Source organism: Bacillus rossius, assembly GCF_032445375.1.
Source record: "Bacillus rossius redtenbacheri isolate Brsri chromosome 4 unlocalized genomic scaffold, Brsri_v3 Brsri_v3_scf4_2, whole genome shotgun sequence".
Classification (NCBI taxonomy): domain Eukaryota; kingdom Metazoa; phylum Arthropoda; class Insecta; order Phasmatodea; family Bacillidae; genus Bacillus; species Bacillus rossius.
This window is the reverse complement of record NW_026962011.1, coordinates 1,863,095-2,439,810: the sequence shown is the minus strand read 5'-3', so window position 1 is coordinate 2,439,810 and position 576,716 is coordinate 1,863,095. Positions and strand designations below refer to the sequence as shown.

The following is a 576,716-nucleotide window of genomic DNA, read 5'->3' as shown; positions in this document are numbered from 1 at the left end:
TACGATTTTTTGTGTATTTCAGAATTATGTTAATGACCACATCGCAACCATCGCTGAACAAATGACGATATAGGCCTGTGACTTCCCAATTGAACGCTTCTAAATATGAATGTACTAGTCTACAAAAATAATAATTCAAACACGGTGTGTGTTTTAAATGATGATAGTTTCAATGTGTATCTGACCGGCGTATGTAATGATAACTTGGCATCAGCCGAGTGAAAGTTTAAAGTAATTTAAATAAAGTAAGGGTTTGTTTTTTTACTATGTCCATGTATGAAATAATCACATGACAGCAATAAGTAACTATAGTGTCACAACATTTGGGAATTTCTGGTGATACGAGTAGTATTTGGTTGAAATCATCTAAAAAAGCCTAGATTTATTGGCATTTTTAGTGTACGCTGATTTCCGATTTCATCTAATTATATCAACCACTTGGAAAGGTAATATTAATGGGCTGCTTTTCAGATCCAGACGAACAATATGTTATGTGAAATCACTTGAGATCAATATTCATTCGACAATCTTATTTTGTGGTTATTGTTTCCTTTAATTAAATATATATACAAATATATAGTCTATATATATCGAACTATGCATTTGCTATACTGCTGAGGTATTAAAACAGAAACAAATACACTCAAGCGGACAAGAATATTCAGAAAATGTAATTATTTGTATGTTTTTCTTTATTTGTTGAAATAATTTGTAAGTAATTCATACAATATATATCGCAATACAAACTATAAGTATGTTCTGCTCAATACGATCAAAATCCCTTCCTTAACTATATTCTAGAGTATAATAAGTAGTACATTCGGCGAGCTAAACAAATTAACAAATTACTATAGGTCATACACTTTATTTGATATAATTTATTTTTGGTTTACTTTTATATTTAAAAAAAAGAGCACTTTTTGCATATTTCATACGATACCAGACAAGCCATCACATTATCCGGGCTTCCTAGGTACAGAGCTACGCACTGTGTTCGCAAATATAGTGAGAATATCTCAAGTTTAAATAGCTGACCGCGGTAACCAGGATATCTGGGACACGCTTTCAGCCAACGCACAGGCCACCCGCCTTAATACAGTTCACCTGATTACGACTGCTAGCCATTACGTCAGGCGTCGCAGCCAGTCAATGCGGATGTGTTTTAATTATGATACAATCACTGGCCGTCTCCAGCAACACTCACATTGGAGCATTTTTACCAGCGAGATTGAGAAATATGTAATGTTGTGTGGCGCTTGTTCGTGTCAGGGGGGAAATATGGTACTGGCGAGGACGTCATCTGCATCCGCATCTACTCGCATACAGCTAAGATTTACATCTGCCATATAGTGACGAGTAAATGAGTCAACTGCAAGGACTCAGCGGATACTTTTCCGAATGGTTAGTTGTCAGGATTATTAAGGGTGTTAGGCCCAAATTCATTTATATCATATTATTTTGTCTTTATATTGGCCTCATACGTACAAGTTTCTCTGCAAAACCGATTTTCACTAAAACTTATAGTTTTCTCATAACAGGCACTCAAAGTTGAAATATATGACATTTCTTGTAGGAATTATTTCAGTAGCCGATCGATGTAATTTAGTCATTCTTGGTAGTTTACAAGTTCATTATGCATACTATTGAGAGATATATTTTAAAATTTTTAAAAATAATAAGTTATTCGTATGCTTGAGCCAGAATATGAGAAATTTTCACTTTTTTCTGGAACCAAAAAAATTTGTATAAAACATATAATAATACAATATTACGAAATACCTATCTGAATATACATTCATCTAAAATAAAATATGTGACTCTTACTGTATTAAAATCGTAAGCTCCAGCGGAAGTAATGTATCCCCTGAAATTCCAAATATATCAAATGCAACCCGCCACTCTAGTGGTGCCGTGTTGTCTCACTCATCTGAAAATTTCAGGTAGGAAGACGACAGTATAAGTTCTTTGTTGGTGGGGGGGGGGGGAATTAGCAGGTGATTTGGACCGGAAAGGATAAGGCATTTAGGAACACATTAGTGACGCTGGAATTTCCCCAGCCTGTTTCATGCTACAGACAGGCAATAGCTCGTGTACCACTAGTTTTGAGAAGGGGTGCGGGAAACTTAAATATGATTAACTGTGGGGAAGGGAGAGACCAGCAAAGGAAAAACGATGCTGAAGCTGATGTTATATCCGTTTGAGTGGCCTAGCATCCACAGTACTGGATGTAAACAAAACCTTCTTAATGGTAATGGGACCAGATATTTGTTGCATTTGGTTTTTGTACGCCATATTTAGTTGGAAGAAACAAGGTTAAGTTACTTTTTAATGCTTCGCTGAAATCATAATATTCCTAGGGAAACGTGCACAATGTTTCGCTTTGCATACCAATCGCATGACAAGTTGTTATTGATGCACATTGTGCAGTAATGTCTACCGAAATTGCATATTATTATTTCTATCTCGTCTATCAACTATAGAAAATGTAAGCTATCAACTACCTGACTAATGAACCTCAATATGGAAATATGAGTTAAATACAGTTTTCTTAAACCTACTCAATTGAACATTGTGTTTGATTTTTTTTTTTTTCACGTTTTCATTTATATATTTTATTATAGATGGATGGAAAAAGTAGGGCTACTGAAAGCAAGGGCAACATGAATTTAAAATTACTAAACGTCCACTAGACCTATATACTGTTCACTTTAAAGGCAGCCGCCTGGCTGGGGCTCCGAGGCTCGCAATAAATGGGGCGATAAGGTTGATCCGGCTATGAGTACCGAGTGCACTAGCACTTTTGAGTGTTATCAATGCTCCCAACTGGCGTGTATGCGGAATGACCGACACATTTTGTAATGGGACATTCAGTCGTTAACGTAAAATGTTATTGGTGAAAAATTTGTAGCAAAATTTAACGCATACTTCAATCTAAGTTTTGCTTGTGCCCGGTTGGTATTTATGAAATATACTTCAGTGTGAAGAAGCCCTGTTTGTTTATGTTGCAGCGCTCCAAAATGATATTTCTAGCATGCGTGTCGTCTTAAAAGTTACATTCTGCCCTCGTCTTGAGTGCGTTTTCTTTTTGTAGGTAAACAAAATGTAGGCACGTGAAATAGTTCTGTCGAACAAAACGTGTTTTCAATTACGTTGCAATGAGTATTTGTCTTCATGCCAAGCGGCTCCCTTAAAAACAAATTATTATTATCGTGGAAAACAAACTTGCATACAGACAATTGTTGTTTGTAACTGCCGAAGAGAAACTTTGAACAAACAATTATGTCAGTGTGCTTATACGTAGCTCTCGTTTTGAGAAAATAGCTCAAAGAAAATACTAGGTAATCACCACACAATTGACTATCCTAATATATAGTATTACAATACAATTTTTTTGTCTCCTGAGCCGATAGAAACCAATTATATGTTTGTATAGGGCAAGGTATTTCCCAGGAATATTTAAGGGCCAATCTAAGGGAAATTGTTAATTACATTTTAATATGGGGCTTCACGAAATATATTGTAATCATGTCTACCATAGCCATTATGTTATAAATGTTTCGGTAAAATTACGTTTACAACTTTACTGTTCATGAAACTTTACAAGCTGAATGTGATGACCCTACAAATGTAACCTTCGAGTCGAATCTGGGGGAAAATGCTGGATGGAATATGACAATACGACTTTTCGCGAAATGTATCGTCATAAGGCCTAATTAGATATTACATTGTAAGTTTTCTCGTTGCGTTCATATCTGCATAGCTAATCAAACTTTATAAATTAAAACTAATTTTCTAGTAATAAAATCGTTTCTTGTAAACTTTAATGCTGTAATACTACGGTATTATCAGTCTAACTGAAACTGTTTGTTATTGTTTTACGTTCGAGGTTAAGGGGATTGGTGCACCAGCATCGTATTAAAAAAACAATATATTTGTTAATGATTCAGCTACTAGAGAAGATTTGAACCATTCTGGTGTAAAATTATTTTTTAAATTTTTTTATTTTAATTAAGTTATTGCTGATTTTCGGGAATTTTTTAAATTCAAGCTTTATTAATAAACTATAAAGAATTCAGTGGTAAAACTTTCGCAGATAAATTTTCAGACACGGGAGATATGACTGTGACCATTATTTTATCTGTAATCATTATTAATTTAACGTATTTACAATTTGAATTTTAATAAATGAGCTGCTACGAAATTGCGTGATATTCATTTGCGAATTTAATAACATTCGCGTTTTCATTTGTAATTCAAACGCCAATATATCTGTCGGCTGAATGATTGACTTTATTTTAGTCTTTAGCTTATTGCAGTCGGACCTAAAGTAAAAACGTAGCTGTAGAAGTTTGAGCAGCGTGCAAGCTCGGATACGAGAAATTATGGAGCGCGCTGGACAGTAGTGACACCTTGCGACAGTTTCCCGAACTGTTTGCAGCCAGTGTTTTCTCTCGTTCCCACCCTGCCTCAGCTGTCTGCTGTTTACGAAGGGGAGACGGGATTTCGCGCGAAACTGATATGAAGGTCAACGTACTCATTTTCAGTAGATAAGAGAACGTGTTTGGTCTAGCTCGGCGTATAATTGAATGGTTATTCTCTGTTATTATTGAGCACAGTGATTTAGCTAGATGTTTTTTGTTGTAAGCGTGAGATTTATTCAGGAATAAAATGCCGAAGAAACCTCCACCAAGCATAGTACACAAAAGAACAAAACTATCGAAAGCCATTAGAGCGCTTAGAAAAAAAGAATAAAGAAAGATAAGAGATTATTTTATTATAGCTTTTTTACCATACATTTATTTTTCAGAGTTGCGTATGTACAACGCGATGGACGCGATGCGACAACATAAAGATGTGTAAAATTGTAAACATGCTTTTTTTTCCCAGCAATGCGTGAACCATTCATAAACTATACTCAACATGTATCCGTATGATTACGTTTGAATTTTTTTTATTACAGGCATCAATGTTAACAAGTTTATTAAGCCACAATATACTTTTTTTTTCAGAAAAATAAGTGTAGCAGAAAACACTCAACATAGTCTCACACAAAATCAGTTTACATGAATGCAGTTTTAAGAAGTAAGCTTCGTAAATAATAGTTAAACATTATTTAATATATGCTGGTAACGTTTCCAAAGTATCAGCTTCGCCTTCATTCACGAACAATATTCGTGGCCTTATTTATTTATTTTGCTGGCGTTTCGTTGGTGACTGTTAGGACTGCAAAATTAGTAAACATTTTTCACCCTATCCTGAGTTAAATCTAAGTGTGCGCGGTTAGATGAGGACCAGATGTGTATCATGCTTACGCCTTTACACTCTACTCAGGGGTGCCCACAAGGGGGGGTAACGACGCAGACTGCGTCATTAAAATTTTTAAGGGGGGGGGGGGGTGGTTAAAAGACGAGAAAAATGTATATATTATTTACATAATTATAGCTTCTAATGTGAAAATACGATTCTGGTGCTTTGATAAATGAAAGGGATCTTGTAAATCAAATTGGCAACCCCGCACTTTCCTCAACAAAAGCAGTTTGGCATCTGTCGGTTCAGGATGGAAATATTACCTGATATTACCAAAATTATTATTAGAAAATCAGTTTTAATTAATGCAAAATGTGATAAAATATAATACTAAAAAAGTATAATATTATAAAATAATTGAGTAAATCATTTAGAAAATGGCATAAAAAAATTCGGGGGGGGGGCATAATTAGTTTAGGGGGGGGGAGTCATAGTGTTTGGGGGGGGGGGGAGGTGGGCACATCTGCTCTACATATGCGGGTATTAACCATGCGCGTAAGGGCGTGTTGCCAATGACCTGTACGATAGTCAATCCTCTACGGACTCGAAAAATGTCACCTGCTCATTGGCTACTTGACTTGTGACAACTGTTTGTTGTAATGCCTGTGATTCATCGTTGATTTTGTTGAGGAGTTTTCAGGGATTCAGAGCCTCCCATTTAACTGTGGCCGAATTGAAGAAGCAGTACAAATGTTACATGCTTGAATTCATAGCGAATGGAAACCACAAATATTTACTGATGTAGTGGTTGGTAAAAAAAAATATTATTCGTATCGCGTCCATCGCTTCGCGCCATGGTGGCTCCTATATTATATGGATTTACAAAATATAACGATTCATTTACGACACTTAAGATAACGTGTGTAGGATTTTAAGAATTCACTTGAATTAATATTTAAGAACATATTTCAGGATAACTTGTGAAGACGCTCGTACAGACGCAGTGGCGTAGCGTGCCATCTCGGCGCCTGGGGCGGGAGACCCATTTTGCCGCCCCCATTCTATAGGTGCTTAATTCAAATTAAATTTCACATGCAATGAGGTACCTTTTATTGAAGTTAAAATAGGATGAGCGGTTTTACAAGCGGATTCTTCGGGCCTTATGAGCAGCGAAGTCAGAAATAACTTTGTCAAAATCAATATTAGCAGCCAATTCTTGTTCAATTGACAATATAGCCAAGTTTGATAGTCTAGCGGAGCTCATAGTAGATCTGAGGTAATTTTTTATTAGCTTCAACTTCGAAAAACTTCTCTCACAACTTGCAACACTAATCGCCAAAGTCAAATATATACGAATCAAGATGACTATATTTGGAACCGAAATTCCGAGATTCAGTTTTTGAATGAACTGGAGGAGCTCCAGTGGTCCTTTACCACTTATATCTTCCTCTGATTCAGAACAGGCAACAACAACAAACTGCTGAAGACGCTTCCGCTCCATCTGAAACTCGTCCTTGACGATGTCTTCTAATACATGGGAAAGATCACACTCGAACTTGCTGTCCAAAAGTTTCGCTGGCATCAAAAATCCAAACTTGTCCGATATTTCTTGAATTTGCTGGAATCGAGTCGTCATTTCTTGAATGATCTTGTCGAATGATGCGATAGTCTCTCGACGGATTTCCTGTTCGTGAGACAAAGCTGCATCTTCAGAAGATTCATCGCCATGCATGCGTTTTTTCCTACGAATTCTTCTCGTTTTGAGTTCGATTCCGAGTTTTTCGCAGAAAGTCTTAGCAAAGTCAATTGCTTCTTGCACGAAACGGTCTCTACTTTCCACTAAGAGGGTTTTCAAAGCGCAGAGTTTCTGAGCACACTTATCCACACTTAGTCTTCGTTGCTGCAGGTAAATCTGTGCGTCATCTACTTCAGGTAGCACTGCAGCCCAAAAGCCATGAAAAGTTAGGAAGTTAAATAACTGCATGGCTGTCAGGAGAAGACTGGCTCCCGATCTTGTTTCGGAAGTTTGAGATGAATCTGTTAATTGTTCCAGTACCTCAAGAACTACCTCAAACTTATTTTTAAGCATCTTGACAGCTACATGTCTAGCGCTCCAGCGCGTTTCAGTGACTCGTTTTACTGCTTGACCTGTGATGGCAACCAAAGCGTTCCATCGAACAGTTGATGCGGAAAAGAAGGCAAACAGCTTCTCCAGAGTTCCAAAAACCGTCACGGAATCCACTGATTCAGAAGCAGCGTGTACCCCAGCCAAGTTTAGTGAGTGGTTTGTGCATGCAACGAATATAGCTTTCGGATTCAGTGATTTAATCCGGGCTTGAACTCCATTGCGTATCCCTGACATTGTGGCAGAATTGTCATAAGCCTGTCCTCTCAGATTCTGTATGTCCAGTCCGTCTGATGTTATCTTCGCGATTATATCGTTGCTGAGATCTTCTGCATTTTTTCCTTTTGGTTCGAAGAAGTCAATGAAAGATTCTACCACGGCGACTTTTTCTCCTTCGATATGTACGTATCGCAGAACTTGGCTCATTTGGTCATTGTGGGAGATGTCTGGTGTACTTTAGAAGATTACACAATAATATTTAGCTTCTTGAATACGACGGATGATGGTGGATCGAACTTGCTGTCCCAGTAAGTTTATAAATTCATTCTGGGTTTCTGGAGATAGATACGAAACTGAGACTCTTGCTCCCAGCTTTATCTTTGTCAGGTGTTCCATTAGAAGAGGGTCGTATTTAGCTAGGAGGTGCACTAACTTCAGAATGTTCCCGCGATTGCCACTATCATCTCCTCGAATGTCTTCTCGATGTCCTCTGAAGGCCAGATTCTGTTTGGCTAAGAACTGGATAATATTCAGCAACCTGTACAGTACATCCCTCCACTTCTTCTCCTCACTTTCGAAAACTTCTTGTTGTTTCTGATCGATGGTTGCTTTACAGTTCAGGCGAACTTCCAACTCCTTCCATTTAAAGAAGCTCTGTTCATGGCCCAGGCTATTTTCATAGTCTCCTATTCTTGGATTTAGATTCCACCATTTGTTGAATCCTTCTTCAGATGCGAAGTTAGAGCCGGAATTGCCAAACAGCTTGCAAGAAAAACAATACAAGGATTGCTTCAAAGGCGAGTACACCATCCATGTTCGGAGAACCTTTTCGCCGTTAGATAATGGTTTGTAGAACCGCTCTTTGGTTAGTTTTCGGGTACCGCCTTTCGTTGAAGTCCCTGAGCGAACAACATCGGCAAATTTGGAATCGATGTGCTGTACTGAGTCAGATCCGCGACATACTAGAAGCGTTCTTACTTCGTCGGTCATAGGAGAAGGCCAGCAACCTGCATCGTCGAGATTCACATCTTTGATTTCGGCAGGAGCAGAAGGCACGATTTCAATTATGTCTTCTTTGGCAACATTCACTTTTTCTGCAGGCTTATGACTAGATGCTTGAGGTACTTTTGATGAGTCGACTTCGTCTTGACCCTGCTCTGTGGTGGGACCAGAACTACTTCCAACTGCGACGGCAGGTACGTCTTCTTCTTGTACCTGTAAAATAAGTTATGTATTCCCATGAATATTTGCCGAAGGACACGTTCGAATTTAAAATAAGTATTTTATCTATCACAAAACAAAAGTGGTTTTGGTGACGGCGCGGTTTGCCGGGCTTATAGGAAAATTTTCAAACAAAATTGATTTTGTATGGCAGCTACCTTTTTTAGAGTTTCCCGGTAAAAACTGACTGAGTAAGCCATGTTATAGATGTTATTAAAAGATAAAATTACGAGAAATTTGAGAAAAATCGTTGGCGCCATTTTTGAGCTAAATGAAAAATTATGTTTTCTTTGTATGACAGGTACCTTAAATAATCAAGTTATCCAAAAACAAAAAAAAAATATATTCCTTGACTACTACTAGATTTACAAAACATCCCCTATTGAAGTTTTAAATTCAAGTAGCAGGACAAAATTCAGTCGTAAACTTAAAAAGATGTACCTTAACTCAATGTAATTTATGTTAATATACTTCATACTTTTTAAACAATAATCAATGTACAAACAGCTATTAGAGCAATTTTAAGTGTATTATAAAATAAGATTTAATGAACGAGCGTGACTCCGTACTCGCAGACAAACCTAGGAGAATAGGGTTTGCGAGACTAATGTAAGAAATATTGTAACTTCTGTAAACAATAAATAAATAATAATAATAATAATAATAATAATAATAAATAACTGGAGTAATTCTAGGCCATGCATGATTCTAGATGGAGGAATCATATACCTACTTACACTGGAATCACTTCCGCTGCTGCAGGATGCCACCGAAGACGTTAACGTGGCTTTCGAACCAGAACTGGAACTAAAATATTTCAGTAATGCACCTTGAGACTTCTTCGCATCTGCTTCTTTCTTAGCTTTTTTTTTTTTGCGAAATCCCGCACCGCTTTCTTTGACTCTTTTCATTTTCAAAAACTAGTTCAAAGATAAGGTAAAGTTCGAAATGTTTAGTTTTAGAAGATTCAACAGTATTTAAAAGATCGAAACACAATCAAAATGACTTTCGTTCCCTATCCGAAACTCTCGCGAAACAAACATACGAGTAAAGCGTGATTGCGTAACGGTACTTCACGATGCACTAAAACAAACAAAGATCAGTACTGTAGCATGTGTGCTACAGCTGCTACCTTTGATAATGTTTATGTTGGCAGAAATGGTTAACGTATTTTATTAATCTTTCGGATGCCCTGGTAATACGAGTTATTTTAGATTTAAGTTTGTTATATGTTGTTTTAAAAAAGAAATTTGTAATTCTTATTTAGTCTTATTAATTTAAGTTTAAGATTTTAAGTTATAAAATTGGTCTGGAAAGTTCGAGGACACTACCGAATATGTTGGTAATCGCTGCGCTAGACGGCGCGCGAGCAGAACAGCTGATTGTGTGACGTCAGGTGAGACGGGCGAGCGGAGTCGCCTGGTAGGTCCAGTGAAGTAAAACGCGGGTTGACCATGGTGATGGTTCCACATCGAAGTAACTGTATACGAGTGTTCCTTTTTGAATATGAACGGGGTTCATTTATATAATTTAGAACGCTTTGGTACGATGAACGCGAGTGGTTGGTGAGGCGTGTGTGAATATCGCGAGGATTTTCCAAGGATGAATTATGTGCGCCGAAATAAACTCCAAGACTGTATGGCGAAGGATTCGTCATATCCGTACAATTACCTGCAGCTACGATAACGTATAATGGCAAGGGTTTGCCATTAAAAACACTCGTGAGCAAACGAGTGTATTTGGTGACCGGACATCACGACGTCAAAAAGCAAGTAAGTGCCAGCCGTGCCACTGCCCCGTTGACCCCTTTGACCCCTGGTGCGAAACTATAATTTGTGGATTTTTGGGATTTAAATTAACGGACTAATAAAACTGAAACTGGGATTTTACGTTCAGCGTGTTTCACCCAATCCCTGCCAGACCTAGAAGAAAAAAGACGACGACCGTTAGAAAATGACTTAACTGAGAAGGGCTTGTAAACCCATTATTTCTAATTTGCTAAATTTTTGGTATATTTATTTGCATGTTAAGGTGTGTCAATTTTTTGCTAGATTTCGCCTATGTTAATTGGTATTTACAGCGGTGATACGCCCGGTGCGTATCTATATTTGTATTTGTATTTGTATTAGTATGTTCTTATATATTTTTAATGCCTTTTTGGTAATTATATTTAATTTTCGGAGCTCCGAAGTATATGATAAAATTATAATTTTTTGGGGGAATTGTTAAAGTATTTTTTTAGTATTATTATATAGATATTTTTTTATAAGTAGTAATAGGGTATGTATTTTATGATGGATGCGCCGATTTGTGATGAAACGATTTTATGATATATATATATATATATAATGTTGTCATATAAATTTTGCGTCTTTTTAACTTGCTGCCTCCTCTCACTGTTCGCAACCTTATTAGTACTTTTTAAGCCTGCTATTAGTTTGGGTTTTAATATTTTTTTGGGTTTACCTGCGCTCGCGGTAAGGGGCAATATAGGAGTTTTACTGTGTCCCGGTTTGTGGAAGTTGTTTGGTTTGCCCTGGGTTAAGGTCAAACTTTACAGTACAATGCGTAGTACTAAATTCAATGAGTGCGAAAGGGAGGCATCGACACGGGCCGACGCGTGAAACAAATGATTTTGTATGAGTAATTAACATAATAAGGAGTGCCGCTCAACTCGGCTCGCGCGCGCCGGGCGGCGCGGCGTGATGCGATGTTGCCGTTCGTATGTAAACAAACAAACGTTATAAAGAGCTCTGTCAGTGATTTCGCAGTTTTCTTTTAAATAAATATTAAAAAATAGTTGGTGCGCAAAATTTTAGATAAAAATGGAATATTATAGTGTGTCTGACACATGTCATGAATAAATCATAGATCAGATCTCAACCCGCTTCACCGGCGACCCGCCCCCGCGGGCTGCCGCCCGGGGCGGGCCGCCCCCTCCGCCCCACCCACGCTACGCCACTGTACAGACGGCACCGGTTGTGATGACTCATTGTTAGGGACACCTGTATTTCGAGAATACATTTCGTGTCAAAGTATTTCACAAAATACTGTAGCTTTTCTCCTGTGGTTATTGGCTGAGGTCGGTGAGAGGTGTCGTCCCGCTCTTGACGAGGCCAATGAGAATGTAGTCACAGTACTGCTGCACCCTCACAATTTGCCTTTCCTCTTATAAAAAGCTACAGTATTTTGTGAAATACCTTGACACGAAATGTATTCGCGAAATACAGGTGTCCCTACTCATTGTTACCAGAGCAGGGGCCATCTCGTGTACACGAAGTGGCATGCGAAACCTCAACACAACTCGAAAATCAGTGAGTGTTACATTGAAATGTGTCCGCTACAAATGTTCAGGAATTATAATTTTGAAATCGAGTAGAAATATTCCTGCAATTAGCATTAGGTATATTTTAATAGACATTGAAAGCGAATCATTAAGTAGCTTCAAAATCCAAATACCGGAATACAGATAGTCTGTAACAATACAGACCTCACCGACTAGATATGGTCCAGATTGTTAATACTAACACATTTGAAAAAAAACTGACTAGTTAATGAATATGTTGAAATTTTGTAAACCTGTTACTTAAGATGATTGGTGATGTAATAATGTCTCTTGGAAACTACATAAGATTTTAACTGCTTTTATTTCTCCATAAATTCGCAAATCACCATGGCGGCCAATTTACGATCACGATTTAGTTCTTAAATTTTAAATAAGTTTATTTGTTGAGAGCCTGGTACAATGTATCTGACCACTAAAGCGATCCGAGCCGCGTAGTGTATACTACTGCGAGGTTGCAGAAGTAGGCTCGGGTCGGGACGAATTTTGCTGTGAAGAAACAAAGGTTTTTAATACATATAAAATTATCCCAAAGCCGAAATTTGTACAGTAGTAGAATGAACATTTCTTAGTAACACGTCAAAAGTGTAAGTACTGCCGCAAACCTTGTGTGTCACACCGAAAACGAGTAGTTAAGTCCAAAATTAATTTTTTTTGCAACTATCCACAATAATGGATATTGTAAATGCAGTTTATGGAGTAGACCTCAGTATGGAACCCAAAATAATCTAGAAACATTGCCCTATCTGAGGATAGTGATAAAAAGCACAAAGTTTAACATGTTTCTATAAAATAGACCTTTTAAATCATTAAAGTTAACGAATTCACTTTCATTCAATTTTAAGGAAATATAAATACATATTACATAAACTTAAAGAGCCCAACGTGGAAATCGCTTAAAGTAATCGTTGTTGCAAATTTATTCATCTTTAAATTGGTATATTTTTAAAGTGTCTCATACAATTTAGGCCAGTAGCGTTAAACATCCAATTCGGAAATAATTCCTACAAAAGGTTTTTTTGTTTCAATGGCTTCATTTGTGACCCAATGTGACTCTCCTAAGTTTTCCCCCTCGGGGGAGTTGTGGAAAAGTGGTGGGGGGTGAAAATGTACCCCCAAAAGGGGTGTTTTTACGGTTTTTTGCTTTTATCTCCCACACTAAACAAAATATTTGAAAAGTACATTTCATAAGAGTTATAGAGCATTAATCTCTGCGTTGAATGGTACCAAGAACAATGTTTTTGGACAATTCGTTACCAAACTACAGCAGCTGAAAGTTTGACCAATATTCAATATCAGTGTAAATGGTTGGTTTTAACTACAGGTTTTAGACGATGTCTTATTCAAAAATGAAAAATTAGCCAATTGGCCCAACTGTCAACATTAATTACAATGGTTGTTTTAACTTCAGGTACAGAATTTTTTCACAAACAGGATAACAGTAATATACTATACAAAATTAGTATATTTATATTAACATGAAAAATTGTCACTAAATTAAAACATACATACATAATGGGTGAATACAAGATTTAACTAATAGACATGCTGAAATAAAATTAAAGTCTTCGACGTTTCTCTGCCGTTGGACCACTGGGCTCAACATTTTCGTCGATGTCTGACACTTCTGATTCATTGTCAGTCAAAATGTTGAGGTATCCATACACATCTTCTTCGGCATCTTCCAATAATTCTACCAGTTGGAGGGCGTTTGTGCATGAGGTCCCCTTGCAACTGGCACAAATTATCGAACATTTCAAACCTGCCTTCCTGCAGCCGCAAGAACCTGCACACCCTTTGCTGCACTTGCAAGAAATCTTCATCAGAAGCGACTGTGAAGCTGGTTCCTTGGAGGTAAGAACAGGGGCAAGTCCAAAGTTGGACTGCTGCCATCCCCACTGGAGCGGATCCATCTGGTTCCCTAACCACATTTGAACTTGGAGGTAGGTTCTGAAGCAATGTTGGCGAGCTGCTCCCGTGGTTGGTGGTAGGGAAGCCAAATTGAATTGAGATTTTATGAGGGATTTGGCAAACAGGTCAAACCACACCTTGTCCAGATTGTCCTCTGTTCTACCGCCATAGAGGGTGGTCAAAAATCGTTGCCCAGCTTCTGCAATTGCTTGAGGTTGTGAATCGTGATCAAAGAAGGGTTTGATGTCCTCTGAAAGGTGCACATTCTTGGCCACATGTTTCACTATTTTCTTCTTGCCCAGCTTGTAAAATGAAGAAGTGGTGTCGCAACCACTAATTGAGTGGAGGAAAATGTGAACCTTTTTCAGGTCGTCGGCGAGTTTACAACTCTGGTGGGTGAATATTTTTTGTGGTGTTGTTCCTCTTCCTGGTTTGAGGTAATAAATGTTAGCTGATGGTGTGGCTAGAGCAGTGAGGATGACCAACAAATCCGTATCCTCACCGACTAGAGCAACCTTCTCATGACTATGGGCAACTTCGATGGCTGTGGTGACGATCATGTGGTCTGCATCCTCACGAGCTTGCTTGACTGATATGCCTTCACTTTCCAGCCTCTCGGTAAGCAAGCTGATGAGTCGCTCCTTGTTCCTGTCATTTGAAAGAAATTGCTCCTGGGTCATCGTCACCACCATTGACTTTGTGAAGATGACCTCAGGAGCAATGTGCCTCTTCATTTTGCAGAGCCGCTCTGCAGATTTGTTGCTTTTGGTACGCAGGTCTTCGGGGTAGCCATCAAAAACCACAGTGGTAACTTTTCTGTTGTAGTGGCGTTTCAAGTAATCAACATACTTGTTGATAATACATTGAAAGGCATCGCCATTCTTCCATACCACTCGGTGTAATAAAAATCCTCCATCAATGACGTGAGCAGCTCCATCGAGGTTAACTTCTCCTACAGGATCAAAAAAGTCATAAAGTACAGACTTAGGTGCCTTCCTCATTCCAACCTCATCGAATAGAGACAGGGTATATGGTGCCAGCTTGTATTGGAAGAATTCCCTCAGCTCTTCATCAGATTTCTTGAGGAGTGCGATACGGTGAAATATTGTCTCAGGATTGACTGGTACATCCTCCCCATGAATGGTAAACTTTGACTTGAAACCTTGAACATCTTTCTGACAAACTTGATTTGGTCAAAGTTTTGTCCCACCAAGGTAAGCATTGACGAATTCCCAATTTCAAAGGCTTTGTGACAGTTTATTGATTCATCTCCCATGACACCTGTACTGATGGACATCATGAAGTCGCTTGCTGGAAAAGGATCGTGAGATTGAAACCACTCCACAAACTTCTGTACATCTCCATTATCACGCTGGACTCTAGCATCTCTGGCATCAAAATGCTGCTCTGAGGTGGTGAATGAAACCCAGCTAAAATCCTCGACCTGTTGTGCCACTGTTGTAACTATTGGCATGGTGACTACCCATCTGCTGAGAGTACTATCTGAAACACCACGACCATGACTAAGCCCTCCACTACTTTTTAATGAGCGCATGAGGGTCTGCTCAATGGTTATGTCAGACCAAATCCCACGGCAAAATTTATCAGATCTTCTGATTGTAAACCATCCATTCAGCACAAACATCTCATACTCTTTTTGAGATAGTTTCTCTTGTAGGTCCATCATGTCTTGCAGATAGAGCTGTGCTGACTTAGCATACAAAAAATGCCCACTTGCATGGAAATAGGGCAACATCTTCTTCACAGTACTCAGATGCAGCTGCCAGTCACCAGTCCTCTCTGCCTGTATGAACTGCTTCATGAGGGTGGTCATTTTGAAGTAGCTTGGCAGTGGGACCATTATCCTCCATTTATTCTAGTTTCTCAGTGAACAGCTGCTTCAAATATTCGTGATCAAGTTCTTCCAAGGGAGTCTTTGAATGGGAAGGTTCTTCTGAGTCCTCATTACCCCTCATTTTCGTAAGGATGACATTTGCAAGAGCCAAATTGGTGCTAGTGTTAAGGTCGAGTTGTGAGCAGGGATTTTTATTTCGGCGGTTGATACCGTGTAGGAATTTTTTGTTTTGACAGTTAGTGCCGTGACTGTTGTTAGATTGTTAGGTACCAATCGAATTCATGCCTTTATGTGTTTGCTTCAAGTGTAGTTGAAACCAACCATTTCTGCTATAGTTGAAAACTTGTCCAACGTTAACCTGCTGTAGTTTGGTAACGCATTGGCCGAAAAATTCGCTCTTGATCCCATTCGACGCAAAATTTAATTCTTAAAAAATGTTATGTTAAATAACTGTTTGATAAAAAGGTTAATTCTAAGATATTTAAGAAAAACTGATATTAAAACGAAAATTATTCGTAAAATTAACAAATTTATACGACTTTCACCTTTTGTAATTTAGCAACGGGTGGTCCAAAAAAATTTTTCCCTGGTTTATTCTACACAGAATTTAATGCTCTACAACTTTTATAAAAGGTACTTTTTCAAAATTTTGTTAAGTTCAGGAGATACAAGTGGAAAACTGCATAAGTGTCCCTTTTGGGGGTACATTTTCACCCCCCACCACTTTTCCACAACTCCCCCGAGGGGGAAAACATAGGAGAGTCATATTGGACCATAAGTGAAGCCATTGACGCAAAAAAACCTTTTGTAGGAATTATTTCCGAATTGGGTGATTTTTGTGTTTAACGCTACTGGCCTATAGTCTGACCACTAAAGCGATCCGAGCCGCGTAGTGTATACTACTGCGAGGTTGTCGAAGTAGGTTCGGGTCGAGACGAATTTCGCTGTTAAGAAACAAAAATTTTTAATACATGGAAAATTATCCCAAAGGAAAAATTTTGTACAGTAGTAGAATGAACATTTCTTAGTAACACGTCAAAAGTTTACCGATGAAACCTTGTGATCACACCAATAAATGAGCAGTTGAGTCCTTAATGATAATTTCTACAATGATCCACAAAAATGTTTCGTAAATTTAATAACTTTAATACTTTTTTAAGTCGGTTCTCATTATGGTACCAAAGTAATATAAAATAATGTCCTACATGGTAACTGTGATAAACACCTCAAAGTTAAAATGTCCTATTATTAAATTGGTAATTTGACTACATGTTACATAAATATGTTGAGCGTAACGTCAAAATCACTTCATAAATATTGTCTGTGTTTTTTTTTTTTAAGGTTTAAATGTGTATATTTTGAGTGTCTGGTACAATAGTCTGACCACTGATGTATTTCAAGCTGCGTAGTGTGTGGTGCAGCAGTGTTAAAGTCGCTCGTGCTGGAACGTTTTTTGCTCCAGAAAACTAAGGTTTTTAATGTATGGTAATTCCAGACTGAATTTTACTCTGAAAGAATAAAAGTTTCCTAACTGCAAGTGATTTTTGCGGCAAACGTAGATAAAAATCTTCCAGGATGCAATTTGCTTAGGTAAAAATGTTAGTATGATCGACTCTTTAATTTCTAAATTATAAATAAATAACAACAATAGAACTTCCCGGAAAGTTGTGATAAACTGACGATATTGCGCGAGTAGCAGACCCGTACGTGACTACAGAGAAAGGCTATTTTCCTTGACCGTTAGGATTTCTGGGACGAACACCCTCTCACAGCTGGGGTCATAAAATACGGTCAAACTCTTGCAAAAACATCCACCACCGCTATTTGCCACTAGCAATTCAACGAAGTAAGCTAGGCGCAGCACTCCAATGAATTAACTTAGAAAAAAAATTACTAAATATGTAATTCTATCAATACATTTTACAACACAACTTATGTATTATTTATTTTCTGGAAAAAAATAATATTATCACCCGAATTATGTTATAAAAGTGACAAAACTCAATAAGCACATTAACGGTGTATCGTTTTCTTCAATTGTTATATAGTAAAATAATTTCATACAATTAAATATATATATATATATTATAATATAGGCTACATTAAAATTTTGCACAGTTCTGATCTAAAATAATATAATGTATTAGAAATAAAAAATAATTATATTTTTTGGTATTAAAATAATTTTTAATAATAAAATTTTTGTAACAAAATACGAACACACATATATAAAACCAGAGGTCCTCTAGAATTTTGATTTACAAGTTCCAAGCAGAAATTGTTTATTGTTAATTTTATTGTATCAAAAATCATTCATATATAAAAAAAAATAATATGTATATCTCAATAGATGTAACATGAATACACCCTATTATATGCATTAAATATATTTTAAGTAATCCATAAATAAGACCAAGTTTATTGAGTGTCGCAGTACGCAGCGTGTTTCAAAGCCCGCCGGCCGTGAAAGATCAGTACGGCCGCAGTACACTGCAACGCTCGGGCAGCTTTAATGAGGCAAATAATTATGCTAGACTCTTTATAAATATACTATCTTAAAGCTAAAAGTATAATTAAAAACATTTATTTAGACATTTTTTCGCATTGGGCTCTTCAAATCGGTGTAAATCGTATTTTTATCTGGGTGGCAAAGATAAAAAAAAAATATGTCGTGAATTAATCGCTTTATATCATATATATTAAAAATTTAAATTTTTTCTAACATTAATGGGTGTATTAAAGTTTCTAGATTATTTTGGTAAGTTTATGGACAGTCTAAATTAAAAACTGTATAAATGGGTAGCATTTTAATGGACTGATGCAAGTTGCTGTCACCTAGGACTTAAATGCAAATTTTCGGTGATAACGCACAAGGTCTACAGCGGTAAACTTTCGGTATGTTATTAAGCATAGTCAATTCTACCACAGTACAAAAATTCAGCTTTGGACAAATTGTTCACAGGTTGTCTTGGTTTCCTGGAGTAACACGAAAGTCTACGCGGGGAAGGGCGGCTACCTGATCCGAGAATGAAGGATAAGGCGAGATGGGAAGCGATAAGAGCTGGTTGGGTGTCCGTGTTGGAGAGAGAGATAGAGAGAGAGAGAAAGGCGATATTGTGGAAGACCTTCGAAAGATTCCCGCTAGATGGCAGGCCTCAGAGCTGCAACATTCGACAACCTCCCCTCACAGAAGCTCTCTCGCCACTAACTTGCCAAATCTCACCCGCTAGCTTATATACGTGCTGGCTGGCCATACAGTAGTAATAAACAAGCATTTATGAAACACTTAAGCTCATTTCCAACAAATTCTGACGAATGACTGTTTTTTGTCCTGCACCAATCCCCTTAATACCGCTTCCCAATACTTTCGGCAGTGTTTTGTTTGGTTTCACGCATGGCGGCGCGCGCAGCTCGTGCTGCGTCGTCATGACAACTGCTAAAATAAATAATCGCGCGGCGTTTGGAACAGCTTTAACGAGCCTATGCTTGATTGATATTGACATTTCATTGGCTTCATTAAAAAGGACGCTAACGTGTCGCGGCTGTGATTGGCCCTTTTCAATTAACAATTTAATTTCGGCAAGAGAGAAGAAAAAGAGTGGAAAATGACGCCATTTATTGCGTGTGGTAGTGTATTCCCTCTGGGAATATTTTATTCGTGGCGATGCTAATTTCGGCGTTATTGGTCTGGAAATTACGTCAAAATACTGGGCAATATTAATTGACGCCCTGTAATTGAATGCAGAAGAATCGCATTCAATTCACGTGAGTGACGAAGTATTTTACGAACGACCTTAATCATCCAGAGTTAAGGTATGGTCTGCATCATCGCTATATAATAAAATTGACGTAAATTTTACCGTCAACGTATGCGAACTGTAATTGTATAAACTTTGGACTATCATAAAATTAGTTGAACATTGACTTTCGGCGATTAACGGCAAATTTACTCACATTAGCACAAACTATATGTACACAAGTCCAGAAGTCTTTAGGTTAGGCGTTTCATGCTCGAGCAAGCCGGAGCAAAACCCCAAAACTTTTACTCAGTGAACAATTTCAGGAACTTTATTTATTTTGTATTATTTTATTCAAGAGTCAGGTTATCTACGACATCCCATAGACTTTATTTAACATTTGTTTGTTTGATTATTATTTCCATGACTCGAGGTTTCTCATTTTGGTTAAAACAATAAAAATAAGTCTTGATAATGTTATTTTGTTGTTACTTATTGATTATCTCTGGCGCCCTATTATTAATTCCTGGAATAACGTTCTGAGTAATTTAAAAATGGAAAATCTTAGTTTCATCAAGTACACGTTTGTGTACAATGCTGTTCGGCACTTCAAACATTATAACAATAACAGCCATTGAAGTAATGAACGGTAGCTGTAAAATGTAATTTATAATACTTTGACTTTATAGTTGTTAATAATTCACGTCTGCTGTGTGCACACTGTTGTACGAAATGCATTGATTGACAGCAGTAATGAGGCTCATAACCTACCTTTCTGTGATTATAATTTTTTCCTTGTTATTTGCGGGGGGAAGGTAAGAGACAGATGCTACTACGATCTTAGAAATATAAAATATAATATTCACAAAACCATCTTCCTTGACTGTGGTCAATTCGTAATATAAGCAAAGTGGAGATGTTTATGCGTTACCCAAAACAGCAAATACCCACGATATTTTTAAGTAATTTTACGTATAGCCTTCTTCTAATAAGTGATCATATAACAAAAATTTTTTTTGCGATAAAGGTAAATGAAAAAAGTCTACGAAAACGTCTTTCAACGAAGCACAGTACTATTTTACCATAGCAACTGCATAGGAACGAGTTGTTTAGCTCCGAAATTGCTGTGCACTGGAATACCTCGTGCAGACGACTTCAGTAGCGTATGGTTCGCTTTACCTGTACGACGATGTCACTGATCCCTATTCTCTGAAAATAGGAAGCGAAAGCTGCGAATTGAACTTACTTTTGTATTATACACTTGCTCTCCTTCATATGCATTTATATTATTTTGTCTAAATGGCTAGACCATCTATTATACAATTGAAACTGCATACTTGAAACAAATGTCTACTATTATGGTGCAAATGAGACGTAGATAATTTAAAAATCCGTTAGGAGAGAAAAAACCATAAAATAGAACCCGAAAGTTTTTTTCCAATAAACTGTCTCACAGTAAAAATGTCTGTAAATATAGATAATCGTCCCAGTGATCATAATAAGCATTATCAGATTTATTTATTATAACACGACGTTTCCATCGTTTCGGTCTCAGGACATCGCCACATTCTTCGATCTTGTCAGCTCTAGGTGCTTCATCACAGTCTATGCCTTTGTCAACAGCCTCAGAGTCACTGTAACAATCACTGTAGAAGACATCCTCTTCACCCAGATTACCGTATGAATTCGCTATCGATGATATCGAAGTGTCTTCATCGTCTTCATGCTTCCTTTTTAGGAGTCCATCATTTTTACAAAGAATGGAGGATCTACTGAATATAGGCTTGAATGTATTCTCACTTTTCACGGTGTTGATACTTCCATTAGTTTCAGTCTTCCCGAAGCCATTAGCATCCTTCAATTTATGTTCTTCCTCACGATCGGGTGAGCTAATACCATCACGCTCAGGACAAGGAAAATTATTGTCATAATGCAGATCACTCTTCTTTAGTCTAGTGGATCCATCGGTGTCCTCTATGCCGTAAGTAGTCTTGACTTTACATGTTCTACCATGTCTTTTTAAGCTGTCAATTCGTGTTAACAACCTGCTACAACGATTACAGCTTAACATGTTGCGTAGTGGGTTTCTAGCACAATCATTCTTCTCATGACGTCTAGCATTCCTTCTCATGACAAAATCCTTGCCACAGTCTCTACAGCGGCTTCCTTCCGATTCAGCTATAGATAACAAACCACGATCCATGTTTTCTCCAATTGGAACCATTTCTTAAATAGAGTTTTTGAAATATTTCATCAGCGAGAGTTAAGTTATCTAATGCAAAGCAAATTGATGCAAGTAGTTCTGGCTGTCGTCAACAGATGGCGCCACGTGTTGCTTGCAGGTAAATAATATATATTTCATTAATGTGGGATGCGGAACGCTCACTATCGATCGCAAAGGGAGGTTGGCTTCGATAGTATCCAAGGATAAAAAAGTTCGTCCTTCCTGCTAGTGCTTCTCAGATTTCTCACTGTCCGCCATCTTGGATTACGACGTCACGGCGGCCATCTTGGATGGGTGTGACCTTGACCTTTGACCGAAACCGCAGGAATGATCGCAAGCACACGGATTAACCATCAAAATATTGATAAGAATAATCAGGAGCACACGGAGAAAACCATCATAATATTGGCCAGAATAATCAGGAGCACACGGAGAAAACCGCCACAAGTTTTCTTTGATATCATTAAAATACAAAAAAAAATTAATAAAAAATTAAAAATAAAAACGAAAAAAAATTCAAACATTCTGCTAGCTTGTGAACTTCTCATTGTTGAGCAAAGATAGAGTTCTAGTACAAGCCAGAATGTTAGAATTTTTTTTCGTTTTTATTTTTAATTTTTTATTATTTTTTTTTTTGTATTTTAATGATATCAAAGAAAACTTGTGGCGGTTTTCTCCGTGTGCTCCTGATTATTCTTGCCAATATTATGATGGTTTTCTCCGTGTGCTCCTGATTATTCTTATCAATATTTTGATGGTTAATCCGTGTGCTTGCGATCATTCCTGCGGTTTCGGTCAAAGGTCAAGGTCACACCCATCCAAGATGGCCGCCGTGACGTCGTAATCCAAGATGGCGGACAGTGAGAAATCTGAGAAGCACTAGCAGGAAGGACGAACTTTTTTATCCTTGGATACTATCGAAGCCAACCTCCCTTTGCGATCGATAGTGAGCGTTCCGCATCCCACATTAATGAAATATATATTATTTACCTGCAAGCAACACGTGGCGCCATCTGTTGACGACAGCCAGAACTACTTGCATCAATTTGCTTTGCATTAGATAACTTAACTCTCGCTGATGAAATATTTCAAAAACTCTATTTAAGAAATGGTTCCAATTGGAGAAAACATGGATCGTGGTTTGTTATCTATAGCTGAATCGGAAGGAAGCCGCTGTAGATACTGTGGCAAGGATTTTGTCATGAGAAGGAATGCTAGACGTCATGAGAAGGATTGTGCTAGAAACCCACTACGCAACATGTTAAGCTGTAATCGTTGTAGCAGGTTGTTAACACGAATTGACAGCTTAAAAAGACATGGTAGAACATGTAAAGTCAAGACTACTTACGGCATAGAGGACACCGATGGATCCACTAGACTAAAGAAGAGTGATCTGCATTATGACAATAATTTTCCTTGTCCTGAGCGTGATGGTATTAGCTCACCCGATCGTGAGGAAGAACATAAATTGAAGGATGCTAATGGCTTCGGGAAGACTGAAACTAATGGAAGTATCAACACCGTGAAAAGTGAGAATACATTCAAGCCTATATTCAGTAGATCCTCCATTCTTTGTAAAAATGATGGACTCCTAAAAAGGAAGCATGAAGACGATGAAGACACTTCGACATCATCGATAGCGAATTCATACGGTAATCTGGGTGAAGAGGATGTCTTCTACAGTGATTGTTACAGTGACTCTGAGGCTGTTGACAAAGGCATAGACTGTGATGAAGCACCTAGAGCTGACAAGATCGAAGAATGTGGCGATGTCCTGAGACCGAAACGATGGAAACGTCGTGTTATAATAAATAAATCTGATAATGCTTATTATGATCACAGGGACGATTGTGATATTAAAAGTATTTATAATAAACAAGCAAGTAAGATGGTGGTAGAAGAGATTGATTACACATCATGGAAAGATCCAAACATATTGGTTGACCGGCTAAGACTTCTACGTGGCTCGCTTTGTGCAGGAAACTATCCGTGCATCAAAGAAATATCCTTCATACTCAAAGAACTGAGGAAAGCTGGCCACATACAATAATGGCTTCTTTTACTTGTATTTGTGTAATGTTGAGAAGTAATAAAATATTGAAAGTAAAAATTTAATGTGTTTATTTCTTGTATTCTGATTTCCAACTAAGCCTGTGTGTGTGTTTCCGCTACTGTATGTGTGTACGTTCCGTTTCCTGTGTGTACTGTGTGTACGTTCCGTTTCCTGTGTGTACTGTGTGTACGTTCCGTTTCCTGTGTGTACTATGTGTACGTTCCGTTGTCTGTGTGTACTGTGTGTATGTTCCGTTTCCTGTGTGTACTGTGTGTACGTTCCGTTTCCTGTGTGTACTGTGTGTACGTTCAGTTTCCTGTGTGTACTGTGTGTACGATCCGTTTCCTGCGTGTACTGTGTGTACGTTCCGTTTCCTGTGTGTACTGTGTGTACGTTTAGTTTCCTGTGTGTACTGTGTGTACGTTCTGTTTCCTGTGTGTGTACTGTGTGTACGTTCAGTTTCCTGTGTGTACTGTGTGTACGTTCAGTTTCCTGTGTGTACTGTGTGTACGTTCTGTTTCCTGTGTGTACTGTGTGTACGTTCATTTTCCTGTGTGTACTGTGCGTACGTTCATTTTTCTTTGTGTACTGTGTGTACGTTCCGTTTCCTGTGTGTACTGTGTGTCCGTTTAGTTTCCTGTGTGTACTGTGTGTACGTTCAGTTTCCTGTGTGTACTGTGTGTACGTTCCGTTTCCTGTGTGTACTGTGTGTCCGTTTAGTTTCCTGTGTGTACTGTGTGTCCGTTTAGTTTCCTGTGTGTACTGTGTGTACATTCCGTTTCCTGTGTGTACTGTGTGTACGTTCCGTTTCCTGTGTGTACTGTGTAATCATTACATTTATTGCGTGTAAATTGCATGTATTGTGCGTACATTGCGTACATTAAGTATTGAAGCTGATGGAGCTGTTGGAGCACTTGCAGATAATGGTCAATTGAAGCATAGAAAAAAATTTAGATGGATCCGATGACGTGAATTGTAGCTCTTGGAGCCTGGCGTATATTGGAGAGATCGAATTTTTTTTCGATCAAATGATCCTCTTTTTTAATTTGTAGATTTGACTCTAGTATTATTGTAAATGGTTCTTGATTTGACTAGCGTATTATTCCATACGGTGCATGTATATAAGCGAGTCCTAGACAGCAGGACGCTCAGTTTGTTACTGACGTCGGTGGTGTAAGGATCACCTAGTTTGTTTCTTCTGGTGCATAAGTCGTGTCAATTAGCTGTTCTTAAGACCTCGATGGCATCTTTACCGTCTTTAACGTCGAACTCGGAGGTTGTACCATCGTCTACGGGAACCTTGACGACAGCTACGATGGAGAATGTGCAGATCCCGTTGGCAACGACGGCGTCAACATTGGAGGAGATTTCAACTGATGTGATACCACCATCATCCGAAGTTTAATCGTCAGCAATGGATTCTTCAACTAATGAAGAGCATACATTGCGTCAGTGCAAATACTGTGACGCATCATTTACTATCACCTCAAATTTTCGCAGACATGAAAGAAGCAGTTGTTCTAATAATGTTAAAAGAATACAATTTCAGTGCAATAAGTGCAAAAAACTAATTTCACGTCTTGATAGCTTACATCTTCATTATAAAAAATGCTCCGAGAAAGGTAAGTGTGAGTATAATGAACATGGTTCTTGTTTTGACTCATGTGTTGTACCGACTGATGAGTCTATATAAGTGAGACCCTGGTGATATGGACTTCAGTCCGTCTCTGGCTGCGGTAATGAACGGATCGGATAGTTAGACTTGTATAACATAATAGACCGGTATCTAGCTATTCTTGAGAACTCGATGGCATCATTACCACTATATATACCAACCTGGATCGAAGGTCTACCATCATCAGTGCAGAGCACGATGACAACGACGTCTACAGCTACACCTGCTCTCTCAGCACAGCAGGAGATTTCGACGCGTGCAACATCTTCCGCAGAGCAGACCTCAAAGGCTTCAGAAGTTAACATGTCAGCAGTGTTACAATGGTTGTCAACAGTTCCAGTGGCATTGATGAAGGAAGGAGCATCCAGCGGTGTTCCATCACCCAACTGCACGTACTGTGAGAAGATCAAAAACTTGAAATTACGGGATTATGTAATACACAATTGTAGTACCATACAACAAGAAGACTGTTTGAATCGAGAAATCCACAAAACTTTAGTAATTTGTCTGTGTGTTTTTTTTTGTACTTGTAGTAGTGTAGTATGTATGTAATAAAAGTTTTTTTAAAGGAACTTGCGGTGTTTTTATTTTCTCAAACCTGTCACTTTTGTGGTACTTTTTTTAAAATATTAAAGTTTTTTTTATCGGCCAGGGATAGAACCAAGAACCTTTGTCGATCTATTCAATCAGTATATTTATTGTCAATTTATTTAATGAATTTTGAACTTTTTCCCGCATCTCTAGCATAAAAATTACGAATTTCCAATATGGTGGTCTTGATGTCTGATAGGATGATGGTCATAGAGGATTTAGAGACTCTTTACGAATGTTGAACATGGTATATTGAAATTATTATTTTTTACATAAAATTAAACATTATTGTATCGATCGGGTATCGAACCAAGGACAGGAGCGGATCGAATCAATATGTAAATTAATAGTGATTTATTTAATGAATTTTGGAACTTTTCCCGAATTTCTAGCTAAATAATTACGGATTTTCAAGATGGCGTCCAAATTTCAAGATGGCGGGTGTCACAGTAATAAATGATTACTGCACTCTAGCGGATAAGAACTAAACTAACATGGCGTCAGCGCACTCTCGCCGACGAAAACAAGATGGTGGTCTCCAGCAACGAAGACAAGATGGCGGACATGACGTCATACTAGGTGACGATATATATGCTTTAAGAAAAGTGGTGGGAGTCAGTTTGCCTGCAGCCACCATTAAGGAAGGAGCATGTCGCCATTTTTAAATTTTTTTGCACTCGTCGGGTTCGAACCGAGGACTCCGAACTCCGTGTCATAAAAGTATATTTTTATAAATATTTTATTAAAATGTTCTTATTTGAATTTTTTTTATAAATTTTAATTTTTTTCCATTTAAATCGGATAGTAAATAAAAAAGTTAAAGATGGCGACCGTAACGAAAATTGCAACGGTGACGTCATCATCCAATATGGCTGCCATGGCATCCTAGTTTTCAAGGTCATGACCTCGGCGGCTTAGAGCGGCTAGCTCTTAGGAGTTTTAAGCCGCTTTTAGGAATTAGGGTTCTTTCTAGGGCAAAACGACTTTTGAGGATTTTCGAAATCCTGATTTTTGAATTGAGGAATTTTTTGAGAATTCTTGGCGGAATTTTTTTCCACAGAAATGGAAATTTTGGCGAATTTTGAGGAATTTTGGGCAAATTTTGCCCAATTTTGGCGGATTTTGGCGATTTTTGAGGATCAAATTCAAGGTCAAGGTCAAAGGTCAAGGTCATAACCATCCAAGATGGCCGCCGTGACGTCACAATCCAAGATGGCGGTCGGCACCTCAGCCAGAAGCCGTGTCCCAGGCGCCCCCAAAATATAATACTTAGTTTCTATCTACATTTGATAGGTAAGTTCATCACGGCTGGCCACAATCCTCACACAAAGCACACAATACATGCGACCCTTCATGGCTAATTCACAGGATGACTTGACACACCTAGGTCCCTCCCTAACCGGAACCCATCCTTCAAATTACACTTAGTTTATGTAAGGTAAGGTGAGGTGTACAGCATAAATAAAATTATCGCTTGTGAAGTTGTTCGTAACTAAAATTAATAAGTTGGTTAGGTTAGGGACATTTAAAATACTCTAAAACTTGAGAAAATGTATGAATTCACAATATATGTACCTATATTTTTTAAATCTGAATACGAAAAGAGAAAAACCTTCGGATGTGATGGAGAACTGCTCGGGGGTTGGTGAGAAGTAGGCCTTCCCGGGACGAGACGAGGCCACCGGGTTTCGCGTGTTGTGGGACGCCGACCCAGACCGACAGGAGTGAAGGAGGAAAGGCGGGGGGTTGATGTTACACGCTGCCCCGCGCACTTTGCGGTCTACCGGGGTCGAGTGGCGCCGAAAACCTGTTCTTCCTGGTAACATCGACACCCGACACTCGCATCCGGAAACAGGGCCTCGGCGACTCGACTTTCGCCGGCTGACCCGCTCGCGCGTCGAAGGAAGACTGCCGGGGCGCGGTCGCGCGGGGGGGTTGTGTATATATGTTTATTGCGTGCGTGTGTGTGCGTGTGGAGAATGTTCGTTACTAGCAAATATTGACTTGAGAAACGATAAATATGCGCCTTTACAGAACCATTTTTCCGTCGCAGCAAACCAAGAATGAATGACCATAGACTGGAAAATATTTCGCGTTTTCAATGACATCCATGATAGACTTTGTAGTTCTCGTGTATCCTCGGGCTAATGTTAACCTGTACCTTGGCTTTTGCTTAACCAGATATCCTAACCTAGTAGCCTGTGATTCGCTGCTGCTTTGGTTGAGGGTTTCTATGTAGTTGGCCCTGAGTCATCTTGATAAGTTGTGACCCAATAGCTGAAAAGGTATTAATTTTAGGCTAGTTTTAAATTAATCTGCATAATTTTCCTGTCTCTAACGATGGCCATTAAAATATGTACATACATACACACTATACAATACCTACAAACCAAGGCAAACTTGTCAAAAATAAAACAAAATAAAAACACATTCCTGAAGCTGGAACTAAAAAACATAAGAACTAAAAACCATAATACTATAGAAGCTAACACGGAGAAAGAATTATGAAACAACAAGAACAAAATTACTAATACTCCGTTCACGATAAGGTGAAACTTTTTTAAGGTCCTACAAGGAAAATTTAGACTCTGGTAGCGAAATATTAATACACGATAAAGATAAACTCAGAGTCGTGTAACACCCGACTGGCCCGACATGTTTCAATAAATTAATATACTAATCATGTAAAAATATTTAGCTGTAAAGTTTTATTTTTCTTTCAGAACTTGTTCAAAAATGATAACTTATATTGAAAAGGGTGCCTACATCTCTGAATGAAACAAAGAAAACAACACAGGCGAACACAGTAGTCTACCCGCGACAAAACAGTTGCGACGTTTCGAGAACTGCGGCCATTTGCCATCGTCAGGCACATGGCCGACAGACAAACGATCTGCATTGGTGTATGGTTATAATTTTAACATAATAACTTACACTCAAAGTAATAAACTGTTGACGGTCACAAACCTTGTTCTTTTGTGTTTATGGCGAAACTAATGTTTACTTGCCGCAACGAAGTATTTCGTTGGCTTTTACAAATTTAATTTTAAGAACATCGTCTGTGTACATCCAAAAAAATACTCAATTGAGCCAACAAATTGTTTTCTAGAAAAAATATTTGAATCGACTTTATTAAATTCGCCAAATACATGATTCAAAATTTATTTTTGCATCGTCTGAATTTCTGTCCAAGCATGCTACCAACAGCTTATGCGAATAGACACTTACAGACTCAAAACAGATACTTTACTGAAAAAACCTAACAAAATCCATGCTAGAAATATGAAAATCGTATATATCATGCTTTCAAGGTAATGAATGGTGCGAAACGTTTTACCATTATTGAATGAGCAGTTATTTCGTTTCGACAACCATATTTTTCTCTCGAAGCGCTGTTTGAACTCTTGTTATATTCACCTATAGTTAGTTTACAGGCTAAGACATTATGAGATTTATATAATAACACATTGATATTATTTAAACCGTGGTGATCATTTTAGGGAAGAAAAATAAATAATAAATACGAAGGGGAAGTTATTTAGTCTATGAAAATAAAAACTATACTGACGTTATAAATGCTTTGAGTTGAAAATGTTATTTTCACTATTCCAAATTAGAGCTAGTTAACTAGTTGCCAAATAAATAAATAATTAATGAAATTGTCACCATAAAATAGCCGCAAGTTATTCTTTTTACAGTCCAAAGTTAAGAAAATATTTTAAGGTGAAAGTTTTTGAAACGTGTCAAATTCTGCGAGAAAAACACTAGCCTCATTCGAACTTGAAATGGAAAGTTTCTATTTATTTATTTTTCATGCAAACCTTATTCATTTTTGGCATCCTATCTCTGCGCATATTTGTGTACTCAAGCAAAAAAAAAACCTAATATTTTTAAAAAAGTTAAATAGAATAAAAACATTATACACCAGGTGTAACCAGTAACCTGTAATACTATAAATATACTAAATTCGTAAAAATGTTGTTATACAAGGTATGATCACTTCATTTTCAAATCTTCGTTACGTAAATCCTTTATTATATTATATTGTGCGCTAGTCGTGCGAGCGAAGGAGTACAAAAATAAAGGTTAAGTTAAAGTTTTACGTCACAAAGTATATGGCTAAGTTTCAAGATATATCACTGAGAGTCAGGGGAAGAGGAGATATGGGGGAACTCGAAACGCCGATCCTTGCTTCGTCACATTCACGACCAATTAGGAGCGAACAAATTGCGATTTTGTGAATCAATTAAAAATAAGGTATATGATCGCACAAATAAAATTCAGGTTACGAGAATTATTTCACTGCGCAAGACTCGACCGAGGCAAAAAGGTTGGTTGCGGTCTCTTACTTGTCACACTCATGTCGTGGTATGTAAGTCGTGTGGGTTCAATCTTAGCTCTCAGAATAACATAACTTTCTGAGTACAGAGTACAGTAGCAGTAATTATAGAACACAGCAAATATCACAAGTGAAAGATACGTGGTGGTGTTTATTCATACGCGTGACGAGTTTTTGACCCCATTCAACTAAATAACATCCAACGCAGGTCCTACCACTCATTCATCGTGTCAGTCATCCCTGACAACATCGTCACCAAATTAATTCCTGCCTTACTCCTCTTACAACTGAAATCACGTGAACACAAGTAATTTCGTATTTCAACTCGTTCTCGGCTTAGCCTAGCAAGAATTCCAAAAGTGCTGAGATCAGTTGGAATGCAGTATTCAGTCAGCTGTCTCCTACGCCATCTTGCATGTCCTCATGCGTGGGTTCTTCAAACCAGGGGGGGCAGCTTGTTTTTACAACCTTAGTGAGTTTGTTAACGACCTTCGGTTTGAATTACGGACTAACGATCACAAGGTCCGAAGCTTTTAATTCCCGAAGCCGAACTCAAAGGCCACGCGACCTTTTTATTTTTCTTCTCGTGCGTCTAGATACGATCTGGCGACCTCCCACGAGCCTGCCCGAACCCTCGTTAGCGTAAGTCAGCCAGATCAGCATTCACACCCACCTGTAAATACTTGGGAACACTCGTCTGCTCGCATGAAAAGTCAAATGGGAAGGGGGGGGGGGGGTTTGTCCACTGAGGATTTGCCACAGTACAAACACGAAAGAAATTGCCTAGCACTGTGGGCTAAATTAAGGTAATTTGTAGCTTAAAAACACGCAATATGATGTTGGTGAGTGTGAAGTACAATATTTTTTAAATAATCGTTAGCGCTGCTTTCTAGTTTTTTTTACCTGAAAGTATCAGTATTTTTTAATCTGTGTGCTCTTTGAATTTTTTTGTCGTTTGATTTTATACCTACCTACTATTTCTGTCTTGAATTTAAAAAAACCAAGTAATCTTACAAAGAAGAAATAAATATATGACTTAAATAAATCTATAATAATATATATCTAGTTGCTTTAAATTATTTAAAATTTAGTTTAATAAGGAAAATTAAAATCTATAAAAGCGGGAGATAATGAGCTGGACAAGATAAAACACATAAAAGTCACCAATTTTATGTTTTACCATTTGTTAAATTCCAATCCTCAGGAGAAGTAAATTGTGTTGTTTCAGTCCACTAGAGCATGAAATTATAAATATGACTTCTTTTTTTCAATTCATATCACGAAACTGTTTGTTATTAGTGCCAGCAAACTGTTTTCATCATTAATACCTAATATTTTTTTTAACTACAGGTTTATTTTGTTGTCACAAAATACAGTATGTCCATAAAATAAGTTCCAGGTATAAATTTTAATAAGTATCAACTGTAAGCGTTGTCGAGTGTTGATTCAATGTCACAATTAAATAGTAACTCAAAAAATTTTAGATAAGTGCATGCACAAGTACTGATTAGTTGTTTTCTCGCTGGCAGCGCCACCTACGCAAAATGGCGACTCCTGAGCGTAAGGAGTTTCGTGTTCTGCAATTTTCTAAGAGTGAATCTGTAATTTCAGTTCAACGTGCGTTTCGTTTAAAGTTTAATTGTGATCCCCCATGTGGCAAAAACATCCACCGATGGTATAGGCAATTTTAGACGACAGATCTCTTTTTCTCTGGCTTCCACGTTCACCTAACATAACGCCATGCGATATTTTTTCCCTTTGGAGCTTTATAAAAGATTGTGTTGACGTTCCGTCACTACCTAACGATTTGCCAGAGTTGAGACGCAGTATTGAAGAGGCTTATTTCTTCCATTACTCTGGACTCATTAACCAATGTGTGGGAAGAATTGGACGTTAGGTTGTGCCGTACAACTAAAGGTGCACATATTGAACATTTGTAAAAAATAACTAGGATTAGTTTACCTTCAATTTGAAGTATGATTTATTGTAAATAGTCTTAAAAACTGGGACAGTTTTTTATTGACATCCTGTACTTGGTAAGGGTCTAATTCGAAATATATATATATATATATATATATATATATTGTGGCGGATACGTAATTATTTTTTTAATGCACGCGCTTCAAGTTTCACACAAGCAGCAGGCAATGGACAGTTCGACCGTCCCCCGAGTCCGAGTAGGACTTGGGGAGTCATGGGCCCGGCGCGGCGAGCAGATTATTCGACGGCATCCTCCCCCCCCTCCCACACACACACAGCCGACACTGTGGCCGCTGAGAGAGCGAGTGGGCGTGGCAGTCCGTCCGGGACGTGACGCGAGTCAACCGCACAACAGCGTTCTAATTGCCGGTCCTTCAATGGGGGGAACAGCCCCCGGCGGCCAGGCGGGAGCTCAGCACGACCGCCAGTGCATCTGACAGCCGCCGACACCCTCCAGCGAGCAGCCAACCACTGCGCGCGGCGGGATCATCGACTGCAAAAACACACGGGCGCACGAAGTGCGCATCGAACTTTCATGGCCGCTGAGCTGTCGCGACGTCGCACAGTGGGGCAAATGACTGATATCCCTGGACAAAACCTAAAAAATTTAAATTAAACATTTACTATAATTTATATGTTTTAGTGTTAGGTAATGTCCAGAGCATCTAAAACCACCGGAAATGGACCATTTTTTCCAACTGCTTTCTTGTGAGAAGCCTGCAAAGTAGCTCGTTTATACGGATTCCATATTTTTGCTTTCCTAACGTCACAAAAGTAGGATAGTCCCATCTTCGTTAGCGGTATAAAACTGCAAGGAAATAGTATGGGTATTAAACAACATACTGTCCTGATCTAGGTGAGACCGAAAAACACTAAGAAATCTATATTAATCATTTTATATTTAATTTTTATGTGTGAGACGTTGAGTTCGGCATATATATTTGTACGTTCTTAGACTTACAAAATTTGCCCCACTAGTCCCCACTTTAATTTTGCTATTGAAATATTCAGAAAACATTTCTTTATAACATACACAAAAATTACGCGCTACCTCTTGCTACTTTAGCAGAAAAGTGGGTCTGAGTGATAACGTGCGCGTCTCTGAGCGCGGCCCCAGGCAGGGAAGCCAGTGGCCGGACGGACTGGGAGTGCTGACCAAGGACTGGGGGAGATTTGACCTACGTAAGCATGTTTCTAGATAGAGCAGGGTTGCTGCCAGTTGTTAGTGGGAGTTAGTCAACGCATGTGTCTTGCATGCAGTGAACGAATCCTCACAGTTATGTCGGTCACATTCACGCACCGCGAGATATACAATCTTCTCATGAAAAAGAAAAACGATACTTGGAACCTTCGGTATTTACATGTGTGTGAACATGTTGAAAATAAACTTGCCTTGAGCGACAAGAATGTAATTGTCAGGCATTCGGTCTCAAGAATATGTTCGCGTGTTAGAAAAAAATGGAAACAACACTGCAGAAACGAAGAAAAATTTAATACTGCTTGCAAAGAATGGCTGGACAAGACCGTACGGTTTGAGAAGCCTGCTGCAGCCGAAAGCACTCACATTAAATCAGGTAAGCTACATTTTTATACAAGGATTACCACTACATCTTGTTTCCGTGTATAAGTCGTCTGTCGTTAAGTGAGCACTCCAAACAAAATAACTTAACGTTTGATATCGCGCTTGTGTTTGGTGCTTTTAAGTGTTTGAATGATTTACGGAATTATTCATCTTGATGCAGGCATATTAATTGTTTTAGTTGCATTTTTTGAGATTTATTGTTTTTTCTTCAATTTTAATTTTGTAATTTTCAACGTTAAGTGAGTTTTGTAATATGAACCGACTTCTTTTAGTTCTTTATCATCAATTTAAAAACCTGTACAGAAATCTTGGGAATGCTGCACCGCTCCCATCACCTTCAACGAAGATGCTGAACGAAGTATTAATATTTAGTGACAATGTACAAATTCACAGAGAAACGAACGAACGATTTTAGCACAATGTCTCTTACATGAATCACATTTTAAATTCGCAGTTAGTACCATATAAATTTATATAACTTGAACATACAAACATTTAAAGAGGCTTGGCTTCTGGGTTGTAGCCGCGACCAATAATGCGAATAATTCACTGAAGTTTCTGTAGACATTGCAGTCACCATCATGAGGGTGGATCTACCCTAATGATGGCGACTGCAATGTCAACCGAAACGTCGATGAATTATTCGCCTTGGTCACGGCTAAAACCCAGAAGCCAAGCCTCTTCAGACAATGACCTCTAAAGACTGAAATGTTTATATACACATTTAAATTACCAGTGTATTTGAGCCGAAATACTAAGAAATTTAGAACTTTAATATTTATGTTATCACTTAAAAATGGAGGGCCTATAGATGAGCATAAAAAAACTTAAATGAGTATCTTTTTTCTACACAGGAGGTCGCCCAACGAAGGATTTCGAGAGTAGCTGTATGCGCAGCAAAAGAAGAAAAACGGAAGAAGTCAGAGCTACTACTTCAACTGCAGTTCTCACCTTCTCTGCTGGTATGAAGCTCCGTGCGGATGGTAGACATTAAGAAGCCAGGCTCGTAAATGAAGCACTTCATACGACACCAACACGTGCGGAAAAAATAGCTAAATCATGGAGGTCTACGCAGCAGTCTAAAGCAATTAAATGTTACTCTCCTCAGGAAGCGCTGTCTCTCATAATAGAGACTGACCTGTCCCGCACTCCATACCAGACACTTCGAATTCAGGCAAAGGAGAGAGGAGTAAACTTGTACCCATCCTATAAAATGATCCAAGATGCGAAGAAAGAATGTTACCCTTTAAAGGACATCATCATAACAGAACAGAAAGCCGAAATAAAATTGCAGGAGCTTCTTGATCTAACTTCAAAGCGGATTTTGTCCCTTCAAGTAAATGTGCTCGGTGCATTGCATAAACCGGTCAAAAATCTAGTGTTAATGTCTAAGTGGGGATTTGATGGGAGTAACCAAACTATGTACAAACAGAAAGTGACTGAAAGTGATTTTGAAGACGGTAATTTATTGATGACCAGTGTTGTGCCTCTTCAAATGTACTGTCATGAATTTAAAACTGGAAACAAAACAATAGTGTGGCAAAATCCGCGACCATCGTCAACTAGATTCTGAGTTTGCTGTGCAGTCTAGTTTTCGAAAAGAAATGGGCCTTCTTGTAGACATAGTTAAACAAGGTCATGGCACTACCAATGACGGCAATACTTCACGTCGTTTTTTCGAAAACCCAATCGTGTTCAGCATCGATTACAGAACTGTCAGAGAAACTGATAAAGAGATGCGACATAATACTGCGCACACTATCTTGTGTATATGCTGTCAGTGCCCTAGCTTTTCGGCAATATGCACTCGATACAGCGTGGCTTTATGTTCGTGACTACCCATGGTACCCCATGCCTCCTTCAGTGCATAAGGTTCTGATCCACGGCTCAAATGTCATTGAAGTCGCATTGCTCCCGATTGGAATGCTAAGCGAATAGGCTCAGGAAGCTAGGAACAAAGACTTTCGCAGGCTCCGAGAGAGGAGATGTCGAAAAATGAGTAGAGAAGTGACTAACCAAGACCTCCTTAATATAATGCTTAAATCATCTGATCCTGTGATATCCTCTGTTAGAACTCTTCCGCCAAGAAAACTCAAAATAATGAAGCCAGAAGTTATTTCCTTACTTGAAACCCCTTCCTTATCTAACTCTTCTGTTTATAGCGGCAGTGATGATGATGATGATGATGATGGTGATGATGATTAGGAAAATATTATTTAAAGACAAAGTATACATAATAAAAGTGTATATTTTTATTCGTAACACAGTTTTTAATGTTTTACAAATAAAATTCTTCTTATATTGTTAACTTATCACACCTATTATCGGAAACAATTATAATAAAAAATACGAATTTCTTCGTACTAGGTACATATTGTAGTGTTAGTTTGCTCATGCAGTGACAGGGATGTGGTAACAGTAATGATAAATTACATTATACGAGGTCAGAGGTTTTGTCCGGGAAACTCAGCCCTCTGCCCCACTGTGCGTCGCCTTGGTTACACTGTTACACATCACTAGGAGCTGGAATTTTTCGTGAATAAATCTGAACGCCCGTTAGACTGCAACAAGGTATACCCGCAGCAGCGGTTTCTTCCTTGCGATTGGCGGCCGTCTCCGAGAGAAGTCGGCGCCTTGTTTGACCGAGCCACTCAGGACGCGTTTACTTCCGCAATGAATTACTGTGATTGGTGTTATATCAGTCGACATGTATCTGAAAGAAATTCACCCAATCACGAAACACAGACGATGCTACCGTGTTTTAACTTATAACTAGTCTCGGAATCTTTTCGCGCAATATGCATGGCCCTACACATCACCGTTGGCTTTCCAACGAAGGAACTATTGCGCCTCGAACAAACGAAGCTCTCTTCGTAGTTCACTGTAAACTCGATCTTCGTGGAAACCACGCCAGCGCACGACTTCCAAGTTTATGTGTACCATTGCAAACAGCTTGAACATGAACGTGTTAGGGAATATGGACGAGTCATCATCTAAGCTCTCGGTATACCGAGTAGGAGTAATTTTGTGAATGAAACGGAAGTCCATTGGAACGGAATTGTGTAAACACTGTGTTGCAATCCGCGGAATTCTCAGAAATCTTGAAAATGATGGCGGACCCGCGTGATTCATCCATGAACATCGCAGAATTTACACCGCGCAAAGGTATTTAAAAAATAAAACTTTATAATAGTACAACTATATGTTAATATTTTACGTTATAATTTATAGTCGCAAAAAATAATTACATCTTAAAAAATTACGCTTTACAATTTGGAAAGTTAACATTGAAAAGCAGAGATAGCGCAGCGACCGTCTTGCTGTACATACCCAACAAATTAATAGCCTACGTATATTCGACGCCATGTTGAATAACAGATTTGTGCTATGATTTTTTTTATTGTTAAACCTTAAAAGTTGAATCATCTGAACAAGTTTAAAATTTTAATTTTAGAAAGTATTTACAGACATATCTCAGTCGTTTAAGCAAAAACTATTATACAATCATATATTTAGTGCTATAATATGTGTTTTAAAATCTTTGAGGTTAATTTTATTTTAATGTATCTATTGGACTGCAACTTTTAGTTTGAAAGATACTTAAAAAAACGCCGCTTTCGTAATGCTTTAGACAACCAACAAAAAGTTAAATACCTTTGACACCATGTTTGTTCCAACACAAGTTTTCTGGCAAATAAATTATAGATACTTTAAGAGTCGCGATTGTATTTGGTTATGACAATACAAGTTTACAAAATGTATTTCATAATAAAAATACCATAAAGTTTCCTTTGGCACACCAATATGCTTATTAAATATCCCGATGTTAACGAAGGTGTATGTATGTATTATACATACTGGTATGATTTACCGCGACTTCGTAAAGGATAGCCCAATTAAAGATTTTATTACACTACACAGTTTTATTGATGGCCACTACTTATGTCACTTACAATTAATTTTCTAAAATGGCAAATAATCAATTGCACTTTAAAAATAATGTTGCTTCCCCAGTCTCTCGTTTTCACACACCGCACACCTCGCTGGACCGCACCTCTGGCGCAACTCTCGCCACAGCACCCCTCGTGGGTCTCCGCCGCGGGACTCCGTCACCACACTCCGCCACCGCCGACGCACTTGCCTTCGCCGAGGATCCGCTCGACGATTTGCTCGGAACTTCGCTCGGGACTCCGCCGCACCCGCGACACTATCGCCCAGAAACTCCGCCGCGGGAGAACTCCCGACTGAACTCTCTGACTTCAAACTGCCCTCCGAGGCCGCCGTCCTCGTTTTATCTATCAGCCGCCATTTTCAGAACTAACGAGTGCGGTCGGGGCTAGTCGCGTCATTCCGCGCCGACACGACGGCAGAAATCTCTCGAAACACGTGTCGGCGGCTCGCGTAACTCCGCAGCTGTGAGGTGTCAGGTGTCTTAGCTATCAGCGCCGTGCGGGGAGCGGAGGGAAGGAGGGGGGAAAGCGACAATCCTTGTAATCTTGCAGGCGCGCGTGGCGCGTCTCATGTTGCGGCAGCCGCCAGCCAGCTCTGCATCTGCACGTGTCCCGGCCTTGCTCACGTTCGTAACAATACATACATACATACAGATGAACTAGCTCACTTTTTTTTTGTTTTCTTGTTATTTCTCCGAGATAATTGACGTAAGTTCGTTTCCTGCGTAAGTAAACTCAGAACCTGTAATTTTACGAAGATGGCCGTAAAAATACGAAGCTTCCCTGCATAATTTTGTAACCAGCATTATTCAGCGAACGCTGGAACTTCGACAGCTGTAATTTGTTACAGTATTAAAGAAACAAAAAATTCACGTAGCACTAAAACAAGTTGAATATGTATCGGTGTTATATTTGTTAATTTTGTAAGGATGTTCAAAACTTTCTTTGGAACACCTGTGAGAAAAGTGACGCCTCGTTTTGAGCAGAGTGCAGCCAGGTTGTGATAGCGGCGATAATACGTCGGCGCAGATGCAGTCGTCCACGTTCGGGAGCCCCCCCGCGATGACTGTGCGACTGAGGCGCACCCACACAAGCAGGAAGGCAGGCAGCGCGCAGGGGAGAGGGCCGGTCGCACGCTGTGTTACATCAAGGGCGGAACTTGCCACCGCGCCGCCTGGGGAGTAATGAGGTGTCGAGCGGCACAATGGTGTGTGACGTGACCTCGCCCACGGCGGATGATGCGGGGGGAGGGACGAGAGGCGACGCCCGCGGTAACCTTGAACCACGTGGGCTTCGAAAAGCTGTCCGGCGAATTTCCCCATTTGTGTCCCGTCAATGTGCAGTGAAACCCGCTGTCACTTCCAGGAACTGACAGTTCCTTTGTATGAGTGACATATGTTATTAACAAACACTATAAAATTGTGTTTTTTTTATTAACACTTATCCAGATATCTGTTCTCTCTTCTAATATGATCTGGAGGTTTGGCTCTTTGCTTGATTTATGCATTGCTTTAAATCATTTTTTAAACTGTATAATTAAAAAAAAATGAAATAAGCCTTATGTTTGAAATGTGATTTATAATGACATTTTTGTTTATAATTTAATGAATTAGTCTTTGTATGTTAGTATCAATATATATTTTTATGATGTCACTTTCAAATTACACTTCCACTTTCTTGACTGTTTCACTGTTGGTGATGATTTTCCGTGTGATGGGTTCGTTATAATTATATACTTACCACTCACTTAGCTACATTTACGAACACAGAGATCAACAATTACTAGATTATATGCGGCGGTGCCCGGTAAGGTGTATGCGCACACACTGCAGAAAACACACCAGTACCTAACCACAACAGTATAAGCAAAACACACAGAATTGTTTAGTATCTCTTTAAAAATAATAAGAAATTTTTTACTTTTTCGCTTATATGACACCATGGCGTTATTCATAAATAGTTTTAAATTCTCACAACCACACGCGTAATTTTATCATAGTAAACAGCCCGAACAGTTGCTGTTCATAAATAAGAATCAATAAAGATGCGTAAAGGACAGCTCACCCTCCTTGTAAGAACTTGCGGGTTGGACCGCGTCGCTAGCAACATTATCAAAACAATAACTAAATGGTTAGTGTCATTTTAATTACAAACACAATTTTATTGGTGAGGCGGGGTGATAAGTGCGACGCTCGCTGGTGCTTCTAGCGCGGTATCGCCTCTAAGCGCAAGGCTCTTAACCTTCCGCGCTGTCTTCTTGTCGTCCATAGGGCAACTATGATATTCGAGAGGTAACCATAACATTATATGGCGGAGAAAAAAAGATAAAAGCTTAATCCAAGTTCCTTGTATGCTTCCCAGGGGCGTAGGAACCGGGGGGGGGGGGGGGACAGGGGGGACGTGTCCCCCTGAACTTTTTGGGTGGAGGGGACTGTCCCCCCAACTTTCTAGACAGTGATATTTTTATTTTATAATATTATTCTGCCCAACTTTATTTGTAATTTCTTCACTCATCAAAATTTATCTTAAGGAAACAATAATAATTTTAACATCGATGTATCCAATGGTTAGATACAAAAACTGCTTAAAAAGTGTTATTTTGCACTTTTAAAATAAAAAATTTCCGGTTGAGAACCCCCGGAACCTCCGTCTTAGTAAGAGGTGAATGGGTTTAGGCTACATGACATCAAAATCATTATTTGTCCCCCCCAACTTTATGAACACAGCTACGCCAATGGTGCTTCCAAGAATCTTTACCGGGCTTTTCATGCCTTAAAATTACTCTGAAAACACGCGTTCCTGTCATTTTTACTTTCATAAAAATCCAGTTTAAAATCTCAATCCGAAATCAAAAGTACTCTTCGGCCCTCGGTGATTTCTTAAATGTTTTACGTTAGCAGACCCCGCTCGGATATCTCGATAATAGTTTTGAAATCGCGTTGTCTTTCCTGAAGCTCTGCGCACCGTGCGACCTCTTGTTCCAGCCCGAGAAGCCTGGTGGACCTCGAGTGGCGACGAGGACAGCAGGGTGACCCGCCCACAGGCACACGTGTGCGCTCGCGCTGGGCCGGACATCACGCACGCACCGGCAGTGGTCAATGACACCCCTCCTTCCCCTCGCACACACACTCTCTCTCTCGCCCGCAGGCTGGCCGCGGCTTACCGCCATTATCCCCATTATCCCGGTGTAGCCTCCGCTTGTCATTCGCCTCACGCGCGTCGCCGCACAAAGCCCGTCCACGTCTCGGTCTGAAGGCGGTTAGCGCTAGTTTAGCGCCTCCTCCACCTGATAACGGAACGCTTGTACGTCCTCTTCTGCGCGGTTACCAGCCGCCGTTGGAGACCTTTAGGCCCTTTGGAATTCATTAGTCGTCTGACACCTATAATAGGCAGTTAAAGGCCCCGCCCACTTGAACACAAGAAGAAACAACGCGATTTCAAAACTGCCCAAGCGTTCCGATTAGGGTCTGCTTACGAAAATCATTTAGGAATACGTTAAGGGCGAATGAGCACTCTTTCGTTTATAAACTGTATTTTTTAGAAGAGGGGGGAAAAATAGTTAAATCGCGTGATTTCAGAATACTTTTTAGGCATGAAACTCCCGGTACAGATTCTTGAAAGCACTCAGGGAATTTGCATTAGACCCTTTATTTTAATTCCTCCGCTATGTAGTGTTATTCCGTCTCAAAAACACAAATACACTCCTGACTAGGCGGGGTTTTATGTGCGGATCGTCAAAGAAAGTAGAAACAAGCCACGTTAATAATCGAATCGAAATCAGATCGACTCCCCTACCTCCCTCCCGCAGTGAAGAGCAAAATCTTATTTTGGTTCTTATTAAATTTATTGCTAATTCCTTGCTGATGTGTTCTTAAGGACGCCGTCTGCCCGGGCACACACACGGTGCGCATAGCTTCAGGAAAAACAACGCGATTTCAAAACTACTCAAGATATCCGAGTGGGGTCCGCTTACGAAAAGCATTTAAGAGTTCGCTGAGGGCCGAAAAGTACTTCTGATTTCGGATACAGTTTTTAAACTGTATTTTGAGATGAGTTAAAATGGCTAAAAACGCATTTTTCAGAGTAATTTTTAGGCGTAAAACAACCAGTACAGATTCTTGAAAGAACTTATGGGACTTGCATTACACCTTTATCTTAATTTTTCCACAATATAATGTTACGGTCATATAGTCAGTATAGGGTATGTACTTCTTTTCACTCTCATGACGATGGAATACCAAAAAATAAAATAAATACTTGGTGCAACCTAATACTGATTAATCAAGCTTTGTTTGTGATAAAACCAAACCCACCCCTTTTTCACTAAATTATGGGTAATATTTCAGGAAATTAAAAAAAAGTTTTTGTATTTTTATATTTAATACCTAACATCATACTTCCACTTGTTCATTTTTAAAGTGTATTTATAGTTTTCATGTTAAGTGTCTTACCTTTTGCTATACCTAGTAATTATTCGGGGAAATGACGTTTTCATCATAAAACCAAAATTACCGTTTTCACATTCCTTAGGTGTGGATTTTCGGGAAATGGTGATAAGAAGTTGGTAATTTTAAATGTTTACTATTCGTACCCAAAATGTGAACTTTCATTTGATTAATTACGGAGATTTTTTTTATCATAAAACCATATTTCTCTTCATTTCATCGCCTTAAGGGTAGAATTTCGTATTTATATAATCTAAGGAACTACGTAACCTATCGCTTAAGTCAGCCGAAGACTTACTATAAATAAACGTTTCTTTGAAATCTGTTCAGTAGTTTACGTATAGTGCCGCAACAAAAAAAAGACAAACAAACATGCAAATATTTTAAAAATCTTTGTGTTCTAAATTATGTGAATTGCCATATCCTATCGAATATTTTCCATAAATCCATGCATGTAAATATTTTTTACCCTGAACGGTTTTATTATTAGTACCTACGTATTATATGTTTACCTGAAAACTTCTCACACAGGATCAATTTATAATTTAAGACATTGTTACAATTGACTACTTTATATCGCAGATAGGCCCCTGGAGATCATTTTAGTGCTCGCGGTCTTGCAACGATGAGTTATCCGAGTCGTTTACAACAGAGCCATTCGATACGTCCACATCGAGTCGTGCACTGTATTTGTAAATATTTCATCCATCTACACTAGTATACCGTGCTATTGTTTAGCTATGAAAAAAAAGTTTTTGAACTAAATAAGCTTTATTTATTTTTATTTATAGCTTGAAGATTATACAGTATGTACATCTCACCTTGTATCTAGTAACAAATTGGTTTTACTACGCATAATTTGGTAGAAATTCAAATAACTTAACTGAGTCAGAGATGTCTTGGAATATAATTATTTTTTGTTGGAATTCGACCAGCGAGAAGTTTTTTATGTTTGTAATGCATTCACGTGTTTCGCTTTAAAAAAAATATTTTAAAGTAAAATTTCAACTCGTCAATTCAATTTGTATCGGCAACAACATTTACATGACGTGCGTGTGTTAAAAAAAAAAACAGCGAAGAGGTTTAGGGGTTTATATAAGAGGGCTTGAAAGTCACTTTGCCCTTGTCATACTGAATATTTTTTATCGAATTGTACATGGAATATGTAATGTGTTTATGTACTGCAATTCTGTGAAAAAGTTACTTTTAAATATATTTTTCCTAAGCGTACACAATAATCTAATTATGTGTGGCTTGTACTACGTAAAACATGATTGGAACAGCTTTTGTTTCCGAGGAAATTGAGTAAAAGCAGCTCCCCACATCATTATTAAGGGTGTAATGGTAGCACCACCTCTAAAATACTGCAAGCGGGTTCGAGAATGAAGTGTGCCACGTGGCTTGATTTTCAAACAAAGTGCAAGGTTGACAGGTTTTTTCCCCCCTGCACTTAACCCTAGCACAAGGATAACCCCCGGTCGTTGTCGCATGGTCAAAACTTGGTGCGCGAAGTGTGTGGTGGAAGGAAACAAGACAAACACATCTCGTGTCATCCTAGACCCCCTGCTGGAGTTACGTGTCATCCCAGCCTGCGTAGGATCCGTTTTCACACGCTCTGCGAACACACTCGCGCTCACAGGACCACCGGAGGGGGTGGGGGATATGCCCCCCCCCCCCCGGGATGAAATCCTAAAAAAAAAAAAATAAATAAAATCAATCATTCCCACCAACTAAAGGAAAAAAATTGGAAGCAAACAGCGGGATAAGTTGTTAGATTCCCCCTCCTTCCCTATTTTCTCCCAGGATGAAATTATGTATTCTCTCTTGATAGTAGTTCTGTATTACTTTAATGTTTTTTTAAATCAGATTTTATTCTCCTGATAATAGCGCAACAATATAAATAAATGTGGTGTGAAAAAACTTTAACCTTAATTTAAACCAACTAATTTATTATTTCAAAATATACTAACAAAAAAGAAATTGGATTATTTGAGTCTTTTTAAAGTTCAAATTATATCACATTTAAAATTGTTTCATTGTAGTCAATATCAATAAAAAAAATTGGCATAACAGTATTAATGTCTGACTATCCTGTTAGTTTATGAATAAATTAAGTGTAAAAAATTAAAAAAAAAATAATTAAAAAAGAATTAGGGATAAATATAAAATCTTAGTGTCTTGTCTCTGTAATTGGGTTTTATGGTTTTATCAAATAACAATAAAAACTTATAGTTTTAAAAAATTAAAATAAGCCGTTTTAATTGTTTAATGAAAATTTTTTTAAAAAAAAATAATTTAAATTAATTTTTTTGGTCCAACAGACAGATAATGCATCACATCTTTGTATAACTAATAGCGTGGAATCTAAAATTAGTGATGGAAAATTTAAGGTTAATGATATCCAGTACCCCATTACTAATTTTAAGCTCATTATTGTTATTAAGTTCATATAGTCATTTTGTAATGAATATATCCTAAAAATTTCGAAATGACTATATCTTAAAATTGTTGTATTGACTATTCCTAAAATTAGTGATGGAAAATCTATTACAAATCATATTCTTATTACTGATAGAAATTTTAAGACAAATGATATAAAGCACCCCACGCTTTTAGTTATTCACAGTTGTGGTGCATTATTTGGCTGTTGGACAAAAAAATTAAATTTTATTTTTTTTTAATTTTTACTTCATTCACCGATAGAAAATTTTTTAGAAATTTTGGGGGGTGGGGGGGCGGGGGGCTCCCCCAGGGGCATAGTAGATCCCGGGGGGAAATTTCCACCATGCCTCGACCTCATAGATACACAAAAAGCATGGTTATTGCCCATAGCTCGAAATTTGTGTTTTTTTTTTACTCTCTGACCTCTCTAGCTCAAAGTTATCAAAATATTATACTGGCAGAGATTTTTTATATATATGCAGAATTTCAACACATTCGGACGTCGAAAAGTGGGTAAAAATTGAATGGAATGATTTTATTACAAAGTCCATTAATACATACAGGTCAAGCTAATAAAAGCGTGGTAAAATATATGTGTACTGCATTCCATACCATCACATATAAAATTTGTACGGAATTTTTTAAAGTTAAAGCACCGAAAAAAACACACTATTTTTTTTTCGCCTTTAGCAAATACACAAAAATATAACGAAACGATTTCAAGGACGCTATAAACATAACGTAAATATTTTTTTTATATTTTTTTTGCATACTTGCACACTGTTTGGTGGTCTGAGCAGACTATAAGTAAAAACAAAAAAAAATATATATTAAAAAATAAACATTTACCTCGCGCAGGTTTTGCCAGTTTCGATGAAAAATTGAGGAAAAAATCTCAGTCGGCACCTTCTGTTTCTGTGTCGTTTTCGCCATTTGCTCTGACGACGGAAGATATATCACACAGTGGACGGGGAACGGTACTTTCTTTGCTTTCGAAACTCCTCGCCCGAAGCGGCATTCCGTTATCAGCGCGCCGATCGCTAATGCACGGGGCAACAAAGGCGCCGCCAGTGTCCACGTGGTTGACAACCGAGCAATGACGTCAGCAGCTCCGGACAGGTTTCGTTATTTTCTCGAGAACACTCGCTGCAGTGGTAAGAAGTGTCACATAAATTGTTCTTAATGCTTAAACTTGCTTGTCACTTAAGAACAATTTGCTAAACAAATTAACTGAAATTTTCGGCTAGAGCATGAAACAGTGCGTTTTACAAACTTTGAATTTTGATGATTATTTGCAATGATGAAGTTTTACTTCGCCGAAAGACATTTTTTGTTATAACAAATGTTGCATTTTTTTTTTACGGTAAAATTTACTTGGGTTCTCCGTGGTAGCTCCGTAATAGCTAACGCCCATGCTCATATGGCAGGGTAATGGGTTCGATCCCCAACACTCTGGTACGACTTAAATTCTGAGCAGCGAGTCTGTATCCAAGTGGTTCGGAATCCACTATAAAATCTGAGATCCCGTCGCATTAAGACTGTCCATAGCCGCGCGACGTAAAACTATATCAAATCACAACCACTTAAACAAAATCATTTAGTAGCGGCCAAAAACAGTTTTTGAGATGAATCTTCATTACAGACGGTTGGGTAAGACGAGACAATGACGTCATCAAAGCGCAACGAAAAAGTGTTACGAAAAATTAAGGTGTAGGTACCTAACGCTAAGAGAAAAAATATAGTAGAGAACCAGATAACTGTAAGATTCTGTGCAGATTTTTTCGTTGCCATGTTTGTTACTACTGTGTGTACCTCCATTGTGTACTTTATCAGCGCTTGATAGCATGTTTGCATTATATCACACCTTTGCATGCACCTATGCATTAGCATACCTGAACATTTGTACACTTGCGCACTAGCATGCTTAAGCACTCGGATACTTCCACACATTCATATACACTCACTTGTACGCTTGTATACTTGCACGCTTATATACACGCAGTGGTGGCTTTAGACTTTGCGGGGCCCTGGGCTATTTACTTTTATGAAGACACTACCCTGGAAAATTGAAGGGAAAAAAACTAACTCTTAAAATTCAAAGATGGGTTTGTTCATTTATGTTAAGAATTTTTGATAGTCTTTTCAAATGAATTATCATCAGATCAAACTATTTTTTAAATGCTTACGATCAAATTCCAGTGGAATTGCGTAATTATACATGGAAATAAACACTTAATAAGTTTTTTTTTCCAATACGAAATTATAAATAGGATTTTACTGACCATCGCTTTAGTTTGCGTACTACTATAAAAATTTTAATTTTAATTTTCCCATTAATGTACATATTTTTACTATCAGGACACTCGACAAACAAGTGAAATAAGAATGAATGAGAAACAGCTGCGCGGGGCCCTGGACGTCTGTCCGGCTTTCCCTGTGTGCCCTGCGAGATTTCCCATGCCGCTAACTGTGAAGTTTCACTTGTAACGCGCGCGTGTTCGTCCTTTCCCCCGCCCAGCGCGAGCTGCGGACGGAACTGCGAATGAACACGTTCCGAATCGCGCTGCAGAAAGGGTGGACACGCGCACACGTTCCTGTTCCTGGACCACGGAGCGTGTAAACGGGTCGGCGCCGCGGTCTGGGCCCATTAGTCACAATCAGTCGCGCCGAGCTGCCCAGCCAGTGTATCAACAACCAGCGCGTGATCGTGTGTATGTTTCTACCCCCCGTGAGATTGTGGCCTACAATACAGGGGGGGGGGGGGATGTAAAAAAAGTGACGTGCTGGCTTGGAGAGGTTTTTACAGTTCTCGAAAGTTACCTTAATCTTTGAATATATATACTGTATAGAAGTCGCGAGTGGATAGGATTTACTCTACGTTTTTTAGAAGCGTATGAGAGCAGCTTGGGAACTTCACCGCTTCAGTGCGCTGCCGTAACGCCCTGTATCGTCTTAGTTGTTATTTACACGTTAGAGCGCAGCCCTGTCGCCCGCTGTCATTCCCCGCACCCTCCATCTATCATTCACTGCAGCTCAAGTTAGTTCAACGGGAGGGGGAAAGGGTGTTTGAAGAGTTCGACACTTGTGCGCTAGGGACCACCACGAGTCGATGCCCTAGAGATGGTGGCGATTGCGGCGGTGAATTAACCAACTACCTCAAAACCGTATTAGAAATTTTAACCTGGGCTGGCGACTTCTATACAGTATATATATTCAAAGCCTTAATGGTCTGCGCATCCTTCTGCCGCTGTTGCATTGTCAAATACAGTGTTTGTAAACATATTTTGTGTGGTTGTCAGCGTTCTCAAGCATCAAAAGTTAGCGAACAGTATAATTTTTTTGAAAGGTGGTAACACATTATTTAGCAACACTACGAATCTGAAAAATTTCTCACTCGCGAGAACGAAATTACAGTAATTGTGTGTATGATTTTACATTTTGTGAACAAAAATATTAACTAGAAAAATGATCAAATATCCAAATTTGGGTCAAGTATGTACGTTTTTGGAGGATGAAAGAAAGAAAGTAAAACTATAGGCAAAAAATTGTTTTTTTTTTTCTAAAAAAAATTAAAATTTAACGATCATTAGAAAAAAATCACTGTGTTTGTGAAACTCTTCGAAGATTTCACAGATAAATTTAATAAACAAAACCTTTTAATTCATACCACTAGACAAATAATATTAATAATAAATTTAATGTCAATATATCATTATAATCTTCTTTCGGAAACAAAATTCTGTCATGCACTTCCAGTAACAACACGCGACTCGACGGAATTTTAAAATAAAAAAAAAGTCTTTCTCATAGGAAATTTTATCGCGCCTGCAAATTTCGTCGTACCAGTTGTGTCACACGCCCTTTGCTTTCGTGTGATCCCGGCATGAGCCTGGAGGCAGAGGACGTCTGCACGTCGCCACGCGACCTTGGGCGGTGACCTTGACTCGTGGCCGGGGGGAAATGACGTGGCACAGTGGCGGTGTGGGCGTGGCCTGCAGGTGAGAGCAGACAACAGCGGGCTCTCGTGCGCATGCGCGAGACACGAACACACGCCCTTCCTGTTGCGCAGTTTCCTCCGCCGTCTTAGCCCTGCCATGCTGTCAGATTTTCGCTTCCGACACCTTCCAATAGAGTTCGCGGGTCATGACGTCACCAGCTCTAAAATGTATTGGATGTTGGATGCGATCAGCCAATCTCAAAAACGGAAAATGACATCCCCTTTCCGCCACAACGAATATTTAACATGGCGAAGAACAAAAGGACGATTAAAGAGGTTATTAAAGTGGAATAACTAAAATAATTATACATAGTATGAATGTCGTATGCGAAATAATTTTATGAATGAAAAGGAAAATGTGTTTATATAACTTTAAAAATCAATGAACATTTATTTTTTTATTATGTAAAGAATAATATTTTTGTGTGTTAAATTTACATATGTTTAAAACATTATAAATGCACAAATAACATAAAGAGTTCAAAAATCCTATCCAGCACTGTTGTACATTATTTAATTTCAAAATTAGACTATAATTAAAAAGTTAGAGATAGCTCAGAAAATAAACTTTGGTAGAGTGACATGATTCAAAACATATTTGGTTATCAGTCAAGATTTCTTGATAGAAAAAAATTGGAAGCCATTTTCTGTCCAATTCTACTTCTCCAACTCTATTGCCAAATATTTGACAGTGTGACAGGATATTTGCGACTTATGTTTAGAGACCTGAAAAATTCGCGGATTCATTTCGTGTTATGCTAAAATTCAAATAATTTTACGTAAGTGCTGCTTCTGCCATTTGTTCACTGTAAATCACGATGGCTGAGGGCCAATTAGAGACCCTCTCTCATAGAAGTGTCGAATCACAGGCCACCCAGTCGAGACGACTCACAAGTCAGCAGCCAATGAACAGTTGGCATTTGCCCGAGTGTGCAGAGGATATTGGAGTCTATCCTGAAGGTCAATGAACACGCGAATTTTTCCTGTCTCTACTAATGTGGTTGAAAGAAAAAGGCGGGTTGGGGGGGGGGGGGGGGCATCCGAGTAAGCTCAACACGCAGAGTTTGTTTCACGCAAAAAAAAAAAGAGCTAGCGACCGCAAAAATATGCAGATTCATTTCGTAACAGGCTAAAATTTAAAAAAAAGTTAATATTTCAGCTGTTTTAGCGATTTGGCCACAGTGAAAGGACCGGAAAAATTTCGCAACTTCAATGACCCCAACAGTCCTCTGCACATTCAGGTTGAATCCACGTCATCGTTAGCGCCTGTCTTTTTTGAGACGTCTCAACTGGATTTACGTAGATACGTTACTTCTTTGTTTGATCACAGACCTACACCCTTAATTTTTAAAATATAATGCGAAGAAACCCTGTGGTTAACACCATAAAATTTTCGCGAAATATTTCAAGACTGGCTGTGTCATAAAATATTGTTGCGTTGTCAGTGCTTAGTGATTGGTTGTTTCACTCAGGTACATCCACACTGCAGGCAAATGAACCACAGCCATCCAGTGTGGAAGCAAACGCGTCCTGAATGGCCCGGCCAAGTAGGACACTGACTTCTTTCGCAGGCGGCCGCCAATTACAAAGGAACAATCGCTAGCGCTGGCATACCTTATTGATGGCTAATGAAAGTTTACGGATTTTTTCGCGAAAAATGCATGCTCTTAACCGTGGGTCAATAACAGAAGCAGCATAAAGTTTTAACTGTTTTAATTTAACCTATCGCCTAATCTACACGCGATTTTTTTCCCCCAGTGTCCAGCCAAAGTTTATCTGGAGCTCTAATCCAATGGGGAAACCCTAAATGAAATATGTCTCGAATCACTGGATTTCCAGTCCAGATGACACACAAATCAGTAGCCAATGAACAGATAACACTTTTTTGATTTGTTTATAGGACATTGGAGTATGTTCTAGAGGTAAGTAATTACGCGAATTTTTCCAATACTTACTAATAGCCATTACTTTAAATTATTCTTACTCTTGCTGGGCGTTACCGGGGTTAATATTGTAGTAACATCGTGTTCAGTGACAGTAATGTCGTTCTTGAAACCAGTGATAGCCAACTGTCAGTATAAACTCTTATAAAGCCATTATACCATCACAGAAATATTGAAAAAAAAAATATATTTATATGTTATCATCAAAATATTGATCTTTGAAATTTTTATTATATTTAATATTTTTTATTACTGAAAATTCTGTTTTTGAGAGAATTAGTATTCATCTATATTCATCTATTCATCACATGACACATTCAGTATTTATAATATAAATAAAAAAATTGTCGTAGAAAAATTAATATTTATTCATATGTGTCTGGTCCTCGGATGAGTTTAAAAAATATCTGGCCCTTGAAAAAAGTAAAGTTGGCCATCACGGCTATAAACAATAAGAATGCGTGCCTATGCTATGCATGCATTTGGGAATCTAGTACATACTTCTGACAGCCACTCCAATAAATTCCAAAAATCTTGCGTGTCCATGGAACTGCAAGCTAGACTCAGTGGAGATGTGTTCACTCGATCGTTAGCTTTTTTTTTGGCAGCTGTCCTCATGAAAAACAATGTCCAGTATTTACTATGGTTGAATGCTTTTTGACCATTCGGTTGCTGTTGGTTTGTTATTGACTCAGCGTGCCCAATTGCATAAGTCATAAAATTATAAAAGTGTTTAGTGTTTGACTTGTTAAACAAAACCCCAAAAAATTTCTAATACATAGTCATTTACTTCTACAACAGCATAAAATTTAACTTTTAACACTAGCAGTTCAACATCCGTTCCAACTGATGGTACACGAGGAGAGGAATTTAAAATTTTTAAACCGTTGTAACTAAAAGAAGTACATAGAAAAAATTCAAAAATGTTCAGATGAGCTGTAACATACTATAGTCTCGCCTCGAGTGAGAATTTCAATATTTCTTAGCAGTTATTTTGTTTCGGATGATGACATTGATTTACGATACATAACGTAATGCAGTTGAGGAGTCACTGGAGGCGACGCGTGGGCTACCTACGCTGCGTTCCCTTTTACGCCGACAGCGCAGAGGTTACTGGGAAGCAGATCGGAAGGGGCACGTCAGCGATGTAAAGAAACACCCATTGGGATCTTAGCTGCTGACGGCAGGGAATAGTAATGCGGCCCTTTTCTGCCAACTAAAAAATTTCTCCCTCATATATAATGTTTCAAACTACGAAGTCGCGAAGAAAAAATGCGTTGCGTCTTTCGCGGTATCGGTAACACTGCTGTTGAGATGACGTATTGCTGGGCGAGTTTTTGCTGGAAAACCTGCGCATTACTAGCTTCTAAGAAATTTTAAAAGACCTGAAGGTTAAAATTGCAATGGAAAAAAATCACTAGCGAATCTTATACAAAGGCTGTGAAACCTCAAATATGAAAATTTTCTTGCAATATTTATTTTTCCAAAAGCCTTTTATTTACGTGTTGCCTTCCTTAAGACGAATGTATTTTTCGCGAAAAGGGACATGAATTTTTCGCGAAAAGATTTCGAGACTAGCTGAGAGTTAAAACACTGTAGCATCATTGATTGGTCGAGTTTCTTTTAGGTGTATGTATGTTGTTAGTACACCAATCACGGTAATTCAGCGCGGAAGCAAACGCGACCCGAATGGCTCGGTCATTGAAGGAAATGGCCTCTCTTGCAGACAGCCGTAAATTACAAGGAAGAAACAACTGGTGCCGAAATACCATATTGCAGTTTAATGGGCGTTCAGTATTTTTCGTGAAAAACGCCCAGCTGATTTCCATATTAATATTTTCTAACAGTAAAATTCTTCAATTTAGTTTTGCGACCACTTATTATTAGATTCGTCGAGAGAGAGAGAGAGAGAGAGAGAGAGAGAGAGAGAGAGAGAGAGAGAGAGAGAGAAAGAGAGAGAGAGGGAGATAAGGAAGGGGGGTGAGGACAAAGGTCCGGACATCATGGAATCCCTGGTTGTGTTTCGAGATTTATTTAATGATTAGGTTTACCCTGGTGGGACAAAAATTAAAATTCTATTGCTAATAGAATTCACAGGAAACCTTACAAATTATGCGATACGCAAAGATTATGGCCACGGTAACATTTACAGGCTTAAATATTTTTTTTTTAATTGTGAGGTTAGAATTAGAAAAGTTGTGTATTAATAGAGCCAAAATGATTTTGTGAAGCCATTTCACACCAAGCTTGACTCAACTTCAGGGGTTTATATTACTGCTAATTGGTCGATAACAAGGTCTCATCTTTGACGCGTCACACGTAATTAGTTAACCACTCCTTCTCCTTGTACACAACTGGTTTAGGGTCGACAAGGGCGTGTCACGAGTACTCAGGTCCAATCATCAACGTGAAGCAGAATGCATATATGATTCAAGTCTACTTTGGTACACAATAAATCCGCGAAATAAGCGTGGCTCTGTACATCAGGTGATGTGGAGTGTGTCAGACAAAATAAGTTGCCCCTAGGTCATTCGTCTTTCGACGGGTGTGCATTTACAACTGCATGGTAACATACATAAATAAGAATGGGTTCCTGGTCCATGTCCTTAATTTGTTAAAGTAAATAAAATAGCTTATTTAATTGATATTTAAATAACCTCTTAAATCACAATCACGTGGACGTCTTAGTTGTCATCGTCTGTTCAAGGTAAACAAAAAACGAACTAACATTTTTTGACGTGACAACGTCTAATAAATCGATGAACACCGGCTGCACGCACGAAAAAGTGTCCCATTACGCACATTATCCTGTTGCGCTGTGTCCCGTTACGCTGTGTCCCGTTACGCTCATTGTACGCTTGCGCCGCACCTATCTCTCTTCCACTCGATTGGAACAACCATCGATTTGACTTTTTCGAGGCACATTAAACTTGAAACACTCCCATTCGTTTCCTACTTTTCCCACAGAGAAAAAGGTTTGTTTGAATCAAACAAATATTTGTTTATATATGGCGAAACAAATATTTACTTGGTGGAACAAAATATTTTGTTAGTTATACCGAACTCGGTAAGTAACAAAAATAATTTGTTACACCTAACCAAATATACATTAGAGTTGACAAAATCATTTTGTTGGGTCAACAGAATCTTTCCTGCTACAAAATATTTGTTCGAATTAAGAAAATATATTTATTTCGCCATATATAAACAAATATTTTGTTGAGGCAAACAAACCTTTCTCTCAGTGCCTATCATCGTCCTTTCCTTAACAGAATAACACAGATTGGAAGAAGTTAAATAGCAAACATGTATAAAAGTTATAGTTAAAATAATCTCTTATTTGAATTAATGAGTGCAAATAAAAGTAAATTTATCAATTAAATTGTAGATTTCATTTCACTCCTTCTTTGTATCCATACAAAATAGTGATAATTCAATAAAAATGATTCAATTTTATTCATAAAAGTATGCAATCATTTCATCAATGTTTTGTTATGACGTTGTCACGTTAAACTATCGTCCGTAAACCGACTTTACAGACAACCAATTTTTTTTTTCATGTTAAATAGTTGTCGGTCCGTTCAGGAAGCACTTCGAGGACTGCTCCAAGAATTCGTGTCCATATGCGGACATGTCGACTTCTGCTCGCAGCAGGCCATATCGGCGGGCGTCCTTACTGCGCCGTGAAGCGAAGGAAAAGTTGTCGTCTGTCCACGAGCTGCCCCCCCCCCCTCTCTTCCCACGACGACACCTGTGGGCAGCGAGCCACAGTCGCTCGCCGGCCTCGTTGACCGACGACGGGCACTCGACGCCACACCTCGCTAACTGCGTCGCACGCGACTGAACTTGAGCCCAGGGACTGCTTTGCAATTTGAAGTTATATATATATAAGATATGAGCGAGTCGATTCGCATTAAATGATCATACTCTGTACCACGCAACCTGTCTCCAAGTTGACAGTTCTCGATAGCAGCAGCATACATTATGTACCCAATTTCTCAACTGTCACTAGCAAAGCAATCACACGAAGTTTGTTCGCGAACACTGAAAAATTGAAGTGTTCGTGAATTTGTTCACGAACATGTTGCTAGAACAACAGTGGAGGAAGGATGCGTAGACCATTTGTACTGCTTCTGTCGAGACAAGTTACCTGACGCAGACTGCAACCTCAAGACGCCTCTTGTCAATGGGGGCCCTAGAACTTGTGGGCCATGCCCCGTTTTCTTTTGAGGGACCCTAATATTTTGGAGATGATCTTTGTGTGGCCCTAAAAGGTGAAAAATTGGAAAATTTTAATTCTTCAAAACTTTTTTAGAAATCAACCTGAAACTTAAATTTTTATTATGGTTTTAGTAATTTATCTATAAAACTTTGTATATTCTTTCTTGGAGAATTATTCTGTAGTTAGTTTCATAAATTCTAAGGATCAAATCACGGTGAAATCGCGTCATATGAGCCACTAAAATATTTTGAAGTTTTTCTTATACGATATCATAAATTTTAATTGCAATCGTGGTGTATTGACCAGTTCATTAAAATTAAATGATGATAACAATTTTGATTGTTCGTTTTCCCAGAAGCACTAAGTACAGGTATTGTTCGCAGGAGAGTGGACCGACAAGGAAGCTGGAAGTGGGCAGGTCTGGCGCTGGGCGGCTGCCCCGACATGGAGGTCCCTGCCTCGGGTCGTCGTCGCGGCCGTAATCGTTACCCCGAACGCATTGCGCAATACACCGTGCCGCCCCTTCTGGCGTGGCGTAGGGCGGGCCCAGGCTTCTTGCACGCGCGCGCACGGGAGAGACTTTCGAATGACCGGATTCGAAGTTCCCAGAAGAAAGAAAACAGTTTTTTTTTCTCTCTCTCTCTCCATCTCTCTCCGGCGCCTCCTCGCAGGCATCTCCCGCGCAGAGGCGGCGGCTGGTGGGTTTTGCGTCGGCGTCCGAGCACCTCGCGTCCGAGGGGATTCGCCCCGCTTGCGGAACTGACCTAATCGTTTCGAGGGAAAAGCTTGTTACCGATAATTTGGCGCGCGTTCTTCTCGTCTGATGCATCGCCAGACGAGATGTGACGCGGAAAGGAAGAATTCCCGAAAAAAAAAAAGAGAGAGAAGATAATTTTTTGTACATTCAGGACGAAGCTGATCGTAAAGCTTGCAAGACCAAGAAGTTACCAACGTGAATATAAAACGGTTTCACAGCCTGAGTGATGGCAGACTGAAGCATGCCATTTTCTGCTCAAATTATTACCGCTGGGGATTTTCTCTGACTTTTCAGAATGTGATCACGTTTTCTTTTTTTTAAAAGGCCATCTGAATTAGAGATGAGCACAGAGACACACGACACGTCAGAGTATCATCAACGAGTGGTTTATAGACATATATATATTTTTTAATTATTTTAAGAAAAACTCACCTATTTACATACTGCGGGGCATTTCTCAGCTACAAGGAACATTTCCAAATGCACTTGTAATTAATTAAGAAGACTAGTTCACACTGAGTTCCCCCCTCTCTCTCACACACACATACTCTTTCTCTCTTCCTCTCCTCCCCCTCCAATTTGCCATTGGCATCGCCGAAGTGATTTTGATTTTTTTCGCGGCGTGTACAGACTTGGCATATCCCCTCCACGCGACGACAGCGGGGCACTGGGGGGAAGTTTTTACAACTTCCGCTGTGTTCTCGTTTGAAGCGATTCCGCGGACCCTGAAGTCTACAAGGCGGAGAGATCGTTAGTATTTTTTTTGTATTGTTATTCCTACAACATTCTAAATTCATTCGCATCCGCTAAGCTAAAGAGATACCCTCCCCCTTCCCACCATTCTTTATTTTATTTTTACATTCCACATTCTCATTGTCAATTGTCTGAAGAACCCCCGAGAAGTTCTAACACGGGCTATTGTTTCGCGCGTTCTTGCCCGGCATTGTGGCCAGAGTCATTAGATAACTAAATGACCGATGAGATGTTCTCCTCGTTGGTGGAATTCTTAATTAGGTCACTTTGTTTCCACCCAATGGGCGAGCGGGTCAAAGGACTATTTTCCTAAAATTGTTCAATTTCTAAGATTTCGTGTTCTTCCCTATGATTTAAATTGAACTCATAAAACTAAAGGTTCAAAAAATTTGGGAAAATCAATTTTTTTATTGTTATAAGTGTTTTTAAAAAATATATATTTTTATCTAATTACAGCTACGCAACAAATCGGCTATTAATGTTTCTTATAACAGAGATCTTACGCATGTGAAAATATAGTTCACAATATTATTCCCCTTAAGATATAAAAACGGGTGGCCACCATTCATTTACGTTCAATTTTATGATACTAACCTGCAATATGTTTCTATTTGATAATAATAATTATATCGAAACTAACTAAAAAGTAATCTTGTGTGAATATTTTCAGGTAAGATAAATTCTAAAAAAAAAAAAAACTACATTAAAAAAATTACATAAAATGTCAGATGATAAATTTTATTGGTATTTCTGGAGGACTCAAACCAGCAACCCTCGTAGTATTGGTGGTAGTCATCCCCTTCGTGACGTTAAGTATGTTTATCTTATATTTTACAAATCTTAATGTATCATAAGCAGGATCATGTAAAAGTATGTTTGCACATGTGTGTTTAAAAACTACATGGAAGCAGGGTTAGATGTTTCAGTGTTTGCATCTATGTATGTACGTTTCTCTCTTCTCTAAGAACAAATTTAGTATAAAAGATTTTACTCATTCGTGTAAAAATAATTACTATTTTTTCTTTGAAACTGTAGGTTTTAATTAATACCTTGAGGGGAGAGTTGGAATTTTTTTCTGTGTGGTCTTGTGATTATACTCCGATTAAATAATATATCACAGTATTACCTTAAGGTCATACAAAATGTCGGCGGTCTTATATTGTTTATTTGCAGTAGGCTTTACGCAAATCAGGTGCACCTTTTTTGGTAGAGACATAATCTGTGTATAATTTTTTATATATATTTCAGATACATGTAAACATACATGCTGCTTTGGTTAATATATCATACTAGTTTATTTGTTAGGCACCCGTTGAAAAAGGATGAATATATCAAACAATTTAATATACAAGAAACATTTATTAAAATTTCAATTATTTTAATATTGTTCAAATAAAAATTATTTCTGTTATATATAATGGGAGAAAAAAGCATTTGACAAAAAATTGTTTTTAATGATGAAGAACCTCTTGAAAAACTACATTGCGTGTGAATCGTCTCATTCAAAAATATTTAATTAATTATGAAGATGTACTCACGTAATCAAAATTGATTTTCAGCGATAAATTGAATATTTACTTAATTTGCGAAGTTAATTATTCAAATTAGAAACGTAAAAGAATGATTAAAATCTCACAAATTAAATAAAAGTAAAAGCTCTTCTTTTATTTTAGTGTAAAATCTTTTAGTGATAAATTCAAATGCACTTCCTAAAAGCTATAAACAATATGAAAGTATTGGTGTGTGTAAAACAGCATGTGCGGCTAGCTGCAGAGTGCCGACCTCAGACTCCTGGTGGGTGACTTCCCGCCACACAGCTGGCATTCTGCAGGCAGGCGCTGTCTCACAGCGTTACGCGATCATTAATTAAATCAGCGATGAGCGTAAATATATATAGGATAGTTCTTCCAAGTCACTGAAATCACTGGAATATGACATTATTGTCGTAGCAGCGTAAAATTTCACTCCATTTTAGCTTGTAATGATATGGGAAATCGAATGTTTTGTGTTTTTAACGATTACATGGCTGACCTTTGAAGCAACAACAGCAACTCCAAAGGATCTCGGATATCTGTTAACGGACATAGAGAAAGGACATCCACTGTTTGTAAGCTTATAATTCATGCCTGATGTATTTCATTACCAAATCAATTTCATTCTATTTTAAATTATTTTTGGTGTAAAATTTCGCAATTACATTTAGCCTATATAATAATCTGTTTTATTATCTACCCCTGTTTCAAATTGGTTTCACACCCGTTCAGTATTAAAGACGTGATTGAGTAGCAAACATCCAAATGTTCACATGTCTATATTAGCAGGATAGGATATGCGAATAAGCATTAACTTGTAACGAGTATTCCCCCCCTCTGCACGAAGCCAGACAAATGCAAACTGACTCGTGCAGTTGACAGTGCTGTAGGTAATAATTCATTTCTTTCTTCTCTCCTCCCCCAATCAATGAAACAATGAGTTGTCATGGGCGTGGCCTTCCAACGTTATGAACACATCGACACGGAGGACGTAATCAAATCAGTGACGTGCTGCATTGTTATAGTCCGGCAGCGTGGTAGCACTTGCACCTATGAGGCGGCCTGCGGGTTACAGCGTGCTGCCAACGATAATGTGCGGATATCAAATGACGTGATCAGTTATATCAAATTACATGTGAGGTTTCCTGTGAATTATATTAACAACAGAAGTAGTATAGGAATGGGCATCCGGGGACATGGCGCTGGCGCGTGGAGCCGGAGCCGGTGTCCGCCATCTTGGATTGTGACGTCACGGCGGCCATCTTGAAGGAGTGTAACGGGACATAGCGTAACGGGACATAGCGTAACGGGACAAGTATGACCTTGACCTTTGACCCTCAAAATTCGCCATAATTGGGCAAAAATTGCCCAAAATTCCTCAAAATTCGCCAAAATTTACATTTCTGTGAAATAAATTCCGCCAAAAATTCTCAAAAAATTCCACAATCCAAAAATTAGAATTTCGAAAAATCCTCAAAAGTAGTTTTGCCCTAGAAAGAACCCAAATTCCTAAAAGCGGCTTAAAACTCCTAAGAGCTAGCCGCTCTAAGCCGCCGAGGTCATGACCTTGAAAACTAGGATGCCATGACAGCCATAATGGATGTTGACGTCACCGTTGCAATTTTTGTTACGGTCGCCATCTTTAACTTTTTTATTTATTATCCGATTTTAATGAAATTTTTTTTAAAAATTATAAAAAAATTTAAATAATTAAATTTTAATAAAATACTTATAAAAATATACTTTTACGACACGGATTTCGGAGTCCTCGGTTCGAACCCGGTGAGGACATAAAAATAAAAATGGTGACCGATCCTTCCCCCGTGGTGGCTGCTGGCATACTGACTCCCAAACACTTTTTTTCAAAAGCATATATATCGTTACCTAGTATGACGTCATGTCCGCCATCTTGTCTTCGATGCTGGAAGCCATCATCATCATTGTATCGTCGGCTAGAGTGCGCCGACGTCATGTTAGTTTAGTTCGTATCCGCTAGAGTGCAGTAATCATTTATTGCTGTGACACCCGCCATCTTGTCAATTGGCCGCCATCTTGGAATCGTGTAATTATTTAGCTAGAATTTCGGGAAAAATTCCAAAATTCATTAAATAAATCACTCATTAATTTACATATTGATTCGATGGTTCCCTGTCTTTGGTTCGATACCCGACCGATGCAATAATGTTTAATTTATGTAAAAAAAATAATAATTTCCATAAACCATGTTCAAAATTCATTAAATAAATTTGTAATCCATATAATGATTGATTAGATCGACTAAGATCCTTGGTTCGATCCCTGGCCGATACAAAACAACTTTAATATTTTAAAAAAGTATCACTAAAGTGTAAGGTTTGAGAAAATAAAAACACCACAAAGTCTTTTACAAACATATTTATTACACAATTTCTACACTACTACAAGTACAAAAAAATACACAGACATATTACTAAAGTTTTGTGGATTTCTCGATTTCCGCATCAGCCACCCACGAATTAAAGCGAGGTGGAAAGCCCCACCACTTGACGTAGGACCGTCCATTTCTTCGTTTTATAATCTTCTCCACCAAGTACATATCGGGATACAACGTAGGCTGAATCTCTTCGGCATAGAAGCCTCCATGGATAGGTTTGTGGTCCAAATCTTCGAGGTAGTAGGTCCTAGGCTCTGATTCACGAACATGTGTCACACGGAAAAGTTCGGGACTCCAGTTTGCAGTGAAACCTTTCTCGAAGATACCTTTCTGCTTGGAGATTCGCACAATGTCACCGACGTTAGCTTTACGCTTTCGTGGATCTTTCTTCTTCGTGTTGGAAAACACTGTTTGAAGCAAGCGATTGTCCGTTACGTCCTTTGGCTTCATTTTCGTGGTAGAATGCACCGTGGAATTATACTCGCTTATTAGTTTCAGCAAGATGTCAAGCCACTTGTAATTTCCGTTAGCCGTGAACTGCCGCCACATCTTGGAACGCAAAGTTCTGTTAAACCTTTCGACAACGGAGGCTTTGACGTTACTAAATGTAAAGTAGTGTTTGATGCCATACTTCTTCATCAAAGCCTTGAAGGTTGCATTGTAGAATTCTTTCCCGAGGTCCGTTTGCAGGTGCGACGGTACACGTCCATCACGCAAAATATTGTTCATGGCCTTGGCTATGTCAGTTGCAGTCTTTGATTTGACAGGTCTAGCCCAAGCGAACTTGCTATAAACATCGATGACTGTCAAAATGTACTTGAAACCTTTATTCAATCGGGAATACGGTATCATCTCAACAAGGTCCGCCTGGAATAAATCATCAATTCCACGAACTATGACTTTGCGACGAAGGTATTTCCGTCTAGCAGGAGCATGAAGTTCGCGAGCGATTCCGGTTCGACTCATTGTATGTATCCGGCTTCCTTCAGTTCTTCAAGTATGGAGACTATTTCGTTGATGTGCGAATAGTTTCCTACACTAAGCGATGCATGTAGAAATCTAAGGCGATCAACTAATTCATTAGGGTCGTCCCAATATACATAGTCAAATGTCTGACCACTTTCTAGCTTTTTTAAACCTTCGCCATGTATTGTTAGTTCACTGAAGAGATTAGCGAGAATGTCGATTTTTTCATGATCTACGTCTTTATATACACCACTATCTGGATCGTTATCGCGAAAATGTGCATTGGTTAGCTCTAGCAGTTTTTTGTACTCTTGTAAGTCGTTGTGAGAATATCCTTTAGGCTCCCTGCGAAACAGCAATTCGTACAGACCCGGAGTCCCGCGCGTTTTGAACTCTGCTACGCGCACGATATTTCCTGGTAGAAAGTCTATTTCTTTAGCACCGAGGAACCATTTATTATGTTTTCTGTACACTCCGTAGGTCGTGTCATTATTCCGGCTCGTAAACGATATCAGGTATGGTCGGACCATTGCATTAACTTGATGTCCCTTTTTCGGTATTTTTTTCTTGTGCATGGACTCTGTACTTGTTAAGTCCTCTTCTTCTCGATCTGGTTCATACTTTCTCTTCTTTACAGTCGGCATTTCATCTTCAACTTCTGTCTTCACAATGAAGGCTGGTTCTTCCTTGTTTTTAAGTTCGTCGAGGCGACTAGTGATTGGTTTAAATATCTCCTCATTTTCCATCTCACGTGCAAGTCTGGTTCGTCTAGCAAGTAAATATTTTTCGCGAACAGACTGTATAGCTCGATGAAGGTCACTGGCCAGGTCCGACATTGTACTGGCTGAAAACGTATTGCAAGACCTCCTTTTATACTTTTTTATTCGTTCGCAGAAACTTCTTTCTTGTGTTTGGCCAAATCTGAATTTGTTGACAATTGAGATAGTGATGCTTTCAGACTACTTTGAAAAGTCCTCAGATCGTCCCGTCTGTGTGCATTCGATACTTCGATCATGTCGCGAATGCGAGAATCCGAAGCTTCCACGCGCTGGTCTATGGCTACGAGGTACTCAAGTAATTCCTTTTTCACCCCGACTATTTTTTGAGCCAGTAGCGAAATGTATTTGCGGATAACGTCGTCATGAGACTTGAGAGCAGTACGTAAGTCTCGACTGCTACGACCGAATTTCGAAATGCTATGACTCATGTTTGGCGATAAACTGATCGAAACCTCGTCTGTACCTGCCCTTATATAGAGGCCAGTCCTTTACAATGACTAGAAATCCGTGTTCTTCTTTCCAACACAAGGAACACATGTCTTTGAATTCCTGGAATGTCATGTCTGTGTTTACGTGATCATCATAAGCGTGGCGTAAATTAAGTTCGTCCATGCGAAACAAAACTATGACATTTGCGTTGTCTCATAGGAGATGTTTTGGAATACGACTGAACGTCTGACACAGGTAAACGCAGTCTACCTTGGCGTGTCTGCCCATGGAAAAGTACTCTTGTATTATGCCTTGTTTCTCGCACATTACATCGTCGAAAACAAACACGGAATTGGCTTTTGCTTCGCTTGGAGGTACAACATCGGTATTATCGCTAAACGGAAAATACTCCAGACCATCCACAGATCGTAGAACAGTTGCTAGGCGCTGGTACTTTGGCTGTTGCAACGACTTGGAATACAAGTAGACGTTCTCGAACCGAAGACCATTTGGTTCCTCCAGTAAACTCAGTAAAACACACGTCTTGCCACAGTTTGACGGACCCGCCATTATGCATCGTACGGCAGAAGGCAACAGTAAGCCATGTCGTGATTCACGTGCACTAAATACATCGTCTTGCGTAATGCGTACGGGCAAACAAACGTCTTGCTTGACGACCTGCATTGTACTTAAGTAATTGTATAAAATCAAACACATTTATACTTTCTGGTCAGTTGTGCGTAATGACTCGAAGAGGTAAGAACAAAAAACACATCGGCGCGGGACTCGTAAACTCGCTGATAAACAATCTACCATTCGAGCTGCACATTCCCGGCTACAGATTCTGCGGCCCCGGCACGAAACTAGCGAAAAGGTTAGCTCGCGGTGACGTGGGCATTAATTCACTCGACGAAAAGTGCAAGCAGCACGATATCACATATTCATTAAGCAAGGACCTGGAATCCAGACACCGGGCCGACGATATATTGGCACAGGAAGCCGAAGATATAAGTAAATCGCCGAACGCGGGACTAGGAGAGAAAATCGCGGCCTGGAGCGTATCTAAAATCATGAAGGCAAAGACGAAATTAGGACTGGGTGCTCGTCGAGCCAGCTCCATCAAGTCAAAGACTAACTCACGCAAGACCAAACGCAAGATCGGTGCAGGCGTGCAAAAAGCCAAGCAAAAATTACAGACTCTCGACAAGAAGATTATAGGAGGATTTCTTCCTTTGCTTTTGCCTGCATTGGGTGCTCTCGGCGGCCTCATCGGTGCAACGAGCGGTATAGTGCGGGCAGTCAATACTTCGAAGAATGAGCGCAAGCAGTTAAAAGAAGCACAGCGACACAATGCCAGCATGGAAGCCATTGCCATCGGTAAAAAAAACGGCGCAGGACTCTACTTGCAACCTCACAAGACAGGCCGAGGCATGAGAAAGAAACGAATGAAAAAATCCTAAGTTCCCTACCGAAACGACCGCTCACCAACGTAGATTTAATAAAGTACGCACGCAAACTGAAAATACCAAATTTCCGCGGTGTGTTTATGCGAGATACTTTGCCCAGCAAGCCAAAGACACGTGAGCGCGCCATAATTAATTTAGACACGTCGTCGGGTCGAGGCACGCACTGGGTGGCGTACATAAAGTCTGAAAAAAAAGCTACTTACTACGACAGTTTTGGAAATCTACGGCCTCCGCCCGAACTGCGACAGTACCTGGGCCGGTCCACTACGTTGTTTTACAATTACGAAACGGAACAGAAGCCTAATCAAACAAACTGCGAACACTTGTGTCTTCGCTTTTTAACAAACAAAAATTAGCTGACAAACATAAATTGCTACTTAAAGGTTGTGCAGTGATGATAATTTATTAGTCATGTCGATAACACTTACCTTGACAGGTCACGCATCTGAGCTGCGGGCGGTTCATTTCCCGCCTCTGGATTTAGACGGAGAATGGTGTATCGGTCTCGTAGATTTTCAAACGTATAATGCCATACCTAATATCGACGATGAAAATTGCAAGATCTGCTTCCTGAAAAGCGATGGGACCGCTCATGAAATACGGTTACCTGTTGGCTCTTACGAAATTGATGACATTGCAAATTACATCAGGGATATGTTACCACAGGATGTAGACTTTCAACTGCGTGGAAATCCAAACACTCAAAAAAGCATTCTAACATGCAGTGAAAATGTCGACTTTACGAAACCTGGCACCATAGGTACGATGCTCGGATTCGAATCAAAGGTTAATGGTACAGGAAGAACGTACGAATCTACGCGCGCAGTAAACATTTTACCTGTGAATGTCATAAGAATAAACTGTAATTTGGCAAGTGGAACGTATCTCAACGGAAGACTAAGCAACATGCTGCACGAGTTTTCGCCGATGGTCCCGCCAGGATATAAACTGGTAGAAGTACCGCAAAGTATCATTTACGTTCCAGTCGTCGTGAAGTGCGCACACGAAGTCGTCGTCCGAATCGTTGACCAGCGAGGACGATTGGTGAATTTTCAAGACGAGGAAATTACATTACGTCTGCACTTGAAGCGATGGGCATAAAGTTCGTAACACCGAACAATTATAAAAGAAATCGTAATGTAATGAATAAAAACAGTTCTCTACCAGACATCGGTGCGTTAACACCTGACAACATAAAGTATCTCCTTAGTATTGGACAAGTGCCGAATAAATATGGAAGACGAAATCCTCAACGTGGAAGATCCGGTCATTTTTGATGACAGCATTACGAAAATGGAATTGCACGAGTACCAGCCTTTCCTGCTCGGACCGTACGCACTACCATCGGAGGTACGCATTGCAGTACAGCACCAAGATATTTGTACTTTACCTTCGCAGTCATTTCTACGTATAAGAGGCACACTTACAAAAGCGGATGGTACGCACCCGACAACGACGTCAATATCCTGCAATGGTATTCTTCACCTAATCGAGCGCATTACATATGTACTCAATGGTGTCGAGGTAGACCAGACGAGAGATGTAGGCATAACATCTGCTATGAAAAATTACCTTTCGCTCACGCTAAATGAACTGTCTGCTGCAAAGATGGCCGGTTGGGCTCTCGAGGATGAATATAAGCTTCCGGTTTATGCTGAAGGGAAGTTCGAAGTTTGTGTTCCTTTGTCCATGCTTCTTGGCTTCGCTGAGGACTACAAGCATATAATCATTAATTCGAAACAAGAGCTCGTACTGCTTCTAGCCAACACGCACATTAATGCAATTGTCGCCGCTGCAGAAAACCCTCAAGATGTCTCGTTAACACTTCAGTCTATCGAGTGGATGCTGCCCCACATCCAAGTGAGCACCGTTGAACGAGTCAAGGTGTTGAAGAACATAGAAAATGGCAAGAACTTCGATGTGCCATTCCGATCCTGGAGCCTGGAAACTTATCCTGGCTTGCCTCATAGTCAGCGTATCAATTGGATAGTAAAGTCCAGCTTCGCTACGGAAAAACCAAGATACATCATCGTCGGGCTTCAGACCGGAAGGCAGCTCAATGCAGGAGTAAGTCGCTCCGTATTCGATAACTGTCAAATACGCAATGTAAAAATATTTTTAAACAGCGAAAGTTATCCGTACGTTGACATGAACATGGATTTTGAAAGTGGAAGATTTCTTCTAGCATATCAAATGTACGCCAAGTTTCAGCAAGCTTACTATGGGCGGATACAGTCACCGATACTGAGTCCAGACAGTTTCAAGAACAAGGCTCCGTTAATGGTGTTTGACGTTTCCAAACAGGATGATCGAATAAATTCAAACATCATCGACTGTAGGATCGAGATAACGACTAGCGGAAATATTCCCCCAAACACCTACGCTTTTTGTCTGATACTTCACGATCGGCTTGCTTCGTACAATTGTCGAGACAAACTTGTGAAAATTCTGACATAAATACTGTTTCGTTTTCGATGATAATTTAGTTACGACCGAGCATTGCTAGCGACAAGATGTACTGCAACCTGCAAGGTTTCCAGAGTCAAAATGGATTCGTGCTCAAGGAAATTAGCGTCACCTCCGGAGACAAGACTCGAACCCGCAGCTTCCGACCTCCGTATCCGTGGAAACTACTAGACGAAAAAAGTAAACGGTCGAATGAATGGCTATGTAAATATTATCACGGACTAGAGTGGGACGAAGGAAAAATTCCGTACCACCAAGTGAAAAACACACTTCAAGATTTACTACTGCAAAACGAAATAATCTACGTTGCCGGACCTGAACAGAAGAAATGGCTGAGCAAGTTGTGCGACGACGGAGCAGCTTAAATCGTAGATATACAGACCGACTACGGCTGTCCTTCCCTGCGCAAACTCGCAGTTAATGCAGAAATGGCACACACAGTGTTAGTAGGAGCCTGCATATATAAATGGCGTACCTACGTACGTGCCTTCAGTTGACGTTCGACCTGCAAGAAGATGTTTACGTTTCATCCTGCTAACGTGTACGTGAGCGCAAGACCTAGCTTCAGCAGTGTCGAGTACAGCTACTGGCATTCCGGGTATCTACGTACATATACAGAAACCTGTGATGGAGGCGCTCAGCATTGGCGGTTTGCGCACTTTCCTGTGTCCTACGAACCGACCCAGCAGCTGGTAGATTGTTGCGAACCTGGAAACTGTGTCGTCTATCACATGAGACCACACACAATCCTTCCTGCTAGCATCGCTGAGGTAGTCGCCTCGTCTTCACGTGCAACACCAAACATGGACGTGTTGCAACCTGTTGCGACCTGTGATGCTTCTATGCAGACGTCCAAACGGTGTGTGTCTCGTCATCGCAGTTCAGGCAGTGAATCTGTCCCAATTAGCACTGAGCCAAAGCCCAGGCGTAGACGTGGTCACGGACGTCACCGACCATGTCTTGTCGGAGTTGTCGACGTCGCAGAAGATGACCAGCTGGAAACCTGTGTTCCTGATCGCGTGACCGGCGAACCAGTTGGAACCGGAGTCGACGAGTCAGTTCGTGCGGCATTAAAGACTTTGCTTGTGAAAATGCTTGATTCCTTAACCTAATGTGTATTTGTGTACTTTTTATAAATAAATGTGTAAAACTTGAACTCGTGTGTGTTTTTATTTCTATAATTTTTAGGTACCTAATAAAAAAAATTTCAAAACAGACAATATTTTGACTCATGTAGTATACCAGTAGACCACGGGTATATAAGCGAGGTTCAGACGACTGGACCCACAGTTCACCTCTGGCCGCGGTGCAGTACGGACGTGCTCTCTCCATTAAGTTTTGTGAGATTTAGTTATGTCGACTGGAATAGAATGTTTACCGACAGCAGCGGGGACCTCGATGACAGCAACGATGATGGAGACGGAGATCCCGATACCATTTGCAGAGGAGACCACGGCAGCGGAGAGCTCAATGGCTGAGGTGTCGACAGCTGTGGAGATCCCGATACCTGCTGCAGAGGAGACAACGATACGTGCTGTTTCACCATCAGCTGACATGTCATCATCAGCAATGGATTCTTCAACTAATGAAGAGCGTACATCGCATCAATGCAAATATTGTGGTGCATCAATAACCTGTAGTAGGTCTCTGACAATCTCTCGAGAGACATATAAGTGCGACAAATGCGATAAGGTTTCTTCGCATTGTAACAGTCTGGATAGTCACAAGATTATGTGCATAGGAAAAGAATCAAGTGATAGTATGCTTCCATACCATCAGACATCATCATTTATTGCCTTACCTGAGGCGATAGTCAACAAAAGAGCAGTAGTCAATTGCCAAAACTTGAAGGACCAGTTTTGTTTTAAATGGAGTATTTTGGCAAGATTTGTTGAGGGGAGTCATCAAAACCGCGTTGATAAGAGGTATTATGCTTTGGAGAATAAGTACAACTTCGATGGACTGTGCTATCCGCCACCATTACATCAGATAAAAGTTTTTGAGAAAAATAACCCTGAAGTCTCAGTTAATGTGTATGCGCTAAATGAGGATAATAAGGTGTGTCCGATTCGGGTAACCAAACAAGAAAGAAAAAATCATTTCGATTTGTTGCTTGTGACAAATGAAAGCGGTTCTGCACACTACTGCTACATCAAAAACTTCTCCCGACTTGTGAGACCCCAGGTTACAAAACATCAACAGAAGATTTATATGTGTAAGATGTGCTTTAAGTATTTCGCTAATCGACCTCGAAAATCAGGACTCACAGCTATACAGTGTCTTGAACAGCACAGGATTAAATGCGGAAATAAATCTTAGCCAAAAAACTTTAGTAATTTGTCTGTGTATTTTTTTTGTACTTGTAGTAGTGTAGAAATTGAGTAATAAATATGTTTGTAAAAGACTTTGTGGTGTTTTTATTTTCTCAAACCTTACACTTTAGTGATACTTTTTTAAAATATTAAAGTTGTTTTGTATCGGCCAGGGATCGAACCAAGGATCTTAGTCGATCTAATCAATCATTATATGGATTACAAATTTATTTAATGAATTTTGAACATGGTTTATGGAAATTATTATTTTTTTTACATAAATTAAACATTATTGCATCGGTCGGGTATCGAACCAAAGACGGGGAACCATCGAATCAATATGTAAATTAATGAGTGATTTATTTAATGAATTTTGGAATTTTTCCCGAATTTCTAGCTAAATAATTACACGATTCCAAGATGGCGGCCAATTGACAAGATGGCGGGTGTCACAGCAATAAATGATTACTGCACTCTAGCGGATACGAACTAAACTAACATGACGTCGGCGCACTCTAGCCGACGATACAATGATGATGATGGCTTCCAGCATCGAAGACAAGATGGCGGACATGAGGTCATACCAGGTAACGATATATATGCTTTTGAAAAAAAGTGGTTGGGAGTCAGTATGCCAGCAGCCACCACGGGGGAAGGATCGGTCGCCATTTTTATTTTTATGTCCTCACCGGGTTCGAACCGAGGACTCCGAAATCCGTGTCGTAAAAGTATATTTTTTATAAGTATTTTATTAAAATTTAATTATTTAAATTTTTTTATAATTTTTAAAAAAAATTTCATTAAAATCGGATAATAAATAAAAAAGTTAAAGATGGCGACCGTAACAAAAATTGCAACGGTGACGTCAACATCCATTATGGCTGTCATGGCATCCTAGTTTTCAAGGTCATGACCTCGGCGGCTTAGGAGTTTTAAGCCGCTTTTAGGAATTTGGGTTCTTTCTAGGGCAAAACTACTTTTGAGGATTTTTCGAAATTCTAATTTTTGGATTGTGGAATTTTTTGAGAATTTTTGGCGGAACTTTTTTCACAGAAATGTAAATTTTGGCGAATTTTGAGGAATTTTGGGCAATTTTTGCCCAATTATGGCGAATTTTGAGGGTCAAAGGTCAAGGTCATACTTGTCCCGTTACGCTATGTCCCGTTACACTCCTTCAAGATGGCCGCCGTGACGTCACAATCCAAGATGGCGGACACCGGCTCCGGCTCCACGCGCCAGCGCCATGTCCCCGGATGCCCATTCCTATACTACTAACAGACTTGTAATTTTCATCATATCAAGGAAAACCCAAGCGTTAATAAAATACTGAAACACAACCCCTCCCCCTGTATCACCAACCAGAGTGGCCTGTGCTCACAGTGCGGTGAAACTTGCCGAAATTTTTACTCAAATCCATATATTGAAAAAAATCAAGCTGAAAACTTGAGATATCTTCTTGCCACCCTCCTGAACCATTCCCTATAAGTGCTATTTTGAGTTATGGACGAAATTAACTTTAAAAAAATTGTAGCCCGTTATTTATACCCACCTCATCTCACACCTCGCGCATTCTTCAGGCTGGCCGGAACGACAGGGGGGCTGCCATAACTTAGAAACACAAAACTTATAAATACACAAGATAGAATTGTTTAAGTTATGCCTGTCCTATGTTGCGTGGTTCTAAGTTATGATCATTATAAGTTATGTGGTTCGGCGTTGTGTGTTTCTAAGTCATGACAGTTCTAAATAGTGTGTTTCTTAGTTATGATATTTCTGAGTTGTGTGCATCTAAGTTAAGATAGTTCTAAGGGTTATGTTTCTAAGACATTATGTTTCTAATTTGTGTTATTTAGTTATGATGTCTAAGTTATAATTTTCTAAGTTACGACTTTTTTTTAAAGCTGTGTGTTTCTGCGTTATGTGTTTCTAAGTTACGTGATTCTAAGTTATGATCGTTTTAACTTATGACAGTTCTAAGTTATTTGGATTTTTCTAGAATTATTTGTTATGACTGTTCTCAATTGTGTGTTTGTAAGTTGTGTGTGGATCTCGGAACGACATATCTGCCCCTCTATGGGACGCCAGCAAGCTGATATAGAGACAGCCCATTCATGTGTGTAGACCCCTGCCACAGGCGGCATTCACGTAGATTTTCATTTCATCTTTTCAATTCGAACACACTCAAGTTTGAGATAGCGTGAAGACGTGAAGCGTGTTCGTAATTTTCAAGGTCAAGTCGCATTGCTAAGGGAGTCTCGCGCGAATCTTATTAATGTGTTTTTCTGTCAACTAAGCAATATTCGGCGTAGTTTTTGAGGATCATTTGCTAAGAAAATTACGATATAAGGGAGAGTGGGGCAATGGTGGACATGGGGTTATCGTGAATACTCCAAAACCAGGATATCTACAAGCTCTAAGGAAATGCGATTAGTGCTGCCACCTGTCGGTTATCTTTTGAAACATTTCCGTTGCGCCACCATTCAATGTGGAGTTGTTGTTTGGCAGTGAAGAAGACTTTTGTGTGTTTGTTGCAATGTGTTATAATTAAAAGGCGGATTTTGAAGTACACTAAGTATCAACTTCTTAAATTTACAACCTTTATATGAATATTAATTACACTGAGGTATATCAGCCAGTGTTTGTGCCATGTTTCTATTGAAAATAAGAACTTGTAACTTTAGCAATGCTTCACAAATAAAATGGCGCGTTTTGGGGTAATGGTGAACAATAATATTTTTGTGTTCACCATTACCCCAGTGTTCGCCATTACCCCAGTGTTCGCCATTATCCCCACGGTGTTGAATCAAATGCCTTCTCAAGTTTTTAATTTAAAAGACCAACATGAATATATTAGGTTATATGCTATTATTTTGTTTATTCGAACAATTTTATGGCAAATCTAGTTAATAATGTTTTTTTATTGCAATGAACCAATGATAGGCACAGGTACAGTGAAAAATACACTGGTAAATGTATTTCAAAATTTCAAGCAGTAGGCCTATGTATTAACCTATGTGGTGATTATAAGGGTCCAAGAATGGGCAGAAAACCAGTTTTCTCCGAGGATGAAGAAAATGAGATTGCCGGACAAGCACTGAATTTGGCAAAATCTTTTTCACGGCATGTCAGCTGATGAACTAGGGCGTTTGCCATTCCAATTTGCTAAGAACAAGGGTATTAACTGCCACTTTAATGAAGCTAGTGGTATGGCAGACAAGGACTGGATGTATGGTCTTTTGAAGAGAAATCCACAGCTGAGTTTGAGGAAACCAGAACCCACAAGTATTAATCGAATACTTGGATTCAATAGAGTTGAAGTGGAGCGTTTCTTTTTGAATATGGCCTTAGTCATGGATAAATTCAATTTTCCTCCACAGCGTATATTCAACGTTGATGAAACAGGGATATCTACAGTTCAGAAACCCTGCAGAATAATTGGCCCAAAAGGGCAAAAGCAAGTAGGCTCAGCAATTAGTTGGGAAAGGGGTAGAAACATAATGGTTTGCTGTGCTATGAATGCCGTAGGAACGTATATTCCTCCCATGTTTATATTCCCTAGGGAAAGAATGAATCCTGCACTTAGTCGGGGTGGACCAACTGGGGCTCTGTATCAGTGTTCGAAATCAGGGTGGATGACGGAAGAGCTTTTTCGTACGTGGCTTGAACATTTTTGTAGCTTTACAAAACCATCTGCGAATGACACAGTTCATATCATTCTAGACAACCACACCAGCCACACTTCTTTACCTACATATGAGTACTGCAAAAAGAATGGATTCACACTACTGTCAATTCCACGACATTCCTCAAAAAGGCTTCAACCCTTAGATATTTCGTTCTTTGGGCATTTGAAGACTGCATTCAACAAGGAATGTGACCAGTTTCTGAAACAATATTCTGCAGAGAAGATCCTTCCTACTAACGTAGCATACATTTTCAATGGAGCTTATGTTGCTGTTGCAAACATGGAAAAAGCAGTTTTCGGTTTCAAGAAGGCGGGAATTGTTCCCTTAAACGAAGGCGTATTTTCTGATGACGATTTCTTCGCAGCATCACGACTGATGCCAATAGTGGAGAATGAAGAGAATTCACCAAATTACATTTCAGCACCAAGTGTTGTAGAAGAAGTGACCACCCATGTCCTGAATGATACAGCTGAACCAAGTGAAGAAGAGAGAATTCCTAACACTGAACTTTGCGGAGAAAAAAAAAACGGAAATGGAAAGGTGGTTTGTGCCGTCACAGTAGCAGACATTTCACCTTTACCAGGCCCTTCAAAAAGACCCCCCAGCAAAATGAAGACAGAAACAGCATTCCGAAATTATTACTTCTACCCCGATGAAAGCTGTTTATGACGAAAAAGAAAAGAGGAAAGCAGGTAAGTATAGTAGGTATGGGGACACCGGAGGGTGGTGGGGGATTCGGGGATTCGAGACGACCATCTTGGATTACGTCACTTCCGGTGGCCATCTAGGATTACGTCACTTCCGGTGGCCATATTGGATTTGACATTGACCTTTGGCCCCGGCGGCCATTTTGTTTTTATCCGCCATTTTGTTTTCTAGAACATCCCGACATTTCGAGTTTCATCCACCATCTTGAAAATCTTTATTTATTATCCGATTTTAATGAAATTTTTTTTAAATTTATAAAAAATTAAATAATCAAAATTTTAAAATAAAATTAAAAAATATATTATTTAATAAAATTATATTTAAAAACCCTATGCATCGAGTACCCCACTCCTCTACATTACGAATACACCATCTAGCCCCCCACTCCTATGTTACAATGACATCGTCATCGAAACCCCACTCATACCTGTTACAATTTTTCGCTACACTGCTTTCTTTAAAATAATTTATTATCAAAATAAAAAATATATACCATCGTTGTCTGCGGAGGCAGCCATCTTATTTAGTGGAGACCGCCATCATGATTTCATCTGATGGATGTTATCATCAGGTGTAGGTTTCTAAAGTACGTTAGTGTATGTAAGGTCGAGTTTCAATTCTCTACCAACATTATTATGATCCTTATAGACAAAAATCTACAAAAATCCACAAAAAACCACAAAATCCACAAAAATCCATAAAATCCACAAAAATCCACAGTCATTTCGTTGTTGTAACCACCATTTTTTCTTAAAGTCTTATCACTTATAGGTTTTGACTAAAATATATGTTATCAATACTATCGTTGTGGATGCGATGGTTAAAGTAATGATAATTTAAAAAACATTTATTACTCCATCTTAGCTGACCAGAAATTTTTCAGAGTCCTAACTCACAAGTAATAATCTCTTCTCACGTTTGCGTACACATGTTTAAAAGCTGCATGGAAGCAGATATTTTTAATGTCTGTGTACATGTTTTCACAACAGACACTATACATCAAAAAATGGAAACTATATACAACAATGTCTCAGCGTTGCGGATGCGATGGTTATAGTAATAATACTTAATAACTTTTTCTTCCATCAAATTTAATGAATTACTACTTCATAGTCGTCACAGGAACCAGAAATTTTTCAGAGTCCTAACCCACAAGTAGATAAGTATCTCTTCTAAGTAGGAACATGTTTGCGTACACATGTTTAAAGAGCTGCACGGAAGCAGATAGTTTAAATGTTTGGGTAGCTATATATCCACCCCCCCTCCCCTAAAATTTTTAATGAAAGAAAAAAATACACGCAGCTTTAATCGTTCACGTGAATATTATGTTACAAACAAAAATACCGATTCACATTTGTACAGTATTAGATGTTCCCCTATCTTCACGAGAGAGACCACATCCGACACATAACATTTTACGTTTCAACTTACTGTCTGATCGCTATAGTGTATATGATGCAGTTACAACACTCACCTCAGCCATTACCCACTGTCGCTTAGAGCAAAGCCATTACCTACTGCCACTACGAGATGCACTTCATATCAAATGAAAATAGTATTTTTTTAAGTCGTGGCAAGTCGAAGTAAATAAAATATTTAAAAAAATATTTAACACTATTTAATAAAAAAACACACACACTCCTTCACACCATCTTCTCCCCCCCCCCCCCCTTGTTAAGACAATACCATTCAGAAGGCGTTACCGACCCCCTTCACAACACCCCGCCCCGCAGTACTTTACATACTAGCCATCAATTACTCTGTCCACACAACTATACAAGCATCACGCAGCTCCAAAGTCGATATCCCCCCTTCCCTTCACAGCAGCAATATCCTCCACAGTCAGAGTGGAGGTGTTCACAGGTACATCTGCGATGTCTTCCCTGGACTCTTCGTCTTCATCCATTGCAAGAGCTTCTTCCTGGCCGCTAGCCTCCTGACAGCACGCATAGAACTCATCCTCAACAATCTTCTCATAGTTGGCCCGACACATCTTACTAGCTCTGTTGATACCTACGAATGATACATTCTGAGGCTGCAGTTGTTCAACTGTCCCCACCCCTCTACCCTTTCTATTGCAGTCCTGTTCGTGCGTGCCAAGCACACACGTCACTGACGCACGGCCTTTGACGTCAGCAGACCTACCCCCTCCTCCCTCTCCCTGAACCATCCACACCCAAAATAGCTGCGTCATTTAGACCTGTCGCCACGCGTCCCCAGCCTCTTAATACCAATTTAAGCACCTTCGACGAACATCCCGACCTTTGGTAACTAGTGAAAAGTTTCAAACAGCACATTAATAAATACATTTTTATTTATTTATTTTAGACTTGCATTTATTAATATAAAAATTTACAACATTTCAAAACATTATAATTTATATGGCATCAGTCGATTTTATTCAACTGATTTTCACATTTATCGAATCCTAGCTACTTCACAAACAAGACATCATCTTTCTAATCTATCAATTTTTCTACTGAATAATCGCTTGGGTACTTGGTAGGCTGAATTTCTTCCCCATAGAATCCGCCACATATCACCGAACCTCGTAAATCTTCCAAGTAGTAACATCTCGGGTGGTAATTACGTATTTTAACAACACGGAATATTTATGTCAACCATTTATAAATACATAAAAAATATTTAATTTTAGCTCTAAGTTTTATTACGCCTAGTTTATTTGCATCAAAATAAACAGTTTCGAGGAGTGAGTTATCTTTTACATTAACAGGCACCATGCCAGTTTTTCTGTATTTTCTGTAACATATAAATCCACATATAACTCCCTTTTGCTGCGAACTCCCTTCACATGACTTCCTTCAGAGCAGGAATAAATCATTCATCCACCCATACTTTATCTCGGTGAACATAGTTGAATTATTTATTTCGAACAAGGCTACAAGACTTCTTGGCTACAAAGCTAAAAGCTACAAGGTTACGTGTCTACAATACTACCAGGCTACAAGACCATGAGGCTACAAGGATACATCAAACACATAGAAAAAAATCTGGGTATAAAAATACCAACTCAGCAAATTTAAAGCTTACTGTAGAGCCGAAACTTCCCTGAAATATGTATTTTATGCTTCCTACTAGACCAAGGGGTTTTGAACCATTAAATATTCAGCCCTGGCTACAAACTTGACAACAAACATTCAATGAAACGGACACACATTTGGATAAAACATTCAACACAGTAGGATACGATATCTAGGATACATTAGTTAAAATACGAAACGAAACGATAGAATCCGGCTCAAGCCGGCTACAATGCCTCCATCCACATTTGGCTCCAAATGATTTTAGTTACAATGTAGCACGTACCCGCCAAAATTGCCGGAAAGACGTTATTATTATTACTCTCCATTTTGTTAGTCATTTATTACGAATTTTACATCTTTAAGTTAGAAGTTGTACTACGAGAACCCAACCTTAGCTAGAAATTAGATTACAATCAATAAAACAAACTTTTTTATCCAAAGTATAATTTGGTTTTTCACTTTTATACACATCCAGACAAAACAAGTTATTGTTGTATGTAGCATACATTTCTTATTTCACGAAGTATAGAGCATATTTGTTTGGTATTGGGTAAATTTTCTTCATTTTTGCGAGGCAAGTAGAAGTCTTAACCTATCTACCAATAGGTTAGAATATTTCCATGTGGCATAATAAATATCTTCGGCTTCTAACATCTTACGTAAATTTTCATTACTAATACTTTTAAGACCTATAAAGTTCCGTTTTTAATACCAGCCTCAAAGCCATTAAAATTGTAATCACCCCACTGACCATCATAGGCCTAATCTGAATAATTTAGTTTAATAAGTCGTTTCCATAATTTTGGTCTCAACACTTTATCACAGTATTCGATCTTGTGAGCTTCAAGTTCTTAATCATAGTCTTAGTTCTTGTAAGTTTCAGGTGAATCATAGCAGTCTTCGACCTTTTCAGCTTTAGGCTGTTCTAAAGTGCTCTCAATTTCATGGAGGCGACTAAAACTTGGTGTAAATATTTTTAATTCCCCACGAAAATTCTACTTTCTTCGTTAACTTTTAGTTCCAAATAATTTACAAGACCTGGGATAGTACTATTAGAATCATCATCTTTACATTTCTCGTGATCATTATAGTCGTCTAATAGTTTGCTACCATTTCACTTCCTTGCTTTTATAGACACACAATTCTTAACATTAACCAGCCTTGTTTAACCAGACCTCAAGAAGGGAAAGAATCATGTTACAAACGAGTGTTTCTCGGCTGTACTTAGCCTATTTAACGAATGAGTAATGGATATTTTTATTCAAGTACCACCTGATTAAAATGCGGAAATTTCTTATTTGGTGTCAGGAATTCACAATACAAACGGATCTCTCAATATATTCCAAGATCCACACAATTCACAAAAACCGCATATTTCAAGTCCAAGAACAGAAGTTTGAAAGATGTTCTTTTCTCTTCTAGAGCGACTCGTGATGTTACAATCATCTGGTTTTCGTCGATGCTATAGATGTTTATGCAGGCGCGAGGATTCTGTTTCTCGAACAGAGGTATCTGGCGAAGTGGATTGGGAAACTCGTTAGTGAAGTTGAACTTCCCCTCCAAGTCATTGTAGCACTGATTAACATGCTCAGATGCTCACCCGCATCTAATTTGACCAGAATTGCACACTTAAAACATATGTGCTCATCTAAGTATTTACAGATTGACCACCGCATATTTTTCTTTGATGCAGGTAGGTATTTCGATGTAGGAGCTAGCTCGAAGTGGATCAAGCTTGTTAATGTGTAGTTGTAGTCGCTTAACACCAGACAAAGACCATCCGGACCCCTTTCATAATTAGTATTCTTCCTCTTTACATATCTTAAAGATGTATTCAGTAATGACATCCTCCACTTCACGAACTGCAAAGAGTGGAACATTCGTGGTTTTGAAGGCCCTCTTGTCTTCACACGTACCCATTGGCTTTTTACAATTGCACTCAAGCAATATCCGCAGCTAATGGTTCAGGTCTCGTTGATAATATCTGGTAATTCTTCGTAAATAATTTTATATACATCCACTTAATTCCTTGCAAATATCTATAAATATTCTCCAATTTTCAGCAATCCAGCTTGAATTATTTAATATCGTCATATTTCTTGTAGTAGATATTTGGAGAATCGAACTTAAAAACGTGCTTACTGACGAACATTCTAAACGAACCTTTTTTCTGTCTTGTTAATAACAACGCGATTCTCTAAATTTTGACAAAACATGAACTGTTTGTCCAGAAATTAAGTAATAAAAAACTCCTATTCTTTACAAATGCAGAGAAAATGAATTAAAATAATTTTAAGTTTATGACCAAAGATAAAATCATAATCATAGACAAAGCAAAATACTTTTCAAATCACACACAATTGCATAGAATAAGCTAACCATAATTTAAACTGATGAAAATGTTAAGCGTGAATAAAATAAATAAACCGATTTCTATAAAGTGTCGAAAATACCTTTATAGCCTTTTCCGTCGATTATAAATATGATTAAAAAAAAAATAAATCATATAGTTCGATAGCGTTCAAGGAATTACACGAGTAAAACCACGCTGTGTTTCTTTCACTCAAGCCGGGACTGTAGTACACTCCGAAGGCCCCGAACGAAATGCAAGTGATCACTCCAGGCTTCTTCAAAACATCTTCTCCCCCGTCGCTCGGGTTGTTTACGTGCGAGCTCTCTTCGGGAACAGAGGCCGTGGTTATTGTATCAGAAGCACTTGTTTATTTTCGTGTGAGAGAGAGGCCTAGTCGTAGTTCAAAAGCCAAGCGGCGGCGCCGTCTCACAGCCACAATGCCCGCATTCACCCGGCGCTGAAAGGCAAACCAGTTTCGGAGTCACCCACCACGCCTCGCGCGGGCCAGAAGACGCCTCAGCGGCACACGAGAAAAAGCAGTGGCATAGTCCGATGAGTCACCTCTCCTATTTGACGGTTTATTATTTAACCGATTATTCCTTTTTTTAATGTATATATTAGCGGTTTCGTGGCCAGAGTCACAAGCTTCTTGGCTGCTGCACCGACAGTAAATTTACGGAATTTTCAATGAAAAATTAACCTCAAATAAATTAACTGTTCTTCGTAATCTCAGACAACTGGGTCTTCGTAGAATATAGATACCTACGTAGTTATTCCGAATTAAGAAATGTGTGTTTCATTGTAAACCAATGTAAACACACATGCGGAAGAAAATGGAATTTTTTTTTAAATGTTTTGTTAGAATAATAAGATTGTTATTTTTGGTTCATGTTCAAAGTAAGCGAACTCAACAAACTAAAACTTACGAAGAAATTCGTAAATTTGCGAATATCCCTGGATAATTTGTAACCAGCATTCTTCGTAAATTTAAGGTGAAAATTTCTAACAGTGTGAGTTGAGACCACGCTCGTGGAAATGATGGTGTGCTCGATGTTTCACACTTGTTGCAGCCATCTTCAACTACGACTGACAACTGAGCTCCGTCCACATAGATCTATAAAAGCTCGGTTGTAGAACGCCCTATGGTAATACTGCGCAGGAATACCAGGTATTATTTTCATATGATCTAATATCAACACTTGTTAAATTATAGCTTGCGTGGCCAACTGCCTAAAACAGAACCGAGAAAAAATGTTTCTAATTACAGTAAATTGAACCAGTCCCTTTCGGTTTAGCTATCCGAATGTGCTTTCCATTTATTCTTTCGGAACCATTTTGTGCAGAGCTCACTGGATGGAATGAATTTTTAGAATCTTAAAAGTAAATTATTTTTAATTGTGTTATGCTTTTATAAATTGGCAACGTATTATTGTTAAAACACAAGTTAGTCAATTTTTAAATGCAGGTATTTATGTTTTGTTTGTGATATGCTACCAGTTTATGATATTGTGAAATGAAATTGGTACATAAATTATTAAGTTATATTTTATTTTAAATTTCATTAAAGTATTTTATATTGTACTAGCAGAATCCGGCGAACGTTTTCCTGTCAGTGTTTATTTATTTACCTCTATATTTCTAGAATGGATGGTTTGTATGTAATCTAGAATCTATAAAGCTTTGAAATGTTATTCCATTTTAAACTCACTCAAAAAATACTAATCACAATCCCTATTTATTGTTATTTTGAGTGTGGCATTCAAAATATAGCAAACCGAGTTGCATTTTATTCGTTTGGTAAAATTAACGTGGTAAAGTTTTAACACTGCTGATATGATTACTCGCCTTCACTTTGTTTAGACTTTGTAACACTTTGCTTTTGAGAATATTCGGTTGTTGGGACAGTGCTTTAGATATTACGTGGATGTTCAAGTTTGGTTCATATGTATTAATAAAATTTTGAAAAACTTTGACGCTGCTCCCACCTGGGTTCTCAAGTTGTGCTCACTAGCTCCGGTAGTGAGGAGTAGTGACCATAGTTTCAAATTTCGACACTCCTGAGGAAATACAAACATCTGAAGAAACAGTACACATTGGAATGGTTGAGATATGTTAAGAAAATAGAAAATTAGAAGATAGGTCAAATCTGTTTCTGAAGTGACACAATTGTGTGGCAAGAGCACCACGCCCAATTGCTGTGATGTTATATTTGTTTGGAGGAGTAAAAATAGTTTTGAAAAATCGAACATGCGAATGACAGGTTTTCTGGCAATTTCCAGTTTTAGAAATTTGAAACATTTTTGGTTATTCAGGACCCCGTCTGAAATTGATGGTACCGCAATTTTGCGTTAAGTTAGAAATAAGTTATGAATAAAAATTGGCCATGTCAATAAATCTAGCCATATCCGTGACATACTTTGGGAGTCAGAAACAAAAAAAAAATGTTTTTGGTGCACGGTAACTCATCCATTTGACACTAGATGTCCTAAAAAAAAATTATTACGCAGCAAATTTTACTTTCTTGGTATTTTTGTTAAAATTGCTTTACACAACTTTAGCTAAATTGCATGTACCACCATACACTTTAATACAAAAAATTATAAAAATACTTAAATTTAACATCTAAAACACAAGATTTATGACAAAGAACTCAACGCAGATCGTTAGCACCCTAGCAGTCACGAACACAAAGGGGGGAGCCTTGCAAAAATGATGGATGTGGAAACAATGGAAAAGTAAACTTTTGAAACAAAGTGTTTTGCATTTTGCGCAGCAGTACTCGGGAAAAAATCTTTTTTGATTGAAAACCTTTGGAGCGGAGAAAATGCAGAGAAAGTTATCGGGCTCCTATAAAGGCAGAGAGGCAGTATTTGATGCAGCTGTGCATGCAGAAAAGAATGGTGGAGGAAGAGAAGTAGTGAATATAAAGAAGGTTCTGAAGCTGCTTGTGACGACGAGTAGGGGAGACCGGGGCAGGTTGGCATCAGGGGCACGTTGGCACAGTCGCTGTAGTTCTCGAAACAGACGCAGTAAATCGCCACCAGTACTACGCGAGGTGCGTCAGTCGAGTGCCTTTTCCCTCCGTTGACGGTACTGAAAATTGTGACTTTTTCAGCGGAAGAGAGAACTTTTTGTGTTTATTGAACATGTAAGTAAAATTGCATTTTAAATTAAAATCCTAAATAGCATTGTATATATAACGTAATTTTTTGCATATAATATATTCATCTTAAAGACAACTGTTTAAGGTTTGCTTTTAGCTATCAAGAAGAGTTAATTTTGTTCTGTTGATTTATTGAGGGTAATGTAAAGAAGTAACCAAGGAATGGGGCACATTGGCACAATGAATAAGGGGTAGGTTGGCACACTGTGCCAACGTGCCCCATAACGGAAAAATTTATTAACAGCCCATTTTTATATCCCGATAATGTTTATGCAATATTAATAATAAAAAAATAATATACTTTTTTATTTATAACATATTTGCTATATTTTACAACTAGTCTATTCAATATTGCTTGCAAAAACTGAGTATGAATACTAAAAATAACTGTTTGTTTTTTCCTAAAATTTCACAATGGTGCGTACAAACAAGAAGAAGACTACCAGGGGCCAAGTGTCAGCTGAAACAATGGAAGCAGCTTTACTTGCTGTAAAAAGAACGAACCGTTCAATAAGGGTAGCAGCTCAAGATTTCGGTATACCATATAGGACACTGGGTAGATGTTGCGCTAATTATTAAAAAAAAACATTCACTATCTGGGCCAGCATCACCACATCCTCTTACATCCCCACAACCTGTGGCAGCACCAAAACAGGCTATGGCAGCACCACCACAGCCTATGACAGCACCACCACAGCCTATGACAGCACCACCACAGCCTATGACAGCACCACTACAGACTATGACAGCACCACCATAACCTATGGCAGCACCACCACAGCCTATGGCAGCATCACCACAGACTATGGCAGCACCAACACAGCCTATTGCAGCAGCACTACCACAGCCTAAGGCAGCACCACCACAGATTATGGCAGCACGACCACAGAATATGGCAGCAGCACCACAGCCTATTGCATCAGCACCGCCACAGCCTATGGCAGCACAACCATTACAGCAACTGGCAAATGTTCCTGCATCTTTGCCCTGGGTGCAATTTAGCTATGCTAAACCATGGAAAGTAAGCCTACAAAAGTTTGTTTTCATTTATTTAATATATCTTGACATCCCTTTGTATGCCTTTTGAGGACATACCATCGACATCTACTCATATTGATTCGTCCCCATTACTTACTGACCAGACTTCGTATACTTCCCCAGAGTTGGTAAGGCCATTCACCACAGTAAGACCAAAAAAATAAACTGGCAAAGGCCGAAAGAAAAGGAAATCAGCAATTTTGACAGACACTCCAATAAAGAGGGCTTTGGCAGAGGAACAGGAATCTTCAAAGAAAAAGAAAGAAGGCCGTATAAGAAACTGTAAACCGCCAAAGAATATTTTTCCTTTGGATCGCACTTCCAAGAAAATTTGCATTCCAAAAAGCTCTTCCCCTTTAGAAAGTGATGATCAAGATGAGGACTGCCTTTGTATTTGCTGCTTAGGTGCATTTAGCATTTCAGAATGCAGTCAAGAATGGGCGCAGTGTACAAAGTGTCATCAATGGGCACAAGAAGACTGCATTTCCGGCGACACTCTATTTTATGTGTGTTTCAGATGCGAGAAAAACTTATGAAAGTGATCTTTTTTACGGACGTATATTGTTCAAAGAAACAAGTTAGTTAACTTTTATGTTTGCGTATATTTTATATTGATATATTGTTATGGGTTATTATATATTTCCAGATTATTTATTACAAGCTTTTGATATTTGTGTGTTGTGCCAACTTGCCCCAATAGCGGGGCACGTCGTCTTTACTTCAATAAAAATTGTTTCGAAAACTTCATATTGAAATTTACTTAAATCTAGTAATTTCAATATGTGCTTTAAGGTCTATTCTTTTTGCTAACGCCACAAAACTTTAATGTATGTTAATATCATATTTTTAAAAAATAAATTTACTAAAAGTGTGCCAACCAGCCCCGGTCTCCCCTAATCAGATACTATAGCGCGTCTCATCCTTAGATTGCAGTGTGAAATTTAATGGGAATTTACTGTCTCTTCTCAATGAATATCTGCTATAAGCGTTGTCCTTGTTTCTCTGTTTCCAGATATCCAAAGATCATTAAAGTTTTAGACAAAACTTTACATAGCAATAAATCAATTTAATGTTTTTTTAAATTAAATTTTAAGAAAAATTTTGATTGGGAATTTTGGAAAATATATTTTGTTGTATTTCATCAAGAGCATCATCTGATAGTATTCAATCCTTACTTCTAAGAAATCGTAACAGAAAGATCCCATCTTGGTTTCAGCAGTTTTTTCATCATAATTTTTATATCGTTTACTATTTGAAATTTCAACTCTGTTTGACTATAGGACATAATTAATGTAATTGCTTGTGATTTATAGTGACTGACTGCAAGAAATAACTTTTACTGTAAAATAATTATCGGTATTTAGAATTGATTTATATATTTTTCACTTCAGAATGTATACAATTCCAATAATACCATCAAAAGAAGCTATTTTGTGTCTTAGAAAAATCAACAATCAGTAAAATAAAAATGAACTTACTTACTATAATCATCATAATATAATAATTTTAATGCTACAAGCCGGGTATTGCCAATATGGAATCAGTGGGCACCATTTGTTTGCTCTGTACTGCAGCCTCAGCGTGAGACGGACTATAGAATTATAGAATTTATAGATGCAGCGAGGAATAACTGAACACTATTATTGCTCACTGCGCGCTGGCAAGACGTCGTTGGGAGTCGCATGACGACGACGATCTGCGAATGAATAATGCAGGTCGTTGCAGCCAGACACCGCGTGCCATCGACAGCTGGCGTGCCGCGAATCCGAACTGTTGGTGGAATAAAAAAAAAAAGCTCTACGCATTTACTGAGTGCGCGTCAGGCTGTTTTATCGACGCAGTACACCGCTGCGGCCATTTCCCAGAAGGGCTTCGCAGTGTCTGCGGCCGATCTGCGACTTTCAATGTCATTGCTGGGACGTGCACGTCGTGAAGCAGGCAGTAGTATCTTTACGCGGGTTCGGTCTGATGCAGGCGGTGTAGCAACTGTCGGGCTACACGCTGAAACCAGAGGTTCGCATTCAAATATGTATACGATAATATCATTTTAAGTTAGTATGTATCTCGAAGATAATGTTCCAATTTACTTCGCACATTAGTTTCATGTTGATTTAACCGGACAAAATAATTTTTTAAAGAAATGTATCTGCCTGTGTTTGAAATGCAAATCCTCCTTTCACTCATTTTTTTTTCCCCCTGTCAAATCGATGATAAAAGTTCAGCTGAAATTTAACTGTTTTCGTGTATAATATAAGGACTTTGCCTTTGGAAAAACTCCTGGCGGGAAAAACGGCTGTGATAAAAGTTTAATAAACTACGAATGCGTTAAAATTTATAATTTGATAAAAACTGTATGATAAACACATAGGAATATGCATGTTATTCCTTCTCTCTTTCTAGCTTCACGTGAAACAGTTCAATCGATCGGAAGTTAAAAAAAAATATCATGTAAATTTTGTCTAATTAATCCGTGTATGAGGTAATCGAAATAACCTATATTTTCATTTTCCTAAACTACAAATATTTTTAGTTACTGACTATGAATAGGTATTTATTGTTGTTATACATACCTTTTTTTCGCACATTACATATTTATTATAAATTTAATTTAAAGAGCTGCACCAGCATTATACACATGTAGGTATTAATTAATATAATTTTATGTTGAGTATAATTTTGGTATAAGAAAATTGGGTCCAAACTTGTGGATTTTTGTATGAAATATTTTCTTATTTCCTATTTTGTTGCATGAATTTCATTTTTATTTACCAATTATGTATTACGTGCAACTTGGAAACAAGGGAATGTGGCGTGATGTATTACAATCATACTGCTGCAACGTTTAAATTCCTAACGATTCGTATCAAATGGTTCGGAATCAGATAAGGTATTTATTGAAACAATAATCTACACATGCATGAATAATCCAGTCATGAAGCTTTAAAGTAAATTTCGTAAGCATTTTTATCTGAATATTATATGGTAAAATATCACCTTGGGGCTCAGCATACTGAAAAAAAATGGATTGATTTTTTCAGCTTCATTTTAGCAAGCCGGTTCTATTCACAAAAAAAAAAAGACCAAAACACGTGCAACTGAAGTAAAATGGCAGGGTGAAGAAAAAAAAAGGTGGGGCTGGAAGAAGATAGAAGAAGATAACCACTCACAAAAGCAATTACCGCCGGTTTTGCTGCCGCTGGGCAACACATAATAGATCAGGAAACGAAGACCTAAAAAGGCACAAAACTGGAAAACAATTGGTCCAAAGCTGAATTTTTGCACAGTGGTAGATTAGACAATGCTTAATAACATACCAAAAGTTTACCGCCGTATACCTCGTGAGTATCGCCGAAAACTTGCAGTTATGTTCTAGGGAATAGCGTCTTACAGCGCGAGGTCTACTGCGGTAAACTTTTGGTATAATAAGTATTAAGCATTGTCTAATCGACCACTGTGCAAAAATGCAGCTTTGGGCAAAATTTTCCTGAGTTTATTTTTATTTCCTGGACTATATAAGTTATTTGCTTCTCATGTAGCGTAGCTTGAGTTCCAATATTGTAAATAGAGTGCGTTCAAAATAATCTGAACATTCCTCGATTCCTCGCAGTTATTCCTACCGACAACCGCACAGAATTCAACTTAAACGCAGCTTGTGCATCACATGCCTTCTTTCATAAAATAAGTGTAAAATTGCTAACAATAATTATTAAGTGTTCAGATTAGGGAATGCGCTAATGCCTTGATGCCATATGGACAATATTTTTTGCCAAAAAATACGAATTTTTTTCGATAGATTTGTTTTGTTTGGTCGAGACAAACAATAAATATTCAAATAAAATATATGAGTGCAATAACTGATTATGATTTGGTTGTCCCCGACCATTAAAAAAATATTTACTTTGCAGTGGGAAATAGCATCTCACTAAATACTTTGTGGTGACACCAAATAATCTTTTAGTCTCAACAAAACAACTTCATGACAAATGCCAAACTATGTAGTTCTCGCCGCAATATATTTGGTGGGGTCTGTATTGACAAAATATTTTTATTGTGGTCACAAAAACGGCTTTTCTTTAATTATTTTCAGCATGCCAAAAAAATACACTCTCTCAGTGTATGTAGTAAAGAGTTTTGAAAAGAGGAGGGGGAAGGGAGAAGTGTTTAAACACGTCACCTTTGGACGGCTAGTGGCGGATGAAAGCGAAGAAGTCTTTTCATCGAGCTTTTTTTTTTTCTTTTCTGTATTCAGGAAGATCATCCGCTCAGCAGATTTGCACATCAACCTCTTTCCCTTACCTCCTCCCCAACGCGAGGCAAGTTTTATAGCAAGGGGCGTGGGAGGGAGGATAAAGAAGCAAAAGGACAGGGCAACTTGTAGAGAAGAATAGGCCCTGAGAGGAGAAAAGGGGAGAGGGGGGACTAAATTCTCAACACGAGGGTGCCAAAAAGCTGAGGAAGCAAATTAACTTTCTTTTTTTATCTCTCTTTCTTTTATGGCCACCAAGGTTGTTATCATTCTTTCGCTGCTCGCCTAACGAATTTCCCTCTGTACAGGAACGATGGGAGGAGGCGGATGTTCGGGCAGGCAGGGACGTAATGGAGTTTTCCCCTCTTCCTTTGGAACAGGATCTGCTTTAACGAGAAAATATGGTGCTGAATAATTCCTGGCGATGGGGGACCACGGTGAAGAATATTCACGCCAAGCTTGCATCTAAGGAGTGATTTCTGCGAAATCAAGAAATTTACTTACTTACGAGCCAACGCCTTCCATTGGCTGTTTGGTCATTTGGTAACTCGCTGACCAGCAACTTCAGGATATCTCGACTCGTAGGGCTCTTCTATGTTGAAATATCGATTACTGTCCAGCCGGGAGCAGTCCTACGGGTTGCTGAGGTCATGCTTCCGTGTTGAACACAGGGACACTCAGGCAAGATCATGACCGAGGGGAGGCCATAACTCAGTGTTTCACCGAGAAAAATAAACAGAGAAAAAACATTTAAACAGTTATCTAATAGTTTACAAAGCAACAGTTACTAAGTTATCAGTGCCACACAAAAAAAAATTATCTCTACTTTAACAACATATTAGTTTGGAAACCAGTTACCAAGAAATAGTTTGTAATACTACAAGAAAGATATTGTATCATTGCACAACCCATGCCAATGGTTATTTATGCATGTATGAAATATGTTTCTCGAGAAAATACTGAGTGTTTTTTACTAAAATTGGTGCATAATTTTATATTTTAATTGATGTTTCATTCAAGCGTACCTAATTATTTAAACCATGGAAAAGATAACGGAATATTCTTTAATTTGACTTTATTTTGAATTATTGTGCTTATTAATGTGCGCAGTTAATAATGGAGAGCTATTCAGGGAACGGTTTGAAAGGTTTACCAATAACTTTTAAATATTGGAGCTACTGGGACAACACAAAGAATAAGTTCCCGGGTAAGAATCCGAACCCAGTATTACTGCGTAGACTAATTTTTAGTGATGGTAGTTGTTTTTATGTAACTGTACATGTTTACAAATATCTGTAATTTTACATGAATATTTATGTTCCATTTACAAAAATGAATTTAAAGTGCAGTGCCACTAACAGAGTACTTGTATATTTTAATTTATAAAAATGATTTAAAACAGTTCCATATATTTCAGGAACAATATTATTGTGGCAACCACCCATGATTTCTTCTTTCTGAAAAAAACAGTCCATATACATAGTTTGTGAGAACCGAAATTTAGTTTCTACAAACATATTTTTTTCACAGTGTGAAGTTGGTCAACTGCACGTGGTGCTTTACCCTAAAGATCAGCAATGTTTAGCCACAAAACACGTTGACTCAAGTAGAGTGCATAATTACTGCAATATTTTGAAGCATCGAGGCCATGGAATATTCGGGATTATTTTGCACAAGCGTCGCATCTCCTCTCGCTAGAACAATAATGTGAGAATCCAATTGTATCTCTAATTTATTCGGTTAAGGAATTCCTAATAACCATCATATCACGACTCAAAGTGCAACTTGGCAGTTATTTATTTATTTATTTTAATTTGCGTGAGAGTGATAATCTTGCATTTTAACTATCAGATATGGTGTATTATCATCGCTTGGTTTTTTAACTTGTGGTGAAAGAAACGATGCACTTCAGATTTGCATGGCACGATGATTCTGCTGTGGTTTCCAAGTGTCTGCAGTACGTGAAGGGACAACACACAGGTGCTGAATCCGGGAAGGAAATCTTCCACACGTGAACACGTGTTACGGAGATCAGTCTTAAGAGATATCAATCATCAGTCTGTTTAATTAATGTGTTAGCACAAATACGGTGATTTTTAGTCTATTAAATGCTTAATTTAAACCTTTGAATTTTCGATTTTTAAAGGAATAATTAAAAATGCCCATCGTTTCTACACCGTTTAAGTGTCGATAAATTATGTACTCTCATTATTGTAAGTTCTTATTTGATGACTAAGCAATCTCGTCTTTTTTATTAACTTTAGGGCACGGAAATGTTTTTAACCGAGAGTGAGTTTTTTTTCCCTCGGCAAAAAAACCACCCCTCGCTGAGGCTATATTGAAAACTGTGTTCATTTACAGCGATACGCTTCAATTTCTTCCCGCTCTTTATCCTGCTGTCCATTTCGGAAAGTTTGTTCCTCACAAAATCAAACGAAATCGATATTGTTATGTGCAGCACAGCTCAGCTCAATCTAGTCCCCGGAAAGAATTTTCTCGAGACATTTTCAGATAACTGGATGTCACGCTTCGCTAGAACCGAAACACGGCATTGATATTTTTTTTTCCATCTGCTGTAACGGACGTGACGATTTAATAGTTTTTTATTCAAGATTGATAGTGATGGTGAAACGTGACATAACTAAATAGTTACCTATTTTAAACTCAATTTAATTTTACCTGAAAGCGTAGTTTTTTTTTCTGAAATCAATTGCACATAAAAGAACAAAGAGAAATTTTAGATTTTATTAAGAGAGAAAATTCATTTTTCAACTTCTGATTTTTTTAAACAAAATTGATCGATAAAATAAAAATATAGAACTTATTATTTTTATTATTTGCAATTTTCGTCGTATTCGTTTACTTTTCCCAAGAGTGATTAAAAAAGTATCGCTTTGATCGTGCAAGAGCCTAAAGAACCGTCGTTTTAACTGCGTAACCACCGATACTTTTTTTATGACATTGTTAGAATTATTGGTCAATTACTCTTTAAGACATAGGCTTTCTCATCCAATGAAATCTGGACTACTTTTTTTTCTTAAGGTTGGCATGTTCAAAACTGACCTTTTATGGCCTTGTTTGGACTCGTGAAGGTCGTTATTGAACACAGACCAGTATTATATTCTTTATGGCCGACATTACTCATTTTGGTCTTGGTTTTTAATATCCTGTCAGCGGCTGGCAGAGAGCTAGGGTGGTGTATTTATTGAGACTTAATTACAGCTTTTTTTTTCTCCTTGCAGCCGGCGCGGCGTGACGTTGTAAAATCTATTCTGAAGCTGCGCAAGCCCTAAGCAATGGAACTATTGTTATAACCCGAATGAATTGTTAACCATGTTATCTACACGGCCCCTGCCATCTTGCTGAATAAATTGTCTGAGTGGAACTTTTCAGTTGAACTTATGGGCCGGTTTCACACACCATGATTTTTTTATTTTCGTCATTACATTTTTAAGTGATATCCCTATTATTTTTAATCGTTACCTCCTTTGCATTTGCTGTGCTGCCACAAATATTTTCAACCAATATTCACTTAGTGTAATATGGGTGAAAAAAAAGTCACGCAACTGATGATAATTAGTAGAGACCGGAAAAATTCGCGATTTCAATTACCTGTAGGATATACTGCATGATCCTCTATGCACGCGGGAAAATTACATTTGCTCATTGGCCACTGAATCGTGGCACCTGTTAACTGGGACGCTATTGATTCTATACTTCTTTTGTTGAAGGTTTTTCATTGGCCGAGTATCATTCAGATACACTGTGGCCCAATCACTGATGCAGCAAAAGGGCAAACGTTTTTGGATCATAGACTATCACGAAATGAATCCGCGAATTTTTCCGGTCTCTAATAATTAGGCCTTTTAAGCCCGTGATAATATACTAAGTGAATATCTGTTGAATATATTTTGCCGCAGAACAAATGGTATCGAGTAAACGTTTTTAGAAATAGCACTTAAACAGAAGTAATGATGAGAAAACGAAGGGAAAAATCACCAGGGTGTGTGATAACGAGCCTTAACAGAGTTCGATTGGTTACTGGGCGTCTTCGGTTAACACTTTAGCAATTTATGCTCTCGGTCGAAGGTCGCGTGGCCTGTGCACACTAAGTGCTTCTCCATCCCCACTCCAGATAAATGCCGGTGCACACAGAAAAATTTTTTTCTGTACTCTTACAGAAGATTCCTTTGGAAACCAGTTGCCAAGAAATAGTTTGTAATACCACTAGAAATATATATTGTAAATTTGTACATCACATGTTTATGGTTATTTTTGCATATATGAAATACATTTTTCGAGATAATACTGAATATCTCTTACAAAAATTGGTGCATAATCTCATGTTTAAATATTTTAATTGATATTACATTCAAGCATAATTTATTTTTAAACATGGAAAATATAATCGAAACTAAAAATTGAACTTTCTTTTGTTTTATTATGCTTTTTAATATGAGTAGTTAATACTGGAAAGAATTTCAGGGAAAGGTTTGCTAATAACTTTAACTATCGGAGGTACGGGGACAACACAAAGCATAAGTGCCCCGGGTAAAAATCCGGAAACTGTATATCTGCGAAAAATATGCTGTAGTGATACAGATGTTTTCATGTAAATGTACATATTTACAAATATCTACCAGTAATTTTACGTGAATATTTCTGTTCCATTACAAAAAAAATACAGTGTGAATCCTTGACACGTATTCAACCATTTCCCACCCTTCACGATGCTTTTCATTCATTACCTGGTATCGAGCTTTTGGCCAATGCCGAAATGTACAAATGAAATTAGATTTAACTTATCCAAAACACATATCAGAACAGTCGTATGGTAACTTTTATTTTCCTGAATTTTTCACATCATGTTTTGGCCGAAAAAAAGTAGGACACGTGCAAAATAATGCGAGCAAAAACTTATTTTCATCTCCGCTAGAATCGACTCTTCCGTAGCCTGCTTACGGGAAGACCACGATACAGCCTGCATTATTGGTGTTTGCTTTAAAAAAAAATAGCTTCCTGAATTTTACGAGCTAAGAAGTTTAGGCTGTTCCTATTCGTGCGCGGCCCTGCCTCTTCGACGAATGAGAGAACGCATCCAATCTGATCTGAAGGGAGCGCTTCCGCGGAAGAAGTAGATGCGTGGTGCTTTCCCCGATTTCGCGTTATCGGGGATTTCCGTCTTCACTCCGGCCATCGTAGTAAACCCCCTCCCCCATAGCTCCTTCTGGAGAGCGTGCAGAGGAGAGAAGGTTCATCACCCCCTATATCTCTCTCTTGTCTCTTCCCTCTTCTCCCATCTCCAAGGGCAACCGCCGAAATCGCGAAGCTGTGGCGTGTACAAAATTTCATCAACATCCTGCACCGCAGCACGCCACTCGAAGCTGGTGTACTAATTATTATTTTTTAAAAATTAAATCGACATTTGCTCACGAAACCTCACTTCCAGGATTAAAAACTACATTAGCTACATAGTTAAAGTAAGTTTTATTTAGGAGGAGGGTTGTAATCCTTATAGCGGAGTACAATAAATGCACCTACACTCACATCTAGCCCAACTTGCCTCATACACAGAAGAGGTAGGAATTGTGTTTGCAAGAAGTCATTTTTAATGCTCGTTTACCCGGTATTTCATACAAACTTGATATTCGTGTTTCATGTTTTATATAACATAAATATATATTATATATATTATATATAACGTTAATATATATTATATATATATTAATGTTTGGATTAAAAAAAACACTAAGTGGAAGTTAAGTGAGTGAAAAATAAATTATATATTTTTTTGAAAAATGATATAATAAACTAATATTTTTTCATTGTGTTGTTAATTAGAGCTCACATAAATAACTAGTGGCGTCCACATAGTAAGAGTTTCCCTGAGGCCGTTTACAGAAACAAAACACAATTTCATGGAAATATTTATTACTACAGATACATCAAGTGTTCAGATGTTTTTTAAAAGAATTTCGCCATCGGAATCGAGACATTTGTCATGCCGTGTGACCAACCTTTGAATACCTGTGCGGTAGAAGTCTGCCCGCCTGGGATTGGACCCCATTGTGTGACAACCATTTAGGCCTCTATCATTCTCAAAATCGCTGACGCTGACAAGGTCTACAGGGTTTACAAGGTCGTCTGATGATGCACAGCCTCCCACTGCGTTTCTCATCACGCACACTTTCTCGACCTGCACCAGCGACGCGCCATCTGCTTGCTCATCACCGCTAGGTCCCATAGACCCGGCACAGCTGCCGATGAATTTCGATTGGCACTACGCACCGTGCATTGAACTGCACTTCACAGTCGTTGGGTGGGAGATGGAATAAGAGCCTACATCTTCCACAGCTGCGGCGATGCTTCTGTGAGAACGCGGAAAGTACCATTAGTACACGCCCCATTCTACGTCAAAGTTATATCACGTCGGCGCAGTCGCTTCGCGCAATATAAGGTCTGCTGGCTGAGGGTCGAGTTGGGACGCGCCTCGCAGATATAAAGCAACAGTTGACGGTCGCGGGGAGATAAGTAAGTCTGGCACGGCATGAGTCCATCACAAACGCAATTACTACGTCGCAGTAGCCTTACACGAGGCGAGGTCTCGGGAGAGTGGGAGTCGAAATACTCGCCTGTCACCCGATAGCCCCGGCCAGGTGGCGAGATCTATTTTCCTCTCTCGCGCTCGTGTTTGTACGTCATTTTTAATTGTAGGCTGCGCGTGTGTGTTAGTCATGCCTCCCTGACGAAGCCTTCTCCCCAGTCGCCGGGCGGACGATATTTATTGCAGGTTTGTTCGAGTCGCTGCCCGTATTTGCCCACCGCGGAGGAACGCGGCTCGTTGTAGGCGCGCTCCTTCCTCATTGGCCACGTTCACAAGGTGAGGCGATCGCGAGATCTCGTGAAACTAATTTTAACTTCAGATATTTTTTCTCCCCTCTAACACCCCCAATTTCAGTCCATGACCAAACATTGATAAATTATTTTCGACAAAGCATCTTTGCCACAAGTGTTCTTTAAGCACCCCCCCCCCCCCTTCAAAAATTATAATTCTTTATCTTCAAATCTGGAGGTTGTGGTCTGAAATCCGACTCCTGCTGCTTTCAGCTGGGCCTTGGTTCTGGTAGTCGGCCCTTGGGTCCGCTGTGGCGACGTTAGTGGTGACTGCACGGGATACCTCTTCAAGCAGTTAATCATTTAGCGATTATTCTGGTGACGGGGAAGCCTAAATCCGACTTTATAAACTACGTAAGAAATGCCAGACGTAAAAATTTCAATAAAGGATAATTTTTAAGTACCCGTTTATAAACTACGCAAGAGAAAACACGCAACGCAAAAATCGGCGATCTTTCAACTTCTTGCGTTCCAGCTTACGTTTCTGCCTTCCTGATTGGAAGTGACGTGTTAAAAAAACTTTTAAAGGCCACGATGTTTTTTTTTCCTTTACTTTATACATATTTTAACACTTGTTATACTATCGTACAGCGAAAGAAAATAACGTTATTAAATTAAATTATTGACAACGTTTAAAAAATGTTTTCTGCCATTTAAATATGCAAGTTGTAGGGTTGGTGACGTCTTGCGAATTTCGTGCTTTATAATTGATCTTGATTTTCTTGCGTTGGGTATGTTGCGTAGTAGCTTTGGTGAGGTCCTTGTGTTGTTTACGAACCCGGCCTACGACACATTGAAATGGAGTCAGACGCCCCAATAATTTCGAACATATTCCAAGTTCGCCGCTAGCTAGTGCAGATTCATGTTCGGATTAAAAAAAAAAAATCACGCTGCTGGAACTGAAACCTAAGTTCAAGGCATTTGGCCGTGGATGTTTCACTGCACAAGCATTGCAAATTACATTTTTTTTGCTGTCGATTTTCGCGCCAGATCTATTTCACACGTTATCTTCTATTCGTGAAAAATGTAGGCAAATAATCATAACTTAAACACGTCACGGGTCGCTCACGAAAGTTCAATTTCTTTGTTTCTGTTGGGTCAGTTTATACAATTTTACTACTATAGTCCCATTTTTAAATTATTTCTTTATAAATATTTAATGCCCAACATGAAGGTAGTGGAAAGTTCGGTGTGTTTTCTTTTATCATAGCAATATCTGTATTCTTGTTATATGCTATGACATACACTCTAGAAAAAAAATTATATTTTTACAAGGGAAATTCTTGGAAACTCTGTTGCCAAGGATATTTATTGCAAAACTACAAGGCATATCCTTGCAAAATCGCACATGGTACAAAGCTCTGCCTTGTAGTTTTACAAGTAATATCCTTGGCAACAGGGTTTCCAAGAATTGTCCTTGTAAAATATACAAAAATTTATTTCAGTGCAACATTATACTTTCGAGAGTTGTGAATGTAAAGTAAAATTAAATATTTATATATAGTTTAATGTTTTGAAATAAAAGTACATTGAAATGAAGAACCCTTATTAAATATGAATTGGTCCAAAATTAATAATTACTAACGTGTTTTCTCTAGGTTTAATACTTTTTGGGAAGTTATAATTATTGTTGAAACCGATTCTTAGTTCTTGGGAAAAAAAAAAGAAGGAAGGGGTGGCAGGCTCAAATCTCGGGAGGGGCTAATTATGGAGGATTTTGTGTGCCACAAGATGTTCAGCTGTCAAACTGGCGTTGTTGATTAAGTAACGTGTGTGAAAGTTCTCTCGCTCGGTGCATGTATGCACCACGTTCTAGCTGTAGCTAGCGGCGTGCTCCTAGTGCCGCGGGCTGTTACTTGTTCCAGGGCTTATGTCGGCGGGTGTACGCACACTCCCTCCCTTCCACGAGGCCTAATGTTATGTCGGCATTCCCCGTCGAGGGGCGAGCTCCAGTACCGAGAAGGGGGGGGAGGGGAGAGCGCTCGCAGAAAACGTTCGGAGCGCCGTCGAGCGACAGTTAGTTGGGGGGAGCGAGGGGGTGAAGAGAGCTAGGGGCCCTCGGAGAGAGCTCGCAGATAAACGAGGGGACGCGCGGTTACGACGCCGGCTTGTACTCGCCGAGCTGAAAACATGCGGGCGTCGGGAGGCATGGACCAACAACTAGGAGCTTCGTGTTTGTCACGGGGGAAAAAAAATATCGGCTTATTAGACTGCAATAAGGCAAGACTGAGATAGCGATTGTGATTGGCGGCCGCCTGCAAGATAAGTCATAGCCCCATTTGGCGGGGCTTTTCAAGACGTTTTTGCTTCCGCACTGGATGGCTGTGACTGGTTTGCTGGCAGTAGACCCAGCCAACCGCGAAACACACACAATGCTACAAAAGGTTAACACGCAGCTAGTCTGGATATAATTTTCAGACCTGCAAAATTAGCTTTATTTTCTGGCGCCAGGTTAGAATCAAAAAACGCATGTAAAATCAAGTCAGTATCAAATGTCCATTGGCTGTTGCCACATTTCTCTTTCTCTCCTGGTCGCACATGATTCGGTGATATGATTTTATGTATGTTTGTCGTTGGCTTATAGCGCTTTAAGACGTGAGAAATAACCTGTTATCCGACACGGGTCGTCCAGTTCACAAACATTTACAATCTAGACTGTCACCAAATAGCAACGCGAATTTTATGCAGGTTTACACCGACGACATTTGAGGATTAACCTTAAAACGTTTTTAACGTTTTTACTCAATATGACGCTTTACTGATATTCCAAAAATGTGGAATCCGAAGACTAGCAGTAAAACAAGAAGAAAAAAAAAACAGGCATGTGTTCTCCAATGCCCCGGATAAGAATCCGCATCACGGGCACAGATGTGTAACACAGTACAAGAAGATTCCATAACGTGACTCATGCAAACACGTAACGAAGTGTGTGCGTATGAATATGTGATACCAGTTTGGAGCCCTGGACCTTTTGATAAATCTGGTTTGATGTGTATCGTTCACAAAGGCCTTCATTTATGCTCGGGGAAGGAATCGGCCAAGGATTATGGTAGAGGAACATTCACAGATTTTTGCCTGGAGAGATTTCGGGGAACCGAAATCAGGATAGATAGGGTTCCAAACTGTATGTTCCTCCCGAATACGTGTCCAATGTTCTGCAATTCAGCCGCATTGCTTTTTATTGGTGTTATCTATTTCATATGATTAATTTAATTTATTATTTTTAGCATTTTGAAATGCTTGGTTCATTGGTAATTTTCATCACCAACGAGCCAATCATTCAACCATTGTTTTTTTTAAATGTATTTTTTATTTGGCAATTTTTTTTAAATTGACTTGGACTTATAGTTGAGACGACGCTAATTTGCACCCGTACCTTACCAGCACCCCTCGCATCGAGCGACGTCCGACGCCACGAACTCCCGGTGACCTCGGGAAGGCGCGGTCGCAGCCGTGGGAAGCCAGTGGACCTCGACCAGTCTTGTCGTCGAGGAGGGGGGGGGGTGGTGGCGGGAGAAGCTAAGGAGAGGAGGGGAAGGCATGCTCAAGAGGACCCGACAGCCACCTTCCCACGGCCGCCCCCAGGGTTACACGAGACACGCGTTCGCCCGCTAATTGCTTGATTACCGCAGGGGGAAAGTCGCGCCTCGCGCTTTCTACGAGCTCCGTGCGGAGGAGGGAGTGAGGGGGAGGGGGGTGTCTCTGGAAGCAGGCAGCCTCCAACTGTCCGTGCTCATGTCTCTTCCGTGCAGTCGAGCCGGCAAGCTCCACGGCGCGGCGCTCCCCCGGTGGTCTGTGTGGCGAGGCCCAACACCCCGCGATCGGCCAGGGCCGCGGGCACGTGGTCGGTCGTCCACCTCTACGACCTTGTGTTGGCGAGGCGGGACGATAACTGCGACGCTCGCTGGTATATCTTGTACTAGGAGATTGTAAGATGCCTAAGACACCTGTTCAAAAAAAAATTACGACAATAAAAAAAAGTTTTAATTTAATATATACTAATTATTTATGATAGATATTTGAATTGATAAAAAAATATTTGACAAAAAGTGATATATGCATAAAATAACTGCGACACACGCTGGTGCTTCTAGCGCGGTGTCTAGGCCGTGGACTGGCGCGCAGTCTATCGCCGTACAACAAGGACAACTGTCGGGTTTTAGTGGTGATCATAACACTATTTGGCGGAGAAATTAAAACAGAGGTGTAATGAAAGCCCCTCTAGTGCTTTCGAGAAACTCTACCGGATGTTTCATAGTGGTGTATGTTTACGAAAACAATTTTTTAAGAATATGTTGAGGTGGGAATGTTACCTATGTTTCCTGATTTCATTTTCAAACTAAATATATATTTTTATTACAGATTTTTGAAATAATCATATAGATAAGCGCATCATACTTCATCGTCATTTCCATGCTAAAAAAAATGTTAATGTCAACTCTCAAAGTCCTAGTCCACGTCGATAAGACTGCGCGTCAGTTCTGAGACTTCGCGTTTAGAAGCGATATTGCATTTAGATAAACCACTGAGCATCGCACTTATCGCCCCACAACACTTAATTAGGCGTATTCTTAGCTAAGTGCATTCCCGTCTCGTCGACAGAGAGAACACGAGGTACGGAAACTTCACTGATCTGGTTCTCACAGTTTTGCGAAGAGGCGTAATAAATACTACACGGGAAAAATTTTTTTCTTACTTTTACAAAATGCTCCTTTGGAAACCAGTTTGCCAATTAATAGTTTGTAATACCTACTACCATAAATATATTGTAACTTTATACAACACATGGCTACACTGTATGTGTTTTAATGCAACAGAAATATTCATGTAAAATACAAATTTGTACATTTACGCAGTATTACTGGGTTCGGATTATTACCCGGACATTTATACTTTGTGTTGTCCCAGTACCTTCAATAGTTAAAGTTATTTGTAAACCGTAAACTGATTAGCTTTCCAGTATAAACTGCGTGCATTATTAAGCACAATAAAACAAAATAAATTCCAATTATTGAACATTGTATTATCTTTTCCATGGTTTGAAAAATATGCTTGAATGAAACATCAGTTAAAATATAAAATTTTGCGCTAATTTTCATATGAATAGCTCAGCATTATTTCGAAAAACGTATTTCATATATGCAAAAATAACCATCGCCCTGTGTTCTACGAAGTCACAATATTTTTCTTGTAGTATCACAAACTATTTCTTGGCAACTAGTTTCCAAAGGAATCTTTTGTTAAAGTACAGCATTTTTTTTTCTGTGTGGAGAAATTTCTGAAAAAAAAAGAGGCAAAAAGTAGTATATAATAGCCGGAGCTGCGGCTGGCTTCTGGCTGTGGAGCGGGGAGCCGAGCCACATCTCTGACGTCACGTCCATCTCTGACGTCACGGCGGCCAACTTGGATGGTTGTGACTTTGACCTTGACCTTGACCCCAACGGCCATTTTGGATCCGCCATCTTGGATCAGCCATTTTGGATGACGTCATTTTGATTTCTCGAACTTTCCACCATTTTGTTTTCCGCCATTTTGAATTATGACGTCACCGTTGCAATTTGCGTTACGTCCGCCATCTTTAATTTTTTTATTTATTATCCGATTTTAATGAAATTTTTTTTAAAAAATTATAAAAAAATTCATTTAATAAAAATTTAATAAAATATTTATAAAAAAAAGGACTTCTACGACACGGAGTTCGGAGTCCTCGGTTCGAACCCGACGAGTGCAAAAAAAAATTAAAAATGGCTAGCGATCCTTCCCTCACAGTGGACGCAGGCAGACTAACCCCCACCACTTATAACAAAGAATACATATCGTCACCTAGTATGACGTCATGTCCGCCATCTTGTCTTCGTTGCTGGAGACCACCATCTTGTTTTCGGCCGATAGAGTGCGCTGACGCCATGTTAGTTTAATTCTCACCCGCTAGAGTGCAGTAATAATTTATTATTACTAAGGTGCCCGCCATCTTTAAATTTGGACGCCATCTTGAAAATCCATAATTATTTAGCTAGAAATTCGGGAAAAATTCCAAAATTCATTAAATAAATCACTCATTAATTTACATATTGATTCGATCCGCTCCTGTCCTCGGTTCGATACCCGATCGATGCAAAACATTTAATTGTATGAAAAAAAATAATAATTTCAATAAATTATGTTCAACATTCTTAAAGAGACTTTAAATCCTCTACTACCATCATCCTATCAGACATCAAGACCACCATATTGGTAATTCATAATTGTAATGCTAGAGATTCGGGAAAAAATTAAAAATTCATTAAATAAATTGACAATAAATATACTGATTGAATAGATCGAATAAGGTCCTTGGTTAGATCCCTGACCGATACCAAACAACTTTATTTTAAAAAATACCACAAAAGCGACAGGTTTGAGATAATAAAAACACGGCAAGTTCTTTTAAAAAATACTTTTATTACATACATACTACACTACTACAAGTACATAATAAACACAGACAATGTACTAAAGTCTTGTGGTTTCCTCGATTCAAACAGTCTTCTTTTTGTACGGACTAAGCCTTTTACATGACTTTAAATGTCTATCCGATCCGTTCATCACCGCAGTCAGAGACGAACTAAAGTTCATATCACCAGGGTCCCACTTATATATTCTCATTTGCTGGTACAACACACGAGTCAAAACAATAACCATGTTCATTATACTTCTCGGAGCATTTTTTATAATGAAGATGTAAGCTATCAAGACGTGAAATTAGTTTTTTGCACTTATTGCACTGAAATTGTATTCTTTTAACATTATTAGAACAACTGCTTCTTTCATGTCTGCGAGCATTTGAGGTAATAGTAAATGATGCGTCACAGTATTTGCACCGACGCAATGTAAGCTTTTCATTAGTGGAAGAATTCATTGCTGACGATGAAACTTCGGATGATGGTGGTATCACATCTGTTGAAATCTCCTCCAATGTTGACGTCGTCGTTGCCAACGGGATCTGCACCTTCTCCATCGTAGCTGTCGTCAAGGTTCCCGTAGTCGACGGTACAACCTCCATCGAGTTCGACGTTAAAAACGGTAAAGATGCCATCGAGGTCTCAAGACGGTAAAGATGCCATCGAGGTCTCAAGACGGTAAAGATGCCATCGAGGTCTCAAGAACAGCTAATTGACACGACTTATGCACCAGAAGAAACAAACTAGGTGATCCTTACACCGCCGACGTCAGTAACAAACTGAGCGTCCTGCTGTCTAGGACTCGCTTATATACATGCACCGTATGGAATAATACGATAGTCAAATCAAGAACCATTTACAATAATACTAGAGTCAAATCTACAAATTAAAAAAGAGGATCATTTGATCGAAAAAAAAATTCGATCTCTCCAATATACGCCAGGCTCCAAGAGCTACAATTCACGTCATCAGATCCATCTACATTTTGCTCCTATGCTTCAATTGACCATTAGCTGCAAGTGCTCCAACAGCTCCATCAGATCCAACACGTAATGTACGCAATGTACGCACAATACATGCAATTTACATGCAATAAATGTAATGATCACTCAGTACACACAGGAAACGGAACGTACACACAGTACACACAGGAAACGGAACGTACACACAGTACACACAGGAAACGAAACGTACACACTGTACACACAGGAAACGAAACGTACACACAGTACACACAGGAAACGGAACGTATACACACAGTACACACAGGAAACGGAACGTACACACAGTACACACTGGAAAAGAAACGTACACACAGTACAGACAGGAAACGAAACGTACACGCAGTACACACAGGAAACGAAACGTACACACAGTACACACAGGAAACGGAACGTATACACACAGTACACACAGGAAACAAAACGTACACACAGTACACACAGGAAAAGAAACGTAAACACAGTACACACAGGAAACGGAATGTACACACAGGAAACGAAACGTACACACAGTACACACAGGAAACGGAACGTACACACAGGAAACGGAACGTACACACAGTACACACAGGAAACGGAACGTACACACAGTACACACAGGAAAAGGAACGTACACACAGTACACACAGGAAACGGAACGTACACACAGTACACACAGGAAACAGAACGTATACACACAGTACACACAGGAAACGGAACGTATACACACAGTACACACAGGAAACGGAACGTACACACTGTACACACAGGAAACGGAACGTACACACAGTACACACAGGAAACGGAACGTACACACAGTACACATAGGAAACGAAACGTACACACAGTACACACAGGAAACGAAACGTATACACACAGGAAACGGAACGTACACACAGTACACACAGGAAACGAAACGTACACACAGTACACACTAGAAACGAAACGTACACACAGTACACACAGGAAACGAAACGTATACACGCAGTACACACAGGAAACGGAATGATCACACATACAGTAGCGGAAACACACAGGCTTAGTTGGAAATCAGAATACAAGAAATAAAAACATAAAATTTTTACTTTTAATATTTAATTACTTCTCAACATTACACAAATACAAGTAAAAGAAGCCATTATTGTATGTAGCCAGCTTTCCTCAGTTCCTTGAGTATGAAGGATATTTCTTTGATGCACGAATAGTTTCCTGCACAAAGCGAGTCATGTAGAAGTCTTAGCCGGTCAACCAATATGTTTGGATCTTTCCATGATGTGTAATCAATCTCTTCTACCACCATCTTACTTGCTTGTTTATTATAAATACTGTTAATATCACAATCGTCCCAGTGATCATAATAAGCATTATCGGATTTATTTATTATAACACGACGTTTCCATCGTTTCGATCTCAGGACATCGCCACATTCTTCGATCTTGTCAGCTCTAGGTGCTTTATCACAGTCAATGCCTTTGTCAACAGCCACAGAGTCACTATAACAATCACTGTAGAAGACATCCTCTTCACCCAGATTACCGTATGAATTCGCTATCGATGATGTCGAAGTGTCTTCATCGTCTTCATGCTTCCTTTTTAGGAGTCCATCATTTTTACAAAGAATGGAGGATCTACCGAATATAGGCTTGAATGTATTCTCACCTTTCACGGTGTTGATACTTCCTTTAGTTTCAGTCTTCCCGAAGCCATTAGCAGCCTTCAATTTATGTTTTTCCTCACGATCGGGTGAGCTAATACCATCACGTTCAGGACAAGGAAAATTATTGTCGTAATGCAGATCACTCTTCTTTAGTCTAGTGGATCCATCGGTGTCCTCTATGCCGTAAGTAGTCTTGACTTTACATGTTCTATCATGTCTTTTTAAGCTGTCAATTCGTGTTAACAACCTGCTACAACGATTACAGCTTAACATGTTGCGTAGTGGGTTTCTAGCACAATCATTCTTCTCATGACGTCTAGCATTCCTTCTCATGACAAAATCCTTACCACAGTATATACAGCGTCTTCCTTCCGATTCAGCTGCAGATAACAAACCACGATCCATTGTAGCTTCTGTGACTAATGCCAGATGCAAACTAAGAGTTTTAAATTAGATCCAATACTTAAATAGAAATTTTTTCATATTTCATCAGCGAGAGTTAATTTATCTCATACAAAAGTACTTGCTGCAACTAGTTCTGCTTTTCAACAACAGATGACGTCACGTATTGCTTGCAGGTAAATAATATTTAGTTCTTTAATGCAGGATGCGGGATGCTCACTAACGATCGTAAAAGAAAGATGGCTTCGCTAGACTCCAAGGAAAAGGAAGTTCGTCTTGCATGTTGGTGCTCCACAGATGTCTCATGGCGTAATATTAATTTGACTGAGTAATGATATTTTTTAATTCCACATGATAAAAATATTACAAGTTTTGATTTAGTAGCAGAAATTATCGAATTAAATGTAACTCCAAATAAAATGACATGTCTCATTAAGAGTAAAACTCCTTCATGGAGAGATCGGTTTCTCAGAATAGTCAGATACACTTAAAGAAACCACAGGAATGATTGCAAGAACACGGGAAAAACCATCAAAATATTGACAAAAATAATCAGGAGCACAGGAGAAAACCATCATTATTTTGATAAGAATAATCAGGAGCACACGGAGAAAAACCATCATAATATTGACAAGAATTATCGGGAGCACACGGAGAAAAACCATCATAATATTGACAAGTATAATTAGGAGCACACGGAGAAAACCGACATAAAATTGTCAAGAATTATCGGGAGCACACGGAGAAAACCACCACACATTTTCTATGATATCATAAAATTAAAAAAAAAAATTGAAAATAAAAATAAATTAATAAAAAATTTAAAACAAAAAAAATCTACAAAAAAATACATAAATAGATTCTGCTAGCTTGTAAACTTATCATTGTTGAGCAAAGATAGAGTTTTAGTACAAGCCAGAATTTTATGTATTTTTTTGTAGATTTTTTTTTGTTGTAAATTTTTTATTAATTTATTTTTATTTTCAATTTTTTTTTTAATTTTATGATATCATATAAAATGTGTGGTGGTTTTCTCCGTGTGCTCCCGATAATTCTTGTCAATTTTATGTCGGTTTTCTCCATGTGCTCCTAATTATACTTGTCAATATTATGATGGTTTTTCTCCGTGTGCTCCCGATAATTCTTGTCAATATTATGATGGTTTTTCTCCGTGTGCTCCTGATTATTCTTATCAAAATAATGATGGTTTTCTCCTGTGCTCCTGATTATTTTTGTTAATATTTTGATGGTTTTTTCCCGTGTTCTTGCAATCATTCCTGTGGTTTCTTTAAGTGTATCTGACTAATCTGTGAAACCGATCTCTCCATGAAGGAGTTTTACTCTTAATGAGACATGTCATTTTATTTGGAGTTACATTTAATTCGATAATTTCTGCTACTAAATCAAAACTTGTAATATTTTTATCATGTGGAATTAAAAAATATCATTACTCAGTCAAATTAATATTACGCCATGAGACATCTGTGGAGCACCAACATGCAAGACGAACTTCCTTTTCCTTGGAGTCTAGCGAAGCCATCTTTCTTTTACGATCGTTAGTGAGCATCCCGCATCCTGCATTAAAGAACTAAATATTATTTACCTGCAAGCAATACGTGACGTCATCTGTTGTTGAAAAGCAGAACTAGTTGCAGCAAGTACTTTTGTATGAGATAAATTAACTCTCGCTGATGAAATATGAAAAAAATTCTATTTAAGTATTGGATCTAATTTAAAACTCTTAGTTTGCATCTGGCATTAGTCACAGAAGCTACAATGGATCGTGGTTTGTTATCTGCAGCTGAATCGGAAGGAAGCCGCTGTATATACTGTGGTAAGGATTTTGTCATGAGAAGGAATGCTAGACGTCATGAGAAGAATGATTGTGCTAGAAACCCACTACGCAACATGTTAAGCAGTAATCGTTGTAGCAGGTTGTTAACACGAATTGACAGCTTAAAAAGACATGATAGAACACGTAAAGTCAAGACTACTTACGGCATAGAGGACACCGATGGATCCACTAGACTAAAGAAGAGTGATCTGCATTACGACAATAATTTTCCTTGTCCTGAACGTGATGGTATTAGCTCACCCGATCGTGAGGAAGAACATAAATTGAAGGCTGCTAATGGCTTCGGGAAGACTGAAACTAATGGAAGTATCAACACCGTGAAAGGTGAGAATACATTCAAGCCTATATTCGGTAGATCCTCCATTCTTTGTAAAAATGATGGACTCCTAAAAAGGAAGCATGAAGACGATGAAGACACTTCGACATCATCGATAGCGAATTCATACGGTAATCTGGGTGAAGAGGATGTCTTCTACAGTGATTGTTATAGTGACTCTGTGGCTGTTGACAAAGGCATTGACTGTGATGAAGCACCTAGAGCTGACAAGATCGAAGAATGTGGCGATGTCCTGAGACCGAAACGATGGAAACGTCGTGTTATAATAAATAAATCCGATAATGCTTATTATGATCACTGGGACGATTGTGATATTAACAGTATTTATAATAAACAAACAAGTAAGATGGTGGTAGAAGAGATTGATTACACATCATGGAAAGATCCAAACATATTGGTTGACCGGCTAAGACTTCTACATGACTCGCTTTGTGCAGGAAACTATTCGTGCATCAAAGAAATATCCTTCATACTCAAGGAACTGAGGAAAGCTGGCTACATACAATAATGGCTTCTTTTACTTGTATTTGTGTAATGTTGAGAAGTAATTAAATATTGAAAGTAAAAATTTTATGTTTTTATTTCTTGTATTCTGATTTCCAACTAAGCCTGTGTGTTTCCGCTACTGTATGTGTGATCATTCCGTTTCCTGTGTGTACTGCGTGTATACGTTTCGTTTCCTGTGTGTACTGTGTGTACGTTTCGTTTCCTGTGTGTACTGTGTGTACGTTTCGTTTCCTGTGTGTACTGTGTGTACGTTCCGTTTCCTCTGTGTATACGTTTCGTTTCCTGTGTGTACGTTTCGTTTCCTATGTGTACTGTGTGTACTGTGTGTACGTTCCGTTTCCTGTGTGTACTGTGTGTACGTTCCGTTTCCTGTGTGTACTGTGTGTACGTTCCGTTTCCTGTGTGTACCGTGTGTATACGTTCCGTTTCCTGTGTGTACAGTGTGTATACGTTCTGTTTCCTGTGTGTACTGTGTGTACGTTCCGTTTCCTGTGTGTACTGTGTGTACGTTCCTTTTCCTGTGTGTACTGTGTGTACGTTCCGTTTCCTGTGTGTACTGTGTGAACGTTCCGTTTCCTGTGTGTACGTTCCGTTTTCTGTGTGTACTGTGTGTACGTTTCGTTTCCTGTGTGTACATTCCGTTTTCTGTGTGTACATTCCGTTTCCTGTGTGTACTGTGTGTACGTTTCTTTTCCTGTGTGTACTGTAAGTACGTTTCATTTCCTGTGTGTACTGTGTGTATACGTTCCGTTTCCTGTGTGTACTGTGTGTACGTTTCGTTTCCTGTGTGTACTGTGTGTACGTTTCGTTTCCTGTCTGTACTGTGTGTACGTTTCTTTTCCTGTGTGTACTGTGTGTACGTTCCGTTTCCTGTGTGTACTGTGTGTATACGTTCCGTTTCCTGTGTGTACGTTTCGTTTTATGTGTGTACTGTGTGTACGTTTCGTTTCCTGTGTGTACTGTGTGTACGTTCCGTTTCCTGTGTGTACTGTGTGTACGTTCCGTTTCCTGTGTGTACTGAGTGATCATTACATTTATTGCATGTAAATTGCATGTATTGTGCGTACATTGCGTACATTACGTGTTGGAGCTGATGGAGCTGTTGGAGCACTTGCAGCTAATGGTCAATTGAAGCATAGGAGCAAAATGTAGATGGATCTGATGACGTGAATTGTAGCTCTTGGAGCCTGGCGTATATTGGAGAGATCGAGTTTTTTTTTCGATCAAATGATCCTCTTTTTTAATTTGTAGATTTGACTCTAGTATTATTGTAAATGGTTCTTGATTTGACTATCGTATTATTCCATACGGTGCATGTATATAAGCGAGTCCTAGACAGCAGGACGCTCAGTTTGTTACTGACGTCGGCGGTGTAAGGATCACCTAGTTTGTTTCTTCTGGTGCATAAGTCGTGTCAATTAGCTGTTCTTGAGACCTCGATGGCATCTTTACCGTCTTGAGACCTCGATGGCATCTTTACCGTTTTTAACGTCGAACTCGATGGAGGTTGTACCGTCGACTACGGGAACCTTGACGACAGCTACGATGGAGAAGGTGCAGATCCCGTTGGCAACGACGACGTCAACATTGGAGGAGATTTCAACAGATGTGATACCACCATCATCCGAAGTTTCATCGTCAGCAATGAATTCTTCCACTAATGAAAAGCTTACATTGCGTCGGTGCAAATACTGTGACGCATCATTTACTATTACCTCAAATGCTCGCAGACATGAAAGAAGCAGTTGTTCTAATAATGTTAAAAGAATACAATTTCAGTGCAATAAGTGCAAAAAACTAATTTCACGTCTTGATAGCTTACATCTTCATTATAAAAAATGCTCCGAGAAGTATAATGAACATGGTTATTGTTTTGACTCGTGTGTTGTACCAGCAAATGAGAATATATAAGTGGGACCCTGGTGATATGAACTTCAGTTCGTCTCTGACTGCGGTGATGAACGGATCGGATAGACATTTAAAGTCATGTAAAAGGCTTAGTCCGTACAAAAAGAAGACTGTTTGAATCGAGGAAACCACAAGACTTTAGTACATTGTCTGTGTTTATTATGTACTTGTAGTAGTGTAGTATGTATGTAATAAAAGTATTTTTTAAAAGAACTTGCCGTGTTTTTATTATCTCAAACCTGTCGCTTTTGTGGTATTTTTTTAAAATCAAAGTTGTTTGGTATCGGTCAGGGATCTAACCAAGGACCTTATTCGATCTATTCAATCAGTATATTTATTGTCAATTTATTTAATGAATTTTTAATTTTTTCCCGAATCTCTAGCATTACAATTATGAATTACCAATATGGTGGTCTTGATGTCTGATAGGATGATGGTAGTAGAGGATTTAAAGTCTCTTTAAGAATGTTGAACATAATTTATTGAAATTATTATTTTTTTTTCATACAATTAAATGTTTTGCATCGATCGGGTATCGAACCGAGGACAGGAGCGGATCGAATCAATATGTAAATTAATGAGTGATTTATTTAATGAATTTTGGAATTTTTCCCGAATTTCTAGCTAAATAATTATGGATTTTCAAGATGGCGTCCAAATTTCAAGATGGCGGGCACCTTAGTAATAATAAATTATTACTGCACTCTAGCGGGTGAGAATTAAACTAACATGGCGTCAGCGCACTCTATCGGCCGAAAACAAGATGGTGGTCTCCAGCAACGAAGACAAGATGGCGGACATGACGTCATACTAGGTGACGATATGTATTCTTTGATATAAGTGGTGGGGGTTAGTCTGCCTGCGTCCACTGTGAGGGAAGGATCGCTAGCCATTTTTAATTTTTTTTTGCACTCGTTGGGGTAGAACCGAGGACTCCGAACTCCGTGTCGTAGAAGTCCATTTTTTATAAATATTTTATTAAATTTTTATTAAATGAATTTTTTTATAATTTTTTAAAAAAAATTTCATTAAAATCGGATAATAAATAAAAAATTTAAAGATGGCGGACGTAACGCAAATTGCAACGGTGACGTCATAATTCAAAATGGCGGAAAACAAAATGGTGGAAAGTTCGAGAAAACAAAATGACGTCATCCAAAATGGCTGATCCAAGATGGCGGATCCAAAATGGCCGCCGGGGTCAAGGTCAAGGTCAAAGGTCAAGGTCACAACCATCCAAGATGGCCGCCGTGACGTCAGAGATGGACGTGACGTCAGAGATGTGGCTCGGCTCCCCGCTCCACAGCCAGAAGCCAGCCGCAGCTCCGGCTATTATATACTACTGCAAAACAGAAATAAAAATTGTCCATACCAGTATTCGAACCAAGGACGTCCGGAATGCCTTACCACTGCGTCGTCTCGCTCCGTGTTTAGACTGTGCAGCCTCCACAACAATTATAATGATTGATTTGCATTTTTAAATACAACGCTACAAATACATTAATGTCATTTCGTATAGTTGCCTACCTGGTCGCACATACGGTGTGCAGAGGTACAGAATAAAATAAGCTATTTAAAAACTAATCAAGATATCACAGAGGCGCCTGTTTACGAAAATAATTTAAGGATACTCTGGGAGCGAATGAGTAGTTCTGTTTCCGTGTTTCGTTTTTAAACACTCCTAAAAATTGTGAAAATGACTTAAAGGCGTGTTTCCAGAATAATTTTTAGGCATGAAACCACTCGTAGAGATTCTTGAAAGCTCTCAAGAGATTTGAATTTCACCTTTATCTTCACTTCTCCGTGTTATCGTTACCACTCAACTATCATAGTTGCCCAAGGCAACACTAGAATACCACCCTCCAGTCCACAGCTTTGCACTTAGAGGCGATACCGCGCTTGAAGCACCAGCGACGTCGCACTTATCAAACTGCCTCACAAACACTAATATACCCCTGGTAATGCGGGGCCCTTAACTGGGTTACCTGCGAAACACAATTGTTTAGTTGTTTTTTTTTTTGGAAATAGCCAGTAAAGCAAAGAAAGCATTTTTTTAGAAATAAATTTGTATCAGTTTAAGCACCCTATTTACTTTATATAGATTTCTTTAAGAGGAAGGAGTAACACTCAACTTGCCTGCGATTTAAAATTCTTTAAACGTAAAGAACATAATTTAAAGTGAACGAACATAAATGTATTAGAAATAAAATCTGCCAAGATTGAATTCAGAAAAACAATTACCATCCTGGTTGTTAGAAGCATGATGATGCAAGTTTATTGTGGATACGTTTTTCGTAAAGTTTTGCTTAGACCCTATAAAAAAAATACTTTGGTAGCTAAACACGAAGGCAAGCAAGTAGATATATATAGTTCATCCTGGGGCACCGGAGGTCGGAGGGGGATTTCGGGGATTATGTCACTTCCTTCGACCATGCACACACGAAAAAGTGTCACGTTACGTTCATCAGCCATGTACGCACGAAAAAATGTCCCGTTACAGTAGTAGGATATAGCCGTTTCTGGGACAGGCGCAGGATCCAGGATCCGGCGGGAATCTTGGATGACGTCATCGGCGACCATCTTGGACTCAAAAATTCCCTAAAATTCCTTAAAAATGACTCAAAATGACTCAAAAATTCCCGTTTTAAGAAAAAAAATTCCCGTTTTCGAGGGAAAAATTCCCGTTTCGAGGGAAAATTTCCCGTTTTATTCCTTAAAAATACCAGCAGCTAGAAATGTCCATATGTAGGCTTAAGCATCCATGTCTACAGCCTCAGATAAGCCTCTGACGTCATCATGGATGATGACGTCACCGTTGCAATTTCCGTTACGGTCGCCATCTTTAAATTTATTATCCGATTTTAATAAAAAAAATTTAAAATTCAATTAATAAAATTTTAATAAAAAATATTAAAAAAAAATACATTTACGACACGGAGCTCGGAGTCCTCGGTTCGAACCCGGTGAGGGCCAAAAAAAAAAAAACAAATTGGCGACCGATCCTTCCTCCACAGAAGTCACCTACAGACTAACCTACCACCACCAATAACAAGGTCAACTAGTATGATGTCATGTCCGCCATCTTGTCTTCGTCTGCTGGAAGCCATCATCTTGTTATCGTCTGCTAGAGTGCGCTGACGCCATGTTAGTTGAATTCTCACCCGCTAGAGTGCAGTAATCATTTATTATTGATGTGTCACCCGCCATATTGTCATTTGGCCGCCATTTTGGAATTGTGTAATTATTTAGATAGAAATTCGGGAAAAATTCCAAAATTCATTAAATAAACCACTCATCAATTTACATATTGATTCGGTCAGTTGCTGTCCCTGGTTCGATACTTGATCGATTCCATATAGTTTAATTTTATGTAAAAAAATAATAATTTCAATAAACCATGTTCAACATTCTTAAAGAGACTTTAAATCCTATAAACCATCATGTCCGCCATCTTGGAAATTCGTAATTATTTAGCTATATTTCGTGAAAAAGTTCAAAATTAAGTAAATAAAATACAATCAATATACTGATTAATTAGATCGACTAAGGTCCTTGGTACGATTTAGGATGATGCAAAAAAAAATTAAATATAACAACAATTCAACATAATAGTGGCAGGTACGAGGAATTAAACACCGCAAGTTCTTTTACAAACATAATATTTATTACATAATTTCTATTCTACTACAGGATCGATCACTTACGAAAGCTAGCAAATTCATAATCAATCATTTAGTTCCGCATCGGTGTGAAATGACTAATTCTCAGCTCCAATCGGTTTATACTAGATAGAGTCCAACCAGAACCTTTACAGACATAGTCCTCCTCTTCTTGACAGAGTTTCTGGATACCGTTTTTAACAGTTTGCTTCACATCGTCAGAATTGTAAATTACTGCAGCCGATGTCTTGAATGCACACTTCCTCACTTCGTCTTCGAATGGATACGGCTTTCCATATATACAGTCCAACCACAAGTTATATTTTGATGGACCGTTTGTTGCTTCATCATCAGTAAGCTGATTGATTATGTCCTCTCTGATATCATCAAGAAAAGTACAAATGTCCTTCAACTCACCGAACGTATTTAGATAATAGTAGTCTTTCAACGTTCCACGAAATGCAGACTGCGCCAAGTAGAACCCATTATCATTCACTTGTAATGCACCGAGCACAGTATTAGGTTTATTTTCATGTCCAGACGTTATAGCAATCGGTTGCTGCACATTGGTTTTCTTGCTTGTACGCTTACGAGTCTCCAATCTAAAGCGAGGAGTCGAAATTTCTACAGGTAATTCTTCAGTAGACACACGGACTTTACCGTTGCATTTTTTCACATGCCGTCGCAAACTATCAATACGTGTAAACCATTCATGACACTCATCACAGCGGAACTTTATGCGAGATGGATTCTTCTTGAATTTACTCCTTTCATGTCTTCGTGCTACATGAGAAAAAGTGAACGACATATCGCAGTAGCTGCAAGGATACCTTGCTGATGAAGACAAGCCTTTCAGACCCGATCCAGATACTGACGTTGCCGCAGTTGCGCCATCTCCAGGCATACTCTTATGAACATCAATGCATCGTTGTTGAATAGAAACCTTTACTTTCTGCCGAACAGCAGGACCTTTGCATGTCTTCATGTGCGTTTTCATATTATCTTTTCTGGCAAACTGCTTATGGCATTTCTCACAAACAATCATTTTACGATAAAGGTTCTTGACACATTCTCTCTTTTCGTGTCGTCGAGCATTGCTGTTGTTTGTGAAAATCTTGTCACAGTAACAACACCGATGTCCGTTAGTTGTTGAATCACCAGCCATTGAAGTCTCCATCGAGGCTGAAACGAAGTTCGTCGTGTTTTCCTGTGAAGCCAGCACCACCGGCATTAAATTCTCTTCTGCTGGTGGTACCATGACTGTTGAAGTCTCCTCCAGTGTTGTCAGAGGCGTTGCCGTCGGGATCTGCTCCAACATCGTCGGCGCTGACGTTAGAGTTCCTATAGACGATGGTACATCCTCCATCAAGTTCGACGTTAAAGTCGGTAAAGATGCCATCGAGTTCACAAGAACAGGTAATTTCGCGACTTATGCACCAGAAGAAACAAACTAGGTGATCCTTACACCGATAACGTCAGTAACAATCTGAGCATCCTGCTGTCTAGGACTCGCTTATATACATGCACAGGATGGAATAATACGCTAGTCAAATCAAGAACCATCAACAATAATACTCGAGTCAAAACTACTTTAAAAATAGAAGCCCACTCAACGAAAAAGGCAGCACATTTGGAAGCAAATTCGACATATGAAATGGACACGCAATGAACGCACCTGCAGATTTCATCACAAAGTTAACATTTAAATTTCATTCAAGCGAAATAGCAAGCCAATGTCACATCATCATATTAACATCCTATTGGTCATACTATCCTCAAAATTTCACAGTATTATAAATCACACCAGTTATAGACGGACTTATGGTTTCTAACACACAACAAATCAGTCATTTTTCTTTAATAAATTCATATTTTAAAATGCAAAATATACATGGTAAACGAAGAACCAGGTACGTAAATATTTTATATACTTTATGCACACTGTAGACGCCAAGAGCTTGAAAGTACATATGTAAGAAAGATATTTAATAAAACTCATATTAAATTGTATATTTATTCCCATTAATACACATCAGATCAAAAAAAGTAGGTTTTATTATATAAACCTCACATTTCTTAGTTCATGTTTCTTTGAGGACGTATAAATTTTCAGCATTTCGCGAACCAAGTAGAAGTTTAAACCTATTCTTCAATCATTTGGATTGTATCTCGATGAACAATTGGTCTCATGTGCTACGGCTTCCATCTTCTTTACATATTTGTTATTATTAGTCTTAAAATCCACGCATCCGTGTCACTATCACAGACGCAAAGTTATCATCTTCATCATCGTAGCTGTCATCAATATTATCATGAGCTGCATCAATATCACTCATTTTATGATGTCGTTTACACATTTCAGTTGTCCACAATCTATGATCTTGTGAGCTTCACATTATTCTCTATTGTTTTGTAGACATGGTTAGTTACATTCTCGTTTTCTTTAAAAGCCTGTGTGTCCAGTTTTATTATTTAATCCTTCATCCCATCATCCCAAACACAATTAAATCATCGTAGTATACAGAAAAAAAAATCAACAAAGTTCCTCTCATTTAATCTTAGGAACCACATCATCCTTTCCACCTATAGTATAGTTTCTTGAGCCCAAGAGTCTTTCAATATATACCATGCAGTGTTCTTCAAGAGATGTGGTATACTTCTAGTTCTACATACAAATCCATCCTATCATTGATTTGTTGACACATTAGAAAAAAACCTTAAAGTTAATTTTTACGTGTTTTATTAAATTATCACTTCGGCCAAAAATAATTACCACACATAGTGTGTTATTACATTTCCTTCTTCATCTGCAATGCTAAGTTCCTTGATAATAAATCCATACTGACTAGAGAAGCCTTGGAGGTTTACACATTTCGTCATGGTGGTCGAGACGAGACTAAGCCGGTAATGTACTGTCAGGTCTTAGATAATAGACGACACAATCTACCTTTTTGCAGGATGTCTCGATTATGTCCGGAGCCTCCTCGTCACAATCACTGGTCCAGTTATGACCGAAGTTGCAGACCTCTAGTTGGAAGTAACCATCCTCGGTGACGTAGTGCACACGGCGGAATCCGGGCGTTACTTCCGCGTACTTTGCAGACGGATCGAACGGCATTTGCTTGAATTTGTAGCAGCAGCACTATACCCACACGACTATGTGTTGACTGCTGTGTCTAGGGTGTTGACCTCAATTTATTCCGCAAGGACCACCCTCCAGTCCAGTCACATGTACCGTTGCTTCCGTTGTTGTCCCCCGCCTTGCTGGCGACCTCCAACATTCCAACACGGTGATCAACCATCCAAGCCCTAAGCATGCTAGCATTGTGTCTTGAGATCGGACCTGGACATCCAAGTTACATAAAGTACAATATACTCTGAAATACATAATAAAGAGAAAATTGATATAAATAACATTATACTTTGCTTAGTAGTTCCAGAAGTAATGAACGCACTGCTTGACCAGTGACCGGTGTAACTAAATATTAAATATATTTGATATTTTATTTTCCATTACCTTTCGTGGAATTTATTAATCATTCACTCTACGAAAAACAACTCAAGACAATAAACCTGGCAAACGAATTAAATACAGTACCGCTATGCCTTACATGAAAGTATAATTAACCGATAATCTGAATAACCTATAAATCGTTCATGTACAAAGCCACACATACAGGACAATTGTCTATGGGCCATGAGACCGAGTCATGACAATATCAGACGTATAGGCTAGTCATTTCAGGACCGCAGGACCTTCTTCGTCTTTAGATAATAACAGTCATTTAGACCATCATGAAATTTTAATACATACTAAAGGACCAAGTGACCTTGAAAAATATTTTAGTAACACCAAGAGGTTTTGAACTAGTAAATATTCAGTCACTACATATTTTACTACGAGCAATCAACAAAAAGGAAGCACCATCAACGAAAAGGCAGCACAATCAAAAAAGGCAGCACATTTGGAAACACCATCAACAAAATGGAAGCACATTTTGGAAGCACCATCAACGTAAAGGCAGCACATTTTGGAAGCACAATCAATAAAGGCAGCACATTTTGGAAGCACAATCAATAAAGGCAGCACATTTGGAAGCACCATCAACAAAAAGGAAGCACATTTGGAAACACCATCAACAAAAAGGAAGCACATTTTGGAAGCACCATCAACGTAAAGGCAGCACATTTTGGAATCACAATCAATAAAGGCAGCACATTTGGAAGCACCATCAACAAAAAGGAAGCACATTTTTGAAGCACCATCAAACAGGCAGCACTTTTGGAAACACAAGTTACGAGAACTAAGTCTTAGTTAGAAATCAGAATGCAAGAAATAAAAACATAAAATTTTTACTTTTAATATTTAATTTATTTCTTAACATTATACAAATAGAAGTAAAATAAGTCATTATTGTATGTAGCCAGCTTTCCTCAGTTCTTCGAGTATGAAGGATATTTCTTATATGCACGAATAGTTTCCTGCACAAAGCGAACCATGTAGAAGTCTTAGCCGGTCAACCAATAAGTTTGGATCTTTCCACGATGTGCAATCAATCTCTTCTACCACCATCTCACTTGCTTGTTTATTATAAATACTTTTAATATCACAATCGTCCCAGTGATCATAATAAGCGTTACCATATTTATTTATTATAACACGTCGTTTCCATCGTTTCGGTCTCAGGACACCGTAACATTCTTCGATCTTGTCAGCTTTAGGTGCTTCATCACAGTCTATGCTTTTGTCAACAGCCTCAGAGTCACTGTAACAATCACTGTAGAAGACATCCTCTTCACCCAGATTACCATATGAATTCGATATCGATGATGTCGAAGTGCCATTATCGTCTTCATGCTTCCTTTTTAGGAGTCCATCAATTTTACAAAGTAAGAAAGATCTACTTGAATTCGGCTGGAATGTATTCTCACTTTTCACGTTAAGGATTCTTCCACTGTCTTCATTCTCCCATAAATCATCATCGTCCTTCAATTTAAGTTCTTCGTCGAGATCGGAAGAGCCACGTACATAATCTCTCTCAAGACAAGGATAATTATTGTCGTAATGCAGATCACTAATCCTTAGTCTAGTAGATCCATCGTTGTCCTCTAGCTTGTACGCAGGCTTAACGTTACAAGTTCTATCATGTCTTTTTAAGCTCTCTCTCTGCGTAAACGACTTGCTTCATCGAACGCAACTTATCATATTGCGTAGTGGATTTTTAACACAGTCATTCTTCTGGTGTTGTCTTCCATTCTTTCTCAAGATAAATTCTTTGCTGCAAAACTTACACCTGTGTCCTTTCGATACAGCAACATACACCGAATCTGGATTCATATTAGTTACTGTGACTAATATTAGATACAAAGAGACAGTTTTCCAATTGGAACCATTACTTAAATATAATTTTTTAAATATTTCTTAAGCGAGAGTTAAGTTATCTCATGCAAAGGTACTTGTTGTAAGTAGTTTTGCTTTTCAACAACAGATGACACCACGTATTGCTTGCAGGTAAATATTATTTCTTTCTTTCATGCGGGATGCAGGATTCTCACTAACGATCGCAATAGAGGGATGACATCGCTAGACTCCAAGGAGAAGGTAGTTTGTTCTCCCAGTTAGTGTTTCTCAGATTTCTCAGGGTATATATTATTATTTGACTGAATAATGATTTTTTTTAAATACCACCTAATAAAAATAAAATAGAAGCACTCAGAGAAAACCATCAGGGATGATGTCGTTTATAAACATCATAAATTACCATTTTTTTTAAAAAAGTCCAAATTGAATCCTGCTTATAGCCTGCTTGTGCTATAACTCTCATGTTGCTTAAGCAAAGAGTTCACAAGCCTGCTTGTGCTATAACTCTCATGTTGCTTAAGCAAAGAGTTCACAAGCCCGCTTGTGCTATAACTCTCATGTTGCTTAAGCAGGATTCAATTTGGACTTTTTTAAAAAAAATGGTAATTTATGATGTTTATAAACGACATCATCCCTGATGGTTTTCTCTGAGTGCTTCTATTTTATTTTTATTAGGTGGAATTTAAAAAAAAAATCATTATTCAGTCAAATAATAATATATACCCTGAGAAATCTGAGAAACACTAACTGGGAGAACAAACTACCTTCTCCTTGGAGTCTAGCGATGTCATCCCTCTATTGCGATCGTTAGTGAGAATCCTGCATCCCGCATGAAAGAAAGAAATAATATTTACCTGCAAGCAATACGTGGTGTCATCTGTTGTTGAAAAGAAAAACTACTTACAACAAGTACCTTTGCATGAGATAACTTAACTCTCGCTTAAGAAATATTTAAAAAATTATATTTAAGTAATGGTTCCAATTGGAAAACTGTCTCTTTGTATTTAATATTAGTCACAGTAACTAATATGAATCCAGATTCGGTGTCTGTTGCTGTATCGAAAGGACACAGGTGTAAGTTTTGCAGCAAAGAATTTATCTTGAGAAAGAATGGAAGACAACACCAGAAGAATGACTGTGTTAAAAATCCACTACGCAATATGATAAGTTGCGTTCGATGAAGCAAGTCGTTTACGCAGAGAGAGAGCTTAAAAAGACATGATAGAACTTGTAACGTTAAGCCTGCGTACAAGCTAGAGGACAACGATGGATCTACTAGACTAAGGATTAGTGATCTGCATTACGACAATAATTATCCTTGTCTTGAGAGAGATTATGTACGTGGCTCTTCCGATCTCGACGAAGAACTTAAATTAAAGGACGATGATGATTAATGGGAGAATGAAGACAGTGGAAGAATCCTTAACGTGAAAAGTGAGAATACATTCCAGCCGAATTCAAGTAAATCTTTCTTACTTTGTAAAAATGATGGACTCCTAAAAAGGAAGCATGAAGACGATAATGGCACTTCGACATCATCGATATCGAATTCATATGGTAATCTGGGTGAAGAGGATGTCTTCTACAGTGATTGTTACAGTGACTCTGAGGCTGTTGACAAAAGCATAGACTGTGATGAAGCACCTAAAGCTGACAAGATCGCAGAATGTTACGGTGTCCTGAGACCGAAACGATGGAAACGACGTGTTATAATAAATAAATCTGGTAACGCTTATTATGATCACTGGGACGATTGTGATATTAAAAGTATTTATAATAAACAAGCAAGTGAGATGGTGGTAGAAGAGATTGATTACACATCGTGGAAAGATCCAAACTTATTGGTTGACCGGCTAAGACTTCTACATGGCTCGCTTTGTGCAGGAAACTCTTCGTGCATATAAGAAATATCCTTCATACTCGAAGAACTGAGGAAAGCTGGCTACATACAATAATGACTTATTTTACTTCTATTTGTATAATGTTAAGAAATAAATTAAATATTAAAAGTAAAAATTTTATGTTTTTATTTCTTGCATTCTGATTTCTAACTAAGACTTAGTTCTCGTAACTTGTGTTTCCAAATGTGCTGCCTGTTTGATGGTGCTTCCAAAATGTGCTTCCTTTTTGTTGATGGTGTTTCCAAATGTGCTGCCTTTATTGATTGTGCTTCCAAAATGTGCTGCCTTTACGTTGATGGTGCTTCCAAAATGTGCTTCCATTTTGTTGATGGTGTTTCCAAATGTGCTGCCTTTTTTGATTGTGCTGCCTTTTCGTTGATGGTGCTTCCTTTTTGTTGATTGCTCGTAGTAAAATATGTAGTGACTGAATATTTACTAGTTCAAAACCTCTTGGTGTTACTAAAATATTTTTCAAGGTCACTTGGTCCTTTAGTATGTATTAAAATTTCATGATGGTCTAAATGACTGTTATTATCTAAAGACGAAGAAGGTCCTGCGGTCCTGAAATGACTAGCCTATACGTCTGATATTGTCATGACTCGGTCTCATGGCCCATAGACAATTGTCCTGTATGTGTGGCTTTGTACATGAACGATTTATAGGTTATTCAGATTATCGGTTAATTATACTTTCATGTAAGGCATAGCGGTACTGTATTTAATTCGTTTGCCAGGTTTATTGTCTTGAGTTGTTTTTCGTAGAGTGAATGATTAATAAATTCCACGAAAGGTAATGGAAAATAAAATATCAAATATATTTAATATTTAGTTACACCGGTCACTGGTCAAGCAGTGCGTTCATTACTTCTGGAACTATTAAGCAAAGTATAATGTTATTTATATCAATTTTCTCTTTATTATGTATTTCAGAGTATATTATACTCTATGTAACTTGGATGTCCAGGTCCGATCTCAAGACACAATGCTAGCATGCTTAGGGCTTGGATGGTTGATCACCGTGTTGGAATGTTGGAGGTCGCCAGCAAGGCGGGGGACAACAACGGAAGCAACGGTACATGTGACTGGACTGGAGGGTGGTCCTTGCGGAATAAATTGAGGTCAACACCCTAGACACAGCAGTCAACACATAGTCGTGTGGGTATAGTGCTGCTGCTACAAATTCAAGCAAATGCCGTTCGATCCGTCTGCAAAGTACGCGGAAGTAACGCCCAGATTCCGCCGTGTGCACTACGTCACCGAGGATGGTTACTTCCAACTAGAGGTCTGCAACTTCGGTCATAACTGGACCAGTGATTGTGACGAGGAGGCTCCGGACATAATCGAGACATCCTGCAAAAAGGTAGATTGTGTCGTCTATTATCTAAGACCTGACAGTACATTACCGGCTTAGTCTCGTCTCGACCACCATGACGAAATGTGTAAACCTCCAAGGCTTCTCTAGTCAGTATGGATTTATTATCAAGGAACTTAGCATTGCAGATGAAGAAGGAAATGTAATAACACACTATGTGTGGTAATTATTTTTAGTCGAAGTGATAATTTAATAAAACACGTAAAAATTAACTTTAAGGTTTTTTTCTAATGTGTCAACAAATCAATGATAGGATGGATTTGTATGTAGAACTAGAAGTATACCACATCTCTTGAAGAACACTGCATGGTATATATTGAAAGACTCTTGGGCTCAAGAAACTATACTATAGGTGAAAAGGATGATGTGGTTCCTAAGATTAAATGAGAGGAACTTTGTTGATTTTTTTTTTCTGTATACTACGATGATTTAATTGTGTTTGGGATGATGGGATGAAGGATTAAATAATAAAACTGGACACACAGGCTTTTAAAGAAAACGAGAATGTAACTAACCATGTCTACAAAACAATAGAGAATAATGTGAAGCTCACAAGATCATAGATTGTGGACAACTGAAATGTGTAAACGACATCATAAAATGAGTGATATTGATGCAGCTCATGATAATATTGATGACAGCTACGATGATGAAGATGATAACTTTGCGTCTGTGATAGTGACACGGATGCGTGGATTTTAAGACTAATAATAACAAATATGTAAAGAAGATGGAAGCCGTAGCACATGAGACCAATTGTTCATCGAGATACAATCCAAATGATTGAAGAATAGGTTAAAACTTCTACTTGGTTCGCGAAATGCTGAAAATTTATACGTCCTCAAAGAAACATGAACTAAGAAATGTGAGGTTTATATAATAAAACCTACTTTTTTTGATCTGATGTGTGTTAATGGGAATAAATATACAATTTAATATGAGTTTTATTAAATATCTTTCTTACATATGTACTTTCAAGCTCTTGGCGTCTACAGTGTGCATAAAGTATATAAAATATTTACGTACCTGGTTCTTCGTTTACCATGTATATTTTGCATTTTAAAATATGAATTTATTAAAGAAAAATGACTGATTTGTTGTGTGTTAGAAACCATAAGTCCGTCTATAACTGGTGTGATTTATAATACTGTGAAATTTTGAGGATAGTATGACCAATAGGATGTTAATATGATGATGTGACATTGGCTTGCTATTTCGCTTGAATGAAATTTAAATGTTAACTTTGTGATGAAATCTGCAGGTGCGTTCATTGCGTGTCCATTTCATATGTCGAATTTGCTTCCAAATGTGCTGCTTTTTTCGTTGAGTGGGCTTCTATTTTTAAAGTAGTTTTGACTCGAGTATTATTGTTGATGGTTCTTGATTTGACTAGCGTATTATTCCATCCTGTGCATGTATATAAGCGAGTCCTAGACAGCAGGATGCTCAGTTTGTTACTGACGTTATCGGTGTAAGGATCACCTAGTTTGTTTCTTCTGGTGCATAAGTCGCGTAATTACCTGTTCTTGTGAACTCGATGGCATCTTTACCGACTTTAACGTCGAACTTGATGGAGGATGTACCATCGTCTATAGGAACTCTAACGTCAGCGCCGACGATGTTGGAGCAGATCCCGACGGCAACGCCTCTGACAACACTGGAGGAGACTTCAACAGTCATGGTACCACCAGCAGAAGAGAATTTAATGCCGGTGGTGCTGGCTTCACAGGAAAACACGACGAACTTCGTTTCAGCCTCGATGGAGACTTCAATGGCTGGTGATTCAACAACTAACGGACATCGGTGTTGTTACTGTGACAAGATTTTCACAAACAACAGCAATGCTCGACGACACGAAAAGAGAGAATGTGTCAAGAACCTTTATCGTAAAATGATTGTTTGTGAGAAATGCCATAAGCAGTTTGCCAGAAAAGATAATATGAAAACGCACATGAAGACATGCAAAGGTCCTGCTGTTCGGCAGAAAGTAAAGGTTTCTATTCAACAACGATGCATTGATGTTCATAAGAGTATGCCTGGAGATGGCGCAACTGCGGCAACGTCAGTATCTGGATCGGGTCTGAAAGGCTTGTCTTCATCAGCAAGGTATCCTTGCAGCTACTGCGATATGTCGTTCACTTTTTCTCATGTAGCACGAAGACATGAAAGGAGTAAATTCAAGAAGAATCCATCTCGCATAAAGTTCCGCTGTGATGAGTGTCATGAATGGTTTACACGTATTGATAGTTTGCGACGGCATGTGAAAAAATGCAACGGTAAAGTCCGTGTGTCTACTGAAGAATTACCTGTAGAAATTTCGACTCCTCGCTTTAGATTGGAGACTCGTAAGCGTACAAGCAAGAAAACCAATGTGCAGCAACCGATTGCTATAACGTCTGGACATGAAAATAAACCTAATACTGTGCTCGGTGCATTACAAGTGAATGATAATGGGTTCTACTTGGCGCAGTCTGCATTTCGTGGAACGTTGAAAGACTACTATTATCTAAATACGTTCGGTGAGTTGAAGGACATTTGTACTTTTCTTGATGATATCAGAGAGGACATAATCAATCAGCTTACTGATGATGTAACAACAAACGGTCCATCAAAATATAACTTGTGGTTGGACTGTATATATGGAAAGCCGTATCCATTCGAAGACGAAGTGAGGAAGTGTGCATTCAAGACATCGGCTGCAGTAATTTACAATTCTGACGATGTGAAGCAAACTGTTAAAAACGGTATCCAGAAACTCTGTCAAGAAGAGGAGGACTGTCTGTAAAGGTTCTGGTTGGACTCTATCTAGTATAAACCGATTGGAGCTGAGAATTAGTCATTTCAAACCGATGCGGAACTAAATGATTGATTATAAATTTGCTAGCTTTCGTAAGTGATCGATCCTGTAGTAGAATAGAAATTATGTAATAAATATTATGTTTGTAAAAGAACTTGCGGTGTTTAATTCCTCGTACCTGCCACTATTATGTTGAATTGTTGTTATATTTAATTTTTTTTGCATCATCCTAAATCGTACCAAGGACCTTAGTCGATCTAATTAATCAGTATATTGATTGTATTTTATTTACTTAATTTTGAACTTTTTCACGAAATATAGCTAAATAATTACGAATTTCCAAGACGGCGGGCATGATGGTTTATAGGATTTAAAGTCTCTTTAAGAATGTTGAACATGGTTTATTGAAATTATTATTTTTTTACATAAAATTAAACTATATTGAATTGATCAAGTATCGAACCAGGGACAGCAACTGACCGAATCAATATGTAAATTGATGAGTGGTTTATTTAATGAATTTTGGAATTTTTCCCGAATTTCTATCTAAATAATTACACAATTCCAAGATGGCGCCCAAATGACAAGATGGCGGGTGACACATCAATAATAAATGATTACTGCACTCTAGCGGGTGAGAATTCAACTAACATGGCGTCAACGCACTCTAGCAGACGATAACAAGATGATGGCTTCCAGCAGACGAAGACAAGATGGCGGACATGACATCATACTAGTTGACCTTGTTATTGGTGGTGGTAGGTTAGTCTGTAGGTGACTTCCGTGGAGGAAGGATCGGTCGCCAATTTTTTTTTTTTGGCCCTCACCGGGTTCGAACCGAGGACTCCGAGCTCCGTGTCGTAAATGTATGTTTTTTTTTAATATTTTTTATTAAAATTTTATTAATTGAATTTTAAATTTTTTTATTAAAATCGGATAATAAATTTAAAGATGGCGACCGTAACGGAAATTGCAACGGTGACGTCATCATCCATGATGACGTCAGAGGCTTAGCTGAGGCTGTAGACATGGATGCTTAAGCCTACATATGGACATTTCTAGCTGCTGGTATTTTTAAGGAATAAAACGGGAAATTTTCCCTCGAAACGTGAATTTTTCCCTCGAAAACGGGAATTTTTTTTCTTAAAACGGAAATTTTTGAGTCATTTTGAGTCATTTTTAAGGAATTTTAGGGAATTTTTGAGTCCAAGATGGTCGCCGATGACGTCATCCAAGATTCTCGCCGGATCCTGGATCCTGCGCCTGTCCCAGAAACGGCTATATCCTACTACTGTAACGGGACATTTTTTCGTGCGTACATGGCTGATGAACGTAACGTGACACTTTTTCGTGTGTGCATGGTCGAAGGAAGTGACATAATCCCCGAAATCCCCCTCCGTCCTCCGGTGCCCCAGGATGAACTATATATATCTACTGAAGCAAAGTAGCGGTCGGTTTAAAACTTATTTTTATACTTAAAGTCACAAGTGAAAATGAAGTTACAGTATTTCAACAACTTCAGTTTTGACAAACGAGCGCAAGAAGCCAGCCCAGTTGTTTGAGGTCAAGGTGGGTTGCGGTTAACCACTACTTCTAGCTTGTGACGTCAGCCATATCCCGGCTAGCCCGTCCTCCATGGCGGAGCGCTCGCCTAGGAGGAAGAAGGACGCCCGGAGAGTCAGGCGGCGACGCCCCAGGGAGGAGGTAAATAAGAAGATATGACTCGTGTGTGTGTGTGTTTTGGAGTCGATGAATGAAGAGAGGGGGGATATCTCGATCATGAGTAGCCTAGGGAGGGGAAATGAGGAGTGGCTACGGAGAACGGGAAAGAGAGCAGTGTGTGTTTGGCAGACTCGACCGCGGTTGATGAAGCGAATGAATGCGCGCTGTGCAGTAAGCAGTTTAAACTTCTGACTGAACTCTCTCTCTGTGCGGGTGAAGTCATCTGTCCAGAGAGGCGACCGTTTGCTTGGTGAGTCTTTGAGCCTGTGACGAAACGTGGAAGCAGATCCTCTTGTCTTGAAGGTCAAATGGGTATAATTTCATCAAGCTTGGAATAAAATTGCAGATTTATATTAAAAGAAAACAAACAGTCATAAATACGTGGACGGTGAATAGAGATTCTTGTAGATTCGCGTTTAAAATAATAATAATAATAATACTCGTAAATTTACGACGATAACAACTAGTTTACGAAGATCCCTGGATAATACGTAATTAATGTTCTTCGTACATTTAAGGTTAAAATTTTTAAAATGTTATACATAGAACAATGGAGATGTCATAGATGTCATTGAACCCTTGTATTTTTTCAGTCCATAGTAATTTTTAATAGAGTAGAAACAAAGGTGGTAGCCATTCCTTACTCTCGCTCACACGGCGATCGAAAACCGTAACCTTCTAACAACGAAGGGTCATTTAGGTGTCAACGCAATTAATTACGTCTCCTGTTGGAGAGCTCACGATTCATAATTGCAGCAATTACTGGTTACTGACTCGCGCGTGCAGTTAATAGAGCGTCTGTGCCAGTGAGAGGATGGAAAGCGGTTAGGATGAAGGGGGGGGGGGGGGGGTCGTAGGTCAAGGTTTTCTTCGTTACACCAAAGAGTTTCACGGCAAAGGCCAATAAAAACGGTTAATTCGAAAGAAAAAAAACACCACAAGACGTGCTCTCAGTGCATGCTAGAGTTGGAATATAAATTTGACTTTAAGGGGGCCCGCCTATTCAGGTATTTATTTGTGTTATTACTGTTTGTGAGACGGTGTGATAAGAGCGACGCTCGCTGGTGCTTCTATTGCGTTATCGCCTTTAAGCGCAAGGCTCTGAAATGCTCAGTCTTCTCGTTGTGCACAGGACGACTATGAGATTTGAGCTGAAACTATAACATTAGAAAGTGGAGAAATGAAGATAAAAAGTGAGTCCCTTGTGTGCCTTCAAGCATCTATACCGGATGTTTCATGCCTTAAAATTATTCAGAAAACACTCGTTTGAGTCATTTTCTGTCTTTTGAAAATACAGTTTAAAAACTAATTACGGAAACAGAACTACTCATCCGCCATCAGCGTATTCTTAAAAGCTTTTCGTTAACAGACACCATTCTGGTATCTTAAGCAGTTTTCAAATCGCGTGGTATCTTCTGAAGCTCGGCACACTGTATGTGTGCCCGGGTAGGCGGGGCCCTTGAGTAGGCATATTTGAAAAATATTTTCTTGATTGAGAAGAATGTGCTTGGGATGGAGTACGATTGTTTACAGTTCGAAACGATTGAAATTCTTGTTTACGTTTCGGTGTTCATTAGAACGGGTAATTTATTGCATGCATAGAGATTTCATTCCACACAGTTATTCTATTTTTCCGTTAACTTAAAAAAAAGTTCATGTATAGTATTTACATGTTTTTTCTGCAGCTGCCCGACTTGGTTTGGCAGTCGTTCTGAAATACATACAAAATCTGTGATTTTGAATGAGAAATAGCCCCGATCGGAACATGTTTAAAATACAAATGTAACCAGTTGCTGAGTTAAACATATTATAACGAAGTACATAGTTTAGATGCTATGTAATCGTAGCCTGACTATCTTAAGACAACAAAATAAAAACATATTGAATCGATTGAACTATTCATAAACTATCAACAATACTTACACTAAATTCGAGCAAAAAAATACACAAAATTGTAAAAGCATAATTATTTAGTAAGCTACTCCCTTGACGTGACGCAGTTGTCGGTGAGACTTAATGCTGGTATCGCAATAGCGTTACGGACGCAATGCGACAGCAGAATATCGCGTTGTTGTGAACATGTGATTTTTGCCCGATCGACAAACAAAAATAAACAATTACACATGACAAATGTTTTTCGCCACTACAAATGTGCCTCACATCTTCCATTCGGAAAAAAATAAACTGTGCGAGAACGCGTATTTCTGTGAGACGGGGGGTTAAGCTAAAGGGGAGGGGGAAATCATTGTACTACACGTACTAATATGGTGGCCGTTTGTTACAAAACCTTCATGTGGTTTAAAGACGAATTACGTACTTCAAAAAGTTTTTTGTACTAAGTATAGAACAAAAAATTGTGTGCGAGTCTACATATAGTAAAAAAAATCTTAAATATAGTTTTATGTCGTCCAGCCATAATTTCAACTCATATAAATAATATGAAGGTTCAATTCAGACTTTTTATATATAAACATATTAAACGGTAATATTTTGATTTAACTTTTGACGTGATAACGTCTTATAAATCGATGAACGCCGGCTGTACGCACGAAAAATTGCCACGTTCCGCCTGAGCCGAGCGTGCAAGAACCGGCCAATCACCGTGCGAGAAAATCTTATATAATATCAAACAGGTTAAGGCGGGCTTTTTAACTAATTGTTCGTGATTATATTTAAACAAATTATTGAAATTAAATTTGCAAAAACTGTAATTAATATTTGAAAATTAAAAAGTATGCAATTTTTCATCAATGTTTTCTTATGCCGTTATCACGTAAAATTATCGTCCGTAAACCGACTTTACAGACAACCCCCTTTTTTCCCTAACGACTTAACTACGGTCGTTAAATAAAACATGCTAGAAAAGCTGACACAAAATATAGACAAACGTCCGCCATATTGGTATGTGACACTCTGAAGAAAAAAAAAAGCTTCACGTCTGACGGCTAATGCTCCATCTGGATACTTTCCTAATCTCTGATAGTGACAGAAATATATATATATATATATATATTTTTTTTAACTATGACACGTCTGACACGTTCGAGAATTTCTTTTTCGCATTGACGTTACTGATGTGCCGAACGTTGGCAAACTGTTTTTTATTCGCATCGCGTCCAGCACGTCGCATTGTGATTCAAGTGTTTGCCTAACAAAAAGGAAGGAAGGAAGGAAGGAAGGAAGGAAGGAAGAAAGGAAGGAAGAAAGAAGGAAAGGAAGGAAGGACTTACTGCCTGTTGAAGCCCGCGGCCAGCGCGGAAGACCTACTGGTCCGGTTATGTGGCGCGCGCTTCCGTCAGGGAAGTGTTACGCCGACGTACGACCCGGTTCCTCTCCCATATGTTACCCCTTCATCCCCTCCATTCAACATTATTATATTCCACCGAACCGCTTTTTTCTTCTTCTTTCCTTTTCGGTGGCACAGTGAATATACTTCCCTCCCCCCTCCTCTTCCTTCGACACAATTTCATGACCGGTTTAGAACTATTGGCTGTTTCGTTTTCTCTGCCTCGCATAATGTATTCCGCAGACGAAAGTTGCTCGTTGATTGTTATGTCAGATGGATTATTTTTGGCCGCTTCAGTACGAGGCATCTTTTTAAAAAAAAAAAAAAAAAATCCACGACGAACTACGATTATGAAGGTTTTTATTTTATTTTAATGCAAGCTTGTCATTTTTTAGTGTGCGAGCTGCGCTCTTGCGATTCTAAGCTAAATGAACAGTCGGACTTGGTGGAAAGGGGAATTCGTAATTACTACAAATGCTAGCACAGACAATAAATGGCTAAATGTTACAAATAAATATAATAGTGTGGAAGCTTAACGTGGGGAAAAAAAAAAATAAGCCGGTGGAATTTTCGCAAACGTGAATGCTACTGTTAAGACAAATAAATTTTTTTAGTGTTCTCCAATTGAAAGATAAAAATATTGAAAATAATTATATTGGTAACTATAGTTAATTAATTTCCGTAATTTATTTATTTTTTGCCAGATTCGCTGCTCGCTCACTGAGGAATGTTCAGTGGTCGTACGTTAAATGCAGCAGTCGGCAACTTTATCATTTTGGTTGGTTGGTTGGTTGGTTGGTATCACAGGGGTGCCCACAAGGGGGGGGTAACGACGCAGACTGCGTCATTAAAATTTCAGGGGGGGGGGGTGGTGGTTAAAAGACGAGAAAAATGTATATATTATTTACATAATTATAGCTTCTAATGTGAAAATACGTTTCTGGTGCTTTGATAATTGAAAGGGATCTTGTAAATCAAATTGGCAACCCCGCACTTTCCTCAACAAAAGCAGTTTGGCATCTGTCGGTTCAGGATGGAAATATTACCTGATATGACCAAAATTATTATTAGAAAATTAGTTTTGATTAATGCAAAATGTGATAAAATATAATACTAAAAAAGTATTATATTATAAAATCATTGAGTAAATCATTGAGAAAATGGCATAAAAAATTTCGGGGGGGGGGGGGGTGTGCGCATCATTAGGTTAGGGGGGGGGTGAGTCATTGTGTTTGGGGGGGGTGGGCACCTCTGGGTATCAACAGCGTTTATGATAACAGTCGATGTTCTCCGGCGTACAGTTTTCGGATCCGGGATTCGCAGCTTGCTTGTCCTTGGAAATTCCATACAGGAAGCCGCGTTGGGAAAAGTCACTTGCCTGGTCACGTGAGATCGCGAGACCGTGTGCGTGCGCGCTGGCGCGTTGCGTGTCGCATGTGGACCGGAACACGCCTGTTGTTCGGTCCACGTTCCCCCCCCCCCCTTTCCCCTTAACTCCCGCATGCTCGCCCCTGCGACAGCAAAAGCCCGCAGTGTTGCCAAACGTAGTTGTTATAAGTTGGCCGATTAGGCAGAGACAAACCTTAAACCATTGTTGTTTGTCCATTTGAGCAAGCCTTGTGTTGTTACAGTTAAAAATAAATAAATAAATAAATAAAAATGAAACTGAGCACTATGTACCTATGTGATTGGATAAAACTTGTAAAATGAGGTTAAGAGAAATCTTAAAAAAATATTTCTTGTCCCTTGAAGCATGTCTTGCAAAATTATGGTCTATAACACATAGAACTGATCACTGCCTATGCAATTTGATAAAACTTGGTCATTGTAATAAAGTGATACCGTCAACTTTTTTTCCCGTTGGAAGTGTGTTTTGTTTGTTATGGTGTATAACATAACTGTTTTATAGAACTGAATCATGGATTTGAGGAAATGACATTTCAGTTGGTAATGAGAAACTATTTTAGCTGCTAGTTGTTTTAAATATGCTGTCTAGTTGGTCTAAGTGTTTGTATGTACGATATTTTGTTATATTTATTTGCTTTTTTAAAGTTTTTACTTTATTTGGTCGAGGTTGAAGTAGAGATTTTAACATGCTAATGTGAAAGAAAGAATTGTTAAAAATTGATTTCGTATTACTATATTATTTATACTGAAATCTCCGTCATGCATTTAGTCGTGTTCAGTTATTCATGCAGCTATGATTTAGATTCCTGTCACAGTAGAGCACTAAAATAAAAGGCGGTCATTAATGAAATGAACCCTAACCTTTTTTGCTTAGTCTGCGACGACAGTTATAATTAATTTTACTGAGTAATGAAAATAAACATCAGCAAATTATCTAGATCAATTTATTTCGATTATTTGAAATTTAATTTAATTTGTAAAATAAACATGATCGTACGCAGAATTATATGGGGGCGAGGAGGAATATAACACTTTTTTGTGCTGTTTGCTTTCAAATGCTTTCCTTTAATTTATGGGAATGATAGCTTTTTTTTATTATTTTTTTAAGGATTTCTTGAGATTTCTGTGAATTATAAACGCAATGATAACGTTATAAAATATTTTATTAATTTTTTACAAGTCTTTTGTCCAAATTTAAGATGATATATTTAGTGATTTGGGGGCCGATTTTACATTTAGTGGTCCCTTCGCCTAAAGCCTCTGTGCATAACCGTGTGACTTACAACCTCTACCTCTGCTTTAACTTTAGTTTTCCACTGTTGGCAACGCACAGCGTGTACACGCGGCAGGTGCTGACGGTCGTGTTTCGTGCCGTCAGCCGTGCCCGTCTGCAGCCCGCCTCCGTGTGTGATTGCAGGGCCCGACGCTTGGCGGCGCAGCTGTCGCGTCGCCCGGCGCGCGCGGGAGGGAAAGCCGCCGCGGCGGAAGTGGGGAGTCCCTTGCAAGTCAGTCAGTCGTCCGCCGCCGTCCGTCAGCCGCGGAGGTCCGTCGTGCGGGAGAGGCGCGCCGTCACCTCGTGTTCGAGTCTGGGGGGAGAGGATGTAGCGTCGTCTCGAGCGGAGAGAGACACTCACACACAACATCGCCTCGTGTGTTTCCGCCGTCCTCCCCCCGAGAGAGGATGGTGCTGTTCGGCGCGTCGCCCGACGAGCCGCTCGACGCGTCGACGCCGCGGCTGCTGCGCATGTCGCCGCTGCGCCACAGCATGCGCGTGCCGCCGACGCCGAGGCGGCGCCTCGACGGCGACGACGGCGACGACCAGTCGTCCACCGGCTTCAGCGACGACGCGGCGTCAACCCTGTCGGCGCCCGGGCCCAGGACCTCCGCCGGCGACAGACACCTCGACAAGATTGGTGAGTCGGTTAATCGCCTACTATGACCACGACTATTTCGTCGATTCATTTCACTCCAGGATAGACTCAACTCGCCCCGTATATAATAGAGCATTTTATTTTAGAATTCTCACCGGTAGAGACCGGAAAAATTCTCTGATTCATTTTGCGATGTGGTAAAATTGAAATACTTATACCTTTTGTGATGCTTCTGCCATTGGCTCACGATTTATCTGGAGAACTTTCAGCCAATGAGAGACCCTCAGCCAAAGAAGTGTCGAATAGCAGGCTCAGGCTACCCGGTCTAGACAACTCTCGAGTCAGCAGCCATGAGCAAGGAGATAATCGCTCAAGTATACACAGAACTCTGGAGTCTATCCTAGAGGTAACTGAATACGCGAATTTTTCCTGTATCTACTCATTGGTAGAGACAGGAAAAAATAAATCCTGGTTTCATTTCGCGAAATGCTAAAATCCAAATAAATGCATTAGATTGCTTCTGTGATTGGCTCACAGTTTATCAGAAGGACTCTTAGCCAGTGAAAAACCTTCAACAAAAAAAGTATCGAATCGCAAGCATACCATTTGATAGGTCTCACGAGTCAATAACCAATGAGCAGGTGGCATTTGCCTGCTTATGTAAGGGATTGTGGAGTCAGTCCTAGAGGTCATTGAAAGCACTCATAGGTGAGGCCACGTATTTTTCGCGAAAATTGTTTCGAGAGTAGTTGAGAGTTAAAAGAGACAGTAGAATCCAGTGGCTGATTCATAGGGGGGGCGCAGGGGGCGCGCGCCCCCTCCTTGACCAGGGCAGCCCAGCACCAAGCATGGTTCTTGGCAAGGGGAGGGCGCGCACCCGGCCGCCGATGTTATACAATACACATTCATACACTTACCTTTAATATTCGGGCGAGACGAAAATGAAACGGATAGAGCTTGGAAAAAGATCTCTGGCTGCATCCAAGCAACCAAGGTGGCGTAACAAGGGAGTGTGTGGAAGAGGTAGAGCTGCGCCCCCCCCCCCCCTTTTTGAGATTTTTCTGTATCCGCCACTGGTAGAATCGCATGTGTATCGTTATTGGTCGACAATATTTCCGGCGCGTGTATACTGTCAGCACACGAAGCATAATAATTGAGATTGCTGCCATAATGGCCAATGCTCCAAAACAATGTTCTGAGATATCAACGTGTAAAGTTTTCTTGGTGGTCAAAACACTTATGTTTAGCTCTTTTTTTTTCCACTAAATTCAGAATAGTTCTTCGTTCACTCAACATACTTTCATCCATTTCAAATACAACTATTAATACACAAACACATAAAATTGTAGGTAATCTATTTATCTGAAAACTTTCAACAATTAAAATGGTTCTCTTCAAAAAGGGCTCATAACATCATTACATAAAACTTTTCATACCAACACAACAAATTAAAATTTCTGGGTAATATTTGGTGACCATAGAGATTAAGATATGTAGAATTCATTTTTGTATTTTCCCCAAAAATTGGCTCATGGTCTCATAGGCTCAGCAACCTCCTGAATTCACCGCGGAAGCAAACGCGTCCTGTATGGCCTGGCCAAATAAGGCAAGGAATGGCTTCTCTTGCAGATGGTTGCCAATTACAAGAAACAGCTAGCGCAGGTTTATATTTCAAACTATGGGCGTTCAGAATTTATTTTTACCAAAACAATTCGTGCTCCTATTAGGTCGATAACAAGGTCACATCCTTTAGCGGGTTACGTGTTGTTGGGTAAACACGTCTTCTTGTTTACAACTGGATCGGGTTGTCAAGGGCGTGTCAAGATCACTGAAGTCCAGTTACCAAAGTGAATCATTTATGTGTCTATCTTTATGCCAAGTGATTTCGCTAAATAATCCTAGTCTATCAACTAATAATAGACGCAGTCATTTCGCGGTGTATTGACCACTTGGTTATGCTCACTGTTATACTCGAGGAATGATAAACTACTGATTGTCTGCCGCTTGTGCAACACGTAGACACTCATGTTTCGCGGATTTTTTTTAAATTTCTGTATTAAATTTTCGTGCCATTTTATTTTCTTATTAGCTATAGCTGGTGAGAAATGCAATGATTCCATTCGACTGATGGCTAGAGACCTGAACATTTCGCGGATTCATTTCGCGATAGGCTAGAATCCAAATACGTTTACCTTTGTGCTGCTTCAGTGATTGGGCCATAGTTTATCTGAAGGACTTTGGGCAATGAAAAACCTTCAACAAAAGAGATGCACGAGTCAGTAGCCAATGAGCAGATGTATTTTGCACGAGTGCATAGAGGTTCATGGAGTGTATCCTGTAGGTAATTTAAATCGCGAATTTTCCGGTCTCTACTGATGGCTGAATGGCTATCATTCTCTTGCGTGTTATATTAACGATGGTCCAGCCTCACACTACATTGAAACGCGTACTTATTTGTAGAACAAGTCTGAAAGTAAACTGTAGCATGAAATGGAAGATCCCTATTAAATTGTTGCGAACCACATAACAGTCGTAGATGCAGGGCCGGTGCAAGGTAAATTGGCGCCCTAGGCGAAACACCTTAATGCACCCTCCCCCCCGGGCCGGACACCCCCAAAAAATTTTTCTTGCCTCAAAATACATCACGTAAGCCTAAGATTTTGTCAACAATCAAATGTAAGCAGGCTTGTGTTTTTTTTTTTACTTTTTTACTTATTACAAATCATAAACAGGTCACCGTGGACTTTAATTAATTACTTACATCAATATAAACATTCCATACTGTTACAAAAATCCATTTTCATCTAGTTTCAATAATCGTTAAACATATTATATCAGCTGTTATGTGTCGTGCTGCGCCGCCCCCAGCTACTTGGTGCCCTAGGCGGTTGCCTAGTTCGCCTATATGGACGCGCCGGCCCTGCGTAGATGTCGCAGGCGAAGAAGGTTCCAAGGTCGATCTACACACTTTCACCTACCTCATCTTCGCCTTTCTAAATTCAGCGTTTGTGGTTTATCGTAATTTTTTAAAGGCTCATTTGAAGAAATCAACAATTCTTACCGGCATTTACAAGTTTTGCAAATTTTATTGATTAAAAACAAGACAAAGAAAATGTTATGAAATACCTCATACTAAAATATACATGTTAGCGAAATCATTCGTCTACCGACTTGGTCAGGGGAATTTTTGGCTTAAACAGTAGCCCACCATACTAACAGGACATCAATCGAATCGAACAAGATAACACATTCTTGCAAAATTTTAACGAAAAAATTATAATTTTCAGTATTTTGTTCGTCATGTCTGAGGAGTAGCCACCCTTAGAGTAGGAACGCATACATTAATGTGAAATATGATTGACTGCGGAGAAGCGATATATTCCTATTTTAAAATTTTGATAATTCGTGGCGGTATATCGTTTTTATAATATCGTAAATATTGATTAGATAAATATCATTATTTAAAAATGAACACCCACAGATATATAATTTTCAAAACTTGACTTTTCCAACACTAGCATTGCTAAACTTATTCATAAAAGCACATTTCAGTTATACAAAATTACGGAAGTTCATTTTCCTTCGTAGTATTTGAGCTTTTGGTAAGTTTGCAGAGTTACTTAAATTATACTTGTAGTGCAACCTTGCCAATTCGAGCTTGATACAAGTTTGAATTGACACAGACTTGCATTCGTTCGCAAGCTTGCATTTTGTTGCAAGCTTAATTTGATATCAGATTTGCAAGTATCGTTTACGAAAATATCGACATAGCAAACAGCGTGATATATGTTACATTGCGATGTATAATTTATCGCAAATATCGCGATATATCGTGTTGTGCATTATATCGCTCTAATTTTTTTTTTCCTTCAAACATATAGCATTTGAGATGTTTGAAAAATATCGTATCATTTCGTACAGATCAACATATCGCACATTCCTCGTGAGCAGACAGAGGTTGTAAGGTTGTATCGTACTCCGTTCTTACCTCTGCAACATATTCGTTAGACTCGCTGGAACGACGGGCCTAGAGAATGGAGAATGGGAGGGAGGGGGGGGGGGTGTCCTTTGATTACTGCAGCCAAGTCTCTAATGGGCAATTCCTTTCACAGGTTGTTTCCTGCTCTCTTCTGCACGGCCCTACGCCCGTTCTTCTCCCAAAACCCTCCTGCGCCGATTCTTATGATGCGTTATCGGAAACGATTGGAAAAATTCAGGGACTGTGACCGCTAATTGGGCTTAAAGCACGCGCGAAAAGTTAGCCCAATGAAGGGCCTATTACACCATAGGATTATAGAAAGTTTAACGCCGAGGTCGAAATTGGATAGCAAACTTTATCCTTTTATTTGTCTCTTACGTTTGTATTGTGCGTTCGTAATAAAACGCTCATTTATATAAAAAAAACATAAAAGTCATAAAAGGAATATTCTTTCACGTTTGGAGCTGTTGAGAAGAGAGTAGAATTTAGAGTTGAAATTTAAAAGGCACTAAGTGCAACAAATCTGATTGATATGAAAACGAGAAAAGTATAAATACTAGCCATGGCACTTATATTTAGCTGGAAATATAATAACAACAAAGTTTTGGCATTATCTCTCTTTTGAAAATCACTAGTCATTGCGTATAGGATATTTAGTTCGAAAATAGTGGACATTTGTGTTTTAGCACTTAGTGACAACGTCTAATAAATCGATGAACGCCGGCTGCACGCACGAAAATGTGTCCCGTTACGCACATTGTCCCGTTACGCTTTGTCCCGTTATGCTCATTGTACGCTTGCGCCGCATCTATCTCTCTTCCACTCGATTGGAACAAACATCGATTTGACTTTTACGAGGCACATTAAACTTGAAACACTCCCATTCGTTTCCTACTTTTCCTATCATCGTCCTATCTTTAACAGAATAATACAGATTGGAACAAGTTAAATAGCAAACATGTATAAAAGTTATAGTTAAAATAATATCTTCGTTAAAGTAATAAACATATTTGAATTAATGAGTGCAAATAAAAGTAAATTTATCAATTCAATTGTAGATATCATTTCACTCCTTCTTTGTATCCATACAAAATAGTGATAATTCAATAAAAATAAATCAATTTTATTCATAAAAGTATGCAATCATTTCATCAATGTTTTGTTATGACGTTACGTTAAACTATCGTCCGTAAACCGACTTTGCAGACAACCAATTTTTTTCCCTCTATTTAGGTAGCACTTTTTTTTTTAAATAAACATTTTACAGAATTGTTTGTAATTTTTAAAGCACGCTACATGTATTTAAGAATGATAACTGATGAAGAGGAATTGAAAAATAAAATACATGTTAAAATGACTGGAATGCACTTCAAACACATTTTTCGTTAGTTCAAACAAACCTTCTTTTTGTGTCGTCTCACCTCATTCACCTCCTGTCCTGACTGAAGACTTCAGTTAAGTAGGTCAGCCGGTTTTCCGATTTCACCCGAGACCACTATTAATCTTCTAACGTCTTCCCAACCTGCGGCGAGAGAACGACTGTCTGGTTATTACGTGTTTTTTTTTTGTAACATTGGTGGCTGGTGCGGAGATTCCGGCCAAAAATTACCTGCGACCACATATTCACGATTCCGTGCAGAATTCTCAAGCGCCAGAGTACTTATTTTTACAAAAAAAAACACCGAGTGTATAATTTGGGTCAGGCTGCAGATGAATGTTTGAAAAACATTGAAAGTTAGATTTCATTCTCACAGTTTATTTTCCAAATGAAAAAAAAAATCTTTTTTTTACAACAATATCCATAAATAGGGCCATGTATTTTTCGCGAAATGATTTCCTGACCAGCTGTGTGTGAAAACTTTGTTAGCATTATCTGTGTTTCGTGGTTGGCTGGATTTATTTCAGATACCTGTATACTATAAGCACCAAATCACAGCCATCCATCCAGTGCGGAAGCAAACGCGTCCTGAATGGCCCGGCAAAATAGGACAGTAGCTTTTCTTGCAGGCGGCCGCCAATTACAAGGGAATAATCGCTGGCGCAGGCATACCTTAATGCGGTCTAATGAAAAATAAGACTTTTTTGCGAATGATACTGGCCTCTTATCTGTAGGTAATAAATTCTGGAAGGAGATATTAAAATATTTTAGGGAAATTTTACTTATTTTTATGTATTTTTTTAATCAGATACGGTGTTTTATGAGAATTATTTTTCATTTAAGTAATTGCTATAGAACGAATTATTTTGCAAAGTAATTTCACGATAGCCTAAGATTCAAATACTTACAACTTATTTATAAGACTCTTGCCAGTGAGAAACCCTCAATAAAAACGGTCGCACATCACTGGCTGCTAAGTTGGGGTGTCTTATCACGACAGCAGCCAATGACAGGGTAACATTGACCCGAGTATGCACAGAACTATGTTGTCTATCATAGAGGTCATTGAACCCGCGATTTTTCCCAGTTCCTAGTCATTGTTTATTGTCTTATTGCCTCACAAAATCAGAGAATTTACACACATCCTATGTTGCACACCAAATTCATTTTAACCTCTATACATAATGCTCTTATTTTTTGTAGTGTAGCGTGTAACAGTACTTTGAATTTTCAACGGTAACACGTTATAATATTTATTGGTAAAAGTGTGTACTAAAGCTGGATGCATAACTCCATACAAACCTTATTTAGAAGCGATTATTTTACGTGTATTCTTCTGAAAATTCCATTTGTCATTATTTTTAATTGCTCTGAAATGTTTGCGATTATCTGCTCGCGTAAAGCGGTTGCGTATCATTTATATATTTTTTTAAAACTGAAAACATGACCCACCCTTATATGCAACTGCAATGAAATCTCCTGAATTCGATATAATTATTATTATTTATTTTCACTTCCTACTGGAATGGATTTTGCGGGATTTTTCAGGATGGTTTCAGAGTAACAGTCCTGCCCTCGCTTCGCGTATAGCCGGGGGCTGTGTTGATAATGCGAATTCCAGTGGCCAATCCCGTAAAATAGGTTTCTGATTTTACACCCAGAGATTAAATGCGGGATTGGAACACGGTGTGCGCGATTAAAACTAGGGGAGAGTCGGCGTTTCGATCAGCGTTAAAAACAGCGTTCTCTGCTCTCGTAAACCGCAGCACCGCGGTTTCCAGTGAATTGCGATCCCCTCCGGCCGAAGCTGACTCGATGATAGCCTTTTACGGCTCTAACACAGGGGATGTGCGAAATGCACGCATTACCTCTAATTCTCATCGCAATAATGATGCTAGCGACGTCCTTCTGCTAACCACCGTTCCGTAAGCGGTTCCCGGCGTTCAGCGAAGAGGATTAAAAACACGCTGAAGACCCGGCTTAGCGATAATCAAAGGGAATTATTTAAACTTTTCTTTGCGAAGAGCTTCTGCTTGTGGAGGGGAGGTTAATGGGTTTTTAAATTTTTAATATATATGCAGATTGATCGGGGGTTTGCTTAGTTGGGGTGTAAATGTTATTTGATAGAGCCTGCTGTAATAAGTAAGAATTAGTTCTGTTGATGCCGTTTGTCGTTTGGTAACCCAGTAGGTTATTTTTTAAAGAAAAAATTGAGGTATCTGTATCCTAATATAAACTACTAAAGATTAATACTATAAAGCTTACATAATATTATAAAAAACATTTTTAATATAATTAGGGTGCTGAACCCCCTTAATTTTACTTTCAAAATGTAGGCCTAATACAATTTATGAAACTATTTTTCAAACGCATATTCATTCTGTTTTTTTTCCTATTTAAATTTTATATGTATTTTACCTTTTTTATTTTTATTTTTTAACATTAGAAACCAAGTTATTCAACTTTTATGTAACCTAGAGTTTATGTGCTTCAATAACTGAGTTTTTTTTAGCATTTACTATACGATAAAATTAAAGTTAAACTGCAAATGACTTGACTTCTCTGTACCACATAGGCTTCTTTCGTTGCGTAACTACAGGTTTTCGCTTTGAATACATTAAAATTAACATTTGGTACGTTGTACTGAAGAATTTTGTTGTGTCCTGGAAAATGTTAGAATACTTTTTCGTACCTTTCACCACTAAGCTTTGGTAAAATTCTACGATCTGTTGATGAAACTGTGTTTTAAAAGTTTTTCGGTTCACACTTTTTTATTTGTTTGGAATTAGCTTTTAAATGTATCATTATTCCTAAAATAAACTTACTGAAAATTGTTTTTCATCAGTTTTTTTTTTTAAATTACATTGGAATTGGTTCCACTGTAAAAAAAAAATAATAGCACAGGTATAACTTATGTTTTCGAGTGAATTACATAGTATTTTCAATAATCTGTACCGCATATATATACACATATTTTTTTAAATATGTTATTCAGTGTGATTATGTGCGTTTAGATAAGACAACGCTTAAAAAAGCAACTGTGATGTAAGAGGTGAGACTTTCTTCCTTTCACATTAGAGATAATGATACAGTCTTGCGACAGTCATGCCTAGAATAATGATGATAACATTTGTTTTGTTTGATTGTAAAGCGTTGTCAAATAGATAAGATTAATGTTTCGCTGCAGTCAGATATTTCTCGGGAAGGTTCCCGAGACGTAATTAAAGTGGGCGGGTGGGCGAGAAGGCACAGTTAAAGGGAACTGACTCAGCACTGTCTGGCTTGTAAAAGCATGGCCAGGCATGGTCTGGTTCCCCCCGGGAAGCAAATGGCTGCTATCTGTCTGGCCTCGTTTATCTTCCCCCGGCCCCCCACCCGGGGAGCTGCCGTGCATTTTCGTTCCGCGATTCGGATCGGTGCCGTCATCAAGGACGGGCCTTGGATTCCCGGGATGGAACATGACCTTGGGCTCGTGACGCCGTTCAGCGGAGCGGTGAGGTCCACCGCGCGCCACTCGACACTTTTCGGCACGTTTGGAACACTTAAGTAGGGGGGGGGGGGGTCTGGTCGGTGTGTGTGTGTTAATGAGTCGAGAAGAAAAGCGCGACGCTTGCTGTTGCTTCTTGGTGCGGTGTCTAGGCTGTGGACTGGCGCGCAGTCTTCTCGTCGTGAAATTTTGAACGCTGACCATAACAACATATGGCGGAGAAATGAAGATAAAGGTGTAGTGCAAGTCCCTTAAGTGTTTTCAAGAATCTGTATCGGTTGTTTCACGCCTAAAAAAAATACTCCGAAAACACGACTTTTAGCCACTTTAACTCTTCTAAAAACACAATTTAAAAACTTAATCAAAAATCAAAAGTAATTTTCTGTCCTCAGCGAATTCTTAAGAGTGGGATAAATAGCTACTAGAAATTCCAGCTGCTTGATGCGTAACATGTGCGCCTGATATTGTGCGTTAGACCGATATTGCTCTGAGTCCCTCTCGATAGGCGACACTTCTCAGTCCCACGATAAGGACCGAAAGGGGTGGGGTGGCACTGCGAGGCAGTCGGATTTAGTTTTCCTTGCTGTCGCTGTGTTAGCTCGGGATATATGAATGGATGTTCATTTATAAATGGTGAAAACAAACGCACGTTTTTTAAAAGGTAATGCTCGTGGTAAATTGCATTTGTCTGTGCGAAGAAAACGGCAAATTTTCGGCTCAAACATGAATGTGCAGTGACTTACGCGTGTGCAAGTAATTCGCAATTGTATGAAGATAATTATTTCCAAAAATCATATACTATAAAAGAATGTTACATGTAAATCGTTCAGTTTTTACTATTTTGTTATTCCGATTACTTTATTTTCTGCAAGTTGTCAACTTTGCGCTAATATAAACCTTTTTACTAATTAATTTTGCTTATTAATAACAACATTAACCGCATTCTGACAACTGAGATCATTCATTATACATTTCCTCAATGATGTGTAAAAATCTCATTCATCTGCATTAACTGGTTTGTTCTCTACTTGCAGTCGCATTGACCACTAAAACAGCTCTAAATGCAGCCCTTTATCGCCCTCTTAAATGCTTTTCCTAAACAGACCCCACTCGGATATATTGAGTTTTTTTCTGAAGCTCTGCACACCGTCTATAGGCAGCGCCCTTGGAAAACGGCAAGTTGTGAAGTGCGGTGGATAATAAATGAATAGATATTTTCGTTATAATTGGAGACCCGGAAATTTTCTCAGATTAGTCTGGCGTCAGGGTAGAATTCTAAACCCTAGTTGTGCTCAATCCTCCTTTTTTTTTCTTTTCCATCGACTGATTTCTTAGTGAGGACTAGGGGCAGGCATTTTTCGCGAATAAATCTGAACGCCCGTTAGACTGCAACAAGGTATACTCGCAGCAGCGGTTTCTTCCTTGCGATTGGCGGCCGTCTCCGAGAGAAGTCGGCGCCTTGTTTGACCGAGCCACTCAGGACGTGTTTACTTCCGCAATGAATTACTGTGATTGGTGTTATATCAATCGACATGTACCTGAAAGAAATTCACCCAATCACGAAACACAGACGATGCTACCGTGTTTTAACTTATAACTAGTCTCGGAATCTTTTCGCGAAATATGTATGGCCCTAGTGAGGACCTTTTTCTTATTCACGCTTGTGTAGGGGCGTGCATTTTATCTTGCGACCAAATGAATCAGCGAAATTTACGTACGTACTTGTAGTAACAGAAGCGATTTTACTCATTACTAGAGACCGGAAAAAAATTTACGTATTCATTTCGTGATATGCTTAAATTTAAATAATTATACCCTTGTACTGCTTCTGGTATTATTTCACTCTGGGTCAGTTAGAGACCCTCGTTCAAAGAAGTCTCGAATCACAAGTTGCCCAGTTGAGATGTCCCCTCCCATCTTCACCAAGTCAGCAGCCAATGTACAGGCGACGTTAGTACGCAAAAGATCGCGGATTCTATCCTGGAGGTTGCTGATTGCGCGATTTTTTTCCAGTCCCTGCCAATTACTGAGTGTCGTGGGCATAGGCCACGGCACGGTGATTACAACCGTGAAGTCCCATTGCTAGAATGATTGTGCGATGATTTCCATTGCCTTTCGCTGGATGAAGGTGAAAGGTACATCACAAACTCTCAGTCTCCCGCGTTCGTAGCAATATCTAAAAAGTAAAACAGTTCATTATTTCCATTTGCCAACTCCAAATAATGTGTTATTTTTTTAAAAAAATTTGGTTTCCTACTTACTAATTCTCACTTAAAAATTATTTTCTATACTCAAAAACTAAAAATCTAATTTTAACCAAGGTTAAACCTTATTGCAGGATCGTAATTATAATTTATAAATAATATAATTATAAATATAATTTTAACCAAGGTTAAACCTTATTGCAGGCTCGTATTATATATGAAAACTTATTCTTATATTGTGGTTTTAGTTGAAAAAAGTTATTTTAAAAAAGAGGCATATTTAATCTCTTATAATAAAAATGTAAGGTTTAAAGTATACCTATAGCTACTTAAGTAATTCTTTGTTCTCCTATAGCGTACGAGGTTTTAGCCGATTTTATTCCAACATACGAGATGTGATCTTATTACAAACAAAGTGAAAGTTTATATATAATTTTAAGTAATCTCCTTCAAAATACTCTCCTTGGCTAGCGATGCGCACTTATCCCAAATTTTATTCCATGATTGGAAGCATTTCTGGAAGGTTTTTCGGAAGGGCCTTCAGCTGCTCCGTCGTGGCCCTCTCAAAGTCGGTAATGCTGTCAAAACGTTTGCCTTTTAGCACGACCCATTTTTCTGGTCTCTGTTTCGCAAACAAAACTTAATGTTTACACGTTGTTCGAAATCCATGGTTAGAGATACTGAAACTTCGGGCATTTATTTAGTCGCAAGCTAGAATGCAAACCTTCGCACTCTCGCAGTGTGTTCATGATTGGACCGTAGGTATTTGGACACGCCCCTCTGTGACCGTGAGCGAACGAAGCCCAGCTAAGAGAAAAGCAAGCGAATCAAGTTGTGTCGATTTACAAGGACAAAAAGGTTTCTCACTAAGAAATTAGCCAATGGAAAAGCAAACTTGGGTTCATGACACCTATGACTTGAATTCTACCTTGAGGTTAAAATCCGCGCAATTACCGTGTGTCTACCAATGATGGGTGTCAGACACGGTAAACACGACCTCGCTCTCTCGGCTCTGGAAGCCGACTGACAAGTCACAACTTGTTCAAACTTGACACTGACTATCTCTACGGATCAGGCTATCGGGCTTATTTGTCGGCAGCTTTTGTAGCGTCAGCAGTTTCTAATATTAAAAAGTTATTCACAGTATTTTTTTTTTGCTCGCACCACGTAGCTTGAAATTCAACTAATTTTTTTTTTGATCCAACACACGTGTTTAGTGAAAATAATTTTCTTTATTACATGTTCCTTCAATCAAAAATAATTTAGCAGTAAAATATCGTACGGGTGCAGTAAAGCAAGGTTGCATTTCCCGCGAATTTTTTTCCCCAGCTCCTCCTCAAGAAATTGCGAATTAAATCAACGTAAATTAAAACGAGGGCACGACGATTCCTTTCCTCCCATCCCTTATACTGTTTGAAGCAGCCAGGCCATGTTGTGGCTAACTGCCAGATGCTATCTCAGTAATTACTCCCTGGAGGTTCACATGCGGGCTCGTTTCTCCTAGGCCTCGACTAATTAAAAACACACTCCAGGAGACGACAGACATCTTGTCGTTTACCTGTATCTTCTACGCACCGAAGCATGCGATTTTTTTCTTGTTTATTTGCGAGCGTTTTTTTCTCCGGAGAAACATCTGTTTTCCGTCTGATCTTCCCGGCAGTTTTTTATTCAAGAAGAAAGGTTTTTTTTTCTGCTGGCGAGTTGTGGTCTTCATTTTTTTCTTCCACGATCATGTATCGTTCCTACGCAATAGCTTTTCCCAGTGGACGCTTTGTTCGAATTGGTCAGTTCGTAGTTTCGTAATTTGGGATTTCATAGTTTCAATTCGGATACGTTCATCGTACGCTTGTTTTCCAACCACCATAGGCACTCCTATGGTGTTTATTTAGAAATTAAAAAATATGTGTAAGAAGTATCAGCTTTAAAATATCGTGATATTTTATCTAATATGTCTTGCACATGTCTTAAACGCATCTATACTAAAAATGCATAACTTCACCTCTAATGGTTTTCATTAAAATAACAGTAAATATTTTTTTACGCTAAGTATCGCGTCTAACTGTTTTGGTGGTTTTACAAAATTTAAATGTTTAAAATAAGTCAACAATTCCGGGACGTTTGAATTTAAGAAATTAAAACAAACACGTCGAATTCGTAGTTTTGTATTTTGTTATTTTTGAGTTTCCGTAGATAAAAAAATATGACAAACTAATTTACGAAGTGCGTCACAGTTTTTGTATACAAAATAAGTCAATAAGCTATTTCAGGTACAACATATGCAAATTCTAACACGGCCTTGATTTTCGAATCCAATAGAAATTGATACATTTTTTTATTCATTCATTTTATAATGGCCTTTTTTTTGCAATTGGTACGTAACAAAAAAGTTTTATTTATTTACACTGCGTTTCCATTAATTATTTATTAGGTTACATACATATAGGCTACTATTAAAACACGTAGGCTATGTATATATAACATTAAGGTAAAACACATTAACATTACCTTTAATTAAGATGGTTTTGTTTGGGAATACTTATATATTTTTCCATGAACGAGACAAACATGTTGGTTTTCTTCCGGTAGGTCATTCCATATCCTACGTGCCAAGTAGGTGAAAGAGTGCTTATAAAGTGATGAATTAATCTCGTTATTATTTCTCACGATGTGACGATGAAGGGAATCGAAGCCGACAAGCTCATCTGTCAGATAAATGTAAGCACGTAACCAGAGTTTGTAACATACAAACCTTCGCGTCTTACGTCTTACCTGGACGAGATATTCGCCCTCTGGCGTGAAATTTTGACGTGCTCTCCTATGGGCGCCATGCTCATTAGGCGAATAGTTGGCTGGAATCCCACCAGAGGCAAATACAGACTTTGGCATTTAGTCCGTAATCAACAGCCCATACGTGCTGCATTAAATCCACCGCGATGTGGAATATAGACATTATCTTCTGCTGATTTGAACCAGCGTTAATATTCGATAACTTTCAAAGGCCACTACAAAATATTATTCGCAGTTAAACTGGGTTCGTATTATTAACCGGGAAATTATGCTTTGTATTGTTTCAGAATCTCCAATTGTTAAAAGTCATTTCTAAATCGTTCCCTGATTACCTCTCCAGTACATATTAATTACTCACATTAATAAGCATAATAAAAATAATATTTTTTTATCTTTTTAATGATTAGAAAAACAATTAAGTTGACTGAAACATCAATCTATACTAATATTATAAAGCTGAAGAGTTTGTTTCTTTGTTTGAACGCGCTAATCTCAGGAACCACTGGTCCGATTTGAAAAATTCTTCCAGTGTTGGATAGTACATTTATCGAGGAAGGCTATAGGCTATATAATATTATCAATACCATTAGGGATCCTTACTAAAAGTCCAATTTAGAATCAATTGCGTTGGAGGGGGTTAGATACAACATGCAGTACACGTACGAAGTGTGTGTTGACAATGCCGCAGGCGCATAGAAGTATATTTCCTATTGCCTATTAACATTGTTGCCACGCACTAGATGCCTTATCATTCTTAATTTTCCCATACAAGTAAAAAACACCCGTGTGAGATATTAACAACGAAGCAATCAGTACCCTCATAAGAGTTGAATTAGTATTTAAATACTTTTTATCACTTTAAATCGCAAAACTAAACTATTGTTTTTTTCCCTCTCTCTGTGTTTAATTTGTTTTTTTATTGCCCTTTTTTTCAAGTATATATATTTTACAGACTTGAAACTTCACAGTAATGTTCCTTATGTTACGCCGGATGACATTTTCCGATAATTAGATCCCATGGGTGGTTAAAACCAGGCAACATTGGGTACTTTGTCTGCATGAGAACAGGATTTTGCATTGTTCATGCCTTCTGCGTCTCCATGGCAACGGGCATTGCGCGGCAGTGGCGTACCCACAAGGAGGGGCATGTATAATGAGCGGCGCAAGAGTGATCTGCCTGTAGACTGCCGTAGCGAAGTACGGGTACATCAGTTGTACGTTGCGTGCACGAGTCGGGAAACCATCGGTGCTATTCATTTTTTCTCAGGTACATTATACAGCATTGTAATAAATTTTCACAGAATTTTTTTTTTACCATTACTGTAAATGGGAGATGTGGCTTAATTATTTTCCATTAGTATAGCCGTGCGAAGCCGGGTCAGGCAGCTAGTAAAAATATACAATTATGTGTCAGTTTTTGTACGAAATGCTCAGGTATTATCTCGAGAGAAAAAGACTTATTTATCATATGCAAAAAACCCCATAGCCATGTGTTCTGCAAAATTACAATATTTTTCTTGTACTAATAAAAAAGATTTCTTGGCAACTGGTTGTCAAAGGAATCTTTCGTAAAAGTACAGAATTTTTTTTATTCTTCATACGGGCGCGTTTTGTGGAACGTGATGACGGGGCGGGTTTTTTTTGTATTTTCACAGCTAAAGCCTTCTCGTGGTGTTTGGATGGGGAGGGGAAGGGGTTGAAATGTCGCGGCGCATTCGCAGTCACTCGGCGGGCATTGCAATAATCGCTGGTTGTTAGCGATGCCGCAGCTGGCGGCAGCGTGTCAGCAGCGGGTGATTAGCCCAATCGATTAGACATTCTGCCGGCTGCGCGGAGGTTGTCGGGGCCCCCTTGCCTTCCGCTATGATTCTCTTCCCTTCCCTCCCCCCTTTCACCGCTCTCGACAAGCACCACGCCGTGCTACGCAACCAACGCTTCCCCTCCCCCTCTCTCTTTATGCGCCGCTTCCAAATACGAACACCAATATCCCGTTGGCCGCTCGGATCGATGTGTTCGCGAGTGGACGGAAGTACGAGGTGGTTGACATCGACTGTTCCCCTCGCGCACTGTACAGTCGCGTTACCTCTTACCCGTCCTCCGGCGAAGCTTGGAGATGGTTCGCGACAGAACTGCAAATTTCACGTGAGACCTCGTTTACACCTGGGTATCATAGAAGGTTATGAATTACAGAAAATTTACTACGGAATCTTCACCGAAGGATATTCATCTCGAATTAAAGAATAATAGTTGTTCGTGTAAAAAAAAACTGCGCTGGATCCTGACTTTGTTTTGTGTTCCGTGAAGGACAAGGTAAACAGGCACTGGAAAATAAGAATTTAATCATACTAACATAAATAAATGCGAAAGTTTTAATGTTTGTTACTCTATCAAGTCTTTAAAACTGAATGTTTTTTTTTTAATAAATGTAATGTTGTGTGTGTACATCCATTAAAAACTTTAATATCTCATTTTTTGATGTAGGTATCACTATCTAAATCGTTATAGTAGTAATTTTTATGTTTATTTATTTACAAAAGAAACAATATTCAAACAGGATATTTTGAACTATTATGAGCAACTTATTTGCATTTTATGTTGTTATACTGTCAGTTACTGTAATACTTTTTTGAATACTGTTCGCGTGTTTTATATCCCTTGTTGCAAACCAACAAAAAATATAGTAAAAAAAAGTTCGCAGTCAAAAATGTATTATTTGTAAATGTATTCTCTGAGTTATTACTGGTTATTAAGCGAAAAGTTTTACCTAAAAACACGTGTATTATTTTTCAAATTAATAGTTTCTCATATGTGTGGATTTCCATTGTATTCTGCTGATGCATTCGGTAAGGGGCAGTTCATTAATTATGAAAGGGTACCGAGGAGGGGGGTTTATAAAATCTCTATATGACCTTACCTTACGGGGAGGGGGGTGGGGTTAAAAGCCTTTCTTACGTAATATTTTACTACCAGCATAAATTCGCCTGCACGGAGAAAAATTTTGGTAACGCATAGTATTGCTCACATTCAAACATTATGCGAGTGTTGTGTCTCACGTGTCGCGAAGGCTAGGTTCCCGTGAACAATGCAAATGACACGACGAAACTAAAAATATGTAAATTTTCTGTCCTGCGGTGATGGAAGTTTCCCCGTCTCCCTCCCTCGCCCCGGCTGCGGCTCTGACGCCGGTGAGCGGGGATGCGCCAGCGGTTCGCGACACCGGCTCTGCTCGCCTGCCCTGGATTCGCACGCAGATCGTCGTTCGTGTCGGCCAAGCGGTCTATTTTTTTTTGTTTGGTCGTTTTGTTTTGCCCGTGGTGTACCGGTGGCTAGCGGTTCGCGCCCCCCTTCCACCCTCCCTCCGGCATGCAGCTTCGTCCGCTCTCAGCCTGAGGCCGTGAGGACCGGCGAGTCCCCACAGTCATGCACAAGCTGTCTAGGGCCGTGGTTTTTTTCTCTCGCGGAAAAGATAATCCAGACCAGCCGCGTGTTGGAACTTTGTGGCAGTGTCTGCGTTTTGTGTTCTGTGGTTCGGCTGGGTCCACTGTCGGCACACCAATCACAGCCGTCCAGTGCGGAAGCATGCGCTACCGGAATGTCCCGGCCAAGTATGTAGGCCGGTAATTACAATGCCAACAATCGCTAGCGCGGGTTACACCTTATTGCTGTCTGATGAGCGGTCAGATTTATTTTCGAAAAAAAATTGTGTCCGTAAAGTCGTGGTGCATTTTCGAACGGTTACAAGAAAGCAACGAAACGAGATAAAAATTGTGAAATCTTCACGAAATAAAAGGTAAACTCTCCAAGTTTGCATACCTGGTCAGTGCAGTTCGATGTGGCCTCCAATTGTTGTCCTACACACATCGAAACGGTATACCAGTTCTTCCCACACACGGTCAAGGACGTCTGGTGTAACAGAGTCAATAACGTCTGTGATTCTCCGTTTCAAGTGATTAATGTCGCTGATATATTCACCGCACACACTTTGCTTCACATAACCCCACAGGTAAAACGTATAAATGGATTTAGGTCCGGAGATCGTGGTGGCCATGGCTTGACATCGCCCACCCCTTGCCTATCCACCGCTGGGGGAATGTTCGTGGTCTTCGTGGTGTTGCTTCATCACCTGCGCGCGCACACCGTTGCGCATCATACTACAGGAACTCTTAGTGATACTGTCCAATGTAATGCAAGTTTCAAACTTTGCGTTTCGTTTCTGTTAGCCACAACAAGGTTCATAACTTTACGGACATACAGTACGTGCCCCTACAAATGTCACCTGTTCATTGGTGGGAGAATGTATTTCTCGCGAAACAGTCGGAGCGCCCGTTAGACTGCAATAAAGCATGCCCGTTGTGATTGGCGGCCGGTCTGCAAGTGCAGCCATTGCCACCTTTGACCAGGCCAATCAGGACGAGTTTTTCTTCCATGCGTAATTTCTTGATATTCGTGTGTCGACAGTAGTCACGTACGTGATAGAAACTCGAACAATCACGAAAAAAAAAAAAAACTGTTACAACGATGCCACAACGCGCAGTTAGTCTCGAAATATTTTTTCTAATAATTCTTGCCCCAATTCATTGGCAGCTCACTTGAGATATGTCTTTACTAGTTTGCCTATGGGTTTTTCATTGGATCACTGTCCTCCTTAATTATTGGCTAAATTTTGAGCTGAATTAGCTTATTGCAAAAAAAAATCAATGAATTTTTCCGGTCCTTTCTTATAGCTAGAACCACGTATTCATTGGGAAGCAATGTAAGCTCAAACAAAGGTGGATCGAGAATGATGATCAGGGGAGAGACAAATAAAATTTTATAATACCATTTTACTACAGTTAGAATTTAAATATTTAGTATATTTTATTTGTGATTCAAAATACCTGTTACCTATAGCACTGCAGTAATATACTACCTTGGTAAGTTTGGAAAACTCTGATAAGGAATTGGAGAAAATCTGACAATTATTCAGAGCTTCTACAATGAACTCAAAGCACAAGTACACTTCGCTTTGATGATTGATCTACAGTGCTCTTGCCACGCCATTGACAACCCCAAGCCATTTATAAACTGAGAGAAGTGGTTCACCCAATCACTCGAAATCCGCCAAAGGACGAGAAATTGTTATCGATCAAAAAGCACTCGATAATGGCTTGATTATGTACAGGCAAGTTAAATATAGCCTGGAGAGAAATGAATTCGCGAAGTATTCATGACCTACTTACACTTCGAGGCGCGATGTTCTGTTACGGCTCATAACACTCAAAATAAAAGCACTGTGGTCAAAATTAATTCAATGTTAATTTGCAGTTAGATTTCGGTTTTTTAATATTCCCGTGCCGGCATTTGTTCAACAATCAGAAAGTCAACATTTATACAAGGAAAAATTATATAAAGTCTAGAACTCGCCACCCAGATATTCATTGTATTGACATAAGGGTGTTTATTGCTTGAGCGAAGTCCAAATACTTCGCATTATGTAAAAAAAATTTATTTTATGTGCACAGTTCGAGACATTTTCCACGGTCATCGTTCTCATTCATTGGGTTTTAATTTATACATTATAGGTCAGAGTTCGACCGACAACAGGTTCATCACGAACAAATATGTTGAAAACATATAGTACACGACTTATGGTTAGGGCCATGCAGATATCGCGAACAGATTCCGAGACTAGCTATAAGTTAAAACACGGTAGCATCGTCTGTTTTTCGTGATTGGGTGAATTTATTTCAGGTACATGTCGATTGTTACAACACCAATCACAGTAATTCATTGGGGAAGTAAACGCATCCTGAGTGGCTCGGTCAAACGAGGCTTCGACTTCTCTCGCAGACGGCCGCCAATCGCAAGGAAGAAACTGCTGTTGCGGGTATACCTTGCTGCAGTCTAATAGGCGTTCAGATTTATTCGCGAAAAATGCCAGCCCCTGCTTATGATCTAAAGAGCCCCCCCCCCCCCCCCCTCCTCCCACACACCAAAAAAGGTATACACCTAATTAAACTGAAAAACTGTTTTATTAAAAAAATTAAGTTTTTCAGATGGAACATTAAGTGCCTGGATAATATTTAATTAGGGCCAATTATTTTTCGCGGAAAAAAATTCTCAACTGTCAGCATTGTTGTGTTGGGTTTGTCCGGGTTGTGACAACTGGTAGCGCGCATGCGCCCGGAGTGGGTGTGACCCCGCAGGATCCCAACAGCACCTGTAACCTATGGCGCACCAGAACCCCGACCTCGCCGTCCGGCAACGCTGTCCGACAGGCGCCGTCAGCTGCAACCCAGCACGGCTGGATCGGCGCATTCCTCGTCGGGCGGTCGCGCCAACCTCGAGCCAAGCTGCTCGGGCGAGATGCGACTCCCGCCCAGACAGCACCGCGGCGACGTGGAACACCATCTTCCAGGTCGCAGATACAGACACAGAGTTGGGAATAGCCGAGAAGAACGGAAAAGTCCATAGCTAGAATGCTAAATTGCATATTCTTGCACCGTGTTCGAGACTTGACCGCAGTTTATTTGGACACGCCCCTTCTACTTTCGTGAACCCACGATGTCTGACTAGGAGAAAAATAAGCTAATCAGGTAGTTCCAACTGACAAGAACAAAATGTTTCCCGAGAAGAAATCAGCCAGCGTAAAAGTAAACGTTCGTACAGCAAACATAAGGCGTTTTAATTATAGCGTGACGCGAAACCAGTTTGCGAAATTTCCGGAGCTCTATAGGAATAATCAGGAGACAGCATGCTGTGACGTAGTTAAAAGGCTTTTTTTTTTTACCTCGCCATCGCCATATTGTTACGCCTAAAACATTGCTGAAATGGTGCTTGACCACGTCTGATGATGGTTAGCAAGTATGAATTATTATCTCCGTCGTTAAACACAGTTATTTAAAACTGTTTCCACTTTTCAAACAATTCGCCTCATACAGTGTTTCGGGCACAGACCATGAACTGAAGGGGAAAAAAAGCTTCAACAGGATATTATGTAATCATGCAGACGTGTCCACCGTTTGGTTACAGATATCATTTCAACATGAGTCATGAGACATGAGTAGAGTATACCTAATGCTAACTTATTCAGAGTATGTGGTTTATGAATGTCTTCGAATTGAAACCTATGAAACCACCAAATTTAAAAATTACATATTGACCGATTCGAACGCGGCGTTAGCTGGAGGATTACCGCGGTAATCAGCCTGAGACAAACTGCAAGGCTAAGAGTAGGGCGCTACGCTGAAATGTGGCTATCATGTACAGAAAAAAAAAATATATATACACACATATATATACACGTATATATGTACACACACACACCTATATATATATATATATATATATATATATATATATATATATATATATATAGGTGTGTGTGTGTGTGTGTGTTTGGATAACGAGTGGTAAAGCTTCGTACAGAAACACACTAATGCCGCAAAAAAAAAAAACCTAGTGGAACCACGTGTAATACCTTTTTTAAACCTTGACCTAAATATTTGGGTTGCGAAACAATTTAGGTCGCCTCGTAACATGGCCGACAAAATTTCTGGAGATATGGGGGCCTACCTTAAAGTAAGACACCACGGCAAAATAAAGTTTACCTTGTGACGATCGTGCAACTGTCAGACCTATTCCAAGTAACACACTAATGTCATAGACCAATATTTTCATAAGCAGTGATCAGTGGCGTAAGATAAAAAGAGGAGTTTGTATCAAAAAATATACTTACTTCTGATCATAATAAATTAAATGGTTCAGTCTACCAGCTACGGTAAGTGTATTAAATGTAATGAATTCTATATGTGTATTATAACAATGTCAAAAGTAGTATAGGATAGCCGGTCCGGAAACAGGATGCAGGTAGTGGATTGTGATTGTCGGTCCGCCATCTTGGTTTGTGACGTCACGGCGGCAAAAATTCCTCAAAATTCCTCAAAAATGACTCAAAATGACTCAAAATTTCCCGTTTTCGAGGGAAAAATTCCCGTTTCGAGGAAAAATTAGGATTTCAAAAAACCACAAATGTCTTTTGCCTTAGAAAGAACACCAATTCCTAAAATAGGCTTAAGCATCCTTAACTCAAGCCTCAGTTAAGCCATTTCTAGGAATAAGGATACTTTGACCTTGACCCCGACGGCCATCTTGGATCCGCCATTTTGGATGACGTCATTGTGTTCTCGAACATTCCGTCGATGTGTTATCCGCCATTTTGAATTATGACGTCACCGTTGCAATTTTCGTTACGCTCGTCATCTTTAACTTTTTTATTATCCGATTTTAATGAAAATTTTTTTAAAAATTATAAAAAAATTCACTTAATAAAATTTTAATCAAAAATATCGAAAAAACATATATTTACGACACGGAGCTCGGAGTCCTCGGTTCGAACCCGGTGAGGGCAAAAAAAAAATAAAAATGGTGACCGATCCTTCCCCTGTGGCGGGGTGCTGGCAGACTGACCCCCACCACTTATGTCAATGCACATATACCATCAGGTAGTATGACGTCATGTCCGCCATCTTGAAATTTGGACGCCATCTTGAAAATCTTTATTTATTATCCGATTTTAATGAAAAAAATTCCAAAATTCATCAAAAAATTAACGTATTTAAATTCTGTTTGATTATATCGATGTACGTCCTTGGTTCGATTCCCGACGAGAGTAAACAGTCGATCCTTCCTCCATGAAAGCTACCTAGACTGATCTATCACCACCAATACCAAGGTATATATCGTCAACTGGTATGACATCATGTCCGCCATCTTGTCTTCATCCACTGGAGACCACCATCTTGTTTTCGTGTGCTAGAGTGTGCCGATATCATGTAGTATAATTATCTGGTCACCACACCTTTGACCTTGACCTTAAACTTTGACCTTGACCTTGAAATTTGACCTTGAACTTGAACTTTGACCTTGAACTTTGACCTTGACCTTGAAATTTGACCTTGACCTTGAAATTTGACCTTGACCTTGAAATTTGACCTTGACCTTGAAATTTGACCTTGACCTTGAAATTTGACCTTGACCTTGAACCTTGACCTTGAAATTTGACCTTGACCTTGAAATTTGACCTTGACCTTGAAATTTGACCTTGACCTTGAACTTTGTCCTTGACCTTGAAATTTGACCTTGACCTTGAAATTTGACCTTGAACTTTGACCTTGAACTTTGACCTTGACCTTGAAATTTGACCTTGACCTTGAAATTTGACCTTGACCTAGAAATTTGACCTTGACCTTGAAATTTGACTTTGACCTTGAAATTTTACTTTGTCCTTGAAATTTGACTTTGTCCTTGATGTCCATCACGGATCCGTCATTTTATGTTCAGTACATGCTACCAGGAGCGACCACCTGCTGGAGTACACCATCTTGTGCGTGTACTCGTATTACCATCATGCTAGTTTTATTCTAACATGCTACAGTGCAGTAATCATTTATTACTGAGGTACCCACCATCTTAAAATTTGACCGCCATCTTGAAATCATGTAATTATTTAGCTAGAAATGCGGGAAAAATTCCAATAGTCTCGGAAAAAATCATTTATTAATTTACAAATCGAATCGATGGATCCCTGTCCACGGTTAGATTCTTGACCAGAGACAGTTGTAACTAATTATTAAATAAATGTTAGGTTCTGTTTTCCATTACCTTTCGCGGAGTTTATTAATCATTCACTCTACGAAAATCAACTCAAGTCAATATACCGGACCAACGAATTAAATCAGTGCCGATTAGCCTATTATGAAAGTCTAATTTTTCAATAATCTGAATAACATATAAGCCGTTCATGTACAAAGCCACACATATAGATCAATTGCCTTCAGTCCAAGAGACCGAGTCATGTCATTATCAGACGTATAGGCTAGTCATTTCAGGACCACATGACCTTCGTAATCCATCGTGACATTTTTATACATTCTAAAGGACCAAGTAACCTTGTAAAATATTTTAGTAACATCAAGAGGTGATAAACTAGTAACTATTCAATCACTACATTTTGTACTACGCGCAGTCAACAAAAAAGGAAGCACCAACAACGAAAAGACAGCACCACCAACGAAAAGACAGCACATTTGGAAGCACCGACTACGAAAAGGCAGCACATTTGGAAGCACCGACAACGAAAAGGCAGCACATTTGGAAGCACCGTCATCGAAAAGGCAGCACATTTGGAAGCACCGACAACGAAAAGGCAGCACATTTGGAAGCACCGACAACGAAAAGGCAGCACCGACAACGAAAAGGCAGCACATTTGGAAGCACCGACAACGAAAAGGCAGCAGCGACAACGAAAAGGCAGCACATTTGGAAGCACCGACAACGAAAAGGCAGCACCGACAACGAAAAGGCAGCACATTTGGAAGCACCGACAACGAAAAGGCAGCACCGACAACGAAAAGGCAGCACATTTGGAAGCACCGACAAAGAAAAGGCAGCACCGCCAACGAAAAGGAAGCACATTTGGAAGCACCGACAAAGAAAAGGCAGCACCGCCAACGAAAAGGAAGCACATTTGGAAGCACCGACAACGAAAAGGCAGCACCGCCAAAGAAAAGACAGCACATTTGGAAGCACCGACAACGAAAAGGAAGCACCATCAACGAAAAGGCCGCACCGCCAACGAAAAGGAAGCACATTTGGAAGCACCGGCAAAGAAAAGGCAGCACCGCCCACGAAAAGGAAGCTCATTTGGAAGCACCGACAAAGAAAAGGCAGCACCGACAACGAAAAGGCAGCACATTTGGAAGCACCGACAACGAAAAGACAGCACCGACAACGAAAAGGCAGCACATTTGGAAGCACCGACAACGAAAAGTCAGCACATTTGGAAGCACCGACAAAGAAAAGGCAGCACCGCCAACGAAAAAGAAGCACATTTGGAAGCACCGACAAAGAAAAGGCAGCACCGCCAACGAAAAGGAAGCACATTTGGAAGCACCGACAACGAAAAGGCAGCACCGCCAACGAAAAGGAAGCACATTTGGAAGCACCGACAACGAAAAGGCAGCACCGCCAAAGAAAAGACAGCACATTTGGAAGCACCGACAACGAAAAGGAAGCACCATCAACGAAAAGGCCGCACCGCCAACGAAAAGGAAGCACATTTGGAAGCACCGGCAAAGAAAAGGCAGCACCGCCCACGAAAAGGAAGCACATTTGGAAGCACCGACAAAGAAAAGGCAGCACCGACAACGAAAAGGCAGCACATTTGGAAGCACCGACAACGAAAAGACAGCACCGACAACGAAAAGGCAGCACATTTGGAAGCACCGACAACGAAAAGGCAGCACATTTGGAAGCACCGACAAAGAAAAGGCAGCACCGCCAACGAAAAGGAAGCACATTTGGAAGCACCGACAAAGAAAAGGCAGCACCGCCAAAGAAAAGACAGCACATTTGGAAGCACCGACAACGAAAAGGAAGCACCATCAACGAAAAGACCGCACCGCCAAAGAAAAGGAAGCACATTTGGAAGCACCGGCAAAGAAAAGGCAGCACCGCCCACGAAAAGGAAGCACATTTGGAAGCACCGACAACGAAAAGGCAGCATCGTCGACGAAAAGGAAGCACATTAATTTGTCATTGACTGCAATATTCATTGGTTCCAATATTCATTGGCTCCAATATTCATTTGCTCCAATATTCAATGGCTCCAATATTCATTGACTCCAATATTCATTGGCTCCATCAGTCATTGACACCTACAGTCTTTTGGTTCCAAAAGTCTTTTGGCCCCAAATATATTAGGCTAGAATTCTTCGAGTCTAAGAGACTATGAGACCACATGGCTACAGAACTACGTGACTACGAATCTTCAAGTTTACGAGACTGCGAGGCTACAGAGCTACGAAGCCTCTAGTACACAGGTTTACGTGACTGCGAGGATACAGGACTACCAGTCTGCATGAGTACTTGACTACGAAGCTACTCGTCTACAAGGCTACAATTACAGCATCTGTTTTCGTCAGAATTTTCTCTTTTGCTCCAACTGCACCACCAGCATTATGTTATAAGATTACAAGGCCGCCTGCTTATGTAGCTTCAAGTCTACGAGGATACTTGGATACGTAGCTTCAATTCTACGAGGTCCTAAGACTTCATGACTACGCCACTTCGAGCCATGAGGTTACGAGATTACGTGACTACGAATCTTCATGTTTACGAGACTGCGAGGCTACAGAGCTACGAAGCCTCTAGAAAACGAGTTTACGTGACTGCGTGGATACAGGAATACAAGTCTGCATGAGTTCTTGACTACGAAGCTACTCGTCTGCAAGGCTCCAATTGACACATCTGTCTTCGATGGAATTTTCTCTTTTGCTACATCTACGCCATCAGCATTATGTTATAAGATTACAAAGCTACTTGCTTACGTAGCTTCAAGTCTACGAGGCTCCAATACATCATGACTACGAGACTACGAACCATGAGGTTACGAGACTATGCGATTGCAAGTCTTCAAGGTTACGTCATCGCGAGGCTATAGGACTACGAAGCTTCCAGAACGCATGGTTACGAGAATGCATGACTAATTGGCCGCATGGCTACGAAACTTTATGTCTCTGACTGACTACAATAGCACTATTCAGTGGTGAGAGTTAATTTATTTCATGCAAAGGTACTTGCTGCAAGCAGTTCCGCTTTTCAACATCAGATGACGTCACGTTTTGCTTGCAGGTAAAATAATATTTATTTATTTTATGCGGGATGCGGGTTGTTCACTATCGGTCGCATAAGAAGAATGGCATCGATAGTCTTCAAGGAGAAGGAAGTTCGTCCTTCCTGCTAGTGCTTCTCAGATTTCTCACAGTCCGCCATCTTGGATTGCGACGTCACGGCTGCTATCTTGGATGGGTGTGACTTTGATCTTTGACCGAAACCGCAGGAATGATCGCAAGCACACGGATTAACCATCATAATATTGATAAGAATAATCAGGAGCACACTGAGAAAACCATCATAATATTGGCAAGAATAATCAGGAGCACACGGAGAAAAACGACACATGTTTTCTTTGATATCATAAAATTACAGGAAAAAAATATTTAAAAATAAAAATAAATTAATAAAAAAATTTAAAATAAAAACAAAAAATACATAAAATTCTGGCTTGTACTAGAACTCTATCTTTGCTCAACAATGATAGAGTTCTAGTACAAGCTAGCAGGATCAGTTTATGTATTTTTTGTTTTTATTTTAATTTTTTTTATTAATTTATTTTTATTTTTAAATATTTTTTTCCTGTAATTTTATGATATCAAAGAAAACATGTGTCGTTTTTCTCCGTGTGCTCCTGATTATTCTTGCCAATATTATGATGGTTTTCTCCGTGTGCTCCTGATTATTCTTATCAATATTATGATGGTTAATCCGTGTGCTTGCGATCATTCCTGCGGTTTCGGTCAAAGATCAAAGTCACACCCATCCAAGATAGCAGCCGTGACGTCGCAATCCAAGATGGCGGACTGTGAGAAATCTGAGAAGCACTAGCAGGAAGGACGAACTTCCTTCTCCTTGAAGACTATCGATGCCATTCTTCTTATGCGACCGATAGTGAACAACCCGCATCCCGCATAAAATAAATAAATATTATTTTACCTGCAAGCAAAACGTGACGTCATCTGATGTTGAAAAGCGGAACTGCTTGCAGCAAGTACCTTTGCATGAAATAAATTAACTCTCACCACTGAATAGTGCTATTGTAGTCAGTCAGAGACATAAAGTTTCGTAGCCATGCGGCCAATTATACGTTCTGGAAGCTTCGTAGTCCTATAGCCTCGCGATGACGTAACCTTGAAGACTTGCAATCGCATAGTCTCGTAACCTCATGGTTCGTAGTCTCGTAGTCATGATGTATTGGAGCCTCGTAGACTTGAAGCTACGTAAGCAAGTAGCTTTGTAATCTTATAACATAATGCTGATGGCGTAGATGTAGCAAAAGAGAAAATTCCATCGAAGACAGATGTGTCAATTGGAGCCTTGCAGACGAGTAGCTTCGTAGTCAAGAACTCATGCAGACTTGTATTCCTGTATCCACGCAGTCACGTAAACTCGTTTTCTAGAGGCTTCGTAGCTCTGTAGCCTCGCAGTCTCGTAAACATGAAGATTCGTAGTCACGTAATCTCATAACCTCATGGCTCGAAGTCGCGTAGTCATGAAGTCTTAGGACCTCGTAGAATTGAAGCTACGTATCCAAGTATCCTCGTAGACTTGAAGCTACGTAAGCAGGCGGCCTTGTAATCTTATAACATAATGCTGGTGGTGCAGTTGGAGCAAAAGAGAAAATTCTGACGAAAACAGATGCTGTAATTGTAGCCTTGTAGACGAGTAGCTTCGTAGTCAAGTACTCATGCAGACTGGTAGTCCTGTATCATCGCAGTCACGTAAACCTGTGTACTAGAGGCTTCGTAGCTCTGTAGCCTCGCAGTCTCGTAAACTTGAAGATTCGTAGTCACGTAGTTCTGTAGCCATGTGGTCTCATAGTCTCTTAGACTCGAAGAATTCTAGCCTAATATATTTGGGGCCAAAAGACTTTTGGAACCAAAAGACTGTAGGTGTCAATGACTGATGGAGCCAATGAATATTGGAGTCAATGAATATTGGAGCCATTGAATATTGGAGCCAATGAATATTGGAGCCAATGAATATTGGAACCAATGTATATTGCAGTCAATGACAAATTAATGTGCTTCCTTTTCGTCGATGGTGCTGCCTTTTCGTTGTCGGTGCTTCCAAATGTGCTTCCTTTTCGTTGGCGGTGCTGCCTTTTCTTTGTCGGTGCTTCCAAATGTGCTTCCTTTTCGTGGGCGGTGCTGCCTTTTCTTTGCCGGTGCTTCCAAATGTGCTTCCTTTTCGTTGGCGGTGCGGCCTTTTCGTTGATGGTGCTTCCTTTTCGTTGTCGGTGCTTCCAAATGTGCTGTCTTTTCTTTGGCGGTGCTGCCTTTTCGTTGTCGGTGCTTCCAAATGTGCTTCCTTTTCGTTGGCGGTGCTGCCTTTTCTTTGTCGGTGCTTCCAAATGTGCTTCCTTTTCGTTGGCGGTGCTGCCTTTTCTTTGTCGGTGCTTCCAAATGTGCTGCCTTTTCGTTGTCGGTGCTGCCTTTTCGTTGTCGGTGCTTCCAAATGTGCTGCCTTTTCGTTGTCGGTGCTGTCTTTCCGTTGTCGGTGCTTCCAAATGTGCTTCCTTTTCGTGGGCGGTGCTGCCTTTTCTTTGCCGGTGCTTCCAAATGTGCTTCCTTTTCGTTGGCGGTGCGGCCTTTTCGTTGATGGTGCTTCCTTTTCGTTGTCGGTGCTTCCAAATGTGCTGTCTTTTCTTTGGCGGTGCTGCCTTTTCGTTGTCGGTGCTTCCAAATGTGCTTTTTTTTCGTTGGCGGTGCTACCTTTTCGTTGTCGGTGCTTCCAAATGTGCTTCCTTTTCGTTGGCGGTGCTGCCTTTTCTTTGTCGGTGCTTCCAAATGTGCTTTCTTTTCGTTGGCGGTGCTGCCTTTTCTTTGTCGGTGCTTATAAATGTGCTGCCTTTTCGTTGTCGGTGCTTATAAATGTGCTGCCTTTTCGTTGTCGGTGCTGCCTTTTCGTTGTCGGTGCTTCCAAATGTGCTGCCTTTTCGTTGTCGGTGCTGTCTTTTCGTTGTCGGTGCTTCCAAATGTGCTGCCTTTTCGTTGTCGGTGCTGCCTTTTCTTTGTCGGTGCTTCCAAATGTGCTTCCTTTTCGTGGGCGGTGCTGCCTTTTCTTTGCCGGTGCTTCCAAATGTGCTTCCTTTTCGTTGGCGGTGCGGCCTTTTCGTTGATGGTGCTTCCTTTTCGTTGTCGGTGCTTCCAAATGTGCTGTCTTTTCTTTGGCGGTGCTGCCTTTTCGTTGTCGGTGCTTCCAAATGTGCTTCCTTTTCGTTGGCGGTGCTGCCTTTTCTTTGTCGGTGCTTCCAAATGTGCTTCCTTTTCGTTGGCGGTGCTGCCTTTTCTTTGTCGGTGCTTCCAAATGTGCTGCCTTTTCGTTGTCGGTGCTGCCTTTTCGTTGTCGGTGCTTCCAAATGTGCTGCCTTTTCGTTGTCGGTGCTGCCTTTTCGTTGTCGGTGCTTCCAAATGTGCTGCCTTTTCGTTGTCGCTGCTGCCTTTTCGTTGTCGGTGCTTCCAAATGTGCTGCCTTTTCGTTGTCGGTGCTGCCTTTTCGTTGTCGGTGCTTCCAAATGTGCTGCCTTTTCGTTGTCGGTGCTTCCAAATGTGCTGCCTTTTCGATGACGGTGCTTCCAAATGTGCTGCCTTTTCGTTGTCGGTGCTTCCAAATGTGCTGCCTTTTCGTAGTCGGTGCTTCCAAATGTGCTGTCTTTTCGTTGGTGGTGCTGTCTTTTCGTTGTTGGTGCTTCCTTTTTTGTTGACTGCGCGTAGTACAAAATGTAGTGATTGAATATTTACTAGTTTATCACCTCTTGGTGTTACTAAAATATTTTACAAGGTTACTTGGTCCTTTAGAATGTATAAAAATGTCACGATGGATTACGAAGGTCATGTGGTCCTGAAATGACTAGCCTATACGTCTGATAATGACATGACTCGGTCTCTTGGACTGAAGGCAATTGATCTATATGTGTGGCTTTGTACATGAACGGCTTATATGTTATTCAGATTATTGAAAAATTAGACTTTCATAATAGGCTAATCGGCACTGATTTAATTCGTTGGTCCGGTATATTGACTTGAGTTGATTTTCGTAGAGTGAATGATTAATAAACTCCGCGAAAGGTAATGGAAAACAGAACCTAACATTTATTTAATAATTAGTTACAACTGTCTCTGGTCAAGATTCTAACCGTGGACAGGGATCCATCGATTCGATTTGTAAATTAATAAATGATTTTTTCGCAGACTATTGGAATTTTTCCCGCATTTCTAGCTAAATAATTACATGATTTCAAGATGGCGGTCAAATTTTAAGATGGTGGGTACCTCAGTAATAAATGATTACTGCACTGTAGCATGTTAGAATAAAACTAGCATGATGGTAATACGAGTACACGCACAAGATGGTGTACTCCAGCAGGTGGTCGCTCCTGGTAGCATGTACTGAACATAAAATGACGGATCCGTGATGGACATCAAGGACAAAGTCAAATTTCAAGGACAAAGTCAAATTTCAAGGTCAAAGTCAAATTTCAAGGTCAAGGTCAAATTTCTAGGTCAAGGTCAAATTTCAAGGTCAAGGTCAAATTTCAAGGTCAAGGACAAAGGTCAAGGTCAAAGTTCAAGGTCAAGGTCAAAGTTCAAGGTTAAGGTCAAATTTCAAGGTCAAGGTCAAATTTCAAGGTCAAGGTCAAAGTTCAAGGTCAAGGTCAAAGTTCAAGGTCAAATTTCAAGGTCAAGGTCAAATTTCAAGGTCAAGGTCAATTTTCAAGGTCAAGGTCAATGGTCAAGGTCAAAGTTCAATGTCAAGGTCAAATTTCAAGGTCAAGGTCAAATTTCAAGGTCAAGGTCAAAGTTCAAGGTCAAGGTTAAAGTTCAAGGTCAAGGTCTAAGGTGTGGTGACCAGATAATTATACTACATGATATCGGCACACTCTAGCACACGAAAACAAGATGGTGGTCTCCAGTGGATGAAGACAAGATGGCGGACATGATGTCATACCAGTTGACGATATATACCTTGGTATTGGTGGTGATAGATCAGTCTAGGTAGCTTTCATGGAGGAAGGATCGACTGTTTACTCTCGTCGGGAATCGAACCAAGGACGTACATCGATATAATCAAAGAGAATTTAAATACGTTAATTTTTTGATGAATTTTGGAATTTTTTTCATTAAAATCGGATAATAAATAAAGATTTTCAAGATGGCGTCCAAATTTCAAGATGGCGGACATGACGTCATACTACCTGATGGTATATGTGCATTGACATAAGTGGTGGGGGTCAGTCTGCCAGCACCCCGCCACAGGGGAAGGATCGGTCACCATTTTTATTTTTTTTTGCCCTCACCGGGTTCGAACCGAGGACTCCGAGCTCCGTGTCGTAAATATATGTTTTTTCGATATTTTTGATTAAAATTTTATTAAGTGAATTTTTTTATAATTTTTAAAAAAATTTTCATTAAAATCGGATAATAAAAAAGTTAAAGATGACGAGCGTAACGAAAATTGCAACGGTGACGTCATAATTCAAAATGGCGGATAACACATCGACGGAATGTTCGAGAACACAATGACGTCATCCAAAATGGCGGATCCAAGATGGCCGTCGGGGTCAAGGTCAAAGGTCAAGGTATCCTTATTCCTAGAAATGGCTTAACTGAGGCTTGAGTTAAGGATGCTTAAGCCTATTTTAGGAATCGGTGTTCTTTCTAAGGCAAAAGACATTTGTGGTTTTTTGAAATCCTAATTTTTCCTCGAAACGGGAATTTTTCCCTCGAAAACGGGAAATTTTGAGTCATTTTGAGTAATTTTGAGGAATTTTGAGGAATTTTTGCCGCCGTGACGTCACAAACCAAGATGGCGGACCGACAATCACAATCCACTACCTGCATCCTGTTTCCGGACCGGCTATCCTATACTACTGTCAAAAACATAGCTTCATTTAAGCAGATGATTCAGAAACTAACTATAAACACATTGGTCTGTTAAAAATACCATGCAAACCTTCCGTTGAGAAAAGCTGGCGTCCTCCAAAGAAATGATTCATTGATAATAAAAACATGTGTACAAAGTGACGTGACGGTAAAATATTAGCCACACCACCAATTGGACTAAACATAACATCTGAACGGATATTAACAGTAACAAGATGTGTAAATGCAAGACTGAGTTTTTTTGGATCGACCACACCCTAAAAATAAGTAGGCCTATGATTTGTTTTGAAGGGAGTTGATAGGAACAGAAATACGTCATACTGGTTTCAACAGTTTTTATGCTACAACAATTTGTTTATCGCTTGACATTGAAAACTTGCCAAGTTAACATATTTTAAGGTTATAAAATACCATAAAATAGTGTCTGATAGTATTATTACCATTTTAATAATTCCCATAACTGAATTCAATATTAAACGCCATGGGCGTTTGAGCTGTGGTGGGGGATCGCCCCCCCCCCCTGAAAATAAAAAACCACTTCGATTAGGGAGCCCTTTTGCGCCTGAATAATCGTAACTACGAAACGGGAATGATGGACGTAATTTCCATGCCCCTCCCCTCCCCCGAAATCCATCAGAATTTTGCCTCTGCCAAAAGCAAATCACTCCACAGGGGAAACATCTGTAGCAGCTAGTTACTTAGTTACTATTAATTTGAGGCATTCCAATTAAATAAACAGAAGAAAAAAACATTTTCTGTACTTTAACAAAAGATTCATTTGGAAACCAGTTGCCAAGAAATAGTTGGTAATACTACAAGAAAGCTATGGTGTGGTTATTTTTTGCATATATGTAATTTGGTTTTCGATATAATACTAAGTATTTTCTTACGAAAATTGGCACATATTTTTATATATTATGTAGTTGATATTTCATTTAAGCATTATTTTTGTGCCCATTGAAAAGACAATAGAATATTCAACAATTGGATTTTCTTTTGTTTTAGTATCTTTATAAATGTCTGCAGTTAATAATGGAAAACTGTTCAGGCACCGGTTTATAAGTAACTTTTAACTATTGGAGGTACTGGGACGACTCAAAGCATAAATTCCACAGTAAGAACCCGAACCCAGCATTATTTTGAACACATCGTTAGTCCGGAAGAACAGTGACACAACTCAAAAAAGTAAGTTTCTCAGGAAACGAAATTGAAAATTTTACCTAATTTTGATATGTTTTTTCTCACAATTTTGGAACGGTAAGTTTTCTATAACAAGCCCTATTATGAATTTCATATCTTGTATTTATTTTACAGTCGGATTTTTTCAGAAGAACTATTTATATACTTTTTAAAATAATATTTAAAAAAATTATTTTGACTTATGACACTTTTCTTGCGATAGGTATTGTTAAGTTTTTGAGTTAAGTAATGTACGTATGCAAAATTAAAAAAATGCCACAAAGAATGTTTTGATAGAAATTTAAACTTAAATTGCTTTATTAGGCTTTGAAATATTATGTACTGATTGCAGACATTATTATTATTATTATTATGTAACTACGCATTTTCAAACTACATAAGCTGACAGTTTTTAATTACAAAAATTAACAATTAACAGTTACACATCTATAATCAAAACTTTCAAGTAGCATACACAATGAATTATACTATAATGCATTTATTTTCCCTTCTAATTAAAGTAAAGGTATGCCAAGAACAGTTTTATCTAGAAACTAAGAATAAATTTTTAATAAAACTCTTTCAGAAATTCCACACTATCAATTCAGACTGCAGACCAAAAAGTATTACTAATTATTATTTTGTTATATTACTAATTATTATTTTGTTATATTACTAATTATTATTTTGTTATATTACTAATTATTATTTTGTTATACAAATTGAGACTTTTCATTTACAAATTAGTATAAAATGTCGCATAGCAATTTGGAATACATTTTTTCCTCAACAGAGACAATAGACCATTTTTCTTTTCTTTTCGGAAATCCCTTGTTTTCTTTGGTACGCTTTCTGCAACTGAATGTTTGACACCTTGCTAAGTTTATTATCTCTTCTAGACTGCAAAACATCAACTTGTTTGAATTCACTTTCTTCATAGGAAGTCTTGTAGAAGAGTTTTCCAAACTGATCCTTCTTCACCTTGAGCACTTTAACTTCCGAAATCTTTAATTGTTCTCCATCAGTATTTTTTATTATCCGAAGGCCAAGTTCAGCTGATAAAGCTTTCATATCGTTTATGTCTTCATGGCAGATTTCATGCACTCTGTAGGGCTTTCCGGTTTTCTTTGCGCATCGTATAAGGGACACGTACTGTTCAGGAACATAAATTGGTCCTGACTTTAGGGCTCGAGTGATGTGTCTCTCTTTCACCGAATGAGCACCGTCCCATTCATTTTGAATGTGTCCGGTTATGAGAAACTTATGTGTTATACTTTGTATCCACGAAAACTTTATCACTGCATACATGTACGTAGCTATCAAGAAACGGTTTTTTTGTTGACTAGCGCAGTTGTCGGAATAGAAAATCACATCAATTCCGTGCGAATGATCTGTTTTCGTACTTTCGAGATACAGTAGAACAAGGGAACCTATTTCAATTACTCCTCTTTTAGCCTCTCCCTCGTGCTATACATAGCATTCAACTTGATTAGTTTTCACATTGTACACAGTGAAGTTAAAAACACTCAATTTTGACACATAATAAAATGAGGAGGCTTGTCCATTTGGACAGGGTAGCACTGCTTGAAGATCGAACACAGCTACTATGGCGTTGGAGTTGGACTTATCATTTGCCTTTTCTTCTCGGGATAGCTTGGTTTCTTCAATGTGAGTATCATAACTACACTGTAATTCAGCTTTTTCCTCTTCATTAGCATTCGAATAAGCAAGGCACTGTTCGCACTGATCCTTCTTAGGAACAAAGAATAAGTTGAACTCTTTGCGGAATATTCGGAAATACATGACATAATTAGCAGAGGGCTGGCTAGTCTCTTTGCACATTTGTTCATAGTCCATATGTAGTTCCGCAATCGTTTTGTTTCCTTCTATATACTTCTTGTTTGTCACAGCACGGCAATAATGGCTTGGTATGCAAGTGATGCTATTTATGTGATTTCTCACACTTTCCTTGACGTTCTCGTCCACTTTATGGTGATGCCCGTGTTTCCCTCTCATATCCAAGGAGAGAATGTTGCCTGTTGAAGTATTTTTCTTCTGCTGAACAGTTCTTATTGGCCTGTCATTTATGCAAAGAGTCGACTTGAAAAAATGCTTACAAACACGAGTTCGCTTACCCTCAGTAAAAAAATAAAATGCTTTATTAGGAAGCCTGTTACAGTCCCCTTTGAGGTACTGATATTTCAGTTTTACCTCTGACATACTAGCCAACAGGAATTCACATTGCCTTTGCAAGTCCTTGAAGCCCCAGTAATCATTGAAAATATTCCTACGCTGATCTTCAGTGAACTTACTAAAACATTTTAGTCTGCATTTTTCGTTGCATGGTGGTTGAAATTCTCTGCCTGCAACAACCTTTTGGCTTTTAGAAAATGATGTATAACTTTCACCAGCATTTCTTGCTCTTTTAGCTCGATTCTTTTGCCACTCGTCTGGATTAAGTAACCTTTTTCTACCCCTCTGCTTATTTTCGCTGGGTCTCAAAACACACCTTGATGTAGCTTTTCCACTTGTTGGTGTACAGGATCAGCATTTTCAGATCCCTTTATTTGTAGTGATTTAACGTTCGATGCTTCGTCAGATGTAGAGTTTGTAGGATCTAAGGCATTGCAGTCTGGATCAGCCACGCTGTAATCACTTGACAAGTCTGATACAGATCACTGCTGGAAAGTTCATTGTGGCCAGAAGCATTTGCTGGAGGGTTACACACACTGTCCCTTCCAATATTGTCCGGGAAAAAATGCACAATTTTTTTTAATTTTATTGATTATAAAATTCTTGTCAATAATTATAGTTAAAACATTACAAAAATAATTACGTTCCTGAGTTTGTATTTTTGGCGTCATAATTATTTTCAGGATGTTTATCAGTCGTATTAATATCGGACATGCTTTCTTGTATATCACCTTTTTTGTTTATAGCGATGTGCCACATAAAAACACGGCCAGATGTAGCTCTTTCCTCTTCTTTGTCATTATCACGCTCTTTGCAGTGTCTGAGTATTAAATCACAGCAACTGTTACTGGACATTGTTATCTGAAATAAACAATCAAATTTAGTGTCAAGCATATCATTGAGAGTCTACAGTATGCTAATTATGATAGAAATATCTTAACACAATCATGAAATGCCATTGTTACAATTGATGAACGAACATATAATCTAGGCTCACACTCGTTGCCATAAAACAAAAATTACAATAGCTACGCATCATTGGGCACATAGCTTTTTTCCGAACCTTTTAACTTTAATATCATATTTTAATATATTTCATTTAATAATTGGATGATATCAGTTTAGTAATGTTATAGGACTGACACAATTAAAAATGCAGGATTATAATTTGTTCTTAAGTAGGTTTTAATGAGCTTAACTCAACACAGTCATTGCAATAATTCTAAATTATAAAATATGAAAGAGAGATTCGAACAAGATAGAAATTGAAAACGGATCGCTAAAAAAAATCTACACATATTAAAAAGTTCTTCCATTCATGATCTTTATTTAGAATTAAGTTTCTGTTTACAGAACCACTTTAAACCAGTGATTCCGGGAGACAAATTATGTAAAATTTTCAGGAACAGTGACAACTTCTTAATACATACAAATACGCAGAAACCGTAAGGAAATTCAATCACATAAACAGACACATCTCTAATTAGCAGTATACTTCATTTAATATAGTGTAATATTTTTACTCTCTTTCAACGAACAGTGACATAAATCATAAAGTGTCACTCTTCTTGAACAAATCACAAATCATGAACAGCACCTTTTTTGAGATATGTCGTTCTTCCTGTTTAAAACACAATCTTACTCTGTGAACGTCGTGACTCACAACGAAATGTGACGCTCTTCTTGCCTCGCCTGAAACTCATCTGCTCAAAAGAAAGGTGACACTACTGCCATCTGGTGAGCGGTTACTGCCTGTAGTTTTGTGACGTTTTTCCCGCGAAAAGTATGAATGATTAGGAATGTTTCAATGCATAACTCAAAATCCGGTTTTTTGAGTTGTGTCACTGTTCTTCCGGACTAACGACATGTGTTTTCATGTAACTATGCAAATATCCGTAATTTTACATGAATAATTCTGTTCCATTTACAAAAAAAAAATCCAGTGTATTTTCAATCGTTAAACAAGCCAAATATTGAAAATAAGCAATATAAAATTATGACGGTTTAAGAAGTGTTACAAACGTCTGTCTGTTCCCTTACATCGGTGTGATGTAGGCTAATTACCAGCGTGTTTTTGCTGGAGATGGTAGGTGTAGCCGCAGCACGCGCTCGTAAACATCACGCGGAGTCGCCGCATTGACGCGTGGGCCATCCGTCTCCGGGGGTCGGTGACGGATGACCTTGCGCGTGGAATTAGCGGCCGTGCCACGGCGTAGTTACGAGCGACGGCAGTTGATGACTTGACGCTACTGCAATGTCTCCGGCAACATACTTGGAGGGGGAGAAAATGGAGAACAAGAAGAGCCAACTGGCTGGAACCCACTTGAATCATTCTTATTTTCGCCTTCATAACACTTGTCATCCCGACAGACCACCGCAGAGAAGAATTCAGTGTGTTTCACAAAGACCCCCTCCTTCCACATACACACTTTTACTCTAAAAATATAAGTATATATTTGAAAACATTTTCTATTACTGCTATCTTATACACTACAAGCGGTTTAGCCTAGTAATCAGAACGAATTAGAATGGTACTTCAATTATTTCGCTAGAAATGCCTGAAAATAATTTTTTTTTATTTATTTCTCCAGGGTACAAATCGCAACATTTAAAAATGCAAGTAACTCTTGCATAAAATATTATTCTTTAATAAACTAGTTATCTTCAGGATTCTTGGTGATCACTAGGCCCATTAAGGTACTTTTCGCGATAAGATTTCCTGATCACCTGTGTGTTAAAAACTTCGTAGCTTTGCCTGTGTTTCGTGGTTGGATGGGTTTATCTCTGGTACATGTCTACAGTCTGCACACCAATCACAGCCATCCAGTGCGGAAGCAAACGCGTCCTGAATGGACCGGCCAAATAGGGCATTGACTTATCTTGCAGACGGCCTCCAATTTCAAGGGAACAATCGCTACCACGGGCATACCTTATTGGAATCTAATGAGCTATCAGATTATTCCGCGAAAAATGCATGCCCCTAGTGATCACACATGCTAATGTGGCTTTTGCAATCGGCTCTGTTAACGTTGGCGTTCATTTGTTTGTTGCACAATCGTATATGTTTATCTTGACATGTTATATGTCCCAGATAAATTCAAATCACTGCATTCAGTATATACATCCGCAGAATAGTTACATATTGTTGTAGGAAGCAAATTTCAGTATCCATAACTAGATGCCTACAAAATTTTTTTTTGCCAGGTTATAATCCACAAAGGCGTGTAAAATAAAGTCAATCACAGGTGTTGATTGGTTGGTGCTAATTTTCACTCTCTTGGACGCACTTTATTCGGTACTATGGTTTTTAGGTGTTTGTCATTGGCGTATATAGTACTTGTAAATAGAGCCACGATTATTATTTGTCGTATTCAGCTCACTCCAAGCTAGACTCAACTTGTCTATACATAGTGTCCATTGGTCGATAACTGGCTAATGATCGTTCACTGGCTGCTGTCTTCGATAGAAGAAATTTTTGTCTTGAATGACTTTAATGTTATTCAACCATTCAGTTTGTCTGTTATTGTTTAGACTAACTTAGGGCGTCTCAGAACAGCAGTGTACCAATTGACAATTACGCAAAAACATACAAATGTTCGGAGGTCAGCTTATCTATAACAAGATATACCTAATTTAATTTTTTTTACTGTAACCAAACCATTTTTTTGTTGTTGTGGTAATTATCTTACGATATAATTAGGGACTGAAAAATAAGCGGTTTCAATGACCACTAGGATAGACTCCACGATTCTCCATGTACTCGGGCAACTATCACCTGGTAATTGACTACCGACTCGGGACACCTGTTTACTGCGATTCTTATGATTCGATACTTCTTTTGTTGAGTGTTTGCCATTGGCTCAGAGTCCTTCAGGTAAATTGCGGTCCAATCACTGACGCAGCATTAAGCTAAACGAGTTTGGATTCCAGCCTGTCTCGAAAGGAATCCGCGAATTTTTCCGGTCTCTACATATAATCATAATTTTTAATGTATAATTAATTTAAGTAGTATACAATAGCCGGACCGAGGACAGGCCTCAGGCGGTGGTGCCGGTGCCGGTGTCCGCCATCTTGGATTTGTGACGTCACGGCGGCAAAAATTCCTCAAAATTCCTCAAAAATGACTCAAAATGACTCAAAATTTCCCGTTTTAAGAAAAAAAATTCCCGTTTTCGAGGGAAAAATTCCCGTTTCGAGGGAAAATTTCCCGTTTTAGTCCTTAAAAATCCCAGCGGCTAGAAATGTCCTGATAGAGGCTTAAGCATCCTTAACTCAAGCCTCAGTTAAGCCTCTATCAGGATGTGACCTTGACCTTTGACCTTGACCCCGACGGCCATCTTGGATCCACCATCTTGGATGACGTCATTTCGTTTTCTCGAACATTCCGGCATTGTGTTATCCGCCATTTTGAATTATGATGTCACCATTGCAATTTCCGTTACGGCCGCCATCTTTAAATTTATTATCCGATTTTAATGAAAAAAATTTTAAAATTATAAAAAAATTAAATAATAATATTTTTAATAAAAAATATTTAAAAAAAACATTTACGACACGGAGCTCGGAGTCCTCGGTTCGAACCCGACGAGTGCAAAAAAAATAAAAATGATGACCGATCCTTCCCTCACAGTGGACGCAGGCATACTGACTCCCACCACTTTTTTTTTCAAAGCATATATATCGTCAGGTAGTATGATGTCATGTCCGCCATCTTGTCTTCGATGCTGGAAGCCATCATCATTGTATCGTCGGCTAGAGTGCGCCGATGACATGTTAGTTTAATTCGTATCCGCTAGAGTGCAGTTATAATTTATTACTGTGACACCCGCCATCTTGTCATTTGGCCGCCATCTTGAAAATCCGTAATTATTTAGCTAGAAATTCGGGAAAACTTTCAAAATTCATTAAATAAATCACTCATTAATTTACATATTGATTCGATCGATTCCCGTCCTCGGTTCGATCTTGGATGATGCAAAAAAAATTAAATATAACATCAATTTAACATAATAGTAACAGGTTCGAGGAATTAAACACTGCAAGTTCTTTTACAAACATAATATTTATTACATAATTTCTATTCTACTACAGGATCATTTGCGAAAGCCAGCAATCTTATAATCATTTAGTTCCGCAGCGGTGTGAAATGACTAATTCTTAGCTCCAATCGGTTTATACTAGACAGAGTCCAGCCAGAACCTTTACAGACATAGTCCACCTCTTCTTGACAGAGTTTCTGGATACCGTTTTTAACAGTTTGCTTCACATCGTTAGAACTGTAAATTACTGCAGCCGATGTCTTGAATGCACACTTCTTCACTTTGTCATTGAACGGATATGGCTTTCCATATATACAGTCCAACCACAAGTTATATTTCAAAGGTCCGTTTGTTGCTACATCATCAGTAAGCTGATTGATTATGTCCTCTCTGATATCATCAAGAAAATTACAAATGTCTTTCGACTCACCTAACGTATTTAAATAATAATAGTCCTTCAATATTCCACGAAATGCAGACTGCGCCAAGTAGAAGCCATTATCGTTCACTAGTAATGCTCCGAACACAGTCTTAGGTTTATTTTCCTGTTCAGACGTCATACCAATCGGTTGCTGCACATCGGTTTTCTTGCTTGTACGCTCACGAGCCTTCAACCTAAACCGAGGAGTCGAAATTTCTGCAGGTAGTTCAGCAGTAGGCACACGAACTTCACCTTTACAGTTTTTCGCATGTCGTCGCAAATTATCAATTCGAGTAAACCATTCATGACACTCATCACATCGAAACTTCATGCGAGATGGATTCTTCGTGCATTTGCTCCGCTCATGTCTTCGTGCATCATGGGAAAATGCGAACGACGTATCACAGTAGCTGCAAGGATACCGTGGTGATGAAGACGATCCTTTCAGACCCGATCCAGATACAGGCGTTACAACAGTAGTACCATTTCCAGGCATTCTCTTATGCACATCGATGCATCGTTGTTGCGACGAAACCTTTACTTTCTGCCGAACAGCAGGGCCTTTGCATGCCTTCATGTGCGTTTTCATATTATCTTTTCTGGCAAACTGCTTATGACATTTCTCACAAACAAACATTTTACGATATAGGTTCTTGACACATTCGCTCCTCTCGTGTCGCCGAGCATTGCTGCTGTTTGAGAAAATCTTGTCGCAATAACAGCACCGATGTTCGCTAGTTGTCAAATCAGCATCCATTGAAGTCTCCATCGAGGTCGTATCGTCGATCGTCGTGGTTTCCTGCACATCCAGCTCAGTAGTCATTAAGCTATCTTCTGCTGGTGGTATCACATCTGTTGAAATCTCCTCCAGTGTTGACATCGACGTTGTCAACGGAATCTGCTCCTTCTCCGTCGTAGCTGTCGTCAAGGTTCCCGTAGACGATGGTACAACCTCCATCGAGTTCGTCGTTAAAGTCGGTAAAGATGCCATCGAGTTCGCAAGAACAGGTAATTACATGATTAATGCACCAGAAGAAACAAACTAGGTGATCCTTACACCGACGACGTCAGTAACAAACTGAGCGTCCTGTTGTCTAGGACTCGCTTATATACATGCACCGTATGGAATAAAACGCTAGTCAAATCAAGAACCATTTACAATAATACTAGAGTCAAAACAACATTAAAATAGAAGGACCATCAACGAAAAGGCAGCTCATTTGGAAGCACCGACAACGAAACGGCAGCACATTTGGAAGCACCGACAACGAAAAGACACATTTGGAAGCACCGACAACGAAAAGGCAGCACATTTGGAAGCACCGAAAACGAAACGGCAGCACATTTGGAAGCACCGACAACGAAAAGGCAGCACATTTGGAAGCACCGACAACGAAAAGGCAGCACATTTGGAAGCACCGACAACGAAAAGGCAGCACATTTGGAAGCACCGACAACGAAATGGCAGCACATTTGGAAGCACCGACAACGAAAAGGCAGCACATTTGGAAGCACCGACAACGAAACGGCAGCACATTTGGAAGCACCGACAACGAAACGGCAGCACATTTGGAAGCACCGACAACGAAACGGCAGCACATTTGGAAGCACCGACAACGAAACGGCAGCACATTTGGAAGCACCGACAACGAAAAGGCAGCACATTTGGAAGCACCGACAACGAAAAGGCAGCACATTTGGAAGCACCGACAACGAAAAGGCAGCACATTTGGAAGCACCGACAACGAAAAGGCAGCACATTTGGAAGCACCGACAACGAAACGGCAGCACATTTGGAAGCACCGGCAACGAAAAGGCAGCACATTTGGAAGCACCGACAACGAAAAGGCAGCGCATTTGGAAGCACCGACAACGAAAAGGCAGCACCATCATCAAAAAGGCCGCACATTTGTCATTGGCTCCAATATTCATTGGCTCCAATATTCATTGGCTCCATTATTCATTGATTCCATCAGTCTATTGATTCCATCAGTCTAGTGACTCCATCTGTCATTGGCTCCTACAGTCATTGGCTCCTACAGTCATTGGCTCCAACAACTGTCTTTTGTCTCACCAACTCCAAATATATATATTTGGCTAGAATTCTACGAGTCTAAGAGACTATGAGACCACATGGCTACGAGTCTAAAATAATCTAGCTGGTTACGAGTTATACATGGCTTGCGAGGCTACAGAGCTACGAAGTTTCTAGTACACAGGTTTACATGACTGCGAGGATACAGGACTACAAGTCTGCAAGAGTACTTGACTACGAAGGTATTCGTCTACATGACTCCAGTTACCGCATCTGTCTTCGACGGAATTTTCTCTTTTGCTCCAACTGCTCCATCAGCATTATGTTATAAGATTACAAGGCCTCTTGCTTACGTAGCTTCAAGTCTACAAGCCTCCAATGCATCATGACTGCGAGACTACGATCAATGAGGTTACGAGTCTACGCGATTGCGAGTCTTCTAGGTTACATGATCGCGAGGCTATAGGACTACGAAGCTTCTAGAACGCATGGTTACGAGACTGCGAGGCTACAATTCTACGAGGTCCCAAGACATCCAGGCTACGCGACTACGAGCAATGAGGTTTCGAGACTACGTGACTACGAATCTTCAAGTTTACGAGACTGCGAGGCTACAGAGCTACGAAGCCTCTAGTACACAGGTTTACGTGACTGCGAGGATACAGGACTACGCGACTTCGAGCCATAAGGTTACGAGATTACGTGACTACGAATCTTCATGTTTACGAGACTGCGAGGCTACAGAGCTACGAAGCCTCTAGAAAACGAGTTTACGTGACTGCGTGGATACAGGAATACAAGTCTGCATGAGTTCTTGACTACGAAGCTACTCGTCTACAAGGCTCCAATTGACACATCTGTCTTCGATGGAATTTTCTCTTTTGCTACATCTACACCATCAGCATTATGTTATAAGATTACAAAGCTACTTGCTTACGTAGCTTCAAGTCTACGAGGCTCCAATACATCATGACTACGAGACTACGAGCCATGAGGTTACGAGACTATGCGATTGCAAGTCTTCAAGGTTACGTCATCGCGAGGCTATAGGACTACGAAGCTTCCAGAACGCATGGTTACGAGAATGCATGACTAATTGGCCGCATGGCTACGAAACTTTATGTCTCTAACTGACTACAATAGCACTATTCAGTGGTGAGAGTTAATTTATTTCATGCAAAGGTACTTGCTGCAAGCAGTTCCACTTTTCAACATCAGATGACGTCACGTTTTGCTTGCAGGTAATATAATATTTATTTATTTTATGCGGGATGCGGGTTGTTCACTATCGATCGCATAAGAAGAATGGCATCGATAGTCTTCAAGGAGAAGAAAGTTCGTCCTTCCTTCTAGTGCTTCTCAGATTTCTCACGGTCCGCCATCTTGGATTGCGACGTCACGGCTGCCATCTTAGATGGATGTGACTTTGACCTTTGACCGAAACCGCAGGAATGATCGCAAGCACACGGATTAACCATCAAAATATATATAAGAATTATCAGGAGCACACGGAGAAAACCATCATAATATTGGCAAGAATAATCAGGAGCACACGGAGAAAAACGACACATGTTTTCTTTGATATCATAAAATTACAGAAAAAAAATATTTAGAAATAAAAAAAATTAATAAAAAAATTTAAAATAAAAACAAAAAATACATAAATAGATTCTGCTAGCTTGTAAACTTATCATTGCTGAGCAAAGATAGAGTTCTAGTACAAGCCAAAATTTTATGTATTTTTTGTTTTTATTTTAAATTTTTTTATTAATTTTTTTTATTTCTAAATATTTTTTTTCTGTAATTTTATGATATCAAAGAAAACATGTGTCGTTTTTCTCCGTGTGCTCCTGATTATTCTTGCCAATATTATGATGGTTTTCTCCGTGTGCTCCTGATAATTCTTATATATATTTTGATGGTTAATCCGTGTGCTTGCGATCATTCCTGCGGTTTCGGTCAAAGGTCAAAGTCACATCCATCTAAGATGGCAGCCGTGACGTCGCAATCCAAGATGGCGGACCGTGAGAAATCTGAGAAGCACTAGAAGGAAGGACGAACTTCCTTCTCCTTGAAGACTATCGATGCCATTCTTCTTATGCGATCGATAGTGAACAACCCGCATCCCGCATAAAATAAATAAATATTATTTTACCTGCAAGCAAAACGTGACGTCATCTGATGTTGAAAAGTGGAACTGCTTGCAGCAAGTACCTTTGCATGAAATAAATTAACTCTCACCACTGAATAGTGCTATTGTAGTCAGTTAGAGACATAAAGTTTCGTAGCCATGCGGCCAATTAGTCATGCATTCTCGTAACCATGCGTTCTGGAAGCTTCGTAGTCCTATAGCCTCGCGATGACGTAACCTTGAAGACTTGCAATCGCATAGTCTCGTAACCTCATGGCTCGTAGTCTCGTAGTCATGATGTATTGGAGCCTCGTAGACTTGAAGCTACGTAAGCAAGTAGCTTTGTAATCTTATAACATAATGCTGATGGTGTAGATGTAGCAAAAGAGAAAATTCCATCGAAGACAGATGTGTCAATTGGAGCCTTGTAGACGAGTAGCTTCGTAGTCAAGAACTCATGCAGACTTGTATTCCTGTATCCACGCAGTCACGTAAACTCGTTTTCTAGAGGCTTCGTAGCTCTGTAGCCTCGCAGTCTCGTAAACATGAAGATTCGTAGTCACGTAATCTCGTAACCTTATGGCTCGAAGTCGCGTAGTCCTGTATCCTCGCAGTCACGTAAACCTGTGTACTAGAGGCTTCGTAGCTCTGTAGCCTCGCAGTCTCGTAAACTTGAAGATTCGTAGTCACGTAGTCTCGTAACCTCATGGCTCGTAGTCGCGTAGCCTGGATGTCTTGGGACCTCGTAGAATTGTAGCCTCGCAGTCTCGTAACCATGCGTTCTAGAAGCTTCGTAGTCCTATAGCCTCGCGATCATGTAACCTAGAAGACTCGCAATCGCGTAGACTCGTAACCTCATTGATCGTAGTCTCGCAGTCATGATGCATTGGAGGCTTGTAGACTTGAAGCTACGTAAGCAAGAGGCCTTGTAATCTTATAACATAATGCTGATGGAGCAGTTGGAGCAAAAGAGAAAATTCCGTCGAAGACAGATGCGGTAACTGGAGTCATGTAGACGAGTACCTTCGTAGTCAAGTACTCTTGCAGACTTGTAGTCCTGTATCCTCGCAGTCATGTAAACCTGTGTACTAGAAACTTCGTAGCTCTGTAGCCTCGCAAGCCATGTATAACTCGTAACCAGCTAGATCATTTTAGACTCGTAGCCATGTGGTCTCATAGTCTCTTAGACTCGTAGAATTCTAGCCAAATATATATATTTGGAGTTGGTGAGACAAAAGACAGTTGTTGGAGCCAATGACTGTAGGAGCCAATGACTGTAGGAGCCAATGACAGATGGAGTCACTAGACTGATGGAATCAATAGACTGATGGAATCAATGAATAATGGAGCCAATGAATATTGGAGCCAATGAATATTGGAGCCAATGAATATTGGAGCCAATGACAAATGTGCGGCCTTTTTGATGATGGTGCTGCCTTTTCGTTGTCGGTGCTTCCAAATGCGCTGCCTTTTCGTTGTCGGTGCTTCCAAATGTGCTGCCTTTTCGTTGCCGGTGCTTCCAAATGTGCTGCCGTTTTGTTGTCGGTGCTTCCAAATGTGCTGCCTTTTCGTTGTCGGTGCTTCCAAATGTGCTGCCTTTTCGTTGTCGGTGCTTCCAAATGTGCTGCCTTTTCGTTGTCGGTTCTTCCAAATGTGCTGCCTTTTCGTTGTCGGTGCTTCCAAATGTGCTGCCGTTTCGTTGTCGGTGCTTCCAAATGTGCTGCCGTTTCGTTGTCGGTGCTTCCAAATGTGCTGCCGTTTCGTTGTCGGTGCTTCCAAATGTGCTGCCGTTTCGTTGTCGGTGCTTCCAAATGTGCTGCCGTTTCGTTGTCGGTGCTTCCAAATGTGCTGCCGTTTCGTTGTCGGTGCTTCCAAATGTGCTGCCTTTTCGTTATCGGTGCTTCCAAATGTGCTGCCGTTTCGTTGTCGGTGCTTCCAAATGTGCTGCCTTTTCGTTGTCGGTGCTTCCAAATGTGCTGCCATTTCGTTGTCGGTGCTTCCAAATGTGCTGCCTTTTCGTTGTCGGTGCTTCCAAATGTGCTGCCTTTTCGTTGTCGGTGCTTCCAAATGTGCTGCCTTTTCGTTGTCGGTGCTTCCAAATGTGCTGCCGTTTCGTTTTCGGTGCTTCCAAATGTGCTGCATTTTCGTTGTCGGTGCTTCCAAATGTGCTGTCGTTTCGTTGTCGGTGCTTCCAAATGTGCTGCCGTTTCGTTGTCGGTGCTTCCAAATGAGCTGCCTTTTCGTTGATGGTCCTTCTATTTTAATGTTGTTTTGACTCTAGTATTATTGTAAATGGTTCTTGATTTGACTAGCGTTTTATTCCATACGGTGCATGTATATAAGCGAGTCCTAGACAACAGGACGCTCAGTTTGTTACTGACGTCGTCGGTGTAAGGATCACCTAGTTTGTTTCTTCTGGTGCATTAATCATGTAATTACCTGTTCTTGCGAACTCGATGGCATCTTTACCGACTTTAACGACGAACTCGATGGAGGTTGTACCATCGTCTACGGGAACCTTGACGACAGCTACGACGGAGAAGGAGCAGATTCCGTTGACAACGTCGATGTCAACACTGGAGGAGATTTCAACAGATGTGATACCACCAGCAGAAGATAGCTTAATGACTACTGAGCTGGATGTGCAGGAAACCACGACGATCGACGATACGACCTCGATGGAGACTTCAATGGATGCTGATTTGACAACTAGCGAACATCGGTGCTGTTATTGCGACAAGATTTTCTCAATCAGCAGCAATGCTCGGCGACACGAGAGGAGCGAATGTGTCAAGAACCTATATCGTAAAATGTTTGTTTGTGAGAAATGTCATAAGCAGTTTGCCAGAAAAGATAATATGAAAACGCACATGAAGGCATGCAAAGGCCTTGCTGTTCGGCAGAAAGTAAAGGTTTCGTCGCAACAACGATGCATCGATGTGCATAAGAGAATGCCTGGAAATGGTACTACTGTTGTAACGCCTGTATCTGGATCGGGTCTGAAAGGATCGTCTTCATCACCACGGTATCCTTGCAGCTACTGTGATACGTCGTTCGCATTTTCCCATGATGCACGAAGACATGAGCGGAGCAAATGCACGAAGAATCCATCTCGCATGAAGTTTCGATGTGATGAGTGTCATGAATGGTTTACTCGAATTGATAATTTGCGACGACATGCGAAAAACTGTAAAGGTGAAGTCCGTGTGCCTACTGCTGAACTACCTGCAGAAATTTCGACTCCTCGGTTTAGGTTGAAGGCTCGTGAGCGTACAAGCAAGAAAACCGATGTGCAGCAACCGATTGGTATGACGTCTGAACAGGAAAATAAACCTAAGACTGTGTTCGGAGCATTACAAGTGAACGATAATGGCTTCTACTTGGCGCAGTCTGCATTTCGTGGAACATTGAAGGACTATTATTATTTAAATACGTTAGGTGAGTCGAAATAACATTTGTAATTTTCTTGATGATATCAGAGAGGACATAATCAATCAGCTTACTGATGATGTAGCAACAAACGGACCTTTGAAATATAACTTGTGGTTGGACTGTATATATGGAAAGCCATATCCGTTCGATGACAAAGTGAAGAAGTGTGCATTCAAGACATCGGCTGCAGTAATTTACAGTTCTAACGATGTGAAGCAAACTGTTAAAAACGGTATCCAGAAACTCTGTCAAGAAGAGGTGGACTATGTCTGTAAAGGTTCTGGCTGGACTCTGTCTAGTATAAACCGATTGGAGCTAAGAATTAGTCATTTCACACCGCTGCGGAACTAAATGATTATAAGATTGCTGGCTTTCGCAAATGATCCTGTAGTAGAATAGAAATTATGTAATAAATATTATGTTTGTAAAAGAACTTGCAGTGTTTAATTCCTCGAACCTGTTACTATTATGTTAAATTGATGTTATATTTAATTTTTTTTGCATCATCCAAGATCGAACCGAGGACGGGAATCGATCGAATCAATATGTAAATTAATGAGTGATTTATTTAATGAATTTTGAAAGTTTTCCCGAATTTCTAGCTAAATAATTACGGATTTTCAAGATGGCGGCCAAATGACAAGATGGCGGGTGTCACAGTAATAAATTATAACTGCACTCTAGCGGATACGAATTAAACTAACATGTCATCGGCGCACTCTAGCCGACGATACAATGATGATGGCTTCCAGCATCGAAGACAAGATGGCGGACATGACATCATACTACCTGACGATATATATGCTTTGAAAAAAAAAGTGGTGGGAGTCAGTATGCCTGCGTCCACTGTGAGGGAAGGATCGGTCATCATTTTTAATTTTTTTGCACTCGTCGGGTTCGAACCGAGGACTCCGAGCTCCGTGTCGTAAATGTTTTTTTTTTAAATATTTTTTATTAAAAATATTATTATTTAATTTTTTTATAATTTTAAAATTTTTTTCATTAAAATCGGATAATAAATTTAAAGATGGCGGCCGTAACAGAAATTGCAATGGTGACATCATAATTCAAAATGGCGGATAACACAATGCCGGAATGTTCGAGAAAACGAAATGACGTCATCCAAGATGGTGGATCCAAGATGGCCGTCGGGGTCAAGGTCAAAGGTCAAGGTCACATCCTGATAGAGGCTTAACTGAGGCTTGAGTTAAGGATGCTTAAGCCTCTATCAGGACATTTCTAGCCGCTGGGATTTTTAAGGACTAAAACGGGAAATTTTCCCTCGAAACGGGAATTTTTCCCTCGAAAACGGGAATTTTTTTTCTTAAAACGGGAAATTTTGAGTCATTTTGAGTCATTTTTGAGGAATTTTGAGGAATTTTTGCCGCCGTGACGTCACAAATCCAAGATGGCGGACACCGGCACCGGCACCACCGCCTGAGGCCTGTCCTCGGTCCGGCTATTGTATACTACTAATTTATAATAATTAATGACAGTAAAATAAAATTTATTTCATAGCCATAAAGCATGGTGTCCACTAGAATGTAGGTATTCCTTCACCCACGCATTAAAAGTTTGATAAACTTAATATATCACTTCAGTGGATGAATAGGCTAGGCTGTAAGGGTTAAATGAACCCGTGAAAATTCCGGGTCTCTGTTCATGTCTGCTCATTTTCAGTCGCTAGGCCGTAAGACGCTAGCGGGAGACACGCGGTATTTGTTTATTCCAGGCTCGACGGGAGGATCACTGCCGCGACGGCACAGGAAGTGGGGATGTGGGTCACTGCTGCTCGCGCGAGCGATAGCGCGACCCCGCCCCCTCCCCGCGCCGATAGCTCGGGCAGGTGGCTCGCGTGTGTTCCTAGAACACAGGTCTCTGCGAGTTTCTGCAGCGTCGCGTCACGTCACGTCAGAATGGGTCGTCAGTATCAACGGGGCGGGGCGTCCAGCAAAACCCACAGACCGAATCACCTGACTTTCATCACACCTTTCCAGGTCTTTTATAATTTTTTTCGCTGACCAAAAATATATTTATTTAGACAACACCCTTAACCTGATGTAGTCACAACTTCCTAACGGATGCTTCAATGGGTGGGACAAACAATGACGACACAGTAACCTAAAGCCTGGGAATTATGTAAAAAGAGGTGTTTCTGACATCATACTATGTATGGCTTACATTTCCATGACTTCTCCCTGATTTTTTTTACATTAAAAATTGTCCGACTTTTCCAGAATTTTCTCCTTTTATTCTGTGATGCTGGACACCCTGATCCCGGGACCATTTTAACGTATCCCATGTCTTGTTCTCACTGCGCGTGGCTGGGCGATCCTGGTCAGAAGTTTGACGCATCTTACGTCGTTCAAGAATCTTTACCTGTTGATTTACGCCTAAAAATTACTCGGAAAACACGCGTTTCAGCCATTTTAACTCTTCTAAAAATACAGTTTAAAAACTTTATCCGAAATCAAAAGTACTTTTCGGCCCTCATCGAACTCTTAAATTCTTTTCGTAAGCAGACCTCACTAGGATATCTTGAGTAGTACTGAAATCGCTTTTATTTCCCCCTTAAGCTCTGCACACAGTATGTGTGACCGGGTAGGCGGAGCCCTTAAGAATTCTCCAAATATTTTCTATAGGAGATAGATCCGGACTTGCTGCTGGCTACTCCAAAACAGACACGTTTCTTTCGTAGTCATGTATGTGTTATCTTCGCCGTATGTGGCCGTGCGTTATCTTGTTGGAAAAGGTATCGTTTTCTGCCAAGCAATCGCTCCACTGATGGGCGAAGATTTACGTCAAAAACGCGTGGAACCATTATCGTACCCGTACAACCATGCAACCCCACACCATCACAGAGCTTGGTTTAAGAACCACGCGCTTGTAACAGGATGCATAGTTCGCTCATCCGTCTTCATAATAACCTTTGGACTAATATGTCCATATGAAACCTTAAAAATGGATTCATCTGTCCAAAGTACATTGTTCCACTCAGATGAAGTCCAGCTGAGGTGAAATTTGGCCCACACAACACGCTGAAGTTTATTCGATGAAATGAAAAATGGCTCGCTTTGTAGAATGCGATGCGTATATGCTTCGGAAATTGCCTTTCCAAAACTTTTTTCTGGCCCAAGTGACTAGGTTTGCGACTGCCAAGTGCCTATTGTTACGAATATGTCGACGAAATAGGCGTACTTCCCGATCCGTCAACGTTCGCTTCCGACCGGGAGCCTTACTCCGGCAGCTATTTCCAGTTATAGTGAAACGTCATATGATACTGCACACTTAGGCTTGTGTCAAGCATCACTTTCGGCCAATTTGGCGCTGCGAAATACAATTTTGTTGCTGTTGTATGATTTGATTGCGTACCGCAAGATCCTTAGCTAGTTCCATGCCACGTTTCCGCTTAGCACTGATATCGATTGCGAATTGCTCGCCCTTACATGCTATTTGCTTGCTCTGACGTCATTGCCTCAGCATTGTGCGCTAAACGGCTGGAATATTCTTATTCTTTCTACCGAACGAACTTTATACGAAGCGTTGGGATTCAGAATGCACCTTTTAGACCAACTTTCCGTTTTTTTTTTCAGTTGTGATATTTGTACATTGTCTACAACTTCATATAAAACTATGCATTTTAAACCGTTTCGATGACCCCGCACTTTTTTTTAAAAATTACAGAAACCTTAGTGAACGAACTTCATTAACGTCAACGTTGCACGTTGAAGTGCCGGCTTCGGTACGAGGGATTCTGGGTTAGAATACAGGGAAAGGCATGGATCTGTATGTGCAATTATTGTAAGAGCAAAACATCGATGTTACCATAGCCTGCGTCATAAAACGTGTCTCAGATTCCACAGTTATCAAAAGTAATATTAATGGTCTACGTATGTATCCTTCTGCCACTGTTCTGTCAACAGCTTGTAAACATGAGATTGTCTGTTCGTAAAAAAAAAATCATGTCATGCTCATGGGTACCACTATCTACTTTTAACGACTGTCAAATCTGAGACAAGTTAAATGAGACAGACTATCGCCAGGTTACTATGGAAATTTTCAACTAGCTATCAAAGTTCGTAGTTACGCAGTCCAAGCTTCCAATTTGCGCGCTGGAGCGAAGCGAGCCGCAACCTAGTTTGGTAGCAACGAGTGTCTGGTTATCTTACCAGGTGTGACTGACCGTTAGGCGCTGTTTGTGGAAAACATCCGTCGGACATTTTCGCTGGGGTGTGCGAAATCCTGGTCGGGATACACTTCGCAGTTTTCCGCTTCTGTATGTTTGTTTCGTTATCCCGCGGTCACGACCAGGAAGCGTGTGTAGTGTTCTCACGGGGAGGGGTTCCGAACGCAGCCTGCGAGCCTATTCTTCCCCGACGCGGAGGTATGTAACGGTTTCGCGCTCTAGGAAACTACATATGTTCCTTCCCCTCGCCCTTGGCGGATCCATCGTCGGGCTTCCGGTTCTTCTCCGCGTGCTCCCGACACGTCATCTTTGAGCGCGCCACGCTCGGGGAAGTGTTTGTGTTTTTTTTTTTTTTTTTGCCCTGTGCATCGGGTCCTCCATTGTGTTGTGACGCCTCCCACAGCTCGCCGTTAGACGCACCGTAATCCACGGCAGTCGGGGGAGTTGCAGATAAACCCGCGACCTCAACTGTGTACAGTACATCTCAGATGATTAATTATTATTACTTTTTTTTTGGTGTGTAATATCTTAGCTCTCGGTTCACGGCCATTTGGTTGGAGTAATTCCGTGCATGGAACGGAAGTCGCACGGAACGGAAAATGTGTAACCACGGTGCTGCCAACTGCGGTGGATGGGGAGCGAGCCAAAGTTCATAGAGGCAATGATTAATTAATTTTTAACACGATGGGCAGTATTTCAATAAAATTCCTTGTCGAAATTAAGGCCAAATCCGGGGTTTGGTATTTGACTGAAAGCAAACAAGTAGAAATAATTTCGAAATATTGATATCAAGTTTAAATACAGTGAAGACCATAGTGTCTTGCACTTCAGATAAAATCATTTATTAGTACTTAAAATTGCAGCTGTAACGTTTCTTAAAGTAATTTATTTTAATTCAATTAATTTTTATTAAGTTAAACCACCACAAGGTCATTACTTGTAATTTTGTGTTAGCGCAAGGAAGTTTAATTTTTTTAACAGAAGATATTAATGATTTGTTTTAATTGGAATGATTATATAAAGTCAGTACTTAAGTTGTAATCTATATTGCACTTTTTATTTTGTTTACGTTTTATTAACATAATTCAATTTATTTCTTAAAGGCGTAGACTTTGCATCAATTATTCACAGAAAATCTTCAGAAGACGAAACGCTAAGTTAATATTGGTCTGTGAGCAACTTTGCTCACGGATTTGTTGCTCATTCGGCTAATGATGACACGCGCCGGAGATAGTGAGAGTTAGAGTCAAAATCATTCTTGGCACGATTAAAAATTATACACTTGATAAACTAGTTTGATTCCTTCTACAATCACGAGGTCTAATCACTTTGAGCAGGGCCGTAGCCAGCATTTTGTGAAGGAATGTAAAAAGTTATATATATATAATTACTTATAAGTAAGTTTTCTTTTTAATTAACTAATGATCTTTCAATGAATTTTTCCATGGTGTCTGTCATATTGTTTACGTTTGAAAAAAGTTAAATATAGGTTTAAATGACAATATATTTGTACAAAACCTGTGTTACATCTTTACTTTGTTGTTTATTTATTTTGATATTGTTTATCTCGACCGTTTTATTTTTCTTTCTCCAAGGTTTTTCGATTAATTAATGTTACAAAATTGCGATACTTATCATTTTTCAAAGCTTTCATATTTACAGTTGGCCATCAAGCTTTAACCTAAACATTCGCGCATTTTGTACTTAATTACCACGTTCGCAAATAAACTTTAATTTTAACACGCGCAGATAAAGTTACTATGATTGCGTTGGCAACTATATTTCTCAACAACTTCTTGGTTGCAGTTTGCTAAGTTTCCTTTGTATGTACTGTGGAATCAGCAGACGGATAGCGAAACGTATACATTTTGCGCTTCCGTGTTAAGTGTCCGCATGTTAAGTGTTTCGTATTATTCAACAGGCCTTGAAGATTCCTTGCTGCAATTTTCGTTTCTCGCGAAGCGTGTGTATTATGTCGGCCCGGGGGGGGAGGGGGGGGGGAGGAGAGTTTAAATCGCTAGTTTCACGCATGTAAGAGTGTATGCGCCAACTTATTCTGTGCAATTCCTCTCTTCCCGTTGATTGATAAAGTGAATGCAGGGGCCATTTACACACAACTACTCGATGCTTGGTCTTTTTTTAAAGTAAAAATCATGCATAGACAAAATTTAATTTAAAAATAAAATATTACTTCACTATGTTTTAGAAATGGCGCATATATTTAGTTGTTTTAAAGGGGTTTTGTAAAATCAAAATTTTTGATTATTTAAAAATTATATAAGTACTAAAAATTAAATATTTGCAATAAATGCTGCATTAGAACGATCAACATTAAACTGTATACCACAAGATTTCATTATCTTATGTATGCTAGAATTGAAGTATATTATTTGCATTTAGTTTGAGAAAAAAATCGATTAAATAAGGGCTGTTCTAATTGACGAAACCTTTAACACTAGAACTACCAAGGGGGTCATTTTGACCCCTTACGATATTTTTATATGATGCCAAATCTATATATCTGATTCAAATTAACAGACCTTTCGTGACTTTTCCTAAAATTATGTTGTTAACAATTTTTGAACATCGAGTTACTCAGGTTTTATGTGTAAACTATTTAATTATAATATTTTTGTCCAATTTTACCTAGAACAACCGACAGGGGTCAAACTGACCTCTGCAGAAAAGTATTCAGTTTGTGATTAATAAATGCCACAGAAGTACATATTAGTAAATAAGTATTTTTAGTAATGTCTTATTAAGAAAAAATACTCCTTTTATGGATAAATAATGTGTCCAAAGGATATTTGGTGTGGAATATCTGCGAAGGAAACAATTGCTCTCTCAGTTCATGGTCATGCAGCGTCATTCCGTAGGGCCTGTGATATTGTTATCTGACTCCGCCTTTCCTCTCACTAGTGAGAAATATTAAATACAAAGATAATTATCATCTCGTCTTACAGTGTGTTGCGGTTTTCTGACATTACAAAGCAATTAGTTATCTTCCTCTATCTACAGTTTCTGTGTTACTAGTTTCCAGTTATTCCTCCGCTTGAGATTGGTTCTATTTTTTCATCAATTTTGGAGGACGGGTCGTGAAATGTATTTCCTTTTAGTCTGTTACATTTGCAGTTGAGAGAGAGTTCTTTATTGTCTTAGGTAATTGTTTTTTGGTAAACTCTATGTCATTGTACAATCGTTCGAATGTATGATGGATTGTCGCCAAAGACTAACTACAGATCAGGCACTCCGATATTTTCAAGATATTTGTGAAACAAACTGAGGCAGTGAAAATAGTGATAATGATTTGTCTAGTGGTGAAGAATATGTACCTCAGAACAGCGATAGTGACAGACATTCTGATGAAGAGGCGGAATCGGAAATCCTACAAGACGCCAATGTCCGTAAAACATCACGGGCTACTACTCCTTCAGTAACACAAGGAAAAAATGAACAGGTAGCTGAGCAGCAAGCTTCTCAGATGGAAGTGGAAGATGTTGAATTCGCCCCACAAGATGATCATGCTCAGGTATTGTGTAGTAGTCGATGGGCTAACCGCAGTAGAAGTAGCAGTAGGTGCAAAACAATTCAACGTGTGAAACCAACAAAGTGTTCTTCACTGAAAAAGATGCCACCTGAATCTGCGACTGTGTTGCGAGGTACTGGGACAGAATTGTTACACGTTCGAGGGATGCAACCTCAAGGTCCTGTGCCGTGTGTACATGTAGGGCCTGCTGTCGGTCACATTGAGGTTTCTATGGATGGAACAGAGTGGGAGGTGATTGACTTTGGGAACATCCTTCCTGATAGACGGGGAGCTCAAAATGTAGTAAAATAAAATAATGGTCCTACACTTCATGCTAAGCGACAGATCAAGGATAATTCTCGGCTAAGTGCGTGGAGACTGTTGCTGACACTAGACATCCTTCTACATATCAAGACATCTACTGAGAATGAAGCCCGCAGAAAATTACATGATAATAAATGGACCATCACACTCGTAGAACTTGAAGCTTTCATATCAATAATTTATGCTCGAGGGGCTTATGCAGCAAAAGGTCTGGAGCTATCTGCACTGTGGTCAAGCATCTGGGGACCAACATTCTTTACGCAAACCATGTCGAGAAATAGATTTTGCGAAATAATGTAATTTCTCCGCTTTGATGATCGAGTTACACTTAGTGAACGTTTACGGACTGATAAGTTTGCACTAGTGTCACATGTGTGGAATGGCTTTATACAAAATAGCATTGCATGCTACAAGCCTGGTATAAACATCACAGTGGATGAGCAGCTTTTCCCAACAAAAGCTAGGTGCCCATTCACGCAATACATGGCCAATAAGCCAGATAAATTTGGGATAAAATTCTGGCTGGCATCAGATGTCGACTCTAAATATCTAGTCAATGGGTTCCAGTATCTTGGAAAAGAAGATGACCGACCCCGTGATCAGCACTGAGCACCTACGTAGTTCTACGCCTATTGTAACCATATTTGCTTAGCGGCAGAAATGTAACTACGGACCGCTTCTTCACTTCTCTAGAACTCTGCCATGCACTGAAGGACAAGAAAACCAGTTTAGTCGGCACTGTCAATCTCTCTAGGAAGGAGCTGCCACCTACTGCTAAAAATTGCAAACAACAGTTGCATACAACATACGTGTACAGGAACAAGGACACAACACTTACACTGTATCAGGGGAAAGTCAGTAAAAATGTGATCCTCATGAGCTCACTCCATCCAAATGAGAGCATTGCTGACATTGAAAAGAAGACTCCTGAAACCATCCAATACTACAATGCCACTAAATTTTGCGTTGATGTTCTGGACCAAATGGCGCGGAAATATTCTGTCAAATCAGGATCAAGACGTTGGTTGGTTCATGTTTCTTTCAATGTGTTGGATTTGGCGTGTATCAATCCATGGATCCTGTACAAAGAAGTAACTGGAAGGAAAATCAAAAGAAGAAAATTTATCCTGGAGCTGTGCGAAGAGCTACGAGTGGCTTACCTGGCTAACAAGAATACCAAGCCACATATTGTTAGCAACGGCGATGAAGAAACAGAAAAATCGCGAAAGAAGTGTGGCAACTGCAGAAAGAACAAAACAATGGCAAATTGTGCTGCATGCAGAAAACCAGTGTGTGGTAAATGTGTTGGGAGAAAACGCCTCATCTGTGTAAAATATAAATAGGATTTTATATGATGTCAAGTTTTGCTGAAAATAGTAGTGTTATAATTGTTTTACTGGTAATGTTTAGGCTGAATAATAACATTGATATTACGTTTTTATTTAATGTTGTTGAACAATAGTATTTCCATTTTTGGTACAATAATGCATTGCTGCAGAAGGAAATAAACAATGACTATTGTCGCAGCAATGTATAAAAACATTGTGTGGTTATGATAGTACTAGGAGTAAAATTTAATGTGGCGAATTATATGTCATATTAGTGACTGAACAATAGTGGTTATACTGTTCCTGCAGAAATAACACATAAAAAGCAAATATTGCAGGATGTACGAAACCTAGGTGTGGTAAATGCATTTCAAGTAAATATCGCATATGTGTAAATGTATCCAGGATTTAGTGTCTTGTCAAATTTTAGGTGAATAAAAATAGTGCATTAATTTGGTTTTGTAATTTTTTTAGATAAGAAAAACTTAAGTCAGTACAACATTTCTTGGCTCTGCAATAAAGTTGTCACAACTATTTAAGAACTTATTTTTTAAAGATAAAAATTAAAAAGGGTCAAATTGACCCCTCGTGGTAGTTCTAGATAGTCAGCTAGTGCCGGTAGTCCTAGTGTTAAGAAACAAATAAATACGGTAGTATTATGGATTTACTTAAAATTATGAGCAAAATGCAAAATCATGAAATTATAGGAGAGTAATAAAGGATTCTTCACCTTTAAGACCGGTCGATCATGGTTGTTTACTTTGCGCTATCTATTAGTGCCTCGCTCGCAACAATGATTTGAAGATATCCGCCTATAAGGGTCTCGTTTGAAAGTTATTTAATGAAGTGTACACGTGGACATTTAAGTAAAGATTTTGCTTGAGAAAAGAAAACTAAAATATTAAATTATGATATTTATTTAATTGGTTTTGATATTTTTTCATAAGTCAGTTGTTTGACGCTATCGTTAATACAAGCCATAATTTTATATATACATATATATATGTATATATGTATATATATATGTGTGTGTGTGTGTGTATGTGTGTGTTATATAATAAATGAAACACAATATCAAGTTTGCATGAAATACATGCCTACCTACAGTAACATGTGTGTAAACCGGCATTAAATATAGACTTCTTGCAAACACAATTCCTTCTGCTTCTGTTTATGAGGCATTTTGGGCTAGGTGTGGGAGGAAATGCATTTATTGTAGTCCGCTATAAGGATTACAACCATCCTTCCAAATAAAACTTACTGTAAAATTGTGTAGCTGAGTTGCTGTAATTTTTTTTATTCTGTCTTCACTATATATTTTTTTCCATTTAAATCCTGGAAGTGAGAGGTCTACTCTATATCCCTCCCCCTTCCCACTTCTCGGCCACGTCACTGTTTTGAGAAGTTCTTTATGCGGAATGCCGTGGGACGGAAAAGAATAATACAGTGAAGTAAGAACTGTTGCACGCTGAGGACAGGTTTGCCAACCGATTTATTCCGCTCATTGTGTCCACTCAGACTGATGCATCATTTCCGAACTTTCTCTTGCGGTGTGTTTACTACAACGTTGGCTGGTGGGGTCATTGTGCTTTCACTTCCGCCACCATTTTCCACCTGCAGTCGGTAATAGAGCTCTGTTTTTAGTTTGGTTTTTGTAACTTGTAGTTCAATGAAGGTTAATTTTCAATAAAGAAGGCCACCAAAACATATGCCTAAATTTATTTTGCACAGAAAACTTTTTTTTTGGTACTTTATTAATAAAAGTTTTCTGTAGAAACCAGTTAACATTATATAATTTGTAATACTACAAGTACACGACTGTACATTTTTACAACACATTGCTATTATGAATTACGTCTTGGTAACAATACTGAATAATTCTTGTCGCGCTTACGAAAATTGTTAAATATTGATTGATGTTTAATACAATCATAATGTTTTTAAACCATGGGAAAGATAAACGAATATTCAACAATTGACCTTTAATTTTTTATCATTCTAATTTGTGCGTAGTTAATACTGGAAAGCTATTCAGGGAACCGTTTACCAATTACTTTGAACATACTGGGACAACACAAAGCATTAATTCCCGGCTAAGAATCCGAACCCAGTAGTAATGCAAACGTTTTTTATAGCGAGACAATTGCTTTCATGTAAACGTACAAATTTGTAACTATCTGTAATTCTACATGATTATTTCAGTTCCATTCACACAAAAAAAATTACAGTGTGGACACATTTTGTGTGTGGTAGGTTTTTATTTGAATGGCTTATGATTTTATGCCATTTATGATTAGGTCAGAAGTAACTATACTACACTCTGTATTTATTTATTAATGATACTTACTGTACAAAAATATCAAAGTTTTTAGTTTGACATCTTGTGCCGAGGGTTTTTGTAGGCTACCATACATACAAGTTTGCTCAAAATTGGCAGACTTATGGATATAAAAGTTTTCTATTTTTTTTTTTTACTTGAGCGTAGAAAATGCCATAACGCCGACACAAATTCAGTATTGCTAACTAGTGCAGTTTTCCTTTTAGAGTTATGACAAATGTGGCTTTAATTTGCAGCTTGCATGTCTTCTAACGTCTATATAATTGATATAAATAATCACAGCCGTGCTCTACTTAACCAACTAGACACAACGATAACTCAAATGCCATAAAGATATTAAACAAGTTTTTCCACGTCTGTTTGACATATATCGAGTCTCACAAATTAAAAAAAAAAAATTCTACAAAATGTTAAAGACGATTTTCAGTGTTTGTCCAAATAAATACACAGTTTGTGAAAATCTTTAATTTTTTTTTATAATATTGCGTGTGACAGACAGATGGAACAGCAACAACAATACGGCTCTGTCGGACTTTTTGGGTATTAGGCCTCGCCATCTTGCAACTTCAAATATTTTAATACCACTTGCAATAAAGCTTCCGTGCTAAATATTTTGGTTTTAACATGGCATAGGACTGAGCTCTGGCTACTTGTTGAAGTCATCACTTATGAACTGGTGTGGTCATCATGATAGTTTTAGTCGCTCGCGTTAAATGATAAGTTATTTCCCCGCTATGCTTACAGAATAGAGCCCGTCAGTAAATATTTAGTTGCAACAAGGTATAGAAGGTCTGAGAGATATGATTTATTCATTGACATGCCAAAAATTGGGATAAATAGTTCAGAACTAGAATTATTCCGAAAGAATGGAAAAATCCGAGATGGTGTTGGCCAAATCCCCCTTTTGAACCCCACTTCCCGGGTAGTTCACACTGCATCTTTGATATTCGTGCCGAAAACAGACAAATCACATGCTTCTACTTCGTGGTACGTGCTCACAAGAGTGTAAGTCTTTAAAATTTTCGAATCCAGAAAAAACTTTGTTTTATTCTTTTGCTGACTTTTTATAGTCAAAATAGAACAAGCGTGCGTTTATAATTTTAATTAGTTTATATGTTCTCAAAATCAGCGTTTAAGTTAATTGTTTCAAATATATATTTTCGTTTCAAAGTTGTAATGAAAGAAAATGCAAGCATCAAAATATGGCATCTGAAACGTCACGGCCCTTCTGCGCTGTCAAGTTGATAATACCCTTCCGTTTATTCTTCTGCTGATTGTTTATCCACCGTTGTTTGCTTTCGTGTTCAAGACATCGGTCTCTTTGCCCTCCTATCTTGCGCTGGGATTTTTTTTATCTGAATATAGAAAGCAGAGCCTTATATGTTGTAATTGGTTTTACATATTCTAGATTTTATGTAATATCCCAAGTTTTTATGTTTACTCTTTTCTTAGTGAATATAAACAACCAAGTATCCTTTTGAAATTCCCCCCTCACGTGTAAGTGATATTAAACTGTGGTTTCTTTTTATTCTATTCGCAGATTTTTCAGCATACATCTGTAAATCAACATTTCAAAAATTGAAATTCCTTTCATTTTTTGAAAATACCAAAGGCCCGCATCTTACTTCCACACTCAACACAAACATTGTAAAAAAAATTTTTTGGAAAGTTTTTTTTAACTCATTTCTGATACACTATTATATCATCTTTGCTTTCGTAAAGTTTCAATAAGCTGTTAAAAAAAACCAAATACATTTAAAAAACCTCTGAGTCTAGTGATTTAAGTAAATTGTTAACTTACAGACTTAATTTAATTTACGAAATCAACTTTTGTAACTTAACGGTGAGTTTTTTCCTCCTTGTAGATACAGGAAATCATAAAATAATTGAATTCTTAAATCCACTAAAACTTTTGGCAAAATGGATTACCTGTTCTGGTAATCCGTCTGTTTTAGTGCTGAATATAGCATGGTTATATCAATCCCTAAAAGTAAGTTATTTTACCTTGTTAGATAAAGTAAGTTGTTAACTGTAGCCTACCCAAGAGAAATGTTTCGAGATAGGACACCGAAATCAATAACTGTGGTTAATTCTAAATGCGTAGCAAGTATTTTTACAGTGGCAATTATAACAAAAGTATCAAAAATAGTAAAAGCATACGTTAAAGTGAATTTATAATATTTTCACAAATTTTTATTTTTTCTTGAGCTGAAAAAATACACCCTGTTATAAAATTGTGGATCTTTTCACGTTTAATACCTAATTCATTAATACTTTAATAAGTATTTTGTGTATCTGCGAATGTTTTCGATGTCACTGAAATACCAAGTAGAAAACCGTAACAAGCAGTAAAAAAAATATCTGCGACGTAAACTGTATGGGTTTGTTTACCAATAGTGTTGCATTCTTTATTTATACACCATTGAATTGGTCGTAAAATACTGACGGTCAGAAGGGAAAATCTAAATCCGTTATCTCGCAAAGGAAAATAAAGCCAGCCATGTTTGACATTAGGTTTTGCTATTCATGGATGAATCCATGTAGATATTTATTTTCTTGTTGGTTATATGACTAGTAACTTTCTATAATGACAGGTTTATCTCAAGAGCTTTTTTGATTTAGCCTATACTGAGCGTCTTCGTTTGATTGCTTTGACGAGTATGTCGACAGAACGTCACGAGTATTTTTCTAAACATTCTAGTTCAATGATGCCATAAATTTGGCTTCCATACACCTCTCTCTCAAAATAAAGAACTACCTTATACGGAGAACCATGAAATATCTTAAACAAAATGGAATGTATCTGGTTATTGCGGTGGCTGGAGATTAAATTGACTAATAAATTATTCAAGCCAAGCAATCGAAAGTCGTTGGTTTAACACTATGCGTGAAAACGATCATAATAGTTTTTTTTAGTTAATTTATATTTATTCAGCGATAGCCTTAAAGTCACTGCCTAAATAAATTGCAAAGATTGAAATTTATTTCAAAATACATAATCTATCAATTACAAGAATAATTTATAGTAGGCCGGCAGTTTTACGAAAGTTTACTACTTTTGCTATAGCCCTTTAAGCACATATTACACATAAAAAATATGATAAAAAACTGTTTTTGCATGCATTGAGTTACGATCTATGATAGCCTGGTTGTGATATTTTGCTCTAAAAATTTGTTATTTAGAAATGACTCAGCGTTTTTAGTTTTAACCTATGTGATTTTGAATCAGAGAAATACAAATAAAAGTATTTTAAACACCGGGGTATTCACAGATCTTTAAATAACGTCTGTTCACATTCTAACAACCCGATTTAAAAAAAAACTGTATCGTGCTTACGCATTCGGTCTCTCGCTGTGTGTCTTCAGTTATTTCTGTCTGCTGTTTTTAACCGACGCCACCTCACACCTACCACTCCCTCCCCTCCCCTCCTCATCCAAAGAACCCTTGCGGGCGGTCTCCTGGAGCCGCTTCCTTTGCGTCGTTGGCACCACTGCGCGCGTGTGAGACGACAGGCTGGCCAACCTGCATGGAACCACCTGGTTGCAATGCAACGGAAGTGGTCTTTCCATCTCGCGCCTCCCGATTTCATCGTCCAGTTCAGTTTGTTTAGAACTTTTTCGAAGGCGAGTAAGATATATTACAGAAGATTTTTTTTTAATTTATTGACTTATTTTCCGTGTTGAAGTTAAAGCGTGCTGCCTTGTCTACCACTTAATGTAAAGTTACAACAAAACAATCATACATAACTAACAAAACCTAAATAAAAGACAACAAACAAGAATATAATATTAAAATTACAAAATATAATACAATCTAAAAAAAAATTTCTAGCAGGTAATGAAACATGACACATGAAACATATCAAACTGCATGTTACTGATATCACAGTTAATACATTTTGTAAAATAGTAAATACAGGTAAGTAATATATTGATCCAAAAATTGAAATTAAACTAATGCCAAATACTTGGAAACTAAAAACCATTAATCAAATAATTAAAATCCTCTGTTATAGAAATTTAATTTAAATTCCATCATTCAAATAATTACTTTTTTGTATACATCAAAATAACAGCGACAACAAATTCACTAAAGATTTGATTTTAATATCTAAATAACAGTATGAATATAAATGATTGATGATTTTGGCGTGCCTGGGTTGACAGACAGCTGCGTACCCAAAATATTTTTCGGTAGCTTCTGTACTTACCTTGAGTGGACTATCCGAGTAATTTAGACTTCAAAAATTGTGGTATTACTAACTATTTCTTTGCAACTGGTTTCCGAAGGAAAAAGTCTGAGCGGACCTTATTTTATATTCACTCTACGTCTCAAAGGGTATAATCATTCCGGTCGTATATTACGTATACGACATAATATTTGATCGTCTGAAGGGCGGTATTCGTGTCTAGTGGTTGCCCTTTGCTTTCTGTCGAGAAACCGTACGCGACATTCTGTCTGCCTGCGGTTGTTTACATTTCAAACGCTGATAAGATTTGGAATCTGTTACTCTTTGTTCGTCCCCTGCCCTTGCTACCAACGAGATACTTTTCGTGTACCGTCCGTTGACTTAGCGGCCATTTTATCAAGTTGCCAACAGGTCAGTCAGTATTGGTTGAATTCCCCGACGGTACACGTGGCTCAAGGTGAAATGTCGCCACTGTCACAGAATATATTTTATATGGGTCAGTAATTAAATTTCTTGGTTGTTATTGAGAGTGTTATGCTGACCAAGTTATAACGTAACACATAAATAAATTTTCATTGAACGTACAACTTTTTTCTTTTCAAAGTTGTAAAACAATCATGCATACAATGTGATATTCTGCAGATATGTTAGTGAAGTTCAGTTGACGTGATTGTTCTAAAAGTTAATTTTTAACTCATTTTGGAACTATTGGAGGGCAACAAAATGTCAGCTCTACATTGAAGTCATTAGCGGTGAAGCCTTCAGAAATAACTGTGAGAATATTTGATGGCGCAGCGAAAATGGAAAATTTCGGAAAACAGGAAAATCTCAGGGGACCGAAAAGGTGTCTTAGTAAGCTGTTTCAAAGATTGATCATACGAATAAATTTGTTTTCTTTTTCAGACTGTCAGTGTGATTAATATAGTGTTAATAGGAATGATAACAGTAACAACAGTATATTGTGCAGAAAAAAATTTATAGTCATTTAAGTATGTTTGTTCAAATTAATTTGTTGTTATCTTGTAAAGTAGATCGACAAGACAAGGCAAATATGGGACAGGGAAAAGGCGGATAGCTCGGGAAATTCAGCTGGTCCTAATTCCTGATTTTGTTCTATAGCAAAATTAAACAGCGAATATTTTATGTTTCTTATACTTACAGGGTCCCCGCCTACCCGGTCACACAGAGCTTCAGAAGAAACTATACGATTTGAAAACTGTTCTATATTTCACAGTGTGGTCTGTATAGAACAATCATTTGATAATATGCTAAAGGCGAATTTGTAGTTCTGTTTCCGGATTTCGTTTTTAAAATGTGTTAATAGAAGAGTGAAAATAGTTGAAACTCGTGTTCTCAGAATATTTTTTAATCTTTAAAACACCCGGCACATATTTTTTGAAAGGACCCGAGAGACTTACACTACACATCTATCATCATTTTTTCGCCAACTAATGTTACGGTCAGCGCTCAGATCTCATTAGTTGCCCTACGCATCGTCGAGAAGACTGCGCGCTCGATCACTGCCTTGCGCTTGAAAGCTACACCGCACTAGAAGCACCAAGCGAGCGTCGCGTTGTAATTTCATATTTGAAAGAACAAAAATAACCATAGCCATGTGTTGCACAGGGTTATACAATATCGTTAGTCCGGAAGAACAGTGACACAACTCAAAAAACCGGATTTTGAGTTATGCATTGAAACATTCCTAATCATTCATACTTTTCGCGAGAAAAACGTCATAAAACTACATGCAGTAACCGCTCACCAGATGGCAGTAGTGTCACCTTTCTTTTGAGCAGATGAGTTTCAGGCGGGGCAAGAAGAGCGTCACATTTCAGTGTGAGCTTTGAATATATATATACTGTATAGAAGTCGCGAGCGGATAGGATTTACTCTACGTTTTTCAAGAGCGTAAAATGAGCAGCTTGGGAACTTCGCCGCTGCAGTGCGCTGCCGTAACGCCTTGTATCGTCTTAGGTTGTTATTTGCACGTTAGAGCGCAGCACTGTCGCCCGCTGTCATTCCCCGCACCCCCTCCGAGGCGTCAGCGACAAAACCGGTTTGTTCATTCCCCTGATCCCCTCCTTTCCGGCTGCCTTACAAACATCTGCAGGTTTCTACCCCGCACGCTGTACGGAAATAACATACCATTATAAAGTATTTGAAAACACACCTACGGGACGGTCGCTTCACGCGCCAAGCTTTGACCATCGAGATAAAATTCTAGGGTGCTTGGGAACATTATGTAACGTCACAATTCGGTCACAATAGCGGAAGTCAGCAAGCTGACTGACTGTTTGTTTACATTTTTTCATTGTACATTTGTACATTTTTACTCTTTCAGCCCATGTAGCAGATTTCGGAACTATTAAATATGCTAGCATAGATGTGAAGTAGGAAGTTATTTTTTTCTTTCCCTTTAGTGTAAGGCTGGGTTCACAATTAAAAAAATTAAGCGAGTGCATAGCAAGCCATGCACACGACCTGTGCACACAACCTGTTCGAACTGCGAAATCGATTCACAATTGAATTCTTACTGTTAATTTCAGGCAATGAAATTTCGCTAACAATGCGACATCTGTTCGCAGTGTTAGTAAATAAACATATTAACTTTCAAAATAAAGCTGGACTCCCAATCATCCGTTTCATCCGTCCGTCGCCCGTCCGTCCGTCAATGTCGGTCCGTTATTTCTCTCGGCAATTATTACCGACTCTCAAACATCCGCCATCCGTCCGTCCGTCACTATTCTAAAATATCAGTGCTACAACTTTCCGCCACATACTTTCTCAATTGTAGGTAAACTTTTGGTGAAAATAATTTACTTGGGATAATTAACTTTTGTTTTTATGAATGTGATAATAAGTTGAGAGGCGGGAACCGTGCTTTGACAAGTGAATTAAACGGGTGCCGTCTTAAAAATAACATTAGTCATGCCAGCAATAAATAAAATTATGCTTATTTTATTACTGCGTCAAAGAAAACAGAAAGAAGCTATTTCTATCCAGGCTTTTTCCCTCAGTTGCTTATCCCGATAGTCTTTGCTATATATATATATATATATATATATATATATATATATATATATATATATATATATATATATAATACAAATTCTCCCTTTCCCGGACGTGATTTTTATCAGCATTTCTTCCGAAAAGCTCATTATCATAAGCAATCTTTACCGTTATTATGACAATAATAATCGGTCAATACGACGCAGCCTTCTATATATTGCAAATTAAAAAAATCGAACACTGTTTTCGGAAAGTCGTATTGAAGACGATCGACTTAACAAGGCGGTGGACCATCCGTTGGTCCGTCAAAAGCTAAAGCTTGGCAAGGTTTTGACGGACGGACGGATGGAATTTTTCGGGCCATCTGATTGGCTGCAGGTCACGTGATTGACGGACGGACGGGTGACGGACGGATGAAACGGATGATTGGGAATCCAGCTTAACGATGATACTATTATTATCTCGACATTTTCTTACCACAATATAGTTAATAAATATAAACATATTTATAGTCCCACCAAAAAAGCACCCTGCTCTTCTCTCATTGGCTGTTGTGCCATGCGTACGCGACAGAAATAAAATATATTCATTCCACTCCTATGCGCATGACTTCGCTCCCATGCACACGACCAACTTTCTACTATTGTGAATCGTTAGGTTAGGAAACATGGCGTTCATATCCTATGCACACGACATACTGTTACTGTTACTGTTATTTTTTCAATTGTGAATCCAGCTTAAGGTGTATATGGCAGTTCGTGATAACAGGTGTACAACCTTTGGCGTGTGACTTCGGTTGTCGCTTCCCGTTTCGTGCTAGCCGAGAATATGACGTAGTTACTGACGTGATTCGCCTGCGGCGAATTTGTGTTATTTAATTGTTATTTTATTTTCTCGCCTGATCCGGTGTAAACAATATAAATTAGCATGCCTGTCTATGGTATGATGGGAAACTGGTGTTTATTTATTTTTGGTATTTCGTTGATACATGAAAACGTTTGTGGGTGTTATTGACACAATAAATATTGCATGGTAAATAAAATATCTACTAGTTGGGATTTTGTGGTGTTTATAGCAAAAACACACGGTGAATATCAAAACAAAATCGCCGCGAATCACGTGAACTCTTAAGTTTCGTACGAATTATTTTTTATGACACGTGAATCTCCAAACATCTTACGTTATTATTTTCGTTGTTATAAACAAATGGGTCATCCCTATTACTATGTCCAATAATTACAGTAACAACTAATAATACTGCGAATGAGTGATTTAGCAGCTGTAATTTGTCATATTTGAAGTAAACCACTATCAGAAAAATTAAGATATTAAATGTCAACGCAAGCGTAGAACATATTGCAAACCACCACGCACACGTACTACTTATACAAATATATTTAGTTGAAAAACAATGGTTCACTCATGTAGCGTCATCATATATATTATTGGTGTTTAAGTTTTTTCAGTTTACTATTTTCTTTCATATTTGTCTGAGATTTATCATGTGACTGATTTATTTCGGGGTCAGCTTCTGAAATATGTTCATAATGGAGTGTCAAAGAACAAGGACTGGAAGCAGTCTCCTCTGTGTTGAAGCTTTGTTCAGTTAGTGGCGGGGATTTGCATGGTGTGAACATTCGAGGAATGACAAAATTATTTCATGACTTCTTAAGTTCATTTTTTAATTGGTTCACTTCAAAATGATCAGCGCATATCACACGGTTTCTAAGTTTGTTGTCTGATAGTTCCATAAGTTTGTCGTTACCACTTTTCAAAATCCATTCAAGACATCTTTAAAAAAAAATGTCATTAGAACCTGTTTTTATCAATCAATATCAGTAACCACAGTGTACCTACTATGTCATTATTAAAATAACCTTATCAACTAATACGTACATTAAAATATGCGTACATTGAAGTAAATTACTGCTAAAAATATTATTCTGTCTCAACATTCAAGATTAAATATTACTTATGCGTAGTGTATTACTAGGTTGTGATGAAATTCTTTCAGTAGGTTATGAAAATAATCACATATTATTAAAACGAAAATAATTACACATTTACACGTTTGCAAGATTTTGGTGTTGAAAAACACATATATTGATGCGCCAAACGAAATAAGGGGGAAAAAAAACCTATTTGTCTTGATATTTGAACCACGCCATTGTTCTCATTTCATTTACACTAATAATGTAAATACTTTCAATTTATTATTGTTAATAATAAATATTCTAAAATGCAACATTAGCACAATCATTTTCCATTTTTACTACGGTCCTAACGTAATTATCATGACTGTTAAGTGTTTTTGTATATTGGTAAATTTGAAGGTATGTCAACGTAATGGGAAAAACGCCGAACAATATTTTATATTTTCATGTTGGATAGGGCACACACTTAAGTGTTCGTTAAACTTGAGTGTCGCATAAACCGTTGTGTTTCTTACATGTGTACGGTTGAAGGTAGAATTTTATTGTTTCAAATTTATACATAATCGTGAATTTCAGCGTCACAAATTATTTAATTTGCGTTATTTGACGTAAATTACATTGTACAAATTTACATACACCATACGGCAGGGTCATCATGCGCAACTCATAACAGTTGTGTCTACAAGAGTTGTTTTGTTTTGTTTTGCAAGAATTTAATTTCCTCAATATAATAACACACTTCACGTGGAGGTGAACGAGAATAAAATATGTTAATAATTGTCTTGTGAAATCACAGAAAGTATTACTTTTCTCTAATAAATTATTGCTCGAGTAAATCAGTTTTCACATTATATCCCGTTTAGTAAACCATAAAGTTTTAACGGTTTCAAAGGCTAAATTTCTTGAGGGCTTTCTTTTTTCAAAGAGAAAAAAATGTTCTATTTACCAATTTAAGCAATTAACGGTAGCGTCAGCATGCAGTGATTGATATTTTCACCTATCATAATCTTGGCAGTGAATTATAATCTAAAAGCAACCTCCATTGTTATTCTTCGGAATTTTAATAAACCGTTAAAGTTATTTATTACTAACTTTTCAAGCTAGTGTTTTACGCTAAGCAATGAAACTAATATTTAGATTTTTTTTTTTTAAATCATGTGAAATTATTCCGAATGATAGGAAAGGAATATAGTAATCTACTTTCGAAAAAAAATAGTCTTTAAAACTTTTAGGGTATTATTCTATTTAAAGTTAACAGTAACTAACCATATGGTAGGTATTGTTATTAGCTTATAAACGCATCGATTTAATAACCACCCTGTTGTTTGTCATATACACACAATATTTCGATGTGTAAGAAAGTTATGCAAAATACACACTGCACCGGCAAAAATATCATGCATGAGACAAATAAGCGATCACCTCAGTTAGCTCTGTTAAAAGGACCGGGAAATGAAATGTGAATGAATAAAATATAAAATCAATGATAAAGGATAAAGTCTGAACCAGGCACTCATTATACTGACAACTACATATTTCAATAACGGACGTCATAGCTATTAACTTTTAAGAATAATATAGGGCTACGAATCACAAACCCAGTTAATGAGGGGGAAAATATAAACTGTTCAACAACAATCACATCTCAGTGATAATTAGAGTTTAAAAACACTTACGACTCTTATTTTAAATTGAAACAATGTTTATGTAAACTTAACCTCAGAATTACAATTAATCCGCGGGTTATTTTCTCTGTTTGGTTACCATAAAGCTATAGATATAATAATAATAGCCAAACTCTCCCCCCCCCCCCATTTTTCTTTTTTTTCCTTTCCTACTTGACGATGAAACTAAAACCAAAGAAATTTTTGCATATGCTTAGACTATAACCTCACGGAAGCACGTGTGTCGTAGTAAAAACAAACCATTTTAATCATTGAGCGAACCTATTTTACTTCCATAATCATAACCTCTTGGTCCTTGAACTACACTTCTGAAATAGCCTAGTAATTAAAAAAATTACCGTCCTTGTCTTTCATTGGGAAACTGAACATAGATATACCCGTGGTACTGTTTCAAGTATTAAAACAACCAGTGTAATCACATTTCTTGCCCATTCTGAAATTTGCCATCGTTCCTCAAAAACTAAGAACGAATACACTCAACCGCATCGCACCCGAAACCAAAATCTGAGGAAGGAACTGTGAAATGCTCGCCCTGGCGAAACATTCACTGCAGCTCAAGGCCGTTCAACGAGAGTTTGTGCGTCACAAAACTGTAGGGATGAGAGGTGTGGTAGAGGGTGGGTGGAGGACAACGCGTGTTTGTTGGTGAGTGGGGAAGGGGTGTTTGAAGAGTTCGACACTTGTCCGCCAGGGACCACCACAAGTCGATGCCCTAGAGATGGTGGCGATTGCGGCGGTGAATTAACCAACTACCTCAAACCGTATTAGAAATTTTAACCTGGGCTGGCGACTTCTATACAGTATATATATTCAAAGGTGTGAGTCACGACGTTCACAGAGTAAGACTGTGTTTTAAACAGGAAGAACGACATACCTCAAAAAGGTGCTGAGCAGGAGTTGTGATTTGTTCAAGAAGAGTGACACATTATGATTTGTGTCACTGTTCGTTGAAAGTGAGTAAAAATATTACACTTTATTAAATAAAGTATACTGCTAATCAGAGATGTGTCTGTTTATGTGACTGAATTTCCTTACGGTTTCTGCATCTATTAGGACGGTTTTTGTATGTATTAAGAAGTTGTCACTGTTCCTAAAAATTTTACATTATTTGTCTCCCGGAATCACTGGTTTAAAGTGGTTCTGCAAACTAAATAAAGATCATGAATGTAAGAACTTTTTAAATATGTGTAGATTTTTTTTAGCAATCCGTTTTCAATTTCTATCTTGTTCGAATCTCTCTTTCATATTTTATAATTTAGAATTATTGCAATGACTGTGTTGAGTTAAGCTCATTAAAACCTACTTAAGAACAACTTATAACCCTGCACTTTTAATTGTGTCAGTCCGATAACATTACTAAACTGATATTATCCAATTATTAAATGAAATACTAATATTAAAATATTATATTAAAGTTAAAAGGTTCAGAAAAAAAACTATGTTTCCAATGATGCGTAGCTATTGTAATTTTTGTTTTATGGCGATGAGTGTGAGCCTAGATTGTATGTTCGTTCATCAATTGTAACAATGGCATTTCATGATTGTGTTAAGATATTTCTATCATAATTAGTATACTGTAGACTCTCAGTGATATGCTGGACACTAAATTTGAATATTTCAGATAACAATGTCCAGTAACAGTCGCTGTGATTTAATATTCAGACTCTGCAAAGAGCGTGATAATGACAAAGAAGAGGAAAGAGCTACATCTGGCCGTGTTTGTATGTGCACATCGCTAGAAACAAAAAAAGGTGATATACAAGAAAGCATGTCCGATGTTAATACTGTTACGATCGCGCTTGGCTGCAGTGCTTGTTGTCGCCGCGCTCGTTGGCCTGTCTGCGCCCCCTTCCACCTGCATCCTCTCCCTGGTATCTCGTGTCATACTATCTCGCTACATCCTGACCGTCGCAGCGCGCACCTGCCTCAGATCGAGTTACTTAAAAGAGGCCGCACTGCGGAATAAAAGGACTCAGACGCCTTTATCGGCGTTCTTAGAGCAGCCACCGCGTCCTTCGAGGACTCACGACGCGTTTATGGGCATTTCGACGGCGAAGGTCGCGCGATATCTCGGAGACATGCCCGATTGTTCTGGACGGGAACCCAAGGGCTATATAAGGAGGTTGGGCCGACCTTCGAGTCAGTCGGTGACTGAGTGAGTTCTCTCGCGGCGGAGTTTCCGGGTGATAGTGCCACGGGTGCGGCAGAGTGGCGAAGTCCTTGGACGAAGGTTCCAGGGCAAGGAGTGAGTGAGTTCAGTGGAGTCGGGAGTTTTCCCGCGGCGGAGTTTCCGGGCGATAGAGTCGCGGGCGCGGCGGAGTCAGTGAAGTTCCGAGTGAGGCATCGAGTGGGATCTCGGCGAAGGGAAGTGCGTCGGTGGTGGCGGAGTGCGGCGACGGAGTCCTGCGGTGGAGACCCACGAGGGGTGCTGCAGTGAGAGTTGCGCCAGAAGTGCGGCCCAGCGAGGTGTGTGAAACGAGTGACTGGGGAATTGACATTTCTTTACCTGTAATTAATTATCTGCCAATTTAGAAGATTATTTGTAAGTGACAAGTAGTAGTAATAAATAAAACTGTGTGTGAAATAAAATCTATTAATTGGGCTATCCTTTATGAACCCCCGCGGTAAATCGTAACATTTTGGTGTCAGAAGTGGGATAGCCCTAATTAATAGATTTAGGATTCAGTTTTATTAGAATAAAGTTAAAAAATAGGATTTAGTTTTTCGAGAGTAAAGTTAGCATTTAGAACTTTAGTGAATTTGAAATTTTCTAGCATTAGTTTGAGTTTACTGTAGTCAGGGTTAGTTTTGAATGTAATAGTGTTATCATTAGTTTAATTAGAAGGTTCGGCTAGACCATTTAAAATTAAGAACAGTATTAGAAAAAAATTATTTAGGTTAATTAATTAGTAAATGCTTTAGAAAGAGATGGCTGCTGAAGAGTTAAGTGTAGAAGATATCAGGAAGATAAGGGTTCTCCTGGAAGAAATGGTGAATGACATGAGGGCATTGAGAACCAGTATGAAGAACTCTGCGAAAGAAGTGAAGGGTGAAAATAATGAGAGTAAGGACCATCATGAATAAACGAAGAGTGGTCAAATAATAGCCTAGAGGAAATGAAGAAGGATCAGGATGAAATGAAGAATGGCCAGGAAGAAATGAAGAATGAAATGAAGACCAAAGTGAAGATTAGCCTAGAAGATAAAAACAGCCAAGAGAATAATAGCCAAGATAAAAACAACGAAGAGAATAACAGTGAACAGAAGACCAGCCAGGAGAAGAACAGCGAAGAGAAGAACAGCGAAATGAAGACCAGCCAAGAAGAGAATAACAGCGAAGAGAAGAACAGCAAAGAGAAGAACAGCGAACAGAATACCAGCGAAGAGAAGACCAGCGAAGAGGAAAACAGTCAAGAGAACAGTGAAGAGAACAGCGAAGAGAACAGTGAAGAACACAGCGAAGAGGACATTAGCCAAGGAGAGGAAAGCATCCAGGACAAGAACAGCAAAGAGAAGACCAGAGAAGAGAAGACCAGCGAAGAGAAGACCAACGAAGAAGAAAACAGTCAAGAGGACAGTGAAGAGAACAGCGAAAAGAACAGCGAAGAACACAGCGAAGAGAACATTAGCCAAGGAGAGGAGAACAGACAGGACATGAAGATGAAAGAAGAGCTGAAGAAAAGCACAGAAGTAGTGAAGATGAGTTACAAACTAAAGAATATTGAAAAAGAAGAAATGAAGATAAACCGAAGAGAGAGGGCAAAATGCACAGAAGAGCTGAAGAAAAGCCGAGAAGAGATGTACATGAGACAAGAAGAGATAGAGAAGTGCAAAGAAGAAACAAAAAAAGACCAAGAAGAGACGCAGGAAGACCAAGAAGAGGTGAAGAAAGACCAAGAACAGGAGAAGAAAAACCGAGAAGAAAAAAGAGAACACAAGGAGTCATGCAGAGGGTGCAAGGAGAAACTAAGTGCAGTCCAGGCGAGACTCAGAAGAACCAAGAGGGCACGAGTAACCAAGAAGAGACGAAGAAGAGCCGGGAAGAAAAGCTGTGCGAACAAGTAGCTGCGAGAGAAGAAATGGAGAGAAAAAGGGAAGAAACAAGGAAACTGTTGGAAGGCAATAAGCAATGCACTCAAGAGTATCGGGTCCGTCCAAGGCATCGGTCAGCCCGTCTCGGGCAGCTGGCTGACGCAGAAGTGTCGCCGGGTGACAAGAGAAGCTACATCTAATGAGAGAGAGGGTTATCTGGTGAGACTGTACAGCCCGCGATGGAGGAAAGGCAGGAGGCCTAAACTTCGAGAAGCATGGGGACCTCTAGGAGGAGATGCATTACCTGTTCGGGACGAACAGGTTTAAGGAGGGGGCAATGTTACGATCGCGCTTGGCTGCAGTGCTTGGCGTCGCCGCGCTCGTTCGGCCTGTCTGCGCCCCCTTCCACCTGCATCCTCTCCCTGGTATCTCGTGTCATACTATCTCGCTACATCCTGACCGTCGCAGCGTGCACCTGCCTCAGATCGAGTTACTTAAAAGAGGCCGCACTGCGGAATAAAATGACTCAGACGCCTTTATCGGCGTTCTTAGAGCAGCCACCGCGTCCTTCGAGGACTCACGACGCGTTTATGGGCATTTCGACGGCGAAGGTCGCGCGATATCTCGGAGACATGCCCGATTGTTCTGGACGGGAACCCAAGGGCTATATAAGGAGGTTGGGCCGACCTTCGAGTCAGTCAGTCGGTGACTGAGTGAGTTCTCCCGCGGCGGAGTTTCCGGGCGATAGTGCCGCGGGTGCGGCAGAGTGGCGAAGTCCTTGGACGAAGGTTCCAGGGCAAGAAGTGAGTGAGTTCAGTGGAGTCGGGAGTTTTCCCGCGGCGGAGTTTCCGGGCGATAGAGTCGCGGGCGCGGCGGAGTCAGTAAAGTTCCGAGTGAGGCGTCGAGTGGGATTTCGGCGAAGGGAAGTGCGTCGGCGGTGGCGGAGTGCGGCTACGGAGTCCTGCGGCGGAGACCCACGAGGGGTGCTGCAGTGAGAGTTGCGCCAGAAGTGCGGCCCAGCGAGGTGTGTGAAACGAGTGACTGGGGAATTGACATTTCTTTACCTGTAATTAATTATCTGCCAATTTAGAAGATTATTTGTAAGTGACAAGTAGTAGTAATAAATAAAACTGTGTGTGAAATAAAATCTATTAATTGGGCTATCCTTTACGAACCCCCGCGGGAAATCGTAACAATACGACTGATAAACATCCTGAAAAAACTTTTGAGGCCAAAAATACAAACATAGGTACGTAATTATTTTTTTTATGTTTTAACTATAATTATTGACAAGAATTTATAATCAATAAAATAAAAATATTTGTACGTTTTTTTCCAGGCAATATTCGAAGGGACAGTGTGTGTAACCCTCCAGCAAATGCTTCTGGCCACAATGAACTTTCCAGCAGTGATTCTGTATCAGACTTGTCAAGTGATGACAGTGTGGCTGATCCAGACTACAATGCCTTAGATCCTGCAGACTCTACATCTGACGAAGCATCGAATGTTAAATCACTACAAATAAAGGGATCTGATAATGCTGAACCCAGTACATCAACAAGTGGAAAATCTACATCAAGGTGTGTTTTGAGACCCAGCGAAAATAAGCAGAGGGGTAGAAAAAGGTTATGTAATCCAGACGAGTGGCAAAAGAATCGAGCTAAAAGGGCGAGAAATGCTGCTGAAAGTTATACATCATTTTCTAACAGCCAAAAGGTTGTTGCAGGCAGAGAATTACAACCACCATGCAAAGAAAAATGCAGACTAAAATGTTTTAGTAAGTTCACTGAAGTTCAGCGTAGTAATATTTTCAATGATTACTGGGGCTTGAAGGACTTGCAAAGGCAACATGAATTCCTGTTGGCTAGTATGTCAGAGGTAAAACCGAAATATCAGTACCTCGAAGGGGACAGTAACAGGCGTCCTAATAATGCATTTTATTTTGTTACTGAGGGTAAGCGAACTCGTGTTTGTAAGCATTTTTTCAAGTCGACTCTTTGCATTAATGACAGGCCAATAAGAACTGTTCAGCAGAAGAAAAATACTTCAACAGGCAACATTCTCTCCTTGGATATGAGAGGAAAACACGGGCATCACCATAAAGTGGACGAGAATTTCAAGCAAAGTGTGAGAGATCACATAAATAGAATCCCTTTCATACCAAGCCATTATTGCCGTGCTGTGACAAATAAGAAGTATATAGAAGGAAACAAAACGATTGCGGAACTACATAGGGACTATGAACAACTGTGCAAAGAGACTAGCCAGCCCTCTGCTAATTATGTCATGTATTCCCGAATATTCCGCGAAGAGTTCAACTTATCATTCTTTGTTCCTAAGAAGGATCAGTGCGAACAGTGCCTTGCTTATTCGAATGCTAATGAAGAGGAAAAAGCTGAATTACAGTGTAGTAATGATACTCACATTAAAGAAACCAAGCTATCCCGAGAAGAAAAGGCAAATGATAAGTCCAACTCCAACGCCATAGTAGCTGTGTTCGATCTTCAAGCAGTGCTACCCTGTCCAAATGGACAAGCCTCCTCATTTTATTATGTGTCAAAATTGAGTGTTTTCAACTTCACTGTGTCCAATTTGAAAACTAACCAAGTCGAATGTTATGTATGGCACGAGGGAGAGGCTAAAAGAGGAGTAAATGAAATAGGTTCCCTTGTTCTACTGTATCTCGAAAGTACGAAAACAGATCATTCGCACGAAATTGATGTGATTTTCTATTCCGACAACTGCGCTGGGCAACAAAAAAACCGTTTCTTGATAGCTACGTACATGTATGCAATGATAAAGTTTTCGTGGATACAAAGTATAACACATAAGTTTCTCATAACCGGACACAGTCACAATGAAGGGGACGGTGCTCATTCGGTGATAGACACATCACTCGAGCCCTAAAGTCAGGACCAATTTATGTTCCTGAACAGTACGTGTCCCTTATACGATGCGCAAAGAAAACCGGAAAGCCCTACAGAGTGCATGAAATCTGCCATGAAGACATAATCGATATGAAAGCTTTATCAGCTGAACTTGGTCTTCGGATAATAAAAAATACTGATGGAGAACAATTCAAGATTTCGGAAGTTAAAGTGCTCAAGGTGAAGAAGGATCAGTTTGGAAAACTCTTCTACAAGACTTCCTATGAAGAAAGTGAATTCAAACAAGTTGATGTTTTGCAGTCTAGAAGAGGTAATAAACTTAGTAAGTTGTCAAACATTCAGTTGCAGAAAGCGTACCAAAGAAAACAAGGGATTTCCGAAAAGAAAAAAGATGGTCTATTGTCTCTGTTGAGGAAAAAATGTATTCCAAATTGCTATATGACATTTTATACTAATTTGTAAATGAAAAGTCTCAATTTGTATAACAAAATAATAATTAGTAATATTTTTTGGTCTGCAGTCTGAATTGATAGTGTGGAATTTCTGAAAGTGTTTTATTAAAACTTAATTCTTAGTTTCTAGATAAAACTGTTCTTGGCATACCTTTACTTTAATTAGAAGGGAAAATAAATGCATTAGAATATAATTCATTGTGTATGCTACTTGAAAGTTTTGATTATAGATGTGTAACTGTTAATTGTTAATTTTTGTAATTCAAAACTGTCAGCTTATGTAGTTTGAAAATGTGTAGTTAAATAATAATAATGTCTGCAATCAGTACATAATATTTCAAAGCCTAATAAAGCTATTTAAGTTTAAATTTCTATCAAAACATTCTTTGTGGCATTTTTTTTATTTTGCATACATTACTTAACTCAAAAACTTAACAATACCTATCGCAAGAAAAGTGTCATAAGTCAAAATATTTAATTTAAATATTATTTTAAAAAGTATATAAACAGTTCTTCTGAATAATCCGACTAAACTAAATACAAGATATGAAATTCATAATAGGGATTGTTATAGAAAACCTACCGTTCCAAAATTTTGAGAGAAAACATATCAAAATTAGGTAAATATATCAATTTCGTTTCCTGAAAAACTTACTTTTTTGAGTTGTGTCACTGTTCTTCCGGACTAACGATATATTTCTTGTAGTATTAGGAACTATTTCTTGGCAACTGGTTTCCAAAAGGAATCGATATTTTTAGAAGTACAGAAAGCTTTCATCCCGCATCGCTAGCACAAACACATCCCTGACTAGGCACTGAACACTTGCTACGACGCGAAGCAGCCTCGACCGGAAACGTGCGGTTCTCATTACTTCACTCTCGTGAGTCACACGCAGGATGCCAGAACAGAAAAATAAAATAAATAAATAAAGATAGGTATCCCAACGGACGCGCAAAGTACTCCCCCCCCCCCCCCCCCCCCCCCAACACAGTTCACGGACGCCGAGCCATTTCAGCTTTTAAGATGCGATTCTTTCGCGAAGTACAGACCTATCAATCTTGGTACAATACATGTATTTCCCTCCCCCCCAATTAACCCCATCGTTTCATCCGGCTTTAACTACGTAGGTATGACTCGCGAGACCTGTTTTCCCGCTCTGCTTTATTGTTATTATTATATATTTTTTTTGCAAAATACGTTTTCCTTTTTGCGGCTAAAGTTATTTCCTTTACATCGACGCAAATTCAAAGAAATCGTTCCCGTAATCTACATTTTTATTCGCGTTCTTCTCCTATGACTCGCGTTTACTGAATCATGGCCTTTTTTTAAAAAAAAAATTGATTACTTGCGTGGATCACAAAAAGAAAACGGTTATTCTCAACTTCTCGAGTGTGCTGTTCGCAAAAAAAAAAGAAGAAAATTGATAACTACCTATAGTATCTCTTGGCTATTCGTGATCTCAGAAATGTGCTTGTAGGAATAATCATATTTTTTCAGAATGGAAATATCAAATTAAAAATTATATGAAACGTGCGGTAAATATTTCTTGACAAATAGTTAGTATTTAATGTTTTAAAGAAAATTCTGTTGTTTTGTTTGTTTACTTGATGTTTTTTTACAGTTATCAGCTGAACCAGGGCCCCTATGGTGACTGGGCTTAGGGGATTTTGTCTTTCCCCACTCCTTGTCCAAACTTTGGATGACTATATATTTATATTGTGCAACAGCTCGAGTTTGTAAAAATACGCGAGGTGACCAATAACACCGTGCCATTTCTGCATTTCAAGTAGTGCAGGGACGAGTGATCTGAAAACTCGACCACGTGTTATGTGTGGGATTCACACATAACTTAAAAACACACAACTTAGGACAGTGATAACTTAGAATTTAAAAATTCACATAAACAACTGTCATATAACGATCATAACTTGAAACACGTGACTTAGAAACACATAATGCCCAAACACACAACTTAGAATCTTCGTAACTTAAGAAATCATAACTTAGAAACTCGCAACTAAGAACTGTGATACTTTAGAAACATCATAATTTAGAAACACACAACTTATAACTATCATAAGTTAGAAACACTTAACTTAGAACAGGCATAACTTAGAAAATGCTATCTTGTGTTATGTGTTTCTAAGTTTTGTTTTTCTAAGCTATGACAGCAACCCGACTACGTGACATAGTTTGAACACGCCGTTATGACCCGTGCACCACTGTCGAGAGGACAGGACGTTCTACTGGCATTCACGTGTGGACGAGTCTCCGCGAATCCACTCAGGTCATAACAGCTCATTTTTTATCATTAAATCATTGTGAAAGAAAAAAAAGCCTTATTCCTTGCACATTAACAGGCTTAAGATAAAAAAAAATATTTTGGGAAGATTTTCGTGCTGAATTTAATTTTTTTCAGTAATGTTGTAACATTAAACTAGTATTTGTCACAGATTCACACGTTTATTGATTAGGATTTAAATTTATATACTACGTACAAAAATACGTATACATCATAGCTATGACTCTTGATATAATAATAGCAGTTTTTGACACTTATGGTGATATTTTTATTTATGCATAAGCGTAGATGTATAAAGACACTATAATACATTGAGTAAAACTACTCACATTCATGTTTGAAGTCTTACCTGACCTCACATGGACTTGGAATTTTTCCCCGCTCAAAGGGTTATGTTTTTCTTACTTGAAGACCAACTAAGCGGTAGTATGAACATCAGGCTGTGATAATTGGCGCATGTAATTGCTTGAATGAAGGAGTTTTGCATTGAATATTATCTTGTTCGACTTCGAAGCTGCTGGTAGAAAACCCTCATTTTCCTTAACAAGTCAGACTTTTCCAACATCTAGTATGGAAATATGTACGTACCACACAAAGTGACTACTGCAGTCAAACAGCCTCACGGACGGCTTGTATGTGGCTGATCTAGAGCTGTTATTTTCTTTTTGAATTTTTTTCTATGCATGAAGTATTCACACACTAAAGAATATTTTAAAACTTTACGCCGTGAATACATTATTCATACAAATGTTAATGTATTGATAAAAAAACATAACAGTGGAGAATAAACGTCTGGATTCATGCGCTTCGAAGAAATGATTTATTATTGCAAAAAACAAATTTACCTAGTGGTCGAACTTCGAAAAATGAAAAAGACGCAGTGATTATGAAAAAAAAAAATGGTAAAATTAGTTGCTACTCATGTATGTTTTTATTCATACTTAATAACTTACCCTTTTCTTTCTATGGAAGATATGAATTTTTTAAAACCATTTTTACCCCTGTTGGTCCTTTCAGGTGTAGAATTTCAAATATAAAAAAAATTGGTTGTATTCTTTGTATTTTAACTATTACTACACAATATATTACCTCTCGCTTGATAAATTTCGGGGATATTTATTTCTATAAAACACCACTTACCCCCATTAAAACATTTAGTGGTGAAATTTCGCAAATATTTATAGCCTATATGTTAATCTAAAACATATATAGGCTAACCTTGTTCCAAATTAAATAAAAATCTTTCCATTAAATTTGGTATGCAAATTAAAAAAATTAACAGAGACTAAATTTTTTTTTTACCTTGTATAACTTCTCTTAACCAAATATATTATCCTTTTTTTTAAAAATATATTGAGTGTAAAAGACAATACTTCTTTACAGGTTTATTATAAGTATGATAAAAATAAATAATATTACTAAACGCTATCGCTACCCCATGTCACAGATTGTGATTGCGAGTGATTGTGATTTTTGAGGGGTATACAGGTAAGTAGTGAACTCAATGAAACCAAATGACGTACACACATTGACTTCAGCTCTTCTCTGTTTCTGACGCATAATTGTGCGTATAGGAGGCGCCATAGTTGAATTATTCAGAAATTTTCAATAAAATTAAATTTAAATCCACTAAACTATTGATGGAGTCTTATTATTAGTTACATTTATATTTGACGTACTTAGAGGGCTACGAATTCAAACTAACTCCACCACTTTCGTCTTCATCTTTACACGTACTGACGAGTTATAAGCAAACGAAAGTCTTGTAAGCGTCAATATTCATCCCAAACTGCGACGTTGGTCACACGGCACTGGCTCCATATAGCTGCATGAATAATGGCTGCTTTGCTCTACTAAACGATATACAATGAATAGCACTCGGCACGTACTCAGAGCTACAGTCATCACCGCGGCGACATTTTTTTCGTTGCATGCGGTATTAGCAAGCGACCGCTCCACTTCGAGAACTGACAGACGTTTCACGTCGAAAATATGCGAACGTTACAAACCTGAAACAGGACGTCATGATCACTGGAAAAACCGCGAGGAACGTGCGTGACTGGAATGCATGCGTGAGATATTGAGCGGCTCCACTTCGAATGCTAGCCGAACGAGATTTCTGTAAGGTGCTTGCACGTGGTATTGTGCGACAAGGAAAAGAACCTGCGCAGATCTCACTGCCAGCAGACGATCACATGATGAGCGCGTCAGGAAGTGGAGGGGGTTAGTAATGGAGCCTGTCTGGCTGATAACACTTTCGCGCTCGGCTGTCTCACAGTCCGTATTACACGAACCAATCCACGTAATGGCTTCTACGTCGGGATTTAAATCACGTATTAAATCTGGCACGCCAGTGCGGGGACAAGCTCGTGAGATTGTTTACAATGTTGCAACACATCTCAGTAAACAAAAACAGTTGTATAAATTGACGTACAATGTCGCTGAAACAACAAGTGCTGCAACCGGTGTCTCAGTATCAACAGTTGGACGAATTCTAGCAGAAGGTAAGGCGAAATTTAAGAGCAAAACCAGTTTAGCTTTTTGACACCGACGGGTAAGAAAACAGAATAGGAAAATAATCGAAGTAGACGATTTTACATGTGGTGCCGTGCGGAAAAAAAATTCACGAGTTTTATACAGTAAGGAAATCGGTTCCGACATTAAATAATTTGACTAAGGCTTTGCAAGAAGACAACGTTTTGAACCGTAGTAGGGAATACTTGCGAAAGTTGTTGAATAGGTTAGGGTTTCGCTGGAAAAAGTGTCAATCGAAGAGAAAGATTTTGATTGAAAAGCCAGAAATAGCTGCTTGGAGAGGGCGCTATCTTGAACAAATGTGTAAGTTACGCGAGGCTGGCAGAACCGTAGTTTATTTTGACGAAACTTATGTTCATGCTACACACAGCGTAAGTTCTTGTTGGCAGTCAGATACGGAAATAGGCGTCACAGAATCCATTGGGAAAGGTCCAAGATTAATTATTGTTCATGTGGGTGGAGAAGAAGGCTTTGTTCCGAATGCTTTACTTGTTTTTAAGTCAAAACAAAAATCTGGAGACCACACGACGATTCGAATTTTGAAAACTTTTCAATGTAGATGAAAAGTAAAATACTGCCAAATTTACCTGAAAAATGTGTTGCAGTTCTGGACAACGCCAGTTATCATAATGCACAGCTAAACAATAAACCCTATAGCATCATCCTTAAAACAAGACATCCAAAACTGGCTAGCAAAAAACAATATTTCATTCTCTTTAACAATGACCAAAGCGAGTCTTCTGCTTTTAGTAAAAAGTGCGCCAGTAAAGAAACAATTTAAAATAGATGCGTTAATCACGGAGTGTGGCCATGATGTCATTCGCCTGCCTCCATACCATGCTGATTTGAATCCGATTGAGTTGGTATGGGCAGACATCAAAAACAAAATTCGGGAAGGAATCTCTTCATCGCTAGATAAAAGAAAATTGTGTGAGGAATTGTTCAGCAGCTATTCTGTGGACAAATGAAAAGAGTGTTGCAAGCATGTGAAAAATATTGAAGTGGACTATGTTAACAGTGACATGAGAATTGACATTGAAATTGATACATTTCGGATGTTCAAGTGACACGGACACTGCAAGCGATACAGACAGTGAGGTAAGAAGTCTTTGTGATTCGGAATAGGTGAGTATGTTAATTGTGGGATAGCTTTTTTCCTTGTCTACGAAGTGGTTATTTTATATGCCTGTTTCAATGTTTTGAAGCAGTACTTACATTTAAAATGGATTCTAAACCACTTCGGTATAATCTTTGCGGAAATATAATTTGTAACTTCCTACGCAATAAATTAGACTCAGTGAATCTAAGTATCTTCAGCCATGCATTTGAATGAGCCTTTAAATTTATATATATATAAAGTTTTAAATGTTTGTGATTTAAACGACGAGTCGATACGTGAATCTTCAATCAAAACACCACATCACAATGGGAAAAACAATAACAATAATGCTATGCCATGAGGGCCGTAGACTTTAAGAGGCCTATACAGACAGGGCGCAACTCCGCCAGCGGGTTCTGCGCTTACGACATCGTGCAAGGTGGGCGGGACAAAGCTGGAAGGAGGAGACGTGGATTGGTTATCTTGGCGGCGCGTCACTTCGACTGGGAGGCGGAGTGGGGGAAACACTTTCCACCTCGCCGGCATTCCAGCTTAGGCTGTGTGTACACATTGCGTTGGTCGACTTCCGTTGCTGCGGTGAAACCAACGGACGTTGATCTGTAATCGTGTTCCCACATACAGCGGTAGCGTTGTGCTTGCATTCGATCGTAAGTCATGGAGCGTGTAAGAGTAGTGTGCTTGGCGGAGAGTCTAGGTTTGCTAGACAAACCTCGAAACAAAAGAAAATACTGGGTGCATCCGTACAACAAAGATAGAGCATCTTCTAACAGGTTCAGATCGTTTTTTGAAGAAGTTAGGAAGCACGAAGATAAATTTTTTAGTTACTACAGAATGTCAGTCAAATCATTTGACGAACTTTTGGAAATCGTGCGACCTAAAATTACCAAGATGGATACATGTTGGAGAAACCCATTAACTCCTGAAGAAAGACTTTCAATAACACTAAGGTAGGTAACCAACTTTATTAATATTTAAGTGATTGTGAACAATTTTGCACATTACAGCTGCAAGGGTTATTTCAGATATCTGCACTGCTATGATGGGACATGAAATCAGGCGATGGTGTAGGTTCCGAAACACTGTATGATGGTGAGGGTCGGTACTCAGGTGAAGTGTCATGTTGGCTGCTTGAGGCTACGGGATTTTGAAAAGGGTGAAGCTGAAAGGTGAGCTGTTGTGATGGAGGGGCGGTTGCGACGTGTGCAGCCCTTTCATATGTCGTCGATGGTCGGGACAAGTTGAAGGTGTGCTGATGGCTAGTTTGGAATGTTGGATGGGCAGTAGGCGCTGTTTTTTCCTTAACTGAAATCATGAAATTTATAATGTGTTGTTGAAACCTGAGTTTTTCAATATCACTTAACGATTTGTACATGGGAAGCAGTGAAAGGAGATACATTTTATCTGGGTCACTTGTATCTTCGGGCTGGTTAAGTTTGTTTAGAAGTTCTGTTTGAAATTTCGTCATTATTGTATTTTGTTGCGGCCGGCGGTGTTTGAAAGTTTCTTCTCGATGAACGGACGATGAGGAGGCAGAAGTGGATGTGCTTGGTGATACGTTTGATGTTTCTTGGTTGCCGATTTCTGTTGGCGTGTCTTGGTCTTGTTCGCCCAGCTCGTCTTCTGTCATGTTACCGGTAGTTCTGAAAATAAAAGCATAGCACAAGTTGTAAAATAAAATTGACGTATAGATATTGAGGGGACCGCCTTCGTAGGGATACGTCCGCTGTATTAAGCCAAAAAGTAGTTCGGAGTTAAGGGTGGTACTGGCATATGTGCCAACAACAGTTTCATAGCCTCTAAGCGCGGAGCTCTGTTTGCGTGTAGTGTTTTCGTAATCCATGTTTTGTACGGGATTTTATTGTTGCACGAATTTGACAAAACATTGAAGCATGTTCGTTGAGTGGTTTCATACAGTATTTCAATGGCAAGCTAACTGTAATTCATTCTGTACTTTAATGCAAGGTAACTTTAATTCATTAAGTATTTTAATTCGTTAAGTACTTTAATGGCAAGCTGCGCCTCTAAAACTGTCTTTTCCTGGTGAAAAACTGTAACAATACCGAAGCTTTCGAGAGACGTGCAGTAGTACAGTAAACTTTAATCTGTATTATATAAATTACTTTTGAAAACATCCGATAATACGAAATACGAATTACTGCACTGTTATGTTCTAGGAAGGCGAGCCTCTTAATAATCATTACAATTTTATATTTCGTAGCAATAGTTCAACTTACCTCCTTTTCTGAAGAGAATTAAGCAAAAACTGAAGAGCATCGGCAAATACATATTTCATTTTCTTCCCTCCCGGTGCTCCGCTTTTTTCTGCATTGATAGAGCGGACGAAATTGTCTCTTATATTTCGCCACTTGTTTTTGATTTCGGTAACTGCAACAAAAGGAAAAAAAAACACTCACAATTTTTGTGAAACATGTGAAGGAAGCACATGGTTGAATCAGCTCTATATTTTTGATTGCCAGTATTCATATAAATATTGTATTGTTTCAATTAACCATTGTTCGTAGTGCATCCTCTATAGTATGGACAGTAACCGTAAACATTTAGCATTGTTCGGTCAACAGTGTGTATTATGATACCATTAAGAACTACAACTAATAAAGATAACTAACGTACTGATTGTTTCGTGTCAGAGATTTGTAACGAATTAAATTTTTCAATGTGATGTTACAGTCATTTCGTTATATTTGTTGCAGGTACCTGGCGACTGGAAGCACCTACGCTTCCCTACAACTTGAATACTTAGTTGGGAAAACAACTATTTCTAAAGTTGTCGCCGAAACTTGCCAAGTAACCTGGGATTGTTTGCATTGCACGGAAATGCCCGAACCAACAGTGCAGCAGTGGATCGAGATCGCTGACAATTTCTACAGGAAGACTAATTTTCCCAACTGTGCAGGTGCGGTAGATGGGAAACACATACGGTGTATTAAACCTTGCAGATCGGGGTCGAAGTACTTTAATTATAAAAAATACTTCTCAGTCGTGCTGATGGCAGTTGCGGATGCCGATTTACGCTTTGTTGCTATAGACGTAGGGGCATATGGACAAGAAGGAGATTCAACAGTTTTTAGAGATACTGTTCTTGGTAAAAAGTTGTTTTCAGGTACATTGAATTTACTACCTCCAAAATGTTTGCCAAACACCTATTTTAAACCACAGCCTTTTGTCATGGTTGGTGATGAAGCATTCAGACTTCATACAAATCTTCTTCGCCCCTACCCACAGCGTAATCTCGATGCCTGTAAACTGGTTTTTAATTACAGGTTATGTCGCTGCAGAAGATACGTGGAATGCGCATTCGGGGTGCTCGCTAATAAATGGCGTGTTTTGCACACCCCAATACTGTTGCATCCTGACAATATTGACAAAGTAGTAAAAGCGTCTTGCGTCCTGCATAATTTTGTGCGCAAACGAGACGGTGTTAATTGTGAGGACTCCGAATCACATACGTTCGTGGATGTCAGTGATTTCGGACGTAATGCTTATGATCAAGGTGTAGGCGTTAGGGACTTTTTTGCTGATTATTTTATGGGACCAGGAGCAGTCCCTTTCCAAAAGCCCTATATGTTCTAAATGCCTTTTATGGACTCCACACAATGTGTCTAATGATGCAGTTTGTTCGTCGTAATGTTTGTTCCAAACACTGTTTCCTGAATTATCTGTGTGTGTTAAATAATTAACAAAATGTACTCATTGCAAATACGATACATTAAAGAAACAATTGTAACAATATCACATAATTATGCTGTAACATATATAGGCCTAATAATAACATTTACGACAATACAAATAGTGTGTTTTTCTTACCTTTTGTTTTTTTCTCCGATTGAGACAGTTGTTCCCAATTATCAACCAGTTCTCCTGCCACTGTCAACCAACACTTCTCTTTAACTGTTAAGTCTTTAAAAAACTCGTCAGTTTTGTCCCAAAGTGGAGGATTATCTTGAACCAATGCTATCAACTTGTCACAATCCATAGCAGACAAAAATAAATTGCAGGCAGTTGTATCGACGCAGGCCGTTGAACGTATACTGTGGGAACAGATCCGTCTGTTTGTTTGTGTCCTACCCCCACGCATCACGGTGCGGTGGACGTTGGCACCGCGACAGTCGCCCGTAGGAAATCCCCAACGGCCGGTAAAAACACGCAACGGCGAGTGTGGGAACGGCCACACTGATATCTACGTGTTTACTCCTGTTCTCCGTCACCGCACCGCAGCAACGGACCTCGACCAACGCAATGTGTACACGCAGCCTTAGGCGGTGACGGAGAACAGGAGTAAACACGTAGATATCAGTGTGGCATTTCCCACACTCGCCGTTGCGTGTTTTTACTGGCCGTTGGGGATTTCCTACCGGCGACTGTCGCGGTGCCAACGTCCACCGCACCGTGATGCGTGGGGGTAGGACACAAACAAACAGACGGATCTGTTCCCACAGTATACGTTCAACGGCCTGCGTCGATACAACTGCCTGCAATTTATTTTTGTCTGCTATGGATTGTGACAAGTTGATAGCATTGGTTCAAGATAATCCTCCACTTTGGGACAAAACTGACGAGTTTTTTAAAGACTTAACAGTTAAAGAGAAGTGTTGGTTGACAGTGGCAGGAGAACTGGTTGATAATTGGGAACAACTGTCTCAATCGGAGAAAAAAACAAAAGGTAAGAAAAACACACTACTTGTATTGTCGTAAATGTTATTATTAGGCCTATATATGTTACAGCATAATTATGTGATATTGTTACAATTGTTTCTTTAATGTATCGTATTTGCAATGAGTACATTTTGTTAATTATTTAACACACACAGATAATTCAGGAAACAGTGTTTGGAACAAACATTACGACGAACAAACTGCATCATTAGACACATTGTGTGGAGTCCATAAAAGGCATTTAGAACATATAGGGCTTTTGGAAAGGGACTGCTCCTGGTCCCATAAAATAATCAGCAAAAAAGTCCCTAACGCCTACACCTTGATCATAAGCATTACGTCCGAAATCACTGACATCCACGAACGTATGTGATTCGGAGTCCTCACAATTAACACCGTCTCGTTTGCGCACAAAATTATGCAGGACGCAAGACGCTTTTACTACTTTGTCAATATTGTCAGGATGCAACAGTATTGGGGTGTGCAAAACACGCCATTTATTAGCGAGCACCCCGAATGCGCATTCCACGTATCTTCTGCAGCGACATAACCTGTAATTAAAAACCATTTTACAGGCATCGAGATTACGCTGTGGGTAGGGGCGAAGAAGATTTGTATGAAGTCTGAATGCTTCATCACCAACCATGACAAAAGGCTGTGGTTTAAAATAGGTGTTTGGCAAACATTTTGGAGGTAGTAAATTCAATGTACCTGAAAACAACTTTTTACCAAGAACAGTATCTCTAAAAACTGTTGAATCTCCTTCTTGTCCATATGCCCCTACGTCTATAGCAACAAAGCGTAAATCGACATCCGCAACTGCCATCAGCACGACTGAGAAGTATTTTTTATAATTAAAGTACTTCGACCCCGATCTGCAAGGTTTAATACACCGTATGTGTTTCCCATCTACCGCACCTGCACAGTTGGGAAAATTAGTCTTCCTGTAGAAATTGTCAGCGATCTCGATCCACTGCTGCACTGTTGGTTCGGGCATTTCCATGCAATGCAAACAATCCCAGGTTACTTGGCAAGTTTCGGCGACAACTTTAGAAATAGTTGTTTTCCCAACTAAGTATTCAAGTTGTAGGGAAGCGTAGGTGCTTCCAGTCGCCAGGTACCTGCAACAAATATAACGAAATGACTGTAACATCACATTGAAAAATTTAATTCGTTACAAATCTCTGACACGAAACAATCAGTACGTTAGTTATCTTTATTAGTTGTAGTTCTTAATGGTATCATAATACACACTGTTGACCGAACAATGCTAAATGTTTACGGTTACTGTCCATACTATAGAGGATGCACTACGAACAATGGTTAATTGAAACAATACAATATTTATATGAATACTGGCAATCAAAAATATAGAGCTGATTCAACCATGTGCTTCCTTCACATGTTTCACAAAAATTGTGAGTGTTTTTTTTTTCCTATTGTTGCAGTTACCGAAATCAAAAACAAGTGGCGAAATATAAGAGACAATTTCGTCCGCTCTATCAATGCAGAAAAAAGCGGAGCACCGGGAGGGAAGAAAAGGAAATATGTATTTGCCGATGCTCTTCAGTTTTTGCTTAATTCTCTTCAGAAAAGGAGGTAAGTTGAACTATTGCTACGAAATATAAAATTGTAATGATTATTAAGAGGCTCGCCTTCCTAGAACATAACAGTGCAGTAATTCGTATTTCGTATTATCGGATGTTTTCAAAAGTAATTTATATAATACAGATTAAAGTTTACTGTACTACTGCACGTCTCTCGAAAGCTTCGGTATTGTTACAGTTTTTCACCAGGAAAAGACAGTTTTAGAGGCGCAGCTTGCCATTAAAATACTTAACGAATTAAAATACTTAATGAATTAAAGTTACCTTGCATTAAAGTACAGAATGAATTACAGTTAGCTTGCCATTGAAATACTGTATGAAACCACTCAACGAACATGCTTCAATGTTTTGTCAAATTCGTGCAACAATAAAATCCCGTACAAAACATGGATTATGAAAACACTACACGCAAACAGAGCTCCGCGCTTAGAGGCTATGAAACTGTTGTTGGCACATATGCCAGTACCACCAGTGGCGGATTTACAAATTTTCGAGGTATAGGCTGCAAAGTTTTTGCCGCCCTTGCCTCTACAATTTTCATGTCCTAGATTAAGTTCGTTACAATCCCTTTTTGTGCGATTTTTTGTTGGCAAAATCATCGATTATATCGTCGTAAGTATTATTGTTCATTAATTCCGACTCTATGCACAAAAGTGCTAAAGCGTTTAATTTTTCTTGGCTCAAGGTCGATCTCAGATAATTTTTTACCCTTTTTAGACAAGAAAAACTTCTCTCACCCGAACAATTTGTCGCTGGTGTACATAAGGCCATACGAAGGGCTATGTCCAAGTTCGGATAAACGTTCTGCAAACTTTGTTTTCGCAGAAACGAAGATAGACTCTGTAATGATGTAAAATCTGGTTTTACCAGAATGCTTTGCGAAGATATGTGGCTTTGAAAATGTATGCATTCTTGAACCAACTCAGTCTCTAAATCATTAGGATACATTTTTTCTAAGGACAGAGCCTTTTTCGTAAGGGTTGATAATGATAACTCGCTCATTTTGGTCAGAAATGAAAATTTTTCATTGAAATTGTCGTATGCCTTCTTCCTTTTTTCTAATTCGGATACGAGTCTATCAATGATGACGAGAAATGTATTAACCCTGAAAGTATCGCTAGTATCACTCGCTGTCATACTCATTTCTTCATCGGGTGTTTCATCAGCAAATTTTTTTCTTTTCAGTTGTCTTTTTCCCAAGTCTTTTGTGTACTGCTTCGACGCACTTAATTCCATTGCCATTTCTTCGAAATACTTGAAGTTTTCTCGTTGCTCTACGAAAAACTTGCGAAGAGATTCATAAAGATTGGCTACAGTAATCAAATCTACGGTAGAAGCCTGGATTTGAACATTTACTTTGTTTATTCTTTCCAAAAAAACATTCCACACAACAACCATTAACGCTGTTTCCAGTTTTTTTAATTTTGAAAGAATTCCCATTGCTTCATTTCTTGTGACAGGCTTTTCGGTGCAGTCATTCCTGATTGTTTCCAAAGCTTTAATGACTTCGTGCCACGAATCTCTCAAACTTCTGCATGCATCCTCTCTAGCTGACCAACGTGTGAGGTTTACTCTCTTGACTGTTTTGCCTTCTCCGACTTCAGTCATCAATATCTTCCAGCGTTGTGTTGAACTTGAAAAAAAAAACGTATATTTCTTGGAGCAACATGAAGAATCGACAAGCTTCTGTGCAAGATTCAGCAGTCGCAGTTGCCACTAAATTTAAAGAATGGGCAGAGCAAGGAACGAAAAAAGCAAACGGTGCTTGACTTTGAATTTTAGCCTGTAAGCCATTGTATATGCCAGACATATTTGCGGCATTGTCATACGATTGTCCACGGCAGTCTTCAATGTTCAAACCCAAGGTTTTTAGTTCCGAAGTAATGGCAGCAAACATTTCTTCAGCTTTATGTCCCACTGAGGGCAAAAACTTGAGGAATCTTTCACAGGGTTCTCCTGTTTCTAAAACATACCGAATCACGAAGGTGAGCTGGTCCACATGTGCTATATCCGGTGTTGAATCGATGATTAAGGAAAAGTATTTCTCCCTTCTTACCTCGTCTCCAATTTGCTTCAAGACTTTATGGCACATCAAAAGTATAAATTCATCACAAACGGTCTTCGATAAGTAACTGGTACTTCCGGATCCTTGATTCCCAAATCGTTCAATATGCCTGGCTAAGAAAGGATCAAACTCAGCTAACAGTTCCAGAATCATAAAATAATTTCCGTTGTGTGGATCACCGAACTTTTCACTTTTTCCTCTAAAAGCGAGACCTCTTGAACACAGCCGCTTCACTACAGCAACAACCCTTTTCAGAACATTTCTCCAATAAGTAATTTCTTCATCAATTTGCAAATGCAGTAAATTGTCGATTCGATCATCAATCGCACTTCTAGCTTTCAGACTAAGGATACTGGATTTATGACGCGCAGAGTTTTCATGCTGAGCTACTCGGTGTTCTGCATTTTTCCAGTCATTAAATCCTTCGTTCTCGAACTGAGTTTTATTCTCCAATGGACCGAATGCTAAACATGGTCCGCAATATACGGAACTCTTACTTTCAGAGTAAACCAGCCAATTTCGGTCCTTCACTTCATTGTTTTTCATTTTTCTTTGAAAGATACTCACTGGCAAGAAACGACTTTGTTCAGCATATAGTTTTCCACTTTTAGAGAAGTCAGAAGACTTGTTTTGATAAAAGCCGCATCTTGCAATAATTTCCCTTAAAGTATCGTTAATTTCCCATAAAGCTGGATCTTTGTTTTGATCTACAGTTGTTTGCTTTTGGTCATCATTTAACGATTCAGTCTGAGAGGCATCTTCAATTTTGGAGCACTCGTCGTCAAGAACATAATCATCAGTTTTTTCTTTAGTCGATAGTTCAACAGATGACAGTTGGGCAGCAGAATTAAAGTCCGTTTCATCCTTTCCAGATTGCATTGTTGAAGTTCCCGTTTTTTCGACCCAATTTTCATTTTTAAAAAAACTGTCAATTTTTGTGGTTTTTCGTATAATTTGCTCTTGTTCTTTTTTTTTTTTTGGCCTTCTTTTTGTACTCCGCTCCACTAAGTCGCTTTCTCCCATCACTCATTTTCACAATTTTTTCTTCAGGAACTGAAATGGAAAGGATTAAATTAACAAGTTTATTTTTCGTACACAAGCAGCGATAGGGGAGGGCAGGGTAATGTAGCCAGAGCGAGCAAAGTGGCCATTGGCTGTTACTCAGCTGGAGAGTGATGAAGTTTGGTAGCGAGGATGTGAAACATTTGTAAGAGACGCCATTAGTGTTCTGAGAGCACCCGGTCTGTTTGCAGTGAAAGTTATTTGTTTTATTAAGGTTTTACTGGTTTTACTATTTCTGATGTAACATGTAAGGTAAGTAATAATTACTGTTGATCATTATTAAATACACAGTAATGCCATAATTATTTAATATAGCCTATCCAAATTAGCATGTTTTAAACTTTAATACCACATATTAATAACTGTAGAAGATGTCTTTTTTTTTGCTAGTTTTTTTGTAATGGCGTCTCAGAGGGCAAAGTGGCCAGCCACCACCGCATGTTCACTTTGCCCGAACTGTATATACTTAGCTCTATTTATGTATTACTAAATAATAAAACAAACTATTGAACATTTTACATTTTTTTTAATCTATACTGTAAATTTCTAATGTGTTTTGCAATGTGTGTGTTGTTTTCGTGTGGGGAACGACCTTACACAAAAATTTGCCAGCAGGAGAGGCTTGGCAGATAAGGTGGCAGTATCTCAAGGACGGCTCATATTTCACAAACAAGTGCAGGTGGCCGGAAATGGTATCCCGTGATTTAGTTTCCTTAAGATAAAAGAAAAATGAAAAAAAAAAAATGTCATATCATTTACCCGATTAGTGCGACGGGCAAACAAAAAACAAACATGAGTCGCTCCAATATTTACATTTTAATGGTGTTTTGATTGTACGAAAACTATATTATTGAAGGGTTATTTTATATTTTGATTTTAATTACAATATACAATTTATGTATCGTTTTATCTTAGGATGGCCACGTTACCCTGCTCACCCCTATCCTTCATTCAGAATTCACATAATAAATAGTTAACGTAAAAACAAATTTTTTTAATGCTATCACGAAAAAATTAAAATTTCTTTGCATGGTTTCCGATGAATTGTTTATTGTGAATTATTATTTCTATTTTTTGATGTTTGCTTCATTGAAAAAGACAAAATGACAAGATAACCATGAGCAATCTTTTAGAATACTATTTATAGTTAATATGAAAATGTTCTAAATTTAACGTGACCATGTTCCAAGCTTCAAAATGAAAAATATTATTGCAGGGCTTTTTCAATAAATTTATTCGTTATCGTTACAGATGCTTTATTATAATGTATTATGATTATAAAAAGTTTTTACTTACCGGTGCTGTGAAAATATTCATACAATGATACAATTCACGAAACACTTCGAAAAATAACAGTCCACACGACACACCTACGTAGAAATATCAATTCGTTATGCAATACACGCGTAAGACAACTGTGGTCCCGACTCCCGAGGTAACAGCTCTAATTGCCGCCCCATCCGCGACATGACGCGGTTCGACCCTTGAGGCGGACTAGGAGAAGGGAGGGGACAGTCTGACGGAAGGGATAGCGGCGGAGGGAGGGCGGAGGGGCCCTTCTGACCTTGGGTAGTCACATTTTTCCCGGGACCATAGTTGTCTTGGGCGTGTAGTGCCAACCGAGGCCTTGTCCATTAAAATTCGCATTTACTGACTAGCGAACTAGCTGTTTTACTCTGGAATATGGAAGTTTGCTACACGGATTCACGGAACGTACAATGACAAGGGAGAGGGGAAAGTCATCGGCAAAATTTGTTGCAGACTTCTATTTGTAAAACATCAGAAAACAGAAAACCGTCATGCAGAAATATTTTTGATTTCTATGAGGTAGCAAAAAAAAAAATCGGTCCCCAAATTTGCCGCCCCAAAAATCTGCCGCCCTAGGCTCAAGCCTACTCAGCCTACTGGTAAATCCGCCACTGAGTACCACCCTTAACTCCGAACTACTTTTTGGCTTAATACAGCGGACGTATCCCTACGAAGGCGGTCCCCTCAATATCTATACGTCAATTTTATTTTACAACTTGTGCTATGCTTTTATTTTCAGAACTACCGGTAACATGACAGAAGACGAGCTGGGCGAACAAGACCAAGACACGCCAACAGAAATCGGCAACCAAGAAACATCAAACGTATCACCAAGCACATCCACTTCTGCCTCCTCATCGTCCGTTCATCGAGAAGAAACTTTCAAACACCGCCGGCCGCAACAAAATACAATAATGACGAAATTTCAAACAGAACTTCTAAACAAACTTAACCAGCCCGAAGATACAAGTGACCCAGATAAAATGTATCTCCTTTCACTGCTTCCCATGTACAAATCGTTAAGTGATATTGAAAAACTCAGGTTTCAACAACACATTATAAATTTCATGATTTCAGTTAAGGAAAAAACAGCGCCTACTGCCCATCCAACATTCCAAACTAGCCATCAGCACACCTTCAACTTGTCCCGACCCTCGACGACATATGAAAGGGCTGCACACGTCGCAACCGCCCCTCCATCACAACAGCTCACCTTTCAGCTTCACCCTTTTCAAAATCCCGTAGCCTCAAGCAGCCAACATGACACTTCACCTGAGTACCGACCCTCACCATCATACAGTGTTTCGGAACCTACACCATCGCCTGATTTCATGTCCCATCATAGCAGTGCAGATATCTGAAATAACCCTTGCAGCTGTAATGTGCAAAATTGTTCACAATCACTTAAATATTAATAAAGTTGGTTACCTACCTTAGTGTTATTGAAAGTCTTTCTTCAGGAGTTAATGGGTTTCTCCAACATGTATCCATCTTGGTAATTTGAGGTCGCACGATTTCCAAAAGTTCGTCAAATGATTTGACTGACATTCTGTAGTAACTAAAAAATTTATCTTCGTGCTTCCTAACTTCTTCAAAAAACGATCTGAACCTGTTAGAAGATGCTCTCTCTTTGTTGTACGGATGCACCCAGTATTTTCTTTTGTTTCGAGGTTTGTCTAGCAAACCTAGACTCTCCGCCAAGCACACTACTCTTACACGCTCCATGACTTACGATCGAATGCAAGCACAACGCTACCGCTGTATGTGGGAACACGATTACAGATCAACGTCCGTTGGTTTCACCGCAGCAACGGACGTCGACCAACGCAATGTGTACACGCAGCCTAACAGTGTCTTTTAGGACAGATCGCGGTGTTCCGTACCCGCTATCGCTCTGTCCTCGAGTCTCGTGTTGTCGCGGTGTCGCGTTACCTTCGAGACACAGTTATTTACTATACTCAGTGGATAAAGGCCGCACTTGGCGTTGTGTTGAGCGCATTGCCCATCTAACTCCCAATTATCTCCCCCGGCCAGGTTATTTACACTAGACAAGACTATTGGCTGGATTATTTCTTCTCAGAGATCTCTTTTTCCAAGCTTTCGGAGCTGCGCCGAACTTTAATTGCAAGTTCTATGGAGCTGTCAAAACTACAAAACTAATATCCATATAACGAATCAAATGCATTTTCCGTTATATTTAACCAAAAAATATTACATATTTTAATATCATAGTCGGAAATATATAGGCCTACATGTTACCTAGTCAAAAATAATGCATACATAGCATAGCAAGTGCGCATACCTAAGCATAAACAACACAGGTACGCATACGCGGACACATGCACACTTCCTTGCTGGGAAATTTTTCGTTTGTAGTTTTAAAACTTGCTGACTAAGAAATTAAAATTGATTTGTGACAATTATTGGCAAGCAATGATTTACTTAAATAATTAAGTTGTGACTTGAGTTATATAATAATTAATAATTCAGTTATACACTTGGGTCTGGTTATCCTTCAAGTTGTGTGATATTACGTGTCCACCAGCAAATAAGTAATTTGATTACAATCAAATAAAGAATAACTTTTTCCAAATTTTCAATTTTATACTACGTACGAACGTAGTTATATTATTACTGGGTTTCAGAAATAACTCAACAGTTTACATGATTTTTCACCCTTCCGGTATATATATATATATATACACACATATGTATAATATTTACAATTTCGTTCATCATAAAATACGTATTATATTTAAATGTACGTACTAAACTACAATTTATCATACGACTACAAACGAATTGAAGCGTGCACTGATGAAACAATCAGTTAACAAACATTCGTACATACAAATATGTTAGTTTCAACAACAGGTTGAAATGCATCTCTTAGCTCAACGAAGTCATATAACATAGTCACAGGTACTATTTGTTGCTGCAAATTGTATTTGAAGTTTGCAAAATTACGGAACTAGTCGTCTTAAGTCATCCGAAACGTGGTGACGTTATGAGGCAGAAATCGTAATTTTGTTCACCCGGACTTTCCCCATTCTATAACATGAAGTGAGTATACAGGAAGATGTGTGGATTTTACGGTGAGTGACTAGTGTTCACAGTTTTTATTCCAAACGTACACATACCAGTTGTTTGTGAATAGTTTTTTTTTTTTGTAATAATGACGCGATAACGTAGCATGTCATATCATGTATTTTTAACTCTTTATTCCTTTAGAAATAGAATATTTGCAACATTGTCAATATCAATTATTAGTGATTTTAAAAAGAAGTTTGGTAAGGATAATTGTGCCAAAATGCATTTTCAATACCGCACAGAATCATGTTATTTTTCTACCTTGTATTTTGTTCATGTTTAGATTGTTTACAATTTGCTGTTTAAAATATTTGTATGCATCTCCACCCAATAACTGTTCAGAAAATAACAATCATCGATTTATCTGTACAAATTATTTTTGGCTTTTCTGAAGAAAAAAAAGTTAATGTATGAAGTTGTACAAATACATCTTCTTTAATCAAATATAATTGAATTTGAACACATTTAAACACCACAAATACAAAAAAACATATGAGTTTATGGATACAGTTGAGTAAATTTAGATGGTCTGCTTTTACAAGCATAATTTAACAGCGCACTGAGTTTAAATTTTGAAGCTATACACTGAAAACGACCCATGAATACTATAAATAATTTGTGTACTTACTTATTTTTCTCTCTCCAATTTGCTAGATTTTTACCTCTATTCCGTTTTCTTCGCACAGACAAATGTAATTTACCACGAGCATTACCTTTTACAAAACGTGCGTTTGTTTGCGCCATGTATAAATGAACATCCATTCATATATCCCGAGCTAACACAGCGACCTCAAGGAAAACTAAATCCGACTGCCTCGCAGTGCCACCCCACCCCTTTTGGTCCTTATCGTGGGACTGAGAAGTGTCGCCTATCGCGAGGGACTCAGAGCAATATCGGTCTAACGTACAATATCAGGCGCACATGTTACGCTTCAAGCAGCTGGAATTTCTAGTAGCTATTTATCCCACTCTTAAGGGGCCCGCCTAACTGGGTACACATACAGTGTGCAGAGCTTCAGAGAAAACCACGCTATTTGAAACCTACTAGATATCCGAGTGGTGTCTGTTTACGAAAATAATTTAAGAATGGGTAGTTCTGTTTCCATATTTCGTTTTCAAACTGTTTTTTTTGGATAGTGAAAAGGGCTAAAACGTGAGTTTTCAGAATAATTTATAGACTGATAACACCCGGTTCATATTCTTGAAAGCACCCAAGGGCATTGCATTACACCTTTATCTTCATTTCTCCACCATCTAATGTTATGGCCATCGCTCAGATTTCATAGTTGTCCTATGGACGATACGAAGACTGAGCTCCAGTTCAGAGCTTGATTGGTGTGCTGACAGTAGTCATGTACCTGAAAGAAGCATTCCCAACCACGAAACACATACAATGCTACAAAGCTTTAAGGGGATTGGTGCACCAGCATCGTATTAAAAAAACAATATATTTGTTAATGATTCAGCTACTAGAGAAGATTTGAACCATTCTGGTGTAAAATTATTTTTTAAATTTTTTTATTTTAATTAAGTTATTGCTGATTTTCGGGAATTTTTTAAATTCAAGCTTTATTAATAAACTATAAAGAATTCAGTGGTAAAACTTTCGCAGATAAATTTTCAGACACGGGAGATATGACTGTGACCATTATTTTATCTGTAATCATTATTAATTTAACGTATTTACAATTTGAATTTTAATAAATGAGCTGCTACGAAATTGCGTGATATTCATTTGCGAATTTAATAACATTCGCGTTTTCATTTGTAATTCAAACGCCAATATATCTGTCGGCTGAATGATTGACTTTATTTTAGTCTTTAGCTTATTGCAGTCGGACCTAAAGTAAAAACGTAGCTGTAGAAGTTTGAGCAGCGTGCAAGCTCGGATACGAGAAATTATGGAGCGCGCTGGACAGTAGTGACACCTTGCGACAGTTTCCCGAACTGTTTGCAGCCAGTGTTTTCTCTCGTTCCCACCCTGCCTCAGCTGTCTGCTGTTTACGAAGGGGAGACGGGATTTCGCGCGAAACTGATATGAAGGTCAACGTACTCATTTTCAGTAGATAAGAGAACGTGTTTGGTCTAGCTCGGCGTATAATTGAATGGTTATTCTCTGTTATTATTGAGCACAGTGATTTAGCTAGATGTTTTTTGTTGTAAGCGTGAGATTTATTCAGGAATAAAATGCCGAAGAAACCTCCACCAAGCATAGTACACAAAAGAACAAAACTATCGAAAGCCATTAGAGCGCTTAGAAAAAAAGAATAAAGAAAGATAAGAGATTATTTTATTATAGCTTTTTTACCATACATTTATTTTTCAGAGTTGCGTATGTACAACGCGATGGACGCGATGCGACAACATAAAGATGTGTAAAATTGTAAACATGCTTTTTTTTCCCAGCAATGCGTGAACCATTCATAAACTATACTCAACATGTATCCGTATGATTACGTTTGAATTTTTTTTATTACAGGCATCAATGTTAACAAGTTTATTAAGCCACAATATACTTTTTTTTTCAGAAAAATAAGTGTAGCAGAAAACACTCAACATAGTCTCACACAAAATCAGTTTACATGAATGCAGTTTTAAGAAGTAAGCTTCGTAAATAATAGTTAAACATTATTTAATATATGCTGGTAACGTTTCCAAAGTATCAGCTTCGCCTTCATTCACGAACAATATTCGTGGCCTTATTTATTTATTTTGCTGGCGTTTCGTTGGTGACTGTTAGGACTGCAAAATTAGTAAACATTTTTCACCCTATCCTGAGTTAAATCTAAGTGTGCGCGGTTAGATGAGGACCAGATGTGTATCATGCTTACGCCTTTACACTCTACTCAGGGGTGCCCACAAGGGGGGGGTAACGACGCAGACTGCGTCATTAAAATTTTTAAGGGGGGGGGGGTGGTTAAAAGACGAGAAAAATGTATATATTATTTACATAATTATAGCTTCTAATGTGAAAATACGATTCTGGTGCTTTGATAAATGAAAGGGATCTTGTAAATCAAATTGGCAACCCCGCACTTTCCTCAACAAAAGCAGTTTGGCATCTGTCGGTTCAGGATGGAAATATTACCTGATATTACCAAAATTATTATTAGAAAATCAGTTTTAATTAATGCAAAATGTGATAAAATATAATACTAAAAAAGTATAATATTATAAAATAATTGAGTAAATCATTTAGAAAATGGCATAAAAAAATTCGGGGGGGGGGCATAATTAGTTTAGGGGGGGGGAGTCATAGTGTTTGGGGGGGGGGGGGGGAGGTGGGCACATCTGCTCTACATATGCGGGTATTAACCATGCGCGTAAGGGCGTGTTGCCAATGACCTGTACGATAGTCAATCCTCTACGGACTCGAAAAATGTCACCTGCTCATTGGCTACTTGACTTGTGACAACTGTTTGTTGTAATGCCTGTGATTCATCGTTGATTTTGTTGAGGAGTTTTCAGGGATTCAGAGCCTCCCATTTAACTGTGGCCGAATTGAAGAAGCAGTACAAATGTTACATGCTTGAATTCATAGCGAATGGAAACCACAAATATTTACTGATGTAGTGGTTGGTAAAAAAAAATATTATTCGTATCGCGTCCATCGCTTCGCGCCATGGTGGCTCCTATATTATATGGATTTACAAAATATAACGATTCATTTACGACACTTAAGATAACGTGTGTAGGATTTTAAGAATTCACTTGAATTAATATTTAAGAACATATTTCAGGATAACTTGTGAAGACGCTCGTACAGACGCAGTGGCGTAGCGTGCCATCTCGGCGCCTGGGGCGGGAGACCCATTTTGCCGCCCCCATTCTATAGGTGCTTAATTCAAATTAAATTTCACATGCAATGAGGTACCTTTTATTGAAGTTAAAATAGGATGAGCGGTTTTACAAGCGGATTCTTCGGGCCTTATGAGCAGCGAAGTCAGAAATAACTTTGTCAAAATCAATATTAGCAGCCAATTCTTGTTCAATTGACAATATAGCCAAGTTTGATAGTCTAGCGGAGCTCATAGTAGATCTGAGGTAATTTTTTATTAGCTTCAACTTCGAAAAACTTCTCTCACAACTTGCAACACTAATCGCCAAAGTCAAATATATACGAATCAAGATGACTATATTTGGAACCGAAATTCCGAGATTCAGTTTTTGAATGAACTGGAGGAGCTCCAGTGGTCCTTTACCACTTATATCTTCCTCTGATTCAGAACAGGCAACAACAACAAACTGCTGAAGACGCTTCCGCTCCATCTGAAACTCGTCCTTGACGATGTCTTCTAATACATGGGAAAGATCACACTCGAACTTGCTGTCCAAAAGTTTCGCTGGCATCAAAAATCCAAACTTGTCCGATATTTCTTGAATTTGCTGGAATCGAGTCGTCATTTCTTGAATGATCTTGTCGAATGATGCGATAGTCTCTCGACGGATTTCCTGTTCGTGAGACAAAGCTGCATCTTCAGAAGATTCATCGCCATGCATGCGTTTTTTCCTACGAATTCTTCTCGTTTTGAGTTCGATTCCGAGTTTTTCGCAGAAAGTCTTAGCAAAGTCAATTGCTTCTTGCACGAAACGGTCTCTACTTTCCACTAAGAGGGTTTTCAAAGCGCAGAGTTTCTGAGCACACTTATCCACACTTAGTCTTCGTTGCTGCAGGTAAATCTGTGCGTCATCTACTTCAGGTAGCACTGCAGCCCAAAAGCCATGAAAAGTTAGGAAGTTAAATAACTGCATGGCTGTCAGGAGAAGACTGGCTCCCGATCTTGTTTCGGAAGTTTGAGATGAATCTGTTAATTGTTCCAGTACCTCAAGAACTACCTCAAACTTATTTTTAAGCATCTTGACAGCTACATGTCTAGCGCTCCAGCGCGTTTCAGTGACTCGTTTTACTGCTTGACCTGTGATGGCAACCAAAGCGTTCCATCGAACAGTTGATGCGGAAAAGAAGGCAAACAGCTTCTCCAGAGTTCCAAAAACCGTCACGGAATCCACTGATTCAGAAGCAGCGTGTACCCCAGCCAAGTTTAGTGAGTGGTTTGTGCATGCAACGAATATAGCTTTCGGATTCAGTGATTTAATCCGGGCTTGAACTCCATTGCGTATCCCTGACATTGTGGCAGAATTGTCATAAGCCTGTCCTCTCAGATTCTGTATGTCCAGTCCGTCTGATGTTATCTTCGCGATTATATCGTTGCTGAGATCTTCTGCATTTTTTCCTTTTGGTTCGAAGAAGTCAATGAAAGATTCTACCACGGCGACTTTTTCTCCTTCGATATGTACGTATCGCAGAACTTGGCTCATTTGGTCATTGTGGGAGATGTCTGGTGTACTTTAGAAGATTACACAATAATATTTAGCTTCTTGAATACGACGGATGATGGTGGATCGAACTTGCTGTCCCAGTAAGTTTATAAATTCATTCTGGGTTTCTGGAGATAGATACGAAACTGAGACTCTTGCTCCCAGCTTTATCTTTGTCAGGTGTTCCATTAGAAGAGGGTCGTATTTAGCTTGGAGGTGCACTAACTTCAGAATGTTCCCGCGATTGCCACTATCATCTCCTCGAATGTCTTCTCGATGTCCTCTGAAGGCCAGATTCTGTTTGGCTAAGAACTGGATAATATTCAGCAACCTGTACAGTACATCCCTCCACTTCTTCTCCTCACTTTCGAAAACTTCTTGTTGTTTCTGATCGATGGTTGCTTTACAGTTCAGGCGAACTTCCAACTCCTTCCATTTCAAGAAGCTCTGTTCATGGCCCAGGCTATTTTCATAGTCTCCTATTCTTGGATTTAGATTCCACCATTTGTTGAATCCTTCTTCAGATGCGAAGTTAGAGCCGGAATTGCCAAACAGCTTGCAAGAAAAACAATACAAGGATTGCTTCAAAGGCGAGTACACCATCCATGTTCGGAGAACCTTTTCGCCGTTAGATAATGGTTTGTAGAACCGCTCTTTGGTTAGTTTTCGGGTACCGCCTTTCGTTGAAGTCCCTGAGCGAACAACATCGGCAAATTTGGAATCGATGTGCTGTACTGAGTCAGATCCGCGACATACTAGAAGCGTTCTTACTTCGTCGGTCATAGGAGAAGGCCAGCAACCTGCATCGTCGAGATTCACATCTTTGATTTCGGCAGGAGCAGAAGGCACGATTTCAATTATGTCTTCTTTGGCAACATTCACTTTTTCTGCAGGCTTATGACTAGATGCTTGAGGTACTTTTGATGAGTCGACTTCGTCTTGACCCTGCTCTGTGGTGGGACCAGAACTACTTCCAACTGCGACGGCAGGTACGTCTTCTTCTTGTACCTGTAAAATAAGTTATGTATTCCCATGAATATTTGCCGAAGGACACGTTCGAATTTAAAATAAGTATTTTATCTATCACAAAACAAAAGTGGTTTTGGTGACGGCGCGGTTTGCCGGGCTTATAGGAAAATTTTCAAACAAAATTGATTTTGTATGGCAGCTACCTTTTTTAGAGTTTCCCGGTAAAAACTGACTGAGTAAGCCATGTTATAGATGTTATTAAAAGATAAAATTACGAGAAATTTGAGAAAAATCGTTGGCGCCATTTTTGAGCTAAATGAAAAATTATGTTTTCTTTGTATGACAGGTACCTTAAATAATCAAGTTATCCAAAAACAAAAAAAAAATATATTCCTTGACTACTACTAGATTTACAAAACATCCCCTATTGAAGTTTTAAATTCAAGTAGCAGGACAAAATTCAGTCGTAAACTTAAAAAGATGTACCTTAACTCAATGTCATTTATGTTAATATACTTCATACTTTTTAAACAATAATCAATGTACAAACAGCTATTAGAGCAATTTTAAGTGTATTATAAAATAAGATTTAATGAACGAGCGTGACTCCGTACTCGCAGACAAACCTAGGAGAATAGGGTTTGCGAGACTAATGTAAGAAATATTGTAACTTCTGTAAACAATAAATAATAATAATAATAATAATAATAATAATAAATAACTGGAGTAATTCTAGGCCATGCATGATTCTAGATGGAGGAATCATATACCTACTTACACTGGAATCACTTCCGCTGCTGCAGGATGCCACCGAAGACGTTAACGTGGCTTTCGAACCAGAACTGGAACTAAAATATTTCAGTAATGCACCTTGAGACTTCTTCGCATCTGCTTCTTTCTTAGCTTTTTTTTTTTTTGCGAAATCCCGCACCGCTTTCATTGACTCTTTTCATTTTCAAATACTAGTTCAAAGATAAGGTAAAGTTCGAAATGTTTAGTTTTAGAAGATTCAACAGTATTTAAAAGATCGAAACACAATCAAAATGACTTTCGTTCCCTATCCGAAACTCTCGCGAAACAAACATACGAGTAAAGCGTGATTGCGTAACGGTACTTCACGATGCACTAAAACAAACAAAGATCAGTACTGTAGCATGTGTGCTACAGCTGCTACCTTTGATAATGTTTATGTTGGCAGAAATGGTTAACGTATTTTATTAATCTTTCGGATGCCCTGGTAATACGAGTTATTTTAGATTTAAGTTTGTTATATGTTGTTTTAAAAAAGAAATTTGTAATTCTTATTTAGTCTTATTAATTTAAGTTTAAGATTTTAAGTTATAAAATTGGTCTGGAAAGTTCGAGGACACTACCGAATATGTTGGTAATCGCTGCGCTAGACGGCGCGCGAGCAGAACAGCTGATTGTGTGACGTCAGGTGAGACGGGCGAGCGGAGTCGCCTGGTAGGTCCAGGCGGGCGCGCACGTGAAGTAAAACGCGGGTTGACCATGGTGATGGTTCCACATCGAAGTAACTGTATACGAGTGTTCCTTTTTGAATATGAACGGGGTTCATTTATATAATTTAGAACGCTTTGGTACGATGAACGCGAGTGGTTGGTGAGGCGTGTGTGAATATCGCGAGGATTTTCCAAGGATGAATTATGTGCGCCGAAATAAACTCCAAGACTGTATGGCGAAGGATTCGTCATATCCGTACAATTACCTGCAGCTACGATAACGTATAATGGCAAGGGTTTGCCATTAAAAACACTCGTGAGCAAACGAGTGTATTTGGTGACCGGACATCACGACGTCAAAAAGCAAGTAAGTGCCAGCCGTGCCACTGCCCCGTTGACCCCTTTGACCCCTGGTGCGAAACTATAATTTGTGGATTTTTGGGATTTAAATTAACGGACTAATAAAACTGAAACTGGGATTTTACGTTCAGCGTGTTTCACCCAATCCCTGCCAGACCTAGAAGAAAAAAGACGACGACCGTTAGAAAATGACTTAACTGAGAAGGGCTTGTAAACCCATTATTTCTAATTTGCTAAATTTTTGGTATATTTATTTGCATGTTAAGGTGTGTCAATTTTTTGCTAGATTTCGCCTATGTTAATTGGTATTTACAGCGGTGATACGCCCGGTGCGTATCTATATTTGTATTTGTATTTGTATTAGTATGTTCTTATATATTTTTAATGCCTTTTTGGTAATTATATTTAATTTTCGGAGCTCCGAAGTATATGATAAAATTATAATTTTTTGGGGGAATTGTTAAAGTATTTTTTTAGTATTATTATATAGATATTTTTTTATAAGTAGTAATAGGGTATGTATTTTATGATGGATGCGCCGATTTGTGATGAAACGATTTTATGATATATATATATATATATATATATATATATATATAATGTTGTCATATAAATTTTGCGTCTTTTTAACTTGCTGCCTCCTCTCACTGTTCGCAACCTTATTAGTACTTTTTAAGCCTGCTATTAGTTTGGGTTTTAATATTTTTTTGGGTTTACCTGCGCTCGCGGTAAGGGGCAATATAGGAGTTTTACTGTGTCCCGGTTTGTGGAAGTTGTTTGGTTTGCCCTGGGTTAAGGTCAAACTTTACAGTACAATGCGTAGTACTAAATTCAATGAGTGCGAAAGGGAGGCATCGACACGGGCCGACGCGTGAAACAAATGATTTTGTATGAGTAATTAACATAATAAGGAGTGCCGCTCAACTCGGCTCGCGCGCGCCGGGCGGCGCGGCGTGATGCGATGTTGCCGTTCGTATGTAAACAAACAAACGTTATAAAGAGCTCTGTCAGTGATTTCGCAGTTTTCTTTTAAATAAATATTAAAAAATAGTTGGTGCGCAAAATTTTAGATAAAAATGGAATATTATAGTGTGTCTGACACATGTCATGAATAAATCATAGATCAGATCTCAACCCGCTTCACCGGCGACCCGCCCCCGCGGGCTGCCGCCCGGGGCGGGCCGCCCCCTCCGCCCCACCCACGCTACGCCACTGTACAGACGGCACCGGTTGTGATGACTCATTGTTAGGGACACCTGTATTTCGAGAATACATTTCGTGTCAAAGTATTTCACAAAATACTGTAGCTTTTCTCCTGTGGTTATTGGCTGAGGTCGGTGAGAGGTGTCGTCCCGCTCTTGACGAGGCCAATGAGAATGTAGTCACAGTACTGCTGCACCCTCACAATTTGCCTTTCCTCTTATAAAAAGCTACAGTATTTTGTGAAATACCTTGACACGAAATGTATTCGCGAAATACAGGTGTCCCTACTCATTGTTATCAGAGCAGGGGCCATCTCGTGTACACGAAGTGGCATGCGAAACCTCAACACAACTCGAAAATCAGTGAGTGTTACATTGAAATGTGTCCGCTACAAATGTTCAGGAATTATAATTTTGAAATCGAGTAGAAATATTCCTGCAATTAGCATTAGGTATATTTTAATAGACATTGAAAGCGAATCATTAAGTAGCTTCAAAATCCAAATACCGGAATACAGATAGTCTGTAACAATACAGACCTCACCGACTAGATATGGTCCAGATTGTTAATACTAACACATTTGAAAAAAAACTGACTAGTTAATGAATATGTTGAAATTTTGTAAACCTGTTACTTAAGATGATTGGTGATGTAATAATGTCTCTTGGAAACTACATAAGATTTTAACTGCTTTTATTTCTCCATAAATTCGCAAATCACCATGGCGGCCAATTTACGATCACGATTTAGTTCTTAAATTTTAAATAAGTTTATTTGTTGAGAGCCTGGTACAATGTGTCTGACCACTAAAGCGATCCGAGCCGCGTAGTGTATACTACTGCGAGGTTGCAGAAGTAGGCTCGGGTCGGGACGAATTTTGCTGTGAAGAAACAAAGGTTTTTAATACATATAAAATTATCCCAAAGCCGAAATTTGTACAGTAGTAGAATGAACATTTCTTAGTAACACGTCAAAAGTGTAAGTACTGCCGCAAACCTTGTGTGTCACACCGAAAACGAGTAGTTAAGTCCAAAATTAAATTTTTTTGCAACTATCCACAATAATGGATATTGTAAATGCAGTTTATGGAGTAGACCTCAGTATGGAACCCAAAATAATCTAGAAACATTGCCCTATCTGAGGATAGTGATAAAAAGCACAAAGTTTAACATGTTTCTATAAAATAGACCTTTTAAATCATTAAAGTTAACGAATTCACTTTCATTCAATTTTAAGGAAATATAAATACATATTACATAAACTTAAAGAGCCCAACGTGGAAATCGCTTAAAGTAATCGTTGTTGCAAATTTATTCATCTTTAAATTGGTATATTTTTAAAGTGTCTCATACAATTTAGGCCAGTAGCGTTAAACATCCAATTCGGAAATAATTCCTACAAAAGGTTTTTTTGTTTCAATGGCTTCATTTGTGACCCAATGTGACTCTCCTAAGTTTTCCCCCTCGGGGGAGTTGTGGAAAAGTGGTGGGGGGTGAAAATGTACCCCCAAAAGGGGTGTTTTTACGGTTTTTTGCTTTTATCTCCCACACTAAACAAAATATTTGAAAAGTACATTTCATAAGAGTTATAGAGCATTAATCTCTGCGTTGAATGGTACCAAGAACAATGTTTTTGGACAATTCGTTACCAAACTACAGCAGCTGAAAGTTTGACCAATATTCAATATCAGTGTAAATGGTTGGTTTTAACTACAGGTTTTAGACGATGTCTTATTCAAAAATGAAAAATTAGCCAATTGGCCCAACTGTCAACATTAATTACAATGGTTGTTTTAACTTCAGGTACAGAATTTTTTCACAAACAGGATAACAGTAATATACTATACAAAATTAGTATATTTATATTAACATGAAAAATTGTCACTAAATTAAAACATACATACATAATGGGTGAATACAAGATTTAACTAATAGACATGCTGAAATAAAATTAAAGTCTTCGACGTTTCTCTGCCGTTGGACCACTGGGCTCAACATTTTCGTCGATGTCTGACACTTCTGATTCATTGTCAGTCAAAATGTTGAGGTATCCATACACATCTTCTTCGGCATCTTCCAATAATTCTACCAGTTGGAGGGCGTTTGTGCATGAGGTCCCCTTGCAACTGGCACAAATTATCGAACATTTCAAACCTGCCTTCCTGCAGCCGCAAGAACCTGCACACCCTTTGCTGCACTTGCAAGAAATCTTCATCAGAAGCGACTGTGAAGCTGGTTCCTTGGAGGTAAGAACAGGGGCAAGTCCAAAGTTGGACTGCTGCCATCCCCACTGGAGCGGATCCATCTGGTTCCCTAACCACATTTGAACTTGGAGGTAGGTTCTGAAGCAATGTTGGCGAGCTGCTCCCGTGGTTGGTGGTAGGGAAGCCAAATTGAATTGAGATTTTATGAGGGATTTGGCAAACAGGTCAAACCACACCTTGTCCAGATTGTCCTCTGTTCTACCGCCATAGAGGGTGGTCAAAAATCGTTGCCCAGCTTCTGCAATTGCTTGAGGTTGTGAATCGTGATCAAAGAAGGGTTTGATGTCCTCTGAAAGGTGCACATTCTTGGCCACATGTTTCACTATTTTCTTCTTGCCCAGCTTGTAAAATGAAGAAGTGGTGTCGCAACCACTAATTGAGTGGAGGAAAATGTGAACCTTTTTCAGGTCGTCGGCGAGTTTACAACTCTGGTGGGTGAATATTTTTTGTGGTGTTGTTCCTCTTCCTGGTTTGAGGTAATAAATGTTAGCTGATGGTGTGGCTAGAGCAGTGAGGATGACCAACAAATCCGTATCCTCACCGACTAGAGCAACCTTCTCATGACTATGGGCAACTTCGATGGCTGTGGTGACGATCATGTGGTCTGCATCCTCACGAGCTTGCTTGACTGATATGCCTTCACTTTCCAGCCTCTCGGTAAGCAAGCTGATGAGTCGCTCCTTGTTCCTGTCATTTGAAAGAAATTGCTCCTGGGTCATCGTCACCACCATTGACTTTGTGAAGATGACCTCAGGAGCAATGTGCCTCTTCATTTTGCAGAGCCGCTCTGCAGATTTGTTGCTTTTGGTACGCAGGTCTTCGGGGTAGCCATCAAAAACCACAGTGGTAACTTTTCTGTTGTAGTGGCGTTTCAAGTAATCAACATACTTGTTGATAATACATTGAAAGGCATCGCCATTCTTCCATACCACTCGGTGTAATAAAAATCCTCCATCAATGACGTGAGCAGCTCCATCGAGGTTAACTTCTCCTACAGGATCAAAAAAGTCATAAAGTACAGACTTAGGTGCCTTCCTCATTCCAACCTCATCGAATAGAGACAGGGTATATGGTGCCAGCTTGTATTGGAAGAATTCCCTCAGCTCTTCATCAGATTTCTTGAGGAGTGCGATACGGTGAAATATTGTCTCAGGATTGACTGGTACATCCTCCCCATGAATGGTAAACTTTGACTTGAAACCTTGAACATCTTTCTGACAAACTTGATTTGGTCAAAGTTTTGTCCCACCAAGGTAAGCATTGACGAATTCCCAATTTCAAAGGCTTTGTGACAGTTTATTGATTCATCTCCCATGACACCTGTACTGATGGACATCATGAAGTCGCTTGCTGGAAAAGGATCGTGAGATTGAAACCACTCCACAAACTTCTGTACATCTCCATTATCACGCTGGACTCTAGCATCTCTGGCATCAAAATGCTGCTCTGAGGTGGTGAATGAAACCCAGCTAAAATCCTCGACCTGTTGTGCCACTGTTGTAACTATTGGCATGGTGACTACCCATCTGCTGAGAGTACTATCTGAAACACCACGACCATGACTAAGCCCTCCACTACTTTTTAATGAGCGCATGAGGGTCTGCTCAATGGTTATGTCAGACCAAATCCCACGGCAAAATTTATCAGATCTTCTGATTGTAAACCATCCATTCAGCACAAACATCTCATACTCTTTTTGAGATAGTTTCTCTTGTAGGTCCATCATGTCTTGCAGATAGAGCTGTGCTGACTTAGCATACAAAAAATGCCCACTTGCATGGAAATAGGGCAACATCTTCTTCACAGTACTCAGATGCAGCTGCCAGTCACCAGTCCTCTCTGCCTGTATGAACTGCTTCATGAGGGTGGTCATTTTGAAGTAGCTTGGCAGTGGGACCATTATCCTCCATTTATTCTAGTTTCTCAGTGAACAGCTGCTTCAAATATTCGTGATCAAGTTCTTCCAAGGGAGTCTTTGAATGGGAAGGTTCTTCTGAGTCCTCATTACCCCTCATTTTCGTAAGGATGACATTTGCAAGAGCCAAATTGGTGCTAGTGTTAAGGTCGAGTTGTGAGCAGGGATTTTTATTTCGGCGGTTGATACCGTGTAGGAATTTTTTGTTTTGACAGTTAGTGCCGTGACTGTTGTTAGATTGTTACCAATCGAATTCATGCCTTTATGTGTTTGCTTCAAGTGTAGTTGAAACCAACCATTTCTGCTATAGTTGAAAACTTGTCCAACGTTAACCTGCTGTAGTTTGGTAACGCATTGGCCGAAAAATTCGCTCTTGATCCCATTCGACGCAAAATTTAATTCTTAAAAAATGTTATGTTAAATAACTGTTTGATAAAAAGGTTAATTCTAAGATATTTAAGAAAAACTGATATTAAAACGAAAATTATTCGTAAAATTAACAAATTTATACGACTTTCACCTTTTGTAATTTAGCAACGGGTGGTCCAAAAAAATTTTTCCCTGGTTTATTCTACACAGAATTTAATGCTCTACAACTTTTATAAAAGGTACTTTTTCAAAATTTTGTTAAGTTCAGGAGATACAAGTGGAAAACTGCATAAGTGTCCCTTTTGGGGGTACATTTTCACCCCCCACCACTTTTCCACAACTCCCCCGAGGGGGAAAACATAGGAGAGTCATATTGGACCATAAGTGAAGCCATTGACGCAAAAAAACCTTTTGTAGGAATTATTTCCGAATTGGGTGATTTTTGTGTTTAACGCTACTGGCCTATAGTCTGACCACTAAAGCGATCCGAGCCGCGTAGTGTATACTACTGCGAGGTTGTCGAAGTAGGTTCGGGTCGAGACGAATTTCGCTGTTAAGAAACAAAAATTTTTAATACATGGAAAATTATCCCAAAGGAAAAATTTTGTACAGTAGTAGAATGAACATTTCTTAGTAACACGTCAAAAGTTTACCGATGAAACCTTGTGATCACACCAATAAATGAGCAGTTGAGTCCTTAATGATAATTTCTACAATGATCCACAAAAATGTTTCGTAAATTTAATAACTTTAATACTTTTTTAAGTCGGTTCTCATTATGGTACCAAAGTAATATAAAATAATGTCCTACATGGTAACTGTGACAAACACCTCAAAGTTAAAATGTCCTATTATTAAATTGGTAATTTGACTACATGTTACATAAATATGTTGAGCGTAACGTCAAAATCACTTCATAAATATTGTCTGTGTTTTTTTTTTTTTAAGGTTTAAATGTGTATATTTTGAGTGTCTGGTACAATAGTCTGACCACTGATGTATTTCAAGCTGCGTAGTGTGTGGTGCAGCAGTGTTAAAGTCGCTCGTGCTGGAACGTTTTTTGCTCCAGAAAACTAAGGTTTTTAATGTATGGTAATTCCAGACTGAATTTTACTCTGAAAGAATAAAAGTTTCCTAACTGCAAGTGATTTTTGCGGCAAACGTAGATAAAAATCTTCCAGGATGCAATTTGCTTAGGTAAAAATGTTAGTATGATCGACTCTTTAATTTCTAAATTATAAATAAATAACAACAATAGAACTTCCCGGAAAGTTGTGATAAACTGACGATATTGCGCGAGTAGCAGACCCGTACGTGACTACAGAGAAAGGCTATTTTCCTTGACCGTTAGGATTTCTGGGACGAACACCCTCTCACAGCTGGGGTCATAAAATACGGTCAAACTCTTGCAAAAACATCCACCACCGCTATTTGCCACTAGCAATTCAACGAAGTAAGCTAGGCGCAGCACTCCAATGAATTAACTTAGAAAAAAAATTACTAAATATGTAATTCTATCAATACATTTTACAACACAACTTATGTATTATTTATTTTCTGGAAAAAAATAATATTATCACCCGAATTATGTTATAAAAGTGACAAAACTCAATAAGCACATTAACGGTGTATCGTTTTCTTCAATTGTTATATAGTAAAATAATTTCATACAATTAAATATATATATATATATATATATATATTTTATAATATAGGCTACATTAAAATTTTGCACAGTTCTGATCTAAAATAATATAATGTATTAGAAATAAAAAATAATTATATTTTTTGGTATTAAAATAATTTTTAATAATAAAATTTTTGTAACAAAATACGAACACACATATATAAAACCAGAGGTCCTCTAGAATTTTGATTTACAAGTTCCAAGCAGAAATTGTTTATTGTTAATTTTATTGTATCAAAAATCATTCATATATAAAAAAAATAATATGTATATCTCAATAGATGTAACATGAATACACCCTATTATATGCATTAAATATATTTTAAGTAATCCATAAATAAGACCAAGTTTATTGAGTGTCGCAGTACGCAGCGTGTTTCAAAGCCCGCCGGCCGTGAAAGATCAGTACGGCCGCAGTACACTGCAACGCTCGGGCAGCTTTAATGAGGCAAATAATTATGCTAGACTCTTTATAAATATACTATCTTAAAGCTAAAAGTATAATTAAAAACATTTATTTAGACATTTTTTCGCATTGGGCTCTTCAAATCGGTGTAAATCGTATTTTTATCTGGGTGGCAAAGATAAAAAAAAAATATGTCGTGAATTAATCGCTTTATATCATATATATTAAAAATTTAAATTTTTTCTAACATTAATGGGTGTATTAAAGTTTCTAGATTATTTTGGTAAGTTTATGGACAGTCTAAATTAAAAACTGTATAAATGGGTAGCATTTTAATGGACTGATGCAAGTTGCTGTCACCTAGGACTTAAATGCAAATTTTCGGTGATAACGCACAAGGTCTACAGCGGTAAACTTTCGGTATGTTATTAAGCATAGTCAATTCTACCACAGTACAAAAATTCAGCTTTGGACAAATTGTTCACAGGTTGTCTTGGTTTCCTGGAGTAACACGAAAGTCTACGCGGGGAAGGGCGGCTACCTGATCCGAGAATGAAGGATAAGGCGAGATGGGAAGCGATAAGAGCTGGTTGGGTGTCCGTGTTGGAGAGAGAGATAGAGAGAGAGAGAGAAAGGCGATATTGTGGAAGACCTTCGAAAGATTCCCGCTAGATGGCAGGCCTCAGAGCTGCAACATTCGACAACCTCCCCTCACAGAAGCTCTCTCGCCACTAACTTGCCAAATCTCACCCGCTAGCTTATATACGTGCTGGCTGGCCATACAGTAGTAATAAACAAGCATTTATGAAACACTTAAGCTCATTTCCAACAAATTCTGACGAATGACTGTTTTTTGTCCTGCACCAATCCCCTTAATACCACATGGCCCTAGCGTTTAGTATTCAATCAATACTTGGGAATGTCTGCGACTGTAATGATGATACTGTCAGTTGACACTATGTATTTGAAAATCTATGTGTGTGATCTCTGCTGCAACTAAGGGAAAATGTTCAAATATTAACTTTAAAAGTTTGTTAAGCCTTTAAAAAAAATGTGAGCGTGCCTTTCAGTGCTCGCCAGTGATTTGTAAACATCTAACCTCGGTAACGAGCAAATTCATGAGTTCTCATGAGGTTCGTGTTGCAAATAAACATATAATACGAAATTAATACACGAAATTTAACATAAAATTATTTAAATTAATGCCCAAAGTGATAAATAAAATATTCGCTTTTCAAATACCAAAATTTCTGGATGAAACTCTCACACAAACTTCTTGCGCCCGCCGCTAGAATTTGCTGCCTTCACCCGCAGATAGCTGTTAGGGATGAGCGAAATGGTTATTTTCCAACATCAGTTATGGCAGTTATGGTTCCGGTTGAATAACTAGTTATTTAGATGGTTAACGTTATCAGTTATTGGGCATGAAGGCTTGTTTTCAATAATTCACTACTACAATCGCAAAAAGCGGCTAAACAGCCATCAAAATTATGGCGTAATCTTAACACTAGCAATGTAATTCTCCTCTTTTTTTCATTCAAAAAAAATGTTTTATTGCTGTTGCAGATGTAAGGATATATAATTTGATCCAGGCACCTTAGTTATTTGCATAAATACGAAGTAATTTCTACTTTTTGAATGAATGACACATTTAATATAATTTATTTCATATTCCTTTTAACTTTGACGTGCAGACGCTATAGCCAATTGACGCACACATGAAACAACCTTAAACTGTTTATCCGTTAAAACCAAACAATTACGAAATAATGACTATCCGCCACTTCTTGATAGTTGTCAAATAACTGATAATTGGTTAAAATGTCGATCGCGAGCAGAGAGCTACAAACAGTCCTTAACCTTTTTTTGAGCTTATTCTACATTATTATTATTTTATGTATTAAACTTATTAAAAATTAAAAAAAAAATTAGTTTTGCTAGTGATGGGATTTGTATCACGTCCATGTAACCATTGACATATTGAAAAGAAAATATTGTAATGTCAGTTTTCTCAGGTATTTTAAAACTTGATATTTAATTTTACTATGATTATTTTAGTTTATCAAATATTATATTCCAGGGTAGTTTCACAATTACTAAATTTCATTTTGGCACACCTGTACGTTAGGTATGTACCACAACGTTTACGAAAGTGGCTATATATGGTTTTACGTCGCCACACTTGGGTCCACCATCTTTGTGGCACATATACGTCCATCGACATTCGTGCCGTTTCAATTAAATCATTCCTACCAAATGACGCACACCGAGAGCTAAGAAGTTTACGCATCAAAACCTGTTGGAAACCAACCTCCTCCTCATGGATGACGACCGTAAAACACGAACAGCCTCCCACCACGCGCGTGACCCCAAATAGGCGTCGATGTTTCATGGTGATGAAGCTCGGCGAGAGTTGCCGAGTGTCTCTCTCTCCTCCCTCCTTCCATCCCTCCCTCCCTCCCTCCCTTTCTCCCTCCAAAGATCCCCCCCCCCCTCACTATCTCACAAGGTGTGCTTACGAGCGCCTTCTATATAAACACTTAGCGCCGCGCAACGCTCCCGAAATAAGCTGCTTTCCTGTTGTTCATTGCAACAACCCCTCGTCACCTTTTCCCTCTCCCGCCCTTTTCAAAACACCTATTTCCACCCCCTTGAACCCTCTTCAAAGGAAGCGTGCCCCATGTAAATTTGAACGCTCTTTTCTCTTCTTTTTTTTTCTCGTTTGGCCATCAACAAAAGATCTATAAGTCGAGAAGGGGATATCGATAGCGTGGAAGCGATAGCATTAATACTCCTGGTTAGAAAGGCTCATTCAGGGCTTCGTTGTTGATTTGGAACAGTGACATGTATGAGGTCACAGCTTCGATACAGTTTTTCAAGGCCACGGAGCCATTTTAGTGCCCTTAGCAGGTGAATTGGAACAAAGCGCTTTTTACGGGGTTTGTGTGAAGAATTTAGTTTTATTTATGTCTGTGATTTTAATCGGATTAATAACCTAAAAATAGACGATCATGAAATGGATTACAAATAACTTTTTTAATTACTATTGGAGGTACTGGGACAACACAAAGCATTAATGCCCGGACAAGAATCTAAACCTAGCATTGATGCGAACACTATTTTGAGTGATACAGTTATTTTCATGAAAATGTACACATATTAATTTTCGCAGGCTTTCACGGCCGTTGTCTGAAGTACCTTGGCTCCTGGGTTGTAGCCGCGTCCTTGGCGAATAATTCACCGACGTTTGGATAACTTGTAAGAACCTCAGTAGGTAACTGCTCCCTGATGATGGCGACTGCAATGTCGACCGAAACGTCGGTGAATTATTCGGCAAGGACGCGGCTACAACCCAGAAGCTAAGAAACTTCAGACAATTGCTGCGAAAGCCCGCGATCCTTATCAATATGTTATGTATTTGTTAATTTATTAATAATCATACAATTATACAATACAATCTTAAAATAAAAGACTAACGCATTTTCTCTGATAATATTTCACACGCATTTGAATAATTTGGTTTAATCTATATACACTGAACTAGAAGCGTTCAGGAACCTTCTTTTGTTTGTTCGTCCTATGCTCGGGTATCCGTGTTAATTCCCGACGCTTTTCTTCCCAAGACCGTTGTACGGCGTCACTAGAAGCTGTGTTTGCGTAAATGTTGAACAGCTTCGTGTCAGTAATTTTAATTTTTTTTGTACTGTGATTTCGTAGTGCCTCTTCACGGTTCTGCCATATCAGGAAAATAGCGGTGATTGATCCCTTCTGGAAGTCCTTGGAATGGAAAGCTTACGAAACATGACGAGGCTAACGTAAGTTTCTAACTTCGCTTTGTACTGCGTCATATATATATATATAGGGTGGAATGAGACGTTACTATGAATTTTCATTCCGTATTCTTGTACCATTTACTCAATTATCTGATCACTGATTTAGTTCCAACTATGTCGTCATGACAACGAAGGGCAATGGCGGTTGGAGTAATTTTTCCCCCCAGGGGGCTTTTAAAAAAAATTGAACACGTGTATTAAAAAACTTACATTACTATTGACACTAACACCATTGAATATATATAACTTATAGAAGTCGCGAGGGGATACGATTTATTCTGCCAGTTTTGGAATAAAAACTTAGGTAGTTGCAAGCTCCCCCGCCAGACAGCTCTGCTTTCGAAAAGAAGGCACTCGTGGTTAGTGTCTCCCACGCTAGAGCGCTATAGTATCGCTTGTCTCAAGGTCGCGCGCGTATTATCTCTCTCTCTTTCTCTCTCTCTCTATCTTTTGTATTTTGTTTCCGTTGCTGTGTGGAGGACCAGCGCATTGACAAGGCGGGAGGTTATGCTCGTCGAAACGATACGTAAATGTATTGAACACAAATGTATTTTGTTTAAAGAACCGAAAGCAAAAAAAATATTCCTTGAAATATTACACAATTATTTAAAAAGAGCCACATATATCAGTACCTCATTGGTGTTGGATTCCAGATGGTGTAATAATTATTGTATTTGAATAAAAATTGGTCCAATTGGAAATAAAATAAATATTTTATTCACCAAATTAATTAAAGTACCTCAAAGAATCCACTTTAATATAAATTCAACCAAATGTATGCAAAGAGGAAATTATAAAATACCAGACACTGTTATATAAATAGTTGATCAGTGTAAATCTGTGCACGAACTTAGTCATGCATTAATAAAAACTTTAGTAAGCTCTAACACAAGAAACTCGTTTTTATCGGGGGGAAATATTGTATGTTAAAGAAATAACTAAACAGTAAACATGTACATACATAATATTTATGCTCGCATACGTGCAGTGAATATTATTTTGCAGTGATAAATTAATATTTTATTAACATGGCTAGATCTAAAAAAAGGTTTATACAAAATTTTAAAAATATTTACTTCCTATACTTTTCAGAAGTAAGGTTGGTTTGTAAATTCTCCTTCAGGAGCATTATACAACACAGTGCATTAAATTGCATTTCAAGTCAAATAAAAAAAAAATTAAAAATGGGTGGAAGTAAAATAAAAATACCACAAACAAATGATTATACGTACTATTTTATCATCTTTATAATTTACAAATAATGAGAGCCCAGTAACTTTGAGTTAAGTTGGTGTATAAAACTCTAGCGAAAAACAGTTCTCTGTATTCTAGAGTTGTTTGAAGAGTTTATTTACATGCACAAAAACTTTCAATGTAAAAAAAGCCACATAATCATCCTACCATAGTAGGTGACATTTTTGACAGTTCGTACAACGAAATTTGTGACTTTGACATATGAATTATGTGAAGCATTAAGAATTTGTGAAGCAATAAACAAAACTAACACATATTCATGTAGTACAAGACTAGCTAATCATGTATTAATAATTTTTGTTTATTTTACAGTAAAATATTCAGCGGCCAAAGACTTAAGCCGTTGCAATAAATGTAATCTAAAGCCATCTTAAGTGAAACAAACTGTGGCTAAATGAGGCCCAGTAATTTTGAGCGAAATTGTAATCGTGCAAGTTCCCATGTACCACAGCTGTATTTACCTTATATTATATGTATATTTATGCATAATAAATTTAAATATCACTTAACAACTTTAAGAAAAAATAAAACAGAGTACAATATAAATTTCAAAGAATTATTTCATTCTAAATATCAGTATATAAAACTCTTCCATTGCGTATAAAAATTTTGTAACTTTTACTTCCGTACATTCATAACGATACGAAACATGCACAATGCCATCTAATGACATTTAACAAAACTATTGTGTTATTGTCCCTATGTATTCGTTACGTATACGTTTTATACGTTAAGTAAAATAATCTCATTAGTTACTACTATTTTTTACAACATTAACTAATGTAAAATATTTCATTGTCGAGCTTTAGCAAACGACTTACACACGTGCAATCACTGACACGTATAGAGGAAGGTTTATAAGTCAATGACTCGTTAGAAAATGTACGTGTTTGTTTCATCATCTGTTAAATATGTAAAAATATGATCGTGTAAAAAGCAGAGGAATAATCAACTGTCATATGTCAGGACTGAGATTATTTGTCAGAAACGTTTGTTGAAAACTTTCAAACTAGCAATAGTTCTAATGAGGGAATAAATAGCCCAGTCAAAATATGCTAACATTTCGCGCGTTCTCGAATTAAATCCGATAGTTTTGTTACACTTTACACGTATTCAGTAGTGTCCAGGGGAATTAAAATCAAAAGTCATGATGATTAGGAAGTGAGGTAGTCATAAACTAGAAAGGATTATAAAAAAGGCATTTGTTTTTGATTTTAAAAAAAATATCTCGTAAATGAGGAACCTTAAAAGAAAAAAGGTTTTAATAAAAAATGAAAGAGTATTAAAAATCCTATAAAAATTATTTTCACTTTTTCATTTCTTCAATATTTTTTGAGATAGTTTCACCTTTGAATATATATACTGTATAGAAGTCGCGAGTGGATAGGATTTACTCTACGTTTTTCAGAAGCGTATGATGAGCTGCTTGGGAACTTCACCGCTGCAGTGCGCTGCCGTAACGCCCTGTATCGTCTTAGTTGTTATTTACACGTTAGAGCGCAGCGCTGTCGCCCGCTGTCATTCCCCGCACTCCTCATCCATCATTCACTGCAGCTCAACGTCGTTCAACGGGAGGGGGAAGGGGTGTTTGAAGAGTTCGAGACTTGTCCGCTAGGGACCACCACAAGTCGATGCCCTAGAGATGGTGGCGATTGCGGCGGTGAATTAACCAACTACCTCAAAACCGTATTAGAAATTTTAACCTGGGCTGGCGACTTCTATACAGTATATATATTCAAAGGTTTCACTTAAAAATGAGTTTTTTTATTTATCTCAAACCTTTTTCCTATAGCAACTGACCTATATATTTGTGAACCGTGCCTCTCGTATGCCAAATGCTGTCACTTGACTTTACAAGACATGTTTAAGCTAGAGTCCATGATGACCCCAGAATTAAACATTTTTACATGTCAGGGTTACTTCTCAAAGAAAAGAACTGATAGCGTTTGGTCAGACAGACCACAGAACTAGGGTTACCAGACGTCCGGCAAAAGGAGGACATGTCCTCCTTTTTATGTACTTTTTTGCGTCCGGCCGGATTTTCCTTAATGCTCCAAAATGTCCGGCTTTTTACATGCTTTATATTAGCTTCACCTGTATGTTTGTCTGTCCGTCTGTGAAGGCTAGCCTACAAATGATTTAGCACAGAAAATAGCACACGCACAGAAAATAGAAACGAAGTTTTTGGATTGCGCCACCTACACTCGAGCACAGCATACGCACGGGAAAATAGCACAGGATTGACGCACAGAAAGTTGACCAACTTTTAATATTCTCTGTGCGTGTGCGCTGTGCGCTGCTCGCTGACCAATGAAAACTCGCTTACCACCGAGGTCATGCGCAATTGTAAATGTTAAATGCGTACGTAATTTGACTAGACTTGTACATTATTGTTTTGATATGCGCGGGAAGTTAAATAGTCTCCTTCAATTACAACATGAATGAAGAGACTAATTTCGACATAAGTTTAGTTTGCCTGGTTGAAAGCAAACCAATTTTGGTAAATATGTAGTGTAGCGGAATTTGCGGGAAAAAAAAAGTTAAAAATCCGAAAATATTTTTATTATATGCTCTTTTACTTCCTCTTTTCATTAAACCCGGCGGAGATATGAAATTCCAAATACTTTAGGAGATTTCGCCGTTTTTATTTTGCAATACAAGACCTGTACTATCATTCGAGCGTCGCATTTTTTTTATTTTGCCGTGTGTTCGTGAATGCCTAATTAATTAAAATGGTAGATTAGATCACGTCAGTTACATTATAAATACTTTCAAACTAAGCGGACATTAAAAATAATATGAATTAATTTTAATGATTGTTTAGTTTTAAAGTATTTATAATGTAACTGACCTGACCTTGGTATTAGATTATTCAATAAATTACCATATGTTCTAAAAAAAAATATGTACCAATATAATTTATTTAAAAAGGAATTATTTCTTTATTTAGCACATAAGGCTTTTTATAATATAGACGATTATGAACAGGAGGTAGCTTCGTAATTTTTTTTATGTATGACTTTTCTTTTATATATAATATATAATAGGTGCTTATTCATGGAAGAGCAGCTGTTATATTACATTATTTAAATTTTGTAATGCTTTTAATACTGTTCTTGTACCTGTTTATGTGTTTGTATTTATGTTTATTTGTAATTTTTTTGACATATTCTATACCATTGTATGGTCTATTGAATGAAATAAAAAAATCAAATCAAAACAAACCGGGACAAAGGATGAACAGTAGGATCTCACGTATTTTTTTTTTTCAATTTATTACTTGCGCAACAATATCAAAATAACAAATAATTTGAAACGTTAAAAACTCACCAAAGTTAGAGGCGGGTAAACAATGGCGAACGCCGCAAGAAAAAAAAAATTCATACTCGTAAACAAGAAACAAATATTAAGCCGCATGAATACACAGGTATTGTGATGAAAATTAAAAAATTCGATATCTCCTAAAGTATTTGGAATTTCTTATCTCCGCCGGGTTTAATGAAAAGAGGAAGTTAAAGAGCATAGAATAAAAGTATTTTCGGAATTTGTTTTTTTTTTTTTAACAAATATCGCCAAACTATGAAAATTAAAAAATTCTATATCTCCTAAAGTATTTGGAATTTCTTATCTCCGCCGGGTTTAATGAAAATAGGAAGTGAAAGAGCATATAATAAAAGTATTTTCTGATTTTTAACTTTTTTTCTTCGCAAATACAGCTACTCTATATATTTACCCCAATTTTATTTGATAAAACCCTGGCAGGGTTCAAAAATGAAGAAGCCAAGAAAAATGCGTGGCAGGCGATCGTTGATGCCTTGTGCGAACAAAGAGTTCATATCAACTGTAAGTATTCTGTAAATGAATAGAATTACCTTGCAAGGCGTCATATATTTTAATTCAGTGTTTCACATTATTTTTATGCCAGTTTACCTTAATGGCGCCAAAATGACATAATTTAATTTAGTGTTGTTTATTTTTTAGTTATATAGTTACGATTTTTATAGCATTTTAGAACTACAGATAGAAAGTTTTTGTGCAGAAAAAAGTGTTAAATACGTAAACATGCCATACAATGTAAAAGTCTGTAACATCGTACCCTTTCGAAGGATACTCTGTTTAAGGTTAGAAGTGTACGATTGTTCAGAGACCTGGAGGGAAATTGTGATTTTTGCTACCTTAAACCAAATTCTTTTCCTTTCCATTCATCTCGCATAGCGCGCGCAACACAAATAAACACATATATCAGCTGTTTTCCTCTGACAAGGCTACCAATACATGTACACAATTTTTCCTTCGCTGCACTTCCTTTAATTTTCGTAAATATTTTGTATAAACTTCCGATTTCTCTGTGCGTGTGTTATTTAAATGTAGGTTGAAGTTCTGTGCTGTGCGTGTGCCCTGTGCGATTGCGTGTGCTATTTTCTGTGCTAAATCATTTGTAGGCTAGCCTTAACTCTTTCGACTAAGTTTTCTTTTCTTGCAGAGCACATACTTTTACCCGTTTCAATTGTTCCTTCCTCTGTGCTAGCCTTTCAGCTTGCTTAACTATTTTTACATGTTACATGCTTTATATTAGCTTCACCTGTATGTTGTTTGTCTGTCCGTCTGTAACTCTTTCGACTAGAGTGAGTGGCCCATCACTGTAAAGTGTCCCACCAATTTCATTAAGTTCGTTAGCCGAGTGGTTGTCGGCCTCCGTAGCGCAGTCGACGGCCCACCGGGCTACGGTGCGGGGGCTCCGGGTTCGAATCCCGGGTAAGACATGGGTGTAATTTGTATTGTCTTAATAACAACCTTCAACCAACACTACCTTTCCACATTGACTCGGGGTGACTTCAAACTACGACTTTAAGGGGGGGAGATTGTTGGCACACTGGTGACTGTCAAAACTTGCCAGTGTGCCATCAATCTTTTAAAAAAAATAAATAAAAAAAAAAAAAAAAAAAAGTGGTCTAAGGCGCGCGATTTCTGTGGAGTCAGCTTTCGGATTCAGTGATTGTGGGCTCTACTCCCGGCCACGCCGAAAAAAAAAAAGATTTTTTTTTTTTCGGTAAATTCTAAGATTATATCCATACATCTAACTGTAAATGTTTCGGAGAGACTTTACTATTTCTTTGTGACGTTGCAACTCCAAATAGTTATCTCAGATGGTAATAGGTAGTGTCGGTAACTCATTTCCCTATGATAATTATACATAAATATAGTTTAAAAAACTAAAAAAAACATGCTTTTAAAGAATATCAAACTAAAAAGTTAAAAATAAATATAGTTTAAAAAACTAAAAAAACATGCTTTTAAAGAATATCAAACTAAAAAGGAAAAAATAATTTTAAAATTTAATTTATGACAATAGTATATAAGCAATACTAGTATAAATGAGAAAAAAGCATGGGGCGCTTAATATACAAAAAATATGGCACAAAGCGCCTCAAGCTTTTTTCTCATTTATACTAGTATTGCTTATATACTATTGTCATAAATTAAATTTTAAAATTATTTTTTCCTTTTTAGTTTGATAATCTTTAAAAGCATGTTTCTTTAGTTTTTTAAACTATATTTTTTATAAAGTGAGATAATTCCTGCAATTACACTCTGAGTAATGCGCTGTCCGCAGAGTCACCCCACTAGTAAGTAGTACTATGACAGCTTGACAGGTAGCAGCACATGCAGAAGCACGTGTTTTTAATATGCTGTATATGCATAGTTTGTTTGATTCTTTATACTGAAACTGTATTAAATGCCAAAACATTGTAAAATATCGTACTCCATGTTAATTAATTCATGGCTTTTTTTAAAAAAAATATATTGTCCTCCTTTTTAGTCAAATGCCCTCCTTTTGCGAAGTTAATGTCCTCCTTTTTAGTTATCCGTGTCTGGTAACCCTACACAGAACAGACTTAAATGCGTAACATAAAAATTGTTGGAAGCCTCACACGAGGACGAGGATTCACTGACAAGTTCTTGAGCGAGTGGACCTTAGAGATGACTGCATTTGCATCTGCTCATCATTGAAGAGTTATGCGCTACTCATTTTATATCTTTGAACAACTAGATTTCTGACAATATCGAAGAAGTAGGGATGCCACAGATTAATATAAGATCTCTGCTTAGCTAAATAATCACCCACCGTTTCCTGGAACACAACAAATCATGTCTATAGCAACTGGACTAGTAGGGGATGCCACAGTTACCTTTTTCAATGCTATAGTAATTGGCGAGCAATCAATACAGAGTAATGTTGGAAAAATTCTAATCAAGCATTGTCACGAAAAGATCAAGCTCTCCCTCTGGCGAATATTAGCTACACTATTACTTTCAATTGTAATAGCTCATTTATCATTTGTTAGTTTTCCAGAGGATAACGATAAGTGAAGAAAAATAGGATGACTTGATCATGTATATGCAGTATGAGTTGGCTCCATTTCATTTAGCTCTCTTTGACGAAGCTGGGATACGCAAAACCAAGAAAGCAACCCTGTACATGTTTTAGGTGACGAGGGAGAATTTGGACTTGGAGAACCCTGACTTTGTTCTTCAGGGGATTGGTGCACCAGCATCGTATTAAAAAAAATAATATATTTGTTAATGATTCAGCTGCTAGAGAAGATTTGAACCATTCTGGTGTAAAATTTATTTTTTTATTTTTTTATTTTAATTAAGTTATTGCTGATTTTCGGGATTTTTTTAAATTCAAGCTTTATTAAAAAACTATAAAGAATTCAGTGGTAAAACTTTCGCAGATAAATTTTCAGACACGGGAGATATGACTGTGACCATTATTTTATCTGTAATCATTATTAATTTAACGTATTTACAATTTGAATTTTAATAACTGAGCTGCTACGAAACTGCGTGATATTCATTTGCGAATTTAATAACATTCGCGTTTTCATTTGTAATTCAAACGCCTACATATATGTCGGCTGAATGATTGACTTTATTTTAGTCTTTAGCTTATTGCAGTCGGATCTAAAGTAAAAACGTAGCTGTAGAAATTTGAGCCGCGTGCAAGCTCGGATACGAGGAATTATGGTGCGCGCTGGACAGTAGTGACACTTGCGACAGTTTTCCAAACTTTTTGCAGCTCGTTCCCACTCTGCCACAGCTGTCTGCTGTTTACGAAGAGGAGACGGGATTTCGCGGGAAACTGATATGAAGGCCAACGTACTCATTTTCAGTAGATAAGAGAACGTGTTTGGTTTAGCTCGGCGTATAATTGAATGGTTATTCTCTGTTATTATTGAGCACAGTGATTTAGCTAGATGTTTTTTGTTGCAAGCGTAAGATTTATTCAGGAATAAAATGCAGAAGAAACCTCCACCAAGCACAGTACACAAAATAACAAAACTATCGAAAACCATTAGAGCGCTTCGAAAAAAGAATAAAAAAAGATAAGTGATTATTTTATTATAGCTTTTTTTACCATATATTTATTTTTCAGAGTTGCGTATGTACAACGCGATGGACGCGATGCGACAACAAAAATATGTGTAAAATTGTAAACATGTTTTTTTTCAGCAATGCGTGAACCATTCATAAACTATACTCAACATGTATCCGTATAATTACGTTTGATTTTTTTTATGACAGGCATCAATGTTAACATGTTTATTAAGCCACAATAGACTTTTTTCAGAAAACTAAGTGTAGCAGAAAACACTCAACATAGTCTCACACAAAATCAGTTTACATGAATGCAGTTTTAAGAAGTAAGCAACGTAAATAATAGTTAAACATTATTTAATATCTGCTGGTAACGTTTCCAAAGTATCAGCTTCGCCTTCATTCACGAACAATATTCGTGAGCTTATTTATGTATTTTGCTGGCTATTCGTTGGTGACTGTTAGGACTGCAAAATTAGTAAATATTTTTCATCCTATCCTGAGTTAAATCTAAGTGTGCGCGGTTAGATGAGGACCTAGATGTGTCTCAGGCTTACGCCTTTACTCATGCGGGGTATTAACCATGCGCGTAAGGGCGCGTTGCCATTGACCTGTAGGATAGTCTCAACAATCCTCTACGGACTCGAAAAATGTCACCTGCTCATTGGCTACTTGACTTGTGACAACTGTTTGTTGTAATGCTTGTGATTGATCGTTGATTTGGTTGAGGAGTTTTCAGTGATTCAGAGCCTCCTCCCATTTAACTGTGGCCGAATTGAAGAAGCAGTACACATGTTACAGGCTTGAATTCATAGCGAATGGAAACCACAAATATTTACTGATGTAGTGGTTGGTAAAAAAAAATATTATTCGTATCGCGTCCATAGCTTCGCGCCATGTTGGCTCCTATATTATATGGATTTACAAAATATAACGATTCATTTACGACACTTAAGATATGTAGGATTTTAAGAATTTACTTGAATTATTATTTAAGAACATATTTCAGGATAACTTGTGAAGACGCTCGTACAGACAGCACCGGTTGTGATGACTCATTGTTAACAGAGCAGGGGCCTTCTCGTGTACACGAAGTGACATTGATTTTCGAGTTATGTTGAAGTTTCACATAAGTGTTACATTGAAATGTGTCCGCTACAAATGTTCAGGAATTATAATTTTGAAATCGAGTAGAAATATTCCTGCAATTAGCATTAGGTATATTTTAATAGACATTGAAAGCGAATCATTAAGTAGCTTCAAAATCCAAATACCAGAATACAGATAGTCTGTAACAATACAGACCTCACCGACTAGATATGGTCCAGATTGTTAATACTAACACATTTGAAAAAACTGACTAGTTACTGAATATGTTGAAATTTTGCAAACCTGTTATTTTAGATGATTGGTGATGTAATAATGTCTCTTGGAAACTACATAAGATTTTAACTGCTTTTATTTCTCCATAAATTCGCAAATTACAATGGCGGCCATTTTACGATCACGATTTAGTTCTTAAATTTTAAATTAGTTTATTTGTTGAGAGCCTGGTACAATGTGTCTGACCACTAAAGTGATCCGAGCCGCGTAGTGTATACTACTGCGAGGTTGCCGAAGTAGGCTCGGGTCGGGACGAATTTCGCTGTGAAGAAACAAAGGTTTTTAATACATGGAAAATTATCCCAAAGCCGAAAATTTGTACAGTAGTAGAATGAACATTTCTTAGTAACACGTCAAAAGTTTAAGTACTGCCGCAAACCTTGTGCGTCACACCAAAAACGAGCAGTTAAGTCCAAAATGACAATTTTTTGCAACGATCCACAATAATGGATATTGTAAATGCAGTTTATGGAGTAGACCGTCAATATGGAACCCAAAATAATCTAGAAACATTGCCCCATCTGTGGATAGTGATAAAAAGCGCAAACTTTAAACATGTTTCTATAAAATAGACCTTTTAAATCATTAAAGTTAACGAATTCACTTTCATTAAATTTTAAGGAAATATAAATACATCTTACATAAAATTAAAGAGCCCAACGTGGAAATCGCTTCGAGTAAACGTTCTTGCATATTTATTCATCTTTAAATTGGTATATTTTTTAAGTGTCTCATACAATTAGTCTGACCACTAAAGCGATCCGAGCCGCGTAGTGTATACTACTGCGAGGTTGTCGAAGTAGGCTCGGGTCGGGACGAATTTCGCTGTTAAGAAAGAAAAATTTTTAATACATGGAAAATTATCCCAAAGCAAAAATTTTGTACAGTAGTAGAATGAACATTTCTTAGTAACACGTCAAAAGTTTACCGATGAAACCTTGTGATCACACCAATAATGAGCAGTTGAGTCCTTAATGATAATTTCTACAATGATCCACAAAATTGTTTCGTAAATTTAATAACTTTAATTCTTTTTTTAGCCGGTTCTCATTATGGCGCCAAAGTAATATAAAAGAATGTCCTACCTAGTAACTGTGATAAACACCTCAAAGTTTAAACATCCTATTATTAAATTGGTAATTTTAATCATAAAAAGTAAGAAATGTTTTTTTTATAGAAATTTGACTACATGTTACATAAATATGTTGAGCGTAGCATGAAAACCACTTCATAAATATTGTCTGTGTTTTTTTTGTAAGGTTTAAATGTGTATATTTTGAGTGTCTGGTACAATAGTCTGACCACTGATGTATTTCAAGCTGCGTAGTGTGTGTGCAGCAGTGTTAAAGTCGCTCGTGCCGGGACGTTTTTTGCTCCAGAAAACTAAGGTTTTTAATGTATGGTAATTCCAGACTGAATTTTACTCTGAAAGAATAAAAGTTTCCTAACTGCTAGTGATTTTTGCTGCAAACGTAGATAAAAATCTTCCAGGATACGATTTGCTTAGGTAAAAATGTTAGTATGATCAACTCTTTAATTTCTAAATTATAAATAAATAACAATACAACTTCCCGGAAAGTTGTGATAAACTGACGATATTACGCGAGTAGCAGACCCGTACGTGACTACAGAGAAAGGCTATTTTCATTGACCGTTAGGATTTCTGGGACGAACACCCTCTCACAGCTGGGGTCATAAAATAGGTCAAACTCTTGCAAAAACATCCACCACCGCTCTTTGCCACTAGCAATTCAACGAAGTAAGCTAGGCGCAGCACTCCAATGAATTAACTTAGAAAAAAAATTACTAAATATGTAATTATATCAATACATTTTACAACACAACTTGTGTTTTATTTATTTTCTGGAAAAAAATAATATTATCATACGAATTATGTTATAAAAGTGACAAAACTCAATAAGCACATTTACGGTGTATCGTTTTCTTCAATTGTTATGTAGTAAACTAATTTCATACAATTAAATATATATATTTTATAATATAGGCTACATTAAAATTTTGCACAGTTCTGATGTAAAATAATATACTTAATGTATTAGAAATAAAAAATAATTATATTTTTTGGTATTAAAATAATTTTTAATAATAAAATTTTTGTAACAAAATACGAACACACATATATAAAACCAGAGGTCCTCTAGAATTTTGATTTATAAGTTCCAAGCAGAAATTGTTTATTGTTAATTTTATTGTATCAAAAATCATTCATATAAGAAAAAAGAATATGTATATCTCAATAGATATAACATGAATACACCCTTTCATATGCATTAAATATATTTTAAGTAATCCCTAAATAAGACCAAGTTTATTAAGTGTCACAGTACGCAACGTGTTTCAAAGCCCGCCGGCCGTGAAAGATCAGTACGGCCGCAGTGCACTGCAACGCTCGGGCAGCTTTATTGAGGCAACTAATTATGCTAGACTCTTTATAAATATACTATCTTAAAGCTAAAAGTATAATTAAAAACATTTATTTAGACATTTTTTCGCATTGGGCTCTTCAAATCGGTGTAAATCGTATTTTTATCTGGGTGGCAAAGATAAAAATATATATATCGTGAATTAATCGCTTTATATCATATCTTAAATATTAAAATTTTAAAATTTTTCTAACATTAATAGGTGTATTACAGTTTCTAGATTATTTTGGTAAGTTTACGGACAGTCAGAATTAAAAACTGTATAAATGGGTAGCATTTTAATGGAATGATGCAAGTTGCTGTCACCTAGGACTTAAATGCAAATTTTCGGTGATAACGCACAAGGTCTACAGCGGTAAGCTTTCGGTATGTTATTAAGCATAGTCAACTCTACCACAGTACAAAAATTCAGCATTGGACAAATTTTTCAGTAACACGAAAGTCTACGCGGGGAAGGGCGGCTACCTGATCCGAGAATGAATGATAGGGTGAGATGGGAAGCCAAGATAAGAGCTGGTTGGGTGTCCGTGTTGGAGAGAGATAGAGAGAAAGGCGATATTGTGGAAGACCTTCGAAAGATTCCCGCTAGATGGCAGGCCTCAGAGCTGCAACCTTCGACAACCTCCCCTCACTGAAGATCTCTCGCCACTAACTCGCCAAATCTAACCCGCTAGCTTATATACGTGCTGGCTGGCCTTACAGTAGTAATAAACAAGCATTTATGAAACACTTAAGCTCATTTCCAACAAATTCTGACGAATGACTGTTTTTTGTCCTGCACCAATCCCCTTAATGGTGGATTCTTACTACACAGTCATATAGCCGATAAGAGGTACTGATTCCTCTATTTGCCCAAAATATGTCAATTACATTATCATTTCCTATTTAACATTACTGTTGATGTGACATTCCGTGCAGACTACTGAACAATTGAAACACAAAATCATAAACATCGGATTGAATTTGAGCACGTAATATACTTTGACTGGGCTAGAAGTCTATAACACCTCGTGTTTAAATGCGTACCTAATTTTTAGAATCTCAATATAAGTGTCTTCCAGGTTAATTTTTTTTCTGGATACATAATAAAATATTTTGGAATTTAAATTGTTCATAACTTAGGTAATAACGGTAGAATTCAAAGTATTTTAAACAGTTTTATCTACTTAAAAAAAGTACGGAGATGGTTGTGTGGACCAAATTTTACCACGTTTTTGTTTTTATTTTTGTATAAAACAAAAGTTCGAACTTATGTTTTTCTTACACTAATCCACTTAAAAAGTATGTTCTCTGGTAAATAAACGCAAAATTTTTCACATGACGTTTTTTGACAGCGATCATTAAGCTACTAACATCTTAATATTGTAAAGTAATAAACAAAACAATACTAATGCAGCTGCAGTCTATCTACTCACAAATAATTAATTGTTTAGTTATTTCTTAAACACATTTTGCAATCTATCTTAAAATTTTGTTGAAACGTTTCCCAAACAAATGCATTTTATGACAGACGACGTGGGTAATACTTGGCTAAAACTTTGCGTTTATTAAAATTTACATCGAAAATTAACTAGCGTTCACTCGGTTTTAGTCAAAATGATGAAATTAAAAATATGTGGTTGCTGTAATATAATTAGTTTTTTAAAGTAATTAAAACGTGGATATTTTAAATATAATAGAAAAGAATTCTTTACTAATTCATATTAAATAATTAGGACTTTCCTCGCATACTCGCGTCAACTTTTTTTACACAGTATATAACTGATAAATAATGTAAAACAAAATTGGCAAGTTATAATTCACAACTTCCCTGTCATTATTTTTTACTGGAAAACGGAACATTGATGTGCCTTGTGAACCGATCATCGTATTCTGACAACCCGTGTACGCACATTTATTACACTTCAGCATGTCTGAAATTATAAAATTATCAATGCGAAATAAAGTTAAAATAAGTAGGTATTTAACTTTTAAATTAAATCATATTTTAAACTCAACACGGACTGAAGGCCTGATACAAAGTTCTTAGGAGCTAATTTTCACGTTACTAGGGTACACAATCCCTCGATACAGTGATCCCAGTAACTGTCTTCTTCCGGGGTTTCGTGGCTCTCAAAGGCAGAGGTAAGGAATACTTATCGTCAAGGTCGCCGAACGGTGCTGATACCAGCTTCCCATATATGGGAGGGTGAAGGGAGGTGGCATGACTGGCTGGTTAACGTAGTACGTCCTAACACCGCTAGGGGCGTGCGCTGTCGATACCCAGCGATCGAAGCGATCGCTGCGACGGAGCTTCCTACTACTACAATTCTTCTGCGAAACCGGACAGAAAATTTAACCTGGGCTCGCGACTTCTATACATTATATATATTCAATGCTAACACACTGACATCTGGGCCTACCACAAGAAGCCGTTGGTGACGCGGATTTTCACAAAGTTGAAATTGCAGATGTTGTAACAGCTCAACCTGTGTTCCCCCAAAATAGCATAATGCATTTACTGATCCTTTACAGATTTCTTTTCCCAACTTCATCGTGTAGACACTGGGCATCAAAATTTAATCAGCTAAAACCGTTAATACATGGGAATTAAATTTGAATATTCACGACCCCCAGGTGGCGTTGAAGCGAGGGAAACAACGGTGCTCCTGGGGTTGGCGAGTCAACGACGTTGTGAATTAACGTATCCTTCCGCAGTTGAAGAACATAATTCCTGCACCCCTCAGGAGTCTGCTCCACGGGGTGCCAAGTCAAGATGGGTTGAGCGAGAGATGCACTGAAGCTGGACGGGGTTTCGCGCGATGTTTTTGTTAAAGTACAGAATTTTATTTTTTTCTGTGCGCCAATCACAAATTCGGTACGGACGAGAACGCGTCCTGGTTTTCCTGGTTAAATAAGTCAGACAGCTTATCTTGCAGACGGCCGCAAATTATCATCTCGCAGTCTAATGGGCGTTCTTCTTCTTCTTTCCCCCCCGCGAAACATTGCGTGTGATCCCGAGCTCCGCTGGCTGAGGACTAACGTCGCCCCCGGGAGTGCGGCCCTGTACGGTGCGGTCCCGGGGGGCTCGCGTGCACCAGCGTTGCCATTCAGTACACTCACGTCTACATTCGGGGATTCCCGGGCACATTCGGGTGTCACTCGGGTACATTCTAAAAAAAATAAATATGAAAACAAAATATCGCTGTCTTCCTTAACAGAAAATCTAAAACACTGTTATGTTAAATCTCATAATAGCGTTATGACATAACATTTTATAGCTTAAATGCAATATTGCCCGTGCTTAGGATTTTAAAATGCGTAGTTGAATGGTTGAAGGGGGAAGAGGGAATAATGTAAACGCTGAATACAACTATTCCAGTCGGATGTGAAAAATAAAGGGTATTTTCAGGTTAAAGGTTTGGTGTAAAATTATTGTAAATGTTAAACTGTAATATAAATACGGTGACGTAAATCTGTGTTGTGCTTTAATAGTGTAGCCGAGACTGTTTTCAGTGAGAGATCTCTGATTGTGTTGTCGTCGACCTACTATTGGTCCTGTGGTTATTCTTGGGAATATAAAGTAGCCGAGGTTGTTGTTTCCACAAAGGCAGGAATGTTTAATGTCAGTACGTTACGGAGAGGGCAAAGAAAGTTTTCCGCCCTAATTGGTTTTCCATTCTAAGTGAATATTGTTCAATATTTTTTGACTATTTTTTTTTCTTTAATTCGGGTACATTTGCGTACCCGAGCGGATCTTCTCGGGTACCGGGCCCATACCTAGTAATTTGGTTACGTGTACCTGAATTCGGGTACGTCTGGCAACACTGGCGTACATGCACGCGCGCCGGGCCGCGTGACCCCGCAGAGGCTCCTCGCGTGTCGTCACGGTAGTCGTCGGGAAGGGGGGGGGGCTTAGCGTAATCGTCCCGACGTATACGGCGCTACGCCTCCGCCCGCGTGACGTCACAATCGAGCTCCTCCCACGCGTACCGCATTGACGGGTTTGTCGCGTCTAACTTTGTCCTGTGAATAATCGTGTGTAACTGTGCTGTGAGCGAGTCTTTCAGTACCAGCGAGTGATGTGTAAAATCTAACCACGGTAACGAGTCAAATCTATGTGTTCTCATGTGGCAGATACACTTACAATACGAAACTTGGATACAAAATCTAACGTATAATATGTATACATGTGTACGAAAATTGTGTTTTCAACTACATTTCTGGAAGTGAATCACACTTAGTTTCCGCACCCGTCGCTAGAATTCGCTGTCGGAGCAACTACGTAGACAGAATCATTTTATCAGCAGAGCAAAAGGTTAAACTATTTAATGAAACTGCTCCGATAAAACCGAAAAAGACTTGAAAAATACTAAACACCGGCTTTGGACCTGATTTTCGACATGGAATTTTATTAAAATACTCCCAATATTGTTAAAATTCATTAACTAGCTAATACTATTGTTACGCAGTTTCGCACTGCGTAACTATACGACTACCAGACAGCGCCCCTGGTTATCTGATGGATACCACCCGCAGCATAGGGCCCGCAATGTTCGATTTCTGCGCGCCGGACGGCACTACATCGGGGCCGCTCGGGCCGCTTCGACTCCGCCCGGCTTCGCGGGCTTCGTCCGGAACAACCAACGATGACGTACTTCCGCCGGCGGGTAACCAGACTGTTCCTCGGTCGGGCCCCGGCGGACTATATAAACCGGCCCAGCCAACGCTTCTGCGGGCAGTCTCCGACTGGCCCAGCAGAATGAACCTGCAGTGACTACCATCTACACCACCGGCCTCCTCCGTCATGCTGCCCGACGACGTGGCGACCGCTTCAGGAAGAAAACGGTAAGAGCCGTCGTCAGAATCTAAGTCCGTAAGGGACTCTGAAGATTTTTCAACCCAGTAGAAATATTACAAGTCCACGAGGGACTTAGAATAAATTCAAGTCGCATTAGTTTGAACTTAGAGTCTTCGCAGAGTGAGGAAATAGGAAATTTGCCTCGTATGTAGAATAAAGGGATCTGTCTCGTAAAGGTTACGGGATAAGTAAAGTAAATGTTTGACTGGTGTTGAAAGTAAAACGGCAGTGGGGCAGCGTGGCAAGAGACGGAGGAGAGGTCGAATACCGCATAACGTAAAGTATACCAACTTGGAATACGTTGAGGCTTACCGTAACGTAACCAACGTAGTTTAACGTAACGGATTCGACTGAACTGTTATAAGTTCCCGGACTACACGATCACTCCTGATAGAACTACAAAATGCAGCTACTTCGTTGAACGATTGACGAGTCGAGTAATAATAAAGACTGTTCGCCGCAATATTGGCGGGGCGTCACGGCATACCGCTGTCAGTAACCAGGAGACTGTTGAATACGACTCGCTGAGAGTAAGAACGTGTGTGTAAGAACGTGAACAGTTTAAGTGTCATAAGTAGCCATTGATACTTACACCAGAAACACAGTTGAACTTTAAAGAATCAGACCACGAAGAATGAGAATGTAAACTAGTTACGTATATATAAACTGTACTATAAGAGATTTCATGTCAGTTCTCTTTCTTTCATATTTTCCTATTCTTTAATCGTATTTGATTTGTTTGGCAACGTTAAATTCATGTTAGTACAGTTAGTTAACGTAATATTCAATGTGCCCAAAAACCAATTGATTTGATGTTCATATTTTTCTGCTAATATAATTTGCTGTTTGCCTTATAATAAGGCGTTAACTTAATGTGTGTGACATATATTTGTGATCGGATATTGTTAATTATATTTTTCTGTTCACAGACATCGTGGGCACTTGCTGTATTCTTCAAAATAAGAAATCAGAAGGTTGTCATATATAAAAATGCGTGTATTGAAGGATGTGATGTTGTTATTACAAGTTTTGTTAATAAAAGCACTTTTGTTTCTCGAACTTTAGAACCTCTTTCTGAGATTTCACCCCTTGTCCTCCCGCCCTTCCGGACTGGAGGTAACACTATAGAGTTTTCCCTTTGTGTGAACTTAAAGCCCCCCCCCCCCCCCTCAACCACCAAAGCAATCGGTAAGCGTAGCGGACGTTGTCTCGCTGCTCCATTCTGAACTCTAACTGTTCTGTTAATTAAATACAGACAGCCAGTGAAAATGTTTCACTGAAAAAAAAAAACTATTTTATCAGCTCTATCGTGATTACGTATGGAGCAGTTTTGACAGTTTTTCAGTCCTCATTAGGCTCTGGTGACCTACATTTTGACAAGACGTCAACACATAATTAATATATTCACCATTTCTTATACTGCCAATCAGTCAAATTTTCACTGAAGAAACTTTAACCAAAGATTACCACAGATAAACTAATTTAAATTGTGAACCTGTTTGTAATTCTAATAAGCATTTCTCTTTTTGAAATAAATAATTTAGTGGGGATATTACTTCAAATGAATTAAATTAATAAACATAATTATTTTCTTAAAATTAACAAACCCAATGGGTGCTAAGATTTTATGAGGGCTTGTGGTTCGTATCCCGTCTCCGGCACGAGTGTTATGAGTTGCTTGCAAAGCCGTCCCCCACTAAGCCTCCCGACATAGCATCCTCTCAAGTAATAAAACAAATGGCTGGAATCGGCCATAGACTAAAGTTGACGGTGTACAAATTTTTGCATTCTGCGCATATATCAAATGTTGATTTACGCATGCAAAAATCAAGTCAATCTCAGGTGTTAATTAACTGGTGCAACACTTCACACTCTCTCCTGGTCGCGCATGATTCGGTAATGTGTGTGTGTGTGTGTGTGTATGTATATATATATATATTCTTTGGCTTCAAGGCGTGTCCAATGACATGGGTCATAATCAGTGTATAAAAACATTCGTAATCTAGATGTTACCAAATAATAACACGAATGTTTCATGTGTGTAACTATAAATATTTTTTTATTTTTACATTTAGTAAATTTTTTTAAAAGGCCTATGTTTTTTTTCCTTAATATTATTGGATGCAGTATTCAGAGTTACCCTAATAAGATGGCTATGATTGGGTGTTCCATTGGTGTACTTCCGTTTCCTCCACCATTGTATTCCAACGTTTCTCCGGCCTATGGATTTTTTTTTTGTTCACTAGTTTTCGGCGCCTGTCGCCTGCGCTAACTCGCTACCCGGCCAGCTGCACTGCTCGGCGGGTTGCCTAACCGGCAGGCGCTCAGTATCTGCTCTACATCTGCATATCAGAATTGACGTGCTTTCAGTCATCTGATGTTTATGTTCCCTCTCTTACTCCATAGCTTCTCCATTCTGATGCAAAACCTGTTTTGGTTGGAGTTATTCTGTGTAGTTTCGGAAAAGTTCAGCTATACGATGCAGATGTAATATGTTATTTTAAATACACGTGAAGTGTCTTTCATCCACCCTCAATGAACCGTGTTGGATACCAAGGGTATTATTGCACGAAATTTGTACCGCAGATAAAAAGTTGTTTTCTTTGATAGTATGTATATACTTATTCTGTATGCTTTATTTGAGAATAATTATCATTATTGAGCTTTTAAAGACAGGATTGGTTTTTTTTTTCATTCTATTAATAGAGTGTATTGCATTTCATCGGAAATATTTTGAATTGTATGTATAATGTATATCTATTTAACATAATGTACTGTCATTTATGACAATTTATGACATTTTTATAACAGACTTTGTTTAAGACTCGGTTTCACACGATAGGTTTGTTATTATATTGCTAAGCATGGCATGGTTTGAAGGCTATTTCTGAATATTTATGAATGAATTTTTTTTTCTTTTCATTAGTTGTTTCTACTTAAATTACGTTATCAGATATTTATGAAACTTTATTTACAAGCTGTACAATTTAACGCAAATTATCATTATTGTGAATGCGTTCGGTACTTTCTGCCGATGTTAGATAACACTTAGTAAACATTTGGTGAGACAACTCTGTGAGTAAATAAAATAATTCTAGAGATCTATTGTGATAAATGTAAAGGAATTGTTCTTATGTAATAGAATTGAAAGAAAACGAAGTAACCAGTAATGTGTGTATGACTACGCTTAAACTGAAAACAGAGTATTTATAGCAGGAGGATAATGTTTCAGATGATAATTACTATTTGATGAGATTCAGGCAACAATCTACAATATCACTTTCAAACAAAAACCACTCTGTGAATCGCAAAGAGAACTTGATTATCAAATAAAAAGTACAAAAATTATAGCGTAGGTATGTGTTTCTTAGTTTGTTTTTACGAGGGGGTGGTAATGGATACTGTGTGAGGCCACTTTTTGTACAGCTTTTGGTCTGAACTATGTCTGCTGAACACCAAAAACATTACGGGAACTGTAGAGGAAGGGAGCCAAATATGGAATACGTTCCTAATATGGAATATTTACATTCCCAGGAAATGCAACGTGGCAGAACTGTACCAGATAGCCAAGTGGGAGCTCATTCATGGCCATATCTTTTGTATGTGCCAACAGTTCAGTATAGATGCGTTGTTTGTCTGAGGTGGTCGACTTTTCGTTTTTTATCCTCTTAAAAGTAAGCGCTGTATACCGATTAAAAATATCTAATCCCTTTTACGCTTAGTATTTAATTACTAGATGGCTAGTGGAAGGTTTAAACTTTGATAGTTTGTTATAGTTCAAGCTATTCATTTATGTAGTGTTGGAACTTTCACAACTTATATAAAAAAACTGGTAATGTACCTATTATGGAATACTTTTGTGTTCCTAATATGGAATAGTATTCCATATTTTATACAGTATATTTAAGTGTTCTGACAATTACTAATTTTATTTACATAATTATGTCTGGCCGGAAAAAGATGCACAGTACTCCACAACGAAAGAAGTGTAATGCAGATGACATGGAGAAAGCAATAACAGAAGTGAGAAGTGGTTCAATGGGTTATAAAAAGGCAGCAACTGCATTTAATGTTCCACGAACTACTTTGTTTCGTCTGGCATCGAAAAATGATGAAACACCAGCGCAAGCAAGTAAATCGAACCTAGGCAGACGTCCAGTGTTTCCGCCCGAGCTGGAAAAAAGGTTAGTAGATTATATATTAATAATGGAAAAAAAAAATCTATGGTCTAACAAGGCGTGATATCAAAAGGCTAGCGTACCAGTTGGCAGTTGTTAACGGCATACCAAATCCATTTTCAAAACAACATGAGACCGCTGGTCGCAAGTGGCTTGACTTATTTATTAAGCGTCACAAAGATGTCATCACAATCAGAAAGCCCACAGGAACATCCTTTAACAGAGCTAAGGGATTTAATAAAGCAAATTTGGCAGCATTTTTTGATTTACTTGAAGGTGAATTTGAAACGTACAACTATCCTCCAGATAGAATGTTTAATGTCGACGAAACTGGCCTCTCTGTTGTTCAATCAAAAATACAGTCTGTTCTTGCTTTAAAGGGCAGCAAGCAAGTCGGGTCACTCACATCAGCAGAAAGATATTCACTTGTAACGGCAGTCACATGCATGAGTGCAGGAGGAACATTTGTTCCCCCCTTACTTATATTTCCAAGGGAAAATATGAGTGCTCTTCTAGAGAAAGGTAGCATTGTCACATGTCATCCTAGTGGCTGGATACAGTCCAATATTTTCACACAGTGGTTTCGTCATTTCATTTCAAAAGTAAAACCGTCCAAAGAGGATCCTGTATCATTAATACTAGATGGCCACTACACACATGCCCGAAATATCGATGTTATTGACCTCGCACGTGAGAATGGTGTAAGCATTTTGTGTTTACCACCGCATTCAACACATCGCATGCAGCCACTTGATAAAACTTTCATGGGCCCTTTAAAAGCCTATTACAGTGAGAAATTGCGCCTGCATATGAGGTCAACTGGAAGACCAGTGACACATTATGATATAACAGAACTGTTTGGCAAAGCTTATTTAAAAGTCCAGACTGGTTGTATTGCTGTTAATGGATTTAAAACAACAGGACTCTATCCGCGGTGAATCGTGGAGTATTTGAAGACAAGGATTTCCTTACTGCTGAGCAAGAAGAAATTGAAAATCCCAGTGCAGTTACTGGACCTGCACTAACAATACACAACGATGGATCACAAACCAACGTCGTTGGGCCAGAGAAAATTGTTCCTATCCCTCAAATGGCTAGAAGGAAAGGCCCACAAAAAGGACGAGCACCAGGGGAAGTGGCACTTTTGACATCGTCGCCATATAAAGCCAATTTGGAGGAATCACTGAAACAGGTTCGTCAGAAAACTGTAGCTACCAATCACCAAAATGGCACTAAATGTTCTTCCAAAAAAATTAGGAAGGCTTCTGCACCAGAAGCTAACCTTCAAATACAAAATACACAGCCTTCATGCAGCGGATTGGTTTCACGTAAGAAGAAAGAACGAAAAAAAAAAGGAGACATGACAGTGTTTCGGATGAAGACACAATCAGCATAAGTGATGCTTCAGACCCTGATTTGCAAGAGGTTGGAGTAATGAGACCTAATGACGAAGATGCTACGTGCTTTTATTGTGATAGCAAGTTTTCACAGGATCGAAAAGGTGAAATGTGGATTCAGTGTTTGGAGTGTGAACAGTGGTGCCACTGTGACTGTTCTGGTGCAGAAAACGACATGTTTGTGTGTGAATATTGCAAATACTGATTTGCATTTACACATATGTAGGGGAGACCGGGGCAAGTTGACGATGTTAAGCTTTGAAATGGCCTTTAACAGATAAATAAGCATATATAATATCTAATTTGGTACCAATAAGAAGTACATACTAATTTCTACCTAAATATGTAAAAAGGTTGTATTACTTTGCGTAGTTCCGAAGTTATTGACAAGAAACCAATTAGTTAGCACATTCGTCATCTTGCCCCAGGAGTGGGGTAAGTTGACGAACCTATTGGGGTAAGATGACGAAACCAAAATATATATATTTATGGACAAAGTAAACAATAGTTTTATAGATATCCTACACTAAACAACGTGCAGGATGTAAAGAAGATATATTGTAACATATTTGAACGACTTTGATATAATTCCTTGACTTCATAATTGGAAAAGTTTTCGTGCCACCACTCAGAACATGTGGAACACTGAATCCAGTCTTCATTTGGAGGTTCCACGTAAACTTCTTCACATGCAGGGCAAGAAACGCTATTTAGGCTTTATGGTTTTGCTACAGAATGATCAGAGCTTTGTTTTTCAGTTTTCTTAGTTTTTCTTTCATTTTTCTTCTCTTCATTCTGCTTCTTCTATCTATCTCTTCGTCACTCCAACGCCTCCTTTCCGTTTTCCGCTTATAATATGCCTAGGCATCTACAAAAAAATCAAACAAAATTGTTACGACTATTAACACAGGAACTATTTATAATATTTTATAATTTCATTATTATTTTTATTTTACTTAAATGTTCGTCATATCTGTACATCATTGGTTTAAATAACACATATAAGACAAAATAATGCTCGCACTGTCATTACCTATGGCAAGTTGACGATTGCAGGGGCAAGATGACGAATTCGTCATCTTGCCCCAGTCAACTTTCCCAAGCAGCCGTATTTTTGCTTTACCAAAATCACGAACAACATTAACAAATTTTCTTCAACAATCTATACACTAAAATACTCCCAAAAGTCAGCATTTAATTTTACATATATAAACATTTAAAACAAATGGACTCTTTTCTCGTAATAGCTTAACATACGTACCTTCAATATTACAACAATGGCTCACGAAACAGACTGCCTCTCAAAACTGCCACATTCAAACTGACTGGAAAATTCCGCTGCACCTGCCCAGTAGGTGCAGATGGTGACACACAAGGTCACAGGTGCGCCAACCGTCTATCTGTGTTTCTGGATTAGTTACATACGATTCGTCATCTTACCCCGTTCGCCAACTTACCCCGGTCTCCCCTACCTTTGAATATATATACTGTATAGAAGTCGCCAGCCCAGGTTAAAATTTCTAATACGGTTTTGAGGTAGTTGGTTAATTCACCGCCGCAATCGCCACCATCTCTAGGGCATCGACTTGTGGTGGTCCCTAGCGGACAAGTCTCGAACTCTTCAAACACCCCTTCCCCCTCCCGTTGAACGACGTTGAGCTGCAGTGAATGATGGATGAGGGAAGCGGGGAATGACAGCGGGCGACAGCGCTGCGCTCTAACGTGTAAATAACAACTAAGACGATACAGGGCGTTACGGCAGCGCACTGCAGCGGTGAAGTTCCCAAGATGCTCATCATAAGCTTCTGAAAAACGTAGAGTAAATCCTATCCACTCGCGACTTCTATACAGTATATATATTCAAAGCCCCTACCTATTACCTGAAAGTTTCTTAAATTCAAAATACATGTAATTAAAGTCATTTGTGGCACAAAATGACAGTTTGTAAACTAAATGAACACTATTCCATATTAGGTACCACTTTTTCCAATGGCCTGACAGTATATCTATAAATAAAAAAATTCACCAAATTTAAATGTGATAAGACTTTTAGGTTCTAAATATCATTGTGTCATAAAAAAATGTGTGTCCAACGAATAACCAAGAAATATATAAAAACTTACATTATTATAAATCAAAATCATAAAGGTATTCCATATTTGGCTCCCTTCCTCTAGTGTTTACACCGTAGAAACAGTGTTAAAGAACTGTATTCTATGGAAGTGACTGCTTTAATGAAGGAAATCCTCGTTTTTACTTACTAACCAACATGAGGCGTGTCCAAGCGCCATTTTTGCAATGTAAGCTATATAAAATATGAAAGAATATTTAATGATGGGTCTTTATTTTGTTTTATTATGCTTATTAATGTGCTCAGTTAATACTAGAAAAATATTCAGGGAACGATTTTCAAATTCTTTAACTATTGGAGGTACTGGAACAGCACAAAGCATAAATTCATGGGTAACAATCCGAACCTAGTATAACTGCGAACACTATTTTGTAGTGATATATTTGTTTTTTCATATAAATGTACAAGTTTACAAATGTCTGTAATATTACATGAATATTCCTTTTCCATTTACTAAAAAAAAAGTGTGTTGTAATGTGGTGATGATGAGGAAGTAAAACGTGACCTCAACCTCCGCTAAGCATGACATCTCCTTCGCAGTTCCTATATCCATGGATTTTACAGTCTTTTAAATGTTGAACAGCTGTCGACTTTCCAAGATGTACCGATATGCTTGCACGTGCTACTCCAAGATTTACCGATCCGCTTGAACTCGCTACGTGGAAGTGGTTTCTCTGCTGAGGCGCACGTGCAGCCACGCGCCAATGGCGGAGTGTCTGAGTGATGCCCGCTGACGCAGCTTCGCCCCCTGCCAGGCGCACAGCAGTCGGCCCGGTGCATGACGGGTAGTCTCTCACCCCCTCCCCCCCATTCACCCTTGCTAAATCGCGGAGCGCGATAAGGCACGCCTGGCGCGACGCTATCTGGGAAGTAGAAGCCGCCCTAGTTGGGAGAAGCCAAGGACTTTATAACAGTCTCTCGCGCAGGTTCATCAGCCATTTAGGCTGAGCAAAGTAGAAGGGCTATCGCCGATTAGTCTATTTTTAAAACTGTCGTGGCTTTTTAGACTACTTTTTGCATATGCTAAATATAATTTTTTGTGTTAAAAATAACGATAAATTATTATATTGTAAACTTAATGAGTGGGTAAAGTATCCAGAATAGCAGCGAGATATTGTTACGGAATACTCACATCTCATGAATCCGTCTCTAGTTATTAGTGGTGGCTATTGGCTGCTACCAGCTCCCGTCCGGATTGCATGTGATTGGGTTATTTGAATTTTGTAATGTTGTTGGTGTCTTGTCCTACAGATCATGTCAAAACTACCCATGAACCAGTGATTACAGCCAGGGGCGCAAATCGGTAGGATTCACAAGAGGGGTAGGGAAGGGGGCCCGCGGAAATATCTAGGGGGGCCCCACATATCGATAGTTACATGTGGGGTTAACTGACACAAAATACATCTCTGGATACTGTGCTTTTATGTTATATACTGCCTATATGTTTGCCTACATGCATGCTGCAAAAGAAACATTTTCAAATAATTAGAAATGTTTCCATAAAACATAGTTTCGATATCAAACACTTTTCATAATCATGATTTTGCGAGTGCAAGCGGGACCCCTCAATGAGGGGTTACTTAATTCCAGGGGGGCCCGGGCCTTCCTGTCCCCTTCCCCCGTTGACTACGCCCATGATTACAACTACGATTACGTCACGCATTCATTGGTAAGCTAAGTGGGCGTGAAAATATGTGCATCTGCTTCTCGTTAAACTGGACTACAGTGCTCTTTGACACGCCCTTAAAGACAGCGAGCAAGATGTGAACAAGGAAAAAAAGTTATTACCCAATCACATGTAACCTGCCAAGAGATATGACCTTGTTATCGATCAGTATCGTGAAAAGATTCCGAGACTATTTATAAATTAAAACACGGTAGCATCGTCTGTGTTTCGTGATGGGGTGAACTTCTTTCAGCTACATGTCGATTGTTACAACACCCAATCACAGTAATTCATTGCGGAAGTAAACGCGTCCTGAGTGGCTCGGTCAAACAAGGCTTCGACTTCTCTTTCAGACGGCCGCCAATCGCAAGGAAGAAACCGCTGCTGCGGGTATACCTTGTTGCAGTCTAATAGGCATTCAGATTTATTCGCGAAAAATGCCTGCCCCTATCGATCAGTGTACACTCTGAAAGTAAATGAAAGCGTGATATAATCATTGACTCTACCAATGAGAACAGAGTTTAAATGTACAGTGGTCTGCATTCTAACCAATCTCCTATTAAAAATGCGTTAATTTTGCAGGTCCTTATTAATTTGCAGATAGAAATCGCTTATATCTTTACTCTTGGTTTCCTTGGCCTCATAGTCCCCAAAGCTATGCCCTCCGTCTTCGAATTAAAATTTTCAACGACATGACAGCCCAAAATTGATATTGATAGCGTCGTTATCGGGCATGATATTCAGTGCCGGTGACGTTTTCTTGGCATCAATGACATCATGCGTTAAACGAACCGAGCCAGTAGGCAGTCGGACGACTCACTTAACCAATTTAAACCAATTTGAATTATGTGCGGAGCCGCTTGAAGGCGAGCTCAAACAGACAGTTCATTACTAACTGTGAATTTAAGGCTGTTGTGTTGGCAGGAGGAGTAGGTGTAGAAAGAAGCGCTATTTCTGAACACCAGGCCGTAGGTTCTACGCCCATCGGGAGAGTTCGTGCGCGTGTCAAGGTTAAGGCTCACTTTGGCCCTGGATATCGAGCTATTGAAATTTCACGTGATAATTTTAGTTTTATTGCAATTCATACAGATATATCACTACACAGTATGGATCACCATTCTCCCGAAAACCTTCTGCGGTAGGTTAATCGCAAAAAAAAAAAGTTTAAAATATACATTACGTCTTATGTTCTGAAGTGCCTTCCAAGGCTGGTATTTGCCTTTTAAGTTTAGCTAAACAGCTTTTTTTTTGTTTAAATGAAAACAATAGCGAATTTATAAACGTATCTCTTTCTATGCCTACTAAGTTAGTTATGAATTTTTTGACCATTTTTCAAACTATGCAATAATAAGGGGTCATATTAAAATTTGTTTTTGACCAAGGTTGAGATAATACTTTGAAGTTCTATAATAATTTTCAACGAATTTGATAGTATACATAGAAATTAAGCTCAGAAATGTTTTTAAAATTTCAACCCCTGTTTTTTTTTTTCCTTCAAAATCTTGCAGTAAATAGTTTGTCTCTTCAAGTCGTGCGCAGAAATCAGAACTAATTGGTTCTCAAACTTCTAAAATCCTGCAAATAATTTTAGGCGCACAATATACAAATTTTTGAGAATATATTTATAATAATTAACACCTCACACACACTTACATATACGCGCGCACAAACAAACACCGATAGTCAAATCAAGGCTTGTTTACAAACATTAAAGAGCGACTACAGAGCTGTACAGACCTAAAAGTAATGTGTTGACAAAAATAAATGCTATAATAAAGTATTTTATATCTTAACATATATTTCTGTGTAATGCCACAGGACGCACCCGGAAATCTTCCAGGGCACACACTCTGAGAACCACTTGTGAATGGGCTCGCACGATGCTCGATGCTAGAGCGGGCGATGTTTCTCGGACGGACAGTAGTTTCCCGGGGGAAGCTGCGCGTGGCGCGCGGCCAGATGCCCGGGGCCGAGCGCGCGCGTGCGGAGGTGAGTGGCTCGTGTTTGCATACAGATCGCCGCGCCGTGGTCGGTCCGGCCTCGCGAGGAGGGGATCCCGTCACGTGGGATACCTTGCCCGCCGCGACCCTCTTTCCGTGGAATTACCCCCGCCTCGTAATTGGCAGTAGCCTTAAATAAGTACCCCTAAAAAAACGGACAGACAATGGGTGACTCACCGTGTCGCCTGCGTGGTCCTATTGTTATCCCCTCCCCCCTACGCGACAACACACGTAAACCCCCCCCCCCCTTTTTTTTTTCTTAATCCGATGCGTGCCTTTTAATTTTTCTTTTTATATATTTTTTATTGTCAACGTGAAGGTCGACGTGATTGAATGGATGTGGTAATCGTGCCGCTATGGCTTCCCACATGCGAACGCACATGTGTGTCGCCAGGGGTGTACATGATAGGTGCATGTCTCCGTTTATGTAAATATGTCTTTTTTTTACAGCTACCTCACAGACTTGCAAAGGGTTTGCGATTGCAGTTCGTTAATTTTTTTTGAATTTTGTTCCCCATATATTTTACTACGAAGTTTTAAGTGCTAAGCGCGGAACAGACGTTCATGCTTCGCAAATTTCCGTTAAAAATACACACACACACACACCTACACACACACACATACATACACACACATATATATATATATATATATATATATAACGGAGTTTTCCCTGGTACTAACTTATCTCGGTCCAACATTAAAAATTGTTCACCTTCACGCTTTTGAAGTTAAAAATATTACTTTTCTTCAATCCTCTGAAATTCTACGTGTGTGTGTGTATATATATATATATATATATATATATATATATATATATATATATATATATATTATATATGAATTTTGGCTTCCCAGTAATAACTTTTTGACAGTGTATTAATTTGATTGTATTTACATTTACACTTATTTACAATTAATGCCAATGCCCAAGGCACAGACTCCTTGTATTTTCTACCTGCTTGTCTCTTAATATGAACGTACGTAATTAACAGATTATGATTATTATTGAGTATTTTTGCGCCGAAGGGGCAGTGATTTAGCTTGCTGTGAGGCATTTCACTTGCCCCCCAAGGCGTCACGGGTTTGATTCTCTCCGAATCCGACCCGGATTTTTTTTTCTTTCGCAGTAAAACGTGGCGGACGTTGTCGCGAACCTGGTGGGATTTTCTTGAGGTGCTTCTAAATCCCTAAACGAATTCGTTTCCGTGGGCGCTCCGCGGCATATCGTTTCCCCCTCTCTATCTTTCTCTCTTTCTCTCTCTCTGTCTCGTCGGAACCACGTGTCTGACGTCCGAGTGAGACAGCCGTCTGCTGCGAGTTCCTGCCTCGTCCCACACGCTGCAATTTATTTTTTGTAAATGGAACACAAATATTCATGTAAAAATTACAAATATTTGTAAATATGTACATGAAAAAAAAGTGTCACTACAAAATAGTGTTCGCAGTAATACTGATTTCGGATTCTTACCCAGGCATTTATGCTTTGCGTCGTCCCAGTAGGCTACCTCCAATAGTTATAAAGTTATTTATTTGTAAACCGTTCCCTGAATAGCTTTCCAGTATTAACTGCGCCCATTAATAAGCACAATAAAAAAGTCAAATTACTGAATAATCGATATTTTTCCACGGTTTAAGAACATCATTTTTGATTAAACATCAATTAAAACGTAAAATTTTGCGCCAGTTTTCGTAAGAAATACTCAGTATTATCTCGTAAAACGTATTTCATACATACAAAAATTAACCATGGCCATGTGTTGTACAAAGTCACAATATATCTCTTGTAGTATTACAAACAATTTCTGGGAAACTGGTTTCCGAAGGAATCTTTTGTAAAAGTACAGAAATTTTTTTTCGTGTACAGTGGCGTGATTAGATTCCTGCAAAATCAACATTTTTTTTTATCCTGCGGCAGTCCAGATTGTGAATGTTTGTACACTGCATAACCCCAATCATTGGAGCACACGGTATTTTCCACGCTTTGTGGAACTAGAAGTCAATGACGAACACGTATAAATCACATTACATGCGATCAGGAGAGAAAGTGAAATGTGACACCAGCCAATCAACACCTGAGATTAACAAGATATTGCATGCATTTTGTGGATGCTTATAACCTGTCACCGGGCCCTGCTCACGAGGGAAACATGTGGATATTTATTTTCATCTTTTCGCTGACAATGACTGTCTCAAATTTAGACTGCACAGTCTACTTTTTTGTTTGTTTGTATTTCTAACCAAATTATTTTTCAAGCCCCTTGATTACTTTTGCAGTTCGGGGGGATCAGTACAATTAAATCTCGTTTCATTTCAACGGATAATACGAAGGGGGTCCCCCCCTCCTCAAAAAATTCATTGGCTACGTGACATTGATTTTAATCAACGGTACATTCAGATCGCAGCCTACGCCAGATTTTGTCCCACAATCTCTCTCTCTCTCTCTCTCTCTCTCTCTCTCTCTCTCCCTCTTCCTCTTCCCTCCTCTTGTTATCTTTTACAACATTCATCCCAAATTCCACGTCAAAAGCTTTTTAAATAACATTTTTTGACCGGCCGAATTAAAGTCGCGGAACTGCAAAAACACGTTTCTAAAAAAATACTAAACAACTTTTGTGATTTAGGTTTGTTGTGATAACGTATTGCTTGTACAAAATTCAATGAGTGCTTCCAAAAGAAAAGAAATGCATGCTTGCTTGAGTTTCTTATTCTTTTTTACAATTGTCCATCCTGGTTTTGCATATTAGAACAAACATTGTTGTTAACCTGATGACTTCTATCCAGTAGTCATTTCACTGTTTGGGGGGGGGGGGGGAGGGGGAGAGAGATTATCTTTGATTTACGGAGAATTCTTGGTACGAAACTATTCAGAGGCCTCAGTAAAATTAAGAAACCTATTCTGTAAATTTGCAGGAAGCTTCCTCCAACAATTTCATCGTTACTATCGCATAATTTGTTTCCGTAAAAAGCAAGTCTCTGCCAGATTATGGTAAACATGGAGTAAACACAGTAAAATAATTTTACTTTTACACAGAAATTCTTTGTAAAATAATATTTAAAAAAAAATATTTTCTTATAAATGTACAAATGTAACTGTGCGGTGAATTCCTCTGGACTTATATCAAACTATCGGTGAATCTGAACGTGCAGGTATTGCAGTCTTCCATATGATGAAACAATTAAGTTAATATATATTTTGTATATATCACCAAAAAATAAAAAATAAAAGTGTGTGCGTGGACTCCACGCTCGATTGAAGTGAAACTTCTTGCTTATTATGTATATAGAGATTTATTATTAGAAATTTTATCGAAAGGAGATAATAATTGAGGATTAGACAAACACAAGCAGCGTTACGAGAATTCAGTAGCATCACTGCTGCGTCATTTCTATCTCTCCCCTGCCGTCTCCCCTTAAAACTAGCATATAGCATGCTACGCTACGTGCCTATCCTTTTTTTTTTTTTGCCGTATTACCATTCAATCGCTAGTGCATGCGTTGGAGTGACTTCGCTGCTGATCCATCTATCCTCCTCTACCGGTTCCCTCACCATGTACCTAACTAGTTCCCTCATGCGATCGGAGTTTTCGTAACGCTCGAAAGTTGTAGCCCCCTCAGCAAAGATATTTCAGTTCAAATAAAGATTAGAAAATTTGGTATAATTTACTCGTAGCGTTAAAAAAAAACAACATTTTGGGCTTTAGTATCTAAAGAGTTTCATTGTGGTATGTACGATGATTTTTGTTTTTTGCAGCGTGAATGGTGCGTCCAGCTGCCAGTACACGCTAGCGCACCGACGCGCGCGCAAATATGTTTGGGGGGGGGGGGGGATTTTCTTTGTTCCACGAACCTCTGCAGCTTCAGCCGCCTCGTACCCACGCGAGGAGAGGCTGGGTACCTCACTGCAGAGGTGGCTGAGTGGGCTCCGCCGCACGCAGTACCGGGGAATCAAGTTGTAGGGGTTTCCCCTTGAAGCCGTGTGTACCTGGTACACAGGCTGAGTCAGAACTAAACCGAGAAACTTCGTCTGCAGGCTCACTACGGGGACAAATTACTTGAACATATAAATAATTAATTACACACGCACACAGATATATATATATATATATCCGTTATATATATATATATATATATATATATATATATCCGTTATATATATATATCCGTTATATATATATTTGTATATATTTGGTTTGTATGTCGTTGATAAACTCCGACACCGTTTGACCGATCGCCATATCGCCATGAAAATTGTAACATCGAAGTGTTTTTTCATGCAGAAGGTTTTTATGAGTATCCATTTTGTTATAACTCGCCACTAGACGGCGCTGGAGTGCATCAACTTCTACACCGTTCAACCGATCTCCATGAAAATTGGTATACATAGATATTTGAACACGAAGAATTTTTTCGCGGTAATTCTCATGGAAACTCGAAATTCCTGTCCTAGCAATTTTTACAATAATCCTAAGCGATTTAGGATGGTATTTTTTTTTTTCGGAAAGAATATCATCAAGGCTAAAAATGTTGGTCATAACTTAGGAACCGTACGGGCATTTGTGAAGAATAATAAATATATAGTACTCTGAAAATCATTCCCTCACTATGTCCCAAACTCCAGATTAAAACATTGTCTAAAGTTTTTAACGAAAATTTCTTAAAAAATCTGTTTGCAACTATGGCTTGTCTATTGTAAATACAACAACTTTTCAAAATTTCTCTGAGTTTAGGATCATAAGACATGAACAAGTTGTCTAATGTTGACTTAACATGTGTCCCATGAAAAATTATCATTCCCTCACATCATTACCAACAGTCGATAAGTATGTATATTCTTGAGGACTTTAGTAATAGTCTCATTAGTTTTTGATAGTTGGTAGTATGGTCACTTGTTCGAAATGGCAAATTGACTTCAAGCTTGTTAAAGTACTTGTTGGAAGAAGATTTCATTGTAATTTTTTAAAGATTAAATTTTAAACAATCATTCCATCACAGCGAAGAATAAAGAAGGTAATTGTAATATTTGAATTTTGATGACGTAGTAAAGTATGTTTTTAAAGGTAGAAAGCGTAGAGAAAAGTTAGATGGTTACAAAAGGTTATGTTGCGAGATTTTTTAGGTTATGGTTTATTTTGTCATTCCCTCACATTTGATTATTTTCAGTTATATTATAAGTTTGTTCAAAATAATGTTCAACAATCTCACTAAGATATTTTAAAAATTTCTAAAGAAGTACAACATTTTTGGTAATTTTATTTTGATAGTTTATTGTTTTAATTAAACTGTGATTACTACTACGATAAGAAAAAGTTTTGGTTTAAGTATTCTTTTACTCATCTTCAAGTTGCAATATCAGTTTTAATTCATAATTTTTAAGTTAATGTAACCTAGTAAAGTTCTAAAGATATTTTTAAAAAAAAATAATACGATTTCATATGAGAAATTAATATAAACATAATTTCCTCACCTCAGTCATCATTCCCTCACATTTGATTATTTTCAGTGCTCATAAATTCGTTCAAAACTCATTTATTCTGGGGACCACGATATATTTCACTTCTAGTAACATGAGTACTACAAATTTAAGAGAAAACGAAGATGAATTTATTTAATTATTTTTCATTAATTTATTGATAGGTAATTTCGGGATTTCATGAGAATTACACACACACACACATATATATATATATATATATATATATATATATATAGGAATTTGGTTTGTATGACGTTGATAAACTCCGACACCGTTTGACCGATCGCCATGAAAATTGGTATACATAGATATTTGAACACGAAGAATATTTTCGCGGTATCAATTTCGCTATAACTCGCCACTAGATGGCGCTGCAGAGCATCAACTTATAAACCGTATAACCGATTGCCATGGTCAAACAGAATATCATAGGTCGTAGACGTACAAACAGCAATTCTGTGACATTTCTCTATGTCCCCCACACTGTCATATAGCGCTATCCATTTTGCTTTAACTCGTGGACAATATATCACCCTGTGTTCACCCCGGGCAACGCCGCGGCCGGGTGCTGCAGCTACTATACTATAAACAAAGAACTTCAAGATGGCTACATACGAACGGTAAATCCAAAACTGTATGCCACATGATTTCATGCACACACATGACTTTATGGTATGGTTGAAGTGCTTTCCAAAGCTGGTGTACGCCTTTTGAATGGACGCTGGAGCTATTATTTAATCAGGGATGCCCACAAGGGGGGGGGGGGGGGTAACGACGCAGACTGCGTCATTAAAATTTCAGGGGGGGGGGGTGGTTAAAAGACGAGAAAAATGTATATATTATTTACATAATTATAGCTTCTAATGTGAAAATACGTTTCTGGTGCTTTGATAATTGAAAGGGATCTTGTAAATCAAATTGACAACCCCGCACTTTCCTCAACAAAAGCAGTTTGGCATCTGTCGGTTCAGGATGGAAATATTACCTGATATGACCAAAATTATTATTAGAAAATCAGTTTTAATTAATGCAAAATGTGATAAAATATAATACTAAAAAAGTATAATATTATGAAATAATTGAGTAAATCATTAAGAAAATGGCATAAAAAAAATTCGGGGGGGGGGGGGGGTGTGCGCGCATCATTAGGTTAGGGGGGGGGGGTGAGTCATAGTGTTTGGGGGGGTGGGGTGGGCACCTCTGATTTAATTGTAAATAATAGAGAAAAAAATTAAGTTGGAACGTAATCGTCTGGATGAAGATTGAAAAAAAAAGTTATACAACTAACTACAGCAATACTTGTCGCTGTCGTAAAGGGACTTGAGGGACTCGCATCACACCTTTATCTTAATTTCTCCGCCATATAATGTTACGGTCACGGATAAAATTTCACAGTTATCCTGTGACGACGAGAAGACTGCGCGTCAGTTCAGAGCCTACGCTTAGAGGCGACACCGGGCTAGGAGCACAGGCGAGCGTCGCGCTTATCACTCGGCCTCATTAACACACTTCCTTACCATTCTAAAACAGATTTTTTTTTTCAATTGGACCTTGTGCGTATGTTGGCAGCAACTCCTGTGCGAAGTGAGTTGCAAATATTTTTTTTCGGCTGTAACGCAGTGTAGAAAGTGTTGTTGCGCTGGCAACGCGGCACTGCCCGCATAGCACCGACCCCCCCTAACCCGTCCCCACCGACAGGGCGCCTGTACGGGTCGCGCGGAAGATCCGGGTCGCCAGCCTTGTCCCACTATTGGCGAGCACAGCCTTTCGCCCGCCTCCTTTCCGGTTATCGCTGGAAGGCTGGACTCGACACTGACAGAGTGGGCCGCGCGCGCCTGGGTGCAGAACCGCCCAGGGAGACCGGAGGGCCCATGATAGGGGGCAGACAATTTGATCGGGCTTCCTCCCTATTTTTTTAACGTACAACTTAACGAAGCACAGTAGCTAAAAAAAAATTAAAGACTGTAAACTATAAACATGATATGTGCGTATTGTATAACTTGTGAAGGTTCCTTTTTTTTAAAATTCTGTTTGCAATAGACTTGTAGTGCTTCGGTAAATTCGAGCATCTGGTCAGGATGTACGTGTGTTAGCGAGGCGGGATGATAAGCGCGACGCTCGCTGGTGCTTCCAGCGCTGTATCTAGGCTGTGGACTGGCGCGCAATATTCTCGTCGTCACAGGATAGCTGTGAAATTTGAGCGCGGTAACCGTAACATTATATGGCGGAGAAATGAAGATAAAGGTGTAATGCAAGTCCCTTAAGTGCTTTCAAGAATCTGTACCGGTTGTTAAGCGCCTAAAAATTACTCCGAAAACACGCCGTTTAGTAATTTTCACTCTTATAAAAACACAGTTTAAAAACTTAACCTGAAATCAAGAAGTACTTTTCGTAAACAGACCCCACTTGGACATCTTCAGTGGTTTTTAAATCGCGTTGTTTTTCCTGAAATTCCGCGCGCCGGGCAGACGGGGGCCTTAAAAAATCTCGAATCTCAACCAGGCTTCTCCGGTGCCCGAGCTGCGCCCCCTCACCCTCTATTTTCCTCTCCCCCTTTTCCGCCGTGGCTCGAGGTATCGCTGTGCCGTTTAGGCCCGCTTAAAAATGACACGGGAACAAAAGCCGGATCACGTAAACGGAGATGGATCTCACGGAACAGAGTTTCTTACAGTAGCACGCAGACGGAGACGAACCCGTACGGATCAGCTCGGGAATACTGAACTCTTCCGTTTACTTGCTCCGTTCGACCAATAGAAACCGAGTACTTGGCTGCGGTGTTTATGTTCTAAATATGTTGAAAATTGTTTCATGTGAGAGTATATCTAGTGTTCTATTATTATTTTTCTGGTTAATTTATAATATAAATTTAAATTCTGCCCGTTATACAATCTTAAAGTATTATATATATATATATATTTAAATTAAATTAATATTACGTAACCTTAAAATGCAATTTCATTGGTTTCCATTTATTACGTTTAAGTGCTATGTGGGATAAATAGTGAAATGTTCCCGGGAGATTGTCTCCGTTTACGTTATCCGTCTCCGTTTCCGTGCCATTGTAGAACGGGCCTTAGTCGTTCTACGGTCAGAAACCATTTCTCTGTGACCGAAATTTATACTATTGTGTTGTTAGTAAACGGAAGATCTGGATTGAGGCCACGTCTGTAAAGTTGATGGTTTGCCCGACGTTTCGGCGTGCCTTGTTGCTGCCATCTTCAGGGGCGACTGCCAATCGCCCTTGACTCTGGCAGTCACGAAAGCTTGCGATATGTATTTCAAAAGTATTTAATTAAAAAAAAATATAAACACTAAGTTTGGCTACATCTTTAAAAACTATTTTTGTCTACGGGCCAGGTTAAATAAATTTTTACAAAGTTTAAATTTGTTGTTTGCTTGTCGTGAAAGTCATTACTGTGTCTTTAAGGAAATAATAGTAGCAACAATACTTTGTGATTAAATTAATTCTTGAAATTTGTTGGCCAGTAATTCCAGTTTAAAGCTTAAGAATTGTTATTACAATACTTGTAGATACTTTTTTATGTTTCAAGAAAAAAAACTGCACGAGTGAGGGCGTAACAGCCTTAATGTATGCATCAAATACATACCTGTACCTTTGCCTTGGTTAGGTGCATGAACTCTCTCGTCACCGGAACGCGAAACCACGAAATCAACTCCCGTTGAGCCTGGCTGGTGCGCAGAGCGCGACAATCGTCGGCATTCCTTTTCTTAGCCCATCCCGCAATTGTACGGCGTAACAAGCACCCGGGCGCCTTTTCCTTGGAGCACGCGCGTGTTTCTCTTTCTTAATCACCCTCTCTTTCACTCTTTCTCCCGTTCCCACGCCACTCACACCTTCCTTTCCCTTTCTGTCATTTCTCTGGAAGCATTCCTGGTGTTTCGGGCACTCGTGTTTGCATTTACGTTGTGCTACGCATCATGTCAGTTTCTACGAAACGTGGTTACAGTTTGTCCACTATATTTGCTACAGTCTCCAGTATATATAAAACACGATTTTTATATTTTAAAACAGTATTCTTAAATTGAGCTAGACCTATATAGCCATTATAATGCTTTAGTATTTATATTCAACGGTTATGCTTACACAGTTTCAAAAGACTTCTCTGGAAGGTTTATAATTTTTTAGTGAACTTTTAGATAGTAAATAAATTCAAACGATTTGTTATAGAACACGAAAAGTATTGGGGTTAGTAGTTGCAACTCACTTTCGGAAGAAATAAAAACAAGGTTGCGCGCCTACTTGCTGAATACAGTAAGCTTATTTTATACTACAGCAGGGGTGCCCACAAGGGGGGGTAACGACGCAGACTGCATCATTAAAATTTCAGGGGGGGGGGGTGGTTAAAAGACGAGAAAAATGTATATATTATTTACATAATTATAGCTTCTAATGTGAAAATACGTTTCTGGTGCTTTGATAATTGAAAGGGATCTTGTAAATCAAATTGGCAACCCCGCACTTTCCTCAACAAAAGCAGTTTGGCATCTGTCAGTTCATGATGGAAATATTACCTGATATGACCATAATTATTATTAGAAAATCAGTTTTAATTAATGCAAAATGTGATAAAATAAAATACTAAAAAAAATAATATAAAATAATTGAGTAAATCATTGAGAAAATGTCATAAAAAATTTGGTAGGTTGGGGGGGGGGCGCATCATTAGGTTAAGGGGGTGAGTCATAGTGTTTGGGGGGGGGGGGGGCACCTCTGACTACAGTAAATATTTTCTTTGTTAAAATTAAGGGCCACTCTTTGTATTTTTCAGCAATTTTCCGCGCGATCTCATACATGTAGTCTTCTCAGCGGTCCTTCTCGTTGAAGAGAGAGAGTGCGTGTGTTTGTGAAAGAAGGGGTGAGAGGACAGAGAGAGCTGAGAGAGTCGCCAGTAGAGCCACTGGCCACCAGTGTTAAAGGCGATAAGCCTTTTTTTGTTATTTCCGGCGACGAGGGCTGTTGGGCAGTGGTGCCAGATGTACGACATTTCTAGTAGGGGGAGGAAGGAGGTTCTGGCTCAATGTAAACATTGAAATGTAAACACCGCGCCAGTACCCCCCCCCCCCATGGGCGCCGCCATCTTGTCTCACGGAAGCCGCCATTGTTGTTGACATTGGCTACCAGGGCGCGCCACCGTCTGCTGGAGGCCGCCATCTTAGTTCAGCCTTTAGTTACCGGAGCGCGCCACTGTCGCTCCGAAGGCGGGAATTGTATACAAAAAAACCTGGGCACTGGGTGGATTCGATCCCGGGGACGCACCAACGTCGTGGTTACGACGCGGACGCCTTGACCACTAGACCACGAGACCAGATGAAGTATGGGGAATTAAATAACGAACATATGCTTTAAAGAAGCTATGCTTAAAAGAAGCTATGTCTTTAAAAGCAATACTAGCTATGCTTAAATTTCTTAAAGCAAACCCCCCACCCCAAGTATGCCTAAAACCCCCACCACACTCCACAATCGCCGCCATGTTGTATGTTTAAAACAAACACCACCATAATAGCTATGACTAAATACCTGAGAGAAACATAACCTCAAAAAAAGCGCCATAATAGCTATGTCTACCCCACCCCCACCACCAGTATGCTTAAAACAAACATGCCATATTAGCTATGAATAAATACCTGGGAGAAACATAACCCCCAAAAAGACACCATACTAGCTATGTCTACCACACCCCCACCACCAGTATGCTTAAAACAAACACCGCCATACTAGCTATGACTAAAGAAACATAACCTCAAAAATCCCGCGCAGAGAGAGCGAGATGTTGTCCGCTGGAGCGTCACTTATAAACTGCGCAATTATAACCCCCCCACATCATATTATAAGCATAATAAAGGCACCATGCTGTATGCTTAAAACCCCCGCCATACTAGCTATGCCTAAACAGTCATATTTAAATTTCGAAAAGAAATAAATCGAAAAAAAAAACTATGTCTATAAACCCCACCCCAAGTATGCTTAACTGTCATGTTTCAAATTTCGAAAAGCAAACCGCCATATCGTTAAATTACAAAATATGCTAAAATCAATTACCACCATATTAGCTATGACTAAACCCCTCCAACCCCACTACAAGTATGCTTAATCGCAATGTTTAATTCCCAACCACCAAATTTCGAAAAAAAAAATGTTTAAATGATACAATCATTCTAGCTATGTCTATAAAACCCCACCCCTGTATTAGCTATGACGAAAACCCTCCACTCCGAGTATGCTTAATCGCCATATTTATATTTCGAAAAGAAATAAAATACCGCTATATTTAAGTTTTAAAAAAAAATATGCGTAAAGGCCCCGCCATACTAGCTATGCCTATGCCACCATGATGTAAGCTTAAAACACACACACACCCCAAGTATGCCTAAAAGAAACCCCCGCCATACTATCTATGCCCAAACCGCCAAATTTAAATTTCCAACAGCCATAATTAAATTTCGAAAATAACCCACCATGTTTAAATATCGAAAAGCAAATACCGCAACCCCACCACCCAGTGTATGTTTAAAACAAACACCACCATAATAGCTATGACGAAATACCTGAGAGAAACATAACCTCAAAAAAGCGCCATACTAGCTATGTCTACCCCACCCCCACCACCACCAGTATGCTTAAAACAAACACCACCATACTAGCTATGACTAAATACCCGTAGCAACATAACCCCAAAAATGGCACCATACTAATTATGTCTACCCCACTCCCACCACCAGTATGCGTAAAAGCCCCGCCATACCAGCTATGACTAAAGAAACATAACCTCAAAAATCCCCGCGCAGAGAGAGCGAGATGTTGTCCGCTGGAGCGTCACTCTTACACTGCGCAATTATAACCCCACACATCATATTATAAGCATAATAATGTCTTTAAAAAAATGCTTTAAGTAATAAGCATAATTAAATTATATAATATTAGGATAGCATAGTTAGGACCCCTACAGTTAACATGTAGCGTTAAGTAATTAGCTGCGGCACGATTGACATAAGTTACCGAGGTAATAAAAAAAAAGCAAATAAGCATACATAAAATAAAAACTCACCGGAACGCATCCCGCCCACCCCGGCGATATGTAACAAATAAAAAAACGCGGACGAAAAGATATACTAAAAAATAGTAACACCTATGTACGCCGTGTGGACAACCGACAGCGTTTAACGATAAGTAAACCTATAAAATATATTACAAAGCGGGAGCGGCCCGCTCACGAATATGTTTTAGTGTTATAAGCATAGGTAAAACTTAAAAGTATGTAAAGAAAGTTAAGTATTAAGGATAGTTACTATTATTTTACGTCAAGTAAAAAATAAATATTATACAAACAATGTATGGTAATCGGCTTTCGGCCAATGTGTTAGGCATTACAAACACCGTGCTGAGAGCCCCGCTCGTGCGACCAGGAATGTATTAAGGGACCCCTGCAGTTAACACGAAGCGTTCAGTAATTAAAAATAAAATGTAGATGCCGCACGATCGCCAGAAACAAATTACGTATGTTACCGAGGTAATAAAAAAAATAAACTATAGGCGCCACCCCCACTCCTAGTATGCTTAAAACACCCACCCCCAAGTATGCCTAAAAGAAACCCCAACCATACTAGCTATGCCTAAATCATTTGCAGCCATGCTTTAAAAACCCCGCCATACTGGCTAAGACGAAATGGAGTGCCACATACACACACCGCCATCTTTAATGTCACAGAGGAGAGCGAGAAACGTAACGTAAAATATGCTTGAAGTAATAAGCATAGTAAAAATTTATAATATTGTAAATACTAAAAAATAAGCATAGTTAAAAAAACCGTAGATCACCATTTAATAGTACTGGACCAGATAACATATGCCATAGCGATAGCATGAATAAGCATAGTTAGGACCCCTACAGTCAACACGTAGCATTAAGTAATAAAAAAATAAAATGTAGCTGCGGCACGATCGTCAGAAACAAATTACGTATGTTACCGAGGTAATAAAAAAAATAGCAAATAAGCATACATAAAAAAACTCACCGGAATGCATCCCGCCCACCCCGGCGACTTGTAACAAATAAATATAAATAAACGTTGAACAAACGACCGTGTAGGGGAGCTGTAAGCCTGTTCGCGCACCGCAAATAAGCATACATAAAGGAAAAACTCACCGGAATGCACCCACTCCACCCCGGCGACGTGTAATTAAAAATAAAAACGCAGACGAAAAGATATATTAAAAATAGGAACACTATGTAAACCGTGTGGAGAGCAACCCGCACAACCGACAGCATTTAACGATAAGTAAATTTATAAAATATATTACAAAGCGAGAGCGCACGTCTGTACTCCGTAGACGCACTCCTCAAACTGTTGACGAATTCCTGGTACGACGAAAGCCAGCGAGAAAAGAAAGTTATTTTTCGACACTGGCCCGCCGCGTAATATAGGAGCTTGCAGCAGAATTCACGGAACACGCCTAAGCGTGGAACACAATTAAAAAAACGTACAGCCCAGAGATACATGAAACCGCCGAATGCATGTGACAAAAAAATTACCATAAATAACAAAAAAAACATTTAAAACATAACAAAAACAATCAAAATACACTCACATACGCAATACAGCGCAATGCAGTGAAAACTCCCATGAAATAATAAAACCGCTTATTGAGACAGCATGATGCAAAGAGTAAAAATCCCTATACGTAAAATAAAACAAACGCGAAAACAAAGATATGACGTAATAAAATAAACTATCGACAGCAAAAGCAAGAAAGGTTATAAAAATACTAATTCAGTTACACATTGAGGAAATAAATAAGGAAGGACCCCCCAAATACCACTAGGCTAAACACAACCCATAAGTAAATCACAATAAACCAAAACCAGTCTTTAAAAAATCTATCTACGAGAACAATATTATAAAACTACCACACTCTCCAACACACCAAATGACACGGCCCGATAAATGACAACACAAATAAATATCAATAACCATAAATACCTACATAATCAAAATATATTATTAAGCAACCGAAAAATACACCACAGCCCACATAAGGCCTCGCGAACGAACGGCACAACACCAGAGACAAAACATGCTATTCCCATTTGTTAAAAAGATGCACATACGAGTCTTTAGTGCTAGCCCAGCTAGTATACATTCATTAATAAATAAAATCGGTTATAGTATTATGTGTAGGCAATAAATAGGAAGTACAAAGCGATATAGCCACAAGACGTTATTAAATATAGTAATAAAGTGTATGTATAGCCAGTAAATAATATATATGTAAGTAAAACATGTTATGCCCTAAACTAAATATGTTAATGTTTAATTCCTTATAGTCATACTTTGTAGGAATATAAACATAAGTCGTTTGAACGGTCTGTGTAATACAAATGCTTATCATCATCTCTGAGTAATTTATCCTTCATATAAGTAAACATAGCATGTTATTCTAATAATCGATGTATCATTGCAAGTATAAAGACCCCAATATACCGCTAACTAATTTGAAATAGTCATACCATCATTATTAAATAATCATACAAAAAAATATTAAGTGAAACTCATCCTTCCCTTTCGCTCATGACATAGAGTGTGGTGTTCTAAATATGGAGTGAAAGAATATTATATGAGTCATGTTGTAAATGCTTATAAGATTATTGTTCACTTCCCATCAAGGATAGATAAAAAACAATCTCTATATATGGTAGATGAATAATCAGAGACCAACTATAGACTTCATACTAGTAAATAATAATTAAGGATATATCGGGGTAAATAAAAAAAATAACCTATATAAATACACCCAATAAAAATAGGAAGCTCTGGCGTTAATAACAAAACGTAAAATAAAAGGTTACTGGTTCAGTTAAGAATCTATATTCTACTACTATGCATTCCATTAAGCATAAGAAGCACTATAATCCCATTCCGACGAAACCAGAATAGAACACACCAGTAATGTTTGTGAAAGAACACACGATGATATTCATATTAATAACCACTTAGCCAAAATCGTTTGCAGAATAAAAGACATAGCAATTCCATGTCTCAAACACCACATCGCTTCGGCGATAGTCCAGAAAACACAAAAATTATATCTGCCTTCCCCAAGAGACCGCCACAGTCGCCTCGGCGAACCTCGTGAGGTCACCAGTAAGTAACATTCACTTGCCGGAGGGGCAGACGGTAATAACACACACGCAGCCGCCCCCGAAAACAAGCCTCCAACAAGAAAAAAATAATATATATCAAAATATCTAAAACAACAAGGATGCCTTGCAAACTATTAATTACACCACCCATGCCTTTAAACTAAGTAACGTGAACGACGAAGCCCGACAACGACTTTCAAGTGACAAGGAGTAAAGAAGGAAATAATAATTACATGAAAGTAAACATGTGGTGTACGAATACTCATTGCCCACCAACTATGTACTACCTACTAGTGCTAATCCATGTATTGCCAGACATAAAATAACCAATTCTCTTCTATATAAAATATCTTTACATTAAAATAAATATAGTGTCAGGATAATACTAATAATAAGTATTGAAGTAACTGAAGCGTGTACACAAACAAAACTGTATAATTCTCATCATAAACGTTCCTTGAAATTCTACCATCACATATATAATCCTTTAATATTATCATAATATAGTTACCAGAAATAACAAGTCAACTCGAAAAAACCAAAACAACGCCTACAGGCATATTGCAACCTACATCGAAACGACCATAAGACTCAAACGCAGACACTTCATAAACCCACAGAGATGGTCAGGAGAAATTACATTCCATATACTACAGATGCTGTACTAAAAAGACACATGTATGCCAATAAGAACAGGTGTAACCGCCATAACTGAAAGTATTATATAAAAGAAACAATACATTAAATACCACAGCCTCAAAAAACACAAGACAGGAGAATGAACCAAAAGAGCAATTTCAAAAGTCTAAACTGAACAGAAAATTAGGTAAATATTGACGTATACATATGAGAGTACAATTAAGTAGAAATATATATTTAAACAAATACACTACCTAGCATAAAAAAAAAACGCATTCAGAAAGATTAGACATCGCTTCCCCAACACAAAATGTTCGATGGTAATAGTCACAATCCCCAATAACATACATGTGAAATAGAAAGAGTTAAAGACACAGACTTTAAAAAGACAATCACTCGTTAAAGACGTGTAAAAGTTAAAGGACTAAGCTATATGAATATAATGAAGCGTGCGACAAAACACGTTTCCTATAATAAATGTCACATCCCAAATAAATTAAATTCATCATCTAAAAGAAAAAGGTTTTTTTTTTGGTTCACCTAAACGATACCTAAGTTCAAAAACACATATGTAAGAGAGTTACCGCATTATAATTAAGTATATTGAATGGAATTGCGAACTCTTGTTCGCACAAATCATTTTAATTATGAAAGTTCGCAAACAAGTTGAGAAAAAAAATGGATTAGTGTAAGAAATTTGATGTTTGCACAAGTGCTATGTAGTGACAAGAAACGATAAATACGGAATTATGTATATTTAGATACCAACCATACAATTATAACAATTTAAACACGAAACATATATAAAAAAAAATCCTCGGGTATGTCGTATATCTAGAACCATACTGTCATCAGTAGTTGCCTGTACACATAATGAAGTAATAATAAAACATCCAGTGGTTACAAACAGAAATATTACAAAAATATGCACTTAACAATGACTTAGGTTATCTAGAAGCATATAGTTATAAATATATCAATTAAAAAGCAAACCAAATTACCAATAATATGGAATCACTTCAAAAAAAAAAAGTAAACAGAGTTCAGACATTACAAACACAGAAAGGTGAAAAAACGCATCAGTAAGATGAAGCTTCAAAGACCAATTCCCCTCGCGGATAATGGATGATAATCATTGCAGTAGCACACATTGTCCCACATATGTATCGAAACACAAGGTTAGATCGTAACACACACACACACACACACACACACACGACTTCCAGGATGTTTCCACCATCATGTTTGGAACCTTTATACTTATTTTAAATCACGTGGGATACCTTGCCCGCCGCGACCCTCTTTCCGTGGAATTACCCCCGCCTCGTAATTGGCAGTAGCCTTAAATAAGTACCCCTAAAAAAACGGACAGACAATGGGTGACTCACCGTGTCGCCTGCGTGGTCCTATTGTTATCCCCTCCCCCCTACGCGACAACACACGTAAACCCCCCCCCCCCCTTTTTTTTTTCTTAATCCGATGCGTGCCTTTTAATTTTTCTTTTTATATATTTTTTATTGTCAACGTGAAGGTCGACGTGATTGAATGGATGTGGTAATCGTGCCGCTATGGCTTCCCACATGCGAACGCACATGTGTGTCGCCAGGGGTGTACATGATAGGTGCATGTCTCCGTTTATGTAAATATGTCTTTTTTTTACAGCTACCTCACAGACTTGCAAAGGGTTTGCGATTGCAGTTCGTTAATTTTTTTTGAATTTTGTTCCCCATATATTTTACTACGAAGTTTTAAGTGCTAAGCGCGGAACAGACGTTCATGCTTCGCAAATTTCCGTTAAAAATACACACACACACACACCTACACACACACACATACATACACACATATATATATATATATATATATATATATATAACGGAGTTTTCCCTGGTACTAACTTATCTCGGTCCAACATTAAAAATTGTTCACCTTCACGCTTTTGAAGTTAAAAATATTACTTTTCTTCAATCCTCTGAAATTCTACTTGTGTGTGTGTATATATATATATATATATATATATTATATATGAATTTTGGCTTCCCAGTAATAACTTTTTGACAGTGTATTAATTTGATTGTATTTACATTTACACTTATTTACAATTAATGCCAATGCCCAAGGCACAGACTCCTTGTATTTTCTACCTGCTTGTCTCTTAATATGAACGTACGTAATTAACAGATTATGATTATTATTGAGTATTTTTGCGCCGAAGGGGCAGTGATTTAGCTTGCTGTGAGGCATTTCACTTGCCCCCCAAGGCGTCACGGGTTTGATTCTCTCCGAATCCGACCCGGATTTTTTTTTCTTTCGCAGTAAAACGTGGCGGACGTTGTCGCGAACCTGGTGGGATTTTCTTGAGGTGCTTCTAAATCCCTAAACGAATTCGTTTCCGTGGGCGCTCCGCGGCATATCGTTTCCCCCTCTCTATCTTTCTCTCTTTCTCTCTCTCTGTCTCGTCGGAACCACGTGTCTGACGTCCGAGTGAGACAGCCGTCTGCTGCGAGTTCCTGCCTCGTCCCACACGCTGCAATTTATTTTTTGTAAATGGAACACAAATATTCATGTAAAAATTACAAATATTTGTAAATATGTACATGAAAAAAAAGTGTCACTACAAAATAGTGTTCGCAGTAATACTGATTTCGGATTCTTACCCAGGCATTTATGCTTTGCGTCGTCCCAGTAGGCTACCTCCAATAGTTATAAAGTTATTTATTTGTAAACCGTTCCCTGAATAGCTTTCCAGTATTAACTGCGCCCATTAATAAGCACAATAAAAAAGTCAAATTACTGAATAATCGATATTTTTCCACGGTTTAAGAACATCATTTTTGATTAAACATCAATTAAAACGTAAAATTTTGCGCCAGTTTTCGTAAGAAATACTCAGTATTATCTCGTAAAACGTATTTCATACATACAAAAATTAACCATGGCCATGTGTTGTACAAAGTCACAATATATCTCTTGTAGTATTACAAACAATTTCTGGGAAACTGGTTTCCGAAGGAATCTTTTGTAAAAGTACAGAAATTTTTTTTCGTGTACAGTGGCGTGATTAGATTCCTGCAAAATCAACATTTTTTTTTATCCTGCGGCAGTCCAGATTGTGAATGTTTGTACACTGCATAACCCCAATCATTGGAGCACACGGTATTTTCCACGCTTTGTGGAACTAGAAGTCAATGACGAACACGTATAAATCACATTACATGCGATCAGGAGAGAAAGTGAAATGTGACACCAGCCAATCAACACCTGAGATTAACAAGATATTGCATGCATTTTGTGGATGCTTATAACCTGTCACCGGGCCCTGCTCACGAGGGAAACATGTGGATATTTATTTTCATCTTTTCGCTGACAATGACTGTCTCAAATTTAGACTGCACAGTCTACTTTTTTGTTTGTTTGTATTTCTAACCAAATTATTTTTCAAGCCCCTTGATTACTTTTGCAGTTCGGGGGGATCAGTACAATTAAATCTCGTTTCATTTCAACGGATAATACGAAGGGGGTCCCCCCCTCCTCAAAAAATTCATTGGCTACGTGACATTGATTTTAATCAACGGTACATTCAGATCGCAGCCTACGCCAGATTTTGTCCCACAATCTCTCTCTCTCTCTCTCTCTCTCTCTCTCTCTCCCTCTTCCTCTTCCCTCCTCTTGTTATCTTTTACAACATTCATCCCAAATTCCACGTCAAAAGCTTTTTAAATAACATTTTTTGACCGGCCGAATTAAAGTCGCGGAACTGCAAAAACACGTTTCTAAAAAAATACTAAACAACTTTTGTGATTTAGGTTTGTTGTGATAACGTATTGCTTGTACAAAATTCAATGAGTGCTTCCAAAAGAAAAGAAATGCATGCTTGCTTGAGTTTCTTATTCTTTTTTACAATTGTCCATCCTGGTTTTGCATATTAGAACAAACATTGTTGTTAACCTGATGACTTCTATCCAGTAGTCATTTCACTGTTTGGGGGGGGGGGGGGGAGGGGGAGAGAGATTATCTTTGATTTACGGAGAATTCTTGGTACGAAACTATTCAGAGGCCTCAGTAAAATTAAGAAACCTATTCTGTAAATTTGCAGGAAGCTTCCTCCAACAATTTCATCGTTACTATCGCATAATTTGTTTCCGTAAAAAGCAAGTCTCTGCCAGATTATGGTAAACATGGAGTAAACACAGTAAAATAATTTTACTTTTACACAGAAATTCTTTGTAAAATAATATTTAAAAAAAAATATTTTCTTATAAATGTACAAATGTAACTGTGCGGTGAATTCCTCTGGACTTATATCAAACTATCGGTGAATCTGAACGTGCAGGTATTGCAGTCTTCCATATGATGAAACAATTAAGTTAATATATATTTTGTATATATCACCAAAAAATAAAAACTAAAAGTGTGTGCGTGGACTCCACGCTCGATTGAAGTGAAACTTCTTGCTTATTATGTATATAGAGATTTATTATTAGAAATTTTATCGAAAGGAGATAATAATTGAGGATTAGACAAACACAAGCAGCGTTACGAGAATTCAGTAGCATCACTGCTGCGTCATTTCTATCTCTCCCCTGCCGTCTCCCCTTAAAACTAGCATATAGCATGCTACGCTACGTGCCTATCCTTTTTTTTTTTTTGCCGTATTACCATTCAATCGCTAGTGCATGCGTTGGAGTGACTTCGCTGCTGATCCATCTATCCTCCTCTACCGGTTCCCTCACCATGTACCTAACTAGTTCCCTCATGCGATCGGAGTTTTCGTAACGCTCGAAAGTTGTAGCCCCCTCAGCAAAGATATTTCAGTTCAAATAAAGATTAGAAAATTTGGTATAATTTACTCGTAGCGTTAAAAAAAAACAACATTTTGGGCTTTAGTATCTAAAGAGTTTCATTGTGGTATGTACGATGATTTTTGTTTTTTGCAGCGTGAATGGTGCGTCCAGCTGCCAGTACACGCTAGCGCACCGACGCGCGCGCAAATATGTTTGGGGGGGGGGGGGATTTTCTTTGTTCCACGAACCTCTGCAGCTTCAGCCGCCTCGTACCCACGCGAGGAGAGGCTGGGTACCTCACTGCAGAGGTGGCTGAGTGGGCTCCGCCGCACGCAGTACCGGGGAATCAAGTTGTAGGGGTTTCCCCTTGAAGCCGTGTGTATCTGGTACACAGGCTGAGTCAGAACTAAACCGAGAAACTTCGTCTGCAGGCTCACTACGGGGACAAATTACTTGAACATATAAATAATTAATTACACACGCACACAGATATATATATATATATATCCGTTATATATATATATATATATCCGTTATATATATATATCCGTTATATATATATTTGTATATATTTGGTTTGTATGTCGTTGATAAACTCCGACACCGTTTGACCGATCGCCATATCGCCATGAAAATTGTAACATCGAAGTGTTTTTTCATGCAGAAGGTTTTTATGAGTATCCATTTTGTTATAACTCGCCACTAGACGGCGCTGGAGTGCATCAACTTCTACACCGTTCAACCGATCTCCATGAAAATTGGTATACATAGATATTTGAACACGAAGAATTTTTTCGCGGTAATTCTCATGGAAACTCGAAATTCCTGTCCTAGCAATTTTTACAATAATCCTAAGCGATTTAGGATGGTATTTTTTTTTTTCGGAAAGAATATCATCAAGGCTAAAAATGTTGGTCATAACTTAGGAACCGTACGGGCATTTGTGAAGAATAATAAATATATAGTACTCTGAAAATCATTCCCTCACTATGTCCCAAACTCCAGATTAAAACATTGTCTAAAGTTTTTAACGAAAATTTCTTAAAAAATCTGTTTGCAACTATGGCTTGTCTATTGTAAATACAACAACTTTTCAAAATTTCTCTGAGTTTAGGATCATAAGACATGAACAAGTTGTCTAATGTTGACTTAACATGTGTCCCATGAAAAATTATCATTCCCTCACATCATTACCAACAGTCGATAAGTATGTATATTCTTGAGGACTTTAGTAATAGTCTCATTAGTTTTTGATAGTTGGTAGTATGGTCACTTGTTCGAAATGGCAAATTGACTTCAAGCTTGTTAAAGTACTTGTTGGAAGAAGATTTCATTGTAATTTTTTAAAGATTAAATTTTAAACAATCATTCCATCACAGCGAAGAATAAAGAAGGTAATTGTAATATTTGAATTTTGATGACGTAGTAAAGTATGTTTTTAAAGGTAGAAAGCGTAGAGAAAAGTTAGATGGTTACAAAAGGTTATGTTGCGAGATTTTTTAGGTTATGGTTTATTTTGTCATTCCCTCACATTTGATTATTTTCAGTTATATTATAAGTTTGTTCAAAATAATGTTCAACAATCTCACTAAGATATTTTAAAAATTTCTAAAGAAGTACAACATTTTTGGTAATTTTATTTTGATAGTTTATTGTTTTAATTAAACTGTGATTACTACTACGATAAGAAAAAGTTTTGGTTTAAGTATTCTTTTACTCATCTTCAAGTTGCAATATCAGTTTTAATTCATAATTTTTAAGTTAATGTAACCTAGTAAAGTTCTAAAGATATTTTTAAAAAAAAATAATACGATTTCATATGAGAAATTAATATAAACATAATTTCCTCACCTCAGTCATCATTCCCTCACATTTGATTATTTTCAGTGCTCATAAATTCGTTCAAAACTCATTTATTCTGGGGACCACGATATATTTCACTTCTAGTAACATGAGTACTACAAATTTAAGAGAAAACGAAGATGAATTTATTTAATTATTTTTCATTAATTTATTGATAGGTAATTTCGGGATTTCATGAGAATTACACACACACACACACACACACACACACACACACACATATATATATATATATATATATATATATATATATATATATATATATATATATATATATATATAGGAATTTGGTTTGTATGACGTTGATAAACTCCGACACCGTTTGACCGATCGCCATGAAAATTGGTATACATAGATATTTGAACACGAAGAATATTTTCGCGGTATCAATTTCGCTATAACTCGCCACTAGATGGCGCTGCAGAGCATCAACTTATAAACCGTATAACCGATTGCCATGGTCAAACAGAATATCATAGGTCGTAGACGTACAAACAGCAATTCTGTGACATTTCTCTATGTCCCCCACACTGTCATATAGCGCTATCCATTTTGCTTTAACTCGTGGACAATATATCACCCTGTGTTCACCCCGGGCAACGCCGCGGCCGGGTGCTGCAGCTACTATACTATAAACAAAGAACTTCAAGATGGCTACATACGAACGGTAAATCCAAAACTGTATGCCACATGATTTCATGCACACACATGACTTTATGGTATGGTTGAAGTGCTTTCCAAAGCTGGTGTACGCCTTTTGAATGGACGCTGGAGCTATTATTTAATCAGGGATGCCCACAAGGGGGGGGGGGGGGGGGTAACGACGCAGACTGCGTCATTAAAATTTCAGGGGGGGGGGGTGGTTAAAAGACGAGAAAAATGTATATATTATTTACATAATTATAGCTTCTAATGTGAAAATACGTTTCTGGTGCTTTGATAATTGAAAGGGATCTTGTAAATCAAATTGACAACCCCGCACTTTCCTCAACAAAAGCAGTTTGGCATCTGTCGGTTCAGGATGGAAATATTACCTGATATGACCAAAATTATTATTAGAAAATCAGTTTTAATTAATGCAAAATGTGATAAAATATAATACTAAAAAAGTATAATATTATGAAATAATTGAGTAAATCATTAAGAAAATGGCATAAAAAAAATTCGGGGGGGGGGGGTGTGCGCGCATCATTAGGTTAGGGGGGGGGGGTGAGTCATAGTGTTTGGGGGGGTGGGGTGGGCACCTCTGATTTAATTGTAAATAATAGAGAAAAAAATTAAGTTGGAACGTAATCGTCTGGATGAAGATTGAAAAAAAAAGTTATACAACTAACTACAGCAATACTTGTCGCTGTCGTAAAGGGACTTGAGGGACTCGCATCACACCTTTATCTTAATTTCTCCGCCATATAATGTTACGGTCACGGATAAAATTTCACAGTTATCCTGTGACGACGAGAAGACTGCGCGTCAGTTCAGAGCCTACGCTTAGAGGCGACACCGGGCTAGGAGCACAGGCGAGCGTCGCGCTTATCACTCGGCCTCATTAACACACTTCCTTACCATTCTAAAACAGATTTTTTTTTTCAATTGGACCTTGTGCGTATGTTGGCAGCAACTCCTGTGCGAAGTGAGTTGCAAATATTTTTTTTCGGCTGTAACGCAGTGTAGAAAGTGTTGTTGCGCTGGCAACGCGGCACTGCCCGCATAGCACCGACCCCCCCTAACCCGTCCCCACCGACAGGGCGCCTGTACGGGTCGCGCGGAAGATCCGGGTCGCCAGCCTTGTCCCACTATTGGCGAGCACAGCCTTTCGCCCGCCTCCTTTCCGGTTATCGCTGGAAGGCTGGACTCGACACTGACAGAGTGGGCCGCGCGCGCCTGGGTGCAGAACCGCCCAGGGAGACCGGAGGGCCCATGATAGGGGGCAGACAATTTGATCGGGCTTCCTCCCTATTTTTTTAACGTACAACTTAACGAAGCACAGTAGCTAAAAAAAAATTAAAGACTGTAAACTATAAACATGATATGTGCGTATTGTATAACTTGTGAAGGTTCCTTTTTTTTAAAATTCTGTTTGCAATAGACTTGTAGTGCTTCGGTAAATTCGAGCATCTGGTCAGGATGTACGTGTGTTAGCGAGGCGGGATGATAAGCGCGACGCTCGCTGGTGCTTCCAGCGCTGTATCTAGGCTGTGGACTGGCGCGCAATATTCTCGTCGTCACAGGATAGCTGTGAAATTTGAGCGCGGTAACCGTAACATTATATGGCGGAGAAATGAAGATAAAGGTGTAATGCAAGTCCCTTAAGTGCTTTCAAGAATCTGTACCGGTTGTTAAGCGCCTAAAAATTACTCCGAAAACACGCCGTTTAGTAATTTTCACTCTTATAAAAACACAGTTTAAAAACTTAACCTGAAATCAAGAAGTACTTTTCGTAAACAGACCCCACTTGGACATCTTCAGTGGTTTTTAAATCGCGTTGTTTTTCCTGAAATTCCGCGCGCCGGGCAGACGGGGGCCTTAAAAAATCTCGAATCTCAACCAGGCTTCTCCGGTGCCCGAGCTGCGCCCCCTCACCCTCTATTTTCCTCTCCCCCTTTTCCGCCGTGGCTCGAGGTATCGCTGTGCCGTTTAGGCCCGCTTAAAAATGACACGGGAACAAAAGCCGGATCACGTAAACGGAGATGGATCTCACGGAACAGAGTTTCTTACAGTAGCACGCAGACGGAGACGAACCCGTACGGATCAGCTCGGGAATACTGAACTCTTCCGTTTACTTGCTCCGTTCGACCAATAGAAACCGAGTACTTGGCTGCGGTGTTTATGTTCTAAATATGTTGAAAATTGTTTCATGTGAGAGTATATCTAGTGTTCTATTATTATTTTTCTGGTTAATTTATAATATAAATTTAAATTCTGCCCGTTATACAATCTTAAAGTATTATATATATATATATATTTAAATTAAATTAATATTACGTAACCTTAAAATGCAATTTCATTGGTTTCCATTTATTACGTTTAAGTGCTATGTGGGATAAATAGTGAAATGTTCCCGGGAGATTGTCTCCGTTTACGTTATCCGTCTCCGTTTCCGTGCCATTGTAGAACGGGCCTTAGTCGTTCTACGGTCAGAAACCATTTCTCTGTGACCGAAATTTATACTATTGTGTTGTTAGTAAACGGAAGATCTGGATTGAGGCCACGTCTGTAAAGTTGATGGTTTGCCCGACGTTTCGGCGTGCCTTGTTGCTGCCATCTTCAGGGGCGACTGCCAATCGCCCTTGACTCTGGCAGTCACGAAAGCTTGCGATATGTATTTCAAAAGTATTTAATTAAAAAAAAATATAAACACTAAGTTTGGCTACATCTTTAAAAACTATTTTTGTCTACGGGCCAGGTTAAATAAATTTTTACAAAGTTTAAATTTGTTGTTTGCTTGTCGTGAAAGTCATTACTGTGTCTTTAAGGAAATAATAGTAGCAACAATACTTTGTGATTAAATTAATTCTTGAAATTTGTTGGCCAGTAATTCCAGTTTAAAGCTTAAGAATTGTTATTACAATACTTGTAGATACTTTTTTATGTTTCAAGAAAAAAAACTGCACGAGTGAGGGCGTAACAGCCTTAATGTATGCATCAAATACATACCTGTACCTTTGCCTTGGTTAGGTGCATGAACTCTCTCGTCACCGGAACGCGAAACCACGAAATCAACTCCCGTTGAGCCTGGCTGGTGCGCAGAGCGCGACAATCGTCGGCATTCCTTTTCTTAGCCCATCCCGCAATTGTACGGCGTAACAAGCACCCGGGCGCCTTTTCCTTGGAGCACGCGCGTGTTTCTCTTTCTTAATCACCCTCTCTTTCACTCTTTCTCCCGTTCCCACGCCACTCACACCTTCCTTTCCCTTTCTGTCATTTCTCTGGAAGCATTCCTGGTGTTTCGGGCACTCGTGTTTGCATTTACGTTGTGCTACGCATCATGTCAGTTTCTACGAAACGTGGTTACAGTTTGTCCACTATATTTGCTACAGTCTCCAGTATATATAAAACACGATTTTTATATTTTAAAACAGTATTCTTAAATTGAGCTAGACCTATATAGCCATTATAATGCTTTAGTATTTATATTCAACGGTTATGCTTACACAGTTTCAAAAGACTTCTCTGGAAGGTTTATAATTTTTTAGTGAACTTTTAGATAGTAAATAAATTCAAACGATTTGTTATAGAACACGAAAAGTATTGGGGTTAGTAGTTGCAACTCACTTTCGGAAGAAATAAAAACAAGGTTGCGCGCCTACTTGCTGAATACAGTAAGCTTATTTTATACTACAGCAGGGGTGCCCACAAGGGGGGGGTAACGACGCAGACTGCATCATTAAAATTTCAGGGGGGGGGGGGTGGTTAAAAGACGAGAAAAATGTATATATTATTTACATAATTATAGCTTCTAATGTGAAAATACGTTTCTGGTGCTTTGATAATTGAAAGGGATCTTGTAAATCAAATTGGCAACCCCGCACTTTCCTCAACAAAAGCAGTTTGGCATCTGTCAGTTCATGATGGAAATATTACCTGATATGACCATAATTATTATTAGAAAATCAGTTTTAATTAATGCAAAATGTGATAAAATAAAATACTAAAAAAAATAATATAAAATAATTGAGTAAATCATTGAGAAAATGTCATAAAAAATTTGGTAGGTTGGGGGGGGGGCGCATCATTAGGTTAAGGGGGTGAGTCATAGTGTTTGGGGGGGGGGGGGGGGCACCTCTGACTACAGTAAATATTTTCTTTGTTAAAATTAAGGGCCACTCTTTGTATTTTTCAGCAATTTTCCGCGCGATCTCATACATGTAGTCTTCTCAGCGGTCCTTCTCGTTGAAGAGAGAGAGTGCGTGTGTTTGTGAAAGAAGGGGTGAGAGGACAGAGAGAGCTGAGAGAGTCGCCAGTAGAGCCACTGGCCACCAGTGTTAAAGGCGATAAGCCTTTTTTTGTTATTTCCGGCGACGAGGGCTGTTGGGCAGTGGTGCCAGATGTACGACATTTCTAGTAGGGGGAGGAAGGAGGTTCTGGCTCAATGTAAACATTGAAATGTAAACACCGCGCCAGTACCCCCCCCCATGGGCGCCGCCATCTTGTCTCACGGAAGCCGCCATTGTTGTTGACATTGGCTACCAGGGCGCGCCACCGTCTGCTGGAGGCCGCCATCTTAGTTCAGCCTTTAGTTACCGGAGCGCGCCACTGTCGCTCCGAAGGCGGGAATTGTATACAAAAAAACCTGGGCACTGGGTGGATTCGATCCCGGGGACGCACCAACGTCGTGGTTACGACGCGGACGCCTTGACCACTAGACCACGAGACCAGATGAAGTATGGGGAATTAAATAACGAACATATGCTTTAAAGAAGCTATGCTTAAAAGAAGCTATGTCTTTAAAAGTAATACTAGCTATGCTTAAATTTCGAAAAGCAAACCCCCCACCCCAAGTATGCCTAAAACCCCCACCACACTCCACAATCGCCGCCATGTTGTATGTTTAAAACAAACACCACCATAATAGCTATGACTAAATACCTGAGAGAAACATAACCTCAAAAAAAGCGCCATAATAGCTATGTCTACCCCACCCCCACCACCAGTATGCTTAAAACAAACATGCCATATTAGCTATGAATAAATACCTGGGAGAAACATAACCCCCAAAAAGACACCATACTAGCTATGTCTACCACACCCCCACCACCAGTATGCTTAAAACAAACACCGCCATACTAGCTATGACTAAAGAAACATAACCTCAAAAATCCCGCGCAGAGAGAGCGAGATGTTGTCCGCTGGAGCGTCACTTATAAACTGCGCAATTATAACCCCCCCACATCATATTATAAGCATAATAAAGGCACCATGCTGTATGCTTAAAACCCCCGCCATACTAGCTATGCCTAAACAGTCATATTTAAATTTCGAAAAGAAATAAATCGAAAAAAAAAACTATGTCTATAAACCCCACCCCAAGTATGCTTAACTGTCATGTTTCAAATTTCGAAAAGCAAACCGCCATATCGTTAAATTACAAAATATGCTAAAATCAATTACCACCATATTAGCTATGACTAAACCCCTCCAACCCCACTACAAGTATGCTTAATCGCAATGTTTAATTCCCAACCACCAAATTTCGAAAAAAAAAATGTTTAAATGATACAATCATTCTAGCTATGTCTATAAAACCCCACCCCTGTATTAGCTATGACGAAAACCCTCCACTCCGAGTATGCTTAATCGCCATATTTATATTTCGAAAAGAAATAAAATACCGCTATATTTAAGTTTTAAAAAAAAATATGCGTAAAGGCCCCGCCATACTAGCTATGCCTATGCCACCATGATGTAAGCTTAAAACACACACACACCCCAAGTATGCCTAAAAGAAACCCCCGCCATACTATCTATGCCCAAACCGCCAAATTTAAATTTCCAACAGCCATAATTAAATTTCGAAAATAACCCACCATGTTTAAATATCGAAAAGCAAATACCGCAACCCCACCACCCAGTGTATGTTTAAAACAAACACCACCATAATAGCTATGACGAAATACCTGAGAGAAACATAACCTCAAAAAAGCGCCATACTAGCTATGTCTACCCCACCCCCACCACCACCAGTATGCTTAAAACAAACACCACCATACTAGCTATGACTAAATACCCGTAGCAACATAACCCCAAAAATGGCACCATACTAATTATGTCTACCCCACTCCCACCACCAGTATGCGTAAAAGCCCCGCCATACCAGCTATGACTAAAGAAACATAACCTCAAAAATCCCCGCGCAGAGAGAGCGAGATGTTGTCCGCTGGAGCGTCACTCTTACACTGCGCAATTATAACCCCACACATCATATTATAAGCATAATAATGTCTTTAAAAAAATGCTTTAAGTAATAAGCATAATTAAATTATATAATATTAGGATAGCATAGTTAGGACCCCTACAGTTAACATGTAGCGTTAAGTAATTAGCTGCGGCACGATTGACATAAGTTACCGAGGTAATAAAAAAAAAGCAAATAAGCATACATAAAATAAAAACTCACCGGAACGCATCCCGCCCACCCCGGCGATATGTAACAAATAAAAAAACGCGGACGAAAAGATATACTAAAAAATAGTAACACCTATGTACGCCGTGTGGACAACCGACAGCGTTTAACGATAAGTAAACCTATAAAATATATTACAAAGCGGGAGCGGCCCGCTCACGAATATGTTTTAGTGTTATAAGCATAGGTAAAACTTAAAAGTATGTAAAGAAAGTTAAGTATTAAGGATAGTTACTATTATTTTACGTCAAGTAAAAAATAAATATTATACAAACAATGTATGGTAATCGGCTTTCGGCCAATGTGTTAGGCATTACAAACACCGTGCTGAGAGCCCCGCTCGTGCGACCAGGAATGTATTAAGGGACCCCTGCAGTTAACACGAAGCGTTCAGTAATTAAAAATAAAATGTAGATGCCGCACGATCGCCAGAAACAAATTACGTATGTTACCGAGGTAATAAAAAAAATAAACTATAGGCGCCACCCCCACTCCTAGTATGCTTAAAACACCCACCCCCAAGTATGCCTAAAAGAAACCCCAACCATACTAGCTATGCCTAAATCATTTGCAGCCATGCTTTAAAAACCCCGCCATACTGGCTAAGACGAAATGGAGTGCCACATACACACACCGCCATCTTTAATGTCACAGAGGAGAGCGAGAAACGTAACGTAAAATATGCTTGAAGTAATAAGCATAGTAAAAATTTATAATATTGTAAATACTAAAAAATAAGCATAGTTAAAAAAACCGTAGATCACAATTTAATAGTACTGGACCAGATAACATATGCCATAGCGATAGCATGAATAAGCATAGTTAGGACCCCTACAGTCAACACGTAGCATTAAGTAATAAAAAAATAAAATGTAGCTGCGGCACGATCGTCAGAAACAAATTACGTATGTTACCGAGGTAATAAAAAAAATAGCAAATAAGCATACATAAAAAAACTCACCGGAATGCATCCCGCCCACCCCGGCGACTTGTAACAAATAAATATAAATAAACGTTGAACAAACGACCGTGTAGGGGAGCTGTAAGCCTGTTCGCGCACCGCAAATAAGCATACATAAAGGAAAAACTCACCGGAATGCACCCACTCCACCCCGGCGACGTGTAATTAAAAATAAAAACGCAGACGAAAAGATATATTAAAAATAGGAACACTATGTAAACCGTGTGGAGAGCAACCCGCACAACCGACAGCATTTAACGATAAGTAAATTTATAAAATATATTACAAAGCGAGAGCGCACGTCTGTACTCCGTAGACGCACTCCTCAAACTGTTGACGAATTCCTGGTACGACGAAAGCCAGCGAGAAAAGAAAGTTATTTTTCGACCCTGGCCCGCCGCGTAATATAGGAGCTTGCAGCAGAATTCACGGAACACGCCTAAGCGTGGAACACAATTAAAAAAACGTACAGCCCAGAGATACATGAAACCGCCGAATGCATGTGACAAAAAAATTACCATAAATAACAAAAAAAACATTTAAAACATAACAAAAACAATCAAAATACACTCACATACGCAATACAGCGCAATGCAGTGAAAACTCCCATGAAATAATAAAACCGCTTATTGAGACAGCATGATGCAAAGAGTAAAAATCCCTATACGTAAAATAAAACAAACGCGAAAACAAAGATATGACGTAATAAAATAAACTATCGACAGCAAAAGCAAGAAAGGTTATAAAAATACTAATTCAGTTACACATTGAGGAAATAAATAAGGAAGGACCCCCCAAATACCACTAGGCTAAACACAACCCATAAGTAAATCACAATAAACCAAAACCAGTCTTTAAAAAATCTATCTACGAGAACAATATTATAAAACTACCACACTCTCCAACACACCAAATGACACGGCCCGATAAATGACAACACAAATAAATATCAATAACCATAAATACCTACATAATCAAAATATATTATTAAGCAACCGAAAAATACACCACAGCCCACATAAGGCCTCGCGAACGAACGGCACAACACCAGAGACAAAACATGCTATTCCCATTTGTTAAAAAGATGCACATACGAGTCTTTAGTGCTAGCCCAGCTAGTATACATTCATTAATAAATAAAATCGGTTATAGTATTATGTGTAGGCAATAAATAGGAAGTACAAAGCGATATAGCCACAAGACGTTATTAAATATAGTAATAAAGTGTATGTATAGCCAGTAAATAATATATATGTAAGTAAAACATGTTATGCCCTAAACTAAATATGTTAATGTTTAATTCCTTATAGTCATACTTTGTAGGAATATAAACATAAGTCGTTTGAACGGTCTGTGTAATACAAATGCTTATCATCATCTCTGAGTGATTTATCCTTCATATAAGTAAACATAGCATGTTATTCTAATAATCGATGTATCATTGCAAGTATAAAGACCCCAATATACCGCTAACTAATTTGAAATAGTCATACCATCATTATTAAATAATCATACAAAAAAATATTAAGTGAAACTCATCCTTCCCTTTCGCTCATGACATAGAGTGTGGTGTTCTAAATATGGAGTGAAAGAATATTATATGAGTCATGTTGTAAATGCTTATAAGATTATTGTTCACTTCCCATCAAGGATAGATAAAAAACAATCTCTATATATGGTAGATGAATAATCAGAGACCAACTATAGACTTCATACTAGTAAATAATAATTAAGGATATATCGGGGTAAATAAAAAAAATAACCTATATAAATACACCCAATAAAAATAGGAAGCTCTGGCGTTAATAACAAAACGTAAAATAAAAGGTTACTGGTTCAGTTAAGAATCTATATTCTACTACTATGCATTCCATTAAGCATAAGAAGCACTATAATCCCATTCCGACGAAACCAGAATAGAACACACCAGTAATGTTTGTGAAAGAACACACGATGATATTCATATTAATAACCACTTAGCCAAAATCGTTTGCAGAATAAAAGACATAGCAATTCCATGTCTCAAACACCACATCGCTTCGGCGATAGTCCAGAAAACACAAAAATTATATCTGCCTTCCCCAAGAGACCGCCACAGTCGCCTCGGCGAACCTCGTGAGGTCACCAGTAAGTAACATTCACTTGCCGGAGGGGCAGACGGTAATAACACACACGCAGCCGCCCCCGAAAACAAGCCTCCAACAAGAAAAAAATAATATATATCAAAATATCTAAAACAACAAGGATGCCTTGCAAACTATTAATTACACCACCCATGCCTTTAAACTAAGTAACGTGAACGACGAAGCCCGACAACGACTTTCAAGTGACAAGGAGTAAAGAAGGAAATAATAATTACATGAAAGTAAACATGTGGTGTACGAATACTCATTGCCCACCAACTATGTACTACCTACTAGTGCTAATCCATGTATTGCCAGACATAAAATAACCAATTCTCTTCTATATAAAATATCTTTACATTAAAATAAATATAGTGTCAGGATAATACTAATAATAAGTATTGAAGTAACTGAAGCGTGTACACAAACAAAACTGTATAATTCTCATCATAAACGTTCCTTGAAATTCTACCATCACATATATAATCCTTTAATATTATCATAATATAGTTACCAGAAATAACAAGTCAACTCGAAAAAACCAAAACAACGCCTACAGGCATATTGCAACCTACATCGAAACGACCATAAGACTCAAACGCAGACACTTCATAAACCCACAGAGATGGTCAGGAGAAATTACATTCCATATACTACAGATGCTGTACTAAAAAGACACATGTATGCCAATAAGAACAGGTGTAACCGCCATAACTGAAAGTATTATATAAAAGAAACAATACATTAAATACCACAGCCTCAAAAAACACAAGACAGGAGAATGAACCAAAAGAGCAATTTCAAAAGTCTAAACTGAACAGAAAATTAGGTAAATATTGACGTATACATATGAGAGTACAATTAAGTAGAAATATATATTTAAACAAATACACTACCTAGCATAAAAAAAAAACGCATTCAGAAAGATTAGACATCGCTTCCCCAACACAAAATGTTCGATGGTAATAGTCACAATCCCCAATAACATACATGTGAAATAGAAAGAGTTAAAGACACAGACTTTAAAAAGACAATCACTCGTTAAAGACGTGTAAAAGTTAAAGGACTAAGCTATATGAATATAATGAAGCGTGCGACAAAACACGTTTCCTATAATAAATGTCACATCCCAAATAAATTAAATTCATCATCTAAAAGAAAAAGGTTTTTTTTTTGGTTCACCTAAACGATACCTAAGTTCAAAAACACATATGTAAGAGAGTTACCGCATTATAATTAAGTATATTGAATGGAATTGCGAACTCTTGTTCGCACAAATCATTTTAATTATGAAAGTTCGCAAACAAGTTGAGAAAAAAAATGGATTAGTGTAAGAAATTTGATGTTTGCACAAGTGCTATGTAGTGACAAGAAACGATAAATACGGAATTATGTATATTTAGATACCAACCATACAATTATAACAATTTAAACACGAAACATATATAAAAAAAAATCCTCGGGTATGTCGTATATCTAGAACCATACTGTCATCAGTAGTTGCCTGTACACATAATGAAGTAATAATAAAACATCCAGTGGTTACAAACAGAAATATTACAAAAATATGCACTTAACAATGACTTAGGTTATCTAGAAGCATATAGTTATAAATATATCAATTAAAAAGCAAACCAAATTACCAATAATATGGAATCACTTCAAAAAAAAAAAGTAAACAGAGTTCAGACATTACAAACACAGAAAGGTGAAAAAACGCATCAGTAAGATGAAGCTTCAAAGACCAATTCCCCTCGCGGATAATGGATGATAATCATTGCAGTAGCACACATTGTCCCACATATGTATCGAAACACAAGGTTAGATCGTAACACACACACACACACACACACACGACTTCCAGGATGTTTCCACCATCATGTTTGGAACCTTTATACTTATTTTAAATCTAAATTTACATTGATTAACAACGAGAACTGTAATATATAAACAACAGCACCGATAGTAGCTAAACACAAGCACACTTAATAGAATATTCTCCATCACTTTCACAAACCCATATAAAGACCTTAAACTCTGCCGGCTACCGCAGCCCAGCACGAGTTGCCAGACGTGTCCTTCACAGACAGAAGGGGTTGCCAGTGCGCAACCAATATGTAATTATTGTAAAAGACGCATCTAAAAAAATCAAACATGTACGTTAAACCAGGCTAGCAGTCTCATAGTTTAAGTGAAAACAGGCCGGAACACAACATGGTAACATAATATTAGCTATTCCTAAACCTTAAATACATACAATGTAAGAAATCGCACTAGCCAACTTAACACTCATATTCCACAAAACATAAGTTCACCGAGATACAATGACACACGAATATATGCATGAATGATATATAAGTACTATACAACCCCCCAAAATTCAAAACATATTTATCAAAGTACCCTTTCAATACTAACCCCAATGAAACAGAAAATTATATTACACCCCAAGCATTGTATATGAAAGTAAGCACAATTGAACTAGAAATAATAAATATAAAAAAAAAAGCTAGCGAACACACAGACAAATATTCATCATAGCACCATTTGGTGTAAAGAAGATAGTACCATCAATTCCATCTCTACAGCCACATGCATTAAGAATATATATATATATATATATATACATATATATATATATACTTTTATTAACCTCACAGGAATCTTTTAGTGTATAATCGTTGTGTAGCAAAATTAGGAGGATAAAATTACAATGTATTTAAAAAATAAATCTAATTACAACTATTAAAAAGTATGTGCGCTAACTCACAATTGTAAAACCATTAATGAAAAACCTACAAAACCTCTCTTCATATATCTCTCTCTTTCTCTCTTTATCTCTCTTATTCGCTCTATATACTGGTTGCGAAATTCCACGATTGATACAATTAACTTAGAGATAACCCCCACACCGATGCATTGTAACGTCAACTACATTCCGCTTTTGAGAGGGAAACGAGAGGAACTCGAGAACACTCGCAGGCTCACAGCAACGTCCGCCACATTTACACACAGAACTAACCACTCATACCCACCGGATGGGATACGAACCCCGAGCAAAAGGCAAATACCTCCGCTTAAACACAATAACAAGTGATTTAAATATAGAACGATAATGCTAACGCGAGCAAACACATTGGTTAAAAACGTTTTTAGAGTAATGGAAGCAATTCGCTCTTCAATTCTGTGCGCCCGCAAAAATTTTTTTTAGAATATTGTTATGAATTAATTTTTTTAATAATTAAATTTATGTTTATTTGTAAAATTATGTAATTAAATTTATGTTTATTTGTAAATTTATGTTTATTTGTTGAAAATTATCAAAAACTAATGGTTCGCAAAAATTTTTTTAAGAATATTGTTATGAATTAATTTTTTTAATAATTAAATTTATGTTTATTTGTAAAATTATGTAATTTAATTTATGTTTATTTGTAAATTTATGTTTATTTGTTGAAAATTATCAAAAACTAATGGTTAAAAGCAGAGTCCTTTTATAATAAAAAATGAATAGATTTTAAAATTTATTATTAAACTATTTTTTTTAATTGATTGAAACCTATATGTTAATTTGTTAAAGGAAATAAATTTATTTTTAAGAATTTATTATTACAACTTTTCAATTAATTTAAATCTATGTTGATTTGTTGATTTATTATCAAAAACTTATGGTTATACGTGGATTCATTTTATAGTAAAATTTAATATATTTATTTAACATTATTTTAATGTTTTATCTCACATTATTTCACTACCATCGACCGACAAATACTACTTTTTCTTTGTTTGCATCGTTTACTTTGAGATTTTTTTTTCCTTTAGGGTTCTTTATAAAAGATGTTGTAAAATATTGCCGCCGCTACGTAATTATTTTCCAGAGTTGACACACAGAATTGAAGAGCGAATTGCTTCCATTACTCTAAAAACGTTTTTAACCAATGTGTTTGCTCGCGTTAGCACTATCGTTCTATATTTAGATCACTTGTTATTGTGTTTAAGCGGAGGTATTTGCCTTTTGCTCGGGGTTCGTATCCCATCCGGTGGGTATGAGTGGTTAGTTCTGTGTGTAAATGTGGCGGACGTTGCTGTGAGCCTGCGAGTGTTCTCGAGTTCCTCTCGTTTCCCTCTCAAAAGCGGAATGTAGTTGACGTTACAATGCATCGGTGTGGGGGTTATCTCTAAGTTAATTGTATCAATCGTGGAATTTCGCAACCAGTATATAGAGCGAATAAGAGAGATAAAGAGAGAAAGAGAGAGATATATGAAGAGAGGTTTTGTAGGTTTTTCATTAATGGTTTTACAATTGTGAGTTAGCGCACATACTTTTTAATAGTTGTAATTAGATTTATTTTTTAAATACATTGTAATTTTATCCTCCTAATTTTGCTACACAACGATTATACACTAAAAGATTCCTGTGAGGTTAATAAAAGTGTATATATAAGTAGGTATATAAAGTATGTCCTGGGACACCGGCTCACGGCTGGGGATTCAGGGATTCGAGGCGGCCATCTTGGATTACGTCACTTCCGGCGGCCATCTTGGATTACGTCACTTCCGGCGGCCATCTTGGATTACGTCACTTCCGGCGGCCATCTTGGATTACGTCACTTCCGGCGGCCATCTTGGATTTGACTTTAACCTTTGACCCCGACGACCATTTTGTTTTCTAGAACATTCCACCTTATTATGACGTCATGTCCGCCATCTTGAAAATCCTTATTTATTATCCGATTTTAATTAAAAAAAATAAAAATTAATAATTTAATTTTAATTAAATGTTACAATTATCTAGCACCACACTCCTATACATTAAGTTTACATCATCGAGCGCCCCACTCTTCTACATTACGATTACATCATCGAACACCCCACTCATCCCTGTTACAAGTTTTCGTTACACCGCATTATTTAAAATAAATTTAATATCAAAATAAAAATATATACCATCATTGTCTGCCGGAGGCAGCCATCTTATTTAGTGGAGACCGCCATCTTGATTTCATCTGATGGATGTTATCATCGGGTGTAGGTTTCTAAAGTACATTAGTGTATGTAAGGTCGAGTTCCTATCCCGTACCAGCATTATTATGATCCTTATAGACAAAAATCCACAAAATCCACAAAAATCCACAAAAATCCACAAAAATCCACAAAATCCACAAAAACCACAGTCATTTCGTTGTTGTAACCATAATTTTTTCTTAAAGTCTTATCATCTATAGGTTTAACTAAAACATGTGTTATCAATACTATCGTTGTGGATGTGATGGTTAAAGTAATGATAATTTTAAAAAAACATTTATTACTCCATCTTAGCGGACCAGAAATGTTTCCGAGTCCTAACTCACAAGTAATATTCTCTCCTCATGTTTGCGTACTCGGTTTTTAAAAGTTGCATGGAAGCAGATATTTTTAATGTCTGCATATAATTACGTTCCTAAACCAGTTCATGTTTGCGGACTCGTGTTTTAAAGCTGCATGGAAGCAGATATTTTTAATGTCAGCGTATAATTACACTTTACCATTCTCTAAGACTTTTATAAGTATTAGTACCTTGGATGATATAGGTGTTATGTTAAAATAATAAACAATTTGACGGAAGCACATTCATAGAAAAGGACGAACAATCGGAAGCGCAATCAACAAACGGGAAGCACATTTGGAAGCACTATCTACAAAAAAGGAAGCACATTTGGAAGCACAATCAACGAAAAGGAAGCACAACCGAACATGTTACGTTTCAACTTAATGTCTGATCACTATAGTGTATATGATGCACTTACAACACTCACCTCAGGCATTACCTACTGCCACTACGAGTTGCACTTCATATCAAATGAAAATAGTATTTTTTTAAGTCGTGGCAAGAAGTCGAAGTAAATAAAATATCAAAACAATATTTAACACTATTTAATAAAAAAAACACACAACGCTCCGCAGTACTTTCCATACTAGCCATCAATTACTCTGCCCACACAACTATACAAGCATCACGCAGCTCCAAAGTCGATATCCCCCCTCCCCTTCACAGCAGCAATATCCTCCACAGTCAGAGTGGAGGTGTTCACAGGTACATCTGCGATGTCTTCCCTGGACTCTTCGTCTTCATCCATCGCAAGAGCTTCTTCCTGGCCGCTAGCCTCCTGACAGCACGCATATAACTCATCATCAACAATCTTAGGTGGCCCGACACATCTTACTAGCTCTGTTGATAACTACGAATGATACATCCTAAGGCTGCAATTGTTAAACTGTCCCCACCCCTCTACCCTTTCTATTGCAGTCCTGTTCGTGCGTGCCAAGCACACACGTCACTGACGCACGGCCTTTGACGTCATCAGACCTACCCCCTCCCCCCTCACCCTGAACCATCCACACCCCAAATAGCTGAATCATTTAGACCTGTCGCCACGCGTCCCCAGCCTCCTAATACCATTTTAATCACCTTCGACGAACATTCCGACCTCTGGTAACTAGTGAAAAGTTTCAAACAACACATGAATAAATACTTTTTTTATTTATTTTAGACTTGCATTTATTAATATAAAAATTTACATTTCAAAACATTAAAATTTATATGGCATCAGTAGATTTTATCCAACTGATTTTCACATTTATCGAATCCTAGCCACTTCACAAACAAGGCATCATCTTTCTAATATATCAATTTTTCTACTTAATAATCGCTTGGGTACTTGGTAGGCTGAATTTATTCCCCATAGAATCCGCCACGTATCACCGAACCTCGTAAATCTTCCAAGTAGTAACATCACGGAATATTTATGTCAACCATTTATAAATACATACAAAATATTCAATTTTAGCTCTAAGTTTTATCACGCCTAGTTTATTTGCATCAAAATAAACAGTTTCCAGGAGTGAGTTATCTTTTACATTAACAGGCACCATGCCAGTTTTTCTGTATTTTCTGTAACTTATAAATCCACATGTAACTCCCTTTTGCTGCGAACTCCCTTCACATGACTTCCTTTAGAGCAGGAATAAATCAATCATCCGCCCATCCTTTATCTCGGTGAACATAGTTGAATTATTTATTTCGAACAAGGCTACAAGACTTCTTGGCTACAAAGCTACAACCTACAAGGTTACAATCGGCTACGTGTCTACAATACTACCAGGCTACAAGACCACGAGGCTACAAGGATACATCAAACACATAGAAAAAAATCTGGGTATAAAAATACCAACTCAGCAAATTTAAAGCCTACTGTAGAGCAGAAATATCCCTGAAATATGTATTTTATGCTTCCTACAAGACCAAGGGGTTTTGAACCATTACATATTCAGCCCTGGCTACAGGCTTGACAACAGACATTCAATGAAACGGACACACATTTGCATAAAACATTCAACTCAGTAGGATACAATATCTAGGATACATTAGCTAAAATACTAAAGGAAACGATAGGATCCAGCTCAAGCCGGCTACAATGCCTCCAACCACATTTGGCTCCAAATGATTTTAGTTACAATGTAGCACGTACCTGCCACAATTGACGGCAAGACGTTATTATGACTCTCCATTTTGTTAGTCATTTATTACGAATTTTACATCTTTAAGTTAGAAGTTGTTCTACGAGAACCCAACCTTAGCTAGAAATTAGATTACAATAAATAAAACAAACTTTTTTATCCAAAGTATAATTTGGTTTTTCACTTTTATACACATGCAGACAAAACAAGTTATTGTTGTATGTAGCATACATTTCTTATTTCACGAAGTATAGAGCATATTTGTTTGGTATTGGGTAAATTTTCTTCATTTTTGCGAGGCAAGTAGAAGTCTTAACCTATCTACCAATAGGTTAGAATATTTCCATGTGGCATAATAAATATCTTCGGCTTCTAACATCTTACGTAAATTTTCATTACTAATACTTTTAAGACCTCTAAAGTTCCGTTTTTAATACCAGCCTCAAAGCCATTAAAATTGTAATCACCCCACTGACCATCATAGGCCTAATCTGAATAATTTAGTTTAATAAGTCGTTTCCATCATTTTGGTCTCAACACTTTATCACAGTATTCGATCTTGTGAGCTTCAAGTTCTTAATCATAGTTAGTTCTTGTAAGCTTCAGGTGAATCATAGCAGTCTTCGACCTTTTCAGCTTTAGGCTGTTCTATAGTGCTCTCAATTTCATGGAGGCGACTAGAACTTGGTGTAATTTTTTTAATCCCCCATGAAAATGCTACTTTCTTCGTTAACTTTTAATTCCAAATAATTAACAAGACCTGGGATAGTACATACTATTAGAATCATCATCTTCACATTTCTCGTGATCATTATAGTCGTCTAATATTTTGCTACCATTTCACTTCCTTGCTTTTATAGACACACAATTCTTAACATTAACCAGCCTTGTTTAACCAGACCTCAAGGGGGAAGAGAATCATGTTACAAACGAGTGTTTCTCGGCTGTACTTAGCCTATTTAACGAATGAGTAATGGATATTTTTATTCAAGTACTACCTGATTAAAATGCGGAAATTTCTTATTTGGTGTCAGGAATTGACAATACAAACGGATATCTCTCAATATATTCCAAGACCAATACAAAAAATAAAACTCAATAAAAGATATATGACTCAAGAAAATCTGGAAGCACATTCCATTAAATTAATTTATTAACTCAGAACCATTCCTCTAAAAGAATACAGACGTGTCTATTACTAATGTGAACACACATTTAAACACTAATACTCCTATTTCAAACATAATTCATCATATTTCAAACACATCTCAGCATATTTCAAACAATTATCCACACAATCCACAAAAACTGCATATTTCAAGACTAAGAAGAGAAGTTTGAAAGATGTTCTTTTCTCTTCTAGAGCGACTCATGATGTTACAATCAACTCGTTTTCGTCGATGCTATAGATTATGCAGGCACGAGGATTCTGTTTCTCTAACAGAGGTATCTGGCGAAGTGGATTGGGAAACTCGTTGTTAGTGAAGTTGAACTTCCCCTCCAAGTCATTGTAGCACTGACTAACATGCTCAGATGCTCACCCGCATTTAACTTGACCAGAATTGCACACTAAAACATATGTGCTCATCTAAGTATTTACAGATTGACCACCGCATATTTTTCTTTGATGCAGGTAGGTATTTCGATGTAGGAGCTAGCTCGAAGTGGATCAAGCTTGTTAATGTGTAGTTGTAGTCGCCAGACAAAGACCATCCGGACCCCTTTCATAATTAGTATTCTTCCTCTTTTCATATCTTAAATATGTATTCAGTAATGACATCCTCCACTTCACGAACTGCAAAGAGTGGAACATTCGTGGTTTTGAAGGCCCTCTTGTCTTCACACGTACCCATTGGCTTTTCACAATTGCACTCAAGCACGATGTAATACATCCTCTTCAATTTCCTCTAGAAGTTGGCTTATTAGTTTAACCTTGATAGAGTCCAAGTATGTACATGTGTCCTTGACAGAACTGGTATTATTTTCTACCACACACAAGTCTTCAAGTTACCCCAGATTCCCACTTCTGCAATGATGAAGTCGTGGATGTTGGCCAAAACCCGCCTCTGTCACCAGCAATGTTCGGCTGGTGCTTGGCTTAGGTATGACTACAGGCTTAAGCGCGGCCATTATCTGCTTCTTAGTTGATAGTGGATCAGTACCCTTGCACGCTTTGGTATGTGCTTTCAACTTACCAGCCCTGGCGAACACTTTAGCATAGTTCCCACACGAATACATTTTATGGCTAGGTTTGAGACCGCAAGCCGTCTTCTCATGATGTGTGACATGGCTGGAGTTTTCGAAGGTTTTGAAGCAGAAGCTACACCAGGTGACTGAAGTCGTGAGGGCAGCACCAGTACATGTTGTAAGATATTACCGCAATTTATCACTGCGAGCAACCATCTTTCCACACAGATGACACTGCTTGAGGTCATGTTGCTGGTTGTCAGCACACTGACGTTCATAACGGTAGCAGTTATTAGCTGCCGTATAGGTAGCAGGGCAGAAACGTCATTTCTGCATGGTTGATGTCATCACAACAATCGGTAGTCTGTGCTCAATGCACGGAACACACGAAGGAAGCCCGACGTACAGAGAACTATAACACAAGTCTTAAGAAAACAATGTAGCTACCCTTTACATGAAAATGTTTGCATACATAACTTGAAACCTACAAAATACAGCTTCAACAAACCAATCCTTAAGTTAGCACTACCTTACCCCGAAAGAAATATCTAAAAAATCACTAAAATGTTAAAGTACTGTAACTGACAAGTTACACAGAAGTAGTCAAAAAATATTCAAAGTCCCGGTAACTGGTAACTTTTACAAATTTTTAAGTACAGAGAAGCATTTAGCTGAAAAATATTCAAAGTCACACAACAAATGTTTAAGTACAGAGAAGCATTACCTGAAAATATTCAAAGCCCTATTTAGTTACATTTTCAAACAAAATATTAAGTACACAGCAGCATTTAGCTCGAAAATATTCAAAGTCCACACAACTCCCTCTCCACACAAATGTTTAAGTACAGAGAAGCATTAAACTGAAAAATATTCAAAAGCCCGCACAGCTACATTTTCACACAATAGTTTTAAGTACACAGAAGAAGCTAGCAGAAAAAAATTTTCAAAGTTCTGATAGCTAACAAAATTATTTAAAAGATCATATAGATAGCTATCTAAAAAAGGAAAAAAATGAATACATAGCCTCAAATCCACTCATTTACACGAAATCCAAAAAATTAACACACAAACTACAACTAATCATACTACCCCTCAATATAACAAAGAAGCCCCTTGCTTGAAACCAACCAAACATAAAAATTGTTACAATTTTAGCACAAAACGTAGCTCATGTGCAGGTTTTCATAACTCCTGAGTTTCGGTAGGTCTGTGATGTGTGCAGGGGTATGGGGTAAAAACATGTAGCAACCATGCAACAAGTATGATTAACCTCTATAGCTTGGACCAAGTACAACCACTTTTGGCTTTGTCAATTAGAGATGAGGTCGCGAGGTACTTTCACAATCATGACTCATCTCTCAAAAATGTCTGAGAGCCTGAGCTATCCACAACAGTCTCAAGCAATTCACAGCATCGTGGACCCTTGAGTCCCTCAGCACACAACCATTATCTACACACACAGTTAAACTTCTACATGTCAATACTTGACATGGTAAATGTTATAGTTGCGAAAGGAAATAGTTAGAAAAATTGAAATCCAATACTTTTTTGGATTCAGAACATACACATACATGTGCGAAACTAAGCATGGGACTTGAGCGAAAACATTAGTTGCTCACGAAACATTTTGTGTAAATAACTTTATACCTACAAACCCACATTAAATCCATAATTCATAGTGATAAATTATCAAACCAACCCACAACACCATCATATTAATCCGCACATTAGCATATTGCAGCTACCCCCACCACCCTTTAAATTCAATCTAACATAAAAATCACTAAAATACCCCCAATGTAAAAATTACAAGTCGAAAAAATATGCATGAGTTCAAGTATGGAGGTGATCTCATCCATGTCAGTATAGGCTCCTACACAAAAAGAAACAATTAAATGTAACACCCCGGCCACCAAATCATTTAGACCATCCCTAGTCACATATAATATCTCTTATGCTGCCATTATTCTGAAAATCACAAGATTCTTTGTTTTTAACACCAGCTACATAGTCATTATCCTCATCATCTTCTCAGATATCATCGACACAGCAATCATCATGATCAACATACTCATACAGATTACTGTCATATTTCTTCATCATAGGCATCGAAGCTTCTTCTTTGTCTTGAAATATCCTTTATAAGTGTCCATCCGTTCTCAAAGTTCGAAGGCTCTGGAGAAATGGGCAGAAACATAACCTCACTTTTCACAATAATGATACTTCCACCGTCTTCGGTCTTCCTTGAACCTTTAACATCCTTAATTCCAAGTTCTTTGTCGAGATCAGAAGAGCTACAAACATTCATCCCAAGGAATAACATTCATCAGTGAGCATAACTTTACAAGTCTTGCAATGTCTTTTTAAGCTCTCTCTTAGAGCAAAATACCTGTCACACCGATCAAAACTTAACATTTTATATAGTTGGTTTTTGACATGATCATTTTTTCTCAAAGTAAAACCCCCCGTCACAATAACTACACCAGCGACCTTTTCATGACGTTAATAGCACCGATCCAGAATCCATATTAGTTTCTACGGCAAAAGTCAGAAGCAACCTGAAAGTTCAAACACGAATACTAAACTTAAATAGAACATTAAAATAAACTATCAGCTTAATTCCGAATTTTAAATAATACATGGTTAAGTAGTTCCGCTTCTCACCAACAAATTTTGCAACATCTGATTTAAAGTACTTAATTATTTCTTTCTAATGAAGTAAACCTTATACAAAGTACATAATATTAGTTAAGGAAACATAAATGTTACCCACATATGACTACAAATGTAGTCAATTCGACAGCAAATGTAAGCAATTTTCTCCATCTGTCTACAAATGTAACCCTGTAGCCTATGTATTCCGATCTTCAACCCACTTCGTTTCAGAGTATGATGGGTGTATTCATACTGTTTATAAAGCTATGTTATTATGTAGCATGCAGGATGTATACTTGGTGTTCGCAAGAGAAGTAAGGATTCGATAGGTCTCAAGGGAAAGAAAATAAAATTTGTGTTGTCCTCGTAACAAGCTATCTTTTGCTTATATGTAACAAAATAGTGAATTTTAATCAAGTGTCATCGTTATTATCATTTGTTTAAACTAACCGAAATTCTCAGCACATAACCAGTCACATGTAGAAATAATCTGACTATGGTGGATTATTACCCCAGAATTCACTGAAAAATGCTATGTGAGAATCAATTTTATTTCTAAATAAGGTCACATTCGTCAGTTCTAAGAGTGAACATTATGGAGGATGTATACTTAGTGTTCGCAAGAGAAGTAAGGATTCGATAGGTCTCAAGAGAAAAGCATCAAATTCTTGTCAGGTAAAAAAGCAGAACACACAAAAAAAAATTCTGACACAGTAAAGTTGAAGCAAAAGTAGAAATCCATCGAAATTTCACGTGAAAAAATAGGAGCACTCAGAGAAAACCATTAGGGAAAGATGTCGTTTATAAACATCATAAATTAACAATTGTTTTAAAAAAGCCCAAATTAAATCCTGTTTAAGCAACATGAGAGTTCTAGCACAAGTCAGCTTGTGAACTCTTTTGTTTAAGCAACATGAGAGTTCTAGCATAAGTCAGCTTGTGAACTCTTTGCTTAAGCAACACGAGAGTTCTGGCACAAGTCAGCTTGTGAACTCTTTGCTTAAGCAACATGAGAGTTCTGGCACAAGTCAGCTTGTGAACTCTTTGCTTAAGCAACATGAGAGTTCTGGCACAAGTCAGCTTGTGAACTCTTTGCTTAAGCAACATGAGAGTTCTGGCACAAGTCAGCTTGTGAACTCTTTGCTTAAGCAACATGAGAGTTCTGGCACAAGTCAGCTTGTGAACTCTTTGATTAAACAGGATTTAATTTGGGCTTTTTTAAAACAATTGTTAATTTATGATGTTTATAAACGACATCTTTCCCTAATGGTTTTCTCTGAGTGCTCCTATTTTTTCACGTGAAATTTCGATGGATTTCTACTTTTGCTTCAACTTTACTGTGTCAGAATTTTTTTTTGTGTGTTCTGCTTTTTTACCTGACAAGAATTTGATGCTTTTCTCTTGAGACATATCGAATCCTTACTTCTCTTGCGAACACTAAGTATACATCCTCCATAATGTTCACTCTTAGAACTGACGAATGTGACCTTATTTAGAAATAAAATTGATTCTCACATAGCATTTTTCAGTGAATTCTGGGGTAATAATCCACCATAGTCAGATTATTTCTACATGTGACTGGTTATGTGCTGAGAATTTCGGTTAGTTTAAACAAATGATAATAACGATGACACTTGATTAAAATTCACTATTTTGTTACATATAAGCAAAAGATAGCTTGTTACGAGGACAACACAAATTTTATTTTCTTTCCCTTGAGACCTATCGAATCCTTACTTCTCTTGCGAACACCAAGTATACATCCTGCATGCTACATAATAACATAGCTTTATAAACAGTATGAATACACCCATCATACTCTGAAACGAAGTGGGTTGAAGATCGGAATACATAGGCTACAGGGTTACATTTGTAGACAGATGGAGAAAATTGCTTACATTTGCTGTCGAATTGACTACATTTGTAGTCATATGTGGGTAACATTTATGTTTCCTTAACTAATATTATGTACTTTGTATAAGGTTTACTTCATTAGAAAGAAATAATTAAGTACTTTAAATCAGATGTTGCAAAATTTGTTGGTGAGAAGCGGAACTACTTAACCATGTATTATTTAAAATTCGGAATTAAGCTGATAGTTTATTTTAATGTTCTATTTAAGTTTAGTATTCGTGTTTGAACTTTCAGGTTGCTTCTGACTTTTGCCGTAGAAACTAATATGGATTCTGGATCGGTGCTATTAACGTCATGAAAAGGTCGCTGGTGTAGTTATTGTGACGGGGGGTTTTACTTTGAGAAAAAATGATCATGTCAAAAACCAACTATATAAAATGTTAAGTTTTGATCGGTGTGACAGGTATTTTGCTCTAAGAGAGAGCTTAAAAAGACATTGCAAGACTTGTAAAGTTATGCTCACTGATGAATGTTATTCCTTGGGATGAATGTTTGTAGCTCTTCTGATCTCGACAAAGAACTTGGAATTAAGGATGTTAAAGGTTCAAGGAAGACCGAAGACGGTGGAAGTATCATTATTGTGAAAAGTGAGGTTATGTTTCTGCCCATTTCTCCAGAGCCTTCGAACTTTGAGAACGGATGGACACTTATAAAGGATATTTCAAGACAAAGAAGAAGCTTCGATGCCTATGATGAAGAAATATGACAGTAATCTGTATGAGTATGTTGATCATGATGATTGCTGTGTCGATGATATCTGAGAAGATGATGAGGATAATGACTATGTAGCTGGTGTTAAAAACAAAGAATCTTGTGATTTTCAGAATAATGGCAGCATAAGAGATATTATATGTGACTAGGGATGGTCTAAATGATTTGGTGGCCGGGGTGTTACATTTAATTGTTTCTTTTTGTGTAGGAGCCTATACTGACATGGATGAGATCACCTCCATACTTGAACTCATGCATATTTTTTCGACTTGTAATTTTTACATTGGGGGTATTTTAGTGATTTTTATGTTAGATTGAATTTAAAGGGTGGTGGGGGTAGCTGCAATATGCTAATGTGCGGATTAATATGATGGTGTTGTGGGTTGGTTTGATAATTTATCACTATGAATTATGGATTTAATGTGGGTTTGTAGGTATAAAGTTATTTACACAAAATGTTTCGTGAGCAACTAATGTTTTCGCTCAAGTCCCATGCTTAGTTTCGCACATGTATGTGTATGTTCTGAATCCAAAAAAGTATTGGATTTCAATTTTTCTAACTATTTCCTTTCGCAACTATAACATTTACCATGTCAAGTATTGACATGTAGAAGTTTAACTGTGTGTGTAGATAATGGTTGTGTGCTGAGGGACTCAAGGGTCCACGATGCTGTGAATTGCTTGAGACTGTTGTGGATAGCTCAGGCTCTCAGACATTTTTGAGAGATGAGTCATGATTGTGAAAGTACCTCGCGACCTCATCTCTAATTGACAAAGCCAAAAGTGGTTGTACTTGGTCCAAGCTATAGAGGTTAATCATACTTGTTGCATGGTTGCTACATGTTTTTACCCCATACCCCTGCACACATCACAGACCTACCGAAACTCAGGAGTTATGAAAACCTGCACATGAGCTACGTTTTGTGCTAAAATTGTAACAATGTTTATGTTTGGTTGGTTTCAAGCAAGGGGCTTCTTTGTTATATTGAGGGGTAGTATGATTAGTTGTAGTTTGTGTGTTAATTTTTTGGATTTCGTGTAAATGAGTGGATTTGAGGCTATGTATTCATTTTTTTCCTTTTTTAGATAGCTATCTATATGATCTTTTAAATAATTTTGTTAGCTATCAGAACTTTGAAAATTTTTTTCTGCTAGCTTCTTCTGTGTACTTAAAACTATTGTGTGAAAATGTAGCTGTGCGGGCTTTTGAATATTTTTCAGTTTAATGCTTCTCTGTACTTAAACATTTGTGTGGAGAGGGAGTTGTGTGGACTTTGAATATTTTCGAGCTAAATGCTGCTGTGTACTTAATATTTTGTTTGAAAATGTAACTAAATAGGGCTTTGAATATTTTCAGGTAATGCTTCTCTGTACTTAAACATTTGTTGTGTGACTTTGAATATTTTTCAGCTAAATGCTTCTCTGTACTTAAAAATTTGTAAAAGTTACCAGTTACCGGGACTTTGAATATTTTTTGACTACTTCTGTGTAACTTGTCAGTTACAGTACTTTAACATTTTAGTGATTTTTTAGATATTTCTTTCGGGGTAAGGTAGTGCTAACTTAAGGATTGGTTTGTTGAAGCTGTATTTTGTAGGTTTCAAGTTATGTATGCAAACATTTTCATGTAAAGGGTAGCTACATTGTTTTCTTAAGACTTGTGTTATAGTTCTCTGTACGTCGGGCTTCCTTCGTGTGTTCCGTGCATTGAGCACAGACTACCGATTGTTGTGATGACATCAACCATGCAGAAATGACGTTTCTGCCCTGCTACCTATACGGCAGCTAATAACTGCTACCGTTATGAACGTCAGTGTGCTGACAACCAGCAACATGACCTCAAGCAGTGTCATCTGTGTGGAAAGATGGTTGCTCGCAGTGATAAATTGCGGTAATATCTTACAACATGTACTGGTGCTGCCCTCACGACTTCAGTCACCTGGTGTAGCTTCTGCTTCAAAACCTTCGAAAACTCCAGCCATGTCACACATCATGAGAAGACGGCTTGCGGTCTCAAACCTAGCCATAAAATGTATTCGTGTGGGAACTATGCTAAAGTGTTCGCCAGGGCTGGTAAGTTGAAAGCACATACCAAAGCGTGCAAGGGTACTGATCCACTATCAACTAAGAAGCAGATAATGGCCGCGCTTAAGCCTGTAGTCATACCTAAGCCAAGCACCAGCCGAACATTGCTGGTGACAGAGGCGGGTTTTGGCCAACATCCACGACTTCATCATTGCAGAAGTGGGAATCTGGGGTAACTTGAAGACTTGTGTGTGGTAGAAAATAATACCAGTTCTGTCAAGGACACATGTACATACTTGGACTCTATCAAGGTTAAACTAATAAGCCAACTTCTAGAGGAAATTGAAGAGGATGTATTACATCGTGCTTGAGTGCAATTGTGAAAAGCCAATGGGTACGTGTGAAGACAAGAGGGCCTTCAAAACCACGAATGTTCCACTCTTTGCAGTTCGTGAAGTGGAGGATGTCATTACTGAATACATATTTAAGATATGAAAAGAGGAAGAATACTAATTATGAAAGGGGTCCGGATGGTCTTTGTCTGGCGACTACAACTACACATTAACAAGCTTGATCCACTTCGAGCTAGCTCCTACATCGAAATACCTACCTGCATCAAAGAAAAATATGCGGTGGTCAATCTGTAAATACTTAGATGAGCACATATGTTTTAGTGTGCAATTCTGGTCAAGTTAAATGCGGGTTAGCATCTGAGCATGTTAGTCAGTGCTACAATGACTTGGAGGGGAAGTTCAACTTCACTAACAACGAGTTTCCCAATCCACTTCGCCAGATACCTCTGTTAGAGAAACAGAATCCTCGTGCCTGCATAATCTATAGCATCGACGAAAACGAGTTGATTGTAACATCATGAGTCGCTCTAGAAGAGAAAAGAACATCTTTCAAACTTCTCTTCTTAGTCTTGAAATATGCAGTTTTTGTGGATTGTGTGGATAATTGTTTGAAATATGCTGAGATGTGTTTGAAATATGATGAATTATGTTTGAAATAGGAGTATTAGTGTTTAAATGTGTGTTCACATTAGTAATAGACACGTCTGTATTCTTTTAGAGGAATGGTTCTGAGTTAATAAATTAATTTAATGGAATGTGCTTCCAGATTTTCTTGAGTCATATATCTTTTATTGAGTTTTATTTTTTGTATTGGTCTTGGAATATATTGAGAGATATCCGTTTGTATTGTCAATTCCTGACACCAAATAAGAAATTTCCGCATTTTAATCAGGTAGTACTTGAATAAAAATATCCATTACTCATTCGTTAAATAGGCTAAGTACAGCCGAGAAACACTCGTTTGTAACATGATTCTCTTCCCCCTTGAGGTCTGGTTAAACAAGGCTGGTTAATGTTAAGAATTGTGTGTCTATAAAAGCAAGGAAGTGAAATGGTAGCAAAATATTAGACGACTATAATGATCACGAGAAATGTGAAGATGATGATTCTAATAGTATGTACTATCCCAGGTCTTGTTAATTATTTGGATTTAAAAGTTAACGAAGAAAGTAGCATTTTCATGGGTAGTTGAACAAATTTTTACACCAAGTTCTAGTCGCCTCCATGAAATTGAGAGCACTATAGAACAGCCTAAAGCTGAAAAGGTCGAAGACTGCTATGATTCACCTGAAGCTTACAAGAACTAACTATGATTAAGAACTTGAAGCTCACAAGATCGAATACTGTGATAAAGTGTTGAGACCAAAATGATGGAAACGACTTATTAAACTAAATTATTCAGATTAGGCCTATGATGGTCAGTGGGGTGATTACAATTTTAATGGCTTTGAGGCTGGTATTAAAAACGGAACTTTAGAGGTCTTAAAAGTATTAGTAATGAAAATTTACGTAAGATGTTAGAAGCCGAAGATATTTATTATGCCACATGGAAATATTCTAACCTATTGGTAGATAGGTTAAGACTTCTACTTGCCTCGCAAAAATGAAGAAAATTTACCCAATACCAAACAAATATGCTCTATACTTCGTGAAATAAGAAATGTATGCTACATACAACAATAACTTGTTTTGTCTGCATGTGTATAAAAGTGAAAAACCAAATTATACTTTGGATAAAAAAGTTTGTTTTATTTATTGTAATCTAATTTCTAGCTAAGGTTGGGTTCTCGTAGAACAACTTCTAACTTAAAGATGTAAAATTCGTAATAAATGACTAACAAAATGGAGAGTCATAATAACGTCTTGCCGTCAATTGTGGCAGGTACGTGCTACATTGTAACTAAAATCATTTGGAGCCAAATGTGGTTGGAGGCATTGTAGCCGGCTTGAGCTGGATCCTATCGTTTCCTTTAGTATTTTAGCTAATGTATCCTAGATATTGTATCCTACTGAGTTGAATGTTTTATGCAAATGTGTGTCCGTTTCATTGAATGTCTGTTGTCAAGCCTGTAGCCAGGGCTGAATATGTAATGGTTCAAAACCCCTTGGTCTTGTAGGAAGCATAAAATACATATTTCAGGGATATTTCTGCTCTACAGTAGGCTTTAAATTTGCTGAGTTGGTATTTTTATACCCAGATTTTTTTCTATGTGTTTGATGTATCCTTGTAGCCTCGTGGTCTTGTAGCCTGGTAGTATTGTAGACACGTAGCCGATTGTAACCTTGTAGGTTGTAGCTTTGTAGCCAAGAAGTCTTGTAGCCTTGTTCGAAATAAATAATTCAACTATGTTCACCGAGATAAAGGATGGGCGGATGATTGATTTATTCCTGCTCTAAAGGAAGTCATGTGAAGGGAGTTCGCAGCAAAAGGGAGTTACATGTGGATTTATAAGTTACAGAAAATACAGAAAAACTGGCATGGTGCCTGTTAATGTAAAAGATAACTCACTCCTGGAAACTGTTTATTTTGATGCAAATAAACTAGGCGTGATAAAACTTAGAGCTAAAATTGAATATTTTGTATGTATTTATAAATGGTTGACATAAATATTCCGTGATGTTACTACTTGGAAGATTTACGAGGTTCGGTGATACGTGGCGGATTCTATGGGGAATAAATTCAGCCTACCAAGTACCCAAGCGATTATTAAGTAGAAAAATTGATATATTAGAAAGATGATGCCTTGTTTGTGAAGTGGCTAGGATTCGATAAATGTGAAAATCAGTTGGATAAAATCTACTGATGCCATATAAATTTTAATGTTTTGAAATGTAAATTTTTATATTAATAAATGCAAGTCTAAAATAAATAAAAAAAGTATTTATTCATGTGTTGTTTGAAACTTTTCACTAGTTACCAGAGGTCGGAATGTTCGTCGAAGGTGATTAAAATGGTATTAGGAGGCTGGGGACGCGTGGCGACAGGTCTAAATGATTCAGCTATTTGGGGTGTGGATGGTTCAGGGTGAGGGGGGAGGGGGTAGGTCTGATGACGTCAAAGGCCGTGCGTCAGTGACGTGTGTGCTTGGCACGCACGAACAGGACTGCAATAGAAAGGGTAGAGGGGTGGGGACAGTTTAACAATTGCAGCCTTAGGATGTATCATTCGTAGTTATCAACAGAGCTAGTAAGATGTGTCGGGCCACCTAAGATTGTTGATGATGAGTTATATGCGTGCTGTCAGGAGGCTAGCGGCCAGGAAGAAGCTCTTGCGATGGATGAAGACGAAGAGTCCAGGGAAGACATCGCAGATGTACCTGTGAACACCTCCACTCTGACTGTGGAGGATATTGCTGCTGTGAAGGGGAGGGGGGATATCGACTTTGGAGCTGCGTGATGCTTGTATAGTTGTGTGGGCAGAGTAATTGATGGCTAGTATGGAAAGTACTGCGGAGCGTTGTGTGTTTTTTTTATTAAATAGTGTTAAATATTGTTTTGATATTTTATTTACTTCGACTTCTTGCCACGACTTAAAAAAATACTATTTTCATTTGATATGAAGTGCAACTCGTAGTGGCAGTAGGTAATGCCTGAGGTGAGTGTTGTAAGTGCATCATATACACTATAGTGATCAGACATTAAGTTGAAACGTAACATGTTCGGTTGTGCTTCCTTTTCGTTGATTGTGCTTCCAAATGTGCTTCCTTTTTTGTAGATAGTGCTTCCAAATGTGCTTCCCGTTTGTTGATTGCGCTTCCGATTGTTCGTCCTTTTCTATGAATGTGCTTCCGTCAAATTGTTTATTATTTTAACATAACACCTATATCATCCAAGGTACTAATACTTATAAAAGTCTTAGAGAATGGTAAAGTGTAATTATACGCTGACATTAAAAATATCTGCTTCCATGCAGCTTTAAAACACGAGTCCGCAAACATGAACTGGTTTAGGAACGTAATTATATGCAGACATTAAAAATATCTGCTTCCATGCAACTTTTAAAAACCGAGTACGCAAACATGAGGAGAGAATATTACTTGTGAGTTAGGACTCGGAAACATTTCTGGTCCGCTAAGATGGAGTAATAAATGTTTTTTTAAAATTATCATTACTTTAACCATCACATCCACAACGATAGTATTGATAACACATGTTTTAGTTAAACCTATAGATGATAAGACTTTAAGAAAAAATTATGGTTACAACAACGAAATGACTGTGGTTTTTGTGGATTTTGTGGATTTTTGTGGATTTTTGTGGATTTTGTGGATTTTTGTCTATAAGGATCATAATAATGCTGGTACGGGATAGGAACTCGACCTTACATACACTAATGTACTTTAGAAACCTACACCCGATGATAACATCCATCAGATGAAATCAAGATGGCGGTCTCCACTAAATAAGATGGCTGCCTCCGGCAGACAATGATGGTATATATTTTTATTTTGATATTAAATTTATTTTAAATAATGCGGTGTAACGAAAACTTGTAACAGGGATGAGTGGGGTGTTCGATGATGTAATCGTAATGTAGAAGAGTGGGGCGCTCGATGATGTAAACTTAATGTATAGGAGTGTGGTGCTAGATAATTGTAACATTTAATTAAAATTAAATTATTAATTTTTATTTTTTTTAATTAAAATCGGATAATAAATAAGGATTTTCAAGATGGCGGACATGACGTCATAATAAGGTGGAATGTTCTAGAAAACAAAATGGTCGTCGGGGTCAAAGGTTAAAGTCAAATCCAAGATGGCCGCCGGAAGTGACGTAATCCAAGATGGCCGCCGGAAGTGACGTAATCCAAGATGGCGGCCGGAAGTGACGTAATCCAAGATGGCCGCCGGAAGTGACGTAATCCAAGATGGCCGCCGGAAGTGACGTAATCCAAGATGGCCGCCTCGAATCCCTGAATCCCCAGCCGTGAGCCGGTGTCCCAGGACATACTTTATATACCTACTTATATATATATATATATATATATATATATATTCTTAATGCATGTGGCTGTAGAGATGTAATTGATGGTACTATCTTCTTTACACCAAATGGTGCTATGATGAATATTTGTCTGTGTGTTCGCTAGCTTTTTTTTTTATATTTATTATTTCTAGTTCAATTGTGCTTACTTTCATATACAATGCTTGGGGTGTAATAGAATTTTCTGTTTCATTGGGGTTAGTATTGAAAGGGTACTTTGATAAATATGTTTTGAATTTTGGGGGGTTGTATAGTACTTATATATCATTCATGCATATATTCGTGTGTCATTGTATCTCGGTGAACTTATGTTTTGTGGAATATGAGTGTTAAGTTGGCTAGTGCGATTTCTTACATTGTATGTATTTAAGGTTTAGGAATAGCTAATATTATGTTACCATGTTGTGTTCCGGCCTGTTTTCACTTAAACTATGAGACTGCTAGCCTGGTTTAACGTACATGTTTGATTTTTTTAGATGCGTCTTTTACAATAATTACATATTGGTTGCGCACTGGCAACCCCTTCTGTCTGTGAAGGACACGTCTGGCAACTCGTGCTGGGCTGCGGTAGCCGGCAGAGTTTAAGGTCTTTATATGGGTTTGTGAAAGTGATGGAGAATATTCTATTAAGTGTGCTTGTGTTTAGCTACTATCGGTGCTGTTGTTTATATATTACAGTTCTCGTTGTTAATCAATGTAAATTTAGATTTAAAATAAGTATAAAGGTTCCAAACATGATGGTGGAAACATCCTGGAAGTCGTGTGTGTGTGTGTGTGTGTGTTACGATCTAACCTTGTGTTTCGATACATATGTGGGACAATGTGTGCTACTGCAATGATTATCATCCATTATCCGCGAGGGGAATTGGTCTTTGAAGCTTCATCTTACTGATGCGTTTTTTCACCTTTCTGTGTTTGTAATGTCTGAACTCTGTTTACTTTTTTTTTGAAGTGATTCCATATTATTGGTAATTTGGTTTGCTTTTTAATTGATATATTTATAACTATATGCTTCTGGATAACCTAAGTCATTGTTAAGTGCATATTTTTGTAATATTTCTGTTTGTAACCACTGGATGTTTTATTATTACTTCATTATGTGTACAGGCAACTACTGATGACAGTATGGTTCTAGATATACGACATACCCGAGGATTTTTTTTATATATGTTTCGTGTTTAAATTGTTATAATTGTATGGTTGGTATCTAAATATACATAATTCCGTATTTATCGTTTCTTGTCACTACATAGCACTTGTGCAAACATCAAATTTCTTACACAAATCCATTTTTTTTCTCAACTTGTTTGCGAACTTACATAATTAAAATGATTTGTGCGAACAAGAGTTCGCAATTCCATTCAATATACTTAATTATAATGCGGTAACTCTCTTACATATGTGTTTTTGAACTTAGGTTTCGTTTAGGTGAACAAAAAAAAAAACCTTTTTCTTTTAGATGATGAATTTAATTTATTTGGGATGTGACATTTATTATAGGAAACGTGTTTTGTCGCACGCTTCATTATATTCATTTAGCTTAGTCCTTTAACTTTTACACGTCTTTAACGAGTGATTGTCTTTTTAAAGTCTGTGTCTTTAACTCTTTCTATTTCACATGTATGTTATTGGGGATTGTGACAATTACCATCGAACATTTTGTGTTTGGGAAGCGATGTCTAATCTTTCTGAATGCGTTTTTTTTTTTTATGCTAGGTAGTGTATTTGTTTAAATATATATTTCTACTTAATTGTACTCTCATATGTATACGTCAATATTTACCTAATTTTCTGTTCAGTTTAGACTTTTGAAATTGCTCTTTTGGTTCATTCTCCTGTCTTGTGTTTTTTGAGGCTGTGGTATTTAATGTATTGTTTCTTTTATATAATACTTTCAGTTATGGCGGTTACACCTGTTCTTATTGGCATACATGTGTCTTTTTAGTACAGCATCTGTAGTATATGGAATGTAATTTCTCCTGACCATCTCTGTGGGTTTATGAAGTGTCTGGGTTTGAGTCTTATGGTCGTTTCGATGTAGGTTGCAATATGCCTGTAGGCGTTGTTTTGGTTTTTTCGAGTTGACTTGTTATTTCTGGTAACTATATTATGATAATATTAAAGGATTATATATGTGATGGTAGAATTTCAAGGAACGTTTATGATGAGAATTATACAGTTTTGTTTGTGTACACGCTTCAGTTACTTCAATACTTATTATTAGTATTATCCTGACACTATATTTATTTTAATGTAAAGATATTTTATATAGAAGAGAATTGGTTATTTTATGTCTGGCAATACATGGATTAGCACTAGTAGGTAGTACATAGTTGGTGGGCAATGAGTATTCGTACACCACATGTTTACTTTCATGTAATTATTATTTCCTTCTTTACTCCTTGTCACTTGAAAGTCGTTGTCGGGCTTCGTCGTTCACGTTACTTAGTTTAAAGGCATGGGTGGTGTAATTAATAGTTTGCAAGGCATCCTTGTTGTTTTAGATATTTTGATATATTATTTTTTTCTTGTTGGAGGCTTGTTTTCGGGGGCGGCTGCGTGTGTGTTATTACCGTCTGCCCTCCGGCAAGTGAAAGTTACTTACTGGTGACCTCACGAGGTTCGCCGAGGCGACTGTGGCGGTCTCTTGGGGAAGGCAGATATAATTTTTGTGTTTTCTGGACTATCGCCGAAGCGATGTGGTGTTTGAGACATGGAATTGCTATGTCTTTTATTCTGCAAACGATTTTGGCTAAGTGGTTATTAATATGAATATCATCGTGTGTTCTTTCACAAACATTACTGGTGTGTTCTATTCTGGTTTCGTCGGAATGGGATTATAGTGCTTCTTATGCTTAATGGAATGCATAGTAGTAGAATATATATTCTTACCTGAACCAGTAACCTTTTATTTTACGTTTTGTTATTAACGCCAGAGCTTCCTATGCTTATTGGGTGTATTTATATAGGTTATTTTTTTTATTTACCCCGATATATCCTTAATTATTATTTACTAGTATGAAGTCTATAGTTGGTCTCTGATTATTCATCTACCATATATAGAGATTGTTTTTTATCTATCCTTGATGGGAAGTGAACCATAATCTTATAAGCATTTACAACATGACTCATATAATATTCTTTCACTCCATATTTAGAACACCACACTCTATGTCATGAGCGAAAGGGAAGGATGGATAACACTTAATATTTTTTTGTATGATTATTTAATAATGATGGTATGACTATTTCAAATTAGTTAGCGGTATATTGGGGTCTTTATACTTGCAATGATACATCGTTTATTAGAATAACATGCTATGTTTACTTATATGAAGGATAAATTACTCAGAGATGATGATAAGCATTTGTATTACACAGACCGTTCAAACGACTTATGTTTATATTCCTACAAAGTATGACTATAAGGAATTAAACATTAACATATTTAGTTTAGGGCATAACACGTTTTACTTACATATATATTATTTACTGGCTATACATACACTTTATTACTATATTTAATAACGTCTTGTGGCTATATCGCTTTGTACTTCCTATTTATTGCCTACACATAATACTATAACCGATTTTATTTATTAATGAATGTATACTAGCTGGGCTAGCACTAAAGACTCGTATGTGCATCTTTTTAACAAATGGGAATAGCATGTTTTGTCTCTGGTGTTGTACCGTTCGTTCGCGAGGCCTTATGTGGGCTGTGGTGTATTTTTCGGTTGCTTAATAATATATTTTGATTATGTAGGTATTTATGGTTATTGATATTTATTTGTGTTGTCATTTATCGGGCCATGTCATTTGGTGTGTTGGAGAGTGTGGTAGTTTTATAATATTGTTCTCGTAGATAGATTTTTTAAAGACTGGTTTTGGTTTATTGTGATTTACTTATGGGTTGTGTTTAGCCTAGTGGTATTTGGGGGGTCCGTCCTTATTTATTTCCTCAATGTGTAACTGAATTAGTATTTTTATAACCTTTCTTGCTTTTGCTGTCGATAGTTTATTTTATTACGTCATATCTTTGTTTTCGCGTTTGTTTTATTTTACGTATAGGGATTTTTACTCTTTGCATCATGCTGTCTCAATAAGCGGTTTTATTATTTCATGGGAGTTTTCACTGCATTGCGCTGTATTGCGTATGTGAGTGTATTTTGATTGTTTTTGTTATGTTTTAAATGTTTTTTTTTGTTATTTATGGTAATTTTTTTGTCACATGCATTCGGCGGTTTCATGTATCTCTGGGCTGTACGTTTTTTTAATTGTGTTCCACGCTTAGGCGTGTTCCGTGAATTCTGCTGCAAGCTCCTATATTACGCGGCGGGCCAGGGTCGAAAAATAACTTTCTTTTCTCGCTGGCTTTCGTTGTACCAGGAATTCGTCAACAGTTTGAGGAGTGCGTCTACGGAGTACAGACGTGCGCTCTCGCTTTGTAATATATTTTATAAATTTACTTATCGTTAAATGCTGTCGGTTGTGCAGGTTGCTCTCCACACGGTTTACATAGTGTTCCTATTTTTAATATATCTTTTCGTCTGCGTTTTTATTTTTAATTACACGTCGCCGGGGTGGAGTGGGTGCATTCCGGTGAGTTTTTTTATGTATGCTTATTTGCTATTTTTTTTATTACCTCGGTAACATACGTAATTTGTTTCTGACGATCGTGCCGCAGCTACATTTAATTTTTTTATTACTTAATGCTACGTGTTGACTGTAGGGGTCCTAACTATGCTTATTCATGCTATCGCTATGGCATATGTTATCTGGTCCAGTACTATTAAATGGTGATCTACGGTTTTTTTAACTATGCTTATTTTTATGTATTTACAATATTATAAATTTTTACTATGCTTATTACTTCAAGCATATTTTACATTACGTTTCTCGCTCTCCTCTGTGACATTAAAGATGGCGGTGTGTGTATGTGGCACTCCATTTCGTCTTAGCCAGTATGGCGGGGTCTTTTAGGCATACTTGGGGGTGGGTGTTTTAAGCATACTAGGAGTGGGGGTGGCACCTATAGTTTATTTTTTTTTATTACCTCGGTAACATACGTAATTTGTTTCTGGCGATCGTGCGGCATCTACATTTTATTTTTAATTACTGAACGCTTCGTGTTAACTGCAGGGGTCCCTTAATACATTCCTGGTCGCACGAGCGGGGCTCTCAGCACGGTGTTTGTAATGCCTAACACATTGGCCGAAAGCCGATTACCATACATTGTTTGTATAATATTTATTTTTTACTTGACGTAAAATAATAGTAACTATGCTTAATACTTAACTTTCTTTACATACTTTTAAGTTTTACCTATGCTTATAACACTAAAACATATTCGTGAGCGGGCCGCTCCCGCTTTGTAATATATTTTATAGGTTTACTTATCGTTAAACGCTGTCGGTTGTCCACACGGCGTACATAGGTGTTACTATTTTTTAGTTTATCTTTTCGTCTGCGTTTTTTTATTTGTTACATATCGCCGGGGTGGGCGGGATGCGTTCCGGTGAGTTTTTATTTTATGTATGCTTATTTGCTTTTTTTTTATTACCTCGGTAACTTATGTCAATCGTGCCGCAGCTAATTACTTAACGCTACGTGTTAACTGTAGGGGTCCTAACTATGCTATCCTAATATTATATAATTTAATTATGCTTATTACTTAAAGCATTTTTTTAAAGACATTATTATGCTTATAATATGATGTGTGGGGTTATAATTGCGCAGTGTAAGAGTGACGCTCCAGCGGACAACATCTCGCTCTCTCTGCGCGGGGATTTTTGAGGTTATGTTTCTTTAGTCATAGCTGGTATGGCGGGGCTTTTACGCATACTGTTGGTGGGAGTGGAGTAGACATAATTAGTATGGTGCCATTTTTGGGGTTATGTTGCTACGGGTATTTAGTCATAGCTAGTATGGTGGTGTTTGTTTTAAGCATACTGGTGGTGGTGGGGGTGGGGTAGACATAGCTAGTATGGCGCTTTTTTGAGGTTATGTTTCTCTCAGGTATTTCGTCATAGCTATTATGGTGGTGTTTGTTTTAAACATACGCTGGGTGGTGGGGTTGCGGTATTTGCTTTTCGATATTTAAACATGGTGGGTTATTTTCGAAATTTAATTATGGCTGTTGGAAATTTAAATTTGGCGGTTTGGGCATAGATAGTATGGCGGGGGTTTCTTTTAGGCATACTTGGGGTGTGTGTGTGTTTTAAGCTTACATCATGGTGGCATAGGCATAGCTAGTATGGCGGGGCCTTTACGCATATTTTTTTTTTAAACTTAAATATAGCGGTATTTTATTTCTTTTCGAAATATAAATATGGCGATTAAGCATACTCGGAGTGGAGGGTTTTCGTCATAGCTAATACAGGGGTGGGGTTTTATAGACATAGCTAGAATGATTGTATCATTTAAACATTTTTTTTTTCGAAATTTGGTGGTTGGGAATTAAACATTGCGATTAAGCATACTTGTAGTGGGGTTGGAGGGGTTTAGTCATAGCTAATATGGTGGTAATTGATTTTAGCATATTTTGTAATTTAACGATATGGCGGTTTGCTTTTCGAAATTTGAAACATGACAGTTAAGCATACTTGGGGTGGGGTTTATAGACATAGTTTTTTTTCGATTTATTTCTTTTCGAAATTTAAATATGACTGTTTAGGCATAGCTAGTATGGCGGGGGTTTTAAGCATAGAGCATGGTGCCTTTATTATGCTTATAATATGATGTGGGGGGGTTATAATTGCGCAGTTTATAAGTGACGCTCCAGCGGACAACATCTCGCTCTCTCTGCGCGGGATTTTTGAGGTTATGTTTCTTTAGTCATAGCTAGTATGGCGGTGTTTGTTTTAAGCATACTGGTGGTGGGGGTGTGGTAGACATAGCTAGTATGGTGTCTTTTTGGGGGTTATGTTTCTCCCAGGTATTTATTCATAGCTAATATGGCATGTTTGTTTTAAGCATACTGGTGGTGGGGGTGGGGTAGACATAGCTATTATGGCGCTTTTTTTGAGGTTATGTTTCTCTCAGGTATTTAGTCATAGCTATTATGGTGGTGTTTGTTTTAAACATACAACATGGCGGCGATTGTGGAGTGTGGTGGGGGTTTTAGGCATACTTGGGGTGGGGGGTTTGCTTTTCGAAATTTAAGCATAGCTAGTATTGCTTTTAAAGACATAGCTTCTTTTAAGCATAGCTTCTTTAAAGCATATGTTCGTTATTTAATTCCCCATACTTCATCTGGTCTCGTGGTCTAGTGGTCAAGGTGTCCGCGTCGTAACCACGACGTTGGTGCGTCCCCTGGATCGAATCCACCCAGTGCCCAGGTTTTTTTGTATACAATTTCCGCCTTCGGAGCGACGGTGGCGCGCTCCGGTAACTAAAGGCTGAACTAAGATGGCGGCCTCCAGCAGACGGTGGCGCGCCCTGGTAGCCAATGTCAACAACAATGGCGGCCTCCGTGAGACAAGATGGCGGCGCCCATGGGTGGGTACTGGTGCGGTGTTTACATTTCAATGTTTACATTGAGCCAGAACCTCCTTCCTCCCCCTACTATTTCTAGTACGTACACCATGATTTAGGCGGTATTTGTTCCACTCATAAATTTCGGATTAGCCTCAATAAAAGAACACTTGGAACGTTACTGTTGCTTCTTAAGAGGCCGTGTCAGTAAATGTTTATTTCCAATATTCTGCCCTAGAAGTTCTCTCTTTTAACAGTGAGATTTAGTGGCTTATTCAACCGAAGGAACTGTAGCCGCAGCGCGTGATAAAGCTACTATACCCTTATCACAGGATTAGTGGGAAGGTTGACAGCTCCACTTACTCGACGAAAAATGTATCAGGTTCCTCGACAATCTGAGAGGATGACAATCTGACCGGCGGCTCACTAGGAAATTGCGGATGCAGGGATTCAGAATCAAGAAACCTCACTTTTACAACTGTAGTATGAGTCGAATCTAAAAATTTTAATACTTTAAACGTATCGGAATACAATTTATCTTTAAACATATGGTAATTATTCTTTATCTGGATGTAATATTCCGTGAAAAATAATGTTAGTTGACATTAAAAAGTATACGAAATTCATCATGTAACGTTTTAAAAGGATAACATAAATTCATAGGCTTAGATATTTAATATGCATTACACACAATCAAAATACAATCTCACTTAAGTCAGACTAATTTTTTACAATGCACCATCATACAGTTTAACAGAGGTAGGAGAACCTCTTATCGACGTTGTTTCAAAGAATTTAAATTTACAAATATTACTATTTATCTTATTACGATATGTACCTTTATGAATACAATTTTACAAAAAAATTATTGAATTGATTACATTACACTTTAACATTACACAAGACTAAAACACTAACAAAACTTAATTTTATATATTGCTGTAGCATATTAGAAAGACGAAATAACTTACAAAACTAACATTAAGAGGGCTGCATTACAAATTTACTTTACAGAGGAGAAAATATCCTTTTAAGATATGTCATTACCTCATTGATTACATAATACTGCCGTTGATGTGTTCGTAGATATAAAGTATTGAAAAAATATATTCCATTATGTTTATTTAGAAAACATTATTGCTTATAGATGCTCAATATTTAAATAATAAAGATTCTTTTACTTTTATGTACTGAACAAACAAAATACTTATAAGTTAATAAGAATAAGCTTAGTTGAGTAACATCTTCCATTTGTATTGAATTCAATGTACATATCGAAAATCATGTACAATGAATGCAACTGATTGAATTCAATAAATATTTGATATTGTGAAACGGCCATAATATTGATGTAGATAATTATAGATGCTCACATGCATCGTGAGAGTCCGTATAAAGCCTATTACAATTCTATAAGTATACATTAAAATACTTTTATAATATACATGTGTAATATAATTAAAACTTGTTTAAGTAAGATCATCACAAAAAATGAAAATCATTCAACAGGAAGTTATGTTTTATAAGATTTTAACAAAACACACATACCATAAGAGAATATTAATCATGCCACATAACTAAACACAAAATACTCATTCCAGTAGGTGCTACGTAAAAATTACTTCTATTTTTATGCTAATAACTTTGTATTGTTTTATATAGCTATATCATTATTTCTAACTTTTAATATTCTCTACACATTAACTGAAATTAATTATTTACAGAGTCTTAGCAAATGTTGGTCTGTACCACATACAGTTCGTACGATATCTCTATGTGAAACACATACAGTTCATTATTAGTAATTTCAATTATATTTCCATCAAAATAATGAAATTAGTATAGGGCCTAGGTTGTTCACTGTTAATTGAGTACTTCTGAAGTATTTTCATTGTGAGTTAACATACATACCAATAGCCATTATTCCAGTAAAGTTACAAAGAAGACAACAAGATAATATAAGTATGTAGGTATGTAGTACCATATTTTAAACCCCTATTAAATGAATAATAACTCAATCTCTATTCTCGACTATTAAGTAATAATTTTTATTACTGTTACAACTAACAAATTAGTAAAATATATAATTGCGTGCGATATAGTGTGACGTTTGTACTTGGACGGCAAACGAATATAATAAAATGTCTATGACAATGTTAACTTTACTCATTATTATGGAAGAAACAAAATGGGCAGATAAGCATATTCTACGCTGACATTTAAAAATGCTCAATTCAAAATGAACATTCCCTAGCAAGAAAATTTATTTTATATCACCACAAAAAATCAAACTGCGGCGTAGCCTAATTCATAACATCCTTCGTACAGATTTCTTGGTCTGCTTTTCTGTGCAAGAAGTTTTCCTTTTCTCCTCTTTTTCTTTAATAGCTTGAAGGATGTAAATTGGGTTCCTAATGGGCATCGAGCGGATATGCCTGGGGTCTACTAATTCTGGAAGCATACAATTCATATAAAAAGACATAAGTTTTTCTTTCATCTGAAAATTCCAGAAATTATCGTCTCGATAAATTTTTTCTATTTTTGAGCCCAATGGAGTCCACAGACAAAAAATACAGTACAATTTCCTGGTAACATGAAGCTGACCCTGAACTTGATAGTAATAAGCATGCTTCTTGTTGATAACATCAACATGTGTTTTATCCTTTACATTCCAGAATGTGAATTTTCTAGATAGTATAGCATCGTCAGGAGAAATTTCTTTTGCTGACGATGGACACTTAACTTCAACAAGGCCATCAGAGTCAACAGTTCCATCCGGGGTTGCACCTAAAAATGAATGTTCTGGGTTTACAAATAGTCCACATGGTTTGATTTTGACTGATAGTATTTTCTCAACTTCTTGAATGGCGTTCATTTCATTTTCTCTTCCCCACAACATGGCATCGGTGTCGAAATTTCCATACAACATACTGACAACAAGTTTGTCGCATGGTGTATAAGGAAGTCGTCTGCAAACTGATCCAAAATTAGAAGCTGTAAGCAATTTCCGACGCACTTCTTTCCATCGCCCACTGTCTCTTTGTAGTAAAGTACCTCTTTCCAACTCTTCACGTTGCTCTGCAGTTGCAGGTAGATTCTTTAGAAACATTGACTTTGCCTCTTCGTAGTCAACTGTTAAGTCAGGCTTCTGCGAACATGGCCCGTAATGCTTATCTTGTGAAGAAATAACTTTTAAGCTAATTGTCTTTCTTTTCTTTGCATTATTTCGGGGTATTTCCAATACTGCTTTCCTTTTGTTTTCAAGTCTTTTCACGTACTTTCCAGGGCTTCTTTCATACATTGTTTTGTGAAGTTTGTAGATAGGAGTATTTGTGTTGTAAGATACTACTGCAGCGTAATTTCTTGCAGAGTAAGCTCTCTTCAGGCAAAAATTCACACGTTTGCCACCGATGAATTTTGCAACAATCGAGTTAGATTGTTCAACAGAATTGCTGTCCACATCTTTCAAGAGACTTCGTGCATTTCGCAGTATACAGTGACTTACAACATCTTCTATGGTATGCAAAATTCCGCTTTCTTCTAAAAGTGGAACAAAATTGATTTCATTATTCTTGGCTCCATTACAAAAATATTCTGAGCACTCGGAATGTTCACCAAATACATGCTTGGGTCCGTTTGTGAGGTCTTTTCGCAGGCCTACTATTTTTTCGTATTCACTGACATTTTCATTCTGCCAGTGACGTACAGCTCCTTTCACGGCACCTCTCATTCTTAAAATATTTGACCCCAGTGTTTTTCTCAGAGATATGTTTTTCAAAGAACTGTTTGTTGTGATGTCTTTTAGTTTGTTACAGTAATTTCTTAAAATATGGTTGCGACACTCTATTTTGTTAACAGTCAAATTTCCATAAGGTCTTGCAGTCACAATGCTATTATAAACACTGCAGTCACCATCTGCAATAAGCGTCCCATATTTCACTCCATACATTTCCACACTTGCTTTAAAACCCTCCAATATAATATCTGCTTCCATACTGCTGGAGCTTCCTGACCAATTTTTGTAACAAATATGTTCTTTAACTTCTACGCCCATAGCTGCTGCTCGAGCGCACATTGTACAATATTTGTTTCGCACACTGATAAACAAAACTTTTCGTGTGTAAAATCCGATTATGGCAGCAACTCCTGAGAGCGAACTATAATTGCTGTTTTTGTATGACCTTTTAGACCATTGACCATCGGCAATGACTGTCAAAACTGGGAATCCATCTTCGTCGACATCGCCTCGTTCCACAGCTAACTGTGCTTCTCGTTGAACTGCAATTCCCATTTCTTTTATTGCAGTTTTTTCCCAGCCATCACTCACTTTGTCATGATATTTAGCATACGTGTTTGCGGACATTGTTGGTATATCCATGGCAGCAGTGAGTTCTTCTAACTGCCTGTGTCCAATGCCAATACAGACTGATCCCGTTACAGCAGCTGTATTTATGTCCATAGAATCACTTTTTGGGTTTTCTGTGTGTAGAGTATCTTGAAAGTTGCACATGTTACATTTCACACTGAAAATTGAATTGAGACCTCTTCTTGCTTCATTTGTGATAACTAAGTTTTGTATGCCACATCCTAGTGGTCCATGATTACACAAAACTTTTAGTCTGTTAAAAGAAAATCAATGTCAGTTATCCTTCTTCCAGACATTACAAACGACGCTTCAGTATCCACATTGCTACCATCTGGGGTAATTTGTTGCTGTTTCGACTGACACTTATTAGTGGAACACGATGCTGCTAGAACTTTCTGTTGTTCAGGTGTTTTTTCAGGAAAATTAGTTGACTGCTGATACTTTTCTGGTGACTTTCGTAAAATACCAGAGAAGCAAGTCTCGGTGCTGTCCCTTTCTTGGAGTCTGAAAAACAAACAGACATGACTCTTCAAAAGAAAAAAGAAAAAGGAACAATGTATTTAGACATAACATTTCTGCTGCACATAAATCTGTAAATTAGGCATCGATATACTTTAAAGCCTGTAATATAAAAAACAATTAAAATTACTGCTAGAGCAAGAAGTTATTGCTAGTGAAATATAAAATATCCTAAGCCCGATTTTTCAAACTAATTAATTTTCGCAATTATGCTGGCAGGTTGTTGCAATAAAGAGTTTACTTCTGAACTAAAGCTGAACCTATGTCTTAGAAACAATGTGTCTAAGGGTAATTTTTAACTGTCCCAGATAGTCACACACGTCAGATGGCATATCAATGTAAAAAAATACTGTTTTATACATGCAATAATGCTGTCGCAAAACCATTAGCCAAGTTTCTATATAAAAATTATTTTTACTTTTCTTTTTGTAGAGTGATATAAGTAGACCGTCTCTTCAGTATCATGCACATCAGTTTATGTATTATTCATTTTTAAAATTGAATTTGTCATTTCTTATAACTTATGCTTGACGTAACATAATTTTTTTGTTTAGTATTTAAGTACCTGCTGTTAACATAATTCTTGTAAAAAATATATCCAATTTATTCTTTGATATTTTAGATATTTGGGATGCAGATTATTTCAATAGAATTTTGCAATTTACACTGTAAATATATATTTTTAATATAGTTATTTTGTCAAACATCCTTTTCCCTATATGTGTTATTCAGGATTCCCACTACATTTCATAAAGAAAGACAGTGATTAATTATGAAAACACTGACTACTCGATAATATAAACTCAGTATTTACAAACGTTATATTTTATTTTCGTAATTGACTGTTGTGCTGAATGTGACTAATTCATTCGCCATGCCACTGCAATATTATAGAAAACACACGATTTGCCTTCAAACATAATAGTCTTCACGAATGCTTCTGCAGACGTAGCATGACAATCAGCATTTTGGAAGCTGTCGGATGTAATTTAGCAATATACCAGTCATACTCTTACAATAAATAAATTTTGTATCTTATATTTCATCATATCGTTTAGTTGAGATACGATGTGGCGTTTCAAAATCATTGAAACTGTTACAGGACTAGTAATTTTTGCTGTCAATGATTCAGTTTCCTGAGTTTTAGGATTTTGTTAATATAATTAGGAAAATGTATGGCACATATCATATCTATTCATTTCGATGTACAACAAAACTTTTGTGATATATATGTTGAAAGTAAAAGACAAAATGAGTGGGGAACAAGGTGGCACATTCGCATTTTGGATGTGATAGTGATCTCAACATAGAAATTTTGAAGCTATTCACCACGTAGTGTTTTATTGTTTCAATGTAATGAACTATAATAAATGAGATGTCGGGAATTCATCCATTAAAATAATTACACCATGTCAAATAATTACAATTACAATCCCTGCTTCAGAATTATCGGAAAAAATACAATCTGCGTGCACATTCTCACTGTTTATACTGTTATTTAAGATTCATCATTTGGCCAAATAAAATTTTCAATTTGATCATTCAGTATGGTGGTGCTATGCATGTTCAACAAAATAAATGCTAGATTAACGAAATAACAAAATTAATGCTCACTTCAACACTCACACACTAAGATGGAACTCCGAATTGTGTCAGTGACAATAAAATAAGAGGCAGTATACATATTATATTTTCTTTGTTGCCTGTCGTTCCTAACCTTTTTTCTTAGCCATTTCATTATATTCAAATATAACATGATAAAACTGCAATTATAACACCAACAGAGCCTAAACTAATTTAAAATTGGATTATTGTGGTCAAGGGAAGATGTAAAGCAATTTCTCATGATAATAAACCTAGAGGTAAAACTGTTCTCAGCACTGGCATTCTGCACACGACGTTACTTTATGGATATAGCTTTTAATTTTATTTGTACAAGTTTTGTGTGATCTCTTGATTATCTTTAATGTTCTTAGCTGATGTTGACAATTTACTATCTATTAATGTTAATATGGTAAAAAACTTACTTAAATTTTTCCTTGCATCTCCATTTCTGCAAACTTTCCCCTCTGTTTTTCTTTCTTCTAGTTGAAATAAACACCCCACTCTTGCTTGATAAACGACGGTTTTTCCCTGTATAAAAAAACACCATGATTTTATTTCTTCCCGATGACAAACAAAAATTTGTATGGTCGCGAATAATACATTCGTATGGCGTCACATCAGCGGAATATTCTCTTGACATAAATGTGTGAAGACTGTGGCACTTGTGGAGAAGTAAACCTTCGCTCTAACACAAAAACAAATGAACGAACAGCTTTTTTTTTGATGGGATGTGCAATCGGAGACCCCTGGGGTGGTTGAAGAGTGTCAGGTTGGTCGCCAGACCAGATAGTAAAAGCTCAGGGGCTGAGGATGAAAAAGGCCAATCTCCAAATTATTTAGTATAAATGTTGTCAGGTAATATTTAAAGACTTGATTACACCCAGGTTTTTAAACCCATCATGATCATGAAGACACTGATAAAAAGGTAATGTGCAATACATTTCAATGGTCTTTTCAGTTTTTGCTAAATAATTATAAATATAAGCAAAATTTCACTGTATGTGGACAAATCAAAATATTGATAATATTATTTTCATTACAGAAATAATATATGATATGATAACTAAATTTTAACAAAGCGGTTATGTTAAATGTATTGTATACTTTCAGTAGGCAAAATTTCCGGCTCCTACCTCTTATAGAATTTGAGAAAAACTGACTTTTAAAATAACATTGATATAGATAGGAGCGCAAATTTGTGACACGGCCTCTTAAGGGCGCCGTCTGGCTAGAGAGTAAACGCGTAACCGCGTACATAGCATGTCGTTCTTGCTCGGAGCTGAGTGGCGACATTCGAAACTACTCTTATCTCCTCCTTCTCACTGCCCCACCCCCCTATACCCACCCTCCTCCTCACGTCGACACTGCTGGCCAGATAAGAGCCGCCCTGCCGCCTCGCCATGTTAGTCCAGGAAATATGTATATGAAAAAAACATGGACAAATTGCAAGAAAAGTTTTTTTTACATCAAAATTCGCATAAAAATTCATAGAATAACATATCCAAAATCCACCGAAATCCACTTTCTTTTTGTGACTTTTTTTCCGGGTTTTGTCCTGGAAAAACGCGAAAAAAAAAAAATAATAACTCAAAACCGGTGCATCTGACGACAAAATCTGTAGAGACAAAAATTAAAGAAAATTAACTTTTCCATAACATATCCAAAGTTCAAGAAAATCCGCTTATAACTTCTGCTTCGTTTCCGGGATTAGTCCCGGAAAAAATATTAAAAATGAAATAAATCGAAAATTGTGCACTTTACAGCATAATGGTTTAGGAAAAAGATAAAGTAAACAATGTTTTTCATAATATATTAGAATTTCACACAGATCAACATTTAATTGTTTTTTTTATTTTCCAGGAAATGTCCCGTAAAAAGTTATAAAAGAAAAAGAAAACGGAAACCGTGCACCGTACTTCAAAATAAATCGTGAATTAAATTAAGGGCAAAAAAGTTGCATTATATAATTGAACTTTATCAAAATTTGCTTAAAATTTATGTACTATTGTCCTGGTATCTATAGTTACTATTTATACGATTAAATTCCCATTCCCTTGTACTGAGTGAATGAAAACGCAACTGCGATTAAATATGTCATTGACGGAGGATATTTACTTCATCAGTTACCTTGGCCCCATACTGCAATTTACAACGAGATCGCTCAGCTGTACGTTTCATCTTGAAAAATTATGGATTAGCAACTACTGTATTTGATGGATATGGGAAAACTCACAGTACTAAAGACACAGCACATATGAGAACAAGAGGTAATTGATCACCTGTAATTGAATTCACAGGAGAAATGCAACTATCACTCCGTAAAGATGTTTCTTTTGAACGAGCGAAATAAAGGACAATTTTTAAGGTTATTAGCAATACATTTACGCGAAGCAGAATGTCCTGTTGTCGAAGCACCAGGTGATGCAGATATTTACATTGTCCAAGAAGCTCTAAAATGTGCAAAAGAACAGTTGACAACAGTTATAGGAACAGACACAGATGTACTTGTCCTTTTACTCTACTACTTTGATCCACAATCACATAACTTTTTGTGTTTAAAAAGTGAACAAAGGCAGAAGAAAACATGTCACATTAAGGAGCTAAAGCTGAAGCTCGGTGATGAAAATTCTTTTCTGCCATGCATTCATGGGATGTGACACAACATCACACATCTATGGTATAGGAAAGGGGAAAATATTGGATCTTATCCAGAATGACAGTGCCTTCAGGCAACTTGCGGAAGTATTTTCAGATAGTATTCCCAGTGTATCAAAAGAAGACATTGTAAAATCGGGAGAACATCTGCTAGTACGCCTGTACAATGGGTCGAGAAGTGACACACTCGACACTTTGCGTTTTAAAGTGTTTAGTGAGAAAGCAGCTACTAGTTTCAAATGTGTACGACCAGAACAGTTACCTCCAACTAGTGCTTCAGCTCGTTTCCATTTCTTAAGGGTTTTATATCAGTTACAAGAATGGAAGGGAATTAAGATGAATCCAGAAGAATGGGGATGGAGAAAATATGGCCACCTTCTCTTGCCAATTTCGACAGACAAGTCAACAGCTCCGTAATGCCTTTTGAAGGTAATCAGCTGCACTTGCAAGGAAGATGGTTGCGGTGCATCCAACTGCAGTTGTAGGAAACACGGCATCTCATGTTCTTCTGCTTGTGTAAACTGTCATGGATCAACCTGTAAAAACCGGCGTGAATTACCTCCCGAGGACTGCAGTTACTGTGACGGTTTTTTAGGTAGGGTGTTCCTACATATCCATGCATGTTTATTCAGTATTGCGTGTTGCAGAGTGCATCCCAATGTGTGTATATTTTTCTATTTCTTCTCGAAACAGGTCACTGGAAATCTTGTGTAAATTTAATTGTATGGTATGTTTTGTGAGAATGGACGTGTCGAATTTATCTTTCAAACGATAAGCAGTTGAAATGAGTCTGATTTTTTTTCTGAAAAATAATTAAGGTAGATTTCAAAAACGTTTTAACACATCACTAACTGAAAAAGGAATATAATTTAAGTGACTTTAAAATATATTATTGAGAATGAATATAGTTTGGATCTGACATAATTTGACATGGGATACAATTCTTTCTGTTATTTAGCCTACACATTCAATACTTTTTCCGTGGCCGATCACAAAATAAAATCTATTTACCAGATTTCAGTGAATTTAGGATTTAGTATAGGAAATCTTGCGTGCTTCTGTTTGTCCCACTGAAACTTTTACAATACGATGTTCCGTTTTCGTTTTATTGAATTTTTAATGATTTTCCAGGGCGAGTCACAAAAAAAACTATATACATATGTATATATATAATATGAGCAGATTTTGGTGAATTGAAATTATATTAATTACAAAAAAAAGTCTTTAATTTTAGTCACGACTTTCTTTGACGTACGATACAACGTTTTCGTTTCGTCTTTTTTTTTTCCAGGAAATTTTCTGGAAAACCAAAAACCTATTTTGTGTTGATTTTTGTGTATTTGAAATATATGATGAAAATCGTTGTGTACTTTAACTGTGTCATGAAACATTTTGCTATAAAATGCGCCATTTTCAATTTATTTCAATATTTTAGGTTTTTCCGGGACGAATTCCAAAAAAACAAATAGTATTTATTAGTGGATTTTTGTACCTTTTTGATATGTTATGGTAAATTTGGCTCTCTTTAATTTTAGTGTCTATACCTTTCTTCGTAGAACGCACCGTTTTCCAGTTATTAATTTATTTCGCATTTTTCCGGGACAAATCCCGGAAAAAACGTTACCAAAATTAAGTGGATTTCGGTGGATTTTGGACATGATATTCTACGAATTTTTCTGCAAATTTTGATAAAATAAAACCTTTTCTACATTATGTCCTTTTTCTCATAAAATGCCTGGACTATGTGTCTGAATCTTTCTGCGTCCTTTAGTTTACCGTAGCCGGCGTGCCAATTGCATATATGTTTAGAGTGTAGCGATATAGCTGTTACATTTTGGGTTTTGATAATGGAATTTTTTTTTTTGAGTTTAAGAATGTTTGGTATGAAATAAAAAGTAGATAAGTTTTAAAAAAGTTTGATAACAAATGAAACGAATCTAAATCATCAAAGAAAAATATTTATTCAATAATATTAAATCTTCAAGTAACAAAATAAAAATATACCTTACAGCAAAAAACATTTTCTTCAAGGCAGCTGCAAAATAAATTTTTGTCATTCAATTTTTTTCATAAGCACTGCACTACAGTTTTTCCAGTATGACAAATTGAGTAAACGAAATCCATCCCTCTCGGCACAGACTACAGGTTTAGGTAGATTTCGAAGTACCTATCACTTCATGAAATGTTCAAAAAACTTATATAAACTTCTGAAACTTTTTAAGTATCCTGTACGTTCTACAATATTCAAAATTGATCGAATTAACACTGGCTTATTCCATGGCACAAAACTATTTTAAAAGATTTAGTTCAATTCATTCAGGACTGAATAACATAGAACGTATTTCATATTACGCCTATGCATTTATTACCTTCTAACACTACTTTTCATACCTTGCACTAATAAGTGGTCACAAAAAAAATTGCTCTGGATCATTGTTTATGATAATATGAAGATGGTAAAAAATAAATTTTAACATATTTGATAGGAACTATAAAACTTTTTTCAACCTCTATTATAACTGTAAATAGTTCGTCGTAGCAACAATTGTTTTAGCTAAAGGTTTTGGATAATGTTTAGGAGTTTTGCATAAATTATTTCATTTTTGATAGTATATCAACTAAAAAGTTAATGTTTTTTTTTGTCTTTTAACCGTTTTTATTCCCACGGCTTGGAGTAATGGCTGGTTACATAATATTTTACTTCATATAAACGTTCTTGGCAATATATAGAAAGTAAAATAAAAATATGAATGACTTTGATAGTGTAGTTACATGGTACGGAAGTTTTGTTTAGTTCTTTTTATCTCCACATGAGTTTTTTTTTTCAACTTCTTGCGGTCTAATCAATAATTGTTTTGGACCAAAGTTTTAGATAAAAAATAAAAATATACATTTAACATCAATTGTTATATAATTATTTTTTAAGGGTTTTGCCATAAATAATAACGTATTTAATATTGTACATGGTATGGAAATTGAGTTTTTTTATATTTCTACCTTTGCTATTTACAACCCCTTGGGCAATCGTTTGGCTTATTAAAAATTGTTTCAGACAAAAAATAGTGTTAAAAATTATAACATTTACAAACAATACTAACAGATTTTATAATGTGTCTACTAAGGAAGTTACGAACTTTTCTGTCCTCAAACTCATGTTTTTTCCGACCCTTACATTTGTGGTTGGCCGCATCAAAAAAATGTATTCAAAGGTTTTTGGTATTACTGCTACGAGTTATAATACGTTCAAACGATGCAGTATTTGTCATACTATGGGATTCAAAGCGATTGTTAAGTTAATCAAAACCTTCCCCATTTTACCACTTTGGTGGGATTATTCCCATTAAAGAATTCGACCAAAATTTTATTACTTTATTTTATTTACCAGTTTGGAAATGATTTGTGCACAATTAAGGCAGTATCGTGTCCATAAATTGTATATGTATATACACACAAACGTTTGATTTCACGATGGCTTCGGTATCTATAGAACATTAAACGAAAAATTATCTTAAAATTTTCCTGCAGTCGCACTTTGGAAATGGCTTCAATAACAATAGGTAGTCTTTCTTCGAAATATACCTAAGAATCCACAAACCAAACAAAATAGAAGAAGAAAATAATGCTAGAGATAACCCACAATATAAAATTGTTTTTAAATATAGAACTGTGTTAAAGATTAATTAAATTTTTCAATGTATTTACATACAATCCAAAAATAAACATTTTTTCCAACAATGTTCACACCTTTAAGTACTTTCTTATTTATGCAGATACCAATTTTACATGTTCTGTTTGAAATCACCTTCTGCATTCAGTTTTCTCAAACTCACCACACACATATGCACGAGCACATTTAAACTGGTTTTCTTGTTAAACATAATTTCCTAATCAAAATGACACTTGGCATATTACCTGTATAAATACTAGTCCTATTAAAAGTACATTGTAAAACCCAATATTAAAGTTGAAATAAAACCGCCGTGTTTTCTAAATATCTTCATTGAAGGACTACATCATGACACGTTAGTGTTACTGGCAGTAATGAATTCATGTAGAACTGTATAAGTTTTTCTTCCATTAAACTTTTACAGAAATGGTCATCTTTAGTGATTTTCTGAAAAAGCATTCCTTTTGGAGTCCAAACGACAAAAAAGGCATAATTAGCGACCTGTAACATGGAGTTGTCCCTGAATTTGGTACATGTACATATGATCGATCTTGAGATGCATTTTTCCATCCTTCAATTCACAAAAATTAATTTTTTTTCTCCAGAATTGTCGTTTCAGAAAGCATAGTCTTGGCAGTTGCAGGGCATTTGATTTCAATGATGCCATCACTACCAATGAGCCCATCAGGCGATGCTGCTAGAAATGGTATATTTTCGTCAATGAAAAGTCCTGAAGGAATTATTACTAAGCCCACCTCCTGTTCCAGCTGAGTGACTGCATGAGGTTCGTTCTCAATTTCATATTTAGTTGCTTTGTTTCCAGAGAAGGTTGAATATAAAATAGATTGAACTGTTTTAGAGCGCGGTGTTGTTTCTCTCATTTAACATATTTTTCCGAAATTTGAAGCCGTCAGACGCTTTGCTCTTTCACATTTCCACAAGATACAGTGCATTTTTCCAGTGGTTGATGACTGTATATCCTGAATTTTTTTGCTGTCACACTGCAGTCCTCTCAAAAATTCTTTTTTCTTTTCGTATTCTTCAGGATTCATGTCTGGTATCTGAGAAACATTGCCATAATGTGAGTCTTCTGAAAAGTTAATTTTCTTGTTAGTATTCTTTGTGGGGTTTTCCAAGCGCCTCTTTTCTTCTTTTTTCAGTAGATTTTTTTTTTTTTGCTTTTAAATATTTTTTTGAATATTCACCAGGACTGTGATTTGTGAATTTTTTGTGAATTTCGGCTTGTTCGTTACCGTCTGCATTGCACGAAATAACGGAAAGTTCACTTCTGGTAAGGTATCCACCACATAGAGAAAAGTTGACTCTTACCACTAACAAACTTTGCAACTGTATTATCAAAAGACTCAGCTCTATTTGTTGTCATGTTTTTCAAGAAATTTTCTGCATGATGAACTACCACATTATTTTCTGACATTATTCATCCCACATGCCCATACTTTTCATACTTGGAACTATATTCTCTTCTGTGCTTCTAAAACCATCATAATAGTATTCTCGTTCACTGCACTTTGAATGGTCCCCTAATACATGAAATGGTCCATTGTGAATATCACTCCGTAATTCCTTTACACGTTCTTGTTCAGTTATTCCTCCGACAGGGGAAAGAGGAGGAGAAGGGCCACTATCGCCCTGAGCAGTCAAGGCCTCCCCCCCCCCCCTTCCGATTACGCGCTTCGCCACCGCGGCGGGAGAGATAGCAGCCGGCTGCCGGTACAGCTACAGAGGGCGCCACGAGGTGGCTAGCAGTTTCGCCCGTGCATACGTTTACCTTTATTAGTGCCTCAGAAGATTTTCCGCGGTGACATGCCTGTCTAAATGCTGGAATCAATGCAAGAAGGTACAGGGCGCGTCTGACTGGTGAGTTCCTTAAATTCAGACGGTTTTTACTGCACAAAAAAATAGGTTGAAAAGAGTAATTTTCGCGATATTGGCGGGGTCGCAAAAGTGTTAAGGTGGGTATGTGACAACTTAAATCCACCAGACCGACGTCGAATGTTCTTTTTACTCCTTTCCTTCCCAAACAAAAATTGAAAATCTCAAGTTCTTTCTAAAGGAGAGATATAGAGGTAAATGTCTACAGTGGCTTCCTTCCATCGTCCAGACGGCGCCCTTAATGTGCAAGAAGACTAGCAGGAGGAGGAGAAAAGACTAGTATCAACAATGGAATATTCTAATTTCCCTGAATTCCCACAATGGACCATTTCATGTATTCGGGGACCATTCAAAGTGCAGTAAACGAGAATACTATTGTGATGGTTCTAGAAGCACAGAAGAGAATATAGTTCAAGTATGAAAAGTATGGGCATGTGGGATGAAATAATGTCAGAAAATAATGTGTTAGTTCATCATGCAGAAAGTCTCTTGAAAAACATGACAACAAATAGAGCTGAGTCTTTTAATAATACAGTTGCAAAGTTTGTTAGTGGTAAAAGAGTCAACTTTTCTCTCCGTGGTGGATACCTTACCAGAAATGAAATTCCCGTTATTTCGTGCAATGCAGATGGTAACGAACAAGCCGAAATTCACAAAAAATTCGCAAATCACAGTCATGGTGAATATTCAAAAAAATATTAAAAGCAAAAAAAAAAATCTGCTGAAAAAAGAAGAAAAGAGGCGCTTGGAAAACCCCACAAAGAAGACTAAAAAGAAAATTAACTTTTCAGAAGACTTGCATTATTGCAATGTTTCTCAGATACCAGACATTAATCCTGAAGAATACGAAAAGAAAAAAGAAGATTTTTTGAGATGACTGCAGTGTGACAGCAAAAAAAATCCGGATATCCAGTCATCAACCACTGGACAAAGGCACTGTATCTTGTGGAAATGTGAAAGAGCAAAGCGTCTGACGGCTTCAAATTACGGAAAAATATGTCAAATGAGAGAAACAACACCGCGCTCTAAAACAGTTCATTCTATTTTATATTCAACCTTCTCTGGAAACAAAGCAACTAAATATGAAATTGAGAACGAACCTCATGCAGTCACTCAGCTGGAACAGGAGGTGGGCTTAGTAATAATTCCTTCAGGTGTTTTCATTGACGAAAATATACAATTTATAGCAGCATCGCCTGATGGGCTCATTGGTAGTGATGGCATCATTGAAATCAAATGCCCTGCAACTGCCAAGACTATGCTTCCTGAAACGACCATTCTGGAGAAAAAAAATAATTTTTGTGAACTGAAGGATGAAAAATGCATCTCAAGATCGTACATATGTACATGTACCAAATTCAGGGACGACTTCATATTACAGGTCGCCAATTATGCCTTTTTGTCGTTTGGACTCCAAAAGGAATGCTTTTTCAGAAAATCATAAAAGATGACCATTTCTGTAAAAGTTTAATGGAAGAAAAACTTATACAGTTCTACATGAATTCATTACTGCCAGAGTTGGTGGACCCAAGATACACCCGCAATCTTCCCATAAGAGAGAACCTAAGTAAATAATAACTAGCAATTTTGTTCAGTATGTCTGTGGACTATGTAAGAAGAACAATATTAAAAATTATATTTTAAGTATATTTATAAATAACATACATATAGATATTTAAGAAGGAAACAAAAACCTTATGGAATTTCTTTCCATAACGGTGATAGTGAGTTAACACATTCATAAGCAGAGGGATTGTAATGGGTTGAAAGTATTTACGATATTTACAAGCAAGTTTTTGAAGATGTTATCAAGCTCGCTGCTCAATCTTACATTTTATTTGTCAGAACTACACTAACGTGTCATGATGTAGTCCTTCAATAAAGATATTTAGAAAACACGGAGGTTTAATTTCAACTTAAATATTGGGTTTTACAATGTACTTTTTATAGGACTAGTATTTATACAGGTAATATTCCAAGTGTCATTCTGATTGGGAAATGATGTTTAATAAGAAAACCAGTTTAAATGTGCTCGTGCATATGTGTGTGGTGAGTTTGAGAAAAGTGAATGCAGAAGGTGATTTCAAACAGAACATGTAAAATTGGTATCTGCATAAATAAGAAAGTAAAGGTGTGGACATTGTTGGAAAAAATGTTTATTTTTGGATTGTATGTAAATACATTCAAAAATTTAATTAATCTTTATCACAGTTCTATATTTTAAAACAATTTTATTTTGTGGGTTATCTCTATGCATTATTTTCTTCTTCTATTTTGTTTGGCTTGTGAATTCTTAGGTATATTCCGAAGAAAGACTACCTATTTTTATTGAAGCCATTTCCAAAGTGCGACTGCAGGAAAATTTTAAGATAATTTTTCGTTTAATGTTCTATAGATACCGAAGCCATCGTGAAATCAAACGTTTGTATGTATATACATATACAATTTATGGACACTATACTGCCTTAACTGTGCACAAATCATTTCCAAACTGATAAAAAAAATATAGTAATAAAATTTTGGTCGAATTCTTTAATGGGAATAATCCCACCAAAGTGGTAAAATGGGGAAGGTTTTGATTAACTTAACAATCGCTTTAAATCCCATAGTATGACAAATACTGCATCGCTTGAACGTATTATAACTCAAAGGAGTAATACCAAAAACCTTTGAATACATTTTTTTGATACGACCAACCATAAATACAAGGGTCGGAAAAAACATGAGTTTGAGGACAGAAAAGTTCATAACTTCCTTAGTAGACACATCATCAAATCTGTTAGTATCGTTTGTAAATGTTATAATTTTTAACACAATTTTTTGTCGGAAACAATTTTTGATAAGCCAAACGATTTCTCAAGGGGTTGTGTGGTGATATTGGTTTTTACCTCTTAGCAACCTCTTTGCATGAACATTGTTTAACCTTCAATATTACCTCTTATTCAAATCTATGTATTAATTCATGTAACAATCTAAGTCATGTTTTGTGCTTAATAAAGCCTTAGTTTCTGAAGATAAGGTTTATTATGTCAATTTATTAAGCACATTCTATCAAGAAACATTTAATACAAACAATGGACAAGTATTTCAAGCCCGAGAGATTTGAAGCAGATCACACAACTGGGAAAAGCTCCTCACAATGGAATCACTGGAAGAAAACATTCGAAGTCTTCACAGCTTCAATCATGGCTTCTGAAGCTGATAAGCTGTTACTACTCTACAATCACGTGAGTCACAGTATATACGAACTTATTAGCGAATGTACTTCTTATGCGTCAGCAATCGAAAAGCTAGATTCACTCTTTATTAAACCTAAGAATGAAATATTTTCAAGGCATAAACTAATGAGCCGACACCAGCAACCTAATGAAAGTGTAAATCAATTCTTACAATCTTTGCGTCTCCTTAGCTCTGACTGCGAGTTCAAAGATGTTAAAGCAGCAGCTTATAGGGATGAATACATTAGAGATGCATTTATAAAAGGTCTCTCATCGAACAGTATCCGACAACGTTTGTTAGAAAACGCAACTCTTAGCCTGGATGAAGCATTTGCAAAAGCACGATCATTAGAATCAGCTCATATAATTTCTGAATCCTATATTCCTAAGCAGACACCTTTAGCCTCAACTGAGCCGGTTCAGCAACCAAATTCTCCTGTAACCGCAGCCAGCAGTAGTCAGAAATGTTTCTTCTGTGGGTTCCCTCGTCATCCTCGTTCTTCCTGTCCAGCGCGAGAAGCTACATGCAAACTCTGTGGTAAGAAAGGCCATTATGCAAAAGTCTGTAGGTCAATTAAGCCCAAAGATCGTACTGCCGCCTTACCTGACTCTCCTCAAGACACAGATGACTTCTCAACTATTGCTTGCCTTCCTGCCAAGTCTCTGGTTTTCCTTACTAACCAATCTAATCGTAATCGTAAGACCAAACCAACATCTTCCAAAACATCAGCTGCTTCTCCAACTAGCCTTTCCAAAACCATTGTCAAACTGAAAGTAAATGGTTTTCCAGCTGAAGGGCTAATAGACACGGGGAGTTCGGAGAGTTACATAAATGATGGTTTTGTCTCCAAACATAAATTAAAACAATATCCTACGTCATCTGAAGTAGCTATGGCATCGTCCTCTTTGGCCATGCCTATAAAAGCTTATTGTTCCGTAGATTTACAAATCTCGGACAATATATACAGAAAAACAAAGCTTAACGTTCTAAACAACTGTTGCGCAGATGTTATATTAGGGCACGATATCTTTAAGCAGCATTCAACTCTGTCGATAGTTTTTGGTGGTAATAAACCTGAACTGCAAATCAGTAGCTTAGCATGTGCCAAAGTCGGTCCGGCCACCCTCTTCGAATACTTAACACCAAATTGTAGACCTATCGCGATCAAGTCCAGACGACACTCAAACGAAGACGAAAAATACATTCAATCCCACATAGAAAAACTTCTCTCTGACGGTGTCATTGAAGAAAGCAACTCACCCTGGAGGGCGCAGGTACTAGTCGTGAGTGGAACACATCGAATACGTATGGTCGTCGACTATTCTCAGACTATAAACCGATACACGATGTTAGACGCTTACCCAATCCCTTCCATAGAGAAAATAGTTTCCGATGTAGCTAAATATAATATCCACAGCACAATAGATCTCAAGAGCGCATATTATCAAATACCAATAAGGGTTGAAGACAGGCCGTACACCGCCTTCGAGGCAGCAGGAAAACTCTGGCAATTCAAACGTATACCAATGGGCGTCACCAATGGAGTGTCTGCGTTCCAGAGGAAGATGGACGAGATCAAGACCAAAGAAAGACTACAAGGAGTTGACATCTACTTGGACGATGTGACGGTGAGCGGAAAAGACCAATCTGAACACGACTCCAATCTACGAAAATTTTTAGACGTCTGCAAGAAAAATCCCATTTCAATTTGAAGTCTCTTAAGCTCCTCGGTTATCTCATTGAAAACAATATACTCAAACCAGATCCCGACAGACTTAAGCCACTGATTGATTTCCCTATCCCTAGAAACAAAGCATCCTTGCAACGAGCACTAGGGATGTTCGCTTATTATTCTAAATGGATTCCAAAATTTTCAGATAAAATACGTAGATTAGTGAACTGTAAAGTATTTCCTATGGCCCCTGAACTAATCCAAGACTTCAACAATTTACGGAACTGCATAGTTAAATCCTTTGTCGTTAACGTAGAGGAAGACATCCCATTCTGCGTCGAAACAGATGCCTCTGACGTTGCCATCGCTGCCACTCTGACTCAAAACAAGAGACCAGTAGCCTTCTTCTCGAGAACCCTCACTAAGAGCGAACAACACCATTCAGCTGTCGAGAAGGAAGCTTATGCGATCATTGAAGCCCTTCGGAAGTGGAGGCATTACTTGATAGGAAGAAAGTTTCAACTTATAACCGACCAGAAGTCTATTTCTTACATGTTTAACATTCGGCATCCTGGTAAAATCAAGAACGAAAAATTTACAAGATGGCGGTTAGAACTTGCTCCTTACAACTATGACATCATCTGCAGACCGGGGAAGTAGAACGTGGCGGCTGACGCTCTCTCTAGGACTTGCGGCTCGCTCCATACCTTCGACAGACTTGTCCACTACCACAAGGCTTTGTGTCACCCAGGGATCACCCGGATGGCTCACTGGGTGAAGAATCAGAACCTTCCCTACTCCATCGACGAGATACGCCGAGTCACGTCTTCCTGCAGAACATGCTCCGAAATCAAACCTCGCTTTCACAACAAGCGGAGCACCCTCATCAAGGCCACCGCACCCTTCGAACGGCTCAGAGTTGATTTTAAGGGACCATTACCATCCAACACTCCTCGGAAATATCTGTTAACGGTAGTCGACGAGTACTCCAGGTTCCCTTTTGCCATCCCTTGCAACGACCTATCCTCCACAACCGTCATTCAAGCACTAAATCAGATCTTTACACTATTCGGATATCCTTCATACATTCACACAGACAGAGGCACATCCTTTATATCCAGAGAACTTCAATCATTCCTACATTCCAATGGAGTTGCTACTAGTCGTACTACACCATACAATCCGTGTGGAAATGGCCAAGTAGAACGTTACAATGGGATAATATGGAGAACTGTATCGCTGGCGCTGAAAACGAAGGGACTCGTGATAACGCAGTGGGAGAAGGTGTTACCTGAAGCGTTGCACTCCATCCGCACACTGCTCTGTACTGCTACTAACGCTACACCCCACGAACGTATGTTCTACCATAAGAGAAGGGCCAGTTCTGGAGTTACTCTTCCTTCGTGGCTTACTACACCAGGGAAAATTCTAATGAAGAATCACGTCCGTCAGAGTAAATATGACCCCCTGGTGCAAGAAGTAACTCTGCTTGAGGTGAACCCTGACTATGCTCTGGTTCAACTTCCAGATGGTAAGGAGACAACAGTCAACCTCAGGCATCTCGCTCCTGCAGGGGATATTGTCAACAATGAATCTAACTTAGAAGACGTGAATTTTCCAAACCTCGCTGATGATCCTAATCAACACACTGAAGCATCTGAAGACACCCAGCTGAACCTCACTCCAAAAGATTCACCTGCGAAGAACATGAATGATCAAGACCTACCTCAAGTGAACCCAATTCGGACTCCACCCAGATCTCCTCCCAGACCTCAACCTCCACTCTGGAGATCTTCCCGCACCACTAGACCTTCTGAATATCTCAAGGACTATGTCCTTAAATGAAGAGGGGGCGAATGTGGTGATATTGATTTTAACCTCTTAGCAACCTCTTAGCAACCTCTTTGCATGAACATTGTTTAACCTTCAATATTACCTCTTATTCAAATCTATGTATTAATTCATGTAACAATCTAAGTCATGTTTTGTGCTTAATAATAATAATAATAATAGCAAGGGTAGAAATATAAAAAAAACTAAATTCCTATACCATGTACAATATTAAATACGTTCTTATTTATGATAAAACCCTTAAAAAATTAATTATATAACAATTAATGTTAAATGTATATTTTTATTTTTTATCTAAAACTTTGGTCGAAAACAATTTTTGATTAGACCGCAAGAAGTTGAAAAAAAACAAAAATGATTAACTTTTTAGTTGATATACTATCAAAAATAAAATAATTTATTGCAAAATTCCTAAACATTATCCAAAACCTTTGGCTGAAACAATTGTCATTACGACGAACTACTTACAGTTATAATAGAGGTTGAAAAAGTTTTATAGTTCCTATCAAATATATTGAAATTTATTTTTTACTATCTTCATATTATCATAAACAATGATCCAGAACAATTTTTTTGTGACCACTTATTAGTGCAAGGTATGAAAAGTAGTGTTAGAAGGTAATAAATGCGTAGGCGTAATATGAAATACGTTCTATGTTATTCAGTCCTGGATGAATTGAACTAAATCTTTTAAAATAGTTTTGGGCCATGGCATAAGACAGTGTTCATTCGATCAATTTTGAATATTGTAGAACGTACAGGATGCTTAAAATGTTTCAGAAGTTTATAGAAGTTTTTTGAACATTTCGTGAAGTGATAGGTACTTCGAAATCTACCTAAACCTGTAGTCTGTGCCGAGAGGGATGGATTTCGTTTACTCAATTTGTCATACTGGAAAAACTGTGTAGTGCAGTGCTTATGAAGAAAGTTGAATGACAAAAATTTATTTTGCAGCTGCCTTGAAGAAAATCTTTCTTGATGTAAAGTATATTTTTATTTTGTTACTTGAAGATTTAATATTATTGAATAAATATTTTTCTTTGATGATTTAGATTTGTTTCATTTGTTATCAAACTTTTTTAAAACTTATCTACTTTTTATTTCATACCAAAAATTCTTAAACTTAAAAAAAAAATTCCGTTATCAAAACTCAAAATGCAACAGCCGTTAGTAAAAATGTGTGCCTTTTAAATTATTTGTATTTAAAATATCGCTACTACTGATTTTAGTCTAAAAATTTGCCTGTTTGCCTACGTATTTATGACACCCTTGTGACTGAATAAAACTGCCCGCGCCCTTGGTGCAGAAATGCTGTTTAGTAACCGATCAAAAATTAAAAAAATATATAGATAAAAATTAAGAAAAAAGTTCAAAAGTTAAACATTTTTGGTATTAAATAAATTCACAGCGTGAATGTACTGCTGGCACCATAGAGGTTATCAAGTTGTTTTGCGATTAACCGGAAAAACATTACATTGTAATCAACCATCAATGTAAAGTAGTGTCCAGACATGTATTTCTAAGTCAGTAATTCAGACAGAATTATTTTTTACGTATGCAGTCACATTTGTCTGTGTGACATATACACGTTACTATAAACCGCTAAAATAAGTATTTTGCTATATCGCTACACTAAACATATATGCAATTGGCACGCCGGCTACGGTAAACTAAAGGACGCAGAAAGATTCAGACACATAGTCCAAGCATTTTATGAGAAAAAGGGGTCGATTTGTGGACAAATTGTAAGAAGAGGTTTTATTTTATCAAAATTTGCAGAAAAATTTGTAGAATATCATGTCCATATCCACCGAAATCCACTTTATTTTGGTAACGTTTTTTCTGGGATTTGTCCCGGAAAAATGCGGAATAAATTGATAACTGGAAAACGGTGCGTTCTACGAAGAAAAGTATAGACACTAAAATTAAAGAGAGCCAAATTTACCATAACATATAAAAAAATGTACAAAAATCCACTAATAAATACTATTTTGTTTTCTGAAATTCGTCCCGGAAAAACCTAAAATATTGAAATAAATTGAAAATGGCGCATTTTATAGCAAAATGTTTCATGACAAAGTTAAAGTACACAACGATTTTCATAATGTATTACAAATACACAAAAATCAACATAAAATAGGTTTTTGGTTTTCCAGAAAATTTCCTGAAAAAAAAAAGACTAAACGAAAACGTTGTATCGTACGTCAAAGAAAATCGTGACTAAAATTAAAGACTTTTTTTTGTATTAAATATAATTTAAACTCACCAAAATCTGCCTATATATATATACATACACATACAAACATACATATGTATATAGTTATTTTTTTGTGAATCGTCCTGGAAAATCTTTAAAAATTCAATAAAATGTAAACGGAACATCGTATTGAAAAAGTTTCGGTGGGACAAACAGAAGGTCACAAGATTTTCTTTACTAGATCCTAAATTCACTGAAATCTGGTAAATAGATTTTATTTTGTGATCGGCCACGGAAAAAGTATTGAATAGGTAGGCTAAATAACAGAAAGAATTGTATCCCATGTCAAATTATGTCAGATCCGAACTATATTTAATTTCCATAATATATTTTAAAGTCACTTAAATTATATTCCTTTTTCAGTTAGTGATGTGTTAAAAGGTTTTTGAATTCTACCTTAATTATTTTCCAGAAAAAAAATCAGACTCATTTCAACTGCTTATCGTTTTAAAGATAAATTCGACACGTCCATTCTCACAAAACATACCATACAATTAAATTTACACAATATTTCCAGTGACATGTTTCGAGAAGAAATAGAAAAATATACACACATTGGGATGTACTCTGCAACACACAATACTGAATAAACATGCATGGATATGTAGGAACACCCTATTTTAAAAACCGTCACAGTAACGGCAGTCCTCGGGAGGTAACTCACGCCGGTTTCTACAGATTGATCCATGACAGTTTCCACAAGCCGAAGAACATGAGATGCCGTGTTTCCTACAACTGCAGTTGGATGCACCGCAACCATCTTCCTTGTGTAACACCCCTCATGCCTCAAAATTGAATTATTTTAAAAGGAGCCTTGGAAACTGCTGGGTAAGAAAATAAGTTAAATAAATTGAATTACCAGAGGCGACACGAGGTGGGGAACAAACAAAATTTAGGAACTTCCTGTAACAAGCAAGGAGGAAGTAGGTGGATCGTTAAAATCAATAAATAAAAACTACACGATTAACTTGATCTATAGTTTCCCTGTTTTATTTGCCCTGATGAAGTATTTTGTTTCCATTATTTTACACACAAAAGGTTTTAACAAGTTTCAAAGATTAACAAAAAGAGAAACGAAAATGGGCTAGCCCGCGATTATTTAAAACAATTTACATTCTTAGTTTGAAATATAAACATTTGCATTATAAGTTTCACACACAAAATTGGATGGATCCGATGATTACATTGAAAATTAGTTCTATTCGTTCTACATGTCCTTGAGAAAAACACTGGTCGCTGGTGGGTTGGTCATCCGCTTAAGATAGTTCGTAGCTAGGTGAAGGGGAAATTTTGAATTTACATTACAACCCGGGGTCTTCAAACGATCACGTCGGGTAGTCGAAACGTTTCTTCTAATGTGACCCACGGAACAGAAAGGGGGGGGTGGGGCCACGAGATGGGAGCAATCAATCTCTCCCCATCATCGACCCTGTCTGCAACAGTCCAAATCAAAACTGATTAGAACTTGTATACAGGCAGTCTATGGGGCAGAAAATGCCCAAAAAAAATTTAAGGAAAAAAAAGGGGGGGGTCGCGAATTATCACTCACCAAAACAGGGGAGTTGCCCAGCACGCTGTAGTCGTGGAGTCAGCCAGGGTCTGGAGCTCGCGAATTGCGCGGCAGGACGCGGATGATTTCTTCATTTCAAAAAAAAATTAAAAGCTAAAAAAAAATAACTATTACATTGCAGACGGACTAAACTACTTGAAAAAGATTATAGGGATAGCATCCCTCAATTAGGCGACTACATAGTCGGTTGCGGCCGGATGGAAGTTTTGCAAAGTCTCGTCGACTCGCCGATAATCAAACGGTCCGTCTGCAGTCGCGGCGCGAAGTGTCCCGCGGAGAAACGCGTCTCGTAATTAAAAGTGCCCGCCGGCTCTTACTGGTGGGGGGGGGGGGGGGTCTGGGCCGCCGAAAGATTCTTAACTTGCCCGAATGCGGGCGGACAAAAACTTTGCCAGTAGTTTTGAATTTGGCATCACTGGGCGACACTAGAGAAATCTGTCGGAGGAGGTCTGAGTTGAAAACAATCGACTCGACCACGGCATCCATATAGCTCAAGGGAGAGCAGGTGCTGCTCTCTGGTGCCTTAGAGGGTAGGCTAGCGGAGAAGTTCGCGACTTGGTCGCTAGGCAGCGCTTGTGCTCAGTTTTAGCGCGCACGTTTTTTTTTGAAGAGACCTTGGGAACGGTCACTGGTGCCCAGGGGGTTACGACCGGTCATTGGTCTTACTTGGAACGGAGAAATGGGGGGGGAGGGTAAAAGTGCAACGGCGCTGAGAACAAGCGTCCCGTCGTGGCTGCAGGGGAGCGAACATAACACTAATACGTGATGAAAAAGGCCAATCTCAGCTCGTCTCTGAGAACTGGTCGCCTGCAACCTACAGGCTTGTCTATGCAGTTAGGGTCACGAAGAGAAATGATATTACAGGCTTGAGGCATGACTGAAGGCGGGGGAAACGGTAAGCTGTCTGCCAGTCAGGGATTAGGCCAGCAAAATATCCGATACGCCGATGGGAAAGGGGCTTCAGAGCACTGAGACAAAGTTTAACTCAGAGGAGTACACCAGACTAACAAATTAAAATTACACTATAGTAGAGCAAATAAAATTTCCACACAAAAATTTAAAATCATAATAAAAATTTAAAATATATCGTGTCGAAATTACTAATTAACGGCACATACTTCCCCCCTGAAAGACGGAGTCAGGGTGGCCCACTTGAGCCACCAAAAACCTGGGTTCTAGAAACTTACCCTGTACCAGGATCTACTGTAGTAAACTACTTACATATAAAAAAAATCTTGATCAAATCGAAGGTATATTATAATTAATTAATTAACACTTAACGATGAATGAAGTAATGAGGAAAGTTGATCTCAGATGTTGGGCATGGTGTCACATGACAAAACTCTAAAGATGGGCACTGTGAGGCGGGCCGAAAAGCACTGAGGCCGAAACAAGGGAAATGCGTCCTTGAGCACTCATTGACTGATGGGGATTGTAACCCCTGTAAATGGGTATGGTAACCCGTAACTTACAAAATATATTTGGGAATAAAACCCCTGTACAATTGTCTTTCCATAAAAGGCCGAAGGCATTGGGACTTTGCCCTGCACAATCAGGCCATGGAGAAGACGGTCAAATTTGCTGCTTCCCCGAAGGTAAAACAGATCCTCAGTCCCAGAGTGACACAGGGCCAAAGGGTAAGATTTCCTTGGCGGGTTTTAAAATTATTGGGGTTGGAACCCTAAAAGATCAACAATCCGTATGAATGAATGAATTTTAAAAAAATTAAATATTCGACAAATTTAGAAATTTTAGCGCATACAACTCTGATGTTCAATATAACTAACTAATATTTATTATTTAAAAGTTTTCTGCAAACAAAACAATAAATTAACGACTCTTTGCACTCAAATTTAAATTATTTAAAGAAAGGTAAAATGCAATAAACCAACAATTATCAATCAAAAGGGTTATAAATTATCATGGAGCAGTTAGATCTTCCATGACTGCTGATAGGTTTCACACTGCCTGAGAGGGGGTTTGAACATAGGCCGTCCAAAGGTGAGTGCTGGGGATCTAACCCAGTAACACTCTATGGTCATAGGATTTTCCACCTAGAGGACCGAGTCTCGGCTCGTCGGCTCGTAGGACCCTTCTTTTGCGCTGCTCGTTGGCTAGCTTGACCTAGCTCCTATTTTAAAAAAAAAACACATAAAAGAAACCTGTTTGCCGTCTGGAAGTCACGTAGCTCTTACTTAAATAAACCATATCATCGATAGCGATGTAAAAGAAATACAGCTTTGGGGGTAGAATGCAAAGAAGAAAAAAAAATGGCTAGATGTGACAGCTTCTGTGCTCAGAATCTATGTACGTCGCTGTACATCACATGTACGTACAAGGAAAATAAAGAAATAATCACATAAAGGTTTTAACGCTAAATCAATTTAAAACAAACTACAAAATTATTCTTGCTTAATTTACGAATTATGATTATTAAAAAAAATTGAACTTAATCAAAAATTAAATAGATAAAATCGTCGAACAAAATTCATGAAGATTAAAAAAGAACTGTCAGAGAAGTATTACTAAGTTAAAAAAAAAATAAAACAATTTACGTCAAGCAGCTTGTTCAAGACTGAACTTACATATGGAAAAATTAAAAATTAAGGTATCTTAAATTACCTAGCTTGTGCTAGCCTAGAGACGGGATGCTTAAACGTACCCAAATTAATTTAGTGGACCTCTCGTTGGAGGTTGAAAGGATTTCACCACTCTCGGTGATTACTATAAACATTACAATGGGGCTAGTCACCTCGTAGGTACATAATTTCGGGAAATACGTATTTTAATATGCTTGATTATATTATTATTTTTTTTATCACTATATTATGTTTTCAAGTATTATTACTTTAATAATGTAAGACGTGAAATTCTTATAAGGCAAATGTCTTTCAGTATAGTTTGAAATCATTATTATGATGGGGGGGAGCCCTTGATATGTAAATTAAAATCTATATTTAAATATTATGTGCGTGTTTATTAGTAATGGCGTTAGTAGCCTAAAAAGGTACTCTTAACTTATAGTTATTTGTTCATATGTAAACTTAATAATTAAATTTAAACACATTTAGCTGACTACTGCGGGACAACAGTGGAAAACTATAACTTATTTGACTCTCAGTCATAAAGTAACTACGGCGGGCGGAGATAAACCAAGCCCGGCGTCACGACAAAGACGTCAGCTGTGGTCACCCCTGGAAGATAAGCGGGTGGCAGAGGCCGCTCGAAGAAGGAGGGGGGGGGGAGGAAAACAAACATGACAGCTCCCATGTGGCTGTCGGGAAAAGGATGTGAGCGGAACAGGTGCTCACGTAAAAATTTGCTATGGTCCAGGATTAATTGGACAAAAACAAAAAAAATATACGTCGCGGGCAATCGTCTCGCGCTACTGGGAAAGTAAGGTTCCAGGTGAGATTACAGTTGGACACCCCTACGAAGGTCGTACCGGGCGCTGAACTGAACATGAAGCCACGGACGTGCGCCGTGAGAGATAACCGGCACGTAGAGACGGGGGAGGGGTGTCTGTGGCCTTGTGTGTGTCTGCGGCTGGGACAACAGCTGTGGCTTGCTGAAAGACGTTTCGCGCGCTACGCGCTAGCCTAAGTCCACATGGGAATTTAACTCAAGATAAATTTTAAAATTTTTAGCTCAATATAACTACGGGGTGTACCAGCGATCAGTTTACAATATTATTACAAAATTGCTATTATCAAAAATTAATTAAAAAAAATTTTTTTTACTTTTATTTTTAGTTTAGATATGCTTATATTATTCAGGTATGCCTATAGATCAAGGAAACCACGCTCTGCTACCAAGTTGTAACACCCCTCATGCCTCAAAATTGAATTATTTTAAAAGGAGCCTTGGAAACTGCTGGGTAAGAAAATAAGTTAAATAAATTGAATTACCAGAGGCGACACGAGGTGGGGAACAAACAAAATTTAGGAACTTCCTGTAACAAGCAAGGAGGAAGTAGGTGGATCGTTAAAATCAATAAATAAAAACTACACGATTAACTTGATCTATAGTTTCCCTGTTTTATTTGCCCTGATGAAGTATTTTGTTTCCATTATTTTACACACAAAAGGTTTTAACAAGTTTCAAAGATTAACAAAAAGAGAAACGAAAATGGGCTAGCCCGCGATTATTTAAAACAATTTATATTCTTAGTTTGTAATATAAACATTTGCATTATAAGTTTCACACACAAAATTGGATGGATCCGATGATTACATTGAAAATAAGTTCTATTCGTTCTACATGTCCTTGAGAAAAACACTGGTCGCTGGTGGGTTGGTCATCCGCTTAAGATAGTTCGTAGCTAGGTGAAGGGGAAATTTTGAATTTACATTACCACCCGGGGTCTTCAAACGATCACGTCGGGTAGTCGAAACGTTTCTTCTAATGTGACCCACGGAACAGAAAGGGGGGGGTGGGGCCACGAGATGGGAGCAATCAATATCTCCCCGTCATCGACCCTGTCTGCAACAGTCCAAATCAAAACTGATTAGAACTTGTATACAGGCAGTCTATGGGGCAGAAAATGCCCAAAAAAAATTTAAGAAAAAAAAAAGGGGGGGGGGTCGCGAATTATCACTCACCAAAACAGGAAAGTTGCCCAGCACGCTGTAGTCGTGGAGTCAGCCAGGGTCTGGAGCTCGCGAATTGCGCGGCAGGACGCGGATGATTTCTTCATTTCAAAAAAAAATTAAAAGCTAAAAAAAAATAACTATTACATTGCAGACGGACTAAACTACTTGAAAAAGATTATAGGGATAGCATCCCTCAATTAGGCGACTACATAGTCGGTTGCGGCCGGATGGAAGTTTTGCAAAGTCTCGTCGACTCGCCGATAATCAAACGGTCCGTCTGCAGTCGCGGCGCGAAGTGTCCCGCGGAGAAACGCGTCTCGTAATTAAAAGTGCCCGCCGGCTCTTACAGGTGGGGGGGGGGGGTCTGGGCCGCCGAAAGATTCCGAACTTGCCCGAATGCGGGCGGACAAAAACTTTGCCAGTAGTTTTGAAGTTGGCATCACTGGGCGACACTAGAGAAATCTGTCGGAGGAGGTCTGAGTTGAAAACAATCGACTCGACCACGGCGTCCATATAGCTCAAGGGAGAGCAGGTGCTGCTCTCTGGTGCCTTAGAGGGTAGGCTAGCGGAGAAGTTCGCGACTTGGTCGCTAGGCAGCGCTTGTGCTCAGTTTTAGCGCGCACGTTTTTTTTGAAGAGACCTTGGGAACGGTCACTGGTGCCCAGGGGGTTACGACCGGTCATTGGTCTTACTTGGAACGGAGAAATGGGGGGGGGGGGGAGGGTAAAAGTGCAACGGCGCTGAGAACAAGCGTCCCGTCGTGGCTGCAGGGGAGCGAACATAACACTAATACGTGATGAAAAAGGCCAATCTCAGCTCGTCTCTGAGAACTGGTCGCCTGCAACCTACAGGCTTGTCTATGCAGTTAGGGTCACGAAGAGAAATGATATTACAGGCTTGAGGCGTGACTGAAGGCGGGGGAAACGGTAAGCTGTCTGCCAGTCAGGGATTAGGCCAGCAAAATATCCGATACGCCGATGGGAAAGGGGCTTCAGAGCACTGAGACAAAGTTTAACTCAGAGGAGTACACCAGACTAACAAATTAAAATTACACTATAGTAGAGCAAATAAAATTTCCACACAAAAATTTAAAATCATAATAAAAATTTAAAATATATCGTGTCGAAATTACTAATTAACGGCACACTTGCAAGTGCAGCTGATTACCTTCAAAAGGCATTACGGAGCTGTTGACTTGTCTGTCGAAATTGGCAAGAGAAGGTGGCCATATTTTCTCCATCCCCATTCTTCTGGATTCATCTTAATCCCCTTCCATTCTTGTATCTGATAGAAAACCCTTAAGAAATGGAAACGAGCTGAAGCACTAGTTGGAGGTAACTGTTCTGGTTGTACACATTTGGAACTAGTAGCTGCTTTCTCACTAAACACTTTAAAACGCAAAGTGTCGAGTGTGTCACTTCTCGACCCATTGTACAGGCGTACTAGCAGCTGTTCTTCCGATTTTACAATGTCTTCTTTTGATACACTGGGAATACTATCTGAAAATACTTTCGCAAGTTGTCTGAAGGCACTGTCATTGTGGATCAGATCCAATATTTTCCCCTTTCCTATACCATATATGTGTGATGTTGTGTCACATCCCATGAATGCATGGAAGAAAAGAATATTACTACAAATTTCATCACTGAGCTTCAGCTTTAGCTCCTTAATGTGATATGTTTTCTTCTGCCTTTTTTTCACATTTTAAACACAAACAGTTATGTGATTGTGGATCAAAGTTGTAGAGTAAAAGGACAAGTACATCTGTGTCTGTTCATATAACTGTTGTCAACTGTTCTTTTGCACATTTTAGAGCTTCTTGGACAATGTAAATATCTGCATCACCTGGTGCTTCGACAACAGGACATTCTGCTTCGCGTAAATGTATTGCTAATAACCTTAAAAATTGTCCTTTATTTCGCTCGTTCAAAAGAAACATCTTTACGGAGTGATAGTTGCATTTCTCCTGTGAATTCAATTACAGGTGATCAATTACCTCTTGTTCTCATATGTGCTGTGTCTTTAGTACTGTGAGTTTTCCCATATCCATCAAATACAGTAGTTGCTAATCCATAATTTTTCAAGATGAAACGTACAGCTGAGCGATCTCGTTGTAAATTGCAGTATGGGGCCAAGGTAACTGATGAAGTAAATATCCTCCGTCAATGACATATTTAATCGCAGTTGCGTTTTCATTCACTCAGTACAAGGGAATGGGAATTCAATCGTATGATTAGTAACTATACCAGAACAATAGTACATAAATTTTAAGCAAATTTTGATAAAGTTCAATTATATAATGCAATTTTTTTGCCCTTAATTTAATTCACGATTTATTTTGGAGTACGGTGCACGGTTTCCTTTTTTTCTTTTTATAACTTTTTTCCGGGACATTTCCTGGAAAACAAAAAAAAAAACAATTAAATGTTGATCTGTGTTAAATTCTAATATATTATGAAAAACATTGTTTACTTTATCTTTTTCCTAAACCATTATGCTGTAAAGTGCACAATTTTCGATTTATTTCATTTTTTATATTTTTTCCGGGACTAATCCCGGGAAACGAAGCAGAAGTTATAAGCGGATTTTCTTGAACTTTGGATATGTTATGGAGAAGTTAATTTTCTTTAATTTTTGTCTCTACAGATTTTGTCGTCAGATGCACCGGTTTTGAGTTTTTTTTTTTTTTTTTTTTCGCATTTTCCCGGGACTAACCCCGGGAAAAAAGTTACCAAAAGAAAGTGGATTTCGGTGGATTTTGGATATGTTATTCTACGAATTTTTCTGCGAATTTTGATGTAAAAAAAACTTTTCTTTCAATTTGTCCATGTTTTTTTGATATACATATTTCCTGGACTAACATGGTGAGGCGGCAGGGCGGCTCTTATCTGGCCAGCAGTGTCGGCGTGGGGATGAGAGTGGGTACTATAGGGGTGGGGCAGTGAGGAGGAGATAAGAGTAGTTTCGAATGTCGCCACTCAGCTCCGAGCAAGAACGACATGCTATGTACGCTGTCACGCGTTTACTCTCTAGCCAGACGGCGCCCTTAAGGGCGATTGGTTCCCGGCATCTTGGATTTTTCTATATTTTTTGCTACAATTCTATTTTTTAACTTTCTATCCCAATTTCGGCATGTCAAGGCATAAATCATATTTCCCAGACCTTTTGTACCTTGTAGGAAGCACATATTTATCAACAATCTCTAGTTTTTAAGCGCCGCGAGCGAATGCAACTAAAATGATAATCACTCCAGTTCTCAAATGTTGACTACAAGTAGCCAAAGCCAATTCTTATGCTCGGAAGCTTTATTGCAAGTAGTATCAAAATATTTGAAATTGAAAGATGGCAAGGCCTAATCTCCCTTAGTGAATATACAAATCTTAAGTACGTATGAATTTAATTTTACCCATCAATTCCCCAATGATAATATTTACTTTCTATAAAAATAAACTTATATCTTTTAGTACCCAATAATATATATATGCATACTCTACAAATAGCCATATCAAGCCAGGAAAACTAGTTTATGACGATTTACCAAAATTGGAAAAGAAATGCCAGAACTCTAAAAGCGCCTTGTATCATCCCATGTCTGGTACTCACATTCGGGCATGTTTCGGATCTCGGTCTTGTTAATCCTGATTTCAGGAGTTCCTTGGTTGCCTGAGACCACTGCAGGAAAATTCACGGCCGATTCTTTCCCACTAATTCCCTGGCTTGTAGAACCTTATAAATATCATTGAATATATATAACTATATATATTCAATGTAAATATGGTCTGCGCCACATATCTTGTCTCAAATTTAACTGTTCTCAAAAGTTGTGTTTGCGGTACCCTTACCCAGTTGCAGCCAAACGCCAGAAAACTGCAGTTTGACTACTAGTGCCTCGATTACAAAGAACAAGAATGAGATATTAAAATCCCTTAGCATGGGCCAATTGTTGTGTGTATAACAAAATCTTGTTTATATGGTGCTTCAATAATACATGCGTCTATCATCAATATAAGTTTATTTATATTTACAACCATTAACAGCATCATTTCTTTACATACGAATCTTTACAATTTGGGTATAACCTATATATATATATCTCTTTATATGCTGTGCATTTACTAAGTACGAATGTTGTACATATTTGATTTACTTTTACGGCACAAGGTAATAGTAACTGCTCTTTAATGTCTTCCTTTACAACAAGCATAAGCAAAACTATGTCCGCCTATGTGTAGAACCAATGCTATATGCATATTGCCTTATGATTTTACGTAACATGTTGCGGAAACGTTCCTAACGTACATAGGGATTGGTTTACAGTGTTCTCGTAAATATGTAAGCGTATATTTTACCTACACCGGCTATGCGCTAACGCCTGAGTAATAACGAAATAGCAAGCTAAATTAAATAGTGCTGGCGCACAACACGCAGTTGTAGAGAGCCGAACTAACAATATAAATTGCATACAAATAATGGCGGGCCCAACACTCAGCGATCGCCGTCACTATTACCAGCATTTACCTTGCAAATGCCGCGGATTTACGGTCTCAAGATCTACGTAACACGAATCTAGGTTCATGACGGTCAGAACGTATTCGGGCAGCATGACGACGCTGAGTGTAGACGTAACTCGTTAGCGCTAACCGGCGGACTGTCCCCTTAGACCTACTGGGCAGACAGCAACTATAGCGAGCTGAGAGCCCGCTTAAATACTCTAAAAAGAACTAAAATCACAGATGTCGCTAGTGTTGAATCTAGAGGGAAAAAAGGGGAAGGATGAGAGGCGGTGGAGGGGGAACAAGACACCTAGAGTGGGAGTAGGGGAAATGAAAGGAGGTGGCGCTGCATCGCGACTGACGGCGACTGAGCGCAGCTACTGCTGCACAGTTATCACTTGCAAATGAAGTTTTTTTTTTACGAACACTGCAGTTGTTTACAAACACTTCTCCACAGTTAAACATTAAGTCTAGCACTCTAAACTCACACAGATTATGTAATAAGCATACTGATCTCGTTGTAATAATAACCAATACCATCAAATTAAATTAAATTAACAGTCTTAAGAACTGAACAGCTTAGGTCACTTGTACAGATAAAAAAAAAATACCCCCTCCCCTTCCCAACTTCAAGGGCTAGACTCCCCACGAAATTACAGTAGCTTATCACAACGCGAATTTAAAAAATAAAAATCAAGGCCACTTTGGTAGCGATAACCATACAGGCTTCGCAGCCACCCACTAGTAATTTTACCCAACCCCAATCAAAACCGAAAAGCAATAGGTTACACCTGGAGGTCATGGGCCACGACCCGTGGCCTGGAACTCCATGCGGGTCCCGGGGTCCGATGGAAAATGGTACTCGGCCGTTAGGTCCGCCATGGCGATGATGAAACCCCTGTTAGCCGGTCAGAAACGACTGCCTATTATTGCTTCATTAGGCAACTGATCGGAGCCAGTGGCTGAAGAATGTGCATACCATTGGAATTTCTTATGAGAACCGTCAAATTTTTGAGATGAGTTATAGGACACAGAATGTACCTACTCCACGCAATCTGGCAACGCTGCGTTCTGGCTGCGAGGCCACATCTGGTTTCTCGCCACGTAGCGAAGCGGCGACAGGAGTCGTCACAAAGGCTCTCTGATTGGCAGGCGAACGTCGCAGCGGAGTCGGGACGACGCATCGCGCTGGAGGTGACAAGAATTTCGGTCGAACATTTTTGAACACGTCGTTAAAAAATTCTTCTTTCTGCTCATTGCGTATCCTTCCACCGTGTGTTCAGAATTACCGTGTCTGTGGGTCCCAATGACTTGCATCACCGGAAATTGAAAATGTTGTACACGTAACTGTGCCAGTATTTCTGTACGAAGAGACGGAATTATTTTTATACGCTTACCGCTTTAACAGAAAACTATTAATGTATGCATTCCACCCTTTTTATTATGTGGCGTGTACAATGATATTACATGAATTCAGTAAATGAAAATAAATATATTCTAGAAAAATAGACTAAAAACTTAGTAGTATACGAGGTACCTTAGGCTATAAAGTACTTTACAAATTTTGTCTGCTGTTACATAAGCGATCATATTCAGCTTACGATACCGTCGTATGCAGGAATTCCAAAAGTAGCCAATAAAGGTTTTGAAAATTGAAGAAAAAATATCTGTTAAATAGTATATTTGTTAGATTAAAACTTTAACTGATAATTGTGGCAAATTTACAAGTTACAGCTATGTATTTAAACCCTACATAGCTTCCAAATATATTAAAAACCCTAAACTTTACCTGACGTTTCAAACGAAACAGTTTTTTAAAATATACCTTTTTATATTAACATCCCAGTAAATCCAATGTTAATGAAGGGGACACCTACTACTAGCGCCGTTAGTTCGCAGGCCGCCGCGAGCTTCACTAAGCCGATGGAGAACGAAGGTAAGTTGCCAGACTGTCTGTATGACCGTGGCCTGGACAACACATAATGGAAGAAAAAAATTAAAACACAGACCAACACAGTGGGTTAACAACGACGAAACAGTTGAAACAAAAACAGTAGGTAATAACAGAAAAAACAACCTTGGGCAACATACAGACGCACGTACGAGGTTTTTCTTGAGGTCTTTTTCTATGACTACTAGTGCAGACCAGCAATTGTTTTCAAGCCTTTTTTTAATAAGTTAATTGCTGTTCTCAGGCGAGTACTTAAATGTCACTGTAACAGAAGAACCAAATTTCTAAAATTTCCTGATGATTCAAATGAAAACATTACACTGCTTTGTTGTTTATTGTGCTGTTAGCGCAGTTATTACGATATTTTTTGCTTTTACAATTATGTTTAATATTACAACAGCCACTCTTGTAAATCATTTCACAGTGTAGTACCAGTAACAATGGCGTGAGTGGGAACAACGCACTGGCCTAAGAGCAGCTTCTAGTTGGAAAAGAAACACGATAAATCAAATAGAAAAAAGGTTTCCACTTTAGCAAGTTAATTTGGGCGATTGCTATTTAATTGAAACATAGTAAATGTTTGATAGGATATTTGTCCTACAGAACCAGCTTGTTTGTTTACGTACAAAAATTAGCTGCATCTAAATGTTAATTTTATTGGGTTTGAAAGCCTGCTTCTTTTTTTCTTGTTATGTTTAAAATTGAAATAATTTTAGCACAACATAACACACAAATTTCTCTCGTGGTTACTAAAGCATCAAAGTATTTTTCACAAAATAATTTATTCCAATATTCTTTTAGTAACTAGTTTTCAAGGATTTATTTTATAAATGTACATACAAAATTTGATAACACGTAAGCGAATGCAAAAGCAGTCACTAAAAATTAGTGACTCTAGTGAAGAGACTTGTGTTGACCAGTGTCCTTAGCTCCGAGCGATTTGATTGTTTTAATTTAAGGGGAATAATTTAGCCAAATTTATTGGCTTGATAAGGCATAATCATTCAAAACATTTTTATTACAGTGTTATAGTCTTAAATTTACTAACAGGCTCTATAGAGTGCTTGCGCTTAGTTTGCTGTACAGAGTAAATGGTGCACACAGTTTACAGATTGATACTATCCGTCTTGTTTAAATTAAATTTCTTATTTTGTTAATTATATTGTTTTAATCAGTTTTTATTATTCCAGTTGTAGTCATTCTAAAAGAAAGAAATATTAATTAAATACTAAACACGAACTATTTTATAGGAGAAACTATTTTTTGCTGTTGGACAATATTAATTATAAGGCATTCAGTTAAATTTCGTTCTATGCTCAAACAAAGCCTGAATTTTTACTAAACGGTATTAGGAAATTGTTCATAAAAATGCTTGAAACCAAAATGGCGTCTTTCAGTTCCGTCTTATTAACATTTAATATTATAAGTTGATGCTCTTAATGAAATACAGCAATAACATATTCCCATTCCAAATTTCACCTTACAAAATACAATGTTTTAGATACGTACATTAAAAAAATATTTTATTACATTAGAAAGTTGTATCTAAAACTTTTGTGCTCTATGGCCTCTATTTGGCAACAGAGCGCACTGAAACAAGGATAGCGCTCATGTCTGAAATCGTGCATTGGAAAAAGAGAGTAAATGCCCATTACAACAGTACACTGCAAAATAAGGATAAGATCTCGCTAAAACGAAATAACTGATTATTGTACGCTGGTGACTACAACCCACATGATAAATATGCCAAATTATAAACGACTACAACGAGCGCCTGATCGAGAGGAAAAAAAGATACTTAATTAAGCAATATCTGAAAGCTCCAGCGCACTCTTTGATAATCCAAGATGGCGGATCATAATTCCCCTTATTTTTTAAGAGTGCACCTGCTCCACTTCTCGCCCGTATCTTGTATACTGTGAAACATTAAAAAAAAAGTTTTTCGAAGTATTCATGGGACGAGGGAAGCTATGCGGGCGAATACGGGCCACGTGGGTGTTCGTTCGACTATGCCCCCCCCCCCACCCCTTCTCCTCTTCGTACTTCCCCCTCTACTGCAATCCCAGGGCCCTGTATCAGGAACGAGACAGGCGCGCGATTTATGCGCGCACAGACGGCGGCTGAAGGAGATTGCCGGATTTTCGGGCCTGTCATATCCGGCCGGGGACGCGGCAGGAAATTTATGGCCGTGGGAGTTTTTGTTGGCGGGGAAAAGGGGGAGGGGATTAATCTGAATGAAAACAATCGGAGATAGGCGCGAAAAATGAGAGAATGGGGTGTTTGGGAGGAATAAAAAAAAAGAGAGACCTGGTTTATGGCGAACGCGGCGGCTTGTAAAATGGACGACGTTTCTGTGCGTGGCGTCGCGGTTCTGCAGCGCTGGGCTTCGGTGAAGTTCTATTTGCCAACAATGGAACCTGTGCCGCGTATGAAAATAGGTCCGTGAGTTTCAATTAACCACGCAGGATAGCAGCTGATGTTAATTTTGTGGTATTTTTTTATGCCAATGACGGGAACCCCAACACAAGAACAAAAAGGTTTATTTATATTTATATATATATATATATATATATATATATATATATATATATATAGTGGTAATAATATGCAGGGTATTCCCGAGGTTGCCTTTACGTTCTTCTTATAGTGATTTGTGCAATGGGGAAGATTGATTTACAACTTTTTTTTTTACATACGCCATTGCTAGTTTGCACTGTATTTCACAGAGAAACCAGAAACCTCAAGAAAGGACAAAGAGAAGAATCCACAAACACACAGAAAACAAGCCAAACTCAGCCGATGTCAAATGTTTAAATCCGTTGACAGCACAGAGGATTCCGTGGAATAAATTACACAGAAAAAAAATTATCACTTCACAGACGAACATAGTGGGCTAACAATGACAAGACAATGCAACAAAACAGTAAATACAGACAAAAATACAGTTGCAAACAGACGAACTCAACGTTGATACTAAACATATTATCTGGAAAACATAACGACAACACAGCGCCGCACACGTGAACCAAGCGATGAAACTAAACATAAATATTTGATATAACAACGACGAAAGCACAGACGAACACAGTTTAGGCTTCATAAGACAAAACAGTTGCATGAGTCTAAACAGATTTTCTGGACAACACACATAACATCTAAAGTTTTACGTACGTGAGGCAAAGGGCCCGTTCACGATTTCAACCCTCGACATAATTTATATTTCGGGTATCAAATCGTTCATAGTCCATCGTTCTTTATCATGCAAGTCCTATCTCCTTCCCGGTTTCCGTTTTTTTATTCTATGTGCACAATTTACCACTTGAAAGTGGTTAAATTCAAATTTTCTGCGATTTTACTGCAGGAGAGAGAAAATCTCACATTTTTATGGAATTTCTGAATAGTCATAAGTTCTGCATTCTCGAAAGTGATCACAAACGAGTGCATTGGGTGGGGAAAACAAGTTATTTCCAATGAAGGCCTCTGACGAATGTATTCCCTTAATGTTAGGAATTTTTCCGGTATGCCAATGTTTCAGTTGTTTTAGCACCTTTTCTTTTTCTTGCAGCGACCTCACTGGCCATGGTTTTCCTTGTATCAAAATACTCATCACAACTCCGCTGATCTTCCTTCTTGTGTTCTCATTCCTTATGGCTATGAACATATGAAGTGTTGGCCAATAAAACGTAAGCGACAAGATATTAATTAAAATTATTTAATCGCGATAAAATATGACCCGATTTAACACACAATGTAAATTTTGTGTCATTATTTCAAGTTAGTTTCCATAATATATGTTTGGGTGTCAAAATATTATATACTTGTATTTATTGTACGTGTGTTCTAATGAATATAGATAGGCACATGTATGCATAATGATATGTTATATCTAATTTTATACAATACTAGCTGACCCGACAGACTTTGTCCTGTCATTCAATTCAAACTGGAATACTATACTAATAATAATAATTTCTACTGTTGTATATTTTGATATTGTATATGTTTGTATTTTTTATTATCTCTTTAACATTGTTTATTGTAATGCTTGTTGATACACAACATTGTTAGTTTTATTTCCTGGCGCGTAAATAATTAATGCTGATGTTTTTCCGACACGGAAACAGGCAACATACAGTTAGTCATGTGGAAAACATGGATTTTCAAGATTAATGCCACAAACACTTAACGACTGCCCTTGCGATTTATTAATTGACATTTCAAATGCAAGCCGCACTGGAAATTGTAACCGTTTAAAGTCGAATGGCATGTCGTTCGGAATCTTAGGGATGCGTGGAATCAAAACGTCTTCGCCTTTATACTTCCCTTTTAAAATTGTGGCTTCGATGACGTTGTTCATTAATTTCTTCACCGTAAGCCGAGTGCCATTACAAAGACATGGCTGGTTTATTTTTCGTAACATTATGATTACCGATCCGATTTTTAGTTGCAGATTATGAGGTGGTAATCCGGGAAATTCCAGGGAATTTAACAATTCCGTTGGGTAGTTGACAACATCATCTTGGTTAGTAACGGAATCAACCGATTTGTATGTCATCAATTAGCCAGATTTCTTACTTTGAATTTGAAAATTCATTTCGTTGACATCAACGTTTTTTGCGCAGCCAATATAACACGTTCACTTAACCAAACATGATTTTTGTAATTTTCAGCAATGTTTGGGAAAACCATCTCGATGAGCTCGGTCTTTGATTCAGAAAAGTGACAAAAATTTGCAGGGAATGTAATGTATCCAGACGATGTGTCAACAGGAATTTTGCCATTACCAATTTCGAGCAATTGTTTGGAAAATACTTCACTAGATTCGTCATTTTGCAATACGACTCGTATATTCATATTTAATTTTAGTGTCTTGACGTATTTCCATAAAATGGACGACTTCAAACAAGCATTAAGTTCGTCGGCTGGCGTTGATCGAGGCATACTGGCAATGTTTGTCGAAAATCACCTGTCAATAGAATCATCGCTCCACCAAACCGGTTTTGGTTGTTTCATAAATCTTTCATTGTGCGGTCTAATGCCTCCACAGATTTTTTGCGTGCCATCGTGCATTCATCCCAAACGATTAATCTGCTTTGCTGCAACACTTTGGCCATCGCAGAATTCTTCGAACGGTTGCAAGTTAGAGTTTCATTAACTTGCATTTTCAACAGCAATTTGAGTGCTGAATGAGCTGTTCGACTGCCTTACAAAGAGCAAAGAGTATATAACGCTGGGGCTAAGGTTACATTAAAAGAGTTTATAATAAAGGTAGTCGTTAAGTTTTCTTAAATTTTCTAAGTTTCTGCGCAATTTTCTTAATTTTTTTTTTAATGTAAGAACCTTCTACGAAGTATTAGAAAACATTAAAAAAAAAAAGATTGATGAAATCGGCAAAGCCGTTCTCAAGTTATAGCATGACCAAGAGAAATAGGCGTTCATATATATATATATATATATATATATATATATATATATATATATATATATACGTATATACTTGCTCACATATTATTTTAATGTAAAAGTGTTTACATATGCAATAACAAATAGTTAGATACGTACGTATTACATATACCTATTCACAGATATTTGATGCATATATATATATACACATATATACATATACAAAGTTACCACATCGTAAATTTCAGTAAAAAAAATTACATTTTTAAAGTAAGGTACTTTTCAAAGTATCCTCCGCTGCTCTTGCTGATAGCGCTTTAGGTACCTCGTTCCCAAGAATAATTTTCGCATGAATGCGCCCTTCGCGAATCCCCGCTGTTGACTGCCTTATCGCACGGCGGCCCTTATCCGCCGCGCTGTCGGACGCTAATGGCCCGCCATCAGAGCCCTTGCGCGCACATTACCGCAAGTTTCGAGTTGGGGGAAACCTCCCGCTTGAGAGGTTTGAGAGGGGGATTGCGTATTGTGTATGATAAGAGTTTGGGATATAGGCATATAGTGGGTGCACCTACGGGAGCTAGGACGACCAGCAACTCTTAAGGGGCCCGTCTAGTCGTGGTGTATGTGTGTGTGTTAGTGAGGCGGGATGGTGAGCGCCATGCTCGCTGGTGCTTCTAGTGCGGTGTCGCCTCAGAGCGCAAGGCTCTGAACTGGCGCGCAGTCTTCTCGTCCATAGGACAACTGTGAAATTTGAGCGATGACCGGAACATTGTATGGCATAGAAATGAAGGTAAAACTGTGATGCAAGTCCCTTAAGTGCTTTCAAGAATCTGTACCGGTGGTTTTATGCCTCAAAATTACTCTGAAAAGACGACTTTTTAACTCTTCTAAAAATATAGTTTAAAAACTTAATCCCAAATCAAAAGTTCTTTTTTGGGCCTCAGAGAATCCTGAAATGCTTTTAGTAAACAGACCCCACTCGGATATCTTAAGTGGTTTTAAAATCGCGTTGTTTTTCCTGAAGCTCTGCACACAGTGTGTGTGCCTGGGCAGACAGTGCCCTTAAGACGTCAATCTATTGTGAATAGTAAGTAATTTTTGTCGAAATATAATTTTCTTTTAATTATTCTTGCAATGCTGAAGATTGATTTATAATATTTTTATGAACCTACGCCATTGCTGGTTTTCACTGTGTGGCATAGAGTTTGTAGGAGAAACCTATGTTTTTCTAGTGTCCAATATCAGTCTGTTTGTGCTTGATGACGGGAACAAATGTCAGTTCCCGAAACGTCGCAACTGTTGTGTCTTAGGAAGTCTTCTGTGTTCGTCTTTGTCGTTATCCTTGTGTTTTTACCTTTGACATCTGTTGAATTTGGTTTGTTTTTCTGTATGTTTGTGTATTCATCTTCCTTGTCCATTATTGTGGTTTCTCCATGACATACCGTAAAAACCAGCAATAGCATATGCTCATAAAATTGTTTTAAATTGAAATATAATATGAGTATATATATTCGATCATACAGTTTATAATTTTACTAATGTAGCTAATTTTTTTATTATTATTTTTAAAGTGAGTGTTGGAACAGAAATACACTATTTTGTTTTCAGCAGTTTTCAAGCAACGCTTTTTTCTATTGCTTAATTGATAAAATTTGGCTTCTTTAAAGCATAATTTATAATTTGTAATTTAATGGACTGCATGAAGTGACTGACTGCTACAAATAGTTCCTCCGGTGATATCATTGACGTTTAGTATTGACTTCAGTTTTGGGAACGGCTATAGCTGTAATAATACTGTCAATAAACTATATGTTGGTGCCTGTGGAAATGTGTTTGTTAGTGATCTCTGCCGTAACTAAGGGAAATTTTCTATTCTAAACGTTACAGAATTGTTATGGAATTAAAACTGATGAAACTAATATTGATCTTACCTGTTTATCTCGCCCTCTTAAAGCACTATAGTTTGATGGAAAAAAAGTGTAACATTTAAAACAAAATACAATTTAAATGACATAAATACATGTATAGTATAACCAATGGTCTCGCATATATTAAAGTTATTAAAAAATTGTTCGCATTGCTCAGAGAAATTACAGCTTTCACAGACTTTTTTTTTACCTTCATAGCCCAGTTACATCCATCGTGGGTCCTTCGCCAATTCAGAGTTTCGCAAATTCTCGGTGAGACTGCCTGGATTGCGTCAAATATCCTAGAAATTTTTTGAGCTTTTCCTACACTCAAATTGTTCGACGGAAGCCAGGGCCATACAACTTTGCAAACACCGTTTAAGTTGCGCTGGCAACTTTTTTTTTCTCGGTGGCTTCGTGACGTATATGGCCGACTGTAATTGGAAGGATTGAAGGAATGAATGAATGATTGAATGGATGAATGAATGAATGAACGAACGAACGAATGAACGAACGAACGTGTTGGAATTTAAAACATTTCGTCGACGTGACTAGGGCCCACGGCGGATGAAGAGATGCGAACGGTGCAGTGACGGAACGCATCGGTGTAGGGCACTATAAAGATAGGGCATTAACGGCCACTTTTTTTTTTGGTCTCGCGCGAGAAGGGACGCCGACTCAAGGCCTAGCTGGGCCGCGCAGCGGTAAAATTAAACTCGCCACTGCGAAGAAACCAACCAACCAAACTGCATATAAAATTTAAGGTTCTGTTCCTTAAGGTGCATAGCCTCCAGTGGTTACGTTTTTAACATCGCAGTCTATGTTATACGGCAGCAAAAAAAAAGTTCACATTGCAAAAAGTGATTTGGTTAGTTTCTTCACAATGACGATTTTAATTCTACCGCTGTCTACCACCATTCCCACTCGCGAAAAAAAAAATAATCTTGATTTCTCCCCGTTGGTAATCTAGCGGGATCATCTTGGGAGGAGACAAGGATTACTGACTTTGACGACAGAGAGGGGAAGGCTATTTCGGCGCGGAAGGCGCTGTTTTGCATGTGGGATAGTTCGGTGCCAGGGTGCAGGCGTCGGGGGCGGACGCCTCGCAGTAAATGAGAAGGAGGGAGGGAAAAAGGGGGGAGGGGGTGGGGGATGTTGGCTTGGGCTACATGAATATTGATGGCGACATGATGACAGCCTTGTTTGCGCGGCCGTAATGGATTGCAGGCGAATCATGGCATAAGCATTCCCCCCTCGACTCTACCACTTTTCTTTACCCCCTCGACCTAAACCTCGGCAGTCGGTAAAAACGTTATCTGCCCGCCTGGCCTGTCGCAAGCGCGGGTTTGTTTTTGTGGCGTGAAAGGAGAGATGAGGGATCGAGAAAACGGGGGGGGGGAGGAGGAAAATAACTGATGAGATCGTTAGCTAAGCTCGTCACTATGCCCGTCGCAAAGCAATTTCTCATATCACGTTCGTTCATTGCGACACATATTTCACAAGCTGTGATACAGTCAGTTCCACGCATCTTTACGACTTTTATATAATTTTGAAGTATTTTCCTTCATTTTTTACCTATTAAGGGGCCCGCCTACCTGGTCACACAGACGGTGTGCAGAGCTTCAGGAAAAACAACGCGATTTCAAAACTACTCAAGATATCCGAGTGGGGCCTATTTACGAATAGCATTTAAGAGTTCGCTGAGGACCGAAAAGTACTTTTAATTTCGGATTAAGTTTTTAAACTGTATTTTTAGAAGCGTTAAAATGCCTAAAACGCGTGTTTTCAGAGTAATTTTTAGGCATAAAACAATCAGTACAGATTCTTGAAAGTACTTAAGGGGCTTGCATAACACCTTTATCTTCATTTCTCCGCCATATAATGTTACGGTCACCGCTCAAATTTCACAGTTATCTTGTGACGACGAGACGAATGCGCGCCAGTTCAGAGACTTGCGCTTAGAGGCTATACCGCGCTGGAAGCACCAGCGAGCGTCGCGCTTATCATCCCGCCTCACTAACACACATACACCCCTGACGAGGCGGGCCCCTTAAGGGCGCCGTCTGGCTAGAGAGTAAACGCGTGACCGCGTACATAGCATGTCGTTCTTGCTCGGAGCTGAGTGGCGACATTCGGAACTACTCTTATCTCCTCCTTCTCACTGCCCCACCCCACCAGTACCCACCCTCCTCCCCACGCCGACACTGCTGGCCAGATAAGAGCCGCCCTGCCGCCTCTCCATGTGTCTGAATCACTCTGCGTCCTTTAGTTTACCGTAGCCGGCGTGCCAATTGCATATATGTTTAGTGTAGCGATATAGCGAAATACTTATTTTAATGGTTGATAGTAACGTGTTAACACTAAGTTATTGTGTATATGTCACACAGACAAATGTGACTGCATACGTAAAAAATAATTCTGACTGAATTACTGACTTAGAAATACATGTCTGGACACTACTTTACATTGATGGTTGATTACAATGTGATGTTTTCCCGGTTATTCGAAAAACTACTTGAAAACCTCTATGGTGCCACCAGTACAGTCACGCTGTGAATAAGCATTTTAATTTACATATATTTAATTCCAAAAATGTTTAACTTTTGAACTTTTTGTTAATTTTTATCGGTTACTAAATTAACAGCATTTCTGCACCAAGGGCGCGGGCAGTTTTATTCAGTCACAAGGGTGTCAAAAATAAGTAGGCAAACAGGTAAATTTCCAGACTAAAATCAGTAGTAGGGATATTTTAAATACAAATAATTTAAAAGGCACACATTTTTACTAACGGCTGTTACATTTTGAGTTTTGATAATGGAATTTTTTTTTGTTAAGTTTAAGAATGTTTGGTATGAAATAAAAAGTAGATAAGTTTTAAAAAAGTTTGATAACAAATGAAAAGAATCTAAATCATCAAAGAAAAATATTTATTCAATAATATTAATTCTTCAAATAACAAAATAAAAATATACTTTACATCAAGAAAGATTTTCTTCAAGGCAGCTGCAAAATAAATTTTTGTCATTCAACTTTCTTCATAAGCACTGCACTACACAGTTTTTCCAGTATGACAAATTGAGTAAACGAAATCCATCCCTCTCGGCACAGACTACAGGTTTAGGTAGATTTCGAAGTACCTATCACTTCACGAAATGTTCAAAAAACTTCTATAAACTTCTGAAACTTTTTAAGCATCCTGTACGTTCTACAATATTCAAAATTGATCGAATGAACACTGTCTTATTCCATGGCCCAAAACTATTTTAAAAGATTTAGTTCAATTCATACAGGACTGAATAACATAGAATGTATTTCATATTACGCCTACGCATTTATTACCTTCTAACACTACTTTTCATACCTTGCACTAATAAGTGGTCACAAAATAATTTGCTCTGGATCATTGTTTATGATAATATGAAGATAGTAAAAAATAAATTTCAACATATTTTATAGGAACTATAAAACTTTTTTCAACCTCTGTTATAACTGTAAGTAGTTCGTCGTAATGACAATTGTTTCAGCCAAAGGTTTTGGATAATGTTTAGGAATTTTGCAATAAATTAATTCATTTTTGATAGTATATCAACTAAAAAGTTCTGTTTTTTTTTGTCTTTTAACCATTTTTATTCCCACGGCTTGCAGTAATGGCTGGTTACATAATATTTTACTTCATATAAACGTTCTTGACAAGATATAGAAAGTTAAATAAAAATATGAATGACTTTGATAATGTAGGTACATGGTACGGAAGTTTTGTTTAGTTCTTTTTATCTCCACATGACATTTTTTTTTCAACTTCTTGTGGTCTAATCAAAAATTGTTTTCGACTAAAGTTTTAGATAAAAAATAAAAATATACAGTTAACATTTATTATGTAATTAATTTTTTAAGGGTTTTACCATAAATAAGAACGTATTTAATATTGTACATGGTATGGGAATTGAGTTTTTTTATATTTCTACCCTTGCTATTTACAACCCCTTCAGCAATCGTTTGGCTTATCAAAAATTGTTTCAGACAAAAAATTGTGTTAACAATTATAACATTTACAAACAATACCAACAGATTTGATTATGTGTCTACTAAGGAAGATACGAACTTTTCTGTCCTCAAACTCATGTTATTGCATGGTTGGTAGTATCAAAAGATGTATTCAAAGGTTTTTGGTATCACTCCTACGAGTTATAATACGTTCAAACGATGCAATATTTGTCATACTATGGGATTTAAAGCGATTGTTAAGTTAATCAAAACCTTCCCCATTTTACCCCTTTGGTGGGCTTATGCTCATTAAATAATTCGACCAAAATTTTATTACTATATTTTATTTATCAGTTTGGAAATGATTTGTGCACAATTAAGGCAGTATCGTGTCCATAAATTATATATGTATATACACACACGTTTGATTTCACGATGGCTTCGGTATCTATAGAACATTAAACGAAAAATTATCTTAAAATTTTCCTGCAGTCGCACTTTGGAAACGCCTTCAATAACAATAGGTAGTCTTTCTTCGAAATATACCTAAGAATCCACAAACCAAACAAAATATAAGAAGAAAATAATGCATAGAGATACCCACAAAATTAAATTTTTGAATGTATTTACATACAGTCCAAAAATAAACATTTTTTTTAAACAATGTCCACACCTTTACTTTCTTATTTATGCAGATACCAATTTTAAATGTTATGTTTGAAATCACCTTCTGCATTCAGTTTTCTCAAACTCACCACACACATATGCACGAGCACATTTAAACTGGTTTTCTTATTAAACATCATTTCCCAATCAGAATGACACTTGGAATATTACCTGTATAAATACTAGTCCTATAAAAAGTACATTGTAAAACCCAATATTTAAGTTGAAATTAAACCGCCGTGTTTTCTAAATATCTTTATTGAAGGACTACATCATGACACGTTAGTGTGGTTCTGACAAATAAAATGTAAGATTGAGCAGCGAGCTTGATAACATCTTCAAAAACTTGTTTGTAAATATCGTAAATACTTTCAACCCATTACAATCCCTCTGCTTATGAATGTGTTAACTCACTATCACCGTTATGGATAGAAATTCCATAAGGTTTTTGTTTCCTTCTTAAATATCTATATGTATGTTATTTATAAAAATACTTAAAATATAATTTTTAATATTGTTCTTCTTACATAGTCCACAGACATACTGAACAAAATTGCTAGCTATTATTTACTTAGGTTCTCTCTTATGCATGGGCGCAATTCTGTAGGATTTCCAGGGGGGGCCCGTGAATTCTGTGGTTTAAAAATTTTGCGCTAGAGGTCAACCGAAACAAGTCTTCTCTGGATGATAAGCTCGTATGTTATACACTTAATTTTTACGTAAGTGATATTAACAATAAAGCAGAGCAACATATGTTTTAGTAATTATTAATTAATGACTATAAGAAATGATCTCTCAAACATGTTTGAATAATTTGCTAACCTAAATACATAAAATATCCATGAAAAAATTTATTAAAATAATATACGTTAATATAACGCTGTCCTTCCGTCTGTATGTCCGTCTGCCACCAGGCTGTATCTCATGAACCGTGATAGTTGGACACAAATACTAAAAACATAGTAAAATAAATATTTAAGGAGGCTCCCATGCAACCAACGTGATTTTTTGGTTCGTTTTTGCTCGATATTGAAAACGGCAACAGGTAGACGCTTGAAATATTCACAGAATATTTAGTTATATATTCACTTTAAAATAAATGATTAAATTAAAATAAAACAAATATTTAAGGGGGCTCCCATACAACAAACGTGAAAACAGAATATAATTTCACAAATGATTTATTTCTGTTGCCGCTATAACAAGAAATTCTAAAACAGAATAAAATAAATATTTAAGTGGGGCTACCAATCCCATACAACAGACATGATTTTTTTGCCGTTTTTATAGATAATGGTACAGAACCCTTCGTGCGCGAGTTCGACTCGCACTTTGTCGGTTTTTTTTATGCCACATCACATAATTACTGCGATTCAAATGCTGTTCGTGAAATTCTTTGTTCACAGTTTTTGATGCGCCCTAAAAACCCAAAGCTCCAAAGCTAATAAACGGATAAACATCAAATGAACGAATCATATTAAAACCCTTAAAGACTATTTTATTTAGTAAAGGCATCAACCAGGTAAAAAAGAAAAAAAACTTAATGACACAAATGAAAAATCTCGGAGATAGAACTATGAAATGTATCCTACAGCTAATTGAACCACATACATTTCTCGGCTTATTTTTAGTATAATCAGTATTTTGGCAGTGAATATTATTTAGTTAAAATATACCGCTTGATTAGTTATTAAAGAGACGCGTTTGCTTCCTTATTAACTTAAATACGGATGTGTAACGTTTAAATACTTCTTTCTCAATCTTACTTCTGTTTACTCGTGCAGTGTTACAGTTATCAAATAACAAATGTTATAAAGTGATTATCGGCCATGAATTGTGAAAATTATCGTTTGATAATAAAAGGGGAGTGATTTTAAATTCCATATTGACGAGGAAAAAAATTATTCCCTGTATATTCACATGTAACGTACAGAGCAGCTAGCCTTACAGAATGGAGATGAGCTAAAAAAATTCCAGAAAATGGTATATAAGTTTCAGTTCGTAAATAAACTAAATTCTGCTGTAATTACTGTTAAAGTATTAAGTTGTTTATTTACTGGAAAAAATAACGTTACATAATCACTTAAATAAAATATATTACCTAAATAATAGTCACTACTTATAAAACAATCAAGCTTACCAGGTGAGAATCATATTCTGTTTTCCGTTTCTTCCGTGTCACGAAATTATCCATGTTGATGTTTGCCAAGAAAGCAGAAGACTGGCGCACACGAGAGCAAAACCACTTTAAAAACAGACTACCTGAAACCTATAATACTGTCGTTTCAGAGGACAAGGTAGTGTGGGTAACAATGGGGAGGAAATGCAAACGGAACCCTATCCTAGCTTCGTCCTTTGGAATGAACGGTTTCTAGGAATTAAGGGTTTCAAAGTTCTCACTGGAAAACTCCATACCATGGCTTTCGCAGAAGGGGTAGGGGAAAATAACTACGGAACTCGAAGGTAGGAATGTAAAGCATGTCAAAGTGTCTGTCATCGTTGTAAATAATAATCTGATATATATGTTGTGTACACCATTAACTTTAAAATCACGAAGTGGGCCCCCCCAAGGGGGGGCCCATTAATTCCAGGGGGGGCCCGGGCCCCCCTGGCCCCCCCGGGATCTACGCCCATGCTCTTATGGGAAGATTGCGGGTGTATCTTGGGTCCACCAACTCTGGCAGTAATGAATTCACGTAGAACTGTATAATTTTATCTTCCATTAAACGTTTCCAGAGATGGTCTTCTTTTGTGATTTTCTGAAAAAGCATTCCTTTTGGAGTCCAAACGACAAAAAGGCATAATTGGCGACCTGTAATATGGAGTTGTCCCGGAATTTGGTACATGTACACATGACCGATCTTGAGATGCATTTTTCCATCCTTCTGATCACAAAAATTAATTTTTTTCTCCAGAATTGCCGTTTCAGGAAGCATAGTCTTGGCAGTTGCAGGGCATTTTATTTCAATGATGCCATCACTACCAATGAGCCCATCAGGCGATGCTGCTATAAATTGTATATTTTCGTCAATGAAAAGTCCTGAAGGAATTATGACTAAGCCCAGCTCCTGTTCCAGCTGAGTGACTGCATGAGGTTTGTTCTCAATTCCATATTTAGTTGCTTTGTTTCCAGAGAAGGTTGAATATTAAACAGATTGAACTGTTTTAGAGTGCGGTGTTTTTCTCTCATTCGACATATTTTTCCGAAATTTGAAGCCGTCAGACGCTTTGCTCTTTCACATTTCCACAAGATACAGTGCCTTTGTCCAGTGGTTGATGACTGTATATCCTGAATTTTTTTGCTGTCACACTGCAGTGCTCTCAAAAATTCTTCTTTCTTCTTTTCGTATTCTTCAGGATTCATATCTGGTATCTGAGAAACATTGCCATAATGTGAGTCTTCTGAGAAGTTAATTTTCTTTTTAGTCTTCTTTGTGGGGTTTTCCAAGCGCCTCTTTTTTTCTTTTTTCAGCAGAATTTTTTTTGCTTTTAAATATTTTTTTGAATATTCACCAGGACTGTGATTTGTGAATTTTTTGTGAATTTCGGCATGTTCGTTACCATCTGCATTGCATGAAATCACGGTAAGTTTACTTCTGGTAAGGTATCCACCACGGAGAGAAAAGCTGACTCTTTTACCACTAACAAACGTTGCAACTGTATTATTAAAATACTCAGCTCTATTTGTTGTCATGTTTTTCAAGAGACTTTCTGCATGATGGACTACCAGATTATTTGCTGACATTATTTCATCCCACATGCCCATACTTTTCATACTTGGAACTATATTCTGTTCTGTGCTTCTAGAACCATCACAATAGTATTCTCGTTCACTGCACTTTGAATGGTCCCCGAATACATGAAATGGTCCATTGTGAATATCACTCCGTAATTCCTTTACACGTTCTTGTTCAGTTATTCCTCCGACAGGGGGAAGAGAAGGAGAAGTGCCACTATCGCCCTGAGCAGGCAAGGCCTCCCCCCCCTCCCCCCGTCATCATGCCGCGCCTCCGCGGCGGGAGAGATAGCAGCTGGCTGCCGGTAGGAATACAGAGGGCGCCACGAGGTGGCTAGCAGTTTCGCCCGTGCATACGTTTACCTTTATTAGTGCCTCAGAAGATTTTCCGCGGTGACATGCCTGTTTAAATGAAGGAATCAATGCAAGAAGGTACAGGGCGCGTCTGACTGGTGAGTTCCTTAAATTCTGACGATTTTTACTGCACAAAAAAATAGGTTGAAAAGAGCTATTTTCGTGATATTGGCGGGGTCGCAAAAGTGTTAAGGTGGGTATGAAACAACTTAAATTCACCAGACCGACGTCGAATGTTCTTTTTACTCCTTTCCTTCCCAAACAAAAATTGAAAATCTCAAGTTCTTTCTAAAGGAGAGATATAGAGGTAAATGTCTACAGTGGCTTCCTTCCATCGTCCAGACGGCGCCCTTAATGTGCAAGAAGACTAGCAGGAGGAGGAGAAAAGACTAGTATCAACAATGGAATATACTAATTTCCCTGAATTATTATTGCAAAAAAAAAAAAATTGACTTAGACTTGCAGTGCTCGGGACACAAATAATAATTTTCTGTACTATATAATGAAAAGACTCCGATAAAAGGTAAAAAGGTTCGAAAAAAAAAATACTAAACCCCGGCTTTGAACTTGATTTTCGACAAGGAATTTAATTAAAATACTGCCTATCTTCTTAAATTTCACTAAACAGTTAATACTTTAACGTTTCAGTGTAAGCTTTCCTTCTGTAGAGAATTCGAACAACTGTTGCCGCTCGCGGAAGTTATTTTCTCAAGTTAGACGTCATTTTGCTACTTCCTTTCTCGCAATTTCTTTTGAGCGTGAATTATAACTTTGGTATGTAAGCACGAATTAACATAAATAAAATAACCTTTTTGGATTTTTATTCCGGTATTGAATTTATGCAATGTTTACTTTTTACAAAAATTCTTTAATTTTACTTCTAAAGTTGCGAAAACGTTTCTTAGAATGTAAATGTTTAAATACTGCTTAGTAGAAATGTATGAGATTTTAACTTTTTTAAGTACTATCTATAATTTGTTTTCTGTGTATAATTATGTTTAATTTAGCTGTATCCGCAACTTCGTTCGCTTGGATTGACTAATTTGCACATGTTATTTAGATATAACAATTAGACAGTTATTGTTTATGAATCTGTACACTAAAGTTACAGTTACATTTGAATTGTCCGTTAAGCTACATCTTCGTTATTAATTTCAAGTGCAAGCACAACCAATGTAGTGAAATCACTAACTTGAAAACATGCTAGTGAATCACATACTTATTCCTAAGCTGTGATAAACTGAACTAATTAAAAAAAACCTTAACAATTTAAAAACTTAAAAATTCACAATGTTTCAAGTTAATGCATAATATCTATGTATCAAATTTACGCACTAATAAGGTTTTTTTTTAAGTTAATGCATTTGAATTATTTATTAATTTAGCATTCAATATATTATTTTAAAATTAAAATAATGATAGTGGTTTTTGCTTATAGATTTTGTTATATAATTATCATTATCTTCTGAAACATTCGAGGTATCACAATATAATCAAGACTTAATTAATACTGGAGTACCTCTCTTTTTTTTTTTTTTTTTTTTTTTTTTTTTTTTTTTTTTTTTTGCATTTCAAGTCAGGAACATCAGCAGTTTTTGGGTTAAAATATTTCTTACAGACAGGAAAAAAAGAGCCATATTGTGGTTTGTTAACCTAAATTATGAACAGTTTCACACTTAAATTTTATCAATTTGTCTTAATTGTGAAGTTATTTACAACATTTCTTACTCTGTTACATTCTGGATTACGGTAGTCACATTTTGGAGTAGAATCTCACGTGTCGAATACACTATTCGAAAATGCTTGATTTCTCGCTAGGCATAAAAGTTTAGCACTTAATTTTAAGATCATTTGATGGGTTTGCATAAAAATAATAATCACACGCAAAGTTTTTTAGTATTGAGCGGGTAATGACCACTCAGAATAGACAAAAATAATAAGCAAATAATTTTGTATGTATATAATTATTTAATCATTTGTCAAAGACTGAAATAATTCAAAAACATATAGTTCTCTATGGGACAATTGCATAGCAGCAGTAATGCAAACAGACTGCAAAGACTATTATTTTAACTTTAATTCATATAGTTTGTCTATGCAATTTCATTTTATTTTCTCATTGTTCATGTTAACTGTTTTAATGTTACAATTTTGTTTAGTTTATAGTTCGTTATAAGTGTTTCTCATTTTCAGATTGATAGGAACTATGACCCCAGGCCATAGTAAAATTTAATTAGAAAATCAGATTATAAAGAAAGTTTGGAAGAAGAGAGTCTAAAAAAATGGCCTGATAGAAATGTGAAGTAAATTTCATTACCAGTATAATTTTGAGTGTTGCAAGCATATTAATCATGGAAATCATGGTATTTCATACTGAATTAAGGCCTCAAGATAAAATTAAATGATTGCGATAATATTTGTGATGAATATAATTATTACTACGAGCGTGATTGATATGCCTAAAGCTAGGACTGAGGTGAGCTGAATATCTTAACCATTTCCGAATATTAGCTTGACCAAATATCTTGTGTGGTCACAGAAATTGACACTATTGAAATAGTCACAAATAACTTTGTTTCTCCCCATAACTTGTGTTAAAACTAGTGGTCCTATAGATTATATGATTATCTAAATCTATCGAACTGAAGCCGAGGTACAGTCTATATATGAGAATATTACGAACCCAAATTCAGTTTCTTAATAATTTTCAAAAACAATAATATTCAATAAGACTTGAACTTTTGTTAGAAGCCGGACCCAACATAACTTCCTGTAATTATACCTACAAAGTATAGTTTAAAGCATGTGTTTGGTTCCTTTTATTATTGATATGCGTTGTGTGTTGTGCATGTCAAAAACAGTAATATAAATATTCTGAAATTATAATTTATCAAAACCTACTTGTGTTCTAACATCACTGATCAGTCAGCTGTAGAACTAAGTATTTATATATATATATATATATATATATATATATATATATATATATATTTATTTATTTATTTATTTATTTATTTATTTGATCACAAACACTTTTACTATTCACCTATTTGACACACCCACATGCAAACCCCATTTATATATATCCTTTATATAAATAATAATTATGCAAGAGGAACTCTAAATACTCACTGCATTGTAATTGCACACCACCAGAACACACCTCTACAGTATTCTGTAGGTTAGAAAAGTGCAATTCACTTCGCAACGCCTGAAAGTAGGCAGAACGCACGTTACATTTGTATGTTGTGTTGCCTAGCATCGTAGCTAAGCTTTTGCGCTAAACTGCTCTACTGTGTATGAGAGTGTGTTACATAAATGCACGGTTGAAAAGATTGATAAGCAGATTTTTTAAAACATGGAAGAGTCTCTGTATAAATGATTATATTACAATATTTACAAGCATACTTAATGCAGTAAAAGTACTCTATACATTTACAACGCTATAAATTTGCTGTTCTTTTAAGTGTGTTGAGAAAACAATGTAAACTAATGTGTCGGGGCAGATAATTTTTCCAGATATTGGCTTGTGAGTTAAAACTCAAAAGTTAAGAGTTTATAAACGTTTCGGTCAATATTGCAGTCGCCATCATCAGGGTAATAGTCTCCTACTAATAGTATGCCAACAGGAACGTTGGTGAACGTTTAACCTCTGACGCGGCTGGACACAAGACAAGAAAAAAGAAACCTCTGGTGTTTGTCGCGTTAGCCTGTGAATTTATATTCCAAACATAATCGCATATTGGCGTTTATTCAATATATCACGTCGTTAAATTATCTTTTTTTTTTCCCCCTTGTTTAACAGCAAAATATACGGATACGCTAGTTCCTTCACTGTTAGAAATTTTCACCTTAATTTTACGAAGTATGTATGTGGTTTACAAATTATCCAGGGATCTTCGTTAATGTACGGTTATCTTCGTAAATTAACGGGTAATGATTTCAATCACATAGATGCACGAATTCACAATAATTATTCGTCGTATATCAACCAAAACATTCAAAACCTTGTTTAATTCAACTGCAGTAATACCCTTCCACCTTGCACTTGCCTGTTCACCCTGCTTACAGAGTTGCACGGGACTCGGAAGTCGGAATACGTCGTTGTTATTACGAAGATACAGGTTTTGAGGATCTCTCCTCCAACCTATTTGATAACCCAGCCTTCATATCCTATAAGGACGAAGATACATGTTTTCGGAGGTCTGAAGGCCAACGCACCCGCCTTCCGCCCCTCCCAAATGTGCGCCCTTTAAGGGTAGATTGGGAGTCTGCTTGCAGATCTGTATAGTCCAGAGCCCCGCCTTACTGAAGCTACCAGATCCAGAAAACATGTCCCCTCCACCACTACAGCACCCGCTGGGCTAGAAGAGTAGCTTCACAGGAACCTGGAAACTGAAATCCCCAGGTGGAGCTACGTCCGGGTAAGGGTTCAAGTCAGGTGCTTCCACAACCCAGCAATTAATTCCTTTTTTTTTGAATCCACTATATGTCCATTATATGTCCATTATATGTTGTATATATGTCCATTATACATTATATTGCCAGACATGCTTCAGCACACTGCTACCCATCAGTAAATCCAGGTATATCCATATTTGGGCACTGTCTACTAGGGCCAGTTCCCGTTAGGGCCCTGACTTACCAGTAGTCAGTCAATTGCTCCTGGTGCGTGCTTTATACCCAGGAGAGCATATGCCAAGTATCTCAGCAGTGGATGAACACTGCGCCGCTAGCAGCTGTAGAAGCTGACGAAGATACATGTTTTCGGACATTTTTTCGGAGGCCCGAAGGCCAACGCACCCTCCTTCCGCCCCTCCCAAATGTGCGCCCTTTAAGGGTAGATTGGGAGTCTGCTTTCATATCTGTATAGTCCAGGGCCCCTTCCTACTGAAACTACCAGATCCAGAAAACATGTCCCCTCCACCACTATGGAACCCATAGTGGCTTCTTAGGAACCTGTAGACTGAAATCCCCACATGGGGCTATATGTAGGTAAGGGTTGACGAAGATACAGTTATCTGAAATTACGAAGAACTCTTCGTTTATTTTTCAGGCTGAGCCGGCAGCCCGACGTAAGAACTTGGATTTTGAAGTGCCCGCCGCGGGACTGCTGATTTCCCCTTCTCTAGGTCCGATTTTTCCTTCCTTACCCCTCCTGTGTTGGACCTGTCCACGCTGCGCATGCAGGGTTACACAGTAGCTTGCCTTGTATGAAACTAGCGTCGTGAGGGCTTACTTTTAAGATCGCTGGTTTCAAGGCAATGTTTTTTCTTTAAAAAGTCCGTAAATTTACTGTATTTTCTAACAGTGCTCAAAAATGGCGTAAAACTCCTGTTGGGCTTAACCGCCTCGCTTCAACTGTCTGTTATGCAACGTGTGCCACGGAGGTGAAGTGGCACGATCACTGGGCGGGATTTGTTTTTCCCCTGGCGGATCGAAAACAGTTATTTTCCAGCGGAGGATTTCCTCGGAGTACTTACCGTTTCCACCATTTCGTGCTCGTGACGTCACTGCTCCGTCTCATGGGCCCCGTTTCACGTCACGTTCCAGCGCGACAGTCGCCGTAGGGAGTCAGTCACTCCCGCGCTGTGGGTGCACTTACCATTCCATATTCATGATCGTTATGTACTGGCCTAAAGTGTTGTTGACGTCCTATTATGTAAAAATTTAAAACTCCTTCCTCCACGTAGTCAGATTGTCCTTATGCAGCAGTCTGATCTTTATAGAAATTGTTTCGGTTACACACAGGATCTTAAGGCCCCCACCCACCTGTAATTATACACACGGTGCGCAGAGCTTCATAAGAAATCACACCATTTGAATGCTCCTCGAGGTATCAAAGTGGTGTATGTTTAGAAAAAAAAATTACGAACACGCGTGTTTTCAGAATAATCTTCAGGCTTGAAATACCCATTACATATTTTTGAAAGCGCTCAAAGTGCTTGCATTACACCTTCGTCTTCATTTCCTCGACATGTAATGTTATTTATTGTTGCCGCTCATATCACATATTTGGCCTGTGCGCGATGTAAAGTAAAGGCTGTGTGCCATTCCACGGCCTAAATACCGCGCTAAGAAGTACCAGCGAGCGTCGTTGCTTATCATCCCGGGAACACCACATAACGTAGAAAATTCTAAGTTGTGTGTTTCTAAGTTTTGAGTTTCTAAGTTATGACAGCACCCCTATCATCCCGTCTCACTGACACTGATACGCCCCTGGCCAGGCGGGACGTTTGAGATGGTGATGGGCTCCGACCTCACGCGAACGCCGCGCCGACTCGGCGCTCTCGTGATTGAGTCGTGCCGGGGATCGAACCCGCGGCCGCCGAGGAGTTGTGTGGCAGCCAGGAGAGAGGTCGGCGCTGCAGGGCCTTCCCTCCGGGTGGGGGGAAAGTGCTCGCCGCCTTCTCGTAAGACCGCGGCACGTTGCGTGTTCCCACGGCGAAGCCCCTTCGGGCGCGGCGTTCTTTAACCATTCAGGAGGGGTGTTTCCCGCCGGCGACGCAGCCCCGAAGACGGCCTTTGTTGCCAGTGGCGGCGCGGGAGAGGGCCCTGGCAGGGGGGGGGGGTGTAATAACAGAGATAACTTCCGGCGCGCAGCTTCCTGCGCTAGGCGAGCGCCTCGCGACGCTCCCATGCGCGGACAATGGTTCTCTCGGGCTGCAGGTTTCTCGCTCTCCGGTTGAGCGAGTCGTGTTCTCGCACCTACGAGTCTCGTCCTGAGGGGAGAGAGGTACCTGCCATGTTGCAAGCTCTCGGTATAATTGGGACTTGTTCTCACACTCCATGTTGTTGGTTGTATCATTTTCTTGCGATCGCTATTATTTGACGGCTATTACTCAATTCATCACGATAGCTTCCTCGCATTTCATGTTTCGTCTCAAATTTTCTCAGTAACTATGTACTAAATATAATCTAACTAGCTGATACACCCGCGAACACTCGCCCCTCCTCGCGTGTACGCCACTACCGCGCCTCGAATTGGAAAAAAAAATCAAACAATGCAATACTCCTTGTTATATGTACGCAGAAACCATAAACACTGCAAAAGCCCGATGCCACGTAGACGAAGAAAGCATCAACAATGCAATGGCGAACATTTTATCAAATATAATTAAGTTCGGCTTCAATGGGGTGGTTTATCGCGATCTCACTTAGACAGTGACCTTCCTCGTGTTTCGAAGGTCAAGTGTTCAAAATTTTAACTCACTCGGACGAACGATGCGTAAACGCATAAATTGCGAACACACAAACGAACACACAAGCATTAATGTTAAGATGTAAGGTGCCGGTGTTCATAATTAATTATTAACTTCAGTAAAAATACCTTCAGGTAATATCTGGTGAGAAAAATTTGTGACTAAATAACAAATTTAAGAGATCTATCGTGATGAACTTCGAAGAAAAGCCGTTTTTTATTCTAGTGATAATAAAATCAAATAATAATCTCGGCGTGTACTGAGGTGTGCGTTGCACGTGGCTAAACCATTATCGTACATGGTTTGAAACTTAATGGCAACTGCTCTGAGTTGATATGTCTTTGCCCAACACACTCTAATGTCTTGTGGTTGTATCCATCGTGCTTATTTTGAAGTTACTGTTTTAATATACAATTATTATTTTTTGCGTAAACTAAGAATCATTTTCCTTCAACCAAAATATATTAATGAACTGGGAATTTGAACAATTTATATTGCAGTGATCACATATTGTAATATTTCTTGAGAAATTTTCGGATTTATTGTTACACGATAAGGATCTATATTGCATATATTTTATGAAAGGTTTATCGGAGTAGCGGTGGTTGATCGGTCAGCTCGACTGCATTAAATACAGGCGATAAGGGTTCGATTCCAAGCGGGTATAGAAACATGTATTTTTTCCTCGCAAGTTGGAAACGTTGCCGTGGCCGGTTAATTTTCTTTTGTTTCTCTCATTTCTCCCCGGGCCCTATTTCCTTCTTTCCTTCCCCAATTTAATTCCGCCAATACTCCATATGAAATCACACCACCTTCCATCGTATCTAATGGCCGTGTTTATCAAACCTTAATCTTTGAAAACCACCATTAGGTATCATTATTGTTTTAATTGTAATTAAACAACTATATGGTGAATGCAATAGTATTTTAATTAGAATTTCAATTTATTGTTACATCTATGTTGTAACCAGGGCAAAGCCATCGGTGTGGGGTGCATTTTTTTTAATGTAGCAAATAAACGTTGAACATTGCCTTGACACTTTTCAAATAATGTTACACACCAACTACGCTGTTCTCTTACAGCGTTTTTTTGTCTGTTTGTAAACACTGACGCAAACGTGTATTTTGATATGACGCAAACGTGTATTTTTATTGTTTTATGCGCAAATGTGTATTATTATGGTATTATTTTAATATTGATATTTTTACTTAAATGAACAGGATTTCTGTTGGGTTAAGTGTTTGTAATTGGTGCATATTTTTGTTATAAATAAAAATAAATTTTGACGTACAAGGGATGAAAATAAACACCCCTACTAAAAAAAACCTTTGCAGACAGTAATCTGAGCTTTCGTTTTTTTCATTTATATAGTGCTAAGTTAATTATAGCTTATGTACTTTTCATAATTAATGTAATATTTTAAGTTATAGTTTGCGGGAGTGTTGATTTATTCATTGATAACCTGTGCATTTATTAGTAGGGTTGGTAGACGGTCTAATTTTCTCTCTTTTTCTTTTACAGGTAAGTGCTGAAAACTATCGGTGTATCCAAAAGAGGAACCGCCATCTACATGCGTGGCGGTGTGCTGTGGCTGACTCAGAGCCACTTAAAACAGTGCACTCACATGGTAATATTTTATTTTTACTAACTTAAATAGACTGGTTTATCAAAGACTTGGTAGAATTCGAGACACTAACGCGCGTTCCCCCCCCCCCCCCCCCGCCATCCCTTCCCAAATCAATTGTTTGTAGAGCAGTGTCGAAGAGAACAAGGCCATCCGCCCCCTTTTTCACACCCTTGATGCTACTATCACTATATTTTTTTTCTGGTTAAATTAGAGAATGCTTTCTTTTTTTCAATATACGTGTATGTGTGTGTATGTGTATCGGCATTAATACCGCAGAACTTTATCAAATTATGTTCACGGTGTTAAATAATTTCAATTGGTGTGTCAATAAGCATTCTTCAAATGTTTTTTCATCAAAACCCACGTAATTAAAAAAACAGTTTCTATCGTTTTAAAACGTGTAATGAAAGTTGTTATTCTACACATTTGTTTGGAAAATTGTATATTTGTTTAGGAAATTTGGTAGGAAATGAACCATATTTACATGGTAAATTTATCATATGTTAATAAGTTATATTTCATGTATAGGAACGTTATTTTTTTTTGTGCTGTGATCATAAAGTATTTTGAAGCAAATTATTTTTTTCCCGTTCACAGGATTACTTTTGGAAACCAGGTTCCAAAAATTTGTTTGTAATACTACAAGAAATATATTGTAACTTCGTACAACACATGGCTATGGATATTTTATAATATATTAAAGTCGTTTTTTCTAAATAATTCTGAGTAATTCTAACGCAAAAATGCGCATATTTGTATATTTTCATTGATATTTCATCCAAGCGTAATTTAAAAAAAAAAAAAATGGAAAATATAATGAAATATCCGATGATTTAATTTTTTTTTGTTATGCTTATTAAAATGCGAAGTTAATCCTGGAAAGCTCTTCAGGGAACGATTTGCAAATAACTTGTAACTATTGGAAGTACTGGGACAACATGAAACATAAATTCCCGGGCATTTATATTCACTTAAATATTTCTGTTCCATTTTAGAGATTTGTTTTTACAGTGTATCAACTTCACTTCCGGGCGAACCACTTCCGCTTCGTGGAAAACCCTATTAGTGACCTCGACGCCACCCCTTAGCACCCCCCCCCCTCCCAGAGCCCAGCCTCCGAGGTTCCCGTGCGGCGCACACAACCACAGTCTTTCAGGACTGCGCGATGCTTATCGACCAATCCGGCCGACGGAACACTGGCTCTCTGTGTGACGTCTGTGCGCCACCGCTTCCCGACTACCAAAAACCACGAGTCCCTCCCCTTCTCTCCCCAATCCTTTTTTTCCCATCGCCGACCGACTTCCAACTAGAGGTGGGTTGTTACAGCAATTTTCGGTATCTGTTCCAACCTGATACTGATACAGCATTGTACCATGTTACAAGTCTCTGATACTTCTGTATCAGACGGTCCCAGGAGGCAACAAAGCTCCGCGTACGCAGACCGTGCGACCGGAAGGAGAATCTGATACATTATTTATCACGCCTGGTAATTCTCTACCTCTGATACTCTCATGCCCGCCTGATACAACCAGTATCAATCAGTTCAACATTCACTGCAGTTCGTCCTGGCCGTGTATCACCATGTTGCGGGCTGTCATGCTTTGTAGTTAGTATCTTTATAGTGAAATAAGGAATGGATAAGTGCACGAAAAAGACTTCATTTGTGTGGAATTTTTTCACGGAAAATAATGAGTTTGCTAATTATAATTTGTGTAAACAAAAACTGAGTTATAAATAATCGACTAATCTGAAGAAACATTTGAAACGTAAACATTGATATAGTATGCTCACTAATGTACCTATCTGTTTTTTTATTTTTTATTTTTGATAAAATCGTGAATTTTTAATGTATAAAAACACTAGTTACTAATTGTTTTCGAAAAAAGAAAGTCCATATGTTGATTACATCTGTTATTAGTGTCAACTGAGAATTTATTTGCATTTTCATAGCTGTTAGGTGCACAAATATAAATATTATATCTTGTATTAATGTACTTTTTAATATTAAAATTTCATTAGTTTTATTATTGAACGAGACGGTGCACGCACTGCGCACTGAGCGTACTTTGAAGTAGGACAATAAACAAAACGACTTGTAACCAGGGCTGCCACTCTGATATTCATGAAAAACCTAGATAACCTACAAAAAAAACCCAGACACATGGGTAAAAAACCCAGATGCGTCTAAAATGCTATCGTTGAAAATGTTTGCGTACTAATTCAAAAATATAAACATAACTGGTTTTAATATAAAACAATTAATTACCTTACAAGACTGAAAACGGTTAAATACAACCAATACAAGAAAATTACACTGCAGCAAAATGGCTGTATAAGTAATTCTTGGACCAGCACATATCATAAAAAAACCTACAAATATATACATGACAAAACAAACACCATCACTGTATTCTTTAAACCGGTAATTGTTTTTATAAAACTGCATCATGTACGTTAGTCTTTATTCAGAGTCTGATTCTACAAGATTGGTTTGAAGGTTAATTGTTGCATTGGTTTTGTGTTCTGCAAGCCTCTTTGAAGAATGTGTCTAATTTAATATTTGACTTAGCTTCTTGAAAACTAGTTTTGTGTTTATATGTATTTTTGTGTGTGAAACACATAGATTTGTTTGCATTTATCAAACAGATATTGCAACAGATACAGTAGCTACTACCTTTATTATTGTTTTAGGTATAAAAATAATTAAAATTATAAAAAACCTAGAATTGTTGGAATTCATTATTTAAAAACCCAGAAAACCCAAACACCATTGGAAAAACCCAGATCTGGGTGGAAAAACCCATGAGTGGCAGCCCTGCTTGTAACAATATCGCTTTGCGCCTCTCCTTCAAGGCTTCAACGCCTTCCCCTGCGCTTCCTCCCCTACATTCTTTCCCTTTATCCCTTATTCGTCGTTCCTGCTCCCTCCCCTTTCACAAGCTCCGCCCAAGTGACCGTCATCTGCGATCGGGTACTGCGCTCATTGGCCGTGGTGTTGTTCCAGGTGAATTCTGAACTGATACTAAAGTCTCTGATACCCTTCAAGTGTACTCGTTTGCCGTTCCTGATACAGGCGCGTATCAGTGACAAAGTATAAAGTTGATACTTTTCGACCCACCTCTACTTCCAACACGTCAGAGTGATTCCTTCCTTACTGACGAGCGGTCCTTTTCGTCTAGTCGCGGTGATGGCCGGCTCTACCAGATGTCAATTTTTTTTTTTATTTCATCCGAGGGCCGGAAAATATATATCAATATTAAATTTCTCGCAACCAAATTGTAATGCCGTGTTATTCTGTACAATAACCAACAAATACTTTACACGTGGCACGTGATAAAGAAAATTAAAAAAAAGTAATAATTATCCAGGAAATAGGATTTATCAAAAAATAAAATCATAACAACTTTAAGTTGAAGAAGTGTCACGAAACAGTATTTTGATAAGAACTTTCCCAGTTTTGATGTGAGAATATCACAGCTTCGTAACAGTATTTGCTGACAAGTGATTCTACATATTTTCAAAAAAAAAAAATTCTGTCTAATACAAGACAGTAGGTAACAAACAAACTATGCATGATAATAGTTCTTGTTGGAAGACTGTTCAGACGTGCCGGGGGTGGCCCGCGGGTGGCCAGTTGGGCATCACTGATCTAGTGGAACAGGGGAGGAGAAAGGTGTAACACCTTATCTCTCGGTATACGTTTGGTGGGAGTAATTTCGTGAATATGACGGAAGTCAAGGAACGGAAACGTGTAACAACCACGGTGCTGCCATCTGTGGCGGATGGCGCGAACCATAGTTCACAAACACGAAAGGAAACTTTATAGTATTAACCGTTTAGGGAATTTTAACAAGATGGGCAGTATTTCAATAAAAATTCCGTGTCGAAACTCAGGTCAAAAGCCGGGGTTTAGTATTTTTTCCAAGTCTTTTTCGCTTTCACGAAGCCGTTTCATTATGCGGTTTAAAATTTAAGTCTTCAAATAGAAAAATTCGATAGTTGACGAAGCTGTTCCGGCAGCGAATTCTAGCGGCGCGTGCAGAAAATATGGATTATTCGCGTCCAGAAATGTGTCTGAAAACCCGATTTGCGTATATTTAACACTTTCCCGTCATTATTTTAAAGAATTATACGTTATATATTAAGTCCGAGTTTCTTATTATAAGTGTATTATGCAACATGAGAACACATGAATTTGCTCGTTACCGAAGTTAGTTGTTACACATTTCTCGAAACCACTCCTGGCGACTGCTAGGTTAGTTGCCAACTTACATCTATGGCCAAATCCTTCTCCAAATTTCCCTGCATTGTGTTCATTGTATTTGCCCTTCTCGCGTGAGCTTGCTCCCAAATATTATAAGTTTTAATATCAAGTACTTATCACACGCCATGTTGCATTTTTTTTTTTAATTCTTGTCTTTAGTATTAGCTAGAGATATTTCTGTAAATTTAACACTAGACCCCACTTACATTTTTTTTCTGCCAAAAATATTTTTTTACAGAAATCTACTTAGTACCATTGAATTGATGTAAAAATTAGCTCACGTGATAACAATTACAAATTATCCTTTGATGATTGTGACAAAAAAAGAGATTCAAGAGAGGTATAGTGTTAATTTTACTGAAATAGCCCTTAACTATCAGTGATGACTAGAAAACGAAAAAAAAAAAAAAAATCAACATGGTGTGTAAGAACACTTACTTAAAATTTGTTTCAGGAGTTTGTTAATTACACAAAAAAAAGTTACGTATAGCTTGTAAAATTAGTCCGAAAGAAAAAAATTTCAGGACAGAAATTAAATTTTAATTCTCGTATCATAAACATGACAGGCTATTCATTTGAGCTACAGTTTATAATGACGCTCGCCTTTTGTAGTTCTGCCGCTCTTCGTCGATGGTTCGGTGTCGAGCGCTGAGCGTTAGCAGCAGAACGAGAGTGGTAAAAGGGGGGTGAGGGAGGCAGAGCCTGCACAGGATAAATAATAATTAGCCCCTTTGAGAGGGTCTCTCTCGGAATTCTGAGAAGCTGTTCTCGTTAGACGCTACGCCCTTTTGTGATTATACGCGCAGGATGTCGTCAGTTTGTCGCTGTCGCTACCTCGCCATTGTTTGCTCTACCAGCTTAGAGAGAGAAAGAGAGAACTTTGTCCTGTTACTAGTCACAAGTTCTTGCATCTTCCAGCGCCAAGTTGCCGTTGAGACGTTGGATTTTCTTGGCGTACTTTCGTTTCCTAAAGTATCTTTTTTGATTTCACTTTTCTTAGTTAGCTATTTTTGGAAGTTGAGGTGGTTGAGTAGTAGAGACCAAAAAAAATATTCATTCCGTGATAGGCTATGCATGTATACTGTTAAAAATTAAAGTAAATTTACGGGCTTATTAACGAAGAAATAACCTCAAAAAATTAGTTGTCTGTAAAGTCGGTTTACGGATGATAGTTTAACGTGACAACGTCATAACAAAACATTGATGAAATTATTGCATACTTTTATGAATAAAATTGAATAATTTTTATTGAATTATCACTATTTTGTATGGATACAAAGAAGTCGAGTGAAATGAAATCTACAATTTAATTGATAAATTTACTTTTATTTGCACTCATTAATTCAAATTTGTTTATTACTTTAACGAAGAGATTATTTTAACTATAACTTTTATACATGTTTGCTATTTAACTTTTTCCAGTCTGTGTTATTCTGTTAAGGATAGGACGATGATAAGAAAAGTAGGAAACGAAAGGGAGTGTTTCAAGTTTAATGTGCCTCGAAAAAGTCAAATCGATGGTTGTTCCAATTGAGTGGAAGAGAGATAGATACGGCGCAAACGTACAATGAGCGTAACGGGACAAAGCGTAACGGGACAATGAGTCATCCTTTTTCGTGCGTGCAGCCGGCTTTAATCGATTTATTAGGCGTTGTCACGTCAAAAAAAAACGAAAAGTTCTTCGTAATTTCAGCTACCTGGTCTTCGTAGAAACAACACCCTACTGAAACTTCCAAGTACACGTGGAATAAATATGTGTTGTTGCACGAGTCTTAACAAGTTTTTGAATGTTTGTATTACGTATATACCAAGATTATTCTTATGGGTTAATATTCAAAGTAAGTGAACTTCGTGCCCGAAAATGTATGAATATAACGATTAATTTATGAAGATCCCTAGAAAATGTTGTTATCAGCGTTGTTTGTTAATTTAAGGTAAAAATTTTAACAGTGTAATATCGCTACCTATTTAAGATACAACATATGCAGGATACAATAATCTCCTTCTGTCTGCACGTCGTGCAACCGTAAATCTCCATATAACTGAAACTATTTCAGAGTCTTTGAAAAATCAGAGAGGTTCTCCAGTTCTCTAAATTCGCACTTCGACTGTGGCAAGCCGTCGTCCAAGTCTTGGTGGGATAAAAGCGTGGGGGAGAAACTCCAAGTGCCGAGACTAAGACATAGTTTTTTGAAGTAGTTTCTGAGCCGACCGCTAGAAAGTAGCTTTTATAATATATTGCTAGCATAGTATTGCATAAGCTTCTATCAGGCAAACAAACCAGTGAAACTTAATTCACTCTATTTTGGTAGGCACATATTTTGTGGTTTGGCATTCCAGAAATTTTTGCATCTCCTACACACTTATATATAAAACATGACTGTTCTATTACAAAACAGCATTAAGGGGTCGCATGTAGCGCGTAAAACATGGATTCAGTTTCCACTGTAAGAGTAGCACTTCTCTATCTTTGTTCAGTGGTTAGAAGTGGCCGCGTGGTGGCCCCGTGGTTGCTCGCTATCAGCGGAGATACTCCTCCCACCAGTCTGCTAACGGAGAGGTTTCCCGCGGGCGTCCGCGGGTATATCCAGCCACTCGCAGCTTCCGGAAGGGGTCCTTCCTGTCCTCGGGACCGCAGGAAGTGACGTCAGCCACGCCTACCGCCCGAGGATAAGGACGCGGAGGACGACTTGGAGTTCTTTCATTTTTTTTTTTTATTCGACGATGGTTTGCGGGACATGCCAGAGGACTCGACAGAACATCGTCGCTGCTGCGCGGACTTCAGCACCCCCACACACCTGCAGTATAATTGGGCAATAATGTTATTGCACAGTTTTAACCTAATAGACCCAGTGACACACACAATAAATAGGGACTGGAAAAATTCGCGGGTTCAGTGACCTCCAGGATGAACTCCATAGTTCTACGTACACTCGATCAATTGTCACCCACTCATTGGCTGCTGTGTTGTGAGACGTCCCAACGTAGCAGCCTGTGATTCGATAAAGCTTTGTTTGAGTGTTTCTCATTGGCCCAGAGTCATCCAGGTGAGTTGTGAGCCAATAGCAGAGGCAGCACTGAGGTATAACTATTTGTATTTTAGCCTATCGCGAAATGATTTCGCGAATTTTTCCGGTCTCTAAATACAATCATTAGAGACCCGTGAATTTCGCGGATTCATTTCGTGTTATGATAAAATTCAAATAATTATACCTTAGTGCTGCTTCTGTCATTGGTTCTCTGTTAATCTGGAGGACTGAGGGCCAATTTTAGACCCTCACTCATAGAAATGTCGAATCACAGGCCGCCCAGTCGAGATGACTCAGACAGCCAATGAACAGTTGGCATTTGCCCGAGTGTGTAGAGGATATTGGAGTCTATACTGGAGGTCATTGAATCCGCGAAATTCACGGGTCTCTAACAATCATATATTGAGTCAATAACATTGTCGAGCAATTTGATCAATATTTTCGGAAGAGCAACATTGTTCTGATCAAGATTTGGCTGCAGTTATAGCCGAGTGTTGTTGATTGTAGCGAAACGTAGTCAAAAACGAAAGCGCAGAATCTTGCCTAAGGGTAAATTAAACATATATTTGTACTTGCCCGGCAATAAATATGAACTATATTCTTTTTGTCCCGGTTGTGATGAATTTTACGTCTTACATTCCACAAAGCAGTCAAATCACGGTATAACAATTTATGCTGTCACAAAAACACGCGTGTGCGTACGGGACCGCTCAAACAGTAGACTAAAATATATTGCAATATTCCATATACACGACACAATAATTAATTATCGCGCAACAAAATTTAAACTCGCTCAAACGTTTGTTAAATCACTGTACAATCTTCAATAATGTTATCTTTAAAAGATTTGTGCAATATTACCCCTACGCGGTCAATATTATTGTGCAATAATAACAGTTGCGCACTATTATTAATCGACTAATCGTGTATGGGACGTCTTAGTAGCTATCAACGTTATTTGTATGTAAAAATGGCGGTTTATCGCTAGAGCCAAGATTATTTCCTTTTTAATTTCTCTCCAGGCTACACTGTTAGAAATTACTATATTTTTTTGGACTTTCCAACGTAGAATTACCTCAAATAAACGAAGAGTTTGTAATCTCGGATAGATTGATCTTCGTAGAAACTGCACGGTATTTCAACTTCCGAATTCTGTTTTTCGGTATAAAAAGGGCAAATGCACACGTTGAAAAAAATGGCTGTGTTTCTGCGTGAGTCTTAACCAGTTTTTGAAAGTTTTTTTTTCCCTTGTATACGAAGATTGTTCTTATGAGTTTATGTTCAAAGTATGTAAACTCAGTATCCGGAAATATATAACGATACTTTCATGAAGATCCCTGGATAATTTATGAACAGCGATGTACCTTAAATTATCACTGTAGACTCAATTTTTCTATAATATATCTAACCAGTTTTTTTAAAAAGTTATTTTGGTGAATAACAAGATCTCAACCTTTGGCGCGTTACATGTGATTGGATAACCATTTCTTGGCCTTGTTTATAACTGTCTCGGGGACGTCAATTGCATGTTAAAAAAACTGTAGTCCAATCCCCAACGTAAAGTGTGTATGTTTCAAGTCTAATTTTCAACCTAATGAGTACTCGAGAGAAAACGTGGCTAAGTATTAAGTAAATTTTAAACAGTTTTTTGTTCAAATATTGATATTGTCTGTAATATTGTATAATTTTTTCTACTTAATTTCTTAGTTCATATGACATTTTTTCAATATCTAGGACCATGTATTTTTCGCGAAAATAAAAAATTATGTACGCCTATTAGACTGCCACAAGGTATGCCCGCGCCGGAGGTTTCTTTTGTAATTTGCGGCCGTCTGCAAGAAAAGCAGTCGCCTTATTTCACTAGATCATTCAGGACGTGTTTGCTTCCGCAATGGATGTCTGTGATTCGTGTACCTACAGTAAACACGTATACCGAAATAATTCACCCAATTACGAAACAAACGACGATGCTACAGTGATTTAACTCTGAGCTAGTCTTGAAATCTTTTCGCAAAAATCCATGCCTTTATTAATATCTTAAATGTTACAGTTTTTTTACTTGCTAGTGGTTTGTTTATTTAATTCTTATTGTTTTATAGACTTTGAAACATGGTTTTTATTCTTTACAATGGCGTTTATTTGAGTTAAATCATAATGTACGCTTCGTTTTATCTTTCTATATAAAACATTGGATAACTAAATTCTAGAAACGTTAGCACTCCTTAACTTCGCCCACATAAAACATGCACGTAAAGTAATATATATATATATATTTATATATCTACTATATAAAAATAAGTCGGGTTTTCCTTCCTGACGCTATAACTCCAGAACGCACGAACCGATTTCCACGGTTTTGCAGTCGTTGGAAAGGTCTCGGGCTCCGTGAGGTTTATAGCAAAGAAAATTCAGGAAAAATTCAGGACAAACCAACATTTTAAGTAGATGGCGCCGGTGCGTGATACATTGTTTGACAGCTACTCATTGTTCTCTGCTCAGTTAATTTCATGTGACAAACCGGTATTGTGTTCACTGTGAAATTGTGAAAAAAAAAGAAAAAAAATAAGTTATTCGTTTCCTAACATTTCAATTGTCATTGCGAACGCAAGGCGAAATACGGATTCTGCGGAAATCCGATCCCAAGGGGAGTTTCGGGTGCGTAATATATCAAAATTACCAGTTTTTGATAGGAAATCACCATGGCAACGTCTGTTGCTTTGTTGATGCTTCATTCGTCTCTATGGCAACGACTATTTCATTGTTAGTGCAGTCTTCATCACCGTTGAAATTTTGTGGACCCACGTGCAGCAACATATACCCGTATATACTCACGTTCGTAAACATTAGAGGGGACATACCAAATGTATCGGTGTGCAAATTAAACTTTATGATAGTGAAACTACCCTGGGATATATCTGGAAACTAAAATAGACACAATAAAAAGTAACGCTATACTAATAATTATAATGAAACTACCCTGGGATATATCTGGAAACTAAAATAGACACAATAAAAAGTAACCACAAGTTTTTAAATACCTAAACATTTTGGCATTACAAAAGTAACGCTATACTAATAATTATAATGAAACTACCCTGGGATATATCTGGAAACTAAAATAGACACAATAAAAAGTAACCACAAGTTTTTAAATACCTAAACATTTTGGCATTACAAAAATTTTCATTTTCTCTCCGGTACATTATACAGCATTGTAATAAATTTTCACTGATTTTTTTTTTTTTTTACCATTACTGTAAATGGGAGATGTGGCTTAATTTTTTTCCATTAGTATAGCAGAGTGATCTGCCTGTAGACTGCCGTAGCGAAGTACGGGTACATAAGTTGTACTTTGCGTGCACGAGTCGGGAAACCATCGGTGCTATTCATTTTCTCTCCGGTACATTATACAGCATTGTAATAAATTTTCACTGAATTTTTTTTTTTTACCATTACTGTAAATGGGAGATGTGGCTTAATTTTTTTTCCATTAGTATAGCCGTGCGAAGCCGGGTCTGGCAGCTAGTATATATATATATATATATATATATATATATATATATATATATATATATATATATTTAAAAGATTGAAGGCGTGTTTGGCTAGAATACGTGGGTTTATTATCAAATATTTATTAAACTAATGATTAACCCTTTCAGTTTCACTTTGGAATTTCCTAAGATACCATTTTAGTTTTTTAAAATTTTAATAAAACTTTTTTTAATATTCTATTTAGTAATAATATCAAGCTCTAATTAAAAAAAAACATGTGAATATATATTTTTATGTTATAACATATAACTAAATATAAAAATTTTTTCATGACCCTAAAGAATGATATCGACTAGAATTTTCGGCTACACCATGACCCAGATATTCGTAGTTTATTTAATGCATGTTTCATTAATTATGAATTGTCAACTTCAGAATACGAATAGACTGAAAGGGTTAAAATGTATATTATAAGAACAGCTACTTTGCGTCTGTGCTCTGTGTGTGTGCTGTGTGTGTGTCGGTTATTCACCCCTCGCGCCGAACTCTGTGGGTGTCGGCCGGAAGGGTTGGGCGACGGAGAAGTTCCTGCCCCCTAATTGGCTGTTCGCCTGATGATTGCGGTAAGGAACCTACCGTGCTCCCCATCATACCCCTGCCTAACCGTCTCTGTCGCCGTAATTAACGGTTCGCGACGAACGTTTAGGTAGTTAAAACTTGGTGTTGGACGATCGTGTGAGTTCGGTTGTACCACGCGACCCCGGCTGTATTCAAGATTGCCGCGTCTTTCTCTCTCTATTTCTCTATCTCGTGTCTCTCTCCCTCTCTCAACCTTAAACTCACCGGCTCTCTTGTGTAAAAGCTCTCTGACAACTCGTCAACCAAGGTCGTGATGGACACAGTAAATGTGTCTTTCTACCTTCGTACTCCATGTACCTTCGTTGGCTTCGTTTACAGGCGTTTGGATTTTAACCAGTTTGCCAGATTAGTTCATAAAATATTCCCGCTGTTAGTGTCGTTGTAGCCTACTTGGAATCATGTGCTAGGAAAACCTTTCCAGCGAATGGCGACCCTTGTGTGCACAGCATTTATAAAAAAGAGCCCTCTTGAATGTCCACGGGTAATTTTGTAGAGTTCGGGCAATTCGAGGGTCCACAGTACTCCACGTAAATCGAGTAAATGCAACGTGTTCACTGGCTCCTGAATTGTAAGTTCTGTTAAGTTTGATGATGCCTGTGATTCGATACTTCTTCGGCTGAAGGGTGACTCATTGGTCCAGAGTCCTCCAGCATCCAGAAGCAACACAAATGTGTAGGCTTAAGTATGTGTCTTAGCTGCAGCCTATTGCGAAATGAATCTACGAATTTTTTCCTGATTCTATGAATCATTTAGGGATAAATGAAAAATGTGTGGAATCAATGGTCTGCAGTATTGACTCCAAAGTATACTAAGAATTATGAGGTCCATTGGTGGTTCGTGATTCGGTGAGTCTTACTTTGAGTTCGTCGAATAAACTGTGAGCCAGTTACAGAAGCAGAGAAAAGTTGATTTCAGGCTGTCGCTAAATCCTAACGCCGAATTTCTCCGGTCTCTCCAAGCATTAATGGACGAAACTAAAGCGCAGACTCGTGCCGACGGAATGAAGAAAAGTACCGCGGTGCAGACAGGAAAGCCGTTCGCCGGGGTTAACAGATCAAAGCCATGTTTAGGCCGGGCGACGCACAACGTTGTCTACGGTGACGTCGAGGCCCGAGTCCCGACGGTACTTAATTACTCAGCGTTATCTGCGTCGACGGCTGGTAATTATCGCTACCCCCCCCCCCCCCTCTTCTGCGCTGCAACTACCCTTCCTCCTCCTCATGCCAGAATCTTACCACTGCCCTTCCCGTTCCATCTTCCAAAAACCCCCTTCCGCTCGGTCCGTTGCGAAAGGGGGCAGTCGTTTTAACAACCCCGGGGTGGAAACTTCGTGGATCGGAGAACCGAGGCCCACCGAAGCGTGCAATTTGGTTCCCGCGCCCGGCCTTTTAATATAGGCAACCCATTTGCTCTGCCCTTCCCCTTTCCTCTTTCGCTGGGCTCTTAATCGATGTGGCGCTCGCTGATAACGACGCGTAATGGTAGCGCACGGAGGTCAAAGGACCCTCGTTTTACGTGCAGCCAATTAGCTGGTGCGACTGAGAAAATAAAACGGTGGACGCACAGCTTTTACGATCCTCACTACCTACGAAAGGAAGAAAATTATACGCTTTGATAAATTAAAAAACGAGACATTGCTGTCGTTTAAAATTTTTAGCTGTTTTTTTTTATTTTACCTAAAGTCAATTCATATACTACTAGCTGCGTACTTTTTACTGACAATTTATACGTTGTATTTCAAAATAATTGGCTCATTTATTTTTTGGACTCTTTGCAAATTGGGTGTGCCCGGTGAGGGGGGGGGGGGGGGTAACAAACTAACTAGTAGAGAGCTTTTTGTTTTGTTTAGAGATCCTAGTTAAAATACTGTTACGAGTAGGAAAAACAGGCCCGGAATCGAGTGCCCACTTAATTAATTGCAGTTTTATTTATTAGCTAATATTTATACTAATTAAATCACAACAATTTAAATGTCTGGTCACAAATTAGCCACATCATCGTAAGACCATTTTTTTTTTTTACTCTCCCCACTGGAGCTCGGTTCGACTGTGATTTCTCTACTATTCGTCTCTTACCGCGAACCTGGGTCCCAACACACAAGTTTCGCACTACTCACTCGTCCGCCGCACACACAACACCGTCCCGGATGCTTGGGTCCCCGACGATCCAATCTACGCATACGGAAGTCTGTCTCTCGTCGCCCGCTATCGCTCGCCAAGGTGCCACTCGCCCTCTTCATCTTCACTGCCCTCGCAGGTCATCCTTCCCGTTCATACGCCTGTAAGTCCCGACCTGGGAAGGTCTGGTAGCCCTTCAAAGCGTTATTAGAAACCCCAACCTAGCCCTGAAATTCCGAAAACAAAGGCGTCCTATTTACGCCACCTCACGCATATGGAGTTCTGGGAACATGCCGATCTCTCAAGAGAGGTGTAGAGAGAGAGAGAGAGAGCGAGAGAAATAGAGAGAGAGAGAGGGAGAGGCCTCTGCTTGCAACGCGCCCCTCTCGCCGCCTGGCCAGTCTCGTCGCTAGCGTCCTCGAACCATAAAAAATGATTAATTTTTTTTTTCATTTATTACCTTTATAAATATAACTTTAGGTATGAAAATATGTAACTACAATCTTAAATATTTCGAATGATTAATTATGAATTTATTCCACTTAACACCACACTATCTTTTGAAATGTGAATTAATTTTCATTGAAACTATTTTAACACTGCGGGCGCCACAGGCGAAACCACGATTATCTGCTCACGCAATAGTCTCACGTGCACACCACTTGCCGAGCCAACATCGTCCATCGACGCTTCGGTAGTTCGCTGTTTAGCTTCGCACAAAAAAAAAATATTTCGCAGCACGTCACAGTATTCACTAAAAATTGTAAAAGTGATCTCACTTCAACTAACACTTGTTGGCTAACTCCCCAACTCGCACATTCGCTACTGACCCGTCACTGTCACTGCCGCTATCTATCACTGTAGTTTCGTGCATTAGTTGAAGCTTATATCTACCATCTACCAAGCGGATCGTCTACTTTGTTCTTCATACATATAAATAGCAAAATTGTTGTTTGTAACAAAAAATGGAATTATGTTAATGATCAAATTTACACAACTATTGTTTGTTTTTTTATGGGTTCACTCAATTGGATAATTCATACAAATTAACTTCTAAAATTTGATTTGGAAATAATAATTAATTAAAATTTCAAATTTAGAAGAAAAAATCGGGTGGGGTCGAGACTAAAATACTTCGTTCACACGTAACATATTAGCTGTTTAATTTCCCAGTGGGGCTAAAGTTTAAGCACTTACGCCTTTCGCCCACTATTCTTGTGGAGATATCTGAGCCAATGAAAAACCCACAACTATAGAAGTACGAATCACAGGAAACCTAGTAAACATATCTCAAGTGAGCTAACAATGACAGATGACACCATATGAAATAATTTTGATTATACTTGAAAGTTAGGGACCATGTATTCTTTGCGAAAATATTTTCAGACCAACTGTGTGTTAAAACTTTGTAACATTGTCTGTGTTTCGTGGTTGGCTGAGTTTATTTCAGGTACATCTACTGTCAACACACCAGTCATAATAATCCAATGCGGAAGCAAATGCTATCTGAATGTTCCGGACAAACAGGGCAATGGCTTCTCTTTAAAGACGGCCGCCAACTACAATGGAAACAATTGCCAGCATTACCTAATCACATATAGAGCGATAACAATTTTTTTCCCGAAAAATACAGTTCGTCGAGCCTGCAAATTTTTTTTCTTTGTTCCTACACTTACCGAGGTGTGATAAAAAAAATACTATGAATAATTTAATTACGAAAAAAGTAATAAGCTTACATATATTTGAACTAATCTCATTCAAAATACTCTCCTTGGCTAGCGATGCGCTACTATATCCCAATGTTGATTCAACGATTGGAAGCATTTCTGGATGTGGATTTGTTCGGCCAAAATCTCGCGGATCAGAAGCGAGGCGTGGCGCGGAGCGTTGTATTGGTGAAGGAGGAAGCCATTGGCCCTGTTTTTTTCTGGTCTCCGTTTCGCAAACAAATGTTATCGCGTTGTTCGAAATCCATGGCCATGACGCGCGACAGGCACGGTAAACACGACCTCGCTCTTCCGGTACTGGTAGCCGACACTGACAAGTCACAACTTGTTCATACCTGACACTTAGGGCCTACTATCAAAACGGATCCGGCTACCGGGCTTATTACTTCAAACAGACTTAGCGTCAGCAGTTGCTGCTGTGAGAATTCATTCACAGTATATTTTGATCACATCCTGTATTTTCTCGTACTTTGGTCTCACATGCAGCAGACTACAGCGAATAGAGGGCGTCACAGTTGAAGCCACACTTTAGGGGAGGGGGAGGGGGTTGCGTACGCAGACACGGCGTCAGAGGAAACACGAACTCGCTACAACGCTGTTCAACTTTTTCGGCGACCGACGCCAGCGCGCGCGCGGCTGGGCCCCCTCCCCAACCCCTCCACACCCCGCTGGGTGCGTGACAAAGGCGCCGGCGAACAATCCCCGATTACCGCACGGTCCGGCGCCCCCCTTGTTCCTTCCTGTGTTGGCAGCCCTGCGACGCTGCTCTGCCGGCGACTTCCTGAAGGTTGGCACCCCTTGCGTCGCCCCCCCCCCCCCCCTCACGACGTCTCGTCAACACGGCTTGTCGGAGCCACGACTCGGGAAATGAAGGGAAGGGGGAGAATAAATTTCCAAACATCAGGAGCATCTTCCGAGAGGCTACCCCCCTCCCCCCCTCCACACTCCCTCGGGCGTGTCAATAAAGTCCTGCAGCAGAAGGAGGAAATAAGAGTGGAAATTTCCCGTTTCTCGGAGGAAGTAAATATCTTCTGGCGTGCGAAAAAGAGCCGCCTGCGTGTGGATGATGGCCCCAAGATAAAAATAAATAAATAAAATAAATCGTTCTTCTGAGGCGGTGAAAAAATTCTTAAGTGAGTTCGAAAGCTTTTCGTTCAAAACAGACTGTGCTTGGATTTCCCTGTTAGTAGCCTTTTTTTCGTTTTCTTGTCTGACATCTCATGTAACTGACATTGAATGGTGAATACATTTTGTTTCGCATTTATTTTAAATTGTAGAGGCTACTATAGACTTAACAAACTTCTGACAAAATGCTCGTGACATTTTCTTATCACATGGAATTTTTTTTTACCCAAAATTATTGCTTTTTGAACATTATTATTTTTTTGCTTAGGGCTTCTTTTGAGAAGCTAACAGCTGAATTATTTGACTTGAAAATTTGTTACATTTAGCGTGTTTTACTATAAAAAAAAAAAAAACTTTGCAAAACGTACAAGTTAGCGCCATTGCTTAGTGGAGTCTTGAGGAACTTACTTACCTCTGGTTTTCTCTAAAAAGAAAAAAAAATCAAATATGTGATAATTCTTTTTTTTTTTTGAGATTATTTTGTTAAGAACACTATTGATTAATCTACTATGGTTTTATTTTCGAGTACGTATTTATTTTCTTATGCACTGCAAAACATGCGTAAAATGGAAATCTGTACCAGTTGTTCTACGGCTAACATTACTCCGAAACCACGCCTTTTAGTCATTTTAACTCTTCTAAAAATACAGTTTAAAAACTTAATCCGAAGTCAAAAAAGTACTTTTCGGGCCTCGGCGAATTATTAAATGATTTTCTTAAACAGATCCCACCCGGATAATCTTGGGTAGTTTTGAAATGCGTTGTTTTTTTCCTGAAGCTCTGCGCACCGTGTGAGTGAGAGTGTGTAGGTGTGTGTGTGTGTGCGTGCGTGCGTGCGTGCGTGCCCGGGCAGGCGGGGGGCCCAAGCCACTACAGTGTTTCAGTCGGGCGGTAGACGCGAAGAGTGGAGTCCGTCGTCGTGGGCGCGGGGTCTCTGCTCCTCGCCCCCGCCGACCATTCAGTTCCGACGATCGCGCCGTCGTCCGCGGGGGGATGGCAACGTCTGTATCTCGCGCGTCCCGGCGGCGAGACAATGGCGGCGTGGGCAGCCATCCTACTGCTTGTCTTCGCTTGGCACTTATTCAGTACATGTTGCGGGATGAGAGAATAATAATAATAAAAAAGTTATTGCCGATGGGTTTTCTCGCATGAGTCACTTTCGTAACCCCCCGCTTATGAACTCACCCGTTCGATGACCCTTCCGGCAAGACGATCTCCTGGTGGCCCGCAGAACTTGGCCTGCTTTCTTCGCAACAGGCTAGAATCTAAATATCTTTGTATTGTGCTTACCTGAAAGAGACTCTTAAGCCAATGAGTAGGGACACACGTATTTCGCGAATGCATTTCGTGTCAAGGTATTTCACAAAACACTGTAACTTTTCCTTGCAGTTATTGGCTGTGGTCGGTGAGAGGTATTCTCCCTCATTTGACGGGGCCAATGAGAATGTGGGTACCGCACTACTGCACGCCCACAATTTATCATAGTTAGAGACCGGAAAAATTCGCGATTTCAATGACCTGTAGGATAGACTCCATGATCCTATATGCACGCGAGAAAAATACTTTTGTTCATTGGCTACTGACTCGCGACACATGTTAATTGGGCCGCTCGTGATTCGATACTCCTTTTGTTGAAAGTTTTTCATTGGCCGAGTGTCATTCAGATAAACTGTGGCCCAATCACCGATGCAGTGAAAGGGCAAACGTATTTTGATTCTAGCCTATCACGAAATTAATCCGCGAATTTTTCAGGTCTCTACCTTTAATCCATAACGCTAAGAAAAATCTATAGTGTTTTGGGAAATATAGTAACTCGAAATGTAACCGTGTAATACATGTGTTCCTACCAAAGAAGTACCGAATCACAGTCAACATCTCGCAAGTCAACAACAACCAAGGAGAATCCATAGGATTTTGGAGTCGATCCTAGTTATTCAACCCGATAAATGGACTTGGAAATAATTGTACGTTATTAATGGGACCATGTATTTTTTTTTTGCGAATAAATTTGCAGACCAGCTGTGTGTCCACACTTTGTAGCATTGTCTGTGTATCTTGGCTGGCAGGGTTTATTTCAGGTACATGTCTACTGCCACACCAATCACAGCCATCCAGTGCGGAAAGCCCACCCCACACGATGCCCATTTTCTGCTATAACTTCTGTTATACCCATGGGTATAAAAATTTTCATAAAAATTTGTATAGCAGAACCGCAGAAAGATTTCTTAACTCCATACACACGATACCTAGAATGCTAACAGAAAACCAGCCAACGAAGTTGCCGACCAAAGCTAACATATCAGGGGAGGATAAACCTGTCGTAGTCAACTTATCAAAATACTGAAAAAAAAGTGAAAGTTACACCTGTTTGTGTTAAAAATTATGTAACTTGCGGAAATATTATTTGATATTTTATCTTATATTTTTCATTTGCAAATAAATAACAAAATTGGTTTAGTATTTAAAAACAAATTAAGAGCAATTTTGGAATTACAAATATATTTTTAAGTTGTAGGTTAATTTCAAAATCTAAAAATATATAAATTTAAATGATACAAGGGACATTGGGTTTACTAAATTTAGTTTATGTACGGTTTAAATTCTAATATTAATTTAATTATACAGTTAATCAAGCTAATTTCATTGTAATAGTAAAAAAATGCTACCGATTCATATATGTTATATATAAGATTTATTGATTACTTATATATTTTACTACATAATTAAAGGAATTGTAACTAATATTTTTTGTAACCCAGTGAGACAAATAAACACGCACATACCGCGTAATAAATTTAAATCTTCGGTGAAGAAAAACATTTTGCATGTTTTTTTTTACCCTCACAGGTGTGTCGCTATGAAGTATCAGTTTATTCATTATTAATTTATGGACACTCGTTTCTTAATAAACGTTGGCGTTTTAATTATAAAATTAACTTTTGGTTTAAATTATTTGTGAACATGTGATTTTACTTTACTTTTTTAAAAGTAAAAATAAATCTAGGTACGTAGTACTATGAGACACCTAAATGTAGTTAATAATATTATATCATAAATTAATTGTAATAATTTATATTTGCAGAAAGCACAGTATGTACAATTTAATTATCTGTTATTTAAAAAAAACTAAAAAGAAAATTGGGCTGATGAAGTTTCGAACCACATTCAAAATCACCCTTCTACCGCTGCCATCGTGCCCTTCGCCACTACGCTACCGCAACTTCTACGAACGTGATAGGAGATAATGGGTAATATAAACTGCAACGTATTTTCATAACGTATTTTAAAATTTCCGATTACTTCTTTCTGTGGAAATTTCAGCTTAACAAATATATTCCATAGTAGTTTTACTATTATAAAGTTTCATTTGGCATACCATTACATTTGTTACGTCCCTTAATGTTGACAATACAGACTATATACGGGGTTATATTGCAACACGTGGGTCCGCCATCTTGACGGCTCCAGCTCGTGGGTATAGCAGAAAAATAGAACACGTTCTATTACGGTTTTGGCTAAGACTTCGGTTTTATGAAAACTTTTATACCCAGAGCCAGACCCCTTGGAAGGGTGCTGAAATGTTACCCACACGGGAGCAGGCGCGCTAGCATAAAAATTACATGAAAACTGCTAAGGAAATGGGTGTCGTGTGGGGCAGGCTGAAGCAACCGCGTCCGAAATGGCCCAGCCAAATGGCTTCTCTTGTAGACGTCCGCCAGTTGCAAGGGAACAATCGCTAGCTTGGGCATACCTTAGTGCAGTCTAATGAGCTATAAGATTTTTTTTTTTCGCGAAAAATACGTGCCCCTAGTAATTATTCAGCGACAGTCTAGAAAGGAGAAGTTTGTACACTTGAAAGCTCCTTGTCGTTGGAGCATGGATTGTTTGACATGCCCTGGATAACTGAAACCAAATACAGACACTTGGAGTTTACTGTTTGAAATTATAGTAACTGTTACAGACTATTCAACTATTAATTTAACTCAAATAAACGAAGATTTCTTCTCAAATTCAAATAACCGAATCTTCGTAAGAAACTACGCCGCGTTAATGGAAATCCGCGAGGTATGGCAAGAGGAAAAATGTGTTTGCAGTTACGGGAAGATCAGCAAGCTGTGGCACTAAGAAATGGTTCAACATGTGAGCATGACGTTCTGTATTCACAGTAACAGCATTGCTGCGATCGTCTTAAAAAAAAAATCCCGATGATTTTAAATGATGAAACATGAAACACCGCACCACACTACCTGCCTCTTTCGGATTGTGAAATGGTTTCCATTAAGCTATTCAGGATTTTCACGTGACCAGTGTTTCATTTTTTTTGGTTTGTTAACGAAGCCTGACATACAAAAATTGGCCCCATCAGTCCATCACTCAGATTGTCGCACAGGCAGGAGTGGTCGTTCACGAGTTCCAACAATTCAGGGCAAAAGCGTAGGCTCTTTGGGAGGTCGTCCGCATTCAGTTTTTGTACTATCTGCATTTTGCATGGGTGGTGTTGCAGTTCCTTGTGCAATATTCGCCGCACACTGTGATCTGGTAAGTCAAAATGCAGGGCATGCTTGCCTAGGACTTCGGCTGAAGTCTTTTTCCATTGTGTATAGATTTTTAAAAATTATTTAAAAGATTAATTAGCTCGTTCCTGTATAGGATTGAGAGTTAAAGTATTTTATGAAGTCTAGTATTTAGCATAAACTTTATACTTCGTTCGCTTTACTCGTGTTTTATTGCGTGCACGCGTGATATTACAGTTGGGTGTTCCTGGACATTGGCAGCAATTAATATGGAATGCATTTAGCAGGCAGGACAGCTACGTTTTTAAAATGCATTGGTTTGGGTGCTTGTACACGTGGTCCGCATCAGATTGTTATCCACAAATGGATTTGGTATAACCAGTGGCAGATGCGCTCTTGGTGGTCCACTTCGACTGCGCGTGGCGAGTCGTCTCTCGCTCCGCAAGTCTCCCCTTCACCCCTCCACCGCATTCGCCCCCGCCCAGCCCGCCCTCCACCCGCCCCCCCCCCCCTCCTTGTGCAGACGCGGCCGTGTTGTCAGCGCGACATGTGGCCGCCAGTCCTCGCGCGCACGCACTCTGCGCAGACGCGCGTGCGTCTGTCCGCCGCGCCGCGCGCCCGGGGGGTTTTTGTGCGTGGGCCCGCGTCACGCGGCAGGCATGCTGTGCGACATCTGCGATTTCGGTGAGTGTCTTCTTTTTTTTCATCCTCTCTTGCGTCGGGGAACCGTGGATAGTCACGTGTCATATTCTATTTTTTTCCCCCTTCCTTTTTCCTGTTCGATCTTGCATGGTTAACATTACGAAACTAAGTATAACGCACGTTAGAGAGTAGGTGAATACCAGTGGCATAACATTATATTGTTAGAATTCTGCAGAATCCCCGTTTTATTTTATTTTATTTATTTATTTAAAATTGTAACATGCCTACCAACAGTCTTTAGACTTTTATGGTGGTGCCGGGTTAGAATCCACATACGCATTTAAAATCGAATCACTCTCAAATGCCCATTGGCTGGTGCCACATTTCACACACTCTCTCTCTCTCTCTCCTGGTCGCACATGTTTCGGTAATAGGATTTTTAAATGTGTGTTTGTCATTGACTTCTAGTCCTTCAAAGTGTGTCAAAATAACCTGTGCTACAACGACACCGGTCATTCAGAGTACAAACATTTCAATCTAAGCCGTGACGAAATATTTATGCGAATTTGGCAGGTTCATGTTATAGTTATTTTTAAGTTCAGTGACAGGCGTTCTGTGAGGCAACCTTTCCGTTTTCATTGACCCAATGAAGAGTAAACAAGTTATTTATTTTCCAGATCAGACACAATAACTAAAATTTTAAAAAATAATAAAAAATTACTAGACAATTCAAGTAAACTGTTGAAATTTTCAGCTATAAGTAGAAATACGTAGGGCCATACATATTTTGCGAAAATATCCCGAGATTAGTTTTAAGTTAAAACAGTAGCATCCTCTGTGTTTCGTGATTGCGTGAATGTCTTTCAGGTACGTGTCGATTGTGCATTTTTCGCGAATAAATCTTAGCGTATATTAGACTGCAACAAAGTATACCAATACTAGTGGTTTCTTCCTTGTGATTGGTGGCCGTCTGCGAGAGTAGTCATTGCCTTATTTGACCGGGCCAATCAGGACTTGTTTGCTTCCGCATTGACCACGGTGATTGGTGTTGTAAAAATCTACATTGACCTGAAAGAAACTCACCCAATTAAGAAAAAACAAACTATGCTACAGTGTTTTAACATTATAGTGTTTCGGAATCTTTTCGCGAAAGATGCATGCCCTAGTCATGGTTAGGGACATGCGGATTTCGCGCGAATATTCCGAGTCTAGCTGAGAGTTAAAACACTGTAGCGTAGTCTGTGTTTCGTGATTGAGTTAATTTATTTCAGGTACGTAACGATTGTTACAACACCAATCACAGGGCGCTTCTCGCACAGTGTGCGTGAAGGCGTGGTCGCGGCTCGGGTTAGATTTGCGACCTGGCGAGAGATACGGCCGTGATCCCTCCCAGACTCGGAGCGCGTTAAGCAACGCTCGGTCGATAACTTATCGCGCAAGATTGATTCGGAAAATAAACTGTGCGTCGGTCGTTCTGGTAAAAGCATTAAACGCCGTGAATGAAGTGAGGTTGCGACCAGCTTTTAGATTATTTTTTTTCCCTTGAATTATTTGCTCTGTATTTCGACTACTGACGTAAGATGTTTCCCCGCTATTTTCACTTCAATTGAAATCACTATATTTTCGTGTCTATTTTCGTAGGTAGAGCTGCGATTATTTCGTGGATTCATTGGGAATCATAGTTAACGTGAAGCTCATTTACACATCTGCTTCACGTTGATGATTTGACTATAGTGCTCTTGACATCCCTTGACGACCCTGGGTCAGTTGTAAACCAGAAGAAGAGGTTACCGACGAATAAGCATCCTAAAAAAATACTTTATTAGTATATATAGGCAAGTTGAATAGCCTGGAATATATTAAACCCGCGAAATAATAATAGGTAGTCACTGAAAAAAAAAACCGCGAGTTCAGTAGCCTATATAATAGGCTCCACGGCCTTCTATATGCTCGGGCAAACATCACCTTTTCATTGGCTGTTTCCTTGTGAGATGTATTAATTTGGTTTGCCGCGTGATTCGATACTTCTTTGGTAGAAAGTTTCTCATTGGTAGGGGCTTGCATTCTTCGCGAAAGTAATTGACACTAGCTGAGAGTTAAAACACTGTAACATCGCCTGTGTATCGTGATTAGGTGAGTGTTTACAGTAAGCACACCATTCACAGTAATTCAGACGGAAGAAAAAGCGTCCCGAGTGGTTCAGTCAGTTAAGGCAATGGCTTCTCTTGCAGACGGCCACCAATTGCAAGGAAGAAACCGCTGGCATGGGCATACCATATTGCAGTCTATCGGGCGTTCAGACCTTTTTTTATTTCGCGAAAAATGACTGCCCCTATTCATTGGTTCTTAGCACTAAACCGAAAATTTTCGTGGAATAATTTCGTGATGTGCTAAAATACAAATAATTATAACTTTGTACTGCTTCTGCTATTGGTTCACTGTTACTCTGGATGACTCTGTTCCAATTAGATACCCTCGATCAAAGAAGTATAAAATCAGAAGTTACTCAGTTGAGACGCCTCACAAGTCAGCAGCCAATGAACAGGTTACGTTTGCTCAAGTATGCAGCAGATCGTATCCTGAAGGTATTTGAATGCGCGAATTTTTCCAGCACTCACTGTGGAACGATCTCAGGAGCACTCGAAGGTAAAAGTCTGGAGTTTTATCGTATCGCGGAATGATACCGCGAATTCTTCTGGTCTCTGCCCATTCATTAAAAGCACACTGCGGAATGCGTAAGCTTGTACTGATTTTAAAGCGAACCGCTGGAAATTTATAAAAATCGCGTATATTAAAATTGTTTAATACCTATATCAACTATGGTGACATTTTATTTAGCGTTCGTTCGCAGACCATATAGACGTTATATTTTTCTACCAGTATTTGAGAGAGCTTCCGTGGTGGCGAAAAGATTTATAAGTACGTTTCGAGAGAGCTTCAGCAGCGCAAAGCAGACGCCATAAACCATTTGACGGCAAAAAAAAAACACCGTTTTAAGGTCCTTAAAAAAATATCACCGATTTAGTATTTTTTGTTGTGCGGTCGTGCACGAAGAGACAAATGACGGTCGTGCTTCATGTGCGGTATCGCGGGGAGGCGGGGGTCGTGGGGCCGTTACGAGGCCGGTCGGCGCGGCGCAGGAAGTAGCGCACCGGAAAAGTGCGTTGTATAATTTATGAGCGAAGCTTTGTGTCGGGCCGTGATCGGATGTGCCCCGTGAATTTGAATTTCAATTCTCTATCCCCCCCTTTTCCCTCATAAACCACCTCCCCCTCCCCTTTCTACAAGGCCCACAGGACATGTTTTCGTGGTCTGGGTCGCCTGGAGTTGTCCGGTGGCCCGTTTGTGGTGTCCGGGATGGCTGCGAATGTAATGCAGGCTACAATAAAAAAAACACACACACATATATGCCGACGTTTGCAGTTATATCATTGTAATTTAACCCATACGGCGTATATAAGTAACTAGATCGGTGACACATGTTTGTTTGTTAAAATGAATAATATTTTTTCTCTCGGGTGTATTTGCTGGAGTACTTCAATGGGTAATTTTTTTTTTTTGAGATTACATCAAAAAGAAAATTAAAATAAAATCCAGGGCGTTATTGTGGCCAAGATGGTTTTTAAATATGGAAAAGATGAAGTTGTAGCCTACAGGATGTAGGATATACTGACCTGGAATTTCGGGGATTGTACATGGATTTCACAATCCGGGGGGAAAAAACGGGAATTGTTCAGGATTTTAGCTTAGTTTACAGGAATGTATTTCTTTATGATATATTTCAGTGGTTTATATTACGTCGAAATACCTCTGACGCCGAGTATTGAGCCAATTTTTTTATTACGCCGTTCTGCGTCTCAGCATCAGCTCTAGAGGGGGAAGCCATACGCTTTCAGGGTTAGTTTACCCGAATCCACACTTGGGTGAGCCAAAAGGACTCTTTTAAGAAATAAAGATTGAATTAACTCGCTGATTTCAAGCAGTGGGAAACTTGTTCGTCAAACAATTGAAAAAATTAAACATAATTTTACAATATTTTTTATCCTTAAGATATACTACACTGTAAAATTCAAGCATAGAAATTATATAGTTAAAAAGTTTGATGATAAAAGTGTTTATTTTTCTATATTAAATAAATTTTGTTTAACTTAAGCCATTCGAATATTTTCACACCCACTAGAAACATTACTTTGTCGTGTCTTCCTGTGGATTGTTTCACTTTTGAGCAGTATTAGGAAGGTATCTTAGGTCAGGGTGGGTTAGAATTCGTCTCGATCATCGCTGCTACTTTGACGTTATAGTGCACTAACATGGATGCTGTGATTGTTCATCCGCGAGGAAACGTGAATTTAAGCTTTAAATGAACATTATTTCAAAGCCCAGCGTAACTTAAGAACTGCTTCAGCCTCCTTCCGTCAAATGTTTGCATAACATCGCATTAAGCGCGAATGCATGCGTCAAACAAGGCAAATATTCATTATAGTGTCCATTGGCTTGAAACATGGCATTTGTTAAAATTTTAATGTGCGCGTGCCAGGAAAAGAACAAGGGTTCTGTGAACGGTTGGGTTCAAAATGATTTCCGAAAAGCGTACTTTCATTTATGTTTATTTAATTTTTTTTAGTTTGTTTTATTTTGTATGTAGCACTTCAGGAAAATCATTTTCATTACCTTTGAGAGTTGTCAAATGTGTATTACTACTTATTCAAGTTTTCTCATGCTTTTTTTCGCAGAAAAAAAATGACTGCAAAAAAAAACTTAAAAAGTATTTTTTTCTTATGAATAGAGAAATTTATTCGAAAATCAAGCAACGCAGTTCATGCTCCAGGAAAAAACCGGGCGCCTCAAACATTTTAATGCAGCGTATAAAATTTTTATTTTTGTCGAGAGGGTGAATAACTGCCCCTCCTGCAGTGAATTTGATCGCTGCCAGTTTCCCAGCCTGCGGCGTTGGCGCAAGGGCACTTCACCCGTCCCCCGCAGCGGGCGCCCCTAATATAGATCACTCATCCCCGGGTTGTTGGGGAGGGTCCCCGCCGCTTCTATTCTCGACGCCGCGAAAGAAGATAACAGCTGGTTCCTCTTATTATTATTCAGTTCAGGGAAATTTATTTCGGCTCGCTAGCGCTCTTTCCCTGAAACGACTCGCTACTTTGCTTCTCTACATAAATCACGAAGTTACAATTTAAAAAAAAAAAAAAATATATATATATATAATCACCAAATGCCATTTCAAAATAAATTTTTGAATTTGGGTGGGGCTCTATGGGGAAACTCGTTATAAATCTTCCGGAATCAACTCAGTAAGGTTAATGTTAGTTTGTAGGAATTATTTATAGACAGATTACAATCGTTTATGCAAAATCAGATATAAAAACAATAACTTAAAAGTGATATATGAGCAGTATATAAATGACGGTCCGAGCGCAGGTTTCAGGCTGTGGAGCCGGGAGCCGGTCCGCCATCTTAGGATTATGACGTCACGGCGGCCATCTTGGATGTGTGTGACCTTGAACTTGACCTTGATCTTGAAAATTGACCCTCAAAAATAGTCAAAATTTGCCAAAATTGGTCAAAAATTGCCCAAAATTCCTCAAAAATCGCCAAAATTTCCATTTTTTTTGGGAAAAAATTCCGCCAAAAAATCTCAAAAAATTCCACAATCCAAAAATTAGGATTTCGAAATTCCTCAAAAGTCGTTTTGCCCTAGAAAGAACCCAAACTCCTAAAAGAGGCTTAAAACTCCTAAGAGATAGCCGCTTTAAGCCTCTGACATCATCTAGGATTATGACCGCCATCTTGGATTATGACGTCACCGTTGCAATTTCCGTTACGCATGCCATCCTGAAAATCTGTAATTTTTATGTTAGAAAATCGGGAAAAATTTAAAAAAAATTAAAAAAATTATTTAATCGAATTAAATAATATAAATATTTAAAACCATTATTGCACTTATCGTTACGGCGCCATCTTGGATTATATAAATGTTGCATATTTCGTTACACCCGCCATATTGGTTAAGTACTATGTCATCGTTACACTTTATGTTACGACCGTCATATTGGATCCTATTAATGTTGCGTTTATCGTTATGGTCGCCATCTTGAAATTTAGACGCAATCTTGGAAATCCGTAATTATTATGTTAGAAAATCGGGAAAAATTTCAAAATCCATCAAAAAATTAACTTCTGATTGATTATTTCGATTCCCGTCCTTGGTTCGAAACCGGTGAGGGCAAAAAATATAAAAACATCAGATCTTTCCTCCACAGAAGCCACCTTCAGACAGACCTACCATCAATATCAAGGTATATATCGACAGCTGGTATGACGTCATGTCCGCCATCTTGTCTTCGTCCGCTGGAGACCGTCATCTTGTTTTCGTCTGCTAACGTGTGCTGGCGACATGTTAATATAATTTTCTGTTTACCATACCTTTAACCTCATCTGTTAGCATTGAACTTTGACCTTGAATTTAGACCTTGACCTTGAACGTTGTCATTGACCTTCAACTTTGTTATTGACCTTGAACTTCGACCTTGACATTGAAATTTGACCTTGACCTTGAACCTTGACCTTGATCTTTGACTTTGACCTTGACGTCCATCATGGATCCGTCATTTTATGTTCAGTACATGCTACCAGGAGCTACCACATGCTAGTGGTCATTGCCACCATCATGTTTTCGTCTGCTGGAGGACACCATCTTGTGTGTACTCATCTTACCATCATGCTAGTTTTATTCTAACCTGCTACAGTGCAGTAATCATTTATTATTACTGAGGTGCCCACCATCTTTAAATTCGGCCGCCATCTTGAAATCATGTCATTATTTAGCTAGAAATGCGGGAAAAATTCCAAAAGTCTCCGAAAAAATCATTTATTAATTTTCAAATTGAATAGTTGGATTCCTGTCCACGGTTCGATTCTTGACCAGTGACAGTTGTAACTAATTATTAAATAAATTTTAGTTTCTGTTTTCCATTACCTTTCGCGGAGTTTATTAATCATTCACTCTACGAAAAACAACTCAAGTCGATATACCTGACCAACGAATTAATACAGTGACGATTAGCCTATTATGAAAGTCTAATTTTTCATTAATCTAAATAACCTATAAGACGTTCATGTGCAAAGCCACACATATAGAACAATTGTCTTCAGTCCATGAGACCGAGTCATGTCATTATCAGACGTATATGTTAGTCATTTCAGGACAGCATGACCTTCGTCGTCAGCTAATTATATTCAATTAATCCATCGTGACATTTTTTATACATACTAAAGGATGGAGTCACTTTGAAAAAAAATTTTTTTAGTAACAACAAGAGGTTTTAAACTATAGCCCGTCCCACTCTTAGATTGCAGTACACGGCTTATGGCGCGCGCTGTTGCCAAATCTCTAACACATTACGAATTTCAGGAGATGCGTGTCTTTGTAATTTGGATCGAACAAGAAGCATTTTAAGAAATCATATCGTAATTTATAATATTTTATACTATTACACATATAAATTTGTAATAATGCCACTTTTATGTAAATTTCAAATAAAAACTACCTATTGTAGACGAAAATTTGTTATAGTTTTCTTTTCTGTTCTAAAAATCCCATATATATATGTATATATATAATTATATATATATCACATTTTCATGGGCCCGACAAATGCCGTATTTTTGGACAAGTCATGTCCAAAATGATAAATAAAATACGGTAATGGAAATTCTCGGTCGAGTAAGTTATGGGAAAAATCCGAACAATTGGTTCGAAATGGGGAAGATTTTTTGAAAAACAGAAAAATCGCAACAACTCCCATAATATGAATAATATCGAATCCGTTTTAACGTATGATAACTCGGATTACCTAATGCCGAAAAATGTTTTCTAAATACATTTTTGATACGACCAGCCATAACTGCATGGGTTCGAAAAAAATTTTCACCGGACAAAAAAACGTAACTGCCTTAGTAGTAACCTTATCAAATCTGTTTAAATTGTTTGTAATAATATCATAGTTATTTTCCAAAACTTTGTCTAAAACAATGTTTGATAAGATGCTTGGTGTTGAGAAGGATAGAAAAATAATTCAAAATTTTGTACCATGATCGCTATTGAATTCCTTCGTATTTATTTCATACATTTTACATATTATGTTCAAGAATCGATTATAATATTTTTTGTTGACTAAGGAAGCCATGTATTTGAAATTGCTTGTAGGACAGAACCCCACTTATCTAAACACACGACCCTGTTTCCTCTTACGACGGCAGCGCGCGCTCTTGTACTGATAAGACACATCTTTAACAGCTATTTCCACGGAAACTGTAGAAGTAATTGAGATGGGGCTGCTTTTAAAAACTAATTCAATTCATTGTGAACATTTTTCTCGCTTTCGTCCCCCATCCATCTATAATAGAAAAAAAATTTCCGTGGGTCAACTTTTTGATGTTTCAGTTTGTGAGAAAATGCATTTCAATATATTAAAAAAATTATTTAAGTGAAACCTGTACAGTTTTTGTCTTAACATTTGTTCGGTGGCGTCCTAAGGCATTAATTTACTAATAAAAAAAATCTGAATGAAATACACATGTAGGTTTTCTTTTTTTGATGTGAAACATATCGGAATACTTCAAAACAGTTCGCAGCGAATAAGTTATGTGTTTTAATTTTTTCGGACACTTAAAATATTGTTAAGTATTCAAAATAAGCATTGCCTGATGCGTATTTTGATTCTATACAATATGAAAAAAAGCTTGGTCCAAAAAAAAAATTTAAATTTCGTTTGATATTTGGCAACAACGCACGAAGAAACAAGGACAGTGCGAACGGCAATCGGCGTGTGTTAGAGAGAGAGAGAATGCGCCCATATACTTCCACACTGCAATCTAAGAGTGGGATGCTCTATAGTAAATATTCAATCACTACATTTTGTACTTCACGCAATCAACAAAAAGGAAGCACCGTCAACGAAAATACAGCACCGCCAACGAAAAGGCAGCACATTTGGAAGCACCGACAACGAAAAGGCAGCACCGACATCGAAAATGCAGCACATTTGGAAGCACCGACAACGAAAAGGCAGCACCGCCAACGAAAAGGCAGCACATTTGGAAGCACCGACATCGAAAAGGCAGCACCGACAACGAAAAGGCAGCACATTTGGAAGCACCGTCAACGAAAAGGCAGCACCATCAACGAAAAGGCAGCACATTTGTTATTGGCTCCAATATTCATTGGCTCCAATATTCATTGGCTCCAATATTCATTGGCTCCAATATTCATCGGCTCCACTATTCATGGTCTCCAAGTACTTCAACTGGTACAAGTGCTCCAAATGCTCAGAGTGTTCCAAGTGCTCAAATCCTATAAATTATCGAATTTCTAAAATTTCTCCAAGTGCGCCAACAGTCTTTTGACTCCTATAGTCATTGGCTACAATATTCATTGGCTCCAATATTCATTGTCTCCAATATTCATTGGCTCCAATATTCATTGGCACCAATATTCATTGGCTCCAACAGTGTTTTGGCTTCAAATATATTTGGCTAGAATTCTTGGAGTCTAAGAGACTATGAGTCCACATGGCTACGAGTCTAAAATTATCTAGCTGGTTACGAGTTATACATGGCTTGCGAGGCTACAGAGCTACGAAGCTTCTAGTACACAAGTTTACGTGACTGCGAGGATATAGGACCACAAGTCTGCATGAGTACTTGACTACGAAGCTACTCGTCTACAAGGCTCCAGTTGCCGCATCTGTCTTCGACGGAATTTTCTCTTTTGCTCCAACTGAACCACCAGCATTATGTTATAAGATTACAAGGCTGCTTGCTTACCTAGCTTTAAGTCTACGAGGCTCCAATGCATCATGACTACGAGACTACGAGCCATGAGGTTACGAGTCTATGAGATTGCGAGTCTTCTAGGTTACGTGATTTCGAGGCTATAGTACTACGAAGCTTCCAGAACGCATGGTTACGAGACTGCGAGGCTACAATTCTACGAGGTCCCAAGACATCATGTCTACGCGACTACGAGCCAAAAATTTTTTTTTTAAATAAAATAAAAAATACATACAATTCTGGCTTGTACTAGAACTCTATCTTTGCTCAACAATGATAAGTTTACAAGCTAGCAGAATATGTTTATGTATATTTTATTTTAATTTTTTTATTTTTTATTTTTATTTTTAAATATTTTTTTATCCTTAAATTTCAGCAAGTACCTTTGCATGAGATAAATTAACTATCACCACTGAATAGTACTATTGTAGTCGGTTAGAGACATGAAGTTACGTAGCCACACGGCCAATTAGTCATGCAGTCTCGAAATCACGTAACCTAGAAGACTCGCAATATCATAGACTCGTAACCTCATGGCTCGTAGTCTCGTAGTCATGATGCATTGGAGCCTCGTAGACTTGAAGCTACGTATCAAAGTAGCCTCGTAGACTTGAAGCTACGTAAGCAAGTAGCCATGTATTCTTATAACATTATGCTGGTGGTTCAGTTGGAGTAAAAGAGAAAATTCCGTCGAAGACAGATGCAGCAACTGTAGCTTCGTAGTCAAGTACTCATGCAGACTTGTAGTCCTGTATCCTCGCAGTCACGTAAACTTGTGTACTAGAAGCTTCGTAACTCTGTAGCCTTGCAGTCTCGTAAACTTGAAGATTCGTAGTCATGTAACCTCGTAACCTCATGGAACCAAAAGACTGTTGGAGCCAATGGATATTGGAGCCAATGAATATTGGAGACAATGAATATTGGATCCAATGAATATAGTAGCCAATGACTATAGGAGTCAAAAGACTGTTGGAGCACTTGGAGAAATTTTAGAAATTCGATAATTAATAGGACTTGAGCACTTGGAACACTCAGAGCATTTGGAGCACTTGTACCAGTTGAAGTACTTGGAGACCATGAATATTGGAGCCGATGAATATTGGAGACAATGAATATTGGAGCCAATGAATATTGGAGCCAATAACAAATGTGCTGCCTTTTCGTTGATGGTGCTGCCTTTTCGTTGTCGGTGCCTTCCAATTGTGCTGCCTTTTCGTTATCGGTGCTGCCTTTTCGATGTCGGTGCTTCCAAATGTGCTGCCTTTTCGTTGGCGGTGCTACCTTTTCGTTGTCGGTCCTTCCAAATGTGCTGCATTTTCGATGTCGGTGCTGCCTTTTCGTTGTCGGTGCTTCCAAATGTGCTGCCTTTTCGTTGGCGGTGCTGTATTTTCGTTGACGGTGCTTCCTTTTTGTTGATTGCGTGAAGTACAAAATGTAGTGATTGAATATTTACTAGTTTAAAACCTCTTGTTGTTACTAAACAATTTTTTTTAAGTCACTTCATCCTTTAGTATGTATAAAAAATGTCACGATGGATTAATTGAATATAATTAGCTGGAGACGAAGGTCATGCGGTCCTGAAATGACTATATTATACGTCTGATAATGACATGACTCGGTCTCGTGGACTGAATACAATTGTTCTATATGTGTGGCTTTGCACATGAACGTCTTATAGGTTATTTAGATTAATGAAAAATTAGACTTTCATAATAGGCTAATCGTCACTGTATTAATTCGTTGGTCAGGTATATCGACTTGAGTTGTTTTTCGTAGAGTGAATGATTAATAAACTCCGCGAAAGGTAATGGAAAACAGAAACTAAAATTTATTTAATAATTAGTTACAACTGTCACTGGTCAAGAATCGAACCGTGGACAGGAATCCAACTATTCAATTTGAAAATTAATAAATGATTTTTTCGGAGACTTTTGGAATTTTTCCCGCATTTCTAGCTAAATAATGACATGATTTCAAGATGGCGGCCGAATTTAAAGATGGTGGGCACCTCAGTAATAATAAATGATTACTGCACTGTAGCAGGTTAGAATAAAACTAGCATGATGGTAAGATGAGTACACACAAGATGGTGTCCTCCAGCAGACGAAAACATGATGGTGGCAATGACCACTAGCATGTGGTAGCTCCTGGTAGCATGTACTGAACATAAAATGACGGATCCATGATGGACGTCAAGGTCAAAGTCCAAGGTCAAAGTTCAAGGTCAAGGTCAAATTTCAATGTCAAGGTCGAAGTTCAAGGTCAAAGTCAAGGTCGAAGTTCAAGGTCAATAACAAAGTTGAAGGTCAATGACAACGTTCAAGGTCAAGGTCTAAATTCAAGGTCAAGGTCAAAGTCCAATGCCAACAGACGAGGTTAAAGGTACGGTGAACAGAAAATTATATTAACATGTCGCCAGCACACGTTAGCAGACGAAAACAAGTTGACGGTCTCCAGCGGACGAAGACAAGATGGCGGACAAAACGTCATACCAGCTGTCGATATATACCTTGATATTGGTGGTAGGTCAGTCTGAAGGTGGCTTCTGTGGAGGAAGGATCAGATGTTTTTGTATTTTTTGCCCTCGCCGGTTTCTAAACAAGGACGGGAATCGAAATATCAATCAGAATTCTATTAAGTTAATTTTTTGATGAATTTTGGAATTTTTCCCGATTTTCTAACATAATAATTACGGATTTCCAAGATTGCGTCTAAATTTCAAGATGGCGACCATAACGGTAAATGCAACATTAATAGGATCCAATATTACGGTCGTAACATAAAGTGTAACGATGACATAGTACTCAACCAATATGGCGGGTGTAAGGAAATATGCAACATTTATATAATCCAAGATGGCGACCGTAACGATACGTGCAACAGTGGCTTTTATAATTTTTATTATTTAATTCGATTAAATAATTTTTTTAATGTTTTTTAAAATGTTTCCCGATTTTCTAACATAAAAATTACAGATTTTCAGGATGGTGTCCGTAACGGAAATTGCAACGGTGACGTCATAATCCAAGATGGCGGTCATAATCCTAGATGACGTCAGAGGCTTAAAGCGGCTATCTCTTAGGAGTTTTAAGCCTCTTTTAGGAGTTTGGGTTCTTTCTAGGGCAAAACGACTTTTGAGAAATTTCGAAATCCTAATTTTTGGATTGTGGAATTTTTTGAGATTTTTTGGCGGAATTTTTTACCAAAAAAAAATATGGAAATTTTGGCGATTTTTAGGAATTTTAGACAATTTTTGACCAATTTTGGCAAATTTTGACAATTTTTGAGGGTCAAATTTCAAGGTCAAGGTCAAATGTCAAGGTCACACACATCCAAGATGGCTGCCATGACGTCACAATCCAAGATGGCGGACCGGCTCCCGGCTCCACAGCCTGAAGCCTGCGCTCGGACCGTCATTTATATACTCTTAATATATTATTTAAATATTTAAGGTTAATATTTAATTTGTAAAAACCCTACGTTTAATTTCTTGTCCGAGTTTCGTATTAAAAGTATACTTGCAACACGAGAACAAACGTGAATTGTTCTAGTATTTTTCGCTTCTATCGGAGCCGTTTCATTTATAAGTTTAAAAATTCTGGCTGCAAATGGAATAATTCGATAATCGACGTAGCTGCACCGGAAGCGAATACTAGCGGCGGGTGCGGAAACTACGGGTGATTCTCGTCAAGAAATGTTTGTGAAAGCACATTTAGCGGACACACATCACGATCGCCATTATTTTAAAGAATTATACGTTAAATTTCATGTCCGAGTTTCGTATTATACGCGTATTTGCAACATGAGAACTTGTGAATTTTCTCGTTACCAAGATAGATGTTACACCTCTCTGGCTAAAACTGAAAGCCTCGCTCTTTTTTTTTAAAAAGGTTTTATGTAGCACACTCCTTGAAATTTGAAATGTGTTCACGTTCAGTGATTTGTTTATCCCGGATGTTCGTATGTTAAATTTGAAATAAACATATTTTTCTCAAATATTTCGATTAAAAAAAAAAAACTTTAAATAATATTGACGGATTTAGTATTTTTGGTGCGTATGTAATGGAAAGAATGAATTTTTTTACATAGTAGGTAATTTTTGTTTTACGCGTGGGGCGACAATCATTTCATCACAGCCACTCTGTTGCAATTCCAGCACAATGAGTCGCGCTTCTAGTTCAGCTGGAAACGGAACAGTTCTCTGTTCCGCGTGCAGTTGATAAACATGTCGTTGAACTCTCTCGCATCCTTATCTTCTGGAGCTAGGCCTACTCATTCGGTTATTTTTAGTGCCGTGGTAGTTGCAAGACGTGAACAGAAGTGTACCACAACGTCGCTCATCTTGGCGTAGGCGAACTACTGCTGTGTTGTCTCGCAGCACGTGTCGGTGAACGTACTATTTCACCGACCCCGAGTCAGATACCCGAATAATACACCTTCGTTAATATTCCTTTTAATTTTGGTTGGGTCTGTTAGGTAAGTACATTTCTCATCGAAAGCGTTCTTTATTTATTTTTCCGGGAGGATGGTTTTTTGGTAGGTGAACGTAACTTAAATGAAGGATAATTTCGTTAAGTAAACTACATTGAATATTCTCAAAAATATTGGCGGAGTTGCACGAGCGAGTAGAGAACTGCGAATGGTTGTTCGGGACTGATCGGGGGTCAATGAGGCTTCTCGGATTCGTGACCTTCAAACTCATTGAAGTCTTTCGTATTTCATTTGGCTTGTCGTGTCGTCTGTTTTTTGTGATTCGCTTTGTATTACTCTCGCTGGATTTAGATTTTTTTACTCTGATTTATTGGTTCTGTCCAATCATGATTACGTCAGCAATATCAACTATGATTATCATTTTCAGAATTCTTTATTTGTCCTTTTTACGATGCTATTTTACTGACAACGATTTAGCGTAATAATGTATGATCTGATATAATTATTTCTGTTGTACCTTGCTTTTGTGTCGTGTTGTCTCTCCTGTGGGTTTTCGACTCATTCACCCCGAGTCGGTCGTCCGAATATCCCTCATATGTGCATCCTATGAATTTTTTTCCCCCCTTCGCCGTTGTAAAAGTGCAAGGTAGCTTATGTTAGGTCTGCTACACAAATAAAATTCTCGCCGGGAGGGTGGGTTTTCGTAACTAAAATGAAAGGTTGGTTGAGATGGATCAGCGACATTTAAAACGGTATTCTAAGACGTTCGGATCAGGTAGAGAATAAGCACTGCCTTGTTGGGATACAACCGCAACCTAACTAGCGGGTCGTATTCCAGAACGAGTCCAAAAAGGAATACGGTTGTCGTTTTAATAAACGGTGACCTGCGCGAGGCTAGAAACAGTTGCACATCGCAGAAAGAGCCAGCTACTTGGTGTCTCTTCGCAACATTTGTTTATTTACGTTTAGATGAGAGCAATGGAAGACAACAAAAATCAACGTGTCTGGTTTTACACCTGACGAATAGTCTTGTTAAATTTTTATCAACATATTGTAACACAGTATTTGTAACTGAAAAAGAATGTTCCATGGTATAGAGGATATAACATAACTTGTATACATGGTATCATTTATATTGTGTTGTTATGTTTTATTTTTATATTAATTTAAAACCAAGGGCCATATGAGATAACCAATCCAACGGACCGAAATATGAATTAGAATTTATTATAGTAATTACTCAAACAAATAATACTTTATTTATTTTACATGAATTGTAGAGTTCATATTGCAATAATAAATTTTATAAAAAGTAAAAAAAACTCGCTATTGGTTTTTGAATTTGCAACCAACAAAACTCTTTATTCTATGAACCTTGCAGTTTTCCACTCTGCTACGGAAAAAAGACAAAAATGTGGAATGAGTATTCAAGACTGTTATTCTAAATTTCTTAAGGACTTTCTAAGTTGCGATTATTTCTTGTTAATAACTTTTAAATGTAAGAAATGTATTCCAGGATAGTTTCGCTATCATTAAGTTTCATTTGTAACACCAATTAGCGTGGTACGTTCCCCGATGTACACGAAAGTAAATATATACGAGTCCATGGCGCCAGACGCTGGTATGCCATCTGGACGAATTCACAGAAAAAGTATATGTCATGGACAGCACTCGAAACTCATTCCCTAAAAACAAGGGACTGGCCGTGTCCCACCTAAGGGTCAGGGAGCAGTCATGTGCACCAGGTGTAGCATATTCAACACCTAAACGCTTAGTTTTGAAAAATGAATTCCTTATTGGAAGTTGCACGAGCGACCTGCAAACTTCGGGTATGTTGATTGTTTTTAAAGCGGCGGTAGGAGAGGGGAGGGTGTTCCGGTGAATCTCGAGTTCACGCGCAGGAAACATCTCGCGTTCGGGTTGTTTGCGCTGGTAACACTAGCAGTGAGCACGCAACATCCCTGCGCGGTACACGAACACGGCTTATTATTGCCGTGGGAGAACATCGGACATCCTCCGGGCACTGCTGGCGTGGGAACATGTTCCATTTGCGAGCCGCTTCTCCGTCTTCCGCCGGGTGCTTCCCGTGTCTGCCTGCTTTTCATACAGTTTTATGAGCATTAAGTTTATTCCGTGAATTTTTCCTCTGCGTGACTGTATGGTACATATTGTAAATATCAACATATGATGGTTGTTTACAAACGTTTGACAGAAAATAGTGCTAGAAGGATACGTAGGCCATTGGTACTACTTTCTGTCAACTGTGAGACAAGTGTACGAGCAAAGTGACATGATCGACTTTATAAACAACGTGACCGTCTGGAAACTTTTTTATATAAGATTGTTTTGTTTTGATCGAGTGTGAAGTGTTGAGCCAAGCATTTAATTCGTGTTTTGTATAGTGTCCGTATTTTTTTCAGTTTCTTGTGTATTTGACTGTATTTACGGTACATTTTTTTCCAGCGTTTGAATCCCGCCGAATAAAAACCTACACAATTCTGTTCTGTTTTTTTTAATAGCTCAATTTGATGGACGGTGTAAGACAAGTCATGTACATATTTGTTCTTAACTATAAAAAAACAAGCTTATAATTTGAGTAAGGCGGGCAGGAAATGATTTAAATTCATCGAATCTGACGGAACCCTCTGTATCAAAAACGTGTGTTGAATAACATTTCATTCGAGATCCAGTCAAATGACTTCCGTGCGGGGGGCGACCCCGATTTCATCGACCGCTCCCGGACCGCCGGATGGCACGTGCGTTCTTGATAACGAGGTCATACGGGCCAGAGGTCACCCTCCCCCCATCAACACCCTTCACGAATCTTCGACACGCTGTCAGATTTTCTCGTTTTCACTGGTTTGTCGACCGACCAAACTATTTCCTTTCTAGGCAACAATGTAAAAAAAAATTGTCATTGATAACGTTCATTAACCTGTATCTAGATGAACAGACATTTTGCGGATTCATTTGGGCGCAAGCTAGACTGCAAATCTTCATACTCTTGCAATTCATTAAGGATTAGAACCGCACTTATTTGGACACGTCCCTCTACGACAGTGAACCCAACGATGCTCAGCTAGGAGAGAAGTTTGCGAATCAGGTAGCGCTGATTAAATGGAGCAAAGAGTTTCCCACTTAGAAATCAGCCAATGGAAAAGCAAACGTCGTTGGTAAAGCAAACATAAGGCTTTGAATTTTTGTTTGACGCCAAACGAATTCGCGAAATTTCCTATATCTAATGGAAGCATTTTATGGAAATTTTTCTATGCATTAAATTTTGTATCAAACAAATGTAGGCAAGTTACCATTTTTTAATTGGAAATATATTTACATCGTTTGTTTATAATAAGGTTAACATATAAATTTGATAGATTGCAGAACAATTTCTTGCAGTATGAGAATTCCTTCCAGCATGCATCTGCTAACCGCCACAGAAATGAAATTCCACATGTATCCAGGGGTTGATCCCAGCCGAAATTGAAATCGTCTTACTCCCCCCTCCCCCTTAAAAACGTTCTGAAGAGACAGTAAGTAGCTATGCCCGCATGCCACAGCCCAGAGCTTCGGACATGCAAAGAGAAATGCCTGGGAGTTGACTAGTGATGTCTGGGGACTGGAAGAACTCGCGGTTTTAATAACCTTCAGGATGGACTCCACACAGTCTTCTGCACATTCGAGCACACGCCGTCGGTTCATTGGCTGACGACTTGAGACGTCCTCACTGGTAGGTCTGTGATCTTCTCTGGGTAATGATTTCTCACGGGTCCACGTTACTCCCGCGCAAACATGTGTACCAATCGCAGACACATCACAATATAATCAATATTTCAATTCTAGCCTTTCGCAAATTGAATGTTCCAGTCTCTAGTGATGACCATAATTAGTCACAACCGAGCTATCGTCGTTCTAACATTTAGTTTTTTTTTTTTGATGGCCTCCTGCGAATTCTATACTTTTCAAAAACAAAAATTTTATTGAATTAAATTTGCACTGTCTTCCACATTCTACAGTCGACTCATGATTTTCGCTTGTTTGAAAGCATATGTCATAAACTTATTACTATGATTTTATTTTTATATATACTTTGTTCAGTGTACTTTTATTTGAACATGTAAAAAATTTATTTGTGTGCGTAAGTGCATTAACATGTAAGTATGTAAATTGGTATCTATATTTGAACTTAACAATTAATGACCTGTCGAATTTAGCTGAATGCCGTAGATAGTGTAAAAAATATATATTACTGCCTGATATTTTTATATCAATAAAACCAAATAAAAATATGTTCACTTGTGATGTTTAAATTCGTTAGATAATATTAACCTTTTTTTTAACGAAGATATTAACTTTGCGGGGGAAAAAAAAATTTTCTGTAGGTCTTAGTGCGGATATTTTAAAAGGACCCCGATGTGATTATACGTACGTAGCTTATTTTATAAAATTAAATTTTTGAGTAGTGTCGATTAATGTGTCATCCCCCCCTCATGTGTCGAATAGAAGATGAAGTGCTTGTTACAGTTAGGCAACCAGTGAAACTCGTATGCTCGCATTGTTGACGCGAGGCGTTTACGCATCGCCGGTTAGATAGGCAACACGCACTAACGCCAAGTTTAACTTGTTGCCTGCTCGTAGCCAACAAAGAAAGTTTACTTAGAAAAATTTCGGATTATTGCAGATGCGCCATATAATGCCAACATCGCAACGGACGGGACTGAAATTACTCGGCGCGACAGCAAAATATTGCGTTAATGTGAACATGCGGTTTTACTCTTCTGGCAAACAAATTATGACAGAATTTTTTTTTGTTTTGCAAGTTAGGTATATTTATTTTTCAATCCACATGTTTGAGAGAAATATGTTCAAAACAAATGTATAGTTCTTTCGAAAAAAAATTATTGTGTGTGAACACATTTCAAAGATTTTACAGATTAATAAAGTAAACAAAACCTTTAGTAACATATAATATATCCGTTAAACCAGTCGATCCATCATCCTAAAATAAAGTTCTGACGTGCATTTCAGTAACGTCACGGACGGACGCGGCGGATCACAGAGTCCAGCGTTAGTGACCGTGGCCATCCAGACACGATGTGCCGCGAGAAGGGCGCGCGACTTCGTCCTGCTGGGCCTCGGAGGAAAGGTTTACCTACGTGTTCGACGACTGCGTTCCTCCGCTGTTGTTGTGGTCGTGGGGCAACGGGGCCGCGACGTATACAGCGCCTCTCGGCAAACATTGACCGCGGGCGCTGTGTGCGTTGCGTCGATTGCGACAGCGAGCTAGCCGCGCCGCTGTAAACAACGTCCAAGATTGATGTTCGCCGCGCTTGAAGTGACGTGTTTGTTCCGGCAGCGCTAGCATTTTCCCTGTCATTGCGTTTATAAAACATAAATTAAAAGGAATTCATCGACTAGACAACGTTTTATTTTCATTTTTTTTGTTAAAGAAATAGTTTCAGTAAAACATTCTCGTCGATGTAATCCCCTTAAAAGATAACAACTTAATATATTTAATGATTCGCTTGAAGATGCAACAAAACAATAAACAATAAACAATAAAGGCTCACATTGGAAGTTCCTAATTAGGTAGATTTCGAAGAACTACCTGTTGTAGCCGTTACCATGATGTGACTTCCGGAAAATTTTTATATAATTTAACATTTCATGGTCCATATACCCCAGAACCATTGTTAACTCAAAAGTTTATACATATAAACTATATATATAAAATCAAATTTTATGAACATGATAACTGCCGTAATTTTTCACAAATCACTTCCAAACTGATAAATAAAATATAGTAATGAAAAATCTCAGCATCTATCTGTAAGATCTAAGCGGAACTTTTTGTTTCTATATCAATCCTCTACAATGCAACGGTGCGGAAATACATATAAATTATTTTTCTATGTTATTAACTGGGGCATTTTCTTGGTAAAATACTCGCTAAAGTTCTTTCTATAGTTTACATTGTGCACACGTATATCTATGAAAATATAACATAATCGCTTTAAAAATACAACACATAGGTATTATATACTAATATGTATGCATATAATACAAATAAATAATGCATGTTACATATATATATAGGCTTGACTCATTTGCTATTCATTACTAATTCAACGAGTTTAAATATATTGTTTGTGTGTTGGTGTGTGTCCGCGCACGCTGGCAAATCATATTCATGAAAATATTTATAAATATTTGAGACATATTTTATTCCCACAACATTGTTAAACTGAAAGGAGTTAAAAAATATAGCTAGTTTTATTGAGGCTTTTGAATGTTATTTTTGTGAAAGTATTTATCATACGCTGTTTCAAAAAGCGCGTGTAAAATAGATTATTTCCCGAAACTGTAGAATTGAATCATTCCCTCGAAGTAACCGTGGTTTCGTGAATGCGTGTGAAAGAATTACCGTAATCCAAACTTACGGTTTCTTATCACTTGTCACCTTTGTCGTTTTGCCGAGTAAAATGTTTGCAATAAGAATGTTTGCTTTCTCTTTATGTACCGCTGTTTGTTTTGAAATGTGTTGTTTTTTACATAAAGAGGTATAAAAGTTAAATATTACTTTTATTTTTCATTCCACCCCTTTTTATAGGCGTGGTAGTAATTATTTGTAAACTCTTGCTATGCTAATAGTTTGCTGGATATCCTTGTTATCCTCGGAAGAATGTGTATCTTTCGTGTTCAGATTGATCTATATTGATGGAATCCGTTTAAATTGTCTGAAAACTTATAAATTTTAACTAAATGTTATGTCAGAAAATGTATTTTTTTTACGAAACGAACCATTGCAGCAAGGGGATGGAAAAAAACAGGGGTGGGATTAAAATCAATTAATAATTTCTGCACCAAGTATAGACAAAAAAAATCATAACATTTTAGTAGATATTCTAACAAATCCGCTATAATTTATTGTAAAAACACTAAACATTGTCTAAAAAAATTGTTTTCAAACAATTTGAAAGAATTTAATTTTTTTTTTGTCCTTTAACTCTTGTTTCTTTACACATCTTGCACTTTACAGTTGTGTTACAGACACACATAACCTTAATTTTTGGGACGCTACCTCAAAAATGTATCAAAGCCAGTTTAATCAAAATTAAAAAAATATATTACTTCAAACTACAATTACTTATTTAAGTTTATAAAATATATTCCAGAATGGTTTAACTACGAAAAATTTTGTTTTGACACACCGATACTTTTGGTACGTTACCCGATGGTCACATACGCGAAATATACGGGTACATATTGACAGCTTCTGCTCATGGGTACAGCAGAAGAAAAAGGAATAACGCAAATTTCCCAGCATTCAAAACTAGGTGATGTCGCCTGGCAGTCTGCAGCGTTCGGAGGCTACGACGCAAGTAGGCGGGAGTCTTTATGTCGACTACTGTTGGATACTGTTGGATACTGTTGGATACTGTTGGAAGACGGGCTGTGAGCGGGAGTCACGACAAGGCGAGGATAACGCATTTCAGAATCGAGCCCCAGTACACACCCTGACTGTGGAGTCCAGCCTGATGTTGAACCACAGTGGTAGCCCTAGACTTTGCGGGACTCTGCGTCACATACTTTTGCAGGGCGCAAATATTTAGGATTGGAACCTCAGCGGTAGGCCTGGGATTGGGAAGGGGGGCTGTTTATGGAATTAGCCCTCAGAGAAAAAGGCAGCTTTCCCCGGGAGTCTCTGAAAACTAAAACCTTACCTTGGTTAATTGTGCTCGGGTTAGCTTTATGAATGTGAAGAGGATATTCTGGTGTTATCATCTTTGTACGAGGCTATGTTTTTAGAACATTTTACTGTTATGAAATCATGAATACTCAATTTAAATTACGTGCTAACAACAATTAAATTATTTCTCTTTCCATTAATGTCTGTATACATATTTTTTTAAAGAAAACTAGATAAACAAGAATATAATTTAAAAGGGCCGATGCAAGGGAGCCGCTACTGTAGAAATACACCTCGACTCTCTAGTTGTTGTTGCAGTCAGCGTTCTCCTCCTCCCAATCGGGCACTGTTCAAAATACTTCAAATTTACGGACTTGTCAACGAAGAATCAGCCTCAAATGAACGAAGAGTGCTTTGTTATCTCAGAAAACTGGATCTTCGTAGAAACTACGCAGTGTTTCAACTTCTGAATCCTGTTTTCCGGTATAAACAGGAACAAACGCTCACGTTGAAGAAATGTGTGTTTTTGCATGTGCCCTAACCAGTTTTTGAATCTTTTTCTTTAATACATAGATTATTGCAGTAGATTAATATTCACAGCAAGTAAACTGTGTCCGCAAGTTTACGAAGATAAGGGATAAATTTACGAAGATGCCTGGGTGATTTGTAACCAGCGTTGTTCGTAAATTTAAGGTGAAAATTTCTTACCGTGTAGTTTGCAGTTTTGCACGCAGTGTCTCCGCCGAGTTTGAGTGATTTTGGTGGTGGTGTGGGGGGGGGGGGTTGTCATATCAGAGGCGGGCTCATCAGTGTCGTTCGACCTTGGAGTGTGCCGTGGACCCCCTTTGTTGAAGTTTAAAGGCACGGAGGGGGGTGGAAGGTGGAAGGGGGTTATTATCATTAAAGCGATGACTCAACCTGCGGCCGTGGAAGAAACAGAACGTGTTCGACACGGTTCGCGGCACCTCGTTTTCAGTACCTCCCTCCCTCCCTCACCCGCCCCGGCCAACCTACATCCGCCATCTTGTTTTTCGTTCCCAGCGAGCGAGCTTCGCGCGCGTGCGCGTAGGTGCTTGCTCGCGTCACTTCCGCCGCCGCCGCCGCCGCCGCGGGGGAACAACCCGGTGCACGTCGGCTCAGTCGCCGCGAACGGCCGGCCGTGCGAGTGCCGTGGGTGTGCGTGCGCGCGCGCGTCTGACGGGGGAGGGCGTTATCGAGCCGCGGCTCGTGGGGGAGGAGGGGGGAGGGTCACAGACACTCGCACACGGGTTTAGGAAGCCGTCGCCGTCGGTAGCTGTCCGAGAGCCTCCTGGACGGAGAAGAGATACGACGGCTGGGGAAAATGCGCTACCGAGAAAACTTCCTCGATCAGGGTCTTCGCCGGGGGACGACTTCATCGCCGGTAAACATCGGGCGCGCGGTCTCCTCCCGCCGATAAGATATCCCTCCCTGTTCCCCTCCAACCAGCACCTACCTCTGAACATCCCTCTCCCACGCAACTTCGTCTGCCGTGGGGATGGCTCGTACGAAGAAGAAGGCGAGGTGGCTTAGCTGTGAGTATACCCTTGTGTATTTCTGAACAACGATTGCCATCATACGTGCTGTGATTTTAGTTCTTGACATTACCAGCTAAGTGCATTCCAGCTAATCTATACATTTCGGGAATGACTTGACAGACAGTCATTCCTATCAACAAATACTTGGACTGTGCTTGATTGCTTACACCCTTCCCAAATTAAAAACGCATTCGAATAGCTAGTTTCATGTTTGAATGACGTCTTGCAAGGATGCAGAAGTGTTCAGGATAGTTGTAATGCACGATAGTTGTAAGCGGTGTTGATTTGAATCCCTAAATCAAAGACTCGAGGGTGGGTAAGGTTTTAAGAAACAAATCAGGCTCGTTTTAGCATGTCAACCACTTGTTGGTTAGCTAGTAGGCATTCTATTTATAGCACGTTTTAATATAGAAATATAAATGTATTATATAATATCGACAAGGATAGGGTCTTAAATTTTTACCCGCTATTTCAGTGACTAATTTTGTATTATTTATGACAATCAATGTTATTTATTGAAATTAAATTCATGGACATCGCCATTGGCAATGTACTCTGGTTCCCATAGAAGAAACCTCAAGAATGTACAACAAAGATAATTCATAAACACACGGAGAACACGAAAATATCAGCTGATGTCAATGTTATATTCCTAGAGAATCGCGCGGTAGGAATTTAATCAGAAAGAATCACAGCGCAGACGGACACAGTGGACTGACAATGACGAGACAGTTGCGACAAGAACAGTAAATACATACAAATTACAACACAGCGACGCACTGATGAACCTAGCGATGAAACAGAACAGTTAATCTTGATATCACAACGATAACACGGTGAGGAAACTAAACAGAAAATCTTGACAGTACATTAATTACAGCACGGATAAACACACTAGGCTTGCTATGACAAAGCAGTTACGACGTTTCGGCAATTGACATCTGCTTCCGTCATCAGGCACAAACATACTGTAGGCATGTAACATTTGACATCAGATGATATTGGAATGTTCTCCGTGTTGTCCACTATTGAGTTTTATTATTTTATTTTACGAAAACCAGTCGTCGGCTTACTTCTAAAACCTCGTAAGTCCAGATTTTCCCGGTTTTATATTCCGGATGTGTTTGGTGTATTTTTTCATAGTGCATATGCTGATAAAACTTCGTAAGTCAACTCTACTTAGTCTCTTTTCTATTCACAAATTATAAAACCTCGTATCTTTGTCAGTCGAAACCGTGCTCCAAAAGCTCATAAGTTCTCCTGTAAAATTGACTGAAATGGAGTTACGAGGTTTTAGAAGTAAGCCGACGCAGTGTAATTTAAGTGGTGTTATGTCAACGAAATTAATTTAAATCAATCTTCCCCGTTGCAAGAATTATCAAATGAATTATGTGATTCATTTTTGAATTTTTGGTTTCGTTAAGATGCTCTTCTGTAAGTATTAATTTAAATACACCGTCAAAGCATGATGTACAATATGATGGTGTTAACCTTAGTGCCTCGGATTCTACTCTCTCGGCCTTTTGACAGATCGTGTAAGCGGGTTGTACTTCTCTCAAACACGTATCGTTTCTTTTGTTCTCCACTGGCTTGCCCTTGGGTGTGCTATGAATGCATGGAACGTGACACCCAGTTTTTGCCTTCATTTCATGTCACTTCCTAACGACCTTGAATATTTATTCCGAAGATGGTTCTTTCGTATTGACGTCGTAACTGCAAGAGTGTCCATTTGTTGTAAAATTTTCGTTTAATAATCTTTGAAATTTTCCCTTGCAGCAATTTGTAATATTTCCTATTCCCGAATACAATTAATATCAAAAATTATTTTTATTCTGTGTTAACGATAATACCCCAAGTTGTTTTGCGGATAGAAATAGGTTTTTTTTATAATGCCTACAGTTACACTCGACTCACAGTTTAATAATGTTTGTATTTTTGGAGCCGGGCTTTGGCGTAAATGATGAGCTGCGTTGTAGTCTCGTTTATGGTGGAGGGGAATATTTTAATTTAATAAATAATTGCCTAATGGTATCTTGGTTTCATTAAAATATCTAACCATTGAGTACAGTATGGATTTTATATGTTATTATGTGGCTTGACAAAGCATTGGATATTTGCCTTTGAACTGGTTTCGAAGTCAACTTTTCTTTTTTACACATAGAACAATCATCACAGTAGTAGATAATCACCCGCTATAAGTGAATGCATAGCTTTCTGATGAAGATCTTCTAACACATGAAAACTTGTAGCAACTTCAGAGAGTTCAGAAAGAAAGTATGAATACCACGCCCAAAATTAGGATGAATATCTCGGAACATAAATTGTAGAAAATATGTTTTGGATAAAACAAATAGACATTAGTCCCCTCCAAAACCTTTTCTTTGGCCACTGTGAAGTGTAATAGGGCTGTATTTGCAACTTAAAAGGTCTTGGGGTCCAGCCCTCTTGAAGAGTTCATGTGGCGATGGTTGCGGATTCCATCCCAGCACTCCGTCACGAGTCACACGTTTATGAGTCCTGAGCCGGTATACAACCGTGAGGCTTGAAACTCTACAAACACGAATATTTTAAAACATGCTTTAGTGTAAGCAACTCTGCTCTCATTTAGGACTTTTATAACTAGAGAATGCGACCAATCATTAGTGTTTGGTAACATCGATTTAATTGATGATTGGTGACTGGGTGATCGTCCAGGAGTCTGGCTTGGATTCACAGCTATCGCCACGAGATAATGTGGTCACAGCTTACTAGGCGAAATGATCCTGCAGTGATTCGCCACTGCCTTTCCGCAGTGTGGTGGTGAGGGGACAACACAAAGCTTATCGTTGTGCCCGGAGAAAGAAATTCCCATTATGGAAAATCCCCGGCCCGGCTATAAATCGAACCAGGGACCTTTGACCCATCAGCTAGAAGCCTTAAGGTGGTAATGGCCTAAAATTATTTTGCTTTCAATATTTAATGTTTTTTGCTCGTGAATTTAAATAAATTCACAATATAGCCATATTTAATGGTTCATAAATACTCTTTTATACTAAACAAGTCCTTATTTAAAGTTTTTTTAAATGAACTTAAGGGCAAATATTTATGCCAGTTCTAGCATGTAGGTAGCCCTCGAATTAAAATATTTTATCTTTGCTATATCATTTTTTAATCAATTAAAGCTAGGTTTTTACCAAAACCGTGGAAAACTCGGGTTTTCGTGGTCTTGAAAAAAAAACTATCTTTTATTGATTTATGAATGATATGCTAAAAACAAAATATTTCAAGATGAAGGCTACATTCGAAAGGTTAATCCAAAACTGTATACCACATGATTTCATGCTTTCAGTACGTGCTGGAACTGACTTAAAAATTTTCCGTTAGGTTCATAAAAAAAACTTTCAACGAGGTCTCGTTTAATAGAAAAACAAAGGGTAATTATGAACCATTGAATGTGGTTATGTTGTCAATTGATTCAAAATTGCACGTTCCAAAACATGGAAGTATCATGAGCAAAATAATTTAGGCTGCTGCCCCCTTGACTGGCGAAAGAACGTGCGACGGTCGGAGAAACTGGGAAAGCGAGGCGCAGCAGTCGGGGAATGTCTTTGTCTCGTGTTGTCACCGCGGAGGTGCGGTTGGAATGTCGGAGTCGGAGAAGAGAAGGCGTGACGCGTGGAACGCACGTCTGTTGCTAAGTTGGGGGGGGGGGGCGGGAGGGAAAACTTAATAAATGAACTACTGAAAAAAAAGTAACACATTTTCAGCCCCTCACAGCTAACAATCAAGGATGTAGCTCGAGGTGTCTTCTCTTAAATACGACGTTCATTCTCTGCCATCCATCATCGATAATAGATGTTTTTTATGTTTAAACATCTTAGCACTCGGTATACGGCATTTGGTAGGATAAATTTCGTGAATGAAAAGGAAGTCGCATGGAACGGAAATGTGAAACCAATGGTTCTGCCATATGTGGCAGATGGCAAGAACCAGAGTTCAAAAAACTTTATAGTATTAACTGTTCAGTGAATTTTAAAAAATTGGGCAGTATTATAATAAAATTCCTTGTCGAAAATCTGGAAAAGTTTATTTTTAGTTTTTATCGGAGGCGTTACATTAAATATTGTAGAATTTCGTTCTGGTAATAAAATGATTCACTAGTCAACGTAGCTGCTCCGGCAGCAAATTCTAGCGGCGATTGCAGAAACAACGTGTGATTCGCGTCCAGAAATGTAGTTGAGATCATCATTTGCGTATATTTATCATGCTCGGCATTATTTTAAAGAATTCTACGCTAAATTTCGTGACCTTGTTTTGTGTTATAAGAGTATTTGCAAGATGAGAACACATGAATTTGCTCTTTAGCGAGTTTAGATGTTACACATCTCTGACGAGTACTAAAAGACTCGCTAACATTGGGTTTTTTATAGTCTCATTTTTACCCTATATGATAGATTTTTACCCTTCAGTTCTATATATTTTTTTAATAATGTCTTTGGAAAATTGAACTCTCGAAGTAGTTCCTGCGCGTATCACGCATGCTGCTACAGCAAACCAAGAGAGCAGTGTGCAGCCCCGTGCGGTACATGAGAGTTAGACGATAACATCTTAAAAACATATTTTGTTAATTTTTTACATGCAATTATATATTATAATACATCACTGTGAATGGGTTATTGTTTTTTCTTCTAATGTTCCGAATTACTGGATACCGAAAATAGTAGTTAACCAGATTAACTTATTTAGCTACAAGATAAGAAATAAGTCCTGTGGATGACGGTAATTCCTCGTAAAAACATTTTGCTTACATCAGCGACGGCCAGTGAGCTGACGTAACAGCCACTGTAACGCACTTCTGCATTTGACGGCACGCCACGGGTCGCCTCGCCGCGTGTTCGTGATTGGTCGCTATCAAGCCCCAGCATCCCCCCTGACTGAGTCGGGATTAAGGCCCCCGCCTACCCGGGCACACATACCATGTGCCGAGCATAAATAAAAATGCGCGATTTTAAAAACTGCTCAAGATGTCCGAGTGGGATCTACGACAAACGTGTAAGAATACGCTCAGGGTGGATAGCTTCCGTACTTAGTTTAAAAACCGTGTTAATAAAAGCGTAAAAATGGCTAGAAACGTTTATTTTCAGTATAGTTTTTAGGCATGAAACTCCCGGTACAGATTTTTGAAAGCACTCAAGGGACTTTCATTACACCTTTATGTTCATTTCCACGCCATACAAATGTTACACGACGAGAAGACTGCGCGCAAGTTTAGAGCCTCGCGCATAGAGGCGATACCTCGCTGGAAGCACCAGCGAGCGTCGCACTTATCATACCGCCTGAAAAAAAATATATACTGGCCGCCATCGATTACAACTCCGTGTGGCCTGCTTGCGATCGCTACAACACGTGTCACGTTCGCGTGGCGAGAATCGCACGGCCTCGCTGGAGTTAGTACACAGAAAAACATCATCTCCACTTTTACAAAAGATTCCTTTGGAAACCAGTTGCCAAGAAATAGTTTGTAACAGTACAAGAAAGATGTATTTTCGTACAATACATGGCTAAAGTTATTTTTGCATACATGGAATACTTTTTTATAGATCATTTTGATAATTTCTTACGAAAAATAGCGTTTAATTTTATATTTTAATTTATGTTTAGTTAAAGCATAATTTTTTATACCATTGAAAAAATAAATATTTCATAATTGAACTTTATTTTGTTGTATTATGCTTATTAATGTGCGCAATTAATACTGAATAGCTATTCAGGGAAAGGTTTACAAACAACTTTTTAACTATTGCCAGGTTACACAGTATTACTGCGAGCACTATTTTGTAGCGATATAGTTTTTGTTCATGTAAATGAAAAAATTTACAAATATCTAAATATTTACATGAGTATTCCTGTTCCATTTACAAAAAAAATTACATGGAATGTTCCTACTTTTAATAACGACCTCACCATTCCAGAAATCGTGTGTATATATATATATATAGTTTTAGATTTGAGGGCATCGCTTCGATCGCACTTTTATGGGCAGTCGGGTCATTCTCCGTGGCCAGCGTGATCCCCTGGTATCTCTTTGGTAGGGAGGGGGGAGGAAGCAGGTGCTGCGATCTAGCGGACCACGGCTGAAGTTCCCCAGGTTCCGCTCTTGGCGCCCGCGTCACTTCCGGCGGTTCCGCCACCATAGAGCGAGTAGCCTGTAGATAAAGGACTCTTTATTACGCGGAAACGTCACACCTCTCTCTCTCTCTTTCTCTATCTGTGTGTGAGTACATACATCAATTTACTGTAAGTTAAATTTACTGATTTGTTTGGTACATGGAGTTAGGAATGTCAGTAGACGGTATGCTGTGACGTAGTTGGTCAAAAAAAAATTTATCTCGCAATCGCCATATTGTCACGGCCAGGGCCGTTTTATGAGAATGGGAGGCCTGGGGCAACAATTTTTCGAGGCCCCCCTTTTTTTTTATTGTAGTGATAATTTTCAGATATGAAAAACTCATATTTAACATATTTATGCAGGGAAAACAAAATAATGTATAACAACAAATTTTCTAGTTGAAATGGAGTAATATTTCATAGCCAACACCCACCCCCAATATTTCTCTGCTTCATTTACGAAAGTCTTAAATCGTTCTCAAATATTTACACAATTTTATGAGTTGCAGATCCCTACCAATCAAAATTACATATTTATTAACTCACTTTGCAATAAATTTCTTCCTTGCCTTTTTAGCAGAAAACAAGTTAATGAGTCCATCAAATGAAATGCTGTTCACAAGATCATGTTCTGTAGAAATCACCGCTAACGAGTTTAATCTCTCTTGTGACATGGTAGATCTTTCACTTTTACAGTTTGTGATTGGTAGTGTCAAATACAAGCGCAGTGCTATTGCTACATTTTGAAATACATCAATTATATCACTGTTATATAAGTGCTGCAAAACCTTTTGTGGAGTGAATGATGTAACGCTGTCTTCAACTTGTTGCTCTCTGAGAAATGATGATAAGTGTAATAATTCATTTGTAATAACAGGCTGCAGATCCATTCTGTATTTTCTGACCAACTCAGTAGCACTAGATTTGAGTTCATCTTCACTTGCTGTAGTTAAGTTACAAAGAAACCCAAATGTTGAGGCAATATCTTTGTAGGAAGCAGTTCTCTTCTCCAGTTCCATGCGGAGCTTCTCAGCAATGCATAGAAATGTGGAAATTCTGAAATTCTCGCGGGATGTTACAACAGTTGAAAGTTCGTCTTTTCCATCCAAAAACTTTTTATTTTTGTTAGATCTAGTATCTACAAAAGTTTGTAACACATGGTTGCTTAGTTGTGTTGCTTTAACTTCTATTTCATAAAAATTATTTTGCAAATCGGAAACAAAATCTTTAAAGAATTCATCAGTTGATGACCATCGAGTCCAGGCTTCTGTAGATGCTGCACCGAATCTTTCCATAATGTCGCAACAAAATACGGTCATAAAAGCAAATTCTAAACATTGCATTTTCTTCATGAGGGAGTTCACTTCCATCCTTGTGACTTGCGTTTCATTTTTGTCGTTGAACATATCATTAAATGCACAGAAAATCTCATCAAAATGAATGACGAGAGTTTTCAATGCATCTTCTCTGCATGACCACCTTGTTTCCGACAAGCTCTTGACAGTGATTTTTGGCTTTCCGCTATTTCCTGTGCTTTCCGAAATAACTCCTTCAAGAACTGACCACGTGTGAGTGGAAGCAGCGAAAAATGAGTACAGCTTTTCTAAAAACAGAAACAGTTTTGTTGCATGAATACATTCACCAACGTGTGTTTTTTCCTACTAAGTTTACTGAATGTGCTGCACATGGAACATACAGCACAGAGCTGTTTATTGATTTAATGTGCGCTTGTAGGCCCCCATATTTTCCTGACATGTTGGCAGCATGTTCATAGCTCTGACCTCGGCAATCCTGGATATCATTGGTGCTGTCTTTTAGAGTACAGGTTACAACTTCACTTAAATTTCTTCCTGTGTGGCTGTAAATTGGAATGAAACACAAAAACCTTTCCTAAATGTTACCGTTAAGGCAGTATCTAAACACAAAAGATAACTGATCTGTATGGGAAACATCAGGTGTAGAATCAACTATCAGTGAATAATTTTTGGCCTGTCTAATCTCATTTAGCATGTGTTTCCGAACTTCGTTGCCCATTAGCTCAATGAATTATTCACATATATTAGAAGAAAGATACGATACATGACCTTTTCCTTTGTTCCCATGTATCCTTAAATGTTCCTGTAAAAAAGGATCAAACTGAGCAAGGAGTTCCGAAATTCCTAGGTAATTACCATTACGAGGTGATCCAAGCATCTGATTATCACCACGAAAAGGAACACCACGACTGCACAAAAATTTTACAACTGCCACTACTCTAACAAGAACATTCTTCCAGTAATTTGTCTCAGTCACTTGTGCATCTAAATGTGATGAAATTGAAATTTTCTTATTTTTTTCTTGAAACCCATTTTAAAGAACATGCTTTGTGTTCAATACTGTTTTCATGCTCCCTCAATTTTTCTTCTGTTTTCTTCCAATTAGAAAAACCATTTACAAATTTTGATAGTTTACAATTACTGAAAAGTTTTCACGCAAAGTAAAACACATTTCCCGCACATTTAGAGTACAATAACCATTTTCTCTCCTGTCGCTCTCCATTTTCAAGAACTCTCACAAATGCAGATGATGTTAGTTGACGAGTACATTTTGGATATTGCCTAGCAGAAGCTGTGTAGTCTCCATCATTATTACAAAAAAAGTCCGGCCCCTTATCAACACAATAACTAATCATTTCGTCAGTGATATTGCCAGGCCATGCCGCAGGATCTTGCTGGATTTCTTCTATTAACACTGCACTATCAAACTCTACACTTCTTTCAGTCCTAGCACAGTTTCTAGAAGTTATGGGAATTTTTGGAGTTGTGTTAATGAGATTACAATTATCTATTTTAGTTACTTCTGTGTTTTCTTTAACTTTATCAGAGCTTGAAAGTGGTAAAGTCAAAGGCAACTTACCATCACAATCACATGGTTCTAGTGTTTGAGGAGGTTCATGGACCGGCGTCGATGTCGGTGACTTACTCAGTAGTTATAAATAAAACCATACAAGTTACAGCACGGTGTGGTTTTATTGTGGAATCATGCTTTACAAAACTAAATAAATAGGTATCTAATTTAAAGACAAGTTATTATTCCGCCAGATATAAAATGGGAATTCACTTTAAATAATGATATATTTTTTTGATAAAATTTGAGGCCCCCTTGAATGTGAGGCCCGGGGCAAATGCCCCTTTTGCCCCCCCCCCCTAGACGCGGCCCTGGTCACGGCCAATACATTTCAGAAATGTTGCTTGACCACGTCTGGTGATAGTAAGTACGAATTATAATCTGCGTCGTTGAACACACTCGCTTCCATAAACTACAGTCGTTTAAAACTTGTTTTCGCAATGAAAACACTACACTTAAGCCAATGCTTTGGGCCTCTAACCTTCATGGCGCAGACCCCGAACTGGAAAAAAAAAAAAAAAAAAAGGCTGTTGTTACCTTGTGATCACGCATACTAGGCCACCCCTTTGTTTGGCTCGTGAAACAAAGGGTCCTGGGCTCGATACCCGGGCACAGGGCTAGGTTGTATTTTCGTGTCCGTAACGCGGAAGGGGGACGGCGAAATCATTGCGGCATCACTCTCGTTCAGTCTTCCCTGGCTTCGACCTAGATGTCTCCCCGTGGTGATTACCCCGCGCCAATGCCAAGCCGGCCCCGTGACTGTTCGCCTCGCCTCCGTAGCTGGTATATCTATGTTTTAGCATGGCGAGTATGGACGTTCATTATGATACACAGGAAAAAAAAAGATCTCTACTGTTCTGTACTGGTTTGTGGATTTTTGGTAGGCCATAAATGTGAGGTGTCTTGCTGCTGTGAGGTGTTAGGGCGCACCTGGTTTTTTTCTGGCATGTGGCTCTGGTGTTTATTTATTTAGAGGCTGAACATTTTGTCGATGCTGTCTTCTTTGTGTTGTCCATAATACTTGTTTAGTTTCATCTTTGGTTCCGTTTGCCCGACATCAGCTGACTCAGTCTTGATTCCTGTGAATTTTTGTATCTTCATATTTTTCATTGATTTTTTTTATTGTAGAAATTTTTCCATGAAAAACAGTGCAAAACTGCAATTGCGTATGTAAAAAAAACTGCATCACTGCAAAATAGTGCTCGTATTAATGCAGGGTTCGTATTCTTACCCGGGAATTTACGCTGTGTGTTATACCAATGCCCCCAATAGTTAAAGTTATTTGTAAACCGTTCCCTGAATAGCTTTCCAATATTTAACTGCGCACAAATAAATAAAGTCCAAATATTGAATATTGATTATCTAGTCCATGATTAAAAGGAAAAACTACGCTAGAATGAAACATCAATTAAAATACAAAATTATGCGCCAATTTTCGTAAGAAATACTCTGTATTATTTGGAAAAACATATTTCTTATGTGAAAAAATAACCGTAGCAATGTGTTGTACAAAGTTACAATAACTTTTTTATATTACAAACTATTTATTGGTAACTGGTTTCCAATTTATGTTAATGCAGTTTTTTGTTGTTAATTTTAGTGGCAATTAAGCTGTCCAGTGTCTAGGCCACAGATATTGTTTCCCAACAGGGAGCAGTGAGCCAGTTTGTTTTTGATACCTCAACGCTAAATCGAACCTTGGAAAAATAAATGAAGGTTTTCAAGCTATTGTATTTTACTCATATTTAAGACAGCGAGTATTTTATTCTATTTAGTCTTTGCCTTGTAAAACCTTCCAATTTTGTTTAAACTTTTTTTAACACGAGGTTAAAGCATTTTTGTTAGTTCTAATTACGTGTTGCACATGTCGAAACTTGAAAAAAAAAAAAAAAGTAGATGACAACATGGCGTGATGAAAGTAAATGGCGTACTAGCTGCAAGGATTCTTATTCAGTGATACTAATTTTTGTGTGAAATATACGTGAATTTAATACGTACTGTGTGTTTTGTACTACAAGTACAGTAGACTAAACAACATTGATATGCTTTTCTTCAGTCTCCCATCGTTATATCAGCCAAATGAAATGTTACAAAGCAGTAGAAAAAAAAATTGAGGAATGAAAAAAAATCCATTAGTTTCCTCATACAGATATTTATAACATTTTGACAATTTATTGTATACCCACATAGAAGGGTAGTATTTAAAGATATATTTTACGGAGGTAAAACACGTCAGTTATAGACTTGTGACACTTTTTTATAAATTAAAAGCGTCACATAACAGAATTTATGGTTGTTAAGTTTGCATTGTTGTAGCACCATTATTAATTTTAAAAAAACGAGGCAAAACAATAGCATTGCGTAGCTACTATGTACTAGCGCTTTATTTACTACATGGGACTGAGACTCCGCGCGAGAGTCGACTGGTGGTGTTCGTGTACCGCGTCGAAGAGACCGGAAGCGGCGAGACGGTTCCTCAAGGACACTGCGGTCCCTGTCTGGGAGCTCGGAGTCCCATTAGTGGTGTTGTAACGCTTCCAGGCCGACTGCGCACCAGCACGGCTTTCTAATGGCCGGTTGCGCCGCTTCTGCTCTTCGACCCGCGATCCAACGATCTTAGAGGCCCGTGGGTTCAGTTCCTTTAAACGTTGCGCCAACACATAGCCTACTGGGACTAACACGATCGACGCTCGCGTGAACCCATGTTCGCACGTCTGCAGTCTGCGCACCAACAGGCGGCAGCAGCATCGGGCGCGTTTCTGCTGGCGGGCTGGGAAGATATAAAGTCGGTTACAATCGATTGTACACGGTGAGCAAATAGTCGATTCGGTGGCCACGAGTAGCAGCTCGTGCAGCCGCTGCCTCGTATTTGTAGATTCATAATAACAAATAGTTTTGAATAATAATTGGTTTTGTTTAAAAAAAAGGCGTCTATTTATAGGGAAAGTAATTTTGATGAAGTAAAAAGCCTTATTAAACCATTAAACTAAAATAACGAGAATTTCAAACACTTTAAATATAGGTATTTCTCGTGAGAGGTAATTTTAAATTTAGAAGAAGCATCATTTTCCATAAGTGAATTATATATAATCTTATTTTTTTTTGTAAATCTCTTATATTTACGTTACATCAAAGTAATAGCCCGCATAAATGTGTCTCGCGCTGTGACGATCCGAGTCCATGACCCATGGTTCATCTCCTAAGTTTCCATTGAACTTCGTTCAGCGCCCGAAACCCAGCGCTGCAACACAAGAAACTAATGTTCTCCCAACCACCTCCCACCCACGGCTCCCTTTCTCCGTGGGAACAGCATGCAAATTAAGTTTCACCTTTCCCCCCCTGAATGCCATTAGCATTTCGCCATAAACTGATGTGTGCTTTTTTAAGTCCGCAAACAAAGCGCGGCCTTCGGTTAAAATTTCCATGCAGACGAAACAGTCGCCTTAGGTTACTTAGGCCACGAAGCTCTGTGCAGAATTCTTCATGCCGCTTACCTCTACATGAACCACAGTACCTGGACATATATATTTTCTTCCTCAATTCGATTTTTCTGTAGATGAAATGGCTAAAACAATATTTTTTCCGGGATGATTTGTTGATGAAATTCTCTCCAGTTACAAACCCAAATGAATCATAAAAATACGGTACCCACATTTATCTTCATGACCAACGGAGATAGTGAAATATGACCAAAAACGCGAGCCGATAATATATTTTTGGCACACAGCGCGAAATATTTATTTGCAAGAAGTGAGCACGCAAAAATTTAGGTTATGACTGACGAATGTTTAATCTGCTAGATGGCGCGACATACAAGACCGAAGTTACAGGATTGAATTAAAATAAATTTACTTGTAACTCATGGAAAAAAAAAGTTTAAACAATATGAATGAGTATCGGAATCAATCCTTCATTTCGAAGAACAGTGACCCACTGCCCTTACAAAATGGGAGATGAAAAAGTGTTCATTTAGAGTTAATAAATATGAATGTAGATTGAACATTAGAGAGGGTGATTCACAAGGAGATACCGCTACTCACATGGCAAAATTGTGGGTCCTATTTCCATATTATACCCACATAAGGTCTGACAAATAATAATTTTACAGGTAGAAAATACCGAATATAGGGTAAAGTAAGGTAATTTTGAAGTAATTCTAATAAATTATGAATTATAATTGTAATATAAATTGGAAAAAATACAAAAACACTTGTTCATACAACAAACATATATAATAAACCTCATATAACAAAATGACGGCCTTAAAACCCCAATTTATTTAATTATTAAGAAAAAAGTCAACACTTGTGCAGTAAGGTAAGTTTGCAATAAGGGAGGTAATTTCGCAACACAGGTAAGGTAATTTCGCAACAATAAAATTGTTCACACATACTGAAATTACTTGAACATGCTGATGTTTAATCAGAATCGTCGAAGTCATATTTTCCACCACAAATGTCGCACATGTAGACTACGTCGTCGTTAGGACATTTCTGGCAATTTTCATGGTATAGTACTCTGCAGAAAGAACACTGAATCCATCTTGCGCCAGTCTTCTTCGAAACGTCCATTGAAAAGAACTGAGAACACACACCACACTCCCAATAATCTGTGATTAACTGACGTGTCTTCTCGATATTATGGCTAGGTCGACTCTGAAGTCCAAAACATCCAGGCTGAGGCTCAGGTGGGTTGAGACATTTAGCCGACTTATCTTTTCTTTTTTTAGATTGACTTTCTTCTGCTGACCTATTCATTTTTGGAAAATGTGGCACTTCCAGTAATCGATTAATTTCTTCTTCCTCTGAAATAGTCCTAGGCCTGCATTGGTAATCATCACGTCTACTGCTTTGTGACTGTTGGACTATCTGTAGCCATTTCCTTATGTGGACAATTAGTAGAATTTCCCACTGAAGGCGCATGTGTGAGGAAATTATCTGTCAGTCTACTCGGAGCTAAAGCCTCACTTGCGTCAGCATTAAAAGGACATGCTCCAGATTTCCTGAAAGAATTTACAATATTTTAAGGAGAAAAAACTTTCAACAAATGCTGGGCCTAGAATCTCATGAAAGTTAGAACGATCTGGCTTGTCATTGGGATGCAATAGCATGAATTCATTGAGCTCTTTTGACCATTTGCTCTTCAAAGGCTTGTAAACACCCACATCAAGCGGCTGTAGCAAATGACTCGTGTGAGGAGGGAATGTCATAAGATAAACTTGGTTTTCTTTAGCAACTTGTATTACCTCTGGTCCGATATGAGCACTGTGGGAATCCATCAACAGAACATTTGGTCTTGCATCAGAAATAGAACTAATAAAAAAACGGAACCACTCAAGAAACATTTCTGAGTTTATCCAACCCTGTGGGGAAAGCCTGACAAGAGAATTGGGCAGACTGTTGTTTTTCAAGCTATCATTCCACCTCACCCCCTTAAATATAATCATAGGTGGAATAAAATTCCCATCAGCACAAGTGCAGCCGACTAGTGTATGGATCTGACCTCGTTCCCCATAAGTTCTCTTGTAAACATATTTCTTCCCTACTTGACAGACAACCTTATTTCGTTTGACCACATAAGCAAGTCCAGTCTCATCCACATTACAGATTCTTGAAGGCTGATCTTTAATTCCTAATTTACACAAAAGGGCATCTAACTTACTGAAATAGTCATCAATAATTACAGGGTTTGACACTGAAGCACGATATGCAGAAATATTTTCAGGAACCCTTAAGCAACAATTATAACGTTCCTTGAATTTCGACCCCCACCTTTTGCTGGCAATTTTTTAGCAGGATTTAACAAGTGTTGACGATTCACAGACTCGGCGAGGTCGTACGCGAGCTTTCTTACTTGTGTCACTGTGAGTCCAAATCCAAGTTCTTACATTTCAATAATGAAGTAAAACACATGCTGTTCAATGTCTGCAGGTTGTGCGTACGGCCTACCCAGTTTAAGCACTTGAGGAAGATCTAAGTCTTCATTATCTTTAATGAAATTTTTCAGTGTATTATATGGTACACCAAACATCTTAGTAGCCTTGTAGATAGTTGTGTTTTCATGTTTCACTTTTTTTGCAGCACTGAGTAACTCAGAAATGTCATCGTTTCTGTAGTGTGCCAAATTTTTATCACTAGACTTTATTGAAGACATTTTTCGCTCCACTTCACATAGGACTACGGAAAATACTCTGGCTGACAGACATCACACAAAGAACTGCACCTAAAAAAGGAATCGTATTTTATTAAATTCGTAAATGAAACATGGGTAATGTAAAACCATAAAACTGTGTATGATATGTTCTATATTACTTGCAATCAATCAGTTTACATAAAACAAAGCAAATGCAAATTGTGTAAATATAGACAGGTAAGTTCGCATGGTACCTTCAAATATGGGTAGGTAATTTGGCAATAGTCCTAAACGTAATAACTGTAAAAATAAATTAAAAAGAAGACCTCCTTACATGCAAATGTAATAATTAAACAAACCTAAATAGCTCATTAAAGCTGGAAATAATAATTGTTTCCGCACGTTCTACCATTACTTCAAAATTTGACTCAGATTGCTAAGAAACAAGGCTTGATTGCAAACGCCATAGCGTCAACAGAATAAGGAAAAAAAATTCGGAAATGAAAGGTTAAAAAACTACGTTTTCGCCACTTGTAACTGTATGTATTATAGTCATTGTTACTTACATGCATGTAATTACAAAAAATATATTATTAAAAGATGTATAAAATGGTCTTCCATAACAATATGAAACGCCACCGTACTTTTTCACGATTTCTGTGGAGCGAACTACCGTTTAGAAAGAAGCGAGCAGATGTGTGCTCCGAAGCGGACAGTCTATGCTAACTGTCGGAGGAAAGACAAACTTCTAGCACGGAAGGGAAGTTAGCAATGGCCTAGTGAAAAAATGCTGCGAAATTATTTACGATGGTTTGGATTGAAATTTTTACAGAACATTGCATCTTAACAGAAGAGTGTTTATATGAAATAAAAGTTTGGGAAAATCCACCGGAAAAGTCGGAAAAAAAAGTTTCTATAACTAAATATCATGGTCACCCAACTTAGTTGGGACCACGCTCGACAATGCTGTACCATATTGTCGAAGTTCAAGCACATCAGGCTACTCGACCATTGTGCCTTGACGACTATAATTTACACAAATATGCATGGTTGAGCGAAAGAGCCATTCTAGCGGCTAAAAATGTTGACGTACACGATATGAACAATAGTATTATAAACAGAATCGAAGGTGAAACAATGACATACAAATCTATTGATTCAGTAGTGCACCAAAATGAAGCAGTGAACTTTCCAACGGAATTTCTCAATTCACTCGATGTTCCAGGATTACCACCACATATTTTGAATTTGAAAATTGGTGTGCCAATTATATTGCTTCGAAATATCTGTCAGCCTAAATTATGTAATGGTACACGATTAGTAGTTAAAAAATTAATGGATAATCTTATTGAAGCAACAATTTTGATTGGACTTCATAAAGGTGAAGACGTATTACTTCCACGAATGCCACTTATTCCGACAGATATGGCGTTCGAGTTCAAACGACTTCAATTTCCAATACGCCTTGCGTTCGCTATGACCATCAATAAAGCACAAGGACAATCTTTGCAAGTGTGCGGTTTGAATTTAGAAAATGAATGCTTCTCTCATGGACAGTTATATGTCGGGTGCTCTAGAGTCGGTAAACCATCTGATCTATATGTTTATGCAAAAAATGGGAAAACAAGGAATGTAGTCCTTCCATTAGCTTTACAATAAAAATATTTAAGCTAAACACATTTTTATTTCTTCTATTACATTCCACAGCCATGCACAGTAAAATATTAAATTAAACAATGAATTAATATTAAACTGTGCCACAGCAAAGCGTGGCCGGGTTTAGCTAGTATGTGTATAATATAATGTTTCCTATTGGCATTAATACGCTTCGCAGTTGACAAGTACACTCTGGTACACGCTTGAACTATTAGGCGGGATATTTTCCAGTCTAACTAGAACTATGTTTATTTGTGGGAGGAGTCCGTGTCAGGTAGGCGTGTCAGGGACCTAGGTGCGTCTCAGACCGAAGTCTACACGCATAGTCATGCTGGGTTTCAGCCATGCATACATCGTGTGCTTTGTTCGGGGACTGGCCAGCCATGGCAGAGATTGGAGCCGTGACTAACTCCTCTATCATAAAACTGTATGCGTAAACACAGGGAAAACCCTGGCCACAGACATGCGGGACGCAATGGCAAGCATTAATTGCGTAGGAGTATACAGGATACAGAGGATGGTATGGATGAAGAGTTGCACAGAGTATAAAAGAATCTACCATGCGGCTGGTTGGGAACTTGGGTGCGTAGTCCGCTTCCATATGTTGTATTCATTGCTGGATTTATGACTAGGGGCGCTCGCACCCCTGGTGGTGAGTGGCTACTCTGGCCACTCGCTCCTCTGCCAGTGAGCACCTGGAACTATAGAAGAAAGAAAAGTAGACAAACTCATACACTAGTCAAGGTCAGCGGCGTGGTATGGTGGTTAAACACATGATCTGGGAAAGTTGGCATCGTGCAGGCGACACGACCGAACATGGCCGAAGGATCCCGAGAGAGCGCGGAGCGCAACAGCCGAGCAAGCCTCATAATTGTTAAGTCCGTAAGGAATACATTGCGCCAGGATCATTATAATTACACTACTGAAAGTTGCTCGTTCAGAACGTGACTTGGCAAGCGATAACGTAGCTGTTGTGTTCTGGAATATTCGTGATTCGCCTACAGATTACTACGCCACGTTAAAAGTCATTTTTCCAACAATAAGGGTATGAAAAAGTTTACATTTTCCGAAACCATCTTTCCGCGGAAACTTTTCCTTTCGCGATAAATGACAGTGTTGCAATAAGACTGCGAAGAGAAATCGCACTTGGCAGCCAGCACGTATTAAGTGTTTACAGGTTCTGCCACTTACGCCTTCGCAGCGCTGACGCCTGGAATCCAGGACAATGTGAGTGGGCGTCTACGACACGTGACGGACATCCCACAGTACACAGTAAGCTCACAGTACACCGCAAGAAGTTCCTGAACATGTAGTGAAATATTTACCATGCAGATATGGTGCGTTTCCTATGCATTTGTTTTTTTTTCCTAAACAAATTAATTCAGGGTAAATTAAATACACAACTGTATACGTCAGTAACTCCCATTACTTGTTTCGTTACGCCTCAATAAATATTTATAGTAGATGAGAAATATTGGCATGTTTTCAGTTATTACATAAATATTAGTATCACAAAAATTTAAAGTTTATCTTATTGACGTTCACGAAGTGAACGCTGTAAGTTAAGCGAACGGCCAATATAGCCGTAAACTATGAATTTTCCCTTCACCCCTCCTTTGTCGGCAACAGTTATGTAGCGTTCGTTGGCCGGCGCCGGAGGTCGTTTGCGAACTTCAGGAGTAATTACTAACTCCTTTCTTTGTATCTCACGCTTCTGAGCACGATAATACACCACGACGAACTGAAAGAGGCTGCTTAAGGGGGGCGTCCTGACTGGGCGCACGAGCTCTAAAACCCCGGGAGTCGCTAAGGGCGACACTGGCTCGCGCATCACACGCCTCTTCGCCTCTACGTGCCAGGAACCGAACCGGGGTGCGGCCTTCGTGTCGGTAACGCGTCTCTATGGGACTTTAAAGCGGTGACTGTATAATTTTATGGTGGATTATCAAAGACAAAGGCTCCCTGCAAGTCCATTTACCACCTTTCAGTACTGAGTTTAGGATTTTTTTACACCTAGAAACTTCCTTGAAAACAATGTTTAAGCATTTTTTTTTTCACTGTCCAAAAATACACGTTAAAGACGAAACCATGCAACGAAACTCAAGCACAATGGCTCGGGTTTGCTATTCGTAATCATACACAATAAATCTTCCGCGCTGACACCCAGAGCAATGCACGCATATTAGGCGATCCAGCTATTATTAAAGCGTTAAGGGAGAAATTGGCACGCACATCTGTTGCGAAGTCGCCTCTACGCGCAAAGCAGGGACCTTTAGTGCAGCCATTTCGTCGTGATACGTGTTCTATAATGTTCTCTTCGCAGTCCCATTAAAATTCATTGAAAAAGCGAGATGTTGCGTATAAGTTAAAATTAACATTGTAATAAATAATACGCTATGCAGAACATATATTTTTTTTTGTAACAACGCGTGAGCAGATGTCTGAAAACATTTAAGTGTGGTTTTCTGAATACATAAAAATTTTCACAAGATTATTCCGTTTACAGCTCCCAGCATAAATTGTGTGAGGCTACTTTCTCACTGCGCATGGCAATCAATTTTCATACCCTCAAATATTTTTTTATAATTGTGACGTAACTCATCGTACAATCGAGCCACGACGATTACAGCCTTGTTCACTTATTTCGTACAGAATTGCAAAATTCGCGTTATTCTCGTAATCCGGTTTAGAATTCACAAACGTGTGCAAAATCAAGTCATTCTCAGATGTCTCACTTCTAGTCGTACATGATTCGGTGATATGATTTTTAGGTGTTGTCATTGGCTTCTAGAATTTAAATACGTGTCAAATAACATGTGTTCAAAAGACAAAGGTCATTAAGTATACACACATTTAAATCTAGACTATCACCAAGTATTAAAGCAAATTGTACAGGTCTCTACTAATTCCACGAGGATTCAAGTGCTGTGATTGAGAACAGACCTAGTTTGTTGGGTTAATGTTGTCTGTGGTATTTTATGTGCGTGTGCTCCGCCATTGTTTTGGGTAGATTTCGAAGAGATATTACCTATTGTAGCCGTTACCATGGTGCGACTTCCGTAAAGTTATTAGACAATTTTTCGTTTCGTGGTCCATAGATCACAAAACCGTCAACCCAAAAGTTTTTGTATGTATGTATGTGTGTTTGTTTGTTTGTATATATAGGGAAATATTTTTTGAAAAACAAAACAATCGCTATAACTCCCACAATATGATGAATTTCACATCCGTCTAACAATTTTTGTTATACGACCAACCATAACTGCAAGGGGTGTAAAAAATAAGGGTTGGAGGACAAAAAATATAACTCTGTTCATAGGCACCATCGAATTCGGTCAAAGTATATGTAAATATAACTTTTATCTAAAACTTTTGTCTGAAACAATTTGTAATAAGACGAACCATGGCTGAAAGGGGTTTTAAAAAAAGGTTAGGAATTTTAAAAAATATATCATAAAATCCGTATCTTGTACATTATTCAATCCAAATTTGTTTCAGGGTTCGAGGATATATATCAATGGATATATATCAAGATATATATCCGATTTATATCCGATATATATCAAACTGGGTTCGACGATACATATCAATAGATATATCCGATATTAATTTTTCCGCAATATCTTTTTGGGTCTCAGTTTCAAACAACCCCACCGCTGGATTGGTGGAAACTTCTAAACTTGAACACCACAGATGTTCAATGGGAGCAATGGGAACACAAAACAAGGTTCCTAAATATGTGTGAACAGTTCTTGACTGCTTCTGCTTCAACAGAGGGTCTTGAAAGGATTTTTTCAAGTTTTGGTCTTGTGCAATCGAAGCTGAGAAACCGTTTGGGAATTGACAAAGATAATAAATTGGTGTATTTGCTTAAACTCCTCAAAAAGTCTTCAGCAAAGAAAAGGAACTTAGATTGGATATCGGATCCTACTCATGATGATGAATTGATGATATTACTCAACCAGCTGATGTAGCGGTTGATATGATTCAAAATTTCGTTGATCCAGTCCAGATTCAGAATCGCAAGATGACCTACCTTTATCTTCCTTGCAGTAAAACTAAGCACAATTATGAATACGGCATTTTTTGATTATTTTATTAATTATTTGATAACTAACCGTTTATTACGAATGACTGATTTGATAACTAAAATACTTATTTGATTATATTCTAGAGTTATTATTTGTAATGTTTATTCTTTTGTTACCTATGTGTAGGTATAACCATTGACTGATTAGAATTTATAAAAATAGGTTTTATGTTTTTGAGTTGATTTTTTGATATATAAGATTTTATGTCTTTTAGTTGATTTTGCCTGATCTAAAAGAAGATTTTATGTTTTTGTTTCATTTTTCTGATTTTAAGTACCTAAATAAATTTAAAAAAGTTAAAATCATTTAATTTTTTTTATATAATTTTAGTATGTTTATGTAACACATATGCAAATAGTATTCATAAATAATACAATAAAATAATAATATGGCTTTCATACAAAATTGATATATATCATAAATATCCGATATTTTGATATTTATAATACATATCGGATATTTTCGAACCCTGATATATTTATTGTAAAACATTGAAAAATATTATCTAAACTTTCGTCCGAAATGATTTTTTATATGACCAACTATTACTGCAAATGGTGATAACAGGAGTTGAAAGTCAAAAAATTATAATCATAACTCATTTAATGTGCAAACTATTAAATCCTTTCGAATTGTTTGCAAACAGTATAAATATAATCTAAAACTTTAGTCTTAAACTATTTTTATACGATCAACCATTACTGCAATGGGTAGAAAATAACAGGGGTTGAAAGACACAAAATTCATAACTCCCTTAATATACACACTATTAAATCAAGTTCGAATTGTTTGAAAACCGTATGAATATTATCTGAAATATTTGTCTGAAACAATTTTTATACGACCATCCATGCAAGGTGTAGAATAAACAAGGGATGGAAGAAAAAAAAAATCACAACTCCCTTAGTTACGACACAATCGAATCCGTTTAACTTCCTAAATATTGTCTAAAACTACTGTCAAATAAATTTTTCTCTAACCAACCATTACTGCAAAGGGTGGAAATAACAAGGCTTGAAGTAAAAAATAATCATTACTTTTTTAAAATATGTATTCTATCAAATCGGTTATAATTTACTGTATAAATCCTAAACTTCATCTAAAACTTTTACTAAAACAATTTTTGATGAAACGAATTATCACAGTAAAAACAGGGGCTTGAATTTAAAAAAAATTAAAAACTCTTATTAGTATCAAATTCGTTCGAATTTATTTGAAACCATCTTAATATTATCTTAAACCTTAGTGCAAAGCAAAATTTTGGGATGCAAAAATAGTGTTTGAAGGTAAAAAATTAAATAGTTACTTAGTTGGCATATAATATGACATTCGTTCTAAGGTTTTCAATTCTAGGTAATTCAATATATTTTCGCTGCATGGAAAAACTACTAATATTTAATCGATCATTTTGTTACATTGGAGGATATAAATATTTTATGTACATTAAATTCTTTAAATGTTCCAGAAAGTTGATAGAAAATGCCCGTATATTTCCAGAATAAATAGGTACTTCGAAATCTACAAACGCCTGTAGGCTGTGCCGAAAGGGATTTCTTTCTTTCTTATGTGTATTATTATTTGTCGTTCGCAAGAGTTTGAACATTAAAAGCTGTAGTGAAATTTTATTTTATTTATTTTTTCTGTTTTACAAATTACAATATTAAGCATGCGTGTTTTGAGCGCTGTTTCACGCATGCTCGCAATCCTTTTACGTTTGTGCGATGACTTGGTTCTTTGTCCTGCACCGTTTAAATGCTCCGTAAGACGACCTTGGTGTTACGAACACATATCATTGCTGTACTTGCGGGCTGCTACTCTGAATATGCTTGTCGCAATCCCATTACATATTAGCCACCCGTGAAGTTTTGTGTGTGTGAGTGTGTCAAAGACTATCTTTGTGTTATCCGTTGAATGTATATCATTTACTGAAAACTTCTTGTTATTTTCTGGTACCAGTATTTCTGGTATTCAGGTACACTTGAGCACAAATAAGTCGGTGTCTGTTGTTCATTGGCTGCTAACACATTTCACCTTCCAGCCAGATTGCGTGGGATTAGGTCATTTGCATTTTGCCATTTTTTTATTGGTTTTGGGGCGTGTATAAACTACTTATGGTCCAGGGGGAACGAAATTCAAGTGTATAACGGTATGCATTTCAGCCTCTCTCCGATTTGTAACGCAAATTTTTGCATATCTCTACTTATTATTAGGGACATGCATATTTCGAGACAAGATTCCGAGAGTAGCTGAAATTGAAAACACTCTAGCGTCGCCTGTGTTTCGTGATTGGGTGATTTTCTTTCAGGTACGTGTCGAGTGTTTCAACACCAATCACAGTGATTCAGCGCAGAAGCAAACGCTTCTGTAGTGGCTCAGTCAAATAAGGAAACGGGTTCTCTCGCAGACGGCCGCCAGTCACATGGAAGAAACCGCTGGTGCGGTTATACTTTGTCGCAGTCTTGGACGTTCAGATCTTTTGTTTTCGCGAAAAATTCCTGCCCCTACTAATAATAAATAAAATAATAATAAATTGGTTCGGGACAACGCATTCGCCGCAAAAATAGAGTTCCGATTATATTCTTTTTAATAGTGTGATTTGTGAGGTGACACTGTGTGGTGTGTCTTTATGCAAGCAAACTAAATTCAGACATAATGCACCATCTAGGATAGTTTTTTAAAATTTATTTTAAAATAAAGATATCTCACCTGCGTTTTTAATAATTCTAGTACTTAACTTATTGTTTGTAATAAATGTTTGTTTCGTACAATTTTTTTTAATGGCCTCCATAGCTGCGGTCAATTCACCATATGAATCGCTACCCTCAAAAAAGCAACAAGCCCACTATTAAATAAATTATAAGCGTGTTATTCACTGAAAGGTGTTGCATGTGTTCGTTGAGCAAGTATACAACATACAAATATAATGTATGTTTAAATAATTAATTTCCATATACAGGTTGTCAACATTTTAAGGCTCTCCCATAAAAAAAATTAACTATGTGCATGTGTGGTTAACGATTCATATATACATTTATACCCACATAACTATGTACAGCTGTACTGATGTAGTGTAGCTCCCTCTATCTTTAACGTAATTATTTAATTTAGCACAATAACTTAAAAGAAACATCACGATGATTAGGTTAAAACGTTTCGCATGTCCGCTCTTCTTTCAACTCATGTGCCAGGACTTTTCGCGTACGTAGTTGGTATCTCCGGATTGATAGCGAGAGGCGCTCGTTACCATCGTGTCAGCCTGCTTTCAGCTCTTCGTTTAGTGCTTCCGGGTCGATGACCCTTTGCGAACTAAGTGACTTACTTATCTGTAACTTATTATCGACACAGGAAGAAGAAGTCGAAAGCGTAGGTATATATTTCTCTTGAATACTAGAATTTGGTTTGTAGAGCTGGTTACAGTGACAACCGCCCGGCAAATAATAATTAAAATAATAATCTTCTCAGTTTAACTATCTTGCGAACTTTATGTGGGGGGGGGGGTGAGTTGCTTTTCTTTTCAAACAAAAACTTAAACAACTGTTTTACTATAAATTTTATTCGCTGTTTATTATTTAGTTATTTTAACGCAACGAAAGTGTAAATTAATGAATGTAGCACCTGTATAAACATTATGGCATTTATTTAGATTCTAATGTGAAATTATTTTATTTTATGGTATCTTGGGAGAAGGGAGGTGGCGTAGGTATAATTTCAATATTAATTTTTTTAGAACCGCTAATTGATCGACAGGGTGGAGTTACGACAAAAAAAAATTGTTTGTTGAGTGTGAAGTGAGAAAAACCTATATTCCCTATGGGATGTGTTCTGTATGTTCGACTTTGTCACTCGCCGACTCGGACGTCCAAATTAGTTCCTCTTTTTTCCCCTCAGAAATAAATCCAGTAAAATATTAATTAGTTCATGACGATACTAATATCTAGTTACTATAATGCAATTTCCCGATTTAAATAGGTACTGAAAAAAAAACACTTTTAAATGAGTTTGCGTATTATCGGTAATAATTCGGCCGTGTATTTCGTCCCTGGCAAAGAGAGTACACCGGTTGGGCTGGTGCAGCGGTAGCAGAGCGTGGTTTGTCCATTAGTTGGGGGAGGGGAAGAAGGGGCAGTCAGTCCGTCTCCCTACCCTAGCTGTACTTTCCCCTTCCGCCCTTTTTTTTACCCCCTCCCCCTTTCGCGGCACAATGCCTGCTGATGATGGAACACCCATGCAGGGCGACGCGCGTGTGGCTGTGTGTGGCTGTGTGTGGCTGCGTGTGGCTGCGGCGCTGTCCTTTGTTCGCGGCGACCTTGTTCGCAGGACCCCGTGCGTGCGCACTGGACTGGGACGCGCGCAGCAGGCCTTTTTTTTCCCCACACCCCCTCCACCTGCTGCTTCCCTGTCCAGGAAGCGGCGCTGATAAGGACTCGGCACAGGGGTGGGCAAATTTTAACTTTTCACTGACAATTTTTTGGCATCGATCATATTGTCGGCTGAAAACCTTCGAGGACAAAAATTTCTGTCCGTTAGTGCATATTTTACAGCTTAAACCGTCATGTCAGTAGCATTGAAGGAAACTAGCTCCTTGTCTTCACGCCTTCTGTAATTGAGAAGAAAAAGTTTAAATTTGTAGTTTATGTTTTTATAACATTTCAACCGATTTATATACAAGCCTATAATATTAAATATAGTTCCAACAAAAGTATATTGTGTTTAAATTCTGTCTAGGAAACTCCTAGAATTTTTTTTTTTTAATTGGGGTTGCTCAACTGTTTATTTACTTACCCATTTTTCGCCAACAACTAAAATATAATTTTTATTTGATAACAGCACTTGAATTTGTAGTATTATGAGGAAAGCTAAAATATAGTATAGCCTTCAACTAACTACACACTTAAAACAGTTAAAAATCAAAATGTTAAAAAAAAAAAATTTCTACAGCTCTTTTTAGTCATTCAACAGCTATGTAAGCAAACATAAATACATTTTAATTCCACTAATCACAATTTGAAAATTGATAATCATTAAGACAATCGCAATATAAATATTTAAGTTCTTACAAAATCTAGTTTCACAGAAGATAACTAATGTGTTTTCCATAAGATGTTTAAAACGTTTCATAACATTATTTTAATAGTTAGATTTATGCATAATATTCTACCTTTATATAAGTATTTAGTTTTAAAAACAGCCGTAGCTAATAAAAAGCGAAATTAAAATCAAAATACATTAGTTAAGGTAAGATTATTATTTTAAGCAAATGTATTCAAGCAAAAAAAAATCCAGTAGTTTTCGTGGTACAGGATGTTGTATGATTGTATGGTCAACTGTTATAAAAAAACGCTGCAAAAATAGACTATCACAGATTTAATGGAACATCGCTGTGCAAGGTTTATTAGTTTGGAATATTGTTTAACCCTAATGTCATCGTGACGCGAGGTTGCCAGGGTTTCAGTATCACGTGCTGACTGGTAACAACTCTGAGGTAGCATGTTTTTGTTGTCTGCGCATCGCTCAGGACACTGGAGCGAGTTGGCGTAGTGGTAGCACGCTGGACTCGTATTCCGGAGACAAAGGGTTCGACTCCCGGCCATCTTGTTTCAGGAAATCTCAGTAGGCGAATTCTGGGGGTGGTTCCTTGAGAAAAGCCTTGATATTATCTCCAGCGACCTCGTTGTCGAGATGTGTCAAGACAAAGTAAAAATTAAAAAATATGCATATATATTTATATCGATTTGGTTGGATCAGCGTCCTTCTCGCTGTATTCTGGAGAGTTAAATTAAATACCTTGTGAATATAGGCTAGGATTGGGGGGGGGGGGTGTTTGCCGGAAATGGGATTGACTGCCTACGCACCGTGCCTTGGGCGATAAAAAAACACCTCCTCTCTCGTACACTCACACACAAACACAACACTCTCGTTCATTTTAATCAATCCTTTTGATCCTATCAGCTTTTCATATGCTCAATCTCGCAACGTCAGCAAATTGGCAGTCTCGGCTGTACATGACGAAGGAAATATGGAGACACTTCCCACTTGCCGCAAGGGAGGTTTTCTTCAGCTCAGTAACCATTACACTGGAAGATTTCCGTGTGCGTCTTTGTGGTACTTCAGACAACAAGTGTGTTCGGATACAAAAATAAATATGGTAACTCTGTTATAACATTTCATTGCAGTTATACTGCTCTCCTTGTAAACACGTCATTATTATGTGTTATTTGAACGACCCTGCAGGTTTTCCTCGAACAGTGATTTAGTTCAGTACTGCGCTTTAGTCGCTCTTTACTGTTCGTAAACGAGCCTTAATTTACCATAAGTTTGTATATGTTAGGCGTTTATTATTATAACATATTTACGCCTACAGTTATTTGTAGGATTTTAAATTATCCCCGACTTCAAAACTTTTGAGAACCTCTGCATCTGACCTTCGCTCATCCAACATTCCGTATTATCCGACGTCCCACCGTTGAAATAAAACGCACCCGTTGACTAGAACTGCATGTTTTAAGCGTGAGCGTAGTATTTTTTTTTCGACTGTAACGTAGCGAATTAGTTACCCTGGCTGTTGGTTTTTTTGTTTCAGATGATTTTTTTTCTGTTGGTTTGTTGTAAAACATGATTATTAGGTTCTTAATGTATGAAATTATAACGTAGTTTAAAAGGCTTTTTCTTAAGGCACCCGACTACCTGGGCACACATACGGTGTGCAAAGCTTCAAATTTTAAAACTGATGCTCATGGCATCAATTTGGGATCTGTTCTCTAAAAGCATTTAAGGGAGGATGAGTAGTTCTTTTTCCGTATTTTGTTTTTTAACTCTATTTTAAGATGAGTGAAAAAGACTAATACGTGTGATTTCAGAATAATTGTTAGGCGTGGAACTCACGATAGAGCTTCTGGAAAGCACCCAGGGACTTGCATTACACAATTATCTTAATTTAAATCAGGTTTGGCTGATTTAAACCACAATGGTTTAAACCACGGTGTAAACCATAGTTTAAATCATGTGGTTTTTATATTTAAAAAAAATTTTAACGTGTTTTTGTTAGAATATATTAATAAATTTTAATGAAAGGTCTAATTCCACTCTAATAATAATAATAATAATAACAATAATAGCTTGCTCATTAATATTTCTTGTGATTTACGGGAACAAATAATTATATTCCAATCAAGATCTTGACATTTAAATTATCTGAATAATATCCAGCTAAATTCTCCTCTATAATTAAACTAATAAGTAAGTTGTGACAAAAGTGTGAACAAAAGAGAAAATAAATAAATTCATTATTTAAAAAAAATCCTTTTTTGTGGGAAATCCCTGATACTGCAAATACCCTTTCTGTAGTTAAGTCCCAGTCAGATGTGCAGATTTGCTGCAGTTCAGTTCTTTGATGTTATAACATTTCTGGTTCAACATGAGTGTCAGAAAACGGAATGTTGTGTGGCTTTCATTTGAACATGCTGAGAACCAAAATAACTAATGTAATAAAAAACCTTGTTTAAACAACAAAAAAAACATGGTACAAATTAAAAAATCTGTCGTTTGGTTTGAATTTTTTTTTCAAACCCTAATTTAAATACACCCCTGACTAGGCAGGTTCATTTGACACCTCCCTATTATCTGACTTTTCGGCTTATTCGACGTTCTGCCGGCCTTTCTACGTCGGGTAAGCGTGACACCGCCTACACTTGTCTCGTGTATCGAAAGTCGATCATACATACATACTCCTTCAGACGAGCTGGGGCGGGGATTATATCGAGCCGGAGGTGGCGTGACGTCACAAGCCTAGTGTTGAACAACGCCTCTGCCTTCCCACAACAACCCGACTTACTTGGCTTGCACACAGGTAAGTTTGTTTGTTTGTTCGTTTCCTGGAAGCACTGGCAACTTGTGCGTTCACGCTTTTTTAAGCTTGCTATGACAATAGTTTAACACCCACCCGGTCCCAGCGTGGTTCTATCCATGGAATTCACCTGGAAGAGCTAAGTCGAGCGTAGTGTTTGTGTTAGTTCATTTCAGTTGAATTGAAAACTTTTATTGCTCAAACCATTGTGAACAACAGATGCGTTAAAATATATTCAAAGTATATTTAAAAATATATTAATTTTTAACTGTGTACATGGGCTAACATATGAAGGTTTTTCCAGGGACGGGGGGGGCATAACGTTTATCATTCCCATTTCACAGTTCTGATTTTGCGAGCAAAAGTGGGCACCTCAGAGACTCAGAGAGAGGCTTTTTATTTCCGGGGGGAGGGGGGGGGGTTGCTCTCCTGGCCCTACGCCCATTTGTGCATATATATGTTACTACTGACTATTAATTCACTAAGTATGTTGGAAAAAAACTAGACAAAAGTATGTTACAGAAAATTTTTTTTATAATGCCCGCTTATTTTAATTTCCAATAAAATAAAGCTGTATAACACCGAAAGACTTTGGTGGGACGACAGCTTTCAAATAATTTTAAAACCACCCAGCCCTGTGGTGGATATATATATATATATATATATATATATTGTCGCGGGTTGAAATTTTGCAGGGTTGTTGAAATCAAATTTAGGGACTTTACTGACGGGACTCTGGGCTGGCTGCTCTGTTCACTCGTCAGCGCAAGTGGCGTGACCATGTAATTGGGGCACGGGGCCGGCGCGGCGCGCTGCGGGCTTGCAGAATTTTGTTTGTTTGTTTGGCCGCGCGCTGGCGCAGCCACGGGCCGCAGTTACTGGGGCGCGCTGTCGTAACAAGCCGCGCGGTGTGGCCTGCACATTGGGGTAGAGGGGGGGTAGTCTTCCCAGATGTTCTAGTTAGTTGTTTAGTAAATTTGACTTCAATAACGAGCTTTTGTTATGGTAGGCGCGGCAGGGCGCGCGAATTTAAGCGCAAGTGAGTGGTGACTCGGGGCTCACTCAGGCGGAGGCTATGCGTCTCACCTGTGGTCACGAGTTGTTAGTTCGTTCGTGATGTAGGAATTCAAGCTTTCGGGCGGAAGCTATGGTCGACGCCAGAGGCCACGAGTCGTTTAATTTAAGTTAGGTCATAATGTAGTCATCTTCAAGCTTTCGGGCGGAGGCTATGGCCCTTGTCACTAGTCGTTTAGTTATAATTTTTAAAATGTAATGTTCGTTCGGATTTTAAGGGCAGGAGAGGCCCCTACGTTAGTTTTAAGTAATCGATCAAGAAAGGCTTTTCGGAAAATGTGAGTATGGACTTATCTTTGTTTTAATTTTAAGTATTAATTATGATTTGAGGTATTCGGAAGGACTAGGGAAGTGTTTAGTGAAGTTCTCTCATTCTCTCTCTTGTAAGGTCGTTCAATCGTTAATGAAGTAAAGAGATTATTGTTTTAAATTGTAATCCCGCTATTTAAATGTTCTTTAAAATGATGTTGAGTATTTGACTTTAAGAATAAAATAATTTTAATTAAGTATTATGTTATTTTGCAAAATCTCCTTAGTTCAGCTCTCACCAGACATCCTGTACGGGATGACGAACCTATGATCCTAGGTACAGTAAAGTATTTTATGAAGTTAAGACTAGTTGATGCCAAGCGAGTTGTTTCTATGTAAAGAGCTACGATTCTCGCCCCCCCCCCCTCTGAAGGTGCACGTGACAGAAATGGTGGAGGCGCCGGGTAGGTTCTATTTCTGGAGAGAGAGAGAGGTAGATTTTTATGTTTATTATTAAGTTAGTTTCAGCTTCTGATAGCAGGTTATTAAGAGTTTACTTGAGGAGAGGATTACGGAATTTTAGTCTATAGTGGAGGAAGTCTTTGAGATTTTTTTTTTGACGTAACAGATGTTTATTTGAGGATACTTGTAAGGATAAAGTTTATAGTGATAAGTTGTTTTAAGTCGTTGAATTTATTGTAGATTTATATCGGGGATTATTACGTGAGGAGAATACGTTATAAGTTAAATGCTTATTAGAGATAATGCAAGTGGTTTAATTTAATTGAAGTTCATTTTAAGATTGTAGGTTAAGAGAATTATAATTTAAAATAAAGTTTTTTGTCGTAAATAGGAATTATTTTCAAGAGAAGTTTGTTTTGTTTTCGTGCGCGTAGGAGACGAGACGTACGAATTAAATCAGTCGAGGGAAGGATAAACGTTAGAAAGGAATTAAAGAGAAAACGAGAGTTTATGTAAAAGAGAGTTATAGAATTTATAGTGATGTTTTGTTTTAATTAGAAAAATGTTGAGAGTTGTTTCAGAACGACACGTCAGTGGACGTGGCAGAGTGAACACGTGACGGGGAGGTGCTGAGACCTAGCGGAGAACGGAGGAACCGCAAACGAGGGTTGGCGCACCTGATGGAATTCGGTGACGTCACGGGCTCATACGGAGACGTGGACAGGCCGTGACCTTGTTTTGATCAGCTGTACGGTAACTTAGCGATAAGAAAATAGACTATTGGTTAAATAAATTTAAATTTAAGTGTGTTTTAGGAGAAGAGGAACTTTCAGTATGTAAGTAATTTAATTTAAGAAGTGTATGATGTATAGGCTAGAAGTGTTTCGTTGTAAGTTGTTTATGTTTTTGTTAGTTAAATTCTACCTCGGTTTTAAAAATATTTTTTTGGGATTTGTAAACAGTAATAAGGAGGTACACTATAAAATCAATAAGCATTGATAAAAGTGGAAGGATAGTTTTTGTGTGTAGAGGGAATTTACTCCAAGGGAACAGAGAGACAAAATTAATGTTTTCTTTAGGGCGAGGGACCCTAAGGTGAGGTGTTGTGTCCCTGGGAAGAAAGGGAATTGTAGCGCAGACCATAGGAGATGGGCTGACTACGTGAATTAAGGGTTAGGAGAATCCTGAGAGTTGTGAGTAGTTTGGGGCAGGAGTTCCCCATGGTAGTACCGAAGTGGCTATCCTGTATGGGATAGGGTACCATTTCAATGAAGTTTGTTGGTGGGGTTAGAGCCCCCTGTGTAGTGGGCCTATAGCAGATAGGCACTACAGTGAAATTTTTGGTTATTTTGTGAGGTAAATTCCCTGGAGGTTAAGTAAGATTGGATTCAGTTAGGAAGGAGGGAAATGAGAAACATTGCTGTAGAGAGTTAGTGTACTTGCCTAATGTGAAATTGAATTTTACTAAATTAATTTAGGAGAAAGTTTTGTTCGGTAAATAAATAATAATGGAAGATAGCTAGATAATTAATTAATTTTTTTTGAGTAAGGTGTTTTAAGTAATGAAATAAAATAAGGTGAAGTAATTTGAATAATTGGGGAGGAGTTTCTTTAAGAGTTTAGATAATTGTTTTTGAATTTATTGAGATATTCAACCAGTGAAGTTTGAGTGTGAGAGATACAGTGAGATTTTAAGGAAATCGGTTGTTTATTAATTAGGACAAATGAGATTTTATGATTAAGAGTCAGTAAGCATAGTTAAAATTTACGACATGATATTTGTTGACAGTTTACAGTTATTAAGGAGAAAACAGAGTAATCTATTTATTTTTATTTTAATGGTTTGAAGATAAGATTATGAATTTTTTTTGGAAGTTTCTTTGGCATGTTGGAATAATTTTTTTTGATTTTTAGAATTTACAGAGAAAATTTAATTGATTTACATTAGTTTGGAAGTATGGAGGTTTAGTGTTCGATTAGCCCTAACTTGATGGTCGGATCCCAAAAGAATGCCGTAAAACCGATAGCCATTTGAGAGGAATGCGGTAGGCGCTTGTGTAGAGAGGGGTTGTGGGAAAACTCCTTGGGACTGATGGCAGATCAGGGGCCCTAAATAGTGTGTGATGCTGTAAAACCAGTGCAGGGAAAGCCTGGTATGCTTAAATTTTTGGGCACAGGTTATGTAAACCTGGGGTTCCATGGGATTTAGTCATGTTAGCTGCTGTGAGACATTAAGATTTCCAGGCTCCATAGTAAATTCAATGTAAATTTTTGTTTTCTTAAAATAATAAATTTGTTTTTAATTTTTTTGAGATATTTGATTTGTAACAGTGAATACAGACCCCGAGGAATAAGAGTTGTCATGCTGTGAGAGGAGAAGGTGGTAGGCCTAAAAGGGTACAGGCACCACAGAGGTTATGTGCATTGCATAATTTAAATATAAGGAAACTTGAGAATTTGAAATTTTGTTGTTGGTTTGTACACCCATAAGAAGAGTATAGGCAGAATTTTTATTGTTATGAGATGTCTAATTTAATTGAAAAGAAGAAAGTTTAAAGATGCAAGGTAACATTATTATTGTAATAATTGAAAGAGATTAAGAGGTAGAGAGAAATAGGCAGTTTTTGTTTGTAAGTACTAAAGTTTACATATAGAAATTTAGTAACTAAGAATGAATAATAAGTTAAGTCTAGTGTAAAAGTTTTTTTTAAGTTTGTTAAGTTAAGAGTCACAAGTAAATTTTTTTTTAGAGAGAATGTCTTTGATAGGAAGTATTAGAAACTTATGGGAATTTTAGGGTAACATAAATAATGTAGGTAATGAATAATAAATAGATGGTAGGTCTTAAGTTAGGATTAACATTTGAAGCAGAATTTAATTAAGAAGAAGGAAAATAAATAGGCCTAATGAAAAGAACAAAAAAGGATTTTATGGTAAAGCATTTTTTTTAAGTAATAAACAATGAATAATAATGTTGTTTCAGGGTAATGTGTACTAATAATACAATTTTTTTTTAGGACCAAAGAACAGGAATTATGTAATTTAAATTAACATGTATTTTTGAAACTGTTACAGATTCCTTAAGATGAGCTGAGCAGCAGTCCAGTTTACAAGATGACAAGAGTTCGAGAGACAAGATACAAGATCACTGAAACAAGAGCCAAGACTGAAGATTCAAGAGAAGAGAAAGCTGGCAGCCATGGACTTACAAGTGGAGATTAATAAGGTCATGTAAAGTTTTATTTTTTTTTATGGAAGACAGTAACTGGAGTTTTTTTTTGTTATAAACATTATTTACAGAACTTTTTAGGTTATAGTAATGTAATGGAACTAGTGAGTTGTGGTAGCTGTCAAAAAGAACTAATACCTTAAGTTTAATTTTTAAAGTTAATTTTCTTAATTTACAGAGGGATTAGTAGTTTTTTTTTAAAACCTTATTTAGGTTGGAATTTAAATACAATAGCTTATTATAAATGTGTACGAACAGTTCAAGTTCACAGTACTGATAGGTAGGTCAGATGATCTTATTGATTTTGATGATTTGTTGTTTTGAGTTGATTTTTAAGTGTTGTGAATTAGACAATGAAATAGTTCTGAAAACTTAAATTATTTCAAGCTAAGAAATAGTAAAGTTAATTGTAACTCAAAGGACACCAGAATTTAATTTTTTTTTGAATTAGTAATGTTTGAAAATTTTATACTTTACAAGAAAGGTTATAAACAAACAGATCGGATGGAACAAGAATGCAGTAAATCACAATTTCATTTAGAATTATTGATTAGCTTTTGAGGTTATGAAGTAAAAGTAATTATAGTTTAAAAGTTTGAATAAAAAAAAAAATGTTTTTTTTTATTTGTTTGAAATAGAAAGTTTAAAAGTTAATTAGTCATGATCTAGGTGGGTGATGGGGTGGGAATTGGCCACTCTTTTTCCCTATAACCTCCCTAACATGGCCTTCTATTACATCTAACAGAAAAAAAAAAAGAAGAAAAAGAAGACTTATTATTAGTTAGAATGTTTTTTTATGAAGATACCTGATGAACTTTTTTTTATTGTTGGGAAGAATAGTAGCAAGATTAATCAGATGTTTTACTCAGAAGAAGAAGAAGAAGAAGATAAAGCAGTTTTATGACTCGACAAGCCAGAGATTGGTGTTTCCCCTCTGCGCTTCTATTGACTACGTTGTTTACTCTCATGGGATAGCTGGTTCGGCACCATGGAGAGAGATTGGTGGGCATTGTGGTTGCCCCCAGAAGAAAAGAAGAGTAGAAGAGGTTATGGGTGGGTCATGTGAACTGACCTTCAACCCAGGTACTTCGTGGGGACTATTTGCTGTATAGAGAAGATCAAGACTCAAGAGTTAGGGAAAATCATTTGAGGTCATGTTTCCCTTCCTTAAGTTTTTCCTATCAAATTATTTGCCTGATTAGATTATGCTAAGGGTGGGATACTTTATGTTAGCAGTTGAATTAATTAATTTTATTTTTTTTGTGTGTTTACATCCTTGCCCATCGATTGCAGTTTAGTAGTTAGTTTTGTATTTGTCAGGCGTGATGGTAATGCCTGTTGATGATGTTTCAGAATTGTAATCTGTTCGTGATGAGGATGGCACAACTCCGAAGCAGATGTGGGGAGAAGTTGTGAGCTGCCCTGGAAGCCAGTCCAGTAGCTGTTGGAGTTGAGTGGTGTTTGCTGATGGCCAGCCCAGGGAGCTACTCTTCTCGACAACACTGACTTCGAGGAGTTGCACCAACCTTCACGAGATAAGAGTTTAATTAATTGAAACACTGTAAGGACACTTAATTTTTTTTGAAGAACGAAAGAAGTATGGTAATAAATGGAAACCGAAAAAAAAAAATAATAATAATTATCAAGAATTTGCACATTGTTTAACGAATACTGAGAAACTAAGAACAGTAATTTAATTTGTAAAGAGAGCTTCACTAACAGAACAATTTTTTTTAGAATTGAGAACTCGAGCCTCTGAAGGTTCCTGTGAGAACAAACCAGATAAAAGTTTTACATTTAATTTTATGAATACTTGTTGTTTTAAAATAAATCTTATGCAGAATCTAGATGTATGTTCAGACAGCAAGGAACTAAGAAAATTATTATTTTTGTGAAATGAGGAATTTATAGTTATGGTTTAATGGAAAAAGACAATTTGTAATTTTGAGGTAGCTCGATGGGGCTCGAGCTCTGTGAGGGGAGGGTTATGTCGCGGGTTGAAATTTTGCAGGGTTGTTGAAATCAAATTTAGGGACTTTACTGACGGGACTCTGGGCTGGCTGCTCTGTTCACTCGTCAGCGCAAGTGGCGTGACCATGTAATTGGGGCACGGGGCCGGCGCGGCGCGCTGCGGGCTTGCAGAATTTTGTTTGTTTGTTTGGCCGCGCGCTGGCGCAGCCACGGGCCGCAGTTACTGGGGCGCGCTGTCGTAACAAGCCGCGCGGTGTGGCCTGCACATTGGGGTAGAGGGGGGGTAGTCTTCCCAGATGTTCTAGTTAGTTGTTTAGTAAATTTGACTTCAATAACGAGCTTTTGTTATGGTAGGCGCGGCAGGGCGCGCGAATTTAAGCGCAAGTGAGTGGTGACTCGGGGCTCACTCAGGCGGAGGCTATGCGTCTCACCTGTGGTCACGAGTTGTTAGTTCGTTCGTGATGTAGGAATTCAAGCTTTCGGGCGGAAGCTATGGTCGACGCCAGAGGCCACGAGTCGTTTAATTTAAGTTAGGTCATAATGTAGTCATCTTCAAGCTTTCGGGCGGAGGCTATGGCCCTTGTCACTAGTCGTTTAGTTATAATTTTTAAAATGTAATGTTCGTTCGGATTTTAAGGGCAGGAGAGGCCCCTACGTTAGTTTTAAGTAATCGATCAAGAAAGGCTTTTCGGAAAATGTGAGTATGGACTTATCTTTGTTTTAATTTTAAGTATTAATTATGATTTGAGGTATTCGGAAGGACTAGGGAAGTGTTTAGTGAAGTTCTCTCATTCTCTCTCTTGTAAGGTCGTTCAATCGTTAATGAAGTAAAGAGATTATTGTTTTAAATTGTAATCCCGCTATTTAAATGTTCTTTAAAATGATGTTGAGTATTTGACTTTAAGAATAAAATAATTTTAATTAAGTATTATGTTATTTTGCAAAATCTCCTTAGTTCAGCTCTCACCAGACATCCTGTACGGGATGACGAACCTATGATCCTAGGTACAGTAAAGTATTTTATGAAGTTAAGACTAGTTGATGCCAAGCGAGTTGTTTCTATGTAAAGAGCTACGATTCTCGCCCCCCCCCCCCTCTGAAGGTGCACGTGACAATATATATATATATATATATATATATATATATATATCAATGTATTTATTGTTTCCCTCAAAGTAACCTTTTTTTATGTTGTTCCATTTATAATTACACTCGGAGTTAATCAGGTTTTAACAAGCGCTACCTTCTGTTCACTGTCTTGAAAACCGCGTTTCTTTGCGAAATGATTGACAAGTAATCGCCGTAACACAGATCTTACTCGTATCGTCTGTGTCGTGTAACTTGTCTTAAATCTAAGTCTTTTAAGTATCAACAGTGTCGTACTTATCCTTCTGTAACCGTTGTTCTGTCAACAGTGTTAGTAAACATTTTCATTTGGTTGTCAGTGTTTGAAATAAACATTATGTAATGCTTCAGTGAGATTTGGGAAATGGTTAGTATTGGTACTACTACTACTACTACACTTGAGAATCGTCAAATTTGAGTCGAGTCACGTGACATAGACTATAAAAGTTTTATAGATTCGCTTGTCAATTTGTTGACTACGATATGCGAGATATTCTCAGTCTCATGACTGGGCCAATAAGATGTATGGAACATCATGATTCTCCGTGAAAGAAACGATCTTTTATACAGTTGTACCAACAGTAGAAGTGAAAATATGATGTATTATTTCGAGGGCTACCTTCACGTGAAATAATTTCGTGAAACACAAATGGCTCCAAAGTTCATTCCAGCTTCACAAAATTCATCATGAACATATAACATGCCCTACAACTGTTCCACATGACATCAAATGTTATAAACAGTAGGTAAATATTTTAACGTCGTGTTGACTAAAATAATAGCTTAGATATCCCAAAGTTATAGATACCTATTTCACATAAAATGTACGTGCCAACTTTTTTTTTTTTCCAAACACCAGCTCCTTGACTACTTTTTTTTCGCCGATCCTAGCCAATCAGTATAGAAACGTAGCAGAGATTTACACATTGTCTTGAAGTTAACGTGCAGTCTGTTGTTGCGCAAAATCTACTTTGTCTATACATAACCCATCTCAACGATTTGTCAGAGTACCTTTAATCTATGTGTGTTTTCATATATACATACTTGGATTAAAGGTACTCTGACAAATCTAAACCTTCAGAAGATTTGCGAGATTTTCATTGGCCCATTTGTAAACCAAAGTATACTTAATAGTCCTAAATTTCACTTTTTTATATGGAATCGAGTAACCTTACCAATTTTAGAAACACAACCTGCGTGCTCGTGGCAACTGAAGTGCTTCCACCTCTACCTTTCCAGACCACAACTTGCTAAAATTAAGTTTTCTTAATAAAAATACAAAATTTTTGGGGGGGGGGGGGGCAAAGTGGGTAAACACTAGCCCCGTCTCTCTCTGTGTGGCGAGCACTTTTAGTTGGAAACTCCGTATGCTCCTTTTCATCTCCCCCTCTATTTATTTTAAAGAACGTTTGAAAAGACTAACCTGTCACAACCAAACTTTCTGTGTCACTCTCCCCCCTCCCTTTTCCTTTTTTCTCCCTATTATCGTCGTTACTCCGTTCCACCTCTTCTTATCTTTTTATCGTTAACCCCGCAAGCTTGTGTACTAAAATGTACGTTTCCAGTTTTCCCACTTTCTTGAGGTTTTTTGGCTGTGCTGAATAATTTAGTTGTTTTTTTCAGAGACAATGTGTTGTCATTTATTATTTCGCGGTTATCTTAAAATTTATTGTTAACTCATTTATTAAGTTTTCAATTTACGCTTATTTTATTATTAATTTCCTTTGCTTGAATATTTTTGTTGTTGTGTGCATATAACCGGCAGCCAGGTCGCTCAAGGAAAAACTGTCTTACGTAGTAAATTCTGATTTATTTGTTATATTAATGTTTTTTATCCGGATGACGAGATGTAACTAAAGCTCCCGAGAACCCGTTTCCCCACTTCACAGTCGACGAAGTGGAACGCCGCTGAGATCTAACAGCAGCGGAAATCCAGCCGGACCTCGGGTCGCCGTGTCTCAGATAACCCGGCCGAGCCGACAAGAGTTGGTCGTTACGCGGCGTGATGCGCAAGTCTTGTTCTGCACGTGCGCCGCTTCCTGTGTGTCACGGTGCCTCCCCTTCGCCCCCGGAGAGGGCTCGCCCCTACCCCATCGCTCCCCTCCTTTTGATCACGACGCATGCGCAAGACGTCGCGTCAGTGGATACTCGAGTTTCAAGCTTCGGGCTTTCCCGCTGGTCGCTATGCATCTTCAGACGAATCAAGCACGTGATGGTCCGTCGATAAACAAACCAGGTACGTTAATGCTAGTCCAAAAATCAATTCGTCTCGAAATTGATTCATTTTTTTCCTCCTGTTGGTTGCAGAGTTTACTCATAATTAGGAAATCTCGTTTATTAGAAGAAATTTCCTCACAAAAAAAAGTGTGACCTCAATTATTTTTTTTCTCCAGTGGTGTTTGGTGACACGCGGTGTTTGTTCAGCATTCTCTTTTATGTGCTTTAATCAAGGGGCCCGTCTAGTCGGGGTGTATGTGTGTTAGGCGGGATGATAAGCGCGATGCTCGCTGGTGCTTCTAGCGCGGTGTCGCCTCTAAGCGCAAGGCTGTGAAATGGCGCACAGTCTTCTCGTCGTGCTTAGGATAACTGTGAAATCTGAGCGACGACCATAACATGATATTGCGGAGAAACGAAGATAAAGGTGTAATGCAAGTCCCTTAAGTGCTTTCAATAATCTGCACTGGTTTTTTTACGCCTAAAAAACACGTATTTTAGCCAGTTTTACTCTTTTAGAAATACAGTTTGAAAACTTAATTCGAAATCAAAAGTACTTTTCGGCCCCTCAGAGAATTCTTAAATGCTTTTCCTAAACAGACCCTACTCGGATATCTTGAGTAGTTATCAAATCGCGTTTTTCCTGGATCTCTGCGCACCGTATGTGTGCCCGGGCATTCGTTACCATTAACATCGGCAGTTGTTTAGTTTAATTTTTAGTTCAGTGTTTTCTTTGAAATTCTTTCATTGCCGTGAACATCACTTAACAATCAGTGGCCCTGATTTTGGACATCTATTTCAAACCGAGTGTTGTGAGTGTTGCGCACATGCCAGGCGTCGAAGTATTTCGTTCTAAATTATATACTGGTTTGTCTCGAAATCGGTGGCGTAAAGGTTGGTACAACAAGGTGACATTTTCCGTTACCTTCATATGACATGTTAATAATCAGCCTTTAAAAACGACGTTATACCTCGCTGTTTCGTATTTTGCGGGGATGTAATGTTTGAGGGATTAAATTTTTGATTTTTCATTTCTTTTTTAAAGAAAAACAAATAAAAATTTTAAAATCACTTTGTAGCTCTCAGTATATACCATTCTTCCTTTTCCTAGATTTTGCTGATGTAATAAAGTTTCAAACATTAGCCCTTTGTTGTGTTAACTGACGAACGTTAGTACACACAATTAGCTAGAAGCCTTTGTGAAAATAATTCTTCTCCCTTAATATTATAGCGTTATGTAAAAATTACCTACATTTTATGTAATTTGTATTCCAGAGGATTAAAACTTTAACAATAAATTAAAAAGTCCATTACTTCAAAGGCTGAACTAGAGCAACAGTAATACAAATATAACAGCATGGCATGGCATATCTTTTGATGAATATTTGGCTGGTCGTTTATTGGCTGTTTATTCTTGGACAATGACTGGCGAATTGCGATCCGCCGCACTGCTGTCTTGTTGGCGTGGGCGGCTGGAGCTTGCGATTGCGATGAACATGATGGTTTCGCTTCTGGATGCTTAGCTATTCTGGCTTGAGTTCCACGAGCGGCCTCGAATAAATACTACCTATTGTAGCCGTTACCATGGTGCGATTTCAGGAAAAATTTTATATATATATATTTTCATTTCATGGTACATATCCAAAACCATCTTCAACTCAAAGATTTATATATATATATATATATATATATATATATATATATATATATATATCACAATTTTGTGGACACGATAACTGTCGCAGTTTTTCACTAATCACTTCCAAACTGATACATAAATTCTAGTAGTGAAAATCTCGGTTTAGTTCGTTAATGGGGAAAATCCGACAAAAAGGGTAGAAATGGGGAAGGTATTTTGAAAAACAGAAAAATCGCTGCAACTCCCATAATATGGAAAATATCACATATATTTTAACGTTTGATAATTCATAGCTCATAGGAGTAATACCAAAATATTTTTTCTGAATAAGTTTTTTGATACGACCAACCATAACTGCAAGGGGTTGAAAAAAAAAGGGTTGGAGGACAACAAAAGTCATAACTCCCTTCGTAGACACAATATCAAATACGTTCAAATTGTTTGTATATAATAAATTTTATCTAAAACTTTTGTCTGAAACAATTTTTGATGAGACGAACCATTGTTACAGGTGTTGAAAAAAAATAAAGGAATAGAATTTTTAAAAAATTCATAATCTCTGTACCATCTACATTATTAAATCAGACGTCATGTCGGCAAGACAAAACTTTTGTAACAGGACAAAATATTTGACAGCACAGTGCATGTGTGTGTTTATATATATATATATATATATATATATATATATATATAGTTACGATCTGGGAAGCAGGGCCGCGACGCTTGCCAGGCACCTGAGCGGCCTACCAGCGGTAGTCTGGCCTGGGGGCCCCACACGGTGCCACTGACGTCATTCGCGCATACCGTTGGAGGATTAGGGCGGCCGGGCCTAGCCTCCTCCCCGGCCCCGCTTACTCCTTCCTCGGCGCTGTTATCTATCCCTTAATGGCCTGGGAATTCTGCGGGCTTACAGAGGCCGCCGCGTGGAGTGGCGTGAATAATACGCCGATATTCTGGATGCTTCGAGCGCAGGGTAGGCCCGGGATGAAGCGACACGTCACAACCACTCCAGTCGGTTCCAGAAAGACTGCCAAGGTTATGAAAGCGGCGACGCGCTGGCCTCCGCGGGAGTTCCGAGAGTTCCAACAGGCGAGTGGAGTGGAGTGCGAGTTCGGTGAGGAGGACTATAGACACTCCCTCCCCACCCACCCTCCTTTGTGAGCGGCGCGACGCGGAGCGACGTGACCGTGCGAGAGCGACCGAGTGGCGCGAGGCTGTGTGTGGACAGGTGCGTGGTAAAGGGCGAACCACTGTTGAGCCCAGCTCCAGTGAGGAGTGTGAACTGTGGACTGGACTGATATTTAACGATTTGTGAACAGATATTAAGAGTGTCGATTTAATTAGTACTGTAAATATTAGTAGTAAATAAAACTGTATAAAATTAATTGGGCTATCCTTACGAACCCGCTTTCCCCACTCGTAACAATATTATATATATGGCTGGCCAACCTCAGCGCTAACAGCCTTGTTACATTATGTATGCATGTGTGTGTGTGTATATATATATATATAAACACATAACTTACATGTAATGTAAAATAACAAAACCATGGGACTCCGGGATAATTATGTATTAAAAGTTATTATAACAATTGGTCGAAAATATAAACCAGTAGTAATATTTATTTTATTACTTTTAGTGGTTAAAATACAATAATAGTAATTTATAAATAAATAAATAAATAAAATGTGTCACTGACGGGATTAAAACCCAGGAACTTTGAAATTCCGTACATTGCAACTAACCACTTTTTTTTTTTTTACAGTTTGTCATTTAAACTAAACAAATATGCCTATTACATGTTGAAAAAAATACATGGTTTTCATAAGTATTAAAAATTCGAAACGATTGTTAACAATCCAAATGCAACAAAACAAATATGTTTTGCAGGCAAAAAAAATGAATATAAAGCTAAATTAAAATGATAATATCTCGTCTGAGTTACTTAATAAAAATTTATATATATACATATATATACTTGAACAAACACAATAAACTTTTTTTTTTTAGTTTTTTTGTAGTAAGCCAGATTTAACATAGTATTTTAAAAAATTAAGAAACTTCCAAACCATGTTCGGGGTGTGTCCCGCAGGACTCGCACGAAGTCGTGTAGTCACCGGCCATGTAACGTCACCACGCCGCCGCACTTCTCTTCACGAACGGAAACACGTAGAAGTCGCAGTGCGTCAAGCGGGCTCTGCACGCACGAGTCTGGCTCGCGAGTCCAGCTCGTGATCTTTGGCTCGTGAGCCATGTTTGTACGTGCTGACGTCACGTGGCCGTCGTTAACTAGTCTTCTCACACACGTGTGCCACACTAGTGGCATACTGCTACCGCATGCGTAGTCACTTACTCCACGCAAACCACTGAGATAAACAGACAAGATATCAAACTGCGAAGAATTACTTTTGAGTTACCTACAACGTAATTTTCAAACTGTATATTTTTTCCCCTTGTGTATTAAAGTAGTTTCAATGTATTCCAGAATGGTTTTGCTATCACAAAATATTTATTTGGCACACCGATAACGCTTGGTATGTCCCCCCCCCCCCCCCCCCGATGATTATGAAATGTATTAGATACTAGTTAATGCCCCACACGCTGTCGACCTGTGGTTATTGCAGAAACGCGCATGCGCATTAGACCCGTTCTACAATAACACGGAAACGGAGACGGATCACGTAAACTCACGGAACGGAGTTTCTACAGTGGCACACATGCAGCTCCGGACCCGCACGGATTAGCTCTTCTGATTTCATTACTCTGTACGACCAGTATTCAGCCGCGGGGTTAGCCATATTTGTTTACGTTACAAATTCGTTAAAAATAGTTTAAGGTACAAGGATATCTAGTGTTCTATCACCACCTACTGGTGTCTACGTTTGCATACTTTTGCAACTCGTAATTCGCAACTATAAACTCTGAACTCTATCATAAACCCATGCGAAAGTATGAGAAAGTAAGTAAACGTTTGCAAAAGTGTGGGGAAGTATACGAAATAATGCGCTGCTGATGCCATCTGTAACCGGATTTAAAGATGTTTCAATTAATTTTCTTTTAACCCCGCGCCATTGAGTAATATTATTTACATTACATACGTTAACTCCGTTACCCTGTGATTACTCTACCGGCTGTAAAAAAAAGTTTAACTTAAAAACAAATGCGAGTCTTTCATTGCTCGTTGCCGAGCGAGTTCGTGAGATTTCATTTTGTAAATACACTTATAATACGAAACTCGGACACGTAATTTAACTTGTAATTCTTTAAAATAATGCCGAGCATGATAATATCAATGCGAATTTTGTTTTTAACTACATTTCTGGACGCAAATCACAAGTAGTTTCCGTACCTGCCGCTAGAATCCGCTGCCAAAGCTGAGCGAAATTCTAAACTGTATAATGAAACTGCTCCGATAAAAGCGAGAGAGACTTGGGGAAAAAAAAAACTAAACTAAACCCCGGCTTTGTGCCTGATTTTCGACAAGGAATTTTATTAAAATACTTCCCGTCTTGTTAAAAAAATCACTAAACAGTTGATACTACAAAGTTTCTCTTTGGCTTTGCGAACATTGGTCGTCCGCCACAGATGGCAGCACCGTGGTTACACATTTACGTTCCATGCGACTGAAACGTTCGAATTCACGAAAAGTTACACATCAGAAACCTCGAAAACCCATCTTGTGCCTGGGTCCCGGGGATTGTAATTATCTCTCTCTCTCATTCCCCCCACCCCCTCTCGCGACAATCTTCGATCACTCTCGAAGGCCCTGCTCATCATTATTTACTTTCCTCCCGTACCTCCGGCGCGTGGTCTGAGTGTCGGTTAAAGGAGGAGGGGAGTGGGGTGGGGTGGCGGGGCGTGTGCTGTGTGCGTCGCGCGCCTCGCGATTGAGTCATCCTGGCCCGCGAGTGGACACGGCGCGCGCACGCCCCGCCCCGCGCTTCGCCTCAGTGTCGCCTGCCAGTGCCTGGCGGTGTGGCGCGCCTCTCGCGCTGCCCGACGACCCTGCTGGCGAGCTCGCCCTCTGGTAACTTGTAGCGGCATGCGTCATTTCACGCCAAAACATCTCGAGACTACAGCTGACGGTTAAAACACTGTAGTATCGTCTTGTGATTCGTGATTGGGTTGAGTGGTAATTATTCCTTATTGCGTATCCAATTGAATTTTTTTTAAAAGTGTTATAAATGAAGTTATTAGTGTTTGTGATGCAAAGCTGTAGAATTATCAAAATATATTTGATTTTGAAAATAATATACGACATTTGGTTCCCGGGAGCGATCTTTGTAACATATACAATTGTATTTAAAAGTTAAAAAAAAAAAAAGCAGTTGAGTGTGTTTATGATTTTAAACTGTCCAATTACCGAAATATATTTTTAACTTTGATGATATGCGTTATAAAGCTATGATATGAACTGGATACGCGATAAGGAATATTTTCCCCGGGAGAAATTGTTTTGTGTTAAGTACTAATCGAAATGTGAATTTTCAAAGTATAAATATTAAAATAAAGTAAGCAGCTGAATGTGTTTGTGATGCGAAACTGTACTATAGCCAGTATATTTTTGATTTTGAAAATATTAATTATCAAATCTTTATATTTTTTTTGGGAAAAAAAGGGAGGGGGGGGGGGATGTTGACTTCTCATCACCGATTCACAGTTAATGTAGGGCTTGACTAAAAATGAAAATGACGCAAGTGGAAGCTCCAGATGGCCAAACGTGTAGGAAATAAAAATTTGGTCGAGAATTGGTCAATACATATATGTATAAGTCTTTTATGTTAGCGTAAGTTCGGATTCGTAATGCGAGAGTCGTGGGTTCAAGTTTCCTTGCAGAAATTTTCTTTTTATTTGGTTTCTATTTAAATTTTACAAAACTTAAGCCACATATGAACCGAAATAATGCATTTGTATGTATGTTTTCACAAAAGGCGTAGAGCAACTTTCCAAGAAGGAACTGTAATTAAAGTGTTCTCGAGGAATTCGTACACCTGCCAACTTTTACGAATTGTCCGTAAGTTTTACGGATTTTAATACTATTTTACGGTTTTACGGACGTCTTTAATATCTTACGGATTTATTTTTGCGTGGTGGTTTATTACCGTTCACTGTACCGGCCATGTATACCTGCCAACTTTTACTGTACCGGCCATGTTACCGACGCACCGACGGAAGGCGTAATGAAAACAAAACAAGAGATAGTTATTTGTATATGGTTTGGACTGGACGTTCTACGGTCGTTTTCCTCTTACCGCAAGGAAAAAGTGCTTCCTTAAACGGAGGAACGGACCACAATTGTGACGTCAGCCCTATCTCTTTGGTCTGTTTCTTGTTCCTTATATTATGGCCAAAATGGCTGACTATTGTTTGTAGTTCCAATGTAGTGCTGCGCAACCTGTTTTTTTTTTTTTTTTTTTTTTTTCGTTTGTATTTACGTGATGGGAACCATTAGTAAGCTAGCCAACAAGAAATATATTCAGACTTACCGTGCTGCGTATAACAACCAATTCTCGTGTATTCTGAAATCGCAAAAAGGATAAACTTTTGTGTTTTGCAGTGTGTGCCGGTGTGATTTTAGTATTGCTCATGGAGATAGGTCCGACATAACTAACACGTTAAGTGTCCTAAGCATAGGAAAAACGTGCTTTCTGAGGAAGAAAATAAGAAGATTTGTAGCTTTTTTACTAGTACTGCACACACAGGGTTGGAAGTGACGAAAGCAGGCACTGTTGATGTCAAGTGGGCTGAATTATCAAGAGTTCGTGGAGTAGATGGCTTCCTGAAGTATAACAGACTGTCAAAGATAATGCTATCAATTCTGTCAATCCCCCACAGTAATTCTGAATGTGAGCGCATTTTCAGTATGGTCAAAAAAACAGAACCCCATTTAGGTCCTCCATGTCATCTGAAACTTTGCAGTCTATTTCTGTGTTGAAATTTGGGAATTGTGTTTGTTATGAACAAATGTTTATCTCAGATTTATTAGGTAAAGCAAAGAAGGCAACTGCTGCACATTCAAAGTCTTAAAATTGCATCAAGGATGATAATCAGATGACTGAAATATGTAACAAGCATGTGATATAGCAAGGTATGTCTTTAAGTAATCTTGTTTAGTGAATACTATTGCTTTTGTTTTGTACTTGATCATTTTGCTTTTCATATGCATGCTGTGTAAATTGGCACATTCTGGATAGGTTTAGTTTCCCAGTACATTTAGCCTACAATATTGACTGTATGAGGTTTTTATTCTAGGCCATCGATATGCCCTTCATGGCATTAGTAAATTAGCAGAAACCAAATGGAATAGAAAAATAGAAAATAATTGCACATAAAGCATGTAAAAAATTGCCGCATTTGATTTACGGTACATTTTCCCAATTTAAAAGTTTTCTTGATGACCAAACTAAAAAGTTGGCAGGTATGTATAAAATTAGATACTCATATTACTTGGCCTATACAGTTAAATTGTACGTGCTGGGGTGGTATTCTTCGTAATAAATAAAGGGGAAGCAGTAATTGTGTCTGTACCGTGCACACGTTGTAAACGCCGCATTTTTATAGTTTCGTAGTTGTTTTAAAGTATCCATAGAAAAAACATGTGATGCGAGTCCTCGTGTACCGAGACCTATATTTACAACAAAAAAAATACTGCGCAAGTTTATTGCCGCAACGTCAGAAACGCACCGTGTGACACCAGCCCCAACCTGTTTCATTCTGTACCACCTGCTTCGTCACTGGGGTCACGATGTTGGAGCGGCTTACCTCCTCCGTAGCGCAGCTGGACTGACTTCGCTCTCGGCGGCAGGGGTTCCGGGTTCGAGTCCCGGGTAACACAGGCGTGAATTTGTGTTTGTTTGAATGAGTCTCAAACCTTGTCACCGTCAGTTAATTTGTCGAAACGAAACTTGGAAACTCGTCAAACATTTGGCGGTTTGATTAGAAACGAAAAACATTTACCAACGAGCCAATTACTAACGGGGGAAAAAAAGGTCAGGTTACTCGCCGTTGGGGTCGGATTCGGAAGTTTTGATGGTTGAGTTATTTTCGGGGTTCTCGCTGGTTACTCCGGGTTTACCCCGCCTCTTCATTCCGTCAATGCTCCTTCAAATATCTTTCATCGTTACTAACGATTTCGATATTGACAAGACGGTAAATCCAATCCTGCCTCCTCTTCTAGTCGTTACTTGTGTAACTTCTCTTCTTATCCATAGGCTTTTTTTGTTGTCATTTCGTCACTGCACGTGACTTACTCGTTTTCCTGTTTTGTGTAAAATAAATATGGTTTTAATACAAAAAAAGACGTAACTACGTGTATTTCGGGAAATATTGTAACAATGGGCCAGAGGATGGAGTGCATATACAATTGATGGTTTTTTTTCCCCTCCGATGATTTACTTAGCGCATAGCATGCAAGAACGATGCTAGATTTTGAAGGACGTATTTCGTAATTGAGGGGATAAAATAAAAGAAAGAAATTGTCGAACAAAGGAGCTGGTTTTTGTCTGGAGTTTTGATTTTTTTTTTAAGGGGTCGAACATTTTGAACCATGCAATTATGTTTTATGATTCGTTGGTTCAGTGCGGGCCGAACTAAGAGTGCGATCTTTCCAAGAGGCTTGCGTTGTCCACGTCCGGCAGTTTTATAAATATTGTATCCGCGCGCGACCTTGCTAAGGAACCACGTTTATGTGGCAAGTGATATACCGCAGTTCGAGCTCGGACTGTGATAACCATGAATCACTGTCTGTGTTGGCAGAGGTGCGATCGAATTGCTGAACGTGATTCACTAAACTCAATTTGTACCTAATTTAATTACTGTCCTGTGTTTCATGTGTATTCAGGTAAATACTACCTTAATACTGAATGTAGTCAGATTCTGCAGGCTTGCAATGTAGAAATGAAGGTATCGTTTATCGTCGCATAGTTATGCACTGATGGGCTTGCGACGACAGAGACTCTAAACGCTAGTTCTATTCCATTGTAGCGCGTGGTGGCTGCAGGTGAAAGTTGGTCGTAGGTAGCAGGTAGCAGGTAGCCTACTACTCGCGTGTTCGCCCCGTGTTGCAGACTTGGCGGCGTGGAACAAGAGCATCAGCCAGCGGTGGCGGCGCCTGAGACGGCGCTGCTCGTCCTTCACCAGCCCGTCGCCCGGCCGCGCCGAGCAGCTGCTGTCGCCGCGCGAGCAGCATGCGGCGCGCGTGCTGCCGCCCCAGCCGCCGCCTGACGCCGCCCCCGCCGCCCCCAGGAGCGGCGGCATGCTGACGCGCCTGCACGCCGGCCTGCGCAAGCGCCGCGCCGTGTCCGTGCACGAGGTGTCGTCGCCCTCGGCGCAGCAGCCCACCTTCTACGTGCCCTCGCCGCTGGCCAAGTCCTGCACGGAGCAGCGCCTGCGCGAGGCCGACACCGACCCGGAGGACGACGACGAGGCGTACGGCGGCGACGGCGGCCCGGCGTCGCTGCCGCCCTACGCCTTCCGCGACCGCCGCCGCGCGCCCAGCCCGTGCTGCTCGTCCGGCCGCGGCACCGCCACGCCCACCGAGGACGCCGACCGGCGCAGCACCGACAGCAACGGCTCGTCGTCGGGGTCCTCCTGCGGCCGCCACCGCCACGACCAGGGCTACCACAGCATCGAGCACCGCTCCCGGCGGCGGGACGAACCCTCGGGCGCCTGCCCCCGCCGGTGGTCCGTCGCCGACGAGCCGGCGCGGCGCAAGGGCGCGTTCCTCATCGGCGGCGGCGTGACGACGACGACGGGGCACCCGGCGCCCCCGCCGCCGCGCGACTCGGGCCCGCCGTCGCTGCTGTTCGCCGCCGAGGAGCCGCCGCCGCCGGGCGACTTCTCGGACGAGAAGCGGCGCCTGATGCGGCAGCTGCAGGAGGCGCTGCGGGCGGCGTCGCCGTCGGGCGCGAGTCGCGCGGGCGTCGGCCGCCTCGCCAAGGCGCACCGCAGCAGCCACAACCTGTCGTCGGCGGCGCAGCGCGCGGAGGCGGCGGCCCGACAGGCGGAGCAGCGCCAGCAGGTGTGACGTCATCGCATTGTCTCGCTCGCCCGCGCGTGCTCCGGGTTCCTAGCGCGCGCTCCCTGGCACCATGTGCACGACGTCCTTCCGAGCAGCACTCATACTTGCACAGCTCTAGGAATCAAACAGATGTTGTTTTATTCCTTTCTTTTTCGAGTGTCCGTGGGTGTCCACAATTTACTCTGCCATGGGCCTTTCAAACTTTAGAAAATAAAACAAAAATTATTGAGAACTTACATTTATTTCTATTTGTAGTGAAAAAAAAAAAAGATTTTTAAGGAAAAAAATAAACCATGTCCATAGGAAAACAGGTAAACAATGCCTCTAGGTTTTGTCCCACCCCTCCTGCCCAGAAGGGTAACAGAAGGAAGGGTTGATTAGAGTGAACACTAAAACAGTATTGTGAGAAACACACAAAATGTTTATTGAAATTTTGACTCTGTCAAATAAACGACCACTCATGTATTCCTGCTCCTTTCCCTCTCCTCTAGTTTCATCAACAATGTTATAGCTCCCCCATGCTGATGTTTTGGGTACTTCAGAGTTGGAGGGTCTTAGATATTTAGTGTTTCTCCGAACCACTTGACCTGAGTGGGTCCTAACTATGTATGAGCGTGGTGCACTGTGTTTCTCCAGAATTGTGGCTGGCTCCCACACTACACCCCTCTGCATGACTACTGTTTGCCCTTTCATATATTCTAAAGGCTTCCTTGAAGCTCTCTGGTCATAATACATTTTAACTTTCCTCTGCTTCGCAATCAACTGTGGTTTTGTATTACACTGAATCTTCGGAAGGAGATTATTCACAGTTGTCGGTATCTGTGTTCTGACTAACCTACTCATCAACAGTTCTGATGGTGACACATCCATACCCGCCAGTGGTGAGTTACGATATGCCATCAGTGCCATCCAATATTCCTTACCCTCCTCACAGCTTTTCTTCAATATGTTCTTAGCGATTCCTACACCTTTTTCGGCCATTCCATTTGACTGTGAATGTAGTGGGCTGGATGTGTGTATCTCAAACTCATGTTCATGTGCAAAGCGTGTACATTCGTATGAGTTAAACGGCATATTGTCAGCCATCACTATCTTTGGAATGCCATGAGTGCAGAAGATGGCTTTCAATGCCTTTATTACACTGATGCTTTGTTTACTATCCAACTTAACTATTTCCAGCCATTTTTAAAAATAATCGTAAATCACTAAATAACTTTTCCCTCCAAATTCTAGTATATCTGCTCCCACTTTCTCAAAGGGAAGTGTTGGAACTGCATGAGGGAGTAGGGGTTCTTTCCGGTTTGTGGTCCTGAATTTCTCACACACCCTGCACTCTAATACATATTGCTCTACCTCCTTCGACATGCCTGGCCAAAAGAACACCCTCCTTGCTCTAGCTTTAGTTTTGCCCACTCCAAGGTGTCCCTCATGAATAACTTTCAACATGTTCTGCCTCAGTTTTTTAGGTACTACAATTCTATCACTTAGAAACAGTAGATCATCTTCTACAAAAAGATCACTCTTTACACCCCAGAATGGGTAGCACTGCACTGGTACCTTACCCTTTTTGTGAGGCCACCCGGTCGTCACCCATTTCATCACCTCACTCAGCACTGGGTCCGTGGCCAGTCCTTGTCGAAATTCTTCCTTCCGCACTTCAGTCATGGGAAGATGCCTACTCACACTATGAACTATTTCACCCAGTTCCGGATCATCTTCAGCTGCATCTGTCCCATGGGCCCTGGATAGTAGATCAGCAATGTGCATCATTTTCCCAGGGAGGTACTGAACATCCAGGTTGTACTTCAGTAGTTTTAATTTGAGTCGTTGAAGTCGCGTGGACATTATCTTTGATACTGGTTTGCTCATAATAGCTACTAAAGGTTTATGATATGTGAGGACCTGAACCACCCGACCATATATGTAGTAATGAAACTTGTTAGTTGCATATACTATGGCTAATAGCTCTTTCTCAATTTGTGCCCACTTTTGTTCTGTCGCGGTTAGACTTCGAGATGCATATGATATGGGCTGTCCGTTTTGGAGGAGACAGCAGCCAAGGCCATCCTGTGATGCATCTCCTTGAATGGTAATGGACTTGGTTGCATCAAATGTCCCCAATGCAGGTGCGCAGCTTACGGCTGTTTTAAGATTCGCTACACACTGCGAGTGACATTTCAGCCACTGCCAGGACACATCAGTTTTTAGTAGCTCCCTCAGAGGCGCTGTGGTTGTTGCCATGTTGGGTATAAATGGTCGTAGGTAGTTAACCATCCCCAACAGTCTCTGTAACTCTTTCTTATTTTGAGGATCTGGTATTTGTTGTATCGCCATCACTCTACCTGGATCAGGTTGAATTTCATTATTCGATAACACATGTCCCATGAAACTAACCTTTGACAGTCTGTATTGCAGTTTTTCTGGATTAAACTTGATGTTGTGAACTCTTGCCCTCTGTATTACTTTTGCTACACACTTATCATGCTCCTCCAGTGATGTCGCAGTCACAAGAATGTCATCAAAGTACACCACAACACCCTCAATATCACCAAACACACTTTCATTCAGTTCTTGGAACTTTTCTGGTGCACAGGACACACCAAACTGTAATCTGAGAAATTTGTAACAGCCCCACGGTGTAGAGAAGGTACACAAGTCACTGGATTCTTGATCGAGCTCAATTTGCCAGAACCCATCCTTCAGGTCAAAGACTGAAAAATATAGTTTTCCCGACAGTTGCTCTGTTAGCTGTTCAATCGTTGGTATTTGATAAAAGTCTCTTTTGATGGCAGGATTCAAATGTTGTGGGTCCAGGCAGACTCTTAGTGTACCATTTGGCTTCTCAACGACAACTAGGTTATGTACCCACGAGTTTGGTTCCTCAACTTTTTCAATAATTCCTCTCTTCCTTAGGGATTCTAGAGTTGTTTTCAGTTTAGGGGCTATTGTTTGCGGTTGTCTCCTAGGTGGTGCTACTCTTGGCTGAGCATCCTGACATACTCTAATTTTGCACTGACCTGAAAATTTTCCTAGTCCAGTGAAGACATCCTGGTTTTCTTGCAAGAACTTGCTATGAGGTGATTCTGGTTGTGATGAGTCTTGTTTGATAACCTTCACTGTTGTGTCCTCTAGTCCAATTAGATGCACCCTTTTGATCAGGTTCAGGTCTACACATGCCTGTAAGCCTAGTATTGGGGTACTGTCCGCATTGGTAATTCGAAAATCCATGTATTGTACTACGTCTTTTGATTCACACCGTAACTTCACAATGCCAATGGGTCTTACTTTAAATCCACCATAGCATTCCAACAGTTTGTTGGTGTCCCTTACCTTTAGTTGATTATCCACTTTCCTAAACATTGTCTCTGGTAGAATGTTAACCTCTGACCCAGTGTCAAGCTTAAAATTTATCTTCCTTTCCTCAACTGTTATGTTTTCATACCACTTTGTTGATTTTTCTTGGTTTCTTACACATTCTACCTGCTTAACACTCTGTTTTGCTATTACTATCCCATTGACTACAAAATAATCTTCATCTGAGCTCTCTGCTTCCTTTTTATTTATCATTCTCACCTTGTTTACTTCACGTGATTTTCTGCACATTATCGCAAAGTGATTGAGCTTCCCACAATTGTGGCATTGTTTGCCATATGCTGGGCATTTGCCTTTTATGTGGGTGAGATTGCATTGCTTGCACTTGCCACTGAAACCCTTCTCTTGCACCCACTGACTGGTTCCCCCTCTGTGCTTTGAACTTACTACATTTACCGACACGGGCTGCATGTGTTCATAGATCCCTTCTTTTGTTCTGTCACCTTGTAAGCACTGCATTTGTTGTATGATTGATTCAGCCACTTTGCCTAGCTCACACGCTTTTTCAAGGGTTAAGTTATTCATGCGGAGCATTTCTTGCTGTAATTTGGTGTCCCTCACACCCATGAATATGCAGTCCCTAACGATTGCGTCTGTTTGTTCACCGAATTCACAACTTCTCACAAGCTTTTTCAAGTCATTTACAAACAACTGAAATGGTTCATTTTCTTTTTGTTTTCTCGAATACAACAAGAACCTTTCATATGGCACGTTTTTCTGGGTTTACAATAAGCCTCAAATGCTTCAAGTACCTTCTTGTAATCTGTGCGATCTTCATCTGCAAGTTGAAATGTATTGAACACTTCAACAGCATCTTCTCCCACCAAATTCAGAAGAACAGCTGCTTTAACTGGCGATGATTGTTCCGACTTTCCTGACGCCACCATGAATATTTCGAAGTTTTGTTTAAACTTTAGCCAATTTTCACTGACATTTCCCGTTAGGTCCAACCCGCTAGGCTTGTTTGCGTCCGCCATGTTAGCCTTTGTTGTCCACGTTCAGGAGACGATGATATTGCCACAAATGCGATTACGCCTTCAAACTACCCCGGCACGTAAATATTGCACGGGCGAAACGACTGACCGACTGCGCCATGTTTTGTTTTGTTCTCTCTTTTTATTTTACACTTGTCTCTCGATACATACATTGTACAAGCACCTCACGTACATCACCCGCCGCCATCATTACACACACTGACTGCCAACCTCACACCTCTAACATCCCTGACGTCATGTCTTTCTCTTACACATATACAACATAACCTACTTAAAACTACAAGATTAAACTTATGGTTATTCGCCACCTTTAGCATTAAATTGGTCTTTTTTTTAACAATATTTTCATTTATTTATTGTTCTATAATATGTTGTAAAAATGGATGAAAAAAATGAAATTATTCTAAGAGTAAAAATTATTTTTTACTATTATTAGCAGTTATGTTATTAAAAAAACACAAATAAACAACTTTGAACCAGTTTCTTGCAAATAATAATAAAATTGATCAGAACGTTTAATGCTCTTGAAATAAAATGAGGTGAAACAATGGTTTAACAACAGACTTGCATTTGTGAGAACCCAAATTAGGTTCCATATTAGTTTTCACATTGTTGCCCAAAATCACCCCTGGCAAGTGTTAAGTTGGTTCCTTACAATATGTCATAGTAAGGGCCATCGAAAGGTGAGGACAGGAGGGAGCAAAATTTACGGGGCTTGGGCACCAGAAGAGTCCCTAATTGAGTTCCGAGATCAAAGTAAAGGCGACAGGTTTTTTTAAATTTTGGAGTCATAAATGTTTTGCATTAAATAATAGGGAGCGGGCCCAACCAAATAATCGCCCCACTTCTTCCCGACCCTTGGTTTTTATCTATAGTTCCGGCTTAACTGATTACTCCCACAATTTCCCTGCATTGTGTTTGCTGTATTTGTCCAAATATAATGAATTAAATGTCATCAAGATTCTGTCCCAAAAATAAATAAAGCAGTATCGAATACTACTCTAATTCCTTGTTTAAAGATACCATTTCAAGTCTTTGAGAACTCTGCACATCTACTTTTATAATTTGTAGTTGTCTAGAAGGACATCATCATATGAAAGGGAAATTTTCCCTCAAAATGGGGGGCATTTCTCTCAAAATAGGACAATTTTGTAACTTTTTGAGTTATTTTTAAATTTCGAGCTCACCTTAACGGTACCTGTGACATCACAATCCAAGATGGTGGACCCCAAACCACACCCAGAACCCAGTTTCAGTACCTACCAGTACATACTGCTCATTACAGCTATTGATTTCAGTCAGCACCACAATACTTTTGGCCAGGTAGTGTATATGTTCAGGGGTGTATGCAATGGGAAGGGGTATATTAGAGGGGCATAAAACCCCCCTCCCCTTCCCAATCCTAAGAAATATGGAAAAATCTATCTTAACCACAAATAAACGGAAAGAATTTGAAAGCAAACATCAAGCACAGAGGTTCTGTCCCCATCAGAAATGAAGCTCTGCGTATGCTCCTGGATATGCTGTGTGCAGGCAGCAGTGTGAATGGTCATGCTCGCAGACGGAGCGGCCGGAGAGCTGTGCCCGCGTGGAGGGCGACCTCGCGGAGGGCGACGAGGAGAGCAAGTTCTGCACCCTGCCCCGACACGGGGGAAACGCAGCCTTCACCATACTCTCTGTGGCGTTCAGTAAGGGCCCGGGCCAGAAGGGCCTCGGCTTCAGCATCGTGGGGGGAAGGGACTCGCCCAAAGGAAACATGGGCATCTACGTCAAAACCGTTTTCCCCAACGGCCAGGCAGCTGAGAACGGCAGACTGAAAGAAGGTGGGTGTTGGTTGGTATTCCGTGGTGATGTCAATGTTATAAACATATTTAAAAAAATACTGTTTTTAATAAGGGGAAAAAGGTAATTTTTTTTTTCCACATAGTGTGTTTAGCACTGATGCTATATAAATATTAAACTAGCTATTTGTCATTTACAGGTGTATTCTATTGGCATATTTAGAAATACGAGCCTTACCTTCACACAGTTTTAATTGCCACGTATATAAAAATTTGAAGTTGTTATTATAAAACAGTATAACTGAAAATCAAAGTCTGCTGGATATAACAATCATTATTTTTAGGGATTATAACCTTTCATTTGTTAAAAAAAATAAAAATAATAATTTATGATTCAGCACATTACACAATTGAAAAAAACTAATCATGAGATATTATTTTTCTCAATGCAACATATCAAACGAAAGTCTACACATTATTATTTTTCGATCACAAAGATCAAGACTATGCAATAGTTTGAAGACTTTATATAGTGTGATGATATAAACATGAAATTGATTTGTAAGTAATGTATTTCATTGCATTATTGCACAAATAAAGTTAAAAGATCCCATAGTAGGTAAATACAGTTTCTTTAATACTAGCAAAGGTTAAATAAATGTATGCAGCGCTAGTGCAGTTAAAGGGTTTTAATTATTACCTAGTGAATGATTTTGATAACACTACCACTGAGAATATTTATGACATAGCCTGTACATGTTATTGTTTATTTACTTACATATATAATTATTTGCAATTACCTGTATATTTATTACTGTAGGTATAATGTGTGGTGAGAATACGCTACAATATATACAAATAAGTATTATGCCGTCACAATTTGTACGTTTTGTTATATTGTTGAGGCACTTATTGTAGTCAGAATTGTATTAGGAAATGGCACAAAAACATTTGATTAACAATGGTTATCTGTAATTTGTTCATTCATCTTGTTTTACATATGCAATTATCATATTGTGCATTTTTTATGCTGATTTTTACTAACAAGTGTATCAAATTTTTCTTATAAAATGTAAAATAATTTTTTTTTGTTCAAATATATGAGTACGGAGCTAACTATATGTATAAGTAGTAAATGTTGACATAAACAAAGTTATGGCAATAAGGTGTAATAAAACTAGGTATACAGTTATATGATTTCATTAAAATTGACATTTCTATTTTGGTACTTTGCTTGTAAGATGATGAAATGTGGTTTATGAACTTATTAGCTCCAACTAGATGCATAACATGAATTGTCCGAGTTAAATTATATGCAGGTATAGAATCGTATTAATTTTTTTCAAACTGTTCATTCTACAGTTTAATGAGAAGATGTACTGTGTGTGCAAGGTACAGGATAAAAATATTGGCGGCCCCAAAATTGAATTGCTTATTGGCCGTGGAATTGCTAATTATTGTGAAGCCCTGCATGTGGATTTTGTAGGACTTTGTCTAAATGCCTCATAGAGTCTTTTGATATATTCATCACCATCACCTGTTCCACCACTTCTTTTGTGATCATGGATGCTACCAGTTTCTGGGTAATGTTATTTATTGCCAGTCTCTTAGCACATTTACAATAAGAGGTTACTATAAAAATGTTTTCGGTACTTGAGTCTGGGTGACTGATTTAGTTTCAGAAAGCCATGCCATACAATGCACACACTCATGAAAAGTCACCATTTCTCAAACAAGTGACTGATCCAAATAAAGACTGCAAATTATGCAATATGTTGGTGCAGAAGAAATTCCACAGTTTTACATGAATTTTCATGAAACTGCATGTAACTAACTCAATTAGTTCTCTCACAATACATTTTCAAAACCCCTTGCGGACTTTAGAGATACACTGTATATCTGTACTTCATAGGTAAAGAAATCAATATCAAATATAGTTGACACCATGTCGTGACGTACATATTCTGCTATATGTATTGGTATTAGAGTACTTACACCATTACGTCTTGAGTGAAATTTTATATACAAAGGCCTGCAACACTAATATCAAAAAAAAAAAAAAAATTACAAATTAAAACATTCAACTATTTATCTTGAAAAATATTTTTCTCGTCTTAAAGAGAAATTCAAGAGTAATGTGTTAAAAAAAATTATAAGCAAAACCTTCCGACTATTTAATAAACCTGAAAACAAATCAAGTTGAAACAAAACAAAAACTTTCTCACCTGAAAAATTATAATTTTTGTGACATGGGTTTATATTTATAAAAAAAAACATTTTGTAGTATTCATGCATTTGTATGCAGTGGTGTGCCCAGGATTTTGCTCTGGGGGGGGGGGGGGTCAGGCAGAAGGCTAGGGCCTTTCCAGGGGGCCTGAGGGGTATGGAATACCCTCCAGCTAGGCGGGGGTCTGGAGGTCCTCCCCCGGGAAAATTTTGAAAAATACGTGTTCAATATTGCTGATTTAGGCTATCTAAAAATACTGGCCGTAACTTCATAAAAGTCAGCTTGTCGGGAGGGGATGCTTCGTATATATCCGTTTAACTTGTGTGGGTTGTCGTGTGGTGGCAGGCGACGAGATCCTGGCGGTGAACGGCAAGGCCCTCCACGGACTGAGCCACCAGGAGGCCATCACCGTGTTCAAGGAGATACGGGTGGGGGAGGTGCTACTGCACATCGGCCGCCGCGTCCCCAAGAGGCGGCGCGAACCGCTCCAGCGACCGCTCGCCTGAGCTGGGCCGACAAATCCCTGCAGTGGAAAAACTCTTCTGAAGAATTAGTGTTTACTGACTCTCTCGCCACATGGGGGGTTACTTTTAATGTGTTCCAGCTTCACAGAAGTGGTCTCTTCCTTGTTTTCCCCCTCCAGCGTTAACGTTTCTTTTGATCAATTTCCTTGGCAACACTTCCCGTCTTTAATGCATAGAGTATATGTTTAATTCTAATGTCACATGTTGGTCAAATTTTTTTTTATTTCTAAGATCAAATTATTTTACTCTTAAAAATTTTCAGTTTTCATTGTAATTTTTGCTTAATTTTTTTAATGTTTTTTCCGCCCCTTCTTTTCTCTTCACTCAGTAGCAGAAGTTGTGGCAATTCAGATTATTGTTGCAGTGATAACTGTTTTGTTATAGAGATTTGCTTGGATCTCATGGCTGTTTCATCTTTGTAGGTCAGAAGGTAGAATAACACTATACTTTTAAAATTAACTTTTTTAACTATTTTTTATTTTAACATTTCCAAACATACATACATACCTTCATACCTGTGTTCAGTTACAATTGATTCAATCCCCATATTCCCTTACGATGAATCATCTCTGTTGATCGTTTTCTCAAATTTTTTCAGGTGATTTCCTAGTTCACATAACAACCACTGTAGAAGACTCCGCATGAAGTATGTTTGAGGTTTATTGCTTATCATGAGAGAGATCACAACTTACACAAGATCTTATTCCCTGAAATAGGTCTCCCAATGTCTTTCAGTTGTATCTTGAAATGGCTCTATCATTCTTGATATCAGTAAAGGTGTCAAGAACAAATAGTGGCTTTCAAATTCTAGGAACCAACATTTTGAGTATCAGGACTTTTTACACTGCTAAATTTTCTTTGAATTTTAAGATACCTATATAACTTTATTGTTTGTTATAATTATCATCTTCTTTATAATTTAAAATAATAATTATGAATTTATACAAGTATAATTTTACACTTTCAAGTATAGAACTACTTATTAGTGCACAACTGCACATTAAAAAAGGCCACACAAAATAAATGAAATTTCTGTTCCTAACACGCGAGGCATTCATGAGAGCTTTAAAATCTCACTTAAAAATGTCTTTTGATATCCCTGATTTTTGATTTATTATTTTACATGCGTCATGTCAGGAGTTGGTCTTAATTAAAAAATTGTTATCTTCAAATGTGTTACTACCATGCGATTTAGAGAGAAACTTTTCGAACACACAACTACAGCCGCACTGACCGAATTTCTCAGTCTTATCTACGGACGTCTGTATGTCTCCCTCCTGCCCGCAGCCACTGCTCCTGCCATTCCCCCACCCCATGTTCCCTCCCCGACTTCCTCTCCACCGCTTGGACGGCAGGAGGAATGGTAGCCAGCCCCCCGTTCCCTTGCACTGTGTAAACCCGCGTGGCCTAGCTACTTTTCAACATTCTATCGAGGATCGAGGATCTTATAGACGTTTTCTGTAATAAGTTTTTATAAAGACAATGTTTTTACAATGCGCTAGACTTTAATGTTGGTTCGGTGCAAGGGGTTGCGTGAGCAGAGCAGTGGTCTGGTCCCCAAGGCCGGCGGCGTAGTTGCTTTGTGTGCAATGGGAACACGCGAAGATAGCAGGAGCTCTTAGTTTCTGTGCAAGAAGCAGACAGCGTACAAAACCTTTTTGAGACAAGATTCTCGTAAAAAGAATCTTTTCTCAAAAATGTTGTGCATTTGTTCGAAAACTAGTAATTCGAATGAAATAATGTATTTGAACAATAGATTCAGAATGTAATTACTACCTACTGAAAGTAGTGGCACCAAAGGTTCGAGAGGTTTCAATGAATTTTCACCCACCGAAATTTGGACATTTACAAAATGTTTCTTTCAAATAAATTTGCGATCATGTTAATTACTCATGCGTAAAAACTTAGTGTTTATAAATTTATTATTTTTAAAAAAACTCATTGTAAGATTGATTAATTTGTTGCAACATAATTTTCAATGAACAGTTTCTGAAAAAAAAATTGGTTTAATGAGAAAATATAGCCTGAAAAGCACATATGTTTTTAGGGAAGAACATTCAAGTTTACATATTCCAATATAAATTGTAACTTAATGGTTTGTAGTGTGAAACTACATCTAAAGTTTCAATATCATCACAATAATAATCTTTCATATACTGCTTGTAGCAATCCTAGTAAAGTTTGTGGCACCCTCTTGTTAGGGAAAAGAATTCTGATTAAACTTGGTTCTTGATTAGGTGTATCGATAGCCTACTGCTGTTAAACATTTGTTACTGGGTCGTATGGTGTGCACCAGTGTTGTAACCAGACACCTTGCTGTGTTTCACTCGCAAATTTCCACTTTGTGAAATTTGGTGCAAAGGGTATGCATTCCAAATCATAAATTCACACCTACTGAGTTTCAGTTTTAAGTGTTCAGCTTGGCACACAGATTGGTTTGCCAAGTGTGTTTTAGCTGCTGGAACACTTTTCGACATTTACATCATTACGTAATCATTTTTAATTCAAATAGTCAAACAACAGTTTGTATGACGTAAGAATTGAAGACAATGTATTTGTATCATTTTCCAGTTTACTCAAATTATTGCCACTTCATGAGAGATTTTGCAGGCTCATCCAAGTTATTTATTCCAATAACGACCCAAGAAAGGTTAGGTAAAATCATTGATTGTGTGTGTGTTTTTTTTGTTTTAGTTTCAGTTTGTTTCAAACAAATGATTGTCATTAATTAAGCATCTTCTGTTGTTTAGTCTCTTACAAAAATTTATATAAGATACTAGAAAGTAGACAAGGTACATAATTTATATAGAATTTTTTTTTGTACTGATTATAGTGACATGTTATATAATGTCTGAAACAAAATTGTGTGTGTAATAATTTTTTAACGATGCTAACAATGAAAAAATTTATTTGTTGTAGGCTACATGTTTCATTCAGAATTTGGGCTTTTATTCTTCCAGTTAGTATTGTTTTGATTCAGACTGCTATATTTCCATGGTCCAAAATGAAAAACTATGTTTAATATGAGAAATGTCTTCCTCATTGCTAGATCAGGTACTTTTCTTACACCACTTTTAGATATCCAACAAATTATTGCTGCCAATGTCACAAATTCCTTTGTACTAAATGATACCTGCTATAATTACCCTTTTAAAGAGTGCCTGTGCATACAATATTGCTAGGGATAGTAAAATTCACATTTTTATTCAACTAAACCAGACTGCAGCAAGAACATAAACAAGTCAGTGTTTATGTTCTTTGAATCCTGCCCCCTTTTTTTATCGTTAAAATTAAAATTATATTTACTCGTACTAAATATAGAATTTTTGATTTTGATTTTTTTTTTTTTTTTGTTCTTCAGGTGTTTAAAACTACCCATGATCCAGTGATATGTATTTCAAATGTTATAATGGTAATCTTCTAGCCTGTTTTTATATAATAATGAAAATGTCGCAGGTTCTGACTTATACCCATTACACTCATACCTAGACACACACATCCTTGTGATAAATGTAGTATCACCCTTAACGTCAGTTTAAATAATAATGTGTTGGTGAATAAGTACTGTGTGCATTTTACTACGCATGATAACACATCAGAAATATGGCAGCGACATACAGACTGTGTAACCGGAGTCTGGAATCACAGGAGTGGGGATATACTATTCAAGTCGAGTTGAGGTTTGAATAATTTACAAGCCAACATGTATTAACATTAATTATTTTGTGCAGTGTCTTCTAAATTGCCCAATTACAGTAGCCTTTTTTTTCTGTGTTGCCAACTGTTTGTGAAAATCAAATACCGGGAAGGAAGGTGATATACATTATTTCAGAAGTCTGACATTTTCTTTGTCAATATTCCATTCATCCCTTATTCAGTGATACATCACCGATCATCCCCATCTCTGTTGAGGGTGTGTTTCTTTAATCTTTTGTTCCTCAAACTGGTGCAGCTGACTTATAAGGATCTAACACATCCCTCGCACATGCTAAGTCAAGTCCACTCTTCATATTACTCTTTGCTGTGAACTTGCTTCTTGCATAGTATTTCAATAGTCACAGACTGGAAACCATTCTGAGGAACTGGATCATATACCCATGCTCACTTATTACGTACTTCCATGGAAAATTAAGACTACAGAAGACTGTGTAATAATACATGTGCTGTTGACCATGTGCAGCTTAAGTAATTGCTGAAAAATATATACATTTAAGCATTAGCTTTTTACATAGGTAGTTTACGGAAGGCCATTTATTAACGTATTTTGGAGTTGTAAATACAGGTCGTAGCACCGAATATTCTGCACAACATTCAAGTGTGTTAATTAAAAGTGTTGAAAGTTTTGTAGACTGATTTTTCTGCATAAGAACTTGATAAAATGAAATACATACTGTACATAAAACTAGCTTCTGTGTTTTTTAGCCACCATACTTCTTGAGGGCCTACTATACTGGTACATGTTAAATGTTGGTATGGCATAGGAAACATTTACAAGTTCATCATTTAATATTTCTGCATACAAAATTAAAATTAGTTACCATGTATTTTTACTGTGTAAAATCTCAAAACATTTGTGAAAGTAACAACATGCATATATCATAAAACACTTTGTAAACATGTAATCTACTGTTGAAAATAAAATATAAGGTAATTATTTTATGTACATTTTATTCATTTACATACTCTGTAACTGACATTATTTTTTGTTGGAGTACTTCAGTCATAAATGGTGGTATTCGAAACATAGCGGCATACCCCCATCCCGAACCCAGAATAATTTTTAGATTTTCTCCAAATTCCTTATCATAGTTTACCAAATTTTCTAATGTAATATTTTACTGCAGTGCTATAGATAATAGGTCGTTTTAGAACTACAAATAAAATGTACTAAATAGTTAAATTGTTAATATATTAAAATTATATTAAAAAATTTAATTTGGCCCTCCCCTGACCATCATTTTGGATCCGCCTATGTATTGAAAACATATAATGCTTCTTTTATAATGAAACGTATTGTTTTGAATGACAAAGATACAAGTACGTAATTTTCAATATTCTTGCAATGCCTTAAACAGAAATGTTTATTCGCCATGAAGATGTACAATAATTTTTGGTGTTCAAAATTAATGTGAATATTTCTGTATCCTTTATAAATCTAATAACTGTTGATAAGTATTAAAAAAAATGTTCAGAACTGCTCTATTTTTTTTAAATTATATTTTTTGGAGTTACTAAAGGTTTTAGCTTGTAGGTACTGATTTCAATACTTCAATACTTTGAGGGCGTACCGGTGTTGAGGTGAAAATATCGGTGGAAATTAATGGGCGCCACCACGTGAGGGGGCACGTGGACCCGGCTGAAAGACTCTAACTCAGGGCGTTACGTGGCCCGTGTGCGGCGAGATATTAGCCCTCCAAATGTTATACGCAGCTCCTGTCCCTACCTAAGCCCGCTCTCAGCGTCGGGCACGCTTCTAATTACCGCAGTGGGCTCTCAGGGCGTCCCACACGCCGCTGACCAGGTTAGGGACCCACGTGGCCCCCCGAACACAAAACACGTAACACAGTTAATTGGCTTTTATTCTACTCACGGTACACGTCCTTACACGATCCTCCACTGATACAACTTTAAAACGCCCGAGGCACGAATCAGATTAGGTGAGGAGGCGAACCACGCACGTGGCCGCCTCAAGCCGTTACTTAATACACCGATGAGATAAAAACTCCGAAGATTGAATAATTATTACTTAAGCAGTCTCTCCGGCCGAGAGAGGCCCCGAGGATGAAAAGAAAGCGATTTGAATAAATTAAGTTACAGAATTACTACTCGGTGAACCAACGGTGATGTCCTCGGGGTGTCTGCAGAGACGTCCGCTCTCGACCGGCTGTAGAAGGAGACTGGGCTGAGCTCATGGCTTGCGGGTGGCAACATGGCGTCCTTCGCGCCGAACACAACTACCGTTACAACTTGGCTGTAGCGTGCCCCGGGTTACTATTATAAAATACATAAATCCTTTTACAATAATTATTAGATTACTTCCATGTCAAGACCGTCTGTAATGATTACTTATAAACATAAAACAGGGTTCAAATGAGTTTCATGTTAGTTCCTCCGTCGCCCGCTAGGGAGCGTCCTTGTTCGTGCTTGGACTTATAAAATAATAAAAGATCATGAAGCTATTAATTAAAAGACACTCACATGCATAGCCATCGTTACACTGTTTTGGGGCGGAAAGAAAAAGGATTACAATATTAATTAACATATTTAGGGGTGCGGCGCACTGCAGCTAAGCGCCCTCTTGCTGTAGTTCGTGGCGCGCAGTTTGAATCGCACACGGCTACGTACGTCACGACACAAATGCCGGGTAGGAAAGGTGGTGGGAAAGGGAACGGAGGATGATCAGGCTCGTGGGGCGAAGCCCCGGCTGACGTCAACTTGAATGCAGTGGTGAATGCTAATGGAAGCCTGCATCAGTCAAAAGGAAAACATAAGGTGGTACCTGTATTTAATTCAGAATCTAATATAGGTCAAATGGAAAATGTGCTTGAATTGCTTAAATTAATGAATAAATAACAGAAATTATGGCCTCTGATCTTAAAAGTGGGCTGCACACTCACCGCAATTGTGCACAGAGCAGCAATGAGATTGGAGTGTTATAATAAAGATGTGTAAAGTGTTAGCATACACCTATACCGAAAGTTCCATGCCTAATATTTACACTGAAAACATGCTCCTAAATATGTACTTTGAAAGCAAACTCCGGAATTTTAAGGGCGCCGTCTGCCCGGGTACACACACGGTGCGCAGAGCTTCAGGAAAACAAAACGATTTGATAACTACTCAAGATATCTGAGTGGGGTCAGAGGTTTATTTGTGTTGGTGAAGCGGGATGATAAGTGTGATGCTCGCTGGTGCTTCTAGCGTGGTATCGTCTCTAAGCACAAGGCTCTGAACTGGCACACATTCTTCTCGTCATGCATAGGGCAGCTATGATAGTTGAGCAGTAACTGTAACATTAGATAGCGGAGAAATGAAGATAAAGGTGCAATGCAAGTCCTTTGAATGCTTTCAAGATTCTTTACATGATCTTTCATGTCTAAAAACTTTTCTGAAACCCCGTGTTTTAGACATTCTTACTCTTCGAAAAATACAGTTCAAAAACAAATTACAGAAACAGATTTAATAATCCACTCTCAGCGTATTCTTAAATGCTTATTGTAAACACAAAAATCTTGTCTGATATTTTTGATAGTTTACAACTCACATAGTGTTTTCTGTAGCTCTACATACCGTTTGTGTGCCAAGGTAGGTGTGCCCTTTAAAAATACATCTTTGGAAAAAAAATTAGAAATATTTATTTGCAGCTCTAAAGACATTTATGAGGGCCGTTAAAACTTAATACAATCAGTGCTCATTTATTTGTCATTCTTCGGTTCAGCAGTCTTTTTTTTTTTTTTTTTTTTTTACCGTGGAAGCAATGTGATAACTCTTTAGAAATAATTTTTCATATGCAATTTTTCCTTCTATGGAGCAGCTTATTACAACTATAATGAATATATTTAATTAATAATTTTTTCTAGATTCATGTAAAAACTACTTCGATGTTTGATAATCCTGAAAAATTGCTAATCCATCATGGCTGTGGTTCGAAACTTTCCAGATTAAATGTCATTACTGTATTTAAATATCTTTAGATTTAGTGTAAGTAAACACCTGGCACGCTTGGTGTTTATTGAACCCTTTAAATAATTTTTTTTTTCTTGTTTGTGTCTTATTTTGTAGGAACCCAATTTTTCAACACATTGTAACAGATCAGGAAAGGTTTTATAACAAAATTTGCATTGCTGGTTTAAAAGTTTGACTGGCAAACTTTTCTGCCCTCAAACCTATTTTATATTGTAACTTGTATTTGTGAAATATGAATGAAAACTTGGTCAAAGATGTCCCAAACAATACATACTTAAGTCTTGTGGCATACGTTTAAATGGAAGTATTAAATTAATATCAACACTTCAACAAAGAATCGCTGTACCATTGCTGAGTTATTTAATTACCTAAAACCAATAATATTTTCTAGGCATTACTTTTATTTGACACACAGGTACCACCATTAATTGTAAGTACCGTAATCTGGGGTGACATTGGTACACTTATTGAGCTTTTCTTGATGTAATGTAACATAAAAATGAAATGGCATGATCAATTATATTTTTTTATATACATCTATACCTCTGCTTGAGAAATATATGTGGGTTTTCAGCATACATGAAAAATATAATTTATTAAAAAATATTTTCTTTGTACTAATTTCACCCCACATTTTGGGGTGAGATTAGTACATAAGGTTTTATAACTTGTTTAACATGGCCATATGTCACTGTGCCTACTTCACTCCAAGGAACTTTATCGCAACTAATGAAAGAACATAGTAAAATCATTTTTAGCTTTTTTAATGTATTTTTACAGTTTATAATTTGCAAAAAACAAAACAAATGTGTTATGTTAAACAGGAAACACTGACCTAAACATTTCACCCAAATGTCTTCGTTTCAAACTTGTTCATATTTCAATGTTGATAGGTAACTAGCATTAAAATGTAAATAAATTGATATACCAACCTTAATATGCTACTTTAACTTAATAAGTAAACAATATAATATTGTACAAAAGTATGATCTTAACGTTTTACAGGAATCATGAAAAGACCCCTGGTGGAAGAAAATGATTTTGGTTCAGGGATTGTCGAAATAATTTCCACACTCCTAAACCATATTTTGTCCTCTTTGTCGGGCCATACCCAAAACTTCTTTTTCTTTTGCATGCATTTTACTTCAAATTCGTTTGCACTCTTTTCCACACTTGTAATCTGCCCAGGATACAATTTGGTGTCATGATAATTAACAATCACAAAATCACCAACTTGCAAAGATGAAAATGATGGTTGTTCTGGTGGCGCTGTGCTATGGTGTCGATCACCTTCCAAAGCTGTTACTGCATCATTACTGGAACCGGAATGTGTTGGATTGTCTTCTTCTGAAGAATTAAGACCCTCTTCATTGCTGTCAGTACATTCACTATTCTCATCCCACAACGTCTCACAGGTTCTTTTTCTTCTACTCTTTCTTCTGTTGTTTGTTGCTGTATCATTGTCATTCTTTTTTTGTTTGGTAGGGAGAACTTTCTCAGCAGTCCTTGTAGAGGAAGTATAGGAAGTACCAACTTCCACTGCATCACTTCCTTGGAGGTCAGCAGCTGTGATTCCTCTACCCGGAATCAAACTGAGTTTGCGTTTTTTCCCTTTACTTGGCTCCAACAGTTTCTTCTCGATTTTTCTTCAGAAAATCCATGAAACTTTCTTGCAGCTTTTCTGTGTAGTTGGGAAGCTTATCCATTGCAGAATCACATAATCTATTCAACACTTCCTCTGGCTTCAAAGGAAAAATCCCACATTTGCGGAATCCAGACTTCAAGTTTGTTTCAGCCCTTTCGCTGATGCTCTTCATCAATGTAGACAGCAAACCAGGAAAATCCTGCTTAGGTATAGTACCGCAGCATCGCCCATAGGGTGTAGTTTTCCACTCATTGAGGATTTCCCTCCATTTCACCTTCATTGGACGAAAGAATGCCACATCCAATGGCTGCAGGAGGTGCGTTGAGTTGGGAGGAAGAGCTACAAAAGAAATGTGATGCTGTTCACAAAGTCTCAAGACATCCACATTGAAATGTGAACTAAGGTTATCACCCAAAATCAGTTTCTTGCCAGGCTGCTTCTTTAAGTGAGGAAGCAGGAGGAATTCAAACCAGTCGTGGAACAACGTTGAATCCATCCAACCCGATTTACTTCTATTGTACCTGGTCCCTGGTGGGCCTCCTTCTTGCCATGTTGAGTAGATATGCTCCGCTTTGTAAACCACGTACACTGGGATGAGCTGTCCAGCAGCATTGCCACAGAGCATCAGTGTAGTGCAAGCCTTTGTGGCATTCCTAATTCTCTCTGGATATTTTGTACCCCTTTTTACCAAAACCTTAACATTGCCAGGATCGTCCACTACATTCGTCTCATCATAGTTATAAATGTTTGTCGGGGGGACACCTTCCAACTCTTTTTTAAGATGAACAAAAAATTGCGAAATTGTTTCTTGATCGACCCTTGCTCTTGACAGGGTTATGTTTTTTGCCATTCTTGCTGAAATATCTGGATGACGTTTAAGGAAGCCTAATATCCAATCATTTCCAGGAGTATTGTTGTTAATCTCAAAAATTTTCACCTTTCTGCCCATTTTTGTAAGGTATGATTTCACAATTACCTTGAGGTCAGTTGTGGTCACAGGAAAACCGAATGTAGACATTCCAATGATGTGTGCTGCAATGCTTTCCTCTTCCTCCATGGAAAATACTGTCTGTCCTCCAGAACATCTTGTAGGTGTTTGGGCTCCATCAGGTGATGACTTTGTCATTTTCAGACGAAACACATTTGTATTAAGTGGGATTCTGTACCTGTAAACATATAAAGCCAATTTAAGCATTATAGACAAGATGATTACCGGTATGGAAAACTAGGGTACCTTCACACTACCATTAACTTACATTTCAGAGGCTTTCTGTAGAGATAATTTCTTCTCAGCAACATCTCGCAAAGCCTTTTGCAATTGCTGTTCGCTGTAGTTCCTATAAGGACGGCTGCCAAGCCTCTTCACATACTTTCTTGGCATGCTGGTACATGTAATGTGCCTGACACAAAAAAAAAGATTGTATTATAATCTCACCCCTTAAGGTTTTTACATTTTATATATCCTAACCTCAAATTGTTTTACAACATAACAAAGAACTTTTATAAATTGCAAAATACTTACCAATATATAGTCAATCTAATGCAGTGTGACGCCGTCCCCGTTGCCTGATCTGAATTTTACGTGAATTTGATAGGTTCGATGAATTTTAATCTCAAGGGCTGGGTTCCTGGCCTCGTGGCTGCAGGCAGGGACGCGTCGACAAAGGGCTCCCCGGGCTGTTATGGCCTCCCAGGACGCCTTATTCATAAAACACACGCGTACTTTAAGCTGTTTTATTCCGTCGCACACTTTACACGTTACACGCTCACTCAACTGGCCGCTTCATCGTCGACCTAAGCTCCGCGCACACCACCCTCTATTGGCGGACTTCTTACGGCCAAACGGTAACCCGGTGGCAAGTACGTTGAAGGGGGTTGTTCACGGCGACTTGCGAGTGGGGTGCACAGGCGCACGATAAACCTGTTCCGGCCTATGTGAAAGTCCGCGGACGCAACGTGAAATGCGTGGGCGATTGGTCCAGCAAAATTACTTATTATAACACACTACACTATAGTCACTGTGGTTAGTCCCGCACAGATGGGTATACAAAGGCGGCTACTCCGCATGGTGGCTGGGGCCACGTTGCGCTGGGTACGGGCGCGGTTGTATCCTGCAGGATATCACACGCACGACCGTGGCACGTCCCAGTTAATGACTCGTCCTTACACTTAGGTACGCGTTTTGCGCAGTGCCGCCCCGCGTGGGCGAAGAACTATTCCCCGAGAGGGGATTTCACTGGCGTGAGGCGCAGGTGCCACGAGGGGTCACCTAATTGATTACGTATTACCAGGGACCGGAAAGTTACTTTTAACCCGTAATCGACACACACAAAAAAAATTACATTAATGACACGCATGGGTCCCAGGGACCCAATTTTTTTTCTTCTAGGTTTCTGTTAAGTATGTTGCTTGTTTAAGAAATTGAAAAATACGTTTGAATTCTAACACTTATTACCTTTAATGACAAAAATCTGTGTTTTAAAATACATTTAACAAACATTACAAAAAATAATTTTGAAATCAGTGAATTTGTAATTTTTTGTTGAATTGTTATTTTTAAGTGGAACTATATCTTGGTTTTTTAATTATGTTACAGTATCAAAACATTATAGTCTTATAGTCAATATATGTCTTTATCTTCAGGTTTCACAAATTTTTCGAAAAGATAATACACAAAAAAAATTGCAGCTCTTTGAAGGCTCTTTCATAACTGTTCAGAAGTCCATACTGCTTTCCTTGTGATCACATAAATTATTACTAAACATATCACCACAAAACAAAGGTATAATTGGTTGTAGTCCATTATAACAACTGGTTTTCCTGTCGACTCGTCAATGTCTTTGGTATGATGCATTGTTCAAATCATATTCACAACTTTTCCTTTTTTAGGAACAAAGGAAACTAATGTGATTCTTCCAGAGAAACCATGTAAAGAAGATGATACTTCTCTTCCTTTAGAGTTGACAAATGCTGCAGGTAGTTCACGTTTATTTTTTTTTATGGTCCCTATGTATGTAAGGTTCATTTTGTTTAGCTCATTGACAAGTTCTATTGACGTGAACCAATTATCACCCGTAATATTTCTATTGCTTCCTTGAATAGGTTTTGCTAATCTCAATACCACCATTGATGGAACTAACAAGCTAGATTTTGATGTAGATTGCTGTCCTACAGTTTGGCCGCAGTACACTTCAGCATTCAAACAATAGTGCAATTTGGCATCTGTCAGGATAAATATTTTTATCCCATACTTTCTGGGTTTCGAGGGTATGTACATGCGAAACGAACATCTTCCTCGAAAACCAACAAGCATCTCATCAATAGTTACGTACTGACCTACTGAATAATTGCGCTGACACTGCTCTATGAATTTCGCAAATAACCATGAGATATGAGCAAGCTTATCTGACTGCTGTCTTTCAACCCGTGTTTTTGAATCATCAAAACGCAAGCAGCGTAGTAGAAAAAATACTCTGTTGTATGGCATTACTGCACGAAAAATTGGCCTTCCAGTCCCATCTTTAGCATATACAGCCAACAGATCTTCATCATTCGATTTGAAAGCACCCCACAGATAACACAAACCTAATAGGGCCTTTATTTCAGTCACATCCGTTTCATGGTGATACGACAGTTTGTTGATACCTTCAGTTACAGAAATTATTCTTTCGTTAGTCCGAAGAACAATTTCTTGTAGCATTTCAGCTGTAAACAAAAGCTCCCAAAATGCTATTGGGCTTGGTGTTCCTATCTGGCTAGCTTCTCCTTTTATACCTGGTAAATGACATCTTGGTATGATGTTGTGCTGTGGTGTTCTACCTCGTATAACTGAATGTTTTGACCATTTCATTCTGTTTTTCCCATAAAAATAATTTGAGCCTTCAGACTCACCATTAGTGTCCTCTTCATCTTCACTTTCATCCGTTCCAGATTCATGTTCACTTACTTCATAGTCACTATCTGAACCACTAATGTAATCAGTATCACTTAATGTTCGGCCTGCAGCTGCCAAAACTTGATCTTCATCCGAACCTCCATCCATATTGCAAAACTTAGTACAGAAAACGTAGTTGTAAAAGTTACCTAACTGACACACATGGGTCCTGAGGACCCAAACATACCTCTATAGCGTCAACAAGCACCTGCAAAGGTATAAACACCACACCAGTCCAAGGCCGACTGAGGGTTAGGAAACTACCTGGATGGCTGGGCCAGTGCTACAAACCCTCACTGACGTAGAGCAAAATTAAAATTTCCACGGGTCCCCAGGACCCATGTGTGTCGATTACGGGTTAAAAAGTAACTCAGTTACAGTTACAAATACTCCATTGGAAATGTAACCCTGTTACAACTACAAGTTACACTACTGAAAATAAACCAGTTACAGTTACAGTTATGAGAAAAGTAACTGTAAGTTACTTTAACAGTTACTTTGTGAAAAACTAAAAATGTGATACGTAATATTTTTATAATTAATTAAAAGCTAATAAAACATATTGTGTTTAGTAAAGATATATGTTTATTTAAACTAAAAATTTTAAATAGGTTTTAAATTGCATTGAGTAATTAGTTCACACTACAAAATTGTTCGCAGCACCACACAACAAGCATTTCACAATAAGGTTATTTTTATCACTCGACCGAACTTCGAAAAAATTAGAATATGAAGGCCACGGCAACGAAAATTCTGGACTGCTTTCTCGGCTTCTCGCATCATTAGATTCTGTCATTGGTTTCGCGCATGTGCACAGGTAGGCTAATTAATTAAACAACACAGCAGTAAACCCGCATGTCTAAAATATTAAAGAAATGACAATCAAAATACGAGCGCAGGCTAGCCAACAGCAGTTTTACAAGTACAAGCAATACCATCGCAAATAATATGCTCGTCGGGATTTTCATTCTGGGATTGAAAAAATCAACAAATCGTTGTTCGTTCAATAAGAAATACATTTTAAAAATGTAACGCAAGAAGTAACGACAATTATCGTTACTTTAAGGCAGAAAAATGTAATTCAGTTACAGTTACAGTTACTGAAAACTTAATATATTGCGTTACCACGATCGTTACCATAAAAAGTAACTGTTACAAATAACGTCGTTACTAGTAGCGCGTTACTTCCAGTCCCTGCGTATTACACTAAAAGTCCTGTGTCGGACTGCACATTTTACTGAAGGACCCCACGGGGTCGCGAACGGTCGATTCGGGCCGACCGGGGAGCTGAATTAAAATGATATGGCTATAATTACCTATTGTAGTTACTAGTGATGTTGGCGCGAAAGTTGAGGGCTCCCCGTGCGTGAGCTGCCGGCCCGGGCGAGTGCTGGATGGCGACTGACTAACCTCCCTGGCCGCCGGGGCCAGGGAGGGGGGAAATTCCGCGGGAAAACTGCGGAGCGCGGGAAGATGACTTCGGCCAGTTTTGTGAATGATAACACTTTATAAAATGATTATTAAATTAACATTAATTATTAATGGTTTTATGACTTATTAGTTTCTGTTTATCTTATCAACTGCATGAATAAATAATACCCTTGCGCAGTGCCACACCCGGCCGGGCGCTTTGCACACGTAGGGGGCCGTGACTGACGTCACGCCGTTCGAGACACTGCACTATGTTGCGCGCGCGGGCGCGTTCGAGGCGCGGCACTGATCAGGTGTTGAGGACACATAACGGCCTGTGCTCTCAGAGGGAGCACCGACGACGGCGTCAAATGCCCCCCCCTCGACAAGGCCGTTCTGTGTCTCAACACCTTACACACACACTTAAAGATACGCCGGCACACTGACCTGGTGGACCCGTGGCGGCTGTCCATGGGGCGGCATCAGGTACCTGTGCGTCAGCGTCAGCTGCGGCCGAGGTGGGCAGCGGCGGCGTGGCAGCGCCTTCGGCGGCAGGCGGCGGCACGTTCGAGGTGGCGCCCTCAGCGGCAGGCGGCGGCGCGCCCGAGGTGGCGCCCTCAGCGGCAGCCGGTGGCGCGCCCAAGGTGGCGCCCTCAGCGGCAGGCGGTGGCGCCCTCAGCGGCAGGCGGCGGTGCGCACAAGGTGGCGCCCTCAGCGGCAGGCGGTGGCGCGCCCAAGGTAGCGCGCGTGGTGGCACCCTCAGTGGCAGGCGGCAGTGCGCCCAAGATGGCGCGCGTGGTGGTGCCCTCAGCGGCAGGCAGTGGCGCGCCCAAGGTGGCGCGCGTGGTGGCGCCCTCAGTGGCAGGCGGCGGCGCGCCCAAGGTGGCGCGCGTGATGGCGCCCTCAGTGGCAGGCGGCGGCGCGCCCAAGGTGGCGTGCGTGGTGGCGCCCTCCACGGCAGGCAGCGGCACGCCCAAGGTGGCGCGCGTGGTGGCACCCTCAGTGGCAGGCGGCGGCGCGCGTGGTGGCGCCCTCCGCGGCAGGCAGCGGCGCGCCCAAGGTGGCGCGCATGGTGGCGCCCTCAGTGGCAGGCTGCGGCGCGCCCAAGGTGGCGCGCGTGGTGGCGCCCTCCGCGGCAGGCGACGGTATGGCGCCTTCTGCGGCGCGAGTGGGAGCACGGCCGGTTTGCATCGCGCCCACCCCCCGTGAGCCTTCACGGCAGTTGGGGGCGGCGTCGGGGCTGTCAAGTCCGCCTCGGTGCCTTGTGGCACGGCGTTGACAACCTGGTGGTCTGCCAGACTAGGTCGAAATGTGGCGTTATTGAGACGAGCAGCCGCGCCATGTCCTTTCTCGGTGACTGGGGGCGGCATCGTCGGTGGTGCCGGAGGTGGTTTTCGGGATCCGCAGTGGCGCTGCGTGTGATCCGCCACCTGGTGATCCGGCCGACTGTGTCGCAAAGTGGCCATTTTGATGAGGCTTGCGTCCGCGCCAGTTGCTTCTTCAGTGGCTGGGGGCGGCGTCGTCGGTGGTGCCGGAGGTGATGTTCGGGATCCGCAGTGGCGCTGCGTGTGATCCGCCACCTGGTGATCTGCCGGACTAGGTCGCGATGTCGTGGTTTCTCGACACGCGGCCGCGCTAGCTGTGCTCTCGGTGGCTGGGGGCGGCGTCGTCGGTGGTGCCGGAGGTGGTGCTCGGGATCCGCAGTGGCGCTGCGTGTGATCCGCCACCTGGTGATCCGGCCGACTGTGTCGCAAAGGCAGTTTTGAGACTTGCGGCCGCGCCAGACGCTCCGTCAGTGGCCGGGGGCGGCGGCGTCGGTGGTGCCGGAGATGGTGTTCGGGATCCGCAGTGGTGCTGCGTGTGATCCGCCACCTGGTGATCCGGCCGACAGTGTAGCAAAGTGGCAGTTTTGAGACTTGCGACCGCGCCAGTTGCTCCTTCAGTGGCTGGGGGCGGCGTCGTCGGTGGTGCCGGAGGTGGTGTTCGGGATCCGCAGTGGCGCTGCGTGTGATCCGCCACCTGGTGATCTGGACTAGGTCGCGATGTCGTGGTTTCGTGACGCGCGGACGCGCCAGCTGCGCTCTCGGTGGCTGGGGGCGGCGGCGTCGGTGGTGCCGGAGGTGGTGTTCGGGATCCGCAGTGGCGCTACGTGTGATCCGCCACCTGGTGATCTGGACTGTATCTCCCTGTGGCTGTGTCCGCTGGCTCGATCGCCACCTGCTAGGCGACAGGGGGCGGCGTCGGAGGCGGCGCGTCCGCGTCGTCCTGACGTGTCCACCCGATCCCCGCGTGCCAATTGTATCACAGGGGCTGGATGGGCGTGCCTTCCTCTACCTGTGGTGATGTCGTCTCCGCCCCATATGGCGGGGGCGGCGTCGGCGTCGGGGGCGGCGACAGCGTCGGGGGCGGCGACAGCGTCGGGGGCGGCGACGAGGTGCGGACGGGTGTTTCGGTTGTTCTTAAAGTGGGCGGCATCTTGGCCGCGACAGCGGCGTGGTGGCTGGCCGTGTGTGGAAGCGGCGATGCGTGCTGTGTCATGTGGTACAATCGTGGCGGCATCCAGTCTACTTCCGGCCCCTCAGAGTACTCTGCGGTGACGTCATCCTCCCACTCGTCCTGTTCCTCGTACTCCCAGTTGTATCCTGGGCATGGGTAGCCCTCGCTTGCCCATGCCTTGTAGGCCTCCTGGAAGTCGTTCATCTTCAGAGACTCATGGTGACTTATGACCTTGTTGCTCCACTGTGCTTGGCTCGCGGCTGTCCTACGTCACCCCTCACAGCTGACCTGAGGGTGGAGCGTGGTGGGGAGGGGTGGTGAGCGGAGTGACGTGCGGGCTGAGGGGTGGTACCGAGCGGAGGAGGGGAGGGGTGTTGCGCGGGGTGGGAAGCGGAGGAGGGGGGTTGTCCGGCCGGCGCGGCGCCGCACCGTCGCGCGGTGTTGCCAAGCTGCGCGCTGTTGCCCTATTCCTACTCGAGCCCTTTGTCTGCTAATTTTTCCGTTTCGTTTTCTTGGCTTGTTTGTCGAAAGAGTTTGGTGATGTTCTAGCCCCACGATGGGCGCCATTTTGACGCCGTCCCCATTGCCTGATCTGAATTTTACGTGAATTTTATAGGTTCGATGAATTTTAATCTCAAGGGCTGGGTTCCTGGCCTCGTGGCTGCAGGCAGGGATGCGTCGACAAAGGGCTCCCCGGGCTGTTATGGCCTCCCAGGACGCCTTATTCATAAAACACACGCGTACTTTAAGCTGTTTTATTCCGTCGCACACTTTACACGTTACACGCTCACTCAACTGGCCGCTTCATCGTCGACCTAAGCTCCGCGCACGATGAACCTGTTCCGGCCTATGTGAAAGTCCGCGGACGCAACGTGAAATGCGTGGGCGATTGGTCCAGCAAAATTACTTATTATAACACACTACACTATAGTCACTGTGGTTAGTCCCGCACAGATGGGTATACAAAGGCGGCTACTCCGCATGGTGGCTGGGGCCACGTTGCGCTGGGTACGGGCGCGGTGGTATCCTGCAGGATATCACACGCATGACCGTGGCACGTCCCAGTTAATGACTCGTCCTTACACTTAGGTACGCGTTTGGCGCAGTGCCGCCCCGCGTGGGCGAAGAACTATTCCCCGAGAGGGGATTTCACTGGCGTGAGGCGCAGGTGCCACGAGGGGTCACCTAATTGATTACGTATTACACTAAAAGTCCTGTGTCGGACTGCACATTTTACTGAAGGACCGCGCGGGGTCGCGAACGGTCGATTCGGGCCGACCGGGGAGCTGAATTAAAATGATATGGCTATAATTACCTATTGTAGTTACTAGTGATGTTGGCGCGAAAGTTGAGGGCTCCCCGTGCGTGAGTTGCCGGCCCGGGCGAGTGCTGGATGGCGACTGACTAACCTCCCTGGCCGCCGGGGCCAGGGAGGGGGGAAATTCCGCGGGAAAACTGCGGAGCGCGGGAAGATGACTTCGGCCAGTTTTGTGAATGATAACACTTTATAAAATGATTATTAAATTAACATTAATTATTAATGGTTTTATGACTTATTAGTTTCTGTTTATCTTATCAACTGCATGAATAAATAATACCCTTGCGCAGTGCCACACCCGGCCGGGCGCTTTGCACACGTAGGGGGCCGTGACTGACGTCACGCCGTTCGAGACACTGCACTATGTTGCGCGCGCGGGCGCGTTCGAGGCGCGGCACTGATCAGGTGTTGAGGACACATAACGGCCTGTGCTCTCAGAGGGAGCACCGACGACGGCGTCAAGTGAATCCAGACTGGCTTATTTTCATTGGATTCGGCCACCACACTAAGTTTTGCGAACTATTTCCTAAACCTCAACATTAACAGTAAACAATTAAAATGGCGGCAAAAATATAAATACCATTGATATGAGATGTATTATGGTTCACAATGACAAAACAACTTTTCTGACACAGATGGCAGTTAGATAGCTAACTTATGTTAATATTTAATACTTCTACAGAATTTCAAATAATAAAAAATGTCAGTATACTAATTACACCCCAGGCGTCATAATTTCACCCCAGATTACGGTACATATACTTATAGAAGTCACCAAGCCATAACAAAATTTAATTGCACTTTTGATCGCTAGTAGGGCTGCCTGAATTGAGGTGGCATAGTAATTGTAACCACCTCGTCAAGCTGGTAATGCCGTTGCATAGAGTAAGTAAAGGGAGAGGCGCCACTCCCATAGTAATGATCGTTTACTTAAATTTGTAAACAAAACCCTTGCGATCATACCATTTCTTTGCAACTTGACAACGAAAAAATTACAGCCAGATACAACCTGATAGTTGGCACCTTTGTAGTTGCCATATTTTATATTTTTTCGATAAAGGCTACTGATATTGTAAAATTGCTTTATGTTAGTCCTTATAATGGGACGTTAAAATATTTCCACAATAGAAAAAAAATTCCGCAATAGAAAAAAACTCTGGTTCAAGGTGGATTCGAACCCGCGACCGATAAATCTGAAACACCATGCTTTTATCCGCACAACCACCATTTCATATCATTAATAATTATACAAGAATAGATACTTATTCAATATGTTTATGCACTAGTAAAGTTCAAATTATACAGCCAGATTGAAACTGATGATCGTTAAGTAATTAATTTTATTTCTGTTTATTATATTTATTTTCCATTCCATTATTTATTTTTAATTTTCAACTTTTAAAACAGTAGCAGGTAATATGGAGACCGACAGGCCAACGTGCTCTAATTTTCGTTTTCGGCAATATGCCACGCAGCATCTAGTTTTCAGTGATATTAAAAAAATATATACTTTTACTTTCAAATCCCACACAGCACAGGATATCCTACGGATATCCATATCATGTTCGAAATGTCCACTATATGTCCCGGACATTCGTGACAGCCTGTGGATATTCTATGGATATCCATAACAAATCTGTTACAGATATTCATAAGGTATTGTTTTTGAAAGAAAAATATTTTGTTATTACTTTATGGAAATTATTTAATTAAGTATTTCATAAGTAAAATCTCATTATTGCTGTAATTTGTATTTTTGAAATTTTATCCTTCCAAATGTTTGTCCACAAGGTATATCCCACAGATATCCATGGAGGATATTCTGTGGCTCAGATTGCGCCGTTATTTTGTTTTCTTTTATTGTGATTCTTGAAATACTCTTTGTCTTGATGGTCTTGAATGATGGTAGCTAAATATTGTTGTGTTATTTTAAAGATTGATAGAGTTCGGTTTTGACTGCGAGTGATGACGGACGTTCCTGCGCTTACTCGCGGTTAAGTTGGACAACTCGTTAAATGCAGTATTAGCGGAAGACATTGGCTGTATCCGAATACATAGGGATGCGTCCTTAGCACACACATCCCTACATCCCTTAGCAAATGCAGCCACAATGTAGAGGACGCATTTCTAATGGATGGATAGTATCCGAATACTTTTACTGCTAGCACCACCTGTTGACTGTCAGTCGTACTAATGTTCACGCAGCCATTTTGTGTAGGGATATCTACGAATATTCAGCAAAACGTAAATAATAAATACCTACCAATTAAAAAATAATGTAACGTGTATGTTATACATGTTAGCGATCCAAATAAAATACATTTTATAAATTGTAAAATTTAAAAATACTTATGAGTTTTGAATTATCCTTTAAGTTTAAATTCGTATTTTTATTATATTTATTAACGTCTTCATTGGTCTCTGTTTAAGTTATCACTTTCGCTTATAATGTTTTAAACAAATATTATGCTGAAAATCTGAAGTAATATTATACACAAACAAAATAAAACCCGATTCCGAAGCTAATGGATGTAGGGACGCGTTAGTGAATGCGAGTGTCGCATCCCTAAAAATCTCGAATTAGTGGATGCGTGAAGGGATGCATCGGCATCCCTTGTGAGAATTCGGATTCAACACAAAGATGGCCGCGTCCACTACGATGCACTTTTAGTGGATCCCTTAGCTAAGGGATCCATTAGGCCAGTATTCGGATACAGCCAATGATTATGATCGTATGGAGGTAGTGTCGCGCAATGATGTAAAGCGGAAAAGCATAAGTGAAACCTGTGATCTGATTGAACGAACAAACAAATCATGCAAGCGTGACGTCCGTTTAAGTAATTCTTTGGGCGAAGACATGTCCGGCGACGGACGAGGCCGGGTGGACGATCAACAACGTGGAAGTGGGTACGTACCAGGTGGGAGCGCACGTTACCCTGATACCTGTAGCGGTCCTTTCATTGTAGTAGTAGAATCCCTTGATAGTAATATTGGAAACTTGCACCCGATTGCTTTAGGTAAAAGATTGCACCCTAATCGTTACATATTGCAAATACAACAAGCAGGTCCAAAACGGCTGAAAATGTACTTTAGTACGGCGACAGCTGCCAATCAATTTCTGAACTCTGATACACCAGGCAAGATGAACCTGCGAGCGAGCATCCCCATGGGTCTGACGAGGAAACAGGGTATCATATATGGTGTTCCTTTGGATGTTAGTATGGAAGAGGTCCTCGACGGATATGAAAGCGCTACCCACAAACTCCTGCATGCGGAACGTCTCACCAAGCATATCCAACGCGATGGGCAGGATCTTCGGGTACCCATCAAGCCCCTCAGTCTCACCTTTGAAGGACAAACGCTGCCTCCATATATTAGTATTTTTAAAGAAATTTACAAAGTGGCCCCTAAAGTCTAGAGTGTCACCATGTGTTATCAGTGCCACCGATTTGGTCACACTGCCAAAAACTGTCGTTCCACGACTCCTCGGTGTGCTACCTGCCTTCTTGTCCATGGACAGGCCTGCCCGACAGTTGATACACCACAATGTGTTAACTGCCGGGGACCACACTCGGCTCTCAATAAAAAGCTCTGCCCCATGTGGGAACGTGAACGTGAAATCAAACGGCTAATGGCTTATCATAATCTTTCGTATGCAGATGCGACAAAGAAGTTACCACCCAGTCCATGTGTACCGGAACAACAGGTCCATTATCCTATAATAGGGTTCCCTGTTCTGCAACCCCATCTCCCACATACAGTTTCCACCTACAACAGTACAACCGCAGAGGTTCCCGCACCACAGCCGACGTTTACTCACGTGACCCAAAGCACCATGCGACGTAAGACTGTGCCAACACGGCCCGATGGCTATACCACTTGTTACAAGGCGATCCCACCCGTCATTCCGCTGGACTCCCACACAAATGGCGACATTCGCCAATATTACGCGCAGTTCCGTCCTGAAGTGCCAGACATCACTATCGGACCAGTACACAATCCACACGCAGGTGAACACAACCTTGAACAACCGCCACCTACCCCTACAGGCACCGAGCACACTGTTCCTAATGAGAAAGTCCAGAATATCGTCGATATGATTGAGGGCTTGGTCAGCACTGCAAAGACCGATCATACGTTCGCCGTCAACAAGGATACCTTGATGGAGGTTCTCCTCCGCATTTTGAACCTATAATTTAATCTTCTTGTACCATCTCACTTCCTTTCAACCTTAAGATACTACAATGGAACGCTAGGTCATTGATCGCTAATCGATATCCCATGGAACACTATCTACACCTACACAACGTTGATATTATATTGCTATGTGAAACCAGACTTACGGACAAATATACAGTCAGGATACCAGGATATCACCTATACAGATCTCACAAACCTGACCGGGGTACTGCTATTTTCGTGAATAAAAATTTCAGTGTAGCGGAAATATCGATTCAATATCCATCCCGTGCTGACAATATTGATGCTGTCGCTATTCAGATCCATCACCGACACTTCGTATGGGCCATAGTGTCGCTCTATGTCCACCCCAACTCCTCCATTGATGCTGATACATGGGACCTTTTCTTCCGCCAATTTCCCACCCCTGTAGTGATAGGTGGGGATTTTAATAGCCACAATTCCTCTTGGGGTAATGCTTATTGTGATGCAGCAGGCCGGACGTTGTTTGAATTTCTTCATACCTCGAGCTATATGGTCATGAATGACAAACGCCACACTCGGTTAGGTTGCTACCAACAACAATCTACTGCTATAGACCTAACTCTCATTTCTACAGATCTCGCGGGGCAACTTACCTGGACTGTCTTAGAGGACAATTGGGGGAGTGATCATTTTCCCATATTGTTGACTACGCAGGTCGTCCAACCTTTACCTCCTCAACAGTCTCCAGCAACAGCCAAGTTTCGTACCCATCAAGCTGACTGGAGTAAATTCCACAGCCTTCTGGCCGATATCGCCCCTTTTGCGGACATAGGCCCAGGAACGGTAAATGCATGTTATGACTATTTCTACACGCAAATCTTGCATGCCGCTCATCAAGCCATCCCTATAACATGCCAGACCGCTTGTCGTAAACGTAAACCCACTTGGTGGGATGATAAATGTCAGACTACAAATACTGCACGCCTTATGGCCCTTAAAACTTATAAACACTGCTCCACTCTCAGTAACTACATCGCATTACAGAAAGCACAGGCAGTGGCGAAACGGACATGGAAGGGGGTGAAAAAGGAAAAGTGGCACGCCTTCTGCACATCATTTTCGCGGTCTACTCCCCTGCCACAATTATGGAGGAAGTTTAAACAATTTCGGTCTAGCAAAGATTTCCCTTATGTGACTCCTATCCCTGATGTCATAGTACCGGCCTTTATGCGGCATATTGCCCCGGATTATGTTCCCAATGCAGATATACATTTCACTCCGCCTAAGCCGCCCCTGAATAGGTATATAGATCATACTGCCTTAATTATGCCTTTTACACAGCAGGAACTACAAACTTGTATACGTCATACTCCTAACACGGCGCCGGGACTTGACAAAATCCCATATGTGATGATCCGGAACCTCCCTGAGAACTGTACTTCATACTTATTACAACTATATAATCACATTTTCGTTCATGGTGTAACTCCGTTAGCCTGGTGGGAATTCATCGTAATTCCTATTAAGAAGCAGAATAAACCGCTGTTAGCCCCTACTTCTTACCGGCCCATTGCACTCCGCTCATGTCTTGCAAAGGTTTTTGAAAAACTATTGAAAAATCGGTTACAGTGGTGGTTGGAAAAGAATAAGCTCATCCGACCTGAGCAGTTTGGATTTCGGCCAGGTATCGGATCACACGAGGCCATTCTATCCTTATTGTCAAAAATTCATGTTGCCTTCAAGCTAAAGAAAATATGTACCGCGCTCTTTGTCGACCTGGTATCCGCTTTCGATAATGTTAACTTGACTGTATTGTATGAGAAGCTGTGCCATATTGGAATACCCACTCAAATTATTAAATGTGTACACGCTCTTTTTTCTGTCCGACACTATTACCCAATCACGTCACAGACACCATCGTCTGCACGCATCGTCTATAATGGCCTTTCACAAGGCAGTACATTGAGCCCACTCCTGTTCCTTTTGTATACCCAAGACTTAGTTTATCACATTGGCCGTACATCCTATAACATTACTTATGCAGATGATATCGTGATATGGGCCTATAATACAACATATCAGGGAGCTCAGGACACGCTGTGTGACACTCTCCACAGGCTTCAGGCATGGACTGATAGCAATGGATTAGAAATATCCCCGACGAAAAGTAAGGTCGTGTTTTTTACGAGGAAATATAAACCACACAATTTTCCACCCTTCCAACTGCTGGGTCAACCCTTACCGATTGTGACAGAAATTAAATACCTAGGTGTGTTATTTGATCATCGTTTGACGGGTAAAGCCCACATTAAATATCTAACGCATAAATGTCGGAAGCGCATTGATCTGTTAAAAGCTCTAACACACCGCACGTGGGGTGCGGAGGTCAAATTATTAAAACTATTTTATATTACCACTATTCGGTCGGTGCTCGATTATGGCTGTTGTGTTCTTTACAACCTCTTTCCCACCAGGAGTGCTGAACTGGAAAAGATACAGAACGTTAGTATGCGGATCATTTTAGGTGCCTTCCCTTCGACGCCTATCTCATGTATGCAATTCGAACTGGGACTTTTGCCACTAACCCTCCATAGAAAGTGCTTCCTGGGGAAACTTTGGATACGCTCAAGGGCATCTCATATTGCCGGTTATATGCGGGCGGTGGACAAACTGGATTTGGATATTCCGGACGCTCTTAAACGAGCAAAGTCCCATATCGTTTCTACGCCCTGTTTAAACAAATATACTTTAACATATGATATTACGTTTCAATCGTTGCGAACTCAGGTCATAGGTAGTAAGGAACAACCGTCATATCTAACCGCTCAGGAGTTCTACGAAAGCGTGAATCACGTGCATTTGCATCGAACTATATATACAGATGCTTCCAAAACAGACACAGGGGTAGGAGCTGCCTATTACGATAGTCACAATAAAACTACTGGCTTATATAAACTGCCCCCTATAACTACCATTTACTATGCTGAGGCGTATGCGGTATATAAGGCATTGCAATATGTGCTCCGAGAAAAAATTCACCAATCTATTATTGTGACAGATTCATATAGTTTAATTCAGTCTCTCAATTCCACCCCCCTTCCTCGTGAACCTGTGGTCTGGCTTATTAAGGAACTTACACTCACCTTGTGTAGACTTAACATCAGTGTACAATTTTTCTGGATACCTAGTCATATCGGGATTCACGGGAATGAAATGGTAGACCGCCTGGCCAATTTGGCTCGATGCTGTGGTAGTACGGTTCCGGCGGTATCATATAATGTCCTTCTCCCTTACCTCGACCGGCTCATTATGAAGGAGTGGGATGCCGTATGGCGACGCTATGCCAGGGATAACGCAACCGTTTACGCGTCCTTATATCGACATAGACCGGTCAGCACGGATATCGTCTTTGATAATCAGCCGCGTCACCTCGCTGTCTTATCATTTAGACTCCGATCCAATCATACTGCTGCCCCTGCCCATTTGCATAAACTCGGTATTCAAGACAATTCTGACTGCACATGTGGTGCTGTCCTGGCGGATGTTAATCATTTACTATTTGAATGTCGTTGTGTCCGTTCGCGGGATAACCTCTATGCTCAACTTAAGAGTCTTAATTTGCCTTTGCCCATGGCGTACCCTTCCTTGTTGTTTACGTCTACTTGTGAGGTCTGTATCGTGCTGTCCCATTTCCTATTCGAGAATGGCATCCACATATGAGTTAATGGTAACGTCCTTGGGTCCCCTGTCCTTGGTGACCGGTGTATTATATTAACATTTGACCTTATTCCATGGCCTTCTTTCCATTGGTCGATGGGCCTCGACCGAGAAGATAGTTAGCAATGAATAGTTCCTGCTAGGTATTCCTACTATGCCCCTCCGCCTACGTGCGCTCCGCCTGGTATATATTTCAGTTGGATCACGCTGGTGTTGATCTCTAGAAGAGGCGGTTTTTTGCAGCGAGATATTGAAGACATCTGGTTGTGAGGGACCATAAGACGTGTTGACCACGTGCGAGTATAGATCTGGTTGTGGGCGAAAGCCGTTAACCAACAAAAACAAAAAAAAAAAAAAAAAAAAAAAGATTGATTTGTATAATCGTATCTAGAGCATATTGCAGTAAAGTAACAACACTACTGTATTAAAAAAAATTAATTGAAGATTGAATATCCATCTGCTGCAATTCATTAGGGCTTTGTAAGGTGCGTAAATATATTGTACAGTAGCCAAGTCTGCACGTGGTGATACAATTTTGTTAATTTTTTACGTCTGTATTATAGTATTTGACTTTATAGTACATGAAGTAAATTACTGTAATACTGCGTAAAGATGAAGCTTGCTATTCACCAGATTTGAATATTTTGCTTCCAAAAATTACTCCGGAAGGTATTTCTAAAACCCCTAACTTGGGCACTGAAGTGACTGAATTAAACCACAACATTGCTAACTGGGCACTTGAAAATAATATAAGCCATGTTGCATTATCGGCTTTGTTAAAAATATTGTAAAATCATCCATGTCATGCTGAATTGCCATCAGATGCGCGAAGCTTTTTGGGAACACTTAAGCATAATGAAATTTAAAAAATCAGTCCAGGAAGCTACTTTCATTTTCGACTGAAAAAAGAATTGGAGCATTTTGTAGAAATTTTGGTAAATATGTAGTTGGGTGGTATTTGCGGAAAAAAAATGTTAAAAATCCGAAAATACTTTTATTATATGCTGTTTAACTTCCTCTTTTCATTAAAAGCGGCGGAGGTAAGAAATTCCAAATACTTTAGGAGATATCAAATTTTTAAATTTGATCATATGTAGTTCAGCGGTATTTGCGAAAAAAATGTTAAAAATCCGAAAATACCTTTATTATATGCTCTTCAACTTCCTCTTTTCATTAAAAGCGGCAGAGATAAGAAATTCCAAATACTTTAGTAGATATCGAATTTTTAAATTTCATCACAATACCAGTGCATTCATGTGGCGTTCATGTTTGTTTCTTGTTTACGAGTATCTGTTTTTTTATTGGATAATGATGTCACTTGATTGTTCGTGATAGGCCATAATTCAAATGAACCAATACGTTTATCATGATTATCAGATTGTTTACTAATTCTGTGGCTTTATGGAAATTTTTGTCAACACCGTATGTGGTAAACATAAATTGATTACACAAAAGTAATACAAGCCCCTACAAAACTCCATCATCCTGCATGTGATTACAATAGTACCTACAAATTTTCTTCACTTCTGATAGCCAACTTTTTTTTTATTTGTATATTAAGAACATTTGTATGTTGAAATGTATCCTCTACATTAGCGCTAAAGCTGCTGCATGACATTCAGTTGTACTGGAAAGTTGTTTAAGCAAACTAACATATTTCATAAGAATTCCAACTCAAATATTTTATTTTTTACTTTTATAGGAAACTTTAAGAAACATATTATCTTGACAGTTGTGTTGATTTTAGGAGTGAATTTACTTGTGTAGGCTTGTAATTATGAAAATCTTTCACCCTGAAACCAGAACCAACTGTTTTGAAAACTTATTTTCTCCAAAATTCAGTGGAGAAAATAATTTTAATGATACTATCTTTTTTAAATTTATTTGATAGACAATTTTCCATGAACAGCATTGTTCCTTTTTGTAAATGGCGGATTCGTAATAAACTCACAATACCAAACAAATGGGCTGTTTAAAACAGTACAACAATACAATGTGATCAGAACATATAGGTCACTTAGGGCTACTTTTGCAACTCTCTATTAAACTCTCTATTAAAGTGTGTAACTATTAAGCTAACAGAAAACTTGTGATTAACATCTTTTACAAGTCTTCGTTACTGATTAAGTTTGCGTTAAAGTTTTCGTTATGATTAGTTTACTTAATGAATGGTTTTTGCCAATAAATATGACGGTGTGCCATACTGAATTGAATGGCTCATGTGTATATTAAGGTCAGTGGCGTAGCCAGGATTTGTGTATGGGGGGTGTTAAGAAGCTTGCCCCCCCCCCCCCGTATTAAAGTGGGGGGTCGGGGGGGTCCTCCCCCGGGAAAATTTGGATTTTAAGGTGTAAATTAGTGCTATTTTAGCTTACTTAAATGTAAATATTGTAATGGTAAAAATTTTATTAATTTTAATATGAAATTTGTTTGAGTGATGAATAAGAAATTAACTATAGATTTGGTGCTAAGGGGGGGGTTTGAACCCCTAAAACCCCCCCCTGGCTACGCCCCTGATTAAGGTTAGGTCCACTGTTTACAACTATTCTCACCCCGTTCTGCAGAATGGAGGTAGCCTATAACACAAAATCAAGGCCCTTCTTCGCTGAGGTTATTAACAGCAGTCGCTCTCTCTCATGACCTGTACATTGTTATTGGTCCAGAAAAGACAATGCGCACTAGTTTTGCTTGATTTAACGCCTCTTGACACACATTGCAGCCCCTTTCTGGGTTTTTTTAATGGTGAACAACAGAAAATGTGTCATTACAACCATGTGAATTAGCAAATTTGTTATTGACTTATTAACTTACAGGTCAGAGAGTATGCTTTTAGGCTATTAAACAGTTGGAGTTTAGTTTTCACTAGAGATGTCACTTATTAAATGTGATATTAGTAATGGGCTGTGTGTTTTTATTTTTCTGTCAACTTCTCTTTTGATCTGCACACAGATCTGGCTGTTTATTGTGGTGTGGGTCATTTTATATGTTTATGCTAATAACAATAAGGGTGTTGAGTTCCATCAGTATAATTATTATATCAAGCATATTTCTAAAGAGGAGTGTAATTGATTCAATGTTTTGCTTTTAAGTAGAGCAGGGGCATTAAGTCCCATGTCTTGATGATACCTAATTTAAGCTGCTGTAGCAGTAGCAGTAGACCATGAACAACTGAAAGGAAAGATTTTACAGCTGTAAGTAGCCCATTTTCTTAGACATTCGAAAGTTCACCGGATCCGAAGGACTCACCCAATTTGAAATGCTGACACAGCGCCAGTTGTCGCCACTTCAACTAAGGTTGTGAACATCAAAGTACACAACTTGTGTTGATTATAATTTATTTCACACCTGTTGCGACCTAAAGTGTGCCGCATCATTTTACCCGTGTCTACCTCCCCAACAACATGAAAAATTGTTTTAAGCATTATTGAGTTACATCCTGTGGGTGTGTGTGTAGGTGTGTTTGTGTAGGTGTGTGTGTAGGTGTGTGTGTGTGTGTGTATATATATATAATTATGTATAAATGTATTTTCTTGAAAAGAGGTTATACATTTCTGATTTTGACTGTTATGATTTGGTGTACCATATAGAATAATTGCAAATGCTAGAATGCAATATCTACGTAAAACTTAAGTTTTTTTTGTGTATATATTTGGAGAGGTGTATGGGGTTTTTCAGTTAAAAAGCACTGGCTTTAAAAGTGTCATGCATTTGGTATTATTTTGTGTTCCAGGAGAATCCAGAGGTTTAAGCTGCTGCAAGAACCAGCATTGCCTTGAATTGTTTATTATTAATTCACAAATAAATACTTTTCCATACAAATACTGTATATAAAGTTTTATTTCTTGACAAAAATAAGATTTCCTAACCAGTTTTTTGTATTGTGATCAGTGTACTTAAGTGTTTGTATGATTCTAAATTTTGTGAGGCCTGGAATTAGTAGAATGCTGTTCTTTGGTGTAAAATGTAATTAATTGTGTGCCCTTTACACACTACATTTAGCAATTTAAAAAATAAAAAATGCATTTCAAACACCTTGTAAACCATCCTCAAGTGCTTTTAACTAGTAACAACAATTCAGATAACACAAATATTTAATAAAAAGTAAAACAAATTACTTTTTCACAAAAAAATTTCTCTTAATAGGCAAAAACTAATAAGGTAAAGTCTAAATCTTTTAATTGTAATTTAGTCATATCCAGTGGTGGATCTAGATTTTTACTTTTCTGGGGGGGGGGGGGGGAGGGCGGTCGGTCACAAGGGTCGAAAGGAACGTAATTTTAGCGGGACTGTATTTAACTCCTTGCAAATTTTTAAGGTTCTGGGGGAAGGGGGCACAAGCCCCCCCCCCCCCTCTTAAATCCACCTATGGTCATATCTACGTTACGTTCATAATGCAAGTTGACGTCGTCCGGCCGGAGGCCGTCTTCAAGCCCGACTTGCGACCGCCCGTACTTAGTCCCGCTAACGAAGCGCGCCCCTAGCCACCCAGTCGGAGTCAAGTGTGCTTCCCGCCACTCCGTACCACAAAGGTAAATTGCGGTAATTACTGAGGGCTCGAGTGCCCCTCGCGTAAAGACGAGTAATTAAGGGAGCCCAGTAATTACCCTAATTTTTACAAACTCTTCACAAGAAAAGTGCGTCGTAGGAGTGTGCCACTTACTTCCGTGGGGAACTTGAAATCACATGTAGCAAGTGCTCCCTTTGCGGCCTTCCGCCTAAAATAATTAAATGACTCTTCCATCATCATTTCCCCCCCCCCCCTCCCTCGGTTCTAACTTGTCTGTAACTGCTGGAGTAGTTGGTTAACTAACAAACAGTCTCCAACTTGACTCTCCTTCCTTTTAAGTACATTTAAATACAATTAATGTAACTACGATTATTATAGGCCTTCTGCCATTAGAATTAAGCCTTAGTAATTACTGTGTGAACATTGTAGTGGTTATGATCTCTTTAAGTTATCTTTAAATAAATATAACAGTAAACGGCGAACTTTGGCGCGCAGGATCAGCCTACCTCTCCCCCGCGCCAAGGCTAGCACGCCAGTATCGAACTACTCGCGAACCGGGCCAGACGTCCTTAGTGCCACGGGAAGCCATCATCGCTTTGCAACCACCAAGTAACGCTGGTAAATATAGTCACTAACCAAACCTTCCTTTTTCAGCTTCCCGTGTTCGTCCGCGTTCATTTACGGTGCAGGGCTTAACCCGGCCGCTCCAACTTAAACTGGGCGACGCGACTCCGGTCCACCGCGCAGTGTCTATTTACGGTACGGGCCGACTCCCGCCCCTCATTTACTACAAGTAATAACATCGCGCACACAAGTGCCGATGCTAACTTCATGGGCATTCGCAAGTAATTTAACACGGACCGCGGCTCCAGTGGCGTAGCGTGCCATCTCGGCGCCTGGGGCGGGAGACCCATTTTGCCGCCCCCATTCTATAGGTGCTTAATTAAAATTAAATTTCACATGCAATGAGGTACCTTTTATTGAAGTTAAAATAGGATGAGCGGTTTTACAAGCGGATTCTACGGGCCTTATGAGCAGCGAAGTCAGAAATAACTTTGTCAAAATCAATATTAGCAGCCAATTCTTGTTCAATCGACAATATAGCCAAGTTTGATAGTCTAGCGGAGCTCATAGTAGATCTGAGGTAATTTTTTATTAGCTTCAACTTCGAAAAACATCTCTCACAACTTGCAACACTAATCGCCAAAGTCAAATATATACGAATCAAGATGACTATATTTGGAACCGAAATTCCGAGATTCAGTTTTTGAATGAACTGGAGGAGCTCCAGTGGTCTTTTACCACTTATATCTTCCTCTGATTCATAACAGGCAGCAACAACAAACTGCTGAAGACGCTTCCGATCCATCTGAAACTCGTCCTTGTGGATGTCTTCTAATACATGGGAAAGATCACACTCGAACTTGCTGTCCAAAAGTTTCGCTGGCATCAAAAATCCGAACTTGTCCGATATTTCTTGAATTTACTGGAATCGATTCGTCATTTCTTGAATGATCTTGTCGAATGATGCGATAATCTCTCGACGGATTTCCTGTTCGTGAGACAAACCTGCATCTTCAGAAGATTCATCGCCATGCATGCGTTTTTTCCTGCGAATTCTTCTCGTTTTGAGTTCGATTCCGAGTTTTTCGCAGAGAGTCTTAGCAAAGTCAATTGCTTCTTGCACGAAACGGTCTCTACTTTCCACTAAGAGGAGTTTTCAAAGCGCAGAGTTTCTGAGCACACTTATCCACACTTAGTCCTCGTTGCTGCAGGTAAATCTGTGCGTCATCTACTTCAGGTAGCACTGCAGCCCAAAAGCCAAGAAAAGTTAGGAAGTTAAATGACTGCATGGCTGTCAGGAGAAGACTGACTCCCAATCTTGTTTTGGAAGTTTGAGATGAATCTGTTAATTGTTCCAGTACCTCAAGAACTACCTCAAACTTATTTTTAAGCATCTTGACAGCTACATGTCTAGCGCTCCAGCGCGTTTCAGTGACTCGTTTTACTGCTTGACCTGTGACGGCAACCAAAGCGTTCCATCGAACAGTTGATGCGGAAAAGAAGGCAAACAGCTTCTCCAGAGTTCCAAAAAACGTCACGGAATCCACTGATTCAGAAGCAGCGTGTACCCCAGCCAAGTTTAGTGAGTGGTTTGTGCATGCAGCGAATATAGCTTTCGGATTCAGTGCTTTAATCCGGGCTTGAACTCCATTGTGGATCCCTGACATTGTGGCAGCATTGTCATAAGCCTGTCCTCTCAGATTCTGTATGTCCAGTCCGTCTGATGTTATCTTCGCGATTATATCGTTGCTAAGATCTTCTGCATTTTTTCCTTTTGGTTCGAAGAAGTCAATGAAAGATTCTACCACGGCGACTTTTTCTCCTTCGATATGTACGTATCGCAGAACTTGGCTCATTTGGTCATTGTGGGAGATGTCTGGTGTACTGTCGAAGATTACGCAATAATATTTAGCTTCTTGAATACGACGGATGATGGTGGATCGAACTTGCTGTCCCAGTAAGTTTATAAATTCATTCTGGGTTTCTGGAGATAGATACGAAACTGAGACTCTTGCTCCCAGCTTTATCTTTGTCAGGTGTTCCATTAGAAGAGGGTCGTATTTAGCTTGGAGGTGCACTAACTCCAGAAAGTTTCCGCGATTGCCACTATCATCTCCTCGAATGTCTTCTCGATGTCCTCTGAAGGCCAGATTCTGTTTGGCTAAGAACTGGATAATATTCAGCAACCTGTACAGTACATCCCTCCACTTCTTCTCCTCACTTTCGAAAACTTCTTGTTGTTTCTGATCGATGGTTGCTTTACAGTTCAGGCGAACTTCCAACTCCTTCCATTTCAAGAAGCTCTGTTCATGGCCCAGGCTATTTTCATGGTCTCCTATTCTTGGATTTAGCTTCCACCATTTGTTGAATCCTTCTTCAGATGCGAAGTTAGAGCCGGAATTGCCAAACAGCTTGCAAGAAAAACAATACAAGGATTGCTTCAAAGGCGAGTACACCATCCATGTTCGGAGAACCTTTTCGCCGTTAGATAATGGTTTGTAGAACCACTCTTTGGTTAGTTTTCGGGTACCGCCTTTCGTTGAAGTCCCTGAGCAAACAACATCGGCAAATTTGGAATCGATGTGCTGTACTGAGTCAGATCCGCGACGTACTAGAAGCGTTCTTACTTCGTCGGTCATAGGAGAAGGCCAGCAACCTACATCGTTGAGATTCACATCTTTGATTTCGGCAGGAGCAGAAGGCACGATTTCAATTATGTCTTCTTTGGCAACATTCACTTTTTCTGCAGGCTTATGACTAGATGCTTGAGGTACTTTTGATGAGTCGACTTCGTCTTGACCCTGCTCTGTGGTGGGACCAGAACTACTTCCAACTGCGACGGCAGGTAGGCCTACGTCTTCTTCTTGTACCTGTAAAATAAGTTATGTATTCCCATGAATATTGGCCGGAGGACACGTTCGAATTTCAAATAAGTATTTTATCTATCACAAAACAAAAAGTGGTTTTGGTGACGGCGCGGTTTGCCGGGCTTATAGGAAAATTTACAAACAAAATTTATTTTGTATGGCAGCTACCTTTTTTAGAGTTTCCCGGCAAAAACTGACTGAGTAAGCCATGTTATAGATGTTATTAAAAGATAAAATGACGAGAAATTTGAGAAAAATCGTTGGCGCCATTTTTGAGCTAAATGAAAAATTATGTTTTCTTTGTATGACAGGTACCATAAATAATCAAGCTATCCAAAAACAAAACAAAAAATATATTCCTAGACTACTACTAGATTTACAAAACATCCCCTATTGAAGTTTTAAATTCAAGTAGCAGGACAAAATTCAGTCGTAAACTTAAAAAGATGTACCTTAACTCAATGTAATTTATGTTAATATACTCCATACGTTTTAAACAATAATCAATGTTCAAACAGCTATTAGAGCAATTTTAAGTGTATTATAAAATAAGATTTAATGAACGAGTGTGACTCCGTACTGGCAGACAAACCTAGGTGAATAGGTTTTGCGAGACTAATGTAAGAAATATTGTAACTTTTGTAAACAATAAATAAATAATAATAATAAATAACTTGAGTAATTCTAGGCCATGCATGATTCTAGATGGAGGAATCATATACCTACTTACACTGGAATCACTTCCGCTGCTGCAGGATGCCACCGAAGACGTTAACGTGGCTTTCGAACCAGAACTGGAACTAAAATATTTCAGTAATGCACCTTGAGACTTCTTCGCATCTGCTTCTTTCTTAGCCTTTTTTTTTTTTTTTTGCGGAATTCCGCACCACTTTCTTTGACTCTTTTCATTTTCAAAAACTAGTTCAAAGATTGGGTAAAGTTCTAAATGTTTAGTTTTAGAAGATTCAACAGTATTTAAAAGATCGAAACACAATCAAAATGACTTTCGTTCCATATCCGAAACACTCGCGAAACAGTAAAGCGTGATTGCGTAACGGTACTTCACGATGCACTAAAACAAACAAAGATCAGTACTGTAGCATGTGTGCTACAGCTGCTACCTTTGATAATGTTTATGTTGGCAGAAATGGTTAACGTATTTTATAAATCTTTCGGATGCCCTGGTAATACGAGTTATTTTGGATTTAAGTTTGTTATATGTTGTTTCAAAAAAGAAATTTGTAATTCTTGTTTAGTCTTATTATTTTTAAGTTTAAGATTTTAAGTTATTAAATTGGTCTGGAAAGTTCGAGGACACTACCGAATATGTTGGTAATCGCTGCGCTAGACGGCGCGCAAGCAGAACAGCTGATTGTGTGACGTCAGGTGAGACGGGCGAGCGGAGTCACCTGGTAGGCCCAGGCGGGCGCGCACGTGAAGTAAAACGCGGGTTGGCCATGGTGATGGTTCCACATCGAAGTAACTGTATACGAGTGTTCCTTTTTGAATATGAACGGGGTTCATTTATATAATTTAGAACGCTTTGGTACGATAAACGCGAGTGGTTGGTGAGGCGTGTGTGAATATCGCGAGGATTTTCCAAGGATGAATTATGTGCGCCGAAATAAACTCCAAGACGGTATGGCGAAGGATTCGTCATATCCGTACAATTACCTGCAGCTACGGTAACGTATAATGGCAAGGGTTTGCCATTAAAAACACTCGTGGTCGTGAGCAAACGAGTGTATTTGGTGACCGGACATCACGACGTCAAAAAGCAAGTAAGTGCCAGCCGTGCCACTGCCCCGTTGACCCCTTTGACCCCTGGTGCGAAACTATAATTTGTGAATTTTTGGGATTTTAATTAACGGACTAATAAAACTGAAACTGGGATTTTACGTTCAGCGTGTTTCACCCAATCCCTGCCAGACCTAGAAGAAAAAAGGCGTCGACCGTTAGAAAATGACTTAACTGAGAAGGGCTTGTAAACCCATAATTTGCAATTTGCTAAATTTTTGATACATTTATTTGCATGTTAAGGTGTGTCAATTTTTTGCTAGATTTCGCCTATGTTAATTGGTATTTACAGCGGTGATACGCCCGGTGCATATCTATATTTGTATTTGTATTAATATGTTCTTATATATTTTAAATGCCTTTTTGGTAATAATATTTAATTTTCGGATCTCCGAAGTATATGATCAAATTATAATTTTTTGGGGGAATTGTTAAAGTATTTTTTTAGTATTATTATATAGCTATTTTTTTATAAGTAGTAATAGGGTATGTATTTTATGATGGATGCGCCGATTTGTGATGAAACGATTTTATGATATATATATATTAAATGTTGTCATATAAATTTTGCGTCTTTTTAACTTGCTGCCTCCTCTCACTGTTCGCAACCTTATTAGTATTTTTTAAGCCTGCTATTAGTTTGGGTTTTAATATTTTTTTGGGTTTACCTGCGCTTGCGGTACGGGGCAATATAGGAGTTTTACTGTGTCCCGGTTTGCGGAAGTTGTTTGGTTTGCCCTGGGTTAAGGTCAAACTTTATAGTACAATGCGTAGTACTAAATTCAATGAGTGCGAAAGAGAGGCATCGACTCGGGCCGACGCGTGAAACAAAATAGTTTGTATGAGTAATTAACATAATAAGGAGTGCCGCTCAACTCGGCTCGCGCGCGCCGGGCGGCGCGGCGTGATGCGATGTTGCCGTTCCTATGTAAACAAACAAACGTTATAAAGAGCTCTGTCAGTGATTTCGCAGTTTTCTTTTAAATAAATATTAAAAAATAGTTGGTGCGCAAAATTTTAGATAAAAATGGAACATTATAGTGTGTGTGACACATGTAATGAATGAATCATAGATCAGATCTCAACCCGCTTCACCGGCGACCCGCCCCCGCGGGCTGCCGCCCGGGGCGGGCCGCCCCCTCTGCCCCACCCACGCTACGCCACTGCGCGGCTCACACAAGTGACCCGGCCGCTGCTAAGAACTAAGCTTACGGGATTGGCCGCCCCCAATCACCCCCCCTTCCCCCCGTTGCTATGGGTGGAAATGGCGTAAGAGCGGAACTTTCAAATGTATAATGTAAAGTATAGTGCCTCTCCAATTGTGTGAAATGTAACGTGTAACTCAGTGCTCACAGCACAAAAGGGGTCAGCCACGAATAAAACCCAGTAACGTAATCAATTGTGTTCTTCCGTAGTGTTGTTTGCCCCCTCCAGCTAGGGATCAGTGTACTATATTTTGTAAGGAGAGTACTGGATAACTAGCTCTACGAAAACCCCCCTCTTAAATTCAATCACAGCCGAAGGCCTAGTGGTCCACGCCGGGGCAGAAAGTATCCACGCCCAAAACCATTGGTTAACGACTGTGCTAGCCTGGCGCCCACCGGAACATACCCACACACCACCACTTCCCACTAGGCCCCGCCCAGGTCTCGAAGCCAAGACCGCGGGTGATGGCAAAGTTAGACAGAGTTATGCCAGTGACACATAATAGATGTGGTAAATGATTATTAAACAATTGTTTGTCAAAGAAATGTATATGTTGGTAATGGATGTGTTAAAAAACTGAAAGTGGCCCTTCCTCTGACAGATATTAAATGATTGATTAGCTTAATGCTACAACTTTTAGGTGATAATCACTTGAAATGCAGGCATGTAATGTCTACAATGAAATGTTTGACATATTTCTTCAGTTATACTGAATGTTATCCGAAACACCCAGCAATGAATTGAAAATTGTGATTTTGAAAAGAAAAAAAAACATTCTTTGAGGACTAATTGTGAACCCATAGCTTTTATTTGGGAAACAAGTGTTGCTAATGACTAACCTAGAGTTCTTTTTAATTATTTTACTATGCATGGCTGACACATATGAAATGATGAATGAAAATAGATCCTAATTGCAACATAAAAACAAGTACCGTAACCTGGGGTGAATGGGGACATGAGGGTGAATAGGGACAAAAACTGGGAAAAACTATATTTATAATATATTTTGCTTAAACTAATGAGTATTAAATTTATATATAGTAGACTACGTTAAAAAATTGTTTGTTTATCTAAAATAGCAAGTGCAATTGTATTTTGTAGCTTTTATTTCATGTTGGCAGCCCTAGTTAACAGCTGTTGAATTGGGAGGCCATATTGTGCCATCACAAATGTTGTTTGCTACAAGCTTATTTCAGCTTCTATGTTTTATTGAAGTAAATGTCAGCTTTTAGTGTAGTCTGGTAAGTTTTTACAAAAAAAATATTAAAGATCCTCCTATTTTTAAAAAAATGATCAGTTGATTTTTATCAAGCTTGTAATTTCTTCATAAAAATGGGGTGAATGGGGACATAAAATCAACTTGTACAAATCACTTATAAAAAAATTTTGTTACAGTTTTTGTTATTAGTCATATTATTAAATTAAATTTATTATAACTAACATTATTCAGTTCTATATTTTGTTTTGTAAGTTGTAATTTAGGACTTTACTTTCTTTTGCAGTGATAAAAATGCCTAGAAAATACAAAAGGGATCCTCGTTCAAAAGAGCATCGTCCTATAGACAGGAAAAAGGTGAATCTGGCAGTGCAAGCAGTTAAAAATGGCATGACTATTAGGAAGGCTGAAGAAAAATTTGGAGTTTCGAAGTCTGCCCTGCATCGTTATTTGAAGCAGTTTAGAGACAATGAAGGTAAACATATTGATTTCAAGAGTAAAGGTGGTCAAACTTTGCTCCCTTCAGATTTTGAGAAGGATATTTTTGAGTGCCTCCAAACTTGTGCTGGATGGGGATATCCTCTAAGTGCGTTCGACTTACGCTGTTTTGTCAAATACCACTTAGATAGAGAGGGCAAGACCATAGCAAAATTCAAAAACAACATGCCTGGCTATGAGTGGGCACTTCGCTTTTTAACTCGACACAAAACTGACCTCTCTCAAAGATTATGTCAAAACACTAAAAGGAGCAGAGCAGAAGTCTCACCTCCTGTCATCAATAAGTTCTTTGATGAACTAGAAGCGACTGCAGATGGCATACCATCACATTTAATAATTAATTATTATGAGACAGCACTCTCCGACGACCCAGGCCGGCGGAAACTCATTTTCAAAAGAGGCTGCAAGTACCCCGAACGAGTAATGAATCAGAGTAAAGCAAGTGTATCTGTCATGTTTGCTGCAACTGCTTCTGGGAAGATGTCTCCATATGTGATTTACAAGTCCACATATTTGTACGATTTGTGGAGTGAAGGTGGACCTCCTGGAACCTTTTACAATCGTAGTAAGTCCGGTTGGATGGATGGCAACTGCTTTCTCGACTGGTTCAAACGAGTTATCATCCCATACTGTCGTCGATTCGAAGGAAAGAAACTTCTCATAGGTGACAACTTAAGCTCACACTTATCTCCTACAGTAGTCAGATTATGCGAGGAAAATGAAATCTTGTTTGTTTTCCTTCCTCCAAACTCGACACATCTGACACAGCATTTGGATGTCAGTCTATTCAGGCCTCTCAAGATGAGCTGGAGAAAAGTTCTAGAAGAAACGAAGGCCAAGGCTCAAGGAAAACACAAGCCATTTGATAAGAAATATTTCCCTTCCCTCCTGAAAAAGACCATGAATTTGATGGAGAGGGAACTTGAACATAACATCCAGGCTGGATTTGCTAAGGCAGGCATTTTTCCTCTCAACAGGAAAAGAGTGCTCGACAAGCTACCTTCTGGACATAATGAGGATGAACAAAAAGAACAGACTGTAGACAGCAGCCTAACAGAATTCCTAAAAACTATGAGGTATGGAACTTCTGATGAAGAAGTAACAAGGGGCAGAAAAAAGAGACTAAATGTCCCTGCAGGGCGTAGTGTGACAGTTGCAGATTTAGAGGGATCTGATACAAGTGATTCTGAATCAGAACATGTGATGTCAGAACATGATGAATTGGTTTTAAATAGACACGCATCCAGTGAATGTGAGATACCTAACGGCAAGGAAGGAGAAAAAGATCCAACAGAAGGGGACTGGGTAAAAGTCAGATTTGCATACGATCGGGGCATCAAGATTTTCATAGGAAGGATAATGAAGAAATTTGAGACGGATGAGCACCGGTACATTGGAACATTTCTGCGGCAATCAACCAAGTGCTCAAACATATTTGTTTTTCCCAATGTGCCAGATGAAAGTAACTTCTCAAAGAATGACATTTTAGCTGTCCTGAATGAACCAATTGTGCGCAGGGGACGTTACTCATTCACTCCAAATCCACTTTCGACTTGAACTCAGTGTAAATTTGAGAGCAGTTTCATGATTCTTATAATTATTGACATGTGTTCCAAATATTATTAGTGTGCATTGATCATTGCTATAAAGATTTTTTTTTTGGAAATAGAACAATATTGTCAACATTTCGTTAGGAGCCTCCTTTCATTAAATAAAATAGAAAATACCATGTAAAATTAAATAATTACTATTTACTTATTTGGTACAAATGTAAATGTCTGCTTGATGCTTTGTAAATTATGTCCCTATACACCCCAGTGATTTAAAAATAGGGACTACCATTAATGATACACTATTGTCCCTATTAACCCCGACATTGGGGTGAATAGGGACACCAATAAAAAAATTAATTTATGTTAAATGACCGCAGGTAGCAAACATTTATAACAGGCTATGAATAGCTTAAGGGTAGTGCAAGAAGGAAAAAATACTGCCTGTTCACAAAAAAATTACATTTAAAAGTTACTTGTAAAAACAATTAAAAACTGTCCCTATTCACCCCAGTTTACGGTAAGTCACTTCTTTTATTGAAACGGATGATAGAAGATTTTGATTACCGATATAAGGTGTGTCATCTTGGTGGCATGTAATTTCTATTAATAATGTAAACCTGTGTATGCATGTAAAGCCAAATGGAAGAACTGTTAAAAGTATAACTATATCGTTATAACTATGATATTAATATAATAAGAGAAGTAAATTAATGTACAGTACAGATTTAGACAGCAACACAGGTATGGTCAAGAAAACAAATTTTCCATAAAGATCTAGGAAATTTACAGTTGTGTATCTAGAGGAACCTGTAAGATAATTACCCATCATTTTCAGGTAATGTGTAGGTGACATCCAGTGAGAAGATACCCTTTACGGATAACCAAAAAATTTCTGCTGTGCAGACAACTGACAAAGTTCTCCACGGATGTCTGGGAATGTCAGTCCCAGACGTCCGTGGGATATACATCACGAGCGTCCGGGTGGTGTCCATAGGATGTCCGACATGGATGTCGGGGGGATGACCTACACGGATGTCGGGGGATATCTGACACGGACGTCGGGGGGATATCCGACACGGACGTCGGGGGGATGTCCTACACGGATGTCCGGGGGATGTCCGACACGGACGTCGGGGGGATGTCCGACACGGACGTCGGAGAGATATTCACAAAGTGGTCATTGGGACTACCAAAGGACATCCCACAATTATCCATTGGAGATCTCAGGATATCCTATGGATATCCAGAAAATCCGTGCAGGATATCCTGCGGACATCCATAGGATAGCCTTGTGCTGTGTGGGATCCCATTATTACCACGAGACAATACCATACAATATGTAATTATAACAACTGGATATGTAATAAACTAAAGAGATCAAAACTTGTAATCTTTTTTTTCCCGATGTTGGTGAAACATGGTATGATCCAATTTTTAAGCATTCAGTTTGTCCTATCTACTGTCACCCCCCTGTGCCGTTGTGCGATGGGCAGAAGAATTAACTCAAAACATCACTCTTTCTGTGTCAAAACAACATGGAGTAGCAAAATAAAATGGAAATGACTATTTACATGAAGGAAAATAATAATTACTATTTTTATCATACTGTCTCTGTGGTTTGCTGAAATATTATCTGAGGGATAGGAAGTTACCTATATCTATCATCAGGTTCTGAGAATGTTTTTAAAACATAAAAATTAAATGAGCCCATAAAAGCTGCTTGATACCGGCCGACGAGTGGTCGGTACGCGTCAGCGAGCAGCTGAAGGGGACCGCTCGCCAGTGGTGGGGCCTCTGGGGACGGTTCGCCATGCCCTGGGAAGAATTCGCGATGTCACTCAGAAACCGGTTCGACACCGACCAAGCGCTAGTCCAATGCACCTCCCAATTCTACGGCGAACACCAACGCGACAGCGAACCTGCCGAACATTTCGTAGCTCAGAAGATCCAGTTGTTCAAGCTAGTAGCACACACTGCCGAACCGATCGCCGCTCTCACTACAGTGACGGCCCTGATGCGAAACGAACTGCAACCCTTCATGCGGTGTTTCTGACCCGAGGCCATAGAGGCCTACATACAACAAGCTACAGAAACTGAACGTAACCTCCAGGGACTGTGGCGCTGCAATACGCCAAACACGGGATGCGGGAATACCAGTCTCGCACTAGAGCCGAGGTCGCCTGTCAGACGTGACTCCGATACAGACGCACCACCGCACCGCGAAGCAGCGACACCGGGATGGTACGACGGGACGCCACAGCGAGGTGACCCCCAACTACCACAGTGCCGATTAGGCTGCCCCACCGGCACACGTCATTGGCACAACGACTGCCCCACTCGCCAGCAAACCAACACACCCCCCACCACGACGGGAAATGCAACCCCGGGGGCGTGGTGCTAAACACCATGCCTCCAAACACCACGACCCAGCCCGCGCAACACGCGGAGGAGACGCCACCCCAGCTGAACCAGCTGACCCGCGCTCCAGACGGACTACTGCGACTCCCGGTGGAGGTCAACGGACACCCTGCAGCGGCCTTGGTGGACACAGGCGCGAGTCACGTCTTCGTGGCACCCCACCTGGTACCGCCCGGCATGCTGCAGCCACACCAGGCTGAGCTGAGACTAGCAACCAGCACCCAACCAGGAGTGACGGTGGGACAAGCAGAGAAAAAGGTAAGCCTTCGGGACTTCACCACCACAGTGACTGCCCTTGTCGTGGAGAACTTGCACGAGGAGATCGTACTAGGCCAGCCGTGGTTAGCAGAGCAGGTGGTGGTGATAGAAATGAGACCCATGCGAGTCCATATAGGTAACCGCGAACGCCTCATGGTGTACGCTATCGGGGCCACCCCCGAGACACACACGGAGAGCTTAACCTTGGTGCAGTTGCGCCACAATGTCCCTCCCGAGTACCAGGCAGCCGTCAACTGCGTACTAGCAGAGAGACGAGACGTCTTCAGTGTCACCGACCCCCTCAGGCGCACCACTGTCACAGAGCATCATATCCCGACAACACACGACAACCCCGTGCACGAGTCCCCGAGAGGCTACGGATTCCGTGAACAGCGAGCCATCCGCAAACAGGTGTCAGACATGCTCAAGGACGGGATGATAGAGCCTTCAAGCAGCCATTATAATGAATGTGTGGTTCTGGCCCCCAAGAAGGACGGCTCATTGCGTTTTTGCGTCGACTTCCGTCCGTTAAATGCCATCACGATCAGTGCCCCTCCACCTCAAATCAGCATCGAGGCCGCCATGGCCAGACTCGGTCGAGTGAGTGTCTTCAGCACACTCGAACTGAAGGCCGGCTATTGGCAAGTACCCATACGAGCTGAGGACAGGAAGAAAACGGCATTCACAATTCCTGACGGACGGAAATTCCAGTTTCGCGCCATGCCCTTTGGGTTAAAATGCGCCCCAGCCACATTTCAAGGGATGATGACCCGAGTGTTAGAGGGCTACCTAGGTCAATTCGCAATCGCTTACCTAGATGACGTGATAGTATTCTCCGAGACGTGGGAGGACCACATTAGACACATCGCGCTGGTATTGGAACGCCTTGCCACACACCACGTAATGGTTGCACCCCAGAAGTGCCACATCGGGACACAAGAAGTGGAGTTCCTGGGACACCTCATGAGCGGGGCAGGAAATCGGCCTCAGCCGGAGCACTTGCGGAAGATCGCGGAGGCGGAACTCCCACGAACACGCAAGCAATTGCAACGGTTCATTGGCCTCGTGAACTGGCTTAGGAGTTACATACCCGAATTTTCACAGATAATAGTCCAGCTGACAGATCTACTATCCCCTCAGTCGCGGTACCGATGGAGCGAACACACGCAACGTGCCTTTGACGGGATAAAAGCCACTTTCACCCGCTGCCACATACTCACGCGAGTAGACCCCGGGCGCCGCCTCTACCTACAGACGGACGCCAGCGCACGTGGCGTGGGCACGGTACTCTTCCACATGGGCCAGAACTGCGACAGGGAGGTCGTCGACTATGCTAGCGCGAAGCTTGGGCCGGCCGAACGCCGGTACCATAGTAACGAGCAAGAGTGTCTAGCCATAGTCTGGGCCATGAAGAGGTACCGGCCCCACCTGGAGGGGAAGAACTTCATGCTGAGGACTGACAATTGATGCCTCACATGGTTACACACCAAGCAGGGGAGGAAAGGCAATCTAATCCGGTGGGCCCTGTTCCTCCAGTCTTTCGACTTCAACGTCGAACATATCCCTGGCACCGAAAACCAGCTGCCGGACTTACTCTCACGAGAACCTGACGAACAGGCGGAGCTGACGGTCACCGACGACTGGGAGGACATATTACCGCCGGGCACAGCAGACGACGGGACACGACACGACTCGGTGTGTACGTGCATCACGGCAGACGTGGACGGGGACGAGGACCCGCCCAACACAATGGCCGATGTACAGCACCGGGTCAGCCGGGCCCAAGGGACGTCACTAGAGGCTGACCGACGCCGCCAACAGGCGATCGCCGGGGACGAAGCGTGGCGCGTGCAACAGGGCGTAATTATGACACGAACACCGGGAGAACACAGGGACTGGCGGATCTACGTCCCGCTGGAGGCTCGCGAGGCGACGCTCCGGTTCTTCCATGACCACGATCTCGCCGAACACCCAGGGACCAACCAAACACGACGGGAGATTGGCCGACACTACCACTGGCCCCGTATCGCGCAAAATAGTTTATTTAGGAAAACAGAATAATCTGTGATAAAACATCAATGATTTTTTTTACTTGTAAATCATAATATTTGACAAAATGCTATGAAGTCATGTGACCAGTGGCGGCTGGTGCCTTTTTAAAATGGAGGTTCACAGCATTAGGCTCTTTTTATAAAGAATCACCGAACACCCCCCCCCCCCTCCCTTTTGAAGCGGGTGGTCCGGACGTGATCAAAAAGGCATACCGCAGAATAATATGTTGTGAAAGAAAACCTCTCCTTTACTTGATTAGTAATCACATCACATACTTCCTTGGCTGCAACAGTTCTATTTACATGAACATCTTCCACTCACTTTCTTTTTTTTAGAATGCTGCTCTGGCACCGACATTTCAGTTCGCATTCTCACTTTATCCATATTCTCTCTTTCTTTCTCAAATGAAAGTCGAAAACTGTCAACATGTTTCCTGACTTTATCGGCATCGATGCTCCTTTTTTGTAGCTGATTAAACAAAATGTCTACGTGTGGCATTATATTGTGAAAAACTGTCAGCCAAAATACAAACACTGGATCATTCAACATACGCCGAATAGCTCCCGACTGATTGATTGTTGTTGACTGCTTGCATGACGACTCAATTTTTTTCATGCATTCAATCAGTGGTTTTCTGTACTCGTACACCGTTTTAACAGTAAGACTCTTAAAATTCCATCTTGTAGAAGAAGCACGAGGAATTCTCCTGCCAACAACGCCATCAAGAACTGTAATTCTCTGTGTGAGTGGCTAAATAAGTTAGTTGTATCACTCAAATTGGAAAAGAATACACGGACTTGCTGGTTTTGGCTTGTAGATTGTGCCACAATTAAATTCAACTGATGCGCAGAACAATGAACGTAATGCGCATATATATAATTTTTTTGAATAATGGCCTGAACACCATTGTGATGCCCACTCATTACACTAGCCCCGTCATAACTCTGTGATATCAATTTCTCGGGTTTGTCAACAATACTTTCCAAAACAATGCGAATACATTCTGCGATTGACGCAGCATCATGTCCTGGAGGATTTACAAACTGCCAGAATCGTTATACTGCTTGCCCGTTAGGTAACACATAGCAAAAAACTATAACCAATTGGAATAAAGATGATATGTCTGTCGTTTCTTCTGCAATCATTGAAACAAAACTTGCACATGAAATTTATTTTTTGATGTATTCTTGGCAGACTTTAAGCATACAATCTAGCAAATCGTTTTGGATTTCTTTACAAGTCCCTTTGAAAACAGTTGCAATTGCAAGGTGTTCTTTCAAAGATTTGTCTAACTCTCCTGAAAGTTAATTAACCCTCTAAAAATTCCAGGATTAGCAGATTCTTGTGTCTCGTCGTGACCTCGCAGCGCGAGTTCAAACGCCCCGCAAATGTTTATACAATCTATAATTTTAGACAAGACATAACGATTTTTTGTAACATGCTCGTTATGTTGTTTAATGTTCAAGCGGTAGGCACACTCAAGTTGTTGGTGAATGTCTAATTTCCCCAAAAGATGAAACTCCCGAACGGAATTCAAATGTGTTTCTGCACTCTCATGCTTCTTTATTTTTTGACTTAAGTGAGACAAATCTGAGACGCCAAAACTTACAGAACTAGATTCACCACTTCGTTTCGCGAAGAGCAGGCAGGGAAAACAATAGAGCCGGTTGGTTTCTTCGCATCCACAGATCCACGAGTTTTTCTCGTAAATGTCCTGCTTAAATTCTCTCCTGAACTCCCTATTTTTTGACTTAGTCACTTGCACTATAGTAAGTTTAGGCATTGGCCTGCCTGCTTGTTTTATTTAGATTTTCCTTTCCACTGACAAATTAGAGAAAACCAGTGTTTTTATGTCCGAGACTGTTAACTTACTCAAGGCCATAACGAGTAACTTAACTTAGTAAAACAAACTTTTTAAACGTCGCACTAAACGCACTAAAGTAGAACAATAACACATGGCAAACAGCGCCGTCATCATTCTCGAAGAGCGAGAAAAAATGGGAGAAACAGGACAAGAAATGTCGCGCCGCGCACAGGATAGTGTTGCGCACGACTGGACTGTGCTCCTAGGCTGGCTTATGGGGAGCTACCCCCACCACGTCGCTCCGAGCCAAGCGACGCGCCGTCGCCCGCCTAGCAACCATCGCACGTGCGATCCCAGCATAGCTGCGCTTACTCTATAGCGGCGGTTTTGGAAAATATTGCTAATGGTTATAAGACCAAATGGGTTGCATTTATTTATTATTCGATGTGTATGATATTTAAGTATTACAGTAGGCGCCTATTTAAATGAGGCGAGGGGGTTCACGTGCGAGTGTGCTCTAATGCAATAACCGCCACTGCTAAATTACAATGTGAATCCTGCTGTTACGAAATTAAAGTTAATGTTAGGTGTTTTCAGTTGGGTTCCTGTACCTAGTTAGCCTCGACTGATTTATCCTACCTCTTTGCCTTACATGTTTCCCTAATACAAAAAAGTTGTTACTCAAGAATTTTTGCTTCCTGTACCTAGTTAGCCTCGACTGATTTATCCTACCTCTTTGCCTTACATGATTCCCTAATACAAAAAAGATGTTATTCATGAATTTTGGGTTCTTTTTGCTAAGTACAGAAACCTCGTTAGCCCGTATCAACTGAGGCCGGGGCCGATCCAAGTTAACAAAAATCTGGGTTATCCAGAGAATGAGGGAAAAATGATCAAAAATAACATGTATGTACCTCCAAAAATATTTTTAATGCATTTATAAAATTATTATCGGCACACTTTCACTTAAAAACACACATGTATTTACACTGTACACAATATAGGTACAAACTAGTCTAGTAAAAAAGGCAGTAAGCTTTTTCTGTCTCAGTTTTGTGTATCACTTATGACCAGCGTGATCTCACATCCGCTTTTGCATTAGAAGCTACTTTGGCGATGTTTCAGCTTGACTCTTGGAATAAACAATCAATTTATCTTTGTTCCTATTCCAAACTCAGCAGTACTGTTCTTTAACGGTTTCTACCTTATCAATTCCTGTCAATGCTTCCAACCTTTTTCCATAGTGACACCAAGGTTTTTACGTTTCGTCGCCATCGTGAACAACACGCTAACGAAACAGCGCAACGATACCAGGCGCGTAAGAACCATGATGGGGGGGGGGGGGGGTGGCGACCCAGGCGACTGCCCGGCCATAACATTTCATGGCCGGGCAAAGTGATGGTTTTGCCCGGCCATTGCATCAGATGAACAAGAGGCATTGTCTTCATTGCAATGCTAAGTGGTTTTGTGGGATTTTCTTGTCTGTGTGTTACCTTATTCTTAAAATAAATTAAGACTTTTCGATAAGTGTACAGGCACAATAAATACGGCAACTGTTCTTGTTTTCTTCTAAATATTCACGTTTCACAGTGCTGATAGCGGAAATATTATTGTGGGATATAAGACCAGTAAATGATTCCGCTCGTTGCAGTAGCTTACGCTCCGTTTGTGTCCACCCTTGTTTACCTGACCTTCAAACTCTTGCATTCACCCCGACTCGTTTCTACCTAACGGTAACGATCTGACGTGCATAGCGCTTTCCACATCAGTCATCATTCAACAGCTGTACGTCTTGCTTTTAAGAGTGAGCGACAGGCCGGAGACGGAAGGAGGAAATGTCAAAATCGAGGAGGAGCCACCGAGGTCACGAAAAAGCCTCCCAAAAAGTTCCGGAATATCCTTATAGAGAGCGTTGTCGTAGCTGGGTAGCTGCTGTCAATCAAGCAGGATTAGCTGCCGCCACTGTGTCTGTCTAGAGAGGTTGGGGTTGGGTTGGGCTGTTATGAAGAGCAAAACAGGAAGTTGGGAAAGGGGGAGGGGGGGAGCGATCTCGTCCTGTGACGTACCTGGGATGTGTAAGGCGCAAGGAGTGTGTAAGCGCGTCCGCTATTTTTGATCGTCAGTTGCTAGCGCGTGCAGTACATGCTCACGCGCATTAAAAAATCTGTCAAATTCAACTCGCCATAAATCAAAAACCATTTAGTCACACGACGTCCAAATTTGTCAGTATAATTGTGAACTGTTTTGCCAACAATAATATCCCTTAATCTTCTTAATGTAAATAATTTCATTAAAATATATATATAATAAACCTAGGAGGCCTTAAAAACCTAACCGTGACTTGATGTATCTGATTTTTCATTGCGAAGTATTTTAAATAAAGAAAAGAGAATTTTTTCTGCATGCATAATATTGCAAAATTTATAGAAATAAAAATGGTATAAGTTTCGACATCTGTTCCAAAATGCTGTAATTTGAAACAAAAATGTTGAACACTTTTTTATAGTTAGGTCTTTTGTTGCAGCCGATTTGGATAGAATTTCAAAGAAAATATACATGTTATATGGCACGTCATCTGCAAAACGAAGATGCAAATTTTGTAATTTTATAAATTTGTATAATATTAACATATGTCTTCCAGGTAATGTAAAACACCTAACAACATTTTAATCGTTAAGTGCAGAATGTAAGTAAGCCACTTTATGCATTAACTTTTTCAAAGTGAATGTACTAATTTTCCAATTAAATTTGTTTTTATTGTGTTTATCATTATGCATTAGGAAACATCTATTTAAAAAAAAGTCAAAAGATATATTTCGAAGATATAATATATTAAAAGTTTGTATTGATATAACCTTTTGAAACATATTAATTTGGAATTGGTCACTTGTTGACACTGGATGATTCATTTATGTAACTATCTCGTGTGCATCTGTAAATAGATATAAAAAATCCATTTAAGCAAAGCATATACAGGCGTACGTAGATTTCAAAGTGGAAGTGATATGAAGATTTTTACAAACTTCTGGAACATTTTAAAAACTTAATCTACATAACATCCTTTTATAGATATGTTACCCAATATTAAAAAATTACCGACTAAACATTTTCTTGCATTCCAGACAGCGAAACTATTTTTAATGTTTTTTCTCAACTCAATGCATTCAGCATTTAATGTCTAAACGACTTTAATATTGTACCTACTAAGTAATTATGTAATTGTTTTCAACCTTCAAACTACTTTTCATCGCTGCCACTAATACGTGGTCGTACAAAAATATCCTTTGGACAAAGGTTTAAGTTAATATTAAAAAAGGTAATAAAAATAAAATTTGATTAAATTGATACTTATTAAGGTTATTGTTTTTTATAATCCCAACTTCGGTTTTTATTGTTCTTTTTATCAACAGTTATTTCTGCTTAACGTTTTAGGAAAAGTTTCTAAAGTTTTATAAAAATATTTGTTAAAAAAGTAATAACATTTTTAGATTTCTATCTTTTTTATTCCCACCCCACGCAGTAATGGTTTGTAACATAAAATTTACTTAGGAAAATATTTGCAACACTAAAAATGTATACAAAAACAAAAATTAATTCCATAGAGTACATGATAATGAGCTTTTAATTATTCTCATATTCCATACCAAAGTTTTCAAAATCCCTTGCAGCAATGGTTTGTATTATCAAGAATGTTCTTAGACAAAATGCTTTGGATGAATATTATAAGATTTAAACACAGTTTAAACGGATTTTATGGTATGCCTAAGAAGGTAAACTGTGTGTGTTATTATACCACTCTTTTTTCAGTCCCTTGCAGCAATTTTTTGTGTAATAAAAATGTTTCTACACAAGTTTAAGATTACAATTATTAAATTAATACAAAAATCGTACGGATTCGAAGTTGTGCCCTTGTTATGATATTTTTTTCGTCCTCCAACTTTTGTTTTTTTTAACCCCTTGCAATATTAGATTTTTAGATAAAAATTAAAAGTTTAACAAAAAATTTGAACGGATTTGGTAGTGTTTCTACTAAGGGAGTTATGAATTATTTTTAATAATTTGCCCCTATTTTTTGACCCCTTTCAGAAAACGTTTGTCTAATCCAAAAATGTTTTAGATAAAAGTTTTAGATAAAAATCATAACAATACTACAAAAATCGCATAGATCCGAAGTTGTGCCTACATTGGGAGCTATGATTTTTTTATTGTCCTCAAACCCTTGTTTTATCAACTTATGCAGTTATGGTTGGTCGTATAAAAAATAGCTAAGGCCAAACTTCATTGCATTACTTGTACAAATTTTAATACGTTCAAACGAATATGATATTTCTCATACTATGGGAGTTACAGCGATTTTTCAGGTTTTCGAAAAACCTTCCCCAATTCTACCAGTTTGGTCAGATATTGCCTATTTACGAACTTGATCGAGATTTTCCACTTTCAGAATTTATTTATCAGTTTAGAAGTGATTGGTAAAAATTTTCTGCAATTATCGTGTCCACAAATTGTATTTGAGGTCTATGGACCATGAAACGAAAAACTATATAAAAATTTCCATAATTCGCACCGTGGGTTCGGCTACAATAGGTAGTATTTACTTTACATTTACCTAATAACAATCAGTGTCAATCGTGTCAGTAGTAATAAATATGCCGTGAAAGATATTTCATGAAAAGTTTCGTATAGAATTAGGATTAAAAGTAATGCGTACTACATAAAATATAAAAATTCATTCTAAAGGTAAAATTGTTTATTCTTCTAGCTCTGCAAATTATGTGTAAACAGTTTTGGGGGAGCATTGTTTACATCCTATTTTAAATAATAATATTACTCAAAATTTATTTATAAAATTTTACGTTTGTTTCGTTTTCCATGAAATCTTAAAACATCGACAAATGTGCATTTGGAAAAAGAAGGGGAGGAAAGTATTTTCAGTACATAGTATAAGTTTGTATTGTAAAAGTAAATACGCAAGGAAAACATTTTAACTGAATCTGTTTGTAAACACCAAACTGAATTTTCCTTATGTGTGGCCTTTACCCTTTACTACTCTATGATGTGTGGTTGGCCTGAAATTGATGAAGAAACATGTTAAGCAAAGATGTAACACGTTGGATCACATAATGTAGAACCAAATGTATTGTTATCATTAGTTTTGCATGGATTTAACACAAAATTACATAAATTAAATATGATGTATTTGTTAAGTAACATAACAATAATGCTGAGAATATTTTAGTGTTCTAGTCGTATTGTTTTAAATGGAAAATTACCATGTTAGGTTTAGCCATTGTTTTAATTTAAAATCGTAATTTTTCAGAGTACACCATCGTGCCAGTTATCAATTGTAATATGTTGACATATTTTGACATTGTCTGCAGTCTTGTTGTAAACGAAATACGTTAAACAAATTTTTTGGGCATAAAATTTCATAAACTGTAATTAAATTTCTGTGTTATAATAAACACATGATAAAGAAAGATAAAAAATGCAAAGGTCTCGTTGCGACCTCAGCTTATCATCCTTAATTAAAGTAGTAAAGTAACATACCAAAATTCGGTGTGTAAATAAATGCATTTTTGTTGTCAATTCCATTTGATTTTTTCTTGTGTTTTAGTTGCAGAGCAAATCGAAAACAAAACATAATTATTCAATAGTCAGTCTGCTAGCAAAAACCTGCCAATGGTAAATATATGTGGTAAAATTATGATATTGTATTAACACAAATAATACAAATAATTTGTAACAAAACGTAGAATTAATGATGTGATAGTTAAATTGCGTGAATGAGCCTATGGTGAACCTAGCATCCAACCAAATAGTGGTCAGTACACACTTCAAACTTTCTTGTAAGAAAATGTGTACCCTTAAATATTTCGAATGCATATTTGGAAGTTGTGTTTGAACCAGTTGGAGTTTATTCGCTCAATATTAATTGGTTAGGCATAAGGGAAAATAATGAAGGCAAAAATGGAAATATAGTTGTTAAGAGGACTACGTCATTATTTTAGCGACATGATGCAAAACAGGCAATATTTCTTCGAAAGGCGATCCGAGATTTTTTTGCTTTTGGACGTTTCCCGGGATCTCCCGTTTCCCCCGCCCTTCTCATTCCATCGCTTCTGCATCCTTCAGGGCATGCAGATGGCCACGGGCGCCCAGTTACAAGTCTGCCCTCGGGGTATGAGACTCGTGTACCCTACTCATAAATTTTTTATTTATTCATCCACTTAGACATTATTTTCAAATTACTTTGTTCTCCGAAGGTTATTTCGTATAACAAAATTTGCGTGTATTCGTAAACTGTTCGTTTACATTCGACTTGTATGATAAATATAAGAAAAAAATATATAACTTTCACTGTCCTGCACTAGCTGGTAAACAAGTCCTTGTATGCTAGACACTAATATGCTCTGTGATCACTCGCACAAACAAGCCGAAGTGAATAAGCAGGTATTATACAAGAAAGATGCCAGTGTGAACTACGCTGTGTACTTTTGCTGTTTACATCGTTTCACCTTTAATCGTCCCTTTGGCAAGTTATATCATTGATTCGCGAATATAAAATAGGTACTACGTTTAGTTTTTAAAATTACTTTTACGGGATGTAAAGAAGTTGGCATACACTCGTTCATGGGATAGACTTATATACCATTTGAAGCCAAAAGCTTGTAACGGCATGAGTTTGTGTGTGTGTGTATGTATGTATATATGTGTATATATGTGTGTGTGTATATATATATATATAAATAATTATGAACATTCCATTGATATTGTAATGCAAAGGTAGAACTAACATAAATAAACCAACGAAATACTACCGCTTACGCAAGTTAATTAAAAAAATAATTCAACTCTAATTTTTATGAGTGCTGTTGATAACGTTCCAACGATCACAATATGTGATAACCTGTGATCACGTTAACAGTATCTCTTCTCCTCTTACACACATTTATATATTGTCTTCTCAAACCCAACGTCTTTCAGAAATGATAAAAACTTTACGTCCATTATACTTAGAACGCACAGTGCGGCATATTAACGAGGAGTGATAACGGACAAAATCTAATCTGCCATGTTCCTGGCAGCGTAGTAGCTCGTTTTGTGCATCTGGCGAGACAGCTACAGGCATACGGAATTGTATGATCGATGCTATAGGACTTACTATAACAAAGCGTGGGCGAACCGAGCATTCAGACTAAGATTTATAATGGTTTAAACAAATCGGTGGAAGTAAAAACTACTTTACAAAAATTACGGACGCGAGCGTGATAGCAACGTTTATTATACATCAGTACGATATTCACCCATATACACTGTCTAAAACTTGGGTCCGATTGGAACAATATTTTTCAGAGCGAAAATTTGTACGAACAAAGTCATAGCCTCGATTGTATACACATGGTTGTTATACGTTCTTTGAATGTTTGATGCAATGGGGATTTTTGATTTAGTGAAGTAATTTGTACATACGCCATTGCAGTTTTGAACTGTTAGTCATGCAAAAAACTCCGAAAATCAAATAAAAAAATTTTAAAAAAATTTAAAAACAGAAATATAATTTCCAAAGAAAAACAAGACCGAGTGAGAAATATTCGAACACAGTCTGAACCAGCAAGGAAAATAAAAATAAATATGGACAATACAACGAAAACATCACAGACCAAATATTTAACCTAAAAAAACTAGACAGCACAAGAATTCCGTGAAAGGAACTTAGTCAAAAAAATTATGTATTAAACACAGACGAACACAGTGGACAAACAGTGAGACAGATTGGATGCAAGCAGACAGAAAAAAATGGACAACACAGCAAACACATAAACACAACGATGAAAAAAATACTATGGACAACACAACGACGACAGCACTAACAAACACAGAAGTTTAATTGTAATTTTTTGTAATTTAAATTGTTGTAGTGTTATTTGAAAGTAGTGTACTTCGCCAGTGTTCAGGCCATATGCACTTATTTCAGATGAAAACCAAGATAATTTTTTTTTTCCAAATAAATGACAAACTGTCGTTGAAATTAATAGTGTAGTTAGGATGATTAAATAAAACAATAGAGACTTCAGTAACACGGGCATTACAACAATGCCATAATAACATCTTCCGTGACATCACGTGTGTGGTATTAATTTTACGAAAATACAGCAGTACGCATTCAGAAATGTTAATACATTTAACTAAAATACACGTTGTATACTAAAATAGTTGCAGCAAAGTGCCTAACGAAGTGCCTATTTAGTTACGAGCATTTTTCTGGGCACAGGAGTTGTACATTTAATTTTAAGTACTTATTTATGAAACGGCTATGCAAGTAATGATTAGGCCCGTTTGACCGTGACACACAAACGTATACGTATCACGAAATGGGAAACGTATGACACTCTAAGTTCGTTCTACATTCACACGTAAGTGTACACATATTCGCATCCGCAAGCGTAAGAGAGATGGAGAAATGGGCAATGCCGAACTCTTGTGCATGCGTTCTTCCATGCAGCTAATAGCAATGTATTATTTTATCACTACGTATACCATGTACATGTCCATTTTATTCTTGTTTTTGAATAGTTATGTTAGGGTCCGCGGCGGTCGAGGGGTCAGACCCCTCGCCTCCCACCAAAGCGATCTGGGTTCGATCTCAGCGGGGCAGAAGCCCGGAATTTCGCATGTAGGAATCATTCCGATTTCGTGGCTGGAGGGGTTTCTCGGGGATCGCCCGTTTCCACCGCCCCGCTCATTCAAGCGCTTCGCCATTGCAGGGCTTCATTGCTTATCATTCCTTAGGGCACGCAGATGCCTACAGGCGCCCAATAACAAGTCTGCACACGGGGTACGATACCCTACCCTCAGGTACCTTCCCCATACGATATTTATGTATTTGCTAGTTGTTTCCGCTTTATTATTTAAGACGTCATTTCTTCTGTCTGGAATATCAAAAAAGTCTAGTTTGGTGTACACCTCTCTTTCGGGAATACTAGTTTTGAACGGCCAAAAGAGGCTGGGTAACGATGATGGCTCAAGTAAAATAAACCAATGTCAATAAACAAACAGAAGTATATTTGCGGCACACTTTTAACGAATGGAAATATTTAGTTTTAGAGCTAGATTAAACGCGATATTCCAACAAGTAATGCCTTCGGCATGTCGGTTAATCTACATACATCGTGACTTTAAAACCGGTGGATGTAGCAATGATTTTATGAAATCTAGGTTGTTTACCTTGTTTGTTATGTGCTAATTCACACAATTTTATGTTTTGATACAGTGTAATATATAAAACTTTTTTCTTTAAAACCAAAAGTGACATTTCAGTACATAAATTTACCGTGAAGCTAATTAATTGTTTAAGTTTTATCAAAACGAAGCCGAATGTGTTGTGTATAAATGCATTCCGAGATGTACAAATTACAGTAAGTGATTATTCATACATTAGCGTACGTGTGGTACGATATTTGACATATATTTTTTTAACTGCTCAGACGCGCGAGAGTAACAAGCACCCAATCAGTTACGTGAATACGAGATGCAGTGATGTGCAATCTATTCGCGAAATTCAGGCGTCTCTAATTATAAGCCGTTTGACTAGTTAAATGCATCAAACAGAAGTCATCATGCCCAATTCAACGTAAACTAAACATAAAAACCGATGCATGTTTAAAATTTCACGTTTGAGCTTGTTTACAATGATGTTGCGTGACGTCAGTACTATTTACGCTTATTGGCGCAAGTTTTGTTATGTTTCCGTGAAATCCGTACACTGTAGAACGAGCTGACGGAGTACCGTAAATGGTCGTCTTGCGTTTACGAGATGCGTTACCGTTTGATTACGTTTCCGTGTCATTACATAATGGGCCTAATGATAACAAGGAGTACTGTCACTGGCCATGAAGGCGTACTGAGAGTAGGGAGGCAGATGTGTGAGATAAACCAAATTGTAAGTGAACAGGGAAAAATACGGTAACGTTAATAAAAATTAATATTAAAGAATTCAATATGATTACTAATTAGCTCTTTGAACATAGAAGCTGTTGATGCAAGTTTCTTTCGGCTGGCACAAGGAACTTGAACGACAGCACTGATATACTCTGCACTTCCATGGTTCAGTGGTCAGAAAAAGGCAGGTAACAATGCACTGCCCCCTTTCCTGATCTTGAAGAGAGATAAGCGGCTTAGCGCGGTCTCGCCAGTCCCCACCATAGAGTAAGTAAAGGGAGAGGCGCCACTCCCATAGTAATGATCGTTTGCTTAAATTTGTAAACAAAACCCTTACGATCATACCATTTCTTTGCAACTTGACAACGAAAAAATTACAGCCAGATACAACCTGAGAAAGGTTTAGCGCGCGATAGTTGGCACCTTTGTAGTCACCATATTTTATATTTTTTCGATAAAGGCTACTGATATTGTAAAATTGCTTTATGTTAGTACTTATAATGGGATTTTAAACTATTTCCGTAATAGAAAAAAAACTTGATTCAAGGTGGATTTGAACTTGCGACCAATAGACCTGGTTTAGTTTTACTTTAATTAACAATTAACAATTAATAGGTTTTTATTTTTCGTAATTGTCACAATACATGGTTTGCAGGGTTATTTAGACATACCAGCAGTTTCCTGCTCTTTTGCCAAATTTTTACAAATTAACACTTCAGTTTTTACATGGCACAGAATATATACATATCATAAAAGGAAACTTTAAAAAAACCTTTTGTCTTTGCCTTTGGAGCCATTGGGCTCAATGTCTTCACATCACTGGGAAATGCACACATTATTACATTTAGTATTATTTACAAAGAATTAAAAATGAATAAATACAGATAAGTGTTACAAGAAAACTGAATATTATTGGTTTAATAACTAAGCTATCAAACAAACAAACAAACAATGCGCTATGGTTGGCGTCCGTTAATGGCTACACCGGTATGGCACTATGGTTGGCGTCCATACTATACACATATATACATGATATACACTGCACTTTCACTTTGGATGGTGTCCCAGTGGAGATCTTGGGGCCGCCCAGTCAGGGTGGCCTGCCGGGGTGGTAATCTGTAATGAGTTTGTGTGGATAGGGTCTGGTGATGTCGTGTTTGCCAATGTTCTGTATCAGTGTAGACGGGTGTTGTGCAGCTTTGTGGAAGAATTTGTCTGTGTATCGCGTGACTAGAGATCTTGGTGATTGTGTGTTTGCAAGGTCATGTAGCTGTATGTTGGTTACGTGTCTGTATTTCCCGAGTGTGGCTCTGAGTAGTTTATTGAAACATGTATTTAGTTGGTGGAAACGGATGTCGGGTACATGGGCAAATATTACTGATGCATACAATAAGATAGGTACTATGTACGCCTTGAAGAGGCGTACACGGTCTTGGTCTGGGAGGGGGCTGTAGGGGCGGAGTATGGGGGAGAGCGAGTTGAATACGCGATAGGCCCGGGCAGTGGCCGACGAGAAGTGCTGTGAGAAGCGCAGTGTGCGATCCAGTGTCACACCGAGGTATTTCACTGAATCGCTCCAGTTGATCACTGCGCCTCCCACGAACAGTGCTGGTGGCTGACGGGGGCGGCGTCTGGTGAAAAGAATTGCTTCTGTCTTGGCGGGGTTGGGAAGGATGCCCCAGGACATGAAGTAGGTATTGACAGAGTTGACGGCCGCGGTCAGCCTGGCTTTAATTAGAGTGGGGTCATGGTGTGTTACCATCAACGCGGTATCGTCCGCGTACATGACTACCTTGCATTCGGGGGGTTTTGGGATGTCGTGGCAATTTTACTTTAATGGACGCCTTTATCCGCACGACCACCAATTATTGTTAAGATAAATTTTACAATTAAATGTATTTATATATTATTTTTCTGCACTAATAAAGTCCAAATTATGCAGCCAGATTGAAACTGATGATCGTTTAGTAATGAATCTTATTTCTGTTTATTATATTTATTTTCCATTTCATTATATTTTTTTAATTTTCAACTTCAAAAACTACTGTACCGGTTGCAGGTAATATGGAGAACGACAGGCCAACGTACTCTAATTTTAGTTTTCGGCAATATGCCACGCAGCATCTAGTTTTTAGTGACATTTTAAAAATATACCTATACTTTTACTTTCAAATCCCATTATTACCACGAGACAATACAAAGATGGCCTTATGTAATTATAACAACTGGATATGCAATAAACTAAAGAGATAAAAACTTGTAATCTATTTATTTTTTTCGATGTTGGTGAAACATGGTATGATCTCATTTTTAAGGATTCAGTTTGTCCTATCTACTGTCACCCCCCTGGTCCCCACTACGAGCAGGTAGTAAGTACCTGGTTCAGGGAAGTTCCCGCTGGTCAATCCTTAGCAGCACTGTTCAGTATTATTTTTAAACGGCTGCGTGTAAAATTCCAAAAACAACGCGTAATTGGACTTTCAACTAACCTTCGATTAGAGATTCCAGGCAGTGCACAGACATATGTTAGGTATCAAACGATGCAGAATTCTTTCTACTGTATAATAGTTTCACTTCCATTTTGATTCGTCGAATACGAACTTAGGTGGAAATAGTTTCACAGACGTCTGCACTCGCTACGTGTGAAAAATTGGTAATATTAGCTGATCATCGTTTGGCTTTCCCAGACATAGCTCTGACATATTTTAGCCTTAACAAATATCCATGGTGCTTTGTCTCTATAAGGGCTTCATCCCATCTCTCTACAATATGTTAGTGACGTGTAAGAGGCGATTTCATAAAAGACTGCACTTCTACATTATGAAGAGATTTATAATTTAATTATTTTATGATATAATTATTGCACCTATTAAAACGAAATTTTATTTTAGTGATCAAGAAGGTTAAATGCATATATAGTTAACGCGTCAGACACGAGACTTTTTAAAATTCTGTATAAAACTGCTTTAAATTAATAAAACTTAAGGTTTAATATCTCAATTAAAATGTTATGAAAATTTTCGAAACTACGTACAGACAGCAACAGTAGCTAAATAAAACTTTTGACAAAATTTCATTCCAATCTGCAGCAAAAAATTTTACTATCGCCCAATCATCCGTTTCATCCGTCCGTCACCCGTCCGTCCGTCAATTTCGGTCCGTTATTTCTCTCGGCAATTATTACCGACTCTCAACCATCTGCAATCCGTCCATCCGTCACTATTCTAAAATATCAGTGCTACAACTTTCCGCCACATACTTTCTCAATTGTAGGTAAACTTTTGGGGAAAATAATTTTCTTGGGATAATTAACTTTTGTTTTTATGAATGTGATAATAAGTTGACAGGCGGGAACCGTGCTTTGACAAGTGGATTAAACGGGTGCCGTCATAAAAACAACATTAGTCATGCCAGCAATAAATAAAATTATGCTTCTTTTATTACTGCGTCAAAGAAAACAGAAAGAAGCTATTTCTATCCAGGCTTTTTCCCTCAGTTGCTTATCCCGATAGTCTTTGCTATATATATATTATACAAATGCTCCTTTTCCCGGACGTAATTTATCAGCATTTCTTCCGAAAAGCTCATTCTCATAAGCAATCTTTTCCGTTATTATGACAATAATAATAGGTCAATACGACACAGCCTTCTATATATTGCAAATTAAAAAAATCGAACACTGTTTTCGGAAAGTCGTATTGAAGACGATCGACTTAACAAGGCGGTGGACCATCCGTTGGTCCGTCAAAAGCTAAAGCTTGGCAAGGTTTTGATGGACGGACGGATGGAATTTTTCGGGCCATCTGATTGGCCGCAGGTCACGTGATTGACGGACGGACGGGTGACGGACGGATGAAACGAATGATTGGGAGTCCAAGAAACTTTGTGAGCCGTACTACAGAACTGTTTAAAATAAACTTATTTATCTATAGTATCGTGAGTGAGTAGTGTGGAATGGCAGGGATGAAAAACATTTAGGGTTTAAGGAGAAAATTTATAACAGTATTTTAATTTTTGTGGCGTACAATGACTCAGAAAAGCATCAACGTTTTCTTCAACAACCGTTCTGCACAGTCCTGCAGTTCATCACAACCACCGCCTAAAAGGCTGTAATGCCTGTGAAGACAAATATCCTAAAGAAGAGTTGGATTCCTTTAACTCGGGTATTACTTTTGAGCAGTTTAGAATGAGACAAATTTTTACATGATCCCGAAAACAATATGTAATATACCTATTTAACATTAAAGTTTAGTATGTCGGTGCATTATTTTTTTCCGCTCGTCGCTCGTGATTATTCCATCGAGTAATAAAAAATTTTCTTTGAATCTACAAATCATTGAACAAGAATTTATCAAGGAGATTTGCAGTTATTTTTAAGCATCTTCACTCGCCTATTCTGTGGGGTTCGCATTTTAAACTTATTCTTAAGGGGAGTCTGACAGTAAAAAAATTAAAATATTGACTTTTTTTAATTTTTAATACCAAAATAAAATTACGACTTTCCCGAATAAAATGATATGAGTATCATTGCGAAAAGCTTTTTTCCATCTTTTATTTTTTTATTTTTTTTTTTAAATTGAACTGCATTTTTCGAAAAATTAATTTTTGTGACTTTTTAAATTTTAAATGCTAAAAAAATATTTTGACCTTTCTGAATACATACAATGTAAATACTTTCTAGTACTCCTTTCAATAAAAAATACAACGAATAGTAAATTTTCAAAACTTTGGAGCCTTAATTGGACGTAGTTATGCAAAAAGGAACCAACCCACATGAAACTTATTCTGAGTATTTTGAAGTTAAAGTTAATTATAAATTGTAATTCTCCTATTGATAATATAATGTGGATATAATTTTAATGGTATAGTATAAATACTGATATAATAATAGCAACGACGGTACGATCAACCTTGTACTATTTTAATTTATTTTCAAATAAAATATAACAAAATTGTGGGTCTGTTCCTTTTTGCATAACTACGTCCAATTCAGATTTAGTTGATGTATAGACATTTCCTGTATTGACCTTTATTTATTACGTCTGACAGTAAAAATAAAAAATAAAGTTTTTTTGTTCATTTTTAATGTCAAAATAAACTTAAGACTTCCCTTAATAAAATTATATGATTGTTATTGCAAAAAGTTTTTCCATCTATATATTTTTTATTTTTTTATTTGAACTGCATTTTTCGAAAATTATTATTAGTAGTATAGTTTGGCCGGAACTGGCACTGGGTTCTGGGTGTGGATTGTGATTGTCGGTCCGCCATATTGGATTGTGACGTCACGGCGGCCATCTTGGATGGTTGTGACCTTGACCTTTGACCTTGACCTTGACATTTGACCTTCAAAATGTGTCAAAATCCGCCAAAATTGGGCAAAATTGGCCCAAAATTCCTCAAAATTCACAAAAATTTCCATTTCTGTGAAAAAAAAATTCCGCAAAAAATCTCAACAAATTCCACAATTCAAAAATTCCCGTTTTCGAGAGAAAAATTCCCGTTTCGAGGGAAAATTTCCCGTTTTTAGTCCTTAAAAATCCCAGCGGCTAGAAATGTCCATATGTAGGCTTAAGCATCCATGTCTACAGCCTACGATAAGCCTCTGACGTCATCATGGATTATGACGTCACCGTTGCAATTTTCGTTACGGCCGCCATCTTTAACTTTTTTATTTATTATCCGATTTTAATAAAAAAAAATTAAAATTAATAAAAAAATTAACTTAATAAAATTTTAATAAAAAATATTTAAAAAACAAACATTTACGACACGGAGTTCGAAGTCCTCGGTTCGAACCCGACGAGTGCAAAAAAAATTAAATATGGCGACCGATCCTTCCCCCGTGGTGGGTGCTAGCAGACTGACTCCCACCACTTTTTTTCAAAGCATATATATCGTCACCTAGTATGACGTCATGTCCGCCATCTTGTCTTCGATGCTGGAAGCCATCATCATTGTATCGTCGGCGAGAGTGTGCTGACGTCATGTTAGTTTAGTTCTTATCCGCTAGAGTACAGTAATCATTTATTACTATGACACCCGCCATCTTGAAATTCGGCCGCCATCTTGAAAATCCGTAATTATTTAGCTAGAAATTCGGGAAAAGTTCCAATATTCATTAAATAAATCACTCATTAATTTACATATTGATTCGATCGATTCCTGTCCTCGGTTCGATACCCGATCGATGCAAATAATCTTAATTTTTATGTAAAAATACCTAAAAAATGACAGGTTCGAAAATAAAAACACTGCAAGTTCTTTTACAAACATAATATTTATTACATAATTTCTATTTTACTACAGGATCACCTGCGAAGGTTAGCAATCTTACAAACATTTAGGTCCGCATAGGCGTGAAATGACTAATTCTTAGCTCCAATCGGTTTATACAAGACAGAGTCCAACCAGATCCTTTACAGACATAGTCCTCCTCTTCTTGACAGAGTTTCTGGATACCTTGTTTAACAGTTTGCTTGACATCGTTAGAACTGTAAATTACTGCAGCCGATGTCTTGAATGCACACTTCTTCACTTTGTCATCGAACGGATAAGGCTTTCCATATATACAGTCCAACCACAAGTTATATTTCAAAGGTCCGTTTGTTGCTACGTCATCAGTAAGCTGATTGATTATGTCCTGTCTGATATCATCAAGAAAATTACAAATGTCCTTTGACTCACTTAACGTACTTGGATAATAGTAGTCTTTCAATGTTCCACGAAATGCAGACTGCGCCAAGTAGAAGCCATTATCGTTCACTTGTAATGCTCCGATCACATTTTCATGTTCAGATGCCACAGCAATCGGTTGCTGCACATCAGTTTTTTTACTTGTACGCTCACGAGTCACCAATCTAAACTCAGGAGTCGTAATTGCTGCAGGTAGTTCAGCAGTAGGCGCACGGACTTCACCTTTACAGTTTATCGAATGTCGGCGCAAATTATCAATTCGAGTAAACCATTTATGACACTCGTCACAGCGAAACTTCATGCGAGAAGGATTCTTCGTACATTTACTCCTCTCATGTCTCCGTACATCATGTGCAAATGCAAACGTCATGTCGCAGTAGCCACAAGGATGCCTAGTTGAAGACAAACCCGAGCCAGATGTCGCTGTTACTGCAACTGAATCATTTCCAGGCATACTCTTATGCACATCAATGCATCGTTGTTGTATAGAAACCTTTACTTTCTGCCGCACTGCAGGTCCTTTACATGTCTCCAAGTGATGCTTCAAATTAGCATTTCTTGTAAATTGCTTGCGACACTTAATACAACCAAACATTTTACGATAAGGGTTCTTGGCACATTCTCTCTTCTCGTGTCGACGAGCATTACTGATGTTTGAGAAAATCTTGTCACAGTAACGACATCGATGTTCGTTAGTTGTTGACGATTCGCCATCCATTGAAGTCTCCATCGAGGGCGAAACAGCGTTCGTCGAGGTTTCCTGTACAGTCAGCACTACCGGCATTAAAGTCTCTTCTGCTGGTGGTATCACATCTGTTGAAATCTCCTCCAATGTTGACGTCATCGTTGCCAACGGGATCTGCTCCTTCTCCGTCGTAACTGTCGTCAAGGCTCCCGTAGACGATGGTACAACCTCCGAGTTCAACGTAAAAGTCGGTAAAGATGCCATCGAGTTCGCAAGAACAGGTAATTACGCGATTTATGCACCAGATTAAACAAACTAGGTGATCCTTACACCGCCGACGTCAGTAACAAAACTGAGCGTCCGGCTGTCTAGGACTCGCTTATATACATGCACCGTATGGAATAATACGCTAGTCAAATCAAGAACAATTTATTATAATACTAGAGTCAAAACAACATTAAAATTAGAAGCTCCATCAACAAAAAGGAAGCACATTCTGGAAGCACCGACAACGAAAAGGCAGCACATTTGGAAGCACCGACAACGAAAAGGCAGCACATTTGGAAGCACCGACAACGAAAAGGCAACACATTTGGAAGCACCGACAACGAAAAGGAAGCACATTCTGGAAGCACCGACAACGAAAAGGAAGCACATTTGGAAGCACCGACAACGAAAAGGCAGCACATTTGGAAGCACCGACAACGAAAAGGCAGCACATTTGGAAGCACCGACAACGAAAAGGCAGCACATTTGGAAGCACCGACAACGAAAAGGCAGCACATTTGGAAGCACCGACAACGAAAAGGCAGCACATTTGGAAGCACCGACAACGAAAAGGCAGCACATTTGGAAGCACCGACAACGAAAAGGCAGCACATTTGGAAGCACAATCGAATAATGAAGCACATTTTGGAAGCACCATCGAATAAGGAATCACACTTGGAAGCTCCATCGAATAAGGAAGCACACTTGGAAGCTCCATCAACAAAAAAAAGGCAAAAAAAAAAAGGAAGCACAAGTTGTGAGATCTAAGTCTTAGTTAGAAATCAGAATACAAGAAATAAAAACATTAAATTTTTATAATTTAAATTATTTATTTATTTACATTATACAAATGCAAGTAAAACAAGCCATTATTGTATGTAGCCAGCTTTCCTCAGTTCCTTGAGTATGAAGGATATTTCTTTGATGCACGAATAGTTTCCTGCACAAAGCGAACCATGTAGAAGTCTTAGCCGGTCAACCAATATGTTTGGATCTTTCCATGATGTGTAATCATTCTGTTCTACCACCATCTTCCTTGCACGTTTATAATAAATATTATGATCTCTGGAGTCTTCCGTTTTACCACCAACCTCAGGATAACTTTCATTTTTGAGACGGTGATCATCACAAGCTTGATCAGATTTATTTAATATATCACGTCGTTTCCATCGTTTCGGTCTAAGGACACCGCCACATTCTTCGATCTTGGCAGCTTTAGGTGCTTCATCATAGTCTATGTCTTTGTCAACAGCCTCAGAGTCGCTGTAACAATCACCGTAGAAGGAATCGTCTTCACCCAATTTACCGTAATAATTCGATGTTGATGATGTTGAAGTGTCTTCATCGTCTTCATGCTTCCTTTTTAGGAGTCCATCATTTTTACAAAGTAGGAAAGATCTACTTGAATTCGGCTGGAATATATTCTCACTTTTCACGTTAAGGATTCTTCCATTGTCTTCATTCTTCCGTAAATCATCAACCTCCTTCAATTTAAGTTCTTTGTCGAGATCGGAAGAGCCAAGAAAATTATTGTCGTAATGCAGATCACTCTTCCTTAGGCTAGTAGATTCATCGTTGTCCTCTAACTTGTACGCAGGCTTGGCGCTACAAGTTCTGCCATGTCTTTTTAGGCTCTCTCTCCGCGTAAACGACTTGCTACATCGAACACAACTTATCATATTGCGCAGTGGATTTTTAACACAGTCATTCTTCTCGTGTTGTCTTTTATTCTTTCTCAAGATAAACTCTTTACTGCAAAACTTACACCTATGTTCATTCGATACAGCGTCAGATCCCAAATCGGAATTCATATTAGTTACTGAGACTAATGCCAGATACCAATTGAGTGTTTTAAATTAGATCCAATACTTAAATAGAATTTTTTTCATATTTCATCAGCGAGAATTAATATATCTCATGCAAAAGTACTTTATGCATGTAGTTCGGCTTTTCAACAACAGATGTCGCCTCATGTTGCTTGCAGGTAAATAATATTTAGTTCTTTTATGCGGGATGCGGGATGCTCACTAACGATCGCAAAAGAAGGATGGCTTCGCTAGACTCCAAGGAAAAGGAAGTTCGTCTTGCATGTTGGTGCTCCACAGATGTCTCATGGCGTAATATTAATTTGACTGAGTAATGATATTTATTAATTCCACCTGATAAAAATATTGCATGTTTTGATTTAGTAGCAGAAATTATCGAATTAAATGTAGTTCCAAATAAAATAACATGTCTCATTAGTAGAGCCAAGATTTTATGGTGTTATGAAAAAGGACTTTTCGTCATTAAGAATTGTGGATTTCGTCTTTATCGTCATAAAAAATTAAAACACATGTAATAACATGTACACACCTAGCAGAGCTGCCTTGATCAAATGCTTCAATAATTCGTGGTTAGAGACTTAAAATATGCACATTAAACAATACTATGTTGAGAGTACATAAAAAATTAACAACTAAAATATTTAGTATTCTTATGCAGGTAAGTACTGTTCCTGAGTTCAGGAGAGAGTCTAAATTAATTAAAATAGAAACTACAGTTAAACTTTTGTTCTATAAATGCAATATAATTAAGCTCAGGAAAAAGCCACCATTGTCAGCAGTTCAGCATTCTCTGGTTTTAGAGATCATCTTCTGTCACTTACAACTACAGAATACTTAGAAAAAGATCTTTCTGAGTCCACATTCGTTGCAGGTATCCATATTAACTTTAAAGCAGCAGCTGCAAATTCAGGATAATCCGCTTTCATTTTGTTTACTTTATGGGCCCAACATTGTATGTGGTACATGTGGTCACCAAATACACCTTCAAGGGTACCAGCAGATTTTTTCATGTACCTGGCACTATCTGTAACATACGCAATTATGTTTTCTTCCTTGACTTCATATTTGGAGCATACATCAATCACTGCCCGAGAACAACAAACAGCATTTGCTGCATCAAGGACACAAGAAGCCCCTAAGATAACATCTTGTTCAGCACCTGGTTTCAGAATTTTAAACAAGATGTTGAAAACACAATTATTACTCTTGTCAGTGGTTTCATCTGCGAGTATGACCACATCTTGCCCCAAGAGCTGCTGCTTGATTTCCACTTCTTTTTTCTCTCTAAGTAGGGGAATGTACTTTTTCCTCATCCAATCCGCTGTTGGAAGATCACCAGCACCACTTACATGCTTCTGCATTCATGCAGTCAGCTTGCTGTTGTCAAGTTTCTCAAGAGGAAGACTTGCAGCTACAAAGGCTTCAACAGTTTCGAGAACAAAATCTTCCTTTTGTTTTTTTGCGCATATTTGCGCCACTCCTGCTTCTGGGATAGAAAGCTGTCGTTTCAAAGTGCATGGGGATCGTTTAGCTTTTACATGTTTGTCGCTAATTATGTGCTTGTTTACCGTGTCCTTACGTTCATGCTCCAAACGGCAATTACAATATTTACAGAAAAGTATTTTTCCGTCACTGACATATAATCCCTCATTCTTAAACTCGTCAGCACGTGATGCCGCAGTAGCTTTATTTTTCGGCATGATTAAGAAATTTAGCTTTCATTTATGCACGTCATTTGTAAACAAAGCCCGGAGGTACCAAAAACTAGTATTTACTGAAGTTTTAGCGAAAAAATAAACCGCGGGAAGCCTACTTTTTACAGGCGAGAGAGCCATATACTCAACCCGAAGTAAAAGGTTAGGTTATGTCAGGTCAGTGAAATAAATGTTTTTATTTATTTTCCGGGAGGGTTGGGTAGGTAAGCGTTATTTAAAATATTTAATGACCGTAAAATAAATAAATCCTTGCAATATGGTGCTTTTTCATTAGCGATCGGAAAACTTCGATTATGTTACGATTGTGGCACTCTCGCCTGTGAAGTGTGAAATGAAAATGAAGGCTTCACGGCAGTGTTGCCAGGCGTAGCACACAAAATTCGGGTACACTTACCTCAAAATTCGAGTACTTACGGGTACGAGAATTTCTTATTTCGGGTATAATTCCGGTACACACACAAAAAAAGATTAAAACATAAATAAATAGCCATCTTCTTAAACAAAAAAAATTTCATATATGACACAATCTCATAGAAAACTTTTATAGTTTCAAGGCCCTTGTGAAGAATATTAAAACGTGTGGTTTTGGCAGAACGAGCTGGAAGGGGTAGATTAGGTCTCAAATAAAAAAAAAAAGGATAATTTAGAGGTCAGGAACAAATAACTTCGATAATGTATAGTTTTTAGTTACCAGTTCAATTATATTATATGATAAAAAGTAAATTAAAATGAATATAAGATCTTCAAAACCATTACCCATATATATAACTTTTCCTGGTACAGTGAAGAGTGTTTCACACCCAACTACCCCTCTTTTTTTAAACAATACCAGACCCTCTTAACGCATGGCTATGCTACTGCTTCTTTTTATGAGTATTACTGGTGAATAAATGGGCATATAATTTTTTTAAGATTGGTTTGTAATATCAGTTGATATGTACTATTTTTGAGAATACTACTGTACCTATGTATCAAGCTTTCCGAATGATTGAATGCTTTGTGAGAGAATAGTACCGTCAATTTCTGTAGTATTAAGACTGCTCTCTCACTTACATTACCTCTGTGTAGTTCTTGACCGTGTGTTTACACTCCGTAATTTTGTAGCATAAACAGGATAAAATTTGGTTTTTAAAGTGTGTGTGTTTTCTTGTAGTTGACATCGCTTTAAACACCAAATTTTTTATTGGGGTTAAATTGTAATTATGTACATAACTGTTTCTATATACACTCGTAAATCGTGGTTTTAGAAGTGCGACAGACATTCGGAAAAAAAAAATTACACAAATTTTTATATGACACGTGTGTTTAACGATTTATAGAAAGTTCAGGGATTATTTGTGGGAAATTCAGTCATCAAAAGAGAAATCGTCTCCAGCAGTGACATGTAGTTGGTTTGATGTATGTGGTTGCAGGTCTGCATAAACATTTGCATTTGTCGATTAAGTGAAATAAATATAAATAGCCAAATAACTCGAACGTTACATACGTTTACCAGGCAATTTCAATTGAAAAAAGACTCATTGAATAATTTAATTCATGTAAACCATGCACAATTAAAAACGCAGGAGTAGTAATACCTACATAAAAACAAGTAACTCAATCAAGTGGTTCTACACACGAAAATATTTCATATTTACTATTAGTTTACCTGTAAATCCCCAATATATTCCAAGTATGTTGGGTCAAACTTAACTCTAGAGTTATCTCACAAAAATTAGCTAAAAAAAGTTACTGTTATAAAACAGAAATATTTTACTAAAATAATATAGTTAGAATTTTTTACTATTGATTTTTTCGTTTTCTAAAATTCGGGTACATTTGCGTACCCGAGCAAGTCTTCTCGGGTACCAGGTACAGACACAGTAATTCGGGTATGCGTACCCGAATTCGGGTACGTCTGGCAACACTGCTTCACGGTAAACTGCTTATTCAACAAGCACACAAAATTGCGTTACAGTGAAATTTCATTAAATATTAAGTGATCATTAAATATCAATGTTCGCTTTTATTTTATTTTCATACGTATTTATTTAATGAATGCAGTTTTTTTTCACGTGTATTTTTCAAAGGATACAGCAAACAAGGCGCTGAGATTTTTCACGTTGTTGTGTTTGTTAACTTGATAATTTTAAGTTTACGATCGTCAGTTGTTAAT

The 576,716-nt window shown here is 38.6% G+C and overlaps 2 protein-coding genes across 5 annotated transcripts; one reads left to right on the top strand and one right to left on the bottom strand.

Annotated features, from left to right (window-relative positions):
• The first annotated feature begins 125,150 nt into the window (after window positions 1–125,150).
• On the top strand, window positions 125,151–513,213 carry LOC134542110 (PDZ domain-containing protein 2-like). Of its 4 annotated transcripts, XM_063386060.1 has the most exons (5): window positions 125,151–125,254; window positions 131,115–131,610; window positions 496,469–497,421; window positions 503,350–503,611; window positions 506,142–513,213. In XM_063386060.1, the coding sequence occupies exons 2-5, from the start codon at window positions 131,379–131,381 to the stop codon at window positions 506,300–506,302; spliced, it is 1,608 nt and encodes a 535-aa protein (XP_063242130.1). In that variant the 5' UTR covers window positions 125,151–125,254; window positions 131,115–131,378; the 3' UTR covers window positions 506,303–513,213. The 4 variants fall into 4 exon arrangements, with proteins under 4 accessions (XP_063242130.1, XP_063242134.1, XP_063242133.1 ...); XM_063386064.1 differs by lacking the exons at window positions 125,151–125,254; window positions 131,115–131,610 and adding an exon at window positions 424,111–424,208; XM_063386063.1 differs by lacking the exons at window positions 125,151–125,254; window positions 131,115–131,610 and adding an exon at window positions 447,385–447,680.
• Window positions 511,428–520,431, bottom strand: LOC134542111 (uncharacterized). Its single transcript, XM_063386065.1, has 3 exons — window positions 517,174–520,431; window positions 516,908–517,051; window positions 511,428–516,817 (listed from the first exon to the last, which is right to left on the bottom strand). Exons 2-3 carry the CDS (start codon window positions 517,030–517,032, stop codon window positions 515,620–515,622), a joined length of 1,323 nt encoding a protein of 440 aa, XP_063242135.1. The 5' UTR covers window positions 517,033–517,051; window positions 517,174–520,431; the 3' UTR covers window positions 511,428–515,619.
• Window positions 520,432–576,716: the final 56,285 nt, after the last annotated feature.

Excerpts from the sequence above, each read along its gene's own strand:
- LOC134542110 (XM_063386060.1), top strand. The coding sequence starts at position 131,379 with ATGGTGCTGTTCGGCGCGTCGCCCGACGAGCCGCTCGACGCGTCGACG. Across the intron at positions 497,422-503,349 it reads AGGCGGAGCAGCGCCAGCAG|ACGGAGCGGCCGGAGAGCTG; the intron begins GTGTGACGTCAT and ends TCATGCTCGCAG. Across the intron at positions 503,612-506,141 it reads GAACGGCAGACTGAAAGAAG|GCGACGAGATCCTGGCGGTG; the intron begins GTGGGTGTTGGT and ends GTGTGGTGGCAG.
- LOC134542111 (XM_063386065.1), bottom strand. The coding sequence starts at position 517,032 with ATGCCAAGAAAGTATGTGAAGAGGCTTGGCAGCCGTCCTTATAGGAAC. Across the intron at positions 516,818-516,907 it reads CTACAGAAAGCCTCTGAAAT|GTACAGAATCCCACTTAATA; the intron begins GTAAGTTAATGG and ends ATATGTTTACAG.